This window comes from Poecile atricapillus, chromosome 1 (assembly GCF_030490865.1).
Source record: "Poecile atricapillus isolate bPoeAtr1 chromosome 1, bPoeAtr1.hap1, whole genome shotgun sequence".
Classification (NCBI taxonomy): domain Eukaryota; kingdom Metazoa; phylum Chordata; class Aves; order Passeriformes; family Paridae; genus Poecile; species Poecile atricapillus.
This window is the reverse complement of record NC_081249.1, coordinates 147,979,493-148,429,397: the sequence shown is the minus strand read 5'-3', so window position 1 is coordinate 148,429,397 and position 449,905 is coordinate 147,979,493. Positions and strand designations below refer to the sequence as shown.

Genomic DNA, 449,905 nt, shown 5'->3' with positions numbered 1-449,905 from the left:
TCACAGACAGAGCTGGCTCAACAGCACTCAAAAAACCAGATTTTGCTGCCCTTATGATGAGAGGCCTGTCTGCTCCTGCCAAGGAGAAGGAGGAATAGAAAGAGGGTGGTGGAGCTGTGACAAGGTGCTGGAAGGAATCAGGAAGAGCCCTGGAGAGTTGGATGTGTGCTGCTCTGGCAGCCCCAGTGCTGTGAGAAAGGGCCACGTCTGCTGCTGCAGGAGACAGTCCATGCCCCTCAGACCTTCCTTGAATGGCAGAAACAGGTCTTTCCTCCCAGGGGGAGGGAAGCTCAGGCAAAGTTGGCAACAGCTCATGGTAATTTTGCTTCCCAAGGTGCCTCGTGAAATGCCAGGAAAATACCTGTTTACAGAGCTGTCTCTGGAAGCACAATGCAAAAAGCTGCACCAGAGAAAGAGATCTAAACAACATGGGGAGCAGGGAACCAATTGATTTAGAGATTACTGGTTTGAATTCAAGCCAAGTAAAAGAAATAACCACTGGTCAGCTACCCTCTGACAAGCAGCAGCAGCAGTGGCAGCTGTATGGACAAACTGGTCATCTCAGCCCCATTCTTAAGCATCTGACATGTCTGAGGGGCATGTTTATTAGGGGTGAGTGCTGAGGAGGCAATAGTGTGTGCTGCAGGTAGCCAGAGGAGCTCCATGGAACACAGACCCCTTTACTGCTGTTCATTACGGTTTTGCACCCACACATTACTGAAAATAGCTTCTCAGCATAAAAACTCAGACTACAAGAGATCATGGGCAGAGAACCCATGTCTGATCCTCGCTAGACTTGTGGAAAGAGTTACTGGATTGGAGAAATTTGGATAGACTAGGAGAGGGTGTTGTCCTTGTCCATAGCAAAGCTGGGGGAAAATACTATTTCCAAACTTATTACATCAATACTTCTAGTAAAGACCAAAGTATGTCCCAGACTGCCCTCTGTTTGGGTGCTGATCTAAGAACTTTGGAATGGGCACCTGGGGCAGCTCTGTGGTCAGAGGCAGGGGAAGCTGCATGAGACAGCCTCCAATGGAGAATCTCTGCCCTTCTGCAACCAGTAGGGCGGCCTGTACTGGTTGGCAGTGGGGAAGAGAAGACACTAGTAAGAGAGGGGACTAGTCTGTGGGAAGGGTTTTGGCTGCCTTCCCAGTATTGCACTGAAGTTATGCCTACAGCTGCCAGATGTCAGGATGGGGTGTGGAGAGGAACACGGTTACCTGCCATAGGACTGCTATTTACAGGGCTTTCACTGCTGAAACCAGTGTGTAGGCTGTCCTCCATGAGAGTGCAGGAGGGGTTAGCTGGAGAGGTTTCTGGCCCTGTTCCTGGTCTCACACCAGAGCCAGGCACATAGCTCCCAGACGTTTGTGATTTTTGCTCTGGGATCTTTCAGACTTGTCAAGGCATTGTGTAAAGGGAGGAATTATTTCACTTCCACATGGAGGGTGGAAATATCGAGAGCTCCTGCAGAGATCCTTCTGCTTCTCTCTGGAGGGGTCATCCCTAGGTAAGCAGCGTTGGAGCGAGCTCCATCTCTACACAGAGGAGATCCCCAGACAATGCACTCTCAGAGGAGTGGTTGTTGAGCTTCCCTGGTATGACTGTTTCTGGCAGTTTCCATGGTGATCCACAAAACCAGCAAAAATCTCTTTGGGAAGGCAAATAATAGAATATGATAGTGCATGTGCCTGGGGAGGGACAACCCCACTTCTATGCTCTCAACTGAGTTCTAGAGTCAGTCCTGGGGCTTGACCCGCTCCCTTCCTGAGCTGGTAAGGAAACCATTTCTGTACCCTTCCCCTCAAAAGGGCTCAAAGCAGTAGCTCCCACTTGTAGGTGTTACAAGCTGCCATAAGCAGGTTCAAATGGTATTGAAAATTGGTTTTTGTGGACAACACTGGCAGGTGATGTCAGCAGGCAACCCAAGCAAGCAGTGTCTGATAGTATTTTGACTTGGGATTAGAGGGAAGGGCTGATGAGGAGCTCAGGAAGTATCACAATATGGTCCAGCATGCAAGCATATACACAGGTATGACATACCTGTAAATTTAAGGAGAAAACCTGCACCGCAAAGAACACGGACAAAATCACTTTTATCCTTGGTCGTAGATGAAAACTATTCATGGGCAAGGAACAAACTCAATCTTACCACTGCAGTACCATGCCACCAAGACTTCAACCTCTGCTCTCAAGATCTGATCCTGCCCTCTTCCTCATTACAGAAGCAGTGTTACTGAGCACACTCTTCCCCATGCGGTTTGGAGGTGCCTGCCTGATACCCACCAACCCCTTTGCATGCAACAACAATTGCCAAACAGCACAGCTGCCAGGATGGAATGACATGGAGGGAATGGGTCGAGGGTAGTTTTCTGATCTGCATAGTTTTTGTGATTCAGTTTAAGATTCCAGAAAATTCTGGAGGGGAGGGGTAAAAATTATAAAGGATAATATGGCTTTCAAACATAGCCAACATGCATCTTAAAAAGGAAAGCTAATTTTGTGTGCCTCCACCTCTGGGCAAAATGTTCTTGGCTTGGTTTCAAAGGTGCTGGGAAATTCAAGGGTTGGGTTTCTCTGAAAACCAGCCCCAGGGTACCTGCAACAGGGTGACCTGGAAAAGGTGCCAATTTTGAAAATATTATCTTAATTTAATTATTTTTTAAAATTTTGTAATTTCCTATCAATGAGCTCTCCCTGGGAGGCTCAGAGATTGATCTAGAACTTGTCTTTTCACTCTGTGCACTGCCTGAAGCAGGAATCCTTGTAAGAGAAATGGCACCTTAGCTGTACATTTAGATGGCGCTTGGCTTTCGTTGCTCTGACTGCTGCAATGTAAGAGACCCCCACCCATTTCCTCACACTGTGCTCCCTTGCCCAGAGTCCTGTGGGTCCACAGGAGAGCTTCTGGAGCCAAGATCACTGCTCAGCATCTCTCTCTGTCTGTGATAGCCTCCCCTTCTCTGAGGCAGTCCTGTAACCTCAGTCTCGGTGTAGCGGTGTAGCGGTGTTCTGTGTCTCCTTGCTCCCTCAGAAGCCCATGCCAGGATGCAGCACTAGACAGACGGCCAATTAAAACAGCTCCAGCAGCTACAACACAAAACTGAGTTAGGACCTTCTGCAAAGGATGTCATGAGTAATTTTTACTTATTTGTTTAATTAGCGTTAATTGCACACAGTAGGAGGTCAGAACTCTGCCTGCAAATGCTCAGTTGGCTGTGAAGTGTGAGTTCTCCGGCCATTCTAGAAACTCCAATAAAAGGGCAGGAGAAGGGGGATTTGCATTTGGTGTCACAGCATAAGTTGAATTCACAGAAGATGAATGAAACTTTGGCAATTTTTTTACAGACTAGAAGGAGGAAGATAACAAGAAGTATAGGAAGTTCATCCAGAGAGCCACCAAGAGGGTTAATGGGCTCCTTGGGCCCCCTCTGCACCAGAGACCTCGACACATCTTCCTGCCTGCACAGGAGGTGCCTCCCGAGGCAGGCATGGGCACTCCACCCCTGTCTCACATACGAGAGCTTGCTGTGGGTATCTAAATTGTGGGGGTGCTCGATTCAACTTTTCCCTTTTGGGGTCTTCTTTTTGTCAGAAGTGTCTTTCCATTTCAAGCTATTATAAAATATACTCCTAACATTCTCTATCTGTGCGTGCATTTCTGTGCAATAGCGTGCCCAGCCTGCCCTCAGGCTCGCCGCTGCTGTGTGGGCGCGCACGGCCGCTTCGCCACCGCCCCCGCGGGGCCCGGCAGCCGCTGCGCTGGGCTCCGGCGCCGCCTGGTGGCGGGAGGCGGCGCGGCGGGCGGCGCTCCGCACGGCGGGTTTGGTTCCAGGCTTTGGGCTACCGAAGGGACCCCGAGACCGAGAGTCCTGAGTGTGGGCCACGCTTTTGGCTGGTTTCTGCCTTAGGAGGGAAACAAACTTCTCAGCGGGAATGTCAGGCACCGCCCTCTCACAGACATACACGCAACCTCTGCTAATTAAAACTGATGCAGGTCTTTCTTCATCTGGAATACGTAGAAACCTTGGATCAGGCGAACGCCCAGGCCGTTTCTAGGGGCCATCATGGGGGTACAGCTCTGTGGAGAAAGGAAGTATGAATGAATGGCCATCATTTGTTAAGGGCTCCTGTTCGAGGGGTGCTAAGATTTAACCTAAACCATGTCTCTGAGACATTGGATGCACAAGCTGATATAAAATCCTGACTCAGTGGGCACTTGAGTAATTACTCATAAAAAGCATGTAAGCATTGGATTGTTTTGCCTGATAAACATATGGGACTGTGTAGGGGAGTAGGAAAAAGTGTTCCTAAGTCAGTGATTGCATACATTAGCTATGTTCAATTCAGCCATTAGTTCAAAGAGCTATTTTCTCTTTGGCCCAAATCTGCAAAGCCCTTAAGACTTTTCTTCCCTAATATTCATTAAAGTTGGATCCACTTACAGTCTTAAAAGAGGTCAAAGTTCAAGCTTGATGTTTCTGTAGAAACCACTTGTCCCCTCTCAGCCTTGATTTTTTCTCTTAAGAGCAAATTGACGAGTCATTACCATTTATATTTGCCCAAAGATTATTTAGCTTCTCCAAAGACATCACAGAAATAAAAAGCCATATATTAAACCTTTCATAAATTAGGAATTTTAACAAAATATTTTTGCAACCGATCAAAATTATAATGTCATTCTTCTAATGAGCCAAAGTAATGCCACCATTACTTCAAGGAGGGGTTGCTTTTGCTTTTAAATCTAGGAGAGCTTCAGAGCCTGAACTACTAGCTTATCATTCCCTCTGCAAAGCAGTGTGTGGCCAAAGAGAAATGCAGGGTACTGACTCCAGATTTCTACAGTCTTGTGTGAAAGCACAAGTGTGGAAAGTGTGGAAAGTGTCCACAGTGTTCTATCTGGGCTTAGATTTATATTTAAGGTAAACCTATTGCCATAAAAAGAATTCTGTGAATTGTAGCCATGTAGGCTCAAAAGAAGAGAGGATTCAGGACATCTTCCACCAGTTTTCCTTTGCAGGTTCAGGCAACATACCCCTGCTTGCAAGAGGTTATTTTCACACGGATTTCTGACTGGGTGATGTCTTACCACCTCTGTGGAAGAGACAGCACGTTTTGGATAGCAGCAGCTGTGTCACTCCTGAAAGCTCATGTTTGGTTCTCCCAGAGACCAAAATCTCTGGGAAGTGTCCTGAATTTCCAGTAGCTGCTTACACCATTATCACAAAATCGATCACAGATGGTGCATTTTGATGCTGGCAGGTTGGAAAAAATAATCTCTTGGTTTATATCCTGAGCACATTCGATCTGGACTGACTGGATGGGATCATGACAGCCCATCATGTTCTCATTAGAACAGAAAGACTTTCCTGACTGCAACAAACATTTGGGAAAGGACAAACACTTTCCTTTAAATAGCAAACTTCAGCCTTAAATAGTTACACTTTGCCCTTGCTGTCTGGCTCTGTTGCATACCAAAGACTTTGCCCTTAGCAACATGAAATCCCATCCTAATTAGCTACTGTTTAACAATACCAAGCTCCTCCTATTCTGGAGCTACAGAGGAGGGGAGCATTTCATATCACGCCAAATGCATTTCAAGATGAAAGAGTGGAATTTGGTGGATTTTGGTTGTTTGTGGGGTTGTGGTTTTTTTTGGGTTTTTTTCTGTTTCTTGTTTTTTTTCCCCCATGTGGAAAGTAGCCCTGTATGTTAAACCTGAGCCACTCTGTATGAGTAAAAGTGACACTCAAGAAATTAAACCAAACATAGCCTGGAAAATCACCTGCACAAAACATCAAGACTCATGTACCTCACTAGAATAAAAAATATACCAGATGACACATGCAGCTCTGCCCACCATAAATGCTATTGAGTAATGATGATTATTCAAACATGTGGGTTTGCACTTGGTCCTTTTTTATGCTATTACAAACACTTTCCTCACCTTACAGTGTAGTCCCTGGATTCAAGTCTCTTTCCTGGAGCAGTCTCATGATGCATAGAATGACAAGGCAAAGTCATTATTTTTTTTTCAGCATTTCAAGAAAGTTTGTTACAATCTGTTTCACTTACTATCCTTGAAACTTTGACCTAATTCCCATCTCACAAACTTACTCCCAATGACAACATTATTCACAATAATGAGGACTGTACGATGAACCTAGAAACAGGTCTATTTGTTTTGAATTCCAATATTGTGTGGTTATATAAAATTCTGTAATTTTCTGTACATTGTGAGGTTGCACAACCCATGTGTTCACATTTTTTAAGGGAAGTCTTTTTATATTTTGAAGTGGACGAAAGAATCCCTTCTTGAAATGGCTTTGGTGCCTATTTTAAAGGAAAAACTCCACTGTCATATGACACACTCCAACAACCGCAGGTGAAGTATAAAGCAACCTGGGAAAAACCTTTCCTCAAAAAACTTCGTTGAGATAAACCTAAGGCTGCAAGTCTGAGTCACTGTAAATTGGATTTGGCTTGGTCCTGTAAAATAATATCCAACAAAGCTTCATTTTTCATGTCCCAGTGCCCCTAAAGTCCTGGAGTCAGGGATCGAAATTTGTTGAGGAAATTCCAGTAGGTTTTGATTTTTCAAAATCAATGGGCGACCCTATGAAGCATACATCAGTACATCCCTTGACCTCCTGCTCCGTGGGGATGCAGACAGCTCTACAGAACTATAATGTTTTCCTCAGATGACAGAGCTAAAAGACTATGTGCTTAGCCAGCTATGGAGTCTGAATGAGAGCTACTTGGTAGAGGTTGCTTTCAGATAAGATTGTTGGAAATTATTGTTATGGAGAAATCTGTATTAGATCCTCTCAGTGACAGAATTTGTATTTGTTACTCAGGCTGGTAGCATCTACTTTTTAAAATTATTACCTTTGGATACCCAGATATCAGCATGGACAGGAACCACAGAGAACTGCCCAAACACTTAAAAAAAAAATAAATCTGCAGATAAATTTCTTTTCTTCTGTCATCCAGCAGGTGGGAGGAGATCAACACAAACAGTGAACAATAGGGTTACTGGTTGTGGTGCTCCTTGGGAATGCCTGATTTGCTTGGCACAATGCAGAGTGTATCCAGTTGCTCTAATTTTCATACAACGATCTACCAACCTCAGGGAAATGATGGTGCCATTTTTTACCCTCTTGGAAAGAATGGAGTTGGATGTCAGAGTGATTGACATTCACGGGTCATGACAAAGAGACACAGGAAACCCAGCAGTGCCTGCTGCACCATGGAGTTGCCAGCTGGGGTTACAGGCCAGCTTGGACATTGACTTGTCTACCTGCATCTTTTCACTGCTTGTGTGCACATCAGTTCTAGACATTTCTAAGGTTAACACTAAACACAGGTTCTTGGGAATTCCAGAAAACAGTGTTCTCCTATGCCAAAAATGCCCTAAAAAAAAAAGATAATCAGCACAAGCCTAGTGAAGTTGCTCTGCCAGAAAGTGTTAATTTGACTGCAGAGATGCCCACCTGGCAATGAGCTTTGGTCTTTTTTTCCTTATTCTGATCATGGAGCAAGGGCAGTGAGAATAAAGGAACTGGAAAAATTGTGGTAAGGTTGTAGAGACCTGTTGAAGTGTAAGGAAAAGCAAGGAGCACCACAGTCTGACTATGGAAGTGGGATTTGTGATTTCCGAGTTTATCCAAGTTTTACTCATGGCACAGTGATGTTTGCAAATAAGTAACAGTTAAATGTTCACAGAATTATGAGCACATAAATGTTTTATAGTCAGTGCAATACAGTTAGTAGTGTTGGCTCATTCATGGGACTATGCTAGAGAAACAGCTTATTTGGGAAGATGTACTATTTCTTTGTCCTCTGGTCTCATTAGGCAAGTTGAGAAGAACATAAATTGATGGTGAAGTCTGTACCTCTGAGATGGGCTAATAAAGAACCCTTAATTGCTTGTATTAGGATAGACATCCCTTAAGAAAAAAGCCTACTGAAAATTTAGCTGACTCCAAATGGATTTTATAGACTGATATCATCTTTGGCTGTGTTAAAGTATAATAGAATATTTCTCCTTAATAGCATGCCCAATGTTACAACAAAATTTAAAATGGCTTTGAACCAAAAAGCAACTATGGATTATTTTTTCTGAAGAAGTGAAATTCAGTCCTGACACTTTTAAGTTCCCCTTCTATTAGCATGTATTTTTTCCTTTGGAAGGATATAAAAGAAGTAATTTAGTTCACATTTGCAAAGACAACTATGAAAAGAAACTTTTGAAAGCATTTGGTGGCACAGGTGTGATAGAGGTCAAATTATGAAAATGAGATTTACTTATGAATCAGAGACTAATTTGGGCTTCCTTCTGGCTCTCATTTGACCAGTTTAGGATCTGTCTCATGTAGTTTGTCAGGATGTCATGAAACAGAATGTACCTAGTTTGACCATCAGTCTGGGATTATTTTGCCTGACTTCAGCTACCCAGGGCTCAAGAAATGAGCCTGAACTACTCATCTGGCTCCACCTATCATGAGTGAGGATAGGGAAACTTGATTAGTCTCCCTAGTATTGAGTGCATCACCATGCAGAAGTGTCCAGCTCTCATCACTAAATAAGCAGCGAATTGCAGCTGTACTGTTAAGACCTGGATCAGTCCATAGATAAAGAGTCACATCTAATTGTGCAGATGACTTTTACAGCTAACCTCAAAGGTGCAGCAGGACCTTTGCTCACATTCAGCTCACTTGATCTGGTTCTGTGCTTATATTTCTGAGGTCAATTTCCCATGACCAGCATCGGTTTTACTAACTATAACTAAGAGCTTTGCAGGAACACTGGGATTATTTGGTATGTGGAACAAAATTTCTGGTCTCTTCTGGAATAGAAAATTCTATAGATCTCTGGACTGAATCCTGTTAAACAGGCATTCATAGTCAGTGTAAAATATTCAATAATTGTAAGTTACAATATGACAGAAAATCTAATTTCTTTTGGACGTATCATGAACTAAACATTCTACAGGACTATGTACTCACTTAATCTCATTAATTTTTTATTTAAAAAATCTTAATAACTTTCCAAAATGAAGATTTACTCTTTAGACAGTATTACAACCATCCCTACGCAATCTATGCTGGGGCAATACCTATTGATGGGGAGCTTTGCTGTATAAGATATGGATGAATATTTAATGAAGTAGTTATTTATTGAGCGTATCTGTAGAGAGACAGTCTTTTTCATCTGACTCTTCTTAGTCATCCAAAAGATTTGGGACCATTTAGCTCCCACCCTACCTGACCCGCTGACATTTGTTGAGCTCATATGTTTACTGTGGGATTGCTAGCAGGACAGTGACAAGATTTGAAAACAGAGGAAAGAGCTACTTTTTAAAATAGTGCAGTAACCTCCATGTGAATCACTTTATTGTGTTCTTCATCATATGCATGTATACGGCAGCTGAAATACATGATGAGATTAGGTGGCTGCTTGTCCAGGTTTCTGGATATTCCTCAGCCCTGTGTGATGAACTTCAAACTTCTTTAGACCTGAGGCTACCCAGTTGAATGGGAAAAATATTCCTATGTAATGCATTCTGAAAGTGCCATATCAAAAATAAGATAACAGTGAAATATCAGCTACTGTATTCAGTGAAGACTGCAAGAGGACTCTTTTGCTAGTGAAACTGTTGTATAACTCCTATACTGATTGTAATGAATAGGATTAATTGATATTAATTCTAAAGAAAGTCATTCCTGTATTCATTGCTAAGAAGAAAATTAATTGAACCAGCATTCTGAAAACGGCTGTAATAATTTATACAGTAAAATTACTTGGTTTAGTTTGTTTCCAATGAAAAAGTAAAAAACTAGTATGAGAAGGAGAGTGCAAAAAGAGGGTACTCCTTCACTTAAGTACAACTTCCCAGTATTTTGGAATTATTAGTAACTCAGACCCACAGATGTTTTAATGCATAGTGGCTTAATACACTAAATAATAACAAAACAAAAGATACCATTGTAGAAGAGTCTCTCAGAGACCACTGAATCAGACTAGAGAACAGGACAAAACACTTTAAAGCTGATGAAGAGAAACCCAGACAGAAAAATACAGCAGATAAATGAAAGCTATTTAAGAGTCACTGGATTTTAAAAAATCCCAAATTTCTAAGCATAATAGAGAACAATATTGTTTAAAATGCCATCCTGGATCAATGTATTAAGTGGAGGAATAGTTAGAAAATAAAAAGCCTACAAAGCAAAATAGATAAAATGGGAAATATTTAGCAATCAATATAAATTGGAAGTTACATAATATAAAAATAGACAAAATAAGACAACAAAGCAAATCATTGGCTGGCAAGCCTTAAGACAATAGAATGAGTTAAGAGTATATTTAAAACACTAGAAGTCTTAACAAGGGTACATGCTGCTGCTCAATGCAGATGAGGAAATGATAAAGTTGCAGAAAAGGCAAATATTCCAGACATATTTCTGTTCTGCATTTGAAAAGAAGAAAGATGATGCACTTGTATCACATGGGTTGATGAAAAATTTTCCACTCTGTTAGTGACCAGGAGGAATGTAAAGTATGTACTGGAGGTAAATATTTTAAAATCAGCAGGTCTGGATGGCTTACATGGGCATACTAATAGGGCTTATTTAACTGATCTCTAGCCTGCTGATACTGATATTTCATAAATCCTCTAACAGCAAGGAAGTAACAGAATACTAAAGGAGTGTCTGTTCTATGGCAATATTTTTTTTTAAATGGCAAAGTCAATAATCACAGTAGATGTGCACTAGCAAGACTAACAGCAGTTCCTGGAAAAAATATTAACTGATAGAGAATTCTTTGACAAAGAATATGAAAATCAAGAGATGTATTTACCAGCATCACAATAATCTTGATTAAAAAGTAAATTTAAAAGAAGAAGATGACTAGAGATGCTCTCAAAGTTCCTTCTAGCCCTACCTTCTGTGGTTCTATGAAGACATAACATGACAACCAACAGAAAGTCATGACTGGACAAGAGTGAATACATGTATGGATTGTGAATCCCACTTTTACTTCTTAAATTGTTTTGTCACTGAATCAGGATTGGAAGCTACCCTAGATGACTCTCACTCTCTGAGAAATACACAGGACACAGGATGGTTGAAGCACAAGGAAAGCAGTCCAGCCAAGTTTGACTGCTGGACATGGTAAAAAAAAAAGCCATGCTACCCGTGCTTTGCAAAAGCCATGGAAGTAGTATTAGGATGAATTTTGGATTCAGTGCTATTCGATATTTCCATCACTGACCTAGAAGCAAATACAAACTCACTGCTGATAAAATATGCAGGTATTGGGAAGCCTGGTGGAATGGCAATGATGAGGGGAAAGCATTTATGTAGGGCAGGAAGGATCATCTTCATGTTCAAGCAAAAAGCCTTTTACTACAGCCAAGAGCAAAATTATGCATGTGGGAACCAGATAGGAGATTAGGAGATGTGTAATCAGAAACTCTACCCTGGAAAAAACAGCACTCTGAAAAAGATCAGGATCATCAGAGTATGGAACAGTTTCACTCTAGTGAGATACTGTGGCAAAAAGGATGAAATCAATCCTTGAATGCATAAACAGGGGAATAGTGAGTACCAGTACCAGGTTGCTGTTCTTCCCTTTGTGGCACTCGTTAGACTAATCATATGCAGGATATTTATTTTCAAAGGTTGCTGAAAAGCTGGGGAAGGTGCAAGGGAAGCTTAGTATTTATTCAGGATCTAAAGAAAATGCCTTACTGTAGAAATCTTTCAGTGCTCAACTTGTCTGATTTAATGAAAAGGAGTTGATTTGATTTATGGCTTGATTAATGAATTGGCACTGTTAGACGCATAAAATACTAGCAGGAAAGGGCTCTGAGCAGACTAAGTTGTACTGAGATCTGAGTGAAGGAACTATTAAGCCAGACAAATTCAAGTGAAGAATGAGACACAGAAAATGATTAACCACTAGAACAAGCTAATGTGGTGAATTCTTCATCTTCTTATGGCTTCATCAAAATTAGACATTTTTTATTGGCCTACAGCCAACAGCAAATTGTCAAGAATGAGTTGTAGCTTTTAATACTGGAATATATCCATGAAAATTAATGGTCTACAATAGCTAAGAGGTCATTCTAGGTGATAATAATCCCTGAAATCCATTCTACATGGTAGAAGTGATATATTTATTTATTATTATGAGTATGTCAAGAAGCAGTATGCAACTTTCTCTCTGTTTGAACCTTTAAGTGCTACAATTTAATGATAACAAGATGAATTTTGGTTGCCAAGATAACTGATGATGGAAACTGGAGGACTGTAAAAGTCCATTACTGATTTTCTCTCTTTAGATATTCTAGTATATCGTCCCTTTATCAGGTAGATTAGCATAATACAAACAAAATACAATTTGGTGGGTGACTTCTTTTCTCTTTCTTTGTTCCTCCATTTAGAGATGTCCTTGGTGACATGCACCTATGATAACTAAGTAACCTGGCCTCATCTCAGAAGTTTTTGTTATTCAATAAGCTCCTGGTCTGTGCCATGTTCTTGGGCAGCTCACTGCGGATATTTGAAATATGAGAGTAGAGAGTCAAACTACACTTTTTATCTCTGAATCATTTTATGTATTCCTTTGACACATCCACTCTCCACATCATTTCAAATCTCAGAGGAACACTTTTTCAATTTCATTCCTATGATGTAATTTCCCTCAACTATCTTCATTATCTTTGTTTTTATATTGCAACCCTTGTCTTTTCCATCACTTCCCCTTATCAATTCCCCTCTAATTCCTGGTTTGTTATCACTACTTGACTGATGTTTGAGAAATGTATTGTAAGTGACTTGGAGCAGACACTTGTCATTTTACTGTTAATCAGAGTACTTTCACATGTCGCATCGTATTACTAAAAACTACTGTTCCAAAAATATTTCGTGTCTCAAATATATTTTGCAGTATAATATGTAACAGAGACATTTTATGAAAAGTAATTATTTATTATAATTATCCCATCTCTGGCACTGACATTCAAAAGCATTTTAGGTAAATCATGTGTGATCTCCTCTGTCTCAGTTCCTTACCTACCTCAGAGTTACAAGACGTGTCAGTGAAGTGCTAGCATCAGGTTGTTTGCCATTCTAGAAACTCTTCAAATGTAACACCTCTTCACTTACCCTGTTTTCCACTGGCTTGTCTCAAAGCCTTCTAGCAAAGGAAATGTGTTCCCTCTTTTACAGCTGGGAAAGAGAAAAACAGAGAGGTGAATTTGAGGGCATTGGGAAGTCCCAAAGCACATCTGTGAGTACAACCCAAGCCTCCAAGCTTCCAGTCTCCTGCCATTTTTAATGGAAAACAGATTGGTGGATCAAGCTGGACTGGACATGTGCAGGTTTGTAAAGTGGCTTGCCTCTCCCCAAAACTATGTTTGTATTTTGCTGAACCTGGTAAAATAAAAGGAAACAGGGCTGCTGCCAAACCCTTCAGGTTCTGTACTTTTCATGTATATAATATTTGCTTTTCTTCTGCCCTTGAATCTAGAATAGAAATCATGAAGGATTCCTCTCACTTATTGTCATTACAAATCCAAGCAAATACAGGCTAACTTAGTCAGACATCAGTCACAGCTCAAGTAAATCTTGCCTGCTGCTTGCTCTAGAAATCCCAGGCCTCTCTGTTCCAAAGGACCTGTCTGGCATCTAATCCACATGAAGGCAAAGGTGGCAGAAGGTAGTGGATGACACTAGTTCTCTACTGAGAAATTTTTCTGTCAGTCCAAAGAAGTGATCCCTGAACATCCCAGAGGAAACTCAAAAGCTTTGACAGTCCCTATGAAATAATGTCTTACTAACATCTTTTCCCATGGATACCTTGAGTAGGAACACCCATGGAGAGAGCTTTCCTAAAAAGGGAAATGCTTTGCTGGATGGCACTTCGGTTGCATATCTTAGGAGTAAAAATTTCCTATTTGCAGTGTTTATTTTTAGAGCCAAGCTCTTACCAAGCCAAAAGGAATGGCAGATATCTATTACAGAAAAATGCTTTAAAGGAAAGAAAAGCTAAATACTAATGTAAGCTTTACTCTTATGATCTATAGCTAAAGGAAAGAAAATGTTCTGAGTAAGGAAATTATTTCAGCAGTTCCAGAAAGAAGCCTAGAGTTTTCAAAACCAGCTTTGGATTCCTTGGGGATTGCTGTCTAGCCTTCAATGTTTAGAAGTTCATCCCAAGGACAGCATCTTACTAGAGTGTCTGGCAGGCACCATTATAAGAACAAATGTATAAGTGGCTTCAATTTTGTGCAGAGATAAGTTAAGAACCTTCATGGCCTCACCTTCTGCCTCTATCCCTGCTTTCTCAGGAGTGATGAATATGGGGCTAATGTCTGAACTGTAGAAAAAAAACAAGCCCCAGACAACAAGCAAAAGAAAGAGAGGAGCCATCACTCCAGGGAGTCTCCTCCAGCTTGGAGAAACCATGTTTGAAAATTTCCTTCATGTTTTTTTAAAAAACTCAGCAAATCCATGGCTTGTATTTTTTTCTACCTGCAACATAAAGAAAGAGACAAAGAAAGCAATTTCCATGGTATTTCATGAAGACCTATCCAAGCTGATTTGAGACAGTAGATGACTTGTGGTATCCTTCAAAATCCATTTCCTACTTCAGGTATTTGAATAACATTTGTCACCACAGTGTCTGGGGCCCCTTCAGGCAAAAAAAATTTAAAAATAAATAAATAAATAAATAAAATTAGTTCCTTCTTTAATTTTCTTGCAAGCCTAAAGATTACTCTTTGTTCCTCGGTTTCCTGTCAGAGAAGCCCATGTTTTGTATGTACATCCATGAGGGTTATTAAATAAACACAGAGCACCTACTCTTTATTCTATACACACAGGGAAATTCCCAATTTCCAATTGTGGGACCTCCTTAGGAAAACAGGGCAGAAAAAGCCAAACTTCCCCAGGGAGGGAAAAACCCTGACTCCATCTTGACAGGTTTTAAACAATTGTGATGAAGTTTTTCATGGCACGTGTTTCCTTCAAAGCACCGGCTGGGCTGTGTAGAGAATGGGGAGTATTATAAGGTGAGAATCTCATTTCATTTGCTTCAGAACCCATTAGGATACAGAAAGTAAATCAAGAAATTGGGTTAAGGATGACTTAATAAGCCCAGCAGTTAAACACTGCTCCAGAAATATGGATCCCATTCCTCATTAGCTCCTAAGCAATGTCAAACAACCCACTTGGACTAAATTGGTAAGACTAATTTCCAGGTGCTTCTTTTTCTTTTTACAGTACAGGACAGGATTTACAGAAGGGATGAGCATCCACTGGATTAAACTTATAAGGAGCCAGATAAAACTAAATTCTCTAGGGAAAGAGAGATGCTATAAATCTCAAGTTTAGGATTCTTTTTAACTGAAACATGTTTGAACTTCAAAGCCCAGTCTGCAGAGCAAGATCTTACCTCACTGGGAATGACTACAGTGGCAGTGATATTTGTGATATACTCACATAAACCAGTGATATACCAGTGTAATGACCACATTAAAGTGTTCCTGAAGACATAAGTTATTCTTTTTTCTTTTTTTTTTTTCCTTCAATGTAACAACATGCCACAAATAAAACACAAATTGCAGTGGGGAATTAAGATCTGCCTGTCACAGAATGGATGAGTGAGGAACCAGCTTGGATACTGTTGCACTACACTCCTTTCCATGTACAGATGCTGGAATATAAAAGCAAACAGATACGATTATGCCACTTTCCAAGATGTTTCCATACAGTCAGGTGGACCCATATGTTGGACCCAAATGAAGAAACTCTTACAGAATCAGATAGGCTGGTGCAGAAACATCTGAACTGGTTTTGGGCACACATATAAGAACTAGACCAAGTATTATATATGATCTACGCTAATTCAGAAAAAGGCAACACACAAATGAAGGGATTATGAGACCATTAATAATATCAGCTGCATTCTCTGTGCCTGTTTACTAGTGGCTGCAGAGAGACTAGAGAACTCTTATGTCACCACAAACTCTTTTCATCTTGGACCCAGCTTCCTGCGAACAAGCCTGGATGCTCTGCAGAGAATGGTGCTCCAGGCCTTGGAGAGCTCAAACTTCCTTGTGAATGCCTGACAGAAGGGCAGTTTTAGAAATTGTCTTGCCTTTGTCCCCAGTCTTCATCCTACTCCCATTTTCACTGTATTATGATCTCAACTTTATTTTCTCCCCCTTCCTTTACTAGCTCAGGCTGAAAGAAACAAGGAATGAACAGAATAATAACCCTTCTTGAACAGCTAATGCAGCTAGGGAGAGCTGAACAAGTTCTCAGGTGTACAGCACCACCATCAGGTGCTTGCTCTGACATTTCTCCCTCCTGCCTGTCCCCTCGACACAGTACAGCATCTTCATTCCCCTCACCCTGCTTCACTGTCTCCTCCTTTCTTTCTTCTCATTCTGGGAGCCCTCTCCTTTATCTTTACCTCCTCCTTCATCTCTCTGCATGATGTGACTAGACAGGAGAATACAGATTTATGTATTCCCTACACGTGCTTCTCATTTTTTCTGATCCATCTGTGGCTGTTGATTTCTCCTTCTCATAGGTGAGTATCTCTCAGCTCTCTTCCTCTCACTTTGACCTTTCCTCTGCTTCTTGTAAGGCATTCTCCCCTCTCATGCTGTGAAACATTCATGCTGTCTCATACTGTGGAATGATCTCTCTCAGGCTCTCTAGACTATATCTCTAGCATGGTCCTCGATGCTCTCTAAAGGATGCTATTTCACCATAAATACATAAGCAGTGCTTCAGGCTGCTGTCTTCTCCAACTGCCTAATTGGATATGGTATTTTAAAGGTGCTTCTTAGAACATCAAAGATGCCTTAGCTATTTTACCATTTTCCTTCTCAGCTCTGTTGAAATTTATACAAAGCAGTTGTGGGTTTTTTCATCCATCTTGAGGTCACCAGCACACGCAGTGCTGCCCTAGCTTGGACAGCTCAGTTGCTGAGGTAGGGCTAGCTGTGCATTATTCTCCATTTCCCCTTTAAAACGCTCCATCTTTCTGCATCTACAGCTCTCACAGCGAGATTGTGCAATCAGGTGACTCGGTGACAGGCTGGTTTGCTGCATTGTGGCATCCTCGGAGCAGCTACAGAGGTTTGTACGCAGAGCTCCCCGGGTGAGCACAGAGGGAAGGCCAGGCAGCAGCCGGGCACTCCTGGGTTACACAGAGCTGTCTATGCAGGGCTGCAGCAGCTTCGGTGTGTGCAGCATCTGCTGGCCCTGCAGGTCTGGGGCTGAAGGAGCAGCCTCTCCAGGGAATATCTGCCTTTAACAGAGTCGTTGCTGCCAGACATCTTGAGAATCCTTCATTGTAATTGCTTCGGGGCCTGCACAGATCCGATGTTGCCTCATTATTGGGACTATTTATTATCGAAACCAGAAATGCTGAGTCATTAAACAGAGGTCATAAAAACATCCTTATTCTGCTAAAAGCGTTAACTCATCATTTCTGGTACTACAGAAGGTAGGAGAGACCAGGAATCCTTGTGCCTGTGAGAAAGAAAATGTGGACTGCATCAGAGGCCTGGGAAGATCAGAGAAGAGCCCTAAGTCAGTAACCCATTAGGAAAAGCAGGGTGCTGGTTAAAGACAGGTCTCTGAGCTCAAGATCAATTGCCATTTCTGTATTTGTGTCACTCCAGGTTACCATTTTATCCCAGAATATGTTAATGTCTCTCTCTGGAAACAGACACAACTAAAAATCTCGCTCATTTTTGTCTGAAGACTATAAGGCACTTGAGAGGCACTAGCCAGCTACACCTAACTGCAGAGAGCTGCTGTTACCTCCATTTTTTCAGAAGGAAGCCAGAGGTATGGAGGGGGAATTTGTTTGTTTGCAAGCTCTGGTTCAGGACTGCACTCTCCAGATTTCTCATGCAAAAGAAAGGCATTTTTTCCTGTGTTCTTGTCCTGCCGAAGAGTTAATGTAGCCAGAGAAAGGATTTTAATTTATTTTTACAACCTATGCTTCAAATTTATTTTCTTACTATTCTTCTTCAGGCAGTTTCCTGAATCTGAAGAGATCCTTCTGGGTGGAAAAACACATTTTTCAGAGATTATGTTTCCCTATTTTAATACTGAAGCTGCAGACAAATACTTCCTTTGATAGCTGTGTTTGATTTCCTGCACTGCAGGGATGTCCTGTCAGCGTCCAGATCCAACAACAGGCGCATGCAGGTTACATCCCTCAGCTGATGGGGTGTGTGTATTTGTTTTTGATACGGATTTCTTTGGAGGAGTAAATATGAAGAACTGGTAGTGCAGGCTCACCAGCCAAGGCGCACTGTGCCACATCGTGCTCCCGGCCGGAGCCAATGCTCCAGGCGTTTGGGGAGCTTTTAGGGCAGGATGTTCCCGACGCTCACCTGAGCTCTCACCGGCCCTCCGGGTGAGGCAGGTCCGTGCCCTGGGGCACCCCCGCCACGTTCAGGCTCTGTGCCCCGCGACGGCCCCGGCAGGGCTTGCCGGGCCGGGCCCCCGTCTGCGGGCTGAGGGAAGCGGCCGCAGGCCGGCGGCAGGACGCGGAGCCGGCGCCGCGGGGCGGGGGAGGCAGTGCGAGGCAGTGCGGAAAGAGTTAAGGGAAGGTGGCGGGGCAGACTGGCTGTCGGGAGCGAGCATGTGCAGATTGAAACCGCATCCATACTACGGGCGAGTGTCACCGGCACACTTCACCTCCCGCCGGCCGTGGGGCACCCATGGACACCGGTGAGGACACGAGCCGCGGCCGGGTGGGGGGGCCGAGCGGCGGCACCGGGAGCTGCCCGCGGCCGCTGCCCTCACGGCTGCCCCGCCGGGGGTGCGCGCGGCCCGCGGCGGCCTCCCCGCAGCCCGGCGGCGCGGGGGATGCGCTGCCTGGGGCGGAGGGCGGGGATGGCACCCGGCGCCGTTGGTTTCGCTTTCTGGCGGCGGGAGGGCCGTGCCGCCCCCGCCGAGCGGGTGCCGGCCGGAGGGAGACAAAGGCGGGCGGCCGAGCGGCCGCTTCCCCGCCAGCGGCGGGCCCCGCGGGGCCGCCGGGCACCGCTGTGTCGCCCCCTCCCGGGCAGCGGCGCAGCCCCCGCAGGCCGGGCCCCGCCGCCCCCCGCAGCTCCTCGGGGCGGCGGCGCGGTGCGCGTCGGGGGGGTTTAGCTCGGGAGCTCCCGACCCCGGCTGAGAAGTTTTCGAGGCTCTGGGAAAGCAGGGTGGAAGGGTTGTTGAAATCGGAGCTGCTTTTCTCTGGACAGTGCCCCCTTTTTTTTCCCTTTTTTTTCTTCCCCCACGAAAAGGAGGGAAATGTCTCGAAGCATCTTTTTGTATTGATTTCTGTAAAATTTTGTTCCAGTCAAGGGGAAATAGCTCTGAATGAGCCCAGCGTTTGCAGAGCAGAACTGGGAGGTGGGGGCTGGATCTGGTCCGTTCAATGACTTTTCTGCAACCTTGTGGATTGCTCCTGTGTGTGAAGCCAGAGGTCAGGGATACAGATACTACAGTCAGCTGAAAATGAGAGTTCTTTATTTTCTTGTATTTTTTTAAATTATTATTTTTTTATTTTTAATTTAAATTAGTCTCAAGATGTTTGCTCTTGTTCTGTTTTTGGTATGGAAAAATATTCAGAATAGCTGAATTTTTGCAAAATGGAAAATCTGATTCCTTCTGTCTCCCATTCACTCATTTACTCTAGGGTTTTGCAAATTGTTTTTAGGATGCTTAGGAGCAGGGATGTTGGGGAGGCTGCCCTGTCCTGTTCATCTTAAGCTGGACCGTTATACTGGGGCTTCCTAGAGAGCATTTCACATTGTTGCTCCAAAACTACTTGGATGTACTAACTTGTTAAGCCTCATAATTACACAGTAGATGCAGTAAAACTCTGTTATGTGAAATACTTTGTATTGTTCTCTGGCGTTGTTTATTTGACAGGTTTTTCCTGTTTTGTCTTATTTCTGAGGAAAAATGCAGTCCCTGCAGGAGCTGATTTTTTTTCACAGGCAAGGTGGTAACATCTCCGTGACTGCCAGAGCTGTGTGCATTGGGGATTTGCAAAAATAACAGATTGCCAGAGAGCTCCATTCTGCGGTTTTCAGGAGCACAAATGCATTAATGTATGTATAACATCAGTTAGAGATGGGGCTAGCTACTGTTTGGTGGTAAATAGGAAGTAATGAAAACAAAAATTACCATAAATTCTTACGAAACAGAAAAGACATTGACATGGAGTCCATAATGCCTGTAAACACTTTCAGCCAGTACTGAGGAAAACTGTGTGGGAAATCCGTAAGATACTCCTGTGTCTGTGACACATTCTGAAGGTCCTTCTTTAATCCTAGCACCTTGTCCCAGTGAGAAGGTATGACTTCTTCATGGAGAAATGTCAGGTTTCCTGTGTTTGGTGATAGCACCTTGCTACTGTGGGTAGATAAGACTTTTCACTAAATTTGAAAGTGGGTAATTTCTCCCTGAGGAATATATGTTCTCGGTGTGTATATCTGAAAATTTCACACTTCTCTGTTGAGGCTGCTGTTGAAGAACATGGGTGTGTCTCCCTGTTTGTAGAATGGGAAACTGAGGTACAGGAAAATGGCATTTCACAGGTTGTTGAAAACACACAAATTGAAACACAAGACTTAACTCCAAATCGTTTGGTTTAACTAGTAGCTATAGCAGCTTCCTAAACAAAGCTCAGCAAAAGCGCTAGAAGCAGCTGATTCAATGTGAAACATTCTTAGATCCTCTGGTCATAGGAATATTGAAAAAGCATGTAGTATAGTCTGGTGGAAAGGAAATGGAGGGACAAGCAGAAGTTGAGGTCGTACTGCTTGTTACTGCATAACTTCTTGCTGAGGCTCTGGCAGCATGTCTGTAGCCTTGGTCAGTATTGCTGTTCCCACTCTTCTGAAGGCTGATAGTGGAGGCAGAAAACAAGCTGCTTCCTTGGAGAGTTCAAACCTCAAAATTCTTATGGCAAGATCCCATGGCAGTTTACAGAAGTGGTAAAGGGGGTCTAAAACAAGAGGTACAGATAACAGATGTGTGGGTTGAGGGTAACCCAGATCTCTGCATCCCCACTGGTAGTGGGGACTCTGCAGTTTTGCTGGCAGTGTCATAATGTTACATGGTGCCAAACAGTGAAAGGCAAATTTAACCTTGAAAAGGGATTCAGGTTTCTGGCTTAAGAGTGTAAAGCAGGACGAGGTTTTTGGATAAGGTGATGAACTTGACAGCGTGTCTTTTAAGATACCTCTTTACAATCTCTACTTTATTCAGCATCTTGGAGATGTTCTAGGGAGTGAAGATGTAGGAATCCCTTTAGCCTTATAATTTGTGGATCTACTTATTCCCACACATCAAGAAAGGGGGAGCCGAGTTGTTTTCCAGCATTGTAAATGTGCTTTTAATACCTGTCTGCTTGGTTAAGACAGTAACTGCTCGGATCGGGTGTTTCAGGGCTGCTGGCAGGCACTGCACTGTGTCCAGGAGGGGTGTTTCTCTCATGACGTAATATTCAGATGAATTTAATTTTTGCCTCCCTCCAAAGTGTTAGAAATGAACTGCAGTTGGGGACTGAGCGTGCCAGGGAGAAGGTATGGAGGGGGAGTGATGGGGAGGAGAGGAGACTGTGCACTTTTCCTTAGTGGGGGGGAAACCCCAGCTTTTTGCTATCATCACATACTTTGATGGAAAATCTTGTGTGGATCCTCAGCATCATACTTATTGCAGAGTCTGGGGTCAGGCTTTGTAGATTTCTCTTATTTCTGCAGAGTGGGATCAGTCACTAAGTGTCATCTCTGTGAGACTTTTTTGAGGAGTCCTTTGCAAGTTTTGGAGATGGCCTCACTGGCTGTGGTGTGCTTTCTTGTGCTCCTTGTTCATGGTATACATATCTGCTCTCCTTAGACTAAAGAACTTCTGTCCTTATCTGAGTTGTTGAGCTGTGTTGCAAGAAACTGAATGAAATTTTAATAAAATGATCTGCAGGAGATTTGACTAGGTTTTAGGCAAAAGAGTCCTTTCTGTTAAGCTGTCAACAGAAGGAAGTTTTTCCTCGTGGAAGATGATTGGAAAGCATCCTGAAAAAGCTTTTAAAAAGTAGAAAATATATTGAGGGGGCTTAAAGAGTGGTGGTATGGAGGAGACTTTGTTCTGATGGTGAAATCATAGAAGTAATGGAAAATTTTATTGTTGCAAATTTTACCTTAGGATTCTTTGTTTCTGGATTGCCTTCAACAAATGCCATGCTTAAGAAAATGAAATTAAGTTATTGTGTTGTTGTGTTTCTTTTTTCAGTCTTAGCCTGCTATTACATGGTAAGAGAGGTAACAACATGGCTAATTAAAGAGAGCAGCAGTGCTCCATTCCTTAGGGCTAATTATTCTCTAGAAAATGGGTCAATTACTTAAAGAAATTGTTTGCCAGCAGGAGGTAGGAAAAAGCTTTTATTCCCACTCCTCACCATCCTTTTTCAAGAAGCACTTCCTAACTCCATAGCAGTTGCAGTACCTTGTTAAGCTCTCAGAGCCATGCCCTGCAGATGGGGAAATGGAACCCAACTAAACTTGTATGTGGTCACTTCTGTCCTGTGTGTTCCTGGGTTGTTCCTGGAGTGAAAGGAATGAACAATACAAGTGGGAGTTCTATTCCAAAACAAAATTTCCTTGATGTGAAAGATGAGGAAGTATGGTATATTTCCTTAATTTTTTTGAAAGAAGTTTGATCATCTAGTTAGCTAATGTTTTCCAACATAAAAGGTACTACCTGCTTGTGGCTTGCTTGGTACAGGTTTATAGATGATCCCTTCTCAGATCTGCTTCCTGTATGTGTTTTAGCATTCTCTGGTGGCTTTATCACCTGACTATGCTGCTTGCTTTACCTCTGCAGGCTCAGTACAGAGTGGGTGAGGGAGCAGAGGGCCGGTTAGCCGTGTGCGTCAGAAATGAACTGGTCTGCTTTTCACATTTCTGTTACAATATGTGAGGCAGGAGTATCCAGGTTACTGACATCCAAGGTAAGGTGGCTGTGCAGGCAACTACAAAAAGTCTTTGAAAGAAAGCCAGACTGGGCAAAGGCTTTGGCTCTGCAGGAGCAGATTACCAACACCTGTGCCAATTCAGAACAACGCTCTCTTTCTGGTTACTCAGAGCACTACATTCCTGGTTGTAAGTGATACACCCAATAATGTCTACTGTGAGCCAGAGCTTATGCACCTTGCAGTCCACCTAAAATGAGTGTAAAGGGCTTCGCAGGTGCATGCTGCTCATTAACATGTCCTCAGAGGCGAAATAAAAGCTAGACTGCTTTAGAGATTTGTTCGTAGGCATATCTGAATGAGCATACCTATCAGTTACTGGGTCAGAGGTGTCTAATCATTGCATAAAAGAGGGAAGTGTTCTATGTTACCCTTTCTTTTGTTCTGGATTATTGTTTGTGTCAGTGCACAAGAGATCACCACAACCTTATTTCAAATCTCCCCCGCCCTCACATGCTTCTGTCAAAGCTGGATTAAACAACTGAGGGAATCTTCCCTACCACAAATGCTGTCTTGCTTTCATTGCATAAGATCCAAGCATTAGTAGTCAGTAGGTGAGTTGATAGCATGGCGTGGTGAAGCTGCTGCTTGACTTCTTCCTTGCTGGGTCTTTACTCTCAGGTGTGCCATTTATTGGACGTAGCCTGTATATAGAGCTTCTGTGAAGCACCTCTCTGTCCTGTTTTCATGATTCTGCTGGGAGCATGATGAAGTACTTCTGAAGGGGGGAGCTCTCTTTAGTATCGGTAGCTCTGGCATAGTGCTGTGTTTATTGTGAAGTGCCTTCTGGGGATGAGGAGTCTGTTTTGTTTTTATTTCTTTCACCCAGAATACATGCCCAGATGATGATCCAACTCATTTGGCTCCTCCAGCCTGATTTGAACTGAGAAGTCTTGGCTGGGGCTGTGTCTATGCAGAGCTCTAGGTAGTCATTCCTCTCTGCTTGCGGCAGAGTGTTCCTGATGATGGTGGTATATTTGGCTGTTTCTCTCCTGCTAACTGACCTAGCAAAGCTGGATTTGCTTAACCCATGGGACACTTGGAGCCATGTATTTTCTTTATATTTTGTGTCAGCAGAGGCTTATGGTAAGTATTCTTCCAGTAAGTTCTAGAGGAAGAGTTTGTTTTTTTTGTAATTTCTGGCGTTTTTAAGATATGGATAGTTTCCCCTGGTAGTATGGTAGATACCATGTGATTCGGTTTATTTTGATCCAACAGTTCTTTCCAAGGCACACCTCACAATTAAACTTTTAATTGGAAGTGGACTTGTACAGGAGCTTCAGGATGTAGGGCAGAGTTTATAAAAATGCTTGAATGTCTTACTAGGGAGAGAAGAGCTGCTGTGAAGGTAATGTAATAATTCCTTAGCAATACTGAGCTTGGCTGCTGTTGCTTTCGGTTTTCATTTAGTGCTTAATACTTTACCGTGGAGAAGAGGTACTTTCCAAACCATCAGCCTCAGCCACTTGAGCTGACAGAGGTTAGTTAGCATGGTATTAAGAGTGCCCTGGGCAGCTAAGCCATTTCCTGTGCAGTGGAATACTAAGGTGCATATAGAAAGAAGGCAATTCATTATGCTATATTATGTTGTCTTATTAAATTGTTGATGTACAAAAGGTCAACATCTAGAATCCAGGTCCTTCTCTTAGATAGTGACTCCAAGTTGGGGTGTGCTGCCTTGTGTGTGAGGCAGTGGGAGTAGGTTTTTTGTTTTATTTTTTTTTTCCCAGCTACATATCAGACAGAGAAAGTAGGAAAGTGTCCCATTCTGATGCGAGAAATGTACTTTCCTTGGTTTGAGAAACAAGGACTGGACAATGTCATGACAATGATGAACATTTGCTATGCTTAAGGACCACGGCTTAGCAATGTTTGGAGTACTAAAAAGCTGTAAGTGCTAACACCAGCATTTCCACTGCATCTTTCATTTGAGAACCTTTCTGTTCTTAATGAATTTCCACTGTGTCTGTGTGAGGCTGGTATTATTAGTGTCATTTTGCAGACAAGTAGATAAAGAAAAATGCTTGTATAAGCACATTCAGCAAGCCAGGAAAGGCAGGAATAAAATTCAGGAATACTAATGTTTCAACCTGGTTTTGAGCTACTATTTTGGACTTTTTTTTCCAGAAAAGAAAAACAAGAATTATGATGGCTTTCCTGCCCCCATCCCCCTCTTTTTTTTCCCATTGGGTTAGGCTGCATAAAAGCGAGATATTATTATGCAACATATCTAAGTGTGCATGTGATACTTGAAAAAATGGTAATCAGATAAGTTGCCAGGCAACAGTACCCTGCCTTCAATTACCAAAAAGCCAGTGAATGTGCTTTCATGATATAACATGGGTTCTGTACTTCTTCATAAAGAAAGTGTAGGTGGAGTTTTGTAAGAGTTGCTCCTTTTAAACTCATCTCCTGCTTAGTCTGCCATATCGTGAGGTCAGATTTGACCCCAGTTTTACCAAACCTGAAATCAACAACAACAAAGTTAGATGAGCTCTCAAAGATAATGAATGGTATGTGAGCATATATGAGTAAATAACCATTCCCTGTGATGGGTCTGTGAGTGTTTGATGGTTCAACAGCTTACAACAGGTAGGTCAGAGCTCATCCTTGGGACCGTGAAAATTAAGAAAATGAGTGAGAGATTTATATTAAAAGGTAGATGACAGGAATACATGGCAAGCTGTGAGAAGTATTAAAACACAGTGACCCTTTGGCCCAAAAATATTGAGTGCCATCGTAATTCATGAAAATATGAATGTAAATTCAGATGGTTCATTTTCATTGCCTTAGCAGAAGCAGAATGGAAGGAACATAAGCAGCGATGAGTGTACACAGAAGAAAAAGTGATAGTCTAAGAATGGAAGACAGCATGAGGGAATTCAGTTGTGTGTTTGTTGAAAACTCGAGTTTAATTTCTTTTTTAAAGATATTGCAAGATAACAACAGCAAAATATAAAGACTGTTAGAAGGTATCTAAATTAATTTTTGATTTTGGCAATAAATAGCCATGGAAGCATTTGCAGAGAGAGACTGTAGTTGCGTGGGGATGCAGACATCTGCCCAAGCCTCTTCAGCTGTTGTGTGGTGGCATGGCTTTTAAAAGAAATCTGAAACTCCAGAGGTCTAATGTGCTTCTCAGGGCTTTGACAGAAGTTTTCAGTAGAGATAGGGGACCCACCTAGATCTATCTGGGAAAGGATGCACATAATCTTTAAATCACTTGTTTTCCTTGGGTAGCTGCAAGTTGTTGCTTTACAGAGTTGGTTTTCCAATTTTTTTTTTTTGTTGTTCCAGAAGGAGCAAAAGGCATTTGCATTTCAGGAGATGAGGGGCTGTGTCCTACATGTTCCTCTGCAATATTTCAGTCCAGTGTAGGAGCAGGTTCAGAAATCCTCATCAAGAGACATGGTGATACTTAAGTTAAAAGGGAAATCTACATCACCTTCTGTGTAAGTCCCGCCAAAACAGGGTGAGTTTCTAAGACACATACTCACTTTCTGTTTCCAAATTTGGCACCTTCTTCCCAAGAGAATCCCAGATAAGCCACGGAGCAATGTTGTACCTTGATTTTTCTGTTGCACAGGTTATCGCTGGTTAGTTGCATGGGCCTGAGCTTTCTTTGTAGAGAACCATAGAAATAATGAAGGGATCTAAATACTAAAATAGACAGTTGAAGGAACGCACAACTAACCACTTTCCAATTAGGAATTTGCTTTCCTTTTTGTTTGCTTTTCTTTGCATTCTCATTTGATGAGCAGTACTGCTAGATTATGCTCGTGTGCAGCCCCAGCCTGCTGACATCAGGAATGTTGGTGTCTGTGTCAAAGGAACAGTCAGAACAGGAAGTGCTGTTTTGGGAAGTCTGCAATTTTAGTTTTTAACTACTTTTGTATATGCAAGTGGATGTTCACACTACTCTAACCATTTTTTTGTTTGATTTTCCTTTACTAAAAACACTATACATTTTTAATCATTAGTAATTTGACACAGAAAGTCCATTTATATACAAAACAAAAAACAAATCCCCTTTTCTGAACAGCTTAAGCTTTGTATTAATCATGTGAGACTTAAGGTCGAATCTTTCTCTTCAGCTCTACTGCTCTGCTCACGTGTATTATTACATAGTCTTTACTAATGACGATTTTCTTCAATCAGTGTTTTCTTTGAAGTGTAGATATATTTGTAACCAAAGGTATGCTTTCTCCAGCACTTTTGAGTTCGAAGTAATGAAGTATTTTGTGAAAAGGGAACTTCTTCCTGCTGGGCTGTGTGCTGTGAGCCGAATCTGAGACATAACGATACAGCTGAAAACTAGCAGGCTTTAGGGTAGCATGGGGTAGCATTCAGAGGGCTGATGAGTTCCTTGTTCTGGCTCCAGGTGAAGCCCCATGGGTGGCCTGAGCACTGGTGCCAGGGAAAGGGATGGACTGAGCAGGACTGTGTTGTCCAAAAGTTAGGTTGGCTTGACGCCTTTTGTAATGTTCATGGTTCTGCATTAAGGAGTTGGGAGTGTGTTGCCGTTGCTTATTTTGTATGATTTTGTTCCTCACTCTTTTACATATCAAATTATAGACAAGTACGTCTGACTATGGAAAAAGCATTCTCAGTGTTCTTGTGATTCTAGGGAAATGCCATTTGAAATTTTGTTTGCATATGTCTGATAAATAGTTCAGTAGAAATCTGTGGCAAATATCCAACTGTGGCAAAATGCATGTAAGGAAAATGGATTACGTGCAAATAATTGATGTGACAGCAATTTATACCAGAGCTAGACAACAAACAAGTTCTTTCCCAGTCTGATATACAAATATGTAGCTAGTAAAATAGCAACTGTTTCTCATGATAAGAGAGACTCCAAAGTAGATGCAAGCTTCAATGCATAGGCAGAAGGTGCTAGATGTGTCTCAATAATACCCATATTACATTGATTTAATTAGTGGGTTTATGCTATTCATTGCTCCATTAATCTCATTGGGAAGATTTTTTGGGGAGAGGATTAGTTATTTAATCTGCATTTTTAATTGGAGTGGTTTTGAAGTTCAGTGTCATCTAAATAAAAACAGTGTAGGTTTGTTTTGTTTTGTTTATTAAGGAAAATATGTCCCTTGAATTCCTCTTGGATTTTGGTGCTCAAAAATGCTGAGATTCATTAGGATAACACGAAGAACTCATTTGTTACACAGTCTGACACATTAATGTCCTTGCTTTAACTTCTTCATATGCAATTAATCCAGAAAAATGCTATGTGTAGACAAGCCCTTGCGTTGTAAGATCTGTGAGGCTGATGTAAATAAGATGTTGGATACTTGTGTGTTGAAGCTGTCACCTCAACACATGACTTCTGTGAAAATCAGGAATGTGGCATCCTAAATGTCAGCATTTGAAGAGGAGGAGAGCCCCAGCTCCTGGGTTCGACTTGCTTGGATCATTCAGCTGTGCTGCCTGACCCCAACATGGAGGTGAAAGGCAGTCAGATCACTGGAACAGGGACATCAGTGCCAGTGTCCCCAGGAACAGGTTGGGGTGCTGTGTGGGTGCCAGTGGCAAGGACCAGCTTACATGAAGTCCACACTCTGTCCTGGAATGGGGAAGAGAGAAGAAAAATGTAATGATTGGAGAAGTGAGGATGAGAGGAGATTGGGGAAGATAAGGAGGCAATGTTAGGAGAGATAGGATGGGGGAGGAAGGGTGTCAGCAGTGAAGCTTACTTCAAATTGAGACATTGATGGTGAAAATAGGGGTAAAGCAATTTCTGGCAGACCCTCCCAGGGTTAACTGAGACCTCTAGACGGCTAGATAGTAGCAGTGAACCTTTGGTCACAGACTCCAGTGAAGTTGCTCTGTGTGTTTGATGTGGCTGAGATCCAGAAGGACAGTGAGAGCAGAAAGGCTCAGCCTCACCCGAGGAGAGGCAGCTGTCAGGGTGCCACCCTGGGCAAGGGGCAGGTACAGGTGCTGTATGGGGGCTCTGAAGAAGTCAGATCTTCCAGAGCCTGAGGTACTGGGGCTAAGCTATCCATACACATAGCTCATTCAGTGTTTCAAACCTCTCTTGCATTGTGCTGTATTAAGAATAAAATGTACTTCTTTGGTTTAGGAAGACTGTCTGCTTGCTGTATTAGCTGTCGGTCACACGCACCTGGGCTGAAAACGATTGGCATCTGAAACCCCTTGGACCTGCTGGAGGCAGCCTCATCTACCTGCGGATGTTGTGAATTAGCAGCTGGCCAAAGAGTGGGAGAGCTCCAGTATCCCTCCCCAGAAAAGGTAAGGTCTGGAGGCTACAACTGGCTGGACTGTACTTGTAGACCAGAAAAACAGAGCAGTTGTCTGAGTACAGAGCTGACATCATTGTAGATGAGACCTCTGAAATTTAAGTATGTAGAGTGCAAAGTTATTTACATTGGTTTAAACCTCAAGTTGTTTTCTGGAGGTGTAAGATTGCTATTTGCACACATCACCCTTGATTTCTGTTGGCTGTGAGTCACATCATTCTGATAACTTGTAATTCGTGCAGCCAAACTTTTCAGTGTTATTGTCTCTTTAAAACATCACACTCTGGTAGCCTTAGGCAGTTAAAACAATCAGGACAGTGGAGCAGTATCTCTGAGCTAAACCAGAGCAGTAGGTAAAGAGCAGAGGGTTGTTCTCTCCTGTGAAAGCACAGGTGTGAGTCGGATGATGAGGAATCTATTCCTGGCCCTAACATGCACCTGATTCACCACTGTGTTACTCTACTAATCTTCTTAGCCTCATCTTGCCACTCTCCTGTATGCTGTGGCAATCTGTTACACTTCCACAGAGTACATGTAAAATGCTGTCAATTTGAAAGGGTGATTTATATCCCAGAGCAAAAGTTTATGTTGACTCTGGTAAGTGGGGTGGGTGTTGTGGGACCAAAACGATTTCCAGACCCTGCAGCATTTTTGATATGCTCTTTGTGTCTGCAATATGTGGCATGGTTCAGGCTACAATATTGTTTTCCCTATTGTGGATCAGCTTTCCTGGGTAGGTTGTGCACAGTATTTTATTTCTAGCTGGGAACTCACTTTGAATATGTAGATAATACATGTATAAACTTCAGATTCATGTAGTACCATCATCCCTCCCTCTGTCCTGTCTCAGGTGTCTCATTACTCTCTCCTAGTTGTAATGCCCAGGAGATCTTGTGTTGGGATGTTCTGTTGTCCCACTCCTCTGGGTATTCTTGCTGATAGATCCCTGATCCTCTCTGAGACTGGGGAACAGACCCAGTCAGCTGCTGTAGGAAAGCACTAGACTTAATTGTGACAGTGTTAACAGTGTGGATAAGCAGGGTCAGCTCCTGCCTAGAGCTCCAGCTGTGATTTTGCTGCTCAGTGTCTAGCTGATTACAGGGCTTCAGTTGGTCACCAAGTGTCATTTATTGAGTGGTGAAGTCCAGACTAGTGCTGCAGTGTTATAACAAAGCAAGTGTCAGCTGCGTCCTGAGAAGGCAGCTGGTGATGGACTGAGCTTTTTATGAGTCCGGCAGTTATGTCAGTGATGCAGCCATGAGTATTTCTGAAGAAAGCTGTGTCTGGCAAGTGCTCTGGTGTGTGGTACCATTGCTGTGAGGCTGCTTCTTCCCTGTCCTCAAGAACCATCAAATGTAGAGCAGAAGTCTCCTATTACTGTTAAAACGAAAACCAAGCGCCGTATGGGCACAAGAAAACACAGATCCGTTGGCAGCAGAACAAGACTATGAATTATTCATTCTTCCAATGCCTCCTGTAGGTTCCATCCACTCAGGCTGTTCAGGATGCTGTCTCTTGGAGATGCAGACAGATCTGCTTTCAAAGCCATGTGGACAAGACCCTGCAGACTGCTATCACCACTCTTGAGTTTGTTCTTCATTAAACTGGCTTGGGCATTGTTGTGACATCCTTGAGGACACAGAAGTAACCTATCATCCTGTGGGTTGTTGGTAGGAATACTTGTAACACCAATGAACTTGGGACACATCTGGTGATGCCGGCCTGGAATTGTCTGTGAGGTGAGGGCAGTGAGTTAGGAGCAAGATGGAAGCCCTGGTTGCTCTGGCCCATTTTGCAAAAGTGAGGTGGGAGAGCCACATCTTTTGTGTAGCATTGCTTTGGTTTTTGTAAGAAACTTAGACTATGTCAGTTTGTTCCTAGCTCCTTCTTGCTGAGAAGCCAAAGTGTCCTCTGTTAAAAGTTCCCTGAGCACAGGTAGGATTTTTCTGTCCATGCAGAGTGCTCTAGTGGAGATGTGTGTGTTTAAGTGGCTGTTTGGGAGCATCTGTAACACATAGTTTCTCTCAATTCATTTACTAGTAGGCATTTGTCTGTTATGGTTGTCAGCTGGCAGTTGAATTTGAGAGGCACTGAAGACTTACAGAGCTGCAGAGGCTCAATTCTCCTCCAACTCTTCCATGAACTGCCGTGGGCTTAGGTAAGTGGTGCCCACTGTGAGAGAAGGTGTTGCTGAAGGATTGTTCAGAAGCTGTTCTTCAGCATAAAATGAACATACTTTTTGAAGCAGAGGGGTTTTAATTATTTTTTTGCTTTTTTCTTCCCACTGGTTGGTATGAAGATTCCTTCAGCCATTTTGCGTACCCAGGCTGCACTGTCCATGCTGTATTGCAGATTTTTGAGCATTTTCCCCCGTTTTCCTTCTGCATCTCTCAGAGCTGTTCTTGGCTATTAGGCTTTTGCTGAGATGTATTCTGATTTTTAGTGTGATAAAAGCTACCTGTAACTAGCAACAGCTGTAGAAATGATGGTCTTCTTAAAGCAAAAGTTCAGTCTTTGCATTTACAGCTTGTAATCTCTTTTAATGTGCCCTACTGCATTTTGAGAGAACTTCAAATGTTCATAAAGAGCTTTTTGGAAAGGAAGGGAATGTTACTTCTGTCAAAACAAGACACTGTAGCTTGTGTTCAGAACAGTTTTCAGGTTCTCATTATGTCAGCCAGTTGGATATGCCCTAGAGTGAGTCACCTTTGGAGTTGTCCTAGTCCAGATGCTGAGGGAAACTGGAAGCTACGATAAAATCCCAGGCTGCTTTTGAAGAGTCCTCACTAAAAAAAGTGGTGGAAGCATGCTGAGGGGAATGGCTGCACTGCTGGGTTGAGAGGCTGGGTAGGTTTCACAAAGAGAGCTGTTAAAGAAGGAAGGGTTCCTTCTGAAGAAGGTAAAATGTGTCTGTCATCCTATGGTCTTGACCAAAGTGAAAAGGCGATAAACTGGAAGTGTATCTTTTCTTTGTTTTTCATCAGTGAAAGAAGTAGACAAACAGAGCATGCAATGGATTTGTGGTTTCCATAGTGATGTAGCTATGGAAGCTTTTGTGCAGCTGAGCTTTGCCCTCACTGCAATCACACTTGAAGGCTATGAGTGTTCAGCTTTCCTGCCAGAGAAATATAAGTATGTATCAAAGATGGAACTGGCTGAAAATGCAGCTGCATTTTCATGAATTGTTATGTTTGCTTTGTTACCTGAATATCTGAATGTTTAAAAGCTTAGCTCATTTCTCCTTTATCTGTTGTTTTGCATTGGAGCAGTGCATCCAACTATACTGACACCACAGTTCTTGCTGCACCAGGCAGTGAAATATTGACCTTGGTCCTTTGCTTTCTGTCATCTGTATATACACACAAATCCCACAACACTGGTGCTGTGACTCTCCAGCCGCACTGATTTCAAACATGCATGGGTCAGGAAACACAACTCTTTTGGGGCACGCCAACTAGTCAAACACCATCCTGTGAAACTTGACAGGTGAGCTTCATGCTGTTCATAGACATCAACTCACTTGTCCATGTATCTGACATTAAATCATGCTTTATTTTAATGAGCATTTTGAGAATATTTTAATAGTCAAAATACATGACCCTTGGGGAATTTTTACATGTGGAGAGAGCTGTTTCTGACTGTGAATTGTTGATTAATTCTGTCTTTCAAAACAAGTTGGAGGTGGAATTTTTCAGCATCTCAGTGATAAGATTACCAGTGGGTCCTAGAGGCAAGGGAAAGAAAATGCTTGATGTGAATGTTGCATGCGCACATGAGGCACTTATGTACATACTAGTCCTACATACACACTCGAATTGTCCAGTCTTTGTGGTTGACAGGCATTTGCGCCTCATCTTCTTTTTTTTTTGCTTGTACTGCTGCTGGATGTTTTCTTGCTGTCTCCCTGAACAAATCTTCCTTACCTTCAGCATTTGTTTTGCTTGTCTAATGGATGTAATGGGTCATCTGTTCCCTTTATAGAAAGGAATGTTAATTATTTTCAGAAGGCTAATTAGGTTGCTAATGAGAAACTGTACTGCAGAAATATTTCCTTTAATTACTCACTCTTAAGTGCTGTACAGAGAAGCTAATTGAATATGCTGTTAAATACAAATGCTTGTATCTGGCTTAAAGATGCACCTTCAGGCTCCCTGAAATAAATATTTTGGTAAACTTGGGAATCCATGTGACACAGATGACTGAGCAAATGAGACTGGTGCTAAGACCTGCCTAGTTGTGCAGCCTTTTTGACTGCACCTCAATTTGGCACTTCTGCAAGTGACTGGATGTAATTGCTCTTTATATTTCAGTTTTCCTGATGACTTTTGTCAGTATAGGTAACTATTTTTGCTACCTGCCAGCCCAATCTATAATTAGATGCAGCCCTCACACCAAATAGTTTAGCCTAATCAGCCAGATGGCAGTCAGAGGCACGGAGAGGTGGAGTGACATGTCCAAGGTCACATTGCAGATCATGGCAAACCTAGTAATAAAGTAGAGGTTTCATCAGTCCTGTGTTAGTTCACTGCGCTGTTTGCCCCTTGAGCCTCTCTTAGGGCCAGCATAGCTCATTACAAGACTTGCATAAGTTTGCATATTGCTTCACGAGGCAGCACAGCTGCTCAGCAACCCCATTTATGGTAGCCACCTTGGCACTGGCTTAGGTCCTTTTGCTTCTCCATCTGAGTCCTGTCTTCTACTTGCTTCATTTCCTTGTTGTAGTGATAACAAAATTGGACAGAAAATAAACTTTCTAACATGATTTGAAATATTAGAAAGCCGGCATTCTTTATTACAGTGCCAGGCACTTTCAGAGGATATCTCAAATGTCTGTCAAATGTGTGAAACTTTACCACAGGGTATTTATTTCATCATGATTATACACATTCATTACAGTGTACTTCCTGATACATAAACATCACTTTCCCTACAACTAATTTGCATTCATCTGCCTCCTACTGGAAGACTTGATGGTCCTGGAGGGTCATCTGAAGCGGTCTCTGGTTGTAGTTACTGAGTGTCCCAATATGACCAGTCCTTGAACTTTTCTCTGGGCATGCATGTTGCTTCTTGTTACATAACTTTCCAAAACCCCTAGTATATTTCTAATTTTCTGTTTACCCACTGGTTCCAGCTACATTTATCATTCATTCTGTGTGCATATTTTTGCATTCTTTTATCTTTTTTTGCTAGTTAGGGTTTAAGTTTTATCTAGTTTAGTTCTAACTTTGGGGGAACTGCAAATTTTTATTCTTTGTATTCTCTCTCAGTCTCAATGCCTTTTAGAATTGCTTTGGGAGAGGGAGCTACTGTAGTCTAGTGGATATTTTACTTTTAGTACTCCAAGTATGAAAGTTGGAGTGGATCTCTAATATCCCCTGCTTTTTGACTGCTGAGCCTTCATGCAGCTCTGTAGAAGAGCTTCACTTTTTTTCACCATCCTCTAATGTCCAGTCTGCTCTTAGCCAGATTCTTGGAACTTTTTATGTTCCATGGCTGTAATAGGGAAAATGTGAGGGAAGGCTGCTGAATGAGGGCTGCTTCTGTGCATAAGAAGATGCTCCTTATTCTTCTATATACTGGTCATTGTAAACTCAGCAGGAGAAGGAAGGAAGATCTGTCAATGTTGTGGATGCAGTGTAAAACTTTGCATTTTGTACTGTGCTGCCAGAGTATCTAAGTGCAGGTGGCTCAGAAGAGTGACTTAGACATGGGAAATACCCAAGAAAACTACCATCAGAATGGGATGGCAAAAGTCACCCTCTATTTCTTTTCAGGCACAGACGTACGCTGCTGTAACTTTTATCTGTGTGCCACACATGCAGCACTGCCTTGGCTGAGGCACATTAATTTAAAAGTTCATTTTGCATATGTAATATTTAAGTTAACCTTGCATATTTTTACAGCTGTGGGAGCTCTCAGAGACAGTGAAGATACAGTGAAGCAAGTTTCTTAGCTGCAGTGTAATCTGGCTTCTAAATTAGTACAAGCCTATGCAAAACAAGCGCACTTGAAAATGTTAACACTTTGAACACATTGACATCGCTATGAACTGTTGTGAAGATAGTGCTGTTTGCTCTATGTGTAATGTGATGGGTTTCTTGTTGCATGTATCAAGACTAGTTATATTATGAAATTATATTTAGGTTGTTTTAGCAGGAGGCAAAAACTTATATTCTTTCTCATTCTACCAACAGCATATTGTTTAATATCTAGTGATTGCTATAGAAGTCCTGGTATGCTGCAGGTTTCTGTACATCTAAAAAAGAATGGATAGCTGACCAGAGTGTGTGTGTCTCCAGGACTGCCAATAGTAGGTGCACAATTCAGGCACGAAAATTACAACTCTTAAGCATCTTACATAAACATGGACAAGAAAACATATGGTGCCTCTCTGGTTCTATTTGCTATGGGTCACCTGATGCTCTGTTTATTGAGCAGATTTTAAAGATGGTTTTAAAAGAATTTAAGGTTTGGGGCTTTTGAAGAGGGTTAGTTTTGGTGTCCAGAGTGAGCAGTATCAAACAATTTTACTTAAAAGTGAGGAATTCTTTCCTAGTCTTAATACAAGACAGTTCCCAGCTGTGTCCAACACAGATGAGAACTGGCATCTCTGTTAAGCTGGTATTTTGCCCAGAGGCATGAGGTGCCTATTGTTGCCCAAAGGAAAACAAGATGAAGAAAAAAATCTTGTTTGATAAGACCTGAAATTACCCTATGTAACCTCAAGTATTTCACAGAGGTGACTAAATCAGTGTTATACATGCTTTAAGCACCTCTAAGTAGGTACTGGAAAGATGCAGGAAAGATAGAATCAAGAATGATCAAATTCCACTTTTGTCTTCAGAATGTGCCCATCTCTAACTGCCTTCACAGGCTCTAGTAACTACAAATGGGAACCTGTAGGGAAACAAAGCTTGTAAGTAAAGTATCTTTGTTAAGTGTCTGAAATTCATTCATTAATTTGGACCTCTGTATGCATGTGTGTATGAAATGTTTATGCGAAATTCAAAATCTAGTAAAACCATGTCATGCAAATAATTAATTTGTTAGAATGGTATCATGGTGCAGTAATAGTGTAATGCAGATTACTGGGGGCGAACAAAGAAGTCACTGTCAGAAGTGCTTTTCAGTCAGTGAGACCTCAGTGTCTGCTTAAAGGAGGGATCAGTTCCTCACTGCTCAAATAACAACTGCTAAATAACATTGCCCCCTAAAATGGCAACCAGTTGTTTAGAATGTATCTAAAGTGTAAACTTTTCTTGAGATGGTAGAATGAAACCTGAAAACTTAAGTTGGGTATTAAGGGCACCACAAATGAAGATCTGGGCAGAAAATAGCGTGACCCTGGGAAAGCCCTGCGAGTTTGGGAGCTCTGTGGCCAGTCATTAATGGGGCAAGACACACTTGCGTGATTCAAGACAGCCAGCACAGCTTCACTAAGGGCAAGTTCTGCCTGACCAACCCAGTCACCATCTGTGATGGAGTGACTCCATCAGTGGAAGGGTGCAGGTGTCATTTATATGGACTTCTGTAAAGCATTCGATATAGTCCCCCACAACATCCTTCTCTCTAAATTGGCAAGACATGGATTTGATGGATAGACTGTTCAGTGGATAAAGAATTGTTTGGACTGTTGCATCCAAAGGGTGGTGGTCAAATAGCTCAGAGTTCCAGTGAAAGTCAAGGAACAAATGGTGTTCCTCGGGTGTCTCTACTGGGACCTTCTGCCCTCATAAGACTCTTTTTGGAGAGCTGCATCCAGCTCTGGGGTCTCCAGCATAGCAAGGACATCAGCCTGTTGGAATGAGTCCAGAGGAAGTTCACCAAGTTGATCAGAGGGCTGGAGCACCTGTCCTGTGAAGACAGGCTAAGATGGCTGGGGTGTTCAGCCTGGGCAACAAGAGATTCTGAGAAGGAAACCTTATAGCACCTTCTAGTACCTAAAGAGGACTACAAGGGGGCGGGAGAGGGAATTTTTACGAGGGCATGTAGTGATAGGCCAAGGAGTGATGGCTTTAAACTGAAAGAGACTAGGTTTAGGCTGGATATTAGGAAGAACCTTTTTACTGTGAGGGGTGGTGAGGCACTGGAACAAGTTGCCCAGAGAATTTGTGGGTACTCCATCTCTGGAAGTGTTCAAGGCCAGGTTGGATGGGGCCCTGAGCAACCTGGTCCGAGGAAGGTGTCCCTACCCATGGCAGGCTGGTTGGAACTGGATGATCTCTGGGGTCTCTCCCAACCCAAACTATTCTAGGTTCTCTTATTCTTGTCTCCGCTGTCTAAATACAAAAGCATAATTACATGATAGCTAGGTAAAGCTTTAGATTACAGTTCAGTGGAAGGAGTTAAAAGCCAGTTAATTATCCATCCATTGAAAAGCCTCTACTGCCTGTGGATGAGACTCCAGGATGGCAGGTTTGCCTCTATGCTGCAGAGGATGACACAGCCATAGTTGTTTTCTTTTCTGGTTGTGCTTGCCAGGCCCCATGGGGAAACTCAATCTTTCCAACCAGGTGCAGAGTGCAATTAACTTCCTCTGACAAGCTGACAGAAACTAGTGGAAGCTCGGTACTTGGCAAAAAGAGAAACTAAGTATAGGAGGTGTTAAAAACGAACTGAACCTCATGGGTGGGAAGTTGTGGTCTTACCATTTCCTCTTACATGCTCCTGTCTAGTGTAAATGGCTCTTCCAGTGTTTCAGCTGAGGGTGTTGTGTGTTTCATAGCATTCAGCTACTAGGCTGCCATGAGACTTCAAAAATAAGCCTCTTCTGGAAACCAGGTGAAGTCTGTTCAGCTCAATATTCCCATTTCTATGGAGAGGTGATAGGTTTTACTGAGTCAGCTGATATTGAGAGGGAGGTGGAAGAGGTCCAGTAAATTATAGATACTCAGGCCATCTTTGGGCTTGAAGCTGTTTGAAGTGGAGTATCATGATTCTGTCTTTGGTCTTACCGAAGTAGTAAGATCAAAGTTACTGAAAACATAATCTGGATCTGCAGTAGCTAATTCCTGCAATGGGGAAAGATTCTGCACACCACAACCCCAGTTGGATGGAGACACTGGGCCGCCAACTTCTCCTCCTTCAGGCTTGTGTTTCCACATGTTCCTAAGGCACCTGCATGAACATCACATACAAAATACTTTTGTAAAGGGAATTTAGTGTCAGTGAAAGGTACTGTCTGGATTGTCCTGAGAAACATCAGTGCTTTTGTAAAGGAAAGAGAAGCTCTGATAGTGAGAACATGAGCTTTCTGCATTATGCATCAACATGACTTATCTATTCTGGAAAGAGCATTTTCCAGAGGCAAGTAAAAGAATACATTGTTATCTTGTCTCTCTTCTGGGATGGCCCAGGATCTTGGCCAATTAGTGCCTGTGTTTCAGTTATGAGAATGTTTTGTCAGTCACTGGGAATTAAGTGAATATGTATAAGGAAAGAGCTCTGTGTGTGTTTTGGAACATTTTCTTTTTTTGAAGCATGTAAAAGAGAATAAATACAAATACACAAGGAAGAAAATTGCTCTGGCTTCTACCGCAGTAGCTGTGTGTGTAGACTCAAATTCAAGTCCACTGTTATCATTGTGCTTTGACCTTTTGCAACTGTAACATCTTTCTGCAGCTGAGAGTGGAAAATGTCTTCTGTGTGGACTTATAGTTGAGTGAAGAGGTGAGTAGTATTTTTACACCCTCGCTGTGTTTAGGATTAGAGTTAGCAGTTCTTAGGGATTTTCTTTTCTAAGGTGGCAACTTAATTCCTTTTTCAGGTGTTTAGAAGGAGGTGGTATTAATGCGATGCAGTTACATTCTGTAAGCAGATGCATATTAGCTGCTATTCACAAGAGATGATTTAGAATATTTCAGAAGGCTGAATGTGTAGATTGGATCTCAAAAAAGGGGTGAATGTGAGTTGGGTCTCAACCATAGATAGATCTGTAAAGCAGTCTAAAGCTATGTATTCTTTTATTTCATAATCTGGGCTTGCTGTACTATGAAAGGTAAATTCCTGGACTTCAGGTATTTAGAATATTCTGAAGCATCCCCATGCATATACATACAGACTTCTCTGTCTTAAGGAACCCAAAGTATTACACTTAGGTTAACTAATAAATACTGACAAATTCTGAAATTTCTTTCCAGTATTGGAGCAATAAATCTGTTGGTTTTATTGGGGAAACTTCAGTATGACATGGTCATTTGGACACTCTGCAGTCACAAAAGGAAATGTGGGAGAAGGGTATAAACATAATATTAAATGGATCTATTTTCAGAGTGGCTCTGTAAAGGCTGGAGTGATCACACTCTGTGAAGCTGTAATAAATGATTGGCAGGTTGAAGGTATAATAAATCCAATAGTAGTGTTTGTAAAAGCTCACCTCAGCATGAAAATGAACACAGGCGGAAGAGGCAGTTATAAGGAAAAAGATCCATCCCCTTCAAGTAGAGGGGAAAAGAGGACAAATCAGCAAATAAAATAGGACAATATATGAAGGCATCTCTATATCTTTAAATATCTGTACAGATGTAGATAGAATTCAAATTTATGTACCTACCACATGTAGACACAGCAGGTTGATTTGCCTACACTTAATCAGGTATCTATGGTCAAGTCCAAACTAGAGAACAGTCCAGTGTTCTGTGATTTAGGAGAGAGGCAATAAGAAACTCAGAAACAGTAGGGAAAGAACTGCAGTGACATCAGGTCTAGTCTGAGGAGACACGAGACATCCTTATGACCCAGCTCCGTGGTTCATGAGCTGGAGTGCATGAAGCTGCACCTGGGAGCACATCTCAGTTGGAAGAATAGTGCTGGGAAACACTACTGGAACAGTACCTTCATGACTATTGGAAAAGGAGGGAGCTGTAGGATGCAACAGCAAAAGCTTATGGACAAATGCTAAGTGAAGAAATTGAAAGAGATAAAAGCTTCTTTGAATGGCAGGGAGAAATAAAATAACCTGGCAAATACCAGTTCTACATGGGACACAAAAGTTGAGTTATTCCAATTTTTTAAAAGAGCTCCTGAGTGTACAACTTTTACCACCTTTCAGAAGATTGAGTTTCAGTCATGTTTCCCTGTGGGAAAGATCTTGTGTTTCCTTCTTGGGACACATAGTACATAATCAAATGAATGATTTGAAGGGGAGTAATAAACACCTAAATATTGGAGGTTTATGGTGAATCTCATGCTTCAGTTTTACAAAAGAGAAAAATGACAGGTGTGCATAAAACTTGAAGATGGTATCTTTGTGATTGTAGCTTGAATGCTTCCTGATACCTTTAGGAAATAACGGCGCTAAAAGTGTCAGCCTTCTTTTGCCAAGATGTAAATAGGAATAGAAGTACTCAACACAGTGTGGGGGTATGTTTGCTGTGTAGGAACTAGACCCTAAAACCCAAAGTTTTGCTGACTTGTTATTCAGAACAGAGAAATTGTACAAGTGCGTGAATTCAAATTTATCTAAGTGATGCTGGCTTGAAATAAATCTGAACAGTGAAGTACAAAACTCATCACTAATTTATTTGTGCATACAATGTATTTCCACTGCTGATTACATACTTTGCAAACCAGTGACAGCATGATTAATACCCATGGTATGGTAATTGGTGAGCACTAGTGGGAAAAACTCCTGGAAACTGCTTAGAGGAGCTGCCTTTCCCCGCTGTTGGCATGGTTGTCTGCTTGATGATCTTGCTGGACATGACAAGGTGATCAGTAGAATTCTGAGATTTATCCTCTTCTACCCTTCCTTTTCAGGATGTTTCTACCTCTGATGCCTGTGTGAAATTAAGAAGATGAGGTAGATGAGGTAGTCTTGGAGGCTCCACAGGGATTCCTTTGGTGAGAAAGGATAATTTAGTACTCTGAGACTGCTCAAGTTTTACACCAGGGCTGCTAAGAAGAAACCTCAGGAGTCACAGCCTTGTGAATAACAGATAGCACTTGGGAGACCTGATTCTTTGACATCTCAGAAATAGTTTAATGTTAGGAAGGAAAAAAATTGTATATTGAGAGGAAAAAATATTTGATGTGGAATTGCCACCAAGAGATTTCCAAAACGGGAGAGAAGGAAACTCTTCGTATGACATTCTTGGACTACGAACCTGAAGGTGTTTAAAAGTGTGCTCCCTCCTGTTTTGTCTGACTTTATGCAGTACCTTCTGCTTGCAGGGTTTAAACCTAACTCAGCTTAGACCAAGATGTTACATTTCTTTATGAACTGCAGCAGTTCTGTTCCTTCTAGATGAAGAGTGACTGTAGTTGCTAACTGCAGGTATTTAAACTATACAGTTACCTATTACCACTTTAATGCTGGGAATTTTTAAATGCTTGTGCTCCAGTGAAGAGTAATAAAAGGAGAGAGAAACAATTCTTTACAGTTGTGTATATGCAACAAGAATTTCCATAAAAGAAGCAGGCATTTTTATGAAATTATACTTTGACCTTTAGCTGTAGCAAATGAGGAGAGACTACTTTGAATCTATCAATGATATAGATTTTAGTGATTTGGATTGTGTCATTATGTTAGCAAGCTGGGATTTTAGATACTTTAACAGCTTGATCATAGTATTTTTCTCTGCCAAGCTTTATTTTCAATGTGAAAAATGATTGAATTTTTTTCTTTTTTTTTTTTTCCCCAAATCTGGCTTTCATTCATTTCATCCTGATTCTGACTTATTTCTGAAGATTGTTCAGAAGTGCTGTGCTAAGCATATATATTTGTTACTGATACTGACCTTTGTGAGTAGACCAGTTTTTTATTGTAGGTTGAAGCAGAATGGTTTATTTGCTTTCCATTTTGCTTTGGAAAGATGAGGCATTTGCTGAGAAGATAAAACCCCCACCTTTCTAGAAATGAACTGTCTGAATTTCCAGAAATCTGTTAGAAACCACATAAAATGGGTGACACATGATGTCTTGCCATCATGTTGTCTTTTCTTTATATGTGTTGGCTGTGTAGTGACAGTGGACAGTAAATCTTGTAAACTTGTGTTTTCAGGACAAATTCTCTTCTTCCATTCATGACTCTGGTTTGGGTTGCTGGTAAGGCATGATATGCATTATGTTCTTTGAATGTCAGATTTTCTTCAGTTAGCTAATATCATAATATCAAGCTCAAGCTTTTGAAAACACACGTGAATTTTGATTGCCACTGTACTTGAATGCATGGTTTGATATGAAGGGGCCCAGCTTGCAGGAGCTTATGAGTCAGGCAGTTGCCCATCAGGGAACTATAGGTGCTCAGACCTAGGCCTGAAGTCATGGTGTGTGAACCTGTGTCACTTTTTGAAAACTGGGTTCTAGGAACTCAGGTCTGCTCTCGCTGCAAAGAAGTCAACTGTTCAGGTTAAGATAATGGTGAATCCAGCTACTAAGCACCCAAAACTGAAGGATGGCTGATACAGATTCTCAGAGCAGATTGTGCCCCCTGGACATGTCATCTCCTTGGGAACAGACCTTCCATAATGCTGGCTTCCTCCTCTTCAGTGTTAATGGGAAGCTCAGCCTGCTCCTATAGGAGAGTCCTGGCTTCCAAGTCTTTGCTTTGTACTGGAGTCACATCAGGGGCACTTGGGCTCTTGCTGGACATTTGCTTGTTTTGAGAACCATAGTGTCAGCGAATGTTGGGAACTCAGGGCAGCTTTTCCAAACAGGGAAGGGCAGCCGGTAAGGCACGAGAGCCTTATGGCAACAGACTTTGAGGTGAACATGACCTTCCCTGAAGGAGATGCTAGGGAGATTTGTGCTTAATACTTGTAGATGTCAAGTTTGGATTCAGTCATTTTTCATAGTGTCTTTCAAGTCTGTTACTTGCATGACTCTTGCGGGTTTTAACTTCTATCAGGTACAAAGGAAACATTCCTCTTGCTCACTGTAAGTAAAGAGCTACTGCTTTAATCTGTGCTCAGGTTGGAGTGGTCACTGTGGGTTGGGAAGGTGTGTTCATGTAATGTAACATTTCCTGCTATGTGTGTGGCAGGACATGGAAAGTCTCCACTTTCTGCACTTTTGCTGCCATTCATGAGATCACCTTAGTCTAAAAGCTATTCTTTAAACAATGTCTTCATATTTTCTCTTTGTCTTCTGAGAAGCCAGCTTCCCTCTACACTCCTTCCCAAGAAAACCCTATCTTTCTCCTTTCTTTTGTGAAATGGTACCTTCTGGGCAGCCCACACACAGGCTTTACTGCTAAGAACTACACTTCCCCATCCCTTTGGGTTAGTCTGGTAATTGGATTCATTTAATCTCCTTTTGTCGTCATTCTTTTTTACTGTATCCCAATTCTCTTTGGACCAGATTTGAAAGACAGACAGGGATCAGAGGCTGCCAGCAGGTACAGAGTGAACTGGGCAAGGGAGCAAGAAAGCAAGGAGTGGCAGGGAAACGTGCCTTCTATGGGCAAGGAGCTAAAGACAGAAATGAGGGGAAAATTCAGATAAGAAATAGATTGTGCTTTCTTACCCCACAGTATGTGGGAGACAGTGTGCATCCTGATGGACATAGAATCCAGACAAAGAAGCAGCAAAAACAGATGACTCAGAATTGACCAAAATCCAAGGGCTCCAGATCTTTCCTGAAAGCATTGAGAGTCTCTATTTGGAGATGTCTGTGGCATGCTTTTAGCTTCATTGCAGGGCTTGATTAATCGATCTGCTGGAGCTCTTCCACACTTTAGTACAGCTGAAATCCTATTTTCTGAGCCACAGTTAATTGAGGCTCTCAGTTACCTGAAGGATGAATATCTCCTCAGAGTTAGGACTTCAGCACATAAGTACCACTAAGACTTACTTTATAAATCTTTAAACACTGATGAACTAATGTATTGGGGCCAAATCTAGTACATAGTGTTCTGTACACATCTAGTGTTCTATAAACCTTTACTTCAAATGGTGTGTGAGATCTTTGTGAAAATGTTGAAGCCAGTTTTGCAGCATATTCATTGAATGTTGTCCAAGGTTGCAAAGGTATATTTGTTAGGTGTTTACTCAGAGGAAAAATGCAAAATAAGAATTACACTTAAACAGGTATTGCCCAAAAATGCATGTCAATTTTCACCAACACATTCTCGTATCTACTATAGTCCTTGCTAAAGCAGAGAAGCAGATACACATCTGATTCTCCCAGTCTGAAGAAAGAACACTGTAGCTACAATGATATGCCAGTGGAAGTAATTAAAAAGTAACAAGAAACAGTTATTTTTACCTAAGTACTGTTTAGATAATAAGGATCTGAGGAAGGAGGACATTAGCAGTACAGCTCATGGGCAGGGAAAGTACCCTTTACTTCAGCTTGGTCCTCTGCTCATGGTTCTGTTGTTTGGAGAGACTAAAATATCCTACTGTCTATGTGTCTCCTTTACACTTTTTCAAATTTAAGAGAAATTATGATACATAACATAGTGTTATAGATCCCCAAGGCATTTATTAGAAATATGAACGTGCATGTTATAGAACTAAATATTAGTAAATATGAATTTGTAAAGTAATACTGTGTTGTAACTTTTTAACTTGCAGAAATAACTGGGCACTATACGTATGAAACATGCTGCAGTAGTTCAGGTTCACCTGCAGAGGATCAATTAGCTGACAGAATTCATAGACTCAAAATTCATTAGAGGAATTGTCTCATGGAGGTTTTTGTTTGTGTTTTTCTTTTATTAGCACCTCAGAGTTAATTCGGTGTTTCTTGAGGAGGTCTCATTAAACTCATCCAGAGCATCTAAATAATTCTCCTGGATTAAAAGGAATAAAGACAACCTGTATGAGATTTTTTTTAAAGCACAGTTTGGCTTGGTAGTGGGGAAATGGGCTGAAAGCCACTGCAAAGGAGAGCTTTGAAAAAAAAAATGAGCCAAGCAGTGCTCAGGAGCTTAATCAGGCATGAATACAACATCCACAGAGATCTCCCCTGCAGTGCTTGTGTGAGAGAAATCTACCGTTATTTCTTGTTCTAGGATCAGTCCATCTTCTGATCACTTCCCTCTTGCCTGCCAAGGCTGCATCATCTGCAGAACTGAATGTGAGTGTGGAGTGCTCCTCTTGCACAGAGGGGTCTCACATGAAGTGGGGCAAGCTCTAAGTCTTTTCTCCTTACTTGGCCTGGTGCATCAGTTTTACCTGTATCTTACCTCAATCTAGGGGACTATTAATATCCATTTCAGAGCTGAAATTATAAAATACAAAGTGCTATCAAAAATCTGTAGTCTTGGTGCTTTCTTGCCTCCGTAAGTCAAAGTCCTGCCCTGATCACAGAATGGGTCAGGTTGGGAGGGACCACAGTGGGTCATCTGGTCTAAACTCCCTGCTCAAGCAGGGTCATCCTAGAGTACATGGCACAGCATTGCATCCAGACAGTTCTTGAATATCTGCAGGGAGGGAGACTCCACAACCTCTCTGGGAAATCTGTCCAATGCTTGATCACCCAAGGAGTAAAGAAATTCTTCCTCATATTCAGGTGGAACTTCCTCCATCAATTTCTGCCCACTGCCTCCTTGCATGGAGTTACTCTTACTCAGGTGCAGGACCCTGCATTTGTCTTGTATCACAGGCAATTCTTCTCTGCCCATCTCTCCAACCTGTTGAGATCCTCCTAAAGGGCGCACAGCACGAGGGGGGTATTGGCCACTCCTCCCAGCTCTGTGCCCTCAGTGAACCTGTTGCTGCAACCAGATTTCTGTAGAGAAACTCAGTCCTTCATATACTTTCCCTGTTGGATCTGTGCTTGTTTCCTCTAGGTGCAGTGGGCTCTTGGCCCCTTTGTTGCCAGCAGAGTTATGCACACAGGCAGGGCAGTCAGGGAAAGAGCCGAGTGTTCTTTGGAGGTCCCTGTGTGGTTTCCACAGACTTGCCTTGTTTTCTTTTCTCAGCAAGCTGAAAAGAAGGTCCTACTAGAGGAGAAGGAAAAATTAGGAAGCCTGGCCTAGCTCAGGCTTCCTAATAATTTTGTATTAGAGGAACTATTTCTATTTTAACTATTTGAAATACAATTTGCTGATGATGGAAAGCATTTTCAAAACTTTGAATTTAGAAGCTCCCTGTTTTCCCCAAAACAGCACAGTGCGAGCAGCCTCACTGCAGGCATGGTCATCCATGAGCAGTCTCCATGCATTGTTTCCTCTCTGCTGAGACAATTGCATAGCTGGCAGCTGTGTTTCTGATTTTCAGGAAGCTGCTGCCCATCCCATTGTAAGTGCCTAAGTGATGAATGTCACTTGTTTTCCTGAGGAGACTGAATAGCTCCCATACGTTCAGAGCCTTTTGTTAGTATTACTGTCACTCCATTAAAAGTTTTGCATCATCAAGTTCAATTATCTACTTAAGGCTTTTCACAAATCTGCATTTCTTACTGAATCCGGTCTTGGCCTTCTGTTTGGATGCTTCTCCCACTAATGTCATGCTTTTCAGCTTGATTATTTTATCATAAATTGCTGCCCAATAAAACAACGTTTTTTCTCATTTATGTCCCTCATGAGACCTTGTGCAATATTGCTTACCAGACACCAAATAATTTGGTGTGGCTGGGAAATAAGATGCTTGGGAAAAGCTGCAGTTTTAATTGTTCTGTAAATGCTTAAGTGACTTGTAACGATTAAATTGTACAGTCCCCAGCTTGTGCATTGATGTGCTGTGGCTTGTGATAGTCTCCCTAAATGTATCCTCCATTCCCTTTATGTCTTACTATGTACTTTTTGTTTTATTTTGGATGAAATATTTTACAGGAGGAGCTGTGATTTGTGGATTTGCTTAGTGACTAGGAACCAGTTATGTTTGGGCTACCAGAGGTTAGCATCTGCCCTGTCTTGGGATGCTTCTAATCAGCAAGAATTCTGTGAGGACTCTTGCAGGCATATTGTAAGAAGGAAGTTTCCATCAAGGCTGGGCCCACTGGAGACACGACAGTAGAGAAGGCAAATATTGAGACAGTGCCGGTGCGGTATTGTTTGTCTCTGCACTTGTGGTGAAAGCCATGTGATTCAAAAGAACTCAACAGTGGTCTTTGCAATGGGTTAACTTGTATTGTAGATGTCCGAGACCTGATCTAGATTCAGTTATTAGACTTCTAGTGTAGTGACTAAATATTTTGCAAACAGTAAAAAAGAAACAGAAAGCAAATAGATTTTTATTAAGTTTGTGGTATAGAACCAGGAAAGAGGAATCTTCATTTCACAGAGGAGATAGTGTGGGGTAGAACAGGATGTGTGGAGGTATAAGGCAATGGAAATAATTGGTATGGGGATCCTTGGAATGAAAATGGAGGGGGAGAGGGAAGGATCCTCTGTGCATTTGATCCAACTTTGTGTATAGATTTGCAAAATTACAAGCGTGCTCCCAGCTAACAGTTCAAATACATTTCATATAAAGCTGTAGAGAGAAGTGCAAGGACTAAAGATCACAAGTGAAAAAGTTAGGCTTATAGAAAAGAGAGGAAAACCATACAATCCCTTGGCAACTTAGTAAAATCTTTACAATAATTTCCTTCTATTGATAAGAACATTACATATTACAGAAGTATCAGAGTATTCTGAGGTGGAAGGGACCCAGGACCATCAAGTCCAACTCTTAAGTGAATGGCCCATACAGGGATCAAACCCACAACCTTGGCATTATTAGCATCATGCTCTAACTAACTGAGCTAATTGCATTATTACTACATTTTACTTTGTTTCAATTATTAAACTCATCTTAACCCTTTTTTTTACTTTTTTCCCCCTCCTGATTCTTGTTTCCATCCCACTGGAGAGCAGTGAGCAAGTGTCTGTCTGGCACTTAGTTACTAGCTGGGTTTAAATCATGATGCCTTCTTACTACTTTCCCTTACTTCTGTACCTCTGATTTTTGACTTGTTCTTGAAATTATGTCAGAATGGAGTACTGATATGAGGATTCAGTGTGCTAAGCTTATCAACTGTGTTGGCAAACTAATGAAGTAACATTACACTGACAAACTCTCCTTGGTTTGCAGTGCCCTTATACATCAGCTTCTTATGGACTGTATGGATATACACCTCCTGCATATTTCTCGTGTGCCACCTCTTCTGTCTTGCAGGGTTTCTTAGGACTGAATTTTTAGGAGACATGGGGCAATCTCTAGTGATTCTTTATTATTTCACCTACAAGCTCACTATGTGCTGTTGACCTTTCTCTGTAGCACATAATGATTGCTCAGTGTCCTATGTGAAATGGATTCTGCCACTAAAAAATGGGTCTTTGTTCAAGCACCCAAATCATATGAACTGTCAAGACTTTGGTTGTTTGTGTCTGGTTAAGAGAAGTGTGAACAGATCATGGATCCAGTTTTGTCCTTTTCACTTTCAATATTCCCCTGTGCATATCTTCTTCATGTTTATTTTTGTAGTTCTGTTTTTCCTTATAGAAGTTTCTCTTAATCTCCTATCAGAATTCAGTTGCATGTTAATACTTTGTTCAGAGAGGCACTGTGTTTACAGGGCAGGGCAGGAACAGCCTCTTTCCAGATGGCATGGAATGACTGTACATAAAGTTAGTGTGGTCCTTTACTTGCACATTGTGCCACAGAACTGTCATGTGCAAGTTAAATAGTGCTTGTAAAGAGTCCAGAGAAACTCAACTTGAAAAAGCAAGTTTCTAAGAATGAAAGAGGTCAAATTCATCCTGTGGTGTAAATCTGCAAGGCTTCAGTAAAATTATGCTTATAATCACCTCGTGTCATTGACTGTAGCATGTCAGACTTGTGAATCTCTGCAGAAAGTGTAAAAGCTAATTGTGCTGAAACAGCTTAGTGATAAGCAAATTGTGCCTTTTCAAAAACTCTTCACTAATTTCTTCCTGTATAGACAATTAGAGTTTGTTCTCATTTCCTATTTATCATGACTAACTATCCCTCTCTAGGCTCAGCTGTTCCTTTTTATTCTCCTCTTTTGTGCTTTGCTGTCCTGAAGCCAAATCTGAATGAATTTCAGTGGCTCTCTTGTGCTTTTTGACTTGGTATCAGGAAGTCTGACACCGTAAGAAAATTATTTTACAAATGCTGGCCATACAATGGATGAGTTCTTCAACAGACAAAATAAAAGTTCAGCTGAATAGTGAGTGCAAGGTATGGTGTCTGTAAGTGTACAATCTGAATTTCCTCCTCCAATTTGCTTGCTGTAGCTCCCATCAAAGCACAGTTTTAGACTACAGTAAACATTTTGCATATAGAGACTGTAGGCAGCAGCTGGAAAGGCCCAGTTTTGCAATGCTGTGTTCAACTAATCTGTTCCACAGTAGAATCACAAAAGTAAGGTATAATGCTATTTCCTGAAAAGACCAAACAGGTGACATGTGCTCCTATATTTTTCTGCTGACTTGCAAAACAGTAAATTCTTTGGCAGCCTTGATCCTGGCAAAGCCCTTGCACTTATTAACTCCCTCCTTATCTCCGATGTAATACCAGCGGCGTCCCGTTTTTCAGGCAGAGCAGTATATGTTGTTCAGGCCCATTCTGAGCCATGGAGACCTGTAAGGTGCCACCTTTCCCCAGGACTTAAAATGTGCTGTGGTGAAAATGAGAGTCACTTCTTTTTCAGATTTATCCTTTGTTACAAGTTTGTGTGTTGCCATCTGGGGGATAAGGACTTGTGACATCCTAGCTGACTTCTCTCTCGCTCTCTCTCCCTCTTCCTTTCAGAGTGCTGCTGGGGTGAGTGCAGAAGAATGGCTGCGGCAGAACCTCTGACCGCTTTCTCACGATGGTACCTGTACGCCATCCACGGCTATTTCTGTGAGGTGATGTTCACAGCTGCCTGGGAATTTGTGGTCAACTTCAACTGGAAGTTCCCAGGTGTTACCAGTGTGTGGGCACTCTTCATCTATGGCACCTCCATCCTCATTGTGGAGAAGATGTATCTGTATCTCAAAGACAAGTGTAACATTTTAGTGCGCTGCTTCATTTACACACTGTGGACATACCTCTGGGAGTTCACCACTGGCCTCATCCTACGCCAGTTCAATGCCTGCCCATGGGACTACTCCCAGTTTGATTTTGACTTCATGGGCCTGATCACCCTGGAGTATGCCATCCCATGGTTTTGTGCTTCTTTCATCATGGAGCAGCTGGTGATCAGAAACACCCTGCGCTTACGATTCGATGAGACTGCTGAGCCCGGGGCCCCCACCGCACCCGTTGGCTTGGCCAATGGCCACGTGAAGACGGATTGAGCAGTGACTTAGAACCATACTTAGCAATGTGAAAGAGCCCAGACCTCTACCACGGACAGTCAGCTCTGGCTCTGAGGTACTGCTCCTTGCTGTATAAGATTCGTAAACCCCATTTTTCTAATAGGGGTGTGCATGGGATATACCAGAAAAAATGGAACCAATAGATTTTCTATGGATTTTACTCTTTGGGCTCCAAGGACCAATATCAGTTACTTGTTAGTTAGGTCGTTTCTGATTTTAACTTATTACTGATGAAAGCAGTCCTTTTGCTTACACTTTAAAGTGGAGAAAGAAGAGAAAAGAAACGCTACAGCGGAAATGCATCCAAAAAAGCCCCACCTAATCAGTGGATGGGCATGGACACGCCAGCTGAATTAGTGATTGGCTTACTCCATTAGGCAATATTCAGGTGCTTGCTTGCAACCAATACCTCCCTGGGACCTGAGATGCTGCAGGAACAAGCAAAATCCATCTGCTGTTGAGAAGTACCTAAGACTGGCAGTCTGCTGGGGAGGTAGATGGTCCCCTCTCCAGGTCCCATTGGCCTCTCCCCAGGTTCTTTGTTGCACCATGAAATAATCTGGTGCTGGACATCTTGCTGAATTTATACAGATCTTCTACTTTTTGAAATCTTAGTCCTGATACTCACTAGAAATTTTTTTCTTTTTTTTTCTTCTTCTTCATTTTTTTTTCTAATAAAGACCTTTATTGCCAAGTGAATTTTACCATAATCTGTGCTATCTGAATCTTGGCAAAAGGCACAAGAAATAGTGCAAGTCTTCCCATCTCCTTTGTCCCCCCCCAAAGCAGATCTTGCTGCAGATTCCAGCTCCCATCTCAGCCATGCAAACCTTGTAGAGACTATATAGCCCACGAGACTTTTCTGCCTTCCTTTCCAGGGATTCCTCTGTTTCTGGTGATGTCGATAACTTAGTCTGGCTGCAGCCCATTGTATTTGAAGGTCAAAACCTTCATGTGGCTAACCCAGGATTTGGTCCTCTGGCACTGACTCCCATGTTCCTTCAGCACTGGAAGGCCTTGGCTCAGTTCTGTCTTGTGTTCTGCTCAGTGTATCAAGTGGATTTGCTTTTTCTTCTCAAATTCTGCTTTAAATAACCACAACCATATTGTTGTGACAGTAATTGGAGTCAGCAAGAGATATACCATGCTGTCTGATACACTTACTAAAAAAAACCCAAAAAAACAACAAAAACCAGAACACCAGTCTCTGAAAAGCACTTCTTCATGCTGTGCCTGAGTGAGGCTTTGAGTAGGGTGTGAGACCAGCAGTAGAGAGGTGGAGCGGGAGGGACTGCTGCGGCTTCACTGTAGACCTACCTGCACCACGGACAGTTTGAAATTGGTAACACTTATGGAGAACAAGGACAGTTGTGGTGCAGGGAAGGTGTTTGATAGTGGCAGCCACAAGTTTGTAATTCACTCTGTCAAGTTTTGGCCTTTGAAGTTAGCAAAGTTAGCAAGAAACATGGAGCTTCCAGCTGTCAGATTTCTCACTCCTGAACCGATATGGGGAAGGTTTGCCAGAGTTGTCCCATAAGGCCAGATTAATTTTTTTTGTTCTTCCACCACAGTCAGCAGAGCTGTACCAGGGATAATTTGGCTTGGAATGCAGATCTGTTGTAGGATTCCACTCTTATTTTGGAAACAATTGGGCCATTTCTGTGTGTGTCCCTTGTCTCTGGTAGGGGGTCCTCAGCTATGAACTTGCTCCGTGCCTTGGCACAGCCATTCCTGAGAGGAAAAACACTGCTGGCCCTGTGAGTAGAATTGTTTCTTGGTTCTGCTCTTACAGGGCAGTGTTAATCCTTTTTTGTATTACACAGAGAGCAATTATTTTATTCCTTCCCCTTTTCACATGGCATCCATTGCTGGCAATGGACACATGAAAACAGTGGTGGCAAGGAATTAATCAAATCTGCCCTGGGTATGCAATGTATCCTGAATCACTGAGAATACTTAGGTGGGTATTTGGAGTTCCCTTTTTATTATTTCATTATATTAAAAGAGAACAAACACTGAACAGATAGTTCTTTTGATGCTGTGATGCCAGTGCTACGAAGTCAGAGGAACAGTATGTAGTTTATCAGCCTTGTTTGTCTCAGGAGTATAGACCCAAGCAAAATAGTCACCTGAAACTGTACATGGAGGAAAAAAAAGAGCTTTGTGTGTAGGATAATGTAACTGAGCTCTACTGGAGCAGAACAAGAACTGCAAGGTGCAGATGAGAGTTGGGATCTCACAATTTTGGACCTGGTTATGTCACGATCATCAAATGCAGTGTCTAAAGCTGGGTTGTCCTCTCACAGCATAGCTTAAATGTGGTGTTGTGCTGCCTCCTACACCACCCCCACATCATGTAAAACCCTCAGCTTTATAGAAAGATCCTTAGGACCCCTGCTTTCTCCTTAGCTGTTACAAAACTCTTTGGAAAGGTTAAAAAGGAGCTAGCAGTGTGGTGTGGAGGACTGGCTGTCCACAGAGCTAACCTGGTGTGCAGTAGCAGTTGTGTCTGTTATTGTCTGTACTTCAGAAGGTCCCATATAAATGACACTTTATTTGTGTTTTGCTGAACGATGTAATATTTAACTGCTCAAAATATGAAAGGGTTTCCCAGCAGCATCTAGTATCCTAGGGCATTATTCTTATTGCCTGTGTCACTGAAACAGCTGTTGTAGTCTGCTTTCCACTGGTGTCTGATGTGTACCACCCAGCTACTGCATCTTCATAGAATGGTAATTTATACCCAGAAGTGCACTTTACTTGCAGCTTGCACACCAGAAACAGAAAAGGACCTGGCAAATTCTTAAATAATATAATTATATATAATACCACATACCTACTGCAGCAGGATTAGCCAGATTCCTCCTTTCTGAGCAACGTGGCTGCTGTCAGAGCTTTGTCTTTTCTGCAAAATCTCCCTTTTTAATACATGTGATGCTTCTTATAACATCTTGCAGAACTGCCCAGAGCACGTTACCAGGATCTCAGTGGCAGCTCAGTGAGAGCTCGGGAGCTGGACTGAAGTTGAAGAGACATTTACATGAAGAAAAAAACGCACAAGGCCTAACATTTGTTTGTATGTGTATCTTCCTCAGTAGATTAAAGTTGCCTGTTTTGAGTTCACCAGCAATAAAAAAAAGTTGTGATTTATCTACCTTGTCCTAACTACAGCAAAGAGAAAATGACCCTGATCTCTGCCTTTCTTTCCCAGGGGATGGTGGGATGTGGACTCCCTAGGGTTCCAGTTTTGCATCTGTTCTCTTGCTTATCTCATGTACAGTCCACCCTAAAGGATCTCAAAGTATTTGATAAATAAGTACAGAGTCTGGTGTCTGTCACACAAGAGGCAGTTCAAGCATTACTGTGGTATCTGTTCATGCTCCAAAGATCTTGCCAGAGGGGCATGTTTGATCTACAGCAAGCCCAGATGGCATTTTGTTCTTTGGTGTTATAATTGAGAGAAATGTGTACATATGTACCAGGTACTATTGAGCCTTTGGTCTGAATGCATTTTGTAATTAAAGCAGAATAATCCAATCAAGATTTTGCTTGACTAGTCCTGTGACTATAAAAGGTAAAAAAAGACTGCAGGGCTTTAGCTGCTTTGAGAATTAGGAAACAGGTGACTGAAGTCCTGAGTTCAGTAGCATTGTTCTGCTGCTGACTGGCTTTCTAAAACCTGCAGAGGAAGAAAGGGGATTTCTTCACTCATGGAAACTTCTGCCCTTTCTGTAAATAAAACATGAGCCACAACCAAGATGTGAACTGAAACAAAATGTTTTTCTATTTTAGTCTATCCTAGGCCCTGAATACATGCAATAAGTCTGGTATTCAAGGGGAGGCTTGCAGACCTGAGCGCTTTTCCTTCACTTCTGCCTGCAAAATGAAGCTGAACCGCTCAAGGGGGAGAATAGTCACTTCCCCTTCCTTCCTGCACACTGGCAGCTACCAAATCCCTCTGTGGTCCATCCCCTGTTATAGAAGGAAATTTTTCTTATATGGCCCCTTACCAAACCAGAAGCTGTTAGTAATGTGTGTCACCTTACCCAGCAGCTTTGGCACCTAAAGACCACTTTGGGTCACAGAGCTGGTGAGAATAGATGAGCATTGTCCTTGTTTGGCAAATGGCCTCCCTTTGAAGCTGTCCTCTCTTACTCTTCCTGGAATGTCCTGGGCCAGCTGCTGGGGAAGGGACATTCCCTTCCTTCCACTTTCTGTCCCAGACAATGGAGCGAGCTCTGCAGCTGCTCAGGGGCCTTGGCACCACTCAAGGTTTGCTGCTAACACAGGTCTGTCTCCACTGGGGCATGGGAAGTTTGATTTCAGAACTCTAAGGCTCTGGACTTCAGACTCATCAAAAGCAAGGCTTCCACAGACCTCATAGTGGATTTGTACCATGTGGAGTAGCTTACATGTTGTAGGATGGCAAAGGGTTTGCTCTATCAAGGTTTGACCACTGTCAAACTGCTTTGTGAACAAGAGGGGAAGTTAGAGAAGCAGGTGGTGCCCCCAGTACCTACTCTGCTTTTGGCTCCTGGATAACTAGCACAGATGGGGAAGGAAAAGGTGCTGTTTTGACAGAAGTCCTAGGCAGGAGCTGTGGATATAACTGATTAGTTTGTGCCCAAAGGCATCACATCTTCAAATACAAAGTTGTGCTTTCCAACTGAAATTTTCACTGCTTGTGGAAATGCAAATGTTTGCTTGCCCCAAAGTGTATGGTTGCTTGAATTTACTCTGAACTAGAAGGAGCATTCAAAATCTCCAGTCCTCTTACTCTAGGCAGTTCCCAACTTACATCTTTGTGGAAAAATACTTCACCTTGGGATGTGCAAGCTAATGCTCATTAAACCAGTATAGGTCCTAAAAGCCATACAGTGCTGTGCTCCATCTTGCTGAGTTAATCATGCTGAGAAGCAGAATAGGCACACCTCAGAGTGTGCTGCCATTTGGCTGTACGACATCAGGACCTGAACTAGTACCAACACCTACTCAGGAATTCATTTTGACTTATAAAATGTACTCTTAATTCCATGCTTAAGAGGGAGAAAGACAGAGATCCTATATAAGCTCCATCACTGTTTGTTATCTTGTGCTCTTACTTGTTTAAAACTTCAGCTGTTTAATTGAGACCCTGAAGACCAAATGTGGAAGGTGACTTTTTACAGCTCTGGAGCAGGTCAGTATTATCACACAACTGCACTCTGCATTGCACAGGGTGTGCTGTGCAGCCCCAGTGCATAGCCAGGATGGGCTTCCACTTGCCAACGACTGTGATGAGTAGAGGGGGTGATAAAAACACTGCTGATAATGGTGGCAGAGCAAGGACTGGTGGTGGCACTCCCAAATCTTCACAAATTAGGTTGAAGGAATCACTTCATATTCTCTGTATCTGGCACTTCTTATAGGTCTGAAGCAAATTGGCAGGTGTTTTATTCTAAGAGATGCAGACCACTTCTTTGACCCCCATACTCTGGAGTCTGGGCAGCTCACTCCTATTGTAGGCACTGAATTTTTGATATGAATGGCCTTCATTAGTTTCTCAGAAAATAGCAGTTTTTAAATGGTAATCCCAAATGTTTGACGTCAGTTTGTATTTATGTTTTAGTCAATTTAGGAGCTAAAGACCTTTAAGTATCTGGTGGTGTTGTTTGTTTATACTGTTGTTTGGCATGCAGTCCTGCTTAAATGCTATAATGCAGAGGAAAGAGAAGGAAATACAAGCAATTTTCTCTTTAATAAAAATACATAAACGTGCAGTTGAGACATTTATTAAATAGGTGAGATATGCATATGCTTAGAGATGTCTGGCCTTTTCAAATATGGGACACTTCCAAGTGAAGTATGTTGCTTTCCATTGTAGTTGATCACCTTTGCAACATTTCTATATTGCTATTTCAGTGTTGTTCTTTACCTTAGTATTTTGGGAATGAGAATAATAGTATTTTCACATTTCACTGAAGGATCTTTGAAGTGCTTTTCACAAACTAATGAAATAATTCCTTCTTCTGAAGAATTACTGAAGTAGGTCAGAATTAACCCCAAATAGCACTGATCAGGAGCTGATGAAAATGTCCTGACAGCTCCCAAAAGGTCATTTCAGAAAGAGAAAAGGGAGTTTAACACTATACCTCTTAACCAAGTTTCCAGACTTGTGGAGTGAGTTAATAATGTTCCAACAAAGTTAGGAAACTGGGGAAGTGCTACCTGGTTTCCATCATGTGAAGCTATCCCAGAAATGGCTGTGCACATCATGACATTGTTCTGTCTGCCCGAAGCCAACACACGAAGAGACTGTCAGAGCCAATAGGCAGCCCAGTATCTTGTATAAAATAGGACTGATTCCCTCTGTCTGCTACATAATCCCATCTCCATCAGTAGAGTACTTTTGGGTAAATATTGCTAGGGGCAACAAGCTATGTTAAAGGCTAAACTGAGGTGACCATCTGCTCTATCAGCTCATGTTGCAGTTACTGCAGAGCTTATCTGTGATGCTGTTTCTGTTGTCAGACCACTCATATGATACCTCAGCTCTTCCTACTGCTCCTCTTTCTGCAGCAGCTCCTTTGGAGTATCCTGTCCTTTTCCATGCTTTATCTCCACTGCAAGCCCACACTGCAGTGACAGGTACACAAGCCTTCCTACCCCAAGTCTGAACCCCACCTCTGGCAATTGAACAAAAATGGTCTGTTAAATATTTGCTGATGAGCTGTACCTCCATTGAAGCCCACAACTGTTGCAGTTGTCAGTGCTCTGAAAAGCAGAAAACATTTGACACACTTGCCTTCAGGCACAAGTACAGCAAGAATTATAATATTACTGATCAGTGTGTTTGCTCTACCTTCCACACAATAGTACACAATAGGTTTTCAAGGCTAAATTCAGCAAAAAACTTCTCTGGTCAATCTTCTTGAGTTTCAGTGAATGCAGACTAATACATAATTTCCCCTCATCCTTCACATAAATGTGTATACACATAGTGTGTTTAGATGCACAAACATAGCTGATGGCATACATGCTGCATTGTAACTTCTACCAGCAAAGAAGAGCCATCCCCTGTTTAGCTGCCCACTCATTGCAACTTTCTTGAGCAGATGAAATCCAGAAAATATCCAAAATAAAGCCCACATACATATGAAGAAGGTTAAGATCTAAGTTGGATGTTCTTTACCTTGCGAGCTGCATGTCTGTGTGCTTTGGCATGGCCTCAGAGGTGTCAGGGGATGAAAGCCTCTAATCAATGAGCAGTCAGCTCAGACAGGGAAATTTTTCAAACTTGTTTTACATACAGTATTTAAATCAGATTAAGGCAAACATACCATACTATCCTGCTTCATCTTTAAAAAAAGGGGAGTTATCACTTGAGGGGACTTTCTGGTTCCTTTGACAGGGTTTGGCTTCCAGTCTGTATGCACTCTATTATTGCTCATACCCTGCTGAGTCAAACCCATCCCATTCACTCCTATTTCTCAGCTAAGGCATCAACCAAAAGTACTCCCACCCGGGCTGCAATGTTGATCCTAGATGTCCTGTTCTTCTGCTGCTCCATTTTTTGGCCACTGGATCTGTCTGCTGCCTCCAATCTCAGTGACATTGCAAATTGTGTAGGCCAGGCCTTGTGTTTTTGTTGTCACCTTGATGTAAGCATGTCCCTAACTAGATCTCTAAGTGTTAAGTTATCAGAGAGAGTAAACATTAAAAAGAAATTATTGAAATTTTCAAGGATAAGAGTAAACATGCCAGCTCTGTTCCACCAATGAAAGAGCTTGACCAAAATGTCCAAGAGGTACCTCTGTCATCCCTTTCCATCCAGCCCTGTCTGCCACACAGGAAGGCAAGTCCCTGATAATGATTTGAGCATGCCAGCAACACCAGAATGAAGCATGGCTTGTGGCACTCTAGGAGCCTCCTCTGTGTAACTCCTCTTCAGGTGACACACAGGTGTCCACCTTAGCCAGACGCTGGCATTCTCTAGCAAAACAGCTTTTTAGTATCACTGGATGGTGAACTGGCTCTTCAACAGGAGCTGATTGAAGTTAGCATGGTAATGATAATGATACTTTGACAAGTGTGATGACAAAGCACAGCTGTCCTTTGATCTCGCAGTTAAGGGCAGCACGGCCCCCAGCAGTGCGCTTATGGTGGAGCTTTGTGCTGCATGACTGCTGAAAGTAGCACAAACATCTCCAAATAACAGTACAGGCTGCAGTTGTCCTGGCCACTGACCTCTGGGCATGTACCCAGCATGAAGCTTGTGGTGTTACACTGTCCCAGCAAGGCTGCCTGCAACCTTACGGCTGTTGGCAAAGCCAGCAGTAAGCCTGGCCTTGACTGCTGTCATGTATGGTTCATTAAACCTCATTTCTGTTTTATCTTCCATTGTCCATCCTGTCCTTCCTCTCTGCCTCACTAGCTGCCTACTGGCAAGGTCTTATTGCCTGTTAGGGCTATAGCGTTCATCTCTATTTCCTGTTTTGGATTTGCTGACTTACTCCTTGCCACTTGACTATTATTTCTTGGCGGGGGCTTCACAGCATTGTTATCTCCAGCTCTTTGTTGTCACATCCTTACAGTCACTCTCCCCTTCCTCAGGAATCCCTGTTCAGATCAGCTGTGTCCCCAGCCTGGGTACCCCCATCCAGTTATGCAGCTTTTACTGCCATCTCCTCCTCATGTCCCAGACCTCTGCCTCCCTCCACTTGCCACCATCTCACTAGACCAGCATTGTTCTTGGCTGCTCTGGCATCTCTTCCTGAATGAGTTACTGACAACTTGAACCACTGCAGCCAGGGTGGATTTCTGATCCCATTTTTCTTCTCATGTACCCCACTTTTGTCCTTTCTTCCTGGAAGATACATAACAAATGGGAGAAGCGGAGACAGCTTTGACTTTGTCTTCTGTTCTTCCATATTTGCCTAGCTTTTCTGTTTTACTACCTTCTCCCTGCCCCCTGAGGTCTCTGTCCTGGACTGGTGCTGGTGTTTCACATTACTCATCCCAAGATGTTTTCTTCAGCTGACCTGCTAGAATATACCCTTCTCCCCATGCCAGTCTGTCTCACTAGCCCTACAAAACCCAACAAATTAAATCATCTGCGTATCTATTTCACATATTTATGAGTGAGATACTAATCCCTGCATAGTGAAAGGGTCATATGTACAAAAGGGGAAATGAGGACACCAGCATTAAAGGGAGAAGTGGGGGAAGGGAAGACAGAGACTGAGAGCAAGGGCAGGGCAGATGTCAAGGAGATGAGTTTACAGTGTTGAAAAAAAATACAGAAAACTGAAACAAGAGCAGATTTGAGTATCATTGGCAAGTCATATTGATTGTTCTTTCCTTGCTAGTTCTGCATTTGAGGCAATCTTTTCTGCTCCCTACAGCTATATCTTCAGAGCAGAAACCAAATCCTCAACTGGGTCAGAAAAATATATAAAGAAATCTAAAAAACAGGAGACACCCCTTTTCTCTATGTCTTCTATGAAAAGAAACATCTCTCCTTCCCTTTCAGGCCTGGCAGGAAAGCTGATCTGTCAGACCGATCCACTTGCCAAGACTGTCCTCCCAGGCCTCCTTGCCAATTGTTACTGTGCAAGCAGGAAAGCTCTTCCTGGCTTGCCCAGCACAGCTCATGCACCACGAGGTCCCAGTGGGCAAAGGATTTGCACGTGATACGATGACCGTGACCTCGCAAAACGGCTCCGTTTCCCATATGTTGTGTGCTATTACCTTCCCAGGACACAAAAGCATGTGAAATGTCTGTTTGATACAGAAATGTCTCAGGCTGCAGCCATGATAAAATATCCCTCCTTAGAGCAATAAGAGAGAGATTGCGTTTTTTATTGTCTTGTAAAGGATTCTGCAATGAGTGAGCTGGAGATTCGACAGTTGCATCCCAGTCATATTTTAACACAACACAGACAGCAGATGCTTCAAGAAGATTATATTTCTTGCACTGGGTCTCCAGGGAGATTACACACTCAGGGTCAAGGGCTTTAGAGGGCTGGCTCTACAGCCCGGCCAGGAGGATTTTTCTATTACCAGAAAAAAATATCTGAAAAGCAGAGGGCATTCTGCCAAGCCTTCTATATGGAGTCAGCAGGAAATGCTGCTCTCAAAAGATATTTTACCTACAACTCTGTCAGGGATAGCTTTTATTATAGCAATAGCATTGATCAAATATCCCCATTGCTGCTCCACTTGCAGCCCAAGTATTCGGGCTGAGCCTGAGCAGAGGAGCAGAAGTTACCCATTGACTTGTTAAAAGGAAATTTGTGTGTGGGAAAACTGTCTGCTTCTGTAAAGGCAGGCAGAAATGGGCACTTTGTCACAGTATGGTGTTTTTGAAATGCATATATCTTGGCCAAGGAAATAATTAGCTGGCCAGCTCAGAAGACCATGCAAGGGAGACAATTATGTCCAAAGATGCAATGAAAGCCTTCACGAGGTTCTCACTGTACACACTGACAAGACAGAGATGTTTTAATGATAATTAATTTAATTTAATTTAATAAATAAAGATAAGTAATTTAATTTACTGCTACAAAGAAGGTCCCTCCTACTCTCAATCCGGCCTGTTAATTTAACTGCTTTGTACATTGAAGGACTAAGTCTGAGCAAGCCCTGCTAGAATAAGAAGTGACGTGAGATTTAGCAATCCAAACCTTGACACCAGCCCCTCTAAAATCCAGTCCTGAAATATCTGTAAGTATCGGTACAACTCAAATGCAGATACAGGCACTCCAGGGTGCCAGCTCATAGCTAGGGTGCTCAGTATCTTTGGGGACCAGCCTGGCCCAGCACAAGCAGGTGGTACTCACCCAGGTTCTGGCAGGTGCTGGAGCCAACAAGAAGTGCCTGTGCAGCCCAGCTGCTTGCAAGACCAGCACAGACATGGGCCTTCCTACAACTGGTTCCTGAAAAAAGGGAAAAGGTAGTGTCCTTAGTCTAGACTAATTTCTTTGTTGTTCTGTGTCTCATGCTTGCAGGCTCTTGCTCATAGCTTGCAGGCTCTATGTAAAATGCTACTAAATCACAGAGGGAATGTTTTGTGCTCACTGAATGGTGAAATCAGTAACACTGGATGAGAACCAAAGGGAACATGGACCTTATTACTAAATCCTATCTCAGACAAAGCTGCTTCAGATTTCCATGTTTTAGTAAGGAAAGGACATCAACCAAGGAAACCAGGATTTACTGTGCTGAAATTTCAAGTGCTGAAATCTGCACAAGAGAAAAGAACTGGTTTTAGCAAATGCCCTCCAAAACCTGCAGAGCCATATGGGGCATCAGTATGGCTTTGCAGTGCTGCTGGCCTAAAAACATGAACTGCCCCACTATGTTCCTCCCACCCTCATGCACAGAGGTTAATGGTGCCAGAAATGGTAAAACGTAGATAATAAATTTCATTTTATCAAGTCATCACTCTTCCCACCTTAGTGTATAAGAAGAAAGTCTTGCTTTTCTTGGATTCCCTCAATATCCACACTTTTGTGGCTGAATTGGTGTCAGCAATTTCCTTTCTTCTTCAAGTTTTGAACAGGCAGAAGGAGGAATGGAAGAACTTGTAAGCAGAGGAAATTAGAAGAGTGGAGGAAAGGCTGTGAGAATTCCTGCCCATACCAAGCTTTTTCTTTTTTTTTTTTTTTTCCCCATTTCATTTAAAATACATAGTTTTGATATTATGTGTTTGTTTTGATTGTTGACAGACTGCACAAAAAGAGCCAGTGTGTAACTAGGCATTTTTGGCAGATAGAAAGGCAAGCTATCCAGTTAGGATCAGCAGCTAACCCACAGCAAAGCTTAATCTTCAGCCAAAAGCTTAATCTAACATAAACCAAACATCTGCCCTTCTTCGGTACACTGGATGGAGACAGAAGTCTTGGCTTCTGGATGGTTCCAGCATTGTTCTTCATCTTCTGACTTTTCCCAGAGGGCAAAACAAGGCCTGGGCACTCGCTCTGTGGTTTAGGTACAAGACTGTGGTGTAGGATGGCAGATTTACAGCTACAAAGCCTCAGAGCAAACCATACATAGGTCTAGTACAATTAACAGTATCCCTCTCTTGCCCTGTAAAACGTTCTCCTCTTTCTGGATTTTCTCTCCCAGTGTCTCTTTTCATACCCAACAGATTGAAACCATTATCCCTGGCATAAGAGAGTGAATGCTGCTTTTTTTCACTCTATCTCATTTCTGACCTCTGCTGCTCTTTACTATTCTAGTCCTGGTTTATAATAGGAAATTGAAAGCTCAGAGATTTTCTTCACATCTGCCATCCATTCATCCTTCCAGCTTCTTTTTGTCGCAGTGAGATTAAAGGCAGAGAGAAAGAAACAATCAAAACTGTGTGTTTATGGTCTGTGTTTTTAATACCCAGTACTTCTAATACTTTGCTTCTGTTCTTAGCCTGATTTACTATAACTTTATTAACTTCACTGACCTCATTCTGAATCCTCACCAATGTAAGAAGGAAGTTGGGTGATATATTTAAATACTGACATATTTTAAACATAACACTGTGAGTTAAGACAAGTTATCTTGCTCATCTGCCCATTTCCCAGCTGTGATGACTCGTCTGTAAGATCTATAAGTTTCCTGATCTTATCATTCAAGCCTAGATATTTGAAAAGTGACCACAGATTTAGAGTGACTCAAGTTTTACCAGTCTGGGACATTTCTCTCCTGATTCTCTTCTGCAGTTAGAAGTATGTCACCTGTGCACCCCTAGGGATGAAAGTATTTCAAGCTGGAAGCCCTAAAATGCTCAAATCAGAGGCTTTAAAAAAATCATTTGGCCTTTGTATGTGACTTGGTGAGTTCCCACTGCGAGGTCAGGGAAACACGCAGCTCCCAGTGGAAGCTGAATGAGAGCCAAATGAATCAAACTTTCGGTACCATACGGCTGTTGAGTCACACAGCCCAGGATACACCTGTCCCTACTGATGCCATGACAGCACAGCTGATGAAAGTCAGTGATAAATGCAGGATGTCTCTATCTTCTGTCAGCTCAGTGGCACCTTTCCTTATGGTGCATTTTATTTTGCAAGGCTGAGAGTGTTCTCATTTCATGCCCTTTCCCTCGTTGGTGTAAAAACTGAGGTCTAAGAAAATGTTCCTTCAGTGACTGAACTGGATTGGACTCTGATGCTTCATACAGATTTATAAGCCTCTATGCTAAAGACCAGTGAAACAAAAGTTCAGTTATTAGACAATTAATAGGACCCTGGCTCTGCAAAACAGCGAATCATGCATTCAGCTTCTTGCTGTACAAATGTCCTATTTTACTTCAATTGAGTATAGGCATGATTTGCTGCCTAATTAATTTAATACAATTTGCTGTAGTGATTTATTTAAAAAATAGCTATGGCTCTGTAAAATCAATTTGTCATGGGCAGTCAATGTAGGGTGAGAATAATGTGATCCTAGCTTTAGCATTGTATCCAAACACTGAGTGACAAACATGCTTGCCTGGATAGTCTCTATAGTAATTGAGTTTGCAATACTGGAGTACTGGGGTGATATTTGCATAATTATTGCTGTGTGCTCATCCCAGGAAAATGGAAAAGAAGTATCGTGCTTCAGGGTAAAAAAATAATCACCACAGAATTAACCTGATCTCTTCTTTCCTCTGTAGTTAAATCTTCTGTAATTATCCACTAAGAGATCTCTTCCATCTGTTCTCCAACACTGCTAAGACACAGGACATTAGGTCTCTGTTTTGATCTTGTTTGAGACTGCTGAGTTCCTTGCAGGAGTGTGTGGGCATGAGTAACATCCAATTGCAGGGCATGATGTCTCATTCTTTGAGAAGCAAGCAGAAAACTATAAAGCACAAATACTGTGGCAGTGGAGACATTCTTCTGCTTTCTCTGCCCAGGTTTGGTGGTGTGTTCTGTCTTCCAGGCCACTCAGCCACCTTTAGAAACACTTCATCGATATCTTCTAGGGGAAAATGGTGAGGCTGTCTGGAGCAGTTTCCTTTGCAGTTCCAGCCATAGGGATCTCATTCATTGCTTTAAAAATAAGTAGAATTAAAACCATGCAAAAGCCAAAGGCCCCAGACTGAAACAATTAAAGGAATGAAAATGTTCCAGGCTTTGTTTATTTTCTGGTTTGTGTGTTTGTTGTTTGAAATACGAGCTACTGGTTGAGATCAGCTGCTGGGTTATCACAAACATCACAAAGTGAAGACTCCTTTTCCCCCATTTCTGGTAACTGCACAGAAATGAGTGTTTGAGATTTACTCTTCTCTGTTGGTGTCGTCTGAGCTAAAAAGCTCATCTCTCAGTTGAGTCCACTAGTTCCTGTTGTCTCTTTTCTCCACTGAAGAATTCTACAGATGGAGCGAGGGCTGTACCTGAAAGCAACAGATGTCCTACCCTAATTGCTAAAACCAGGCACCATCAGTGCTAATTTCATGGTGTCTGACTCTGAGTGTGATGACAAGGGGTACACAGTGCACTTTCACTACTGGTCACTGTGAGGTACTTTGATTTTTCTAGTCTAATTGCAGCTTCTCAATAGAGGCTGGATGCTGTGAAGGATCACAATGCTCCTAAAAGCCTCCTGCTGTGATATTTTTCACTTCGTCTATCTCAGCATCTCAGTTCGAAAGCTGCAGGAAAATCTGTGTTGAGAGTGGCAAGGCCTGGTGATTGCAGACATCACCACTGGGACAACCACAGCAGCTTCAGTAAACAGAAGATCAAGACAAGGCAGTAAAAAAGGGGTGCTGGTAAGGCACAGGTGAAAGACAGGATGATGTCAGGTTTGTTTTATGTAGGGCAAATTTGGTTTAGCATGTACAGGTAAAGATCTCCTCTGTAACAACAACTTCACATAGATTATTATGCTGCTGCTGTATCAGCTCATGGCCTTCTCATCTAACAGAAACTTAACAGGGAAATATAAAAACTCCAAAGACTTGAATGACTCCTCCTGTCCCTTTAACCCGAAAAAGCTAAATGAAGTAGGAAGCTGATCTTGGTGGGTAATCTTCTTAGATGAGTACAGGCTAAAAGTCGAATAATCCCTGAAGTCTCTCAATTTGTTTGCTGTAGTTTGGGCAGAAAGCAAATGCAGATGAGTTTTTCAAAGCTCTAATATGCAGGTGGGGCTGCCCTTCTGCCTGCAATAGCACTGAATGTGGCCAGTCTGCTTTTTTGTAAAAAGGATAGGAGGTAGAGACACTTCCTTTCAAAAAAATTCTACATTGCTGCTGAATTTTTCTGAAATAGTTTTGGAGGTTATGGATAATTCTGGATTCACAGCAGCATGTGTGAATAGGTGGAAAACAGAGAGATACCTTCTGCTTGTATTGAGAAAAAAAAAAAATCTTTTTCCTGCGTGTAAAGGTGTATGGTCAGACAGGTCTTCACTAATACTTGAGGAAGATTCATTATTAATTGGGTTTAATCCTTCCTGAGCAGGAGGAAAAAGGTTAATTGCTTGGGGAGAAGCATTTATCTGGTCCACAGACAGTTCAGATGACTGGGGCATGGGGGGAAGAATAAGTCAAAATGAAAAGATGGGGTTTTTCTTCACAGGTCTGTTGTTCTTGATTTATTATAGCCAATGGGAACAGTGCTGAGCAGGTTCTAGAAACAATGGAAAGGTAGTTTCCTTTCCCCCCACCCCATCCCTGGAGCAGATGCATCTGGCAAAATCTCAAGTTGAAGTAGCTTTGCTAAAGCTGTGCTGGTGTGGACAGCATGAAAAAGAAAGTGTTTTCAACCAGGGTGCAGGTCTCCTTATGAGATCTTTCAAATTTCTTTTTTTTTTCGAGATGGGGAAACCTCAAAGGACTGGAAGGAAATCTCCAACTCCTTTGGGGAGACAGACACAGACAGAATAAGTCACTGGAGGTTCCTTTGTGTACTGTTATTGAGCAACCTCTTGGGACCTTAATCCCAGGAAAGCATGTGCTGGTCTATAACTGTTTTGCAGTCTCCAGAGCTCACAGGTCATTTCTTTCTATTAAAGAATGTGGTAAGCATCAAGTAGGTAACCCCAAGGAATAAGAATATATTAGACTAATTAGACACTAGTCAGCAAGCATAAGGTGGGGAATTGCTCTGAGTATCTGGATTACCCTTGTGAGTCAGAACTGTTACTGTATTCTCCTGGAGCAGACTCTTTTGGGGAGACATTTTCACAGGAGTAGGGTAACACTACTAATTTTGAGGCAAGAATTGATAGTCGGAAAATAGTAATAAACCTGAGGATTGTAGTCAGTATCAGTGTGCTGACACTGTGTTAGCAATTACATGAATCATCTGAAATGTTCCAGAATGCAAACTATTATCTAAAAATACTCATAAAAGGCTGTCTTGGGTTTGAAGAAGAAACTTTTCTGTGGAATCTGTTCCAGAAAGGAAACATTTTACCATTATCTTTTCAATTCTAGGGACTTAGAGACATATTAACTACTGAGTATTTATTTGGGTAAGAACTGATAAGTATTTCATCATGTATCCTCCAAATCAGATTCTATTCCTTTCTGCTCACCTCTTAGACAGCTAATCACCATTCCCTTTTTTATTTTAATTGGTGTGCTTGATGTTAGATCCTTTTGATTCTGTGAGACCTCATTTGTTGTTGCTGTTATACTTCTGCCTTTCTGTGACTCTTCCTCCAGTGTTGCCACTTTTAAATGACCCTCTTATGTTAATGTGCTGAAACCCATTTCTTATAATCATCTCTTAGCTTTATTTATCCTTTCTCATTATAAGTTCCAGAAGCAGCAAAAGGCTTAGACTAGCACAGTTCTCTGCTCATGTCTGACACATTAATCTACTGGACTGGCACTACTTCCACTGTTTGCAGACTAAATAGGCAAAAACAAAGCCAAGATGGAAAACAGACACCCTGTTGTCAAGGGGCGTGACCAAGGTCACAGAGCAGAGCTTTTTGCAGAGTGCCCTGATTCCCTAGTGACTACTGTCCTAGTCAAACATATGGAAGCTGTGATGCTGTGTTGCTGATTGAGAATGTTGACAGTGACTAAGCGTATGTGAACACATCTCTGGTTATCCTCTGAATGTTCTCTCCCTTCCTTGAGTTACATGAAGAATATGATGCACAATTATTTGACAGTAGGTTTAAAGGTGTATCTGCATATCTGAGAAGCAGACTGGGGAACAGTCGTGACATGTCTGAGAAATGAGATTCAAATAACTTGCAGGAGAGGCACCTGGCTATATTGACTTTGCTCACAAATTTCCTAAAGTTGGCTGGTAAGATTTTCTTCCCTTGCTCAATGTCCCAAAACAGTTCTCTGGTTCAACACAAGTATTTTGTTTGTGTAGAAAGTGGAAAGGAAGCTTGTTGGCCTGGAGGTGAAGAGAAAGCCCTGATGCATTTGTGGGGGGAAAGAAAAGTCATCAAAGTAATGCTCCCCTTTCCTCTGGTGGGAAGGTAGGGCTTCTGCTACTGCTGCAGTGAGGAGGAAACAGTAGTTCATGACAAGTTGTACTATGGTCATGTCCTCCTTTTTACATTGAAACTAAACTGCAGCAACAGACATCTTTTCCCTTTCCTTAGTCAGCTTTTCTCAAATGTGACTCGCATTGTTCAAGTCAACTTTTAAAGGCTGATTACACTAGGAGGAGCTCTTCCTCCATGCCATCTCTCCCTGTTCACTACTTTTTCACTACACCTCTGAGTTGCTTTCCTATGGGCTGCTTACTCCCTGTCCGGCTTCTTAAATCCTCTGGAGTTCTTTGAGCATGTAAGGTCCCTTCAAGCTATGAAAGAAACATTAATTCCCTGACCCTTTTTGACACTATGGTTGCTGGGCATTTTATGATAGCTTCTTGCTGCTTCTGCTGTTCACTCATTTGGAAGAGTGACTGAAGTGTTCTGTAGTTTGCAGCTTTGCTGTGGCATTTGTTTACCAGGACAGACAAAAGCCCAGCCATTCAGTTCCCAATGCGCAGTTTCTCAGTTAGATGGCCAAGGTAGATTGGCACATTTTTTCTTCAGTTGGGATTTTTTTTGTACTGTAAGGATTATGCAGATAACTTATACACACTACTAAGTTAAATATTTTCTGGTATAACCTAGAGTGAGGTGGGAAACTCACCCCCATAGACATTCATGTCATTCATGTTTGATGATTGCTTCTCCCTGCTGCATTCAGAAATTCCCTATATCTAGAACAGTGTGGCCAGCAGGACTAGGGAAATTATTCTTCTCCTGTATTTGACATTGGTGAAACCACATCTCGAGTACAGGGTCCAGTTGTGAACCCCTCAGTTCGGGAAGTACACTGAGGTGCGGGAGGGTGTCCAGAGAAGGGCAACAAAGCTGGTGAAAGTTCTTGAGTTCAGTGAGGAACAGCTGAAGGAGCTGGGATTGTTTGGCCTGGCAAAACGGAGGCTCAGGGCCTTATCTATCTCCACAACTACACGAAAAGAGGCTGCAGACTCCTCTCTCAGACAGATAGGATAGATTCGGGACAAGAGACCACAGAGTTAAACTACAGGAGGGGAGGTTTAGGTTGGATGTCAGGAGGAATTACTTGCAGGAAGAGTGACTGAGCTGCCCAGGGAGGTGGTGGAGTCACGGCCCCTGCAGCTGTTTAAGGAAAGACTGGAGTTGGCACTTAGAGCCAGGGTGTGACAAGGTGGTGTTCGCTCATAGGCTCGATGACTCCACAGCTCTTTTCCATCTTAATTGATTCTGTGATTCACATTATCGGGCATTTCTCTCTCAGCTGGCAGCAGACCAGGTGTCCGCGAGCCCTAAATACGAAGACGAGGACATCATTCTAATCAATACTCTTTACTAAGGACTGGGCGCGTGCATGGCACTTTTCATGAGAGAGACTTTCGGGTTATGGGGACGCTTTCGTGCAGAGGACGGAAGGAATTTCTACATCACAGCGCAAGAGCGCCTTGCAAGGTTCCCGCCTCCGGGAGGCCGCTCACGTTCATGGGCGGAAGGAGCACCGAACACCCCCTCGGGCCCTCAGCCTCGGGAAAGGAAAACAGTCTCCGCAAAGGAGAGCAGTCTCCCGACTGAGTAGCTGCAGGCTAACACTACCCCAAGCATCGCCGCCGCCATTACAGGCACTCTCTCCCGGGAACTACCGCTCCCGGCATGCCCCGCGCGCCGCCGGCCGTCAGGGCTGCACGATGATTGGCGGGAGCGCAGGCCTTGCGCGGCGGCCCCGCCCCCTGGCGCCGGCCGCGGGGAGCCTTTGAACAGTTCTGTGGTGAGCGGCTCCGCTCCCGGGTGGGGCTGGCCCGGCCCGACACCCCGGTGGGGCTGGGGTGTGGCCGGAGACCTCCCCCAGCCGCGGGGTGAGGCCCTCCAGCCGCGGGGTGAGGCTGGTTTGCGGCCGGAGCGGGTGTTCTGGTGCCCGCGGTTTTCGCTGCCGGGCCCGAGAGGGGCCGGGCTCGGTCTCCGGCTGCAGGCGCATCCACGTGTCCGAGGCTGATGCAGCGGAGGGAGCCTGTAACTTTGGGATTCCTTCCTGCTTAAGGAGAATTTTGTAGAGGGGGCAATAAAGTTTCCGTCTTGTGACGATGTGGAAGCCTGTGCATCTGCAAAATTGTAGCAGTTTTGTGTTATGGCGGACTTTTGCGATATTTGCGCTTACTACGTTATAAAAACCTTTGTTTTGCTTAAATGCCTGTATGAATTAATACTAGAAATGCTTTCCTAAATAATATGTGTGAAACGGGGACATGGTCAAGCATACGTATGTGTGTGCTTTGGGCTGTACTGCGCTGGACAGCATCCCGTGGTTTTTGCAGTAGAATTCAATGGCAATGGGTCACCAAAACTGAGTATTGTGTTCTAGCAGTGTATATTCTAGGGTTGAATGCTTTCTGTGATTGCTCTACAATTCATGGTCAGGCATCCAAAGATAATTATTTCTTGCCAGTACAGTATAGCATGAACAGTCCTTGTTCAGCTCATGACTGTGAAATTTCTAACTTTCTTATGTCCTGAAAACATCTGTCCTATAGAAGTTGCTGACACTTCTGTTTTTACTGATATGTTCTCATACACGGTCAAATATGTAATTTAGCAAAACTGCATTCAGACTGGTAATATAATTTAATGTGATACAGACTTATATGGGAAATCTGTATCATATGTATATGTGCCCACCTCCCTGTTTAGCAAGGAGTTAGTACAATTGTCCACACAATCACATTCAAATAATTTTTCAAACATGTTTTTTGCCTGCCTTGTAGATTTGGAAGCATGGCTGCTAAGAAACTAAGAAGAGCACAGTTGTCTCAGGAAATGTGTGAAAGGCTGAGGCGCTATCAGATCACTACCTGTCAGGTGAAGGAGTTATTTTTCTTCTGGGGGCTGTTTTTTTTGTGGCTCAGTTTGGTTTGGTGGCTTTGTGTTTTGTTGGTGGATTGGTGCTTTTTTTTGGGTAGGGGTTTGGTTTTTTTTGTGGGTTGGTTTGTTTTTTTGTTTTGGTTTGGTGGTTTTTGTTTTGTTCTTGTTGTTTTGGGTTTTTTTTTGGTGTCTATGTGGCTGTATTCTTTTAATGCACGTTGAGTTTGCATCTTGGCAGTTTAATTAAACAGGGAGCTTTACTTTCGCTAAAGTAGAGAGCATTTCAGACTCTCTCTGGCCTGCTGCCTTGTGAAAATAGGGCTTTAAAATGATAGGTGCCTAACTAAAACATTTAAATTTTTGTGTACTTACTATCCCTGTGGAAGTAGGGAAGTTGCGGAAGCAGCTCTGTGGAGAAGGACCTGGGGGTGCTGGTGGACACCAAACTGTCCCTGAGCCAGCAGTGCCCTGGTGGCCAAGAAGGCCAATGGGATCCTGGGCTGCCTTAGGAGGAGCATTGGCAGCAGGTCAAGGGAGGGGATGCTGCCCCTCTGCTCAGCCCTGTGAGGCTCACTTGGAGTGCTGTGTCCAGTTCTGGGCTCCTTAGGACAAGAGAGACAGGGAGCTGCTGGAGCTGGTCCAGCGAAGAGCTACGAAGATTAAGAGGCGATGGAAACATCTCTTATGAGGAAAGGCTGAGGGAGCTGGGCCTATTCATCCTTGAGAAGAGATGTCAGAGGAGATCTCATCAATGTGTAAAAGTATCTGAAGGGATAGTTGCTAAAACTGTGGAATATGTACTAATTTTGGACAGATTGCATAAGTTTAGTCCCCAGCCTGGATTTCTAGGTTGAGCTCTCTGAATCGCTCTGTAATCTTTCAGGAGTTCTTATGTCTTTCCCTCTTGGAGCTAATGAAAGTGACGGGACAGAGCTACTATGAGGTGCAGAAGCTTCTTTGTAAAGTCAGCCGAGCTTGTGCTCCCAGAATGCAGACCGTACGTATGCTTGTGTTGATATTTTTATTTTTGATACAGTATCTGGGGAAGATCTGAACATTGTCGCTCATCTTTTTAGCGGGGAGGCTTGTGTTGTCTCAGTTTTATTGCACAATGACATAATGTTTTTATTTTTAAATGTAGGTCTCTGATGCACTTTAGGTTGATGCAGTTACATTTATTAGGTATTATAGCCCCACAGGATTGTTCAGGCTTGCGGCATCAGATCTGAGTGCTGCAGGGAAAGAAATCATACTCTTTGCCAATCCAGCATGTAAAAATTGTGTCTAGTTTGTATCCTGAAGCTCAGAAAATAAAAATTTTGGTTACTAAAAGCAAATAATAAGAATTTTGGTATAAATTTGGTTTAGATATAAAAGTGGTGCCAATAATTTAAATGATGCTGAAAATAATTTCTTGAGGACTTTTTCCACCCATGTAAGAGTTGTCCTATGCCTTAGGCTACAGTAGCCTAACTGGGGAGGAAGGAAACGTTAGCTACAATGAAGTGGCAGCATTTTCTTTTCCTTTTTGAATTCATATGAAAAGATATATTTTAGAACAGAGAGGATACAGACAGTTGTGACCTCAGTCAATGCAACCCCCTTTCCATACAAAAATAATCCATATCCAAGTTTATTATGTGTAATTGGCATAGTAATTATAGGAGTAGTTCTGTGGAACTTTAAATTCACTAAGGTGTTGCAATAAATTTGGTAATAGAAGAATTAGTATGACTTCTACTGAATGTATTTAAAGCTAGCAAACTGGTAATGAACATTGATCAGGGAGTTTTACAAGTTGAAAACAAACCTTGTTGAATAGGAGCAGAGACAGCTTCTGTCACATCATGATTAAGGGCTTATTATTTAATATTGTGGTGAGGGAGAGAAAAAAAATTACTCTGTGTGCTATAAATGGAATATAAATACAAGGAAGGGTGATGAGCTAAGGGTAGACTATAGCTGAATATTCTCACTGTTGAGTGTTAAGTCATACCAGGTTGTTGAAAGCAAATACAATTTTCCTATATCTATTAAAAAAAGCATTTTCTGATTTGCTTGTTTTGTTTTGCTTTTTTTTCCCTTCTTTTATAGGCTTATGAAATGAAACTAAGGAAGTCTGGTAATCCTTCTTCAGCCTTTTTATCAACCACACTTCATAGTTTGGATAGGATCCTGCATGGTGGAGTGCCTTGTGGATCCCTCACAGAGGTAACTTGTTTAATATACTTTACTTTAGTTGAGCATTCTACCTAGGAATCAAAAGTCACAGATAGGTTGGACTGTCTTGTGTCAGGTGCTTCAAACACAAAATACACAAAGATTTTTGGATTAGGACAGTCCTTGCCAAGTGCTTTTCTTTGTCTACTGTGGCAAATTCTCACAGTAGAGGAAAAGAAATGAGAAGTTATGAGAAACTTACTATGAAGAAAATGCATTTTTTTCTCACTCTATAATTAAGCTAGTTTTATTTTGATCTATGATAGAAATGACTTATGAAATTTAACAGTGATTTAAAACATTACTAGAGTTTAAGCAACACTGAGTTGAGACTAAACAGTTTCTGCTCTACAATTTCTTATGTAATGAGGGGTTTTTAGTTTTTAAAGATTCAGAGTATTTCTTTTTGTAGACAGTGGAATATACACCATGCAGGTTGACATAAAAATGTTTGAGAGTACTTTCATGAACTTAAATTGATCTGTTGGAATTAATATTTTCTTCATATCTAGGCCTAGCTTTGTTGCCAATGTACTATAAGAAAGTTAGATCAGAAGAGCTTAAGGTGAATACTGTAATTCTTTAAATTCTGAGAGAAACAGCTTGCTAAATTCTGATTCTTTGAAGAAGAGCTGTTCCTATATAGTAGGAAGTATATGTAGTTGCAATTTGAGTGGTCCTGAGATAGTAACTGTGCTGCTGTTGAGCATAGTGCTTTCAGCAGGAGATGAGCTTTTGGTTCCTAAAAATATTTTTACCAGCAAAGCAGTGGCTGGATTTTGTTTTTTCTTATGGATTATGGCTCATGTGGTCAACTGATGAAATAGCACCGTCCGTGTTTGGAAAGAAATGATGCTTGTTGCAGCTACAGTCTGGCTTTCTAGGAGTTCTATGTGGTCCACTAACCACTCCTCACTGGAGTCAGAGAATGGCTGTTTATGTGCTTATGTTGCTTAAATTTCTGAATTTTGCATCTTAGTTGAAATGCAGAGCCACTGCTGCAGAGACAGGAGGAAGAAGTAGGATAGAGATGTGTCTTTTCTGTGGTAGGATGATTTGTCCTTGAGCTTGTGACTGGCTCAGAAGTGGTACCCAAATATTTGGAATATTGAATATGAATTTTTTTTCTGCTAAAAAAAACAAGTGAATGTGATCCTTTTGGGCCTTAAGAGCCACATGGTTAGTTTACGAGGCTGCTGGTAACAGTGTCATAAATATTTGTCTTTGTTCTTAATCCTAAATGGAGTTGTCATTTAGCAATCAGTGCAGTCTGTCTGATGCGTTCTTACCTGAAGAGCAGGTAGAGTGGTTCTAGAGCAGTAGCAGAATTCAGGCTTGCAGAGTGCCATGTTCTTGGCAATGCTCCAGAGCAAGATCTGGGGAAAAACAGTGCGTAACATGCTTGGACCTTTAGGGGAGTTTAGCTGACCTTTAAGTTTGTTTTGTTTTACATTTTATTTAAAAGTAAACTCTGCAATGAGTTGATCTCAAAGTATGGATGTCAAATACAATTTTCCTGAGATGATATAAAATAATGTTCTACAAGAAGTTAATGTAAGTGCTTAATTTTCCAGAGCTATATATTTTGTACACCGCTCACCCTGGTTAGTAATCACAATACCCAATTTTAATATTCCCCGCCCCGTGTTTTCTTACAATATTTAGCCTTTAAGTATAAGAAAGCATGAGTAACTGTTGAGAAACTGTATTTTAAGAATAGTCATAGTCCCTGGGTATCATTGTAGTAAAAGTTAGTTGAGGGGGAATGAATATATTCAGTGATAGGCCAAACTTTTATCTGAATGTGAATGAAAAGCACAGCACCAGGAAAGGTAACACTAAAGGTTACTTTTAGGTTTTCTTTTAGGTTTTCTTCTGCAAAAAAAGCTTTTGAATGTGAATATTTTTGTATTCTAAGATATTTTGGTTAAAAATGAGAAGACCTGCCTGGTGCAGTTCTTTACAATGGGAGAGCTCACCAAGGGAGGGAAATGCTGATATCTGTACAAGACATGTAATGGATGAGACCAGAACTGCAAGCACTGCGTCCTTCTACCTGCACCTTGGGCTTGGTTGATGACTGGTACATAACTACTTAGTCAGAAATAATATAGGGGTAACTAGGTAGGATCCAGAAATGTGATGAATAACTCATAATAATAGATATTTTCAAGAAAAAATAAAATAGTGCATTGCTTTTTATTTGCCTTTTAGGTACTAAGTGTGGAAAGCAGTTAGGGCACCTATTAGGGGTTTTTCAGCAGATGAGAAGGCAGATGACCATTAACTATACAGAAACTGATTTTCTTTTATTTTAAAGCCTGGCTATAGGGATTTTAAAATGTATTTTTGCAAGAGCCTTGAGATCTTAAGTAATTTAAAAGGTTGGCAGCACTCTATGTTCATCAGAGTTGCTATATTTAAATTTTAGTAGGAAGCTATCAGTTTGCTGCTGCTGGTTTGATGCTGTGCTTTTGCTGCTTTTATGCTCTACTGCAGCTTGTGAGCATTTCCAGGTTTTTCAATTTTGTTTTTTGTGTTTTTTGTTTTTTTTTTTAATTTGAGTGATATTGGGATTTAACGATTTTAATTTGCTTTTATTACGATTCACTGGAGCATAGCTAACAAGTAGATTGTCTTTTGGCATTTTTGAATTAGACAGCTAATTTAAGTCTGAGAGAAGTTCTCTTCCAAAGCATGCTGGGTGCAGAATTTACTTCCTGACTGGTAGGGCTAAATCATTGTCTTTCTGTTACTTTACCCAGCAGTGAGGGTGGCTGGAAACTTGGTATTTGAATACCTGGTCAGAAGGATGAAGACTTGTGGTATCTTCTACAGCCAAATCTTCTTGCTTTTTGAGTGCTAGAGGGATTTGATTTGCATTACTCTTGTCTCAGACCACTTTTTTTCCAAGACACTATTAGTTTTTAGATTGGAGACTAAATCATAGCTGAAATTCTGTGGTCAGAGCTTTTGGCCAAGTTTTATGAGGAAAAATTAAAATAGTTCCTTTTTCTGAGTATTGAGGAGTTTAATCTTCTGGTAGATGAAGAATTAAGTCCTTGTGATTTCATCCAAACCCTTCAGATGTGCCAGAGAAAATAGTATATAACTTACTGAAAAATAATTTATCTCTGCCAAATAAAACATACTTTTAAAAACTGTTGTGGTCTTCATGTTTCTATCTCGGTGATTTTTTTTCAGAGCAAATTTAGAGTAAAACCAAACAAATTTTTTGCAGACATTCAATTTAATTTTTTTTAGAGGAATTTAAAGTAGGATTCTGTTGTTCTAAGCACTTGCTGAACCAGTGGTAACTACAATAATATGTTGTAGTTTTGTAAAATTGTTCACTGTGGATTATTTAAAAGCCAGTTTTAAGGCCCTTTTAAAAAAAAAGCAGATTAAACATGAAGCATTGTTGGTTTTGGGAATAGGAATGCTTTCTTGCTCCATTGGCTTGCTTCCTTGTACTGTCCCCTCATTTTTTCTGATATGATGCTCATATCCTCAGACATTTTTATAGCATCTCTGTTGAATTAGCTTCTGTGTCAGCCACTGAAATGGATGTTGGTTCCAGTGCACCTTCCAGGCAAGGCTGAAACTACCAATGTTTTTATGAAGTATCCTCACAGTTGTCCAAACATTTTAATTTAACAAACTGGATTAATGCCCTCCCCTCATTCATTTCAAGTCTTCTTTTTAACAAGAAACAACTGGTGAGATTCATTGGCTGTCACAGTCTAAGGAATGTGTATTGCCTATGCATTTTTTGTATATGCTTTGGGTTCACATTAAATTGTAGCAGATCTTGCTGATATGATAGTTTGCAATTGAAGTACACTGGCTGAGGAACAGATAATTGCATGAATATGACTGATTCCTGATCTGTAATTCACTAAATGCAGTGTGTGCTTCTAAACAAAAATCACTTCATGCTTCTTTTGCATTAAAGCTTCAAATAGAGTGATTGATATAGCTTGACTTTCAGGCCTTGTGTAAAGACAGAGGTGATTAAAGGGATTTTAACCAACTGTTAACTGTAGCTAATGTGATCCTTCAGTGTTTCCCTGTAAATTTTCTGTGCTTCAAGTCATTCTGCTACTGCTTGAATCAAAACCATAGCAATACTGCAATATCTTGTGGTGAAAGTGTTTCTGCTTGAAACCAAACTATTGTGCATGCAATCTCAAAAGTCAGTTTGATTTTGACTGTCTGTCTACTGTAAAGTTTGTTTTTAAATTTAAAACAATAGCTCTGTATTTAGGCCTTTGTTGTGGCAGTACTAGGTGTCTTGAGACACCATGTTTTGATTTACAGTTCAACTTCCCTGGAGAGGCTTGCTTTTAAACTTGCATTATTAGTTTGTTGCTACCAGTGTAAGAATGAACCCATCACTCTGTTTTCACTGCCTAAAGTCACTTTGACTTTGTTTTTGCTGCTTTTTGGCCCTCCTAGTATTTAGAATTTCATCTCCCTTCCCAGAAGCAGTGACAATGTGATACTGTATTTAAAGACCCACTGTAGTAGTAATGAACTTGCAATCATCTGAACACAGAGCCCAGCATTCAGACACAATCTCTGGAAGATCTGCAGTGGATAAAGAACAGCAGACTGTCATCTCTAGTAGAAAAATACTGCTCTCAGAAACTGGTGATACCAGCAAACAATGTGTTCTTTGGATCCTGGTGGTTTCTTTCTTCAGAATCATACTGGAGCCTTTTCATACAAGCTGAATGTGCTCCCCTTGAATGCTGCTTCACCACAGGGGCTTTCTGTGAGCACAGGTGGAAGCTTAGAACTGGGGAGCTGGTCTGGATCACTGAATGGTGTTGGTGTTGAAATATGGTAGTAGGGAGTTAACACCAATGAAAAAACACATACTGCAGAGTGTAGACTCTGGAGTGGATAAAATCTGTTTTATGTATATATGTGGTTCATATTGAACATGCAGTCTTTATAGTATATAAGCAATTATCTTTGTGATCTCTAGGAGAGGCCTGTTTTAACCAAGGTAATGATGATTGATAAGGATATGTTTATGTATGTGAGCTCATTAGCTCTGGACTTAATTTTCAGCTCTAAAAGCCATTGATGACATGTGAATGTCATCTGTGAATCTTTTAATTCTGCTCTGTTTTAGAAGGTAGCACAGGGACAGATGGAAGAGAGCTAGGTGTCTCTAGGGAAGATCTTGTGAGGGGGAGAGTAGAGGACCTCAAATTTGAAAGGTAATAATGATGTCAAAGAAATAAAGTATAAAGATAATGAGCTGTCTGAAAAGCTTTTTAATTCTTCAAGGGATGAATTTGTATGCAAGGTACAGATCCAAGAGTAACTGCAAGTTGGTCTTTGTAGGCTGTGTTCTGTCTTTTCATGGCTGCCATCTCCTTTGGTAACTGGAAGAGCAGAATTGGGGGAACACTGGCTGATGTGACTTAGATAAAATTAAAATTATGGTGAAATGAATGTTATGTTGCTAATCTTTTTCCTTCCAGATAACTAGCCCACCAGGTTGTGGAAAAACTCAATTTTGTATTATGTTGAGTGTTCTGGCTACACTGCCTATAAGCATGGGAGGACTAGATGGGGCTGTTATATACATCGACACGGAGTCTGCATTCAGTGCTGAAAGGTAAGATGCAAACTTCTAAAATACACAGAACTTCTTAGAGCCTTTTAGCTTGGAACCTTGAACCTCCAATTATTTTCTGAGCAATAATTGTGCATTTTTAAATACTGGTGGTAATTATTAAACATTCCTCTAGTACATGCAGTTACTCCACAGACAGTGAAATTAGTTTAATAAAATGGTTTGCTCATGTGCCTTATTTGTATGAGGCTGTAGATTCCAGTTCTGGCATGACAAGGTGGATGGCATGATTTTTAGTTTTTAAATGGTCTTACCAATCCTGTATCTGAAACTTTGTTTTGCAGTTTGGTTTGTGGAGTTATCAGGATGTTAATTAGGAGATGTAAAGTCAAAACATTTTGACTACAATGGCAGTGGAGGTTTTCCAGTGAACAGTGGGACTGACATTGCCAGTTTTCCTTCAGATTCCCATCCTACTTCTGTAGAATCTCATGCTCTCCTGTATTTCTGATTCCCTTCTGCAGTAACCTTGCATCTCCTATATCCTTAGCAGCTATGCAGTACTGTATTACCTTATTTCTATAACATCTCTGGTTCTTCTGATCTCTCCCACTTGTCCCATGCAACCCAAATGGCTCAGCTGTGCACTTGGCTGTGTTTGAGTGCTGAACAGACAGGAGACATTCCTGTGTTCGAGTGCTGGATTGCTTGACAGTTACACATGTTGGTTGCCACTCAGTTTTCTGATTAACTGTTGAAATAATCCTGCAATACCTCTAATTTATAAATCTAAATTTATCTAATAAATGTACCTCTAATTTATTTCACTTAGTTACCAAATTTGCTAAACTTTGCAACTTTGATGTTTTTGGGATTTCTAATCCTTTGTCCCTGTTTGGAATGAGCAAGTTCAAAAGTTGTTAAGGGTCTGGGGAAGGACAAGAAGTACAGTTGTCTCATCCTTGTTTGTGTAGAAAAATGGGCAGAAAGAGGTTCATATGAAGCTCTTCGTTCAATGAAATAATTTACATATTATATAATATATAATTTATATATTATAAATATATAATTTATATATTTCAGGTGATTTAGTAGCTCTAGCTATGTCACAATGGCACAAAGTATCAAAGTAAATGTATTTCCATTGATTATTCATTGCAAGTTATCATGGATGACAAAGTGGGATTTCTAACCCTGCTTTTTGTCAAGTTAATGTCACAAAAGTTTGAAGTATAGTATATCAAAGAAAAAAGCTTCAAGCAATGGCTCTGCAGAGTACAGTGCTTCCTTCTTACACACCACTTAAGTTTGATTTCGGGTCCCTGACATGTAAGTAGTAAAAAAAGGTAGGACCTAAAGAGTGAGTTAAGACTTGTCACTTAGAAATGAGTGCTAAAGAAAAGGAAGGCAGATGCAGATGAAACTGAAACTGCTGAAAATAGAATGGGATATAGAAAGGAAACATGATGAAAATAATATTATTATTAAGGATGAGAATATTTATGTATTAAATCATATTTAGTATTGCTCAGGTGCAAATTATAAATGCAATTTCAGCAGACTGACTATATATATTATACTTTCTGTATTGTATCGTCTAAGGAGCTGAACCATCAGGGCCAGAGAGATGCATATCCCCTTTTCCCAAGGTGGTGTGTGCTGGGAGACAGCAGGCAATACAGTGAGCTTCATTTCTAGGCTGAGATATGGAGAAGCTTTACAATTCCTAACTGCCTTTGTGGTGAAAAAAGCTTTGCCCAGAGAGGTGGTGCCGCCTCCATCCTTGAAGGCTTCTGAAATAGATAAAAGACTCAAGTAACTTGCTCCGACTTCATAGCTGGCAGTGCTTTGAACAGCATGTTGCCTCAAAATCTCCTGAGTTCTCTTTCTAAACTGATTTAAAAATTGTTTTACCTGAAATCACTTTGTGTATTAATGAAAGGAACTTAAATTTAATGAGATAGCAAGTAAGTTGTGCCCACAACTATAATCCACTAGATGCCGCTCTTCTCAAGTTATAGGTGGGATATGTCTGCTTAAAATATGAACAATTAAGTATTTTTTGTCACTAAAATTGAAGTTGTCATTGTGGAAAAAGTTTTCCATGTAGATTGTAACTACAAGTTTCAAAGTGAAATTTTTGGATCATCTCTTTTAGGACGTAGGTGAAATTGCCTTGTGGTTAGACAAGTGCAACTTCTTTCCGGTGATTTCTGAGGAATTTATAGGCATTCAGCATTTCTAAAATGAATACTATTTAATTTCCTCTATGGTTTTATGTATAAAATATAATTTAATTGAAAACTCTTTAGTTTTACCTCTGTGTGAAAGATTTTTTCCCAAGTTATAATTTGTGATTATGAAGGTATTTTGACTTAAAATAATAAATATCCAGCTCCTTCTGACTTCTTTTGGTGTTATCACCTGTTATATGCTTCCTTAGTCTACTCTGATAATAACCAGTGGTATGGTTAGCAATTATAATTCAAGGTTTTGATGGGTTGTGAATTTCCTGATAAGGTAGTGGAGAACATTTAGTCATGGAACCCCACATTCAATTCTATCAGTAAAGGAGCCACTTCAACTGTTCAGTGTTTTTCTTACATCATGTTGTTTGTAGCTGTTTCACCTGAATGAATGGATGTTCAGTTGTAGATGCCTTGGCACATGGACTCTCAGTCACTTTGTGACCCAGTGGTTTAACTTTTAATTTTTTATCCCTGTGTTCTAACAAGTTTAATATTTTAATCAGATTTTGTAAGCCCTTTTTATAAATAGGTAATATAAACTAGAAGCTGTTTCAGTGAAAGTCTCCCATCCAAATGACATTGTTTGTGTTTTTAAGGAGATATATCTGTGCAAAGATTTTTACCTTGTCAGGCATATTTTCCATACATGTACTGCTTGCTTAAGTATTTGGAGTTGAACTGGGCTCTGTTCTTTGCAGTCCTGCTTCCATGTTGGTTGGATCTTCTAATGGATCTTCTGTTTCTTACCAGCTTGTTGCATTTCTGTGGTGGCACAAAGCCATGATTTCACTGCAAGATAAAGGTGAAAAGGAGGATGGTTAGAGTTGGAGAGTGGTTTTATTTAAATGAAATTAATATTTAGATAAAACAATTAGAACAGGAAAATTCTTGGTCATTGAGTGGAATCTCTGGTATAAAACTTGAAGAACTTAGTAAGTAAACTTTCCTTCTAAAGGTGATATGCCCTTCCCTTTCTTTGCATACAGACACATGATATCTTTCCCTAGTGTACCACTGACTCAGTATCACTGGAAAGAGAACCTAACTGTTCTCACTTCCACTGTTTCACTCTGATAAAGTATGCTTTTCTTTTTAAAAAGATTTCCAGTCTTAGCTGGTATCTGCTTATGGTTCAGAGCTTTCCTGTGTTTGCTTTCTGAGCAGTTGATACCTTATCTTGCATTATTCTTCTTGCAGTGTTATGCCTTCTGGTTTTTTGTTGGTTTGTTTTTTTTTTTAATAGGTTGATTGAGATGGCAGCGAAGAGATTCCCTGCTTATTTTGACTCAGATGAAAAGCTGCTCTGCATGACCCGTAGCATCCACCTGTACCGAGAGCTCACCTGTTGCAGTGTACTGAAGAGGTATTATTTTCCACAGTTTAAGAAAAGAAGACAATTTTGACTAGATTGTCTATAACAATTATTTTTTTTGTATCAAAGTTTTATGAAGAGTAATTAGTTTGAGACCTTTTCATGTGGATACCAGCATGGTCTCCAACAAAGTAACACTGCTACAGGAAGATTGACATTGCTCATTTCATTTCATAGCATGTGACTAATCCACTTGATAGTTTTTAATTTCTGATAGACCGTTTCTATGTGATCTGATCCTTGTAAGCTTTTAAAGGGGAGTGTTCATGAGACAGGTATTCTCTTGGATTGTGGAGAGACCATAGTATAAGAGTTACATTTTCCATGAAATAGAAGTTTGTTCCTCCAAAGTATTTTACTTCCAGGAAGATGGAGATTCCTCCAGCAGTGGGAGGGAGTTGTTTAGCAGTCACCAGCCTAAGTGCAGTGTTCTATTGTCATGTTGTTACCTAATATTAATTTGTGAACATATGTTGCAATGAAAATTAAGTTTTATTTTACCATCATGTTGTGTGTTTTATGTTAGTGGGGGAATTATTACCAGAATCATTTTTTCTTATAATACAGCTTTATCAGAGAAGACCTAATAGCATATTAAAGAAACGTGGAATAGCTTGAGTTGGAAGAGAGCTTAAAGATCATCTAGTTCCAAACCTCCCATCACAGGCAGGGATACCACCCACTTGGTCAGGTTGTTCAGGGCCCCATCCAACTTGTCATTGAACATTTTCAGGAATGGGGCATCTGCAGCTTCACTGGGCACCTGTGCCAGTGAATAAAGTATTTCTTCTACCAGACTACCCACTGAATAAAATATTTCTTTCTGACTTCTAATCTGAATCTCTCTTCTTTTGATTTAAAGCCATTTCCCCTTTTCCTATCACTATCTGCCCATGTAAAAAGTCACTCTCCCTCTTACTTATAAATCCCCTTGAAGAACTGGAAGACCTCAGTGAGGCACAGTTTCAATGCCCACTTTACTTGCTGTCTGCCGTTCAGGGGTTGTACAGCATATTGTTGCTAGCTAGAGGTCTTCCAAAACCCTCTTGTGGAGAGGTCCTACCCTGGGCCCACTGAGCCTCAGATTCCTTTCCAAATCTATTTAATACATGCAGATGTTAATGGACGGGGTGTGTGAGGAGGGAAAAAGAGGTAATGACTTTAAGCTTATTAAAGGAATATTTATTTTAAAAATTTCAGTGTTATAAAATGGTTCTATTGTGTAAAAAATGCTATCAGTGACTTTTTTTTTTTTTTAGGATTATGTCTTTGGAAGAAGAAGTTATTTCAAAGAAAGTTAAACTTATAATAATTGACTCTGTTGCTTCAGTTGTCAGAAAGGAGTTTGATACAAAACTCCAGGGCAATCTGGCAGAGAGAAGTAACTTTTTGACTAGAGGAGCATCAGTGCTTAAGTATTTGGCAGAGGAGTTCTCAATACCAGTAAGTTCTTCCTCCTTTTCTCAGTTTTTGCCTTGCAGTATCAAGTAGTAGAGATGAAGGAAAATGACAGGAAGACAGAAACCAGACAATGATTCTAGAAGGAATCTTTAAGCAGGTACCAGTTAGAATATAGTTGGGCAGTAGAAGAACAGTAATGGTTCTGCTTAGTGTGTTTCTTCTGTAAGGTTTTTGTTTGTTTTTTAGAATTTCGTAGAAGTTATTTTGTTTTGTTTTGTTAATTTTTGACTTTAAGTAAGAAATTACTAGAATCTCCATATGTCTCTCAGCACTTTGCTTTTTTTTATTGTTTTTTCCTTAAAGCCTATATTTTCTTGCCATTAAATACTGTTTATCCTGATGGTTCCATTGTGCTGTGTTGTCACACTACCTAATGCATACTCTGGGTAGGTGAAGATTTTTTTTTGCCTCTGCTTCTTTTACTTAAGTTAATAGACTCAAGAAGGCCTGTGCTCTGGAACAGTGTAAATTCCTTTTGAAGCTGATAATGTATGCTGATTCCTGCAGAAGGGAAGGTAACAGCTCAGCAAATCCTTGTCTGTAGACTTGCCCATGAAATGCAAAGGAAGATGTGGATGCTCAGTGTAAGGACTGGGTAGACCTGATTGAAAAGTGCTTTAGAATATGTAAACTGTGTATATGTGTGTGTATTTGTGTGTGTGTTCATTATGTGATCCACAAAGGGTCATTTCAAAAGGTATCTTTGAAACTCAACTCTTTCAAGTATTTCCTGGTATGGGTAACCTACTCATTGCTCCAGTGTACGAGAGAAGTTGTGGTAAGAATGTGAGTAAGACTGGAGGGGCCTTTTCACTCTCATGCTCCTGAGGTCACGGAAGCTATCAGAGTAGAAATAGGAAGTGTGGAACTGGCTGAAGTAACTTAGGAGGAATGGATTGCCTTCTCCCAGATGACTTCTAAAGACTTCTGATGGAGAAGATTAAACCCTGCTTAAGTGCCTTTGAAGTTCAAAATGTACAAAAGTTAGCATCTTAGTCAGTGCACCCAGTAATGTTTATAACATCTGTTTATAAAGCCAGGAAAGAATTGTGTGTAAGCATGTACACTCTGGTATTCTGAGACAATATTATGCAGTGTTTTGAGAAAGGGGAGAAGTTTTATGAGAAAATACTGTTTTTCTCTATTTCTCCATTTTCTTCTCCTTTAGACAGCCCCTGCCCTGCCTTCCACCTTCACTGAAATGGTGAAGCTGAGCTGGATTTGAACCTCTGACATTTCAGGCTGCTGTCCTTAGTCAGAGAACAGTTTTGATATGCATGAAAGTCTTAAAATTGGACAGTACGAAGTAGCCTCAGAGTGTGATCTCAATTCTTCTTACATAAACAGAATATAAAGCTCTAACATTTAGAGGTTTCATCATGTTAAAGCTGACATGTTTGCTTTGTGTCATTTTCAGTATCTGGTGTTGAGGTTGTTTCCCACTGTCAACACTTCAGTAAGGAGTTCTGGGATTTTTAGCAGGAACTTGTGCTTTGATTACGGCCTTTGACTTTTTGAATTGGTCTGTGGTATATCTTACCTTTTAAATAAAATCTTTAAAGATCCATGCAATTACATGTTAATACACAAACTGAAAGCTCATATGTTTTTAAAGCAACCATTGATTAGATTTTTCAATTTATTAAATGCAAAACCACTCTTTTAATTTATCAACTTTAACAAGCATTACTTGTTGGTTGGTTCTAGGGTATTTCAAAGATTTATTAAAATTTGTGTTGCAAAATAAACTCTAGTAAGTCCTATTAATTAAGAATTCTAGGAGGGGTTGGGCTAGAGATTTGGGTTCTTGCAAACATGGATTTCTAGGCAAGGCTGTCTGGCTAACATGCAGACTCCAGTGGTGGACATCTGCAAGTGTTGGCACATACTGCAAAATCAATCTGCTGTTCATGTGTAGCATTAACTTCCCTTACAGAGTATCTGAGCTTCTCACTGTGAATAACTATGTTGGCATTGTTTCATACGTTTTTACTTACCTAGAAAATAATAAATATAAATTTGGGACTAAGGACGTTAGTAAGGGTGCAAGGCGATTTAGATCACTAATGAATTGGATACATGAATGTAACATTCATGGCTCAACTAAATGCAACTAAATACTAAGTTGGGGAACAATTAGGGAGACTCAGTCTGAGGCTGATAGGATTTGAACTTGAAGTCAATCCTTTTGGCTTTAGCTAAATGTCTGGTGAAAAACTTTGAGTAGTTGAACAAGGGAATTAGAATTTAGGAGGTATCAGCTATAACTCTTCTTGGAGCAGTTCAAATAGGGTTACGTTTGTGGAAATCCTGTGCTACCATGTTATGCCAGAGTTAAAAGGATTTTAATGCAGTTATTTTCGTTGGCATTATAAACTCTCTGTTTATAATTATTGTTTGTGGTGTCAGGTTATTGAGTTCGATGTGCAAAAGTGGCTAGCAGTCACAGTTTTTACCAAACTCAAGGGGAGCTGTTTCAAACCCAGGTAGCTCTATATGGTATGAAGTCCTTAGAAAAAAAATTGGCCTTGATTATACCAAAACTGGTGGTGGTTGTTCATTAACCTCTCTGCACCTCTATTTTCAGGTTGTAAAATGGGGCAGAACTGTTTAGTGAGAGGATGTTGTGAGGATAGGGTCATTACTAGTAACAAGGACCTTGGACTGAGTCTAGGACAATATATAGATGCTCCTTGGAAAGTAGCAGTTGCCATCCTCAGTTGTAGTAAATGAAAACTTAATTCATGTCTTCAGATGAGAAAAAAATAATAAATGTGTTAATTGAATGGTACCATCTTAGCCACTGAATGAAGCTAATGAAATTGGTTTGTGATTGTCATTTTATGCTTGACTTAATTTTTTGTCATAGGTTTTTTGTTTCTTTTTGTTGTTGTTTGTAAAGTACAAAGAAAAACAAGTTCTTCTTGGTTGCTTTTTTTTTTTTTTTTTTTTAACTTGTGGCCATTAGTAAAGCTTAAGTTGTTTTTCAAAAAGTGAAGTATGATGCTTGACCACTTTTTTTGATCTTTTCTTCCTTGTAACTTAGCAGTAAGCCCAGGTTCATTCTGGGCACTTGAAGTGATGCCAGAACAAGAAGCAGCACAAGGTTTAGATGACTTATGGCTGATTGACAGGTGACCTGGCAGCCATACTGATGACTGAACAGTCTCTGAAGCTTTTGCCTCCATGGGGCACTACATAGCAGTGTCCCTTTTTCCCTTTCTTGCAGAGTTATAACCAAAACATACCTTTTTTCCCCCAGGTTTGGTTGGAACTAGCCAGTCAGATCAAAAGCAGTTCCTGGAAACTGAGAAAGACAGCTTGATTATCAATGAAACTAAATTCCCTTTCTTTTTGAAAAGCAGTGAATATGCAAATCTATACGTAAAATTTACATTACCTGTATCTGTTAATACCTGCACCTTGTAGTTGAGAGCATTTGGATCTGAATATTTTCTCTTAAAATGTGTGTTGATGCTGTCTATTGGATTACATATTTAAATAACAGTAATTAGTCCTATATGCTTCCTGTTGAGCTTCCTGACTTCCTTAGCCTTCTAAAAAAGAAAGTAAGATGTGGCTGGGATTTTCTTTCTTCTCTTCTTCCGTGTTCTCAGGCAACTCTATATTATTTGTAGGTTAAAACTAAAACCTGATGTGACTAGAATTGTTGTTGAGATTTAAATATTTACCCCATAAAATTTGTTTGTAGACTCTGATTTTCTTGTCATTAATACTTCAGAAAATACATGAAGCTGGCTAGACATCTCGGTGAAAAAGTATTCCAGAAGCGACAGCTGAAAAACCAAACTGCTTTAAGCGTTCTTTTAAATGCCAAATTGAGACTGATGATGAAATTTGCTTTGTAAAACCCTAAAGCTAATAAAATTACAGCATTTGCTGTCTTTTATGCTTTTGTCTGGATTATGTTCTTAGATCACTGAATTGAATCTTTGTTATTTATGATCAATACGTTGGTTATTGTTGCCAGCAAATGCATAATAGTATGGTCTGTTCTTTTTTTATTTGTTCTTTCTGAAAATATGAGGTAACTTAGGATGAGCAACTTTAATCTCTCATGTTTAATATTTTTAGAGCAAATGATAGGCAAACCTTATGTAATTATTCTCCACAGCTGTCTATGCTAAATAAATTATCAGTAGTTCGAGAAGCCCACAAGTTCCACAGGTAATGTTTTTCCCCATTTAGAATCAACATGCTCAATTTAAAAACTAAAAATACACTTGATATTTATGATATGAAAACAGATCTGTCATAGTCAATTTTATTTTCACACTCTGATCTCATAGATTTTTTGTTTCAGCGCTTCACAATCACTTATGCATTGTGCTCCTTAAACTTATACCAAACATTTTCATTTACTTTAGGAAGCCAAATATTTAGCTAAATGTATACTTGCTTTCAGGTTGAGTAAGTTTTTTGTCTCAAAATCATTTCATATGGAGAAATTACTTGACATCTGCAGTGCCTTTTCTGCTGTCTTTCATTAAGTGTGTTACTTGTATTGTCTCATCTTCTTGCAGTAAAGTGTCTCAAAACTGAAGTGCTTCTGTTGGTGCAGAGGGAATATTCAAGCTCTTAGGTTTCTTTGTGTTTATAATCAAGTATTCCCATTTGGCCTCATTCTTACTTCTTTTTATTCTGTTTCCACATAAATAGTTGCTTGTCACCTCCTCTGCACTTTAGCAATTGCTGTTCTGATATTTGAAAATACTAGTTTATGGAACACAAAACAAATTGTGAAAGAAAAGATTCCTGAAGAAAAGTTGTTTAGATGCCAGTTCCCTTTGAATTGGAAGTAAAGATGTAAAGAATTTGGTAAAATATGCATAGTTGATTTGTTATATTGTGTAGCAACACTGTATGATGACTTTTCCAAAATTATGGGGATACATTAGACTTTTAGGTTACTTTGTCTATATCGGGACTGTAAAGCTGCTGAAATGCAAACTTGTTTTTTATTCTTTGCTATTAAAAAGTTTGTTTAATACCAGTATTACAGAAACCCTAGTTGAATCATCTTTACAGGTTGTTTAAAACTAGAATAAAACAAACTTTACTTGCAAAACTTAGAGAGCTGGTTCCACTTTGAAGTCTTCTAGAAAGAGAAATCTCTTACAAGTTACGCCACGTTGAATCATGTGTTTCTTTAATGAAGAATGAATGCTATCAGAAGAAAACATTTTGGAACTGAGTTACCAGAATTTAACTAGCCGTATTTAGGCCAGATGTGGTTCTGACTGTTTCTAGTGGTGAGAATTCTGTGGAAAGTATAAGTCCTTTTCTGTTAAGCTGCTGATATTGATGTATGGTGTTATGTCACTCAAATTTTAAGCGTATTTTGGGTTTATGTAGGTATGTGAATTTGAATACTGTTTCCAGCTGCTCATAGAAGCATCTTCCTGTTTCTACATAATCACACTGAACTCCTGGCCATCCATTTGCTCAAGTTTTAAGTAATAATGTAGTTCTCCTTTCAGTCTGGAGCTGCTACTTGTGTTGTTCTTCTCCCTCTCCCCTCATATGAGTAGCTTTCACACTTTTTCCCAGGAAGTTTGTGTATTTCTCTAGGTAGCACCATGAATGTTTTAACAATGTGACTGAACCTGCAGAATTTTATTAAGGTAATTCACCAGGTTCTTGGAGAAGCTGAGTAGTCTCCTGATCAACTCAACAGGATAAAAAGATCCCAGTGTCTTATCCTAATCATACTGTGAACATTATCCACAGAAGCAAAAATATTTAGAGTAATGTAGATATTGCATAGTTTGCTGACTTCATGCTTCTGTGTGCAACAAAGAATCTTTGAGTAGGCCTGCCTTTGTTTTGAGCCATGGAAAACAGTAGTTAACTTGTTTCCTAAGTCAGGAAGATTATTTCCAAAACTAACTTTCTTCTAAAAAAAACCAAAATTCTTGCTCTCTTTGAGATGTTTCACTTCCCCTGCACCAAAATTCATGTTGGTGTAAATGTCCTCATTAAATGGTGAGCTGAACAACATTAGAAAATGACATTTGTGCTAGCTGTATCAGAACTTTTGGGTTCAAACATTCTTTTTTGGTAAAAAGAGGAGCACCTAACCTTGTTCCTTGTGCTTCATCTGTTTAAGTAACAATAGTTTGTGAAATGTGTGGTGAGGCACTGGAACAGGTTGTCCAGAGAAGTTGCAGTGTACCATCCCTGGATGTTTTCAAGGCCAGGTTGGATGAGCAGCCTTATCTAGCAGAAGGTTCTCTGCCCATGGCAGAGGATTTAGAACTAGATTAGCTTTAAGGTCCCTTCCAATCCAAACCATTCTATGATGAGATTTCCTGACATGTTATACTTAGCAGTACTTTCATGCCCAGAACTGAGTCTATAGCTTTGGATTTTTTAATGAAGTATTATAGTGTTAGCCTTTATTTTGTTACAATTGCCTACTTAAAAAGTAAATGTCAGAATTTCACATATATATGAACAGCGCTATTTGCAAAGTGTGATTTAGCATGAATTTTAATTTTTGTTGTTGTTTACTCAGGAAACCAAGATGGCTAAAGGGGACTTACAGAACAGCGTTCTTTCTGTGCCCTTGCTAAAACTTCATAAACTCAGTTTTTATTGGCAGACTGTTTCTGTTTCAATTATTCCTTCACTCCACAGTATTGAGCAAAACCAAATTTTGATAGAAGGAGGTAAATGTGCCTGTTAAGTGTTGTTAGAGTGGTGAAGGTAGATGGCTTTGTCTTCTCGTGTGGTTGCTAAAATTTATCCTCAGAAGGTGCACAGCTTCGTTTTAGTTTACATTTTAACCAGCCATTTTAATTATAACTATCTTCAGTACTGCTGCCATTTGCGTTTTTTTAAATGTGTCTGGAGAATATATGTTCATGCAGTTTATGGCCTGACACTGTTCCTTTTGGACCATCTATACCATAAAATATTTAATACTGCTGAGGAAAAGGAATGAGAAATGGTAGAGCAATATTTCCTGTTTTCATGTGGTGGTGAAGTATAGTGAAGGAGCTAGTTTAAAGTTATATGATACTTGAATTCAGTTTGTTTTTTCTTTTAAAGTATTCCTTTCATTGCTTTTTCCATTTTACAGTGCAAGTGACTTTGCCAAAAGCCATCATTCTACACAATTGCACATATGAAATTATGTAGAAGGAACACACCAGGATTAACATACAGGAGAGGGAGTTGAGAGGAATCATATTTTATTACCAGGTTTATTTTTGATCTGCTATATGATTATGCACAATATTTGCTATAAAGTAGGACAGGCATTTTCTCTGATATCTGCCTTGACTTGGATTTCTGAAAGACTTCTTCCAAAGTAAATAAACAGTTTCTTGTGTATTCTAACCCTCATTGTTACACTTCTCTGGTTTACCTTTAGCTGATTGACATAGTCTTGAAAGTGAGGTGCCCAAAAGTGGACAGTATTCCAGAAGAATCTCTAGCAAAGTTTAGGTATGGAGAAGGATTTCCTCTCATGCCTTGCAGGGCATCCTCATGTTTATGCATCACAACACAGTTTGCTTCCTTTGCAACAGCCTGATACTGTTTACTTACCAATTATTAAAATCTTGGATCTGTATCTGCTGACTTTGTTGCTTAGCTAGTTGCTTCTTCTAATGTTATTTTTCCTGACTTGCCAATATGATTTTGAATTCTAATCTCATGGTTTGCTTGCAGTCTCTTCCCTGCTTACCTTTTTTTCTTCCAAAAAGAAAGCTTTTCTTGCTTTTTGCAAGAAAATGATCATTCATTCTGTTACAGTGTCGCTCTATTTGGAACGGTGAGAAAAACGACACAGACTCTCTTGTGAGTTGAACAGGAGAGTTCTTTCTCTTTAGGTTTATTACTTCAGATTTTCTTTTATAGGCCGATATGTGAAAGTCCAGAAAAGTAAAACTCTTATTGGCTAGTAAACTAACACATCACCATCATTGGTCAGTGGGGTACACCACCCCTCGACCTTCTCTTGCAAGAAAACAAGGAACTGACAAACAGCACCTGCAAGGCTGTTCTCTATCTCTGAGGATTGTTTTAATTCCTCCTTATGATTTCCCAGGCCACTTTCTCCAGGAAGACTGAGAAAGTTAGGCGGCCTGCTATTCCACAGGCACTGTACTCCTTGCTTTATAGTTAACATCTGTATTTCAGATTCTTTCTGTAACTATTGAACAGAATGAGACTTCATGCAGACTGTACCATTTTATTCAATGAGAGACCTTTAAACACTGGTAATTGCTATGTGTCCTTTTACAATAAAATTCACATAGATTAGTCTAGGTTAGAGTTTTATAGAGTTTCAGTAGCATACCTATCTATGATCTTCTACTGCTAAAATAAAAGTACAGTATTTGTATAAAAATACTATTTTTTTTTTTGTGTTGTTTTTGTTTTGTTTTTTCCCTTGCCCTATCTTATTGTTATTCCGTATGTGCTGCAAAAAATGACAGGTAATTGTATTGATGGGCTTTTATGCCTTGTCTTGGGAGTTGGTTTGACAAGATGTACTGTTTTGACTGTATGAAAAACTGCCTGAACCTTTGGGCCAATAATCTATTTGTGACTTTGCAGAGAAGTACTTATGTTTTGAGTATTCAATGCTTTTTGCATTTTTTCTTGTGCTTCTTCCTTGTCCTCTGTTTTTATTTAAACTGTAAGTTCTCTAGGAATATTTCTGTATAATTTATAGCTGAAAGAGATTCTAGTCTTTAGACAGGATAGCAATGTAAAGAACAGTTGGACAGATTGCAAGTTGTTAGAAAAATCTTGATGGGTCTTGAGCTTCTTGTTGAATCTTGAGCTCCTTTATGAGCTCAGTATAGACAAATTAGTGATTTGATTTCCAGATTCTCTAGTGTTAGTTTGCTTTTTGGTTACTCAGCCCCAGGACTTCTGGGAATAATGAGGACCAGCTCTGCAATTGTTACTCCTAAGTAATATTGTACCAGCCCCCTTGAGGCATAAAGGGATGGGGATAAAACAAAATTAGGATTGGGAAATGCATATGTTTTATAATACAAATGTGCCCAGAGATCAAAAGTCAAATTTTATTTTCTTGGAAATTGGGGGTAATAGAAGTGATGGTACAACTTCCCTCTTTGTGTCTACAGGACTGCTTTGTGAGAACATTGCAGTCATGTGGAATTAGGTGTGCTGCTGGACCTGCTTTTTGTTCAAGTTTGGTCTGGAAGCTCCATGATGCAGTCTGCTTGCTGCTGTTACTGCAGAACCTGCTTTTTGCAGTCTGCAAAATTTCCTTCTTTCTACGTGTAGTAACAGACAACCAGACTAAACTATTGCAGCTGATGATCCTGTGCTGCTTTGAAATTAGAAGTATCTAGATTTGCAGGGCAAGTTTTTTAGTCTGCACTTTTTCCTCTACTGTTGAGGCTCTTATGCATTAGAAGAGTTCTTTGTTTTGCTCTGGTTTCCTTACTCTGTTTTGCTTGGAATTGGTATCTATTAGATATAACATAAGGTCTCCTGAGAAACTGCCTTCTGACTTTTCTATAAGATGACTCCATCTTTATTGAGAGCAAGTATGTTTTATATCATTGTTCTCTGAAGTTTCAGCTATATATGTTGATTTTTTCACCCCAGTTTTCTATTTAAAGTAGAAACTCCATCATTTTAATAGGCTTTTAATTATTTTGGAAGAAATTCAGTATAAATTACTCTTTCTAAAATGCATAGTTGTATCTCATTTGAAAATATAGCATTTCTTCTGTAATATAGTAAGTAAACAAAATGAGATTTCAAGGTTTTTATTGAATAGGGCTGAACAGTTTTCTGCAGTTTTGATTAGACAGGAATGAATGAGCTGGTGTTTTTTCTTGGTGAGACTACATCTGAATTTTAGTAATGACAGTATCTCTTTCCAGCTCAATAGTCCTAACATCTGATACTCCAATTTTGAGAAGCTGTATTGCCCACCCCAGCATTAAAATAACTTTGTCTCTAGGTGCCAGTATTTTCCATATGTTATTTTTGTATTTATTGTATCTCCTACTTTTGACCTAGACAAAGAGCACTATTCTCTTCAACAATATCTGAGGTCTTGACTGGATTCTTGGCAGTCCATGGTACTACATTTTTCATTATGTCCTGATTGGCAAGATGAATTCTAATACATGAACTGTTATTTTTCTCATGCAGATGAAACTTAGTTCTTGAAATAAAAAAGTTTTAGAATTGTTTACTGCTTAGATGGTTTTTGTAGCTTCATAAAGATTTCCCCTGGGGAAGAAGGGGGCTTGCTTAAGGCTGCAGGCATATGTTGGTGCTCTAGGTACTTTACTTCTCAAGAACATTAGTTTAAGCAAAATGGCTTCAGATATTGGCAGTCTTTGGAATACCAAACTGAAGTTATTTTCCTGTAAAGCTTATGAACAATGCTAGCAAGCTACAGCTGGGTAACTGGAAGTTCAGTGTAGGATGGCATGTCTTTCTCTGTAAGTCTTAAATTTTTGCATCATCTAAGGTTGGCATATTTTGGGCTTTTATAACTTCCTGTGGTTGCATGGGAGAGCTGTATGTCACAACTCTTTCTGGAGCTAATGAAACAGTCATACCTGGGCAATGAGTACAATGTTTCTCAGGAGGCCTTGGGTATACAACATATGCACAGAACTAGAGGACTGTGTGATAGAGCAGCTATGTTTTATTCTGCTTCTGTGATGTCCCTAAAATGGAGCTAGAAACAAAGAGAGGCTGCTGAAACACTGTGAAGCTTGCTCCTGCTTGTCATATTTTTAAGGAGCAGATTGACAACAGTTAAAGAAATAGGTACTGTAGAGATCCTGTTGGGGTTGGCAGCAACACTGCTGTGTCTCCTTTCTCAGTTGGCTTAAGGGAGTCTCAGAAGAGCCACCACTAGCAATGTGGAAATCCACTGAAGCTGCCATTCTGAAGCTGTCCCTAGGAAAAAAGGCACCAGGTACAAGCTGCAAGCAGAATAAATTATCTGTGCAAATCACAAGTGACATATGGGTAGTTGCTTAGTTGAGCCTGCTTACATAAAGTGTGAGTAATCCAAAATCAAGCGGTGGTCAACAAGTGGCAGAGATTCTTTCTTTCTTTCCTACCTGCCTTGTAATTCATTTCACTGCCACAATTGCAACTGGCTTTTGTTTGCTTATGAGCCTGAACAAGGATGTAAACCAGCTGAAAAAGCAAACCAGGAGAAAAAATGTAGTGGGCAATTGTGCAGCTAATAGGCACTAGTGTAGGCAGAAAGGAGGGGCAGGGGCATGTGATTTCTGGCAGCAGCACAGATTTTGAATGTAAAACTGCATCTTCAGTAAAAAGGATAGCATGAGTAAAAATGCTAGAGGGATTATTACTCAAAATGAGCAAAGAAAAAGCTTGAAATGCTCTTTAAACTTGGAACTGTTCTTGGAAGGCCTGTATAACATACCGTTATTATGATGCTTTGTACTTTGACTGAAGGTGAACCAGTGCCTGGTTGTATACAACCTATCCTTACACTGCTTAAGGCTTTTGTGCACCATTAGGTCTGTGTCCTGGTTTTAATCTGGACATTCTTATTTTTAAATGCACCATAATATGCTGTATTTGGAGTTGTAATATATCCATGCATAATGAATTATAGCTGAGGTCAGAAATTATGCTGAATAGTAGATTTTCCAAGTGCAGTATTTCTTCCTGAGCTAAAATTCAGAATGATATGTATAACAATCCATAAAGTAGCTGGTACGGTTCATAACATGCTTGTGTTCCTTCATTATTAATAGTTTCATATCCATCTGTCAGTATGCTATGGCTAAACTATTACCCAAGGTTTTGCAGCTGCTGTTTTAAGAGTCTGTATAATGTAGTTATCTCCAGCTCCTGTTCTTTGTCTGCTTGTAAGAGGAAATTTTACCGAGAACTTACTAAATTGTCCAAGACTGTAAGTTCAAGTTCAGGTGAAAGTCTGTGATCTTGATTTAACTTACTTGGCATGTGGTACTTTTCTTGTTCTTTTGTTTGGACTACGTTGGTTGCAGCAGTTTGTTTCATCTCATTAGAGGTTCTGTACATAGTTGTTGTAGTCCTGTATCTTGCCTTTCTGTTTTTAGAACATTTTGTGCAAATTGTGGCTGCTGATTTGATCTGAAGATAGACCCTGTAGCAAGGTCTGATTTGAAATAAGTGGGGCTATGGGGTAGTATGTGTGGGGCTTTTTGGCACCCTCTGTTAAAAGCTGGATGGAGATGAATTTGTTTGCAGCAAAGATAGCTATTGGTGTAGAAAGTAGTATATATGTAGATTGCCAAAGTACTTTGTGCTTGATACTGAGCAATTTACTGGAGAATAACAGTTCAGATTATTGCTAAAGCAAAATAGTTTCATACTACTTACTTGGAAATGCAAAGTTCCAGAAGTATTTGTGTGGTCCTCTGTATGTGCATGTGCTTTTTAAAAATCCCAGTGCTGTCAAATGCCAAGTACCACAATTTGTAAATCATAATAGATGCGCACTTTTTTCATTTTTTGGTGCCAAGTAAAATCTGCCAGCATAAATGTGTAACTTCTTCAATTATAAGTAATAATACTTGTGTATATTTAAAAGCTTTTTTTTTTTTTGCTGATATAATGAATAATATAGTGAAATATTTGTCACCTTTTTAAAAACAGTGGTAGGGAAAAAATTGCATTGTGCATACATGGCTGTCCCACCTGCATTTGGTCCAGTCATTCACCTCTGATGGATCTCCTTCCAGTCTGTGGTGGTGGCTGTTGAAATACAACCCAACAAGTTAGTTGTCCATTGCTTCCCAAAGCCTTAAAGTTATTTTTCTGCCGAGGGACACTTATTACCAGCCAATAAATGGTAGTAGACAGGTCTGTTACTAGGACTATATTTCAGTGGCCTTCATGTTTTATTTGTTTGGGTTTTTTTTCTGGTTTTGGAGTGTTCATCAATAGGATTAGGTTGAAAGAATGTCTTCTTTTTGGTTCTTTTAATGCTTGTTTTAACTTTGAGCTCTATTTGCCCTAAAGCACTGCTGTTTTGCAGTTGGCTTTGCAGTCATTCCTTCTGAAGGAATAATTACTAGGAATAATAGTTATGTGTTTCTCCTCTCAAGCCGAACAATCTGTGCAGAAGCCTACACTCCTTAATCGCTGCAGCTGAGTCTTTGGATGGAAGAGGTAAGGTCTGCGTATTGGTAATTATGTCATGGATTATTGGTTGGCACAATTACTTGGCTACTGCCTTTTTTTCATAGAGCCCTCCAAAAATAAGGAGATACTAAACAGAGGGGGTCTGTGAATAGCCAGGAAATGAGAACCTGTATAGAACAACTTAATTTGCTGGTACTGGAGTGCGGTAAACTACTGGAACTCTGTACAATTCACCAACATCCCATACTGGAATCTTTTCTGCCAGTTGGTAAAGCCTTTCACGCAGAGCAACATCCACAAGGTGGTGCCTTTTCATCACTCAAAAGGGAGAGGAACTTTTCTTTACAAAGTTGTGCTGGCTTTCTGCCTGTTGCTTGGCAGAAATGAGAAGTTCAGATACTGAGGTAAGTGTATCCTTTTCTCCCTGAATGTAGAGTGAACTCTATCATCCTCTGTTCTTTCCAGCCTTTGTGGTTGCAAACTGACTGTGATGCTCAGAAGTTCAGAGAAGAGAAAGGTAACAGCTTGGAAATGAAAACTGAGTCATGTTGACTGAACCATGGAAAGTCTTCCTGAAACATTGAAGTTGTACAAATCAGGGAGGATATATGCTGCCAGAATAAAATCACACCTAGAATTGCAACAATTTTTTTGTCAGGCTCAGGTCACCTTGTTGGAACTATGCAGGAGCCTGAAAATGGAAGAATGTGCAGTGATTAGGCAAGTGCCCTGCAGTTTAGGGAGTGGGCAAAGGGGAACTGGCATAACCTTGGCCATTCTTTTGTATGTATTTTATCTTTATAAAGTGAATCCAGTTGAAGATGAGGCAGCTGGAATATGTTTTCAAATATTACCCTCTATTGCAGAATAAGACTTGAGAACAGAACTATTATAAAGAAAGTTTTTCACATGACCTATATGTAATTCCCAGCTGTGAACCCTCTGGCAATAAGCGTGAAATCCAAAACACAGCTGATAGGGAAAAGGGCTGTTGTCAGCTCAGACTGAACACTTGAGTATTCATAGCATGGTGCTTTGACAAACAGAGAGTGGAGTACATCAGAATAATTTGGTTTTGAGATCTGTGCAGGGTCCTCTTTCTAGCTGTGTGCACTTCCAGTTACAGTGGTAATCAGGGCTGAAGGAGAACCAGGTGTGCACCATATTGTACTTCTTTTCTTGCAGAACAGCAAGCCTTCAACCCCTTCCCCCAACCACTCCCTTTGTACCTCTTTGCCAAATTTCCTGCTGTAAATTGGTCTTATGTTTGCCTTTATGTACCTTGTGACCCCTTCAGAATATTTGTGGTATTTTAAACCCTGAATTGTGTGCATGACACAGTGTTTAGTTTGGAAGCAAAGTTTAATCACACATGCTGATTGTCGTGTTTATTTTGGAACCAATAAGTAGGAGGGAACCTTTCATATTTTATTAGTCTGGATGAATTTTCTCTGTTACTTGATAACCATGTATACGTTTGAACTTAAAAAAAGTCGATATTTAAAGGAATGCTGGAACACAGATGGCATTTGAATACAGCCTCTCATCCATTCTGGGGTTGGATTCCATTGGACACCTAAACTTGGGTGTTTGTGGTTCACTGTGGTGACAGTGATAGAGTGGCTATTTTGTTTTTAAAGGATTGTGTATCATTTCTCTCTGTGTGCCAGTGAAGCTGGAGTGGGAGCTCTTCTGGAAAGAGCAACATTAGAGGAAAGTCTTTTTATATTTGTTCCTTCCATCTACTACAAATGAAGGGAGCTGTGTTTGCAGAAGGAGGTTATAGCTCTGAAGCCCTGACCTTATTTTCTTTGCTTCCCACATGTCTGCATTTACAGCAGAATAAGCAAGTATAAAATCAGGATTTGCTACTCCTCCCAACCTGCCATCTACCCCTAACATCGCAGCAGAACTGCTCCCATGGTCTGCAGTTTATAATACATGTGGGGGTAATTCTAGCCCCAAATCTTAACTTTCTTTGCATGCTGAGGGGCTTTGGGAGAAAAAGGAATGAGTTTCCATGAGCCCTCTTTTAACAGGATGTAATGAAGAAGAGTGTAACTTAAAGCTGAGAGGACTCCACCTCCAAACTTTAATGTCGTGTTTCAGGGACACCTGCCTTGAGTATTTTGACTGCTGAAGCAAAGTAATTTTCATGCAAAGTTCTGTACATCATGAAATAGAAGACATAATTAAAGCTGTGTGTTGTGTGAATAACTCCAAGCTGTATTTTTTCCTTTAATATGTTGTGGTTTTCCTTCTATAAGAAGCCTTTTTCCGAGAGAGGTGTTGGAATTCTCCCCTATTAAAGCAGTACACCTAAAAGAAAAGATTTGATAATCGAGGGATTTTTGAGATCCCGTGTGTTTTCTGTTTAAAGCCCTTATGGAGCAAAATGCAGTGTTGTTTTCATGACAGTTATCTGGGGACTCTGGACAAATGCTATTTTTCTGGTGTTTGCTGTGAGTTTTTTCTCCCCCATATCTGAGTTCTTAGATCTTGTGAAAGAAAACAGGAAGTTTTAAGAGCATAATCAAGATGAGAAGAAAACCAGGCTAATTCTTTGTGTTTTTTTTTTTCCTTTGTTCTGTTTTTAATTTAATTGAAAATATGAAGATCTGCTTTAGACCATTATATTAACTTGAATTTCATACTGCAAAGGTGACTGTCTAGTTTTCTGAGCATAGCATGTATTAATCTGCATGGAAGACTGTGCTTGAAGATATGAGATCAAATTTGGCATAAAATTGATGAGTTATTTCTGTATGATGTTTTTGGCACTGTGCTCCATTTCACTTGAGTGCAGACACAGTAGATGGCACTTGAATCACTAATTTTATGGTGTAGGAAAGAAAGCCAAGCTCAGTTACAGAGTTAGCTGTTTGTAGCAATAGCCTCATTTCATTGAAAGAACAGCTTCAAAGATTTGCTGTCAGTTAAATAGTCCTAGGAAAAAAAGGAAACCATGCACAAATTCTTTTCCAGTGCAAGCAGGCCATCTCCAAGCCCTTGAGTTTGTTGAAGTTTTATAAAGAAAACTGGGCAGGAATCATTAATCTGAATCATAAATATATAATGCCAGGTTCCCTTCAGACTTGTTGCTTAGTGTTTAGTTTCGTAATCTGTTGTGTACAGCTTATTCTCTAATAGAAGTTCTTTATTTATTTTTTTCTAGTCATGCTTACTCCCACAGAACATTTGTGATGTGACCTCTGATAGCAGGTGAAAGATAAAAATCTGCTAACAAAGTGGATGTCTAACAATACTGTCTTAATATCAGTTTGAACACCATGTTCCTTACTGTAGAAGTAAGTTTGATAACCAATGCGAAGAATATGTTAGTAGTTTTGCTAATCAAATGTAAACATTTGATTTAGGGTACTGCAAAGTGGTTACCTTATGCTGTATTTGATGATGTACCCTTAGACAGTATGATTTGGTCATTTGTTGATTCTCAACATTAGGTAATGAACTGACAGTCCTCAGAATTGGAGTGGCGGTATGGACTTCTCCGATAATATCCTGTCACTATGATTCAGCACTAAGGTTTATTGCTGAGTTAAGAAGGTTTAGTCAGACTTAGTCCATGATTCATTCTTTGGCCTTTCTGCTGATGCTCTTATAGTACTTATTTTAATGAAAATGCTGTCAGACTTGACCTAGAAATGGGCTTCATTTGTGTTGTCTTCCTATGTTGTTTTATCGCTCTGCCAGTTCCAGGTTTCAGGGTTCATAAAACTGTTTGAAAGCCAAAAATGGCTGTTTATTTACTAGAGGACAGTGTTCTAACTTTATCTTTTATTTTATGTAACTGATGTTTTTAAAATATGTAGAGATCCCAGTGGTGCCTCCAAGGCTTCCAGAAGCTGTGCCATGCCATGTCTCTCTGAGCCCAGTGCCAAATCCCTGCCTTGTAGTGAGGCATAGGACATGTGGTGTGCAGAATTGCCCCTCCCTGGTGATGCTCTCATGGGACCCAAGTCCTTGTGATCAAGGTTGCAGCCCATGGATGGTGTGAGGCTTAGAGCAGCCCCCTGGTGCTCTGGGCTTGTGGCTTCTTGGAGTTGGGTTGCTTGGGAATGCAGGCCAAGTGGGAAAAGCCCCTCTGAAATGTAAGTATGGGGATGCCTGGCAGATCATTCTTATCACACTCTCCCAAACCTGTCATGGCAAGTGCCATGTGCTGACAATGGTGGGAGCAACCACAGGATGGCTAGGAACATGTCTTGTGTCCCATGCCACCACTTGGGACACTATCCTGGGCCTTGAAAAGCAAATGTTAGGGCAACATGGTACTCCAGAAAGAATTGAATCAGACAGTGAACCCTAAAACCACGTCATAGACACTTGGGCCAAAGAACATAGCATTGAGTGGATATAACACTCCCTGTCATGCCTCTGAAAGATGGAACAATGTAATGGACTGTTAAAGACTATACTAAATGGGTGGTGTGGCCTTCAAACACTGGGGTGGGTACACATTTAGCCAAGGCCCCCTGGTTAGTCAACACCAGATCAGCTGCCAGTCAGGCTGGCCCTGCCCAATCAAAATTTTTATGTTCTGTAGAAGCAGATAAAACATGCTGGAGAAGACAGTCTGGGTTGTTCCCACCTCTGTGGGATTGCTTTTGCACAAGGACCTGAGTGCACTTGGTACAGACATTTATGTATGCTCTACCAATGTTTATGTGATTTGTCATTACATTTGGAAAAAAACCCACTGTGTGTTAAGTAGATGTTGCCTGCCACCGAGTTTGAACAGTGTGACTTTGCTAGGAGCTTACATCTTGGTTTATTTTGCCTTCTGTATTTGGCATTGGGTTTCATCTCTCTGTACTGCTCTTTCTGACAGGTTTTGTGGATGTGTACTGGACAGAAACATAAAAATGAATAGAAGAGTGTAGGGAATTTTATTTGAGGGTATAAATTATTATAGCTGTCTACTAGCATGGTGTCTTCATTTCATGATTAGGACACGTTCTCTGATGACATAGCTGAATCTGTTCCTAAGTCAGGATGCTCCATTAAGGTTAAAAAGTAAAATCATTTTAGCAGCTAGTCATGTTTCTTTCCTTCCAAGAAGCCAGCTTTTTCCTCTTTGATTGAGTCTTCCCAGCAGGAGGTGCCTTTTTTCTTTGCCAGTTGGAGAAAACCCACATCCACTTACAAAGTCTGTACTGGAACTTAGAGGCATTTCATTTTAATTCCAGGCAACCATCCCTTTGCTGCTGCCTTTGGAACAGCTCAGCTGTGGAAGAAGTGAGCTAATGTGAAGTACTTAGTGAAGCCCTGAGGTTTATGGTTGGAGTAATTAAGGAGAGGAATTGCACACCCTGTATTTGATTTTTGTTTTAATTAGTCTTCCTTTGATCTAGTAACTCGATTTAAATTTTAAGATTTGAATCAACAACCTGCCACAGTATATTGCTTAATTCCTCTCCTTCTTAGCCTGTGGACCAATGTAGAATATGGTTTATGCTTTCTGTTTTGTATTTTGTTGGGAAAGGTTTTGGCTGTCACTCCTACTTCCTATTTTCTGCTGGGAGTCTTTCTATCTCTCCTGTCTTCTCTTTTCCTCCATTCTCCCCTCTTCTCTCTCAATGACTTTCTTTATCCTCAGATACCTTCACTAGCTTCATGTTCATTTTAGGATGTAGTTGAGAATTGTTTTAGGAATCTGTCTCAGGCATTTTCAAAGACTATCTCCTTCACTGTGAGTTAGTCCCACTGTTTCCATGTGATTTGTGATTTATTGGAAGAGCTGTCGTGGTCGCTGTTGCCAGCTGCTTCCTGCACTTCTCTGCCTTGCTGGATGAACTAGCCAATTTTAGTGCTTACTTGAAAAATATTTTTTTTTACTCCTGCCTTGACATCTGAATTCCCCTTTCCTATGTGAATGTGTTCTATACCTCAGTTTATCATCATGTTTTTGTGATTAGGCACAAGAGAATTTGCACATAGATTTTTCACAATGCATCTGCAACTTGGATGTTGAAGCATGCTAGAAGTCTACTGTGATTGTATTACTGATGAATATTTTTTATCTTCCTAGCAGGTTTTGATTAGTATAGTCTATGGTTGTTGTGCAGGTCCTCTTTGAGGGAAAGAAACTACAAGCTTTAGAAAAAGAATGGCAGTTTAAGTGAGAGGCATCAGGCCAACCATCATTTCTTGAAGAAAAGTCATGAAAACTTTAATATTAACATAAACCAAATAAAACTTCAAGTTTTTGAAGTCTTATCCAAAAAAATTTCCTGCCAAAAAGCTGCTGGGCAAATATGGAAAATAGTATAGGAACCTGGTCTATCTGCTTTAGAAAAATAAAACTTTATATTGACATTACCAAGATTTGAACTTTGCTTCTAGAAACTGGGTATTTTAGAATTCATCTAAGCTATGTTGTTATTAAGCTTTCCTTGTCTCTGAGTGAATGTGTGCCCTTTTACGTTTTATAAACAAGCAGAAAACTTTTGGAGCTTCTGATACAGTTCAGTGTGTAAAAATGCTAATGCATACATGCTGTACTTGTGATCTCTGTTTGGCAACCAATCATTCTTTTATTTTTTTTTTTCCTTCAAGCAAAGGAGACTGTGCTTCTGATTTTTTCCATGATAATTTGCCAGATCAATGATACAGCTACCTATTTTTGAAATTCCTACCACAAGATGTATTCCTGCTAGCTTTTAAACTTTGCCTGTGTTGCGTTTCCTGTTTATTCCTGTTCTTGAGAACCCCCAATGAAGCTGCTTTGTGGCCACTGGAATTGCTAGTAGGTGGATGGAAGGAGACTTCATTAAGCGCTTTGCCTTAGTGGTGAATTTTAGTTAGCTGCTGTTTATTTTACTAGCAGCATTACAAAAATACCTTTTGTGAGTTTCTTTAGTTTTAAAATTGCATTTTGCTTTAATGAAATAGATAGGAGTTGTGTAGGATTTTCTCTCAACTGACATCTAGCTTTCATAATTCTGTATTTACTCTCTGATATTATACATCTTGGCTTTGATAATGATAATGAAAGGCTGAAGCAGATCAAGTCTTAGGTAATTCCATGGCATAGCAGAATATGTTGAAATATATCAGGTAAATTTTTCTCCTTTAAACAATGCAAGTCTTTACAGCCTTTAAGCAAGCAAACAGAACCTAAGGAAGAAGTGGAGACAACCAAATATTCAGTATTTTAAAAATATGAGTATGCACCTTAAATAGTATGACCTTTATATGCTCCTCCTCTTTGATTCAGATAGTGAGAACTTCCTTTGAGAGATATTTTTTCTTGTTGTAGTTACGACAGTTTCCAGTAAAACTGATCTTTCTTGAGATTTTGAAGAGCAGCAATGAAATAAATGATAACTAGCAAGAATTCTGTCTTGTTTTTTTTTAGATTGTATGCCCTATTGTATTTTTCACAAATGCTAGGCCACATTGAATATACCACTAAACTGTTGTGATGTAACAAATGCATTTATTCCAACAGTTCTGATTACTCCAAACTGCTTAAAGTGGGGCTTGTCATTCACATTGAAGCTATTCTTATGATAGTAGCTCCCAACAGCTGGCACTGAGGTGGAACTCTTGAATGTGGTTCCAAATCAAATAAAATCATATTTGAAAAGCTCCAAGATAATTGAAAAATTTTATCTTCACCCATCATGCATATGGAAATTACTGCTTATCATAGACTATTTTAGATTGTTTGCTTGCTAAAGGAATCTCAAAATCCCTACTGCAAGTGATGCTTTGCTGTTGCTTTCAAAGAATTTCAGACTTGCAAATTGTAGGATGTCTTGAAAGGAAGTAAATAATCTTCTTGGGCTCAGGCTTTTTCAGTATCTCTTGTAATTTGAAATAAAAATTATAGTGTGAATGTTGGATATATCATCATAGGTGAATGTCAGAGAATTGAAAAGGGTATGGTTTAAGACAGGATGAAGACTGGGAGTCCTCCCAGTGGTGCAAGAAGTTTGTACTATGCCTTGCTTTATATCTTATCATTCAAGTAAAAGCTGTTTTATAGGTGTATCAGCCTTTCTCAGAAAACTGCATAGAAATGCATCCCCTTAGGCCAGAGATCTTTGAACACAGCGCTGAAGAAGAGGATAAAGTATTCTTGGCTTCTATTCACTCTATTATGACTTGAAATCAGGAAGTAAATATAATAGTCATATGACCAGGTTCAGCCTTGATAAAGGAGTCGGTATTTTGTACTATTGTCTATTCCATCACAGTGGGAGCTTTGAAAAAAGCCTTCATCCAGAAAGTTGTTCCAGATACTCGCCAATCTATTGATTCTGCTCTTACTTACTACAGGGATGGGTGACTGTAATAGTGTGAGTTTTTAGGCATATAACCACAAAACTTTGCAGTCTGTAAGATTTCTATTCACTGTTTCGCTTTCAATCTTGCAGTTGGCCACAGGTGCTTGAAGGACCTACAGTTTCTCTGAGAATGATTTTGACTGTCTCACAAGCTTTCTAGAAGAAAGCACTGAGAGAAGAGGCTTGCAAGCAGAATGTTGGAACTTAAACAGGAGCTTCACCAGAGGCTTTCATTTCTTGGAGAAATAAGAATGGTTGAACAATTAATTATTTCACAAAGATAGAAATGCAGAATTCCGTGACTGCTTGGCTTTTGTGTCCATGTACAATTCTATATGCTAAGCATTAAGTGAAACAAAAAAGCCCACAACCTTGTAAATAAATTCTATTGACACATTGAAAATAGGAAAAGCAAGAAAACACTGACACTGTTTTAGATCTGAGGAGGTTGATGAAGCACTGCATTGTAAGTTAGACATCATTATCCTGATTACTGGATTTTTTTGTTTTTACAGACCTGTAGGACAATATTTTTCTGATAATCTTTAAGTAGAAGTTCATAGTATTGCAAGGGGTGAGTTTATTTCATTATAGGTTTTGAAAAAGTAAGGCTAAGGAATGGTTGCATTGTTCTTTTCCTTTGCCTTGGCCAGAAATTGCTTTGACGTAACCCAAAGTCTGGACTGAGTTCAGAGTAAGTATGGAGATTCAAAAAATGGATGATTTTTCCAAATACAGGGGAAATTCAGATTGTTTGGATAAAGTGATTGATCTCTCTCTTGCATGACATATATAAAGTCCTGTTGCCTCTTTTGGGTCCATTGTGGAAAAAATTAGAAATACAAAATAAAATGTAAACTAATTTAAGGGATGAGCTGTTTCCCCAGTAATTTGTCTGTTCTTGTCCAGTCTTGGAGAGCTATTAACTTAGTTCATTAATATGCTGCAGTGTAGAATTCCATGGACAAGAACACCTCAAAAAAAAAAAAAGACATGAAAGTTTTTTAATAACGTGACGTGGAATTTTGAAAGTTGTGTCAGCAAAACATGTTTTTAAATAATTTGAAGACATTTCATATGAGATCAATAGCTTTTAAAGCCTTCCGTTTTAGAACCAATGCTCAGCTTAATTTAGCTTTCATAGCTTCTCTTAGCACCATGCAAATTAAGTGCAGGGTTTGTTTAATGCACGTAACTGCAGTGGGTTTGGAGAGGACATATTCAGAATTAAGATGAGCAAAATCTTAAACAGCTTTAAACCTATATGAAAGGTATAATTTTAAGATTGAGTGGATGGAAAAGAGACCCTCTTTTGCAGGAATGTTGTGAGTTGATGTGAAGAACCAGGAATTACTCAGTGTTTCCCTTTTCGTGGCATAAAAGATGTGGTGGTGGTGTGGGTTTTGGTGTGTTTTTCTGGAAGGATTGTTTTTTGCCTTGTCCTTATGCTCTTTCCCAGCCCTGGTTCTGTCTGATAGCCATGTTGTTAAAATGCTTTCCTGTTCTTTGCTTTTGCTTGGTCTGGCCACTCTGGAATGAATCCCACACCATTCAACAAAATGTGTTACTTTAGGCCCTGCAATACACTTTCACTTTGTAAGGTGGTATTTTTCACTAGTGATGTTATTTTGGTGGGGAGCTAATTGTCTGTGTGATTTTTTTTATTTTTTTTTTTTAATTAATGAGAGTCCTGTTTTTTTTTTCCCTTAAGAAGTGTATAGTGTCCTTGGATGCATTTGCACTGAGATACAACAGTAGAACTACTGTCTGTGTCAAACAGGTCATGCTTGTTTCTGTCATGCTGGCTTTATCAGCCTGGCATGGGTACCTGAGAGTCATTAAAGGAGCAGCTTTCCTGCTAATGAAAGATGCAGTTGAATAGGTGCTTGTCTTCACTAGGTTATGAGTGCTAGTAACTTGTTGAAGCTAAATGGTAGAAGGAAGCAGATTTTCTCCAGCCATTTGATTTTAGCTGCACATATATGGGCCAGCTTATGCACATACTGTCCGGTTACAGTAGTGCAGTCTGATCTCTAAGGTGGGATGGCAGTCAAATAGTGCACACAAAAATATGACCAGTGATTTGGGCACATCTGCTGATTTCATTAGAAATGCTGTAAGATTGTTGTCCAGTCAGTAAAGTTAGGTTATTAAAGGCTCATCTGAAAGATCTACATATGTTAAGCTCTATTTGCTTCCATTTGCATCCTGACACAGATTGAAACTGTGGTTCCACAGAGTCTAAGTATTTGAAATTTGAGGCAGAGAGATGCAGGTCATTCCTCTGTAGCATTTATTGAATAACAACATATTGCTTGTAAATCTAGCTGGATATTAACTAGTAAATAGAGACAGAATGGAAGACAAAGGGAATGCTTTTTTAAATTTTGAAGTATCATATATTCTTGTTTTGAAATGCTATTGGAGATTTAAGAACAGTAACAAATTAGCATTACATATTCCACCTCACTCTGCCACTTTTTTCATTACCAAGCAGATCTTTTAGTATTTTGTCAAGTGCCCTTAGTCTTTCATATTCAAGACAGACTGGCTGAGTGGAAGGTTTGAGAGGAATAAATAAAGGAGTGGGAAACAAAGCGGGGGGGGGGGTGTATTTACTTGTCAAAGATGTGGAATTTACATATATTAAAGCAGAAGCAGCCTAGGATTAAAACCTAAAGGAATGGCTAAAATGTGCTGCTTTAGGTAGATGCTATTTTTCCTGTGGGCATTTGAATCTGAGTGAGGTTTGTTTTGTAGAGCCAAACATGATTTATCATTTCAACATGCCCAGTGGGCTAAACCTGAAAATGTTTCATAACAAAGATAACCAGTATAAATGGTATATGGATTCTTGATTCATTTGAAGGTGAACCTCAAAGTAAACATCACTGGTTTCCTGAATGCTTAAGTGGTACTTTGCTATGTTTGACTAATGGGTGTTGTGAGTTTGGGAATTTCAAGCAGCAGGATGTATTTCTCAGAAAATAATACTTGAGTGAAACAATGGTCTGTCCAGCAAGATTTTCTTTAACATGGCTTTGTAAGTTGCAAAAAGGTTGTGAGTGCTCACTCTGCAAGGAGACCAAATCTCTTCAAAATGTGTTTGGATGCTTGCCATTAGTGTTTAATCTCTTAAAAATATTGTTCTGATTGAGAGATAGCCCTCATAGATGACTGTAGTTTCTTTTTTTAAATACAAAATAATTGGAAGATTGAAGGGATGGGGAGAAAATGTACATACAAGACAAATGTGTGGCTGTTAGTTTATTTAAAGGTAGGATATTCAGAAATAAAATTACTGTTGTGCTGTTTTTTAAGTATAGTGACCTGCCCTGAAGTTACAAGGCAATGTCATTTCCTTTTAGCAACAAAGCAAAAGGGCAAGATTAAGGTTTTGCTGTAGATGGTATCAGATCCTTTTACCATTCACTTGACTGTTGATAATGATTCATCTTCTTTTGCTAAAATGGCACCACCTGATAACTTGACCCTAAAGCTTAGTTTGTAGTGATTATTCTTTTAATTGCAATGCTTGCTTGGTCATTATCTGTTTGAGGATTTTATTTATTGCAAGAAGCATATATTCAGCTGTCATTGCTATATTTTGTAAATACTCAAATAATGGAAGGCTATTTTTAAACTCTAAAACCTGTTGTGGGTACTCTGGTTACAAGGTACACATCAGTCTTGAGACCATAAGGATAACAAGCGTATTGTTGGCCTCTTAGCACTTTAGGCTCAAGTCTGACAGTGCTGTGAGTAAGCTCCAATTGTTACTACTTCTCCATCTGTTGTAATTATGGCTGTGAATAATTTTTTCAAAGTGTTTATTGTTCCTGTAAAAAAACCCAAAAACCTGTCAGCTAGAACAGCAGTATCATAGAGAACCTTCTGTTATTAAGGAATTGTGCTGAGTTTTGCCAGTTCAGATACTTTTCCTTGTTTTAAAATCCACTGAGGATGACGAGTGGCTGTTTCCTTTCATCCTTCTGTGTGTGCTGCATATATTTTATAAAAGACATTAGGGTAGTACTTTCCTGTCAGGGCCTAAGTAAAACTAGAACAAGGTACCTAGTAGAGAATTAGAAATGTGAATTTCTTTTAGTTTTTTTTATGTGGAAATGTTAAAGTAGACCAGGTAACTGATGAAGTAGGATGGGAAGACCAGAAGAATGGTGTCAGTAGTTTACCACATGCTTAGTTTGCTAGAATTTACTTTTAAAACAAGTTTTGCACGTCCATATGCACACACACAGACTTCTGCTACAATGGACAATATCGCAACTGCACGGAACCTGTTGGGCTTGTTTAGGACTTGAAGCAACAAAATGACTGTGCAGCCCTGTCAGCCCTTGGGCATTTATTGTGTCTACAATACCCTACATACAACGCTGTGTAAGGTGTGATGTGCAATATGTAACAGCAGTTGTATGTGCCTGTATTGAAGGAAGGGTGTTTCCTTGATTCTGAAGTTTGTCTTATTTTTCTTTGGAGAGACCATTGGCCTGATGTGTTAGTGAAACATTATATATTGGTATTAATAGGAACTGTACCTTAGTCTTTGGTGGCTGGGGATAAACAGATCTGTACAATACACACTGCCTCACTGTGGTGCTAAGGTTTTCCTCATTGCAAAATACTGCATGTATAATATTGCTGACAGAATCAGAACTATCTTTACAAATTATGAATTTGGCTTCTAGTTCCCATCTCAGCAAACTCTTATCATCTTGTTTCATACAGATGAAAACTGCATATTGTCTTAAATATATTTTGGGGGATTTGTAGAGACGTTGGTTAGGCAGGAGCTCCCTCTGATTTTGATTTATTTGTGCTCAATATGCATAGACATGCGAACGAAAGTAAATTGCTGAATGCCTTGGATTAAATTAGAGGGATGAAAATGAATGCAGAGTAAATGCATCTACAAACATATTTAGATAGATGAAGGATCCCAGCAGGCATCCCAGTTATAATTAAGAGGCTGAGCATAGTTCTGCAGTCTGTTTGTAGTCTGTTTGCAGCCAATAGAAGAATAAACAGAAGTAAAAAGTTATGGCATTGTCAAGCAGTGCTAGAGAAAAATGAACATGTAGCATCAGGTCCATCTGGCAGGGAGAGACTGACATCTCTTTCTGACCAGAATCTTGTCCTCTAAGTTCCCATCAAATGAGGGAAGTCTTTCTACCTCTGATATATTATTTGCTGTCTTTATTTCTTATTGTGTCTTATTATTTCTTACTGTGCATTAAGGTAATACAAATTAATATAAGTTGATATAAAATATTACTTGACTACTTTCTGTTGAGAATGTGTATTCCTATAAAAGGATCTGAAATGGTACACCAAATAGAAACCAGCAGTTTCATTTCTCATAAGAATATCATTAGCATAGTTGGAAAGGAACATAATTTGAGAAAGTACTTAATTTTCAAATGTTAATAGCAGCTCACTTACTAAGCTATACTTTTGTGTAAAGTACTTATGTGTAAGATATAATAAAGGAATAAAATACACATCTGCTGAAAGTGCAGAATCTCACTTCTTAAATGCAGCAGTGTTAAAAAAGCTTCTAAGTCAATCTCTTACACCAAAGTATTCATTATCCTTTAAGGGAAATTTTGAAGACTAACTACTCCTGGATGGAATTTTGTCGTTCCAAATGTCTCTAAGTTCTACTTAACTGTTATTTCTCTGTCATTTATGATTTAGTATTAAGAGGTTAGGAACTACTATAAGATTTATATTTGTTTGCTTCAAGTATACTTTGACCTTAGCTGGCTTGCTTTCACTCACAAGTCTTAAACTTTGTTTTTTCAAGTTGTTTCCTTATATAAAACCTTTTCACTTTTGTCTTGAGCCTTTCAGCATCATTTGTTTGCATCTTGCTTTTCTTTTCTTGGATATGTTTCCACAGGAGGAGAATTAAAGTTCTTGTAGCAAATGTCTTTAGGGGACCCGAGATGCTTATGTTCTTCCATTCTGTACTGTCAGAAATCTTGTGGTGTTACTTTTCCCCACCTCTCCCTCTACTCTGTTCAACCCCTCACCTCCCAGTTCAGTTGTAGCGTCCTTCTGGACAATTATATTTTGTCTGTAAGACTGGCATAAGCCTCTCACTGAAAAGAGTGAGGGGGAATGTATGTAGTATGGATGGAGTTGAAATGGCCATGATGCCATTGTCAACCAGTCATGATATACAAAAATGAATATCTAAATGAAAGTCTGTGTGCAGTTCTTAAGGATAACTCCTGAACTTTAAAGAAGCTTCTCATAAGGAATCAATTTATAACCAACTTAATGTTGTGTATGGGAGATGAACGCTTGCTTTTCTCAAGTATTATATTGAAAAAACAGCTACATCTTGCTTGGCCTGCTGCTGCACTGTGGTTTAGCATGTTCTGATTGTGGTGTACGTGAACTAGTTTGGCTGCTAATTTTTTCTATAGGTTACCAGCTTCATGTCCATAGAGAGGAAGATATTTCTTAACACTCTTTGTTTTGACAGAAGTTGCCTACCTTAATTTTGTGTTTTCTGGAAAACTTGGTTTGTTTTGTTGTTTTGGCAGATCACAGGCATGTCAAATGTTCTGGTTTTATTAAACAAATACCTATAACTGGGTATTTGCAACAAAGCAGGTTCCTAGTTTTTCTTTGGTAAGAAATGTAATAAAATATTCTATTTGTCCTAGCTGGTGTAGGAATGTAAATACATTTGTTTTTTGACCTTACTGACCCATTGTACATCAAAGTAATGGTTCTGAAGTTACTGTTGTCCTTTTTCATTGCTATAAAACCTCATATGTGCTAGAACTGTATATTTTGTTGTTATTCAACAAGATTTATAGATAAGTAGATGATAGTGACCTGGTAAAAGAAAAATGTTACAGTCCAGTAGATGAAGCACTTAGAAGTATCTTTGTTAAAAAGCCTTCATGTAAATGAAGTGTATGTAGTATTAAACCCTTACAGATGTGCACTTTTTCCATTATCACAAAGGAAATTTCTCAGAGGAAATCTGGGAGCTGTACTTTATTGTCTCAGTGAGGAATATTGCCATATGAAATGATTTATTCCAGAAATCTTCCCCCTAGTGGGTTTGCAGGACCGGCACAAAGCCTGTAGCTTAGAAAGCAGAAAGTGTAAGAGAGTCTCAGACAGTCAGTCCAGATATTTAATAATGAGGTTCATTTGATGTGATCCCTACAGTACTGCAGACTTAAAATTGTAGTCAGTTGGGCAAAACCAGAAGGATATGGGAGGTATATCTATATTTTCTATAAATGAAGAGTTTAGCAGACTTCATATTTTGCAGGGTTCAACATCTCAGTATATGTAAAAGAGCAACTGCTTTAATAATTGATTTGGAAATGAACACAGGGAAATGCATTATTATATAGAGTTCTCATAGCTCAAAGTTTTGATTAACTTTTTAAGAGTTATATAATTTTATATTTTTGGACTGCACACTAAACAGAGATTTTTTTTTTTCTGGAAAATCACACATGAACACACGCACAACATATATGGCCAGCTTATGATTTCTGCTGTATTAAATAAATTACGACCCTTATTGTCATCTAATCCAATTATTAACACAGTACTGCCAAATCCACCACTAAATGAAGTCCCTAAGCACCACAACTACATCTTTCCAATTCCTTCAGGGATGGTGACTGAACAGGTTCCCTAAGCAGCCTGTTCCTATGCTTGATAGTTGGAAGCTTTTGTGATGTAGTCTTTATTCCCCTTCCTTAGGCAATAAGTAGTAGTGCTTTTGAATATTCTCTACTAATAAAGTGATTATTTCATTAGTGAATACAAAGCTCCTTTCATTTGTTTAGAATTTGTATATAAAAATTCATGGTATTTTCTTAGATCATCTCTTAAGTTCTGGGAAAAATAAGGACAGCTGTCAAAATCTTTGCCAAAGAGAAAGGGCTCCAAGAAAGGAAAAATAATAAATGCTTTGTTTCTTGCTTGGATTATTTTATACACTTAAACCTGACCTGTTGAATGCATAAATGTCTGGCTTTTGTGGCCCATATGTGCCTCTCAAGTATCACTTTCCAAAAATTACACTGCTATTGTATTAAATACAAATTTTAAATAGATTCTGTTGCTCTTTCCATCAGAAGCTGTTTTCTCTGTTTACTTCTTTTGAAGTAAATGCATTTTGGTCACCTCTTCACCTCTTGTTAAAGGGGTGCCATCAAAATAATGGTCACAGATTTCTAGTCTGGCTGAGTATTGGAATTGCTTGGGTAGATGCACCTCACCTCATTGGTAAGGCATAATGATATAGAATTTGTACCCATTGCAAAAATGCATAAGATCACAGAACATGGCAATAGTCATTTATGAGATGCAATTGGAAGTAATGACATTTTTTTTCTTCTAAAGTTGGAGAACAACTAAGGAGTCAATGCAAATATTTTATATTAATTCAAAATCCATATTAGCTTTTTAATCTGAACCATAAGGTTATACATACCCAAAAAGAATCATTCACTTTCCATTGAAATAGAAACTAAAAGGTGAGCAAAAATTTGGAAGTAATGAGATGGGAGTGCAAAAAATATATGTCAGTTTTTAGGTGACCCCAACACCTTTATCAGACCATGTCAAAATCATCTAATCATATTTTAAAGTTGTGGTGCTATTTATTATGCTTAACCATGCTGACAATGTACGGGAGATTTTTGTTGGCTTGAAAATTCTAGTCATGTTCTGCCAGAGGATGTACTAATCCAAGTGCACTGCCAAATAAGTAATGAAACACAATCTTTTTATCAAAAGACATTCAAACTTTTCAGACTTCCTGGTTAGTAGAAATGTTGATAAATCTGGTAGGTTTTGGAGCTTGGGTAGCCTTGGTTGTCATATTTTCTTTTAATGCTGAGACTCTCAGGAATGAGGGATTATTTTCAAGAATGATTTTGATCTTGAATATTTAAATGTAAGTCAGAAAGGCTACCAAAAAAAGTAGTATTTGGCACCTATATTTTCAGAAAAATGCTTGGCGTTTACAATTTAGCCCTGACATAGAAGATCTGTCCTAGAAGTTACTAAAAAGTAAGATATTTCTTAAATAGTGATGTACTTTGTTAGAGGATATAGAAGCAACTGAAAGAATTTCACTTCTAGAGATCAATGAGAGTCTAATGAGAGAAAAATGAGTAAATTTAACAAACAGGTTAATAAAAGTTTCATTTTATAGATGTTTGTTTACCCAACCACTGTGTTGAGCAAAATATAGTTATTTTTAGCCTAGTCCAAAGTTAAAACTATTTATTAGTGGTTTCACTTATTTAAACTTAAATAGAAAAGTTATACATATTAAATATATTTGAATAGAATTGTTGGACTTCCTTGGGGGAAAAAACAGTTTGATTATTTGGCAAAAATGCAGCATAGTAGAAGTGTAAGAAAGTAACATTTCTAGTTATTTCTGGTGCTTTGGGTTTTCAGGCAGTTAGGAAACATTTTTGATGCATTTGTCTTTTAAATAACTTAGGAGCATTTGTTAGCTTGGACGTGGTGCTGTGTTCTGATCAGCTTAGGGTGACTGCTAGAACAAGCCTCCGTTAGAGGCACATCCTTTTCATCTGCCTGCAAAAGGTTATATGGACATATGCTGACATATTTGTCCAATACATCTTATTCTGTTTCATGCTAACAGCCTGCCTGAAAGATATTCTTTGTCCTAAAATTGTGTTTCAATTTCACTGGGATTCAAGAATTACCTCACAAATATAAAGCTGTTTCAGGAAATGATGAGACTCTTGGATCCCCTAACATGTTGGATAACAACCAAGGAAGAAGTCTGCAAGTTCTTAATCCATGAAATGACCCTGCTTAATACATCTCCTAATTTCCCAAGAAGAAAGTGAGTCCCTTCTCTCAGATATTTAGTGCCAACAAAATCATGGAATAAAATACTGTTCACAGTAAAAGCCAGGAGAAAATTTCTGGCCAAGGCTTCCCTTTAAGGTGGTCCTCTGCAATGTCCACTGTGTCTTTCCCTGCTGATCTTTATGCTTTGAGGAATTAATCCAGTGATATATTTATGTGTCTTTCCCTGCTGATCTTTATGCTTTGAGGAATTAATCCAGTGATATATTTATGTAGATGGGCTATCTCTCTGGGGTTTTATTGCCTGGTGGTAACTCATGGTTATCTTCTTGAGTAAATGTTACTGTATGTTGTTTTCTGCAGGCATCAGTGAGTATGCTTTTCACTGCTGTCACCACAGATAAGGTGGATGGGAAAGATCCCATCTCTGATAGCAGACTTCCCTTTAGGCATTTTCCACCTTCAGTATATCCTTAATGATATGCTCCAGGTGTCTCAAACACAAAAATTAAATTTCTGTGAAGCAAATTCTCATCTTAAGCAAGACTTCATTTACCTGGAGCTTCATATGTCTTTGCTGAAGGCATGTTTTGTTTTGTTTTTTTTGTAAATGGCTGAATAATTAACATCCCAGTCTTGGCTTGTCACAGGTACAGTGAGTGAAGAGATGGCTTTGGTAATCACTCAGCAAAGGCTTTTTGAATCAGGCTGCAGTGGCATGAGTGCGAATTAAGTCAGTAATGTTTTACTACTGTGTTGTGTGTATCTGTTCCTTTTAAGGTGTTTTCCCCAGTACAGCCCTCCCCTGCCCACACATGAAGTTCAAACACTGGCAATATCCCGAACATCTGTAACACGGCTGCCTGGAACTCCTTGCATCCTCCCGAGGTTTTTATGCAATTATGTAATTTTGGGGATTTCCAGAAAATGCTTTCAGTTTATTTTAAAAAAAATTCTTTAATGTCTAATTTCAAATTAAGGGGCAACTATCTTAGAGCTTCTCACAGGGTCATGTGTGACACGGACAATAATTTGGACTAGAAAAAGACATGTAACCCATCGAGTTGTGGTGCCAAATGTGCAGACCTCAGTGTAGTGCAGTGTAGTCTCTTTTCTGCCTAGTTTGTTTATAGAGTGTGGTGGCTGAACAGAATGATAGAAGCATGACTGTGAGAGGTCATCTAGTTCCAACAATCCTGCCATGAGCAGGAACACTTTTCACTAGATCAGGTTGCTCAAAGCCCCATCCAACCTGGCCTTGAACACTTCAGGGATGGGGCATCCACAACCTATGTGGGTAACCTGTCCCAGTGCCTCACCAACCTCACAGTAAAGAATTTCTTCCTAATATCTAATTAGGAAATCTGCTACTTCTCCCTTGTCATGCATGCCATTTGGATATATTGGTCTGAAACCAAATCTCAGCACTCCTGTGAATAAAGTGCTTGTTTGCAAATGACTTTATGATGACTTTCTTACCCTTTAACATAGCACCTCAGAAACCTTTTTAATCAACAGCAAGTTTACCTGATAGTACCTAATGGTGCAAATACATCACATGGCCAGGGTTAGCATTCAGTATGTATTGAAATATTTGTAGCTGGTTAAGTTAAAACCACCTTACAGCTAAGTTCTGGTCTTCTTCCTTTGAAGGATACCATGCAGTGTGGTGTGTTATTCCCCTCTGTCTTTTTGGCCACTTCTTGTTTTTTGTGGACTGTTTACAGTTGTGTACTTTCATGCTCTTAAGTGTGTTTATTTCTTGTTTTTTTTTGACGGATGCAAACCAAGAGGGAAAAGGAACCACTGGCACCACCTAATTCCTGTGTCTGGAAAGAAAAATTAGGTTCCAAAAATAGTGACGTGGGGTGAAACTGCATCTTTATGACTCTGTATTTCCTGGACCATTGTGAGCTTGTTTCACAGCCTTAAAGTAAATTAAATGGATCTTATTTGCTATTTAAGCTGTATTTTTAATGAAGGGGAAGTTTTAGGAGGTCTTTAAAATACTGCTTCGTACTCAGGAAGTAAAGTGTTTTGGCTTCTTAATTAAATGTGATGTTTGGTTATTTATGTAATGAAAAGATGCCAGCTGCTATTTGTCAGATAGTCAGAAAGGACTCAGAAGGAAAATGTTCAGTCCCCAAAATACTGGTTAATGTGCATATATCCTCTTGGATAGTGGCCCATTGTAATGGATCTGAAAGCCTGGGTTAACTGTCTTAGGCCAGGTCTTCATCTATCACACTGTGTTGTGTTTCTTATTCTGAATTGCACCCATGTCTTCTCCCTATACTCCAAATCTCCGCAGAAGTTCAAGGATGATAGTATTAATAGTATTGATTTGAGGAGCAATTTCTAGGTCACAGATAAGTAAGACTGCCTGATGTTGTCTGAGAGTAGATTAAATTCTTGTAAACCAGGGAGTTAGAATGTGTTTAAATTTATAAAGGTATAATTGTTTTAGCCAAAACCATGGGTTCTTGCAGGTTGATACACATGTGAGGAGAAACCAAGACACATTTTTTTGATGTTCAGCTGCTTATTTATAAGTCGTGTACCAAGTTTTTCCTGCCTGAGTGCCAGCAGAATCAGACAGACAAATAATTTCTTTGCTAATATTTCAGAGTTACTATCAGTCAATACTTAGCCCAACAGTTCTTTCTCTGGAAGTTTTAGACATTTTCTGGAACTTCATTTTCTGTTTATTTCTATTTGTTATTTTCTTCCACATGAGTACATATACATGCCTGTTCAAAGCAACTTACCAGCAGGCATTTGAATTCCTTCCTAGATTCTCCTAAACCTTTAATTTTGAGCACCTTTTATAAGCCTGTGTTTGGTTTAGACTTTCTTTGCATGATACCTGTGTTTCTATAAAAGAATATAACACAGAATATAATGCCAAACACGAATGACATTTGAAACAATCCTATTATCAGGGTCCCTTTTGATATCTGTATTGTTCAGAATTTACATTCAGTTTGGGTGGTTTGCTGGAAAAGCAGGAAAAGTGTTGTAAAAAATTCTGGTTTGAAAATATAAGCAGGTTAAACTCTGCATAAAACTAAGACTTACTTTTTTTTTTTTTTTTTCTTTTTAATATGAGTATTGAGTGCTAACCAAAAGTTCCCTGCGCACAAGAACTTCTGTTCTGTAAACTTCAGGTTCTTGAGGACCTTTTCATATTTCCATTCAGATGAACCAGCTTTGAGTCAACATTGGAAGCAATAAGGGTGAGGGCAGAAGTCTGTCTTTGTATATGAGTAATTATTCAGTGCTGTCAAAAGTATCAGAAAGACTTGTTTCTTAGTTTTAAAAAGCAGTTGAAGTCAAAACTCAGGCACTGATTTACTAATGAAATGTCTTTTTGTGCCTTTTCTTAATTATGTTCTCTAGTCAGTTGACCCAGCCCAGCAGCTACACACCCACCAATTGCTTGCTTCCTTCACCTCAGAGGGACAGGGAGAGCAAAACCAAGAAAATTGAAAAAAGAATGAGCTGAGATGAATAGAGTTTAATAACTGAAGGGAGGAGAAAAAAGAATAAAAAGTGATGCAAAGACAGTCATTCACTACTGCTCAGTCAGCATCCAAGCAATAGGAAACATACTGAAGAGACAGTACATATACTGAGGCTCCAAATGACTACTGGGATGTTAGGAAGGATACCTCACCTTCCTGGTAGAAGTACATGCAAATAATGAGAGCTGAGATTCTCAGGCTGCGATACGGCTATTGATGTAATTTGATACTTTATTAGTACTGTTAAGCTTTAAATTTTATCTCTGTGGTACTTCGGAGGAAGGGTATTGGGACAGGATTCTATTGCCAAAGTCGAAAGGGTGAAATGGAGAGGGATTGGCTTTTAGACCGTTAATATAAAAACCAGATGTGATAGGTAGAAAGACAAATGTGTTTTGCTGTTTGAGTGTTGAGTCATTACAATATTTTGGGTACGTTTCAGACTAGTTTCTTTGTGGCTGGCGTTCATGCCATGGAATATTTTCAGCTTTCATGAAAAGAAAAACTTGTTGATTAAAAGTTGACTTCCTGTGGGCATCTGAGTTACGTTAGTGGGCCACCTGAAGTATGTGTTTTGCTTTTGTAAAACATAATTTAGGAGTGTCAATACTTAAAATATCAGTGATTGAATTAAGAGACTGAGTGCAAGACTTGAACGTATGTGATCTCTGCTTAAAAATCAAGATTAGGACATTTATGTATCTACTCCTGTTTAATTTTTTTTGGTAATCTGACTTTTAATATGGATCTTTGAAAATACTTGCCAGTTTTCAGAGACTTTGAGAGAGAAGGGTGCTGTATTTCTATTAAACTGTTGTTTTGCTCAGTAAAATAATTTGCAAAGTAAAAGAACTCAAAATGATTTCTGCTTTGCTAAACTATTTTGTCTTGGGATCTCAAAATTCTTTATAAATGCTGATGAATAAAACCTCTTTTCACTTCTGCAAAGCACATGGTGTTATTCACATTTAATATATGGAATGGAGCCCAGATGTATTAAGTTACAGTCCTTTTCCATAAGCAGCAAATTATCTCCTCCCCTCTGTTTTTATGTGAATTGTCTCTGTTTTCTGCCTCTTCACTTCATGAGACATTTAAGTGCACAGTTTAGTGATTTACTGTTGATCACTTTCCTAACATTGTATTCTAAGTGGAACAGCCCTGCAGGTTATGAGTTGTGAAATGACAGAAAACAGGAACTCCCCAAGTTCAAACTGTTTTAAAGTCAAAAGAATTACAATAAAGAAAATAATTAAATGAATGGTGTCAGAAAGGCCTGGTTTTACTGTTAAGCTGTCACTGGCTCGACTCAGTAGCTTTGTATTGACAAATTTGTGGTTGCTACCTTTAAAAAAAACATAAAGTAAAATACAACTGTATTCTATCCCTCTTGAACTTGCAGTTAACATGAAGAGCTGCCCTTTTTGGTCTTCTAATATCTCTTTTCAGTTGCAACACCTAATGGTGTGGTCATTACTGTGTCTGGTACCATTGGAGCATTTGTAGCATTGTTTCAAAACTGCTGACTCCATAGGTTTGAATAAGCTCAGCACTTCCATGATGTCCTTCAAAGCTGTAAGCAGAAGACAGATATCTGTTTGTGCAATTGTTCTTACTGTGTGCTAAAGACATTTACAAAAAAAGTACAGCAGAGATTAAGGTCACTGCTGTACTCCAGGAGATCTTGTGGGAAGGACTTTTATTGGTGATGCTGTGCTGAGTGTCTACTTGTCTCAAGTTGGGAGCAATGCAGATGTTTTGGGAGATTCATCCTTGATCTGCAGAAAAAACACATGTATGCACAGATATAATTGAATTATTTAATCTCTGTGTAGTGCCTCACTTCTCTAATGAAGTAGTTTAGCATAGATTTTAAAATGCTAGCTTGGAAGTCCTTAGCACTGGAGTTTTGGAAGAAGTGCATCATCAAACACTAATCTCATTACATCCTGCTAGAGTACTCTTGAGATACCTCAGCTAGCTTAAACTGACACCAGAAAGGAAATAAGGGCTTTCTTTCTCAGATGCATAGGCTTGTTTCTTCTTCCAAGGAATGGATTTTAAATTTTGTTAAATGAGCATATGCAAACCTGGAGTGAAGAATTACCTCTGCAAAACGTTTGTTAAATGTAATACTACTATAAAAAAGCCTTCCTTTCTCTGTATCACTGTGAAGCAGAATAAAAAAAACCTGGGTAGAATGAGGAAAACATATGCCTTCTTATGCCTCTTTTTTTTTTCCTTTTTTCCTTTTTTCTCTTTTTTCTCTTTTTTTCTTTTTTCTTATTATTTTTTTTTCCCCTCCCTCTCTGCCTAATCTCCTTGTAACTGAATGACTGTAAGTGCTGGTCAGGGAGTTTTTGTGCAGAAAGGATGAATGAAGGGCCAAAAGGTAAGGAAGGAGCTGAAAAGCAAAACTTTTATGTAAGGACAACATTGGATAAGAGAGAGGGCACTTACTAGTGAATTTGTTCTAGAAATCAGTCTATAAGCCAAGATTATCTTCAAGGTTTTCGAACTTGGTTGCTCTGAGAACAGCAACTCCATGGTAGTAAAATTAATGTGTTGTCAGCAGTTTTGTGCATCCCCAAGTCTCACTGGTATGAATAGAAGCCCTAAGGGTTAGGACTCTTACCTAAATACTCATGTGAGAATGATGAGCTTTTACATTTTCATGGTGGTATCAGTATGACTGCTATAGAGCACTGCTAAGTGTGTGCTACTATAACAGGATAATTTTGAAATAAGGGGGAGGGAGTGAGAATTTATTTAGTAACTTTTAATTTCTAGTGGAAAAGCCTCTATAATTTTTTTTTCTCGAGAAGAGTTGGAAGAAGAGAAATGCTATATCAGAGAAACTGGTAGTTTTCTGATGGAAACTATTTTAACTTTATCTGCATGACATCAATTGATGGATCATTCTGTCTGAAGTTTTCTGATAGTTCTTTGACGTATTTAAAGATAAACCATGCTACTAATGTTGCATAAACAATCCTCTTGAGTTTTGCTGATGCCTTTTCTGGAAAAAAAAAAATGTGCCAAAGACACTTGGTGATGAAAATACTTTAAAAACATTGGCTGTATTTAAAGGAAGGCCTTATATTTTAAGTGGACTCTCTAACTACTCCTTCCTTTCTTGGCACATTAATAATAGTGTGATGATGACAGCACTGAGGCTCTTTTGTAAATTATAAATTATGTAGCTGATTGTGTGTATATATTGCCTGTTTCTGAATAAACCTGCCCATCAACAATTTAAGCATGGACTTCTCTCACCTAGACAGTGTTCATGGTCCTTATCTTCTTGGATTTGCATGGGTGACCTAAGGGCAGCCAATTCTTCACACTCCTCTGCTTATCTCAACTTCCTTAATTCAGGATTCAAATTCTAATTCATGACTTTCTGCAGTGTGCTCCAATTTGTTTGGTTAACACTAACAATCTAAAACCTGTTCTAACTCTCTACTTTGTTTTTAAAATCTCCAGTTGTTTCTTATACAAATGTTCTTATCTCTGAGGATTCGTTTTGGTTGTGTCATAAGAAGAATGAAGATTTCTTTGTCTTGGGCTATGTGACTGTTCAAAGCCAACAGACTTTCAACAAATGAACAGCGGTTCATTTTCACTGCAGGTCAGTTGGTCAGGCCTTTGGCATTTAATATCAAGGTTTGTGCCTCCTGTTGTGAACTATGCCAATCAAGCACGGGCAGAACATATGAGGCTACTACTCCTGGGGATCTTAAGTTGCTGAGATATGTTGTGTTTGTAAATTGCTGAGTTCCTGATGGGGAAAGGCTGTTATAGAGAGAAATGAATCTCTGCAGCCTTTTACTTCTTTTATCCTAATAGGCATAAGGCACTAGAAAATCTGATCTAAAGAGGATTAGATTGTAACAGTTCTGATGGTTACAGCCAAGCTATGAATGCAGGTTTGGACTTAGCTCCAAGGAAATTGTGTATCCTTACAGAAACAAAAATTTTCCTAATTGTCAGTAAGCTTGAGTAAGATAGAGCATGGCCAATGAACAGGTATGGCCAATGTGCTAAATTCTCAGTGGTAGGACATTTGAAATCTGAGTGTCTGATGAACAACTTACTTTTGCTTTAAAATAAACAATGGACAATAAATTTAATAATTAATGCAATGTAGAAAGCAGACAATAACCCATGCACTTCCATGCACTCTCTATCTAATTAGTCTGAAACAATGAGGTGGAACTAAGTGGAAAAATGATCCAGGCCTCAAACAAATATGCCTTCCTAAAAAGTTAAGAAATTCTTACAGGCAAGTTTGTTTCCCTTCCTGTTTTTGAAAGATGGGGTAGAGGTTGCAAGCAATGAGAAATTCAAATAACAAAGTTTAGCCTTTGAAATAATCAGTAGAAACTTGCTGAAATAGCAGCCTTTATGAAGATGTTTTATATACTATGACTATGCAGTGTATTCCAATACAATTATAGTAATTACCTCAAGTTTTGCTGAAATTATCTTAACTGTGCTCCATCCACTGTAGGCTCAAATCCATCCACAGTTGGTACTAAATGAGGGGAAGAGTCCTGAGATCAGAAAGCCTAGACTGCAGCTGTTGTGTATGCTGTGTATGTGTGCAAAGCTAAATAACTGCCCTCGTGCTCACACATTCAGAGGAAATAAGGCAAGTCAGAGGAAAGCAGTTTTCCGGTAACCTACCCTTGATTGTACTTCTTTTGATGGTTAGCTTTATTATTTACGCTTTTTTTTGGGTACCAAGTCCAATTAAAACAATTGGACTCTAAACAGGCTTCTGTCTTAAGAAATGTACTTGTAACAGGTAGCATATGGAAGCACAGCCTGTTAACAGCTGCAAATTTTGTCGATTAAACTAGGTGCAGACAAATTTACAAGAGAAACTGTTCAGTGAAAAATTCCAGTTCACTTACATACAAAGGTATCGACTATTTTCTCACTGGTTTCCACAGCTTCTTGCCAAGAATAATACAAAGTTTCTTGCAAAGTGTTGACACTGAAGGTTCTAAAAGCTAAATGTATTAGCAATTGTTTTGAGTAGTCTTGATTCTCTGTAAACAAACATGTCTGTCTATGCTGACACCTGGAGATACTCTTAGCAGTTGTACACCACATTGTTTTCAAGCAAGCTTTCAGATCCTGTGTGGCCACAGCAAAGTTTGTTTGTGACATCTGCTTAGATGCACTAAAAGGTAATGCAAATTACAGGATTCTGGTACCTAATTCTTGTTCCTCACAGAGTTTAGTGAAATTTACGGATTATATTTGTAACTCGTTTTGACAGGAATACCATATAAGTCCTGACCAAGTAAGACTTTAAATTTTGAAAGTTTAAGGTGTTTTATTGTACATTCTCAAAGCACATTGCAAATAAATGTTCCTCTAAAAATCTGTTTAATATAAAAAAATTAATATACGGCTAGGTAAGTAAAGCATGGAAAGCATAAAGTACTGCTTCAAAGATTACTTAAGTGAGTCAGTGGCAGACCCAGCATTGATGACATAGTTGGGATTGTCAGAAGAATTTGATCTAAGGTTAGCAGTGAGACCAAATGCAGTATGAAGTGATAGTGTCATATGCGATGTTTAAAACAAGACCAACTTTTTCACTTTTGTGTGTCTGTAATCATCTGTCATTATTTGTTTTTTGGTTAAAATACTAATACATAATACTTTACTGAATTGCTGTAGGAGCTTTAATCTGCTTTAATGTCCTGAAGTGTGTTTGCAATGCTCATAAGTGAGTAAATGTAATTTCAGTAATTGCTGCTTTGAGCTCATAAATCAGTCTGCAGGAAGAGTATCGGTTGAAGTACATTGGTACAAATGGAAACAAAAATTTTTATAGATTGAAGTTTCTAATCCTTGGGTTGGAATTATATACATAGGAACTGAAAAAATTTCATAGTGTCAAGAATTTACTGAAGTATGTGGTACTAATTAAGTAACTATGTCCATGCATATGAGGAACAAGCCTGTGGTGGAAGCAAGGTAATAAAATTTAGAGGTAAATGTAAAAAAAATCTAGTTCTTACATAAATATTCTTTCTTGTGAATTATGGATGGAATTTTTGTTATTTGGTGTGTATTACATGAAGTGTGCTTTGCAAGGAGCACATTATTTCTTTTTCTGCTTGTGTTTGTCTAATATGTTTCAGCAGATATGTATATATACACACACATATACATATTTTCCTTTTTTTCCAAGACAGTTACTTTAGATACCAAAAAGGCTGTTTTTATTTTTGGTTGGTTGATTGTTTTTTGTTTGTTTTTAAGTGGAAGATAATCTAACAACTGCAAACTGTATTTGTTGCATAACAGATTTTTAAAAGAGGAAAAATTAAATACTAGAGAGCACTGTGAATAAGCCATGAAAAGAGCTTTCAGACTTAAAGAGGTATTCTGGCTGCTGGTTAAGAAATACTGGGTTTTTTTCACCTGAAGGTCAGCTATTCCTATCTAGACCATGAGCTCAAATGAATCAGAATAATGCATAAATATTAGTCATCTTCCTATAACCCATGTGAAAACAAATATAGAGCTGTGTTTAAAAATATGAAGATGATATTGAGGGCAGTAGGACTGAAAGTCAAGAATTAGAGAATTGAGGATTAAATTTTTCTATGCAATCTTTTTTCTTTTGGAATTAGGAGAAAATCTGATCTCACTTTGTATTTTACGTGGTATCTTTGCCTCAATCTGTTTGGGGAATAAATCCATTTGCAGCAAAGGAAGCTGTTTTTGGATTATTGCATCACTGGTATTGCAAAAGTTGATTTTTCCAAAGTGAATAAGACCTAATCAAGACAGCTGAACTCTTCCTTAGAGAATCAGATATGCCTTTGGTAATATAAACATATATAAGTATACTTAGGGATGACTAAACCATTCTAAGCAGCCCTTTCACAGCTGAACATTAATAGTACATTTCATTCTATGGGTACTTGGTTTTTGAGATTAAAAGTGACATGCTCACTTCTGCAACTACATTCAGTAGAGGCTGTTCTTTTAATAAATTAAATGTTACAGCATGCCATATTAAAGGGAACAATCAAGTCCTGAGTGCCTCAAAGCAGGTATTCAAAACTCTTCCCATCGATCTGTTGTGGCTCCATTCCCTATCTGCAAATGGATGAATCAGCCTCTCAGGATGGGAGGTATTGTGAAGGCAAAGCAGCTCAATATAGGTTCCAGTTGCTAAAGAAAAGAGTCATTTGGTGTTCAGAACTGAACTTTAGTGGTGTGCAGTAAGTGAGGGCTTGGATGACAGGCTTTAGAATGGGGAGAAAACAAAATGAGTAAGTTTTTGTTGAGAGCCATCCTCCATGCTTGTAATTGTCTTTTTGCAGCCTTGTTTTAGGTCTCCTTCTGGAAAGTTAAAACAAAATGCGTCAAGTGCAATAAGGTTCTGTGGGACTAAAAGTGAATTATAATGGAAAGTGCTAGCTGGCAAAGGGGGCTGACACCTGCATCTGCAATATTATCATATTGTCACTGAGATGGAATTTTCCTAAGCAGAAGCCTTGTGGCATAAAATGGTCTTGTAATTTAGGCATAGTGCTCAAGTGTCAAAAAAAAAAAAAAAAAAAAAAGCTTTTCTCTTTCTGAAAATTTTATACATTTTATGAGCTTTGTGACAGAAGTTGGATAGAACTCCTTTTTTAACAGCTTCCCATTGCATCAAGTGTAATGCAGTGGTATTTTCTAGTAATGGTTACTGCTAGGATGAGGTTTACAGGTTAAGTTGTCAACTTCTATTAAGCCATCTAAGATGGACTAAGCACTGTAATGCTAGAGATAGGAGAACTTGATTTAGATTAAAATGCCAGTGAAATGCAGTTTGAATTACTGTGCCTCTGCCTTCTGCAGCACATAGGGCAAACTGTATTTAGGATTGCAGAAGAAATTAATATGCTACTTAACATATTTTCTGATTAGTCTTGTGTTTTTCAATTCTGTGCTGTGGCACTTGTGAAAGCTGGTGTCAAAACAAATTTGATTCTCTTGTGCTTGAATCCTTAAATTTTTTTTTTTTAAATGTTCATGATTACCCAAAGCTTGTGATTCTATTTTATTTAGGAGGTAGAGGGAGATGTCATAGGGTGAATGGAAACTGGGAATGAGAGAGATGAAACAATTGTTCTTGCCTCTAGGAAGAATGACTTGGAACTTTTCATGTTCCTAGGCAAGAATTTTTCCTTTTGCAAGTTAGGTCACATTATTACCTCATTACCTCAGAGTGCAGAGTAAAAAAAAAAAAAGAGAACATCTCGCAATAGCTTTATTTTTAATTATCCACTGTTCACCTTCAGCTGGGGGGAAAATAATTGGAGAGACTTCTCAAAACTTCTCAAAAACTTTTGGATTAGACTTGGATTCTGTTAATTTATTCTGTTTTGGAACACAGAAACTTTTAATTTTGCTAACAATTATACAATAGGAAAGAAATTGTACAATAAGAAAAAAAACCTATTTTGAGAACATCTCACCAGTCATATATGTAACTTAAAGCCAAGACTTACAGTGTACTTAAAGCAAGAATTTTGCTTCCTTAAATATGAGAATTGAAGTGCATGTCTTCTAAGAAAGTATTTTTTACAATATAAGTTGATTTATTGAATGCTTTTGCAAATTACCTTTTTTCCTCTGGATGAAAGTGAAATTAAAATAATGCAGATTACTCTTCACAGGAAAAACAGAAAAAACTTATCATGCTGCTGTCAACTTAAATTTATTACTGAATTTATCTACATATTTTGATTTATTCTGAACTCATCTTGATGTATCCTTCCCTGCATGTATTGGTACCTGAATTAGCCAAGGCCAAATGCAATTGCAGCTTAACTCCTGTGCTTGCTTCAGGTTTGAAAACACTGTTTTGGGCAGAACTCAAGTTTTTAGCTCTGAATTTTTTTGCAGTATAAAAGGGGACAAACATGTACACATTTCAGATAATTATGAGTCTTAACTAGAACTTCACCAATCTGCCAAGTTTGAAAATAAAAATATATTGAGTTGTGTGCTTACTTCTGCCTGTGCTTGCTCTTCTGATTAGCACTGCGAATCTTACGTAGTACGGCGTGCACACATAAACTTCAGAGCAATGACTTGAATCCTCTCTTCTTTCCTCTTTCTCTGGAAAGCTGAGGGCCCAGGATAAGAGATGTGATAGAATATTTTGTAGTGGTTTATTATCTTGAGATGCCAGTGGCATGCAGACTGTATATACATGTTTTAGTGTAGTGGAAGTAGATTTGACTTTCAGTAGTGGTGGCAGTCCTGTAGGGATGGATCTGATTGATCTTGTACACATCATATACATACTTGATGACTGGAAATTTGCTCTATTTGGAGATGTCATCTATCACAGAATTGCCCAAACAGCTTGCTTTGATTTTTTTCTTTCCATGGTAGGTTGGTACAAATAAGACAAGGACCATACAAAAGCAGCTTTCTAGGACCATCTGGAATCTGGCTACTCCCAGCTGCTGCAGGTCAGAGACTAGCTGGTCTAGTGTTGGCAGGTTTAATGTAATGTAAGGGGAAATCACAGCTTTTGTTTGATCTTCCTGTACTTGTTTCACAAGCTTTCATATACCACTCACTAATCAAGAAGGCAGCTAAGTGCTAAGAGAAAGGAAGTAGTCCAGCTGCTATTGCATTAATCAAAGCACACTAGGAATTTATAATCAGCTGTATAAATAGACTTCACAATAAAACCAATCAGTGTAGTGTCACAGGAAGTGGAATCCTGTGCCATCTGTATTCTTCTTTCCTTCCGAGTGCATAGTGTCGCATTATGTTGTTAGATCTATTTGATCATCTTTGCACTGCAGAAGTGTGAACTACATAGAGGGAAGCCCACCTGAGGCTGCAGGTGCTGGGATGTGCTGCCTTTTGTCCATCAATCTTAAGTTCTTTCTGGAGCAGTTAATTTTGATCCTGTTGATCTAACCATCTGTTTTTGCAGAACACTCAGCAATTCATATACTCCTTCTCCAGTTTGCTTTGTCACATCAGGAAGTCACTTGTACAGTCTTTTTGTGTGCCCTTTAATAAGTTGCACTCCTTCGCCCCTCCGTATCTCATTGGTCCAGAGAAGAAATGCCAAGCAATTCAAGATCAGTTTTTGCTCAAAATGAAGAAAAACTTAATGTTCTGTATTACAGCAAAGGGAAAATTTGCATATTTTTTCCTCTTTGTCCACATATGTTCGGTTTCTATATTGTCTGTCTTAATCAAGTCTGAAATTACCAGGCCACCAAAGGGAGTTCTAATTACTTTGTTTATTGCATTCTAATTATTGTGTTTGTTATCTTTTTAGATTCTCAGGGTGTAATAGGGATGGGTAGGACATGATATGTGGATCATTTATTTTGATGATCTTCTTGTTGTGCTAGAGAGTCAGGGAATTGAAGTATTTTAACTTTACAAACTGGAAGAGGTTGAAATGTGTGTTGGTCCTGTGACAGAAAGCCCTTCTATTTGTCACTGAGTTGTTAATAAAATTAAGGTTTGAAATTTTGCTAGCTAGGAAGAAATCATTAATTTGACAACAGTACTCAAGCTTGGGTTTGGGGTTTTGGGTTTTGTTTTTTAGTGTTTTGGGTTTTTTATGTAGTTTTTTTTGGGGGGGGGTAGTTGTTTGGTTTCATTGTTGGTTTTTTGCTTCTAGTTGTCTCTTTCTGTTCTTAAGCCTTTTTTTAGATGCCTTCTCAAGATTCTACAGCTAATTTCTAAACTGTGTCTATTCCTTATCATCTACTTTTTATAATTTGGAATATGAATGAGGTGATATTACTTACAATCATGTGCATTTTACTCTGCAGTGGAGTCTTTACCGAAGTTCACAGCTTTTGATTTTTTTCTATTTGAAACTAAACTGTGGTCTTAATGCCAGTTAATAATTTCAAATACTATTCCTGACTTCTTTTTTTTCTATTTTCATCTTGCTGTTAATCCTGCTGTGCTTATGGAGCTATTATAATTTGACAATATATAACATAATATTATTTCTTCTGAACAGTGGTGCTTTTTAAACCAATCAATTTCATTTTTAGGAATGTGAATCATACAACTGTACTCTGTCATCCATCAATCTGTAGGGTTTTGAATTCACTAGATGTCCGTCTTGATAGAGCCACTTGCTTCCCTGGGCACAGTGTTCAAGGCTGTGCTCTGGTCCTTGATGGTGTTTATGGTCTGGTTTGAAGTTACACTCAGAAAAAATTAAGAAAAAACCATTTATTTCAAGTCTCATTTACAATGTTGTGTTTATTACTTTTTACTTTAGATGTATTTTTTCCAGCCAGTCTAATTGCTCTTCTAAGAAACATTTGAGATTGTAACCCAGTCTCATAACTTCATATCTAAACAGCACTCTGCACTGTACTACTTTTTTTCTTATTTTGTAAATGAGTCAACACACACAGCTGTGCAAATTCAATTTCTTAAAAATTTGTTTTTCAGACATTCACTGGAGAAGTGATTTGATTGTGCATAATCTTTTAATATTTCCCTGTCTGATGGAAACAGATTTCCATTTTGAAGTGCTTGTGAATATGCCATATACCTTTTAAAAACACCTAATTTATAAGTGTCAAGAATATGTTTTGGTTTTCAAATAGAACAGCTGAAAGGTAGGCTGACACAATCAACCATCTTGACACCTCCCTTGGAAAACAGCTTAGTGAGCACAACTTGCAATAATCTATGGCTGATTGTTTCTTTTTTTTTTCAAAGTAATTAGTAGTCAGTAGTGTGAATCTTCTCTCCTACTCCTTTTATATTATACTCTTTTATTCCTGTGGCTGAAACAATCTACTATGCTAAGTATAAGAAAGAAAATAAGTGTGGTAAGGTAAAAAGTACTGTAGAACTCATGCATACTTTAAAAATCTTAAATCTGATTAAAATAGTTATGTGTATTTATGTAAATTAAATTATACTTAGTTACCTGGACATGTTTTTATTGTTTGAACCCATGGTTAGTGGATTGTACAGCAGGGTAAAAATGATAGCTGAGTTAAATTTTATTTATCATATACAAATTTTATTCATTTTATCGTATATAAATTTTATTCTGGCTTCTTTGTTACTTTATCTTTTTCATTAATGTGCATAAGCAGGTGATATTCTTTAGGGCTCAGTGTTCCATAAAACCTTAAAAAGGCATTTTAGTCTAGTCTGTTTTTAAAGAATTTGAGTAATTCAAATTCCAGTAAATAAAGCAATAATAAATAATAAATTAATTTTTATCATCTGTGGTTGCATACATGGGCCTATGGCGATTTGCTCTGACATACCTATTTTCATGAGAGCACTGCTCTACTTTTATGAATTCAGTAAACATTTTAATAAGCATGACTTCATTCTGTTCTTGGGGAAACTCAGATCAGTGTGGGTCTATTGAGGAAGGTGAGCAAAGGTCCTTTGGGTGTGCCAATCCAGCAGTCTGTGCATGTTGGGGCCAAGAAATGCATTAAAGAGACTGCAAGTTTATCAAGCCAGAACACTTTCACTATTTCCATATTTATCAAACATGTCAAGGAATGTGATCACAAGGCCTTCCAGGGATTATCTGCTCTAGTATTTTGATTGTTTTTAATTTTTTTAAAACTGTGACAAAACCAAGTTCGCAGTGTGCAGCAAAGCTTTCATATCTATGAATGTGAGGAATGCCTGGCTGAGCTTTGAGACCTGTTCTGGATGGCAGGAGGAGTTCTCTGGTTGTATATTCACACCCTGCAGCTGATGGGGACGTAGGCTTTTGGAGATGTGTAGTCTTTTGGCATATTTCCCATGACCTAAAGCATGGAATGAATTTTCCGTAGAGTCTGTAAATATTCTTCTGTAGATCAACTCATTAATACTTGTGAACACACATGGGCTCTGAGCACAATCTCTCTTGGCTTGTAAATGTTATCAAAGCATTTTGAAGCTTAACAATGAGCACAAGATTTTGAAAATTGGAACGAGCACTCTCTCTTCCTACCATTACTGAGCTAACCAGAAAAAGAGAACAAGACATGAAGGAACCCAATTACATAAGAGAGACACCTGTAGACAGAGGTCTGTGGCAAAATGGGTTTGATTTCATGACTACCTTGCTGAAACCTGTCTCTAGGAATTACTCAGCAGATTGATCTGTCCCATATAGTGGTGCTGTGTACTTTTTTGTATGAACACAATGATGGTAAGTGAATAGAAAATTGTATCTCAACTATCTGAGGGTGAAAAAATATAGGTAAGCATTGGAATGGGTGGAAAAGATTTTGCTATTCTTGATATTTTTTCTTATTTCCAAGAGTTACATTTGCCAAACTCCATAGTTTATTCCTGTAGCCAATGCTACCAGATCATAAACACGTGTGTGTGCTCGTGAACAGGCATGCAAAATTTGAACTTCTGGCCAGCTTCAGTCAGATTTGTCAGAAGAGTTGAAAAAAAAGTTCCTACAAATATGGTGAAAGTAGATGACCAGCGTAAGGAGGTGACAAAAAATTGTACGTGCCTATAACCATGAGAGAACATTCAACAGGTCCTCAAAATTCTTAACCTATTGCAAGTGAATGAGAAAAGTAGTCTGAGTGTAGTAGTATCATTGTGTTCTGGCTCTAAAACCTTTGTGAAAACAGTTATGAGTTCTGCTTGAAGACCTGATTTTTATGCTTCAGGAAAAAAGCCTGTGGAGTAACTGGAGCCTTTGTAATTAATGTAGGAACATTGATTAAATATAGCAAGACTCCTTTTGATGGTAGTATAGAAAATGATTGCATCTTGTTTATATTCACAGTGGTTAAAAACTTAGTCATGTTTTTTTACCATAGGCTTATTGTGATGAAATATTGAACTTCTTTTTCTTGTCATCTTTTTCTTGTAATTTTGGCATTTTGAGGGGTGCAGTTTTTTCTTCAAACACTTGCATTTATATATTTATGTGTTCCAGCTGGTAGTTCATGGGTTAAATCCATGAGAAATTTTGTATCCTTCTGTCTTTTTCTTGAGGAAGAAAGGACCAGGTATGAAGGCTGTACTTGCAACCCATGCTAATTCCTGCACAAGGGCTGCAGTTGCAGCCTGAGTCAGCTGAATTTCAGTGTATGAGGTGGAGGTAGAGGCGGACCTGGTTGTGAGTTTGGCTTTACTCTTTCAACTGCTTGCTTTGCAGCAAGGTTGGACAAGCTTAACTAGAGAAAAAAGTATTTCTGCTTTAATCTTTGTATAGAAAGCTGAATGAAATGTGGGTTTTTGGGGGGGGGGGGGGATGTTGTTGTTGTTGGGGTTTTTTATTAGCAGTTTTAAAAGAGAACAAATTTGGTCAATATTTGCCATCATACAGACTATTAATGAAATTATCAAATATTATTTAATAATTATTAATATGCAGAAAGGGCTAATGTAACTTTCCAAATTAAGGTATGAAAGAGAATTTAAGCATGTTATAGATTGTTCTAGCTTAGCACATCTGCCAATAGCATTGATTTTTAAAAGAAAAAAGCACCTCTTATACAGTGAAATCTGTCTGTAGTGCTAAGTATTTTAGCATCTCCAGACCCCAATGTGTAGCTATGTATGGTCCTTGCTGAGACATCTCTAGTACATACAGGGCATGAGGTGAAAGAAATATTTGTTACTAAGGTCTGCTAGAGAAATAAACCAACAATAATGCTGTTCCTCTCTTATCTAGCATCTTTTGAATCTGAAGAATTCAAAGTACTTTAATGCCACTTAATTAAGCTTTAAAGAGTACCTCTGTTATAGATTGATTATATTCCCTTGTTTACAGATGGGAGAAGTATAACTCAGTCCAGTATAAAACATTGCAAGGTGAGCTCTTGAGAACAGCCAGAAATAAAACCCAACTTTTCTCCTTTAGACTTAGATCCAGCAAATGCTTCTGCAGGTGTTTAAATTTCTGCACTGCTTTCATGTTTAATCCTTAATACCTGAATGAATACTCGTACATGTGGGAACAACAGTTAGGAGTCTTGCATGTTTCAATCTGGGCAGTGTAAAATCCCAAACAGATTTGAGGCTGGTCTTGGCCATTGCATTCTGAAATATATTAATAAACATATCTGCCCAGAGTAGTGACTTTTAAATGTCCTTTGGTCAGCCAGAGGAAAGTACAGTGTTTTGTTGCAGCTCTGAGAGTTGGAGACTAGACATGATGTCTCTATAAGTGTCCTTGTGCATTAATTTTATAAGTATAATATAAATGTTCCATAAATATTGAAGGATATTTGGAAACTGTGGAGTACCATGAGGCTAATTTCTCAAATAGCGTTGCTGCTTATTTTAATGCAGCTTCTTCAGTCAATTGAATTTCTGCCATGTGTTTACCTTGCCCCAGTAGCCTGAACATACATTTTCAGACAGCTGAGAAGCACAAGCAGTGTGGTTTGCTGGGACTGTGCGTGAGTGTCTTTCTGCCCTTGCTGGGTCACTGCTGAGCTGCTGCCTGGTGTGATTGAGAGCCATAGGAAGGCTGTTGTCACAAGCTTCCATTTGCTCTGTGAGTTTGTTTTAACATCTGCCTTTGCCATTCTGTGTTGCAGTGTAGAAATGCAATTGTGAAGAAACAAACAAGGGGCTGTTGATATTCCAAAATGTTTTGGTGGCAGTAATACCCAGACAAGATAGGGTATCCTGCCAGAGACAGGGCAGCTTGAAATCACAACAGAGGAACAAAGCTGTTAAAAAATCATTTTAAAAATAAGAAAACCTGATCAGTCATCTTTCACCCAGTTCACTTGTCACAACAATGGCAGCTGTTTTGAACGCAGTGAGCTGTTTATATTTTAACTGTAGCTGATGTTAAATTAGTGAAATAATAACTAAAGTATAGTTTATATGTCAGGGAAGTGCTCTGCAGGGAACGTACCTTTTAAATGCCTGAATAGAAATGCAGAAACAGATACATAATGATATTTTCTCTCTTTTTTTTTTCAGTTGCAGAGAAGTAGACTCTTAATAGTTATATTGTAGTATGAGAAAGGGGGGAAAAACTATTTTGAAAATTATTTTAAATCGTGCAAAATTAATATGGTTTAATTATTTAACCATTGTCTATTTGGTGATTGTAATATAAGTAGTTTATTCCCAGTTGAGCTAATAATTAAAAATGCAGCAAAGCAGAATACTTTGACTTGGTATTGCAGGAGAGAAGAATGATATGTTCTGTTGTGTTTGGCCCAGGTAAAAGGGTGCTATAGTCACAAAGGGAATAATGCAGAATCACCAGCAACTTGTTTCATAGCTGTTCATGTACTGTATGGATAAACTTTACTTGTATGTCATGTACATCACATAGAACCACTGTATTCTATTTTTTTTCCCTTTGGCTATGATCTCAAGTGCCTAATAAGATGGCAAGACAGAAGTTTTTACTTGAAAATGCTTTTTGATGGTAGATTTTGTTAAGGTAGCAAATAACATAGCATCCAGATATTTTTGTATGTCTCTATTAGTTTGTAACCTTTCATGCTACAGCATGAAAGAGAGAAATAAAAGGTGCACCTACTCCTAATAGGGTTGTGTGGCAGTAAGGGACATGGAATAATCTGATGGCCTCATTATTTCCCTGACCCCCTGGGTAGCTGAGCATCGTGTTAGTAGAGCTGGTAGTACCTGATTGCTAGTGAAATGTAAGAATGAATCATAGACTCTGCTATGCACTGTGTTCCTGGGTCCTGAAAGTAAGAGGCACCAAGTGTCCTCTTGTCCCCTCTGCCCAGTGAATTGCACACCATTTATTCATGACTTTGTTACATAACTTGAAAGACTTAGGTATAGTCAGTATTGAATGTCACATATATTTTCAATTCTTTATTTGTCCTATTTATGGTCAGTTTAAAAGTGGGGGTATATTGAATTTGCATAATTTCATTAAATTTGGGATATGCTGCTGATATTTGGAGGTTGTGATGAGTTGGGGACAGAAGCTGAATCTTGTGGACAGGAAGAAAGAGAATGCAGCTAGCTGATAATATGCAGGCATACTAAGTAGAATCCTAGAAGTGCACCAAACTTTTCAAATTCACTTTGGCACCCCTGTCCCCACTCTGTGTCCCTTCTGTACAGAAGATTACACGCAGATTGCCATATTTCATTTTAATTTTCTGTTAGTTGATTTCTGCCACATTTTATGAGAAATTAAGAGAATAAAATATACCTAATACCTGTGTTTTGAAGAAATACTAATCACCCATCACTGCTAAGAAATACATCGAGCTATGCTGTAGTGGTCAGGTGTGTGCGCAGTGTTTTTTAGATAGGCTGTTCTTAGTTTTTTTGTTTTGTTGAATATGATCAATAATATCTTGCCATAGATGTTCTGAGCCAAAATTGACTTTATTAAGCTCCAAGAGTCACAGCAATTTAAATAGCAGCAGCATTTTCCCTACCCTGTGACTTGGTGAGAAAACAGGGATGTAGCTGAAACGAGGGAATGAGAAACATGGAGCCTAGCAGGGGAGGGGAAAACAATGTATTTTCCATTTGGGTTGTATCCAACGACAAAAATAATCTAATTTCCTTTTTCACCTCTGTGTAGCGTGGTGGGAATCATAAGTAACAGAAGTATGGACAAGTACAGGGAAGAACGATACAAAGATGGTGAGCTGGTTTGACTGTGTTTGTGATCACTTACGCAATCGAGTCAGTCACAGGTTCTCCTGCCTCACCTCCTTCACATGCTGACAGAGCCAGATTTCTCTGTTACTTTGGAGTCCTGTTAGCAGCAGTGGTGGCCACCTCCCTGATTCTATGGGAGATCATCTTCCAGGAAGCTGACAGCAGATATGTTTACCAGCAGCAACAAGGGAGTAGAGTAAATTGAAGGAAGATTTTTATTTTTTTTTCTTTTGCCTGAAGGAGTGAATGAAGTATTGAGATGGGACGTCCTGTAGAGGAAATTGTGAACCATGTGATTTTTGTCTTGGTTATGATGTATTAAAAGTTGCACCATATTCTTACTTAAAATAGTGTGCTTTGTGTTGTTTAAAATTATGTATGTGTTTGAAAATAATTTGGCTTTAAAAAAAAAAAGTCCTGCCAAGTAGACTGACCCTACATACTTTTATATTTAAGTCTTTATTCCATGTAGAATGGTGGAATATGAATAAGGCTGACAAGTCATTAGGTTAATGAGTACACATGCACAAGATGAGGTGCCTTGGGCCACAGAATGCTTACAGTCAAAATGAAAATTGAAATTTGGGCTTGTTTGGAAATCCCAGTTCATACAGAGAAGGAGAAAATTCTTGGTTAAAAATAGTCAGGATTAGAATGTAGAAAACCTTAACAGATGAGTATATGTGTTTTAGGACATGTGCTCTTTGATTTCTTTAACCAGAGATTCACATGTTGAATTGATTACTCCATAAGTATTTCCCACATCATTTGTTAGGGTTTTGGCTGAAACATCCCATGCCAGCTTTTGTGGAGACAGGACACTAGACTTGGTTGGAAAGAGTAGTAGGTTTAGTGAGGCTCTCTCCTGTTTGTGGGCTGTTGGAATCCCTCCCTGGGGCTGGTGCATGGCTGGAGTGTGGGAGGTGTAACCCCCATAGTGCTTGTGTCCCCATTTTGCTTCAGCCCATCTCACCCAGCCCCTACCCAAGGTTAAGCTTTTTTTCTGTTCTGAGGGTCCTATTGATGTTTCACAAATTCTCCAAAAGTGAATGTAGGGCTTCTACATGAAGTAATAAGACACATTTACTGAAGCTTTCTAGAACATTTTAATCAATCGGAAGATTAGATTTAGTTTCCTAGGCCAGTTTTTTTTCTTTGGGCAGAGACAGACCTGTGCTGGAAATGCTTACTGTGATACAGATGAGAGTTTAAAAATAAATATCTTGGTTTTCATTTGGGGGAAACCCGACTGGGAAGAAAGTTTCATTACGTGCTGAGTGCAAAAAGGCCTTGAGAATATTAACCTTATCTATAGATGCTTCACATACCTCTTCATTAGCATTGCATCCCAATGAGTCTGTCTATTTGAGACTTCCAGAGCTGGAATTTCTAGGGATGAGGCAGTAGCTATCAAAAATGCAGTTAGAGCTAATTAGTGAAATAGGTGTTTTATTGGCACAGATGACAAGAGTTGAGAAATGCACACTATCTTTTATCTGTGCATTTCAAATCACTTTCCAGATGAGCTAATTAGGTTTCCTAGATAATTAGATGTAACTTATAAATAAATAATGGGAAGTGACTTGCCTAGTATCACATTGTAAATCAAAAGGTACCTAAAATGAAACCTGAGACCTAGTTCCACATTTCTGCCCTCAGCATGCAGTTGGTCCGTACTGATGTTACATCTAATTAAGATGCATTTGCAGAAGACCATGAAAAGTTGAGGACTTGAGTTTTCAGCTCTCTGTTGCAGCTCATACTTCATATTTCACAGGGTTGCTGCAGAAGAGGAGCAGAGCTCCTTTGCTGAATCAAGTAATGGTTATTTAAGAAGGCAGGCTGTGGTGAAAATGTGGGGAATGGCTGTATATTCTTATAACTAGGTGGAAGTTTTGACATTATTGACTCGAATCTTGCTTTGAGAACAGTCTCTAGATTGAATAGACAGTAGTTTGATGTTCCCCTAGCTCAAAGGATTGCTCTACTTGAGGCACTGCATGTGCATGAATTTTTAATTTTTTTTGGTTGTTTGGGGTGTTTTTTTTTATTTATAACTGAAGATCTGATTGATCCTGAAATTTTAGTGTTTGTTTTTCCTGATAATTTCTTTATCTTTATAAAAAAATCTACATTTTGTCTGTAGATTACCCCATTTTGGTTGCTTTGAACTCAAATTTGGTCTTATGAACTCAAATCTTTTATTTTTGGAGTATTGATGTTATTGATAATACTGTCTCTACTGAAGAATGGCATACCCTTTTGGAACTGTATGCATGTAATTTATGAGCTGTGGAGGGCTCAAGTGCTTTGTATGTAATGAGTTCGTGTGTCTGTGGCTCTTACTTCAACTTCTAGTGTGAAAAGCAAGTTGCTGACCATGCAAAACTCACTGTGGCACTGGAGTGTGTAGTGACACTCAAGAGCAGTAGGTGTTCGAGTATCTTTGTTATGTTTGAAATGAACCTTTCAGAAGCTTAAATTGAAAGTTGTTTCCCTGACTCCTTGGTAATTTGCTTTGATGCATGTGCTTGCAAAACCTTCTGGCAGCACCCTTGTGCAGTGAGCAGGGCTAAGATGCTGTGTTGAACCCCCTGGTGGGGGGAGTGATATGTGGACTTCAGAAAGTGACTCCTAGCTTGTAGAATTTTATCATTTTTTTTAAGTTTTGGGGAGACCATTCAGGAAATTGAGTACACTTCTGTTCGGACATCTGCCTAACGGAAAGGCAGAATTCATGTTTTTATGTTACATGGATCACAAAAAAAAAATTTAAGATGGCATTTTCCATATAACAAAACTTTAAAAAGATAATGATGTTAGTGAGGTTAATATTAAGTTCCCCTGTTACTGAATAAGAGCATGCAAAAGACCTTCAAATCTTACTATGTCATTGATAACTTTTTTTAATTAATGGGAGTTATGTGTTTGCATACATAAGCATAAACGTTACTTGGCAAGAATTACTTCTTACCACATTGTTCTTAGGGTACATGTAGAGAGGCAAATTAATTTCTCATGGGAAAAGTAATGTTGAATAAAGTATGAAGCAAATCAGGGAATTAATTTAAATAATGTGTTGTTAACCAAACTAAATGGTGAGGCAGCATGAGCCATGATGAACAAAGATTAATTTATCTTGAAGACAAATTCATTATAACTGAATTACAGACACTACAAGAAAAACCAATAGCCGTATTTTTGCCAGCAGATTACCAAGCAGCTCTTCAGTGTCCTGTGCATTCTCTGTATGATGACATTGTCACTCTACAGTTCTGTGTCTTATGTAGAACAGACTAAATAGCAATTGAATTAGAGAGGTATCATTATTGAATTCACATTTTGTAATATGACCACATTCTAATACCTTTATGTAAAATGATATCATGTTCTGGAAAGTTCTGCCATCTTCACTGGTGCTACTTGTAGCAAAAAAAAAATTACTGCTTAACATGTGCAAGGATAGCAGAATGTAAATATGTGTCATTCTTCTAACACTGATGGAACTAAATAGCTGTAAGAATCTCTAGCTGAGTTCCAATATAGAGTGGGATCCTTTTAGGCAGCAAAATACATTGATAACCTAATAACTCATTATGAAAGTTACATTTTGCTCTCTGGTATTCATGAAAGATTAAAGATCAGGTTTGAGGACAGCCAAGCAGCCTTAGCATTTTGTTCCTGTTGAGAGCAGTTCTTCATCTTTTTCCTCCCTTGCTTGTTCTGATGTTCATCTGATCCCTAAGTTAAGGATTGTTAAGGTAACTTGATTAAGTTATCTACTTGCAGAAGGCTCGTTCTGGATAAATTAGCTTCTGCCAGTGAATTGGCTTACTGAAGGATTACATGAATCATAGCTCATACAAGGAAACATCAGGAATGTGTGGCTGGAAAGGGGAATGCTAAGAGGAGTAGGGAGTATAGGACCTCTTTGCTGCAGCAGTTGATCTCTCACATCAGCTCAGCTGGGTTCCTCTTACTGTATCTTATCATCTGTCTGCTTTAAATTGGTCTAGCTTTCAGAATGTCAGTCTGTAAAATGATCAGTATCTTCAGAGAGGTGGGGCTACCTGAGAAGAGTAATAACTAGAGAATATTTCAGTCCTACTAACAATTATTTACTATATACATTGGGAATATGGACTTTACTACTGATACAGTAAATGACTTTGATTTTTTGAAAGTTCTAATGGTAAATAGGAAAAACCTTTTAATTTTGAAATATTTTTATACTTTATGTATTTGCATACATATATACATATTTATTACTTCTATATTTCTCATTTACTAGTATTCTACCATTCTATGAAATTAATTCAGCTGTTTCAGTCAGAGGTACTGTGGATGTTGTGTTGCAGCAGAAACACAATGTATGTGTAGGGGCACTGGCCCGTGCAGAGTCATTCATGGCCCAGTTCTTCCTGGACTGGGATCAATAGCAGAGTTCTGCTCCATCTGCTGTTACTGTACCAAGGAAGTAGATGATGCCTGTCTCCTTCGGCAATCCAGAATTCTTTAATCATCTGCAGGTGCAGACTTTTTATGTTTTCAGAAAAAATACACATATTTAGACTCATTTACAGTACACTGTTGGATACGTTGTATTTATCCTTAAGCTCTTGAGCTGGAGGTAAAAAGTGCAGAAATCCTCAGAGACCTGCTGTTCCTCGGTGCATCTGAATAACAGGTATTACCTCAGTGCTGTTGATTGCCTTTGCACAGTGTGCCAGAAGAGGACTGGAGCTCATGCTGACAAAGCCTAGTCTTTTTTCTTTTCCTTGTTATTCAAAGGCAGGATACAAGAGCATCAAGAGAGTCTGCCTTTTACTGACTTTCCAATTGTCTGTGGACAGACCAGAATTTCCATTTTAAAGTTGCAAAAATGCCCTGGTTGACTATCTTAAACAGGACTTTAACGTATTCCTCCACCTTTACAGTTCAAGTGCTATGCCCACATTATACAGGATTGTAGCCTTGCTGCTGAGACCCTGTCTTTTCATGATCACAATACTGATTTTCTTGTATGTCCAAGAATAGAGGACATCCATACCAGTTATGTGATTCTCAGTAAGCACTTACACAAATGACAAGGCATGGTGAATAATCTTTTGGGATGAGTATTTAAACGTAACAGGTTTGTTTATGTGATTATCAACATAAGCATCTGAAATAAACCTTTGTGTCTGACTTCCAGCAAAAGTTTTTTTTAAAGAGCTCACAGAAGTAACAGGTTGTTCAAGTGCCACAGAACACGATCAACAATGAGCAATGTTAATTGTGCACGTCAGCACTGCAATGTTACCTCTTCCTGCAGTGGCTGTCTTGTTGATACCCACTTAGGCATGATTCTTCCTTGCTTTTTATTGGAGAAACTGTGGATTGTAGTTTCCTAAAGCTTTTCTTTAAGACTGTTTATGTTTCCTGCCTATACATGTCCCACAAACAAACATGCTGTGAAGTCTCTCACAGTTCCTTGAATCTTTGATTAGAGGCAGGTTCAGATATTGTCTCAGAACAAGTTTTGTGGGGATTTCACAGGTAATGGCTGTATTGACATAAATTAGAGGTAGCTTTGTGGTGACAGTCTAAGAGTAGGAATCACAAAGTCAGAAATCTATTCTTGCCTTTGTCCTAGACTTAGTTCTTGATATAGACAAATCACAGCACATCCCTGCTGTGAAATAGGGATTATACCTGTCTATTTACAAACTGTAAGTTTGCTAACCTCTCTAAGGAAAGAAGGTTGTAAAAGAACTGCAGAGTGCCATTTCAGCTCTGTTTGCATTTCAATTGAACTCTGGATTTTCACTGTGAAATAAAATGGGTATTTGTTTTATTGTCTCAGACCCGTTTGGATCCGAAGTACTACAGCTCAAGAAAGACTTTTCAGTACCCAAAGATTCCAATTTTCTTTCTTCTTTCTCACATGTTTTGAGAGTGTTCTGATGTTGCTGCCTCTGTGTCTGTCAATAAACTGTTTGCTTGCTGGTACTTTTGAATTTTTCTGTGATATAATTTTTTCTGTGTCTGATATGCCTTAATTTCTTCAGAGTTGAGCCTTGGCTGCTCTTGTGTGCAGCATTAGAAGTCATGGGGGAAACTAAAACCAAGAACCATATGACTAATGGCATCTGGCTTTTTGTTGTTCCTTATTAAAATATAAAAATGGGAGAGATAGATGATAGTTTCACTTTTGTCCTTGTATTTCTGTTCAGTGATGACCTTTGAACTTTATAGATTGGAATGTTCTGGTTACTTTATATTATTTCTGCTGGTGGTGTAAAAATTTTGAAGCCACCAGGTATTTTTTTTTTATTGCTATATTCCTTGGTTTGGCTTTTATAAACTTTCCAACCCAACTTCTGTTTTAATGTGCTTCTCTGCTGCTTTGCTTTTCTCTCTGTATCAGGAAAGTCAGGAAGTGAGGACAAGAAGTCCTAAAGTGTTCACAATATGGAATATTATGCCTTTGATGTCTCTTAAAACATGTAACCGTGCTCTTCACAGCTCATCTTTTATATTTCATTAGCACCTTTTTTGTAAAAGGTTGCTCCTCCTGGGTTAGGGGGAGGGTGGAGGAGGAGGAGGAGCCCTATTTATTATTTTCATGTGTTTTGTTTTAGCCTTAGGTATTTATAATGGCCTGGCTTGAAGGTGAGAACCTTCCTGTGGGTGCCACTACCTATTTTTACCAGACGTCCTTCCTTGCATTGAAGACTTAAAAGGTCATACTTGGAAATTATCAGATAAAGCAATTAACAGGCCTTCAAACAGCTTCTTGAGGGAACAAATATGTTTGGGCACCTTTTCACAGTGTTAGTAAATTGCTGGAAGTTTGCTCCTTATGCTTTATTTTTTCTTCTTTCTTTGGACTATCTTGATAAGTTACCTGTTTCTGAAGTAACAGACAGATTAGCAAATTACATAAATATAAAAATACCAGTTGTTCCTTTTTTGTAGCTTGGGGTGCCTGATAGGAGTTTAAAATAACAAACATCCATCCAGGGTTGTTTTTCTGGTTCAAATGGCAACTGTTTGAAACATCTGCTGGCTGGTAGTGTGTGGGTTAACAGACTGTATTAGAAGCCACATTTGTGTGCCTGAGTTGTATCTGAGCCAATGTGTTTTAGTTACTGGATTTTTACAACAGGCCATGCTGCTAGTATTTGCTCAAAAACTACGCTTTTGTCTGATGTTTCTCAACCTGAAAGCGTGTAATTTGGCTAAAGGAGATACTGTTTTCTTCAACATTTGTGTAGTGTATAGGTATGGGGAGAGCAATGAGCTGTGCTGTAAGCAGCCTGACCCCTTATGTATTCATTTTTGAGCTAAGCTTGTTGCTCTTGATCTTACAAAGCACTCCTAAATCTTAGCTGTGTCTGCATTTAGAAACGGGTCAGCATGAGTTAAAAACAGATTTTTGAACATGCTTCTAACAGCCTTGTTTATCCTTGCTTGTTTCCTACCTCCTTTGTTGGTATGTTAATACAAATCACTCTAACTTGCTTGAAGGAAATGGAGCAATGCTGAGTAACAACTGCTAAGGAGTGAAAAATCTAATAAAATCTCTCAAAGCCTTTAGATGTGAAGAGGCAAATATAAATACTGACAGTTATGAGGAACTTTGTACACATCAGTGAGGTAAAATGAAATAATGCAGAATAATGAAATAATACAGAAATAATACTTTTGTTTCCCTCTTTCAGTGGTTCTGAAGTATTCAACATAACTTAACAAAAGACAGTATCTGTTTTCCAGCTAAGTCCAGACCTTATAGTCAAAATGAGTTGAATTCAGAGGAAGAAAAGGATTCATAGGGAGGGTGGTTTTTGCCCTTAGGTTACCAAGGCCTGTTTTGGGTATTTTTTTTGTTTGTTTATTCAGTGTGTGATACTGCAGTTTTCTTAGGCCTCTAGCCAAAAGGTGATTGTTCATGCTCAGAAATCATCTTCCCACTTCACTCACACTACATTTCTCCTCCCTTCAACTTCCTCTTGAGCATCAGAAGACAAGAACACCCTGCAGTAGCTGAAGCTAGGCCAGATCCCTAGAGCAGTCTGTGTTGTGGTAAGGGTCTGAAAACTGAGATTCTCAAGTTGTGTCTTCCTTGTAGTTTAGACATGATTCAAATTTCATTTAAGTTGATATCTTTTTAGTTTTGTATCCTCTTAGTTTGTATCCTCAACTATGAAATGGTAATGTTGATAACAATTCTTAAGTGCATGGTAGTAGAAAAGTAATAATTCTAAAGGTAGGAGTGTTTGTAAGAATCCTTTATTTCTTAGGAATTCCAAAATCTTTAAAAATAAGAAACAAACCCACCACTGTTGTTATTATTCTTGGAATATTTTTTTTTCTGAATGGGAAAACATTCTTGGGAGATCTCCATGAATTTTCAAGTTTTTCTTGTCTTGGAACATTTGACAGCAATGCCAAATAACACTGGAGCTATTGTTAGAAGGTAACCTGATACTGTTATTGTTCCACTTAAATGGAGTTGTGTGAGTAATGCCAGCTCTCCGATTGAGGGAACTCAATCAACTGGAGGAGTTTCTGGTTTCCTGCATTATTAGCTGCCAAACAAATGCGAAGAGCTCATTTAATCCAAGTATGACAGCTTACTCAACAAGCATCTGAAGGAATGAAACGAATTGTCCTTTGTAGGGGAGATACCTGGGCTATAAGTCACAAGTGGGAAACACAATTTTTGAGCTTGTAGATTTTATATACCTAGAGAAAAGCCTATTTCTTTTAAAAGTTAATTAATGTCGACTGAAGCACTACAACATTTCACTTAGAATATTAATAGAGAGGAAGAACAGTTTGTTTGGATCAATTGCATTTCATGGAATTCAAAAGGAGTTTTATTCTGTTCAAGAAACTTTTTACTGTTCCTTTCACCAGATCTTTTACTCATGTGTATTCCAGATAGATACCAAATGACTTAATTCACACTCAAAATTTTGAGAATTAGCTGCTTCAATTGACTTGAGTGACAGAATACCTTGACATTGAACTGCTTTTCAAAATTTGGGTTTTTTAGAAAAAATTAGAACTGTTAGCTGGACTTTTGTCACTCAGTTACTTTAATTGAGATTAATTTTTGGACCAGAGGCTTAAAGCAAAATGAAAAAGGAAGTGGTGTTAAGTAAAACTTAACAGATGAGGGGGATGACTACTTTACAATTAGTACATTTACATTTAGGTTGTAGAAATTCACAGAGAGACCAGTTTGTAGCATTTGAAGATTCATTGCCACTGTGTAACAATTAAGTACTCCTCTCTTAAGTCATACAAGCACAATTTTGAGACATTTCTGTTTACTTCTATGGCACACGTGACATATTTGCCATTTAAGAGGAAATAAAGAACCTGGCGATATTTATGTAGAGTAATCAGTGTTTAAAACCTTGGTACTTTGTACAGGATTTTCTTTTTAGCCTAATTGGATGTAATATGAAACTTTGTATCCTAAAATACAGGGCAGAGCTTCTTGTAAAGAAACAGCTCTGTGGGCAAACAGCAAGCTTTGTGGTGCATTGGCATGAAAAATATTATGGAATTGAAGGCAATGTTGTTTGGTTTAGACTGCTAAAAACCAAGTGCTTGGCTAATGTTGAATATAGCTATAAGTAAATTTCACTACTTTCATTAATGCAATTAGAGATAGTGTAGAAAATGCAACAAATCATATGAATTTTATAATCTGAATTTATTGTTAATTTTGTAGCAACATTCACTTGACTGTAGGAAATTTCCTGAAGATTAAGGACCAGATGAAGTGAAATGACTGCTCTCAGTCAGTCACTAATTCTCAGGGACTTCTTTTCAAGGCTAATGCTTAATTTCATAGGATACAGTGAATTTGTATTCACTGTATTTATTGTAGGTATTTTATTTATTAGATATATTACAGAATCACAAAATAAGCTGAGTTGGAAGGGATCTACAAGGATCATCAAGTCCAGCTCCTGGCCCTGCACGGCACACCCCAAGAGCAACACCCTGTGCCTGAGAGCATTGCCCAAACGCTGCTTGGACTTTACCTCATTCAGTGCTGTGAGCACTTCCCTGGGGAGCCTGTTCCTGTGCCCAGCCACCGTCTGGGTGAAGAACCTTTTCCTGACATCCAACCTACACCTTCCCTGACACAGCTTCATTCCCTTGGGTCCTGTTGCTGGTCACCACAAAGAAGAGATCAGTGGTTTTATACATGTTTTATGTGTTGTGTAGAGGGAGGAGGTTGAATGCAGTCTTGGCAAAGTTTCAGTGAGTGGTTGTCTCCAAACATCTGTGCTCCAATATCAGCAACTGATTAAACAAGCTCTTTTTGTACCTGGCCCCCATAATAATTGGGAATTGCATAGTGTGGTTGGCTGTACTTCTCTGCAGATAAGAGTGGGGCTTACATAGGGAAAGTGGTTCCTGCTTGTGGTTATTGTAGTTTATAATTAAAAAATAGTAAAAATGTGTCATGTATTTCTGGAAATGTTACATGCAGATTTCACTGGGTACTATTTCATGCTGCTGGGCCTCACCCAACCTGTGTCAAATCAGAATGACCTGGGCAAGGCTTTCAGAGACTACCTGGTCCATCATATCTTCATTGGACAACCAGTTCATTAAAACTGGGGTATGTGTCCCATTAAAATTGAGACAAGTCCCAGAAATACAAGCAATGATGTCAGCTGAATGAGTTCACTCAATTTTTGGTTGGTATTTTTAAGATCAAAAAGTGTAGAAATTCCAGTATTTCTTGCCAGGTCCCATTTAAAGGGCAGCTTCTATTTCTGTATGAATGGAAGTTCTGGTAGATCAGCCGTCTTTATTAGTAGACAGTAGGAGCTTTGAACCATATTCCTTTGATAAATTGGTTGGAAGGAAGGAATTTCACTCCAGGGAAACTTGGTTTTATGGTGTCTTTATAATCCTGACTGTAGTCATCGTTAAAATACATAATCACATCATTGTGTTCCTAAGTGTGCTAGGTGTTTTGAAGTCCATACTACGAAAAATAACTCAGACATGTGAGAGGAAATGTGTAGCAAGTGTGATCATAGTAGTTAAGTAGGTAATGACATGAGGTGAAGTGACTTACGGTTTTCTTGGGTTTGGGTTTTTATTTTGTTTTTTGGTGTTGTTTTGTTTTTGTTTTGTTTTTGTTTGTTTGTTATATGAGAATAACCAGATTTGTGAGGAACTTCAGTCTTGTTGGAAAAGGATTTTTTGATGAGGCTAAGAGTGATAGGGACAAGAAGGGAGTTTGAGGGAAGAGGTGTGTGTGAATGGCTGAATCTGTAAGGAGGTCTGACAGAGGAAACGTGCTTGGCTGGTTTGTCATTGCTTTCCCTCCCTTTTCCTCTTCCTTTTCTAATCAGCAGTTATTTTCCTGGAAAGATGCTGCTAAATAGGGAGAGAGCTGCCTACTTTTGCTCTGGTAGTTGTCTCTAGCACTGAGCTTTTCTGGGCTCCCAGTAAGGACGCTGTTGTTGTTCAAGCAAGAGCCATGGCATGTCAGGCTCCAGAGCTGCCATGGAAGATTCCTAGCAGAAGGGCAGTGCAGGGGAGGATGTGAATCTTTACAAGATTTCTGGATCCAGAAGCTCCCTGTTTTATGGAATCTAATTTTTTTCCTCTTTCCTTTATGGGCATTTGCAAGTGAGTTGACATGTTTGGAAGTATTTAATTTTTCAGACAAAACAGGAAGTGTTTTACCTCTAGTTAATATCTCTGTTGTCATCAGAGACAAGCTTCATTGCTGGTCTAAACAGGTGCAACTGCAATTGATTTGAGAGAAGTTGCACACATATTTGCCAGAGGTGAATGTCTCCTGTTTCCACCCACATAGCAGTTGGGTAAATAATGATGCACACAGTTCTCATAAGGGGATTAGAGCAAAACCACAATGGAGTTTATTCAGTTTTGATAGAATCAAGTGACTTCACTTTATAGGCTGATAATGTGATTTACTACCATACCAAGGATTCAGGTCTGAACCAGATACAGCTCGTTTCACTTGTTCATACAAAGCATTTTACTGAGTTTCAGATTAGTGTTTTTTTCTGTCGGCTCATTTATGAGTTATTTGGTGCGGGCATGTGTGGGATCAACCATCCAAGTTCCTCTTATGTCTAAAAGGGACTAAATTAAGAGCTTGTGATGCAGCAGTTTTTACTGGCATGGGATATATACAGAGGTGAAAATAAAATAATAAACTTTTCTGTAAGCATGTCTTAAAGTCATATTGGTGTGTTTATTTGGGACTCAGTATGAGGGGGTAGGCAGGGGGGCTTGTCTTTCCCAGGCTCTGTACACACTTCATTAAGATTACTTTATTTATATTACGAGGTCAAATGTGATCTTGGTGCAAAGGCCTCCAACTTAAACAGAAATTCCCTTGATTGTTAGTGAGACTTTTTTTCTCCCCCCTCCCAAGTTACTCTCTGACGTCTGGCCTGATTGAAAACAGGCAGAAACTGGCACAGACCAATATTATGTCATCCTTTGCTTATGTTTCCTACCCACTCATTCTTTATTTTCATGTTATATGAGGTCTTCAGCAGAGTGTGACATATTGTTATAATTACATCATTTGGAAATGTGTTTATCCCCAAGAGTTGTAATTTGATTTAGGAACTGTTTTCCCTGCTTTCAGTCTGTTATTCATAGCATAGCATGACCATCAGGCTTCTGCAGCAGGACTTGACACACCACTTTAAATATTTGCAAACCGTAACACAAGAGTCCATTGATGCATGTGAGGAGGAAAGAAGGAAAGGAACATGATTTAAGATTTGATAAAATTCTTGCAGGTTGAATAAACTCTAATAATATTGTGGTAGTTTCTGTGCAGAGTATTCATTCATTCACATCTCTTTGCCATATAAACAAATGCATTTTTATGAGTGTTTTTATATGTTTCTGTAGGGTGCTTGTAATGGAACTACATGTCTGGCCCTTGGCCTTGTGTAATGGGAAGCAATAGCTCTTGGAGTATGTTTGTTAAGAAAATTACTGTGACTTTTAACCATGGCTTTTGATGCCCATAGAAAAAACTCATTTAGCTAGAACACAGAAGTCAAGAAAACTTCAGAATAGTGTTCAAAACCATGCCAGGTCTGCTCTATGAATGAAACAGCTGTATAAATGTGGGAAACTGCCATTTTTATGATAAGTGGAGTTCCATGATGTTCATCAGGCACGGAAGAGCTGCTCCCAGAGATGTGAATTTTCAACTTGTCCATGTTTCTGAGTCCTGCTGTTGCACAAAATGTGTGTGTCATAACAATATATCAAAAGGCCCAGAAAAAAAGTATGAGTTGTGCATTTAGAACGAGTAAACTAGAGCTCTTCCTGTAGCATTGTTTTACTGTCTCTGGTGATCCTTAAGGGTCATTAGACTGTTTGCTTTTAAACTTCCTGCCTAATAAATATTGTTGGATTTTATATTGATTCATATGAATTGGGAGAGAGAACATCAAAACAAATTAATTAAGGCCCACAAATCTCATCTTTTGTAACTAGTGTGGGATTACTCATGTGAAAGGAACTTGGTAAGGCTGTATCTGGGACTGTGTTGTTTTGTGCTGTATTATTAGAACATTACATATATATTTCACTTATGTTTTCCTTCAAGGAAGAAACACTTACCACATATTAAGACAAAGTTCATGCATGGTAAAGAGTAGGGCTTGACTTTTCCCACACTTGATTCTAAACTGAACCAGAATACATTTGTCTCAGTACTGAGCCTAGACAGATCAGATGGCAGCTCCTGACTTCCCGATTTTCAAAGATACCTGGCCTGATGTGAAGGTGGACTCTGCAGAGTGTTCATAAAACACATATGTCGCTCAGGGGAAGTTTTGGCTCCTCTGCTGGCCTGACTCTGCTATCAGCCTGTGCAAATATCAGTGACAGTTTGTACCTTTTACAAAAATATCCTCTTCTTCTTTGAGTCTAAGAATAAAAGTTGTTGCTTTATGCAAAATGTAGTATTATGACTGCTGCTTTTGTCAGGTAATCCTCAAGGAACAATAGTGTTTATTGGGGTCTAAAGAATGGGCCTCTCAGAGCAAAGTAAAGGTCACATTCAGGATTAGATCAGTATTTCCTCTCCTTAGTGCTAATTTTCGTTGTGGGCTTGGGGTGTTGAAGGGAATGCAGCAGGTTTGGTTCACTTACACCATCCTTTCCATCTCCCTTGCTGCCTTGTGTGCAGAGCTGGGGAGGGAGTTGCAGCAGACATTGCTCTTGTAGTCTAGCTGAATCTCATGAGCATGAAAACATACACCTTGCAGAGCTTCAGGCCAATAACTTTATTTTCTGACATTGTCCGGTCTTTTAAGCTATTAAAAAATTGTATAAAAGTATGGGGGCTTTTTGTTATTCTGTTTAGCAGATACTTTAAATTTGCTTGGTCATCTGAGTTGCTGAGTTCTTCCTCAACACAGGCAGACATTGAAATTCCTCTTACACTCTGTTAAACTCATTTTAACCGGATATAATTTTGCACTTGGCTTTGTGTTTTGTCTAAGCATACGAAACAAATTCAGGGACTTTTACAATTTTGCTTTTTGGTTTTACTTTTGCTTACACTGCTTTTGTGGTGGATTTCAAAATTCTGCTGGAGTTACTTGTTAATGAGATTTCCAAATCATAAACCTGTTCACTGAAGAACTTCATGCCATATCTGCGTAGAGAAACCAAGAAAACCACAAAATCCTGTTTTTCTTCTGTCAGAACCTTGCAGTTCAGGTGCATGTTTATGAATGGGCTTTGCTTTTTTCTTTCTTGGAAAATGTACGAAAGGTGTTAGGGTAATAATTTTCTCTTTATTGTACTGTTTGCTTCTAGGCACTTCTCTTCCTGCAAAAAATTCTTTTTGCCCTGTATCTTTCTGTAGTTTCTCCTCTGGCTTTTGTTCTTCACTGTCAGTTCAAACTGCTGCTGTAAATGACCTCTTTTTTATACTTGCTTTCTGCTTTTTTAGTTTTCACTTGGGAGATTGGTGTGAAAAAGGTGACTGGTTTCAGATTATTGCTTGACATACTTGCATTAAATCTTGACTCTAAAGTCAGAGAAAATTAGTTCTTCACAATCGTTCTCACAGGGAAAACTTGGAATTATTTTCAGTGTTGCATAACAATGAAGTGCAGCACAGCTGTTGGAGAAGAGCTGGCTGGAGGCTGGCATTAATAATTCTGGTATTATGCTGGGCAGGAACAAGTGTGATGCTTCATCAAGAAATCTGTTTTGCCACTGTGGAGTAACATCAGTGGATATGAATGTTAAAGAGAAACTGTGGAAGTTTGACATATGTATTTGAAAGAATTTCTTTTTACAATGGCAAATAATTAAATTGAATGCAGCAGTGTCATTGAAATGAACAGAACCCAAATATGTTTGGTTTTTTTATGTTAAAAAGAGCTTCTTTGTAAACAATGTATCCCTCAGAATTCTAAATAGGTTTTTTTCCCCCTCTCTTTGTAACCTCACCTGTTTTAAAAGGACCCTTATTCAGGATTAGTGTAATGATCTTTTAAGTATTCTGATGCTTAAATAAGATACCTCAGTGTATTGGTTATTTGAATAAGGGCTGACTGCCACATGAAAGCTATAGTAGCTTGTGTCCTTGAGCTTACACTCTCCCCCAAAAGTTTTGTTTACATGCTAAGTGACCATGTGCAAAATGCTTTCTTTGAGTTTTTTTAAATGGGGTAAAATGAGACAATGGCGTCCTCTTAAAAAAACCTACTGTATTGAATAGCTATTATATAAATCCTAAATGTAGTTCATAATACAATAATGCATTTGCTATGAAGTCATCAAACTTCTATTGCTTTTTTGCATATCAGTGGGAAATTAATTCTGCTGAGATCTTAAATCTGCCAAAAATATGCTTTATTTCAAAATATTATTCCAAAATTATTTTTCAAAAATTATTTATGCAGTGGTGATTAATATTAATGTGTAAAATTTGTTAATGTCACCTCATTTCTGCTGAGTTTACTCATTATATTTAAAATTTAAAAATTACTTTCTGGGGATGTTTAGTGGATGTCATGGTCAGAGTGGGTCAGCAAACCATGTATTTTTTGATGTATTTTTTTTCTTGTCTCTGATTTCTGGAGTTAGTCATGTTTATATGTTGTAAAGTTGTGTCAAGTAATGCTAGATGACATGGTTACAGGGATAGATTACAAAGAATGTGAAAAAATGTTCAAGTCAGAGTGAGTTGCAGATATGGCTTCCTCCCTTTGACAAAAGTGCAGGTACACTTTTACAATAGTCAGCTTGTGTGTATTGACCAAATTAATAATTTGTGAAACACTTCACTTAGATAAACTTGGATTATTTTTGATCTCCTGAGTCTAGTGATAAATCCATAACTCTGAGCAGAAAGACTACATAAAATTAATAAACTTTTATTTCTTAAAGTATTTTAAAGGAAATCTTTATATTTGTTTGTCTCAAACATACTTACTATGTTTTGCATCAAAGCTGTTTATTAGGTAGGAAAATGGGAGGAAGTTAGCAGCTTTCTGTTCATAAGCTACTTGAAAAAAACTGTAGTTTCTAAAGAGGAAACAATCAACCACTAGAAACTGAATTTCACTGCTTTTCAAAGTGAAGCCTAAGGTTCCCTGTAGCTTCAGATGATCACTTTTCATGTACATACCTACTTCACATTGAAGTGTTCTGGTATTTGTAGAGGGTTTTTTTTGAGGACAGTATTTCAAAAGCACTGAGGAAGAGCAAAGCATTAATGTTGTTCCTCAGATGTTTACCTAATAGAAGAATGCACTGAACTAACAAATATTGAAGAGGAGTATGTCCAAAACCCCAAGTTTTTCAGCCTTGTGTTTATTGTCATCCTCTGGCTCTTGGCTAATTTCTGGTTGTGTGTAATGTCTCAAACCCAGGGCTCTAATTCAGAGGTAATTATCATATGATCAAGCTGTGGTTGTTATTTTAGTGCAGATTTGGGAAATTAAAGCTGACAGCTGTTTTCCAGCTGCATTTCAGCTGCACTCCATTAAAAGGAAAACAGAACAGAGAAGCAGCAGCTTTACAGTTTTTTCCATCCTTGCTGAGCTTGGTGAAGTTGCCTTATCTGGTTGCCCTGTGAAATATTTACCATGTGTCTTTGGAGCCTAGGTAAATAAAACAGGAAAAGAAGGTTCAGTAAACAGATGGAAAGATTGAAAGTCGTAGATTGAGCACAGAAACATATGTATGTGCACTTGGCTCTGCTGAATATTTAAGAGCTCAGCTATTAATTCCTGCCAGACTTTTGCATAGGGTAGATCAGAGGTTACGAGAGAGGTCAGTTCCCTTAAGTAAACCAAGTTCAGGATACATTCAGTAACTTCCCTGTCACTTCTTATTCAAAGCTCTCATATATCCAATATATAGAAAACAATTAAAAGAGCTTTAACAGGCTGTGATTTTTGTAAAAGAATGGTATAACTTAGGTCATTAATTGCTAAAGCCAGAAACCCTGGGGCAAAACTGAAAGTTAGAACTATAACTAATTGCTCTGTAGAAATGCAAAATGTACAAGTTCTGCAGATGAAAGCTGAGGTACACTAACAATATGGGCTTCCATTCTAAAATTGAACTTTACCTTCCATTTAGAAGTATTTGATTATCATAGGGATGATGTTTTTCAAATGCTGCCAACTGATCCAAGAGCTACTAATATTAACGCAATATCCTGTAGTATGTAATTATTTTCAGGCAAAGTTTTCTATGATCTGTTTTGCTGAATTTTTATGTAGGTTCTCAGCATATATTTGTGTTTTAATTGAAAAAATGCCCCAGTGGTTGTGTCCTCTCAGTCCACCACTGCCGTCTGAATTCTTGCACATGTTGAAATCTCTGTTTCTTTGATACCTGGATGAAAACTTTGTGGTTTGGATATTTGTGAGGAAAGTATCAGATGTTTTCAAAGTTACAAGTTGAAGTACTTGTGAGGTGATGCTGAAGAACTGCTTCTACACAATTTTCTCTCCAACCTCTCCAGTGCAAAAAGAATCTGTTTTCTAGAAAAAATAGATTCCATTCCTTTGAGTGGCAAGAAATCCAGAAAAAGAAAAAGCACAGTGGATCAGCTTTGGAAAAATGGCTGATGAATGATTGTGCATCTCTTTTTCTTCTTGGTATCCTGTAATTTATCATCAGAATTGTAGAATGTTGATGAATTAATCAATTAAAGAGATAATAAATCTTACAGTCATCTTCTAGTGCCATCTTTAACTGCTGTGCTGCTGCATGGTGTGGATGCAGGACTTTAAAGAAAGCCAGGAGCAATGGCATGAGGTGAGGGAACACATGAACTGTATTGATAGGTAGCATATAATTGACACTTGAGCAACTTTGAGGTTGATGAATAATGACCATAAATAGTATGTACATTAATACCATGACTGGGGCTTTTAGCAACTGAGTGTCTGCCTCTGTGTCTTTCTTTGCTGAAGCTTGCAAGATGAATTTACAGTGATGCTAATGAGTGGGTAAAAATGGGGTATACCCTATGTTACCCCTTTCATTTCCTTGTTAAGCAATCCTAACTTATGCCTGTTAACACAGAAAAATGTGGCATGTTTTCATTTATTTCAACTTGAATGTTGAAATTAAAAAAATTAGTGAAGCAAACCCACTTTTCACAGAATTTAAACTGACTGGTTCCACAGTACAGAAAGCTCCCTTTTTGGGGAATTGCTGCATTTTTTCATATTTTGTAGCTGGAATTGGTACAATGAATCTTAAAGGACTCACAATTGTCTTTTCTTCATTTAAGTCCTAGAGTTCTTCTGTAATATGTTTCATATTAAGTAAGTTGTAACTATTTCTCTGATCAACATCTCTAGTCAAGTAAGAGAAGTGATCCCATCTTCTGAGTTAGACAAGTCAGTCACGAATCTTTCTTATGCTCATCCTTTCCTGCCTAAAAGACTTAATTATCTATTGTAGACATCATCATTCTGAAATGTAGCTTGTTTATTTCAACAAAAACAGATTTAGTTCTGTGTTGACTAATATTTGACTTGGGGGATTTGTTTATTTATATGTTGTAGTAACAGCTGTTGTACTGTGGCAGAACAGCAATGGTTTGTGTCTGGGAGCAATGCCATGCCTGTTCTTCTTTACAAACCGTCGTTTGAATGTCATTCAGGGAGGGGATGGAGAGTTAATGATTAGAAAATTGATGGAGAGGATTGTGCCCATCAAACTGAAGAACTAAAGAGCATGCATATTGGCTGAGTATACATATACCCATGGGATAAAGTTTGTGCTTCCATAAAAACATGTGAAAACATAGAACTTTGGTGGTGGGAAAAAGCTATAAGACTTCAATCAGTTCTATATTTTACCTTTCTAATCCCAGTCAGACCAAGACAACTTCCAATGAGCTGCAAATAAAAACAACAAATCAGACCTTTATGCAGATTATAATGGACTCTTATGTAACTTTGTAACCATTTTAGGAAGCTTTCAGCAAAGGACAGATTTCAGAAGTGAAACAAAATGGTTGTAGTTGAAAGGTTAGAGCCAGGGCATTTGGGTGGAAGCAGAATGCATACTTGGATGGAACTCCCTACATGCGATGGAAAAACACCAAAAGGCATAGCTGCAGATTTCATAAGGTAATTGGATGCTCATGGCCTAGATATAATTTTTAAAAGTGATTCAGGTCAAAACCCCCAAATCTTTTAAGTCACTGAGATGCTGCAAATTAAATACCTTGGCTGCTTCTTAAGAGAGCTGAATTCTTCAGCCATTTATGGCCTTGTGTGGCTGAGTAGAGCAACATCAATCTGTAACCTCTGGGAAGTCTGTACAGAAAAACCTGGCAACTTAGGCTGTCTTGCAAGTACAGAATCCAGTCTTATGATTGTCCATTAGTGACAAACTAATACTGGAGTTTTCAGCCTTCTGACGGAAGTTTATAGTCAATGGACGTTCTTTGAACCTCTCGTCATCTACGGCGGTTTCTCCTTTTGAAGGCTTATGCATATTTCATGGTAGGTTAGCTGAAAAGCGGGAGCAGCCTGTCTGACCTGAAAGAACACTTGTTGTGTTGGGATTTTAATGAATGCATTGCAGAACATTCTCCAGATGTTGCCCTTGAGAGGAAAATTACCGTGGTCTGTTGAGCAGGAAGAATTATTTTTAAAGCCACCAAACTGCGTGCTCTGATACCAAGCAGATAAGTTTATCTGTGAAGCTTAATAGAAACAATTGCATTATGACAAAGGTGGAAAATTCATTAAGTTTGTTTAGCTCAGATGTGACAGGACAGCTCCTGTGGAGGAGGATATAGTTTATTGTGACTTTATTGCAGTTCATCAGGATTTTGTTGCAGCTTGGGAGAAGTGTGATGATCAAGTCAGTCAATGAAAATGCTGACAATGTTTTTGTCTGCTCATTGGCTACTGCAGCACCTCTGTGAGTAAAATCTCTGATGCACCATCAAAGGAAATATGCATGTAATCTTGTCAACATACTTTATCCCAGGTTTTTGTCTTGCTGTGTGTTGTCTGTTATGCTCATTTATTATGCTTTATTTCTGATTAGACTGTAAACTCAGTGTAGATGACTCATTGTAGATGACTCCTTGTTTAAATAGTTTTTTATATGACAGAATAAAGCAGTCTTGCTTTATTGTCAAATCCTTTTACTCATGTGCAGTGAGATACTGCATTCTGTTTTTCAGATCACCCAAGTTCCAACAGAGTTTTTAGTTGTATCTGAACATAGACCAAGGCCTCCAAAACTGTTCTTTGGTATCTGCATGTGTAACAGATGGAGTGTGAGATTCTACCTTCAAAAATCAGAATATCAGCCTGGAAAACAGTTCTTTAAAAGACTGGTCCTACTTATCACATGACAAGATAGTTCATAAGTATATTTGTTCCATGAAACGGAAGCCTGAAGATTGGGATAGTATTGCATTTTGAATTAATGAGTCCTCACCTCAAAAGAAAATATAGTTTAAGTGGTCAGGATAGGCCAAGTGGAAAAATGGCAAAACCACATGTACTGTGTAACTGCCTAATAGAGCTCAAGTGGCTGGTTTTGCTCGTGAAAGGCTTTGTCACATTGGAGGTTTTTACCAGGATATAGCTGATGTTGCTGCTGTTCTTGGAGACTTAAGATGATATCTCTGTTTGCATAGGTTAATTCTTCAGTGCCAATTCAGTTTAAAAGATAATTAAAATATTTATGTGTGGACATTGATCACTAATGGAGATTTTGGTGTTGGCAATGTTAGGCAATTTTTAAAGTTGATGCTGCCTAACTTCCAAAATTGTCAAAGAAGTTGGTGGTGGGCTGAAGTGATTTCAGGACAGTACTGTGAGGCTGAGACTAGACTTTAGGAATATTTCATCCTTGTGTTCAGAACTGGCATGTCATACACTGTCCTACAGAAAATATGTATTGAGCATATGGCTTAATAGGATGAGATGATCCATGGCTGGGTTTAAAAGCAGAGAAGGGCTTAACAAACTTTTGAAGCCAGAAAACAACAAAGAAATCTAGGGTATAGATGGACATGGAATATTTTTTCAGGCCATGAATTTAGGAAAAGGGATTCTTGAGTCCAGTTTAACAGACCTTGGAAGAAAAAGGGTACAGAAGACAGAAATAGGCACAGATGCTGCTCTGTCTGCTGTAGTCTTTTTCATACCTTATATATTCTGTTTTTCTGCTGTTTAAAAAAGAAGCCCCTAGATAATTGTTTGTGAATGCTTTGGGTAGTAGATGAGATAAAATGAGATGCTTTTAAAATTTATTATGAAGCTTTGTTAAATCTTGAAAAATCATGGGAGCAGTGGATAAACAACTAAAGAGGAGCATCTTAAGCTAAGTCTTCCTCAGCTTAATCTGAAGTAATATTACACTTGTGGGAGATATACACCCCCCCCCCCCCCCCCCCCAGGTGGGGAAAAAGATGGTTTTGTCACGTAGCATTCATGTTTGTTCAAGTTGCAATGATTGCACAATGTCAACTCAACTTTTTGCCCTACTGAGAAGTGCCGAGACGGGAAACTGGAGTGGTTTCACTAGAGGTCTTTCATCATCTTTTTACTTTAAAGCTCTCAGGACACTGTACAAGAATGGACACTGAAGATTGATGAACTGAATACCAAAAACACTTCATAGAAGCAGATTGGACTTCTACATGGTTGGGGCAGTTGTACATCAATGCTTTGAGGTGATTCAGAGCAGCAGATTCCCCTGGCTGCAGATCCTTTACATAGTCCATTAAGAGATCTCCATTTGCTTGCTTTTCTGAGGTGTTGAATTGGAAAGGGCTCTAGATCTCCTGTTTTTATGCTTTTTGAAAGTGTTATTGAAAAGGTTTGTATGTAAGTTGCTGTTACCCAGATCACATCCAGTGAAACATTTTCGCCTCCCTCAGTCATTGTGTTTCCCTTATCTTAATTTATTTCTGTGAGATGTTTATGCCATGGGCAGGCTTGCTGCATGTTTAGCTGTATCAGTGCAAGAAATTACCCCTGGTGTTGCTTGTTATCACTTAGTTGGCAAACAGATTGCATAAATAGTCTTTGGGCCATTCATCAGAAAGTTGTCTGGGCTGGCTTAAATGAGAGGAAGCAGATGCAGAGCATGTTGCATCACCTGATCTGTTAAATCAGTGGTTGAGGTGTAACAGCATTGACAGGGGTTAAACCACTTTCCTTTTTCCAAAAGAAAGGGTTTGTCTTTGTCCTAATCCAACACTGACCTATGCATCCTCAGCTATATCTGACTTGTGAACAGTGTAGAGCACTGGAGAAGCTAATTCTACTCTCATTCATTACTCTGTACCCTGTTGAAGTGGGCCCACTCTATAAAGGAGATATTTTCCCAATTGTGGACAATTCATTTTATAATAAAATAGCTTAGAAATAATTCCCAGATGAGAGTTTATCCTGAGTACTGAAAAACACATTATATTTTTAATTACTGACAGTATTTTTATGGATCACTAATATTTAAATGGCACAGTTTATTTGTTTATAGGTTATTTGGAAGAAGGACTGTTTATGCAGCTGAAGTTAAACTGTTAAACTAATGTTTTGTGGGGAGAATTCGGGTACAAACCAAAGATTTCATGGGATTTTGTAAAAAGAGACGGGAGTGACCTCAGTTTATTTCTCAGGACAAGCACTACTGTGCCGAGTTAATGTAAGTGATTTCTGCTTTGTTTGTTGAGAGTATTCATACAATGTCTTTGAGCCCATTTAATAGACAGAGCTGACAACCTGAAAGGAAATATTTATTCTTTTTTTATTTGGTATTTGCTTTGATACATTTGATTTGTATCTTTGATACATTGTGTGATGTAGTTTTCTTTCTCAAATTAATAAAGACTCTGTATGTTACTTTATCATTTGGTAACACGCATTTTTCCTTTGACTCTTCTGAAGTGTGAAATTAAAATAAAATTGCATTTAAAGAATCCAGAATATTTTCCACTCTTCTGTGTTTAGCACTGGCTTGGTAATAATAGCAGCCTATTACTGGTTTGCCTCTTTTAATCTTGTTTTAATTTTTCTCCTCTTTGCCAGTGATCCTTTCTCATGCTGAAAAGATAACAGACTGTGATATGAGCTTGCAAAATTTGTTTCACTTGGAAGGAAGGATGCAATGGAAAACACAGTGGTCATTTCTTAGCTGGTAAAAAGAAATTATTTTAGAGCTTTAAATACAAGGAAGTTACAATTTGAGTAATTTTAAGCATTCAGTTTTTGTGTTAACTTAAAAATATACTTCCTTCAACATATTTAAATGACACCTGGATTAGATGTTACTGTTATGGACCATCTGCATGAGGTTTTGGGTTTTTTTCCTTTTTTTTGTGGGACTTGTTCTAGCTTATTTTATTATGTACTCATGTCCTTCAAAGCTCTACGCTTTCCAGTGTCCTTTTTCTGCTCCTGTGGTATCTTCCCTCTTGAATATAACTGCTCTCTGCAGGTTGGAAGATTTATGTCTGTCCTGTTCTGTTTCATCTGGAATGTGAAACTGTTCCCGGACCTTGTAGCACAGCTCAGACTCCGTTCAGTGTTGAAATCCTTGACAAACTTGACCTGGCTCCTCCCAGACATTACAGATGTGCTGATGTGACATCTCCAAAAGATCCAAATAATGCTGGGAAACCAAATAGCTAGAAAAGAGTTAAACTCTAATTCTTGATCTGAAATCCAGGGCTGCAGAGCTGATCTGATGTCTGTAGAATCCTCTGCTCCTCAGTGCGCTGTAGCTCTTGGTTGCCTTCAGACACCTCTTCCTATATGAGATCCTATAATATCTTTCATTCCTCGAGGGGTTTGTTCCCAACCAGTTGCATGTGTTCCTGAAAGAGGTAAAATGTGCTACCATAAAATATAGTTCAGACCAATACTTCGAGTTTTGTATAACTCCTGTAAAGACCCATATGGTTGTCCAGTTTGACTGCAACAGTGCAGTGACTTGTGTTTCACAAAGTGATTTGCAAGCATTTTGTCTGCCAGGGATCGTTCAAAAAGTGTTTTCTTTGTATCTTTTCTTTCAAGTTTCAGGGGAAAATGGATAGAATAAGTAATTACCTGCTGGCCACGTCTAGGCTTTTATGTGTTCTTTTCCATAAGCTTGCCCTCGAGAGTATTATATTATAGTTTTGGCTTTTAATAGCAGAACATGATAAAAGTTTTTCCTTGTCAACAGTTATAGTTGTTTATACTACAGAATACATGGACATGACAGATTTTGATGAGATTTTTAGGCCCTTCTTATAGCTGAGTGTATGATCTTCCCTTCCAGTAATTTTATATCTGGAATTCAGTTACTATTTGGTCTGTTCCTTTCCTACTTCTGTGCATGTTCACTTTAAAAGTTATACTCACTACATCAGCAGCTCGTGTTTTTCTAGGACCGTTCTGAATTCACTCTTTTCTTGCCTGTTTTTTCTTTAATTCTACTTTGTTTTACTTATTCTTGTGACCCATTTCTGCTTTGTTTAGTATCATTCTAAACCACTACAACACTTGTATTGCTCCAGCTCGGAGATTTATGACTTCTGGCAGGATTTAAGAATGGGATTTTCCTAACATCTAGGTCAGAAGTCAGTCAGGAGCAAAGCAATGAATGGGGAAAAACAGCCAGAGGCTGATCCGTGAATTACCATAACTATAGGATGGAGTAAGAAGAAGTTACATACAGCTATATTAATTTACTTTTCACCCAGTCTGTTTTATGCTGTTGTTGTGAGCTGCAGAAGAACTGCTGTGTTCAATTCCAGATGTACTGTGTGTTTTCAGATCTTTCAACATGAAAGGCATGGCAGAAACAAAAGTTGCTATTCTTACTTTGACCCTCTGTATAATTAATTTCTCTTTGGGGAAGTAGAGCAAGATAAGAACATAGTTTCAGCTCAACAGAATTTGAAGCACAGGAACATATGTCCCACTGGTCAACATTGCCCCAAACACAAATATTTGAAGGTGGAGGGAGCGAAGCAAAAGCAAATGAACTGTGTGCTATTCTATCCTCCTGTGCTTGAGAGCAAGCTGTGTGTTTGTTGAAGGAAATGGTTCTGCTGAACTAGTCTTGGTGCTGTTTCAAGCCAATTGGTGATTACTTTTTCCATGGGGATTGAAATGAATGTGTTATACTTTAAAATAAGCTGCTGCTGTTCAGAATTTCTGTCAGTTGTTTGTTCAGCTGGGCTTGACAGCTTCTGTCGTAACTGCATGGAGAGGCACTAGCTCAGCTTTAGTTTGGCTTAAGTCCCCTCTACTTTTCCCTCTCACATTAGTGGGCTTATTTTCTTTCTGATCTTGAGACCAGTAATATATGATGAAGGATGTCTATAAATATTAAATTTAAAATTAATTGACATTTATTCTGTATGGCTGCAAAAGAAATAATGCATGGATTTATTGTGATCTGGGAAGCTCTGAATTTCTGAGTACTTAGCCAAATCCCCAAAAAATGTTTCTGGCTTGGAGACAATTGGTATGCAACCTGGAGAGGAGAGGAAGGGAGAAGACTGAGAAGGTGAAGTCACATTTCTTGAGCCTTAGTTCATCTACAAGGTCGAATTTGTCCAAATGGCATCTGGAATCTGATTCAAATTTGAGTTTCCTCAGACTAAGGGGGAAAGGGTGATCTAAGATTCCCTTTTAAGTGAACAGGCTTGGGCATTTGAAGCAGAGTTAAAATCTGAAATCAGAAATACTCCAATACTGGTAAACCAGCGTCTACATTTTGGTTCATGTGTGTCTTATTTCATTATCAATTAGTGCAACAAGATAGTCGTAGCCAATACTAAGATCTTTCTGTAATCCAGATTGTTTGGGTTGTGCTGAGGGTGGGCTGTGAATGCAGGTAATTTTAACAAAAAACTGAGTGTAAAGTATATGGCTTTTGCTTGTGCTTCATAGAGGAAAAATTGCTGTCCATAGTGATGAATAAACTGCTGTCAGTGGTCTAATTGAAGCGGTCTCTGTGAACCCAAGATTATTTTCTTTGCTTACCTACCTGGTTATTTATCATTGTTTCTAAAAGAATGGACAACCTTTGTGGAAATTTTTGGTTAGGTGACAGATCTTTTCATTTATCTGATGTCATCAATTCATCTTTGTTGAAGCTGAGACATAAGTGTTGTTTTCCATTATCTAGGCAACAGAATGGAGCTCCGTCTGTGTGTGTACAATAATATTTAAAAGGTACTGCAGTGGTTAATGTTTTTGTCAGATTAAGTACTTTCATTTTCAGCATTCTGGTATCTGAGGCACCAAATCCAGTAATGAATAATGCAGTAGGTAGGGATTTAGGTATTCAGACAGCATTTTTCTTTTAGCTTCCTGTCACTCTCCTCTGTTGTAGACAAAGGATAGAATTCTTTAGTGAGTGTATATGGTGAATAAATCATCTGGTGGAAGGTCTGAAGTACATGCAAACTAGTTCTAGTTCCAGTTTTAAAAAAAATTTGTAACTCTCTAAATACACGCTGTAAGCAAAATAAAGCAGATACAGTCTGAAGTGCTGGTTCCTGAACATACAGCAGAGAAGATGACAGGCTAATCAAAATTGTCATTGAAGAAATACTACAGTGTGTCTCTATTAATAGTCTTAGATACTGTGTCGAGGATATGTTTCTGAAGGAAATAATGAATGAGAATCTCATTGCTGCTCAGCAGATGATCACGGTCATGTTGGTTTTCCAGACCTAAAGGTTTGTGCTTTCAAGAAATGTACATCTTTTGTCCATCTACATACATTGGTAGTATGAGGAACAACGGAGGACTAAGAGTTCGTTCATTTTAAAATGTTTACATTGGATTCCTTAAAGAATTACTTTCTCAGGTACAGTTGCATTTCAGAGGTGAAGCAGAGCTCATGGAGCTTACATACTGAAGTGTGAAAAAACATAGGGAAGTGACTAATTGTACACTTTATGGCTCATATAGTAGTTTCTTTGTGTACTGTGATAAGGTCTAAGAGTCCTAAGCACTAAGATCTGAATATTGATAGGTTGTTACACCCCAGAATTTTTCCCTGTTTAATTAAAAAAGTAATGACAACACTGTCTGTGCAAACTCATCTTGGCTTCTTTAAACTTAGTAGTAAATATACAGCCTTTCATGTATATTATCTGTCATTTTTCTTCCAGAAGAATTTTACCTACCAGACATATAAAATAGTGACTGAATTAACATCACAGTTCACTGTTTACTTTCTAAATGTATGACTGACCACAGGATATCATCCACCAATGCCCAAGAGTTCCTCTGAGTTTTGTTAAATTGCATTCTATCCTAATTATAGAATGACTTGTTCAAAAAGCCTCAGACCTTAGTTTCTGTCTTAGTTGTCCATATCTGCTTCATCTTGTGACTGATGTGTTACTCTGCACCCCTGCTTTATGTATATATAAACTGATTCTTCTCTGCCTTTTCCTGTACATCAAGCCTGAGCCTTGTGAGTGCAGGAGGAGGCCAGCCTGGGAGCTCCCTTGGTCTTGCAGGACATTTTAGGTCACTGGCCTGCAGATTTGTGGCAAAAGGATTGTGTATATTTTTTAAAAATGTGCTATGGAGGCTGTTGCTGGAGGCAGTAAAGCTGCCATTTGAGTGAGCAGAGCAGCATTGCGTAAGCCTGTGGGATGTCTAACATCAAATATCCACTGTACAGTTAAAGCTTCACAAGACTTTGAGATAAACTGAGGTCAGATATCCCTGGAATTTAACACAAACGGTGACAACACTTTTGTTTCTGCCACATGTTCATGGAAGTCTTTGAAACCACACGATAGTGGTTTTTCATTTGTTTCCCACACAAAGGTCTTGCAAAAGGTCTGTGTGTTTAACCATTGGTGCTAGTTCCTTCAGCATCACAAATCTAAATTTGCTGGCAATTCATGGCCACAAATAGCTTTCATCATCCCTGAAGGCTGTGGTGCAAAGATCTGTGTGTAGTGGTCTGGGAACCTGGAGCACACTTTTGTGGTGGGTGATTTTTGGTTCCCTCAGAGGCACCTGCCCTGCAGAGATCAGTTCAATTTTGAGCAGTACAAGGGAGTGCAAGGGTGGAACTGGCCAAAAGGCAATGGATTGCTGACACCTCCAAGCCTCCTATTTATGTAGTTAAAGCAGCTTTTATCCTTAATTGTTAAAGTAGTTAAGGTGAAGACAAAGTCTGTCACAAATGTCTTTCTGAAGTACTAGAGTGCAACTTGCTTTCTATTAAAACAGGTCTGATAGACCTTAAGTACAAGGGCAAAATGATAGCTCTTAAGTGTAACTGTTCTTTTTGATGTGCTAACTGGAAAAGTTGTAACCATTTACAGTTTTCACATTCATAGTATTTTGGTTGGAGTGAGCATACCTCCTTTAGGAAATAAGTGCAGCTCCACCTAAGGTTCTGCAGACACAGCTATATGCAATAATATAAAATTAAGAAGATAGCAATTTTCAGTAGTAAAGACTGGACTTTAAAAAAAAACACTTAAGGAAATGAAGATGGAAAGAACAGTCTTTGTTTGAAGCATATGCTGACTGAAAACCAAAACCAGAGAAACATAACAGGTGAATGTTTTGTCAATGAGAGAATAGTTTCTGACTGGAGAACAATGGTTTATATTAAGTACATAGCAATTTTTGGCACAATTCTTTAGCCTCTGTTATTAAGAATTTTGTCAATAGAGCCTTTTCCCCCTCAAAATTATTATTAGGCTCTATAGAGAATGTAGTAAGGGCCTTTGAGATTCTTTTGCTGTGCTTTGTGTGTTACTAATTGTAGTAGGCTTCTATTGGCAAAGAAAATTCAGTAAAGGAAACTGGTCCAAATTATGAGTTGATTGATTGATTTCAAATTCTTTCCCTATTGATGACAAAATAATGATTTTTTTAAAGTTATCTTGTAAAACAGTTTTTCTCTTTTGTGGTGGTGCTTAATAAGAACTTGAAGTAGCCATGTGTGAAGTAGTGTCAGGAACTGGTACGTGTTGCAATGCAAACACTCCCACACCTTTTATTCTGATACTGGCTCTTTTCCTTGCACTAGGAATTGTCTGCCCCAATGATGTGATATGGTATTCATGAAAATGTGAGTCTGAATCCTTAGTTCTATTTTGTAGTCATCAATCTCATATCATTATGATGTTTTTTATTTTGGGCCTCAGGTTCAATAAACCCACTCGGATAGTGCTGGTTGTATAGCAGGGTTGTGTGGCTGTGTTTGCACAGCCAAGTTTTGGCAGCTGGGTGAGCTGCTGGGGCAGGCTCTCTTGAGTAGATACTGGGGGCTGCCCACTTGTCAGGCAGCTAATTTTTAGATCTGTAGCATACACAGAGCTTGAAAGAGTCCAAAACTACTTTGCTGTTTGTAGACCCACTTTGCTTAATGTGGCCATGGTTGTCATTTACACATTTTCACATTCAATGCTGTCCACAGAGAGGATGCTCTCTACCACTGCTGTGGTCTTCTGGCTTTTCCTCAGTGTTCAGAGTGCAGCTCTGTACTTGTTTTCATCCAGTCTATTGCCTGCTCTTGAGATCTTCCTGTCTTCATGGGATTTTACCCAAGATTGTACCCAGATCTGTACATTTCACAAATAGTTGGCTTTTCTGGTATTTCAATGGCAACAGCATATTATCAGCAGCATTTTAGAAAAAGAAACAGAGGAGAGATATGTAAGGCAGGTAAGACATACTAATATTCAAAAATTTGAGCACCCTGTCTTGAAATCCCTTTGACCTGTCAGATTTGATGTGGAATGTGTTACACTTCTGACAGAGTTGAAGCCTTGAGCCAAGAAATTAATTGAACAAGCTACAACAACTAGCAGATACTCAAAATTTGATCCAAACAACTTTCAAAAACAGATTTGAGGAAGAAAAATAATCATTTCTCTTCACTAAGAGCTAAGTCAGAAAAATTCCAGTTAAATTCTTAGGTTTTGTTGTTTTTTTTTCATTTTACTCAGCTGGTCTGCAGGTGTAGAGGGTTTCAGCCAAGGTTTCAACTGTTGGAGGCTACAGTCATTACTAAAACTCCTGGGCACACATTTCTGTTGGAATGCAGCTGATGTCATGGAAAAACAGGAACTTTTTGGTAACCCCTAACAACCAGAAGTACAGTAAACAGTAAATATTACCTCCACTGAGATACTTGCTTTTAAAGAGAGTTGTTAGGATGGTGCCTGTGTGCCAAGAAAAATAAACTTTTACTGGTTTAACGACATTTTTCCTAAAAGCACAAGCCTACTGCTGAGATTTAGCCATGATTTTGATATGCCTAATAAAACCAGAAATAGTTCTGTTTAAATCCTAAAATACGCAGAATTTACTGTTCTTTCCACCACCTAACAGTTTTATGGTCTTTCACATCAGAAATCAGTGATGGTATGTTAGTTACAAGGGAAATAGCACTGTAATTTTCTTGATTTGCAAAACATAGGGTTTTTCCGAGGTATATTTTCCATCTAATTAAATGAGTGAACTGATTATTTTTTTTTTCTTGTAGAGTTTTATAGAAACGTAGAACTGTTCAAATATTTTTTCAATTTAGTTTGTTTTTTAAAAGTCCATTCTCAGCTTCAAGCTGTGCATACTGTTTTGCTTTCATGGGGTTACTCGTGACTTCCAAGATAATTTAGATGTTTGTCATACAAGGGTAATTCATTCCTTTACGTGATTTGTGTGTTTTCTTTTTTTTTTTTTTCCTTCTGTTGATAGAAATACCAACACCACACCTGTGAAAGCCCCAGCACTGCCACCTTGCTATATAAAGCTTCACCTTCCTGTATAAGCAGACAGTAAAATGGGGAGAAGTCTGAGCAGTCTAACATACACCGGTACATTGTTTTTTGAGAGCACCAGTATAGCTCCTGGTACACTTTTTGTGACTAAATTGACCAGTAGATACTGTATACTTTTTATTCTTCAGCTTAGGTGTTAAAGTTGTTGGCAGTTTCTTTCTTCTAAAAGGGGAGATGCCTATCTATAAATTACAATTGTCCACTAAATTGGTCCTTGGAAGGATGATACAGATGGTAAAGCACTGTCTGCAACTGCTGTTTCCTTTTCCCAGTATTAAATAAGACAAGTAATGAGCTTAATGGTTGTGGGATTTTTCTTGGCAGTACGTTTACATTACTCTTTACTGTAAATCATCTCAGATCTTTCCTATACTTTTAAATAGCAAAAGATTGCAAGCCTTAAGCATTTAAAAACTGAGGCAGAAGCCTTAAAAATAGTAGTTGCGTAAACTGTTTCAGTTTCTTACAGGTGTTTATATGTGACCATAGTTTGTTCATATTTTCTAATAAATGTTTAGCATTTGCATTCTCTCTAGTTCCTGCATAATTTTTTTGCCACTCCTTTCAGAAATATTTACTTTTTTCCCCCCCTGACTTAGTGTTTGACATACTTACTAAACAAAAAATTTCTATTTTAATTCTGCTGCTTTTTACTTTTTTGGTCTGTGGTCTTGTTGCCTAGATACTAGCAAGTTGTATTGACCTTATCTTTTCCAGTCACACTTTTAAAAAAAGGAATTAATAGATTCTGTAAATCATGGGAGAACAGTGATTAAAACATGGAATCCTTCAATTTGATATTTTCAGTTACTTCCCAGCCAGACAATGTATTTGGAACTAGGACTGACATTGCTCATCCTGAATTTTTCCTCCTATTCCCCTTTATGCAGAAGAATTGCTTTCTGTTTCCTAAATATTATCTGAAATAATATTTTCTAATTGTTTTAGAAAATGGTAGGCCCAGAAGATACAGAAATAAGGTCATGTGCATTTTTGAATGGTGGATTTCACTTAAATGCAGGTATTTAGTAGTTACAGTACTTGTATACATCAGTGTTTTTTTAAGTATGACTTTGTTATTTTTAACTGAGAATTTTGGGGATGTTGTAGCTCACAAGATTCTATATGTATTCTAAACTAAAAGTATAAAGCTCAAAGAAACCATAGTTTCAGTAGCTGTCCACATTATTCAGTGTACATGTTGAAGGAAAAGCAAAGCAGAACATTTCCACTGTTTCCCAGAACATAATATCCAAATCATCTCTCTTGCTCTTCAAATCAGGCATTATATTATCTTTGTCTAACAACACAGTGTACACTGCTAAACAGAAATCAACAATTATCATGCAGGTAACTCTTGTGTAATCCAGACTGTGAAGGAAGGTGACACTCTCTGGTGCTGCTGTGTCTATTTTGCCCCTGCATCCCTGAGCATGAGCTTGTGTGTGTGTGTGTGTGGTATTGAGGACTGCTGTAAAGCACATTGCAAATAAAGAGAATACTTCACCCTGTTCTGAGTTTTTCTGACGCAGGGAGGTGCCATCCACATACTCCTTTAAAGTCATTGGTGTTTATCACTAGAATGCTTCTCTGAAATTTATGTTAGGTCAGACAGAGGTTGGTGTGCCCTGTCTGAAGCCATGGTTTACACCCCTTTGGCAGTTTTAATAAAAGACACTCATCTTTTGTCATATGTTGGTTTGCTCTTGCAAACCTGTGACAAGCTAGGTAAGACTGAAATGCATACTTGTTTTGTCACTTGAATTGACTCTGCACAATAGTTCTGAGTAGATGTGTCATTTTCCCCTGTTCCAGGGGCTATTTATGTTTTGCTTACTAGCAGTCAGCAAACTGCTAATGACAGTTGTGAACGTGACTACAGGCAGCAGCACTGCTTCAGTGCCTCATAAACCTGAGTGACTGATAGAAGATTGCTTTAGACTTCCATCCCTGTAAATTTTCCAAATAATGTTTTCTGAGTTTAGAATGCATGAACAAGCATTCCTTTATCTGGCTTAAATATCTAGCGAGATTTTTGTCTGAAGACTGTTGGGTAGTTCTGGAAACACACATAGATATATCACTGATCTGTATCCTGGTGATAGAGAATTTTGCCTCAGATCTCAAGCAGAGAGGACAGTGCTCAAGACATGTACCAGTGTCTTCTGAAAAGTTTTTACTAAAACTGTGTAAGATCTTTTAAATAAGGAATTGTTGTAGGAAACTGCTGCTTAAAATTCCTGATTGACTAACTGTAGCAGACTGGCTTAAATGAGGATATTGTGTTGTGCTAGTTGGGGAAGAGAGGGGAAAAAAGGAAGTGGCCTATTTCTTCATTTGACTGAGTCCTAAGAAAGAAATGAAGGTAACTTCGTGACAACTCTCATCACCCAGCAGGCCACAAAGTACTGAGCATTTGACTCTATGTGTGTACAGTGCTACATAAGAGGCCATAGGTTACTGTGAACTTTCTGTCCTACCAGTGAAAGTTCAGGTGCTGGTCATTGCTAGAAGCAAGATCACAGATTAGGTGATCAGTGGCCTGGGTTATCCTGTTTCTGTGGTGCCAAGGGTCATGAAGAAATGTCAGTCAAGAAAGCCAAGAGTTGTCACTGCTTTACAGGTCAGGTTTTGGTATGCAGCTGTATTTGTTTGTCTTCTTGAGCATCAGTCCTGCCTTCTGTATGCCATTTGAAATCTGGAATTTAGATGATGCAAGGTAGCAGGTTTTCATTTCTCAAGGGTTTTTCTTCTTTTTAAAACACAGAGCAAGTATGTTTCAAGTGTAGTTTCCTTTTCCTAGGTTGTTTGCTGGGGACTGAATGGAACATTGCTACATAGCAGCAGAGGAATTCACATTAAACAACATTAATTTTCACATGGAATTATTTAGGCTGGAAAGGACTTCTTGAGATCATCTAGTCCAATGCCAAACTTCCTGTGTCATCCAAACATTAAGCTATAAATAGACTGATGTGGGCCAAATTTATTGTCAGTCAATGCTGTCTTCTTTTTTTAATCAGTCTTTACACCAGGCTTTTCAACAAGCACACAGTAAAAGAAGCCATAATAGTAAGAACTGCAAAAAAGTTTTAGAAATTATTTTTGATGTGTCACACCCACTTGAGCAGTGTTTTATTTGATGTACTTGCTCAAATGTACTTAGATTGACTAAACAAAAACAAGATATGCAGTGTATCAGTGACAAGTGGCCGAAAGTATTTTGTGTAGGGATTTGATGTTAAGAAAGAATTTTTTTCTGGCTGAATTGTGCCAGCATATCAGAGTTTACATATGGAAAATCTCTCCATGTTTCAGTCCTGGGTTCTTTGCTCTGTTGGTTAACCTCAGTTTATTTCTGCTTTCTTAAATACCTTCCTCTTGCAATAGTGGTCCAAAATATGCTTTAGGAGATCAAGGTAGTAACTTGAATATAAGTTTGATATTAGTATTGATGTTTCTGGCACCCATTTATCCATGATGACTCCTTTCTTGTGGATTTGAAATTTCCAGTAGTGGTCTTGGGATAGTCTGGTCTGCCAGACCAGTGTGATTATGGATTAAAGGAGTCACTTCTGGCTTGTCTGCCAGTCTTTGGTCATCAGATTAAGTAGAGATCTTACAAGTTTTTGGATTTGAGGTCTTTTACTGGAAAGGATTTTTCAGTCTGCCATTTGTTGCAAATCTCTTTTCATAGTGTTATTTGTCATCCCCATCACTGGCCAGCTACTGACATGGAGGAGGACATGGTAGTGCAAATGGCAGAGGCAGTAAGGGGCTGCTCCTTTTGGCTGTGGTGTGGCCTAATCAGTTGAGGGCAACTTAAAGGCTACAGCCAAGCTGAAACACTTGCTGTGAAACACAGAGCTGCTTCTGTGAAAATACAGAAAGTAATGGATGTCACTTAAGCACTAGAGTCTCTTTCCCATTCTCTGTTTAGATATTTTTTTGCTGCTGAAGGATACAGGCTTTTGGTTTGAGCTAGAGACTTCCTTCTCCAGTACTTTTCAGTAGGTAGACACTAGTTTATACAGTGTACAATTGTGTATTTTACTCTTGCATTTTCGCTCACTGGAGGAATCTTCTGGAGGTTTGCTGCTTTGTTGAAGTCAGTGCCTAAGATTGCAGGCATGATTCCTGATCAGCTGGGAAAGGAGTAAGTTAGACAATGTTTGGTCTACATGTGAAGACTGCCTCCAGCTGCAGTGTTAGTAGTCAGTATAGACTACTATATAAAGCATATAAAGGAAAGATGTCTGCCAGGCAGCTTTTGAGACGCCTTACAGCTGATGTTTAAGGACTAACCACAGATACTGTGTGCTGGAAGTTGATCACTTCCTGTGATAGTTTGTTTTAATGTCTATTAAACAATAGCAAAAGCAGTGGTTTCTACCACAAGAACTCTGTGAGCTCTCAGACTTTTTTACGGGCCATCCAAAAGAAACAAATTTTGTATTTGCTCTTTGTGGTGCTTCCTGTTTTGCTGTTTGCCAAATGCTGCCCAATTCCAGACCATAGTTTGGGAATTAGCGCTACAGAGTCATTGAGAAAATGCTAGGAAGATAGTAAGCCTAAGTCTGTAGGATGCATTTGACCTGTAGAGGGATTCTGTGTCATCAAAGACCATAGGCGTTCCTAGATGGCCAGATGCGTCAGCCCCCAGCTGCTCTGCTGATCTGCATGTGGCCCTTGTCTTGAAAATTTAACAGCTACAAGACTATGCTGTATAATTAGTAACTTCCCTATACACAGGTGAGCTGCTCTCTTTCTCCAGGCCCAAGGATGGCTATGAAACACCCATTCCTTCTGTTCTCTTTTGGAAGGAAGTTGAATCCTTTGGTAGAGACCAAGTGGGAGTGTCAAAGGTGGTCACTGCCTGCACTGCCATCAGTTAATGCTCCTGGGGGATTTTTATCTGCAGGTCATTATTTCAGAATCAGATATAAGAAACTTTTTTTTTCCTCCTGCCTTGCCTGCTTCTCTCTCAGCCTCTTCTAAAAAATGCCTGGAACTTCACAAGTTGGGTTGGCTTTGCACATTAAACTTTCCTATTTGTAGCTACCTGCTCTCAGAAAGAGTGGGAAAGGTGAGGAGAGAGAGTGAGCAGAATTACAAATACACCTACCCTTGTGTAGAGCTGGCCTCAGGCTAAGACAAAGGGCTTGGGAGATTTGAGACCTCCTGGATGCCTCCTGGATTCTTTTCCTACTGTGTCATTTCCTTTCAGCAGCGTTTGAACCTTCGAGCTCACCTGGGTGTGTTTACAGGCAGACAGACCAGTATTGTGAAAGAGAAATTAGACACTTAGCCTTGGCAAAAATTAACTCACATGGCTTGTTTGTACCTCTTTGTCATGCATTTATTGTACCTTGTTTGCTCACTTCTAAGGAAATTATTTTTGGCATTTTATCAGGTTTGTATGAATTGGAGCAAGTGCAGAGTTAAATCATAAGGCATGGATGCAGAGGAGGGTCTTCTCTCTTCTCTTCTCTTCTCTTCTCTTCTCTTCTCTTCTCTTCTCTTCTCTTCTCTTCTCTTCTCTTCTCTTCTCTTCTCTTCTCTTCTCTTCTCTTCTCTTCTCTTCTCTTCTCTTCTCTTCTCTTCTCTTCTCTTCTCTTCTCTTCTCTTCTCTTCTCTTCTCTTCTCTTCTCTTCTCTTCTCTTCTCTTCTCTTCTCTTCTCTTCTCTTCTCTTCTCTTCTCTTCTCTTCTCTTCTCTTCTCTTCTCTTCTCTTCTCTCTCTTCTCATGGTAATGCTAGTGGTTTAGAAATAGAATAAACAGGTTTTGTGTACTGTTTCTTGCTAAGAGCCTGCTTGAGAGACCCCTAATCCTGTCTTCCAGACTGATAACCTTCTTGCCCTCAGCAGGGTGAGGAGGACTGGATGAATTGCTCTGCTCTTTGTGTAATGTGTGCTGAGCCCTGCAGAAAGGTAACTGGTATCTCGTCTTGCCAATACTGACATGTCAGGGCAAACCCAAGAGCAACAAGCCTGGCTATTTAAGTGTTGTGCTCTCTGACAGAAAATGATGAAAGCCATCATCTTGAATGCACAAATTCTCTCAATTATTTTAATCCTTATTAAAAAGAGTCTCTTCCAAGGTGACTTTAAACTAGGGCCTCTTGCTTTGTCTTTTTTTTGTGTACACACAGTGCTTTGCAATACACTGGTGCCTGCTTAACAAAGCAATGCTTGACAACTAATAAAAGGAAGCAATTCACAGCTATTGAGGGATACTTAATCATATGGGAGTGAGGCTTGATCTTTGTGATTTAAAAAAATATTTTAAAGTGGAATATATATATATGTGTGTATATATATGTACACATCTCTTGTGTACACAAGAATGTTTTTTGTGCATGGTTTGCCTTGGAGACTATAATGGAAGCAGGATTGAAGCACTCCAAATTGACTTGACAGTCAAGTTCTCCTTATCTACTGCTGCATGTGCAGTGAATTTCTTCTCTAAAATTTCCCATAAAAATGTTTCAAGAGAACTTGCTTGTACCTAGGCTGCAGTTCCAAGGGGCAAAGGGGCATAACATACTAGTCTTTCACCCAGTGCTTTGCTCCTCTGAAATACCTTTCTGTAGCCTCTGTGTTCACTGTACCTAGCAAAAATAATCCTGAGCAGTTTTCTCATCTTCTCTCCTTTGCACTGGCTTCAGTGCTTATCTGGTCTTCTGCTGAGCCATTGAATGCACTAGCACAAGAAAATACACATAGCAAAACCAGTGGTTAATTTTCTGTAGGGTTAGCATGCTGAAATGGCTTAGTGCAGGGTTCATTGAGCAGAGAAGTTAATATGAGCAAGTGGAAACATTTGAGTAGGGATCATGGGAAGAAGATCTCCAGCATTTAGAGAGCCCTGAAATTTGAAATTCATTCCTGATGTGCTGCTATCAAAAATGCTATTTTGAGATTTCATTATCCTGTGTAAGTTTAGTGGACTTGCTGAAACTACAGTCCACAAGTCCTCTTCTGTTATGAAATGCATAAACTTCCAGATGGTATCTTTTTGGTATCTTGCATAATACTATTTTAATTTTATTATTGCTGGAATTCTTCAGACCCTATCTGAGAATTTGGATGACTTGTAGCAGCAACCTAAGAGATTAATAACTTTAGGTAGTTCTGCTATTTGTTGTGGAGCTAATTAAAAAGTTGGATACTAGCTCCCTTCCTGTGCTGTGCTTCACAGCCCCTTCAATGCCAGCCTAAAGGTTTGTGATGTCATGCAGTAAAATAGTTTACTGAAATAATCAAGGCTAAAAATAACCTGAGAAAACTTGGCATGAGACAAGAAAAAGTTGCTGAAGGTAAATAAGGCTGATGATTTTTTTTAAGCCTACTTTGCTGCTGAAACAGAAGCATTATGTAACTGCCCTGACAGTGATCATTCCCATCCATAAATGCCAAAAGGACAATGGCAATCTTGGTGGTGTCTTCACCCAGTGCTTACTGGTGTCATCTAAAAGGCCACTTCTGTGATGCACTTGTGGGTTCAGTTTGGTTGGTGCAGCTCTCTCAGGGACCACCTGTGAGCTGGATCAGGAAACATAAATGAATCTTAAAAGCCTGTGCAGAAAGGATAAAAGATGGGGTTAGTTTAAATTCTGACCACTGTCCCAGCTTCACATGTGGTGCTGCAGAAGTAGTACTATTGTGAGCTGCTCAGGATGTCAGTGCTGTACAGGGAAGCACCTGTGGAAGCATTGCCTGAGCCTCTGGGAGTCTTTGATAAAGGAGAAGGTCCTAAATTACTGGAAGCATATGTTAAAATTTGGAAGTATTAAAAGGATACATGTAAAACTGGTATATTTGACTGTATTTTTGCCATTTACTACCTATAATATATAAAAACTGGCAGCCAAAATGCTGTACACCCAGTTTTACTTAGGTATACCATAAGCTTTCTGTTAAAGAATGTTTTATCACGATGATCTGGACACAGGAACTGTGAAGTGTTGAACAAGCCACATCTTAATCTGTAATGTGCAGCTCAGGCTCTCATGTTTTATGTCCCCATTTGATGTGGACAATCATTTGACATCAGACTTTGGGTGTACTGGACGCAGGAAAAGGAGCAGTGAATTTTGCAGATCTGGTTGCAAGAGACCTTAAAGATTATCTTGTTTCAAGCCCCCTGGCGTGGGCAGTGACACCTTCCTGTGGACCAGGTTGTTTAAAATCCCATCCAACCTGGCCTTGAACACTTCCAGGGATGGGGCATCCACAGCCTCTCTGGGTAACCTGTTCCAGTGCCTCACCACCCTCACAGCAGTTTCTTCCTTATATCTAGTCTAAACCTAGCCTCTCTGTTTAAAGCCATTCCCCCTTGTCATGTCACTATATGCTCTCATAAAAAGTTTCTTTCCAGCTCTCTTGTAGCTCCCCTTTAGGTACTGGAAGGTGCTACGAGGTCTCCCTGGAGCCTTCTTTTCTCCAGGCTGAACAACTCCAAGTCTCTCAGCCTGTCTTCATAGGAGAGGTGCTCCACCTCTCTTATCTTCATGGCCTACCTTTGGTTTGCTCCAGCAGATCAGAAATTAAAAGGCAGCTAACAGAAATTCAATATTTCAGTTGTTAGGGTGGAAGAACAGACTTTCACTAAAAACACTTCTTTCACATCTGAAAAGTAGTTATTTTGAATTTTTTTTTAATTAAAAAATCATGTTTTCTTAAGTGCTGTAATTATTGTGTGTCCAAATTCTGCACTTGGCAAAAGATACATTTCCCATGGGCATGGATGTTAATTGTGTTTTATCCACGTCTCAGTGAGATTGCATGCTACATTTTCTCAGAATTTCATGTTTGTAGCATTCTAATTTCTGCCCCAAACTGCTGTGACTGTGTTTATGACTGTAAATATGCAGTGCATTGGCTTCAGCTTTGTTTCATGACTGTTTCTAGGGATTTGTGTTTGTTTAAAATAATAAAGATTGACTCAACAGATTACTCTGAAAATTATTAACAGTTAGTCTATAGGCCATTACATCATGAAGAAACCAAAGCACACTCGGAGAGCACTTACTTATTTTCTCTCAGGATTGCTGAAATACACAATACAGCTGTTTAGCAGTGCACATAATATTTGCTACCAGTACTAGAAGAAAAGAAACAATACAGGGGAAATGCAATGCTGAGAAAAGCTTCATTTTTTTAATAAAAAAAATTATTTGTATCTCTGAATACAGATTTTAATAAAAATTAGGAGTGTTAAAATGGGATAAAGCTGTGCATCAGAATTTTGTAAACTGCTCATAACCTTTCAGTATTGCTGTTTTCTAATATTTTCTGTGTAAGAATTATTAATATTTTGCGTGTATCTGATTCTGGAGTCAATTGTGTCACTGAATGCCAGTGTCTAATATTTCATTTATATAGCTTAATGTGCAGTGTCCAGTTGATATTCATAGGATACATGAAATGGAAATATTGATTTAATATTAATTGCAAATTTTATTGCTTTTTCTATAGCTTTCCACTCCCACGTCAGCTTTCTATATCTAGTTTAGCTAAGTATGTTGTGGGATACTCAGTGTAGGAGCTTCTCTTGCAGTTAATTAATTGTCTTGCATGTTTCTTAGAACGCAAAATTGCTTTTATGTGGATCAATTTTTAGAGGCATCTGTGAATAAGTAAATGGCAAATGATGTCCTTTAATTGAAATAGTAAGTAAAAATACCTTAAGCCTGCAGAAGCTGAGCTTTTTCAGTAGTATTGCCTTTATTACTATTCCAGGTCCAGTTGAATCAGCTGTGATATACATTTGATCTGAGTAATCGTCTCTTGAAGAAAAAGGTCTGTTAAGGTTAGAAATCAAATTCTTTTCTATTACACTAAGTGAATTGCTGCTTTCTGCTTGCCAGAGGCACTGTTTCAAAACAAAAGCAACCCAACTCACAGGGAGCTAAAAAATTTTAGTCCTAAGTCATCACTTCTGGCTGTGGAGTGACCTCAGCCTTCTCCTGCTCTGAATCATTGTTGAGAACTCACATGGTCTAAATAGCATGAGGTAGGTTTCAGTCTCAGAAACTGTTTAGCTTTTCATGTGTCGTGGCTAAATCAGTACAACCTTGACATTGTTAGGAAGGGCACAGCTACACCCACTTACTGTAGGTGTAGTAGCAGATTAACCACTCTAACTACTTTCATGTGTGTAATCTTTCTAATCTTGGTCAGGTGGCCATGTTACTTTTCTCCTGTAGCACGTAGACAGAGCTTGATTGTGGTTTTAATCCTAAAACTGGTTTTATGGTGGTAAGCAGATGAAAAAAAAAAAGAAAAAAGGAAAAGGGTATTGCATACAGTGTTGAGAGGTCCAGGCTGCAGCTATGGGAAAAACCACAAACAATGTATTTGAATTAAAGGAAGTTATTAAAGTGATCCTTCAAGAAATGTCTGAGAGCAGTGCTTTCCATACTTACTCAAATTAATGTGAGTGTGATGCAGTCTGTCTGAGAAAACCAACACAGTTTCTGGCAGTAATGTGTCAGAGAAGAGATTTTGGAAGCAAAGAAGTCTTCCTGACTGATGTTTCTTGCATTTAGAACCAAAACCCTAAGTTGTGCAATTACAAAACTTACTGGTGAAAAAGCTATTAACACCTTCCCTGTTACCTATTAGGGTATGAAGGAGAACTTGTTTCCTTTTAAAAGCAGAAGGGAGAGCTGGTTTTTCCTGGTTCTTGTGAGCTGCAGTAATCCTAGTGAGGTCGTTTCACATTTGAGAAGAATGTGTATTTTGGTTTTGCTAGTTTTGCTTTCTCTTTTGCCAGCAAAGAAGAGCTTAAGAAATTCATTGGTACCTCCTTAGTTGCTTCCAGCTCTTTGTTTCCTTCTACAAGTTTATGGTACTCTTGCCTAAGTTTTGTTGTCTTTGAAAGGGAGTAACAGTTTCTTGAACAGTTTGTTTTTTGATTTTTTTTTCTTTAGGTAGCTTTCCTGAGCTTATGTTTTCTTGTAATGGGGGTGTCCTCTACTCTCCCTTACTTATACTGTCACTCCATGACCTCAATCCAAAACATATTCAGGACCTCTAAGGTACAGTCTAACAAGCAGTGTTAAGGTCTAGTGAAAGAGTACAATGTAGTGTATCATGAATTTATTAGCTATGTGGCTCTGTACTAAGTGTGGCAATAAAACGATGGTTTTATCATGCTTGTAGTTTAGAGGAATAAACATGAGGCCTTCAATTTAGAAAATAATGGAGATCAAATACAGTAGCTGTTGCTATTGGAGCTGCATACATAAGTTGCTTCTGTGCTTTATGTGGAACAGCTACCTTATTATGCTCTTCTGCTTTATGCTTAGACTTTTTGATCCTTGTGATACCTAAGCATTAAATGATGTAATGTCAGTAAGCTACTGAATGCTGTTACCAACAGCTGTTACATGTGACTTACTCTGTTCTGTATGTAAGGTGGGTTTGTTTTTTTAAGACATAACCTATTTGGGGGTAATACTATTTGTATTAGAAGATCTCTAGGAGATACTCTTTATATATACGTCTGTGTAAGACAGTGTTGTGGTTTAACCCCAGCCAGCAGCCAAGCCCCACGCAGCTGCTCACTCACTCCCCCACCACTGGATCAGGGAGAGAATCAGAAAGATAAAAGCCAGAAAACCCCTGGATTGAGATAAGGACAGTTTTAAGCAAAAGCTCTGCAGACCAGCAAAGCAAAACAAGGAATGAATTCAGTGCTTCCCATGGGCAGGCAGGTGTTCAGCCATCCCCAGGAGAGCAGAGCCCCCTCACCTGTAATGGTGAATGGGGAGACAAACACCTTCACTTCAAATGCTCCCCCTTCTTCCTTCTTCCCCCCACTGTATATACTGAGCATGATGTCACATGTTCTGGAATGTCCCTTTGGTCAGCTGGGGTCACCTGCCCTGGCTGTGTCACCTCCCTGCCTCCCATTCACCCTCAGCTTCCTCACCAGTGTGGGCATAAGAAAACCAACAAGGCCTTGGCTCTGTCTAAGCCCTCCTCAGCAATAACAAAAATATCTCTATGTTATTAACTCTGTTCAGCAGAAACCCAAAACACAGTCCTGTACTAGCCACTGTGAAGAAAATAAACTCTAATCCTGCTGAAATCAGCACAGACATTTCTAAGCCTGAACTTTTAAAACAAATTGCCACAAGAGCTGTAACCATACTGTGGCTCTCATGGCCATGCCACTTTCACAATAAATGGATGGTAAGGAACAATAAAGAGAAGTAGGAACACATCAAGATAGAAGTTATCACTGTATAAACATACTTTTTCACTCAGCAGGGCCCAAAGAGACCACAGTGTCTTGTCACAGACAAGGAGAGGCTGTGCTATAGTGGTGATGCAGAAGTGCCTAATGCCCTCTGTCCCAGTCAACATAATATATTTGCAGTGTTGAGTGGGTATTTCTGGGCAGGAAATCTGAACTGAAGTGCGGTAATGCAGATTATAAGAAAGTTTTCATTGAGCCTTCCATAATCAAATCAAACATAGCCTTCAGTGTTGGAGATAGTAAGGATAAAAGCTTTATGTTTATAAATAAAATATCTGGCTTGTGCTTTTTGGAAGGTATTCATTGTCATTAACATTTAAGAACATTGTCCTGTACATTTAGTCTGTTAAATAGGAGAGCACTGGGAGCAGAGAGGTGGAGCAGGCCAATGAGTGAAATTCTGTTTGGCTTCTCAAATAGCACATATCTTTAATGCAGTCCATGTGTTCAGTGTTTCTTGCCTTTAGGTGGTAGAGTTTTCATACTGGGGAAGTAATGATTTGCAAATAACTATTATTTTACAATTCAGTACTAAGATGTATGTTTAGAGTTAGCTAGAAAAAACTCATTGCCTTTGCACAGAAAACTGTAATTTTGGAGGTTACTAGTTTTGGTTTGATTTCACTGCTCCTTTACTCAATGACACAATAACCCGCTTTGTACATACTCTTCATGCATGAATGGAAGTGTGAACAGAACCAAAAGCAGGTGTTGTGTTACAGAGGGAAAAGGTAAAACAGTATATATATTCATTTATTATTTTTGAAGTTGTTCCATAAGATAGAAGTTGAAGTAGGAAACAGTAAAGTCCAGCTTTATCTGGAGAATTGCTCTCAGCCTTGCTTCAAACCTGCACAATTAAACAGCTATTCACAAGAGATTAATTGTTTCTTCTATTAATTTTTAGCTTATTTAGAGTCTGATTCTGCCCCTTTTCCAGTGTCTTATTCAAGTCCTAAAACTAACTGTGGGTACTCTCCATAAGCTTCTGTGTAATGTAACTATTTGGCATGCAAAGTACTCCTCAGGACTGTGAAATTTGGTCCATTGGTATTGTAAGAGAAGAATGACAGTTCACAGACTTGTGCCTGTAAATGTTAGTGATGGATAAGCATGACAAGCCAGTAAATGGACTTGATGTCTTTGCTTGTCCAGTACTAACTGTTCTGTATGGAAACACATGAGGTGGGTGGTACTTCAGTTTGTTCTTTGTTGTTTGTAACAGCCCTTCAGCATGTTCAGTCAATGTATGTGCCAGAGTCAACCCTTCAGCCAATGACAGTGTGGGAAATAGATAAGTAAAATTTTACCTGATACACATATGACTGCAACATGGATAGGAACTTCATTAGAACCATTTAACTCAACTAACAGCATTGATTCCTGTTTTCTTTCATGGAAGGGCATGTGTTTAAAGTATTGGTTTGGCCAGAAATTTGACTAAAACTGATATTAGTTTATATATCATTTTGGAAATCAGATATGCTTGTTCTACTTATAGAAATAATTTTTTTGTGTAGATTGGTCCAGGGGAACAAGGACACCTTTAAGAAAGCAATAAATTCAGGCTACATCTCTCATGAATTAATGTTTCATTTTCAAATGAAAAATTGTTTAATTACTGGTATGATGTCAGAGATGTGACTCCATGTAAATTGTAGAGCTTGATAGTATTGAAAAGGCCACCTGACACATGGATTTGTAAATTGGGTGTGTTAGGCAGGTATCATAAAGGAAAAAAAATGATGGAACTTTCTCTTGTCACTTATCCCTTTGGTTTTCTGGTAGAAACAGTAGTTTTAAGACACAGCTAAGGCTCAGTAGAGGACAAGCCATCTTTTCCAGGAAGTAGTTTTAAGATTCTGAGAAGTACACCTACTTTACTTAATGATGTGAAGCAAGGAATAATTCTCTACATTTAATATAACTTCCCAGTATAAAATTACATTTAAGGGATTGTTTGGAAAGCTGGTTAGGACTGCAGCATATTATTTTTTAAAATCCTGTTTCTATGTGCTCTGATTTCCATGACACTGTTCTTTAGGGACAGCACATTTGTTATAGGAGGCTAAATTGTTTCCTTTTGCAAATCCTTACAGGCTCTGAAACTCCCACTGGCTGCTGTCCAGAAAGAAAGATTTGTGGGTTCTGCCCAGTGTCTGAAAATGTGTGATGATATTTATATCCATTGAGTTGTTTTCACTGTAGCTAGATCTGGTAAAATGCTTGTGGCTTTACTGCAACTGAGAGACTTGTGGTAAGGACGGAGAAGTTTGAAATTAAGTTTTGTGCTTGAAGAGATGTTCTATCTTCCACTGCATCCGTGATTTCTGGGTGGGAAGGAGGATCAGCCTAGTTACTCATCAGCCTTCACAGAGAGGGGCAAAGTCAGCAAACATTTAAAGAAAAAAGTAAAACTTCCATTTTTTTTGAAGGCACTACAACTGTTTAAGTGTGGACAAAAGCATAATATTGTCTCAACTGCAACTTCAAAAGTGATTCACAATTTTTTTACTGCCAGAGTCCTTAAAATCCAGTTCATTCTTCACAGCTGTAAGTTGTGTTGATTCAAAAGTCTTTCATTGAGACTTCCGAAAGAAAAAGCTGCTTTTTTCTTATATTTTTCTAAACTAGTGAGAACAAAAAGAAGGGCAGATGTTTCACTTCTGTGTATACTTTCATGTCTTCTTTCTCTTTTCCTCTGCAAGAAGCTTCCACTAAGAAGGGAAAAAAGACCAGTGACAAAAATCTCTATTCTGGGAAGCATTTCCAAGCATTAAAACAATACTGTTGTGATGCTTTTATAGAAAAAAAATTTGCTTAAATTGCTGATGGTTCACTTGATCTTAATTGGAAATATTTTCATGCTATTTACCACTTCCTCCAGATACAGCTTAATTGAATGGTTCTTTCAGATTTTTCCATATGGTGTTCCCTTTCCCTTTCCTTCCTTTCCCACTTGCTATATCATACAGAAAGGATGGTCATGGCCCCTTGAAACTTTGCCACCTTTGAGTTTGAAAATCCCCAGTGTAATCGGTAGATAAAAGTACTATGCAGGCTTGATCTTGTTCCTGGCTTTTCTCTGTGTTTTCTGTGTAATTTTAAATAATAGCAGTGGCCAGTCTATCTGCAGGTTTCTTACTTTCTGAAACAAGACATATGGCTACCTTAATATCTCCTGATTTCCATTTTTATTTGAAGTTAACGAAGTCTGACTTTGAGATCCTTAGAAAGATGTTTGTGTATGGAAATAATTTTCTTTGAATATTTTCTTCTAACTTAACACTTTTCAAATGGATTTATGGCATTAGGTCTAGAAATAAATCATATTGGATGAAGCATATGTAGCATAAGACTTACTGGCTCAGTTCAATATGTGTGACTGTAACTGGCTGAAGATCCAAGTACTAGTGAAAGGATGTGGTGAATTTTCCTTGGAGCTGTCAACAGTTCTTGTATTTGGAGCTTTTAAAAGCAGCTAGGTTGGTATGCTGGAAAACTTGCTGCAGAGAAGACAGTGCTTTATCGGTAGAAAAATAGGCTGGTTTTTCCTGTAGGCCTCTCTGTGTACAGCTGGTGAAGTTGTAAATGATAGTTATTCTAATTCCCTTCATTTTGTCCATGTGGTTGGATGCGGCCTACAGTATGACTGGAGCCCTCAGTCTCGTGCCAGGGAGAATGGTGATTGACATTTCCTTGTTTAGTTTCTCTTGTTAAGTGCAGAGTGAGACTTCCAAGGGTGTAGCTAAGAAAACACTGATTTTTTTTTTTTTCTCCCAGATGAAAAGTTGCAAGCATCTGACAGTAGGGTGGAATACAAAAGTTATCTTGATTGTGTAACTCCAGCCTTTGGCTGTGCAACCCTGGGAACGCTGGAGCAATAGATGAGTGCTGTAAGCTGTTGACTGGATAATGTTGTTTTCAGGCTGTGGACTGTAGACAGAATTTCACACAAGGCTATGGCATGGGGCTTTCCCACACTTGCAACATCACTGGTTTTCCAGCTGTACAGCACGTCTTGTGCACAGAAAGTAAATTACAACTGGCATGGCCCCTGCTGAGGTCGGCCCTCGGCTGGGCAGAGCCATGCACTGCCCCATCAGCAGTGTCTGTCAGCACAAGCGTGCAGTGCCGCACCATCATCTTGAAATATACACCACAGGCTTACGGCTGGGACTCGCCTTTAGCTGCAGATTTGTAACCTGCTCCTCTCCAGCTGGAGTTTCTGGGACATCCTCCTGCAGCAAGTGTGGCTGAGAGGGCACCTGGCAGCTAAAAGAGCTGGGAGCCCGACCTCTAGGGTCAGATGTATGGGTGCAGATGGGCACAACTGTGATTAACTCAGGGTGCTACCTGGAATACAGAATATGTGGATTTTTGTGATTTAAGGCCTCAGGCTGAGAGCTTGCTGAGGGGCCTGCTCCAGAGGTCTATTTGCGCTGAGGCCTTTGGAACTGCTGGTTTTGTTCAACTCTGGAGCTAGATAGGTTTTTTCTTCATTTACATTTTCTTTCATTCAGCCTTAGAAATGGCAGATACAAGTCATGAAACTTTGATGTAGGAATTGATTTCATCTAATTAAAGTTTCTAGGACATTTGTCCTGCAGTTAAAGCTACTTTCTTTTGCTTGGTAGCATTGAATTAAGTGTTCTGGAGGGAAAGGAATTCAAGGTCTGAATTGCTGACCACTGGAGTTTTCTGTGGTGCTGGCCTAGGAAAGCATTTCCAAGACAATACCTGAAATTTTAAGTCTCAGTATAGTATTATAATTTTAGAGGATTTATGTAAGAATAAATATTCAAAAAAGTGTTTCTACTTTTGTCAGTCTTGTGTAATCCAGGACCAGTTCATATTACTGATTACTACATGTCATCAGTTTTGACGTGGGAGGAAGTGGATGAGTAAAATGAATAGTAGAACAGTTCACAACTATTTTTGTGGCAGAACTTGCTGGTATTTATTTTTTTAGGTTTTTTTTTTGAGACTGAAAGCCTCATTGTTATCTATAGTATACCAAAAGTAAAGGTGAAGCATCATTTTTGTTAAAAGTAGCATGGATTAATACTGAGTTGAGTGAATTTATGATGCATGTGCCTGTGTAGGTAAGGTTTCAAGGCGCTAGAAAACAAAGGAAAATATATTATGAGGTGATGTTTTCATCACTGTAGCAGGAGCAGAGCTGTGCTCCCATGGAGGGTGGTGTGGATGTGTGGTACTTCCTTCCTGCTGTTGTCATAGTGCTGTGTCACTGAGCCCCAGCTTCCCAAACCTCATCATGTGTAAGTAATGCCTTTTAGGCAGCGAGTGTATGATGTGGTTTTGTATGCCCATCCTGCCAAGGGATCAGAAAGTTCACTGGTCATTTTTTACCTGGAGCTTTGAAAAACACCCTGGTGTCACACAATGCAATAATGCCACTCTTTGATGTTTATACAAACTGCTTTTCCTTTTTAATAATCAGAGCAGGAGGAAATGTGTGAAATTAGCTGCATGGCAGAAGGAATTCATTAAAGTGAGTAAACTGAATTCTGCTCAAATTTCAAGCTTCTGTGTTGGAGTCACAAAGCAGTAATCATCTTCTAGCTTTTTTTAATTATTTATTTTGTGTCAGTTTCCTTGTCCATGAAACTGGTATTTACTGTGGATTAGCCTAAGAAAATGAGCAATGCTCTTGAAGCTTTGAGCAGTATAGACATCAACAGGTACCTTTTTGTTGTAGGCTCTGATGTGTTTGTCAAGTCCAAAGGGCGAGAGAGTGAATTAATCAGGATGTTGTTATATTGGGTCTGTGTGGCACATATTTTTTTATTTCAGACTTCACATGAGTACACAGTAGCCCCTGATATCTCTGTTTCCTCCAAGAAGTAATGTTCCCTTGCCTCTCTTTCCCTGTAACCCTAAAGGAATCCTGGGAAGGTACAAATCCCAAGCCCGTGAATTTGAGCTTTACCCTCCACACAGGTCCTTATCTACAAGGAAGTGGTTTTTTTGTTGGTTTGTTTTTTTTTTTAATAGGAATAGATGGCTGATTACTTAAATTGGGTTTCATTTATGTAGTTCTTCTTTAATATAATGTGTGTACCTAAGGCTGATGAATAATGGGTGTGGCTTTAAAAAGCAGATATAAGTGTAGCAGATGTAAGACTTGTGTTACTGATGACTGAAAATTGTGTTTATACTGATTCCAGAAGCAAGTGTCAGAAAAACTTTAAAATAAGATTTTTGTCCACTATTGAAAATGATAAAAACCTAAAGAGAATGCTGTCCAGAAATCAGTTGGTGCAATGAGGTCAGGCATATTCAGAAACACATGCCATTAGCAGATTCTAAAGGGAATAGCTAGAGATGCCCTCCAGCATCCCTAGGTTAATGACTGTAGCTGATAAGGAAATTTAAGAGGAATAGCTCAGCCATCTTCTAAAGTATCTCCTGCAGCCTTTATCAAGGACAGGGTGCTGGATTAGATAAACCTTTGCTCTGATCCAACTGCAAAGAGAAACTACTTCCTTATCCACAACATGCAGCAGGCAGAATTGCATTGTAGTGTTCACTGCATCAGTGTTCACTGAAGGTCTTTTGAAGCAGGACAGGTGTGTCGAGTGTGTTGTCCATCTGTACAGTGTAGAATGTGTGGCACAGTCTTGATTTGAATAGAATTTATGGGCACTAACATAATACAAATGATATTGGTGGTCTACAGATCTGGGCACTGGGCTGCTGTAAGGGTCAGCGTGGCAGGAGCAAGATCTACTTCCCCCTAAGTGGACCTGAGAGGGAAGAGTGAAGAGTCTGGTTGAAATCCTTAGGGCGCTGTTTTGAAGTAGCAGTCCTAGATCCTGCTCAGACTGGTATTCTGTGTAAATGGACATTTTTGTAATTAACATCCATGTAAGCTGGTGTATGTTCAAGAGGAGTAGAGATGGACAGAAGTGTGTAGAGTCCGATGACATCTCTAAATTGTATTTTGACTAGGAGAATATTTTCATTTTCAGGTGGGAGTTTAAGTTTGAATCCACCTAATGCAGGCAGATGCTTGTAATCAGCTTCTGGGACAGACATCTGCCTTCTGGGCTGTGCACAGGGATCAGTACCAGCTGCTGGATTGGGATTACTTGACTGAGATCCGCAGGGGATTAGCAGCAGCCTGAAAAATCTACAGATCACATTGTCTCATTCTGGTTTTTTGTTAGATTTGAACACAGTGTTTGATTTAGCACAGCGTTCATGCTACGTTTATGTATTACACAAACAGTTATTTAAAAATTGTATCTAATACTATATTGTGTTACAAGACAGCTATGGATATAACCTGAAGAATTGCTTTACAGGTGATCTTTTCCAGAATTTTCCTGATTGTTTCAGTGACTTTTTGGATTTGGCAGTTCTGATAGCAGTTGGTTTTAACAGTTTCTGTAGCAGTACAGAAAATGCTGACACTTCCTAGAAAACAGATAGGCCTGTGTGAGGGATGGTGTTGAGCTACAGTCTTAATATGTTAAGTAGAAAGGATGTCATCATTTATGTGAACTAGATGCTAAGAAAATTTTCCTTTTCAAAATAGATCTAAAATCTAGAAGTGACCATCTGTATATTTTTTTTAGTACCTCACAGAAAGTGTGATTAAAAAGTGACAAGGAGAACATTTCAACTGCTGCTAAATATTTCTTCTCCCTATTGGTCTCCAAAATTCCAATCAAGCATTTATATAATGTGATATGATTACTTTGAGAAGCTGTTGAGAAGAGTATGCCAGAATGCCCTGTCTAGCACTGTATGCATTACATTTTAAGTCCTGTTTCTCTAGTACCACTCAAATTACTTAAAACCATTCTCTAGACTCAGATTCTGGCAGGGTTAACTTAATCCTCTGTCCTTCCATAGTAGATATGAATTGTCCAGTGCCCTAAATATCTCTTGATCTCTCCCCACTGTTTACTTTTTGTCAGTGCTTTTCTTCACCTTGATGCTCTGTTACCATGAGGTATTTGTTGTTTTATTATTTTTTTTCATAAAATCCAGCTGGTAAACTTTACTCAGTTGCTTTTGGACGGTTTTTTCTGAGGTAAATATAAATGTTTAAATAAATTTCCAAATTACAGATCATTGTAGAAGAATAAATAACTTCTCTGTTGATAATTTTGTTTTTTTATACTCTTACTGTCTATTGTCCTTCTAGGCTTTGTTTTTTAAATAAGTTCTGCAGTTACTTCTTTAAATCTTTCATCAACCTCTTCAGTCCTTAAAACTTTTTTTTTTTCTTTTAGAACTTTTTCCTAATAAGTTGTCACTATCCTTTTCGGAATACCCAGGGGCTGGGTGTGCTCTCTGTTCCTTTGTTCTACAGTCATTCTGAAGTGCCAGCATACCTGGGTATCATGTTATGAATTTGCCAAATAATCCAGGAGAGAGTGAATGGGGCTGGGACACTGTTTGGAAGAGCAGTCTCCACAGAAATACTTGGTGAGACAATAGATCTCTAGAGTTTTAGAGGATACTACGTGGTTTAAAATCAGTTTTTATGAAGAGGGGTGAAGCCAAGGCTCAGACCAGTTGCTATGGTTAAAGTATTTATTTTAGGTTTTTTTTACATAGATTGTTTTTAAAGTTCCTGGATTTCCTTTACTTATATTGTTCTTTATGTAAAAGATACGGCTTTTGTTGTTTTTGATAAGCAGTTGGGAAATGTGTATGCTCGTGAAAAGCAGCTTTCTTCTGACCTCAGGTGTTGGTATACTTCAGTGACGTTATAGAACTTACATTTATGCTCAAGCATCATAACATCCAGTTTAATAATTTGTATTAAAAAATACAAAATGTCTATTTATTTTAGGTTGTAAGTCCATAATGTGTTTCATTGAACAGCTTTGCTGGAAAAATCAGTGCCATTCTCTCTCTTCACAAGGTGCTTGTGTTTTCTCTGCCTTCAAGAGAATACTGCTGTTGATCTTCCATTTGACATCAGCATGACATTACACTCATGTAAAATGTTAGTAGAACTCCAACCTACAGGAAGCCTATGGAACTAGGTTGTATCGTTTTCTGTTTTGGAATGAAAGACTTTTAGAAATTAAGACATCAGTATAACAGCTCTTGGCATGCTGTGTGTTTTAATCCAAAGCAGTTTCCTTAACTACTACTTGAGCAACTTTAGATACTAAAATAGTTTTTGAAAGTGCTTTCTCTTTCCAGCTGGTGACAATGATTACCCTGGGCTTACCCTGTTTGTAACAACCACAGATAACATGTGTGGTTTGTTAAAATCAAGAAATCCCCATCCTTAATTTATGCACATATGCTTTAAGGGATATACAAGCCCCACAGAACAGGGCAGACAGCAGAGAACAGTTCAGTGACCTTCCTCTACCCTTCTTTCACAGAGCACTGCTGGATGTGTGTATTGGCAGAGATTCAACAGTTTGGTCTTCCTGGGGTTTTGTTTTTAGTGGGGTTCTCTGGGTTGTTTTGGGTGTTTTTTTTCCCCCCTGTTCTTCAGAACCCTGCCAGGTTTTATAATATTGCTTTGTCCATTGGTTAAAAATTGTATAGCAGCTAAGACTTCAGAAAAGCTGTACATGTCATAACAAACTGAGTTGTGTAGTATGCCTGTATAAGTTGCTTTTAAAAATGTTTAGGCTCATGGCTGACTGTTCAGTCATTAAATCTAATCTTGCCCAGTGAGTTTTGGAGAAACTAGAAACTATTTTTGCAAGCAGAAAAAACACCCAGTGCAGATGTGAATGCTTTTTTTTCTTTATTGAAATCAGACAAATATCTCTCAGCACATTAGCAATATATATTTCACTTCTCCTTTGGAATTAATAGCTTCAAAGGAAAAACTGCTGCTTTTGAAGTATGTGACCGTAACAGACTGATTCTCTGATGAGTTTTCTTTCTTTTATTAATCTCATGTAGACTTAGTTAGATTAGTATTTTTGTCTGGATACTTGGTGTTCCTGTGTAAGTTTTGGCTTGTGAAAGGAAAGCCATGAAGAACTCACAAAATTATTTGTCTAAATTCTTTATTGCAAAATTATAAGATATTAAGCGAGTTCTTAAAATGAAAAAAATAAATGTTATTTTAATATATATTTCCTGAAATGGGAAAGTGTACTATGCAGCTTGCCTTTGTGTAATTGCTTTGATGCTATTTGTGCAAACAGGAGTTAGGTTTGATTTTGTTGTTCAGCCATAGCTGAAATATGATTTAAAATTGCTTAGTGAATTGGTATATTGAATTAAAAATATCTAATGGTGCCATTTCATTATATGACTGTATAATAAATGACTGTTCCTTGAAATAAAAGGAATATATGGTGGCACTGTGAAAATGTACCTGGGGAGTCTTGGTTGGTGACAAATTAAAATGAGCCAGCAGTGCCCTGGCAGCCAGGAGGGCCAACTGTGTCCTGGGGGCATCAGGCCCAGCATCACCAGCCGGGCAAGGGAGGGGATTGTCCTGCCCTGCTCTACATTGGGGCAGCCTCACCTCCAGTGCTGGGGCAGTTTTGGGTGCCACAATATAAAAAGGGCATTAAACAATTAGAGAATGTCTGAAGGAGGGCCATGAGGATGGTGAAGGGTCTGGAGGGGAAGTCACCTGAGGAGCAGCTGAGGTCACTTGGTCTGTTCAGCCTGCAGGAGACTGAGGGGAGACCTCATTGTGGTCTTCAGCATCCTCATGAGGGGAAGTGTCAGGTACTGATCTCCTTACTCTTGTGACCAGTGACAGGACTTCAGGGAATGACCTGAAGCTGTGTCAGGAGAGGTTTAGGAAAAGATTAATCACCAAGAGTGTGTTTGGGCACTGGAACAGGCTTCCCAGGGAAGTGGTCACAGCACCAGCCTGGCAGAGTTCAAGAAGCATTTGGACAATGCTCTTGGGCACATGGTGTGATTGTTGGGGTGTCCTGTGTAGTTCCAAGAATTGGACTTTGATGTGGTTTCCTTCTAGCTCAGGATATTCTATGATTCTGATATTCAGTCCTGAACCCATTTTTAAGTTAGAGTTCAGAATGAAAACATTCCAGGTTGTTAGGGAAAAGAAGGTCTGCCTTCACCTTATGGCATCCTTTAAAGGTATTTGTGCTTATAAAGTCTGCATGTATTAAATGTGAAAGGATGAATATACTGTAGTCTTTGGCTCTTTTTCAGCAGGGTAACCTTTGAAACAGAATTCCTCAATATAGAAAACCTGCTGTTAAGCATTGTTGTTCATCTATTAATAAAGTTTGGTAAAAAGAACCTTTCACTTTTCACAGCTCTTATTAGAGCTAATTTAAGCCTGGCAGCAGTGTCCTAGTTTGGGTCCAGCATGAAGTTGGTCACCCACCCTTCTGTGCTGAGTCTGTTATGCTAAGATGTTTTTTTGTTTTGTTTTTTTTTTTGGCTAATAACTGTACATAATATCAGTTTAAGATTTTAGGATCAGACCTACCCAGAAAAAGAAATCAGTGTTATAAATTCAGTGTGCCCTTTGGGGCTCCAGAGCTGATATTCACTGAAGGGTGAATTATCAGAGTGGGGATGGTAAAGTCACTGATTGTCCCAAGGGTTGAATCTCTACTTTCTTTACCTGTAACAGAATGACAGACCCAGAGGCAATGCAAACCTTCCCTCTCCCTTATACAAACTTGCTTTTATCCACTCTTGAAATCATGACCAGTTCTGTAGGAGGGTGAGGTTTAGTCTTCAGTTTTGTTTGGTCCTTCGCCTGCTGAAAGCCGCTAACAAGAGCAGCGGTTGGTGCCAACTGCAGTGTTTTGTTTTCTTTTTCTGTGATCCCAAGAAATGTCTAGTACAAACCAGACCATGACCACCCACTCATTTCACATGAGCCATGGATCACTTGCCAGATGGCAAAGGCTAAGGAACTTAAGATTTAATACAGCAGATCTGTCTGTCTTATTTATTCTGTTTAGCTCAGAATAAGGCACCACCTCCTCTCTTGCCTTACTCACCCTGTCCTTGCAGTCAAGGGCTGAGTAGACAAATACTCCCATGACACCTGTGGCAACTGTTTATAATCTGAGGTATGAGATTTCGTTGTCCTTATCTGAGTTTGCATAAATATGGTGTTAGTTTTGGTTAATCATCTCTTTCCTAAAGGAACACTGCATTATAATGTTACACTATAATGTTGTCCCAGGCTGTGTTCTAGCAAATACAAATCCCCCCCAAAAAACCTTTTCAGACCTCCAGTGAAAGGACATATTTCTGTTGCTGTATAAAAAAATCTATTGAAAAAAGAGGGTTTGAGTAATGCATTTTGGGAGTTTGCCACACATATGTCACTTCGTTAGTGATAATATATGAATGTGAATTGACTACAAATACATACAAATATACATCAAAGTACAACTTCTGTCCAAAGTGAACAAAATACCTAAAGAAGGGCTGAAATCTTGCTGGATAAGATCATTTCAGTAGATAATAATGCTCACCCAGAAACATTCACATTTTGAATTCAGTCACTCTTAACGCATGGTTAAAGTCCATGCTTTAGGTCTCTAAATCATGCTCTCTGGCAAGACCTTAGTAATTTTGCTTTGCATCTAGAAAATACAGAGAAGCAGAGTTAACATAATCCTGGTGCATTATAAACCTTACACATTTCAGTCATCCTAATTTTTGCAGTTCACATTTCTTAGGGGAGACTTGAGTGTGTCTTTCTAATCTCCTGATGCTTGCCAAAAATAGATGAAAAGAAGGGAAACTTTGAAATTATTTCAGATAATTTCTTCTACTATTACTGTTGTCTTGACTGTTGCAAATGAAGGATTTTAATTTGTTGGGAGAATGGAAGGAAAGAGCAGTGCATGTGATAAGCTCGCACTGACCTGAGATTTTTGTCTGGAGGCTCTCTGTAAAGAACAGCATGTCCTTTTTCCTTACCTGTGTGGCAGCTTCACAGTTTCTAACACTGGAGATGCCTGTCTCTTAGTGATAATGTAAAGTGTTATGAACTTGAAAGCAAAGCTCTGAAATCCTCCCCAGAGGAGGAGGTAGAGTGTGTGGCACATTCATGTGGTGAGTTTTTTTGCTAGTCTAACTTGCCTTACAAAAAGGCGATTTGATAATTACAGTTGTTGTGCTAGTCTCATCATCACTTCTACATAGAAGGAATTTGAGTGATATCCTCTGGAGCTGTTTAAAATGCAGATAAAATTTGAAATATCTTTACCTGATAGGAATAGTTGCCTTTAATTAGTTGAGAGTACTGTTGAAGTTAATAAACCCATAATTGGTGTTGTATCCAGCCAAGCTTGGAAGCAATCCTCGGCCTTGGGGGAAGAAACCCCTGGTAAAAGGTGACATCAGACTGTTGGCTAGCTGCTGCTTCTTGTAAGTGTTGCCTTTTCTAAGATCATCTAACATGATCTCAAGCTGCCTTTCATTTGTGTCTGGAAGAATTGCATGAAACTAAACAGAAGTTGCAAGATACGCAGGACACCTTGCAACTTCTCCTATGTGTCCTGTGTGTGTTCGTAGAGAAAAATTTGAAGAGGACGACAGGGACTCATCTCCCCCTGCTCTCCCAAATGCAGGATATAAGTAATGTATGTGTGTGCTTGGATCCAAGCATTGAGGAGAGGAGGTGGGACTGTGCTTTGCTGAATTTAAGGTCATCATGGAATAAGAGAATTTTCTCACTGTTGATTCTGTCTCAGGAGCTTGTGAGGGAAGTCGGAGTCAATAAAGCAAGGCAGAATTCATCCTTCTAGCTTGAAATCACTGTGTAATTTGAGGTGATGAAAAGTGCCAAGAGCAGTATAACTACATTATAAATTCAGCCTTTCTTGAAGTCTCTAAGCAGACTCTTTCATCAAGGTCAGCTGTTAAAGAGAAAGATTTAAGGCCCAGTTTCAGTAAAATGATCACCACTGATTTTTTCCTGTTAGTAGGTGACTTCGTCAAGTCACTGAGTATCTTTTTTTTTAGGAGTGGTCCCAGCGTCCAGTGTTATGGGTGGTAGGTTCCATACTCCAAAACATGTACTGATGTTCCCAATCTACTTTTGAGTCTGAATTTTTCCACCTTTTGTGAGGCTGTGAAGGGTGATCCTGTAATGTCTTTAGGAGGTACTATTTTGGATTTCATTAAGGTGATGATCTCTGGCCATTTCAAATGTAATTGTAAGGAGATTTGCTAAGTAAGCAGGACGACTGTAACTCTAGCTAATTGGAAGGATCCAAAGAGGGAACAAAGAGTGGGCAAGAAAAACATTTCATTTTCTCAAGTTTAAATTAAGAGTCTTATCAGTGACTGTTCACTCACCCGAAACACAGTAAACTATACTCCTCTGGTTATTGCCAGGTGATAGGTGCCCAAAAATTACAGTCACCTAGTTGTTCTTTCATGTATGTGAAATTTGTTGCACATCTTTGGCAAAAGTTACAAACACCATCATTTATTCAACACCTGAGGATTTAATGTTTACAGAGGAGGAATTTGGCCAGAAGTAGTTTAGCAGCTCTGTGATAAGGTAGCATGGAAAAAAATTATTTTGCCCTGTCCCTGCTGTAATTAATCTCTGTGGTGAAGCTCTTGTTGTCTAAGACTATAACAGTGCAGCATTTGGAAACAATACATATCATCTAAAAGTGGAAGAAATTCCATATATGAATTATATATGTATTTATACATATAACAATTGTTTTTAACTTTAATATGTAGATAGATAAGTACACAAGAAATAGAATGAGGGGAATTTTGAGTAAGAGTTCTGAGCACTGCAAGCTTATTATTGTAGCAAAGAGAATTTTTTTTTTGTGGGGAAGCAAATTCTTTTGAGTTTTATTTACTTGTGCCTAAGTGTGTTGCTTTGTTTTATACATGTTTTCACAGAAGAGTAGCTCAGTGTCAGCCCTCAAAACAGTTGACTTTGTCTCTTTCTCTTCCCTTTAAATAATGCAATGCTCCATAGCACCTTTGCAGTTTAAGACACAGAGACTAAGTGTAAAATCTATCATCATTTGAGAGCCAGATCTCTCTTAGAGCATTCATACTTAGAAGACTGCTATGTGATTTGCATGGATGAGCACTAGAATGATGACTAGCATCCTTTTTTTTCTGATACTGGCTCAGTCCATGCTTTAATTATCTTGAGGCTCCAGTAGGCACGGGAATCAGGTACCAGCATCTTCCCTAGCTGCTTTTTTTTCTTTTTAGTTGGGCAGTAGAGTCTGGTGCAAGGTGCCTCTTTATTGCAGCAAATGTCAATGTGTCTCTTTTACAGCATTTACCTGCTATTTCCCTCCACACCATGTCAGTGTCTAGGGTTACAGGTAGATGTGGGTTTGCTTTGAAGCATGACAAGATGTGCTGTGTGTTAGCTTGGTCATGGCATTGCACTAACATATTTTCCATTCTGCTTGGGCCACAGGCACAGCAAGATTGTGTTTGCCTACAGAAGGTCATACAGCTGTGCCTTGCAGATCTCTTGGGCTGAATCAGAGATAAATAGCTTTTATCTATCTGTCTACTGTTCTTACCATAATTTTGAGAGAGAAATAGCAAAGGACCCCAGTATTGTCAGTCTGTGGAAAGCCCCAGCTTCACAAATGATGCAATCCTTGCTTTACAGAGACTTTACTTACTTATGGCAATTTTCTTTCAGCTTTTAAACTTCTTCATTTTGGTTAATCATTTTCATGTCCTGACTTATTCAGTCTCAAGGAAATAGCTTGAGGTCCTGGCTGCATTGCACTATGTATCGGGTAAGCTGGATAAGCTGGCTTGTTGTTGATGTGTAGAGGAATGGAAGCACTGCCAGAAGCATCTAAGCATGTTGGGCTGAGATGCTGGCAGACTGTTGCCAGGGGCTACTGTGGATTAGCCACATATTCAAAACAGGATGTTAATTGGAAAGCCTTTTTATATGCATTATGAAATGTTTGTTTGTTCTCACATTTTTCAGGCCCTGCAAGATGTATTTATTAATAATTTACTGCATTTACACTTTCTTTAATGAAAGGTACACCACCTCAGGCTGTGATTTTTGTCACAATTTGCAAATGAAGGTTGAATCTGGACACTAATTGGATGGGCGACCACTGCCCTGTGAAGGGTGGGTGTGTAGGTAACAAACCTGTACTTGGGGGCTGTTGCTGGCAGGTTTTGGTTAAAGGTGTTCTTCCCTCTGAGTCCGGTCTGAGCCCATGTCCTGGAGTATGTGATTGATGAGATGCAAACCCATGGTTTCAACGTCCTGTGCTCACCAAAGTACCCGCTGTTCTTTGCATAGAGACCTAGGTGTTCCAAATAAATCCTGAAAGAGCATCCCTGTTTTCTTCCCTAAAATAATCTTCAGATTTGACTTGACAGAAAGACTTTTGCTTTTCTTTTCATATGTATTACACAGTATTGGAGTTTAGTGACTCATTCTTAGTCACAGCAATGCATGAAGTTCAGCGGCAGCATAAATAATTTCTTGACAATGTATGGTAGTTGATACAGCATAATGCAATTTTTCAGTGTATGAGAAATTATTCAGTAGATTCTATATGGTCTTTGGATAGTTTTTCATACACTGGACAGCAGCACTTCTGCTGCTCCATCTTCATTAGGATCTCTTAGTGTGTATATATAAAAGAATTAAACTAATGGGTAAGAGATCTTAAGAGAAGCATTTCTTCTGGACTTTGAAGCTAAATCAAAGGGAAGGTGGGAGAATCATGAGTTTTTTCCTGTTGTGTTATGGATTATTTTATTTTACTCAGTAATGGACAGTTGGATTGGATTTTCTTTTGTCTTTCTTCTGATGGTCATTTATTAACATGCAATTGTGAGAGGGCTGTGTCACAAATGCCTTTGCTCTGATAAGAGTCTGTCATGTGTAACTTCTGCAATATCAAATGCAAGAAAATAAACATTTTAAATCACTTTAGGGGGGATGTGCAGTCCAGCCATGATACAGCTTGAGATGTCATCTGCTTGACCTCTCTTTTTGTGCACTGTCCAGGTGTGTTTCCTTACAAAACTGAAGTCCCAACTGTGATTAAAAAGAGGTTGGAGAACAAATTAATCAAATCATAGGGTGTGGCCTTGGTAGTACATCTTGTTTCATCAATAGATAATCTGGCTTCAGGGGAAAAGTACTTCATTATCTACCTTGTTGAAAGGGACAAGAATTATATGAACAGAGCACTGCAAGGAATAACATTCCTTATGGAAATTCCTATGGGAAAATACCTTATGGGGGGAAAAATGGAATTCATCATGTTAGAATGCAACCACTGGAAGAAATGCTAGTTGGCTTCCATCTATGGCACAAACAAGGGAATTAGCTTACTGCAAAAGGTAAAACATCTGCATAAATCCTAAATGTAACAACTGCACATACACATGCAGCGAAGGATAACAAAATTCAGGAGCAGAAAAAAATACTGAGTTGAGTTTGTACAGGATGACCTTCCATTTTAGTACAGAAAACAGAACTCTGAAACTAGAGCTAGTAAAAACACTTTTAAAAAAACCTTGATTTATATGCATTAATATGCTATTTTGCAGGTTTATTTAGTGTTCATTACAAGGGAAAGACAGGCCAAGATCTGTATTAGGAACTAGGTCTGCTACAGGTTTTTGTTGCTTATCTCTTAGTCTCTTTTGCTGTTCTGCTTCAAAAAATAGAGCTAATAATGCTTAGTATATATAGATTATTTGACACATGGAGAAGTGAAAGTGGAGGGGTTTATACAAATACCTCAAGATCTGGTTCAAATCTCCTTCCCATGATATGCAAATTAGAAATAGAATTTCACTTGGAAATGAAAAGCAGTAATTAATGCTGTAACTCTGCTCACTGGACTGAGCAATGAGACAAATCTACTAGAAATCAGGTAAGCAAGAGACAAAACCACTGCTGAGCTCATCTGACTTGGCCAACAAGTCCTTACCCCCATTCCCACCACAGTGGAGGGAGCACAGCTGTGTGGGGTTCCCTGCAGCAGCTGAGATGCTCTTTCATTCAGGGGCTGCTGGAGCACTTCCCTGAGAAGAACCAGCAGTGGAATGCAGAGCTGTTGTCTGGAGAACTAATTCCTGTACTTGACCAGGGGGCAAAACAAAAATTGCTGGAAGGTTTCATTTGAAAGAGTGTGAGGCTGCCGTGCAGGTACTGCTTGCAAACCGGGGTTGTACTCCTGTCTAATGTGCAACAGGCAATAAGATATCAAAGGGTTGAAGAGCCTGAGGGAACAGCTGAATATTCATTGTAAATGGCAGTGGGCATCTGCCAAAGCAGAGCAAGCTTTTAGTAGTGCTCCATATGAAGAGTAGACCAAGTAGATATGTTTAATACAAAGAGTGGTTAACCATGCTGTCTTGTGATTCCCCCTCTGGTCTCATGAGCTAAGCACGTTTACTCCCAACTGTTTGGATGAGAGGCAGCTCTCAGTCCCGTTACTATGAGGAACCCTTTGTAGGAAAGAGTAGGGATGTGTTGCATCGTGGAGTCAGTTTCCTTCTCTTTTTTTTTTTTTTTTTTTTTTGGTCCTGCAGTTTAGGTTTCATCTAGAGTTTGATCTTTCATTAATTGCAATAATTAAAAATCCAAAGACATTTTTCAAGTGAGTGAATCATCTTTCAACAAGTAACTCTGCTTTCCCTGACTTCCTTCTGTACTTCTTTTGGTTGTTCCATCTTTTTTCCATCTTTTCCCCAAACTCTTCCTATCCTTCTGCTACCTGTGGACAAGTATTTAAGCATATGCAAAGCAGTGGGCAGCATGAGGATAGCCTATGATGTAGCCACTCTAGTTCTGTGGAAAGGTGTTGTGCATGGCCAGACATGAGGGGATGCCACTTGTTGATATCCCAAAAGTAACTGGTGGCTGCTGGCCACCTTCTTGTCACTTCTTTTTTGGAACTGGACTTTGTCAAGTTTGCTGAGCCATCAGCTGTATTACTGATAGAACTGAAGAGGAGTTAGCTTTTCAATACCACTTGCTCTAGTTTCTCCCCCACTCAGACTGTGAGTGTGAACTGGTGAATTTCACTATTTCATTTAACCTGTTCTTTCATTTCATATCCAGCAGTGTTTAGGATTGCAGTTTTCAGACCAGAAGGCTTTTAGACAATTATTCCTGTGTGAATTTTATGACACTCATGAAAATACTTTGTTTTATGAGGTTTTATAATTTTTTCCTTCCTTATGTTTTTTTCTCTCTTTTTTTTTTCTTTTTTTTTAAACTGTGGGCGTTTTCCTTGTACAAGGCTCTCCTGCTAACCCCTGACCCCCTGTCTTGCTGATAAGCATATTTTGGGTCACATGCTTGAGAAATAAAAAAGAGGACAAGAGTTCACTATATTAGTGGTTCATAATTAATAATCAGTTTTTCTCGAGTTTGAAAATATTTCCCTTTTTTATTTTTTTTTTAATTGAAAAGATTTGGATTGAAATATCTAGTATGTCCATAAGTGCAACAGCAGGTGGCAGAATAACTTCACTAGAAGTTGATTTCTTGGCATGCTCAACTTTCTTTCAATGAGCTCAGAGAGAAAAACAGATGCCTCTATGTGAGATGTGACCAATTGCTATTCTAAATAGCTGTCTTAACAGAATGTAACAGGCAATTCCCAAACACATGGAATTGTGCGCTATGAGGTTTTCTTCAGTTTTTAATCTGATTGTTTGCTTTTTATTTCTATAGAATAATTAAATGCTTATTAAACAGAAAGTTTCTGAAGAGGTCGTGAGTGGTGCCTTGCTGTTGTGGAACAGGCAGTGTGTTAGTTACCAGCTGAAGTGTAGCAAATGTTATTTTCAGCAAAAGTGAATCAGTGTAAATATTACTTAGATATAATCCTTTCCTTTTAGAGAAAAGCATCTATGCAAACATATTGCCATGAAATGCATTGTTCTGATGAGCAGTTTTGCTGTCATCTTTGAAGAAATAAGCTCCCTGGGAAATTACTAGTAAATTTTGACCAGTGTTGTGCTACAATTGAATCCTAAAGGCTGTGTGAAAGATGTATCTTGTGGGTTGGAGAACGGGGAGGGTGCAGCTGTGAATTGCATTTAATATCTCATGGTCTGTTTAGCAGCTCCTTGGCTTTCTCATCTGCATCTCCCTGGGAAAAAGTTACAGCGTTCAAAATTCTGAACACCTCCAGACAATACCATTTAAAATAAATGGGACAAATAGACAGCCTATTAGGTAACGGCTTCCTTCACCTTTCTCAAACAGGATGATAGTTTGAGGTGTACATTGGGCTATAGCCAGTTCTTCAGTCATAACTGGCTGGTCTAAACTTTTGAGAACTACCAGGACCAGAAACAAGGATGTAATGAAATGGTATTTTCCCACACTGTAGCAAGGGAAAAGAGCCTAACATAATGGCAATTACAATTTTTGTTCTCCTTTGAAGGTCTGAAATCATAGTGGTGGTGGGATATTATTCACTCATTTTTGGCCCTGATGTGACCTGTGCATTAGGGCAGACTCTTACCCTGTGACTCTACCACTGTTCTATGCACGCGGCAGCACGGCATGGTGGCTGGAAGGAGTCATCCCATCCTCCCTCCATCCAGGCTGGGCTACTGCCTGAGTTTAGACCTGCTCAGTGTAAGTCCACAGAAACATCTTCCTGCATGGAATGGGCAGCAGTTCAGGGATGGAAATGAGATACAGGAGAGGGCAGAATAGCTTCTCATTTCAGTCTCATCTTACTCTATTTAAAACATATGTAAGCATATGTGAAAATAAGTCTCATATAGTGATTGTTCTGTGCAAGGTACTAGAACTCATAGAGATTGGAGTTGTGGGGGTTTTTCCTGTAATGGGTACTAATGAAGATGTACCCAAGGGAACACAGCAGGAGCAGCAGTTGTGCCAATAATATCTTTTTTTATTTTAAAAACATGTCTAAAATGGTTTTATGAAAAAAAAATTCTATTCAGATTGCATTTGATATTATCTTCCCTGGCTGAAAATGGCCTACACATAGATGGCAAAACCTCAAAATAGAGATATCACAATCTTACATAAATGATCTTTATTAGACAGTGCATGTATTGAAATGTGGGATGTTCTCCTGTAATAATACATGATACAAATCCACATTCTGAAGGAGAAGGAAAACAACTCCCAGGTATCTCAGCCCAAATGACCTCATGTTGCATATTTGGTGCATTAGATGGTGAGTTTGTGGAGATCCAGGAAGGCCTGAGAACAAGGGAGATGCAGGTGCGGGCTTTATGCCAACAATTATGAGAGAATTTTATTTTCTGTTGTGAAAAAAGTAATGGTACGGAGCATAAGGGTACGAGTGGGCAAAAATAGGGTGCTTGTATGGAGTGAGGAGAGGAACTTGGTGTGTTTGTGTGTGGTGTGATGCTGCTGTTTTACAGTGTAGTTTTAAGGAGTTCATCCACTTGAATGTGAGCTTTGCCACGTTTTTTTTCCCAGGCTACCCTGTTGATGCATTTCTGTATAACTTCAGTATCTTTTTTGATCCCCTAGTTCCTGGAAATGCCTCATCTCAGTTACTTGAAAATAGCTGTGGCATCAGGATAAGTATTTGTGTAAGATATTTTGTTGAGAACTTATTAACACAATCATATTGCTTCTGTAAGTGGGCCTTATCCCCTTTCTCTTTTTTTCTTGCCAGTAGATTCTTTGTTTACTTGCTTTAGACATACTTCATGAATTTGTTTGATTTTATGTCTTCATTTATTTGCTTTTTCAATTCATCACAGCTCCTTAGATTTTATTGTTTTGTATTGACTATTATAGTTTATTTTCCTCTCAATCAGCTGTATTAGCCTGCATGTTCATTTTCTAAGGTCTAGTTGTTAATCAAAAATGATGTTTAAATCTTTCCCTCTATTATTAGGGCTGTCTGTGTTTTCTGAGATGTAGTTCTTCTTTAAAAATTGCAGGTTTTTAAAATTACTTCTGAGCTGAAATGCTTTTAACTTCATCTCTCTTTTCTGAATTTACCATTGCTAGGCTAGCATCTGAAGTTTTCAGTTTTGGGGGTACTAGTGTCAGATCGTTTGTGATATTTCCTGGTAATGCCAGGTAGCTCTGAAATGCTCAGTGCTGACCATTGATTACAGTTTGTAAATGAAGCAATTGAAAGCAATAATCTTAGTAGACTTTGTCTTAATTGTTGGTAGGAGTATTGGTGTTATTAATCTCAACTTTGATGCTCATTGTCCTTCTCCTGAAGTATGGAAGAGAAATATAACTCTATGTGTAACCTCGTTATATTTTCATGGCTTGGCATTGTCTTAAGGAAGATTCAACAATATAGTACATTCTCTGCTGTTTGTTCAGTATAATATTACTGTGATCTACTCCAAACTTAGTTCCCCCTCTGTGGCCAGATACAGATTTTTGTTCTATAGCCTCCTTTTTTTTTTCCTTTGTAGCATATACAGTTTGCCTAAATCCTGTTTGGCTGCTACATCCTCTCATTTGATACCATTTCCTTTAAGCTCTTAATAGCGGTATGGTAAATGTATATGTATTTTTAAAAAGTGCATATTTCAAGTATTTACTTGGTAAAACTTCCTTGAAAACCCCCTGTTTCTGTGATCTCTGTCCATCTTCCAGTTCTGCTATAATGCTTTTTTCCTTTAAAGTACTAATTCTTATGACTGCAGTTCCAGAGTGTAGTAGCCAGGCTAGCTCCATTTTACACTTGCAGGAACACACAGCCTCTGCCTCATACAGCAATTTGTCTATGAATAACTTTTTTGCATTCCAGTATTAAATAAAATGCTACAAATACTGCCACATTTTTACATCAATGTCTGATTGAATTCTTTGATATCAACTCAGGAAAGTACTTAAACATATTTTAATTAGTGTTTTAAGTATATACTTTAAATTGAGTTTTAGTTACAGGCAAAGAAAGCAGCTGTACAGGGAGGCAGAGTGGCAGGTTTAGCAAAATATTTCCATTACTGGGCAAGCATAACTCTGCTGCATTCTTCTGCCTATGTTTGAATGCTGTCCCTGGTTTGAGAGGGAAGATGGAAGGAATTGTTGTGCTAGCACAGCGCCAAGTGGCATTGCCCTTCTCCAGCTTACAATGTTACCCTTCAAGGCAGGGGATTTTTTGAGTTCTGACCTGGGACAGAGGAATTGGGAAGGGAGTGATCATGCCTGAACAAGCCTCTGACATGATCCAGATCTGGGGCAAAGAGCATGAACATGCTGTGTGTACATGTATATGGTATAAAATCATGGTTGTAGGCTTCAAAATTGAATGGTATTATGGCTAGATTTCTTTGTAAACTAGATTTTTAGTGCAAACAGACCTATTAGCTAGCTTTTTTCTACTTTGTGTTATGAGTTCTCAAGATTTCACTATGAATCCCACAGTAATGGTTATCTGAGGTGTTTCATGCACTCCTCTTACAGTTATTTAATGTTATAGGAGCTTAAGAAAAAAAATTTAACCTCCAAGAATGGAGAAAATCTTCTTATGACACAAACCAGAATGCAAATGAGAATACAGTACAATGCATTATTAACTCTTCCTTTATATTCTCAAAGTACTACAAGTTTTAAGGAAAATGAGGAATGGGCACTGTTTGACCTTGTTCATTTGAATAAAATGTATTCCTGGTTTTCTGGTCCCCCCAAAATAATTCTGCAAATTGGCAAGGTGGAGTTGGCAACTATGTATCTAGATTATCTTTTAATCACCTACATCTGATGCTATCTGTGCAGAATTTCAGAAATATGTTTCGCAAAGCTTGTAGTTGAGTACTCTCTGTGGAATTTGGGCTACTGTGACCCATTTAGGTATTGGTCATTTTTATCCCATTGAGAAGCATTTAGGTGTGTTGGTTTGCAGTGGGTCTGCATTTGTTCTTGAGGCTGGCTCTTGCTATTTGTAGTCAGGATAGAAAGTTTGGCAAAATGAATGATTGAGTCTCTCTTGTGATGGTCATTGCAAGTACAGTTCTCACTCTGTACTGCCGAGAGTGGATGGCTTCTTGCTTGGTGAGGATGTCTTTTTTGTTTATGGCCTCATTCTTTGAAGTGTCGTGAAACTTGAAGCAGGCACTTTGCTTCCAAAGCAGCAGTTTCCAGGACTCTGTGCCCCACCATGTTCTAGATGTGCCAGTTCTTTTCCTCCCATTTATATTTGGGGCTGGTATTCCAGGCATTGTTCATTTCTGGAGGAAGTTTGTATTTGTTTTCCGTAAATCATGCCTCTCTTTAATTATTTGTGCCTCTTCCCCTTTCTCTCTGAAACTTCAGTGTGGACACAGCTCTCGATGAGCTGCAGTTGCAGGCTGCAGTTTCCTCAGCAACAATTCTTTCTTGGCTGTTGAGATGGAGACTAGACTGAAATCTAGGCGATCACTGATGTTTTCTCCAGCCTGTTAAAAAGTCAGCTTTTACATCTGAGATGGAGTATTTTATTTCAGCGCTGACCTGATCTTTCTTTGTGTGTGTGCATGTTTTACCCTGTGCTTTTGCAGCATTTTTTCATGCTGCTTATTCTGATATATGCAGCTCCTTCTTGAGCCTCATGTTTTTAAAGTAGTCCAAAGTCTGTACTTGTTGATCTTGTAACACCCTAAAGAATAACTGTTTATTTGCCTTTTTACTGGCACAGGAATGATCTGAGTTATCCAGTTCAGAAAATAAATTAATACAGGACTGATTTGAAGCTATTCTGCATTGCTGTTATTTTGCTGTCTTTGCTGTTCTGGAACTATTCAGTACTCCCTGTGCTATTAAACAGTTCTTTAAAACACCCTCAGTAAGCTCAAGAGAGACCAAAAGTTGTTTCCAAGAACACTGTTTGTAGCTCGCATTTAAATAATAAGCTGGCATCTATTTGTTACTTTCCGTCTGTTTTAAATACAGTGCTAATACTTTACAGAATGTTGTACAACATACCAGAAGTTGAGCCACGAGGAATTTTTCAGATTTAACCTTCCCAAACTTGCAGTGCAAACCAGTGATGCTTTCACTTCCAACTCAAGCAAAGGCGCAGGATTTAGAAAACCACATAGACTCCCCTACCCCTTCCCTGCCAAAAATGCCAAAAGGAAAGAAAAAAGCCAGTGGGTTTTCTGTAGGGAAGTTTTAAGAGTTTTGTTACAAGACCAACAAGCCCATACACAGAACCTACAGAGGTCAACTATTTCTGCTAAATTGTATTTAGATGTTGCCCAGCTATGCATTGGAAGACTGGGAACACAGGGTGGTTTGTGGTGGTGCACTGTGATCTTAATCACACTTCATGCAGTGAGTTCAAAGCATTAGGAAAGCAAAATACTGAATCCCACAATACTCTTATGGGGTAGGCATTAGGCCTGCTTTGAAAATGGGACACAAAGAATTTATTGTATCTTTAAGCAGTTGCAGCTACTTAGCCTCAGAACCAGGATTAGAAAACATGAGATTGGACTTCTGCTCCCTCCTGTTCTCCCTTGAATATTAATCAAGGTGAAGAGTTAATAAGAAGAGAAAAAGTCTGAAGTGGTTGTTTTTCTGTGAATGTATTTATGGACAAAAGGATGAAGCTGCACAGAGACAAGTCCCTGATCATGTTTCACTTTGGTGTAACTCCTTTAGGATCAATAAAACTCGACTTGCAATAAATCTTATATAGAGAGGAATAAAAACTGAGTAATATTAATAAAATTCAAAATGACAACTTACCTTTCAGGCCAGTTTCTACAATGAAGTGGGTATCTAATGTGCTGGAGGAGGAGATAAGTCTAAGAGGCAGCTGGGATGTAATCTATGCATCACATGATGTCCCTTTCATGCATGGAATTTTAAGGCTTGGTAACAACAGATAGGGATTGTTTTAAATAGAAAAACAATAAGTAACTTTTTGAGGAGAAATTTATTGTAAAACAAGCTATAGTTACCTTTAATTAGACCCAAGGAATAGCCAATGAAAGAATAACTTAATTGAATTAATAGCACTACTACTAAAAGCACTTTTCTAGTCTATAGGTTTTGATGATCGCAGGAGTCAGACAGCGGAACTGGAGGGGTGTGTGCCGTAAATGCCCTTCTGAAGCTGTGCATCTCCAGACCACACAAGGTATTTTGTAAACTGGCATGCAGCTAAACATGAAAGAATTTTCACTGAGATTCAGATATAATTGAGCAGTTAGTTTTAATCTGTCACACACTCTGCTCTGCTACTGCACCTTGCTTTGAAGTGCAAGTATCTTGCATTGAATTATTTTAATCTTTGTTTTAGAAATTCTGCAAGTACATCCTATCCTTTCTTGAGAAACTCTACTGGGCTACTATTCCACTGTCAGCACCAATCCCAGTATCCCAGCATCTGTAGCTGCTACCTCCTGACCCACACCTAGTGCATCTGTAGATTCACTTCCTGCCTGATCTGAAACATCTTACCAGTCTCTTTGCTCCTGATTTCCCACAATGTTTGTTCATACACTTCAGTCCTATCCAGAAACGCATTTCTAATCTAGGCCAAGTGTTCCTATGTGTTTTCCCAACTACCTCACTCCTCCGTGGAAGAAGCTGTTCCAGTCATAGAGCTGCAGAAAACCTACTGGGACAACAGAATCTGTTGATTAAAGCATAATTTGCTCCTCTCAAGTTCTTTAAATTAAATACTTGTAATTAATTTTTAACACTACTATCTTTGCAATTTTTTGCAGAACTCCACAATAGAGACTGATGTGGGGTTTTTTTTAGAAAGACTTTAGATAAAGCAGTTTCAATGGAGTCCAAGGAAAATACATAATCCTGTGAATTTTAATAGCAATTCTAGGAAATTATATTTAAAAAATCCTAGTTGCAGTGAACAATTAATCTAGAGCTGCTGCAGAATTTCAGTTGGCTGTCCAGAAGACACCAGCTGCTTTTCTCTGATGCCTGTGTGTGTGTGTTTGTGTGTGTAGTTTGTAGGATGGATAACAAATCTTTGTTGCACTTAGGTTGTTCGAATGAGGTGCAAAAATTACTTGTTTAATTCCTGAAGAGCAGATGCTTTCTAATTGAGATAAAGCTGAAATCCTGTACCATTCCCAAGGTTTTCTGAGAGTTTAAGACCACTGAAGGTGCCGCAGCCTGTTTTTATTCACCTGACATCAACTTTTAAAATTTCTGTTGTTCTAGTAACAGCTGTAAATATTCTAGAGTACCCAAATAGCTGAATAAAGATACTTGTGTTTGTTTTATTAAGTGTTTACAAATATTTACATAAGAAGTGATGTGCCAACAGTACAGGGCAGTGATACTGGTAGACCCAAGGTCATTTACTAATTCCAGTAGAACTAGTGGACCTATTCTCAGTGATTACCAAGCCAAAAGGGGTGTGTGTCATGCTGCTGTCTCAGCACAAAAATGATTCCTTGAATTTTTCAGAGTTCATTTTCCATCTTAAGTCCTAACTTTCAAAGAGGTTTCTAATTATTCATGCTTCCAAGAAAAACACACTCCAATTCAAGTAAGTTGGATAGCTTAATAGAAAATTTAAAATGTGACATAAAAGGCTGATTTTATTAGAGAAATACAGACTAGCTGTATTTCCTAGTGAAAGGATTTAGAAGAAATAGGTTACAGAGGCAAAGACAACGCCACTGAAATTCCAGAATGTTTTAAGCCACAAAGTTTTATTTATTTTCCCCCAAATATTGATGAGTAGAAACTCAGATGATCTCTCCTCTTCTTTCCTCTGGGTGATACCAGATCTTGACATGTTTGGAAAACAATCATATACATACATGTTTGGCCTTTTTTTTTCCGTCTCATTATGAACTATTTATCTATACCTAGTAGACTTTTTAGTTTAATGTGCTTTTGTGGAAGAAACACCTAGGATTATCTTACTATCGTGTGACAAGGCTCCCTAAAATGCTATAACAGTCTTCAAAGAGTGCTAATAAAACTTTGTAACACAGTTCACCACTGTGCCTTTTGTATAAGTTGCATTCATTTATTTTTTTAGATTTTCTTCAGAATATCTTAGTTTAGATAATGTACTGAACATTATAAGAGGAAGGTTAAAGCTCTTAACTATCAAAGTCTGCAGGTTTAGGAGACTGAAAAATATACCCAAGTAATCTTCTTTTGCATAAAATTATTGCATTGCATTTAGAGCTATGTTGATATATTACAAAGCTCAAAAAGTTAGGTGGTAACACTTTGACTTTCAGTCCTATTAGACTAAAATACGTTGATTATGAAGGAAGTCACTGGTACAGCAGAAAAGTACTACCCAGTGTTCAGACTGGTGTGTTTTGTATTGCTGAATTTTAAAGAAGGCTGAGGCTAATGATGGTTTTGTAATACTACAAATATTTCTGGCAGAGAAAGATTCTTGGCTAAATTGTAGGTTAGGCTCTAAAGGTGTAAATGCAAGTCAGTATATGAAAATGTCTAAAATGAAATATTAATAGCCATTGCAGCTATAGAGGTTGATAACAGAACTTTGAAATCAGCAGGAACACAGCATTCACTAAATCAGCTATAGTTGCACTAAATACTGCTGTCAGTGTCTAGTTTGTTTTGCAAAAATTATTGATATATTGGTTGACAGGCTTCTGTGCAGTATCAGTTACTACCTTAATACTCTAGAGACCTGTCAAATAGCTTGGGCAAATGGGAGGATGGAGTTATATATCCAAATTCCCTGTTACCCTGTGCTTCAAACCTAGTGACTGTTTGTTACATGCACTGAAAAAAAAAGCTAGGTGATTATCTAGGCATAGCCATTAGAGAAGTATAAAAATCCTGTGTCTCGAAATGTGTTCAGTGAAAAGCCATAACACAGTAAGAAAACTTTTCTAACAGATGTGATGTAAAGCATTCTGTGTTCTCTAATGTAACCATAGGCTGGAAAAGATTTGCTCTGTTTCTGTGGTGCTGATAAAGTATGTTGTGTATTAAAAAAAGCCATGTGATGATGGTAGTAGTTACCACATGTAAAGTTTAATGAATGAACAAAGGCAACAAATACTCAGGCACATCCTGGAAGTGCTTTCTGCTGCTTCCAGAAGATACCAAGGAGCAGTCTAAACTAACACTGTCCTCTTTTTAAGCATATTGGCATCGGGTCATGTTGTGGGAAAAGGTGGAGCTAGGGAAAGTGTTTTTAAAGCTGTAAATTACAGTAGCTCATTGAGCTGTTTCAGTTTGTATCCAAGATTCAGTGAGTCTCCTGTGACCCGCTGCCTTGAAGTCTTGAAGGAGCTAATTGGAAAGGATCTGAGGAATTAATGGAATTAATGGCATGGAGTTGTGCTTTATATGCCATATCTCTCTAGATCTTCATGTGTATATTTGTATAAATGGTCTTTCTGATGGGCTTGTCAAAACATCAAAATCGAATAAAAATGCCAGTGCACTAATTACCAACTTGAAATAGGCCATGAGCCCTAAGTAGACCTTGTTCGGAGTATTTAATTAGTTTAGTAATGAATAATAGATGCTTCTCCGATTACATCATATTCCTATTGAGTTGTTAGGAAAAAGCTAAGTATAGGCAGGTGTTAAAAAAACCTAACTAAAATAAACCCCAAGTATAGAAAGAATTATAAATATATAATTTGCTAGGTACATACTAGATAAGCCTGAGGTATTCTAGAGTGCTTGGGGTAGTGTGAGTTTTTCCAGCTTTTAACTCTGTCCTTGAAATCAAGGTTTAGGAATGGCAGTAAACATTTGTGGTACCTTTAGTCAGTTTGCCTAGTGTCTGTGCATCTGTCTCTACAATAGGGGTAACAATACATTTACTCTACAGAAGGCAGTGAGATTTAACATCAAAGAATTTGTGTAGGTCTAGGTAAATTGGAAGTGCTGGATGGAGCAGGGTAGATGCATGGTAGAAGGTCTGAACACAGCAAGTGAAAGGAAAGAGCCTTCAGTCTGTTTTGATCTGCTAATGACAGCTAACTAGTGTCAATAAACTAAACTAGGTTTTTCACTGGGAAAAAAGTGAGTGTAAACTTTTACTTCTTTCCAGTCTTGTGAAAGTGTAGGAGATGTGTCTCCTCTCAATCTGTAGCATGCTAACACAGAACTGAAATTCTGTACTACTTTGCTGGTGTTCTGGGCAACTCAGTTTCTTCCCCATCCTCCAAAATGAAACAAATTCAACCAAACAAAAGTGCTGTTGCAGAGAGCAGCAAAGAGTCTAAGAGTGAACTGTGAGTTCATAATTTTATTTTATTTATTCTGTTAGAGGACAATTTGGCATTCATCAAAGAACTCCCTTTTATGCAGTGGTGTTGCGGCTTTTAGAGTGCAGCAGGTTTTGGTGTAAAAGTTGCCTGTGCGTTACAGCGATTTCCTGGGAGGTACTTTGTGTTGCCAGTGTCAGAGCAGTCTCTTACTGTGCTACATCACTAGCTACACATGAGAAAGCTCAATTCAGAAAGCTGTCGTTAAGCAGGAGCTGGAGGGGAGGGTGGAGGAGAGGAAGATCTGCTGTAAGCTTCACAGGGAGCTCTGGGCGCCTGGCGGGATACGAAGGCTGGTGGCCATCCCTCTTGGGGATGTACATCCCTGCAAACAGCTCTGTGCAGGCTGCTGGGTGGGAAGGCCTTGCAGGCACACAAACCCTTCCCCTGGGCAGCACAGCACAAGGGTCCTGCCGTGTGGATTTGGAAGGTTACGTTTGTGTTGGCTGCATTCCTTGTTCACGGAGTAGGAAAGGCTAAAGACCTCGGGCTATTGCTGGGTGGTAGCTATTTCAACTTGAAGGCATGTAGCTGCCTGAGAACAGCATGCTTTTGTTTTGCTTTGTTTCTTTTTTTTTCTTCTGGTGGAAGTTTTAATTCATTGTGATGCTTTTTATGCAGTTGGCAGAGATGTGAATAGACACTTCTTCAAAAGGCTTATGGAATAGGATTGCATAACTTTGTACTTTTCCTATGCAAAGCAGAATAAGTTTGATGTAAATATAGTGCTAGTCTCTGAAAGATACCTTGGTTTCTTCCAAGTCTTATTTATACCCCATGAAATTGAGTAACAGTGAAATCACCTCTACTGCTATGAATTATCTCACTAAGGGATGAAAGAGGAGAAGTTTGGGTAGAGATACCTTGGCAAGCTGAAGTTCTCTCTCTCCTAAGAGCTCTAATAAGGTTGCAGCTAGCCAACAATGTGTCCTGATCAACAGATCTCTAATCTTTTAAAAGGTGTAAGTGAGCTTTCCAGAGAATTACGCTTTCTTGTTTCTGTTTAATTACCGTTTTTTTTCTGGATTCTGATGAAAATAGGTGCAGTTGAAATTCCTGTGAGGCAAGGCCAGCACTTGTAGCAGTACACATTGCGTATGGGATTAGGAAGCGGTTCTCAATAGGCTTCCAGTGGTTTATGTGTATATATCTGTTATTCAGGGAATCATGCCAAATTCTGGTAACATTGGTTGAGATGTGAATTCTAACAGCTCTTGGCTTTGCCTTCAGTCAGGGTAGATGCTATGCTATGTCTGAAAATACCAGTCTGCTTCCCTCTAGCCTATGTATCACTGTTACCAGCCTGTACCTCTGTCTTATGATAGGCAAGATGGCTGTAATGGGTACTGTGTCCTTCAGCTGGTTTGGGTTAGCAACAGTTGTTAAAAATGTGGGCATTTGTGTATTGCTCGTGCTTGCAGTGAAGCAGCTTTGTGCTACAACCATTTTAGTAAAACATGTAAAGATACTTTTAAGTATCTTAGTTAGGCCTTGATTAAACACGAGAAGTGGTGCTTGACTTTGGACATGGGAATTTCATGTATTAGAAGTCGTTTTACTTGTGATGTCTGGGACTTGTAAAGTATTTGACATCATTTACATTCTTCCCCACAGAAACCTGAGCTGCTGGGGCTGGTGGCTGCTCACTTTAGGAACACAGGACACCTAGTGGGATAAGTATTGGGTGGGTGTGGTGATTTGCTTGGATTTGAGATGATAAACTGTTGGGTTTTTTCTTTTGTATTTGGTTTGTGTGAGCCAAAATAGTTTGCATTTTCTAAGAATGAAGATATGTATATATATTTAATCTCCTGTCATTATAATAGTTGTGATATAAATATGTTTAATTTGGTCCTGGAGCCCAGAGCTGTCTCGACTGTGCAGAGGCTTTTCTCACTATAAGCCAGTCTCCCGCGAGGTGAGGCCCTGTGGAGCAGTAACTGGCTTCAAGTGCTGCTGTAGCTGTGGGCACTTGACATTCTCTCTTGAAAACTCGTGTTTTGGTTAGGAGCTCTTGGTATTGCATTCAGGCCTTTCCTTTTTCTGTTTGTAACTCCATTATTTCACCAAACATGCTTTTAAGCATATTTTCTTTCTTGTGAATATTAAGTAGAAGTTCTGCTGTGGTCTTGCACAACTTTTGACAGCTTTTGTGGCAAATGGCCACTGATGCTGATAAAAATCTCCCCAAAGAAAGAGAAGTTGAAGAAAAAGCCAGTTCAGTGTGTAGCTTAGATGAAAATCACAAATACCCTGTTACTGTCACAGATGGTGGTAATTTAGGATTCTTCCTTGAGCAGACTGATGCCAGTCTTGAGGATCTGTAACAAGTTCTCAAGGGGAAGGCTGATTTTTTTCACCCCATTTTTCTCACTGTTCCCTTTTTCTGTTATCAGGGTTGCTGCCAGCCCCGTCTGATTTTGTGGTATTGCTTGGTGCACTGTCCTTTATTGTTTTGAGCCATTACTTGAATGTCTCATGAAAAGCTCTGTTCTTCAGGGAGAGGGAGAGAGCTGCCTTCTCAGGGACCAGAGGATTGGCTGGGGATCAGTAAAACTTCCTTTCCTTCTCCTCCATGCAGAGTCATCATCTCAGCCCCACTGACTTGTCACTAGTACTTGGTGCTCTCTAGTGACGTTTCTTGAGCACAGTGAAAACCACAAAATTCATGGGCTAATAAGGGTGGAGTAATTTGGGATTATTGCAAGTGTTCTTGTGCTTGTTCTCCCAGCTCAACAGGAAGCCTTTAATAAGAGTTTTCCTAAATGGGGTTGCATGCGAAATGGGGATTTCTGCTTCATTCTTTTAACAAACAGCCATTTCATGAAACAGTGTGGTTTTCTGCCTTTTGGTACATTCCAGAAGACTTTATACCTTTGCTGGTTACTGATTGATAGTTCTGTGCTGAGCTCCCTTTAATTTTGCAATAAACTAACAAGGAGGCTGAGACCACAAGTTTACAGAAAATGGCTTATTTACTCAACTGAATTTACAAGGACGACAAAGTCAGATTTAGTAGTTTCAGTGTGGTCTAGGAAGGGCAGGAGGAGTACTTGAAAAATTGTACTGTATAAATAACCAAACAAAAAATAGTTTGCTTATTCTTCCGTGCAAGGTTCTTAGGCCAACTCTCTCCCAGGACCTGCAGGGATTTTCTGCATATGCAGGAACTTTGCTATTCCAAATAAATGGGGGTGTTGTGAGTTTAGGCACAATAAATATGTTTTTTTTTGCTTTTCTAACATGCTTCGAAAAAAACAGCATCTCCTGAAATCAAATCAGTGGAAAGTGACTCTGTTTTCACAACAGTGTATAAAGATTTTAATAGGATACTAACTAACACTGTTGTTGACTTCTGGATTAAATCTTAGAAGTAAAAATGATCTGTATGGAACCTGAATACTCTTTTCCCTGAGAAATCCTTGTGTCTATTTTTTTTCCAGGTATTGGCACCTATAAAAAGTGAGGAAGTAATCAGAGTTGTGGGGGTTTTTTAACATGTCTAACATTAGAAAGTTGAAAAAGTTGTCCCACTGTCTTCTTGTGTTTCTCTCTGTGGTTTCTAATTCTCCTTGCTGTCATAACACTTCTAATGGTTAGATGGGGTTATTTTACAATCTATGCTGCAGTAAAAATTGAAGTAAAAGATTTGGAAATTATGTGGTCCATCATTTGTGTAGTATTTTAAGTAGCAGAAGTTTTCCCAGAAAGGATCTGAGTGAATTTCCAAAGAGTTGGTAGTTCTGTCAGAATTGGACGGCTGAGGACTGTAAATTTTCACTTGTTAAATAGCTCTCTTAACCAATTGCAAAGGAATAGGCCGAAAGCTTAAAGGCAGTGGTTCGTTGAATGCCATGGGAGACTGCACTGAAGCATGTTTCTGGTGTTACTGAGCTGTCTAGCTGACCCTTTTTTCCCCTCTTTCAGCAGTGGACAGTGTTTTCCATTCAGGCACAGTTGCTGACTGAAGAAGCCCTACACTCTTTGTTCATCATGGAGTAGGAACAGAAAAGCAATAGCAAATCTTCCTTACCTGTTGCACGTGTCAGGACACAGTTGTGTGTGGAGAGGTATAATGGCTTTTTGTGACTCTCAGTGGCAGTGAAAATATTTTGTTCCGTTAGTTGATGTTGGAAATAGGAGCTCCTCTTAAAATACTGAGTGTTTTTTAAGTACATTTTAAAAGACTGTGTATTTCAATGTGATAATATCAAAATGCCATGTAGCAATATTTTCACTGTTGATTGTTCTGTTGGAAGTTAATAAACATATGACTGGCTTTGAACCTCTGGAGAGGAAGCTGTGCTTGGCTGGAAGTAATGTCCAGTGTCTGTCCAAAGGAACCTCAACAGAGGCAAATTTTCCTTACCTACTTAGCCTGAGGTCTTGGCAGGTCTCCTGTTCTAAACAGGTTAAATTAATGGCAGATTTACAATGAAAAGTTGAAGAAGTGCTATTGCTAGCTCAGTGCAAAGCACTCCCTAGTAAGCCTGCTTGGAATGACAGCCCAGTTTGTTTCCAAGCACTGTTTAGCAGGTAGTTTCTTTCAAGGGTGGCACCTATCACACCAATCCAAACCTTCTTTTTGGTGGTTTGTAAGAAACCATAACTAATTAACATAATTAACATCAAAACCAACATTATATTCTATGCACACATGTATGAAGCAGTGTGTGAGACTCAGCTGATGCTGTCCATGCATAAATGTGATTCCTCACCAGAAACTCACCAAGCTGTTTTGCACCACATTTCCTTTGTCTGCCTGTGTGTTCTCTCCATGTCACACACAAGTTTAACCATTCCCTCAAACACCTATTTGCAGCTCTCTGAATATGTCAAACCATTTCAAAAGATAGCATAATGGAATATAAGCATGTCTTTCAGATTCATGATGGAAACTTAATAAATCCTTTAAATGTACCACTGGAGTCATGTGATACCAGTATTCAGGGCTTCAAGTTGAATGCCTGTAAGGACTGGTGACTGCTGAAAATGTATGGTCTCCTTTAAATGGCACTTTTCACTGCCAAAGTATTTGTGACCAAAGCTTTACTCATGGAAAAATAAAACTTGGCACTTTCCAGTAAGGGCATATGTTTGAAGTTCTGAAGACAGATATATCTGTTCAGAGGAGTTTGCTGAATCTGGGTGCCTTTTTTCCCCATAACTGTAGCAAAGGACCAGCTCTTTTCTTTTCGCAGCTTGCTTGAGCTAGTGAGAGTTTGGAGTACTCTGCACACTCTTAAAGTGAGGCTCAATCTGTTTTAGGGGAGCTGCACAAAGATTCGTGAAAATGCATATATGTGTGTGTGTGTGTGTGTATGTATATGTGATAGTAGGAATACCTATACCTGATGAAAGAATTTTGCAGTAGGTGAGGCTGCAGAAGTGTGACAGGGAATTTGATGCCAAATTTAGTGCTTGGCTAACAGCCTTGTCTTGTGGCTGAACTATGGGAGAACTGCATCTGTGTTGGTTCTTCAGGCTTGTAGAAATGGGGAATAATTTTCAATTAATTCCAAAATAAGCATTCTGTATATGCATGTGACTTCATCTCAGAGGAAGTGTGCTTATGCAAGATAGTATTTAGATATGTATTTAAGCAAATGTGTAACTGTCAGTGAAGTCATGGAACTCAGAATATGCTTAATTCCCATCCTCAGAGCAAGTCAGAGAGGAACATTTACTTGGGTAGGACTCTCCTTTTTTCAACTGATTTTTTTAAACAGTGTAGTAGGGAATCTAGGATGTTAGTATTGAATAGTTACTGAAGGATACATCAGGAATTGAAATGTAGGTTCAGAGGCATAGCTTGAGTTAAACATAAGAGGTGAAGAAGATTTTCAGTCTTATAGTTAACAGTGCTGTGGAGTTCCTGGTTAAGGAGGAATCTGGAAGATTTAAAAAAAAAAAAAAAGCAGTTGCATTATTCTTCTTGTTCATTTTTCTTTTGATTTTTTTTTAAACCTTCAAAGTTAGTTTCCTTTGAAGGAAAGCAATATGAAATATAGTGTGTGTTGGTATTTTTTTCTATTAAAAATGTTCCTTAAGCATGGTAACATTACTTTAAAATGTGGTGCATAAATAATAAAATACGTGACAGCACAGCACAAAGATTATCTTGGCACGAGTCTGGGGTGACTGAATCACTTAGAGAGCTTGATACTTGTTAATAATGTGATCATTGCAAAGTGTGCCAATGAAAACTTCATACCTCACCAGTATGTGTGAATATAATTTTTTTAGTGTGTTCTGTTTCAGCACATTTTCTACTACTGGATACTATGGATGTGTGAGCCTATGGCTTTTGTGACAAAGTGGAAACAAAGTGAGAATGGTTTCAAGAAGGAAAGGTCTCACATCCTTCCTTATCACTACTGACTCTTGGCTGCCTACTCCTTTTATTTGCCTTGAACCACTTTTGATGCCCATCCTATCACAAGGATGAACTAGCTCACTAAAATGGAAGATAAGTATCCTAGCAAGAAAAAAGGAAAAAATTACTTTTTTTCCTTTGTTAATAAATCGAATTATTTTACCTTGTAATCTTATGAACATGTCAGCCATCAGTGGCGGCAAGGAGTTGTGTGTACTAGACCTTTTGCTGTCTGCTTTTGAATGCTTATAGGTGCAGACAGCAGCTCTGGGGGAAACAACAGAGGGGTGTAATGTGTTTCTCCTGTGTTTGCTGTTAGCAGCATTGCAAGTTGTACCTTAGCTGAGGTGTATGACCAAGCAAGGCTGTTATCTACCATGTCCATGTTCACTGCAGTGATCATAAATGCCCAGTCCCAAAAGGTTCATCCTGTGGCTAAGCTGTGCAGAGTGATCACAGCTAGCTCAAGTTTGTTCAGAGCATGGAGTCAATAGCAGATGAGCATGAGGGGCATCACTATGGAGTTCTGAAGGTCTTGAACTCCTGCTGAATAAGCGAAGATTTGACTTACACACTTCTCAATTTAGTCCTATTGATACAGTCCATAAAGTTCTCAGGCACCATCATGCCTGTTTGCAAGCACAGAGATGGGTGGGCTGGCATGAGCAGGGAGTAAGAGTCTTGTAAAGGTCACAGACTCCATCACACTGCTGGCACCTGATGTCATGCTGCCTGAAGAAGACACAATACCCTGCAGCACCACCACTCTGGTTACAACTCGTTGATCTGATACAGCTTATGTGGGGTCTCACAATGGGAAAAGAAAGGGGAGAATGTGTCAAGTCTTCCTGCTGAAAGTGTTAGAAAGCAGGAGGAAGCCATGATCAGAGGGAGGGAGGGACAAGCAGTGGAGGGAAGAGCAGAGAAATTCCTCTTCCTTTTTAGTAGTGGTAATCTGTTAATTTATACCAGTAGCATCATGATCCTGCATTTGCCAAGTATTGTGTAGGATTCCTTTCTCCCTTTCTTCTGTGTCAAATACAGCTGAAGACAGGCCATGAATTTGGAAGAAAGTTTGTTTGGAGTTTGTTCTCAGTGCAAGCAGAAGAATAATTTTGGTTCTTAAAAAAAAAAAAGTAATTTTTGAAGCTTATGTCAGCAAAGTGGAAACCAACTGTTATTGCAAAAAGTGCAGCTGCTTAGAGATCCAAAGCATTATGAGATAACTGCAGCTATAGCTGTGTTCTTCTCTCCGTGGTGTTTGCAGTGTCTGCTTAATGTTTTCTGTTACTGTAAAACAGTATGTGCTCAAAGGTGCAAGAAATTGTTCATCTCTTGTAAGCATGAATATTGCTCATGCTGTCAGAGGAGAACACTGTGGGTACCACAATCTTGTTTATCAGAATATTGTGATCCTGAAAAACACTCAACAATCCCCTTTTGTAATGATAGCCCTGTAACATTTAGTACTTCTGTGCTTCAGGTCAATGGGGATGTACCCCTACCACGCCTTGCTCCGTGGCACTGTGTTTCAGCCAAAGGAAGAAAGTGTGTAAATTGTGTGGAAATTACTTAGAAAATAGATTTCCTATTTGCCTATGAAGAAAATGGTGGGGTTTTGTAAGGAGCATCAAGCTGTTCATGGAAGACGAGCAAAAGATGAAGCTCTTCAGAGCAGTAGTTTTATTTAAGATGCCTGTATGTATCAACACACTGTTTGTTGTTCAATATTTCATCTTTTTAACAATATCTCTTTTCCTCCATTTCTTGCAATTGTCTCTTTCACTTTCTGCAGGTAGTTCAAAGTGTTCTGAGTGTTGAATTTGCTGAAGATCAGAATAGAGGGTCATCTTGATGCTATGCCTGGAGGATTCCAGTCTTGGGCTTCTCTCTGCCTTCCAGTGGCTATAAAAATTCATTCCCATCCCCCTCTCCTTGTCTGTTTGCAGGTTATCTTGACGAATCAGATTACCACATCTCTGAGCAGTGGCCCTGGGATCCGGGCAGACCTGGTGTCTCCAGCTGATGATTTGTCCCTGTCTGAAGGTAAGAAATCCCTTCTGTCAGAGCTGCAACTCTACACGGATGCAAATCCACACTGTAACATGCAGTCTTCTGTTGAAATATGGGGGCTGAGAGAGTCAAATTATCAAGTCTAACCTAACACAGTCTTGAAACAAAATTATTTTCCAGTTTCTCTGAAAATCCATTTTTAATTAAAAAGAAAGTATATGGAGTAGCTAAAAGGATCAGACACTTTCTAAAGGCTGGGAATGAATATTTGAGTCATGTCAGTCTCTCAGCATTCTACTGTCACTCACATACATTTCAAGCATTATTTTGTCAGTCTTCTAAAGTTGCTGCAAGAGTAAATGCACAGGCTAGTCTGCAAATTTCATCTTATCTAATGTTTATCAGTGATTACAAAGAGAAACAACTGGTCACAAAGGAAGGAAAGCAGATCCTCGGTCCTGTTCCTTGCATTACACTTGTTTGGTTTTCACAGTACAGTGCCTCAGACTGCAATCTCTCCCTTGTGTGAATGTAATATGGGAAATTTTGTTATACCATATATTTCTTTACATCTTTGTGCTTCCGTTTTCTGCACAGAGCTAGAGAAAAGCACTTTTTTGAGTAAGGGTGAGGACATAGTCTGCTAAGAAGGAAAGATAATTCTGAACCAAGGTTTACAAAGTAATATAATAATTTAGGTTTCTCCCGCTTGCAAAGAATAGTCAGAGTACCCTCATGAGGGCCAGATGCAGAAAACTTTATTATTTAGTGTTCAGTTCATGCATAAAGCCAAATATATGATGCAAAGCAATGCTCATCTTTCTTGCAAAGGCATGATAATTGCATGTAGAATTTTCACTTTGCATAACACGGACATTTCCACTCTTTGTCTCCTTGCTGCATTTTCTAGTGGTTCTGATCATCTTCTCTGTGTTCTGGTTCACCACACACAGTTGTCTCAAGCTTTTCTGACTTAACACAACTGCAGCTCAGTGGCAAAAAGAACTAAGCAGTGGTTAAAATTGACATTATTTCTGCAATTCATTTCAGTGGACAAGAGAAAGAGGTTGAAGATAGATTCAAGCAGAATGTCAGGGAGTAGCAAGTAACTTCAGTGCAATGCCTTAACACTGATTGATATGTTTACTTCTTAATTTTGTCAATAGAAGTCTGGCAAAGCATGGCCCATTAAATAATTTTGGAATTGTGTTTGTGGCTTTTATTGGCTCCACCCATTGCCAAAGTATCTCCGAAGTACATGGCTCGAATACTGCTTCCTCCTTGTGGCAGAAAGATTTGAAATTTGGTAACTAAATTTGGAAGATAAAGGCATAATTTTTCACCTTTATATAATTTCCTTCTTGGCACAAAGTTGTTGTGCATTGTCTTATTAAATTATCTTGATCAAAGTATTTGTGCTTCTCTTTGTCCTTTAGCATTGCTGTGGATGAGCTTTCTCTGGAAAGAAAGGCACAGCTGACTCTGAAGTGGGAGTAATAACAAAATATGTTTTCAGTAAAACATATTTTTGTCCTGTGGTTAAAATATTTGAAGATACTTAAGAAAAACACATCAAATAGTTGAAATGCTTCTAAATTTCCCAGCACATATGAAAGATTCTCAGTGCTGTGTATGAGCTGTAGTTCAAGAGTATTCTAGAATCAGGGCTACACAAGACATGGCGAAATGATTTTTCTAGCAGTTACAGGTTATTAATGAATCTATCATGTTGTGCCTAAACTACCACCACTGCTTTTCAGCTTTTAACTTAAGAATTAGTTAAAATGTATTGGTGCTCTGTGTTTCCTTCCTTTATTGCTTGTTTTTAATTAAGGATGTGAAGTAGTAAAATGTGCCAGCATCACACTTGTTGAAAATGGAAATGTTTGTTTTGCCACAGGACAAGTACAGTACAGACATCAGCCGTGCAGGCTCCTTTGGAAATTCAAGTTTCATCAAGGGATGTAGGGCTGATAAACTCCTTTCCTTTTCTCCCTTCCCTCCTTTCTTGACTAACATTGACATAGCATTTACTTACTGTGTTGTGTAATGGAAGAACACGGTACATCTCCACACTACATGCTTTTCTCCCTATGTCTTTGTTATTTGTAAAATGGCTGCTTCTGGATTTCCATTTTTCATTGCTTTTAACCCCTGCTGTCTGTCTCTGAGTAAATGTGGAATTTTGGGCTCATTCAACATCTGATTTCCATGCTTATCTTTCCATCAAAAGACACAGGTGTGGACAGTGTGTTTTGGTGGGTTCTTTTAACATCACAGTGTTGACCTGTCCTGAGAAAGTTCCCCCTTAATGTATTTGGATGTTAGCTCTTGAACAGCCTGAAAACAGCAATAAACATCTAATAATTTTTTGTGCTTTCAGATTCCTAAATTAATTAGTCTTCTAGAGTTAGTATGATAGTAACAATACTTAGTTTACAATTGTAGAATATACGGGAAAGAGTAGTTAGGTAGTAGCCCAAGTGCACAAGGGGCATATGTTGCAGTGTCAGGGATAAGAGGCCAGATTTGTAACTCGGTTCTTACCTCATTGTTCCTTGTCACTCATCACCAACTAAAGCTGAATTTGAACCAGTGACCTAGATGTGAAAGGACCCATAACACATTATTAGTTCTGTAGGCAACTCAGACTGCTTGGTTTGTATATGTCTAATATGTTGTTTTAATCCTATCTGAAATCGGAGTCCCTTCACTATAAATGGTTTGCTAAAAGGGTAATCTTTCTTAGATAGAGGCAGAAAGGAGAGTTTCAAATTAAATGTGCTATTAGAAAGAAGTAAAATGTTATAGTGTCCTTTGGTTTTGCTTCTGATTTTGCTTGAGAAGAGAATTGCTTGGGTTGTGTGTGAGATTAGGCAAGAAACCAAGGAAGCTGTTCATCTGATGTGTGACAGAAAGTTAATCTGATGAACAAGCTGAAAGGACATTGTCAAGCTGTTTCAGGCTCAGAGCTTGTCTTCTGTAAAGTTGTAATCTAGTGCATGAAAACTTGTGTCCTAAAAATACATTAGATTTTTATGAGAACATTAATGGATTTATAAAAGCAGTGCTGGCTGCAAAATCCCACCACTTATGTAGCAATGTAAGAATTAATGTACTGTTTGTTGGTATTTCTTGTAGGAAATAGTTATGTCCAGCTAAATTCCCAGATCTGTGCATAATTCTGCTTCCAGATGACAAAAATTGCATAGTTTGCCACAGATTAAAGTGATGAATAAAATGCCAAAATTTCTCTACTTATACTCTGAGTCCTTGCATTCATTTGTCCTTCACATTCTTGTCATATTGTCAACGGAAGGAGTTAGGGACTAATAATATTTTTCTCTAGTTCTAAAATCCTCAGATGTGTAATGCTGTCACTTCTTCCCTAGGAACCAAACTCAGTTTTTACTTGTAAAAACTCACCATTTTTACTTAGCCATCTCTTAAACTGTGTCATCATAGTCAGAGGGGATAGTCTGGAGGATGATGGTGGACATTGTTGTTTCACTTCCATCCTTGCTTTGTGGAATTGCCTCTGTTTAGTTCTTCCAGCCAAAGACAACTTGGAGAAGCCTAGAGTTATTTCACATTGTGAGGGTGGTCAGACAAGCCCAGGAGAACCCTAAGAACTAATGCTTTATCATTTCCATATAAAAAATAGCTCTTACCCAATTAAAATAATACCTTATTAAAAAAAAAAAAAGGGATTCAACCTGCATTAGGCTTCATGAACACTAGGAATATTTTAATGACTGTTAATGGGTTTTTTAAACAAGTTATCTGTGTCTGTGACTGCACTATTTTTGCTATTTTTGTGAAATTCACATGACTATATTTTACCTAATATAAAAAGTCTTTAGAAACTATTTCTAAGCCCGTGTATTTCAGCACTAGGTAGACAGGGAAATTTGGCTTTCATTTGTGTGCTGCAAAGAGATAGGACAAGATAACCTACTTGAGGTCCCTTGTAGTCTACCAGTGCCTATGCTATTAATGTATTTGCCAGCTGCAAGCTCTAACTTCCTCTCACAAACATCAAAGCCAAACTTCATATTTCTTGGAAAAAGTTCAGGGATGTGTTGGTATGAACAAGAACAGTATCCTCCTCCCACCCTGCACAACGTGTCAAGCGAAAAAAAAAGAATGCTGTCTTGGGCTTCTTCAGTCTCAGCTAGTACTTTCAAATCTTTGTTTGAAAAATTCAGAATTACTTTGTGTTTAAAATTGTCTCTAACTTGCACTAGATCTGGGGAGGCCAGTGTTCAGTCTTCTGCCATTTGTGTTCATCAAGTGGTTTGTCATAGCATTGTATATTTTTAGTGCACAGTGTGAGCTATGAGTTTAGTCTGACCTTTTCATCTTTGTTGCTCTGATCTTGAATTCTTTTAAGTTGTTGAGCAGAAGTAGGCTTTTGTGTTATGCAGACTGGAGAACACTAAGCTACCATAATATCTTACACCCACAGGATTATCCTACTTTAGGAGCAGGAGGTTTGAAGCTAGAATCTTCAGCTTCTCTTCCTTGCTTTGTCCTTGATCTGTTGACATATTATGGGTAAACTTTTGTTCTTCCAGCCTCAGTTTACCTTTTTTAAAAATTTGGGGCTTTATTTTTATTCTGCAACCTTTTTTTCTTAATATTTTGAGATCCTTCTATGGGGAAAATAATGGATTGACCTTCTCCTCACCTCAGTAAGATCAGTTCTGTAGTTTATTACTTCTCTCCCTTCAAATCTCCTTTTTTCAGACCTGGTGCCAAATGGAGTGAAAACACTGAAGGAATTATCAAGTGAACTGAGGAGCCCCCAGAGATCAGAGGCTGTTGGTTGGTTTAGGCTTGTTTATTTACTGATTTATGTGTATACCTAATGCTTAGGGTTGGACCCACAGGTGACTTAATTAAAAATAAAGTATATTCTGTGAAGCATAAGCATACCTGTTTTGCAGGAACCTTGAGCTTATGAATCAAGGAGCTGTTAAACAAGTTTCTGAAACACTTCCTCCGTGTAGTTTTAAAGCTAATACTTCATGTCCTCAGAATGATAGGAATTTAAATGCATTGGAAAATATGATAACAGTTTGGCATGTTTTAAGCCTTTAGTATTTTAGCTGAATGCTCTGTAAACTGATTGCAGTCTGGTTTACATAATTTTGATTGAAAGAGGAGCTAATTAGTTACAATACATTTTTTAATAGGACAGTTCATAAATTGATATAATATAATTTTAATATGAATTCACTCTGATTTTCTGAGACCCAAGTATTTGAGAATAGTTACTAAACCCCCTTTATTTTTTTACCATTGTGGTATAATCTTTATGGAGGTTACTAGCATGTTGAAACTCAAGAACCTTCTGGCATGGTGTAAGAAAGGTCTTTTGATTATGACCCCTTATATGGATCCTGTGAAACCTGGTAAATTTTGAATACACCAAAAGGGAATGAGTTCAAATAACACAGATGGTATTTCCAGATTGTTTGGAAGGTGAATTCCAATGATTAGGCCATGTCTATGCATACTGGAGAGTAAATTTCCCAGCTGAGACTAGCGTGAAGGTGTGGACCCTAAAAATGAAAGCACATTCCTGTAAAGGTAAAGAGGGACCCATATCAGTGTATATAAATATCGGAAGGGAGAGTACCAAGAGGATGGATCCAGGCTCTTCTTGGTGGTGCCAAATAACAGGACAAGAGGCAGTGGAAAGAAACTGATTCACAGAAAGTTGCACCTGAATTTGAGGAAGAACTTCTTTACTGTGTGAGTGAGTATGCGCTGGAACAAATTGCCCAGAGAGATTATGGAGTCTCCCTCACTGGAGATGTTCAAGAAGCATCTGGATGCAGTCCTGTGCCATGTGCTCTAGGATGACCCTGCTTGAGCAGGGTCAAGCAGGGTCATCCTAGAGATTAGATCAGATGATCTACTGTGGACCCTTCCAGCCTTACCCATTCTGTGGGTTCTCTAATGCAGTTCTCTTCTTGGTTTATGGAGATAGGGAAGTGCTACAGTATAGCTTTTGCTACAGTCATGAGGATATAGGGAAGCATAGTGAGATTTGCCTCTGTGTTTGCTTTGATATGAATTACTATTCTCACCTGATGGTTTGATCAGCATTTAGGCCCAGCACCAGGAACCCTGACATGATGGGACAGGAAAGCTTAGTGAGCCACAGGATTTTGCCTCCAAGTCTGAGCCTTGGGCATCTCTGACTTCAGTGTCAGAGTTGATAGAATTGCTTAAGTCACTGGTTCTGGTTAATGTGAGCTCAGTAATGAAACAGCTGGAGTTGGTTCTTTTTAATTCTTTATTTTGCTGCTGGACTTCATGTCTCAGCTGCATTTTAAGAATCTGCTCCAGCAGAGACCCTGTAATCCTCTTCACCAGCTAACAATTCTGTGAGAAGCTTTTTATTCCTTCAGTCTGTTCTGTTTTTGAGTTACTTCTCCAGTTTTCATGAAAAAGATTGTTAGCTTTACATACTCTCAAAGGTGAGAAGGAGCTCATGTTCCTTAACCTGCTGGAAGACAGCATATTACATTCACTCCAGGATAGGTAAACAGAGGGCCCCAGAAAGAGGAGCAACCTTGATAAAACTCATTAATACATGTTGTGGGGAAAAACATGCCTTCTCAAAATAGGATTTTATTCTTGTGTTTGCTCTACGTTCACATTTCTTGTAACTCTGTGGAAGGAAAAAAGCCCTTCTGGTTGTAGAGAACAGCACAAGGAAGTGCACCATCATTACAGGGCCTGGAACAAATTATATTAACCATTAGGGGAAATGATACCGTGATTATTTCTGCAGGAGGCAGGGTTGTGGTGGTGTGTGGAGCAGTTAGATTTCATGATAACAGTTGTCATGTTCGCCTGTACTAATTTTGATGCCATATTTCACCAAGTGGGAAGTAGTGACGTAATAACAGCCAGCCAAATTTTAACGGCTTTTTAATCAAAAGATAGATCTTTTGGTAAAACAGTGCTGCAGAGACTGTATGTGTCTGTGGAAGTTCCAGGTTGAATGACATAGGCATAATCACTTGATCTAGACTACAGAAAGGTTGAAAACTGTCAGCAGGAGCATTCAAAGACCTCCGTGTATCAATTTAAGAGAATCTCCATTCCGGATATCCTAATTGCCACGATGAGAACATGCAGTTTTACTGCTTTGTTGTGGTTTCTTTCTGAAGACATGATGTGACCTAAAATAATTAATCAATGATTTGTAATCCAAAAACCCTTCAGGTACATTTGCTGGGAATCATTTGTCTATATAATGAGAAGCACAATAACAGAAGTGATTACAGTCATAGTTGAGTGGCTAGAAGTTGCTGCCTCTCAGCTGCTAGGTATCTTACCTCCACTGAGAAAAAGTGCAACTGAGTACGTGCTACACCTTCCAGTGTAAAGTAGAATGGATTTCCATGAATCCTGCTGCACACATCAGTTTACTCCTGTGTTCCCGTAACTGCACTAAGCTTGAGAGACCCATGCATGGGTCAGTCACTGAGTTTCAGCTGATGGCATGTAGCTGTAAAGTATTGTAAGAATTTGCAGTTGGTCATTTCCTTATGCCCTAAAAATGTTTAAAAGTAAGATTAACTCATATTTCAGTATGGGTGAATATAGAACTTTTTACTGAGGCCCTGCAAATCAGTGGTTTAAATCAGAAACAGGAGACCTGGCTTGTTTCGAATTCCTTCTGCAGTCCTACACATTGCACCTCAGTGTTGATGGAACTTATCTTTCAAATTACATTGTAAAAAAATGAGTTCAATGGTAAGAAAGAGCTAAACACCACTTGCCCCTGTGCACAATGACCAATTAAATGGGAATTACATTTGGCTTGTGGCATTACATAAAGGTATGTCTCATCTGCAGAACTTGAAGCAGTTAAGAGTGACTCAAGGTACAAATGCTATACCCAAAAGGGTATTGCAAGGGTGAGGGGACAGAGGATGATTTTAGAGGGTCATGCCTATATTCTACTTGCAGTTCCAGCTGGGTTTCCTCTGGGTTTACTGCAGGATGTTTGAAAAAAAGTAGCTCCTTGTTAATCTCAGGCAGTTTCTATGATTGATGATTCCCCTTAATCGTAAAAAGAGCACATTGGTGTTTCTGCTTAACTTGTGTCTATTTCCTGCTTTATTATTGCAATAATGATTTATTGTCTTAAATTATGGGAGTTTATAACCTGTTAGCCTTTTTTGGAGGTTGAAGCTGTGTGCTCTGTCATGTGAATTAACTTCTTCCCAGTGACAGTCTTCTCCTAAAATATTACATTGAAACCCAAACATAACACAACAATAAAAGATAGTACACAGTGAGTGCATTATTTCTTAATTTAATTAAAATAGAGAGCATGAGCAGATTTTGCATGTTTTACATGAACAAAATTAATCTAGTCTGGACTCTACTAGTCTTCTCATAATATCAGTTACACTAAAAATAATAAAAAGCATTCAGAGGAGAGCAACCCAAGTGGTCACAGTGCAGTACAGGAAGATGGGTGAAGAAATGGTAGAAAGAGGAAATGCCCAGAATTTAACTAAAGGAAGGTTGTGTTTTCACTAATGTCTACTCTCCTAAAATGTCCTTCTATTGCTCCAGTCCCTCAGGTGACCTACAGAATATTCCTGCATGAGCTGATGCCTAAGTAGGGCCAGGAAGGGTAAAAAAGACAGTGGCTCAAATATGAGTAGCTGCACTGTTAACAATGGAAAATTTGTCACAAAGAAAGCAAACCAGATGCTACTACTGAGTATGCAGCCATGATTCTTTAGGAGTAATTTGAGCCAGTCTGATACCTGGCAGGGGAGTTCTTGTTTCAGGCTGGCACATGGATATGCAAGGCAGTAGTTTGGGCACGTTTTAGCTGAATATCCGGAAGTTGTTTCTGAGCGCAAAATCTGTTAGGCCAGCTGTTCCCAAATGGTTTGGGTTTGTGCCTCTGTTTTTGGTGGTGAACTCACCCCAGCCAAGCTTGCGACCCTAAAGACTAACATAAACAATCACATCTCTGTCAGGCTCGCGACCCCACTCTGTGCGCTGTGACCCTGCTGGAGGTTACAACCCCTGGGTTGGGAATTGTTGGAGTAGACTGTCAGATAGTCCTGCTGGGGGAGCGCGGTTACGCCCCATCCAGGCCAGGATCATCACAACAAATGCCTTCAGATCTCACAGTAATTTGTCGGCCCCTGCCACCAGTCTGAGAGAGCAGCTTATTAGAGCTGACATGTCACTTTGGTACATCAGGAATATCTCAGAGATCAAAAGGTCGTGGTCCTCCCACGCTGCCACAGTCTTTCTTCATGAACTCGCCTCTCCGCCTTGCTTCCCCGTCAGTTGGCTGGCAGCGAGCCCCGGCGCCCTCGTGGCGCGGCTGACTGGCCACGGCTGCTGGATGGGTACCAGCTGCAACTTCTGCCACAAGCCACCCTTTCCAAAACCCTTCTCCCTGAGTACTCCTTGCCTTAACAAAAGGACTGATGTCTGTCTCTCTCTGCTGAAATAATTAAACGTTATGTTCAAAGTAATTAGAAGCTATATAGGGCAGTGCTAGTGGAGATGGGCTAAGCCTTCCCCTATATTTTGTAAAACTAATTCTGTTACTCATATACCTGTACGTATGAGCACAGTCTTACAGATGTAGGATGCTGATGGAGAAATGAACAGAAGGTAGCCTTGTGTGATGGCTGGTGTAGCCTGCAAAGGTTGAGGGCTTGATGAGCCATGCAAACAGCCTTTTTAGCATAAAATGACAAGTTACGGATGTCCTAATTAGACATCTAATTTTTAAGCCTTGTTCTGTTGCAATTTTAAGTGGAGTTTATAAACAAAATCAAAAATAGATTTCAAATTTGTTTTTTTGAAAGCATTCATTACCATAATGGAAAATGCTAACGTAATAGCTAACTGATAGTGCAAGGCCAGTGACTTGATGATTTACAGGCATGGAAGTTTGACAGTGGCATTGTTCTGTAAATCCAACAAGGGGAGGAGCCTGCAACACATGATTTATTTTTACTTACAGTTTTGTCAACAGATCCTGAAAATTGCCAATGATGGCAAGAAGGAAAGCGGAGGATATGGTGCAGAAAAATCGTAAAATTGCCTATCGTTTGGATTAAAACCTCCATTGCATACAATTAGCCTGGAATTCAGTCTGCACAAGTTGAATTTCAGGGCTTTATGTGGAGTGCTTTGTTATAAGATGTTGCTGGACTGATTTTCTGTCAGGCAGGTGCATAGAAGTCATTATACTGAAAATGAGAACAGCAAAGCCAAGTTATGGACTGTGTAAGTCATTCAACTAAATGGTCAGAAAATCTGATGTTACTGGTCATTGTACATGTGCTGTAAAAAAGAAAAAAATATTTGAAACTTTGTGTCTGTAACTTGATCATCCCACACTAATTACACATCAGAAAATGGAGCATGAAGTCTCCTCCATCTGTCCAGGTTGGATTTGGTGCACAAAGGAGCATATCCAATTCATAGTACCTCTTAGGTAATCAGATTAATATCTCCTGAACTGAATTTACCCTTTTGATAGTGAGTCTTTCATATGCTATGTTTCACATATCACATTCTGTTGAAGCTCTGTGGCTTTTCAGTAATTTCCTTGAAATCTATATGTGGTATGTCTGCCCTCTTTTGAGCTGTTCTTGGGACACGCATCAATTAGATGTGTTTTTGGCACTCTCTTAATGGCATAGTTTCCCTGGAATCAAAAGCTGCTCCAAAAACTGAGATCATTTGTTTAATTTAAAAGCAAAAGGGTATGGAACTACAGTTTCAGGCTTCAACAGCTATACTTCTGTAGCTTTGAAGGAATGGTAGAAAAATTTTGATGTCTTACACACAAAATAAATAAATTCTTGAGTTCTTAAAATATCTGATTCCATCCAGTTTTTTGCCATTCTGTCCAGCAGTGCTCAAAGCCATCCTGGACACAGAAGAATCTAAGCCAATTGCTGGTCATCAAGCCACAGCCAGAGCAGGGACATTCTCACAGGGAACCAGAGCAGGCAAGTTTGGAACAGAACAATAATACAGTTAGAGGAGGATCAACACCAGCTCTTTTGGTTGTCTTACACTGCTGTGCCAAATTATTCATTAATGGGAACTTGCTTCTTAATCAAAAATATTAAATTATTTCTCTTGTGTGTTTTTATGTGAGTCAGGAAATACATACCACTTCCAAAGATCAGTAGGAGGTATAATAATCAGTAGGAGGGATAATAAGCTGTAATGCCAGTTGCCTGACTTGTGGTTACTGAGCTCAGGTAATACTTAATCACAAGAAACAACAGTAGGTATTTCAGCAGGGTAACAGCTCAAATCCTGGCTGATGGGATTTGACAAGCTCATTTGTGCTCAAGCCTGAGCTGCCATGTCTTCCATTTGCTGTTGTTTATGCTATGAAATACGACATTTTGTCTCCCTTTGGCCTACAGTCATCTCTCAGTGGCAGTAAGTACCAAATTCCTGGGTCCAGTCATCATCAGCATCTGATGCTGAATGATCTTTCATAAATACCATCCAACTCACTTTTCCCTTGCTGTCCCCTCTGTTTTAACTTCAAACTGATAATGCTGATATTTTGTCTTAGAACTTGAAACAAGGCCTGTCATGTTTGACAGTTATGCTACCCACTGAAAACTGCTACCCAGTGAAGGATGAGTGACTGAGAAGATGGGCCTGCAGGGGCTTTTTGAGCTTTAGAAGTCTGTAAATCTTTCCTTGTTAATGTTTGGAAGGAATGAAGTTTAGGCTTCAAGCTAATAGAGTGCCTGTCAGTGACCGAATCTGAATCTCAAGAGGAAGAGTTCACAGTGAGTTCAGCTTAAAATGACAGAAACCTCATGGAGCCTTTAGTTTGCTCTTTTAACTGTGCACCAGAATCATGCAAACTAGCAAAGACTGGTAACATTATTTTCCTCCAGGTTAGTATGAGGTAACTCTGAACAGCATGGGATCAACATGTCAAGTCCTTAATGGCTTTTGGCCAAGTCCTTGTCTTGGCTTACTGTCCAAAACTGCCCAGTTCTGCTTTTCCTGAGGGTGCATCTGCCTCTTAGTCAGCGTTGTGATGGTCATGTGAACAAGCATGAAATGAACTGTTGGGATCCAGAGGGTTTCAGCAGCAGATGAGTCACAGAGGCAGAGAGGTCAGCACAGCATAATCTTTCTAGTATTTACCACACACCGTGTAGCTATATCCTGAGATGAACCTGCCTTCTGTTCAAATGAAGTGCCTGGATGAGAAGATCCTGTGGGTGAGAGCAGGTTCTATCACTTTAGTGCCATTCTGACAGTGTAAAGGTCTTGGAAAACTTATTTTAATGAGCTGTGGATTTTCCTTAGGGATAACTTGTTTTCCTCCCTTGTTCTAACAAAGTATTTGTGTCCTGTAGGCTGAATAGTCATTGAAGGCCAGTTCAGTGGTATGTAATATGTGCCCATGCAATACAGGGCAACTTGGACTTTATTATAGCTTCAGCCCAGGATTTGGTGTTTTTTTCTAAGGTGGTAGAAGGTCATCTGCATTTTGGTATAGTGCAGTTTTGAATCAAAAGCATTTTAAACAAATAAATAAAGATTGCAACTTTCTGTGTCTGTAAAACAGTGGATTTTCAGCAAATTTCAACATGATAAAATACTTACTTTGATTGTGCTGAAAATTTTTGTGACAACTGTGATATGACTGAAAACAAAAATGTGTTTTATCAGAAGTAACATGTTCTGTGGAAATGTGTTTTTGCTTGTAAAATAAAAATCTTGAACACAAAAAGGAGACAAGGCAGAGGTTCTTGATCATAGCTAAAGACATGTTACACAAAATAACATCTGGGTTATTGTATGTGTCTTTTTTTTTTTTCTCTCTCTCACTATTCTTGCACCCTTCAAACTAAACAGAACTTTCAGGGTTTTACTTTTGCTAAACCAGTGAAAAATAAAACAAAAAAAAAGTCAGTTTCCCAGTCAGCCCCGCTTCTTAGTTCCATATGAAATTACGTGGTGCTTGTCTTGCATTTTGCACAGGTACCTTTGGTAGTGGTGTGCCGTATTCTAATTGCTCTGATAAACAATACCTTGCCAGTGATTGCCTTGCAGATAGTGGTGAGCAATTCCTACACTCAATGGTGCCATTGAAAATGTTTGAGAGATTGCTGTCCACTTCCAGCAGTTTAATGATGTGTTATTACTTCAGAATTTAATAGCTGTTTCTGGTTATGATAGAGCTGGTTTAAACCTGCAAGCTTTTTAAAACTGCATTTGTTGCTTCCTCTTTGCAGTGTGGTTTCCTCCTTTGCTACCTTCAAAACATTGTGGTCCGAGGTGTTGGGTGAGGTGACATGTCCTATTTACACTCAGTTGGAAAAGACTGCGTCATGGGCACTTGAAGCTCTGTGGCGTTTTCTTAGTTCAGACGCTCAGATGTGGCTTCCTGTCATCACCTGATTACTTACTTTGAATGCTAAAATAATCTTGCTACCTTTGGTATTATTGTCTGAACCTTGAGAAGAGGACAGGCATAGATTTTAATGTTATCTTGGTGGGCTTGTCTGCTGTGGAGTGAGCATGGCGATCATCAAAACATAATATGGCATGCACTCCCTCATAGTTAACCTCAGAAGAAAGCTTTTTATTTGTCTCATTGGCTGCCTCTGCTGCCTTTCCAGTCTCCTTCTCCATCTCCATGGACACAATTCCATATTGATTCAGTCATTGGGGCAGTCACACTCTTGTTGACACACAGTTCTTTAAAACATTAAATCAAGACATCAAGACCTAGCAATACCAAGTCACATAAGTAAAAAAAGGTAGGAGGGTCTGAACAGAAAGTATTTTTTGCCCCTTAGTCTCATAAAATCCTGTGATGCCCTGACTGGTTGTGGTCAGTATAAACTCTTCCAGGCAGGGCCTTGTGCCTCCAGTGTCTGAGCTGTAATAGCCCTGAGTGTCTCATTACTACCAGCTAATAAACCAAGTAGTGATAATTTTGTTCTTCCATTTTTGTCTCCATGTGGTTTGACCATGTAGTGGCAACAGTTGATAACAAGTATTCTTCCTCTTCCCTATTTCCAGCATTAAAGCTGTCCTGCGCTTGAAGGTTCTGTGATCAGAATTGTGATAACAGAACAAATAGGCCAGGAAACAAAACTTAAAATGTTTACCTAAATCTCCCAGTTTACCAGCCCTGAAAATGGCCCTGCCATGCTTTCCTGCCATTCCCCAGTTCCTTGAAATGGGAAACATTAAAACAGTCTTATAGTAGATGTGTTTAGTTGCAGGGCTCTCGATCAGCTTTGTATCTGTTGGAACTAAAAAGTTCAACATACAAAATAGTGTCATTCATTGTTTATCCTCCATGTTTTGGCAGAAATGTGTCAAAAACAGCTCAGCAGGGTTGCTGCAGCATGCCTTTTTGAAAGCAGCTGGTGATTTGAGGTGTCTCAGGTTCTGGAGTCTGTGCTGAGATACCTTAAAGGGCATAAAGATTTTCTGTTCTGGTTTGGTTTTGGATTGTTGTTTTATTTTACGAAATCAAGGATTAAAGAATCAGACCCTTCACATTAGGCTTCTGGATAAATTGAAGTACTAAAAAATATGTTTTCCTGTACTTGTTTTCTTCGTTTTAAAATAACAGCACTTTCTTCCCTTACCCTTTTATTTTCTTTCTGTGCCAATTCTAGTATCACTTTGAGGTTCTTTTGTGTTTCCTTCTGCATTTTTTACACTGCCTGTTTCTTTCTTTCCATTTACACTCTGAACACTACAGACTGCACAGAGCAGTTGTACTGTCTCTATCATAAGTGCTTTTAAATTCTGGATGGGTAAAGGCTTGAGTAAGCTGGTCTGATAGCTGTCCCAGGAGGTAGGATGAGAGACTTGAGGTCCCTTCCAGCTGGAAATATTCTTGGAGCTTATGATGCTACATTTTTGTCTGTTCTGTACTTTTCTTTATTACTGTTATTTTCTATATATGCTCTTCTTTGCTGTGCTATGTTTGTTACACCTATTTATTAATTTGTACACAAGGTTGCACATTTTGATGAGTCTCTAATATGTACTGGAGCTATTAACTGGGACTCTTTCAAAAGACAGGGATCTTAATTTTCCTAATAGCTAATTCCCTAATTATAGATCTACTTACTTTGATGCTGTTAATGTGCTGGTGGCTTGAAGATTATCTTTTCTGTCAACTCAAGTTTGTAAATACTTAATAATTTTTGAGATGGAATAGTGCTGCTTGAAGGCAGGAGTAGAAAAACATTTTCTCTTCTGAAGCCTTCTGTCTGATTTTAGAATTTTTTGAAGAGAATTTGAAGAAATTCTGGTGTTTTTTTCCCCCAAGGCTGAACTCTGCAAATAGGATAATTCTTTTCCTCTTGAAACAAACAATGAATTTTTTAATGGAAAAACTACTTTTGTTGGTAACCCCCAGGTAGTGATTAATAGAATGTACAGACCTAGGACATCCCTTATTTTGGCCTAATGAGAGCTCTGGCCTGCCAAATCTCTTGCAGTACACATTTCCCTGTAACTCACAGCCCACTTCTCTCCTCTCATACTAATCCCAGGATAACACTTAGCTGCCAGTAAGTTACAGCCTTCAAATGTTGACATTCCTTGAAAAAGTAACTGGGCGTAACATCAGTGATGAACTTACTGTAACCAACCAGATGTAACCAAGGTGTGTTTAAAGAGACTCTTTTAAATCACACCTCATGGTCAATATTAACGTTTTCCTAGCACCTAATATAGGCTAGATGAAAAGGATTTTGGTGCTTTCAGGGTATTGACAGAAACAACTGTGCCTTCTGCTTACATCCGTAGTTAGGAAAATATTTGCTAAAAACAGACTGTACTTTTTAATAGATTTTAGTATTACTTTAAGGCACTAAGCTGAGCTCTCTGCAAACTGTAGTCTCCTTCCTCTTGTCCTTGGACTGTTGAACACAAGCAGTGGTGACACAAGCTGTTCTACTGGCTTATCTGTGTATTTCAGCTTTGATCTGGAGACTCCACATCCCATCACTCAGCATGGAATCTCAGGCTCTCATGTAGTCCTTTCCTGAATTTCTAAAGTTGTTGTGAAGGTCACTGATGATGTAGATCCTACAATATGCAGTGAAACTGGTAAGCTGACAAATTCATTTTCCATCAGACTGTAAACAACTCTCTGATGGTTATGACATTCATCTACTACTGACCTGTCCTGGATGCAAACCAGTGATCTAAAGGTAAACGTTTCTCCTACAGCCAGTCGGTTTCTTGGCTTAGGCCAAACTAATGACCCAACAGTAAGACTTGTATTTCACTCCATGGCCAAAGACTGAGTCAGAAATTCCAAGTAACTACAGTTGATAGACCATAGTTTTTGAACTTTAAGCACTTAGGCACAAAAAGCTTGGAGAAGTTGCAGCCATAAGCTGGCAGATAGACCTGATTTTCTGAGCATCTCTGACTAAGTTTCCACCAGTAGGTTCCCTGTGGTTCTAGGCTTAAGGCCCTGTGTATGATAAATAGATAGGTAGGTAGGTAGGTAGGTAGATAGATAGATAGATAGATAGATAGATAGATAGATAGATAGATAGATAGATAGATAGATAGATAGATAGATAGATAGATAGATGGATGCATGGGTGTATTTACAGCAAGCAATCTTGATACTTATATTAGCTTGAGTTATTTCCTTGTTAGTGAAGAAGGAATGTAAGCAAAGGCTTTTGCTCCCTGCCCAGACTGTTCTCAGAAGGCTTACTGATAGAGTAATCCAGAAGCTGTGAAATCAGTCAGTGATGATGCTGGGGAGCCTACTTCTGCCCTCTGGATAAATCTTGCAGGAGACAGGTCACTGATAAGGAAGCATCATGCTGTTTATACCTTCATGCTTGTGCAACAAATGTTGCAACATGAAACAAATAAAAGATAATGTAACATGCTTCTTTAAGTTTGGCCTTTGGCCCCTTGGGCTTTACAGATAAATCCCTGATGGACCGTAGGGGAACAGGGTAGGACCATGTGTTAAACTCTTGACTGTGTTCATTTCAAGATACAATCTGTTGCCCTAAAATGAAAATTTCAATCTGTACGGAAGACAACTGCCAGTGCATATAACTAAAACCAGTTAATAAAATAGGTGTCCATATTCCCCAAAATGTCCAAATTATTTGAAATAATAGTGCATACAAGAACTCTGGGATGCTAGAATGAAGGTACACTTTCCTTCTAAACACCAGCAGGAACTAGTAACTATTTTGAAGATTAATTTTCAGTTGTGAATTTAATTCTCTGGAATGGTGCCATACCCAATCCATCAATGTGATGGTTTCCCAGGCAATTTCCAAGGTGGATAATAGGACAGAAGGCTTTCCCCTTTTTGACTCACAGCATACTAGCACACAACTTTTATAGGACATGTTCATGTTTTAATGGGTTATTCGGTTTCTCTCCTTGTCTGGTTTTTAGCTCCTTTTTCGAGGTTAGCCATCATTCTGTGTAGTTCTACTATAGCCAAGTAAAGGCAATGTAAACCCAGGGAAAGAATTCAAGTTTGTGCATACAGCATAAGAAACAGCTTTAAACCATGATCCAGAGATTATCCCAGGGTGGGAAAGTAGTTGAAACTTCATCAGCAGAAGCTGTCTTTCTAATCAGCTCTGGCCAAGGGCCCCTTGATGGGATCCTGATATGCTTTAACGGGATTTCCAAATAGAAAAGAGGAATGATGTTTATGTCTGTACCCAGGAGTGATAGAATTCTGCTGGAGTTTATGTTCAGTTTTGATTCTCAGAATTTAAGCAGGATATAGAGATACTACGGGAGACAACAAAAACCAGTCTGTGCTGTAGAAGTCTTTTCCATAAAAGGCTTTAGGAGGCTGGTGACAGTGTGAGACTACAGTGGTACTTATGCTTGGAATTGTTATTTGGCAGTTCAGTCTTCTTGCTTGTGTGGACAAATGTGTATGAGTGTGCAGTGACTGGAACTATGGTAAAGCTTCAGCCTTAGAAAGATACAGCTTCCTTGCAGTATGAGTGACAGCTTTGGAGCAGCTCACCTGTGAAGCTGATATGCAAGCTATTGATTTATTTAAGACCACGTGGAACATCTGTATAGAAAGAGTCCTCAACTCATCTTCTCGAACTTTAGACTAGGGAAGATACTCACAGGAAACTGCTGACTACATGTGCAGCTGTGAAAGGGGAAGGGAAGATGAGACTGGTAAATGAAAGACCAGCTGAATGCAGTCTATTTGGTATGTTTTATAGATGAAGGCATAAAACTTTTTTTGCAATGTAATCATTGAGTTTCTGAACAGTTTTGTCAGAACCTGGCAAAGAAATGCATCTGTGGAAGAAATGAAGATCTGAAATCATCCTGAGGCATGAAGTAAAGTGCATACTTATAACTCTGCACTTCACTAACAATACTTTTATGTTTTTCTAGAAGTTTTTCTAGAATATTTTAATGGAAAACTCTTCTTTCATTTTTCTAGGCATTACGTCTAAGGAGTAACTTACTCCTTCTCACTGATAGCATGTGTGCATACTGTTATTTCTGCATGCAGTGACATGTGAGCTTGGTGAGGTGCACAATCCACGTGTTCTTTTGAAACATACCCTCATGAAACTTCTGGGTTTCTGAGAAAGGATGGATGGCTGCAAATTACAGTTTCTGAATATGTAAAGTAGAATTGTTGTATAAGTAGTTGTTGTGGAAGAGCTTACCTCCCTTTTTTACTGACTCCAGGCAGAAATTTTCATAGTCTCTTGCTGGATGCAGCTTTTCCTGGCCACATGCTGCTCAGTCCTTTGTGTTTGTAGTGGAGATCAAAAGCATAGAAACGCTCCTTTGAGCTGTGGCCAGTAATATTTACGAAACAAACAATCATTCACTGAGACACTGGATGGCTCAGGAGGCTCTGCATGTTTGCCAGTGTGCTGGATGCAGAGGGCTCAGCTGAAAACCACAGGTCTGATTTGCAAGATGTGTGGTAAGGTGTGACTGCTGCCCTGTTTTAAAGGGAATTTTCAAGTGGTTGATTGCTGTCACTAAAAAAGTTATAAAAAAGTTATAAAAGTTGTTCATTTGTAATCTGTAGACATTAAAAATACATCCAAAATAATATCTGCCTCTAACTGAGTGGGATTTCTGAATTGTACGGAGGCCATCAAGCTATAACCGAGCTTACCTCACTTATATAAGTGAGTCAAGTTCTCAGTTTTCCCTGTAGTCAGATGTAGATTATTGGTATGAAAAGTGATGATCCGGTACAGAAACAGGTCCTGATGAGATTATCCACTTATATAAAGTGAGATTTTATTATTTTCTATCACATTACATATCACTGAACTATGTTAAAATGTCAGTAGATATTTTGTGAATAATGAGCACAGCCCAGCATCCCTCATCAGTCTCAAGTACCTGATCAGTTACAGGAGCAGGAGGACAAAGAATGCATAGTCTGGGTTTCCCTATAGAAGACATCAGATATTTTTTTCTTTGCAGAAATTGTTGTCACTGTAAATGTCTTGACAATAAAAGCAGTGATGATGAAAACAGGTGTTGTAGCCATGGCTCTTGAAATATTTACTGATGTGTGAATCCCCAGTGCCCTAGTATGGTCAGCTGGCAGGCTAGAAACACCAGGACTGGGCTGGAAGCCTGGAAGTTGATATTTAGGGGGAAAAAAAAAAAAAAAAAAGAGAGAGATTAGTTTTTAACATAGTAAAGTAATATCCAGTTACTTTACTATGTTATAGGCAGAGGATAGATTGAAGACATATAGATGCCAGGAATGGTGGTTTGTGGAAATGCCTATATAGGCCAAGTTCTCTCAGCAGGCTACAGAGTAACTGCACTGTAAACTGGTAAAGAGGTGGAAGCAACTTGAGCAGTACCTACTCAAAAGGCTGTAGGTTCCCAGCTCAAGGTTAAGGGCATTAGGTCTGGGTGAAGCCCTTCTAGTCAAACAACACAGCCCAAATGCTCAAGCTTCTCTCAGAACAGGTGAACTCTGGTTTACACCTACAGATGTAGGTGCTACATTTCACAAATTGGCCTATTCTTTGAAGTCTCTGTTTAGGACTTGGCTCTGGTTGTTTGAAAGTAGAACATTAGGTTGGTTTCTGGATGAAGACATATGACGGAATTTGGAGGTATCAGAAATCTGTTTTGTCACATTATGTCAAGTTAGGAGAAGGAATGTTTTTATCATGGAACATTGAAGGCAACAGGAATGAGCCTTGAATCCTGGTTTGTTAGCTGAAGAAATACTCAGGATCTCACTTGGCAATGTGTGGCTCACAAAAACTTTAGCTAAGACTATTTACAGAAGTGGAACTTTCGAATGAGGCACTGGAGTCCCTAAGTTAAAAGATGGCTAGGATAAACCACAGGAGGGACCCCCTGGATTTGTCTTTCCTTTAGGTGATCAAATTTCATGTGTTTGGATTAATGAGATGATGCCTAATGGAAGTTACTAAAAGGGACTGGAAATTTTTGAAGCTGCTTCATCCAGTTTACTCAGATAGCACGGCTTAGTCCTTATGGTCTCTGCACAAGTGTTTATACATTCTGACTTGTGTAATAATAGCTTTCTGCTTGTGTATTTTTTTACTTTCTGAATCAAAATTAAATACCAGCTACAATACTGTAACCTTTAAAATGTTCTGTGAAAGAAGATTTTGGAGAGTCAACTTTTTTATTTATCAGACCTTATGGTATTGTGGGTTGTTCTTTTTTTCTCAGTAAGTACTTCATACTTATACTTCATACTCGAGACCAAGCCTACTCAGTAGGAGGAATTGAAGGATCACAAATAGAAGATGAAGGACTTCTCCTCTGTCCTCTCAAGAGGAACTGGGTGCTTCTTTCTCAGCACTTCTTTCCCAACATGCCTAAGCCCTGCTATGTTTAGTAATGGGATTTAGATTAAAAGTGACCTTGGTTTGTGATTTCTGTGCATTCAGAAAGAAGTTATCTGTCTTGCAAATGGCATATTCTTGCTACATCTGGCAAAAAAGCAGGAGAGTCAGCAAACAGGGGCTGTTGCTTGTGTCTTCCTGTGAATTAACATCTCATTTTTCGATTGGCTTCCTGTTATCTGACAGAACTCTTGTGTAACTTCACTTCCTCAGAAATAACTGTCTCTCCTGGGTATCTCATGGTGAAGTGGTGGTTTCAGCTTCCTTTTGACTGTGCTCCAGCTTAAATGATAATGGATCTTTCTGTTCTATTTGGGTGCTGCACTCCAAGCTCATCTTCACAATTATTACTGAAATTGCTGAATTATTTGCCAGTTCATGCAGTGGTCTCCTCCATGTCTCTAAGGAGAGTTTAAAATGTTCAGTTACTAGCTTGACTGGGTTACAGATTGCAATGCAAGTGCTGCTCAGTTCTATTATTATTTCTAATATCTATTTCTAATAATTATTTCTAGTTATCTATTATTATTTCATATACCATATATTATACATATACCTGATACGGCTGTAAACAATTCCATATAGAAATTAATCCTCATCTTTGTCCTGAGGGATCTTTTCAGGAAGTCAAGGAGGTGAAGTTGCAGAGGATAAAGCCGTGCAGCAGAGAATGATATATTAATATATTTTCAGAAAAAATGCTTTTTAGAGATAGTTTCTCCAAATGTGACATTTTTTTGTTGCTGTTCTGGGGGGGCTGTTGAAAAATGAAAAAAAGAAAAAAGAAAAGTTAGGAAAGTTATTTAGTAAAATTAAAGGAAACTCTCAGCTTACATTTGTAAAGCCCTTTTATTTAGCTGATTTGGATGATCTAAAAACATTTTAAAGCCCATTTCCATACTTGTTCAAGCTAGACTTCTTCAAAAGATGGGAGTATCAAATTCTAATCTGTAGTTTCCTTTCAGAATAAATATTCTTCAGGAGATGAGTGTTTGAACCAGCTGTGACTTTCACATACCACCAATCTCTCCTAAATAAACACAAAGCTGGTTTAGTATATAATAAAAGAGATATCTATCTATGTGCCTATGTATGTGTATATACATGTAGATAAATTAATTGATAACCACAAAGAAGTCTGCAAAAGAAGTCTTTTGCAATTGATCTGATGGGGCAATTTGGATGAATGGTCATTCCTTTTATATTTTTCTTTGGAGTTGTTATGATTATCAAATCTTTTTCCATCTAATAATGAAATACTTTACTTTGGGAAATTGCAGACTAGTCTGTGGTGAACCACTCATTGATTTAAAACAACAACAACAAAACAGCCAACAAAACCACAAAAAACCCCAGAATGGTCTTTAGAGCCAAAAGCTAAACACCAGTACCTTCAGATGCATTTGTCCAAGATTGAATTTGAAGATGGAGACACTAGTCATAATTCTGAGAGAATATGTGTAAAAATTTTGCATATATAAGTGTTGTCAATTATCAGTTCTTTAGCTGAACACATCATACACTTCACATCTTGCCTCTTGTGGTATTTGCAGTTCTAGCATTAAAACATTTAATTTTCTATTGAGATCATAAATAAACTTCCTGGGCCTTGGTTCTCAAAAAACATGATAACTTTGAAATTTGTTTTTATGGATTAAGTGTCAGGAACAGTGTCCTCCTAAAATGCAACACAGTAAAAGATCAGGGTTGTGGTTGGTGGTAAATTATATGTGGTAAATGTTGCTGAGGGAGTGACTTGTGTACACTAAGGAATAGGAGAGTGGATCATTTCCTTTCTTATATGAACCCTTCTCTTTAAAACAGAAATAATATTAAATGATAGGCCAATCAAAACAAACCTTCTAAAGGAACATTCTGCTATGATTAGGTCTGTTTTTACTACCCTGTGTAGTACCAGGACTAATGACAAAGCTAGAATTACATCAGCACAAAACTGGTCAAGTAAGAGATGTAAAGCTGCATCCCATACAAACCTTTATCACTAACAAAATTAGTCCTTTGTACATACAGGGTACTCTTTTGATCTCTTGGATTGTAAATGTTGGTAATAATAACCCTGCTGCTGCTTTACAGTGCGTAAAGCTTGCATACAAATGCTAGCTTGTATAAGCACCCCTATGTTCTTCCCAGATTTGCCATTTTCATCCTTTTTTTTACCCCTGCACACTTTTTATTTAATTTCGTATCCTTGAATTTCTTTATTGCAGGGACTATTTAAATATTTCTGTTTAAACACAATTGTCTGAAATTGTAGATCTCATATAATGGAAAGAAATGTTGTTCGTTTTGATTGTAACATAGTCAATGTGTCCAATCACAAAAAAATACCATATCACATTATCTTCAAATGGATAATGAATGTATTCTTTTCGGGTGCTGTTTCAGCACTGAATGTTAGCAGGGTTTAAAAATAGTGTCTTTGAAGAAAAGACAAACCAACAAAAGTGATTAACCTTTAGGGATCTGAACTTCAGTTTTAAATAACTTAATACCAGTGCAGAAGGACTGCAAGTTTTCTGTTGCATGTAAATCTGTTCTTGTGTTTTTATGAGAGGTGATAAGGTCAAACCTTCAAATAGTAATGGTTGCCATATAACGTCTTCATAGGTATTTTTGTCAGAGAACTAAGAAGTCAGAGGGAAAAAATATTATGTTCACAAATACGTTTTTTTCTAGCACTAGGATTGGATTTGTCTCTGTAAAGTCCTTTTCTTTCTGACTCTGCTTGGCATCTTATCAAATACAAAATCAGGACTTGTATTACATTAATCCTGAGAAAGAGAAAAAACCTGAAGAATCTTTGATACTGGAGTTATTACACGTCTCTTATTTCTTTCCTCACAGTTTAAGATCTTCAATTTAGCTAATAAGTTAGTCAAAATTCTAGAGTCCATCTTCTGAAAATGTAAAGGATAATTTAAAATGCTCACAGATGCTGGTAATGATTCTGGTTCTGCTTATAATTTACCCATTATAACAACTGTAGATTCTCTATTCCAGCCAGAGTTGTTGTGTGAGGGCAAAGATGAGACAAAGCTCAGTAAGGTCTCAAAAAGTTAAAAAGTGATTTCTTTAATAGACACAATCTTCTGAGCACAAAGGGCAGAAAAGTCAGCAGAAAAGAATATATATATTGTGAACTGGAAAGAAATGGACGTCTTTGAAATTTAATCCTTTACTTTGCCCTAAATCTAACTGAAGCTTTTAGCTTCCACCACATGTTTACACTGGAAATCTCTCTTTGTGCATATAGAGTTTGTTCTCTTATGAAATTATGTCTCAAGGGAAGGATAATTTAAAGCCATTTCCATTTGTTATGTCTATGCTGAACTACGCTATTAGAGGCTGTTAATGCTGGATAAAATCAAAACCTACAACTGCCTTCATCTGTGGATTACAGAATCTGTCCAACAAATTGCATGCTGATATTACCAGAATAAGGAATTACAGGCAGTTTCGTATTGGAGCCAGCACTGGCATAATTTTATAATGCAGCCAATATCAATGTTGTGCTGATGATCAGTGATGTGTAGATGTGCCTCTGACTTCACTTGATGGAAGCTGTTTTTAAAGTTCAAGTCTGATGATAGCCAATGTAGGTTTAGGTTTCTAGGTTAGGAGCTCTTTCTGGACAGCCTTGGAGAAAACAAGGGTTGGTGGTTTTGGAATTCTAGACCTAGCATCAAGTTATTTTGCATAATTACGGGTTCAAGAACAGCCCTAAGCAGAGGACAAGTTATATACTGTTCTTGAGAAGTAGCCACAGATAGCACTGAAAGCTGGAGGCACATCACTAAGCTGAAGTTTTACTTTTTTCTATGCTTGGGCAAGAGAATGATCATCAATATAACATTGGCTTATTTTAGCTATGAATTTTTTTATCACTTCAGACCATAGCTGAATGAATTTTATGGCTGGGAGCCAAGAATCAGAACATTCATCATTCAGCTTTACCTGCTCCTCATTCTCTCTCTGACCAACAGTTTTAGCTTATTATGAATAATCAGTACTTGAATAATTATGGAAATTTTATGAGTTTGCATTGATGCTTCAATTTTGACTCACCCAAATAGAGGTCAGAAGTTTCTTGACTCATTCAGAGAGATTGCCTGTGAGTAGAGCATGTAAAATCTGGTCCTGTATTCTATAGATGAAGTACAATATGGAAGAAGGAGAGGGTTATATACATGAAGGGTTTCATGTGCATGACAAGCTTTTTTGTCACAATGATAGGGAAAAAGAAATCTACCAATTTCCAATCAGTGCTAAGTCAGTGATCACTGATAATGGGGAACTGATTTTTAACTGTCAGACATGGCTGTTGGCTCTTTACTAAATGCTTTTTTTTACTACACATTTGGGTTTGCTGTGGGGTTCTCTTTCACCTTGGGAAACTCTGTCCTAACCTTCACCTGAAAATATCCACAGGAGAAAGTGGAAGCTGCTCACAAAGTTAGTCTGGCTGCAGTGGGGCAGCTGCAGGGTTTCACAGGGAGCACAGGTGTGAAGAGGACCAGGAACCATAAAGTCAGGTACATCTCTAGCTGTCAGCCAGAAGTACTTAGTGAGATAAAGAACTGAGTGGAGTCACAAATGTCTCCATCAGAACAAGGAGAATACTAGCTTGGAACTGTGATCATGAGTCTGTTTCCTCAGCTGCTCAGTGGGAAAAAACACTTGCACAGTGCAGGTATTATCTAGGCCTTCATGTCATGAGGCAGAAACTATTCATTCAAGTATCTGCAAATCCTCCAAAGATCTGTGCTTCATATTAATTCTGTGGTTTAATCCTTCTGATTTTGAGCATGTCTTTTCAATAACATCCAGAGGAGGGCTAACTTTATGATTATCTCAGCTATGCTGTGTTTGTATTTCAAGAACTTTGTATTCAAGTACTTGTATTCAAGAACTTTGTTCAGTGTCATTAACAAACACCTACAAACAAGATGTTTGTTAATGACACTGAACAAAGTTCTTGAATTTGCATCTTCATAATTTTGAAAGGATAACTGACATTCAAAGAGGAAACTGTTTCTCTGTTGTTTTATTAATTTTCTTTTAGTTAATTTCTTTTATAATTACAGTGTGATTAAATTTACTTCTTGTTGCTTAGATTTCTTCATTTTTTTGAAGGTGAAGGTAATTTGGACAGTAGAGTTCAGTATTGAATGTACTGGGACCTGATCAGGAGACATTGTTGTGCATTCCTCGTTCTACATCAATAACAATTGCAACATTCACTTCAACAGAAGTGTGGTTATTTTAATTATTTAAGTTGTATATTGAACCTTTATGAGTTGGATTACACAAAATACAGACATCAGTATAACTGATGTTTTCCTGTAAGAGAAATTTGAAAAATTCATGGAAGGCTGGTATTTAAAATGAAATATAAGTTGCACATAAAGTTCAGCTGGAATGTTTTATCCCATTGTCTTTCTCATTGCTGCTCATTTGTAAATTTTGAAAATAATTACCTGTTCAACTCCTGGAAGTGTGTCTATTTAGAAACTAAAATTACAAAAATATAAAGAATGCTCTGTTCTTAGATTCTTTTCTTTATTGTTTTCCTTAGCTGGGTTTTTAACCAATCCAATACAAATATGTGGTATGTCTGTATAAACTTACACACTTAACTTTTGGCGTTCCTCCATGTAATAAACTGCATTTGCCTGGGAAGGATAACCTAGATTATGAAACCCAGGGACTGCTTGTTGGATAAGGGTGCTGTGTGCAATTTTGAACTTGTGTTCAAGGCAAAAGACCTAAGAAGTTAATGAAGAGGGAATTAATCTTCCCTCATGCTCACTTGATAGGGATCATGGACTTGAGGTTTTGAGGACATGGAATAAAAAAAGATCTTTTGCTGATAGTGGCCATAAGGTTGAAATGCTTTTATTCTCTAGAGAGCCAGAACTCATTTGCAACTTCCCCTCATTTAAACTCAAGACACTTCAGTTTCCTGTTTAGTTTGTATCTAAGTGGATTTTCTTTTATATTGTAGATAGTTTGTGTATTTTTTGCTAAGGGTTATTATTTTTTCCTTTAGCTGCTGTATTGGGAATTGCCTGAACAGTGTTGCTTTATTGAAAAGGATTATGCAGTACCTTGGCTAGGGAATCCCAGAGGAAGCAGATACCATATAAAATGAAAACATAATGTCTCCAGGTTGCCACTTGCTGAGTCTTTTAGCAGTGATCTACTTGAAGTAACTTTGTGGGAGAAAAAGTTTTAGTGGTTTGTAATACCTGCAACATCACTTGCAGTGACAGAACATAGAGTATCTCTATTCCTATTAGTGGGACAATCATAGGGAATCTTTGAGTCTGGCACCCTGCTGCTCATGGTCATATGATTTTTTTGTTGTTGTTTGTTGCATTGATGTCCTCCATCAATCTGTAGACCAGTGCAAGTTTTTTTACATTCCCTTTGTGGTCTTCACTAGTTTTTTGTTTAGTGAAGAGCCTGTGAGACTATCCAATTTCGTTCTGATGACATAAGTCTCCATATTTGCCCTGAAATTCCCGGTGGAATGAGGAAGACTTCATTAACTAAACTGCCTTATGTTACCTAGCTCCAAGAGAAAAGGCTGTGATCCTTTTAAGTCAACAGAAAGCCTCCAGGGCCTGCTGCTGTATCACTTCTAGTGGATTCTTCTAGTGTATTGGCTCTTTTGAGCTCTGTTTTTTTCTAGAAAAGAAAAAAACTTTGTGGCAGAATTCTGTTTTTATAGATCACATAGCCATTTCTTAGGGAAGCTTTGTGGACAGGAATGGCAAAGATTGCGCAGCATATCGTAAATGTTTCTTTCTGTGAAGGAAAGAAGCTGAACTGGCTCAAAGGTTTCTGTTTCAAAATACAACAGGTGAGTATGCTGCTAGGCAATGATTGGGAGGTGAAACTACTTGGTAGTTGCTTCTCAGTAAGATATACTTTTTTGCCTTTCCAAGTCTAGAGCTACAGCATTTAAACTCACCTGCTTCTCCTTTAAATGCTGATGTACTTAGCAGTGCAAGAAACAGAACTCTTGGCCAGTCTACATTTCATTTTGACTCCTTATGGGGCACACCACTGATATATTTGTGTTTAACTCACTTTTAGAGAAATGAGGAACTGGTCTTGTTTTGTGACAAACTGACAAATGCTTGTATTGTATATGTACATACATGCCTTGTAGTTGTGAGAAACAGCTCCAAGCAGGCCAACAGTAGGGAAAGGTTGGTGCAAAGCTGAAGTGAAATTTGCAGAGTTGCTCACATGTTCTCTTCAACCTCTAAGCAAATGCTGTCATGCATAAGCAAGTATTCATACAGGAAAAATGTCCTATATGTACATACTGGAAAAATGTAGTCTGTTGCTAGAAAAACAACATCATCCTCTCTGGATTGCCCAACTTTGTTTTATAGTAGAGCTGAACTAATATTTTATTATGTTTCTGCATATGTGGTGGGGAAAAAAGCTAGAGGATGTAGGCACATGAGACAATTTGGAGAGAGACAAAGAAAGAAAACTGGCCCCCAGGCCATTTTGAGTTTGAAGTTTGTTAGTGAGCTCAGTATATTGACCCAGGATGGAGAATGCTGCAAACTATAAATCTGGTTTCTTCAAAAAACATGCCTCTCAAATCCCCTGCATCCGCTGAGGGCCTCTTGGTAATGTTGTAAAAGGTCTGTTTTCCAGAGTGATTTGATTCCCATAGCCATGGGCAAAGGCACCCAAGCAGCTCTTGTTTGATTAAAAAGCTGAATTGTTTGCTGGTAACTGTAAACACAAACAGCTGTTTCCTGGAACACAAAAATGAGAGCCAGATTGGTACTACTGCTGTAGGACGGAATTTTAAACAACCTACTAGCTATCTGAGGATATTTTCTTTAGGAAAATAGTTGGGATGCATGCTAATAAATGCTGAATATAATATGTATGTATTTAGCTCACCTTCACTCTGCTCTGATTATATTTGATGCAAGCTGATTGATCAGTCTTAGATCAGAACAAAAGTGTCTTAGTTTGTTTCAGGGGACTTGAAATACAATTAAAGAGAAAAACCTTACCGAATCAGTCAACGGTGCCTATTTTCCATTTTATAATGACTTTGTTTGCTTTGGGATGGGGAAAGAGGAAGACCTTATTGGGGACCTTATGCTGGCCTCACTTCACTTAAATGATTCTCCTTAGACTGGCTTTGTTGATTTTTATGATCATGCTTTTCTACCTGTAGAGTACATAAGTAGTGTATAACTGTACTCAGGGATGTGGTCTCCTGGGTTTCAATGTTTATATTCAATCTGTTTTAGTGTTCTTTGGCACTCGTTAATCTGAAGGTTATGGACTCTCTTTCCCATGTCATTGTGTAGCTACTGTGCTTAGCAAATATTATTCCACAGATTGCACACTCATTTTAATTAACTTTGTTGTGTGTAGGTGCTTATTGAAATGACCATCAGTAAGATAAATAGAAAACATTAGACAATTCCCTATCTGAGATACTAAAGGCTGTGTTTAATCCTGTTTACTAGTTCACTACTTTCTATTCATTTGATTTTTTTTTTGTCCCTTTCATTCTGAATGGATAGTGAAAACCACTTAATAGTAATTGTTGTTTGCCAAGAATGGAGAACATGAAAAGCAGTATGTAAAGCCCAGTTTTATTACAGAGGTTTAACTTCCCATTTCTCAGATGCTAAGTCATACCTCTGTACTGTGGTTAGGCTCCTAACTCTCAGATAGAGTCCATGTATGTAGTGACACTTCTGCATTTATTACATATAGACTTTTGCTTTCAAATGCACACAAGACTTTCCAGAAGTATTCTGAAATTACAGGACTAGGCATCTGGAGACCTGGCTTCTGTACATGGCTTTACCATCAGCGTCCTCAAGGACTTAAGCAAAGTTTGAAAGCGGGGTTTTTTTACACAATTACTTTGGACAGTGCGTAATCCTGTTCTGGGGAATAACAAATGTCAGTACAAATCTGTGGGGCTTTGTGGATTCTGCTCTCTCCTGACCAATTGTGAGCTAGGGCTGTTGAGGGCTCTTCCAGCTTTTCACTTTCCTTGCTACATGATTCTGTGTCCTGGATACATTTTACTCCTTTTAATTCAAGTTTTGTTGGTTGGGATGTGTTTCGCTGTTGAGCTGTTATAAGGGCAGCGCTTCTCTCCCAACTCGGTTTTTCCCTCTGCAGTGTAACCTGTGGGTTATAACTACCCCAAAGCTGTCTTTCTTCTGATTTCCCTTTTATGTGTGCTGTGGATAATGCAGCTTTTCTAGAGAGACCACAAGACTTGATTCATTGATGTTGTAAGAACTGTCAAAATCTTGTGACAGAAGCGGAAAATTTTGTTGACATTGGAAAGAGAGGTGGCTAGAGCTGTAGTCCGGGTTCCATCTGTAGGGGTATTTCTATTAACTAAAAAGGGATTCAGAACCTTATACAGAGCTGTTTTTATGAATTTAAAATAATTAAGAACAGTTTTGTTTAGCCCTGGGTATTTCCTGAATGCCTTTGCAAGTCAGACAGTGCAGTGCTGGGCTTAAAAGCCTGTCTTCAGCTTGAGTTGTATTAAACAAAATATCCAAAAATAATTTTTCATGGAAAAGTATATTAACAGTTTTTTAAAAGTATGTTACAGTTAGTGTTGCTGTTAGTAAAGCAGCTGTATATTTTTTAAGTACAAATATCATGTATTTTAGAGTTGTCTGTGAATGAAACCCCTTGCATATGCAGTTTTCTCCATGCACTACCCAAGTGTCTGAGTGTCTCCTAAATACAGAAATAAGGCTAGTGATAATACTCTTTTCTTTTCCAGCCTGTAAAGAAGATGTTTTTTTTTTCAAAGGTGATTTATTGAATGAACTTTCTGGTGTTGTGTTTATAGGTTTTACTGAAGAAATTCAGTAAAAGCTAAGTTGAATGTTGTCTATAGTTCTGAACAGTTATATCCATGTTATTCTGTCTTTGTTCAAGAGGTAGTTTCCTCCGTGGTGCAGCCAGGAGCATTCTCTTTAGCTCTGACAGCCTGGTCTGACTTTTGTCTCTGCAGAGAGATGATTACTCCCATAGTGTTGACTGATACCCCAGTATCAAGGCAGACATCTTGAATCAGATGCTGAGTAGAAAACTGAGTTAGGAGAATTTTAGATTCCTGAACCAATGGACTCCCCAAAGGTGCTGGACTTCACATCTTGGTAGAATTTAGCCTGATCAAAAATAATAGTATTGTTCTTTAGAGGAAAGTTGAATATAATAGAGAGTGGTGTTCTGTTAAGGTGTAAAAGATTAAAGATTGATCAAATGACTGGAAGGAAGGTTATGAGGAGCAAGCAAAAAAAGAAGAGGCCAGAAAGAATAAATGAATGTGTTTTGTATTCAGAGTAGTATGGGGAGTGCATGTGCTTGTGTACTGTATAACCTTTGCATCTCCCAGTATCTCTCATAACCAAAAACTCAGTAAAGGACATGGGATAAGCATTGGCTATAGACACTTGTCTTCTACACCAATCCTTTCTGACCCTTTTTCCCAGTGCTTCATTTACTTGTTTGTTTCTCTTTTGTTTGTTCCTCTCTTTTTCCAAGTGAAGCAGGATTTTTTTGTTCCTTATTAATGATATGAAAAAGTAAAATGAAAAGCAGAAGGTCTGAAGGATACCTTCAACCATTAAGCTTGAGCAACCAACCAGGAAGCCAGATGGAAGACCCCTTGTGCTGGTGATGGTGAAATCTCTCTGCTGAGATTTCAGTTTTATTGCTGACTGGGCTGCAACAGGAGCTGCACGGAGGCATGTGAAACACCTCCATGCTGTGCACTAGGATGGCATGGAGGGGATGTTGTTGGAAGACTGGAGAGTGAGGATGCTGGCCCTCCCATGGAACCCCCTCCCTCTCCCCCTTCCTTTTCTTTTGCAGTTGCACACAGCGCTGTGGCTCGGAGGTCATTTGTTTCCCACAGCTTCACAGACCACTGTAGCAGAAAGGGAGACAATGGTCCCTTACAAGGGATGATGTGAGGCCTTCTTTCATCTCTAATAAGCCCCTTCATTTGCACTGTGAGGCCTGTTGTGTGTTTGTGTGCGTGCACAGTTCCAGTGTGAACTACTCTGCAGCTTCCACTGATAAAAAGCAACCAGGTTTTTTGCTTTGTTTTTCAAATGGACATCTCGTGGCACGTTACATCCTAAGGTGGGTTTTCTGTTCAGTGCAAGCACATCAGGAGACATCCCTTCTTCTTTTCACATAGCTTTTAAAATCCAGGGCTCATCTGGTCAACATGAGTTGTCAGAAAGACTGAACTCAGAAAGCAAGGAAAGGAGGGGGGCAGCTGTCTTTAGCTCCCCCATGCTGAACACAAGCTCTGCCTGTTGCTGTGCTTGGGCATGTGCTTGAGCATGTCATGAGAACTCTGTGAGAACAACCACCCTGGAAAAGCAATGGCCTGTCCCATCACAGAATCTGCAAGCAGAGGGGCAATTTGAGACCTTTTTCTTCTCAGTTATCCTGCTATCATGAGTAGAAAACAAAAGGGAACAAACAATATGAAATTTTAAGGAGCAGGAGTTTGGAGCAGTGGTCCTGCTAGTCTGAGATATCATTTTTATTGTGTCTTCCCTGATCCTTTAAAATCCCACTCTTTGAGCCACATTCCACAGTCTGGAGAACTTTCCTGCTACGTGAGATGGGAATTGTTTTAGCTGCCTTCTGTGCAGCAGAAAGTTTGTGCTCCAGTGGTTCTCCCTTGTCTAAGGGACTTGCCTTGTCTAAGGTCTAAGCCTTGTATTCTTGGACTAGGAAGGTAGGTTCATGCTGGTCATGAAGTTCTTCTTGTCTCCATCCCCTTGCTTAGCCTGGACAGCTTCTTGCTGCAGTTGATTCAAAGGCTCATTCAGCCTCATGTTTCACCCCAGCATCCCTGGGTGTTGTAATGATCTTAGTGTGAACCCTCTGCTTGACCTTGCAACCTGGCCTCTCTAGTTTACTCAGGTTATCTGTTTAACATAGCACAGCTTGGGAAAGACATTGAGGTACACTAAGAAACAGTTATGCAAAACTGACACTCAGATTTCAGCTATGTAGTACTGCATGCTTTTCTCCACAGAACAAGTGTCTTATACTACACCAGGAATTTCAGTGAGTCTGACCCTGAACAATTTTGAGCAAAGTTCAACATCAATTTCTCAAAAATATGAGATGAAGAAACAGTAAATCAGATGATTCCAGGTAAGGCAACTGGCCTTTTAGAAATTACTTGGCATTTATAAGCTGGACAGCTGAGGGGTCAGTGTGCAAATCCATTTTCTATCACTATCCAGATGAAAATGTACCGCTTTTTTGGAACTTCCAAATACATGAGATAGAGCAAGGGTTAAATTGCTTCCAGAACTATGTTTAGATGATTTTAGCAGCCAATGCATTGCTTTGGCAACTGGCAGACATTCCACAGTAATACAGAGTTTGGTCTCTGAGATACTGGGAATTCTAGGGGAAAAATGCAGGTTAAACTTCATTGGACAGTCTTTGGGAAAAGCATGTCTTCTCACTGTCTCATAAAAATGAGTGTCCATACATGAAGCATGCAACAGTAAGCATGAATGTATGTGTATGTCTTCAGTTTTGATAGATGAGGTACAACAGTTGAATGTTTGATCTGGAGGAGAGGTGGTATCTCTAAGAGAAATAACATTTTTCTGAGCTCTTCAAGCATTCATATTTTCATCTTCCCTGGACTCGTAAAGAAGATGCCACAGTAATGGAATCGTAACTTGTCTAATTTCACCATGATATCTGTAAATATGTTCCTTTCTTCTGCTCAAATGCTGTGGCATAGCTTCTCAAAACAGGTACTGTCTTTTGGAATATATCACTTAACCTTTTTGCCCACCTGAGCAGAGGAACACCAAATGCACTTTTTCTCATGTGATGGAAATACGGTAGCTTCATTCAGTGGTGCTGCCATGGCAGGGATCTAGTTATTTCACTACAATTTGAAATTAATTAAACTGTGAATTAATTAAACTTCTTGTGAACACAAAGCACATACCTCTCTAACAGAAGTAAAGAGAAGTGGAAAAAAGGGCAAGAAACCTTAGTTATTTAAAATTTATTGCTATTTGGACTTACATAGCTCAGCTAATGGGAATTTCAAATTGCTATGGCTTTACTATCTATTTTTCAGTGTAAAGATCCAGCAAGTGTATCTGAGAAGACAGGTTATTGTTTCTTTTTAAGGTGGAGAAAGGTCTTGACACTTGAGGATCTCCTGTGAGTATGAAGAGGTATTTCTGAGAATATGAAGAGGGGTTTAGTGACAATGTTTCCAGTTGATCTCCACAGCCCTGTTAAAGCATGAAAAGATCCTCCTAAAGAATTTGGAGCTGATAAAGGAAGACTACAAAAACCTCCATGGTGAATTTTACAGAATATGATCAACACAGTGTAATAAAAAACTGTCAGAAACTTTTTTAAAATTAGTGTGGTTTGTGGAGTACAAGTGTAGTACCTAAACACATCTTTGCTCTGTGAAGTTTCAAGGAGGCTTGAAAGAGAGTCTTGTGGAGTTTTAAGCTATTGTGCTTTTCAGCTGACATGCTAGCATAAGGAAACCAGTAGAGTTGCTTAGAGCTGTCTATAAATTATGCAGTCTCACCTGAGAGACCTCAGGACTTTGAGCAGATGAGAGGTAAGAGCTATGATGCCTTGTGGATCAGTACTCGGTTCCTTTTTTCATTTTTTGCAATACTGTTATTCAGTCAGAGTCCAATTTTCACATATTTAAAATACACTGTTTTAACAGCACTAGAAAATCTTTCCCATGGCTTCCTCACATGACCTGGAGTGCAGTATGCTCATTGCTTTATGCTGCCCTGTCTCCTCATGCTGCTTTGCCAGCTCCAGCTGGTTAATCATTCCCTGAGCCACAGGTTCAGCTATCCCCACCCTGCTCCATCTCCTGCCACTGACCCTATTTCAGTCTTGGCTCCCCACACTAAATTTTGTTCTCCCTCCTCCCTTCCCTTTCCACTGGAGTATCTTCTTCCTTAAGCCATCCAAAAGCAAAGTAAGAGGATTATTGTGCAAAATACTCATTCCTTGGTAGTAACGGCCTCTTAGCTCTACCTTGGAGAGTAATGAGATGTTCACAGTACAAAGTTAAATGGTAATCTGAATACTTTTAAGACTGGATTACAAAGGGGGAAAAATAAACCTGCTTTTAGTGAGTCTGCATGAGATACACTTGGGACAGCAACTTAACTTTCTCTTTTCTCTTTAAGCATTGGAGTGGTATCTACAGACAAACAGAATCCTCCCGTTAGGGTGTTTTCCATTTAATCCATCCAACAGTCCCCTTCAATGAGGATGTGTTTATTCTGAGCAGGGTGCATGATTCATCACCCTTGGGTGATGAGGCAAGGTTTGGTGCTGACCTCAGACAATTTATCTCCTCTTGCACCCCACCCTCACCCTCTTCCTCTCCCCAGATGTGTGAAGCAGTTTTGTACTAGGAAACTGTATCACTGATAAAATCTTTTAAGGGGAGTATCCACCACATTATTACTTTCCATGTCACAGAGAACTTGTGCTGTTGCATAACAGTGAAGACAATTTATTAGAAGTTTGATTGGACAAAGAAGAGGGCACAAGTAGATGCTGAGAAGTGTTACTTTGTTGTGGAATCTCGCTGAAGCTAATAAAAAGTAGACTCATCCTGGTGGGAGAAATGCAAAAGAAGGGGGAAAAAAAAGGAAAGATACTACTACAAATGTCAGAAAATTCAATCGTGCTTCAGATCCCTTGAGACTGCAGTTTCTTTACCTCTGGAAATCAACTATGTAAGAAAAATCTAAACAATAATTTTTGAAAGAAATATAGATCTTTATCTTGCAGAGAGATGGGATGTAGTGTTCTGCTGGGAAGGTTAACACATGCAACAGATTTCCTTACTGTACTGGAGCAGGCGGGACTTTACAAGTCCCACACACGTATGCTTGATGTGATTTTAATCAGTTAAATGAGGCATATAAAAAGAATGAATAGTCAAGTCATTAACATTCTGTCTGTAGTCCAGTACTTCCCAGTATGAAAGGGAAATAGTTATAGCTGAGTTGATAAATATTTATTTCAGTGTTACTTATTTTGGTGGTTGCTCAAATGGAGAACTTGTACATCCCAAGCAATGCATTCTTCTGAGCCAATGCTGAGATGGTGTGTGTCCTCCACAGTGAGCCACTACTGCTAGATATGCCAGCTTTAACATGCAAAGCAGAACTGAAATACAAGAACCTTTAAAATAATTTAAAGAACTCATGCTAGCAAAAGAAAAGCAGCATGTTAATTCCATTAATGTGGCAAAACTCCCATATGGGTAATAGCCAAGTCTGTGTGATGTGGTTGCCAGAAAACCCAAAAGATACACAGAATTTATTTGTGTGTTAAAATTCATTGCAAACTCAGTTAATCTGAGGGCTCATTACAGTGTACTTAGACTAGTCTCTGATTTTATGGCTTTATTTGGTATGATTCTATTTGGATGAAACTACTTTTCAAAAGAACTTTGCATTAGGTTTTCCAGGATAATTTCACATCTGTAACTTTAAAAGAAAAATCCAGAAACAGCAGCAATGAAGAGCAAGTGCCTTCATTGTAGTTACACAATTTTAAAAAAAAACAACAAAAAAAGAAAAAAAAAATTAAAAAAACCAGAAAGACTAAACCAAACCTAACTCACCCCCCAAACCCTCCTTATTGTTGTTGTGGCAGATGTCTAATAATCACTCTGTATTGTTATAAATGTCTTGCTGTAACAAAGTTTTTGCTGAATTTTAGGATAGGTTCTCAATGTAATGAGTCACCCTTGGGACAGAATTCACTGCATTGTTCTGCGCACACACACACACACACACACACACACACACACACACACACACACATATACATATATATATATACATATATATTCTGTTTTTTTTCTGGCTTGTAGATACCGATTGTTGAATACAGTTTGATTCACTTCTTAGCCCAAGCTGCTAAGCAGTACAGCTGTGAAGCTGCTAAGCAGATATTGAATTACAGCCTCAAGTACAGCAGTTAAAAGAAGTGACTTGTGTGCTGTAGAGAGTGTAAAGGAACTTTATGCATGGACTGTTCCAGCAAATATGGTCAGATTTCTTTTATGTTCATCATTCTTTCTCTTAAATAAAGTTTGTGTCAGAGTATGTAAAATTTGAAATACTCATCTGCTTACAGATGAGATTGCAGATGGATCTGTGAAAGACATTGATTTGAAAAAAATGTTTAAAACAGTAAAACATTAACACATTTACAGAGAAACATAGTTTTTGGCTGATTGTTTTTAGAAAATAATTACTAAGATTCAAGAACACTGATGGAAATACTAGTGCTATGTTGTGGGAGCAAAAAAGACTTGGTATTTTCCATTGATGTACCTAATTTATATATATGGTTTTGAAGGCAACACCAAATTTAGGATGGAAACGAACTGAATTCTTCAATTCTGAAGTCATTATCAACACTGATATGAATATTAGCACTAACTGTTTGATGTGTTCTGAGTCTGATATGTTGCTGTGTTAGGCCTGGAAAGCACTCAGTTTTACAGGAGAATGGGTAAGTTTCTACATATGTATTTCACTGCAGTGTTCTGTGCAGTAAGTGAACCTGAGTTCATTTCTCCTTGCCTGTTCCTGAAGGTGGTAAGCTTGATGTTGTTGGCAATGAAAGGATGGCCCGAGAGCACAGGGGTACTGCTAGAAACACTCTGCCTCTTTGTTTTCTTTCTTTTTTTCCATGGATGTTTTTCTCTAGGGAAAAAGCACAGACAGTATAATGGCTAGAATGAGAACAATTTGGCTCTTCTGCAGCCAATACATACCTTCATTTTTAATATTCCAAATTGATTCATATACTACATGCATTTTGCTTTGGATATGACAAGACACTGGTGTGGCAAATTCCTTTACAGTGCCTTATTTACTCTTCTGTCTCTGTTTGAACTGACAAGATACTACCCAGCTGTGCTAGCCAAACTCAGCACTACTGCTGTATGTTGGTTGTTAAGGGGAAGACTAAAGCTGGGGTGTGTTGCACTGACAGCAATTGCCACTGACCACAGCTTTCAATTCCAGTCTCCATTCTGTGAAGAGACTGCCATTAATAAACTCAAAGCAAAACATTCTGTATCACTGTAGGTTTAACCCCACAGTAGTGCCTTTGGAGAGCACACTAATGCAATTAAATCTTACTGGTGTTTGAAAACTCTTTCTGTACCTTCTGTGATTTTACCGAAGTTGCAATGGTTATTGCTTAAATAAGTCACTGCTTCTGAAGAGAAGGACTAGAGAAGCCAATGGAGAATGACTAATTTAAATTTTTCATAAATGTGTTCTTGCTATAGTCAGCTGTGAGTGTTAACAGACAAGTGACTGTACTGCCTCTAGCTCTTATCTTGCTGTGTCTTGTAAATAAAGTAGGATTGGCCTGAAATTATCATGATAAACTTTTTTTGGGCACAGAATAATAATGCTGGTTTTTCAGTAAGCATCCTATTTCCTGCTAGATTAGCACTGAGACAGTCACCTGGAGTCACATAAAGAGGCACTCTTTTTGCTGAAGCACTATATTTCACATGAAACACAAGTCTGTTATTTTCACCATTTGAACTGGTTGAAATTCCTGTGGCACTTCTTACAAGAGATGGGATATAACATGTCTTGGCTAAATTCAAAAACCTGATCATGCAAGCCCAGCCAAATAATTTGTTTTTCTTTGGCAGTGCTTGCCTTTAAAAGAAGGATTATATTAACATTGACTAAGGACATACCAGGAAAAGTGGTAAAGTTTATTAGTATCACTATGAATTTGGCCACCTCTTCCCATGCTTCATGCTGTTTCTGCCACTGTAACCTTTGAATGGCAACAAATGTGTTTGAGCCATAGCTGCCCCCATATATCATGTACAAAATATGTCCACATTTAGGGTTAAGTATCATGGAAGTAGGTACCAGTTCATACCAGTAATTACCAGCTCTTTCTAAGGTACTCTAGGAGTACATTGTCTGCATATAAGCAAAGGTAGGGGTTGATAATTTATCAGAGATGAACCCCTGTTCCCCAATTTCTGTCAGATCTTTGATAATGTAAGTTGGTCTTGCAAATTGCCTCTTCCTTCTTGGTTATAGTTTGAACGGACTTTGTGCACTGTCCCAGCCAACAATGACCAGATGTTAGAGTAGGAGACTGGCCAGATGACCTAGATTACAGTACAACTCCAGGTAAGAATGAAAATTTCGTAGTGGACTGAAGGGAAGGAAAAGGGAAGGGCAATTGAAAGGCAGTTGATCTGCTTTCCAGTAAAGGATTAAGACTGTTGTTCTTTGTAATAGGAGTGGCTGGTAAATTATATTCCTTGTTGTGTAATAATTCCTGAGCTTTCAGAAAACTTTGGATTGGGAAGACAAGTATTTAAGTGTCTACTCAGAGTTGCAACATATTTTTTGAAAAATATGTGCATATGGATACCCTTCCCTATTTTTACACTGCCTAAGCTGTTTCCTTGGAAGTCCTAGGCCCTTGGTCCAAGGCTGTTGTTTAGGCAGGCTGCCCGAGAGTGGGCTGGAAAGCTGGAAGGTTCAGCAGGAAATCTGCTTGGCAGGTATCAGCATGGCCTGTGTCTGTCAGAAGATTCACTGGCATGTACAGGTTTTCACAAAGCATTTATTCTTTAAATATTCTTTATTAAAAAAAAAATCAGGGGGGCTGATTTTTTCATTGTTTTTTTTACTGGCTCTGGTCAGGAAATATTGCCAGCATAGTCAGCTGGAGTGTAGAATATATGAGCTGTTCATTTGATTCAGTGGTCATGAATGTCGGCTAGCCATGGCTGCAAGCTGTTGATATGCTTCTGTTCACCAGCAAAGGCTGGAAACTACAGGTATAAAACTCGGCCCAAATTTGCCACCAAAGGTGTTCCTGAAAATCCTGCTGCCTGCAGGAGAAGCTGAGTGCATGTACCTGTCCACAGGGGGAAATTAGAAAGATGTAATACAAGTCTGCAGTTAGTAACAAAGCTTTGAATCCAAGTTCCTCCCCTTTTTAAAGTAAGCAAGTACAGGAGAGCACTTCCATTTTCTGACTTTGGGTGCACGAGCTGTCATTTTAACAACAAACCTTGCTTCTCTGAGTTGGGAAGGTGAATATCTTAAAGGTGAACCTCTTACCAAATTCTTCTGTGTTTCCAAAATAGCTTGATATTGTTGACTGACTTCAGAACTACATGGTGATACAGTTACGTGGCCTCAGTTTTAAACTGACCATATACTAGAAACTTTACCTAAGTTGATAGTAGCAAGATCAACATTTATACCTGCATATTGTTCCAAAATAAACTATGGAAATCCTTTTGCTCTTCTACAGAACCAGTTATTTAATTTCATATGATTAATTTTCATTCAGGATTTTTTTACAAATTGTTTTGAGGATTAGTTTTTCATACTAAAAAAAAGAAAAAAAGAAGAAGTTAGAGCAAGAACAGTCTAGTCTGGTTATCTAGTTTGAGCAATCGTAAACCTCTTCCAGTAGTTACTTTGCTGGAAGAACTAAGGCACGTTTGTTAGAACCAACATAAAAGACTTTCAAGAATGGCTGGTCTCCAGTAGGTACCAAATATCTAGACTTTACTTATGTCTGGATGAAAGCTCTGCCTATCTAAGATAGTAACATGCAAGATGCCTCACATCATGTGCACCCCCATTGACAGTAGAGGACGTTATTGAGTGTTGTGGTGATCAACAGTATCCGCAAGGCACTTTCCTAACTACTGCTTTCTAAAGAGTTTTCTTTTTATCATGTTTATAGCATGATAATTAAATGAAGAATCTTGTTCAGTTAGAATTATTGAATATGTAAAGTATATGGCAAATGAATATGTAGAGCACAGTCATGTCTTATCTGAGTGATACCAAACTAGGCTCCCTAAACTGTAACTTGCATCCATCCAGCAACTATAAAATGGTTGTGGGCACCGCCCTTCAGAAAAGAATGCCTGCTTTTTTCTAAGAAAATCCAGTGTCATGGTCACTATACACTTTCCAGGTCTCCTGTGCCTTGATGGCAAGGTAGCTGTATTTTGTCACGCAGCATGTTCAAAGAGCAGTTATACATATGCTTTTGACCTTTTCTCCTGTCTTGAAAATGTGCAGGTAATAAATAGATTTTTCTACTCACCCAAACCCTGTTTTATGGAGGAAATCAGTCTTTCCACATCATTTGGGCCTCCAGCTTTTTGTTGACATTTTACTTCATGCATGAATTTGGATGTAAGGCTCTGTGAGATGACTCTGTGCTATTGTGGGCTCATCCTGAGTCTCACATTCCATTCACCTAGGCCACCTGTAGCCTTCTGGCAGTTACAGAAACTTTCTAACAGTGCAGAGCTGTTATGGGACCTTCTGTAAGGGCAAAATTCAAAGTTGGCTTCACAGGTAGGTCAAGTTGTTCAACAACATTCACTAACACACTACTTAGTCCATATTTAGTTCTTTCTTATGTATGGTAAGTATATTATCTTTAATCGTATTGTTACTTGGTAACAAAGTTGATCTCATAATTATTCTACTTTTTAATTACAATTCTTGTTCATTTGCATTTTAATTACTGTTCTTGTTCATTTGCTTTTCAAAGTAAAGGGCTCCATGGTACAAGTTCTGCTTGAGAAACACATGTGGCATTCCCCAGGGATTGTATTCCATCACAGCACTCAAGTTACTTGTTTTACATATCCATCCTAGCCTAAGTGTGAAGAAATTTGAATTGTTTCAAAGTGTAATATAATCAAATAATGGAGTTATCCTAAGGTAGGATAGGCAGGTCCAGAACAGAGGGAAGAACAGCAGTTACTTGGTTTTGCTATGTGGAATTGATGGTCTTCCCACTGTATGTCTCTTTTGTCACATCAGGCTAAATGAACTTGCCCATGGTGTTGCTTTCTAGAAGCAGAGGTCAGTTTGCTTTATTGATTGCAAGACAGATAGTGAAATCACAGTGCTGCTTTTTGGAGAGGATGGATTAGGGGTAAGAAGTAGAAATGCCTGGAATTATTTAATTGGTCAATGACTAAAGTTGCTTTACTTTCTGGCAATTAGGTTATGCTGGAAAACAGACATGCTTCATATCACTGGATGTGCAGCTTAGCAAGTCACCTCTAATTCTGTTGGTGAATCTTCAGAAGTTCAGAGCAGAAGTAGTGTACAAAGGATAGAAATGTGTCACAACATAGGGAACAGTCCTTGCAGGGTGCTGCTGGCATAGTCATCAGCCAAGCAGCCATTCCTTGGTGAAAGTAAAAGACCAGGGTATTGTTTTTCTCACGTGACATATGGTACTATTTTTATGTGCTTAATAGGACTGTTTATTTCCAGGCTAGGATGGTGTGACATAGTACTTCCTGCAAATCTTTGTTATCATCTTTTGTTTACATGAACAGAGCAGCTTTTGAATGCAAGTTTAGTCTAATTTCTCAGTGGTCTTTCAGCCACTGTCAGCCTCTTGTTTTACAGAGTTAAGCATGCTAACATCTCTGCTTCAGAAACGTTTTTTGAAAGGTAGGATTTAAAAGCTGAGTGGAACTCCCACAGTTCTCATCTCTCTGGCTTCTGCTGTGATACCCAGTGATGATCCTCAGCATGGTTGTCCCTCTTTCTTTTATCTTGTCTTTCCAGTTCTTGCAGTGGTAAGAGGATCTCAGAGCCTATCTGGAGTTTATGATGAGTGAGTCTGAGTTTCTTGCTTTTACAAAAGCCCCTAAAAGCCTCTTCTTTGTGGGTCTGTTCCAGTTATTATACATCCAGTTGTGTTTCTGGTGAAGGTGTCTATATCCTCATTCATGTCCAGCATCACGTTGCCATTATGCACTGCTGAGAAACTGTGCCTTGCAGACAGTGTTGATTTAGGGCTGGACAAAGGCAGCCTCTCTTCCAAAACTAATTGGGACAAGTTTGGTTAAATTCCTAAGTTTCAGTCCTGGCTCCATGGGAAGTTCTAAGACATCTACTCTGTGTTCTGGTATTTGAACATGGTCACACAGTGGCATCCTTTGCCTTGAGGCATGGTCTTGGGGTCTGTCACACAGGGTTCCCCTGTAACATTTCAGTGTAGCTCAGACTAGAAGGTTTCTTTTTAATTGAAAAAATATGACAGCAACAACAAAGGACTGAGCACATGTTTCTGTTGCGTGGTTTTGGAGGTCATGTTTGTACCGCTAGTATCTGGTATGATGAGACATTAGCTTTCCTAACTGACACGTGTGGTTGTCCTGGCAAAGTCCTTGAAGGAATGTCATTACCTTGGAAATGCCATTGGCCGTGCAGCAGGGGCCAGTCTCCTGTTACAGTCAGTAACAAGCCAGGGCCCAGTGGGGCTGCAGTGCTGTTCTGCCTGAGATGCAAACCACACTCCCAGCTGCTGGAGGCTGCTGCCATCCACAGCACTTTGAGCGAGAGCCAGCCCTCACCACCCCTCCCCAGCACAGCCCAGGCAGTTATCTTCTGCCTTCTATGAGTAGCCTACTGGTTAAGCTGCAAGTAGTTTGAATTACTTTGAATTTCCTGCCCTCAAATCTTGACCAGTGGCTCTGTTTAGTGAGTAGAAATACTTGCAGCCGTATGTTTTTAAAGTACATTGATTAGATTCATTCTTGTAGGGAAAAAGAGAAAGCATCTAGTGTTTCCATACCTGCTGTAGGCCAACACTAAACTCCTATAAAAATCCCACCAAGATTGCTTATACATACATGGGAGATGTATGTGTAATATTTGATGAACTTTTTTAAGCAGATAGAGGGGTTTGTAGAGTGAGAAAATGTGTGAATCACCTTAATTCTTTAGTTTTTAAAAATTTCCTCTAGATCAGCAGATTCTTGGGGGGAGGAGGGTAGGAAAATCATCTCTAGATCCAGTTTTATTGTTTGGGCTATTACAGCTGTCAAAAGTTAATTCTCAAGTTATCTTCTCTGCAAGATAGCTGTATAGTATAACAAATTAAGATTGAGCTCTTTTTTGAAATTTATAATCTTGTTGAAATGACAGAGAGCTCATGTGGCATACAAGGTCAGTTGCTATGTTATATATAACTTCTTGTTTTCATCTCCTACTGTTCTTGCAGGGAACTAAAAATGTTTTAGACAACAGATGTGGAACACTTGAAATATTTGGAATGTGTGGGAATATACTGAGGGACCACCTGTCCTACAACGTGAAAGACAGGATTGGTTTGTGAGAATTATTGGTTACTCTTGCAATGAACAGAAGGACTCATACATTAAAAGAAAAGCAGAATGAAAACTATGGGATACTAGGTTGACTTTACTCAAGGAAACATGGGGAAGAAAGTTGAATCCACAAGTTAAATACTTCTTAATACTTAGCCAATAATCCACATTTGAGTTTCCCTTAATTAGTGTAGCCTGGAGCAGTTTCTCAGTCTTAGGAAGCTCATGGTTAAGAAGAAAATAAACAGAATTTATCTGATTTAGCCTAAAATAAGGTATTTTATTTATTGTTTGACTACTTCCACTAGTTAGATCCTATCTATTTAGTTACTAATTAATGATTACAACTAGTAATGGCTACATTGGCTCTCCTTTGAAACCAACAAAACCCCACAAATTATTTACACATTGTAGAAAACTATGGTTTTAATAATAATTGCTGAGGATGTTGAGGTGGCTTGTTCCTGGTGTCTATTTTTCTACACTTTTACTACTTATTGACTGAAGTAAAGTAAAGTAATGCTGTTTCACAGATGAGGGAGCAAAGGCGCAGATAGGATCAGTATGTAGCATTTGCATTTCTTCATTTGGAGTTCTGGCATGTGAGCACCCACAGTTCTTTATTATCTTTTTCCTTCAATGATTTTTAAAAAGGAGGATATTAAAATTGAGATGATAGCCACTTCCCCGCCTCAGGGAAGGATTGTGAAGATAGTTAATGTTTATACCATATACCCCCTCTTTCCCTCCCTGCAACTGTAGTGTGAAACTGCCGCTGCTCTGGTCCCTGCTACAGTGAAAAGGAAAGGTATCCATGCTCAGTGCTTCTGCCCACAGGCGAGCTCTGCCTGGGAAACAGGCAGTACCTCAAGCTCTGCCTTAAGCATAAAAATTATACAGGAAATCAGAGAGAAATTCACAAAGTGAGATTCATCCCTTGCTCTATGGACTTTGGAAACAGTGAAGTCTGGTTACAGTTAATGGCTCGGGTGCCTCTTTAAATTTTGGGTGTGGACACGAAGCTGTCCTTCAAAACTGAAATCTCTATGTGGTAGCACATATCCAGAGTCAGTGAATGAAACAGCTGTTGGTGCACTCTCTTGGTAAGATTAATAGAAAAGTCAGGACACACATTAGCAATGTTTCCCACAGTAGGTACAATTTTCCCTGCCCTCAGATATAATGGCTTTCTGCTGGATTCTATGCAAACAAATTGCAGATACTGTGAGAGCCACAACTTCAAATTTCTCAGCCTTTTTGCATGCAAAAACCCAGCATTAATTATGCGTTTTTATGTTTAGAGTTCTTCATAGTTTGCTGGAGGGAGGTCTTTGTGATTAAAGGAAGCAGGTTTCATTGAGCCAGACTTGAGCTCTGGTCTGTCCTCTTTTTCACCTCCCCTCAGGGCAAAGACCAACAGCTTGAGGGTGACCCCTTCAAGAAGTTTTTACCAAAAAGGAAGATGAGAAAGGCTGGACAGGCTCTTTCTAATGCTCTGCGCTGGAGCCAGGAAAAGGCAGCTGTTTCTAGCCTTTCTGATGTTTGGAGGGGTTTTTTGGGGTTTTGTTTTTGGTTGTTTTTTTTTCCCTTTCCGGGTGGCTGGGATCTGGGCTTGCTGCCATATCTGTTTGTCTGTCTGTCTCATGTTGTTTTTCTCAGAGAGCTTCAGAGGCCAGTTGCCCATAGTCAGTTGCTGGGAACAGAGGTTGTTCCTTGTATCGTCTTAACCCTCCATGCCAGAGTGTTCATGCTTGAATAGGAAACAGCGAGATCTGTCAAAATAGCCCTTTTCTTTAGGGCTTTGAGGCTGCATTCTCCATGGCCATCTGTTCCCTTTCACCCTTTTGGACAATGTTGCTATTTGAAACGAACCACTCTTTGCTCTCTCCCTTTCCCTTTGCCCTCCCCCTGCCCCCCCAAATCTGGGAAAAAAAATTGTTTCTGGCCCTGACTGGCCTCTGGAGGATTCAACCATTTTATAGTCCAAGGATTAAAAGTGGTATTTTGCAATTTTTTATTTTTCACTGACTTTAAAAAATTTAATACATCTCAGGAGAGAAGAGTCACTGTAGTCAAAAGATCATTTTGGATTTATGCATTAGTCTCCACAAAGCACTTTGGTGTCTTGTCACTGCCTGATGCAGACTACCGTGAAAATTTGGCACATCTTGGAATATTTTGCATTATAGCAGGAATGGAAGGAACCTCCTATATTTAAGGCTGTATAACTGTTTCCCTTCTAACCCTCTGTCTTCAGTCAGAAAAGCTTATTGGGATGAAATTTTCCAGTCTTGGTTGTTGCCAAAATTGAATTTATTTGCTTAATTCAGATAAAGTAAGTAATTTCTTTTTGAGAATGAGACGAAGAAAAAAAGCGTATACCTCCCTCCTTTGCTTCAGGATGGGCAGCTGTGCTGTGAAGAGAGGGACTGACTAGCTGGGAAACTCCTGGAAAATCTGCGTCAGAGAGTGAAGCCAGACCCCTGTAATCATCAGTCATTTTAACATCCTGCATGTTTTATACTGCCTCTGTGTGTGTGTGTGCCTCAGTACATAAATATATATGTATTTTCAGCTTTGGAGATGAGTCAGTTCTGAACAATGAGTCCTGTACTGTACATGTACTAAAATGTTTTGTCATACATCTTCTGTTGAGAGGGAACACATTTTCTATACATGGGTATGTTGTCTGTGCAACAAAAAAAATGTGAAAGTGCCCAATTAATTTATGTTGAAGAAAGCTACTCCAAGCTGTGTTTTGAAGGTACTCTGAGTATTCAGATGCATCTGCTAGGTCTATATGTAGGGTTTGCTGGGCTAGCCAAAAAGATACTTTGTCAGAGAAGAGGCTGCATCCTTCATCTCGTGTCACAAACCGCTCTGTGCTGAGAAATAGATACAGCCAGAGAAACCTATATTGGCAAGTGCAGACTTGTGGTTAAATACCAGCTAAGAAATGCCACAGTCAACTGTGATGATACTCATTTTGAGAAATAATTGAGTCCATTGTTCTGTGTTTGAAAGGCAGAGTTGAAATTGCACATAGTGGTTTTTTACATTTAATATTTTCTAACTTTTATGTTCTTAGTCATACAAGCAAAACATTCTTCCAGTTCAGCTTTTGTGATTGATAGTATTAAGCATTTGGCCAAATCTGAACTCCAGATGTGAACAGCTGTAATTTGCAGTCATCTCTAGCCCCCAAATGTTTGGCTGGCCTCTGTTTCCATGTTGCAGGCTGAAGGACGATTGCTTCCTTCTGGAATTTCAGTTTTGATAACTCTGGCCCATGATCCAAGCTTTACAGCTCTAAGATTGTTGTTTATATTTACACCTAGAAGGAATTCTTGCAACTGTAATGTATGGGAGCAGTGGTAAGAATGCCGAAGGCTAAATTTTCGAAGAAATTATGGTGGTCATCATGCAAAGTAAAGCAGTTTGCTCAGTTTGAATTGTAATCACAACCTGAAGTACTATTTAACAGTGATTTTTAAACATAGTCCTTGTGGTGATCAGCCCCACTGTGGAGTTTTAGTTATTGCATGTTTCAACCCACTGTATAAAGAAGTTGTCACTCACCAAATTTGAAAATTACTTGGAAAACTACTACTAAAAATAAAAGATACTACCAAAATACTCTCCTGTGCTCAGGAGTGAAAAGGACATATAACTTAATTCACTAGTTCAAAGCCACGTTACTGGGCTGTGATCAGAAATTGTTATTTGTTTAGACATTTTATGCTGAGTATTTTGAGAAAATCCACCCCAGTGGAGGCTGACTGTCAGCACTAGTGTTAATTGAGGAAACTCAGGTGCTGGCAGTGACCCGACTGTAGCAGCACAATGCTCTCTGTGGCTCCTTAGCAGAATATATTTACCTAGGAAGATATTAGTGCTATTGAAAACTAGCTTATATACATCTACTGTCCTTTTCTGTCTGCCATGTAGGCACACACCATCAGCCCACTCCTTAAGAGATGGGCAGCTGTGTCAGAAACACCCTTGGTAAGTTAGTACTAATTGGTGCTTTCATTGGCCACTTTGCTGGAGAACTTATTGTGCAACTGGACTCTCTCTCCCTCCTACCCCCATCACCCTTCCACACCATGACTCTGAATTTAAGGTTCATTTGCAGGCTGAAGTGCTGCTGCTGCACTGTGACAGTTTCCTGGGTATGAGAGCTAAATTGCCATGACACTGTTTCTTTACCAAGACATATTTTATGGGGAAAAAAATGTAGACTGTGGGAATTATCTGCCTCTCAGACCGCAACATCCTATAACACAACCATATTGCTGTGAACTGCATTCTGAAACTCACTGCAGTTTCAGAGCTGTATCTCACTCACCTGCCCCCAGCTGTATTAGCTTTTGTGCTGCCTTTCTGGGATTCAGACATTTAGGCTTCCAGGCTTCAGGCTATGTTGGCAGGGTGAGTGTGACAGCGGGCTTATTCACTTCTAGTCTGGAAAGTTCGGAAGTGGCAAGTCCAGATGATGGGTAAACACTAGCAGAGGCTGATGAAGTTTAGCAGCTGAGATTAAGCATCCTGGGAAAGTCAGATAAGATAATGCCACGGCTGTGTAGGTCAGAAGGCTGAGGCTTGCAGCATGCGAGGCTTCAGTTGCTCTGACAGTGGGATTCTAAATCTCTTTTCTTTATTCAAGCCTTAAGGGACCTACATACATGTAATTCTAGCATTATGCCCCCTCCCTCCTACATACCTTCTGATTAATATCATGATCTGTTTAATTCCCTGAGGGAACTTAAGCAAAAAAATTACAGCAATAACTTGTAGCATGATTGGTGAGGTGATAATTAAAAGCATTTTCTGGATCACAGGGCCCTAGCATTGCCAGATGCCATGACTGGGCAAGCTTTGTTTTTTAACCTATGCATCCTTTATATGTGCAGGCAGGCAAAATTCCAGATCTGGGTTTTTTGGGGTTTTTTTTCCTCCCTTAGCTCAATGGTTTGTGATTTTATTTTCTAGTTTTGGAGAGACAGGAAGAAGTGACTGCGTAGGAGAGGCTCAAAAGAAGCTGCTGCTTTGTTTTAATGGCGAGCAATGTGGGAAAGAACTCTGGATACGGAGAGAGTGGTGCAAATTAGTATAACTGTAGATTTTAGAAAAGGAGGGAATTTCTGAAAGACTGCTGTTAGGGGAAGGACATTTAGCTGAGGGGTAAAAAATTTATCCTCAGTTACAGGAAGGAATTGACTTAACTGATTTCTTCTACTTATTCTTCACCATCCCTCCCACCAAATCGCTACTTGTTCTGTCATTTGCAGTAGCACTGCAGCAATGATAGAGAGCTGGAAACTCATCATTTTTTAATGTGCTGTCAAGTGACAGAGGCAGAACATTTTCACCAGAAAAAAGAAATCTCTGTTCCCAAGGCTCTCAATTCCACAATTCCCTGATTTGGGCCCTGTTTCAGGTGCTGTAAACCACCAGCTGTCTTCCCACCTCCACAGATCTCCTGAGACCTGATTGTTTTGGTCATGGCTGGTAGATTGTCTGGCAAGAAATCAGACCAGCTGGATTTTTTCATTTCTTAATGTCAATTCCTCTTTTAGGTCATCAGGCAGGAGTCTCAGTACTAGCATATGTGTGTTTCTCATTCTTAACTCAGAAGAGAATTGACATGAACTCACCAATGAGTTCAATGAGGGAATGAGATCTGGTATAAAACACATTGGTAACAGTAGGCATGCTGCTGTGGGATAAAGTTAAAAAAAAGTAAAGTAAAAAAGTAAACCAGCATCTCTCCAGTTCTCTGGTGAACCCTTCCTAAATTTTGATCTGTATAAAGGTCCCTGCTGATTTTTTGGGGGTAGAATAATGGTTAACATTGCTTTTTTGAAAAAGCTTGTAATGTTTTATGGAGAATACTCCAAGTCCTTATTTATTCAGTTTTTCTGGCCTGTCACATATTTTGGTGTATTTTCCCTCATCCCTGAGGGAAGATTCTTTGTAAGTGGGGAATAATCAGCAGCAGCTAAGAGACTTGTAATCTGTAATTCTCATGAAAAGAAGATCTTTAGGTCAGGAACTTTCTTTTTGTTCTCTATTTGTCTAGTGGTTTGCATGTTGAAGATGAGAGCTCTAGGAGTTGTCGCAATGGAAATAATGAATGACTGGAAAAAAGACAGCAAAAAGCACCTTAATCTTGTTCTAATATCAGATTACCTGTATAAAAATCACCCAGAATGTGTACACTGAAAGACATAAATATGATAAACAAAAAAGTGTGAAAACTCACCTGTTTGGGGCATAAGAGAGAAATAAACTCTGTTGTCCAAAATGAGAAGTGGGCTCAATCCCTTTCTATTGCATTCACTGTCTGCCTCCATCAGAACTTCGCACCTGGAGTCTGTAACTGGCAGTTTTTGGTCTCTTGATGATGATGACTGAATTGAGCAGCCTGTTTAGTGTAATCTCAAATTGGCACATAACACTTTTTTTTTCTTTTTTTTTAACTGGGGATTAGTAGGGGTTTAAGCTTAATCGTTTTGTTTGCTAAGTATATTTTGATGACTGTGCTATGAAAAAAAAAGGAAAACTAAATTACATGTCATTGATTACTGAACAATTCCAGCTTCCAGATAAAATATTTCTACTTAATTAAAATTTGAATATGGAAATGATCTGGGGGGAAGGAGGGGGGCGGTGTAATTTGTAAAGATTCAGAGCTAGGAGGTTCTTAGAAGTAAACCTGCCAGATTCCCTCTCATAAAAAAAGGAAGAGCATAAGCATTTTAAAAGTTAGAATTTTCACATGGCTAGTTTTGTGGCCAAGCTTGATTTCTTACAGCAGCAACTGTTTTTTCCTGCCATATGTCCTAAATAATAAAAGACTGTATGAAGTCAGTAGTTTGATTTGAGACATAGCTTAGCTGAGCAGCACAGAGAGTGAGACAGTCACCACTGTAGGGTAAGAGAATCAGAATCACCTTTTGACTTAAGAAAAAGCTGTGGAGAAGGGCTGAAAATGGCAGAAGCCAGCAGTGGGAGTATGAAGAGCGCTGTGGTTAGTTACTTCACAGATGAATTTGGCCTGTGGGTTGTTTTTTATTGTGTGATGGGTTTTTCCACCATTGCATATTTTTATACTTGTACTTTCTGAGTAGGTGACGATGGAAAAATAGATTAGGGGTTGAAGGGGATTTTTTTTCTTTTTCTTCTGGTCTCATTGTTAGAGATCTGCACCAAAAATACAGACTAAATGCAATGCAGGTGAAAAGTAGTGGTCTTTGAGCTCTGCCAGTGAACCGGAAAGCTGCACAGCCTGAGTGAGAGGCAAAGTACTTTCATTCTTATTGCATGGCGTGCTTTTTTTATTGAGCTTAGTAGTTTAATTCTTTATAAAAATTTTCTTTGTACTTTCAGAGAGTTTTTTTTTCCTTCCTTTTGATAGGACAGGCTTTTATCAAGATGGTTGGATGTTAAGATTTGAAAGATCTGGGGACTTGTTGCTTTACTATTTTGTTATTTCACTGTCATTTAGTTCATCAATCCATTTTTAACATTTGATGAGAAAATATTTTCAAATTACCAACTGATAGAAATTGCAAAGGGCACAGAGTTGGGGATGGACCTGCCCAAAGGCAATGATACATCCATCTGGGAAGAAAAAAGTCAATATGTGAGCATATGGACAAGGTGGTACGAGGAACATATTGAGTTTTTTTAATCGAGACTATAATCACATTCTGCCGGCAAGGACTTCTTGCATTTAAAAAAACTGTTTTGTTTGTTTCATTTGGTTGAAGATACTGGGCTAGTTGTCCAGATTTTCCTAAGATAAGAAATTAATGGAACTGAAGTGACTTTATAATTAAATCGCCTTCCAACATACTTGCAACAATTGGGACTTGTTTACTTGAGGATTTAGTCTGTAAAATGTACCACCTTATACGCAGAGGACAAGGTCTTTGAGACCAAGTCTGTACTTGCAGTGCTCTGGTTGGACATACTAGAGTAATTCCAGGAGTGGTATTGAGCTGAATAGCTTAAATCCTGCTGTTCCCTCCAATGAAAAAGGGAAGGTGAAAAAAAATAATTTTCCCTGTCCTGTCTATATGTGTCATTCCCCTCTGCGACAGGAAAGTTACTTATAGAAAGTTTATTTTAATTGCATTGATAGGGAGAAACTAAATTAATCTTGTTCTCACGTGTAAGTAGGGCCAAGTGTTGTGGCCAAGTTCTACTGACAGCTCCTTCCTGGGCCCTGGAGCCCAGTGCAAGCCTCTTCTGCTTGGAAGCAGCACTACAGGCCTCTGCTGAAGTCATCCTTTCTTCTTTGTTTTTCCCCTGGTTGTGGAGAGGCATTTACTTTGCATTTGACTCAGACCACAAGCAGCTTTATTTTCACTTGTGACAGCTGTTCAGTGAAAGTGAAGCAGCCAGTTCCTCCTCTGTGTTTGCAGTCCAGAACAGATACGGTGTCTGCTGGTGTCTCTGCCAGTGCACTGGAAAGTTCAGCTTCACAAGAGACAGTGGAATAGGCACCTCATACAGTCCTTGGCCTGTCTGCTTTGAAGATTAGTTTCATGCTATTTTTTTGGTGTGAGAAAGGAGGGAGTGTTTACAGGAATTGAAATCACCCATTTTACTAGAGGTGGACCTGATACAGAAAGCTGGGAGTTGTTCAGATATCTTCTCCCAGTCTTCTGACATTGACCTTCACCTCCCCATGCTGGAATCCTATCTCTGTGCTTCTGGACACCCACTCCCTTACTGCATACATATACTGAGGTGTCACTTTTCTCTCATCTGTATGTCAGCTCTGTTTTCTTACTTTCCCTAATCCCTGCACTCCCTGTATCACCTGGGTCATGAGCAGAAACCATGATGCCAACAGTGACTGGAGTAAGAGCTGGCTTTAAGCGCACTGGAGAGACTGGAACTGCTGCCCATCAGCTGACTGTAGGTGCTGTGGAAGCATCCAGCCCACAGCATGGGTAAGCACTCCATTCCACTCTGCAGTAGTTCAGGCTGCAGAGTTTGGGGACCTCTGAGCAGAGACTGATGTCTAATAAACCTGTTTTCTTCTTGGGCCAATGTTGGCGTAGTACTCCCATCTCTAAGTAAGAAAATGTCAGGGTTTGGAAGCACAAGGCAATTCATGCTGGAAAAAAAAATCACTCTCTCTGAACAGTGTTATTTATCTACTTCCTTTGTCCAGTTCATTAATGTCTAAGTAGTGGTTGAAATAACAGAAAAGATTAAGGCCAAGGTTTTTTTAAGGCCACGTTTCAACATAAATCTGTTTTCCTAACATATCCTCTTTCCTTCCTCTGTGACATTTACTATCTTTTTGTGTTTAGAGCAAGAAGAAGGAATGCAGCATATGTTGTCACTGCCCTTGAACTTCTTTGCAAAGCTGGCACTGCTTCCTCCTGTTTGCTTCACTTCTTGTTTTACCTCTCTATCTGCCTAATGCATCAGTTCACAGGAGGATCCCTTATAAAATGGAAATCTTTCCAGTGAGACATTCCCTTCCGCCTTGCAAAAAGTCTTTGCTGTAAATTTGCTCCAGGTTTGCCAGCTACTTTGCACCAAAGTCATAAATTTTAATAACTTTAAATGATAAGTCATTAATTTTAATAAATTTTAATTAGAAGAGGATTTGCCCTCTTCAGATAGGGGCTGACACAGTATGGTACAGTGTGCTTTCCTCCTGTATAAGAAAATAAAATAAATTACAGCAATTAGCTTGTTCTGCCACAAACCATACAAATATAGCATTTCTGTTCACTTTGGGACAGGTTTTAGGCCTAAATTTAGGAATTTATGAATGCATTAGGAATGCAGAATTATGAATTGCTATGGAGTGATATCACCACAGTGTAATAGCAGCAGGTTCCAGACATTTAACCATTTAAATGGCTGGTTCAGGATTGCAACAGCAAGATGTTACTCCTTCTGTTACCTAATAGCAGATACATGATTTGAGGAAGGTTTGGATGTGAACTTTGTGGCTGTTTTATGCCAGCACTAGCTACTTCTGGAATATTTGGACCCTTTGTAGTGAGTGGCCCACAAGCAGGGGTGCTGAATTGCTTCTTGGTGGTGTGGAATGGTGGCTCCCAGCTTTAAACTGGGGTACAGTTACGTCAGTTGTGAGGGGAACACCTCCACACCCATCAGAACTCATACTTAGTGGCCTCACTTGAATCTTGTGATTCTTACTCATTTCTAACAGGGTAAGGAGAGAAGGACTGTGTTGACTGCAGCTTATTCCACATGAAAGGTTTGCAAAACTTTAAACCTGTTTCAGTATCTTATACTCCATTATCCTGTTTGTACAGTAATAGCATTTTACTTCTGTGCTGTTAGCACAAACCCAGAAATTTGTATAACTTAATGAACTTAATTGAGTAACTTTCTTTGAGTCATTTTAAGGGAATGGAACACAGACCTCCCAGCACCCTGTTTTAACACTTGAGAATGTTCACTCCTTCAGCTGGAAAATTAAATCCAAAACATAGATGAAGATAAATTATTCTTGTTAGCACATCCACCTTCCCAACAAAGATGGTCTAGACTAATTAACAGAATAGCATTCCTAATACTGAAGGTTCCAGTTAGATGCTTTGGTGAGTTATTCAGGTGGAAGTTTGCTACTTATCAAGAATTTTTTTAAGTACAAGAAAGCAGCCATCCTTGCTGGCACAACTGTTCAGACTAAAGAGGTGTTCTGGAGAACATGCTATTGTGCATGTCCCAGTGAGCTCCTGTGATGTGGGAAGTAATTCAGACAAGTACAGAGCCCAGACTCTTGTCAAACTATTGGCTTGAACCTGGTGCCTCACTCCATTCTTTTGTAGACCTTAAACTTCTAAAGACCTAATCTAAATCCAGTTGATGTTAATTGAACCTTTTATTACTTGGGGAAGGTTTGAGGTCTTCGGCTGCATCCTGTAGTGCACTGCAATCATTCCAGGCCCTTCTCTCCCACCTGCTGCTGTCCTCTACCTAATGCAGAGGTGTCATTCTCATTTCTTGCAACTACCAGCAGCAATATAAATAATGATTATCATTACATGCCAACACTTTTGGTCTTATTCTTTAATGGTATTTTTCCAAAATAAAAGCTTTAGTAAATCAAGAAACTATGTTCTTGCTGTGAATAGTTAGAAGGGCAGGTAGGGGGAAAGTAACAAAGCCCACTTCCTTGCAGATGTAAAAGTAATGAAGTGTTTTGAACCCAAACCTTTCAGAAGCTCTGCTGGGCTACAAGATGACTGTCATCTCAGTACAGTCATTTTGTTAGTACTTATAATTTAGATTTCAACATTAACTGTTGCATTACAGATCATTTTGAAGGAAACATAAGACAGCTTTATTACAGTGTCTGCTCTAACTTTCAGTGACTTAGTTGACAAGGATTTTATAACTGTCCTGGGAAAGCAGTCTTGTTTGTTGCCTGATAGATGACAGGAAGTTACCTGACTTCAAATCTAACTGTGTCTCATTCACTCATGGCTTTTTAACAGTATGGACTGTCTACCTCCAACAGTTCAATTTTGAAATTGCATGTGATCATTTATACCCACATAAACAACTAGGATTTTATTTCCGAATTTCAGGGGTTTGTCTGTCTTACTCTGTTCTTGAAGTGTCATTTGAAGTGTCATTTGAAGTGCAAACAAGGCACCCATCAATCTGTTCACCTTGCAGAGAACTTATGATGAGTAAAGATGAAGGTCTCAGGCACCTGCCTGCCTGTGTATGTGTATGTGTGCATGTGTGGGTCTCTGGTTTCAGCCTGAGCAAGCTGAATGCAATGGCAGTTAAGTAAGCTGCATCATGTGGCATTATTGGAAACATTTGTTTATGTTGTCATTGCTGATTCCAGCAAAATCCATTTTCCTTCAGGGTTATATAAAGTTCAAATGATTTCAGAGACAGCAGAATGGTAATTACAGCTAAGGGGCTCTCTTCTTTTCAAATCTTAGAAATAAGTGTAGATGTCTGATGGCATGAATCAGTATTCTGATTTTTAGGTCAGAGTATTGTGGTAACACATTCTGCTCTTTTAGATTCCCTGTTTGTTATGTCATTATAGACTGTGACTCTGCTGGTCTGCTTCCCTCTCCTCTGTGCTCAGAGAAAGCTGATTTGTGTGGGGATCGAGTAGCTAAAGGGGAGTAGACAAGTGTCCCACGGGCATGGTTCACCCCTAGATATTTAGAAAATATACTGGTCTCTCCAAGAAGGTGGGTAATACTTTGCAACATCTCCTTCATTCTTGGCACTTATCTTTGATATTAGAGGGTGAGACAGAGAACTCACACTACAGTTGTATAAAAGCATCAGAAAGGTAGGAAATTAATGCAGTGCTATCTCTTCAGTGCTATTTGTAATTACCTAGTTTAGGAAATAATCTAAGATGTCTGACAAAGTTTCAACACTGAACCCTTTTCTGTGCCACAGCCCTGATGCAGTTTCTATCCTGTTTATCTTCAGGATCTTCTGTGAGTGGGAAGAGGGATTCTGGTTGTGTGACAGCAGCCCTTGGCAACACGTGGAGTCACAGCGTCAACACCAGGCTCATACTGCAATACCATGACTTGCCAACAAGACAGGTGAGAACTTGACAACAAAAAGAATTTAAATAAAGCTACACCAGCAGTGTTTGGACAGATGGGCTGTGTCCTTCAGCCTCTCTGGTTAAGCTACATATGTTGAGAAGGTGGCACTCGAGAGCCCAATCGCTTATTTGGGTTGCAGGTCCATCAGTGTCTTCTGGGTTTGAGAGATGACCAGCACTGGAGTGTCTCTGTGTGTTAGGATGGGCCTTTCTGAGTCACAGCTGGTACAGACATACAAGTTTCTTGGGCCTTTAGTGCATTCTGCTTTGTGGAGATTAAGGGTAAAGTGCTTTCCTGCAAAGGAATTTTAGGACAGGAGAAGAAACCTAGTCTTTTCATTGCCGTGGTTGTTTCGCTGTCATTCTGTCCACTCTTTGTGCCCAGTTTCAGCTGTGCCTGTTAGGACAGGAAGTGCTCTGTTTTCTGACTGCTGTTTGTGAGTAGAAGCTTGCTGCTTGCACCAGCAAGCTTAACATTGAGCAGTAACTATGGTACCAATTTCCCAGAAGTATGCCTGCAGGTAGGAGAATAGTTACTCTCTTCACTGAAGGATTTTATGCTTTTAAGTGAAACATAGGAGCATCTTTTACTGCAATCTTCACCTCTTAATTTAAAAAACTGTGAAAAACTGGGAGACAAGACATTTGGGGTATGATTGAAGGAACAACATTTTTTTGTTTTTAAAAACATCATAATGCATGATTTCATCTGTCCCTTGGGATATCTGTGGTTATAATCTCTTTTGGCTTTGTCTGTTCTGTTTTTGCATTGATGTAACTCTTTCCAAAGGCTGTGACCCTCAGTCTTAATGTTATTGATTTTCTGCCAGTTAAAGTAGAGAGCTGTCAGAAGAATTGCTACATGATATTTGTACCATCTTTCTCCTATACCATTACTACCCTTGTGCATTCAAATTGGTGCTCCTGGGTTTACTGTCACAACACAAAGTTTCTTGCTTTTAGATTGCAGTCTTTAGAGCCAGAGGAGAGGAAGCCATCTGGTTTTATTAGAAAATTATATATTAGAAGTAAAATTAAAATGATGGCACTCCTGTTTCTTCAAGTAGTGGGCACCTTGAAGCAGCTGTAGTCCTCTGGACTTTGGGGTAGAAGTTTAAGTGTGTCAGATGCAGGCAGAAAAGGCATCTTCTGTACTCACTTCTAAAGGCAATCCATAGAAATATGCTCTTACTGCTGCTGGTCGTAGAAATGTTCTTATGTACTGCTTCTTATTCTGGTCTGTAATGAGTTCTCCTTTTCTACAAAAATACTAAGTTCTGCAAAATACAAAGCTGTTCATAAATTTCCTGGATCACTTCAGAGTTACATGAGAGGTGCAGTTGGCAGAGGGTAAAGGGCAGAAACTGGGCTCTGTGCTAGTTCATGATGCACAAAGGCAGCTAAAACGGACTAAGAACATTCCTCTGGTGGTGGAAAAAGGGAGCAGTTTTCCTAAAGAACATTCAGATATTACATGTAGTTTTTCCTGATTTTGTTTGAGAAGTAATAGATCGCAAGTGTATGAAGAGTTGTGTTCAAGCCTTTAAAATTATGGTCTGCTTAGCAGAGTTTTCCTCTCTTCCTGACTGGATTTATCAGTTCACCACCTTGCTTACAAGTGAAGCTATGGGTTCATTCTGTTTCAATTAAGCAAAGGAACTAAAGCTATGGCAAAGGAAAACACCCTTAAAGTAAATGTTAGTATATATTATTAAAACCAAAGTAATTTGAAACAGAAGTGTGATATAAATAGTGATGTGCCTGTGAAGTCCATGACTGAAACGGGATATATCCATGATGTCCTGTAGGTATTTTCCTGTTGCTGATATGTGTGTTCTTTCTTCAGATAAATTCTCTTTCTTGAATTCAGAAATCTTTCAGCTAGACATGCAGTTTCCAGTTAGAGGAAGGCATCTAGAATTACCCTACCTGTCGCAGGCAGTACTGTATTGATCAAATTACCATCATTTTACACACATATGCTCCTTTATAATTGCTTTATACCCGCTTTCAGAAATGAGCTGTGAATAAAGGTGCCTCAGTTCTTGAGATGCCATTTCAGTCATCGTAAAGTGGTTCTGCCAGGAGGTATTAGATATCAGTGCTTTGAAAGCCAGCACTTTTTAAGGAAGCTTAACATGAAGATTCAAAAATTACAGAGTCAGTAATCACATTTATAAATTCTCATAACGTATTTTCAAAAAAGAAAACAAAACAAAAAGCAAAACCAACCAAACAAAAATTAAAAAAAAAAAAGCCACAACCAAAAAGCTGTGATTGTCCATAGTCTTGGTTCTAAAGTGAAATTTTTCCCCAGGAAATTACTGAAAGCACAAAGTTGGTCCAGAATTTTGGGGGAAGAGTAGTTTCAAAACTAAGTTTTTCCTGTTTTTCCACATTTGTAACCTTACAGAATCAATACTGTATAAGGAATAAGCTGTGTTTCCATAAAATCATAGCAACTTCATATGATTGGTGATTGCCCATCTCTTGAATTTATCGAGGTCTCCCTGCAAGGCCTCCATGTCTTCTAGGGAGTCAACAGCTCCTCACAATTCAGTCCCATTGGCAAACTTATTTAGTATCCCTTTGAATCCTGTGCCCAAGTCATTAATGAAGATGTTGAAGAGCACAGGGCCGAGGATGGAGCCCTGCAGAACCCCACTAATGACAGGTCCCCAGTCTGATGTCACCCCATTCACTACAACCCTTTGTGCCTGACCTGTGAGCCAGCTGCTCATGTGATGTGTTTATCTCTGTGCCCTATTTGTCCAAAAGGACACCAAAAGCATTGCTGAAGTTCAAGAAGATTACATCTGCTGGCTTTCCTAGGTCATTTAGGTGGGTTACCCTGTTGTAGAAGGAAATCAGGCTCCACAAGCAGGACTTTCCCCTTATGGAACCATGCTGGCTGTGATCAATGACCCTGTTGTTTTCCAGGTGTTTTTCAGTACTTCCCACAATAATCTTTTCCATTATTTTACCAGGCACTGAATTGAGACTGACAGGCCTGTAGTTTCTGAGGTCTTCCTTCTTGGCCGTCTTGAAAATCAGGATAATGTTTGCCAGCTTCCTGTCAGGTGGGACCTCTCAGGATTCCCAAGACTGCTGAAAGTCATTGAGAGAGGCTTTGTGATGACATCAGCTAGTTCCTCAGATGAGTCCCATCAGGCCCATAGATTTGTAGGGATCCAGCTGAAGCAGCAGATCCCACACAATTTCAGGGTCAGCTGGGAATTGAACATTCTCACAGTCATGGTCCTCTAGCTCAGGGCTAGAGGCCCCTGTGGCCTATCATCTGTGTTGAAGATGGAGGAGGGGCCTATCATCTGCGTTGAAGATGGAGGCAAAGAATGCATTTAAACACCTCTGCCTTGTCCACATCCTTGTTTATGAGGTTGACAGTCCTCATCCTGTAATGGGATGCTGTTATTTCTACACTGCCTTTTGCCACTGACGTATTTGAAAAAAACTCTTTTTATTGTCCCCCATAGTTCTGGCCTGCTTTATCTGGCCTGCTTTATCTCCAGTTGAGCTTTGACCACACCAATTTCCCCCTACCATGGCTAACAGCATTTCTATATTCTTCCCATGTCACCTGACCTTACTTCCACCAGGCATACACCTCCCTTTTCCTTCCACAGTGGATACAATTTCTTTTTTCAAAAGGTAGAATTCATTCTTTAGTCAGTCACTTGATCTCCAGAATATTCTCTTTCTGGATCTACTTTCTCTCTTGCTTTCCCTGGAGGAGCTGGAGCAGTGATGACAGTCTGAGACACTTTCCCACATTATATCTGACTTCCAAGGTAGTAGAGCCAGCATGCCAATCCTTGCTGCAGAATACCACCCATCAAGAGAAAAAGCACCTCTTGAGAAGCACTGGGCCAAGGATGGTATCCTTAAAAACACGGAGTGATGATGTGATTGTTCAGGAAGATTTGAGCAAGCAGTTTTCTGGAGCTATGGTATCTCCTGGACAGCCCACTGGGGTGCTAGATGCTTGTTCTTAGTCATGCAGTATTTGTTTCTGGGAAAACTCAGGGACATAGTCCCTGTTCCTAAAACCTTGGGAATGCCAGGGCAGCAGGTGGCAGAGCAAGTATGTTACAAGCCTTAGGAAACTGAACATAGAATTTCTGCACAGTTGGCATTTTTTTATATATTAAGTAAAAAATTTATTTTGTTTGTCTAGTAGATATTTTCCAGCCAACTATCCCTTTTTCCACCCCACCCTTCCTATGTCTGGTGAACATTAATAAGAGCAGCCAGTTCAGCAAAGTAATGAAATTTCTGGGATGTCCTGCCTGCCTGAAAATCAGTTAGATTTGCTTTATTACTAGGATAGGAACAGCTTTCTGAACAAACAGATGAACTTTGCTATTTTGCTTCCTTCTAGAAGCCAGGGTTCTGGTTTTTGTTTCCTTCAGGACAGAAGCAACACCACTGGGTGAGGGCCAAAAGAGATTTCCAGTCTGCCTTTAAATTCATTATGTCACCAAAACCCACAAGCATGGACAACAGCAGGAGTCTTTTAGCTACTGAGATGGGACTGAGCTGTACAATTTCAACAGCAGCACAGTGGCATAAGAACATGTGAGATACATGGGAAAAGTTAATTGTTTCACACAAATATCTTCATGAAGGGAATTGTCTTTATGGATACTGATTCTTCGTTCTCCTTAAGCACTCTTATAAGTAGTTAGCCATGACATTTATTTTCCTGAAATGCATACATAAACATGCAGACTCTTTGAGTTTGGGCCAAAACCAACAGGGCTGCACTAGAAACTATCAGACTGCTCAGTTACCCCAATGTATATAATTGTCCTTCTTTCCTGAACTGGAGACAGCAGGGTTTAAGGTTACTGTTTTTCATGAGTTCTCAGCTGTCTTTGGTAGGGTTAAATACATTGCCATGCTGTATTTAACATTTTGTTCTTGTCCATTGGAGGCACAGTGCTGGATTAGATGAGACACTGCCCAGATATAGTAGGGCAACTTCTATGGGCCTTGTTTATTTTATAATTTTCAAGGGATTTGTGATACTCATAGTATTGTGTTAATCTCTGTAACATGTTTTGAAATTCTCAGAGGAAAAACGCATATAGAAATGTTATTTTATAACAAGTCAGTGTTTTCCTGTGGTATTTTCAAGAAAGAGAATTTAGAATCACAGAATCGTACAGGTTGGTACCTTTAAGATCATCAAATGCAACCATTAACCCAGCATTGCCAAGTCCACCACTAAACCATGTCCCCAAGTGCCACATCTACATGTCTTTTAAATACCTGCAGGGATGGAAACTCCATCACTTCCCTGAGCAGCCTGTCCCAATGCTCGACAACCCTTTGTGTGAAGACATTTTACCTAATAACCAATCTAAACCTCCCTTGGCACAACTTGAGGCCATTTCCTCTTGCTGTGTCACATGCTACCTGGGAGAAGTGACCGACCTCTACCCACCTACAACCTCCCTTCAGGGAGTTGTAGAGAGCAGTGAGGTCTGGTCTGAATCTTTTTTTCTCCAGACTGAACAAGTCCATCTCCCTCAGACACTCTTCATCAGACTTGCGCTCCAGACCCTTCACCAGTCTTGTTGCCTTTCTCTGGACCCTCTCCAGCACCTCAGTGTCATACTTGTATGGAGAAGCCCAGAACAGAGCACAGGATTTGTGGTGTGGCCTCATCAGTGCCGAGTACAGGGGGGCATTCACTTTCCTGGTCCTGCTGGCCACACAGTTCCTGATACAGGACAGGATGCCATTGGCCTTCTTGGCCACCTGGGCTACAGGATCATGTTCAACATGCCCAGCCACCCTTCCCCCAGCCTGTGGCATTGCCTGGGTTTTTGTGATGCAAGAGCAGAACCCAGCACCTCATCCTGTTGAATACCATGTAACTGGCCCACCAATCCAGCCTGTCCAGGTCCCTCTGCAGAGCATTCCTACCCTCCAGTAGATCAACACTCCTGCCCAACTTGCTGTCGCCTGCAAATTGACCGGTGGTACGCTTGATCCTCTTGTGCAGACAATTGATGAAGACATTAAATGGGTCTGGCCCTAGTACTGAGCCCTGAGGAACACCACTGGTGGCTGGTTACCAACTGGGCATAGCACCATTCACCACTGCTCTCTGGGCCCAGCCACCCAGTGTTTCACCTAGCAACCAGTACACCCATCTGCACCATGGGAAGCCAATTGCTCCATGAGAATGCTGTGGGAAACAGTGTCAAAAGCTCTACTAAAGTCTAGGTAGATGACATCCACAGACATTCCTTCATCCACTAAGCAGGACATTTTGTCATAGAAGGAGATCAGGTTGGTCAAGCAGGACTTGCCTTTCACAAACCCATGCTGTGTGGGCGTGGTCCCCTGGTTGTCCTGCGTGTGTTGTGTGATGGCACTTGGGATGGTCTGCTCCATGAGTATCCCCAGCACCAAGGTCCGGATCTCAGGCCTGTAGTTCCCAGATCCTCCTCTGGCCCTCGTAGATGGTGCCACGTTTGCCAGGTTCCTGTCAGCTGGGACCTCTCTGGGTGACCAGGGCTGCAGATAACTGGTGGGCTGTGCCTCAGTGAGCTCTTCTGACAGCTCCTCAGTACCCCCAGGGGGATCCCACCTGGCCCCACAGACCTGTGTGTGTGTCTAGGTGGCAAAACAGGTCACTGGGCATTCCCCTTGGGTTATGGGGGCTTCATTCTGCTCCACATCCATGTCCTCCAGCTCAGGGGTCTGAGTATCTGGAGGACAACTGACTTTAGGATTTAAATATGGGCTGAAGCTTTCAAGCTGTGCTAAGTGAGCTGTTGGGCAGAAATTTTCCTGGTAAAATGGTAAAGTGTGCAGGTAAAGTGTTTCAAATGCATGAGTTTATGGTGACTCATTCTCAATGAAACAAAACAGAACAAAACCCTCTTATCTCATTCAGACTAATGCCAGACATAACTTTTCTTGTGTCCTTGGTTACAGACCAGCTGTTTTATCTTGCTCTGCTTACCATCATGTGAATAAGCCCTGAATAAGCATTCCAAAATTATGATAGTGAAGTAGCCCTGGTACTTGCTGGATGGGAGAAGGGCTGGAAGAGAGCCAAGGGGAGTGAGGATGATGTTTTATATTTATGAGATTTGCAATTATTTACCTTACATTTTTTATCATATTAGTAAAGCCGTTCTTTCAAAATGTACAGATATTTGGCTGTAACTTCACTGGGAGATGGCTCTTGGAAGTGTTGTAAAGTGTGTATTTGTTCTGAGCCATCTTCTTATATAATATGCTTATCAAATGGAAAGGCAATTCTGTAAAAACACAAAAAGATATTTTTATAATTTTTTTAGGATAAAAGTGATGGTGTGGAGTCATGCAAGGGAAAAAATAACAGGAAATTTTATAGGAAGGTAGATTTTTTTCAGGTGAGATTAATTTTTTGTGGTTCTCCATTATGCTTCTTTTGAAAAAATAGCCATGAAAAGACTGCAGAAGCATATATTCAAATTCTGCAAACCCTTCAATTTAAAGAAATGTTTTTTTTCCTAGGATGCACAGTTTACTTCAGAGACTTGCCTCGCCTCAACTATTGATTGAATATTTTGAATCAGGACACAATGTTGTTATGGGTCTAAATTTCCATGCACATTTACTAACATCATCCTTAAAAATACATAAATAACCTAATGGGGTTTTCTCTGATTAAAACTCTGTCAACTGATGACTGTCATGACAGAAGTCTTTTGCTTATCCATCGATCCTATACAAGCATAAGCAGCAATATAATCTTGAATAGCATGAGAACAGTATGAAACTGGACACAAGGCACAGCTGTAGCATGAACAGATGGTTATCAGCATAGTATGATACTGACTTAATCCAGAAAAGGGCCAAATGAAAGGATGCCAGAAAAATAGTGATGGTTCATTAACAAATGTTTGGAGCTCAGACGTCACCAAGTGACTTACTTGCCTCACTTGAGTGTTCATGTCTCTTTGCAGCAAGCTTCCTTCTTAATGAACTTTTGGGGGTTGGTCATCCAATAAAGGCATCACTTGCACGCTGTCTACATTAAATGGGTCTGGATTTATGGCCCTCTCCTCTTAACAGGAAACCTTTAGAGAGAAATGTTTCCATTATTCTTGAACAAAATTCAGTTACTGAGGTGCTTATAAAACACTAGTCAATTTGTTACATAGGAATCTAAATAGAAATGTAAAGGCTCTTGGTCAGATAGAAAAGACCAGAAGAAACCTTGAAATAGTTCAATAGTTCTCTTCTCTTTCATTTCTTTAATAACTACTTAAAGTTTTCTTAATGAGGATTATCCTACTGTCAGACAAAATGTAGGAGCAGCTGTACAAGCTTCAAACTCATTCACCTGTCTTTAAAAGCATCCTAAACACAGAAGCAAGGGCATCTGTGAGGCAGGGAGGCAAACTCAGTCATGAAGTTACACTGAGTCTTCCTGCTGAGGCTGGTGGCAGAGGTAGGTTTTCTGGTAGGTGTCTTTGACTGACACACCAGCCTACTCTCAGAAGAGGCTGTTTCTTGGTTGCTGCTAGCCTACACCAGTTACAAGTTAACCATCTCCAATTACGTTATATTTTCAAATTACTATGCAAAAGCATTTTCAGACTGATCTCTGCAGTGCCCTTGCCAGGTGCTCATAACCGAGAAAACTGAATCATAGCTATGTGACTGAGTAAATCTTCTGCAGCTGGGAACAGAGCTGGAATCCCTTCACTGCCACTGAGTGCCAATAAGCTTGATCTTGCTTAACATTTATTGCCTGTGTTCAGGCCCTTACAAGTTTTTGTATCTCCTGCTAGTATGTAGTGAAGGTACTCTTACTTCCTGCTCCAGCTTGCTCAGTAGATTAACTCACCTGCTGAACTGATGTTCAGTGTGGTCACTGAGTTCAGTCTTGAATCTCTCTCTTCAGCATGCCATAAACTTTTATTTATGAGTAAAGGTTAACGGAACTGGGACTGTGACTAGAGCTTTATGGCAGAACTTTTTCTCTAATTCCTTGTTTCCAGTTTCTATTGATACCAGAGGTGATATTTTCTAAGCCTCAGCTCTAGAAGTCACCTTGCATTCCTCTGTCTCTCCTCTTTGCAGACATCAAACCTGTTCTAAATTGCAAGTACCCAACAAAGACAGTAGCTAGCACTTAAATTTTTAGATTATTAAAATGCTTGTCTGGCCTCTTATCTCCAATAGTGGTTAATGCAACATTTTTAGTATTATCAATACCATTTTTTCCCTCTTTCAAACACACCACAGAAAATAGAATTGTTACCTTGATGGGACCTACTTAGTCAGATACATGCTGTTGTTATTATTTTTATATATTTTCTCAGTTCTGTAACTGAGGAAATGGACTTTTGCTTTGGTCTAATTGATAACTGTACACCTTCATGTTAATCAGATAGAAATTTTCAGAAATTTGGGTTATACCTCCTATTCTTTATTGGAAGCCACTTAAAGGTCAGGATGGGAGGGATAAGGTTACTGTAACAAAATCTGTTCTGAATACAAAAGAGAACTTCTGTCTGTGATGCTGTTAATCCAACACCCTTTACAAACACTGTACTTACAGTTAAGTAAAACATCATAAAAATGGGAGAGAGAAAGAACCAGATAGGATGTTAAGGCTCTGGTCTGAATTGTCTGAAGAATGTGCTGTTTGTAAGCTTAAGTCCCTTTGCACAGAGGGAATGAATGCAAATTCCCATCCTGTTTATACAGAAACACTTTTCTGATTTTGATTTGACTTCTGTGTGAGTTTTTCCCTCAAAGCAGAGAGGAATTAACCTAGGGCAGACTCTCTCATCAATAACTGAAATGTCATCACTCTTAAAGAGTGGCAATGACCAGAGTTGTTTATCCTTGGAATGACCTGGCAAATCCCCTTGCCTCCTGTCTTCTACCAGATTCTTCTCTTTCCTTTTTTGTTTTCTTTTTCTTTTTAAATGTAATGCTTATCTCAACTTTAAGTGTTAATTATTCAGAAAAAGTCTGCTGAGCCTATCTTGGAGTATAGTATATTTAAAGACATTCTTAAAAGTGAAAAATATCAGAAAATCATTGCCAGTAAACTGGACAATCTCAAGTAATAAAAATGTAGTGGAATATAAGATTGCTAATAGAAATAATTTGCAAAATAATATTGGGCATTACAAATGAGTTTCTGTTTTACTTAGGGAGCAGACAAGTTCAAAGTGAAGCTAATACTGGAGTGGTTTAGTTTATCACAGAAAGACTAATTCAGCACTGTAGCGTAACCATGAAACCATGGTATAGGGTGTGGGCTATCCTAGAATAGATCAGACAAGGTGTTTTCAAATGGAAAGTGTTTGTACCTTTGTGGAAAGGCACTGGGGACATCTCTGGAATACTCTATATGGTCTAAAAATGTTTGTTCAATCTTCTTTCTACTTTCTTCTCTATCTACTTTCTTCACAGCCAAGGTCTGTGCTAGATAGAATATATTTATTGACATTAACAAGTCTGAGCTGTCACTGGTAAAAAATGTAGTCCTCAGGTAAAGTTTTCACACTAGCCAAACTTTGACATATTAACTTCAGGGGGGAAAATGCATGGCAGCATGTGTGAAAAGGTAGGGATCAGACATGATTGTCATGTTCAGGCATTACAGCTTTTATGATTCTCTGAACATATTAAGGGAGAATCATGTCAGGAGTTTGTATATCTAGGATATTGTACTCTGAATTTGAATGTTTGCGTGTTTTATGAATCTAAAATCATTGAACTGATCTAGATTGACAACACAGGAGAATGGCAGCCAGTGAGTGATTTTTAAAATCTACTGTAGGGAGAACAATGGGTTTTTATTCAATTCAGTTTTATCAGTATATCTACCCTGGGTAGGATCAATTCATCTAGAGGAGTTTGCTCTACGTAGACCTTTTAATCTTTGATCTCTGTAATTCCTGTGTCTTTAGCTGTGATGTAAAAACAGGCTGAAAAAGAACAAAACCTTCTTAACTGCTTAGGAACCAAATGCAGACTACTGACCCACTTTTAGGAGTAAAACCCATTTTGACATACCACTGCCTGAGATGGACTGCACTTTAAAACACAGGGGGTTTTGATTATCTCCAATGTTGCAGTCTTAATGGGATCTGCCTGGCCAGCTTTATCATATCTACCCATCATAATGCATCAAGAAGGTAATAAAATAGATAATCTTCACAATTTTACCTTTCCTTGGACTGATTGTTATAACTGTTGGAAAAATGCCATGGGATTTTGGGACATCTGCTCAGGAATGGAAGGGATGTGTACAGGAGGTGGTAGTGTATTCTACCCACATGGTGGAAACACTGGAAGATACTAGGGACTGAAATGTAAAAGGCATTATAAGTAGCTACCTGAGCCATCCTGCTTCCAGTTCTCACAGGTACTTTGATTAGGGGGAGATACATCCTTTGGCTGCACATTAACAGAAAGCCATAAATTCTTCAATCCAGGTTGAAGTTTAGTGTTTCTGACAGACATGTGATTCATGAGTAGCTTCAACTTTTCAAATACTGGTAAGAAGTACTGTAAAGTACAGCTCAGTTAACGAATTATTTCTTCCTTGAGTATTCATATTGGAGCAACACCAACTTGGAAATGAGTAATGAGGTCACTTGTCAATAAATCCCCCTGTCTCGTCAAAGAAAGTGATAAACTTAGGTTGCTGGGTGGTGTGTGAGTCACTACTGAAGTTCTCCACTGGAAAGAGCTCATTAGAGTTATCTTGGGTTTGCAAGGCCCTTTCACATTTGTGTAACCGTGATGGTTCATGGTCTCTCTTATCAGTCATTTCCTACAATGGCAAAAGTTCTTGCACTAGTCCCGAGTGAACAATTAATCTAATTTTTTTCTGCCATTTGATTTAATTTTTCTGTGCGGATATCTTCTGCAGTTCAGGGTGTTTACATACTGCACAGCATTGAAGTGGAAATTATGGACCTCAGGACACTTGAGCTGGCCTTGTGCAGAGCTGACAGTGCTCGAGAAGGTTTGGTTTGGAGTCTGAGCCAGTAAAACCTTATCATGTCTGAGCCAGCAGTGACATTTCTTTCAGCACATTGATGGTTCTGGTCCAAGTGATATGTTTGTTCTTCACTGTACGTCAATGAACTTGTTTCTTTTAGCATCAGTCTTTATTTATCTATCTAACAGTAATATAAAACTCTGTACCCACAGTCATCTCAAGCTACAGATAAAAAATCACCTAATCCTTTCTTAAATTGTGTTGATATTTACAGCTGGACATGGTACATTTCATGTGAAAAACAAGAGGAAACTACTTTTTTCTCCTTTTTCCATATGTTTTTGTCTTGCTTCTCATTTATGATTTTATAATGGCCATTTCATTTGAAATATCTGAGCAAGCTGAAAAGAGAAAATAAAAGTGTAAATAAGCACGAAAAATGAAAGAGTTTCTACTAATCTTACTATGATAATACCAGATATACTTAATTGGTATTAAATATAAAGAAAGGTAAACAACTTACTGTAAGACCTGTACTAAATGTTGGCATTTGGGTGCCACTGCAGGAAAGAAGAGGTTGAGAATTTTTTTCCTACAGTTTTGCATTTTCTTTGCAATGGCTACAATTTTGTCCTTTGAACGTAACTAAACTTTTCTAAAGTTCACATGTAGTTAGGATCCCTAAAGTATGAATTTCTTAAGCATAATCCCCATGCAAGAGAATATCAAAGAGCTATAAATATTGCTCCCAGTAATTTTGGGAAAAGAACAATCATTACACATGATCTTTGCTTCTCTTTTTTCTCCAAGCATAAAAAAATTTATTAACCTACTGATCATTGTTTGTGGCATGTCGTCATCAAAAATTTCAGCGCTGATGGGTTATAAAGCAACATTTCAGGTCTTAAAGGGCTGACCACTCTTTAGTGCATTTATGCCATGTACTGGAACAAGAATGTTTGCCTTTGCCTGCTGGGGCTTCTTGGGTATCCACTGCCCTGTAGAAATGTAAATGAAGCCTCCTAGAACAGTTCATGTTTGTTAGAGAAAAGTTTTTCTAGAATTTTGTTATTTGGAGGTTGTGCATTCAGCAATACAGATGATGATTATAAGGCCATTGGTTTCCAGTTCATTGGTAAAACCTCTCCCCGAAATGTTCTTGCTAGAGAAAACCTGACCTTGTTAGAAAGATTGAAATTAAAGTTAAGTCTATCACCTTTTTCTTAACATCATTAGAGCATGACAGTACTCCAAAAGCACACATATTGCATCTGTATATATTAGCTCACAGGTCCATTAGCATGACTTTTTTTCTTGTCCTTGTTGTGTGATACCCAGTGGACTCTAAAATACACTCTGCTGAGGCTTTGCATAAGATAATATCGCTGTCTCTCACATGTGAACATAAGCAATGTTGTATTAGCTTGTCTCCAGGGACTTTGCTTTTAGGAATGGAACAAAGTACACACACAAAAAGAGTTGGAAAGGGGTTTTGTTTGTTTCATGTCTGAGGCATTCTGCAGCCACTAGTGTGGGTGAAAAACATTTATGTCATGATCTAGGACTTCAACTTGGTTGAATCTAAAGATTTTTGGCCCAGGTCTGGGATTTTAGGATTATGCTTTTACATCAAGGAAGGACACTTGGTTTTACTGATGTTCAAAACCTGTGAGTGGAGACCAGGAAGAGCCCACTTCTGATCCTATTTTATAATGGGTTAATTTTCTTTCAATTTATAACTAATAATGTTGGTGTTCTTAATTTCTTTCATTTAGAAAACAAGAAGAAAGTTAAAGAAGGAATGAGTATTGTTTAAATAATTGTTTAAATGATTTTAATTGTTTAAACAATAATAATTGTTTAAATATTGTTTAAATAAATTGAGACACATTAGAAATAGGCACTGAAGTTGAATTTACAGTGGATACTTTTTTATCTGTAGAAGGTGAGCGTGTTGCTAAAATTATTATAGATACTCAAAGAATAATAAAAGTAATAAATCATGGTGGCAATGCACACGCTAATTACATACTTAGGAATGTATATTCCTCACCTTGTGCTGCTGAATTACACTGGGCTGATTTGCTCTCTGTAGTGACATGGGCAGAGGAGCCGTGGCATCTCTGTGTCAACATGTGTCTCTCTGGAGGAGAAAGTGTGCAGCTCCTGGGCTTCCCAGCTCTGCTTCCTGCTGGTCCCATCTCTTCCAGTCATGTCTGGCAGGCTGGGGGGAAGCAGCCATGTATTCTGAGAAGAGCTGCTCTGGTGCTATTGTACTGCTACTCCCTTACGAGTCCTTCACAATTTGGGACACAAGATCTCTGGGATAAAGCAGCGTTCCAGTATGTGTCATAAATAATTATTGTATCATTCAGCTTTTTTCTTATTTGCAGAACTAGAGCAAAATGGAACAGTACGTAAGGCTCTGAACAGCTACATAAACTATTTTCTGTTCTTCTCACTACTGTTGTACTGTAAATCTCATGAGTGACCAGAACTTGCCACATAAGAGAATTCTCATAGGAGTCTGTGTTTGTGTTGCCCAACTACTTTATCCAGCCACAGCACCATCCTCAGTTCCCTTTTCTTGGCACTGTTTTATTGTGGTAAGCAGGACACTCTTACTGCCTGGCTGCTTTCCTGCTTAGTAAAAGCTACAAGCATTTTCTCCTGAATTACCCTTCACATTTTGGACAACTATCAGGGCTTTGAGCCTCAAAAGTTTATAGCATAGGATAGCATCATGGCCAAGTTCTTGTGATGTTTCCTGGCCTATAGAGGACTCTCCACTGGGAAAATTAGGAGACACTCGGAAACAGAAAAGGTGACAAAATCCATTTTACACACTAGGGAATAAGGCATGTAGTGGCGAGACAGAAAATGCTTCTGGGGCAACAAATTTCATATGATCCAGTGTTTCATGACCTGAAGGGAGCTGACTACCCTGCATACCCTCCCTGTATTTCACCCTGGGGAACTTTCACCAGAAGTCTGACTTCAGCAAAGTAAACTGGAGGCAGCCTGTTTTTGTGCAGCTCCCTGGCCATGCTGCTGCAGTTCAGACACCATTTGAATACACATGAGGGATTTAATTTTCTTTTCCAATTAGAAGTTGCTGTTTGCCTGGGTAGTGCAGTTCCCTGCCACTGAAGTTATTGTTAAGTTGTGTACATCAGGCAAGAAAAGGCTCTCTGGGTATAAGGGCTCAGGAATGTGCTGGCAGCCTGGGAAAGGACAGCTCAGGAAAGGCAGCATTTTGTTAGATTTGGCCTATTGCGTTCAGGACAGCTGTCGCTCTGGAGCACATCAAGACAGTTCACCTTGGAAAGTTTTGATTTTGTTGTCTATGTTTGCCTTTGATACTCACTTGAGGTTTTGATGGTTTTCTTCCACTGAAGTTATGTTTACTTAGTCCAAGGATACTCAGAGCTCCTCATTATAGTGCCTGATGCTAAAACCATGCCTAAATGGCACTACATATTTCATGCTGACCTCTCTCACTTGAAATCCAATGTTTGGCACACCACAGAAACTGAAACAATTTGCAGACTGGTCATCTGTTGCTAGCAACCGCCTGGATAGGCTCAGCCAAAACACATGCCTTTGTTCTGGTTTTATGAGAGAGGGAAGAATTGACCCCACTGGAAAGAGATAGCAGAGCTGTTGCTTATTGATCTTTCTGGATTGTAGTACCTCTGGGTACAGGAAACTAGGCTACCTCTGGAGCTGTGCCTACCTGGCAGAAAATTAATACAGTAAAGTTGCTTCAGATGTCTTATGTCCATATACAATTTTCATGTAGTTGCTCAAAAAGCAGTGTAAAATTAGGAAGAATATTCATGAATCCTGATTCCCAATTCCTGACATTGTGCGCTGTGAATAAGTGCTCTATACATATATTGCTTTTTATAAGGAACACCTCAAGCCAGCCAGGTATAGCAGGCTTGAGATTTGCAGTGTCCTATTTGCTGGACTTGTCCTCTCTGTTTCTCCTCTGTTCTTAAAAAATTCTTGGTTTTCATTTCTATCTCCTTCTTTTGTTTGTTTTCCTTCCATTTCTTTCCTTTGCAAGTATTGAATGTCTCCTGTGGGAGTGAGCCCAGCCACATGTGCACGCAATGATGGTTTATTTTTATTGGAGCCATTGCCTGTGACTGTTATTCATTACTATAGGAAGAGCTGCACTAACAAGCTGCTCTGAGAGCTTTCTTTTTCTGTTGTAAAAAGTCCTGTTTTGTCCACAGCCATTGAGAGTATCTACTGCCATCATTAAGGCACTGAGAGTTCAGAGCTCAGACACTAGTACTGCCTCCTGAATGTCCTGTTGTGTCTAGTGTTGCAAAGCAGAATCTCAGCACCTCAGCTTCTTTTCATGGTGCCTCTGCAGGTCACACAGCTTTTCAACCATCTGTCCACCTCAGCCACCTAAGCAACTCAATTGCCTCTGCTTGGGGAAGAATTTGTGGTTGCACAAAGTGCAAGCACAATCACTGGCTACTATTATGTACTCTTAGGATAACAGAGTGTACAGCCAGAACATCACCAAGCCAGGTCTGCCTGAGATGAATGCTGACTCAGAAAAGGCAAGTAAAAAGTACTGTAAAATGCTTCTATCTCACTTGCACTTCTAGCCTTCACACTGGATAAGTAATTATCACTTTTTTTTCCAAGTTATCACATATTTTTGTGTTACCATGGGCAAGACCATGCTGTCCCAGAATTCCTGGTACTTCTTTGAGATTAATATCTAGCATAAATAATAAAACTATTGGTAGTTGAATTAGGAACATATGCTTAACATAAATGTAAGCTAGAACTTAAGTATGTAAACTGCCTAAATAATTTCACATAAGAAATACAGAGGTGTAGAATTAATTTTTATTAATTAATCACTTCTGAGAGTGGAGCACAGAGAGGAAAGTGAAGTGGTCTGCCTAGGCTTACACAAAAGAATATATGATCATATCCTAGAAGTTATTGCTAGGATGAAACAAAAAGACAAGAAGTGATTTATCTGAAATTTGGCTATTCTTACATAGCTTCATGATTTCTAGAGATTTGTTTTAAATATTTCAAAAGCTTTGCTTCACACTAGCACTAGCTCTTATAATTAAAGGTAATTGGTTGGAATTCGGCTGAGAAAATCTGATCTCTTTGATTTTCATTTACATTTGTTAATGTAAGTGTCATGCTGATATTTCAGGATAGAGATTTATTTGAATTCTTTCTCCCATGCTGAATCCATTTCATGTTTTCCCTTGAGCTTCTGAAGATTTTTGCTTCGTTAATTTTCTTACTCAAGTCAGCACCCATGGTTGCTGTTTTCCCTGTAAAAATGTCTTAAATGCATCTGCCTTTCTCCCTCCCTCACTTTTTCTTTAGATGATAAACAGGCAATTCTTGGATTTGCATTCCTAGCAATGTTTTTAATATATGAAATTTGTGTGCATTGCACTAAAAGAAAATAAGCAGATGTGCTGCTGCATTTTGAGGGATTGAGATGACAGCAGGATTGGTCAGTTGCCTTTTGAGTCCTTTCACTCTGCTGTTTTTTCCAGATGTGTGCTAATGGACATTTTTAGGATGTACACAAACTCTGCTTGCCTACTTTTCTGCACTAATTGGTTTGGATTTATGGAATGCCTCTCATAAACTGTCTCTAGCTGCCATTGTTGCTTTTCCATAAAGTACTAGAAAGGAAACTTGTTCCTAAACAGTTTCCTCTGGGTGGGATTTTCTTATGGGGAAAGAGGAGATACAATCCATTTAAACTGCTCTATAAAGAATTTTATTGAGTTGTGGCCCATTAACCTGGCCTTGATGAAAGCTTTTCCAAACAGCTGGACTTCAGAGATCCACATCTCTCAGGTGCTATGTATGGCACAAATTAAATTATAGTTTCCTAAGGAATCGTATTAATCCAAATTATGATTGTTTTTTTCTCTTTTATTTTTTCTTTTTCTTTTGCAGTTATGAAAGCAGTAGGGACTCCACATCTGCTCCCAGTATTGGGGCATGTTTGTAGCCCCACTTCTCATAGTTCCCTCTCCAGTGCTTAGGACATCTTAAGCATGCCCTGTTTCAATCCACTCTTTTTTCTTTTTCTTTTTTTTTTTTTTTTTTCCAACAGGGAGAATACATTTGTGGGGTTTAGATGTTTGGGAGAACTGACGAATGACTGCATATATCTCTTTTTCCTCAGCCTGTCTGGTTTACCTTCTTATTCCCAATAATTGCACAGCCTGCCCAGCCTGTAGCCACAGCTGGAGTAGCTGAGTTTTCTTCTGCTTTAAAGGGCAAAATTTGTGCATAGACAGCTTTTGCTTGCAGTGGGACTTGGAGGAAAATACAAAGCAGGGGATAATTGTTTCTGTAAGAAAACATGAAGTCTTGATAGAGTCAAACTCTACAGTGATTTGCTTATGAAGGCAATAGGATTTAACAATGTTATTCAGATTTTGGTACTGATATCAGCTATAAAATCTTTAGGACTGTATTTAATTTTTGAGCTTCAATTTACCCAAGTGCAAAATGGGGTTATTTTTTCCCCCACCCTTCTAAGGCCTATTTAAAATCTATAAAGGACCATATCAGTGCAAAATGTTGTTATCCAAAGAATCATTTGCCATCAGAGGTCAGTTTATTGTTTATAGGTATATCTCATGAGCTTAGTAAATGATTGCAGGAGTCCTAAACTACTTTTTTTTCCACCATAACACTGGAAAGGCGTTAGGGTCACTCTTTGTTTCTGCCACAAGGGCCAGTTATCTCCCAAGTCAGATCAGACCCCATGGCGGGGCTGAAGCCTCGGAGAGCTCCGAGGTCCAATGAGCATCGGTGTTTGGGAAGGCTTGGCAGGAAACACAACCATTTTTTCTCTTATGTTGTAAAAAGCCATCCCATTGCCCTAAAGGATGCTTCAATGTAAAGAGGGAGTGGGGAACAACTCTGTGGAGCCTTAATGCCACTACGGTGTTGGTGCCCTTTAGGGAACTCTTGGTTGTCTCCTTTCCGGTGGGCTGGAGGCAGTGTGAGCTGTGGGACCAAGAAACAGAGCTGACCCTGGGAACTGGGTGGCAGCTCCTGCTCAAAAGTAAATGATCTGCAGAATAAGGACTGCTGCTTTCATTTCTAAAATATATCAAATTCCTGCACACAGGGCCTAAGAAGAAGCAGAAGGGAGGGCAGAAAAAACAGTTATGAAGTCTGCTGGGATATCTGATGCAAAGTCAACTTTGTTGTTTTCCTTACTGGCTTTTTCCTGGGCTCTATTGCAGCTGAAAAAACAACCCTTCTGATCTACAATAAGAAGGGAAATTCTGGCGTGAAGACTGTCCACCCAGTCAGTTTGGCACAATTATGGGAAAGATTTGTTTAGCTTAGCGCTGATTTTAGTAGTACGTGAGTCTAATCAGACCTGGAGGGATAGTATTCTCCCTGTTGAGTGACCCTGACAATGCTGTAGGCTTCCTTCTCAATTCTCAGGATCGTTCAAGTGAATGTGGTGTTACTAAAGAGTTCTCCTGAAATGAAGCAGCTGTTAGCAAAGCTTGTTTGTTGCAGTAGGACAGCAATATGAATTAGGAAAATGTCCCAGCAAGGCAGCATTGCTTCAGTAAGGGCCACAAGCATAATGAGAGCCAAAGTCCTTTCTCAAGTCTCTGGTATTCAGTCAGTAGACCTGAATTCCAAAATATTTATTGACTGTAAATGTGGATTTGCTTTTCATTCAGTCCCTAGTGTATGTATATGCATTTTGTAAGTACAATAGAAAAGAATCATATGAGTCTTGGAGAAAAGGTAGTGTAAGAAAAAGCTTTACATAGAATAAAATAAAAAGAGAAGAAGCTGTTCACTGATAAGAAATTGACATAGTTTAAAGGAGGCTTCAAGTAGTTTTATTTATGTTCCTCAGTCATTTCTAAAAACCAATTTCTTGTAATAGTTTCCATTAAAAAATAGGGACAAAAGTGGTTGTCTTTCCAGTCTAAATCGAAATGATGTATTAAATGTTAATACAGCTGATTTTCTCAAGTATTTCATTGAAATATCTTAGTCCATTAGTTAAAATCATTAGTTTTCCATTATAAAATCATAATTTTTCAATCATGTGAGAACTGATAGCTTAGTCAAAATAATCTTGTTATTCCACTGTTTGGTAGTTGATCATCCTGGAATCTTGATAACTAATTTGATATAAGACTCTGTCCCCTTCATCATCTTTGCTTTTTTTTTGGCAGAACATTAGCTTGATTTCTGGTTGTCAGAATCCTTCTGAAAGTTCATCCAATAAATTTTCCAATTCATCACTTTCCTTGCTATGGACAGGAGGTGTTGTCCCAATAATTACTATTTTCTTCTGGGCTTCTGCAATCAATTCTGTGATTCATCTCTTCCATAAAGCTTATAAACAATAAAATGTATTAATAAAAATGCTTTCCCTAACTAAAACAAACATTAATGTACACTATTTCTGCTGTCATCATCAATTTTCTCTAAGCCTTTTGTTTCTCAACTGCTCTGTTTGTCTCACATTTATCTTCCTTTATCTAATCTAATGGCATCTATTCAATTTCTATTCACTTTTCATCAAGGTGATATATTTCCTCTTACATAGTACCTTTGTATTCTTAGTATGCCTCATGGCAGAAATGATTTTTCAGTCATTTAATATTTCTTCTACATTGTTGTCCAACAATAAATATTTATTACAAACCCCTTGACGGGGAAATGCGATGCTAGAAGGAAAAGAAAAGAAACTAAGATCTGACCATTTTATTGAGGTTGGACTTGGCAAAACTTGAAATTGCTTTCATTTTTACTTCCCTCAGCTATCTCATTTGCACTTTATAGGGACAGCAGTGTAAGAATAACTGCAGATGGATTTTACATTCCATTCCAGAAGCTCATGGATAGCTAATGAAGAGCATTTTGGAAGTATCATAGGATGAATTGAAAGACTCAGTACTGTTTCATAATTTTTCTATGTCTGTTTTCTATTAAATTCAGTATTTAAAAAAAAAAAAAATTGTAATCAAAATGCATGTTAATTTCTTTAGCATATTATTTACCATTACTGTATTCATCTCAAAATGTGTACTACTTTTGGTGCAATTTTAACTGCACCAAAGTATTAATAGGAAAAAAAAAATTTGATGGGGCCTGGATTAATTTTTGATTCCATTATTGAATAGTGCTTATCACTAAAGGTGTGTCTTTCACTTATCTGGCTAGGAAACAGTGCAATAAATTCCTTTACATACATCAGGAACATTAGTGGAGGTCTATTTACCTTTCTTTTCCTGAAGTGAAAAAGGAACTGAGGAAATATTTTATGTTGGACTGAAAATTTAGGTTCATGATCTTAAGTTTTATAAAGTAAGATTGTGGAAAGAGATCTGTGTTACAGCTTGTTATTAAATAATTCTGAATTCAGATCCAGATTCAGATAATATATCTCTGTTTTCAGCCCAGTTCCCCAGTTTTCAGCCAGGAGTGATTTAGAATTGAAATAAGACATATACTTGAATATATGAGAGTTTTATAAATTCCTTTTCTGCCTGTTCTGCCTGCTTCTGAGTTATTCTGTAAGATTCCATTTGTTCTCCACATCATCAGGTGGCTGTTAGGAATCTTATGGAGAGGAGCAGATGCTCATCAGAAGATACAGATAAGAAGACTTTAAATTACAGATTCTGTATTTGAAAACCAGCAACTTTTTCTTGGTTTATTCACCACAAAGATCCTTAGTTGCATGTCCGCCATCAAAGGACATTGTAAGTGTGCATTGTTCCAACTCTGTCAGTTCTATCAGCATAAAACATGGGTTGGCAGGGCATCAGAGCTGTCAGGAAGCCTATAGGACTTGAATAGATTTAATAGGTCATGAAGTGCTCCCTAGGCACTGCTTCATAGCCCTTTCATAAATATTTTAATCTGAATCCTAAGAACAAAGATTAACTTTTTAGCTTTGCCTCTTTGAGTTGAAGGCTCTTCCATAAAGTCTTAAAAATAAAAATAAAATAAAGTCTTCTGACTTTATTGATAGTTATGAACTTTAAAATTTCCAGCCAAAATGTCCTCATGGTTGCAAATCTGTTCTTCTGCCAGTGTTGTCAGTTTGAGAAGTCCTCTTCCTGCTTCATTCTCTCGTTTCCTCTCTCCCCATTCACGTACACACACAGACACTGTCAGCCTTCATCTTTGCCAGATTCACTGAGCTAATGTTTTTCTAGTGCCATCTCAGATGAGTACTCCAATCTCCTCGCCAGCATACAGCCCATCTCTTGCAGTTTGGGTTCATAAGTGACCTGCACAGTCACACAGTCTCCAGATTAAACCTTGCTGGTGTCTTGTACAGAAACACTCAGGTACCCCTGGTTTTACCAGGTGGATGTGGTGGTGCACCGTACAACTGGGTCTGCCACTGTCTTGACTACATCACCTTAGGGGTCAATCTAAGTGAGGTGCTAATATCTCAGGTACACCCAGGAAGTGTCTTCTTTCCAATAACTGACTGCTTCCCCTTTTGTCTAACAGTTTCTGTGCTTATCCTGGTTTTCTTCACTACCAGTTCTTATTTAGCAGTGTTAAAAGCTTTATAGAGTTCCAAAGAGATGAGTTCATATTTATATCATATTTCTAATAAAAAAAATCAAAGAAGGATGTTGTGTATGTCATGGATGTCTGGCATGACATCCATGTTTTCTTTTCGCCCATTTTCCAAGACTTTAGTTCATGGAATCATAGAATATCCTGAGTTGGAAGGAACTCATAAGGTTCATGGAGTCCAGCTCCTCGCCCTCCACAGGACAGCCCAAGGATCACATCCTGTGCCTGATAATGTTGCCCAAATGCTTTTTGAACTCTGTCAGGCTGCTACTATGACCACTTTCCTGGGAAGCTTCTTCCAATGCCCAACTACCCTCTGGGTGAAGAATTGTGTTATAATATCTGACCTAAACCTCTTCTGACACAACTTCAGCTATTCCATCCTGTCACTGCTCACCAGAGGGAAGAGGTTGGTGCTGGCCCCTCCTCTTCCCCTCATGAGGAAGTTGTAGCCTGCAATGAGGTCCTCCCTCAGTCTTCTCCAGACTGAACAGACCAAGTGACCTCAGCTGCTCCTTATTTGTATTCCCTTCAAGATGCTTCACAATCTTTGTAGCTCTCCTTTGCACACTCTCTAATAGCTTTGTATCTTTGCAATACTGTGTCTCTCAGAACTGCCCCCAGCACTGGAGGTGAGGCTGCCCCAGCTCAGAGCAGAGGGGACAATCCCCTCCCTTGCCTGGCTGGTGATGCTGGGCCTGATGCTCCCCAGGACAGGGCTGGCCCTCCTGGCTGCCAGGGCACTGCTGGCACATGTTCAACTTGCCATCGACCAGGAACCCCAGGTCCCTTTCCACAGCATTGCTCTCCAGCCTCTCGTTCCCCGGTCTGTCCATACATCCAGGGTTGGCCCATCCAGGGTGCAGAATCCAGCACTTTCCATTGTTAAGCTTAGTGGGTGCCCAGTCCCCTAAATTTTCAAGGTTTCTCTGCAGGACCTCCGTCTCTGAGGGAGTCAACAGTTCCTCACAGTTTAGTATCATCAGCAAATTTACTTATTATGCCTTTGAGTTCTGCATCCAAGTTATCTTATTCCTCACTTCAAAATTTCTTCTAAAGCCTGTCAGGTACTATCTGGTTACAGGCATCAAATCACTAGTTCACATTGTTTTTCTCTTCTTTTAGGGAGACTAAGTTTGCTGCTTCTCAGTTATGTTGCATCATTTTCAAGTTCATAGAAAAGTGACAAATACTATCAGACCTAAATTTACATGCTGTATCTTACAATGGTTTCCCAATAGAGATTACCTACTTCTGCTGAATGTGCTAAATTCCTGGAATTTTCATTCCACTCAGTTGTTATTTTTATATCAATGTGATATGGATAATTCCCATTACCTGCCTTTTCTTCTTTTTCACTATTGTCTTACTTGAGGAAAAATTATTTTTTCACTGATATTGAGGAATATATTTAATCACTGTGCCAATGTAATTTCATTATAAATACAACTTTTATTTCAATTTTGCTATTTTTAATAATCCTTCCAGAGTCAACATTACCTTGATTTTTGGTAATACTTGATTTACACTTCCACTTCCTGGCCTTCAAAACTTTTTTTTTTTAATATGTATTTCCTTCCATGCTTTATAAGTTCCTTGTCTATATGTAAGAACCTAGTCCTTGCTGACTGTTCCAGCTAGAGGACAGTTTGCAATGAACTTTTACAGTCATTTGCATTTGCTTGAAAAACAAATCTAAATACATATTTACTTCTTTTTTTTTTTAATGTTATGTTAAATACTATATACTTTTTCTCAGTGGGCAAACAGTCAAAATAAAGCAATACCTTTGAATGTTCTGAGCTGTTTCCATTTCACTTAAAAGGAAACTAATTCGGAGTCTCAGATGTAGCTGTGCAGCAGCTGCCTTTCAGAGGGGCCCTGTGATGTGCTGCTGAAAGGATGTGATTTATTACATTTTTTCATTGCTATACATAGCTATGCACATATTGTAACTGAATAAAAATGCAGTAACAGAATGTACATAGAGTTATTTGAATGTCTATGTGCACGTAAAACTTTGCCTAGTGCACATGCATACATAGGTTTGTAGTTATGTGCATAGTAGTGCATGAATGCCAAAAATTTGACCTTAGATGTCAGAATTGTAACTGTTTCACTTCAGACCTTTCTAATTAAACAGACAGCTGTTGTGGGAGGCTCTACCTGTGTGTTTGCACATCCTCTTCCTTGTGTTTTCAGAGTTGAGGGAGTGTGCAAAGCACCTTGAGGCAGCCCTTCTTCACTCTACTTTCTTCCTGACAGTCTTCCTTCTGCTTTCTCTGTGGTAACCAGTGACAGGACCTGAGGAAAGGGCCTGAAGTTATGTCAGAGGAGGTTTAGGTTAGGAATAGGCTTTGGAAAAAGGTCCTTCAGGCAGAGGGTGGTTGAGCACTGGAACAGGCTCCTAAGGGCAGCGGTCACGGCACCAAACCTAACCAAAGCAAACCAAAGTTCAAGAAGTGTTCAGGACAATGCCCTCAGGCACATGGTGTGACTCTTGGGGATGGTTCTGTGCTGAACTGGGAGTTGGATTCGATGATCCTTGTGCATCCCTTCCAGCTCAGCTTATTCTGTGATAATGACAGGCAAGGGAATTCAGGTTTTGTTATAGTGCATCAGGCATGTGGGATGTGACTTGCCGCTCTTTTCTCCAGAAGATAATCCCAGAGAGATGGTAATTAACAGGGAAGAGGGGAAAGTGCTACGACAACAGTTTTCCTATTTGGAGTATTCACAAAGTATTCACAGTATCATATCCTGAGGTGGTTTTGCCAGCTTCATAAAACAGAAAGGAAAGCATTGACACTTGGACTGGTCTGATGTTCTCCAGCTGTATTTGTGGTCTTTATATGCACTTGCATATGCAGCGACCCCTTCAAGTGCTCGAATGTTTGGCAGAATTAGGGCATGCCCTTTGGAAAGAATGGGATTTTTATCTGTGTTTGGATGTATCTGACAGAAGGCTGCCTATCATGGGCTGTGAGGGCGCAGTATCTGACAGGGCTTTGGGAATTTAGGCACTGAGGTGTGTGGGGCTCCACAGCACGCTGCCTGACAGGCCTCATGGAGGGCTTGGATGCAATCAGTGCACGGAAAGGAAGCCTGTCTGCTGGGAGCACATCCCTGCTGAAGCTCAGCAGGAGCTGAAGGGAAACCATCCACCCAAACCATGTCCCCAGGGAACGGGAAGGCAGGAAGGTTCTCCCAGAGTACATGGCCACCAGTGGGAGGGCTGATTTCCAGATCCCAGCCTTTTCCAGCTGTGGAAGAGGTGAGCAAGAACCCTGCTTCAGGTTTGTTCCAAAGCTCTGTGCTGGAGGCAGAGCAGCAGCACGCTCTGTGCTTCAGCCACTGCTCTCAGTGATGTCTGCGGGGCCACGTGGCCACCATCAGATCAGTGCTTGTGCTGATCACATCTTGGGCAGAGTGTATTAAATTTGTCATTCAAATGTCACTTTCATGCAGGTAGCAGAATGAGGGTTATTTTAGGCAAGTCTGGAGGTACAGTCCTTGGCCATGAGCAAAAATCAAACAGGTGAGCAATAAAGCTTGGCACATTTGTGTGAGCTTGCCACCTGCAGGTCCCACGTTCCCTACTTTGCTAACAAGCCCATTTCTGTCTCTGCAGTTCTGCTGCTGCTCGTCTTCCACAGAGGATGGTTCTACTATAGTGGAGCCAGGGGGGCTTGGCTTATTTCTGGTGTCACCCTGACACCAAGCTAAATTCAATTGCACTGTATACCCCCCCACTCCGAGGGAATTTTGGTTCTTATTTTGATATTCCAAGGACAAATTCCTTGAATAAAGCTTGAGATGGTCACTACCCATTTTGCAGAAGAGGACATCCAGATACTTGCAATGGCATGTTACCATCCCCAGTGTGATGACCCATGAGTAGAGATGCTGTTTCCAGGCGCTGGATAAAGACAGTGGGTGGAGAAACCAAGGGGGCATGTCTGTGGAATGGCTAATGGCAATTAAAAATTGTCTGTATATGGCAGTACCAGTTTTGTTTAAAATCATCTCTGAGTGCAAAGGCCTGAACCAGCAGGAATGGTTAAGCTTAACAGGATGCCAGTAAGAAAAGCAAAATTTACTGCTTTCATAATGGTGCTTTTTTTAGGACCTGTAAATCCTTTTAAAATTGCAGTATGGTCTGTATATGTGTATGAGAAGATCTCAACTACTTAGAAGTGACACAGTTAGATCAATAACTACATGTTCTTTCTGAAGTGTGCTTTACTACTTCTGGAAGTTAAATCTGGTGTGATGTTTTTGCAGATTTGAGCTTTGATCAGTGTGTTATAAAGATGCATACTTACATTATACATTTGCTTTTGCAGCTCCTGGTTGCTAAATCCCCTGTCGCTCCATTCTCCACTTTCTTCTACACCATTGAGAAATCGGGCTTGGTTCTTCAGGGTAAGACCAGAACATTGGTTGTTTTGCCTTTTCAATTAGTACTTTAAGCAGACTGAATGTAGATAACGATAACTATTGTTGTAAATGGTGCTGTTTATACCAAATTAAAACACCACACATTTAGACATTCTGGTTAACAAGGGGAGCAATCTGCTGAATTCGGTTTCTTCTTGGATTACACTAAATTAGTTCTTGCATATTGTCATGGATCTAGAAATAGGCCCTGAAATTATTAACCAGGACTCCCTGTTTCCATCCAAGGTAAAGTGGAATGGTTCAGGAAACAGAGGGTCCTAGGGGGTAGGTTTCTTCAGGAGAAACATACCCATCTATCATTAATAACCTGCTCTAATAAATGGTTCTTCTTTAGCAAATGGCTTGGCATCAGTAAAAATACAGGAATTTAATGTCTGGTTGCTATTTTTGTGATCATTTTAATGCTAATGCCCTGTGGTCTTAAATTATCCTCAGATTCTCTAGGATTTGAAGTGGTATACTGCAAAGCTGGGTATTACTACCATGCTGACAGGGAACTAGGATTCCTCGTGGCTGTGTCCTGAATCATGTACTTACAGACACGGCAAAGAGGGAAGCTCAGCTCTTCCCTTCTTTTCCCATTTATCCCAGCAAGCATCCTTACTTTGTGACAAACATTCATAGACCAGTTTTGTTGAGTTGATGTCTTCTGATATGCAGCCTGGCTCCTTACCACTGCATCAGTTTAACAGACTGAATAAAACTGGTCAGTGCCTGTCACTTCTGTTCGGAGAGTACATCTGATATGCAGCCAGGACACGAAGACAAGTGAGTATAGCTGGTTCTCAGTTTCCAGTGATGGAGAATCACTGATCCCATGAGGCACTGTGAACATTTTAAGAGATGTCAACAGTTCTCCTCCTTCTGATTGCACATTTCTTACGTTCAAACAGGCTGGACCAGACTAATGACATATTTATATTTCCTAGTGACTCAGTATGCTTACGTCTCAGGTGATGCAAAATGTCAGAGAACAAAAGAAATTAAAATGTTTTATGGTGCATTTTTTATTCCATTTGATACATCTACATAATTGTAATGGGAGGGAGGTATCTATACAGTGTTTCCTAAGCCTTTGGATACTATTTTCAGTATATTCTTAGATAGCATTTGGGCATTTGATCTGCTTTATTTGGTACCAGTAATTTTAAAAGTCTACAGGAACTAGAAAACTTTTTAGTTTAAACTGAGGTTACTTGCAAGAGTTGGTCTTGATGTGTTTTGTTTCAGTATAGGGAAGATGATAAGCTACCTTTCTGTCTTGGATATCTTGAGTTACATAGATGTTTCTGGTCATTATTTAAAAAGGCAGACAATTTCCTGCTCTGTCTTCAGGCACTAATGTAGTGAAACTTTGGTAAGAAAGTTTTCCCATTTCAGAAACAGGGAGCATTTGTTCAGAGACAATCTAATTTTTTTTCAGCTCTTTTCTTTGAGCCATGAATATAGCTTTCTCAGGACTGAACCATACCTTTAAAGAACAAATGGGCCTGGTTACACGTAATGATGATGGAGCAGCAGTCTGATAGGAGGATATCACTGCATTAAAAGTGTGACAATTGCTCTTTTCCCTGTACCCATATGTTTCTGGGGTGTATATTTAAAATATCGTTTGCCATTTTTCTACAAACAGATAAAATAGCAGTTTGGATATCTTTAAGTAATTAATGTCTTGATATCAGGCATTTGTGCATTTTGAAAAGCAACTAGAATGTCTTCTCTGTGTGAGCCTTTTATTACTTTCTGGCTACATCATTACGTTTCTATTTTAGATATTTTTATCCAATATTGGTAGCATAGGAAGGGCATGGTTCCCCTGATAATGTGCCCCCAGACTCTTTTACAGAGACTTGTACGCACACATGAACCATCTCACAGATTTGTAAAAGTAAATATTGTGTAGTCTCATCCCACATTTCAGTGATCATTATTTCGGTGGAAAGAGGAAGTGAGAAAATCACCAGGAAACGTCTGGTTTGGATAAGATGCAGAAAGTGGCACCAGGCTGCCTTGTTCAAGAGAGGCTAGAGTTTTTCTGAGTTGTACTTGGTGCATCTTTCCAAAGAGAAGCTGGATGAAGGTAAGATGACGGTAAGGCAGCTAGGCGCGGGCCAGCCAGTGACTGCTTGAGGGACATCCCATAGCGCTAGCAAGTGCAATCTGTCCCACAGCCTGATTGCAAAGGCAACTCTCCCATTCAGGCTTTGTTGTTTCATTCCCTTGGTGTCAGGAGGTGAGCACATTCAGGGTGGCTGATGGGAACAAGTGGATGGATGTGGGAATTGGTGAGAGGCAGCAGCTGGCTGAAGTGCCCAGGATTCTTTCTTTTTACTCAGGGGGTCCCATCCCAGGACCATTAACCAATAGGCCATAAACAAATTGATATCGGAAAATGTGGCTGGAAGCTCCCTGATTAGCGAGGGTGAATGGGGAATGAAAGACAAAGTGAAAGTGTGATTTAACAGTTCCACAAGCAATTTCCATTGCCACCTCTGAGGGATTAGGATGTGTGGAATAGGCTAAAAAAAAAAAAAAAGAGGAGGAGCTCCCCCCTGCTTTGTTCTGTGGGCTGGAGGATAATAAAACGGCAGGAGAGGCAGTGTGGCTAGTTAGGGATTTCACAGACTGCTATTTGATGCAGTTTAAGGAGCCCTTCTGCTATTGTTGCAGTTAAAATGGGAAGCGGAACTGTTCTCCTTTGCAAAAATCTCCAGCGTCCTCAGGAAGAGGGCTGAGAGCAAAAGGCTATTAAGATGGTAATGCTGCCCTATTTGGAGGAGTGTATCAAAATCCTCTTTGTCAATGTAAATTGCTTCTCTGTTTCCCTGGTATCTTTGCATCTCATGGCCTCAGTGCAAGCACAGAAATTTTTGGAGGAGACCCTAGTGAAGACAGAACTGCTTCTCTTTTATTGTCAGAGGAGATCTCCAGGATGCCCAAGGGTCCCTTGGAGAAAACTTCTTTGATTGAAATATTCTGGGATGAAGAGAATCCATTTATGCACTCACTCATTTATTTCCACTTTCAGACTAGAGAAATTAAATGTGATGATTGAAAAGCAAGATTGGACAGTCAGAAATTTAGCAAGAAAAGTCTTCAGCCTCCTCCTTTCATTGCGTCAGATTGCTCAAGAGGGAGTGGACTGCAACCCCAAAAATACCCTCAGTCGCCTTTACATTGCAATGCAATGTCATGTTATGTTCTGCCATACTGTACAGTGTCATTCTTTGATGAACCTGAATTGTGAGTGCAGAATCCAGTCTGACAGCCAGTCTCTATTTTGTTGAGATCTTAGACAAAAAGGCAGAAAAAACTGGATCTAAGCTCTGCAAAATATTGGAAGTTTTACTGTCAACTTGGGTTTCCTGTTCTGAGAACTTGCCATTTCAATATACCAGTTGCAGCAAGTGAAGTCATACCATTAAAAAGGAGACTAAAATTAAAAGAGTTCCAGATCTACTTGATTAAGAGTGCAAGTTGTAAGATTATTTTTCTCATTGGCTATGATATAATTTCTGGTTTGATTGGAAATTGCTAGCTGGTAATTCTGTTCAGGTATAACAGTCAAGAAATTTTGAGCTGCTCTTGCCTAATTTTAGTTTCATTGAAGTTGAATGTAGCATATACTGGGTTAGGCCAGCTGAACTAGAAGATGCTACTTAGCTTTGTGCACACACATGCAAAAAAATACACTGAATGAAACTGATCTGAAGCTGTATTCTGTGAGTGATCACTCAAGTCTGGCTTTAAAAGCAGCAGTGTTCTGGGGTATAAGTACAAGCTAGCAACAAGCCTAGCTGTTACCTACCAACAGTCTCAGCTGAGACTTTGTGGAAGTCTCATTCCATCTTAGTTAAGGAAATGCCTTCTGTTACCAAGAGGATGGTGCTGCAAAAGGGACACGGTGGCTGTTTGCCAGCTGAGGAGTCTGTTTGGACTGAATGCTTAACTAAGTGATTAACATTGTTCTTCACGGAAAAAAATCAGAAACACTGAAAACCTAAGGCAAATTATATTAGTGAGCTAATACTTGCTTTTGAGTAATGATATATTTTCAGTTTCATGGGATTTAAAGATGGAAAGAGTCATCAGTTCATCCAAACTGAGGGCCAGTGTATCATAGATGTTTCCTTCACGCACCTGATAACTTTGTTGCAGTCATTTCTTCTAGAAAAGTAATCACTATTCTTTGTACGCATGAAGAAATGTGAGTTTGCCTTGTCAGCGTTTTCAAGTTTTAGCTACCTTGTTGCAAAACCCTCGTTCAGATTAGAATTTGTCTGCATTCAGCTTTTGGCCGCAGTTCTTGTTATGACCTTCAGTGCTAAAAAAAGCACTGTTGCTGTTAAATGGTTGCCATTTTTCATGAGTGTACTTGGCATTATGATTTATCTTGCTATTTTTTACTCTTCCTTTTTGAAAGAAAGGTACAACTGTCCATAAATTTAACCTCAAAGTTTTGTGTCTCCTGCTGACTGGCTCCCCTCATTACTCAAAGAAAGAACAGAATACCTTGTATTTTGCTAAAGGGAAGAGTTTGGGGGTTGTGCCACAGGACTGGATAATTAGTTGATTAATGCATCCTTTCTACAGCCCTCTTTTCCACTCTGCACAGCCTGTCTGAACACAAACGTGCTCACCTTGCATGTAATGTCCTATAGAGGCAGGTAGCTTGTTATATGTAGAAACGAAAGAATGTGGCACTTGGAAGAGAGTGTCTTAAGTTTCACAGTAGTAAAGGAAAAGATCTAGTAACAGCTAAATCTAGGAAATCTTGGTACATTATGTTTCATTTGTCACTAAGGTAATGAAAGAGCCTCATTTTGATCTCAAAATAGCATAGGGTCTGGGCTTGTAGTGCAGCATTGCAAACTGTCTCCAAAGTGCTATAACTAATTTCTATGGCTGAAGCAAGTGAAAAGTGCCTCATTTTATTTTGTAAAGAAACAAGTAGTGAGGTAGAAAAGGAATTGTGAAAGAAAGGGCAGCATTATTTGTATTGTATTGTGTGGGTTTGAACAGTGAAAGACAATGATTTACTGCATCAAAAGCCTTTATTCAGTTGAAGAACTGTAACTATAAAGTGACCTTTGTCTGGAGCAACATGGATATAATCTGTAAAATGAAGCAGGGTTGTACTTGATGTGTGAATGGGTGGAAGACAGATTAATGGGAATAGAGTTGTGCATTGCTATTGAGATGGTAAAAGATTTGCAGTGCCACTGGTGATTTCCAGCCCTATTGGAGGGATAAAGATGAACTGATCATTGTTAGGATCTCTGTGGGGTGGAACCGTTTTTGCTGTATTCCCCACAGGACACAGAAAGTCCCATGCTATTTCTAACAGGTTTGTAATAATGAGAGCAAAGAAGCACTATCATTTTGTAGGTTAAGTCCATCCTGGGAGTAAGGTGAGAGAAAAAATAAGACTGCCATCATCCCAATGCCAGCAACATCACCCACACAGATATAGCTGACATCAGTGAAAATGTCCTTTTGTTCAGGCAATTCATGGCATTTTGAGGAATGGGTTGCTAAACATGGCCCAGGAATGGTGTTTGCATGGGTGAGGGTGTCCTCATTAGATGGGTTTGTGGGAATTGCTCTACTGCTCTGCAGCAGCACTGCCAAAGCCTTGCTGGAGTAGCCAAACTTCACAGCTGTCAAATGAAGGACAGCAGAGAAACAGAGCAAAGATGCAAAACCAACTAAAAGTGTTAATGAGGAGAAATGGATGGAAAGCATTTTAATGGTGAAGGAAGATTAGAGGCATCTTGGGTTTAGATCCAGTAGAAACCAAATAAACTGTCATATCAATAAAATTAAATGTTTCTCTCTGCAAACATGAGCTTTCACATAATGGCATAGTAGATAGGCAGTAGATTGTTAAAGTTTCAGGCCATACTTTTTCTCGTGAGCTTAACTTGTGGGAGGATATTATGCCAGATAAATCCAGTTTAGCACAATGTTTTGAATTACCTGCTTATTTCTAAAGATGCATGCAAAGATACTGAAGATCCTGCTGTCTTGCACTGAAAGCCAAACATGTCCCTAAATGCTTTACTAGATTGCAACTGAAATGCCAGCATTTAATTTGTCTGAAGTTCTACTAAATGTAATACAAAAAAATCTTTAGTTCAAGCTGTGTGCCAAATCTGTTCTCACTTACACAAGTGCAAATCAAAACTAATTTATTTTAATCCAGTGTTGTTAAAACAATGAGCTGAAGAGTGTCTGTTCCCCTCTTTACAAGGCTGGCATAGGCTTCCTGGGACAAAATTATCTCACTTCAGAAAAATCTTCTCTTTACCAGGCTCTCTGTAATGAATTCCTGATCAAAGTGGGCTGCTCCCCTGGGTTTTCAGCATAGTGTTAAAGCAAATGGCCTTTTTTCCAAAAGGCTTTTAACATAAGGAGTGTAATTGTCTGTTGCTTAGAGGTAGGTAGTGTCTGTGATTTGTGACAATACATTGTTCTGGGAACTGAACATTGTCTTGGAAGACTAAGACTTTACTAGTAATTGCCTGGATTTAATGTAGATGTTACATCTTTCAAGCTACAGATTTGTAAAATAAGGTCAAATGTACCTAAAATGGACAATGTTTTTAAGTGAACACATTCATGAGTAGGAAGCCAAATAAATGTCTTTTTCAACAACATGTTTTTCAGCCAGAGTAAAGTCTCATGCTTTTGTGTGCAGCTTGTGGACATAAAAGACAATTAATTCTCACTGTGATTTTTTCTTTTCTCACGTAGGCACAATTAAGTTTCTTTTGCTATCCTCACAGGTTATGTCTGTGCTGGCTTCACCACTAACATGCTGTGGTAGTGAAGCCATCGCTGATGTAACTTGATCTTTTCAAAATATAGTTAGCAATAGAGGACTGTGATCCAAATTACTTACCCTTGGTAATACATGAAACTTTTCTTTAGCTATAGGAACTTATATATTGCTAAAATCTTATAAAATCCCTTAAGTGTACAGCCTGTTTTCCAAGGAGAAATGCTGGACACTTAATTGTTCCCTCTGCTGAGGAGATTCAAGAGTTACCTACAGTCTAAACTCTGGAAGTCTCCAGAGTGCAATTCAAAGCACACTTGAATAGCACTTTACCTAAACTAGAAAACTTGGTCTGAAGAGAGGCTTACTAGCACAGGAATAACACTTTACAAATAGGGCTTCCACTGCTTTGACCCCAGTGCTGTTTTGTTTTGAAATGTTCTCTATGTTTCGAGAATTAACACACCCCGGACAACCTCGTGTGTCTCTGCATCTGATGTGTTGACTTGCCCTGCCACAGATTTAAATTATCTTCTCATATAATCTTAAATCTATCTTGATAAGATGGAATAGGAATATATAGCATTTTCTTAGAAACAGGCACATGTGATAAACCCTCTCAGCAAACAATGGTTTACTTCAAATGCTTTTTCTCATTACGGTCATTCCCTAAAATTCATAATATTGGGCTATTACTGTGAAGTGTCTGCAATATTCCTTTGAACTTTATCAGTGCTCCTCAGTGTTTATATTGTAATGAAACCAAAACTGATCCTTTGTCATTCAGTTCTGTGAAGACCCCTGAAAAACTGTTGAGATTAAATTTCAGGGCCAGATTGAGTTAAAGAAGCATTCCAGGGATAAGAGAGCCAAGAAGGTTCGTCAGCAGTTTGCTGGAGTGTGGTGTATCAGCCCAGGCTGTCCCTTGGTTTGCCACCTGAATAACCCTGGAGGCTCTGCCTTAGGGCCCAGCACACAGGCAAGGCAGCACAAGCCTGCAGGGGTGAAGAAGAAGCAAAGGCAAATCATGCTACAATTTGCAGTTCAGCAAAATATGTTGTTGAAAAGATTTTACTTTATTGTCCACTGAATCTCATTTTCATTTCAACTTCCTAGTTTTTCAACTACAGAAACATTCTCCCATACAATCCAATGCTCTGTGAAGGTGCACTTCCCAGAAGCAGTAGCTGAGATGTGAGGAGTGACATTTCTAGAAAATGCTGGGGAATATTAGAGTCTGAATAGTCTGAACTGAGTGATGTGTGCTATTGTGGAGACCTCAGCTGAGATATCCCTTACTATTCAGTGAACAGGCTTAGAATAAGCAGGCTGAAATCCAAAGTGAGCACCAAGTGTTGCATTGGTGAAGGTGTTCTGAGTGAATTTAGGGATGGGATGAGATTCTTTCTCAGTAGCATATATAAATATCACATTCCTCCTTCAGACTGCATATGCTTGATGGAGGACTTCAGTCTTGAGACGTGACAGGTGGGAACTGCACCACATCTTTTACTTTCCTTCATGTTATATTTGTGCTGTGAGTGAACTCCCCAAAACAAGGTATTGGGCAGCCAGGCACATACATTGCAGCTGTGAGTCCTAGCTGTGAGCTAGACCATATCCTGTCTGCCGTGGCATTTGCTGAAGTCCGCAGAGGAGCAGAACATCCTGTTTGCTTAGTTTTCTTTTGTCTGCCCCATACCAGCACAGGGAGAATATTACTCTATATCTTTCCTCTCCTGCTCTGAAATTGGATCACAGCACTCCTGATTGTGTTCAATAGCTGGAAATGCTGAGGATATCCGATTGCTGAGGTCTCTTATTTTAAACACCACATGCCAGGAAAAGTATGTGGGATCCCACCAGCTTAGCACTGGAGGGTGCAGGATGCATCAACAGGAAAACCAAACAAAACATGAAGTGAAATTCATTTGAAAAGAGAAGGGACTCATAGACCACCAATCAGCAGTGTTTCAACTCTTTATACCTACACAATAGGCCTTTTATTTTCCTTCAGTTCTTCTCGATATGCAAACTATCTTAAACTGATTTTCAGAGCTGCAGCTGTCACCAAAGGCAGTGGGACCTATAGGTGCTCATTACCTTTGAAAATCAAGCCGATGTATCCTAATGTGGTAGGAAAAGCCAAAACCACTAAATCAGGATGGTTAAAGCATAACTTTGATAATTCTGGCCACCTTCATGTTTGATACAGAGGCAGGGCCTCACACAGAGCACACCAGAGCTCAAAGGTATGTTGTTACTTCTTTGCCTTCCAGCCTTCCTTCACCTACAATTCTGTTGCCTTACTTCATCACTGCAATCTTTCTAGCTGAGTAACACTGGATAGGACTTTATTAGAATTTAGCAGAGGTAACTTTCATTCATCCAGAAAACTTTCTTTTCCTTAAGAAACAGGTTTTGTCCCTCTTTTTCTCTCAAGTGTGTGTTAGACTGAACTAGGGAATGAGTGGTCACACAACTGACCTATAGCCAAGTGGGCCATTTTGGCTAACAATGCAAGGTAGCAGCAGCAAGGATGAGCAGCTACCTGAGTCACAGTTTGATTTTCATTTGGAAGACTTGTTGTGCCCTAGGAAAGGTTCCTAAGTAACGGATAAAAGTCAGAGCAAGCCCTGATTACTCTAGTGTAGAATGAACTAAATTCCACTGTCACACCTGAGCACAAATGGAGTAAAGTGTCCCTCAAACTGGTCCCAGCTGCCTGGGCTCAGGAAGGACACCATTTACTGCTCTAATCACTTAAGGGCACAGGAAAACTTAATACACAAACTGCATTTGCAAACTCAAGGCCTCTTCTGGCAGAAGGGGTAAGAGAGCTGGCCCACTGTGGGCTACAACCAACAATGTGGCATTAATTTGCAGGGAAAGCTCATTTAACTGGCCTTCTGTTACTGCTTGCCTCAGACTGGAAGCTTTATCAGTTCGTTTCGTGTCTTTTTTTCTTTTTCATAATGCCACATATTGTTGGTAAAATTAGGAAACTTGAAAACAGAGGAAGTAGAGGTAATGTTGATCTTGAAACACCAGCGATTGAAAAGACCATTCACAGTTTCCTTTAAAACAAAACCAAGGGGTAAGATAATGCAAACCAGGGCTGGGTGCCCAAGAGAGCATCATAATGAAGCATCCACTGTTATTGTTCAACTCAGTGTTTGTTCTTCATGTGAACAAAAGGAAGGAAGAGCTCTGCTATCAGGCTGGAGAGGAAGGAGTCTTTGTTGCCCTTGGCTACCCTAACTTTAAATGTGAGGAAGCGCAGGGCACTGCAACGTAACCTTTCTGCAGTATTAGATGAGGAAAATTGATAGTTCAGCAGGTCAAGGGCGGACACTGTTTATCTGAAGACTAGGCTTCCCTTTCACGGCAGCCCCAAATCAGGTATGTCAGTGCTAGTATTTATGTAGGTCACGTGAGGTTTTAAAAACCTGGTTTTAAACCCTGGCACTTCTGCTTTGCTGCTTCTCTGCCATTTGATTCTTCCTCTGCATTGTTGCTCGCCATAGGAGCAGTAAGAGATGCCATTTCCTCATTGAATATGACAGGCACCCAGTGTCCTGAGTGTAAAGTTCAGGCATGTTGCTGAATGTATCTGCTAGAGACTGAGTCAGGTTTACTGTACTTTTCTGATCCACCTGTAGATTTGTCTGCTGAAGTGGCAGAATTCCTGCTGCCCCTCTCCCCATCTTTCAAGTTGTGAGGATGACACACTGTCAGATTAGTGATAGTTTACTATGCTCAGAGCCATTGTTTCAGATTTTCAGATGACTCAGGCAATGATTGTGTCATCAGCTAACCTCAGGTTACAATTTAAAGACACCCCTGCAATCATGAAATTCTGCTTTGCTTGCCTGTGTGTTAGTCCTACTCTGGCTTTGTCTAGTCCATGTACTATCTCTGCATTCCAAGAGACATGGGAGAAACAGATTTGCATCCCATTAGAGGCAATGCTGTGGTGTTGGGATGTTTGAAAAATGTAGATGCGTGTTTTGATTCTGATATACGGAGTTCATTCCTTGTATATGTTGCTCTGAAATTTCTGGACAGAAAACAAAAGCAGCCCACAAATACATTTCAGTTTTGTCTCCCATTCAAGCTGCCTCCCTGCATTGATTTCCTGTTAATTCAAGGTTACCATGGTGCATGATGTATAAAATGACACTTGCACACATTTATGTTAGAGTCTGTTTCCATAATCCTGAAATCTTATTGTTCTCACAACAGTATGTTTTGTGAAAGTTCTACGAACATTACTGTAGACAGAGAAAGAACATTAATTAGATAAAATATCCTTGTTTTGTTTAATGCAAGTGATCTGAGGGCATATCACGTCTGATTTGTCAGAGTGAAAGCATTTGGTAAAAATGCAAAGAGAAGGGAGAGAATCCCGTGAAACCACCAAGAGGGTCAAGTATAAGAAATATTCTTTAAATTTTCGAAGTACATCAACTATATACCATTGAAGGCAGGAGGATTAGGACCAGGCTCAAATAGGATATTTGTGTGTAAAACCATATGGATTGGATACAGGAAGAAACAAATACCATATTCATTGTTGGTATTGTGGCTCTGTAAACCCACTAAGTTCAACAGAAAATGGAAAAAAACCTCTGAATATCCTGGAAAATTAAATTAGGAAGTAAAATTAATTCAGACCATTCACCAAAGTAGCCTTCTGAAAACAGGTTGGTCTTTATTTTGCATAATAGATACAAAAGCTCAGTAAAATGCTGAAAATCCAGATGGGCCGGTGAGGGAATGACTCTGCCTGTACTTAGTTTTCTTACATTACTAGCATCTTGAATTGTGGTGATTCTTTGAAGAAAAAAATTCCAATATTAGATTTAGCACATTTTAGTCAAGCCACAGCAAGTATACTCAGTTTACAAATACAAATGTTTTGTGTTTGTTTTGTTTTCCTAATTACTGATCCTAGAAATTATTAGTTTCTTAAAAGCTAAAATGACTTCTTTCCTTCTCACATATCATCATGAGTGGTTTTAATAGAATAAATTGTGTCTTTGCCAGTTTAAACAGTTGTCTTCAGTTAGGCCAGTCATGGTGGCTTATGTATAAAGTTACAGTTTTTGTACTTGGGTGTTAAAATAAATCTGAAGAGGCATGGAAGGAATAGAATTTACTTAGGTTTTTGGTGACCCCTTTGCTGACCAGAACTAGCAAGGCTGCATGAGTAACTGACATTCACTAGTGCAGTTGAAGACAAAAGATGAGCTTCTGAGTACTGTCAGGGAACAATTATCTTCAATAAAATAGGTGCTGGTTTGATGCATCTGTAATTAGAACTGCCTAGCACTGTGAAAAGGGTTTCCTTTCCCTCTTAGGGCTAGAGGCCTTGACAAAATCTCCTTTGGGATAGAACCAGAACATTTATCTGAAAGGTTTCTTGGGTAAAGGACAACCCTGTGACTTTATTTATACAAACTGTTTTTATGACCATCTGTAACTATCTATAATAATTTCAGCTTGCTGAGGATGTAAAAAAACATATAGCAGATACAAGAGGATTGGAAGCCTGCTATCAAAATTGTGCCTCATGGAATTGCTTTTTGTTGCAGCAGTATCTTTGACAGATTAAGCAGTGGTTTTAATTAAGAGTAAGGGTCCCATTATATGAGGGGTGGCAGTGGATAAGACCATGATCTAACTGGAAAGAAGAGGAGAATCACAGACAGCAGAGTTCTGTGTTGCACTGCAGCAGTAAATGTCTTGCAGGTCATTAGTGGAAGGGAGTAGGCTAAGCTTCCCCTTTCCACTGCCTCACCTTTGTACCTGCTTGGAAGGGGAAAGGCTAATAAAATACCATTTTACAACACAAATCAAAAGACAGCACTTTGATACAATGAAATTGGGTGTGATTTCTTCCTTTTCCTTGCATAGAGACTAAATGAACCCTGGACATGAGGAGAGAGGTGCAGTCCTTATGTGCCTCCTCTAATGAGTTTTCTCACCAATGGAATAGACTTGATAACAGAACAATTCACTCTAGGAGAAGGCTGGATCCTGCCTTCTCCTGCCTTCTCTGCATGGGTAGAAGCCTTTTATAAAAGAATCCTGTTAAAGAGTAAACCTGTTACCAGGAAGTAATCAAGTGAACTGGTCTGACAAAAAGACAAAAAAAAAAAAAAAAGAAAAAAAAGGTCTGACAAAAGAAATAAAAATAGATGACATCATGTTAGTGAAAAACTATTTTTCAAAGAAGCAAAATGGTTTTGTTTGCACAAGCTAGCAAGAAGGATATTAGTTGCTACATCAGGAGTTTAATGGCATTATATTCACCAGCCTGGCTGTTTATTTGTAGGGATATGCTCAGTGAACATTTCAAGCACTCCAGGAAGAAAAGAGAGACTGTGGACTTAGCTATGTTTTATTAATATTTTCTTTCCAATAGAAATCAAACTGAAGAAGACAACAGATAAATCCTGATTTCACTTTATTATTACTTGTTGAGATACACATTTATCAGAAGAAATGAGAAACAGATTACACCAGCAAAGACATCTGGCCTTAGACTGGCCTTCAAGTCATCCAAAAAGAAGCACAAAATACGGAGTTGTTTACAGCCAGGCACTTAAAATCCCACACAGCTGCAAGGGTGAGAGGCAGCAAAAAAAACTCTCAAGACAAGCTGACAACAGCTCCACTGCCGGGGTGCCCCTTTTGCAGACGAGACAACAACAGATGAAGAAATCTTGAGAATGACCCAGAGCAGTGCTCATTAGTGAATGAAGCACAGGCAGGAAATGGGACAAGATTCCTTTTGTCATCATTTTTCACCCAGCTGTCTGCCTGTCCCACAGCCACCCACATGCAATCAAATATTGTCATAGTCAGCCTCCAGAAAAGTTATACAAATAAAACCTCCAGTGATTGCATACTCCTTCCATTTGCTCCATTAGCAAGGAATGAAAAATTACTGGGTTTAATCCAGGCACGTTTATCATTGCAATTGAAACTTATTAGGAGGGGTTGTATTCAGGTAAGTCTGATAGAACTATGTGATTCCCCTTACTGATGTCATCTGGACATCTGTTTCTCTGCATATCTACTATTTACTGTTGAATTACTAGCACTTTTACTACATCTATTTTGTTTCCTTCTTATAGCAAAGCTGTGATTTTTGCTTTATACACATATAAACTCTCTTTGTGTTAAACAGATGTGTGCAATTCCCAAAATGAGAGCATTAACAAGCAGAGAAAAACATTTCTGGACTTCTGAAATGGAATCTGTGGAATCAAATGCTATTTTGAGATTTTTAAGTTATAATGCCATTGAGACTCCAACTTCTTTGGGACCTTTCTTTTGTGAGTACAGCTCACTTAACATCTTGCTCATAGGTGATAAAAAACATTTTCTTTTTCATCCATGTTTTTCAGCTGGAGTTAAGTAACAGAAGTCTGTTACAGAGAATTCTTGTTTTTCCAAATTGTAGCCATCCTGTTGCTCTCCATCAGGAGACACCTGTCTGTAGGGTACTGTGGGTGGTTACATTCTACTCAGGTGCTGTTCATTGTGCTTTCATGTTTGGCTTTGCTGCTCAGCTGCAGTGGCCATTTGTAAATGGAGCAGTTGTCTATGAGATGTTCATGAGAGTCTTCTAAATGGAGACTTTGAACACACCAGCACTGAAATTGAGCATCAATAAAAATGAGTGTCACATTTGTAACCTGTAGCAATTATTTTAAAAATCATGGATTCATGCAGTCTTGAGCCATCTATGTGTAGAATTCCAGAGTGACATTAGGCACATAGATAATTAAAAAAAGCCCAGACCCTTCCTACCAAAATTATGTCAGCACCAATCTGAGATAGCTCTCTCAAGGGTCAGCGCCTCTACTTAGAAATCCCACTTGAATCAGTCCTTGTGAGGATCATGGCATTCTTTCAAACTCTAGGAGCTAGTCTGAGACAAACTTATTCTACCCTAGCTACCAGAGAGACCTGAGATACAAAGAGGTCATAATTGCTAATCAAAGTGATTTTACATTTAATGTGGAGGGGTTGCTGCAAACTATCAGAACAGTCTTTGAGGCATCTGGTTTGTTGCTTTTGGAGTCCCATTAATGCATCTTCTGTGTTGTTACAAAGGTAATGGTAGCTATCAGACATTACTGCATCTCCTCTTACCACTGTGTCTGGGTGCAGTATCACCAGAGCTTTTAGTTGTGTATTTTTCTCCTCACATCTCTCATTTCTCATCTTTATTTGAATCACAATCTTGTTCGGCAGGTCAGCTAATGGAGAGCAGATTTTTTCACTCATTCTGTTTTTTTTTTACTTTTCCCTCTATTTATATAACACACAATTTGTAATCTTTTTAAAACCAAAGAAGAGAGAAGTCTTGAGTTCATCTAGATTAAAATCAGCTGCAGCCTATTAATGGACTCAGCCCAAGACTGAGACTTTAGGAAACAAAAACACTGGACTAAATTATAGTGAACTGGCCTCTGTCTCCTGGTGAGGGGATTCATATAGCAAGAGGAAAGGGGAAAAGGGGGGCAAAGGGAGAGGATCTCCATGTGGTTTTAATTCATTTTGATTCTCTTGCTGAAGCTAATTTACCCAACACAAAAGCTCTGTAGTGGGAAGCCAGCTTTTTAGAAGTTTGGCTTTCACTGATAAACAACTCAGTTCCTGTTCTGAAGGTCTGAGATAGCTCAGACCTGTGTGTAATCAGCCAAGGTTTAATGTGAGTATTTTGGTACAGGGTATTTCAATTACATATTAGAGTCCTTTCATCATCTGTCAGAGTGTATCCCGAAGACTCTCAGATAACTGATCTAACTCCTCCATTCATTCTGTCCCCAGAAACAGACAGTGAATTGTCTCATTGGAGAATCAAAATATCAGACGCATGGGCCAAAACAAGTCAAGCCAAAAGTGCATCCACTGGCATGGCACTCACAGAAGGCAGCTCTGAGCTTCTTCTGGGCACAGGAGCCTTTGCCAGTGAAGTAGCAATGTACTGTTCTCTGCTAAAGGAAAAATCCTCATTGATTCTATTCATCCCCTTTGACATTAAATCTTTTTTATTGCATTCTTAGTCCCATTACTGTATGAAGTCCTCTAGCAACATGCAAGAAGTTATGTCTTTGCCCTAAAAGACCCAGACAGTGGGTGGAGAAGTGAAGCAAACAGTAAATCGTTAGCTGGAAATTACTTGATTAATTATGTTAGGCCCAGACTGTCTTTGGTTACAGTTTTCATGTATTTAGTGACAATGACCTGTAATCTAAACAAAACCAGAAGGCAAATGGGGAGATTAATGAAGGGACTGAGATGGTGGAGGGAGTGGAACTGGGCTTTGGAAGGAAGGGTTGACCTGGGACAATAGCTGTGCATGTACGGCTTCCCAGTGCTTCAGTCCCATGTGCGAATACTTGTTATGGGAAATGAATATATGCATGGCCCAAATCTATCACTGGCTAATAAGCCACAATAATCAGCACCAGTTGTTCACTACTCTATTAAATGTGCCCTAGGAATGAGTAACATCAAAGAAAATACAGTTTTAAGATTGAGGTCTGGGGATATCTGGCTTCAACTGCTAATTCTTGTTGGTTTTATGTAATAATGGACAAAAGAATTTCACCATATCCTGTTTTCAATCTTCTAATTTACAGAGATGCTCAAATGTTCAGCATTATATGAAGGGACACTCCATTTCTGCAGTGTTTTACTCTGTGTACATGTAATCCAGTTACTGCATAGTTGTCCAGGAAGCCTTATATATCCCTATCTGGGCATATTTTTCTAAAGTGAATTTTGCATTTTCATGGCTTTCCTGCTTTATGAGTCAGTTCAAGCGAAGGTCTAAATACAGAGAGAATCCCTTATACTTTGCTTGACAAATAATTTCTCACATTTATAATAGGTCATCTGGAGGCTAGGTTGAGCAGGACATAATTTTTCCATGGAATTCTTCTGTAGTCCTTCCTTCTCCTAAGCACATACTGTACCTCTCCCATCAGCACCCAGCTCACCTCCTGTGTGCCACAGTGCTCTGAAAACAGGCCAGAGCGGCTGCAAATTTTTCAGGAGTTAGACTGCATTTTTTAAGGATAAATCAAATGTGAGTTGATGTACTGGAAATCTTTTTAGCATTTCCTGACTGTATTTCTTCTTTCCAAAACTTAACACATGATGTAGCTGAAATAAAGTGACCTGAAGGCTTTTGGATAGTGTAAGGTGTTTAACTTCTTCCCTTGGCCTTCATCAAATGCTGCTAGAAGCAAATTGGTTTGCTGTCCTTTTTGGTTACTTTGTTTGGTTCTTTTGCTTTTATTCTGTCAGAAAGTCTTTTATTTGTCTAATGCTCAGACAGATCACTTTCTCCTCTCACCCCAACCTGTTAGATACAGATGACTCCAACAGAAGTGGTTAAAGCTTTAATCAGAAATAACTGGAAGTAATTAGCCATCTAGGACTTGGCCAGAGATTTATTTTAAGGCTCGAAGTAACCTAATAGTATTCTGAGAGAGTAAACTTCATGTTGGATGGCTTTGGATGACTTTTGTAAGAAGAATTTTGTAAGAAGAGTTATATTCTTATATATTATACTTATATAATACCTGTTTTTGGTATTCTTTACACACACACACACACACACACCTCAGCAAAAACAAAAAGTAAAATAAACAGTTGTGTGCTTTTAGTATTCCACATGCTTTGAGTGACAGCTAGCAAATTACCAAAGAAATAATTACAGTTGTTTGATATGGTAAAAATTGAGGAAGTAATTATAGTAAGCTTCACATGCTAGGATGTGCTTCCTCTGACAAAGATACCATATTCATCCCTAACAGTTTTAGAACAGAGCTGCACATCTCATTGCCCTAATCTCCACATTTGTGGCATCTGTTCTTATGATTCCCTTTGTCTTGTGAGGTCCAGACCCTGCACAGCTTGTGTCTTTTGGTAGTCTTTTGTTTTTAGCAATTACTAAACAAAGAAGTATTTAACTGTAGTCTTATTTAGCCTGAAAGGAAATGCAGTGCTAGAGCGACCAGTTTCAATAGTTCTTAACCCAAGACATAACAAAAAGCCATAGTCTTTTTTTTTTTTTTCTTTCATTGATTTCAACCTGAAGAAATCAAATAGTTTAAGAAAAAACTTATGAGAAGGATAGAGTTCAGTCATTTCAAGGCATCAAGCTATGACATAACTTTGAGAAACCTATTTTAGTGTGTTTGCAGACTTGGGCTACTTATATTACTTACTCTTGGTTCCCAACATAAAAGTTGTCATTACAACCATGAAACTAGAAATACACTTTTGAAAAAAAGAGAAAATATTTGAGAGCACAATATTCAGTTACCATGAAAAAAGTTTTATCTTGATGTTCTGCTCTGACTGTCCAATTTGATCCTTTGCTGTCATACAAAATGGTGCAGTTGATAAGGTGTTGATCCTGGAGGTTCCCAGGGATCTGGCACAGCAGAAGTGATGTGTTATTACCAGGCTGAGCTCTAGTTACCTCTGCACTGTTAAGGGCCTGCAATATTCGCTCACATTTTACCTGCAGAGAGAAAAATCTCAAAATTTTTTCAGTTTTCAACTACATAAAATTCTCTGCATAGAAGAAGGAAATTGACAGAGAGAGAGAGAGAGAGATCTTGCTTTCATGTTCTACTCATGAACAAGCACATGGGCAGCCACACGTGCCAATGCACCCAGAGCTCAGTGCCCTTGTGCAGACAAGCACACGTGCACTGACGTGACTCAGACTAAGTTTCACTCCTCTGCTCTGGTGGCTGTTACAGGACAGGAAGCAGGGCCCACTGGGAGGATTTATTTTAAGAAGTTTCTGTATGATTTTGGTTCCTTTTGGCTGCAGTGTTCATTGTAAGCATAGAGCTGCTCTCTTGGGGATGCGCTGTGTGAGCTGTGTGGCTGTCGTTTCTCATTTGCCCTGCTGTGTTCCAAACTTAATGTGGTTTCAGAGTACTCTGCTGATGTGTCAGGTCAAGATCCTTGGGTTCCACTTCTCAGATAACCAGGAGTAGTTCACCCTGGCTGCTGTCAAACTGTTTGATTTTCTTTAAAACTATTCTGCTAATGTAACAGCCTACCAGTATTTCACCATGAAACACATATTCTTTGGGGAGCTTCTGCATCTGTGGTAATCTGGGGAAGTTATGGTCAGAAGCTGCTATACAAGGTGTACATGTGCTCTCAGTCTGAAACCAGACTTAAGAATAAAAGGCAGAATAAAATACATAAGCATCCTGCAATATGATAGGGGTTTTACTGAGATTCAATTTGGAGGATATTTATAGTCACTGCCATACTTTGCCTGGGATGCTTTTTAATAGTTTCTGAAATGAGATGGCTTTATTGTTTAGAGAGCTCCAAGAAATAAAATTGTTCTTAGCTTGGGAGTTTTGCTGCTGGTTTCTCTAGCAGCTGTTGAAGAACAGGACACGAGTTCTTCCGTATCACTTCTGCCTGGTGGCTGAGCAATGCATTTGGAGTTCTTTCATTTTACTTTTAGTGTGTTGGGAAACATTGGCATACAGCATAAAGCAAAATGGTGGAGGAAAAATGAAGTTACTTGCTTTGGTCATCATGAGTTTTAACAAAACTAAGACGGCTCAGTCTTGTGCATTTTCCTGAACTGGATTGCTTTCAAGATTTTCATGCTGGGCATTACTTACTTTGCGCATCTTTGATACACTCAGACTTCCAAGCAATATAGACTTCCCAGTGTAGGTCAAATTCTCTTATACTTTTTGTCTTCTTTTGTGCAGCATTTTCCACAAAAGTATTCCAACAGTATAAGATTATTTGTTTCTCGTCCTGAATTACTGGTTCTAAAAAATCTTTCTCATACTGTTCAGAGAGAAACAGTCTAGTCAATAAAAGCAGAAATTGAAGAACAGTTGGATGTTTTAAGCAGAGCTTTGGGAATCCAGTCATGCTGGTTTTCCGAGTCTAGTCAGCATTTTACTTTGATGCTGTATGCTCTGCACCTTCACCCTGTGAAGGGTGAATACAAAAGTAGAATGTTGGTGCTAATCCAAAACTTTGTTTATCATTCATTACCTGAATTTCACATAACTGTGAAACTGTGCTTGAGATTCCACAAGAGAAATTTTCTTTTGAGATTTTTGCTTTGATTTGGGTTGGAGCTATCCAGAAAATGTCTTGTGGCATATTATTTGAATTTTTGCAGGATTTTTAATCCATCAGGAAATAAATTTCCTGACTTTCTGAGCCAGCGGAAGAAGGTGAAATAAGATAAAGATGGTCATGTAGACAACTTCACGTTTGTTCAGAGGATTAGTCTTCAGATTTTTGCCAAGTTTCGTATAAAGTTTTGTCTGGCTCTGATGTAATCCACAGTGATTCATCTGCTTCCCACTGTCCCCCAAGAGGGTGAATCACACTGTGTATCTCCAAGATAAACTATCAACATACACTGACAGAGGTGTCATTCAGGTAAAAAAGTACACTAGAAAACATACCGTCCTGAGGTGAAACCTTTCTTTATGAACGGCAACTGGCAAATACATGGAAATGTCCTTTACTGCTTCTAGATTGTCTGTTTGGTATTTCCTCTGCCTAGAAAAAGATGAGACTGAGAAGCAGACAAGAATAAGTTTCTTTCCTGATATTGAGCACCATAGTTGGGAAGGTTATTTTCTCCTTCCTGCTAAGTCCCCTAGCACGTGTCTCTTTCCTCAGATATTGCTTGGCAGTATCAGCTGAAAGAAATGGTTCTGTTTGGGGTAAAACCTTATTTATTTCCCCCCCACTCCCATTTCTTTTATTTTTTTTTTTATACTAGACTAGAGAACTATGTAATTTGAAGAATAAAAATCAATTTTCGATATCTGATTTTCTCCCCAACCTTTTATCTATTGATTTGACAGATTTGCAGCCCATCTTCCCCTCCCTCCTTGCTGATAACTAATGGACTTTGGTATTAAGCCAGCCTTTCAGTGCACACACCACCATGCCAACGAGAGTGTGTGCAGCTATTCTGTCTGCTTTGGAAGCCTACAGATGCAGCCAGAGCTAGAACAATTCCCGTATTGATCCTGCACTTGTCAGTTAATCCGTCACAAGGCATGGGAATCCTAGCCCTATCCACATCTGCCTGCATAACTGCAGGGGGAAAACCAATTCTCTGAAGCTCTCACCAGGAGACAAGAAAGCAAAGAGAAATGGGAGCTTGCTGGGAGAGAGGGCTGTAAGCTGCTGGGCCAGAGGGCCGTGAGATTGCCTACCTGCTCCACCCTTTCCCCCCCAACTCCTTTTCATCCTCCTGCAGGTCAGCGGGATCAGGTTTATGTTAGTGAACCATGAAGCTTATCAAATAAATGTTGCAGCAGCAGGTGTTTGGCTCTCTCCACAGGCCAAGTCTAACAAGGTTGATATTGTGTCTGTGGCCAAAGTAACGCAGTAATTACTTTTCTGGGCTTGGAACGCCCAAGAGATTTCTGGGAACCAGTTAGAAAAACAAACCTTGCTAAGAGCAGGGGATTTTTAAAAAGGAACAGTGGTGCTCTCTGTGCCAGAAGGAGAGGACAGGCATTTTGAGTGCAGCATCCAGCGTGGTGCCCCATCCCCTCATAGACTGCTCATGTTACAGGGGCCTGGAACAGAGGCAAAGTGCCTGAGTTTGGTTGCACACGTTGGGATGGGCAGCTTATTTTGGCCCATGGTGGCATGTGGAAAGGCAGCTGCTTCCTTTAAAGTTGTTAATGTGTACTGCAAGAAGAGCGAACCCTGGATTTGGGGAACCTTTAAATAGTGTTTACAATTCTATCTATATAATTCAATTTGACTTATACGTCAGGAGTTACATAGCATAGTATTCCCACTGTTGTCTGTTTCTTGCTTTGTGCATTTCCCTGTAAGCTCTGAACACAGGTACTGAGTTGCAGGACATGATGCAGCCTAATTACCCTAGAGGAAGAAGGAGATCTCACAGCACAGCCCTGCTGTGCCATGCCCCTTTATCTCCCGTAGTCCCTCTCAGGCCAGGGAGGGGAAAGTTAAAACAGGTCTGCACAGTGATGACATTTAAAAGCAGAAATCTCCATTGTTCTTTTCAAAAGAGTATTGATCATTTACGCCAAAGCTTCTTCCCTGTAGCTGGTTATTATATGTGATAATGTTACCATAATGTCATTTAAACCAACTTAAGTAATTGCAAAAATGTCCTGGGCTACTGGAAATTTCTTCTTTTGCTGTGTGGTTGTCCAGGAGACCCGAATTTGAAAGTGAGAAGAGGAAGAAAGCAAAACTGATTAGACATTCATAGGGTTGCACATTAGACTTAAACTTGGTATGTTTAAAAAATTACTTTTTTAATATAAAGAGCCTATAAAATTCTTACTACCTATAAATAATTCTATAAGCCTCCTTCTCTGCTGTTGAACCAAGCTACAAAGCAATGCCATTGTAGTGATGAATGCTTTTTCCCAAGCTAGGAAAGTTAGCATTCCGTTAATGTCTGTCAGGGCTTTTCCATTCCTACTGTTCATGTTAAGCTCTATTTTTCATCTCACTTTGTATTACGAAGACCTGGTGCGTTGGTGGTGGTCCAAAGACACCACACCATTCCCTCAGTGTTCTTCAGTGTTTCCTGCTAATCTGTTTTGTTCCTGGTACTCTGGGCTGGGGATGCAGTACCCGAAGTGCCGTGAAGCCCTGCAGTGAATGCCATGGCACACCAGGTCCCAGCGTTTAATTCTGCACCGGGAATGCCGCGCACTTGGAGGCCAGTGCGGGGGTAGGTGAGACACCTGCTTCTTCCAGGTGTTCAGTCACCTCCCATAAACACTGAGTGTAGCAAATAGTGAAGAAATGCTGGACTAAGACTACTGGAAGGGAAAGTAATGGAATTTGCCTGAGCATTATTGCATTAAGGGCAAACCTTGTCTGCTGTTGAAGAATGGCACCAGGGTTCCTTCCACAGCAATTTCCCCATTTTAAATGCAATACAGATCATCCAAAACTCAGGCAGGTTATGATGGCCTAGATGGTGCTTACAGAGCTCTCTACTTTAATCTGGGACACATTTGTATGATATAGACAATTTTTATAACATGTTACTTTAATTTGATTTTTTATATGTATTGTTGGAACGCTTGTTAAGAAGCATTTGGAAGGATACATGAATCAGCTTAACCGGGACAGATTTTTTTCATCATGTATTCTATAAACATTCAGGAATGATGTCTGAAAATTGTCATTTGGAGAAGGCATTGCCACAGAATTTGGCCTACATGTCTATCTGAAGTCTCAGATTCTGAGGGAAGATGAAGGCCCGTATATTTATTTTCCTATAAAAAACAAAGACCAGCTAAGGCCAACTCTAATAAATCTCCACTGGAGAGAAGTGGATCAGCAAGAAGTGGTTCAGGACTGAGTTGTATGGCAATGTTAAAGAGAGCCTGGAGGCATGTTAGGATTGGTGGTGCAGTGCCAGAGCTATGTATGAGAACCTCACACATGACTTATCAGTGCTCACCTGAGTGTAACCAGACATGAACCAGAATATATTTGCTATTAATATTGCAGCTGGGATTTTTCTTTTCTTTACTTTTGTGATTAGAAGAATGTGGCAGCTGTGTGCATGTGTGTCTTCTGGCAGTGGAGGGATGACAGTGCTTACAGTTTCCATATGAAAGCAAGAGCATGCTTTCTCTAGGCGCAAAACATTTACAAAAGTACTTCATAAAGCTTAAGAAATAATGACAAAGAGGAAAATAAGTGGCAGTGGATTAAACTAAGGTATTTTCTGTACTGTGATGTCTTGTATAGTCATCTGGAAAGAAATGGGAGAGGTCTTTTGAAGATCATTGATTGGAAACAATCTTTATTACCTATCAAGTTCACCTTTGTCAAAAAAGATGGTTATTTAAATATTAGGCATCTTTTACTCCCATGGCACAAAACTGATTCAAAATCTTGATCTGATAGATAAACTGTTAAATGGCTTGTTAAATTAGATAAGGGAGTTGGAATGTATTTGATGTTAAAATTACATCCCTACATATGAAATCTCTCCTCGTCTATCAACTAGAAAAAGATACTACCTGGGTATAGGAGGTCATCTGCATGTTGTGTAGTTTTCTGAAGGCTGGGGATTGGTTTGGACATTACTTTTGTATTTACTACTTCTTATCTCCAGTGGAAAAAGAATGTTTGTATTGGCTATACAGAGATGAAAATATGTTGAGGTTTTCAGGTATTGGTGATGGACACCAGAGTTCTCACCTAACAATAAGTTTACATTAAGATCTGGGCTACATCAGACAGAAGAAAAAAGGACTTCTAATCAACCTAAGAGAGTTATTTCATTCCATTCTTTAATGGAGCAGATTATTCCTGGCCTGTTATTATAGAAGTGGTCAACATGAATGGAATTACACAGACCCCTGCAAAGACTCTCCTCTAATATAAAATATTATCTTTTTTTGTATGATTCCCAAAACAAGCTAATGATGTGGCTTACTTGACAAGGATGCTAAAAGCACATCTACCACTGAAATTAGTTAATTCTTTTTCCTTTGATTAAGAAGTTGTCTTACTCCATGGCCCAGAATCATCAAATTTATTTTTCTCTAGCCCATTTCCATTCATGGCTTATGGTCAAAACAGGAGTTTAGATCTCCATAATTAATCTTAAGCCCTTAATACACCATGTGATTTCTGACCCAGCAAGGACTTGGATCTCACAGTAACATATGCAGGAACAAAGTGGTATCAGTCTTCCTGTTTCTTGTCTGAACCTGCCAAGGGCCACTATGGATACATGTCCAACACTATACTGTTGCAGTTGCTGAAGATGCTATCAGTCATTCCTGTGGGACTCCTAAAAATCAGAATGAAACAAAGTCTTCTTTCTTGAAGGGTTAATCAATTGATCATGAGAATGAAAAGGCTTTAGTTGTAATTTGGCTTTTCATTGTATTTTCTAAGCCTGTGATGAGTAATGATAAACACTGACAGATTACTGTATGCACATGCATGGCATGTGCATGTATTTTGTATTTGGGAGCCAGTCCTAACGTGACTGGGAAGTATGCTAAAAGGCTGCCTAAGCAGAGTTTCCCTTCTGGGCACCATTGTATTTGAGCTTTTAAGCATCACTCAGTGTTGCTTGAAAGACTTGTCATATCCATCCCAAGTCTTTTTGCATTCTCAGCATGAGCAATTATTTTTTTTTTAATGAGATGCTTTCAATTAAAAAGTGATAAAACCAGCCCTTGAAAAGTTTAGCATGAACCAATTTCAAATGCTCAAATATTCCAAAAAGTGAGTCTGAGGCAATGGCTGAAGGCTCTTACTAAAACATGAAGATATGAACTCTCAGAAGTATCCACTGGGGAGGCTCTCTCAAATGACGGCCTGTGCAGAGTTGCTTCTTGTCATTGCCAAGACAACTGGTTTCCACTGTGATTTCAATTCTATCTGGAGATAGACAAATTTTGTGGAACATATCCAGCAGAAATACTTGGGCCTTTATAGGTTAGTCTGAGTAGCCTTGGGAATGCACACAAAACTGTGCAGTGCTTACTGTGAATAGTGGGAGACTCCAACTGACTTTGAATTAAAAAAAATCAAATAAAAATTAAGAAAGTTCTAACTGGAATGCTGAGAATTTTCCTGTTGTTTTTTGGGGCTGTGAGCCATCTTATAAATGGTTCAAGCAGCTAATGCTAAAAAAATAGGAGTTTTGAGGTCCATTCCAAGGGAAATACATGAAGTTTGTCATTTCAGAAGGAAGACCGGTGTGCCCGGAAATCATAGACTTCAATTTTCCATGTTAAGCCATTGAATTAGTCTATTTTCCTTTCTTTCTGAAGTTGTCTTTCTCAAAAGTCCTCCTTTAGTCCATTTTTCCTTACATGTGTCTTCTCTGTGCTAGTTTCTGAGGAACTGGCAAGAGTATATAAATATATGTATCTATATATAAATAGCTGCATTAGTTAGACACATGTAAATAAAAAATTCCTTCTCTTTTTTGGAATAGTGGTCTTAGGCAACTGTTAATATTCCTGTTTCCCAATCATTTAATACATTTAAATTTAATTTAAGGGATATCAAAGAATATATCTTTGGCCAGGGAAAAATAGTTGGGCAAAGAAAAGGTAGGAATGTTAAAGGTAGGAGGTTTATTAATAAGTTTCCCTGAGAAAGAACAGAAATAAAACAAATGCAAAAAAAGGCTAAAAGAAAGAAAAGAACCATAAGGCTGAAAAAATTAAAGGACAGTGCCCAAACTGAAAAGCCATTGAGGAGAAAGAATCATCTAAAACTCCAAAGGGTGGGGAATGGAAAACTGGAATTAGGAAAGGACCTTAAAAAAAGCCTAAAGCTTTGTCCATGCTGCCAACAAATCTATTTTGCTCAATTTTGGCTAAGCTGGATAAACATTTTTTCTGGCATGTAGAGGTGGTTGCCCAAATTTGTTTGTTACAAGTAGGTTGGAATGAACCTCTCAAAAATGTTTTTGCCTAGTCTCGTGAATTATGCTAAACCATATTTTTACTTGGAGTCAAAAAAATTTTGGCCCCACAGAGGCCAGCCAAACACCAAGGCAGCTCAGACAGTTGGATTGCACAGCTGTTTTTACATTCTGTGGTTTAAGCTGTGGGGATGTGGCTTAACTGCAACATCCCGCCAGATCTCCGAGGGAAGGAGCACCCCAAGGTAGCATTTTCCAGCTCTGCCAAACATCAGGAACAGCCTAAGCAAGGGAGTTTCAGTCCTCAAGGCTCTTGATGTCTGTAGTATAAATTTACAACAAAATGCCTGCAGAAGACTGTAACACAAACCAAAGACACACACAGTCAGTGTGAATGTGCTTGCCCTACACAGCAGTGTTTGGCTCCATTTTGTACAACTGCAGTGGAGCTGGGGCTCAAGGCAGGTCAGAATCCTGCTGGAAGAGGGGAGAAAAGTGGCTGAATGTTGCCTTTGCCTTTAGTTTCACAAAGGTTTGTTTCTCACTCAGTGGCACTCAGTGCTGTGTCTTCCCAAGGGAGCCGTTCTGTGTGAGGGTCACCAGATGCAGATGTTTGGCTGTGACCACCCACCCAAGACCATAGCTAGGTTTCAGGTTGTAGTAATGCTGATCTCTCATCTCCTGGTCTTCAATAGGTGTCCAAACCAAGGCCAACTTCTGTATAACTTCTGGTAGTCATCCAACCCCTCAGTGAGCTGTCTATGGGAGCTAAGTAATCTGTTTGCTCTGTACTTGTGGGTTAGCCTTTTTCCATCTTTGCTGCCTGAACTGATTTCTTGTGGAGTATGACCACTAGTGCGAGGGAATCAGGTATGGCGGGGTGAAAAAGAGATGGAGGACATGGAACAATGTCTTCTGGTAACCATTCACAGTTAGAGTAGCTTGGGTCCAGTATCAAACCATGTGTGACAATGAAGTAAAGCTACTTCTTTCAGGATAGCATACCCTCAGCTGCAGGTGCTGCATTGCTGTGGTGGAAAAGACTGTATATTTCCACTTTTTCCTATGAAATAGGCAACTTCAAGGTTTTTTTGTAAACTGTGGCAAACCTATGAGTGTAGGAAAAACTAATAAAATGTGGCTTGGTACAGGTCTGTACCTTGTGGTTGGTTGACTGTATCTACAAGTCTTTCCTGTGGTTGGTACTCAGAAGTCCTCTTGGTGGATTTCATGGAATATAATAATGGGTAACCTAATAAGCCATCCAGCGATATTACAGTCACTCTCTCGTCTACTTGTTCATCACTTTTCACTGAATTTCTGTAATCTCACTTATGTCTGAGAACCCCCATCCTTTGTCAGACGTGGTTGAAAAGGTTATAGGGATAAAAGCTAGTGGGGTACAGAATGTGATTGCAAAAGTGTTGTCTGTGTCAAAAACCAGACTAAAAAAGAACCTGTTAAACAGTATTAGAAGAAAAATGACACAACTATATTGTTTGACTTTAGTGATTGCAAACATGATTTTCTCATTTCTTCAAGCAATGTCTAATGTCCTACTGCTTCAATTCATCTGAAGGTTGCAACTTGAATCTGTTTTAGTTGAGCTGAGAAAAGACTGGGCTTGTAAATGCCAGTCACATGCAGAAGGACTAACAGGGATGTGTTAAACTGACTTTGGCCATTAGAAATATGGTCTACATCCATGGTCCTTAGGCAGCTTTTAAGGCTCACAGCACCCCATGGGATGTAGGGCATTAGTTTGGAGCAGCTAGTTAAGGCATCTTCATCCTATTCAGCACCGTTTTCTCTGATGTGCCTCAATTGAGAGGTAATTGAGGAACAATGGTGGATTGAACCACTCAGCCTGATTTTTCTGACAGTCCGAGTACCTAAAGGTCCTTATGCTTTTACTGGTTGTTTTGTGATAGCATCTGTGACCCCTATTCAGCATCCAAAGCTCCACAATGTAAGGCTGTGTGTAGTCACAAAGAATAAAACTATGGCCCTTGCCCTTGCTGACTTCAAATGTGGTTTATGGTTCATCTGGTAACTCACTGTGTCAAACTGAGCACGAAAACTAATGGTCAACAAATTCACGAACCACTTGAAAACAAACAGCAGCTTAAAAAGTCCACATGGATCACCATGTAAATGTTGTCCTGTTTTACACTGGAAACATTTCTGACTTCTGTTAGCATGTTGATAAATTCCTGCAACCAACATCATGTGACAAAAGGGATAACCTAACATCCAGGATTCCTAAGTGCTCATAAATGGTATCACACTTCTTTACAAGCTCTCAAGAATGGAAAATATATATTTTTAATTGCCTTATTGGCAAATAGGAAGAACAGGTAGGGAAACCAAGAACAACATATTCAGTTGCAGTAAGTGCCCAAAACAAATACCAGTGCTGTATGACTGCTACAAACAATTTGAGCAGTCCATTTTTCTTACAGTTATCTAGTCATAAACTATTCCCAGTAGATGAACAGTGCCCACCAGTGTTTGCCAGCCAAAGAAAAAGAGGGAAAAACCTTCGCACTTAGCTTGCTGTGGTCCATGTTTGATTTGCAGTAGTTTTGCAAAGCAGTGTTCACAGTCATTTGTTCTGTTTTCAGCAGTGTCCTTGACCATACCCCCTGCCAGTAATAGGACCTTTAAGACCAAGAGAAAGAAACAACTTTTTTTTTTTTTTTTTTAGCCAACTAGCAGAGGATGTGCTGAGCCAAAATAGAAATAGCAAGGTCAGGTCAGGGCAAGGCCCTGCATTTCATTAGCTAGGCCTGGCTAGAAGTGATTAAATATGTACAAGAGGCTTTGAATAGATCCAGGGAGGAGGGATGACATCGTGGAATACAGAAAAATCGTTCTTTGATGCTGTTGAATGACTAAATACAGGATGGTACTTAATTAGAGAGACAAAAATAATTTATTTTAATTCTGTACAAAAGAGGGGATTTTGGTTTTGTTTTTGTTTTTTGCTTTTTGCTTTTTGTTGACTGTATTGAAGAGAAGGAGAGGAGGGTCTGGACAAAATGTGTCAGCCTGGCTTAACAGAATCCAGATAACCTCGAGATACATATTGACCAAGCCTGCAGTTCTCATGAATTTAACTTGATGAAGACTCAATAAAAAGACAAAAGTATATTGGCAGTGAAATTGAGGCTCTGATAAATTTTGGAGGTTCTCTGATTAGAAACTGAGGACCTTCAGAGCACATTGTTCTGTCTGTTTCGTCAGACATGTTAGAAAATTGGAAAGAATAGTGCTTTGGAGCTGGAAAAAGTACTGTGTCAAGTAGTACTCTGTCTTCCCAGCTCAAATTTGTTTCTGGGGCTGCCTGACTTTACTGATGTTTTCTAGCTGTATTGTAATTCTTGTATGACAATCACATTGTTGCATAGGCACCTAGGAACTGAACTCTCACAGTTTGTAGTCCTTTTCCCTGGAAAATAACAGCCCAGCTGGTTGAAGTATGTTTACATTTGTCCAGAGCAGCAACAATAATGCCTTTGCAAAATTTCTAGGGGTCATTTTTTTAGACCAGCCCACTGAAATATGAATTTCCACTTTATACCTCTTCTGAAACATTATTTTTGCAGCAGCATAATACTCCTTAGTGTCATGTTGTAAGGTCAATTTAGAATCAGCTGGGGATTTCTGCATACTCATTTTCGCATGAATGTAACTTAAAACGTTGTGAAAGCCTGGATTTACTTGCAGTAAAACAATCTCTGTGTCTAGACACTAGTGTATTTACAGTAGTGTAAAGATACTAGTATCATTCATACTGGTTCTTGTTACCTAAATAGTATATTTTTCCTTCTGGTCCAGTATGTCTTAACTGCCTGAAAAGTGTTTTCTTGGGCAGTGTTGTATCTTCTTTGCTCTATTACAGAAAATAAAAAGCTTATGAAAAATCTTTTGCTTTTCTGAAAGTTGTTTGATAGTGGAGCTGACGTTAATGGTCAGTTCTCTGGCAGAGGTATATGGTTTGATTTATATGTTTTCTTGCTAAGATGTCAGATTGACAGCCCTGGGAACAGAAATCCTCAGCTAATTGCCCAAACATGCAGCATATTGCAAACTTTGCCAACCTTTCACAGCGATAGTATCTTGATCTTTGAGCGTGAGAGCATATCTAAGCCTTCAGAGGGCATTCAGTGCTGAACCCGATAGGGCCTAAGAAGTACTTTTTGTTAGCTCTCTTCATGATTCACGAAGGTAAACAATGACCCTGAGTTTCCTTTGTAAAGCTATTGAACAGCCAGCCTGGCAATAACAGCTCCGAGTCAGAATTAACAAGAGCTAGGTTTCAAGCTATGGTAACTTTATTATGAAAGACTGCAGATCCCACTTTCCATCCTGTGAATGAGCACTTGCCCCTGCTCATTCTATCTCCCCCTGTTGTTCCAGTACCAGGAATGACCAGTTGTGTGCCTGGAAAGTTTGGATCACACATTCTTGAAGATTCCTAAGCTAGCACTAGTGTAAATTTAGTCTCTGAGGCTTGGTCAGAAGCAGTGTTTTTCAATAAATGGTCTCTGAACCAACATGGATGTTCTCAAGTACCCATCATGGCAAGTGCTAACTGCTGACTGATTGTGAAACTTACCGTTCTTTCCCTGACCCTTCCTGCATCTGCTTTTCTCCTTTTCAGGTTTTCCTTCTGCTGCTTCTCTTACCCATGACCTTTGCCATTTCCCTTCACCTTTCCTCCATCCACTCCTTTTCCATTTTTCTCTCCTGCTGTTGTCAATTCCAGTCTTCTTGTATGCCCCTATTCCTCCTACTCTCCCTTTCCTGCATTATATTTTTTCCTTCAAACATCCCCACATATTTTTAATTTACTCATCTTCCTACTGCTTGCTATCTCCCTCCCCTCATTGTCACATGGAATAAGCAGTGGTGTTATGACAAGGGGGGTGCTATTAGCAGCACTGCAATTGATCTAGTCTACATTGTTCCTCTGTCTTGTCCTCATAGTTTCTTCTTACCAATTGCCTTGATGTATTTAATATATTGAATTTTATTCTTTTTTCTTCCTTTTCATTAGAAACCTGGGGGAAGGAGGACAAGCAATAGGGGTGTGCTTATTTGTCCTTTTCTGTGAGGCCCTGTCTTGGAAAATCTTGGCTTTTTCTTTCCTTGAGGTTTTCTTCCAGGCCCTTTCCTAAGTGAATGGAGAGGAGTGATTTTCTTGTATCACCAGCATTCTTCTCTTTCCCTCCTCCTCTCTGCCCAGTCACGTCCCTAATTAATTGAATTCCCTAGTAGACCTTTTGTGAGTCATTTCAATTACCCATTAGTGAAGCAGCCTGGGATTTCTGCTGTGTTTTCACTCATCTTCCTGGAATTTCTCTTCACCTCCCTCCCCCTCCTTCCCCTTTTAGTCACTGCTCTGTGAAAAGCATTAGATGGACTTCAGCGCCGAGTGCCTATATTGTTTGCAGGCCCAGCTGCATACTTCCACACTCTGCCTCGTGCGTCACAGCTATTCATCTTGTTTTGTACTTGGCTCTGCTGCAGATGCTGTAAATATGGTAATTTTAGATCCCCTGATTGGAAAGGGTTGCAGGGCGGGTCTAAGTGGTAAGAGCACTGTTTGATTTACACTAGTTCATTCTGGTTTCTCAGGGTTTGGGGTTTTACCGATACAAATGAAATGAAATAATGGTTGTAAAAGCAGTCTCTCTTTTATGGTTAGGAGAAGGATAAAGGTGAGAGTATCTTTGTGTACAGACATGCAATAGCACTGCCTCAGAAACAGAGACTGTAAAGAAACAGAGCGAAAGCAGGAGGTAACTCGTCATATTATTATGCAGGATGCCTTCATATACAGATAACGGCAAAACATGGATGGATCTGAAAACTGCAAAAATGGAAGAGATCCAAGATGAATGTGAAAGGCAAATCTGGAAACTGACAGAAATCTGTCAGTTTAATGTACTGATGTACTGCCATCAGTACTCAAGTACTGTAGACTTATGGCAAAACCTGAAGAACAAAGTCAGTGAGAAGCTTATTTCTAAAAAATTTTTGAAATACTGGATAGGACTGCAGCGGGTAACATGCATTATATTTCTGAGGAGAGAGAACAAGGCAGTGATAAAGCCAGCTTGCTAAAATTATGATGGATGCAGTGACTGCCTGAAATCTGATATATGGAGAATTGCATTTCTATTCTGAAATTAAATTTTTACAGCACATGAATCTTTCATGCTTGGGGTAATTCTCAAGTGATACAGAGAGGCAAGCAGCATCACTGGGAACCAACCTGCCGGAAATGTGCCCCACACATCCCAAGTTACAAAAGTAATTTACACTGCTCAAGCTATTATGATGCTTTCATATTATTAGGATACTTGTCCCTGTGAGGTTAGAGTACTTCACGAGAGAACAGACTTTTGATAATCAGACTGTTGTGAGAAGGCTCTCTCTCATGACTTCCCAGAGGGAGCTCATTTGTTGGACTGACGGGAAGTGAATTTACGAGGGCTCCCTGCACATCGGTATTCATAGGTATTTTTTTTTTCTCCTCTGAGCTCTTTATCCAGTCAAAGGAGAGAGGAAGGGAACAGTGTGAAAATACCGCTCAGTACAGACACATTAAGATGTTCTTAGGAGACCTACTGGGAATTATTTTACCTTTAATGTCTTGAAATCTTGGCCCCCTGTTAAGCAGTGGTGGATTTCAGAGGTTCATTAGATGACTCTGGAGTTCTGCCACTTCACAGGGTAATGTTACTCAAGTCAAAACTGTAAAAGTGAGAAAGGAGCTAGCGATGAGTTGCATATGTGAGCCCCCTCATTCTTTACAGGGCACGCAGCAGCAGAGCCTGTAAAATTTTATCTGAAGTTAGCAGGTCATGACAACAGTTTTTTTTATCTGTCTGTGGTGTTGCTCTATTTTCTTGCACACATACGGTTGCTAGTATCATGTTACGAGGTTTAGTGATTTGGCAGTTCTCACACCTTTTCATTTGTTACATATCCTTTTAGACTGTTTTCCACTGCAGAGTTAGCCTGGTGAGAACTGCTACCCAACTTCTGGGCTGAGCAGCAGCAGCATCTGAAATGGGGGTTTGGGCCTGCTGTCATTTCACCTGATAAGATGCCCAGTGTGTGCCAGAGGATGCCAACTGTGCCAGGGATACTGATTGAATTGCCCGCGCTCTGGGCAGCTTTCTGTGCCTTTCCATAGTAACTCCTTTCTTTTCCCAAGAGTACACAGTGGGACAGAAGACTTCTGCTTCACTGGACTGAGAAAAGCCGTTTGTCACAGCATAGAGCTGGCTCCTGTGTCACTGGCAAGATAGCACATATACTGTAGGTGAAAACCCAATTAGCCCTTCCATGCCAAAGCGTATCCAGTGTTCCTTTACCTTATGTGTTCCTTTAACATTACCTAAATTCTCCTTCTGTAATGTTATTAGATTTCTTTATATGTTTTTTGCCACTGTGTAACTCTGCTTGTCTCCTGCAAAGTACTGCTGTATTTTGCTCCACAGTTGTTTGTATCTTAGCAGATGAGAACCCGACACAAACTTAAATTATGCAGTTAGTTCAGGTGGTTAGTAAAGGAGCTAAAGAAATTTTATGTTTATTGTATTCATAAATTCTCTTGGAGTTTTCACAGATAGGTTTGGTATATATATATATATAAAAAATCCACAACTTCTGGAAAATATTGTTCATTGTGGAGCTATTTTGGACTTCCAGGGTTCTGGGCTGTAAAAGGCTCTAGAGCCTGACAGATTCCCAGTTATGGGCTATTTACATTGCTGTATTTTTTTGACAGAGCAGCAAGAAAAACAATGATTTCTCAAACAGTGACCAGGTTTTCCATTTTTGATTCTGTTTTGATACACAAAAACTAGATTTAGAATATGTCCACTAAATCCCTCTACACTGTAAAAAGCAAATTATAAAGATGATTTTAATTCCTCTCATCTCAAAGCTATTCAAGAGACTGGCTCAATCTCTGTACACATATCACATGCTAGTGATTGCTGCAGTGTATGCCCATTTATAGCATTTCTCTTACAACACCTTCTCACTTGACTGTCACTGGTTGTACTCTAGACAAGGTGCACCGTTAGGAAAAGGAGTAAAAAGTGTGACATGAGAATTACTGTGTGCCAGCGTAGTTTCTAAGGATCTTTAGTGGTTATCAGTTACAGAGATCTAATACCAAGGCTATGGAAGCACACCCATAAGATGTAAATACAAAATTAATTATCATCTGCCCAATCTTTTCATTTGCATGCTGGCAAATTACTTGCTGGTTTAGAGAGAGAAATGGTTCTTTGAATGGGACTTGCCAGGAGAAAGGAAAAGGTACCCATGTGTGCAGCCATAAGGTTTCTGATTTATCTGTGCTCTGTATGAGCAGTTGGTTACTCCTCAGAACTGTAGAGCTGAAGACAGGGAGGGAAATTATGTGTTGGGTTAGTGAACTATGTAAGGGATGTCAAGGAGAAAAGAATTCATTAAAAAGGGAAGTTCTGGGAAAGCCGTTACAATGTAATGATGGGGAAGTAAAACCTTACTGGATGTATTATTTTTGGAAGATGAAGAAGGGATCAGATTAGGATAATCAGAGAGATCAGGGAGGGAAGATAATTTATGCAGACCAAACACTTAAGCATGATTCTTCAGGTGACCTGTTGCCAGGTTTGAGATCAAATTAAGTTTGGTATATTATCAAATTAAATGAGTACATGCATGTAAAATACATATTCAAGAATACTTTGCAGAGATGGACTCAGTACTGTGTAGTACAGAGAAGTCTTAACTCTTTCTGACCTTCCTAGCACCTTCCAGGAATTACTCGATACTTTGTTCTGTTCCCAAATTAGCTTTGCTTCAGCACTGCACTCATCCCCACCGGCAGCTCTTCCCATCTCCAAGTTGCTTGGTACACATGGCAGCTTTCAGGGCTTCAGGCTTCATTCACATGCCACTTAACACAGTGAGCCCATTGCCAACCCTTGTCCTTGCCCTACCTGTTGCTGCATTGTCATTTGATGCATAAGAATGGTAGTGAAAAGTGAGTCTTGCCCAGTGTCCTTAACTGGGTTAGCATTTGAGTGTAGGGTAATCTTTGAGCTGGTTTAATTCAGAATTTCTTAGGTCCCAATTCTGTACCTAATTCTTCTCCAGCATAGATGTCTAATCTACTTCAGTCCATCTCTTGCGTTCCAAATGGCACGTTTGGAACGCAAGAGATGACATGAAACAGAGTCATTTAATAGGGCATGCAGTTTACAGGATGAAAATGGGGAGAAATCTCATTTTAGTTGATTCTCTTGCTCACATAGAACTTGTACACAGATATTACTTTTTAAAAATGAATTGTTAAACATACTACCCTTTTTTTTAATCTAAGCAGCTGGATGGCCTAGTCACCCATTGCATTTGATTTTGCAGAGAATTGGCACTTGGAGAGGGTCAGTTTGCATTTCTCTCTCTCCATTATGTTGTGTGCTTAGAGGAGTTAGTGTGGGCTATTACACTTGGCTCCCACGAGATCCCACATCTGGTAAAGGATAGAGTGTATGACCCTGCTCTCAGCCTCTTCCTTACCTCCAGCCTCCCCCCATCATCTGAGAAGGTTAAACTAAAAGCAACATGTATGATGGCAAAGGTCCAAGTTTGAAATGTGTCCATTGTATATGTTCAGTTCAAAAACAACATATCAAGGCGAGTGCAGTCCTTACAAGTAGCACCCCTGGGCCTTCTTTTATTCCAAAGCAGAGATATTTACCCAAGGAAAAGATGGAAGTGATGGTGTAACAGAGTACACATGTTGGGAAAATATGCAGGCAGAGACTGAAGAAAAAATAACATTCTGCCACAAGTAGCTGCCTTGTTCCTCAACTTTTTTTTCCCTTCAGATTAGAACCAGCCATTTCTTGTGCTCTTTCAAGCACCTTCTGTGGTTTCTTGACAGCTGGCTAGAGAGGATTGAAATCTGGCTTGAAAAATAGGCCATGGGTCATGTTATTTTCAAGAGGGGAGAAGCAAAAATTCCCATAATGGTCAAAATTCACAGGCTTGAGTTTTGTTGGGTTGTTGTTCTGTAGAACATCAGTGTTGGATATTTTAATAAGTAACTTCAGTTAAAAATTCATAATAAAGAACTACAGATTAAGCTCTTCATTTCTCTTCCCTCTGATTCATAATGGCAAGCAGTATTTTGTGTGGAGTTGCAGCATGTCCTTTTTGTAACAGGGAAATGTTCAGCTTCATAAAATAATATGCTGGGGTTTTAAGAAAGTATTTTTTTGTTTGTTTTTTTAAGGATATTGTAACACTTGTCTTGCAAAAACTGTTTCATTAACAGAAAGATAAGTGAGTAACAGCCTGCAGACCAGTGTTCTTTTTCTCAGCTCTCCTGAGCCTGAATTGAAAATGCCAATACATTCTCAGCTTTATGCTCAAGCAGATGGTTTCTGTTAGGAGTTATAAACCTTTCTGGTGTTTTGTTCTTTTGTGAACAAGTTATTTTTTTAAAAATACTATAAAAAGAGAATACTTAGCTCACAGAAGTGCTAACTTCCTTGACCTGCATTTTAGGGCTTGAGGCTTCTTCTTAGGAATACATTTCACTACTCCTGCAGTCAAAGGGCACAGCCTAAAAAGGTAGACCTGTCAACTGGGTTTAAGGAAAAGAAAAGAAAGAAGAAATAGAGCAAGAAGTATACAAGAGAAAAATGTCAGTAGGAGGCAGCAAGTAGAGAAAGTCAACTATCATGCCCTGCTAAATGGGGGGAGTCAAGAACTCCAGCAGAAGTTGTATTGTAGTAAAGCATGAGGAAGGTGAAAGTGTTGATCAACTCCTGTCTTTTGAACAGATGGACGAACAAAACAACCCCAGGCAGTGGCAGAGCACAACTGAGTCATGTACAGCATCACAGGGAGTTCAGGAACTGAATGAGTGGAGGGCTGGAACCATGTCACATGACCAGGGCATACCCTGCATCAGCAACTCTGCATCCTTCAGAAATGTCTTTCAGAGCAGCTTTCTTCTCTTAGCTTTAATAACGTGTTACAGTCCCTTCCGCACAAGAACTAGAATGGGGTCAAAGGAGAGTATTGTCAGCATTGGCCAGTCCATCCATAACACTTTGAGAGACTCTTTCAAGGGCAATTTTAACAAGGGCGTTTTTTGTGTTATGAGCAGACATTCTGTAAGAACTGGAATAGAAGTCCATGCTATGCAGCCCATTCACTGGATAAAGGAGTTTTTGATGGGTAACTGAGATAAAAATAGTCATCAATTCTTACTCCCAGACAACTCCTTCAGAATGTGAGTAAGCAGCACTGTCTAATGGGAAGAAGGTGTTGTTGGAAACTAGGAGCTCCATTCCAATGTTTTCTCAGCTCTGGACTTGTTGAGGGACGAGTAGCTAGTAGTTAGCAATATTGAACTGCTTTGTGAAAGTGCATGGAATAATTAGTTAGCATCTGCAAAATGTTTTGAAGATAACCAATTTCCATATTTCCATGCACTGTAATGGTGGCAGTGCATTATACTGCACAGTGTAAAAGAGATCTGTTAAATTAATTAAATAGATGAATGTGTCTCATCAGATCTCTTCATGTCCATTCTACAAATGATAAAAACCCACTGATAAAAGATTAAACTGATTTAATCAATTTTTTTCATCATGTCTCTGAGTTTACACTGATTGACATGAAGCTATGCCCATCTGTAATAATTTTGCTTAGTAGATCCAATGTCTATATAAACAAAATTTATAAATACAAAATTTATCAAGTGAGAGGGTCTGATGTCATAACCTATGTCTATTTTCGTTAGGGATTTCTGCACCAGAGGTACAAAAACCATTGTGCAAGTATAAAACATAGTCTTCAGTTGTAGACTGAGCCCTTTCAGAGGTATTAATGGTCCCGCAGTTACACCAGAAACTTGACTTGGCTTCTGGCAGTAGTACAGAGTGCCAAACCAGATTACTCCTACTGTGTAACCAGTTTTCACCTGTTTTTGTATACAAAGGCATTAATGAAAGAATACTTCTTGGAACAGTTTAATGGTTAGAGGAAGGTGGTGCTATTCATGGTTTTGCTAGGCAGTAGCCTAGGTACACTCAGGGATTGTTTGCAAACCACAACAAACCACTTTAACTATCTGTAAAGAGCCTTCCCTGTCAGAAAAATGGGTGTAAGAATATTACCACTTTTCAGGCTTTGTTACTTGTAAGCTGTTTAATGATCCAAATCACTAGCTATTTTTGTTGTAGCACCATTTTTTTAAAAAGTCTATTTTTCTGTTTCTGGTATGATTGACTATCATAGTAATAGCCCTGTTTTTCATATGACATACTGTACTCACTATTGTTTGAAATTACCATTAGAACATTTGACAATAACGTTTTCTTTCCAAACTGACTTGTATTTTTTCCAGCACTGATTTTTTTTTCTTTTCCTTTCCTGTTTATCTAAAATAGCTGAAGGAAAAGGACACATTGCGTCAAGGCTGATAGGACAAGAATTAGACCTACTGTATGTGCTGGTTGCATTCAGTCCTATGAACACTTCCTTTCTCCTCCCCCATACCCAAACCCAGCTCTGCTCTATTCTTTGGAGCAGGCAGGATACTAAGATTTACAAGTCTTTGATGTACTGGGAGACCATGGCTCTTTCGTATTTCTTTACAAAGCCTGAGCCTGGGGAAAACAGGTACAGGGATCATGAGGATGGAAAACTTAATATTCCCAGCATTTCAGGTAGTGTGACTGCCCTGAAAGTGATAGTAAAGGACTACAAGGTTTGCTGTGATTTGGTGCTTGGGATTGGTTACAATCTAAAGCTCGGACTGGGCTTAGTGCAGAGCCAAATTCTGATGTGATTTAGTCCTACTGCTTACATGTTTACTCCTGCATAGATATAGACATAATGAGAGAATTTACACTTATGGAGTTGCAAAAGATTTGTTAACACATGCAATTCCCACTGGTTTAATTTAAGTAAGTGTAATAGGTTTACTGGAACTTCTGCCACACCCATATTCCTCCTCTGTTTAAGCTGCATTTCACTAAGTGCTTACACAAGGGTTCACAATAGTTTAGGTAAATTGGATATAAACTGTGCATTTACTTAAAGCAGTGTAATTTCCCTATGTAAACAAGAGTGAAGTCAAAACCCATGGACAACCCCCTTCCTCCGGACGCAGCTGGAAGGCGTTGCTGAGCTGAGTTACCCCAGTCCTCTGCTGGCCACTGCCAACTGCTCAGCCATGGACAGGGTTTGTGTGTATGCTCCCCAGTATGTTTTGGGGGGTAGGATAAAGGTGCATTGGATCAAACCACTCATTTAAATTGATGTGAAGAATCTTGCCTGGAAGCACTCACACCGGTGGCTCTGCCAGCTGCTGGGGAGACAGCAGCCCTGAGCGGGGTGGCACACAGAGGCAGCTGGGGGGCAGCAGTCTCTCAGACTAGGACAGCTGTACACAGCGTGAGCATCTCCCCCTCAGCTAATTTCTACACAAGCTAGGGTCCCTTCAACTAGCTTATTCACAGTTTACCCTTTACTAAAGACTTCACAGTTGATTTAATTTACGAGTCAAGGAGCATCGACTTCTATCTACTACTGTGCCACTTCTATCCACTGAATTCAAGCTGTCAGACATCATGAAATTTGTCTACTTAAATCTTTTCCATTTCCCAGTTAGTGCAGAGTATTGAAGAGAGCAGGTTTCAGTTCAAAATCCAGAGGGGCTTCACTTGCCATTTTTCTTCAGGGTTTCTTTACTGTCTGTAATTCTAATTGTAGAATATCTTTGCACAGCTGCTTTTCAGTTTCACTCCTTGCTTGGTTTTCCATTGTTGACTGAAAGCAGTGTGTTTTCTTTCCACTGTCTTCAGTGGAAGTGCTGCAGGGTCCAGTTACCTCTGTGATAATCAGGGAAGGTCTTTTATAAATATCTGAAAAAGTGCTTTAGCATAAGAAGTGAACACGTAGGAGTTCATGTGCTACATTCAGTAGTGACTGAAAAGGAGATCAAAGAGTTTCATGGTTCAGCTCTATAGCAGTTTAAACTGCTCAGTCTGCTGTGCTCCTACTCATTCAGCTCCCAGTTCCCTCTCCTTCTCTTGCTCTGGCTCTGGCACTTTTCTGATCTGAATAGTTGCCTGAACTGGCTTAAACTGGCTGAAAAACAATCCAGGGGGATTTTTTTAGGCTACTCAGCTGAGATTGGTTGAAGGTGCCATGGAATGGCATCTTTAGATCATCATTCATCAGTTCATTGAAGCTTTCCCATTACATAAGACAGTACTGGCTTGTGCTGTTTCCAGGACAGTTTCTGAATTTGGTGGCCTGTGTTTCACAGCTGACTTAGAAATGCAATTCTTCATGCAGCCAAGACCTTCCATAAAAATGTGCTAATATGTATTCTTAAAACCACTGAAAAGAGAGTCCTAAGTTAATTGCAGTATAGGCTCTTTAACGTCATGAAGAGTTCATTTTCAGTAGGATAGTATAAGTCTCCAGACTTATATCAGATATTTTGCTCTGTAAAATTTGGCTTACTTTGTCTCTAACAGTCACTAACAGTAAGCTAACAGTTTGAAGACATTTGCCTTTCAGAAGTCTTCAGCAAGAGCAGGGGTTACAATTCTCATTGCTGTAGTCTGTTTTCCCTCCCAGCAGACAGCAGTTGATGACCTTGACTCCCTTCATAAGGGATCCTTACTCCACGTTGATATACAGGACTGAAGGACACCTAGGATGGGACCTAGACCTATACTCCTTCTTCTCATCTTTGGTCTTTCTGATAAGGGTCAGTGGTCCAACGTGAGTTTAACTAGGGCAAACCACCTGAGACCTTTGTCACTGATGTCAGCAGAGAAGTCCCAGGGTGAATGGTCAGAGGCAGTACATCATTCCTGTCCTTAGTCTTCCTCTGCCTGAGTGACCATGCAGCATCAGGTAGTGGGGAAGCTTGTGCTGCTGCTCATTCCTCACATGTGTTTTGTAGTTAGATCCCTGCATTCTTTGGGCTTTTTATTTTTGAGCAAAACTTATTTGCAGGCAAAATGGAATAAAATCTTTGATCATGCAATCCTGGTTTGCTTTCACTATGTTTCCTGTATCTGTTGAGTAATCTTTGGCAAAGGAAGGTGATAAGGAGTTAATGGATGGCTGTGTTCGTGACCATAGAAGCATGCACCACTACACCTGCAATACCAGAAAGCACCTACAACAAAGCTGCAGACACATGAAAGCCCATGCAGTGACCTCCAAAGGAAGTACATGGATTAAGACTAGTGCAGAGATAGGCATGGAATTACCCCTGTTATCTAGGGAGCAGGAAGCATCTGGGTGTATCCATATGCCCTAAGTGATCTGTTAAGGAGTTTAAGCTCATTTTTGATTGTGTTTGGTCATGTGGACATTTGGAATTGCTGTCACCTTATTGTTGATGGACAGGCAGAGCTAGTCACCCTGTGATTGTTGCAGTTGTCTTAGACCTTGCATTAGAAAATCCTGTTTTCATCTAACTATAATTTACTATAGCATTTGAGCCAAAAAGGCTAAGGAAAGGGACTTGTTTCCAAATGATTTTGATAGAAAGTTTCTTCCAAAAGTTTGTATTGTGTTATGAGGAAAGTGGTTATTTTACAGGTGATTCTTCTTTTCTAGGAAGCTCTATGGTCTCCACATTATTGATGGATGAATGGGGTATTAGGAGAAAAAAAGAGAAGGAGTTTTATTTTTACATTAAACTGTACCACAAATAATCATATTCTAGGCTTGCTCCAGCACAAGGTTGAGTCCATTTTCTTCTGAAATTCCTTTCTCTAACCTTTAAGAACTGATGAGTCACTGTAAGGCAGTGTTAAGATGCAGAAAATTGAGATGTGTCCCCAGTTTCACAGTACCCATCTGGGCATCTTGAAGGAACCAGAATGGAAAGCAGCAAGCAGTAGAATTATGGCAGTGGTGAGCTGGGAATCTGTTGAAGACTGTGGAAGTAACAGCCACAGTGAGGTTTAAAATTGGTGTGGCAGGAGAGGAGATCCATGTAGGAAGGTAAAAGCTTAAAGGAACTCTCCAGACCTTAAATATATACTGAAGTTTCTGAATCTTGCTGTATTTCACTGTTGCATAGCAATTGGCTGACAAGATATTTGCTTCATTTCCCTCTTGCCTTTAGAAAGAACAGTGTGCTTCCTATTTGTGCATGCAGTTAATAGTATACACCTTAGATCTAAAGTTATCCAAACCCTAGAAATACCAGCATTTTTCTCTAATAGAATGCAATTTAACATTTTAAATTAATAAGTGTTCGACAACACTAAACCAAAACCTGGTATTTTCACTCTAGGATTTGATGTCGATTACAACTGAAACTGAGTAAATTTTGAGGCAAAATGCCATGTGTGGCAACAAAAACAAACATTGATGTCTATTCTGTGAAAACATTAAGGGCATCTGATTTATGAATCCTCTGAAAAAAGCAGTTCAGTAGTTCTGTCCAGAGCAAGGGGGGACTTTTGCTGAACTACACAGCAAGAATTCTATCTAAATAACAATTTAAATTTTAATGAACTCTTTAGTAAAATTTTATCTATTTGTTCAGTAGAAATGAGTTCATGGTAAGGACATATTTTTTACTTTCTTTCCCTAAGTTTCTTTAAACTTTTGGAGTGCTTGTGAATGTAATTTGAGTTTGACCTATTTCTAGCAATCACAGAACTTGCTTCAAAATTCTGGCTGTTCTGAAAATGCTCTGTTTTGATATTGGCAGCATTTAAACCGTTCTCATTTCCTCCCCAAAACTGGAAATTCTCTCTTGATTTGTGAGGGGTAAGGAGTAACCTAAATTATAAGATTGTCTTAAGAGATTATATAACATTTATCATGAGATGGAGTTCTATCAGCATGTAGAATTGTCTTTGGCTTGATTGCATCTTGAAGTTTAACAGAACATACTCAAATAGTTTCTAGTTCTAAGAAGTGTGTAGACCTCAGTTTTACATAAGGCTGTCTCTCCAAACCACAAGTCACTAAAGAATGTCAATGTGATGTTTGGCAAGTTAAAGGAGGGCAGCACTCCTAAAAGGAGGGCAGCACTCCTAAAGCAGACTTGTGGTTTTATCCCTGCAGTAAGAAGACTCAAATGTTAGAGAGATTATTTTCTTTCACATGTATTATAATTTATTTTTTTCCACAGTCTGAAGTAGCAGCACCTGTGTAACCTTATTTAACTGCCTTCACACATTTTTCTTTCCCTCAGCTTATATTCTGCCAAAGTGACAAACTTTCCTCACTTTGAACTGCAAAACACCATGAAAGCATTTCTCAGCCATGTCCAATACTGTAAGTCTTCTATGCACTGTTCATTGGGAGCTGTCATTTTATTAATGCTGTGAGAACATGACTGCTCTAAAACAAGAGTACATCTTAGAAGGAAGTGGTTATAGCTTGCTAAACAAAAAAAAACAAAAATAAAAAATGTTGATGCTTATAAGAATCTACTATTGGCTTAGGCCTGAGTCTTTCCCAAGAATGGATCATTCCAGATAACTTGCTGCTGCTCTTTGATTAAAATTTTTGCTCCAACAGGGGCTGTGAGGATCATACATCCATAGACTTGAATTCAGTGTTAACAAGAGGAGCTTGAAATTATGTTTCCTTACCTTTAGGTTGATCAGAAAACCCAACCTTTAAGTCCTTCCTCATTGTCTGGAGACCTGAAGGATGTTCATTCAATTTTTGGCTTCTCAGCTCATTCTGATAATGAGAATGTTAGGCTGGGGCATTTGAAACAAGTATATAAGTTCACCAAGGACAAGAGAGGCCTGAGACTTTTCACATATTTAATTTCCACTCTCTGAGACACTAGAGAAAAATTATAATCACCATTTGCACCCGAACCAAGGAATCTTGTCTCCATTCCAGTTCATTTTCCACTCAAGAATCTATCCTTTTCCATCACAACAGTGATGGTAGTTCACAGCAAATTATCTGCCATGTGGGTAAGTGGTATTCAGTTCCTCACTTGCTTCCTTTTGCCATCTGGTGCTCTTGCTTTGCTATCTGTTACTTCTTATCCAGCCTAACAGGGCTCACTATCCCTGGAATGGCCTAGAATTGATTTCAAAGAAATGCAGGTCTATGAAGGATAGAAATAAATCTCAAAGAGGAGGCAATTAGTAGCCTCTTTTAGTAGTCTTCATTTGAGTTGAAGGTATCTGCCTTCCAGTGACCAAAAAGTCTTATTTTTTATGGTGAACAGCCTTTTTGTTAAAGATCTTACTAACACAGGGAATGGAATTTGTTAAAATACTAATTTTATTTCCATACTACCACTTTAAACATGAGCCAACTCCGTGTTTTCCTGAGAAGCAATGAGGCTTGGGATTTTTTTTTAATTAAAAGCCAGCAAAGGTGGGGGTTTTATTTCCTTTCCCATTGAATGCATTTGAAGCACCTCTGTCTCCAGCTGGCTGTGGGAGCAGAGCCAGCCCATAATGGTTTCAAGCCCAGCATGTGCATAGGGGAAAGGGTTTTCACCTGATTGATGACTGTGGAAGTGCTTGCAGCACGGAGTGCTGAAGCTGGTAGCACTGGAGTTGTTTAGAAGATAAGAGAGAGGAGGTGGATGTGTTTTTCAAAAGCTGGCAATTCTTCCCAGTCAAGTACAGTAGATGGCTCATGAACGGTCTCATTTCATCAGCTTGTGGGCACTCTGCTCCATTAAACTCTTTGAAATTGTTGCCAGAGGTTGAAGCCAAGATTGGTTGAACTTTCTTGCTGTCCTGATCACTGGCCGTACAGCCATTCCTTCAGGTACACTGTCAAAAGTTTTGTTACTGGGCCTATCTATCCTTTAGGACTTTGCAAAAGTAGGCCTGAAAATTTTTGTTCACCATGTATTGCTTAAAAATGCAAAGCAAGTGTGACATTTATCTATCTGCCACAGTCATGGTATCCTTTCCAACCTTACATAAGATTTACTGCTTTCCAGGCCTCGTATTGCTCTAGTTTTAGCATGGATTTCTTAGGAAATTCATAGTATCTTATCTCTGCCTGATCCATTGCACAATGACCACATTGTCATTTCCTTAGGTATGATAACATTATTGGCCAGAGTGTCTTAACTTGCTTAAGGCCCTGTGATCTTGCAGTCATCTTTATAGCACCTCTCCAGTGGGAATGCTTCCAGCAGTATGCTGTAGAGGAGAAGTGGGAACACTTTTGTAAAGGAGTCTGCTCTCAATCATCACATGTGGGTAGAAATGAGGTGTATTATTTTCAAGATTCACAGGTTAGAGGACCAGGAAAGAGGATAGATTGTTAAGCAGCATGTGAAATGGCCCCATGGTTGCACTCTGGAGGAGTTGACTACTTTTTGAGTGGGGAGGACAAGGCATCATCAGGAGCACTTAAAAGTATAAATAAGGTAGAGGAAATAGAGAGACTAGAAAGAGGGGAAGGAGACTGAGGAAAGAGCAAAGAGAAAGGTGACACACATCTTGCTCGTGGGAGTATGTGTCTGTAAAAATGGGGATGGCTATTTGAGAATGAGCTTGTCTGCAGGTTTTCAGGTTCCTGCTTCTCACCAGCTCAGAAGCTGCATGCATGGCCTGTTTCCTGATAGATTAGTGTTTCCGTGTGGAACCATAAAGCGCAGACATGCTTGAAGATGGGCAGGTGGCAAGAGAAATAATCTGAGCTTTATGAAAAGCCAAAAATTCAGGGAGACAGACGTTTGGTTTCAGTTTTGGGCAGATGCTCAGGTCAAGTCTTATTTTGTCCAAACCACTTCCCCTACCCTTAGGCGCGATATTTTCAGAGTGAAAGGACAGACAAAGCCCAGGGAGATTCCAGAGCATGGCTTGTTTGCAGCTGGCTGGACATGGAATTCATCAGCAACAAAGCAAGACTCACTCTTCTCCTGCGGATATGGGAGTGCTTGGATTTGTGCACGCACGCACCAGAACAAACCAGTTCTTCCCTGTCTGCTGGGGAGGCTTCAGTTACAGTATCTGAAGCCAGAGATTTCATTTAAGCCACTTGGACCCATTCGGACTCTGAGTGCTGTAGCCTTGCCTGCCTCCTTCCTCTCTCAGATCCCAGCCAGAAAAATCCTCCCCCTCGCCGCCCTGCCTTTCCAGCACACACAGCACAGAAAGCAAAAACCGACCCAAGCTTGCCTTTGCAGCTGGGACTTATCAGCCAGAACACACACATGTAGGTCATCCATGGGAACTCAACAAAGTGTTGGATCAACAAGAGCACTGGGGGGGTGCAGGGCAGCAGGAGGAGCAGGGATGGAATCTTTTTTTATCGTTATTATTATTATTTTTATTATTGTCTGCTTTTTTAGAAAGGAAAAGGAAGAAAGATTACAGCAGCTTTCCTATTAAACGAAAAGATTAGCATGCCGTGGATGCTTTGCAGGGGCGTGATGAGATTTGCAGCAGATGAGTTGGTTGCTAGGCAATGCTAATGAAAAGCAGTCTTTCAAAACTTCTGTGCCATGTGGGCCCAAAAGTTATCTAGCCTCCCTCCTGCAGCCTCCACTTTCCCTATTATCCCCCCACCCCACCCCATACAACCTCCAAATATATTTATAAAATCCTCACCAGGAACAAGAAAGATAGATGCTGGAGTGGGCTTTTGACAACTCACTGTTACTGAGCCACCCAGGACACACACACACACAAAGTTTGCTGAATTTCTTTTCCTCCTTAGAAAGGTCAAAAACAAAACCCCACCCCCATCCCCCAAACCAAACCCAAAAATAAAGCAAACCAAAAAAAAAAAAAAAAAAAAAAGGAGAGAAGAAGAAAAGTTAGCAGCGGCTTCCAAAGCAGCTCGGTCTCCGATTTCAGAGTTCAGTCAGAGTTTAGGGCTTGCATGTGTGTGCATGTTGGGGGTAGGTACGTGTTTGTTTTTGATTTCTCTCCATGCGTTTTCAAGCTGCGCTCTAGCTCTTCCCCTCCTCCCATCCTGCTGCAAGCCTCCTTTCCCTTTCAAGGCCTTCTGACACAATGAGCTTATTTTCCCATGCTCCCTGTGAAAGCCGGGGTATGTGCGTGAAAGCTGCAGCCTCAGAGGACTCTTTTAAATACAGAAATTGAACGTTGCTGAAACTACAGGCAGGGTTTCTGCTATTTTTACAAATGACCCATGTCTTGCTCCCCTTCTCAGAAGTATCAGCATTCTTAGATATCTTACCATCTGTCTCTCCCAACTGTTTTTTTAAGTGACTTTAATGTTGGTATCACAGCATTGCAGACTGCTGTTTACTGCTTGCTCCATGTTCCCCTTACTGCTGTGACTTGTGTGCCTCAATCCTAAGGCAAAGTCCTTTCATATGAGCAAAAAAGTTTATTTCCATGCTCACTTGTAGACTAAAACTGTCAAAGAGGCTTCATTTAACAAGATCTAATTCTAAATGATCCAATGGAGTAATGTAGTCCTGTCAAGAAAAAGCAACATTTCAAAGTTACTGACCTATCTTGGGCCTGTAGATTCGGCAGGAGAACCAGCAGAAACAGAGCCTCACTGCACTACCCGTTCTGAGATTTCACCCATCCCCTGCTGCAGTATATCATATTGGATGTAAAGTCTCCCTTCAATGCCACTGTTTATTTTTTCATGAATGCTTCTGGGGAGGTAAGAGGTTAGCGTGAATTGGAAACAAAATTTAAAATTATTGTGCAGAGTGAATACAAGTCTCATATGGGGTCTCATATAGTCCAAGTTTGGCAGATCTTGGTTGTGGTCTGCAGAAGTCAGTGGCACTTGGCCTAGTGAAAACAAGAGCCTTTGTGGGGAATGTGGGATTGTTTTGTTTTGTTTTGTTTTCAAACACGCTGGAGCAGCTTTGTTTTGCCTGGACTCTTTTTCACTGATGCCAGTATGAACTGTTAATCAATAAGAAATTCCTTGGGCAGACAGATTCTATGGGGCTGCTGCAGTAACCTCTTTATACCATGTTTCAGATGGCAGCAGCCTATATATCCTTTCTTTTTCATTTTCTTTTTTTCTACCACCAACCCAGTTTTAGTCAGTACAGTGTGGATAGATTATATATTAAGCCAATGTCTTAATCATATGTTGTCATTGAAAATCTCAAGGCATTCCCTCCAGAAGTTAATCTTTCGGTTGTCAGTTAGGGGAATTCAATTCTGCTTCCATAAATTCTCCCACTGTTTCAATTAAATAAGGATGGCAAATTTCTAAATGCTTGGGAATACAGCCAGCTGCTGTGTGCAGACTGTGGGATGACTATTCAGGTAACACTCCAATATCTGAAGTAAGAATTTTGGCCCTGCAGGACATGTTATAGGACATGTTAGGAAGTGTAGTAAGGGCAGAACTACCATGTGTCCTCCTTCCTTTCCTTTGTCAGGCCAAGGAAAATGCCTAGACAGTACCACATTTTTGAAACCTGGCTCCAGGCATTCCAAGTTTGTACAGACATGCCCATAAGGTATTGTTGGCCATTTGAAAGGCAAACTTACTTGTCATGTTTGTCTAAGCTGTTGCATAGTGCTGTCCATGTGGCTAACTGCTGCCCCCAGTTCCATTCCAGTTCTGGATACAGGCATTCCTTTGTGTAGCTCGGTCCTCTCTGATCTTTTCTAGATTAAAAAGTGATGTACAGATTGACAATGGGGGCATCTCTGACAAAAACCATTATCTGATGTTCTACACTCTGAAATCAAGCCCCTGCATGTGCTTTTCCCACAGGGTTTTGCTCCCACCAGAGTGGTGTCCTAAAGCCTTGAATGTACACGCTGTCTGGAGTCACTCCATGTACTGCATGTCTCAGCAAGTGACCAAAGTGCTACAAAAATGCCTTGTTTAATAATGTTAACAGAATTACATAAGAAATGTAGAAGATGGTAACCTTTCATTGACACATGACTGCATTTTTTGCTGTTACATTAGCAACTATGAATTTTGGCCAGTCAGGGTTGATATGTTGGTCATTAGGGAACACATTCAATGGTCACCTCTCTGACCACTGTGCATGCTATCTCTTGTATTCACACACGCAAGAATTCATAAAGAAAGCGCTAACCCCTTCAACAAAAAGGAGCCGGACCATGTGATTTATCTGCATTACTTGTGGGAGATCAAGTTGGGATAAATCAGTTCAAACATTTTATCCTTTAGGCTTCAAGGTGTTTGATTTGTTAAAAGAGTAGCTGACCCATTTCAAATGCGTGGCTGAAAGCAGTCTTGATAGCAAACTTCCCCTCACAGAAGACTTGCCTGTGTGCCCACTGGAGTCAGTGAACTTTCTAGGGAGTAAGATAGGGTGCATAACAGATTTGGGGGTAAGTACTAGCAGACCTATACAAGCAGAGCAGTATTTGCTGATTGAGAGACAGCAAAACATCTAATTTTTCCCTAAAGAAATGCTATGTCACTGAAATTTGCATTGGATTCCTGGTTGTATGACTGCCACTACCATCCCTACTGATTGTTTGGAGAAGGTCCTCTGCAGATTCACATACACTCAATTGATCATGAATGAAACTAAGAGCAGTTATTAATCTTACTGCCTGGTTGCACTCTAAACCGCCTTCTAATCCTGCCTCTGTTCTCTTAGACAAAGAATGCAGTGAGATGAAGGCAGGATCAATGCCAGCATGGAGCTGCCCTTTTTAGTAGTTGTCGTGGCAGGGTTTTATACATCAGCAACAGTGAGTAGTTCCCAGTGTACTGGAGAAGAAGGGAGGGAAGATGAATTAAAAGGGTCAGATGTTGTGCTCCTGAAGGGATGGCAGAGTCCCATCCTGATTCTTGGTCTCTGGTGAATTTTTCAGTTCCTCATATTTAATGACTGACCTAACAAGACATTACAGCCCTACTGCCCTTTGGAGATCCATGAAGAGCTCAGCACAAGCTAAGAAAGGGTGCATTGTGTCTTTGATCCAATGGGCAGTATTTCACAGGCTTGGCAGATTTAATAAAATCTCAGAGGAACCTCAGCTCATTTTTTAAGAGGCTTAACATTGAGTTAAAAGTTCCCTTTACTCCTGCATTGTTGGAGACCATTCCCTTCTCGTGTACTGCCAGAGGACCTGCAGGGAATTGTGGCTTCATGAGACCAGATTGGATGTAGGCAGCTGGTTGAGACTGGGTCAAATCTGCAGGAGCAATAGCGGGATGCAAGACACTTTCTAAGCCTTTTTGTTTCTTAGTCTTTGAAGTCATCCAGTGCCTCACAATGCAGTGTGACAACTTTGCTCCACACCTGAAAAGAAAGCCAAGCTCCTGATAAGGCCTTTTGATCAGTAATTTTGAGCTGCATGACATGAAAAACTGTGTAATACCACTGCTTCTGGTAATGTTATTTGTCCCACCATTAACACTAAGTTATCCTGCTGTCTTCACAACCAGAAATAGGTACAAGTTCACTGTGACAAAGTCCTCCCCTGATACAATGTTTATGGACATAGCCACAAAGCAAGTATGAAGCTGGTGAATGGATCCTTGGAGCTTTAGACAGCGCCATATTTTCTTGTTCAAAGCTGCTAATCTAATATAAAAAAAGCAAAAGGTGGGGAAGAAGAGCAGGGAGCTAGGTAGGCTGGAAGAGATTCCTTGAACAGCAAGCTATCCTTGATGTTCAGTGGTGAAAACTTGGAAACTTTTGCACCAGGAAGCAAATTACACTGTGCCACTTTGGAGTGCCGGTCTAGAGCAGGTCAGAGTCTGAAAACTGATGAATACTGGGAACTGCAGAGTTTGTTTTTGAACATCTGAACACTTTAACTACTCTGCTCACTTCTGTTATTGTTATGGAGGTGCTGGTTGTGGACTGCACGGGTAATTTTACAGCAAGAGTTCTAGTGTAAGCCATATGTTTATCCTTCACTCTAAATTTATATAGAACAGCTATTACTAGGAAAATGTTAGTGATTAGTTTAAGGGGGCAAAAGGATTTTGCTTAGATTTTCAACAGTGCAGGGTAAATACTTCCGAAGTACCAAGCACTCAAATACTACCCTTTTTTGAGAAATGAAGTATAGGTTGCATGTTATTTCAGTCACCACTAACTCTAAAGTAAAATCCTTTGTAAACTCAGAAATTCAGTGTTAGGTTACTGCCCACTCCCGTGGATATGGCAGGCTGCTGCAGTTTTGCATTTGCAGCAAAAATGGAACCTCCACCTAAGGACCAGTAGTTAAAACTTTTATTGTCATTGATTGAAGTTTGGCCTTCTTGGTCAATAAATGTTCACATTCTGTAAGAAGCTTTAACATGAGCAATTAGTCAAAATTGGCACCTGAAATGATTAGAGATGGGAAAAAAGAATGCTCCAAACCCTGCTTTATAAGAACTTTTGCCAATGTATACATCTCCTGTAATAAAGTGTTTGAGGCTCCCAATTATTGAACCTTGTAAGATCCAGCAGAACAATATTCCCTTCCTGTTGGCAAATGCAGATCTGCAGAGATGAACAAAATACAGTCTCCACAGATATTTTTATGATAACTTCTTTCTTGAGAGAAGATAGTGAAGGGGGACAAATGCTTTCAGGAAGAAGAAATTACTGTTTGGAACTGGTATGTCTAGGGGCACTGTTGAGTATCAAGAGAAAACAAAGTTAAATGAACTATCACAAAGGAAGAGGCAGTCATGAAAAAGGCAAAGATGATTTGTGAGATTTTGCAATAGCCTCCCAAGGGGAGCAAGGCCTTTTGCTTGAGACATTTAAAATTAGACTGGACAGAGCAATGGAAATTCAGTGTATGTACACCCCATGGGACAGAGTGGATAAGCCACTGGGTCTCCCTTTGCATGTTCCCTTACTCTTTTGTAACTCTTCCTGAATACCTCCATTCCAAATAATAATTTGTTTTCCCCAGACGCCCATCCTGGTTCTCTGTTCCTCCCCTTTTCCCCTTTAAGAAAGGAGCTGTGTTTGATTCATGGTGTCAGCTATCTTCCAAGCTCTGATCCAGTCCCTGGGGTGGGAGCTCATGGGACTGATGAGGGTAGGAGTGATCAACTGCAGACTTTCCTGTTGCTGAGCTTGCTGCAGGCCTGACCGTTTTTAAGACCTCAACAGATGTTTCTGCTTAGAAACTATTGGCATCTTTATGGACTGTTTTTTCCATTCTTCCCTCTCGGCCCATGTCCAAGCAGCAATGAATTATGTAAGACTACATTCTAGCCTCTTCTTTATTATTATTTCTGTAGATGCATCTCTAAGAAGTACATCTACAGTTCTCTCTACCTCATTTTAGATGCATCAGCTTTCTCTTTGACCAAAACACCAAGCTGCTCTTAAAAACACTTATGTGTCTTTTTGTCATCTTTCAGACACAGATGCCAAAAGTGCAAATGCTACAGTTCCAACTCGTGGCTTCGGATTTAAGATGTCTCTCACTGTTCATACTGTGGTTTTAATCAATATGCCTTTTACTTAAAAGTTAACCCCTTGCTATGGAGCTGCCTGTATATTCTTATTGCTGGTACTTCGCAAACTGTAATTAATAAGTATTTGAAGGAAATTTAGAAACTGCTGCTAGAGCTCAAAATGGCTACAACAAGCATCATCCCTACCTGGTTTAGTGGTTTAGCTGTCAGTTATTAGAAATGGACACATTTCAGACAGTCTTGGGTAGAAGAAAAGCACTGAGCTGTTTTATTTGCAGTGTTGATAAGCACTTGTAATCCTGCAAAATACATGGTGTAATGTGTGCAGGGCACCTGATGCAGCCTGGGTAGTCTTAACCCTTTACCATTGTACAGCAAAACTTCAAAGCTCAAGACTGGCTAGATTAAGTTTCTTTAAAAGATGATGTAAGTAATATGTGCAAGACCACATGGAGATTACTTTAACTCAGAAGACAGAAATTTTCTGCATTGGAAAATTTGGCAGACTAGTACTTAATTTCAGATGTACTATAGTAGCAGAAATGAACTGTTTCCTTCTTTGGGAACACACAACTAGAAGGAGACAAAGTAATTTAGCCAGTGTGCCACAGCCAAATGAAGGATTTTCATGCAGGCCTATGTTTAGTTATTACAGCAAAGGGTTGCTGTAAATCCTCTTGATGCATTTTAGCAATTGAATTCCCACTGGAAGAAAAGCACATCTTTTCCAGTGTAATACTCTCATTGTTCACCACCTCACACTCTTTCTGTGATTGTGCTGTTCTGACAAGGCACAATGCCACTGCAAATGGTCTTCTTGGCATTTTACCCTTTCAGCAATCTAGTGGTGCTGATATAAAGTTATTGAGTAGAGGACTTCCTTTTGTTTGCAGTACATGTATACTTCTCAAGTAACAGCCAAGCGGTTACATGCTGTCCTACCCAGGCGCCTCTGCACTAGTTTTGCAGGACTGTGAGGGCTAAAAAAATATTCAGTCCTGTCTTGGTACCTTGTCTGGGACTGCCCAGTAAGAGAGTCAGTGGTACTGGTGGATGTGATATGGCTTTGGATCACAGAGACAAGCAGGACTGGTTGTCCAGCCACTGGGGTCCCAGTCAAAAGAGAGCAGAGTGCAGTATTGTCAGTGCATGGACTGGATGTACCTCAGCTGGTCCATGTGGCCTGGGCTCACAAAAGCCCTCACTGAAGTACCCTGCATTTTTGCTCCTGAAAGTAGAGTGCCGAATCTCACAAGGTGAGAACTGAAACGTGTACAGTAGCAGAACATGAGTTAAATTGTCCCATCTTTTTCTGACTTGCAGTAGAAAACCATACAATTAGGATAGTGAGGTCATCCAGTTCGTCATCTTTTTTCAGTAATTGCATTTGTGTGAGGATTGCATACAGCAGGCATTATGGTAAAAAGGGATTTTTTTTTTAAAGCATTAAAATATTGATTTAATGGAAGATAAAACATTGCTAATGGGAGCAGGTATTTCCCTGGATTTGAACCAGAGAGTGCCATTGCAGTTGTCAACATTCTGTTGACTAATGTAAAGAAGGCACGAGCTCTGTGCCCTAATGTTCAGAGAGCTTGACATTGCACAAACATCTTTGTCATACATCTCTACTGCTTCCTGGTTTTGCAGTTAGTGTTAAGACCTAGTGCTCTGCTGGTGAAGAGTCAACACAAACTGAAGAGACCCAATCTAAATTCAAGAATTCTTGTGCTTGCTCCTTTAGACCATGCTGTTTTCCTTAGGAGCGTTTAATTCACTTCAGGATCCAGGAGACCTATGAGCCAAGCTTTGAGCCATTATCCACTAACAAAAATCTGCAATAATAGGAAATGGAGCATGTAAGCTGCCTTGCCAAGGAACTTCATGCTCTCTTTTCTCAGAGGTCTCTGTGCTGAAGGTCTCCCCAATCTCTCCCTGTTAAATAGGAATCTCTTAGCTCCCCAGAGTCTATGGCTGACCCCCTGGCTAATGGCTTTTTGCCAGTCCTGTTTTGTATGTTATATTGTTGGCTGACACTGCACTTTTACAGTTTTGTTTCTCATGGTTGTAGAACTGGCCATTTTAATTTAAATAAATATATCTCTTTGCCCAGTACACAGTATTCTCCTGGCAACTTGGTGCTCACAGACTATAGGGAGCTGTAAACAACACTGTTTATACTTTCTGCTGATACCAGAACATTAGCATATAAATAGGGGAGAGATTTAAACAGGCTAAAACAACTCCAGCCTGGCCTATTGGGAAGGGTGGACAATCTGCTTTTCACTCTCCTTGCCAAGGATGTCAACTTTTCTGTGGGACTATTGCAAGAATGAAGGGCTTAAAGAGATGGGAAGCTTTTATCTGACAAAAGAAAGGTCGATGAGCCTTAGAAATGCAGAAACACACTGAATAACAGTCTGCCTGTTGGGATTTCCTTGTAAGCCCTGTTGGTGTTAGTGCGGGCATGTGGAGGGAGGGGAATTACTTAAAAATCACCACAGAGCTGATGGATAAGAGCTTCCTTTAAATGGAACTTGCAGCAAAGTTTTAAAAATATGATAATTACACCTGCAATGAGCTTACTGCTTTAGAAGAAGTTGTTTCACTTACCCTAAAGAAACATATCATATGATCTTTACATTTTTTAGCTGCAGAGTGTTTTAGAAACATGGTACTGCCAAATACTAAATCAAATAACCTCACATATCTTATTAATCTATTAAATTACTAAAATTCCAATCACTTTTGGCACCAGTGAGAGATAGGCACGAATGCTGTAGTTACCATCAAATTGCTTGAGTCCTTTTTTCATGCAGTTGAAGTTTGAGTTCATTTTTTATCATAGAATATGTAAAGCAGGGTTAACAGGAACATAGATACAAGGGAGAAAAGAGGCTCTCAGTTAACAGTCCATTGGAAACCAGAGACCAAGACAAGGAAATAAAACAGCCAGAGATATTTCCAGGTGAGAAAGAGGTACTGTGGGATCATTCAGAAAGCTGTCACATGAAGAATGGGGGTGAAACTGTGAAACAGAACTTAACTGTGTTAGAATTTGTTGTGGGCTTTGCAAATGTGCCCCAGTGGCCTGTAGACGTTTGCACAGACTTCCATTTCAGGTCTGGGCAGCTCCGTGTGGAGCAGCCACTTGCCCCATTTTCCTTCTCTCTGCTGGAAGAGGGAATGTTTGTGATGTTAATTTTCTTCTTCAGAAGCAATGAAATTTTGTGTCAAAACAAGCAATTCCCATGGTCGGTTTCTACCATCACCTTTCTGCTGCCTCTAGAAAAAAGAGTGGTTTCAAAGTTACATTCCCAACATTAGCAGAAACACTGTGGCTTGCACAGTGTTTAATACACAGAAGTTGCTGTAGGAGTGTCCTGCATAGCCACCATAAATATGGCACTGAGTGGGGCACGTGAAAAAGAGGAGGAGATGGAAACGGAACTGGCTTTTACTCTAGGTCTCTTTGAGACCTCTTCATCTGATGCATCTGCTTTTGGTCTTCCCAGTGGTTTGACTCAAGTCCTGGAATAACTGGCAGTGGTGGTAAAACACATGTCAAAAGGCACTTTTCAAATCAAAGTGCAGTGCACACACAAGCTCATGCCTGTGCAGTCAGGAGCTATTGCAAGCAGGAGACAAACCTGTTCCTTGTTTGGGGTGCAACTTGCCCATGATAAACCACTGCCTTTGTGGGTAGGCAAGACAACTGCACACTGCTGGGGTGGCTCTGTGAGAACAGGAGACATTTCTGTGCTGGGGGACAGTGGATGTTCCAGAAGGGGAGAGGCATTAGGATTGAGGATTGCAGAAGACTCTTGTATTTCAGAAAAGGCCTTGATCCACCATATTCTCCCACAGGATTAGTTGCCCTTAGCTTAACCTCATTAGCAGTAATTATAAAGCCTGACACATTTCACTGTCATTATCTCCCTAGTATCATGCTGTAGGATTTCTTCCCCCTGCCCCTGTTTTTTTATCCGTCTGTTGGATTAGAGACCAGAGTTTTTCACTATGTTATCTCTCTAGGTTTTTTTCCTCCAATGTAAACTGGCCAGTTTTAGTGCAGGATACATTGCAGTGATCAAAGTTTAGTATCTCACTTTTGTCAGGCAAATGTGAGATGAAAGGGACAGCTAGTTGTTGTTCAGATAGCAGCCTTAATACCACTGGGGGTAAAAATGTGCTTTGTCTTGAGGTTGGAATTCCAGTCCCATGGTTTTTATCATTCTTTAATGAGTGTAGGCCTGGAAAAATGTTCTCCATCTTACCGAATTTCTGTGTCTCTGTTTGGAAGGAGATGGCTAGAGCACAACTGTACTGGTGTCTTGAGGGAAAGGTTAATTAAGTACTAAAAGTCTTGTGTTCAAGGCAGGGTGATCAACCAAAGATTTAACAAAGGAGAGGAGCTAGAAAGTGCATATGCACTAATTTAATTTGCTTAAAGGATGTGCCCAAATGACAGAGGAAGGATTCTGTTCAAACCTGGCAAATGTGAAAACTATGCTGAGATGCTCTTAGCTACTGTGGATCTCCAGCACCAAAACCAGAGTGAGACAGGAATTGTGGCACTGGGACTAAGTGAGCTCCTTGATCATGCAGTCCCCATGTTGGATTTAAAGTATCACAGTGGACATTCTTTTTTTCTCATGCCCAAAGATCGAGTAGAGGGAAACCAGAGCAGTGCCGTAATCATTAAAAGCCCAAGACAGAGAGATGGTACCTGGAGCTGAGCTATATTAAATGTTAGCTCCTGCTCCATAAACTCAGTTTATGTTACATGTGACAAGGTAAGTGGAAGTTTCCCCTTCCTCAGTTTGATCATCACTTGTAACTAAGGCAGGTCCCATTTGTTCTCCCTAAAATAAAAAATTTAAAAAAAAAAAAAAAAAAAAAGTGATAGGCCCTGTTGTATATACTCCTCTCACCAGAGGGCAATGAAGTCAAATCTGTTAGGATAGGCCTGTCTGGCCTTACATAAGCGATGCCCCCTGTGTGCTGAAACCCAAGAACACCACCTGACTAGGCAATAGTATTTGAATAGAAAGGTGGCACTGGGTCAGGGTGACTCCAGCACAACAGGTGGCACACAGATAAGCAGGCTGCCACAACTGTCCGAAAAACAGCATGGGATACCAGTGGGAGGACTTGGCAACAGTCACTGCAGGAGTAACTGGCATTCACACCTACTTTGTGGCAGATAAACTTATCTGCATCTCACTAAATCTGCTTCCAAAGTGGCTTTAATAGCCTGCATTAATAAGCCAGATGCATTGCAAAAACAATGGGGTTTGGTGGCAAGACACTTCCATTCCAAGCAATTGAATTCAACCTGAGGCACAGTTCAAGTGCAGAAAAGCCGTGAAGGACAGAAGGCCTGCAGGGAACCAAATGGGAAGAGAGTAGAGCATGAGCTGCTGCCTGTCCTTGGAGGATTTTAAAGAGGGTTGATGTGAACCGATAGAATCAAAAGTGAATGGGAGAGGTTAACGAATGCAAAGATCTGCATTTTTAATGTCTTAATTTTTCCATTACCTTTTCTTATTCTCTCTAGAACGCTGCTATTCCATCTCACAGCAATAAGCAGCTCAGCCAAGGACTGTCATTTTGTATTCTAGTCTGACCCAGTATTTTGCAGAGTGCCAAACAACCACAGTGTGGATGCCTCAACCCTCCCCCCAGACCCAACACACAGAGGAGCATCTATGCAAAGCCTTACAAAGCCTTTCAAATGTCCTGCAAGTGGGACAAAGATAGGAGGAAATGAGATCTCTTCTCAGATTTCAAGAGTCCATTTAAATTTCATACTATGTGGGTGAACTGGGGTTCTCACCAGCAGGCTTTGGGAAATGAAATTTTTGCTTTTATGTACCAGCTTGACTTTAATTCAGGAGCCCCATCACAGCTACTATTTAACATTTGACTTTGAGACTGTTGGAGACAAATGCGTTTGGAGCGTGTTTTGAGGGACAGTGACTTCCTGTGAAGCCTTGTGGCCAGGTTGCAGCTGAATCTGAGCCTGTTCAAACAGGTGATCCTATTTCTAATCAGAGTGGGCTAAGGGCAGGACAAGCTAATGAGGACCAGCTCCCACTCCCTCCTGGAGCAGCTAAACAGTGTGTTGCCGTACAGCTCTTGCTCGTACTTGTGCTGTGGGGAAGGATTTTAGCCTCTGGAGCTATTGATCCATCAACAGGCATGAACACAAAAGGTGTATTTGCTACAAAAGCACTGACCTGGGAAGATGGCGGCTTGGCCAGGCCAAGCTGGGGTGCACCCGCTGTGCCTTCCCTACTTGCCACTTGATAAATACCCCGCTCCTTCCCCCACCCTCCTGCCCATTTTCCACAGCAGAGAGCAGACACAAGGGGACCCTTTCATCTTGGCACATCCCCTTGCTGATTAATGTGATGCAATGTTCCCACAACACCACCACTATGCCGGCCATGTAATTAGGCAGGAGATAATGAATGCTTCAGAGACTATTCAGGCAGCAGTGCCCGCCTCCCCGCCGAACAAGCTCCTTTCTCAGCAGTGAAACCAACTGGAAGGAGCAGCAGCAGAAATGCCATTGGTGCCGCGCTTAATTGTGCAGGAACCGGGGGCTTTCGCAGCAGAAAGTAGAGTAAGAGCCAGTGTGGGAGAGATGGGCAAGTGGATCTACTCTGGTATCTTGAGGCCAAACTCTTTTTTTGTGTCTTTTCATGTGTTTGACCTTATGGCAGGAGAAGCCTTAAATGTGCACATCTCTGGTTTTGTATGTGTGTGCCTTTTTTGTTTCAAATCATTAGGGAAAGACATCATTTAATAAGCATAAGAGTCTGTCTTCTCAGTAACCTAGAGGCAAAGATGCTGGTGCTACTTAGTGGCCTTTGAAATGTGGGAAACGCACTGGGGACACAATAGGCTTATTCTCTTTTAGGGGGCTTTACAGTTAAGCTGCCATTGTCTGGCCAACATTAGCAAGAAAGATACTCTCCTTTCTCCCGACCTCTGTGTGGACTCTGAGAAAACAACCAATTGGTTTAAAATGCACTATCCAAATGCCTTCAGATCATGGAAGAATAAAGCCAGCAAGGAGCTGAAAGTCTGTCTCATCAGCTGGAAACCAATGAAACTACTGTCAAAGATCTTAGCAGAAATTCTTTCTTCTGCTCAAATTGCTTTCTGCACTTTTTTATTATTTTGCTTGTTGATGCAAAATCTTTTTAGACTTCATACCTGACCATACTACCTACTAAATGTCAGCAGTACAACCTGCTGTAAGCAACTGGTAAAACTCATCATAAACTGACTTCAGTAGTTATAAAAATAAAAAGGTAACTGAAATTTTGTGCTCAGGACAAATAGGTAGAAAACAGCTGTTGTGATAGTGATGAATCAGGGAAGCTCAGTTTCTATGAGGATTACGTTAATTTCTGAGGAAAAGGTCACTGGAGGGTGGAGTACATCAGAAAGAGGAATTTACAAGTTATAAAATAGAACAATTCATATGCACCCTCACATTTAAGCCTGCTTCAAGCCTCCAACAAGCTCTAAAGCCATAGTGTGTCCTTTTGTAAATAAGTACGTTCCCAGGCAGACCCACTGATCACCCTACTGAATTAAATGACAGACTCTTTTGTGCATCCCTTCCTGAATGACAGATGGATGCAAGTTATATTATTCTATTGCTTAAACACATTTTCTAATCAATTTATATATAATGTGCTGCAGGTCACTGCTGTGCATTTTGACACTGCATCAGAAAATTCTTAGGCTTTCCTAAGTATCTATAGTGTCAAGAAAAGAGATTTCACTGAGAATCTTACCATGTTGCGAAGTAATACTAGAACTGTGACCAAAAAAGAAAAATATGGCAGGGAGAACAGCTCTTACAAAAGAAAATTAGTTCCACTGACATCTTCACAGAGCTGCCCAGCAGTATGCATAGTCGTGTGCCTCCGTGTCATACAAACACACTGCACGTGTTTGTGCCATGCTCTTGTGTCCCAAAGCAGGTGCACATAGTCTCGCTGTAACCCCTGCATCATGCATCGTTCATTTCTCCTCCCTCTGTCACATGCACAAACACGGCCTACAGACTCTATATGTGAAACAGATGACACTTAGTGCTTCTAACATTGATGGTCAGCATTTTATTGATGTCAGCGACTCAAAGGTTAAGAGGCAAAAGGACGACTGAGGAGCTCCGTTGCTCCTGCCCAGAACTGGGAAAGAACTCTGTACTGAAAAGAGATTCAAGTGTTTTCCATCTGTCTGTGCTATTTGCTGCCATGGAATCATACTCTAACGCCAACCTAGGTCAGTACTTCTCTCAGCATGATGTCCTCCAGAGGAACGTGAAGACAGTGTCAGCATTTACTCTGATTTCTAACCTGGACCTATATTGAAGAGTGCCATTCCTGTGAGCTGACCAGGCTGAGCTAAAGGTATTTGATTATTTCACTGACAGCTTGAGACAACAGCCTATAACAGTGAGCATGCCCAACAGGTTTCAATAGGAATGAAAACAAGCACAAGTCATGCAGGATCTATGAGACCAGCTTGATCTCATAAAGTAGGGTATCTCCTTGTGATATCTCTCTCCATCTGCCTAAGTTAACAAAGAAAATTGCATCAAACTTCAGCATGTACTGCACATCTGGGAGTGAATTTTCCAGGACAAAAGCCATTCAGTCACCAAGAGTTCAGTGACATGACCTTTCTCAGAGCAACCCACAAAGAGATTGGCACTTCTAGAATTATGTGATTTTGACAACATCTGGAGTTCAGTTGTCTCTGGTAAAACAGATGTTTCACTTCTGCTGATCACAAATTTCTCCCCATGTTCACCATTCTAAGTTCTGTTTCAAGTAGTATTCAGCCAAGAAATGAACATACATTTGCTTGGAAACTGTTCCAAAGAATCTCCTATGTGAATTTCAGAATGTTTTTCTGCTTTACTTGCTCTTGACAAGCTCTGAAACCCATCCAGATCTCTAATTGGGAAGGAATCTCTTTTGCATTTTTCCTATCGGCCCAAGTGATATGAGTACCATCCCAGTGAAATGCTGATAGTGTAGTAGGAAGAAAAAAGGTAATGTAAGAGTCTCTTTGTTACTTGCCTTGCTGTCACTCTAACAAGGAAAGAGTAATGCAGCAACCTACGCTCCCAAATTGTGCTAAACCAGGACCATATTCTGGTCTCTTATGGCTGTTGCAAAATACATCAAAAGATAAGTGAGGTAAGAATAATGATACTAAATAGCACCATGAGCACTGAGCCCTTGCTGGGCTCTTGCTGTGGCTTGTGTAGACTCACAAATTTCTGCAGGCAGAATGCAGTATGTTAAGAAGTCAGTAGCATAACAGTTCATAATTCAATTTTCATTTGCTTTGCATTTTACTCTTTAAATAAGAGTGAAAACCTAAAAGAAGCTCTCTTCTGGCGCAGCATAAGAGGTTCACCAACCATTTCTGGAATGTTTCAGAGCAGAGGAACATCAATACTGGCACAAGAAATCAAACCAGGAGAAGGAGGCATGACCAAAGTACATCTCCAGCAAACCTCAGCACCTAGGGCAATATTTCCACACAGGTCTGAGCAGGTGTGGGAATATATGCCATTTGTGCCAGATAGAGTGCCGTGACTGTAAGATGACAGTTTTGCTGGGAAATAGAAGGGAGAAAAGGGAGCAGCAAGAGGCCTGGCATGGTACTGAGCTCAATCCTAACTCTGCACCCCAGATCTGGCATCAGTGCAGTGGTCTGGCCCTGTGCTCCCTGTCCTCCCATGCCCAGTACAATACCAACCACATGTGAAACTACTGACTCACACCCAAGAACAGTCTTGGTTTTACCTGTGTTTGGTTCTCCATGAAGCACTGCATAATCATGTTCTTACACAAAATCCTCTCTCAAGTGGTGCAGTTTCTCTCAATCCTAGCTTCATATGATGACCCATTGCCCAGCTGAAAAACGTATTTCTACTGCACTAAGTACTGCCTACTAGTACTTCTTCCTCCTACTAACTTCTCCCCTGTATAAAACTCCCCGGCCTTAAAAATAAACTGGACCCGGAAGATGGCTGTTGGAAAACAGTCAGTTTGCAGTTTGCAGTGGTTCTAGATAAGCAACTGTATAACCAGATGTAGCAAGGGCACAAAAGAGGGGCAAAAGCAAGCTTATAGCCAGCTTCTGCACTTGCCAGCAGGTGTTTTTCCAGAGCTGAGAGCTCATAAATAAGGGGATACTAAAGAGTTAAAAAGATTTTTCAGGGAAAGCTGGCTGATGAGAGAAGGGGAAAAGAGGAGGAGCAATCCTCTTGTGCAAAGATTTTCCAGAGCCTCCAGAGATCAGTAAGCCCCAGGATGCTTTTCTTTTAGATGTTTTAATTTAGGTGGTTAGAATCTAAATAGGTAATGATTTACCCTAAAGTTGATGTACGGTGACAGGATATAACTTGTCATAGCAATCAGAGCTGCAAGAAATGACTGAAATCCAATCCTCAGATTCAGCCTAAAATTCAGCCTGAGAGTGAGTGAATCTTACAGTCATATTCAGAAACAAGCAGTTATTTGCTGTGAGTCATTAAAAATTTGAGATCTGACAAGGTACCGAAATAACTCAGATATGCACCTATATGTGTCACACTTATTCATATCTTACCAGTTCCTGGTAGCCAGCCTTTCTCTCGTTTAATTTCATCTCATTACCAAAAGATATGCCCTTTGTGCATTTATTTTGTTAATGAAATGCTAGCTTTATTGGAATATCAGCTCTGTAGGGGTTGCCAGGACATATAAAAAAGAAAAGCCATAAACTATGTTCATTATTATTGCAGTGCAATGCCAGGTCTGGTACTGCTTCCAAAAAGTAGGAAAGCGAGAACTTAACATGTCCCTGACCTGTCCAGAGGGACAAAACAGAGAGCTTTTATTTTATTTGTTTCTACAGTGACTCAGTCTGTAGTAACTGGGTTAAAGTCCACTTAGAAACGAATAGAACAAAAGGCCTCCTGTTAGTGCTGGACATTTTCCCTCTTCAGATATCACCAGAAGGATTTAAAAAAAAAGAAAAAGAAAAAGAAAAAAAAGCCCTCTAACAGAATGCAGGAAACCACAAGCTTATGGGAATGTAGCAGCACTTTGGAAAGGAAAACACTGCCTCAGACTTTCATCTGCAGGGCTTGTGCTTTTTTCCCTGTTTTTTCCTTACCTTCTTTTCATCTCCTTACAGCTAGAAGCATTTGCCAGGTCAACACACAGCCCGGAGAAAAGGCCGGTGAGGAGAGCAGTTAATTTGCAGGGGGTCATTGCCAGATCCCAGATAGAGAGGAAAAAAATTGGTCCATGCAGATCACTGTAGTCTGCAAGGGGACTCCAGCATAGATGGAGAGAGCTTTGGTGCAGCTGGAACTTGCAATAGTTACTTGACAGACTGAGGGTCTTAGCAGGGTCAGTATTCTGGATCCTACAAGGAGGGAAAAGGGGCTTTTTAATAATTTTTATTTGGTATGTCTAGTCTTTTTTTTTTTCTTTTTTTAGCTTAATGACATCTAAGTAACAAATTACATAATGTTCTCTAAGATGATAAAAATAGCTGAAATGCTTTCTGTATTACATTCTAAGTATTGTTATGACATGCCTATATTTTCGTTATAAGGAAAACCTTTTCCAGCAAACATTCACTGAATTTCATTAATTTTCACTTCAACTTTTTCCTAAGGAATGTGAACTGGCAGCAATAGAGAAAGCATACTGAAATTTTATTTTGCATATAAGAATGATCACTTTATTGAATCTTTCAAAACTTCACAATCCCCACAACTCCCAAATCTGAGGACAATTGCAGCTGTCTAAAATGAAATGTAAAATTGAAACTAAATATTATTTCTTGCCAATAGCTTTAGCTATTGTGATCCTGTTTAGTACCAAAGACCATATTAATTTTTGTTAGGCGGGGTTTATGTTGACCTAGATCAGGGAAACAGCTTGGTAAAAGGTGTAGTGCTGGGGATAAGGGAAGAAAGGGAATGTATAGCTAGAGCTGTATCACATAAGGCAGCTGTTATTTAATTTTGACTGCTGCAGGACCATAATCTCCAGTGGTAAGCTTTCGAGTGACTTAACCAAGACCGTGTTGCACATAAATAGTTACTTTATTTAGTTAGCTGACTGATTCCATGCTGAGTTAGAGAAGTTTGTCTTTTGTGTTCATAGTTAATAGGTAAACAGAGTCGACCTTGCCATGCCTATTTCACTGACAACTGATGACACCAAGCAGAAAATTCAGTCTTTAAAACAAATTTTCGTTGTTAATACTATATGAATCAGTTCCTTGTAGTAGTTGGTGTTATATACAGAGTCTCTTCTCCAGGTCATTTGGACTGGTTTCCATATAAGAAAAAAGAATCAAATATTGAATTACTTGTTTTCATTCAATGTGAAGTGAGGTATTCCAGATCCTAGTGGACAAAGTATCTTCTGAAAAGCATCCAAATTTTGCTCCTTAATCAGCATTTTCATTAAAATAATAAAGTTCAAATACTCTGTTTTTTTATACAACTCTCCTGCCTTAGCCCTCTTCAGGCTGGAAATTTGAGCTCTCCCAGCCTTTCTTATATTCCAGCCCCTGACCATTTTAGGATCCCCCACTGGACTTCACTTCAGCTTGCAAATGTCTTTCTTGCAGTGTATGCAGTGAGCTGCACACAGTATCCCAGTTTTTGCTGACTAACACATGGTTAAAGGCTATTTTGCCCTTAGTGTGATCACAGCTGGTCACAGTTGAAAGCATATTTTAAAACCAGGTCCAGAGGTAAAAAATAAAGCCTGACTAGCCAGGGTGTTTTAAAACACAGTTGGGACTACTTACACTTGAAGATTCCAACATCTTACAACATGTGCTAACTAACACACTATTTAGTGCTTAATATAAGAAGCATGACTCTTCCTACCTGGATAGTTTTAAGTCCAAATCTGAGGAGTTATTATAATTTGAATATAACAGTTAAATTTAGCATCATTCCAGTAAACAGATGTTCTAAAGCATATTCTAGTGTATATGTGCTGATTTGGAGCAGTTTGGTTGCTAGTGCAGTTTATTACATGATGCACTTCAATTTCATTTTTATGCATCAACCATCCAGCTGGAAATGGAAATATGCTGCTGGTTCATAGGGGAGAAGGCTCACACAGCTCTGGCTAATGGGGTAACTGGAGCACATCATTCTCTGCTGTGACACTGTACAGGCATCGCATTGCCACATGCAGAAAGTCATTCATTGCTTTTTGAGGTCCAAATTATCCTTGATAACCAGCACTACCAATACCAGTGTTCACAGGGAATGGAGAAATCCCCTGAAATTTGTTTAAGGTTCAGAGCTTTTAACTCCACCTTTCTGAGCTGAAAGAGAAGCATTTTTTCTCTGCTCCATCTGGTACAGTTCTCTGGAAAACTTCAGCTTGGCCCACGCCCTCCTCAGCCCCTGAACTTTGTAATTTTTCGGCTGCCAGAATCACTAACTGCCCAGTTTAATGTAACTCCAAGTATCTGCAGTGGAGCTGGAGAATACACACATGGAGGAGGCTTTTAAGCTATGCCCAGAAGTTTGCCTTTTTTTTTTTTTTTTTTTTTTTTTTTTTTTTTTTTTTTTTTGGTGGGAGGGGGAAGAAGAGGAATGCAGTAGGGGGTATACACAGGACTTTCCAAAATAGAACAGATATTCTGTCTGCTGTGAGCTTTGCTTTTGAAATCCCTCTTTTTTTGGAAGGGGGCTGAAACACATTTCTGGAGTAGGGGCTTGCTCTTACATTTGGTAAGTGTAAATACATCCATAATAATTTTTAGAGGTTTTCAGTTCTTTGTGTTTGTTGCCTGTTGCTCAGAAAGCCAAATCCAACTTGTTAAAGCTATTGTCAAAGTCTGTATAGCCAAAAGGGACCAGTGATTTTCCTGAACCCCAACTAGCAGCTTCCCAGATGAATATGCTGTGCCTGAATTTCTGCAGCCAAGCAAAGCAAACGGTCATGCAGCTTTTGTGGCACTTGAAGCTTTTTATTCCAGTACCACAGAAAAAATGTCAAACACTTAGAGAAGGGCAGGGAGGCTGCATTTCCAGGATCTGTAACTCCCTTTTCCCTCATTCCCTTTCAAATTGTTTGCAAACCCCAAGTTAATTTTTGTGTTAGGCCATTTCAAACTAAATACACTGTGGTAGTGATGTGTGTGTATGTGTGTGTGTGTGTGTGTGTGTGTGTGTGTGTGTGTGTGTGTGTGTGTGAAAGGCAGCAAACTGCAAGAATGAGGCTTCAGCACTATAATAACAAAACAGCAAACAGCCTATGAAACCAGGAACAACCCTGCAATAAAGTAGTGTATCCAGAGCTTTAATCACAAGTGACCTAGCAATAACAAATCCGTGCATGCCTGTGGGTGTGGGAGAGAGGAGCAGAAGTGAAAGAGATACATTCCCAGAAGGGCAGAGAAAGAGAACAGAAATATTGAGGTGTGGAGGAGGTAAACAGGAGGAGTATGTACTTTGATTGTGTTGTTTGTACATGTTCATTCTAAACAGTAGAAGTTAAAGCTTTCTTCCTGTTTCCTACAACATGCGGAATTTCATGCATTTGCCAAATGTTGAAACAGGAGCAAAAATCAGCATCAGTTCCTCTTGAAACACAATTCAAGCTGTGTGAAAACAGCGAACTGTTAATAAGCACAGCATCCAAGTCAGAGTTATTATCCATAGGGCAGCTGTGGTAGTAGTGAGGATCCAGAGGTAGGATGTCGTAGGGGGATGAAACTAAATCAGAAACAAAATGGAAGCTTACAGAAGTAAATTGTCAATAAGGTTAGTTTTAAAGGGATGTAGTTAAAGAGAAATATCAAACTGTGCATAGCAGAGATGTGTTAATGAATTGCAGTCTTTCTAGTGACAGAATCAAGTAAAATTGTAGATGTGTAGATGATTCTCTTGCCGTATAACTGAAAGGTCATCTTGCAGCTTGCAAGACTACCTTCTTGGATGTAAATAAAATAGAGCTTTGGTTAGGACTGCTGTGTGTCTCCCAGGGACAAGGAGTGGCTTAAATAGCAAGAGTGGACATGCGTACAAATGCAGTGATTCATGACTGTGTGTATCCTCTGTCCAGGGGAGAGACAAATGTGTCAATGCAAACAGAACTGCTGCTTCACAATCCTTAGTGAGTTTTTTTTCCTGTGACCCCTTTGGGGCCATGTTGGTGCACAGCCTTTGTGCTGGAGGCTGAATTGGTTCCTGAGTGCACTTAGTATTTAAAGACATTAATAATTTAGGGCTGCCTGCCACAGCTTCATTTGATGTGATTGAGACTTCTGACCTCCCCAAGCTCTAATTCTCAAAAAGCAAGGGACTGGAGAGCACAAGGACAAGGCACAGAGAGTGCTCAGCTGTTGAACACCCTACTTGTCCAAGTATGACTATGGACTCCAGGGAGAGCCTTCCAAAGGGACTGAGAGTAGTGAGATTAGTGTTTGGCAAGGACAAGAGATACTTTACTGAAGTCCACTTTTTATCAAATGTCTTCACCATGTTGCTGTTGTGGAGCCAGAGTGGTTAGGGGTCAGAACAAACAATGTTCTGCTTGCTTCCCATATCTTCCCATAGCTTTTAAGGAGGTTGATGAGTTGTTGGGTCTCTGCCATGTAAACAGAGCCTGCATGTAAACAGAGTGCTGTCTGGTGTGTCCTTAGCCAGTGCCAGGCTCAGAGGGCAATAGAACCGACTCAAAATGCTCTAATAGAGGTAATGACAATGCTGGAGTTTACAGCAAAGGTCAGGGACAAGAGAGCAGCCTGTCTTTGGGGAAGGCCATAAATTGTTGCAAGTTCAAACTGGGGAGAGGAGCAAATGGGTGTATTTGTTTTCTCCTTTTCTTCTAGGGCTGACTTGGGAGGCTGAGTGACTGAAGTCACTATGTATTGAACCTTACACATTCCAGACAGCATACTGTTCAAAGCTGTCCAGGGACACTGGTTGTCTGCAACTAGGAAGTGGGGCCCTGTGTGTGTTGTCACATTAAAGGCTTTTTTCTCCTGAATCAAATTTGGGCAGTGGCCTGGCATAGGACTCATTCCCTCTCCACCCTCTCAGGCCAGCTGGCTCATGGCTCTAGGGTTTGGCAGATATGTTTTGGGCTGGGTGCGTATCAACGATGTCCACCCTCTCTTGAAATTCTTCGTTTTACTTGAACTGCTGTTGAAAGAGTAGAATTATTTGTGCAGAGGATGAGGAGAATTGGAAAGAAAGAGGATGTCAATAAGTGCAGCTTTAAGCACACATGCAGAACTCCATGGAGGGTAGCAGGAATGACAGAAATGACAAGAGTGGCGGGTTTGTCATGTGGTGCTGATAAGAGGCAGAGGGTCAGAGCCCCCTGAAATTACAGAGGAGAGACGAGCCCAGGCTCTCTCTTACTCCCCAGTGTGAGATGGCTGTCTGAGAGGTTGGTCCTGGTGAGACACATCATTGCCCTATACTTTCAAGTTGCCCAGTGTGCCCTGTGACCTGGGAGAGGTGCATGCACAGTGGAGGGCAGTCTGTTCACCCAAAGGCTCCCAGCTTCCACTACTGCCAAGTGAAGGGAGCCAAAACTGGCTTTGCTTTAGGGTGCCAGGATGCAGTTCAGAGGATGTGCATGTATTTTTCTAAGCTACATGAATTGACACAGCAAACAGTCCCTGAATGGGAGGAAAAGGTAAAACATAGTGACCTCATTTCAACAAAAAAATCCTCATCCATCATGCAGAAAAGTTAGTAAAAAACATGGCAATTAAATATGTGCCAGCAAATAGCTTCAAATCCTAATTCACCCATGCCCAAAAAAAGCAGTGCCTGTGCCCATTTGGAGGAAAAGTCTGTGCTTCATGTTTTTTTTCTTTCAGTCTGTGCCGCCTCTGAGTCCTCTACAGCCAACTTACTTCTTTGGATTTCTGTACCAGAGGCAAAGAGTTAATTTCAGGAAGAAGGACAATTTCTCAATGAGTGATTAAAATTATAAAGAAAAATCCCAGTGTGCTTGGCAGTATTTGGAATGAAGTTGTTAAGTCCCACCTTTGCATCCTGAAAATTAGCACTCTGATAACCAGGACCTGTGGTATCTCAAGTAGAAAGGTGATATTCCAAATCTGCAGGTAGCACATTTTTGTGAAATTTAGCAGTTGCCCTCAGAAAAGTGTTTTGTCAATTTCCTTTTAAATTCCCATATCCTTATTTTAATTTTGTTTCTGTTTCTCTTTCTGCTAAAGATGAAACAACAGCTTCAGAACTTTAATTTTTGGGAGTGTCAGACATATTCAGATTTCTAATTGGACTAATGCAGCAAAATAATGGGTTAAATCAAAACACACACAAACAAAAACATTCCTAAGAAAGTCTGGTTCCAGATTCAAGTATATTTAAATTAAATTCTTGTTTCTGCTACTAGCCAGAAACCATGGTGAGATAAATGAAATCATATGGCAGGGAAAAGGAGGCAGAAAAATTCTCAATGTAACAATGTTTCTTTGGCTGCCCTGTCAGGGAAGGAAGAGAGGAATATTTCTGTCCACTCCACTTTATAGCTAGCTAGGTACACTAACTTATTTTGTTTTCTTCTGGATGAATTGACTTTTGCAGGAAAACAGACTACTGGCATTATCTGGTACAAGAAGCCTGTGTTATTGCCTGGCTTCTCTTACTGGGTGGATCCAACATGACTTTCAGCACAAATGCTGCCTGCCTCCACTGTTTTGTGCTCAGTTACTAGCAGTGATGGACTTGTGTAGGAGCTGTTAGGAAGGCTTCAAGTCTCACTGTGACCAAATTCTCACAAGATTGTGAAAAGCAGATTGTATGACAGGGTGATGACAAGGCTAAAGAATGGGCCTGATGGAAGGAATAGGTGGCAGGGGAGACAGAGAATGGATCTACTGTGTGCTTATCCTGCACAACCTCATGTACTCACAAAATTCCATGAGGGAAAATTAAATTCCAGTTATTTGTGTTTCAGTGGAAAGGGAAGAGAAAATCTGGTGACAGAAAGGAGCAAGTTCCTCATGTTGGACTGGAGTTGGAAGCAGTATATAGATGATTCCTGTCTGAGGCCTTGTTTTGTGTATGGGGTGGTACAAACCACTTGGACCCCACTAGTCCCCCAGCACCTTCTCAGGGTCACAACAAGCCTCAAGGAGTGCCCGAAGTGCACCTTCAGCCTGAGTGGACAAGCATAGTGGGCTTTATCCCTGTTACAAGAACAGCAAGACTTGAGACCTGGAGTCACAGGTTGTGGGTCTGGTTGTCTCTTGTGACTATTGTAGAGGGCTGTGACTCCATCAACAGCAAAAGATTCACTCTGACTTGTGACTGTGTGTGAAAGAGGTGTTAAGCCAAGGAAATCCATAGCAGAGCAGAGCACACAGCTGAGGACTGCTGAAGGCCTGGTGCAAATTTGTGTTGTGGCGTTGCACTGTTTCTTTTGTCTGTATTGGAAAAGGTGCACCCACACTTTGCAGTGAGCAAAACCTTGACAGTGTTCTCACCTCCCTTGCCCTGTGTCAGCTGGCACCTCCTCTCTCTCTCTCTCTCTCTGCATATTCCCATTGCACGAGAAACCACGAGCGCTTTGAGGCTGTGAACAGAACAACACACAGTCACACCAGCGGGGACAAAGTGCGGAGCCCTTTCCTCCCCCAGCTCCTGCTCCCGCTCCCAGGACAGACACCATCAGCTGTCTGTTACTGCAGGTTGCCATGAGCCTCGTCCCTGGCTCTCCCAAAGTGCATCTTAAGTTTCTGGCAGCCGGACTTAGAGGACCCAGAAACAGACCTTCTGCCTGCTTCGGCAGCTCCACATCGTGCCTGCCTGGTGCTGACCTTCCCTGCCCTCTGGCCTCTGCCCTTGCCTCCCGACCTGTGGGATTATTCCTGCTGTGCCTTCTCCAGGAGAAGGCCCCTCAGCTGCTGCTGTAGTGTCGAGGGTGACTATGAGAGGAAAGAAGAAAATCCCCCTCGGATGACTTGCTTTTGTGGTGGGCAGAAATCAACACCCTGGGCACAGTGCTGGAGTGCCGTTGGAAAAGCACTGTTATCCCTCTGTGCACTGACCTCCCCTAGGCCATTCATTTCCCCCCACAGCATGCTCAGCTGCCCTTGTTTCCAGCCATGAGGGCCCTTATGATTCCAAATTCTGCCCATCCTGCCCTGGTTTTGGTCTGAAGAGCAAGACTGGAGTTGGGATTTTAGCTGGAGTTTACCCTTTCCCAGTCCTCATCTCTTGAAGGGCTGGCTGCCAGTAATGGGACGAGCCGCTTCCTTGGTTACTGCACCACAGGCCACGGGTGCTGGAAGGGGAAAGCAGGGGGGATTTTTTATTTGTTTGTTTGCTTTTCCCTGAACCGTGAAGCTCTGGGCAGTGCTGAAGACAGGATACAAGACCTGATGGACAGGATCTGGTTTTAGTCCATTCTCCCTCCCCTCTCCTGGAGGAGTGGGGCTTGTGGCCCCAGCAGTCTTTCAGGCCCTGCCAACGGGGGAGTGAGAACTAGGCCCACGGATTGCATCAGGAGTCTTTTTTCTGGTCATGCTGGTTGGTTATAATGAGAAAATACTCCAAATTCCTAGTGAAAAATCTTTTCTTCCTTTCATTATTACTGGGCCAGACAAGCTAAGCTAGCACAGGAGCCCTGAATGGTGGCTGGCTAGTGGTGCACACGGTGGTGCCAGGGTGGGAGGCAGGACTCCTGAATGCTCATCCCAGCTCTGTGGTTTTTTTAATATAAACCCCAAAAAATCAGCAAACTCATTGTGCATTCTGTCTGAACATATCTGGGCATGAAACAGGATCAGTGATACAATCCCGAGAATTGTTTAAAGCTCTCTTAGCTAAGTAAGTAAAAAAGACCTCACAGTGAAAGATACTTAAGCACAAAGTGGTGTGACTGTCTCAGATATCATTTCTGAGCAAAGATGCTTTCAGATGTAGGGGCGAGTACCTTAAAAAAAATGTCCTTCTTTTTTTTTTTTTTTTTTTTTTTTTTTATATTTTTTATTCTTCTTCCTCATGTTTGACAGAAATTTAACTTTGTTCTAGACAGTGGATTGAATCCAAAACAGATGAAGACTTCAGTTCAAGGTGTCTTGTCTCACCACTGAGGCATTTGTAGCGAGGTGTAAATGGATGAAGTCAGCAATGCAAGTTTTTCTGGAGAATGTACTGGTTAAATCTTATTGGTGGACTGTGAAATGTAAATAAAGTAATATTTAGGAAAGATTTTATGATTTTTCAGCTGCAAACCTGAGTATATGCTCACTGGTTAATAGACTTGTCATTAAGGCTTCAAGATAACCTGTCTAGTCCTCACAGGTGCTGAACTGAGAGGATTTATCTTCATTTATGTCTGACTTGATTATCTTTGCTTCTTTGTCAGGGCTTTTTAAAATACTTTTTTGTTGTTGTTGTTTTTTGGTGATTTAGATTATCACTTTAACTCCTGGGAGCTCTGAGAAATTGGTTTTTTTCTTCTTAGGAGAGGGACACTAAATTTCTTCCACAATTGGTTTGATCAATATGAAAGCAACAGTGACACAAAAGTACTCATTCCCACTATAGGTGCACTTCATCGGTGGGGGTTTTACTTGAAAGCATAATGAAGAATGGGATCCAGGGTTTGTGTATATACTATGTTGCCAGTTTCTGTCCTGTTGTGTAGAGATAACCTTCAATTCCTTCCCTGTATGTTTCTCACTGTCCTTTTTATTTTTTTATTTCAAATCACAATTTTTCCATGCTTTCCTCTAGGCTTCTCTAAATATTTTTAAAAGACTCATTAGCTTCTTAATAATCCTCTTAGATAAGTAAATGTCTTTTAACAGAAAAATCTTCTCAAAGTGGGAAAAGTGAGGTACAGAATATTGAAAAATATAATTATTTCATGAACTCAAATGTGCTTCAAAACTTTAAAGGAAATTTGCCTGTCAGCCTTTGAGCATTCTTTAAACAAAAAACATCAACTGTGTGATGGTGGGCAAGGAACAGATACTGAACATAGTCATTTTGGAGGAAATCCCTGGGAATTCCAAATACTCATCCCAGCTCCAAATGGCCTGAAGGTCATGTTTTATATTACAGTATTTCCACTGATTTTTGAAATGGTTTTGAGACATTTCCAGATGTCTTGATTGGGAAAGGTGCTGCTGAAGGCTGAAGCTTTTATCACCACTATAAAGACATAAGAACATCATGGAAAAAAATCCTATCATTCTTTCTTTTGGTGATTATGTAGCCCCTATCAAAATAGTATCTGAGCATCTCATATGTCTTTAAAAATAGAAATAACAATAACAAACCTTCTGTCTCTCTTTTCCTTCCTAGTCTGTAAGTGAAATTGCTTGATTTGTTCAAAGAACTTTTTTCTTGTGGGTTCTAAATATTTAGCTATGGTTTTCCACAGTTTATCTACTGTTCCATTACTCCACAGAGAGGAGGAAAAAAAGATGCTATTTCCATTATTTTGTAGAACTCAAAAAGCCACAGTGTCATTTGTTCCCTCTACTGATTCCCATGTAGAACATCACCAACACCATTCCCAGAGTTGTGCATTCATTACTTTATTGATGCATAACTGAGGATGTTTTGGCAGGATTCAGTGTTGTGTAAGCCACATGTGATGTATGGGGAAGGCTATTATATGGGAAGGCTTTATATGTTAATTGCAGCCATGCACAGGATGGGTCTGGAGGTTTAATATTTAACTGTTGAGTATGTTTGAGAAATCATTATATTCCCTTATTAATACTCTTGAACTTGATAAAGTAACATTATGTTACACAAGGGTCATTTTTCTCTGTTCTATCTTTCTAGACTCAATATAAAGCACACTGTTTTAATAATCAGCTTGATTTTTCATTCCAATTTCTTCTTTCTCCATTGAGATAACAGTACAGCTGCATATTTTCCACATTATTATTGTTTAAAAAGCATTTTAGAGGATTGCAAAGGAGTTTCCTGAAGCTACTGAAATTTATGGCCACTGTTAGCTCTTCTCCTTAGGGAGTTTTGAAGATTCATGCCTTTTACGTGTCAAATTTTTTATAATTATCTCCCTGAAAAAATCTGAAGGCCTTAAAGGTCACTTGTGCCAGGACACGTGGCTTGTGATTAACCAAGATGCTGCATAGCTAGTGAAATTAAAACTCATCAAATCATCCCAAATGCAGTACCTACTGAAAGTAAAGCTTGAGACCATAAAAGTGCACTTCACACTGTGATTCCAGCCCTCAGCATGGTACACTCACATGTCCATGGCCTTTACTAGAACAGCACCACGTTCCTTCAGTCACTGTGTAGACCAGCTTTTTTTGACTGTCATGTTTGTTTCCATATCCTTCATCAGATCTTGATGCTCTGTGTGACTGTGACAGAAGTCTGTTCTTTGAACACATCATGATAATTGCTGGTGTGGCTAAATTTCACCTCTTCTGGCAGCATCACCTCTGTTTTTCTGTGGTTGACTAAGCAGCAGGGTTTCTCTTTGGTTTTTTTTTTCTGAGCTGAGCTGAGGAATTCAGATGTCTGGGATATGGTGCTATCTGTTGTAAAGTGAAGGCAGTATGTAGTTAGGTGTCATAAATGCTCTCCTGGCATCCAAGGGTGCCGCCTCTCATGCACTTATACATGTCTTATGGTATGGGAAAGATAACTGAGCCATGTGGGCCTCTGTGGTTGCAGAAGTGTGTTAGTGTATCTCCTTTGGGAGGAGAAGGAATGTGAGATGAGTCTTGGTCTTTTACGTTCACATGCAGCTAAGTGTTAAAGAGAGGCAGCAGCATTTTATGATCATGGCAGCTAAAGGTTGCTGAGAAATGCTATTATCAGAGTACTTTCCACCCCTTTCCTCATAGTAAAAAATAAATTTCCATATTAAAAAATATGCTCTTTCAGAAGTGTCACATTATTTCCAAGTTGCACAATCTAACAGTGGGGAAAAGTAATTATGAATAACACAGAAACAGTCCTGTTTCAGAAATAGGATGCAGATATTTGTCTGAATGTATCATCTGCAGTACACTTTATGAAGCACTGACTTTCCCGTAAGAACCTCTGTGATGCTTCCAGTTCCCTTTTACCCTTAAAAATGTTACATTTTCTTCTGCTGTCCAAAGAAGGATCTCATAGCTAATAACAGTTTTAAAGACCTATCCGTGTTTAAGTGGAAACTTCAAAAAATGCTTTTCTTTTTTATGTTAGTTCTGCTAATATGGCAATTTTACTGTCATTCTTTAGTGAAAAGACCTATAGTTTGGAAACAGGCTATCTTGCCTGTGTCTCTGTGCTTGTGGTATCTAATCATGCAAATTTTGATTTGGGAAGTTATTTTCCCTCTTCTTTACAAATTCAAGCACATACCAATATTCCAGCAAGAGTCTGCCTGCCCATATGTAGAAAATGTAGTACTCCCATTGCTGTTCTCTTAACTCCTTTATTTACTCCCATCTGTTTTTGGATCTGTTTTGGAATCATTCTCACTATGGTAAGAATCTTTAAATGACTTACAGAGACTTATGTCGGTGGCTTAGCTTGCCTTTATTCTGGCCTAATTCTCCCTCATCTTGCCCCAGCCTTATCTGCCATTGTGTACACTTTCCCCACCATTGCAATTAACTTCATCTTCTTTTATGTTCCTTTCTCTCTGCCCATTTAATTCCAGACACCAAGCACTTCCTCTTTACCTACAAGGCAAATTCTGGTTTTTTTAAGTAGTTGGAGTATGGGAGTAGAAATTTCATGAGTAATAATGCTACCTGACACCCAAATATTGGTCAAGATGTTTTAACTTTTGTCTCTGGATTGTTTCCCTGGGTGACTAAGCATAAAAAATAATGTGGGCTTAATTAGATGTTGGTCTGTGAGCTACTAACATTAAAAATACAGGCAACAGTATGGGTGCTGGAGAGTTTGACCACAAATATCTCTTTTAATGCCTCAATGCCTCTCTTTTTCTTTTAACTTAATTAACAGAGCTTAATCTTCTAACTTTATAACTTAATAGTTCTACAGCTTAGAGTTTATGAAAGACACTACAGTTCATCTTCTGAAAATATAATTGTGTATTATTAAAATTATGGCTAAAAAATTTACTTTCTGCATTAGCAGAACAGGAAAGTAAGAATACTTTGCCATTCTCAACCACTTCACACTAAAGCATCCAAGCCCTGCAGTTTAGGCCTTGGTCCTTTACTCCATCTGTATTCCTCACATCATACAAATGAGAGGTTCCTTTGCCTGAATGCACGGAGCATTGCCTGGTTACAGGCAACACATTTTAGCAATAGCTCTCGAAGAACTTCACCAAGAGGAGCACATACAATGATTCCAACTTTCTGGTAGACACCGTGTAGACACATTCTACCAGTATATGGTAGAATGTAGTATTAAAAAATATTTTTTAAAATATTTAAAAAATATTCCTGGGTTCCTGGCTCCTATCTCCCTGGTCTGACAAGGGGGAACTTTAATAGCACTCTCTGCATCCTCCATTTTACAATATGGAGAGACAGTGGTAGGGGTCCTTTAAACAGGCCTCTTTATACTCACTGCTTAAATCAAGAGAGATGCAGAATACTACAGCATGAGTAAGGAGAGAATGAGCTTTCTAATTCTTTCATGCTTAATAACTTTTACTGTTCATAGCAAGAGAAATAAGTGTACTTACACATTGACAGGCAACTGCCTGCAGCACATGCTCAGCCTTTCATGACTGAAGTTGCATGCATGTACAAGACAGCAGAAGTGAAACCACTGTGAATCCCTTTAGAATTTATAAATGAGGGAGGACTTAAAGAGTTAAGAAAAACCCTCTGCATATACCTGGTATATAAAACTGTCATGTAATCGAATGCGAGGAATGCACTCCACTGTGTACATTAGCAAACACTCCATGCAAGCCGGCTGGCAGAGGTTCAGGGTTTTTAGTGCTGCCTTGCATTACAAAGCCCTTCTTTGTTCTCTCAGCTCTGTTTTAAATATCTGATGACTATTCCACACCATGTTAGTGCCAAATCCCCAGCTTCACTGCAAACTCTTTACAACAGCATATTGTGGGCAGATTGGATGGGGTCTGGCTGGTAGAATATGGGTATCTCCCCTTCCTTTGCTTCTCAGGCAAGTACTCTCACCAACTCTGCCATCTCCCTGTAATTTCTGTAGCCCCTTGTGCAGCCACCTGGATAGTGTTCAAAGCCAGAAGAAATCACTAGGGTATGCAGAAATTGAACTTGGATCCTCTGACATGGCAACGGCTCTCCGCAAATGTGCATCAGGATGGGTGTAGTCAAGGTTCAGCCAAGGAAGAGCAAATGAATCAAAGAGTGTTCTTGCAACAAATATTTTTGTTGAAACTTGTTATGCCTATACCGTTTTTGGCTGGATCTTGCCTGAGCTTGCTAGCCAACTGGTATTTGGCTTTGAAAAAAATGAGATTAAAGATTTCCTATGAACATGCACACAGAAAGGCAGGAAGTGATGCTGATGACTCAAGAGATGGTGATGTTCCTTCTTGATTTGGAATTAAAGCACTTCCTTGGAAGGATGTTAACACAGCAGCACACATCTCAGCCTCTTACATCAGATGATGTGTTAAGCCAGGGCCTCATCTTCTCATGCTTGTTAAAGATGCTTTTTCATAAGACTTACATATATTTTAGTTAGAAAGGTGATGTTCTAGCTTTCTGTACAAGGCACATACACAGTACCGTTTTAACTGCTACATTGATGCTCATGCTGTTCAAGAGCTGCTTTTTCATTCCAAGAAAAAAAATGTTGCTTGAGTACATGAAGATGTACAACAGCAATATGCATCTTCTTCTTGATCCAAAACGTACTAATTCTTTTCATGAAGAATATCTCTAGTTTGCTTGATAAACGTAGAGTTAGTGTTGTTCCCTGCAATGTTTGGGGTTTTTTATGCATAGACACTGAATAGGAAATAAACAGTAAGCTTCTTGAGTTAAGGAGGGGATTTTATACAATATTATTTCAGTGGTGTTGCCCACTTTTGGCAACTAATGTGAAAAGAAGCTAAGCTGCTCAGTTTCCCATTCTGTTACTTGTTTCCCTGAAGCTCCTTGGCATCCAGTACTGGTGTGCTGGAAACTCAGCTGTGCAGTGGGTGGCTCTAGTGTGTTTTAAAAGAAACAAACCTGTTTTAATTCAAATTTCTTAATTTCATATGCAAATATTTCATGGCAGACTCAGTAAGAAACCCATTCTAAAGCAAAACCTATTTATTGAGGGCCCCTTGAAAGTGCATTGTAACACTTTCGCTTAATCACTTAATATCTACGAGGGCTAAGATCATTGAAAGTAAGGTTTACAGCACTGTAGAAGCCTTGCAAGGCTGTATTTGCCACTAAAGCAATTGTATAATTGTATAAATGGATTACATATCAGAATTCTTCAGGCGACTTGTGATGTCTGCTTAGGCTGTGCAGTTGTAGGCATTCTTGTCTTCGTCATGTTTGCTTTCCTAATACAGGACTGGGTACAAATAGGAATGAGTATCTCTATGGTAAAGTATTAAAGCATGGTGAGAGGGTTTTACTGTCATCTTACTCAGAAGGGATGTAACAAAAGCATTGAAGAGATCTCTTGGTGAAGCCTTCTCTTACAGAAGTCTGTACCGGAGTCAAAAATTGAATCCACATGTTGTATGATCCAGTCTTACTCAGCAAACTGTTGGCTCTTATGTTGCATACTATCTCCTGTCACATACAGTGCCCCAGGAAAGTTCACAAACAAGACCCTGTTCCATTGGGCAAAGAGTAACCAGACAGAGAGTGCCTCACTTTAAAATCTTCTTCAGGGACTATGAACAGTGTACAAGCCCCTTTTAAAGAAGAAAAAGAAGAAAATATCATTGGGCTTTTTAAATGTTTTCCCAGATTCTGGTGGAAACTAGTATATGAAAGGGAATCAGTTAGCCTTTTACGATACTTCCAAGAGATTCCTGCTTCCTTTCCTTGCTATGGCCTCTTTGCTGTAACATTGCAGAGACAGTCCTTGGGCAGCGTGTAGCCATCCTGACCATAACTGGGTCTTGGCCAGTTCAGCATAGATGAATGAGCAAAAGGTCCAAGAGGGATTGGCACTAGAGAAATCTTTTCCTTTGTGCACTAAATTATTTTTTTTTCAGGATTTTTCAGACTTTTTCCTCCCTCTTTCCACATCTCTATGTGTCACTAACTGCTTCTCCTCAGCCTCCTGCTTCAAAGCCCTTGCATGTGGGAGGCAGGTATGAACTCTGTCGTTTACTGTAATTTAGTTTCTAAGTCCATTTTAAGTGTGCTTGTATGGCAACTTTCACCATTTTAGCAGAGAGAGAGAGAGAGTTATTTGGCTTTTCCAACATTCACTGGAAGAGATCACAGAAAGGCAAAGTTTTGAGAGTCAAAGCTAAGACTGGTATCTTGTCTTCAGGTGGTGCCAGTGCAGGCTGTCAGGAAAAAAAGGAAATGTCAGAAGTGGAAGGACTTAGAAAATGCTCCAGCTGTAAAATTCTCCAAATGTAAATGTATTTGTTTCTACAAGAAGCAAGTTGCTCTCTGGAGGAGAATGCAGCTGGCGTTAACCAAGGGAATCTACAAAGAACTGCACCAGAAAAGCAGCAACCCAAGTAAAAAGAAGGCTGAGTGTTAAAGACCTAACTGTATTTTGTTAGGAATGGCTGAAGTAAGCTGTTTTCCTGGCCGTTATTGTTTGGTGGAGCTGAAAGAATGAGCCAGGTATTATGCCATTACTTTGAGATGGAACATTTGGGAGAGATTAAATATATGTGCTCACACACAAAATACATTTGGGCCTTAACTCAAGAGTATGGAGTTCAGCAATGAATGCAGAGCCAGAGCAACGAGGAAGGTCAAGAGGGATTCTTGACTCAAGGTGATTTGAGCTAAGCAAGGGGTTATTACTACATGTAGAATACTTATACTCCTAGTGAGGACTCTTTTTTCCCAGAACAAGAGTACAGGTCCCATTTACTGTCAGGCAGGTTGAATATCATGTGGATTTTGCTCCCTCTCTGATTTGGCTGTGTCTGTAAACAGTTTCTTGTTGCCATTCATAGGAAGATGCAATCCTGATGAAAGCCAGCTGTATCTGTCTAGTACTGTACTGATAATGCAGTGTCATCTGCTTCCTTCCAAACTAGAACCTCCCTCTTTGTTTTCAGACTTTACCTGTCGCAGTGGCAAATGCTCTAGTAACTACACAGCTCACATTCCAAATCTTCTGGCACCTAACATCTTGGACTTCCCTGTGAGCTGTTGGATATTTGGGGCAAATCCTTCAGTCCCATGAGCTCCCACTTAAGTCAGTCATTACATATTGTGAGCACAGCCAGGCTCTCTCTTGTCTTTTCTCTAAACACTGAGAGCAGATCTCTTATGCACCGGTTGAAAATGAACTGTGAATTGGAAGAAGAGCAAATTAATTAAAAATTCCTAGTATGTACAGGTAATGAAATAGCACCTCACTGCTCCAAGAAAGTACATCCCAACAAAGAGCCTGCAGAAGAAAAATTTCACTGCACTATTTAAAGTGAAAAGATCCTTTGCTTCTTTCCTGTGTAAAATACATGTTTGGGAGATGTACTGTGTGTAGATTTGTTTTCTTTGACAGTATGACTGTACTGCACTAAGAAAAAAATTTCAAGTGGCTTTTCTCGACTTTATTAGCAAGTCAGCCCCTGTATCTCCAAGGATAACAGGAGTGCCTGATACACTGAGCACATGAGCCTTGAAGGATGTGAGGAAAGCTGCTATACTGGGATCAATAGCATACATTTTCCTTCTGTAGCACACAAACATTTTACCTGACATAGACCAGAAATTCCTCATCTGCTTCTTCCTTTTATTTCTCTTTAAAGAACTTCTAAATATTTTTCACATTTGTGGGGAAGTCCATATTTATATATTCCCTTTGGAAGTCCCATCTCTGTTTGCTTGGGAAATCAGAGAGAAATTTACATGTAAGTTTTACATTGATTCTGTTTACATTTACCTGAAATATATACTGCAGTCCAAAAAAATAAGAGTTTTACCAGTGACATGTGAGTTACATACAGTGTACTCCAGACCCTGCTGAGGGGGCCTCAGCTCATTAATAGAATATTTTTATGTGTTTTTAATGCTTGAGGGCCTCTTACAGAAAAATGCTTCCAAAAACAATCTGTGTTTAAATGTTTTGCTCTCCAACATATTTTTTTCACAAAGAGAATGAATTGGGGAATATATTCAATTGTTTCTAATTTTAACCAGGAGTGCTTTCCATTTGATCTAAACTGGAAAGAAGCATCACCTGACAAATGAAACTATAAGACTGATCTTTTTCAGAAGACCTGATGTTTTGTTCCTGAGACATATTTTGCATATGTACTGCTAAGGCAGTGCTGAATCAAACATCATTCATTTGTAGGAGCAGCAGAGCTGAAGGTCAAGGAATAGACTCTGCAGGTGTCTTCCCCCAGGGAATTTTTCATACCCGCTGTTTGGTGCAACCTAACCTATTACATAATGAGAATTTGCTCTTCTGATGGTTGTTAATGATCTTCAAGGACTGTATTGTGTTGGCAGGGGTGATTTGGAAGGATTCAGAGTGAATATGAGAGGCAAAAAGCAGCCTTCATCTACTGCCATATGTTGAATGGTGCTGTTTGACTATGAAGGTGTCTGATCCTTCTCCAAAAGATCAGTGATACAACTGCTCTCCAGTACTCATAGATAAATCAACAAAGAATATATATTTTCTTTATCCTTTTGTATCTATTTTTAAGTAGATTTGAACCTGATGAAAAATACTGGAGTGATTTCACTCTTCTATTCCAAAACCAAGATAAGTAGAAGCCAGGGAAACACTGCACTGACACAAAGGGAAGGGCATGCCTTTTCAGATAGCTGATACCTCCTGAGACACAGTCTGGAGCAGACCTGGCTTATGATTTGCTCTTCTGTCACTGGAAATAAGAGGAGAGAAGGAAAGATTGTGCTGTTGTAGTTGGCAACAGGACAGCACACCAGCACTTGAAGAACTGACTGCAGTTACAAAAGAGAAGTACTTAGGATGGTTGCATGGTATCTCTTTTTATCTTCTCAAAAAATCAAAACACACAGTTAGCAAAGTCCAATATTAGCTTGGAATGATTTAGACAGATGAGGGCTCCTAGTAGTGAAAGAAAAACTACACTCGTTGTAGGGACACATTCATTTTAGGGATCTGCCTGAAATCCAAGTAGTTTCAGCCAGGACTAATTTGGTCCTTGCCTCTGAGTCAGCTTGTAGAGTCACACAGTCTATCATATACTTCGAAAACATTTTGCTCTATCAGAGAATCCCTCAGGATCTGTCAGTGAGTAGTTCCAACGTCTGCTCTACCTGTTCATGCTTGGAACAAAACACTGTACTGCTGACAACTCAGTGCATTCCATACACAGTATTATTTTCGTCTTGGGTTGGTTTGTTGGGTTTTTTGCTGTTGCTGGTATAATATCATATTGAAACTATCTTTCTGGAGCAGAGAGGCAGTAGTGCCAACCTTCTGGCTCAGAAACCTGCCCCAGTCTTACAATACAGTCTATAAAAGGGTGCTGTAAATGGCCTGGGAGGGAACACAAGGCAGTGATTCACTGGAGGAGTTGTGCTGACATCCTGGACTGTGGAAGCACAGCTGGGGCAGTTTAAGAGCAGCAGTCAGCTTCCAAAAGGGAAGCCAGGCTTTTATAATTCACACTACAGTCACCTATTGTTTTGTTTCTTGTTTTCCCAAGATATTTAGACATGTCTAGTGGGCAGAAAAGTGAAACACTGGGAGTGCCAGCTCCAGGCAGCCGTAACACTCCCAGGCACACTGCAAACTTCCTCCTCACAGCTCTGTTCCTGCTGTTTCACAATAAAGCTGTAGCTCCTGCCTGTGCTTTTGGTCCTGAATCTCATAACCAAAGCACCTTCAGTCTGGCCTGCACACATTTGGATAATTTTAGTGTGTAAACCCACAAAGCACTGCTGGATCACCTCAAGTTTAGTCAAGAAAGGTGAGGCTAGGATGTGTTTTAAAATGCAATTGAAAATCTGACTTCATTAAACAGTGTTCTGCAATGATTTTATAATAGCAGATGAAGGCTGACATGATCTTTCATGACTTTCATTTCAGTTGGTATTCTGGACAGAAATCAATACATAAATACATAAATGACTTTTCACAGCTTCAAAAGGATACTGTTAATGAAACCAAAATACTTAGTATTTCTTGGCAGAATAAACTCCAATAATTCTAATTCTCTGGTCTGTTAAGTCATGTGAAAGTATAAAATGGCCTTAGGACAGTCAGCTACCCAGTAAAGAGTTCTTCCCGCTTAAGATTTCATTGACGAGAACAGACAGCTGCCCATTCCCTCCCTTGTAGTTGTATGCAAGAAAACAATTTTAAATAAATCTAGGTAAGCTTTGTCTTCTGCTGGGTTAATACTTTGGGGTAGTCATGTTATGAATGATAGCTTGGCACCTCTGGGGCAAATATCTGCAAATAGCTTGTCTTTGTGCACCCTAGCTTCTCCTCTAACCCAAAATCAGAGACAGTAGAGAAGCCATTTTTTACTCTAGTGAAAACATTTGAATGATTTCTGTTATTACAGAGCTCATGCCCGTTCCACATGGATCCAGAATCTGACATTATGCTATCATAGAAGTCTAGGGACCCTCTTCTTCACTGGTATGATCCACAGGGAGTAATTTGGGCTGCAGCACGGATTGTTTCATAGAATCTGAATACTGTCTGAATTCATGTGCCAAAAATTCCTTTTATAGCACCCAGGGTGACTCCTTTTTTCACCTTTCTTTCAGGTTCAGACGACCCAGAGCAGATTGTTTGCATAAAATTAAATGGGTGCACTTAGTTTTTCATGCTAAATCAAGATAATCTAATGGTAAATGGTAAAATCATCTGCCTGACAATGGAGGTGGGAGTTACCTAGTGTTCTAGGGGACACAGAGGAAAAAACTTTTGGTTTGCTTTTAAAAAGCATTCTAGATTGGTAACTTTAGCTTTCTGAATATAACCTACAGTTGGAGGTCCTCTGCAGCCTCACCAAGTCCAGGCCCCTCATTGTGTCTTGCTTCCTCCCATGCAAAACCACTGAGATAGATTTTTATTTTAGAATTCACTGAGAAGGTGAAGTGATTTATGCAAACCTCTTGGTGCAACAACAGGTGTTTCTGCTTTCTGCTGCCAGTTGTTATCTCCCCCTCCATGAAGTTGGACTCTTTGGGGCTGGTACTAATCAGCAGCATCAAATAACAGTAAAAAAAATGTTATCTCTGCAAGTATAAAAGTACTGTCCTTTTTTATGCATCTGCACCTTCTGCATATTAGGAAACTCTCTGACTGGTGCTGGTGAAAATTAGCAATGGGTGTAGATGAGCCGCTGGTGAAAAGTGGGTTTCCATTCAAGGGCAGACTGGGACAAGCAGTGTTTGGCACTGCTCAGAAACCAGAAGCAAAAATCTGCAAGGCTGCCGCAAAATCCCATCTGGTACCAGCACATGCTACTGGCCTGCCTTAACAAAAGTGGGTTTGCTTCGTGGCCTGCAGACTGTGTCAGCTATGCCAGAGTAAGGGCACTCCACTCCTGCTTTCTGCCAGTCACTGTCAGTACTAGAAATACATGCTCTGGGAGTTTGTTTCAGGGAATATTCTGCTGTTAGAAGGTGCTATGTCAGTGTAAGTGGGGATAAAGTTTGTAGCCACAGGCTAAGGCCAGAATTTCAGGTTACATTTCCATCATGCTTACAGCCCTTACAGTTACTGCTGCCCTGCCTACTTCTCTGCCTGTGCACATCTGGCAACATTAGGGGTTTAGATGGTTTTTGTCTAATCAAACTATCCCTAAATCCGTTTGTTTCTTTTATTCACTGCCACAGCCATGAATAAAACTATATAGGGGTTGTGCTGCATCAAGGCTGGAGAGGTACACCTTGCATGCATATGTCAATTATGATTCTTAAAAAAGGAATATTGAAGAATAAATGTAAAAATATTGACTCAGTGAACTACTCCTGTTTCCTCCCTTCTATCATGATGCTAGTTATACAGGTAGATCTCTCTTTTGAAAAATTAGCAATATATCAGTGATAATACACAGGATATTCATAGACAATGTGTTGACTTCCTAGGACTGCTGGTTCTGGCTTTTAGCAAAGCAGTGGGAGGTTTTAGGTATAATGAGTATACCTAATATTGTATGAATACTTATTAGTAATTGTATTTATTGTTCCATTTTTGGAGAATCATGACCAAAGAATCAGCCAAGTGCACTTTAACAAAGCATTATATAATAATTCAAATATTTATAATTAGTAATTTTAAAATGTGTGAGAGTTAACGTTGTGCTCACTTGTTTCTACACTTTTCACATCATAGCTGATTTTATAAAACTCATGGATGAGTGACATTTTTAGCTTCATGAATGCTAGTATCTCTGTCATGAATGTAGGTGGCATGTTGGTGAACTGGAATTGTTTTACCATTACTTTTCTCCAAGTATAGCTCACAGCTCATAGGCAGTGCCTGGATAAGCTAATCCTTCGCTGTTTTGTCCAGTTCAGACTTACATACATAAAACAGGAGGGTTTTTTGCCTTTTCCTCTGCAAAGAGTTTATGCTTTTTGAGCTTTTGCTGTGCAGACTGTCTGTGGGAAGTGTCTGCTCACACCTGGGGGAAGTACACAAAGCAAAGTGCCTTTAATTGCTTCTGGAACAGTACAGAGAATTGTTTAGACTAGATTTACTTTTCTGATTTGTGCTTAGAGACAGAGCTGACCTCTGCCAGAACTACAAAGAGCACCCAGCTGAGGCTGTTAACATCTCTTAGGAAACTGTTCAGGAATGAGCCTAGCTCACTGCCCAGTGCTGTAGTGATTACAGTAAATCCTCATCTTCTGCTGACTTCAGCAGGGTGTTTGCAGACAGCAGTTTTGGTTCAAATGGGATCTCAGACCCCAAAGAATGTAAAACATGTATCAAAATCAACTCATTCGTAATAGCAGTTTTCTTTAGCAGCTTTCATTTGTAATATTTCAAACATATGTTTTTTCTTGAGAACAGAACATGTGTGAGTGCCCTGCTTGAGGGGAGTGTGAGGAAAAGAAAGCTCCATGCCATGTCTGATGAGAGCAGCAGTGCTTTCCTGACTTTTTTCTTAGGCAGTGTGATCTCACCTAGTAGGGTAAGTCAGATCCCATCATAGAGCTGTGCTCCGCTGTCTGCATTGTCCAGTTAAGTGTCTTGATTTCCCCAATTCCTATATCAACTGAAGGACTGATACAATCATTTACATTACTGTTTCTAACATTGCCCTTGCAGACCATATTATGGGCATAACTACAGTTTCTCTGTAGTTATCTCAGTCCTTACCTCCTTTTATTTGGCATCCTTGTCTTCTTGTTTTGTGAATCTCTTACATTGCCCTGTTTCCACTCCGCTTCTGAAGTAGTAAAGGTACCTACTCCCCATCCTTTGTATTGCTGGATATCTGTGGGTCTAAAAAGAGATACAATGCTGGTGTCATCCCTTGTACTGTATCAAAAATTTGTTAATTTCTTCTCAAAATGTCTGCTGCTCTGGTCTGTGCTTCAAAGGCAGTATTGACACTGGCATTGCAGGTAAGACCCAGCTTCTCCTCCCAGCTCACAGATCTCTGCTGTCTTTCACCAAACTTAGGGAATTGCTTCCTGTGCACAGGTAACACTTGCTGCTCTCTCTTCTGCTCAATACTCTCTCTTGGCCACACATCATCTTTTGGCAGCACTTTGCTTCCTAGAAGCTGAAAGCTAGATTGGGTTGAACACCAGAAAATACTTTGACATTTATGAATATAATAACCTTTTTACTGTTTTGTCAGTAATACTATTTACTTTCATCTTAGTTATCCTTTAAACAGTATCAGTGTGCCTGAGATGTGTGCCTCAGTTTTAACAGGTTATGTGTGTTATTTGAGATTTCCTTTAAAGTGCTGAAGGTAGAGGCTCTGGAATCCTAGCATCTCAGGTCTGAGAAAGTGCCAGGAAACGCGTGACTCTGAAGAGTTAGTGTATGGAATGTTTAAATCAAGTGAAGGATAAAACAAAAACTACATAAGTGATGGAAGGGGAATGTAACTGTTCAGCATCTTGTTTTTATTATAGCAATAGGAACTTAGAAAGTGCTACACCATTTTTATTTTGAATGAACTGCAGCAGAGGAGGTTAGCCTTTTACTTGGTGCTTGTTCTGTTCACAAGTAGGTGTAGAGGAGCACACAGTAACCTCTACATGCTTTGCAAAGGGTTCATAATGCATTCAGAACCAAGTACAGTTACACCGTGGAGTGCTCTTACGGATGCAGTTACCATATGGAAAAAGTTTCCCATGCCTAACTAAGGAATATATTTTGGCCATTTCAGCCACATAAAGGAAATGAATGTACAGCAGAGGTCAGTGCCCTAAGTGTTCTGTGCCAGAAATTCTTAGAGGTGGTATTTATACTGAAGTATGCATTATCTATAGCATGTTTATAAATATGTGTGCTAACTCCATACAACATTTCTGCTTGTAGAAGCTCTTATAATAACATATACCCCGGGGTTTAAGTTATCCTTCTCCCAGCCTCATTGTTCTTTTTTCTTTGTAATTAATTTAATTGTCCAAAACTGCCAACTTTTGTTCTTTTCTCTTGTTTTTTTTTGTTCTGCTCTGCTCCCTCTCCAAATTATTGCAAGTCATTGTGCACTAAATATAGTTCTGCTTTCTGCTTTCCAGATGCTGGGAGCTTGGCTGACATCCTTATAGCATTCCAGACTAATTCTCTCTCTGTCACACTCACAGACAGCTATTCAAAGCAAATTTATTGAGTTCAATGTATTAAGAAAATCCTGATAGTTTTCTTTGTAGAATACCGATTACAGTTTAATAAAATTTACTCATGTTAAATTTTTGCTGGCTTTATAGTCAGTTGCTGTACCCCATATTCTTTTTTGTGATGGCCCAATATATGGTTCTTGCTGAATTATGTATTTCATGAAAGATTTAATCTCTGTACACATCTCAGTGTCCATTTCAATTATTTAGGTCTGATCTAGCCAGGTAAATTTCATTTCTGGTGCAGCTGTAGTACACTGGAATATCAGGACCAGATTCAGCGATGCTTCGGCCCAAAATGCTGAAGTTCCAAAGCAAAAGTCACTGGAGTGGGAAAGCATATACAAATTTGAGCCACAGCTGCAGAATCAATTTGGATGTGATTATAAACTTATTACAGCTATGCAAGTCAACACCAATTTTCAGGAAAATTAACTTTCTGCTCTATTTCTTTTGTGAGCTGGTGCTGGTAGGCTCATAAGAGCTTCCCACCAGGCAAGTGACTGTTTTGGTAATGGTAAATAGTTCCTGTATAGGGTATGTAGTATTCCTAGCTTATAAAGCAGTTTGGACTAGCAAAAGACACAGAACAAATCTGTAGTTTTCATTAATGAACAGTTAGTAATGTCTTGCATCAGTGCAGTATTTTTTAATTGGAAGGATCCCAATTTCAGGTTCATATTTACACTGAAATTTGCTAGAACCAATGTATTTGGATCCTTTATGAGCTATTGAAATGCAGCTGTGGTACAACATGGCAAGTGGTTTGGGCAGGAAGCAAGGAAATTATTGTGTCTAATCAAAATTGCAGTGGGAATTGATTGGCAAAGCGTATTTACCCTGAAGATGGGGCTGTACCATACCTTGGGCAATCCTGGTTGGTGCTTTAGCACAGTAATTCAATACAAATGCAAAGAACTATTAGATGTAAGACTTGGTAATGCACCAGGGTTAAATTTCTCTGCCATCTTTCATAAACTGCCTCAAATCTGTGTTGGCCACGGCTTGCTCTCCCTCCAGACAGCACTCTGTTCCCCCTCAGAATATCGCCTTGGAGAAGACTGAGCCCTGTCCCACCACTAACCCCCTTCCTGCAGCATCTGCTGCTGAGAATTGCAACAGCCTAGCTGTGCAAAGGGCTGGGAAAAACAGAGGGCTCTGGCTCCGTGCCATTGCTTCATTTCCATAGTGCTTACTTAATGTCATAATCATACAAAGCCTACAAAACATCGGCAAAGTTGTGAGGCCAGATAAAATCTGGTTCCTGGGATCTGTGCAATCCAGTGAATGCTCTATGAGGCCAATGAAAAGCAGCTTCCCTGGAGGTTTCCAGCCCTTGGGATTCCAGAGGAACCATGGTCCCAGCCGGGGCTGCCCCGTGGCAGCATGCACATAAATATTAGTATTAGCCTGTCACTTGCTGTGCACCCACTTCCAAAGAGGCTTCCCCACCCAGAGTCTCTCACAAGACAAGGAGCGTGTCATTCAACCCAGAAAATAGCTGCAGTTCAGCACAGGGTTGGTGGGAAAGGATCATGCAGGACATGTTACAGAAGCTGTCCTGGCATCCTGCTCTGCTGTAGACTGGCTGGGGAAGGGGCGGGAGAGGCTGACGGCGATGGCTATTCTCAGAGCCTAACAAGGGGCCACATTGTTCCTGGGCCTATCAGTTGGTTTCTGATTCACCCGCAGCCAAAGTGCCACGATCAGATCACAGCTGGCCCAAGGATATGCTTTCCAGTGCATTTAGTGCTTGGAACAGCCCCAGGTTCCACGAACACATGGTGAGGAGGAGGGGACAGCTGTGAGACAGAGAAGGGAGCTGATTTTTGCCTTATCTCAAGATGAGCTTTTCTTTCATAATTTGATTGTGTTAACAGCATTCCAGGATGTAAAATTAATTTGGAGCCTAGGTAGATCTGGAGGAAGGGCAGACAGAGGGAGAGGTGGGTGGAGGAGGCAGTGCTTGCTTGGCTGTATGCCCCCACTAGCAGTGCCCTCTCTCACTGCTCAGCTGTGCAACTGCTCGTGACAGGTCACAGATGGATCCCGAGTACTCAGCCTGTGTCATCTTTCTGCTCCAAGTTCTGAGATAGCTTTGTTTGCCTCTATCCTGGAGGTTATGTAGCTGCTACGTCCCAGTGGGCATATCTGGCAGTAGCTGAGCTTCCTTCTATGTGAGCAGTGACTGACTTCATGGCCAGAGAGGGGAATGTCCTGAATGTGACTGGGGACAGAGGGGGGCTTAAGTTCCAGGAGGACCTTTTCGTTTATCATTGCAGCATGGTGCTTCTGAGTGATCCCTGACTTTTTGTTCCAATTTCCTCTTAAGCAATAACCTCACCTATCCTAAGCGTCCCTGTGTTTTGTAATTGGTTTTGCTGTTTCACCTAGAAGTGGCTGCAATTCAGGGAGGAACGAAGTGGTGCTTGCCTGTTTACAGATCCTTAAAGCAAATCTGTAATCTCCTTGTCATCCCTCAAGTCCTTCACTTCCCAGCAAGAATTTTCATCTCTTCTTCCTGATCTTCCAAGGCCAACCTGAGAAAGGCAGAAAAATGCATGTGGCATGTACTGTCATCTCTGCTCCACTGCAGAATGTCAATAATAAACTACACCTTTTCAGGGAAATCTGCAATTCTCTACCTATATTCTATAATTTGTAGCCTTATAAAGTACTTTAATGCTTGAGAAAGTTGATCTATTAATCAACAAATGTAATAAGCCAACGTTTTTTCTCCTTCCCCTTACAGGGCCCCAATTCTATAAGGAGTCATAGAAGTTAAACATTGAAAAAGACCTGCAGTGTAATTGAGTCCATCTCCTAGTAGTGTGGGGGTGTTCTGTACTGCAGATTTTTATTATTATGGCAGTTTGGTTTTAAATGACCTCTGCAGCATGATTTATGCATTTTCTGGAAATATTATGCTTAGCGTAACACATCCTAACATTCTGAAGGTTTTCCTGATACATTTATCTAAATGGTTACTCTAAAAGTTAATCCCGTTTATTTCAGTTAAACCTTTCCTCTTCTGCAGCATAGTTTATTCTACTGAAAAAACAATTCCCTTTTCCTTTAAAGGGGCTAGTGGGACAGCAAGTCTGCTATTTGGCCTGGCTGCAGTCAGAGCTCATTTTTCAACTCCACCCTTCCTCTTCTCTGAGAAGGAGGGGCAGTCTTCATATTTTCCCTTAAAGCTGAGCTATGAAAAATAACTGTTTGCCAAAATCTTTCACCTTGGCCGTATACCCTCACAGATGTTTTCTACAGCATAAACAAAGCAGCAAAGAATGTCGGGGCATGAGGGAGTCACGGTAGTTGGGATGGGAGAGATCAGGCTGGAGAATTACAGCTCCAGCCACTTGGCTGGAGTTTGCCTTTCAGAAATGCACAAGAGCTGCTCCCACTGCTCAAGGAGCAGAGCCAGCTGTAAAATCATCCACAGCTTGATATAACATGAGCATTCAGCCGTGTAGTCTAAGCATATGTAATGCACACGTCACCTTAGCATGTGTGCAAATTAAGAACAGTGATAAATCTGGCTGGTAAGACCAAGTTCTCAGCTGTTCCTCAGCCATCTCACTCTTCAGACAGAGATGGTACCAGCCACTGAAATTGGAAGAATAGGAAAAATTGTGGGAAGAATTGTGTTGTCCATTATGCCAAATGAATGGCAAAATCCAGCTTCACATGCCAGGGCTTAAATTGTGCTGTTAGTAGTGTCCAGAACTTCAGAGTTTTATCATGGGCTTCTCCAGTTCCAAGTGGAACTGTGTCAATGAAACAGCATATAGGTCTTGAGTACCACAACCTTATCATGTAAGAGAATTTGCTGAAGTGAAACATTCTGAATTTTGTCGGGGCACAGTTCCACTTTGTCTATTCTGCCATATTTTTGACCAATTAAAATGTTCAGATGACTGTTTAGTAGGTTCCTGCTGCAGATTTTGAAGGGAATCAATTTGGACAAAATAAAGGCAAAATTTGTTAGGACTGACAACTGAAATGAAAACAAGTAGATACTCTTCCTAAGAGAAGTATTTCTAACTGATTGAATGCAATGCACAGCCATAAGTCCTGTAAGGTCCTGATGAGATTCTGACAGCAGGAAGCGGTGACAGTAATGTGGCTGTTCACCTAAGCCTCGCTGTTGACTCAAAATGCTACTTAGAGACATTGGAAAGTTTTCCTACAGTAAATAGCAGCCTTGAAAGGAAATTCATAATGACCAGTGTAAACCACCTGGTGCAGATGAAAGGCATCAGGAATCTGGGCAATACTTAAGCTGTTGAAGACTTGGGAGGGAACCTCAGAACCTCTCCTGTTGTTACATATTAATCACAAAGAACATATTGGTTGTGTTTGAGTATATCCCAGAGGATCAGTTTGTCAGCCCTTCTGCATATTCTGGTGGGTTGAGAGGCACCAAAACAAAGGAGGCCATGGTTGGAAAGATTTGCATATTAAGGAAAAGAATGTGGAATGTATGTGTTATGTGTAGTAAGACTGTGGAACTAATGGCTTATGACAGGGATACAACTATGGAATTAATGTGATTTGGCAGGCAGGCATTAATATGGAATGGACAATTTTGGAGGATGCAGAACAGGGATGCAAAAGAGTGTAACAAGCTAGTCCCTTGCATAGGAGCTGTAGGGAGAGAAGGTTTCTTCCACATATATATATGCAAGAGTGAACAGAGTTTATCACTATGTCATTATTAGGAAATAGATAAAGATCTTTATTTGTATTTGGAGGGTGTGAGAAGTTTTTACTCTCTATTGACTTGGCATGAAGAGGCCTTTTGAGCATACATCCTGCTGTTTTGTGTGGCTATGATTTAACTGCCGTCATAGTTTCATTGTTGAGATCTCCTAAATCTATTTAGGTTTTTCTATGGAGAAAATTAAGGTTAATATATTTATGACAATCTAATGTACTGGAGATAAATATAATTATTGTGCATAGCAGATCCCAAGATCTACTGCTCTAAATACTCTCAAGCATCCTGCCAGCTTAAGGGGTGATGAAGTTGGTTCATGTTTCATGGAGGTCCCAGAACTCACTGGTAGTCCCGGTGTTAGGGTTGTATCAGCCATAGTTCCTGCAAAACAGTCCTTGCTAAAAACATCACAGCATTTTTCAAAATTATCTCATTCTTTAAATAATTTTTCAGTGCCTGTGTAAGGTCTCATGTTAAGATTCAGACTCTTTCTCAGCTGCTCAATATTTGTTCAAGCTAATATACAAGAGAAAATAATCTCTGAAATGTTATTAGTAGTCACTTGGAAGTCCACAGCAGTACATGTCACACTGACATAAACTGTGGTCAGGGGATTTTTCTAAAGAAAATAATTTCTTTAGCACTTTGGTAGCTCCAGGTGATATGATGTGATTCTTAGATCAAGCTCCGTTTGTTCACTGTGAGTTCAGCTGTTCTCCTGGCAGTTTTTAGAGAAGATAATTTGTTCAGAGACATCTCAACTTGTGTTTGCTAATGGAGAAGTTCTTGCCTGGGGCCAGTATACTCTTGGCTCTCCCTGTGTCCAGCTAGTACATGCACTTCTTGGGTTCCATTATCTCTGTGCTAAAAGCAGGGAATGTACAGTCATGAGAGGGATTAAAGGGATGGCAGAGATAAGGATATTGTACCAGTGGGAAAGCTGGTTCTGAACTGGGGGGAAGAAATGTGTGTGCCAGGAACAAAGCAGCAAAGAGCTGTGAATGAATGAAGTGTGGCAGAACTGTGCAAATGGTGTTTGTGGAAAGGATTTTGTCTGTTCTGTGCATATATCTACTATGTCTGCTAGCCTGTATAGAAATGTCCCCACTGAATTATCAGCTTTTCCATGACTCCAGCATGTTCCTGCAGCCAGTCCAGTCTGGGATCTGTCTCCCTGTGTAGTGGAAGAGTGCAGACTCTTCTGGTCTCTTCAATGTGGGAAGCAGCTAAATACAATTGAGTTGAAAGCAGGAAACAAAATGTTGAGGTATATGCCAGCCTGTAACTCAGCCATAAGCCTACCTTCTTTGAGCAACACCTCAGCATGCCAGTGAACAAACACTAACACAATTGCTCTCTCACCACTGCTACGAAAGAGTGGCACAAGAACACTGCAGGAGACTAACACCTTTTCTTGGCTGAAGCCTTGGTTGCAAAAGGAAATTGAGCAGCATCACGGTTCCGTAATTACTGCCACCCCATAAGCAGTATTTCACAATGTCTCTGCCATTCAGTCTCTGTTCAAAGTGAGATTTTACATGTAGGTGTGGGAGGCCTCCACTCAGACACTTAGCTTGCTCCACATAAACCATTCCAACCATTCCAGTTTGGTAGATGTTACCAGCCATGGGCTCTCACCCTACAAGGTCTTTTCAAAACATGGTTTGTCAGCTCAGCTCTGGGATCCAAGAGACAAAGCATAAAATAAATGTAGGTTAAGGAGGGACCTCTGGAGGTCTCTATTCCAACATCCTGATAAAAACTGAACAGTTGCCGGCACTTTACAGGTCAGCTGTGATTTTGTCTAGCCAAGTAATGAAACCATGCAAGGACAGGGATTGCACAACTTCTCTGAGTAACCCATTCCAGCACTGTACTGCTCACCTAGTGAAAAGGTTTGTTCTATTGCTCAATGTGAACACAGTAGGAGGTCATCCATGCTTATAATGACATATCTGAAAGATCCACAGGTGGAATAAGACATACCTGATCCTCTGAAGCTCACATCCATCTCTCACCACCACAGCTCTGCCATGTTGCTCCTGTTGCTGCTTTCACCGGTCATTACAGCTACCTGTCACATAGCAAACAGGCACAGGCAACTCAAAACTGGACCTGAAAGCTGATGAGCACTATTCAGGTAGAAGGTTGTCCACTTGGACATTTTTTGTATCTACTGATGGCAGAATTACTAAATTATTGAAAATACTTACTACTGAACCAAGGATTACCTGTATAACACTGACCACAGACTCTTCTCTGGTGACTCTGCCTTAAACATAATGCCTTATACTGACCTAGGGAATTCCCACAAAGCTGTGATTTGAAGATGTTAAGAAATAGAGAATATGAGAGTACTTTGGCATTGCACTACTTTAACTTGGCAGCAGCCTTTTTGAGGAGCCAGATACAGGGTTTGGGTGGAGCAGTACTGATATTGCTTGTAGCTGCTATGAACCTTAGTTTGTAATTTTATGGCTTTGGGAGAAAGGTGTTAAATGTTAGCCTCTCCTCAGAGTGTAGAATGGCACCAAGCAGCCCTGCATAGCCCTAGGTTATGTCTACTACTAAAGGTTTGCAGCATCTAATACAAAACTCAGCAGTGAGTCTTTTTCATTCCTCTGATTGCTTGTGCAGACATTTGAGTCACTCCTGCACTGTCTTTATGTGTGCAGAAAGCTTTGGTGGAATTTCAAAATTATTTCCCTTGCAGCTCTAGTTTCTTACTAGAAAGAAAGATCACCTTGAGAGCTGATTAAAGCAACTGAAAGTGGTTTTGCCTTCTTGTCACCTGTCCCACTCCACTGTTAGACAGCATAAACTGTCACCAGTTTTTGACTAATAAATCCATTGCTTCTTTACTTACTAAAGAGAGTCCTCACTTTCATTTTTTGTACGAGAAAGTTTTCCCTTTCTGTAGTCTTAGAAACAAAATCACTTTCCTTTCACGTCCAAAACTTACTTCGGAAGAAACAAATTTTAAATTGTTCTCAAGATGATCCCTGGTTGAATCATCAGCACTGCTTCCTGCTTCACCCTCCACTCTCCCTGGAGTTCTCTCAGTCACATACCTGACCTGAGCCTAATTATTTTGTGAGAGCTAGAAAGTTTGCCGCCTGCAGTGTGGCTGTGGGCCAGACAGGCAGAGTTCTCTGTGCCTGGTACTGTAATTGTTGTGAAATCTTGCTTGATGGACAGAAGGTTATTCTGTTGTTTGGGATTTTTTTTTTTTTTTTTTCCCAACAAATGTCCTAGAAATATGCAGGAGCACATTTAGGAGCTCAAGGATTTCTCTTTACAGGCCATGGTACCAGAAAGATCTTATGTCCTTAACATTGCTGGATCAAAAGCAAAGTGGATCAAGAGCACTTTCATTTTGAAGAATATTTTTTAAAAACTTTACCCATTGTGTCCTGCTTTTACAAAAGTCCATATTATTTTGTAAGGTCTGTTTGTGACTCTTGTCACACAGCAGAATCTTGATTAGGTCCTCAGGAATAGTGTTTATGTTTCTAGAACAATAGGACTTATTACTGTGCTTCTCTTTACCAAAATAAGGGGTTCATTTTGCAACATGAGCTCTTATAATCAGTCCTTGTGAATAGTCCTGTTGATTTCTTCAAGGCTGCTTGAGTCAGTAAGGATTATTGAGTGCTGCTCCTTGTAGAGCCCTAGAACTCAAGTGTGGTAGAGAAGAACCCTTCTGCCATCACAGGAGGCATGGAATGGGCTACCAGTCTTTCCCTTGCCACTGCACAGCAGCGGAACAAAGTGCAGCCTGGTGGTGTGGGCCACTTCATTAGTATCTTGCTTAACTGTGTCTATTTCCTCCCCACTACTAAGGGTAATGTGGCTTTTTCCAAAGTACATACTACTCAACACTAAACGTGTTCCTTGTTCAAGTGGTTATTGGGGTGCTGTAATCTTCTCTCCCTCCTGAATCATCAGTTTCAGTATCATTCTTCATTTTTGTTGGGGCAATGCAGCACTTGGAAAATAAGGGCCTAGGAAGCATGTAAGAGCCAGGCATTGCGTGGACAGGCTCTGTGCAGCATCCACAATGTAGTTCTACCAGTTTGTCTCAGACTTAGCTAGTGTTGCTCTTACAATCCGGAGTTCTCAGCTTTGCTGCTCGTGTACCTTGCACAGGTTGCAGTATACTTGTTTGCCCAGTCCTTGTGCTCTGTGAAGCTGGTATCCATTCCACACACTCTCCTGAATCTACTGTGCTTGTAGTACTTGTTTCTATTCCTAAATATCCGCTAGAATCACCTTGCAGTTTACCCTGTCAGACTGTCAAGTCTTACATCAGTCAGACCCTTACCTGATGCTCTAAAAATATCCCAAATTTCACAATGGCTTGTACTGACTACTGGTCTGAAAGTTCTGCTTTGGAAATTGAATCTTTGATGAACTGCTGCAAGCAGCCTTTTGTAAGTCGCCCCATATGTTTTTAACAACACTGCCCACAGAGTAGTTAAAGTACAATTCCACATCCATTCCAACTAACCTGAATCAGGGCTGCTATTGCCCATCCATGCTCCAGTGTTTCCTCAATACAAGCAATGGTTTGTATCTGACCCTTGAATAGCATAGTTCAGGGACCTAAACTGGATCAAAGTTAACACCCAAAAAAACTAAGTTTTCACCATCCCCTGGACCAATTTTTTGGAAGGCTGGATGAGCACGACTGGAGCACAATAAAAGAGATGAAGGACTGTGATCAGGAGCTGTAGGAGGCAGAGTTGATGCAGCCACAATTTAGATCAGATTATACTGCTACAGAATCACAGACTTTCTCACTGGTTTTTACCCTTGTGTGTTCACAATGTAAGAAGCACTAAAAGTCGCTAAAGATTTGATGGTAGGGAAGTAATCAGATTATTTGGGTAAGGAAGCTCAAACACAACCAGAATTAGAGATTATAATTATTAGGTGCATGTATGGCATGATTGAATTTTCAAGATTAAGAGATCAATACTGATCTGAGTCTTTAATTCAGTCTGGTAGTAAAATTAAAATCAAGAAGATATTAACATAATTCCTAGAAAGACAGTGGGAGTTATTTCCACTACTGAGTTGAGTCCTAAGTGTTTTCTGGACTTCAGGAAAGCTAACTAATAATTTTGGATGTATTTGGTTGAATCCTTGTTTTGTTTTTGTCCGCACACAAGGGTGTGAATAACTGATGTTAAAACCACTGTATCAGTGCTTTTAATCCCATTCTCCATGGTTCCATCAGGGTCCACTGACTTCTAAGCAGTCTGCAAAAGATAAACAAAAACACAAAAACGCTGCCAGGAGACTTAAATTCAGAACATGGTGGTCAGGCACTTCTTTGGAAAATGGCCCCTGTTCCAGGTAATTTCTGCAAATGAGAAACCTAAACAGCAGGGAAGAAATTATCAGTTGCAGATCACTATCATGTGTCCAACCTCAGGCTGTTAGGGATGTGTGGGAATCAATCCCATCTGATAGCAATTTAGGCACCATTATAAATGAGTTGTTTCTGTAAAGGTCCTTGAGAATGGATGACTGCATCACAAAAAACAGCTTTACATTTTGGATTAAATGGATTGATGATGGTAATCCCAACAGAAAAAGAGTAAGAGGAAAACTGTAATCGGAGCTCAGCAAGCCTTTCAGTTCTGGAATTGATCCATTGGTTGTGAGAATGGTGGGAGAGGTTTGAATCGGTCTTGAGTTTTCTGTAAAAAGAGTATTCAACTTAACTCTTCATCAACATTAAGCTTTGTTTGAGAATTAAGGCTGCAAAAGCTAAGCTGTTTTAGAAGGTCTCCAGTTCTAGAAATGTGCTCCTACCTTTCTTCTTATATTTGGAATTGCTAGTTTATCCAGCATAAAAAATTCACACAGAAATTCGGCCTTCAAGATTAGGAGTCTGATCAGTGCTTTTTAAAAGCCCTGAAAGCAATGGCTTTGTTTATCTCCAGAAGTCCAAGAATAAGCTGATATTGCTATTTTTAATCTACCCGGAAATATGCAAAGAAGAGAGCTTAATTGCAAACAGACCAAACCTTATATAGGAAATGGGTACGTCTCTCAGGGCCACCTAAAACGTGAATGTCTGAAATTAAATTCATATACTCTTCTCCCTTGCTCCCTGAAGCACATACTCTTGGAATGAAAGGGAAGGCTTAGGGCTAGCATCATATCCCAGTAGTTTCTATCCATTATAACACTCTGGCTATCTTAATATTCAATTAACAGATGTTTCCCAGCATGTATGAGCTCAAGGTGACTAGCTGTATGTCTTTGTAATGAAACCATTAAAGAGAACAGAGAAAAATTAGAAAAATAATTGCTGTTTCTTGGATCATAGTGTGGTTGCCAAAGAAAAATGAAACAGGAGCATTGTGATTCCAAAATTTCACCTACACTTTTCTCAAGAAAGGATTACCACACCCAGCTAACAAAAAATGGTAGTCTCACTTAATGAACACAGTTCCCATCATCTGCCCAATGATTCTGAAATCAGGGTTATCGTTTTTCCAGCCTCCAAACATTACACTCTGTAACAGGTAATGTATAGGGTCCTAAGGTAGACCAGGTGCAAATGACTTCACTAAAAATTTCACCTACCCATGTAAAAAGAGGGAATGACATTTTCTTCGTGTAGGCACAACAGCAAACACTGATTGCCAGTGCCATTTTAGTGTTAGCTATACCCCTAGCTGTTGCATTGAGCACACCTTGTGCTCTGTGTGTGCCCTACACTGTATCATGTAGCTTGAATAAAACACTGCCCCAATCTGTGTGTTTTATCAAGTCTGGAAGCAAGTCCATCCCAAAGCTCCTCAGATGACCCTGCATGGTGCCCACTTTCTTCAGACAAAAAACTTTGTGATGCCCCATGCCTCTGCTGTGCTCTCTGGGCCACGGTGTCTTTTGAATCTGAATCGCAGCCTCCATATTCTTATAACTGTGATCTAGTAACTGAAATGGTCTGGGTAAAATCCTAAATGCTGAGTGGCCTGCCGAAAAGAGTGCACACAGGGGACCCAAGAGCTGTAGATTTATTGCTTGTAAACCAAAAATCATATTGAAGAAAGCAGAGATAAAAATAGATGGGGAGCTTGGGGACCAGAAAGGCAGCCAGTGGAGATTAGATGCACTGCTGGTTGACTCATCCAGCTTGTTTTATTGTAGCACAGTTCCAATAACAACTGTATTATTTCAGCTTTTGTGCAGTGAGCAGACATTTGTTTTGCATTGAAGGTTTTTCACATAAATGTGCTCCATTTTTCATTTCTTCTTGTATTTCCCAGTGTTTCTACTGGCAATTACCAATGGGAGAGTTGATGGCTTCAAAAGGATATTGGCCAACTTCTCAGCTGGTATAAATCAGCAACACCCCTTGGTATTTAATAGAGCTGAGCAGCTTTATACAAGTTGAATCTGCACCAACTGTTCTTTTAAAACATGTCCCACCTTATAAAGAGTTCTCTTCAGTAGTGGATTCTGAAATTAATGAGAAGCATTGAACAAACTGCCTCACGGACTGTTCACAGTGCACAACTTGGCAGCATCTGCTTTCTAATGTGTGGCTCTGCTCAGCCTAGGGGACTTCGTTGTGAGGGATGCCAGTAAGTAATGATGCCTCTTGTGTCCTGTCTGCTGGCCCTGGCCTGTGAGCCACTGCCTTGCAGAAGATGGACACACAGCCCATCCACTCCCTGCTAGCTCAATGTCTTGCAGTGCTGTTAGGTTTTTCTTCACTGCAATTCATTTAAAACCCTTCTGTGCTCATGTGGGAGTGGCTGTGAGGAAGTTATCATGAAAATATGGGGAATATGCATCAGGCTTTGTTAGCTGTTTGCAGCTTGCATCATGACTTGGACAGTACTGTCCTGCCGACTTGGACTTCATTTAGAGGCAGAAGAGTTCTGTAGAAATGGGTTTGAAAATGGCCACAGGGAAGGAGGAGAAGTATTTACCTCAAATTATATGAGATCAGCTGGATCTACATGTGTGGTGCAGGCCGGGCATTTGTTACAACATGGTGCCCTTTTGCAGCTCATAGAGCATGTGCAGACTGAAAGAACACTTTGGGTTCTGTGCAGCTTTTCAGAAAAGCCCATTTAAAGTTGATTTCATGAGGTAGAACCTAATGATCAGGTGGGCTACTTCCTATTCATGTTTCTAAATCTCTCATCAGCTGTTGAGCAAGCTAGCCTCTGCCTTGTTGACAATTGAGAACTAGATGGCTGTATATTTTTACTGGGATTTTGCTGTGGTTTAACTTGAGATGTTTATTTGCACTGATGTCACCTGCATCGGTTTCTCTACACAAATGACACAAGTTCTGTACCATGTTGCTGTGCTAAACAGAGAAAATGCCTTTTTCTCTTTCATTCTTTTCATAGTATTATGGAAGTGGGAGGGAGAATCTGCCAAAATGTGACTTTGTTTCATCAGAATCTGCTCCCTTATAGTGGAAGCTCTATGATAAGAAGCTTTTTCAGGACCAGTTTGTGAGTAGTGTGTGTAAATTTCAGCCCACTCTTACAATGGACGTACACAGATCCTTGCAAAACCCCAATTTTAAGACTCAGGTATCTGTATAACCAAAAAAAAGGTCTAAGTTGATCCTCTAAATTGATCCAGTCTATTTCTATCAATGTATATGAATAAAGCTACTTTATAAGTAAGAATGCAGAAAATGGCTTTGGGGTTTTTTTCCCCTAAACTTTTCAGGCTTATGAATTTCTCATGACAGTCATTGCAGGAATAAATGATGAGGTAACAGCAGCTTTATGTAGGATTGAGATAAATTTGGGTCCAAACTAAATGAAGACCTTGGTAGAGGTAGAGTTAGGAAATAAGTGTGTGGGAAAATTGGACTGAGAGAGAAGGCAGCAGAGAAAAGGAAGCCACAGTACAAATTAAAGATTGCAAGTAACAGGGCTGGATGCCAAGAGTCTCAGAAAAGAAAAGAAAAAAAATTCTTGATTAGCTCAACTGTTTGCTTTACTATATAAAAAACTGACCTCCTTGAAGAGCCCCCAGCCCCGGCCTCCTGGGAGTCTGAGTACGTGTGAGTGAGCTGCTGCCTTGCTGAGGGCAACACAAGTGCTCCAGTGCCAGTCTTCTGCCTCATGGATTTCCAGGTGCAAATGCTTCATCTGGCAGGAGCTCTGCCCACATCAAGCCAACAGTGTCTTAATGTTTTATGCAACCTGGCATTATGCATTTTCCTTTTCCCAAACTGCTGCAATAATTCCGGTTCCATTAGCTATATGTGAGCATGTGTGTTGAAGGGAACTGCCGTCTCTCCGAGTAGCTGTAACATGTGGGCCGAGTGTGGCTTGAAACACTAAAATGTTTCAAGAGCACAGATGAAGGGCAGAGCTGGCAGGACAAGCCCATGCCTCCAGCCAAGCTCAGACCCCAATTCTTGCTGCCCTCAGCTCCTGGACACTGCCTTCATTGTGAGTCCCCACTCCATAAGGAATATCCCCATCCTCCAGCCTCATGTTCTGTGCCCTGTGTAGGAGGTGCTCTAGAGCGGAAGACCCCTGACTAGACCTGAAACATGCCACCTCAATGCAAATGCTCATTAATGTCATCATTAATGAGCTGCTGTTTCAAATAGTGGTATTACTGCCATTCTTCTCCTGAGCCATTCACAATGCCATCACTAAGCTGAATCATTGCTGCAAAGTGGGAAATTTAACAGCTACATGGATTATGCTTGAGGACCTGACGCTTGTGTGGGTATGCTTTTCACACCTGCTGATACTTTTTGATTGTGAGTTGTTCCATAACAAAATTTTGACATTGACACACTGTCAAAGAGGAGCTATCACAGACAAAGCTGCTCCGAGATTACAGAGGGGAAAGAGTTATTTATGGAAACCTTTTGTCGGCATATCCCTCAATGTTACTCACAAAATAGTTACTTGCTGTCTAAATGCCCATCTTCCTCTACTCTATAACAACAAAAAAGGAGTTATATAAAAGAGATTGGCTCATGCAACTACCCTATATAATTCAATTAAATAGTATAAAGGCTGCAAGAGAAGACAATCTTTTTAACAGGAGAGGATGATAGAATTGCATGGCTTCTTTGTAATGGAATAGGATCAAAACAACTGATACTTAACATTTGTTAAAGCTTCTAGAAATTAACATTTCTAAACCCCTCTATTATGGGAGAATATTATAATCCCAGTTTTAGAGATGGGGAAACAAAGATGATGTTGTACTTACAACGCCTCTTGAAGACACAGAGACATAGAGTTCAGTTCCTGAAGAAAAATGTGAATCCAGGCTTGGGACTATACCTCACTATCAAGAGCTCAGAAATTCTGCTTTTTCTTGTACATCTGCAAGCACTTGGGCATATAGTAAGAGGCTTTTTTCTATAAAGCAAAGCTTCTCACCTACACAAAATCATTTGTTGTGGCAGAGAATGCTCTGTTTGACCTTCAAAATGCACAGGGTTGCATGGTGTGCAAAATATGCATGTGTTAAATTGTTCTCACTGTCCTTGGCCGAGTATATTAAAAAAGGTGGGGAAGGTCAGGTGGAAGTGGTTAGCAGGGGTCTTGAGAGTGACGTCTCTGGACATGTGAGATTCACTGTGCTTTACCGTGTATTCCAGCATCCTCTCCAAGGAATGAAACAAAGAGTTTAAGCCCAAGTGATATAAAATCCCTCAAGCAAGCTTAACTCAGGAATGTGAGAGCACAATACCAACAGCAGGAGAGTGTCACCAAGAGAAAGATACAGCATCGCCTGGTTTCTGTTCATACTGCACTGTTTATCTAAGAATCTCCAAAGTCTTCAGGAATGCCAATGAACTCTAAATACTCCTTGCTGCACGGCTGAGCGCTTCTCTCTGCATGTTACAGGTGAAGCAGCAAGGGCACAAGAGGCCATGTGGCCAGCATGTAACAAGTTACATTTTGGGTGAAGCTACATCATGCAGTTAGCAAGTGCCTAATTTAGACCTCATCTGACATCTAGTTTCAGTAATGCTCCCCTGGTCAAAGACAGTCCAGTCCTTTTGATCTCCTAGGTAACACACTCCTTTTAGTAATTTTTGCAGGATTCAACAAAAGGGGAGAGAAAATCTCCAAACCGTCTTGTAAGTTGAAATTGTTGAGATATAGTTTGGTTGTTTCTGCTGATGAGGTGAGATTTTCCAGAGTCAGGAGAGCATCAGAGCAGAAAACGTGGGCAGCCGGGAGCCTAAACGCAAGGCAACTGTCATGCTACAGAACACAGTGCCTAGGACAGGCAAATGGGTAAAGTACACCCAGAATTCAAATCCATACTCGTGCCATTTGTTAACCAGACAAAGAGAAATGGAACCTGAACACTTCCTGAGCATGAGCAGGCTGTACACACAGGAGAAATTTCCATCGTAAGTTTTTTTATTCTGCAAGTTTTTTTTTAACGTGTCAGACTGCTGTTCTGGCACAGAGTGATGACATTTGGAATTGCAGTGTGATTGGCATAAACCAGGAAAACAAAACATGAGTGACATGAGTTTGTACATAAGTAGAGTGAATTAAATTGATCCTGTGTAGTGTTTTCATCTCAAAGTGCTTGAGAAGTTTGTTTATAAATTGATTATTTCCCCATGGCTCAAATGCTCTGGGCTGAAATGCAGTTGTCATCATTGCACATCCAGTGCTTAGGCTAGCTATGAAGGATTTTCTTTATTATGCATCTGGTTTCATCCAGCTGTTCATAATAAAATGAGAACTTTGTAGCACCTCAGACAGATTCTCAGACTGGAAGGGGCAGTTGTCATTGTCACAAGTCCTAAAGTCACTGAATTTTCCAAGACAAAATTCAGACAAGTTGTGCTGATATGCAATTTCAAGCAGTTGTAACCAACATCACATAATCTGTGTTCAGTGAGTCCTGAGGATTGGGCAGTTGCTCTTGCATCTCTGGAGCTGGAATTTCACAGCTACAGTTGTCAGTGAGGCAAGTTATGTTTTCTAAGTTTTTTGTGCCTTGGCTGTTTCTTCAGTCTTCTTCAAGACCCCCATGATTTTGATGACACCATGTCAGGTAATGAAAGACTGGAAGAATGAAAAGAGTTTGCATTTTTGTTTTGGGGTTTTTGTCAGTGGTTGACTGACTTCATATGTTCCATATAATATGCTGATACAATAGACCTAAAATCAGATCACAGCCTAATGCCACACTTTCTTTTGAGTAGTAACAAATTTTTTTTGGCACTACTTCCTACTATCTTATTGATTAGAAGTAATAGAACTAGAGTGGTAGAGCAAGTCTTATTTCACTTAAGACTCCTCACACTTTTTCCTGCTATATTGTCAGATCTTGTTTACCTCAGCAGGTACAGGATGTGTGGTAGTAATAAGCTTGATATACCTTGCCACCTGTTTAGTTGTAGCACCTTGTAGTAAGATTACCTCTGGGAAGTACAAATAAGCATCAAGAGAGGTTATATAATTTTTCCTAGCCAGGGTAGCAGTCATACTTCACCCAAAGTCAGTAACAAAGACTGAGAATACTCTCAGTGACAGGCTCATATACTTTCCACTGGGTCTTATCACCATCACAAATAAAAATTTTAAGCATATCATCACATACAAAATCTAGTTCTGGACTTCGCATCATTGCTTTTTTCATCAAATGCTCAAGGGATTGGGTTTGAACCTACCAAATCCCTCCCAATCTGCAAATCATAAATTTATAACTGAAGCAAATAAATCCATGTATTCATGAGGAGAGGGGGCTTTGCCAGGCCATTTTGGTAGTTGCAGTAAGTGGGTTATGGTCAGTTTTCTAAAACAGTCTTCTCATAAAAGACAAAAAAAAGAGGACAGGAAACATTTTTTTACATGGACAAGTACCAAATCCTTCTTTTTTATCAGAATGCATTGACACTCTACTTTTGTTAGCATTCATTGCACAGAAGTTAGTGATCTCCAGTTTTGACCATACAGCTGCAAGAGGGTTAGGCTAGTTACTTTCTGGAGACAGCTCTGTCCCATGTAGTTTTAAGATACCTTAGGGCTGCATCCCCTTCATCCTTCAGTCTCTGGAATTGTTAAACTTTGTAGTCAAAGTCTACTGCCAATATTTTTGCAGCAGTGCCTTGGTGTTCTCAGGTCATGCAGCCAGGTTGCACACACATCTCCCATTCCAATGAATCCTGGTGACCACCACTTCTGCACCCTGTCTAGTTCCTCTGTAACTTTTCTGTATAGCTTGGCCAGGATTTTAGAGCTGTTGTGGGAAATTAACTTTTTTTCTTGCTATAAACCCAGTTTAAGTTTTTTTTCAGGACAGAAATGAAGACTTTAACTGTGTTATTCTGTTAGGTTTTTTTTGCTGATCTTAACATCATCTGATACATGTAAATGCTGAAAACTTGGTACATCATCAAACATCTGCTATATTTTTTGGAGAAATGTCTCTAGTTTGGTGAAACAATTTAAGTCACTAGAATTGTGATTTTCAATTTGCACAAAATGCATGCTCTGTTTTTTAAGGGATTCTGCCAGACCCTGCTGACACATGCAGCATAAGAAAATATTTGGCATCAGCCACTTCCCCAGAGATTTTTCCTCTTGTAGGTAGTGGAAAATGATCTCTCTGTACACATGTATTCAATTCTTTTAAGTCTGTTCATAAGCAAAGGTTCCGTCTCTTTTTTTAGCATACCCATTCTGATGGTTCCTCTGTGCAGTTTATGGTAATGAATATATTCACCTCCTTTTTTAGCCTCTGCTACAGGCACAGGAAGCCATGCCAGCATTGCAGATTACAGAGCAGCCCTCAAACTCTCCTTCGATGACTTGATACCCCAGCTGTCCAAAGAAAAGGGCCCTTAGAGAAGGCTAAAGAATGGCTCCCACTTCTTGTAGATCATGTTCTTTGAGGCTATTGTTTATCTGTCTGGTTGAGTTTTAACCTCCTTGCAGGAATAAAGCCACCGCTACCAGTCTGAAGTTTGACCTGTTGCCACACAGGCTCTGGCAGCAGCGCCCACCCTCTGGCCAGGAAATGTCACGTTTGCTTTAGTGAGACTGTGGGAGCACTTCACAGCTCAGACAGCTCAGTTTGCTCACTGTGCCCCCACACAGGGCTCAGTACCACTGTTCTTCCATCTCCATCTACCATCTGGAGATGGTAGGCATCTCCAAAGGATAACAAGACCCTGCTCCCATAGATACTCTATCAACTATATGTCCAACACCGCTAGTACTGAGGAGGAGCTCTTGGTTTCTGTGCACTGCGTTGCAGGGTGAAGGGCTTACCGTGGAGCTTGGATGCACAGTTCCTCTTCCAGTTCAGGGGATGTTCAGGTCCTGGCCTATCTGCTGTTACCTAGGAAGCTTAACAAAGCAGACTTAGAAAGCAGGCCAAATGCAAACAATATTTAAAACTCTATGGCCCCTTACTAATGGGACTGTGCTGCGTCAAATCTCATAGCTCACACTTAACAGCCATGTCATTATGGAGTATGGGCACACCACTGCTAAGGAGAGAGCGAGGAAAAGTAATAAAAAAGACAAAATGCAAAAGGCTAAGGAGGCCCCTGGTTTCCTTAATGGAATTAGTCCTTCCTTTATGAATTCTAGGGTTAAATGCTATAAATGTGATTCACATACTCCCTCCCCTCACCAGAGCAGAAAGATCTGCTAGACACATGTTCAGAGCAGAACGGGGGAAGATATGACGTGACTCAAGAGCCTGGAAGGCTATAAGGAGTAGATGAGGGAGAGCTCTGCAGCCCTTGATCTTTTTAAGATTTACTGCCTTTGCCTCTTGCAAGGATTTTTTTTTTTTTTTTTCCTGGAAAATTCTAGCTTCTAGCAATTTAAAAAAAAAAAAAATTGGCTGGGGCCAATAAACAAGATCTTTGAAGGGGGAAGGAAGCCAAGAGAAAGTCAGGCCCATTAGTCACGCAGCTGCATTTCCTGTCACAAAGGACCCCAGTTGAGTAATCACTCAAAATATGCTTGTTATTTTTTCCTATTTTATTTCAACTTTCAGCCTGCCAATGTCTACTGCAAGGAAAAAATGAACCAAGAATAAGTCTTTTCGTTTCAGAGGGGAAAACAATGCACTTGTTATGCACTTATCAGACACTGATTTACATTCTTTTTCCTTTTCTTTAATTTTCATAGCCTAAAAAAGCTTCAGTGATATGAGAGAAATGTTGGTAGGGCACAATGGGTCTGAGACAGTCCTGGTGTTTTCAGGGCATGTAGTTTCAGCAGAAGTGTGGGTTTCAAAGTTCCTGGGCTGCATTTCCAGCTGCTATCACTGATTCACGGTACGACCTTGACTGAGTCACGTATTCATTTATCTATAATTTATTATGAAACATAAAGATGATAACAGCTTTTGCACAACTGTTTTGTTGGGCTTCATTAATGGTGCTTATAAGTAATGTTAGGTCCTCTGATGAAAGTTTTGTAGAAGTTTGTGTTTAAAGAAAAATGCAGTCAAGACTGAAAAGAAATAAACTTGTAATTTAAAGCATTGCTATTACTAGATTTTAAAAGTACTTACCCAAAAAGTGGTGGAAATAGGAGCAATTCTATGAAATAGAAGGAGGAAAATCTTGCTGACACTGTCTTTTGAGACACTCAGAGGAAGCAAAATACAGCACAAGGGACAACCCCTTTCACAGTGTTGAAAGATTGATTATACCAGCTCCCCACCCCTGCCTCTAGATCCTGGATTAGAAAGTGCTGGCTGTGGTAAGTCTGGTGATAACTTCTAAAAGAAGTCACAGATACACGACAGAAGTAAAGCTGAAAAACCTCTGTTTTCTTTTATCAACAAGCACAACTACAAAATATGAAACTCTGCCCTTAATTTACTCAAAAGTAATGAGTGTGGTGACCAGGCCACCTATAAAGAAGGGCTATAAGTACCCTTCAGGGCACATAACAGTTTGTAACTTACATTCTTGATGGCATACCTGAGTATATGGCTCTGTGAAAATGATTGCAAAGGGATTGAGAATTTCTGTTTGGATTTCTGTCTAAGTAGAGAGTAGATGATTGTAGTTTATGCTCCATAATAACGTGACTTCGAATACTATACAAAAAAATGAAGCTTAGATTGCTTACATTTGCATGTAAGTGACTGGTAATGTCATATAATTCTCTAATTTGCACACATTTGATAATGTTTTCAAACCACAGCTTATGAGCAGATGTGATTTATACAGCAATATAAATCACAGCTTCCTAATCCTATTTAAAGGGTATAAACTCAAACAAATGTGAGGTTTACACCAATTTAGTTTAAGAGAGACTTTGAAAGGCTGTTTACCTCTACGTTTAAAAGCAATTCAGAACGATAATTTATGCATGTTTACACTGAATGGAAAAGTAAAAATCTTCTGAGTCATGACTCAAATGTGAAAAATTCCATTCTAGATTACCTTTATAAATTATGCTCAGCCTTTGTCTTCTCTAATAGCAGGCAAGGCAAGGTGTGCTCCTCAATGGGAACACAAGTGTACACTCCTGCTCTGTGGTCAGAGCTAGCATGAGGGCGTAGGGGCTGTCTGCTACTCTCACACCACATGACTTTCACTGCTGCATGTGCCAGTCTACTGGATCCCCACATCACATGACATGCTATTCAACAGCAATAGGCTTATGTCCTAAAACTATCTCTGCCATGATGATAAAGGAAATTTCCACTGATTACTGATACCTACATAGATTTGAAGTCATATACTGGTAGGTATGAATGAATGGAAATTATTTGTTTACAAGGTCAGTATAAACTTTGTACTTTTCTCTTTATGACTGCCAAGGTATGTGATAATATTTCCTATACCAGTGTTGTAGATATGTATTGGTATCAATCAAAACAGTATCTAATACATCAGATGGTGTAAATAATAACCACCAATTAAATGAATTATACTGGTAAATATATAGGGTAGCAACTAAAACTTTCCTCATTACTTACCTGGTTATCCTAGGAATTTGTGTGGCTCTGTAGCCATGGTATTTGAGTATCCCCAAACCTCTGAATCTGTGATGTACCTATTATCTCCTTGCAGGTCTGATGCATATTAGTATAATTAGCCCTGTATAGGTGTGCCACTAAAGTCCTAAGATGAATGACTGACTCAGAATTATCTCAGAAGTCTATGACCTCTTGATTCACCTGCTGGCTGTGAAGAATTACTCTCCTTCTTGCATAGATGGGAAACTGAGTCATAAAGAACTAAAGTTACATGACCATAAATACATAGATAGCAACAGAAATAGAATCAGAACTCAAGATGTACAGATCCTCAGTCCCTGCCTAGTTGCATTAAGTTGCTCTCTCTCCTGTCTTCAGTGAACTGATCATCTTTGGTAAAATAGCCAGCAGTTGTTGCTCTTTGCAGTGCAATGCTTCTGTGATGTGTGTAGACTTAGAAATCACTGCTTATCAGAAAGTTAAATTAATCGGGTAACAGCTCAGTTGCTTAGTGCACTGACAATTGAATTTATCAGCCTTTCTACTGAACTGCTGCATGAATTTGGTCAATTACTTCATGTGCTGCCATTTTTCTAATTTAATATAGGAATAATAATATTCTTGGACATACAGGCGCAAAAATCACTGTATAGTGCTGCTCTGTTTCTCATTGAAGATATTAGAATGAGAAAAGGGAAGGGACACAGATAATAATAAGTTTTCCCATTTAGTTGAATGAAGTTTCTATGACACAACTCAAAAATCTCTTGAAACAGAAATGAAAAAGTAAAAGAACATTTTAGTTTTAAGTTTTACCAGCAGACATGTTATTCCAGGGCTGTTGTGCTTCTTTGGAGAGAATAGCCTCTGCAGCTGTGGTTTAGAGGTCCTGCACCCTTTGCTAGCCAGCACAGGACGGAGCCTTCTGGGTGTGTCTCAGGGTTGTTTTTCTTTTTCTCGAAATACAGTACAGGAGTGTGGAATTTGACTGTATGTAGCAGACATGTAACTTCTTTTTGACAGCAAAACTGACTATGAAAGGGTTAACCTGACTAATGGCAACACTTCTGTAAAATTGAGGGAGGTGGAATGTAAGTCTCAAGTCTTAATAAAATGCAGGTGTTTTATTGTTAGGTTTAAAATGTCTTAAGACTTCAGCAAGTCTTTGAAAACAAGGGGGAAAATATGCTATTGAATAAGAAACTTGGAAAGACAACAACAGGTAGTGCAAGGCATCTACAGAGAATTCAACTTTCACTGGCTAAGGCCTGCCTCAAAGTTCACACAGTGAAAACAAAACATAAGTATTAACTGAATAAAACCTCTGACACCACGCATCTGACTTCCGAGGTATTACACCTGGGATTAACTTTTGACATTCTCCTTTCCACCATTGTGACTTCACTGTCTTACTGACTCCATGCAGAATATTTATACTCATTTTGCAATCTTTCTTCTTTCTCCGTTTGTTTGGGGTGTTGATGGGGTGACAGGTAGTATGAGCACTTCATTCACAGTGTACAGATAGCTCTGCTAAATCATTTGCAACTGCTTTTGTGTCAGGAATAGGAAAATTTTTTTGTGTTGTGGGGAACCAAACTACTTTTAGAACAAGCTAATAAAAAGAAGTTGTAAAGAAATCACCAATCACTATCTTCTCTTTCAATTCCCCCTTCATATCACAAGAAGGGAGCATTTGTCAGTAAACTGCACTGCTTAGGTCACAGAGTAGAGGGATTGCACTGAACTTTGATCTTTAACTTCAAGTTCTTAATGTATTTGGAGAATTAACGTAGGTGCAACTTTCTAAAGGGAAATGGAACCTGAAGAACCAGAGAAAACTGAACATACTTATGATTTCCCAAAATTACTGCACCAACATCCCTATGGGCCTTAATTGGTGTATTTTTGGGACCTGTGTGGTGAAAACAGTAACTAATTACTGTCCATAAAAACTCAGCCCTGGGAGAAAATCAGGCATTGATTTTCCTGGTCTTAGCCTTGGTGATGTAGATAAGCTTACTACTAGTAGAGGAAAAGGGCAGTAGTCCTTGGAGTACCTGATAGGGTGGAAAACAAGAGTAACTTGGGTTTTGATGCAGGAGTTTCACAGCTGCAATATACTAGGGAACAGAGAGAGAAGCAACAGTGAAGACTGACAGGTGAGATATAAACAGTACTAAACAAAAAATGCAAGTGACATATAGAAAAGTCTATGGCAATGAACAAAAAATTAAGCTGATGGAATAGTAGAACTAATAAACCTGAGAACCTGCCAGGTCTTGTTTTACATGGAGTAGAGGGCTCAGGACAGCTTGAGTAAATAATTCAGGATCAACAAAAATCAAACCCCTCCATTATCAGAGTAGGAAACTGAAAAAAGGCCAGGCTGTGTGCCTTCTGTGCACCACTGCCCTGCATCCTTGCTACAGTCACTGGCCATCCAAACTGACAGACTGGAATACAGGCATCAGACAGGCATGGCAGAGATGAAGGAGGGGGAAGTGTAGATCTTTCTTCACCCAACTTTCAGAATAAACCTTTTTCACTCTCAGCCATCATCAAAATTAGGTGTATTTTTGAGAGGCATTTTCTGAAGATGCAGTGGAAACACAACTACAGCTTAAGAGAGGGGGGAAGGTAGAAATCTTCACTAAGAGTATCTCAAAACTCTTGGTAAGAATCTTCAAGTTAGCCTAAATGTGCTCAGGATCATACCCTTGAGGAAAGAAGTATTTGTCAGCATTTGTTAGCTGCTCACAATTTTAGATCTTCTCTGGCCTTCTCATTTCCTCCTTTGCTTTGTAAGACTGCTTTCATCCCACTCCTACTCTTTTTTTGCAGATGCCAGTTCCTGTTTCTAATGTCAGCAGTTCTCAGTCTTCTCAGATAACCCTGTTGTTGTTTGTGCCTTGCTACGTGAGGTAAACAACTCATGCTTTCTGTCCCCTCCTAAAAAGTCACTGCTGCTCTAGCTCCAGCAAACCTAACCCAGCCCCTGCTCTACCCAACTTCTGCCCAAATCCAGCATGTCAGACTGCAAGAACTGGCAATGCCTCTGGTCTCTGTGTGGGGAAATAACCAAAAGTTATTTCAGTGTTTGAAGCATGGTTCTTTATTCTCCATCAAACTGGCCTTTATTTTTTCTTTCTAGCCTTACAATTATTCTTGAATTTTCTGATGTATATTGTCTCTGAGAGACACTAAAACGTAATGGATGGATTTGCAATAAAATATGTGCAGCTCTGCCAAAGTGGTTTTAAATTAGTTTGTATCAACTCTGAAATAATAGTGATGTCAGTCATTGAAAAACTCAAGACAAGTACTTTATACTAGTACTAAATATTAGCAATAACCATTAGTGTTAGGCCTCTTAGTTATCTTTGCAGATACTGCTAACTATTCCATATCATACAAGAGAAAGATTCTTCCTCTAAAAACTTCATGTGCTGTAAAATTGTGTTTTATTTGACTCAAAGAACTAACCTTTGAATAACCTTTGTATCCTGTCTCTTATTCCTCCATCTTTGCATGAAGTTCCCCTTCCAAATTTCATTTGCCTCATGTATATTTATTTTAAATGCCTGAAATGGAAACCAATTTCTTCACAGCTTTCTTCTATACATAAGAAAAATGTAGTTAACTACTTGTAAAAGAAGCGAAGATTCTTATATAAAGTAATAACAATAACAATAACAATAATAATTTCATTCTAGAGGGTGGCATCAAGAGTGAGATTGTGCTGATGGCACAGAGAACAGGAAATATTACTATCAGAATATCAAAGAAGACCAAAATCTTTGCTTTTGTGCTACTTTTCCAATAGCATTTAGTGTATTTTAAGAAATGGTTAAGGATATTTTTAATCTTAGTCTTCAGTTTTTGTAAGTGTAGCAAAGAAGTGTCTCCCCTAGTTTATTTTTTTTCTTTTAGCCAAGTCTAAAACATCTCAGCATTGTACCTTTTACAGGTGACCTGTAGCTTTTTAATGAGAGAAAAGCCTGAAGTGCTTGCATGCAGAGCAGCAGGACCTGATGCCCTTCATTTCACAATAGCTTAGAAACAGACTTAAATGGCAATGGTGCAGATGCCTCCACCCAAGCCAGGGCTCAGAAGAGATAGGTACAAGTAAGTACAGAACTGTTTGCTTTCCCTTTCCCTTGCTTTACTGTGGGATACCCGCAAACATTTAATTAAAGCTATTGTATGCATGCTTAACTTGGAGATATCCTTGAAACCGTTACACAGGAGCACCAAAGAAAATACAAGGGAGTCACTGAAGGAAAATACAAATGAATTAGAAAAGCATAGCAACCAGAGAATACATTTCCCATAATGCAACAGTCAAAGGTCATGAGATCACAGATGCTCAGTTGCTCATGCATATCATCTATTCTCTCCACTTGCATGCTTGCTCCAGAGAGGGCAAAGATTTAATGAGGATGGGGCTAGCTTTAGCAGTTCTCACCCTTCCTCACACCCTACATCTCAAAGAGCACTGAAAGCCTCTTTGAAGTCGGAATAGACACACATTGAACTGTCCCAATGCACACATACAATCTGGAATTTTCTCATCAGGTACAAAAACACAAGGTGACTGTTCTCTTCCGGCTGCCCTGGATGTGAACAAAGCTCTCAAATCAAAGATGTACTGAATTGAGGAGTGGAAAGAAGTTTCTCCATTGCATCTGTCTTTTCGACCTGCAGTAGCAGCTCTTCTCAGTCTCACAGTTTCTATTAGTCAGTTCTTTTTTCCCAGCTCCTCAAGAAGAAATCCTGCTCAGACAAAACAGCACTCTATTTACAGGAAGCTTGACAAGGTCAAAAAGTGACTGTAAAACCGATCTCTTGTTAAAACACATACAGTATCTGCTCTAATGTAGATAAAGCTAGGATTCAGCAATCTCTGATTTGCTATCAAGGCCTTGAAGGTGATCTCAGAGTCAGATTTGTTAAACTTGGTGACATTGTGTTATCACTTAGCAGACCTAACTCAGTTGCTCCAAGTCCCACTTAATCTATGCAGCTCACTACCCACAGTTTCTGACCTACTTAGTCACTTCCTGTGTTTGATTTTAGTCTTAAAGCCTCTTTTCTGTGTTGGCATGTGACTGCCATTTAATCTTAATCAAACTTCCTTGGACTTTCATTACTGTCAAGTACAGCTTCTCTCACCGTACTACCCGCCCTTCTGAGTGCAAGAAAACTGATTTACAGCCAACAGTCTGCCACTTTTCTTGCGCTCTATGTTCATCTTTGCTTTGTTTTTCTTCCCGTATGAGTCACTTCTTCCCCCTCTTTGGCACATCATGCTACACTTTGTTTCCCTCAATCTGTCAGTGGCTGAGATGCTGCCCTCCATACCTTTACTGCAGAGATCTGGTGAGTATTACAGTGTATGCCCAGCTACCGTGTGAAGATTCAGAAAAAGCTAAACACGAAGAAATTGAGTTGGCCACACGCTACTTCAGAAAGTCAGCTTGTTTAATACACTTTTGCTTCTGACCAGAAATGATGACCAACTCAGTTCCCTTATGCCTTGCTTAAGAGCTGCTTATGCAAAACATGTTTAATCTATGCCTCCCCACGTAGCATCAGCCCTGTTACTTCAGGGCACTTCCTAACTTTACAGATGTTAACCTTACCAGTTTAAGGACTTTCCCAGTTCTCACTGGTTCTATATGCTGCAGTAATGTGCCTTTGAAACAGACTCCTTCAGCCAGTTTCCTTCCATGACCAGAATCCAATCTAAAGATGTTAATACAGTTCCATGGTGACTTTTGCCTGCACAGGGGCACTTCTGAACTGATGGGGTCTGTTGATTTTTGAGATTCTTTTACCAGGACAGAGAAGTTCAAAGATGTGGCATGATGCTCTTAGTGGGCCAATGCTCTTTGAATGTCACATACAAAATGTTTACTGGCCATGTCATCTGCATGTAACAAGTAGGAGAGATTTGTTCAATCCCCTCTTGCATGTATGCTCTTTCCTGACTTTTTTCAATATGCCCAGTTCTGCTTTGCTCTCTTCCTCCTACTTCTGTGTTCATCAGCACTCATCCACTTTGGGATCTTCTTGTTATTAACATCTGGATGTTGTGTGACCCATCACTGCGTTCAGCCTTGTCCTCTTAGGAGGCAGAAAATACCATACATTTTGGAAGGACGAATTAGCTACAGGCTATTCTTACTAAGCCTCTCCTTCGGCTTATCTCAAATTGTATTTTTGAACTGCAGTCACTACGCACTGTAAGTTGAAAACAACCACTTGAGCCCTTTCCAGCAAGGCTTTGATACTATGCATGGAGGAGAGATAAGCAGCACATTGAAGTTGTGGTATCGCTGTAGCTGAGGGCAAGGAGTGAATGGAAACATACCCTCCTTCTGGCACTGCCTGGCTCTGGATGAGGGGAGAGGAACGAACTGAGCAGCTTGGGTTCACACACATGGCAGGAGCCAGCGGCCTCTCAGCTGATGACAGATTAGACTCAGGGCCTGGTTAGTGGGAAGACTGTGATTAGGCTTCAGCAACATCTGTCTCTAACACTAAAGGAAGCACTGCTGTGGGCTGTGATTTTCTCAGCAAACTGTAATTATACCAGGAACCTCATTCCTGCTGTTTTTCTCAACAACTTAAGTGCAAAAAAAATGTGAGTAAGGGTGCAGAAAAGCTGAAACTGTGAAAGGAGCAGGAAAGAGGCACCTGTTTATTTTTGTTCAGCTCATTCCAATTATTTTCTCTCAGTTTCTTAGTTTGTATGAATCACAGACTGTTTTTTCCTGGAAGTCAGTGCCAAGGTTTAATTACCTGAAGTTGGCCTGCCATCCACCTGAAGTTGCTAGCACACATCCTCTCTGTCCACTTATGACTTATGGCATCTTAGACAAGTGTGGTGGCACTTGCAGAAGGTGTCATACCAACCTTTCCTTGGCAGTGCCACCTCTTTCCTCCCATAAGGGCAGCAGTATCAAGTGCTGGTCTCTCATGACAGCTGTTCTCAGGGCATTCCCAGGGAGGTATGGCCTGGGCAGAAGTGTGGGATATGGGAGATTTCTCAGGGTGAGTTTAAACCTTACTCCCAAAGGCCCCGTCTACACTAGGATTTAAGGGTTTGAACATGAAAAGTGTTAGGTTGTATGTACTAACTCTCTGTTTTAAAAGATACAGACAAGACAGTTGAAGTTTGAACTCCCAGTAACGCATGGTAAGTTTTGCCAAAATAACAATGTCAAAAAAGAGCAGGATTTCCTTGCAAGATTTCTCTGCAAGAAATTATAAAATTTTCAGAAAAAGTTTTTGAAAAGTTCTCAGAAAAAACTTTTTGTTTGTGCAGTTGTAACTCCATGGTAGCTCATATGCCATTCAGAATACAAGAAGAAACAGGTATTTTTTTAATGTATGTGTGGGAGAGGAGGAGAAATATCTAAGAGAGAGGTTGCCATCCAATATTTAAGATGTAGGCAAGGTCAAAATGATTCAAACTAATCTATGTACTTCTTTCTTAACTTTTCTCATAGTATTAATGCAACTTTTAGTATACTTTGAAGGCAAGAGTGTCTTGTCTATGTTAAGCAATTTTATATCAACACCATACTCATCTAGAAGAAAGCAGTATTGTTCCTTACCAGCATGTCTGCCCTTCATCCTGCAACACATCTGGCAGCACAGCTAGGGATGAGAGTGTGGCAGCAGGAACTCGACCCTTGGGTCTGAAAGCACTGCGAAGGCTGAACACTGGCAAGCAGATCCCTATCTCCAGAGCCAAGCCTCTGCAGGCTGGTGACACCTCTGGAGTAGTCTGGAATTGGTTCAAATGGCTGTGGACAAGGAGGAGAGAGGAAAGGTTAGAAGGAAAGTGGGAAAAAATGCCTGTTGTACATTTCACTTTCTTTTCCATCTGTTTGTGTGCAGTTGCTGTGAGCTATTAAACAGCTGCAGTGCTCTCTCCCAGAAGGGACTGTGGTTCAGTGGAGATGGAGAATGATCCCTACAGCTTAGCACATTGGGAGCCCCCTGGAATGGAAGGGGCCATAGGAGTAATGTTTCTCTGACTGACTATTCTACTAAGTACATTTGGGAATTCAGCCCTTGGGGCAGGAGGTAGCCAGAGATGCTGTTCTGGCTCCTCAGACCTGAGACTCCTGGCAGGCAGTGGGTACTGCTGGGTACTTCTGACTCATTGTCAAACTAGGTGAGTCCCTCTTGTTTCTTGCCTTCCAAGCAGAACCTCCCAACTCTCCTGAACTGATTCCAAAATTTAAGGAGAGCAGATTACTCAAGCAAAAGGTGCTTGCAGACTTTGAAACTGTAGCTTGGGGAGATTAAGGTAGAGAGGGAGGACTAGGAGAAGGTGGAGTGGGTGTACAGTGACTGCCAAGGCCTGAGTGAAAGAGCAGTTTTTTTGCATCCATTCAGACGCTCGGCAATTTCCTGCATTGTTCCTGCAATCAGCATGCTCCACCTGCTTTTACTTAACCATTTCCTGTTTATGGCTTCCAAAAACTTTCTGGTGAAATCACTAATCTGCCACAAGATCAGTCTTTATGGTCCCTTTGGGCAGGCTTCACTCACTTTTTTTTCTCTGTCTTCAGTACACACATCTTTCAGACTGAGGCACTGTGTTCTGTGTGTGCGTGTCTGCATGTGTGTGTGCTTGCAGTCAGTAGTTATGTCAGGAAACTATGTGCTTGCTCATGAGTTCTTTCTCTTAACATATGGCCTTTTTTTTCCTTCTAATGCTTGCTTGTTTTTGCAAATTTGAGCAAAGAAACAAACAGTAGCACTGAGGGCTGGTGCCTCTTTCTGCAGAACAGAGGGCTCCAGGTGTTTAGAGGAAGGACTCTTCCCATTGCTTTCAGGTATCTAAGTGCTCTCCCACCAATGAGGAATTTGTTCTCTGCATAGCTTGCCCATGCTTCAAATTGCTTTCTAGATTTGGAAACAGTGAGGCACTAGTCTGCTGTTCAGTTTCTCAGATGTGCAAGGCAAGGTGTGAGGAGAAGGAAGGGTGAACCAAAGAAAAATAAATCTTTCTTACAGAGATGGCTCCCACAAGCCCATCATACACTTAGTCATGTCTTACAGAAATCACTAGAAATGCCTGCACACTTCAAGTCTACTCTCCTTAGCCATATTGCAGATAGCACTACAGCCACCCCTAAAATAAAATGTATTTTATTTAATATGTCACTGCTTTTCCTGTTTGTTTACTCTTTTTATTTCTCTTCTGAAGGAGTGAAAATAGATTCTTAAGCTTCCTCTCTGATTCTCATGCTCTTGCACAGTGCTGCAATGTTTGGGTTGCGGTGAGCACTGCAGGGGAATGTTCTCTTCTTAAAATAAATTATGGAAACATTTCTGTTGGAAGCAGGGCTTGTAGAAGTTTACTTTTTTTAAAAAAAGAATGTCAGGCCAGCTTTGGCCTGGCACTATATCCCTTTAGAGGGAACAGACTTCTGATGCATGTCAATGTATATGTACTCACATGCATATATATATATATATATATATATATATGTTTGGTTTATATATATGTATATATGTGTGTATATATGTATATATGTGTGTATATTTTTATATATATATATATGTTATATATGTTATATATGCTTACTCTGTCAATTTAGGCATAGAAGGAATTGATCTACAGTGTGCACCAGCACTGCTACTGAGCTGTTTCACACTTTGGAAATGAAGTTGATGCACTCACTCTCTCACTTTTCTGGATATTTTAACAAGAACACTAAACCCCCACTCCCCATTTTAACTGTAATATAAACATGCAGCAGTATCTCTTTTGTATGGGTTATAAGGGATGACCCTTATAACCATCACTGATGTCCAGGCAGCTGTCTGCTGTAGGCAGAGCACAACCCCGCTTAGATTAGAGTTTGCTGAAGTATCCTTCAAGCTGTTTGTTAGCAGCTTTTGAACTTTCATCAGGGAAAGGAAGCAGTTGTTTTCTGCACAGAAGTCTCTTTCAGATTAACCCAAGTATGTAAAATGGTTACTTTGGTTCCCATCCAGCACAATTCATTTAATATTTTGTGTCAGGGTGCTTGTCATCGGTGGCATTTGCCCAGGGTGAGTCACACCCAACCAATGATCTGAGAGAGCCCTCAAATCTTTCTCATTTTCATTTTACAGGGTACAGCCCTGGTAAATTCATTATAATATTGGACCTCACAGCACTTTATAGAGCAGCTCCTTTTCTTCTAACCAGATTTCAGCCCAAGAGGCAACTACTTCCAAAAGAGATTCTCTGGTTCAGTGTCCACCTTTGTTTTCCAAATGTTTCTTTCACCACACTGTTTTCTGGTTACACTGTAAATTTGGGTGCACTCAAGATATTTTTGCCTTCTTCCTCCACCCCAAAATTGAAGGAAAGCTGAACTATATGAAAATGAAGTGAGAACTGAGACCCTCAAGGAAAATGGCAGGAGGTGTAGAGGATCACGCAAGACTCTTTCCAGGAAATGGGCAGAAGGTTCATCACATGAGTCACTGTAACCTTAGATGACTAAATTCTTGAAGAATAAACTGTCAGGAATATGATACTGCTCAGGACAGTTCCGGAGGGAGACGAAACCTTCTTAAATAGCTGTTGTTTGGTTTTTTGTACGTGATTCATTCCCAAGGAAATTGCTGAGTCTCTGGCCAGGAACAGGGGAAAGTGCAGGCAGTGCCAGCCCTCCTCAGTGGAGACAGCAGGCAAGGAATGTTGGGGTGCACATCCCACTGCTCCTGGCACCAGCTCTCCTGCCCAAGGAGCTGAGAAGGAATCAGGAGCACTCCATGGCTGTCCTGCCTGAGCGAATAGAGTAAAGCAGGATAATTAGTGTTCATCTGCTGACTGAACCAATTCGCAGCATTCACACAGTTTTTGTGTACCAGCAGATATGAGACCAGGAGGAAATTAAGGTATTCAAACTCTAATTCCAGTTTCTTTTAAAAAGTTTTCTTGCTCTACCTGCTCCAACCAGTTAACCAGGTTCTAGCAATAAAATTGGCCCAAAGCTGTGAATTTGGATTTCGGAGGTGGTCTTAAGATTTTAAGCCAGTAACAATAGAATCAGTCAGATGCCCCCCAGAGCTACATCCAGAGGAGTCAAACTAGCATTAACAGCACTGGGAAATGTTTGCAGTAGTATCTTGAGTGTAGAAAAACCCCAGTGTTCCAGCACGCTGCTGTCAGTTCCCGTCTTGATGAGTTTCACCCAAGCATTTAACATTTTGGCATCAGTTCTTTGTCTCATAATGCCATTTATGTAATGATTGCTCATTTGGTTCCCATTAAAATAATGGTATTTCTTCTGCAAACCACTGCTTGTAAAAATCAAGCCACCCAGTTTCTCTTTAGATTGTAATAAAAGAAATAAATAGTAGGATACACACTATAATTCTCAGAGAATGGGGGGGTTTTCTTACCCCTCTTCAGCATACAAAGTTCAGACTTTGGAATTAGGAATGGGAAAGATCTGTTAAGGGTTGATGAATCCATTTCCTGCAAAAACACAGTGTAGTTACTCCCCAGCAGATGTTCCTCAGGTACTATATTGATAAAAGAGTCTACAGCTCTCCATAGTCATGGGGAGAGAGTAATTTCTCTCTTAAAACTGGAGAAATGGAAGGTGTAGTTTTCTCAGGTCATCACAGTGCCACTATACTTTGAGACAGTATAGAATGATTCCTTATATTGTATATACCAGCACTTTGAGGAATTTGGCTTCAAATGTCTCAAACAATGGGGGTTTCACCGCTTCCTGTGGGAGCCTGCTTTGCAGCCTAACTCATTTCACCATCTGGAGCGTTTTCCTGAGTGTCTGCTCACTTTAAACTTTCTTTGAATTGTGTACCCACTATTTCTTCTTAAAGGTAATTTGCCAAAAGTTTCTGTTGTGTGAAATTCACGTTCTTTTTTATTTTTTATGAGGATTGAGAAAACTCTGAAAGATTAATGACTTCTTCTCTTTGCTTTTTCTTCCTCAGAAATAATAATAAGTAATTAATAATATATTGCTGCTTTTTTAGCCATTCATCTCAGCGATTTACAAGGAAGATCAACATTGTTGTACTCTTTTTACAGATGGGAAAAATTGAAGCGCAGGGCAGGAAACAACTTGCCTGAGATCATTCAATGAGCCCATAGCAAGACTTGGATTTTTAAGCAGTCTCCACAGTACTGCCCTACTTTTTTCTTACTTTTTTATTTTTTTGGCCCAGTCTAGTTCCCTTTGGCTTTGTTGGAGTACCTAGGAAGGACAAACTTTCCATGAACTTTATTCAGAGTTGCAATATTGTAACTGAAAGTTCAGCTTGTTGAATATTTAACAGTTACTATCTTTCCAGTGTGTTGGTCAAGCATCCTAATTAAGCAGTGATAAATAAAACCAACAAAGCATTTTAACAGACTAATTCAGTCCCCAGGGCCCCCGAGCTGAATTTCCTTCAGCTAGCCTGTGTTTTCCCAGTTGCGGACTGTGCAGATTGAGCACAGTATATATCAAGCACACTCTTATCAGCACACTGCAGGGAGATTTCCTTCCTCCTCAGTGCCACCATGCTTACTTCACCTGTTGTATTTCCCTTAGCTTAGTGGTTTTCAGAAAGTGTGTTTCTCAGAATCTGGATAGTTGCTGAATTATAAATCTTCCAGTTTGGAATAATAACACCACAATGTGTACAACATGATATACTGGGTAGGGAGCCATCCTCAGCCGAGCCCTTAGCGGGCTTACCTGGGTGTCAGCAGCAGTGTGGCCTGAGCAGCACAGAGCTCTCTGTGGGCTGCCAAGAGATAGAGGGTTTCTCTTACTTGCCTTGAAGCTTCTACCTGTCCAGCCTGTCATTTCAGTGAATATCTGTGGTGGGACTGGAGACACCTGAGCAGATGGTATGGTGAGTGTTGTTCCTCACCTCCACATGGAGAGGTGAGGGCAGCCAATCCTGCATGCTTGCAGTCTGGTGTGCAGGGGCCTCGTAAGTGCTCCGTGCTCTGGAGAGTGAACTGACAGCGCTCATCACAGATGAGGTGCAGCACTCTGTGTGGATTGAGAATTGAGAAATCAGGGCTCTAGGTAGGCCAGAGTTAGAGCTGAGGGACAGCACACAGATCTTCCTGGCTGCTGACCGCTGTCAAAGTATGCCAGCAAGTGAAGTCTGTAATGTTATTCCCCTTCTGCTCCTTCAGGCCTCCTTCATTCCAGATACCATGGCACCAGCATCTGAGGATTTGCTGAAAGCCACAGGACTGCTCTAGGTCACTGAGCACATTACCTTTGCTTTCAGATTGAGTTTGAGAAACTACCAGCAGTGTCAAGCCTGTGTCTCCTGGCTAAGTGAATAGAGGAAGCTAAGAAACAACAAAGATTACATAAAGCAGGGAAATCCCCCTCAAACTTCTCCCAGACTACCTCAAACTGAAGCTGATTTGCATACATACAGTACAAATAACTTTGCAATGGCTTCTAGCCCCATGAAAGGGTTACATGTCCTTGCTTATAATGACATAATCAGGCCAGTTCTCCGAGTTGAATCACTCAGAGAAGATAAAAGATTGAATCAGAGCCTGTGTAAAAATCTAAGCAGTTTTATGTAGTATGTAGGCCTGCTTCATGTGCAGATCTGGGTATGACTAGTCCACACAAAATCAGTGGGAACTGTTCAATACCTGTTAGTAACCAGCAGTTATTCTAGAAAAACAGTGTGGGAAAAACCCTGTGTTATGTTTTATAATTTGTGATTATGGATGGGCAGTATCATACATAGCTTCCTATAGCTGTTTGGTAGAAAATGGACTTTACTGAAAACTAGAAAAAGCTATGGTATTCTAGTAGTTAAAAACTATGGTCATCCACTTTACAAAACCTGAGACTCATATGGCCTGGAATTCCTGAGTGATGCTGTTCAAAAAGCAGTGGTGTTAAACAGACTTCCAAGATTCCTGTGATTTGTTTTAAACATCATGGTTTAACAGAAACAAACAGGTAAGCAAAAAGACAGCATATTGGAAATGCACATTTACTGGTTTATCTAAAGCTCAAAAATGTAGTTGGCTAATATGACACTACAGAAATATTTTTTGTCATCTTTTATGCACTAAGAATGACCATGTTCATAAGTCATCATCATGACTATGGAATGCCTGGATTCCTGTTGAAGACAGTTGGTATTTTCTGTTCCCTTGCTTAGAGAGTGGGGCATGGGGCTTTGTTTGTTTGTTTTAATAGGATGAGAATATAGACTTCTCAGAGGCTCACTATAAGCTGTTTCTTTGGAAAGAATTGCTTGCTCACTCTATCTTTTTATTGAAATAAGTTCTCAGATACATTTCCTGTCAGCCGTCTCCCAAAGCTAGATGGAGTATAGACAACTTCACTTATTCTCTCCCAGTAAATTCACAGAAGGGCTTCCTGTACATTTTTTGGATTGTCAAGCCAGATCTGTATTAACATTAAGTACATTTGGGTAATGCTGTAGATGCTTTACTGTAGATAACCAAAACTGTCTTAAACAGTCTTAGAGGTGCTTTTGTCAGTGCAGCATATTTCCCTTGAGAAATATGGGAAATGAGATTTACCATCATTGTCTGTATGGTTATACCAGGACAGCTATATGGACAACTCTAGTGCAGCTGCTTTTCGTATAGTTAACAAACAGGGCTAAAGAGGAAAACTGAGACACAGTTTACTTTGACAACCTGTGTAACAAGCCTTACGTTTCTTCTACAATATCACCTCTGTTAATCATGGGTTGTTACTATGAAATATCCTGCCTTTCACTTTCCTCCTTTCAGGTTTATTCTAACTTTCTTCAAAGCTTTGGTACTGCACAGTAGAAACCAGCCCAGGTATGAGCTGGCTGTTCTGCAGAGTCCTTCAGGCACCTGAGGGCTCTCAATCGGTCATTTGGAGAGACTGGAAAATAAATACATATTTGAATAGGCCTGGGATGCCTTGCAATACAGTTCATAGCAGCAAACCTGAGGACATGATGTGATCTGACTGATGATTAGTACCTTGGATATTTTGGTCCTGGTAACTGCGTGTGTTTCCTCAGCTTGTGTTCATCAGCTCGCAGGTTGCTCAGGAAGGCTTTCATTTTGGTTTTAAATATTCCCTCTCACAAACAAGAGTCTGTTTGCTACATAAAGTGTCTAATCACAGCCACATAATATCCTTTATTTACATAGAGAGCTTCATCCCAAAGCACTTTACAGCCTGGCATTGGCAGAGGACTAAGACTAGAAGAGAAGCACCTTATACTGGTTGAGAAGCAGGCTCCGACCTCAGCCTAGATATTAATAAAGCATATAAAGTGGAGCCATAGTATTCTCTCTCAATCCAAGGCAATTTGCTATTAGTTAGAAAATATATTGCGATAAGCTGTGTTCTGTTCAACTCTAGAAAATGTATTTGAACTGTCAAACATGAGCTGTACTAGAGAATGTCCATCTTCTTGCTCATCCCATTCTCTGTTCATAGGTACTGGCTACCAAAAGTCAGTTTTCTTGGAATATTAGGGTGGTGCAAAGTACCCTAGCAAGTACAGTATTCTCAGCAAACACATGCTGGCCTTTGGAGAGCTCTGGCAAATAATGGTAAACAGGCTTCATCTAGTCTAAGGTTTGGCTCTAGAGTACATCAGAAAATTTGACAGCCAGAATAAGGAGAGTTTGGACACTGGTAACTAGAAGAACAACCAGACAGGCAGAAAAAAGAGGATCATTACATGCACATCAGTCCATTTTCAGCAAATCTCTACAATTGGTTCATAGTGAATTTAAAACCTTGTTTTGTTTTGCGTATTAAATGGGTTTCCAAGTGATTGTTTGCTGGAGGAAATGGCAACTTCACAATATCATTCAGAAATATTGTCATTGAGGTGTCTTGTCTTTATTGTGTGTTTCAGACCGAAAGGATCAAACAAATTTAGTTTGGGAAGGAACCAATCCTGCCCTGCAGCCCATACGAGTGAGAAGCAGTGCCTTGAAAGATACTTCACATGATGCTGCTTTACCCAGCACTACTGGTGAGACTTCAAGAAATACATCAAATCTATAGAAAGGACAAATGAAACCTCCCCAAAGACTGAATGAATGATGACACTGGTTTTCAAAAATCTGGTGAAGCAGAGAGAGAACATTCTTCGTCTTCTTCTTCTTTTGTCTCTTCAAAGACTAATGTCAAAACCAAGTGCTGTTCTTTGTATGTGTGGGGCCATACTTAACTCTGAACTTACGAAAAACCTGTCTTTAGGTTAAGTGACTTAATAATTAAAGCCTCTGAACAACATACATGGTGCTGAAGAAGCGTAAGCCACATGTGCCTTCCTAATTCACCTCATCAGTTTGGAGGAACCAACGGCCAAGCACAGGAGTGTCCACAGCCCAAAACACAGTGAAACATTCACTTTTTATTTTAAGAGAATGATAAGCCCACTCAGTGGCTTGATAACGAAGCAATAGTACAGTAAGAACTTATTCCTGTAACTCATTTGGAAATCATCAGAGATGATGTAAGAGTTACAAATAGCTGGGCACTGTTCAGAATGTTAGGAGAACAGGTAGCAATCTAAACTGTGAGAAGATCAATGTGTATTACAGCTGCTCAGCTTTCTCTGCCTTCAAAGCACTTCTGAAGTATTCACAACATGACTGCAAATCACAGAACTATTTACTCACCTTAGAGACTTAGAGAATGTATGACCTTCTCAAGGCCTCTAAAAGCATCACTGGCTGTGCTGTGATCAGGATCTGGTTGTTGCTGGCTCTCAAGCCTACAGAAAAGCCATGGGTTCAGTTAGTGCCGCTTCATGGTCACCACTTGCCTGGTTCCATCCTCTGCTGTCCCTGAGCACTCTCTTGATAAGCAGAGAAACCTGTACAGAAATATGAGGGGTCTGGAGTACTGCCGAAGTGGCTGTAGGTAACCCAGCAAGGAAATGAGCTGCAGTGAGGCCACCTCAGGCAGCCAGGCAGGCAGGTTGCCATCTGCTGTTTGCTGTTGCTGTTTGGGGGTGATGAGAATGCTCCTGGGAGCACGTGGTCCCTAATAAAAAATATTGCACACCCTGAAGTGTAGCAGTGGCAGAGATGTGGAAGCTGATGTTGCATCACTCCCAGCCACCAGACAGGATGGCATGGAGAGGGCATCTCTGCAGCTATCTGCTTGCACACCTGCTCACACAGCTTTGGGCTCTCCTTTAACAAGGAAGTTTCCATCACTACAAAGAAGTTACTGCATTTCAATAAGCTACTTCTAAAAGTAATATATTTCACCCTAGGGAAGTGCAATTTTCCAGCTTCAGTGTTACAAGTTTTGTGCTTTGAAGAGACGTTTGTAACATGTAATTTTAATTTTGTTTTAGCTAAGATTTGGATTTTCTTCTTGACAGTGCTGCACTACCGGCCACTCAAACCCTGCTTAACTTGCTTGTAGCCATTTTATCTGAGTATCTTGTAAATATTTGGTAGAACACTCAGACAGAGAAGTGTTTTTTGCTCTTACAGTCACATGCCTGGTTCCAGGACCTTTAAGAATTACAAAAGACTGAAGGCAGGGAAAATTCCACTGAGCTGCATTCAAGTCTCCAGGGAGCAACTACACTCTGTTTAGACTAAAATTTCTCATTGCTGTCTCTCCCTATTTAAAAAAAAAGTAGAAAGATTGAGAGGGGAAGCTAGAGGGTTTCATTATTATAAACACCAGAATGCAAGCACTATTTTCACTTATTTCTCTCATATTGTGGAGCCATTTGCAGTTAGAGAGGGAGATAAGCTTTTCAGTGCTCTCTGGACTACCTGGGAAATTTCCATCAAGTTCTAAAATGTTTTACAAACATTAGTGAATTAAAGTTTAATTCCCTTCTTCTCATCCCCATGAAGCTAGTACAGTATAAAAACAGGGCTAATGAGACCAAGGTAGTTGTGCTTTGCTGAAGTCACAGGGACAGCATGGTAAGAGAACTTGGGTCTTTGAGTCCCAGCTTTTCGTCTTACACTACAAACAACACATATTCCCTCCCTTTCCAAGGCTTGCCATATTTCCCTTGCTAGGATATAGTGAAAACATTCTGGCCTCACACCTTGAGACAACCTTGGATTTCCCCCCTTGCTCACAACTGCTGTCCCATGGAATTAAGATGTTGAAAAGATCAAAGAGGAATGTGATATGGGGAGAAAAAAAAAAATCAAATCACTGCTCTGTCTGCCTTGGGTGTGTTCTGCCTCCACTGCTGCCAGTGGAGCTGGTGTTACGTTGGGAGCGACCTCAAACACGTTTGTATGTAATTCCATATAATATTCAGGCAGAACTGTAGTAAAAATGCCATAATCAACAAGAGAGCTTGGCTGACAAGTAAATTGGACAGATGAGCCAGTAAGTCACTCCTGTATTGAATATATGTAATTTCATTATCCTTCTGTATGTGACCTGCATTTCTTACTGCTTATTATTATTAGCATCCTGTAACTACAACTGCAGCCATCTCTTTCACCTCTTCAGAAGAGGAGGATAATCCATCAGCCAGTTCTTCTCCAGTGGTATGAGTGAGATTTTTACCACAGGAATGATCAGTTGAAGAGAGCTGTTCCCAGCAGGGCCAAACAAAAAGCAATGTGCACATGAGTAATGAAGTGGAAGAGAAGGAAACAAATCTATAAAGTCCTTAAAGTATTTCCCCCTTAACTTCCCTTGTTCACACTGATAGATAACCAGACATGCAAAGCTGGATGCATATTGACAGTGACCAGTGTAAGCAGGACTGAGAGCTTCTCCCACTGTGCAAACAAGCCTGAAGTCAGTCAGCTACCAAACGAGATCAGCATGTACCAGCTATTCCAGCCCTTGCAGATGAGAGATATCTGGAGGAAAAGCAGTCCTCCTGTCTCTTGTCACCTTACAACATACCCTAGCACTAGAACCTTTGGCCTCTTAACACTGTTACCTTTCGTGACAAGGCTCCAGCACTGGTCCTTGGGTAGGCTGCTTCTCTAGCACACTTCCCTGCACAGGATCCAAACTCAGTGCAAATGCTGTGCACAGTGCTCATTTCATTCGCTGCTGAAAGGCAGCCAGGCCTGAGGTGGAACATGGCAAGCGCTTCGCCGCACCTGGCAACTCCACACAGCTGCTGAAAACAAGCAAGGAAGAAAGCCGTGTACAAATGCAGGGGAATTTTCACATAGGCAGGATGTAATTAGCAGAGCTGGAATTTGGCCAGGACACTGGGGTTAAAACACTGGCTTGCAGGTAACACACTGGGGTCTTTCATAATTCAAATGCTCAGGATCTCCCATTTCCATTTTACCTGGAAGATGTCAGAGGACTGTTCCCTATTTAATGGTCATGGGCAGCTCTCGAACATCTGACAAAGGAAGAAGTGTCTAAATGGTGCTGCACCTGCAGAGCTTCTCTGCCAGCAACTGCCCACCATGAACAACAGCTGAAAGGATCACATCCTGACAGGACCACGGCTGCACTGCTGTAAAACACACCTTCATGCCTTGGGGTTCACTTCACCCACAAACCTCATTACTCAGTTTTTTGGCCCCAAATCCATTTCAAACAGTAAGAGAAGATGATAAAATGAGGGCAGCACCTTACACATAAAACATAAGATAGAGAATATTACTAATAAGTGTTGCTTCAACCTTATTCTGTGCCATTTGAAATAATACCAGATAGCTATTGGACAAGAGAGAATTTAGATGAAGCACTTTCCCCCAGTGTAGATGAGAGAGCTTTTCCAACTGGCCTTGCCGGCAACACACAGAGCGTGAAGAGCTTTTGCCACCTTCTTCCTTCCAGCAGGGAAAACATGTTCAAAGCAGCAAAACATTTTTTTCCACTTCATGATCTCACTTTCTGTATAGGCAATTTTTCTGTTTACTATGAGGATGTTGAATGTCCACAAAAGACCGGGGAAGTCGTTCATGAACCTCACATGTATAAAGTCTGCATGATGTTTCTACCATGATGTGGCCCACAGTCTGAAATATAAATAATTGAAAACCTCTAACCCCTTGTCAATCAGACCTTCAGACATGTGCAGTCAAAGAGCTGACTTCCCCTGTGGAGTGCAGTGTGTGCAAACAAAATAAGAAGTGTTCCTGCCATCTGAAAAAGCATATTCTCTGCATCAGTAAGTCATAAAAAAGGGACCCCTCTACCTTTGAGCTTACCATACCAGCCTTTGGTTTACTAGGGAAGGAGGAGGGGGCATCCCAGGCTGCCATGCAAGCCCCCTCTTTGTCAAGTGTTGTTTAATACAACCACCAACCAAACTTGATGAGAGTACCTCAGTCAGTGGGACAACAAACCTACAGACAGCCTCCAGTGGCAAAATGCACTGGGGAGAGTAAAGAACGGGCAGCTGCAGGCAACAGGAAATCCAGCACTAATAAATAAAATGTCTTATAGCCAGAAAGAGGAAATAAACAGCAGCAGCACAAACTGAGAGGACAGAAGAGAGCATAACTGTGGCATGGGAATCACTGGGTTACAGTGAGCTTATTTTTACAGAACGTTGTCCCGGTTTGCTATGTGTTCAGACTGCAAAAAAAGTGGGGGAGTGGGGGGACTGCTCAAAGAGAGGGTCTCTATCAGAAGTTGTCAACAACCACTGTAATTAAGGAAGCAGCCAGAGCACACACAACCAGAGCTGCTGCCAAACTGAAATGAAAGCATTTTTTGTTTTCAGCTGTAGCCCCAAAGGATAATAAAAGATGGTTCTACCATGCCAAGTGAGGAGCTGCAGGGACACCATTTCTTGATGGCCCTCCTCCCATCTTTCCAAAATTATACACTGTGGGGAAGCAGCGAGTTACTGTTCCTAAGTGTGCTTTCAAAGCCTGTGCCCGCACACCCCATCGGACTGCAGCCACCTGGGAAGGCTGGCCACAAGACAGGTGGGTCCTCAACCACCATGGTGACAATGGAGGTGGCACCAGCTGAGCTCTTCCCCCAGCCAGTGGGCTGTTCTGGCACTGCTTGGTTCAGATTACTGGAGCTGCAACACTGGATTTTCTCCCCTTGCCCTCAGCTATAGGTTTCACCATGGCCCCATAGCATTGCCACCACCAGTGGGATCTGTCACATTCAGAGCCACACGCCACTTTCTTCCTGAGGACAGCTGCATTTAGGGGGCTCACTGGTGCCTTGGCAAGGATTTTTGTTGGTGGCACACCAGCACCGTGCTCTTCTTGCTGCTGACAGCACAGGGGGCCTGCGCCCATGCAGCAGCAGGTGCTGGGGAGTAGCACATGGGCTGGCAGAGCCCAGGAGGTTGGCACGGATCTTCTCAGCTGTGGGATATGCGGCTTTCACTGGTGGCTGTAGAAACTGGTGTGCAGGTTCAGTGAAGGAAAGAAGTCATTCAGAAATTGCATGCATATTTCTGAATTCATTCATTGCGTGATGTTTGCCTTTCATCCTCCCCCCTGGGCTCTGTGTGCATTGCTGGCATTCTCTCCCAATCCTATATAATAATTCCCAGGTCTCCGCAAGCCACTGCCTGCCAGTGGAACCCAGAGTCACTGGCTCGCCAGCCCGGTCACATGAAAAGTTACAAGCGAAGGTTTAATGCTTTCTCCTGACCCCAGCCCCTGTTCCTGTGAATCCCCTGCAGTGTTTTCCTAATCAGGTGCCAGGGAAGCTTTGCACTGAGCAGGGTGCTAAGAAGGTGGCTATTTAGCTATAGCATTTCCAGAATCTCTGAGCTCTCCCAAACCATAAATACAAGCAGTGGAACCAGGTGAATGTCTGTCAAGGCTGCCATTTAGACCTGAAGCTGCTTTCCAAACAAAGGCACGTTGCAGTTGCCTCACTTGCTCTTTCCCAAATGCTGCACTAATGGTTAATTGCTTCAGCAGGCATGGAAATCACTTCTCAAAGCCTGCATACACAGCTATGGTCCAGTAGAATTTTAACCTTCACTGGACATTGACAATATGTCTGTTACTAGGGTGTCAAAAAAAACCACAGCCCTTCCATTACCAAATTCTAGATGATGCAGGTGTTTAGTTCATCACACAACTTGTGAAAGTGGTAACATATTGACTTTTCTGTCACACTTATATATTACATATCAGAAAAAACACATGCTTGTGGAGAATCTCAAATGGAAGTGATCTTTTCTTAAATGTGGATGAAAGGCAGAAATATTCAACAGCTGTTTCTGATATATCAGCAGTTACAGTAATTTCCTGCTATCAGTGTTATGTGAGGGAGGGCAGGTATCTCCTGCAGGAAGAGTTCTTGTTCTCCACCTGATGTTTTCATGTAGGATTTCACACATGGCAGTGTATGATTCATGCTTAGCTTTTGGAAGCATGGGAGTTGTGTCCAGCAGTCAGGGCCCGATGTTCCTCTGGGTTTCATACAGGCCACAGAAAGACAAGCCAGTTGTACCTTTGAGCCAAACAGTTGGATAATCAAACTGAGCATTTGATTTCAGTTTTGGTTCTTTTTTATTTTTGAAGGCGAAGAGTGCAGCTTTTTATGAACTCCAGCCTATACCTACATTTTTGTGGGTTTAGGTGAAAAGACCAGGTAAAGTTTTAAGTTGCAGTCTGTTTATATTGTCCTGATTTAAGCTCTATCATTATCAACATAACTTTTAAAAACAAACAAAAAAAGCCCCCAAACTGACAGTGTTTTTCGAATTCTCTGCTTTCTCATATATTCAAAAGTGCAAGCCTGTCCTGCTTGGCTGAATGGCTGTTTGATTATTGCTTGATATGACATTGCTTCATTCTTAACTGTAGCCATCAAAATCATCAAATCTGAGTTCTAATCTCAATTACATTCAAACTCAAACTAGAACTTCTTAGTATATATGGTATTTAACAAACTTTGCTTAAATTGTATATTCCCAACTCAATCCAAGCAGGAGTTGAGAAATCCTGCTTCTCCCAGATGAGAACATGCCTGAATAATATAGGAATTACTTTTCTCACACAAAAGCATTGGCAAAACACATGCATAAATACTGGGATTTAATCAGCCAGTGTTGTCTGTTTATTTAAAGGAAAAACTTATTTAACCCTTCAGGAGAGGTTCAAGCTACCAGTGACAATGCAGGCAGGTGTGAACACCCAAATGGTAATGTGTGTAGAAAAAAGTATGAGTTGGTGATGTCTGTGTCTGTAATCAGCTGGCATTGTCCACCCTGCCACACAACAGACACACCAGCAAGAAGGATTTTCCATTTCTGGAAAGTGCTGAAATGGGGGAACACAGCGATCTCCAAATTGTCTTTCCTTCTATGAAGTATTGTCTTCAGGATACCGCTTGACATTCATTCAGTCAAATATTTTGACAATTTGAACAAATAAGCAGGAAATGGTTTGATTTTTTGGCTCCAGTGGGCCACTTGTGAAGAAGAATAAGTAGCACAGCGTGTGCCACGTCTCTTAAGTACTCTTGTTTGCCAGAAACATATGTGGCGTGTTTCCCAGGCCGTGGAAACGGTTATCATTTCCAGTCCACCAAGTCACCCTTCTGTCTCCACACACCATCCCCAACCCCACATAGAGCTGGGGTGAAAGGAAGCATCACTCTGAATTACTCTCTTGTTACTCTGGTGTTTGTGAGGAGAGGGTGCATGTGCACATAACACATTATCCTGTGCACATTTCTGAGAAGGGCTGTGATTGCAGTCACTTCACAGTGGCACAGAAGAGGAGTAGCAAGCTGAGGTGGGGCATGCACAGGCAACCTGAGAGTCAAACCTGCACCTCTCTCCAGGCTGCTCTGCAGAGCCAGGCCCGTCTTTTCGAGCATGCTGCTGCAGCATACCTTCACGGGAGCCCTGGGCCAGGGCGCTGCGCTTGGGGAGATGCCAGAGGAGCTTTTGTCTGTGCTTTCACTGCGGGTTTAAGTAGTTCGATTAGCATCTGGGTCAGAGCACATGGAGCAGCCCTGGCTGGGGTGGGAGAAGTCACACTGTGAGGCCACACTTGAACGTGGCCACTTTACTGCACCGCCCCGGGTACAAAGCCTGCTTGTGTGGGGCGCGTCCCGTCGTGCGTCACGCCTTGGTTGTCAGTGGCGGTCATGGGTTGCTGGGGGGTGACACAATAACCTCTTTATGCTTAAAAGAATAGCGGGGGGAATTGCGGGAGACCATTGGAAACATAACAGCAAAGAAGTGGTTTGGCTTTTGTCTGTCCCTCAAGGTAAGGTGCCCAGGCAGTCGCTGAGCTGCCTCTGCTGCTCTGGAAGGAACACAAGCAAAACAGCATCAAGGGTGAATGCAGGGCTTTAGGTATCTGGGTGGGACAGGACTTAAAGAAACACCCAAGGAAGACCCCATGGTATCTCTGTGGTAAAAACATGATAAAACTGCTTATTTAGGGTAGCATTTTACAGCAGCTCATGCTAAAGTCTGCCATGGCCTTGTTGCCCTCACTGCCTTCAACACAAGAGCAGCTACACAAGGAATCAGCTCAAAGAGCTGATCTGTCTGGAAATTAGACTGTGTTTTTAATTACAAAATAAAAGTTTGCTTTATTGGAATGTCTTTTTGTTCAAAGAGAACTGGAAAAATAAAAATATTAGGAACTGAAAAGGGCCAAAACAGACAGAAATTTGAAAAAATACTGATACAAACTATAAAAAGCAGTTAATTTTTTTACTGTCACTGTCTATCTATCTCTGTCACTGTCTCCTATGCCAGCCCCTCAGACATACACTCCACAAAGCAGTTAGCCCAAATAATTCAGATATGCTAAGCGAAGCTACTCTGAATATGGCTTCTAACCTAATTAGTCAGACCCTTATCCAGTTCCCATGAAAAACAGCAGGAAAGTTTCCTACAATGCTAATAGACATAAGATTGGATTGTAGAACAACCATATAACTTTTGACCAAAAAAAGTGAAGTTTTTCTAAAGCACTGATAAAATATTCATGCAGGAGAATGTGGAAACAATGTGACTGGAGTAGTCACATTGCTAAATATGTTTCAAGAGAGCATAATCGTTTTTGAAACCACACTCATTCTCACTTGTGATGTGTGCTCTAAGGGGAAAACACAAAACAAACTTTTTTTTTTTTAAAGGAAAAAAGCATTTATAATTTCTTTATTGTGGATGTGCAGAAAGACTCTCCCTCTGCTGCTGGGTAAACCAGTTTCTGCTCAATAAGCAGTAAAGCACATCCTAATTTTTAAAAAGCATTTGTTAGGCAAAACAGGGCTTTTTTAATGATGCTTTCATTTTTTTTGCAGTTGGAGTCTTTCTGTTGATGCCAGCTGCTTTAGTTGTAGGTATTTTCTGGGAGGTAGTGTCTGTCAGTCCCACGTGGGGTGTCCCCTTGGCTATCTCTCATAGCCTCCCTTCTATAAATCACAGCATATTAAAAAAAGGGGATAATGCTGACATGTGAACTAATCCCCACATCAAAGAGAGCAATTCTCCCTCCTCCAAACACCCACCCCCCTCTTTTGCTGGGAAAAGTCTAACGCCTAGAAGGTGATTTACACAAAACTTCATCCCAGTTGTTAGGAAACTTGCAGTGCCGCTTACTTGCCAACTGCAGGAGAAACCTGGGAATCAGGGTAACCACAATAGCTAGCCTGCGGCTTCCAGCATTTGGCAATTCAGGAGGGGAAAAAAAAATTGGCTTGTTTCACAAACTTGTGTGTATGTTGATTGCATGGCAGAATAGGCACGCATACAGACAGATGTAAACGTGACTAGTAATGTGGGTCTGTCTGGGCACATCTGGGTCTGTATGGGCACATCTATGTCTGCATGTGCTTACAAGCACTTGTACAGGCACAGAACTGCCTGGCCTGGCACATGCAAGATGCACCAAAGCACACAGAAATAGCTCTCTCTCCTGCTAGGAGAAAAGAGGGACAACAGGGAATAAACATTAAAATCATAAGTCTGTATGGGCATCCAGTGGCCTAGATGTGGAGAGGGCTATCTTAAGCTATTCATTCCAGCTCTGGGCCTGCCTTTGAATGAATAAAGGGAATGCTCTGAGACAGGATTAAAGCATACACTCACTGCTGCCCTTGCCTTTGCAAATTGTTCCTGTGCACTGATTAAGCACACAAGATACTTCTAAATAATTGTCTGTCTTTGGAATGCATCTGAAAGGAGGAAAAAATGCTTCTGTCTGGCTAGGTAACTCTCTTTTCCCAACTTAACGCTTAGCCTGTGCCTGTGCTGGGCACACATCCTTCAGGCATACCATCAAAGCATATGTAAAATGGAAAAGACTACAGTGGTGGTTCTGGATTCATAATCAATAAGCAAAAATACGTGCCTCATGAAATTGGCTGTAGTGAAGTGCATTTCTATGAGGATATGTATGCATGTGAACTAGATACTTCCACCAGTATTGAAGCTTCTGGTTGATTAAGTCAGCTTACTTGCTGCCTTCTCCTGCCACCCACTCAGGCAGGCAGAGATGCCCTGGGGCCAGCAGGGCCCTCCCCACCCAGGTCATCCCTTGCCCCAGGCCAGAGGGCCATGAATGTCGCTCCCAATAAGTCAGCCAAAAGAGGCACACAAGGTTCACTCCCCGTGCAAGAGTGGAGAACTACTGGATTTTAAAAAATGCATCCTTTATGTAGTCCTTGGTTGGTTGTGGTCCAGCTGCACTCACCGATGCACTTTCGTGTGATTGCACAAGAGCTGAGAGGAGGAAGCAAGTAGCCAGGGGCAGTGAGATGCTCAGGCAGCTCCCATGTCAGTGGCAAGTGCTGGCTTAAAACACTCATGAAATACAGCCAGAGGGAGAGCATCAGGCATGCCAAGAAACCCATATCTCCCTGACAGGAAGAGCATGGCACATGTGTGGGGGGCAGGCAGAGACCAGAAGTTTTGTTGTTCCAGTGCTCCCTCCTCATAGATGTGCAGCTCTGCATGTGCCTGTGCCTGTCCCCTGCCCTGTGTCAAGTAGAGAGGATGTGAAAGAAACCCCAGCTTGGTTGAGCCCTCACCTCCAGTACATGGAAAAACAAACACAGCCATTCTCTTGTTTGTTGATTTAGTTCAGAGTGCTCCTTCCATTACAAAACCATTTCCCTGCAGGCGACAGGCTAAAGCCTATTTGCTTATTACTCTGCAAAAGAAAATGATGGGTGCAATTTTCAAGCGCCTCTTCTGTTGATAGACACAGAGATTGAAAGGACAGAGCCCTCCCAGCTACCTCTCAGCTGTGTTTTCTTGTTGGGCATAACTTCTCATGTTTTCTAGCTCAGAAACACATGCTGCATGTATCTTTATCTCCTCTTCTTGAAATATACATTTCTCTATGGGACAGCTTTGTGCTTGGAGAATGAGCCATCTGCTTCATCACAGGTGTTTACATAGTGATGGTGGTGACCACTGAAAGTTTCACCCAGAGCTGCAATTTGCAGGACAGCACATACCCCACACACCCCACTGCAGCATCTGCAATGAGTCAAAATCCCAGAAATGAGCACTTGTGAACAGGGGAGAGGTTTCCTCCTGCTGCTCAGGCTGGTGGCTGCCCCTGCTCCCATTTAGGATGGTGTAAAGACCAAGCCATCTCCTGGAACTGGCACAGCAAAGTGGGGCTCTGGGTGTGAGATACATCCTTGTTGAAGGCAAACACACAGGAAACATCACAAGTCTCTTCTAGCCCGTTTTTATTGATGAGATGCACCCGTTGGCAGTTCCTGGTGCTGACTGGGACAAGTCTGGATAAAAACTGCAAGAGGAGCACCAAAGAGCTGGCATCAGTTTTGGTGCTTGACTGAATTAGCTGTTTCTACTGAGTCCAGGACTCGCTCTTTGTGCCAACACTACCACCTCCCCTCATCCTCCACCCCCAAAATAATCAAACTAGTCTCAACACCTTTTTTTGTTAGGTTAAATCACTTCTCTGCCAGCTGGTCTTTTAGATGGCAGTTCTTCTGACTGGCCTTTTAGGTGGCTGGCACTTTACACTCCTCACAAATCCAAGCCAACTGCATTAAAAAGTGAATTTACATTGCAGGGCTGGGGGTGGGAGGGTAGCCCAGGCAATGTCAAAGAAAAAGCGGATCAAAAAGAGCTGCTAGTATTGGATACGTGGGCTGTCTTTTCAGCTGCTTTAGGACACGTCCTTTCAGCACAAGAAAAGCTCAAAAGAATTCAGTTAATCTGTTGTTAAACAGAGTCTGTGATGGGAGACTGGTTTGTCATCATCCAGGCAGGGAACCGAGCCTCTCCGTAATGGCTGTGAGCTCCTTTGCCCTTTCCCAGCATTTCATATCCATAGTGGCAGTGAGTTCATGGACTGGCACCTTGCTGGCCTGTGAGGCCCCAGGATGCCAGGATGCCAGGACCCCTTTCTTCTGGCTGCTCTCTGGAGAAGCAGCAGCTCACAGCACATGCACTATATAGCACAGCACACCTGAAGGCTGCGGCAGCCAAAAATCCCTCTCCATAAGTCTCCTGCTTCACACAAGCACAGAAGTGCCTTGCAGGCTGCTGGTGGTGATTTCAGAGAGCTAGGAGCTCAACTAAAGTCCTGAGGCATGAGCTTGAGTATGACTTTCATTTCTAAGTCTGAATATAGAGATGCAGGAGCAGCCTGACCCACACTAAGGTGTGGCCCCCATGATGTCCCACTGAGCCTCAGTGCCACAGTGCAGCTCTGAATGTTAGAGGTGGTGAACAGCCCATAGGCTTGCCAGCCTACACTTAATTTACCACATCAGGAATATCACATGCATATTACTCCCACCTAAAATGAATCCCTCCTTCCAGCTGGAAAAAAGGAGGTCTTTTATCTTCCTCCGAGTGGAGGATCCCATAGATCCCTACAGAGTAAAGCAGCTATTAATTTTTAAGATTTAAAGACATTACTTCATTTTTGTTCATGTATCACATTTCAGTGTCTTCTAAACAAGAGGGAGCTTAATGTTTTTGTGTAACCTTGAACTGAGTAGTACACAACTTTTATTGCTTCATCCTTGAGCTTTCATGAGCTACATTATGTTCTACTATGAACAGAACGTCCTACTTAGGATTGTGTGCCACATGCTTTGGTTACAACAGCTTCCTAGTGCTTTCTTTGGCCTGCATGTCTATGTAGTTGTATGTGTACATACACATAGGTGTGTGCATATGTATGAATTCATTTCTAATTATGAAATGACACAATGAAAATTTCCAATTCTGAAAATTTTTATTTCATTTCCTTCTTTCTCCACTGCTCTTCAGCTAAGCACACGGGCAGTGTGTTCTAAGGAACAGGATAATTCCCCTGTATGACTCATTTCTAAGGTCTCCCAGGCAGGATTCAGTATGATGGTGTCAGTGGTTGCTGCAAGAGCTGTTTAAATGTGTCTGCATGTAGTGGGCAGTGAAGTGCTGATCTCAGGCAGCGGTGCTAGGAACGTCAGGGTCTGTTCAATATTCACTGTGGATCTTCCTAAAAAGTCAATGAACCTCCCTACGGTTTTGTGAACTGACTGAGCATTACCATGCAGTTGTTTCAGCTTTTATTTTAGTGCATGTGGAACACTGTCCTGTGAAATTGAACTTTCTGGGTTTGTTTTAATGGCAGACTGTAATTTGATTTTAAATTATCTACTGTCAAGCCTTTCGCAAGTGAATCGAACACACATGCATTTTCTCCGTAACAAATTTGACTGTCTGGAGAAACAAAGGTTGGTAATTAAGCTCACAGCAGTTGATAAGGACAGAGCCTAGGCAAGGCCTAAAACCTCAACAAGTTAGAGCCTTAATTTCTGGATACTTACCAAAACCAAACCCTTGACTTGGTGCAGCTTGCCCATTCTGGATAATCTGGCTCTTTGATTCCCTGGGGAGGCTGCTGGGCTGTCCTGTGGGAAGTCGGCACCTCGGTCTGACAGGGAAGGATGCCAAACAAGCAGACACCACTCCAGGGTAACCAGCTATGCCAAGTCAAATGCGTAATTCAGCAAGCTTATGGTTAAAATGGGAGATCTATTTCTCTCCAGCCAATGCATGAATTCCCAGCACCTTTTGTACTTTGAAATGCCATTAATTAATATTTATCAGATGTAAAATGTGACACTAGCTACTTGGTACAATATGCCTTTAAGCACTGTATTACTGTATCCCTTTTTAAGCGTATATCTATGGACAGTCAGGCTGAGGCAAGTGATCGCAAGTGCCACGAACAGCAAACACCCCTCAGCTGGAGACAGCTCTGAAAACCCATCCAGGCCTTAAACTGGACTGTCCTCTGTACAGGATGGAAATCATTAGCAGGACACTGGGACCTGCCACATTGCCCCTGCCCACGGCCGCATGGTCTAAGAAACACAAATCATCATGTAGTGATTTTTGGTTTTTTATGTCGTCTTTGCTCCAAACTCACACGGATGTTTGGAAAGCGCCTCTGCTCATCTCTCTCTGCCATGATCTTTCATACCAGTGCTCAGCTGCCCATGGGGAGGTGTGCCAGGGCAGACAGGCCATGCTGTGCTTGGGCAGCATGGGCACTCCTCGCTGCTGGGGTGCGCATGGGGCACCCTCACTCCTCACTGGCCCCTGGCTGCCCTTGCTGTGTCACTGAGAAGCAAATCTGTTTGGCCCCTTGCTGGTGCACAATCCGTGTCTAATGTGTCTGACAGTGCTGGTACCTTGAGAGCTCTGTGGCAGGGGCTTCCCAGCAGTTCAGCTCCCGAGGCCACAGCCTCTGGATGACTTCCACCCCAAATGTATGTCACATTTCCTTCCAGTGAAAGCAAAATATTTACACTAAGCCAGGGTCACCTGGCGGCCACTGCGCTATCGCAAGCTGGAAGCGGCTGCGATACAGTAAATGGAGGGCCATGAAGGGGAGGGAATTGCTGTGGGCCTCCAAAACAAACGATGCAGCTGGCGGGTGCCGCTGCTGGCAGTGGTGGGCACCGGGGGCAGGCGCTGGGCGGGTGCTCTCAGGGCGGGATGGGGCTGGGCTGGTAGCAGGGCCTGTGGTTCAGGGACAGCCAGCCAGGATGGCAATGGCAGAACAGAGCCAGGACTGGGGGCCAGGGAAACAAAATTCATGGAGTCTGGACAGATATGTCCAGAACTCCCACCATCCACCCTTCCCAGCAGTCCCCATGCAGCCCCAGCATGTTCAGTACCTGAGGCTGTGGCCACACCAACCTCACTGCTTTACCTGCCTTCAAGGAGCTGTTGAAAATCCTCCTCCTCTTCTTCATGAGTGCCTCGGGCCCAGTTAAACCATCCTGGAAGTTGCTGGGCAAGACTTGCCCTATGAAAATGCATTGAATTCAGTGTTTTCAACTTGTAAACTTGAACTACAGGACTAACAGCCCCTGTATTCCCAGACACACAAGAGAAAGGGTGGCAGTTTCCCATTGTAGTAGCTTGCATACAAGAAATCTTTCTGAGACAGGTCTTCCCACCTCTTCACAGCCTAAATCTCTCCCATATGCTGCCAGAATTTCCTTCTTTATCCCATATTGCACTGCTGATCAGCACCTGAAGCTTCTGCTGTGTACTCTACACATTCATGTGAGCCATGGACAAAGTGGCTGGCAGCTCCTGGCTGCCCACTCATCTGACACCACAGTCTTCTCAGTTCCCACTGTCCCATTCCCTGCCAGGCATTTGCCCAAAGTGATGACCCATGCCAGGGTTTCACAGGTGACCAATGGCATGTGGACTCTGGAAAGTCTTCACCAGGCAATAAACAAAATGGTGCTCGTTTTGTGTGCCTTGAACTTGCTCTGGGGACATGGGGACTCTGAGCTTCCCAGCTCCTGGGCTGCTTCAGAAAGCCTTCACTCAAAGGTAGATGTGAGTGTCAGGCATGAGCCCCAGTGGAGCTGTGCTGAGCCCCTCGGATCAAACAAGCCCATAAGGAGCAGCAGGAGGGTTTGAATAATCCCACAAGCTCTTCTGCTTTTGTTATGCTGCTGCCATTCACCCAGCAAAGTTCACATGTAAGCATGTGGAGTAACTGAAATATTAAAGCACATTCCACTTATTCTTGGCTAAGGAAGAGGTAATTGCACTTTTTGTATCCAATCATATTTCACTGGCACTTCTCATAATGATTTTCATGGAGTCAATATCTCAGATGTCAATATTAAGCCAAAGATGAGGAGGGGGCATTTGACCACTTGGGAAATACGGTTTTCCCCAGCTTTGCAGAGAACTTTATTTCTGCCAGTTACTAAGCTATTAGGTATGCAAGGCATAACTATAGCAGAAGGGGATTTCTGTGTGGGAGGAACAGTATGATTCATATTGTCTCACCAGCCTTGCAAAACAAAATGTCCAGTCATACACTTTTGTGATGCAGCCACTCATTTCTCCGCCTTTAGTTTGTACACAGCCATAACCCCAGTGCACAGGGACCTGAGAATCAGCAAAGCAAGCTGTAGGACAATCAGTCAAGAAAACAGGAAGCGCTGAGATGACCTAATACTCTAATAGCATTTTCCTCACTGGGAACGATGTCCAGAGCATGGCGAGGGGAAGGAGGGATCGAATGCTGTTCTCAAGCACCTGATTAGCACCTCTTGTAACAACTCCTTGAGTCAGCTGGCATTGAAAATGGTAACAGGAATGCCATCCCAGCTTTGGAAACTTGCCTGCATCACAACCAACCCTGTATCTGGAGCACAGACTGTGGCTGAGTACCATTCTCGTAAGCACCTACTGCATCACACTGGTGGTTTAAAGGGGCTCATTAATGCAGCTGAGGCAGAAGTTGGCAATTGCTGGATGTTTATTTTGGAGCAGCCTTCAGGAAATGTACCAGTCTTCCTTTTCTGGGATTGCAAAGGAGGATGGTAAGGGCAGAGGAAAAGCACTGATTTCCAGAAAAGATATTCTAAGCTGAAGAACTCTCTACCTGAGAGAGTAGTATCTTACTATCTATCTTACAGGGGAAAATACTTATGCATTAAAATAAAAATAAAATTATATCAGGACTCTTTTTTCTTTTCCTCTCCACAAATTCAAATTTAAGGTATATCAAAAGAACTCCTGATGTTTTAATGTACATAAAAGTTCACATGTAGGTATCAGCTGGCTCTTCCCAGTTATGTCCCTGAGAAAAATCCAGGCCATCCATAAGAGAATTCCACATTATCAGGGGCCACAAAAAGCAGAATGCCTTCATCTCACTCACATGGAGACTGGGCCTACTCCAGTGGTCACTACCAATATACAGGGATTTGGTTTTAGCACATTCCTGACAGCACAAATGGCACAGAGGAGGCAAATGCTTTTCAGCCTTCTTCTAAAAGGCTGGCTCAGAGAGCCAGAACTTTGCACACCTCGGTGTGATATGGCAGCCTCATATCTCACTATTATTAAACACAGAACTAGCATGAGTCTTTACATACTTTCATGGGCTTCACACATTCTTTTCACGTGTCTTACTGACACAAAAATTACACTATTGTAGATACACTTTTGTGAAGTCAGCTAAAAGTCAGTGTAGTGTGAAGGTGTTGTATTTGCAGTATTTTAGCCACTCTGAAGAAAGGACAGGGAAAAGGGCAGGCTGCAGCTTGCTTCTTAACATGCAAACCTTTAAATCTCAGGTTACTAAGTATTTTGGCTCCAAACTCCAGCTATGAAACAAATAGCCCAAGGACTCTCCATAGAACTGTAGTGGCAAATTTTAATAACATCTAAAGGGCAATGATGAGGGTCCTCTGTGCCAAAAGAACCTGCTGGCTATAAAATATCAAAAATGACACTTTTAAAATAACTGATTTTAAGATCTCCTATATCAAAAGCAATGTCACCAGCAGGAATCACTTCACCTCCTTCTGGAAATACCTTGAGGCTGAGACTTGCCCCATTTCCCTTTGTTACAGCATATGGGTCCTACCTGATGGCAGCTTTTGTGATGTCCTCTCATTAATACTGGCTCTGTGTGACCCACTGTTATGATCTCTGACAAGTCTTCTGCCAACCCCTGCAGCACAAGGGACTGCTTAATGGAAGACCAGACTGATCACTTCTGGGGTCTAACCCAGTAGGGTATGAGAAAGCTCCTCTAATGTTTTACCAAAGGGATTGAACTCTGCAAAACACCTAGAAAAATGTAACTCCCAAGGTAACGTACAGACATATGATACCTGATAAACCTGGGGGGGGGAAAAAAAGTCTAAAGGTGTGAAGGATTTCTCTACCAAGTTTCATAAGGGAGTACAATTAGGCCTTATATAGCCTAACATTGGCCATGCTGCAAGTGGTATAATGGGGAAATATCCAGTAAATAGATAAATTATATTGTGTCACCATGAAGATGTCATTCTCTTCAGAGCACCTAAATTCTCCTCTAAATGGGAGCACTTCCTTTTTCCAGATTCATATACAACATGATGGTTCAGTGCTTTCCTAGAAATGGAAAGGCCTGTTCTTCCTCACTTTACTCTTTCAGTGAAAACACACATGTTGAGAAACCACACACACACACACATGGATTGGTGAGAGCCCCAGAGTGGGCACAGATGGTGTGTCAGAATGAATGGACACACAGAGGTCTCTGTGCAGTGAGAATGTTTACCGTGTGTAGTGCTGGGAATCGCATGGAGGATTCCCACAAGATTGCCTGTAAGATGTTTTAATGTAAAGATCCTTTCTTGGATGTCTCGTAAGTTTTGTGCCATTGGGATGATGTCAGCTGGAGTTCAAAGATCAAACAGGCTGCAGGTAGGAAAAAATTTCTAAATAATTTTGTGCAAGAGACTTCTGCAAAAAGTATTAAGGTATCTTCATCAGACCGAGCCATTGGATCTAAGTGAGTCTTTATTTATCTGATTTTTCTAATTAATGCCTGTTTGACAGAGTGGTGGACAAATCACCAGATGGCCCTAGACGGGTTTGAGCCCCTATTCCTGTTTTGCCCAAGGCAAAAATGTCCTCATTGCAGTTTTAGGTAGGCAGATTCAACCCTCCAAGTATTTGGCACCTTGCACCAAACTACACACTGGCCACAGGGTACAACATGCTTTCTCTAAAATCATCTGCAGCAGGGCTCTGGTGCTGCTCAGTGCTTCAGAAATCACACAAAGGGTCATGTGGGTCATTTCCCTCATGCTGAGAAAGAAACTCAGGCCAGGTTAGATGTGCTGCATATGGAAAGGAAACTGAGGGCATACAGGACAAAGGGACAACAGATTCTTAAACTGACTTCACCTTTGATATTCTGCAGTTGTTTAAAGGAGAAGGCAACAGGAGCTTTGTCACAGGTGTGAGTGGAAGTTTATTTTAGAACCTTCTTTGTTTGAGAAAAAATGTCTTTTTGAAGAACTTTTTCAAAGAAATTAATTCATTAAACATCAGCAGAATTCTGCAGTATTTTCCTTCCTGTGTGGTTCTTTCTCATATACTATGCCCACTCAGACAATCTATTTTTGATGGGAAAGTAGTAACTCTTTCTACTTTTCCATTCTCTGCTGGTCTCCTTAAGATCTACCATTGTAGATTTGCATCAGATTACTATCTTGGTAATTTTTAGCTCAAGCAAAATCAACAAACTTCCTCTCTCTTCTTTCCTTCTAGTCTTTAAGGCATTTTAGAAAGCCCAAGTGCCCTGGTGGCCAGCTCCCTGCTCAGTCTCCCAAAAGGCCTTTCTTCATTCTTTTGATGTTAGCTCTTTGCAAGGATTTTTGCCTGCACTCTTCTTTGGCTAAGTCAGTAATTCTTGGTTCTTCCTAATAATTTCATCCCTTCTGTTCCTGTGATTTACACCAGTCTGGAAGGTGGGGATGAATTCCTCCCCAGCTTTTTGCTTGTCAGGTTTTGCTGCCTTTAAGGATGCTGTTGGTCTTTGATGTGAAGATGGGCATTGAGAGTAAGGCTTGAGAAGAATGTTCTTCAAACTTGACGTGGACAAAGAAATACAATTCCCTCAGAGGGGTTTCTTTTGACAAAACTACAGGCCCAGTTATTGTCCAGATGTCCTATACCTGGATGGTTACAAATTTTTATATGTTTATACATATGTTATATATAAACTGATTATATGGGAACCCCTACTTTTGCTGAAGCTCAGGTGACATTTACTGTTTCACTTTCCTCTTGAACTGTTTAGTGTGAAGAAAAAACGCCAAGCCAAACCACAAATCCATGCCAGTTTCAGCACCTTTGCCCTTATGATTGACAGCTTTCCTCCACTGCTGGGTTAAGCCCGCTGCAAGTGGGAATTCCTTCTCCTGAATTAATTAAATCTGTATTGTTATTGCCTTTGATCTACTGCCATAGGAACCGGAACAAGCACTGGAAAACCTCCATTTTTGTCCATTTCTTACACAAATAGGTCTGGACAGATTATTAAAAGGATGATTTAGAAGATGGTGGGCAGAATAGTCCCCTCCCAAAGCTGCCCTTGAGACTGACAGTTTCTGTGGAAAGTGCATGGGAACAGTTACAGACCTCTAGTGGCTCTGTTTATATAGCTCATCTATTTCCTAATTGCTCACCAGCACAGTATTTTGGAAAGCCATATAGAGATTTCCCATAAGGATTACAACACGGTGTCATTTCGTCTTCTCTGCATTTCCCATCCCGTTGTCTGTTTGTTTTATTTTCCCCACCATAACATCTGTCCTACATTGCTGAGAGATTTCACAATTGGAAACCTGCTATAAATTATGACACAGAGTTAAAGGACTTCAGTGTTTGCTCTCAGCTATTTTTTTCAAGAGACTTTGGGTTAGCCATCTCTTTAAAATAAGCCTTCTTTTTTTTTTTTTTCTATTTATATACTAGTGTTTGTAAAAGCTGTCTTTGGAAACTGGAAAAAAGAAATAATATTTCTGTCCTTCCTGCTTGTATCCTTTTCCATTTATCTTCTATTGAGTTCCTAGAGAAACATAAACTTCTGTAAGTGCTTGCATAAAATAACCTTTAGCAAGGTCTGTCCCTAGTGGCCCGCAGGGACTCCAGATAAAACCAGCTTCTCACATTTCTGTCCCCCAGCATCTGGCACCGTGGAAGCTTTAGGGCTCCAAGTGCCAGCCTGTGTCGCTGCTGCCAGGGCTGCAGGCTGAACTGGCCTCTGGTGCCAACCAAGATGGATGCAAGAATCTTGAATTATATAAAGGACAGGCTACTCTGGTTTGCTCTACAGGAGGCTGCAATAGTATGCAATCCTAGGAACAGTCAGGTGACAAAATTTCAGCTTTACACACTCTTTTGTACTGATCAATCAAAGTTAGTGTCACATATCATCACCATGTGGGAACCAGAGACATTTAAATGAGAGATCAAACATACAGGACTATATTCTCACTATCCAAGGACATCTGAGTCTTTGGTGACTTCACCTGTCACTGCAGCCTTTTTTCTCTGAACCAGAAAGCAGCACACATAGCTCCTGCTCTTGGTTCTCACTCACAAATGAGAGCACTGCAAACCACAA

General features: G+C 39.9%; 2 protein-coding genes across 5 annotated transcripts; both read left to right on the top strand.

Moving 5' to 3' along the window:
* The first annotated feature begins 29,195 nt into the window (after nucleotides 1-29,195).
* Nucleotides 29,196-53,691, top strand: TMEM229B (transmembrane protein 229B). 2 transcript variants are annotated; one of them, XR_009278475.1, is made up of 3 exons: nucleotides 29,196-29,334; nucleotides 49,993-50,596; nucleotides 53,499-53,691. XR_009278475.1 is itself a non-coding variant. In XM_058847143.1 (2 exons), the coding sequence occupies exon 2, from the start codon at nucleotides 50,017-50,019 to the stop codon at nucleotides 50,518-50,520; it is 504 nt and encodes a 167-aa protein (XP_058703126.1). In that variant the 5' UTR covers nucleotides 29,196-29,334; nucleotides 49,993-50,016; the 3' UTR covers nucleotides 50,521-53,691. The 2 variants fall into 2 exon arrangements, 1 of the variants encoding a protein (XP_058703126.1); XM_058847143.1 differs by having other exon boundaries at nucleotides 49,993-53,691.
* Nucleotides 29,216-433,815, top strand: RAD51B (RAD51 paralog B). 3 transcript variants are annotated; one of them, XM_058847115.1, is made up of 11 exons: nucleotides 29,216-29,334; nucleotides 70,749-70,842; nucleotides 71,729-71,842; nucleotides 72,940-73,056; nucleotides 78,564-78,700; nucleotides 82,151-82,270; nucleotides 83,539-83,722; nucleotides 218,296-218,392; nucleotides 275,075-275,193; nucleotides 302,157-302,235; nucleotides 428,452-433,815. In XM_058847115.1, exons 2-11 carry the CDS (start codon nucleotides 70,759-70,761, stop codon nucleotides 428,601-428,603), a joined length of 1,203 nt encoding a protein of 400 aa, XP_058703098.1. In that variant the 5' UTR covers nucleotides 29,216-29,334; nucleotides 70,749-70,758; the 3' UTR covers nucleotides 428,604-433,815. The 3 variants fall into 3 exon arrangements, with proteins under 3 accessions (XP_058703098.1, XP_058703105.1, XP_058703114.1); XM_058847122.1 differs by lacking the exon at nucleotides 29,216-29,334 and adding an exon at nucleotides 69,728-69,866; XM_058847131.1 differs by lacking the exon at nucleotides 29,216-29,334 and adding an exon at nucleotides 69,764-69,845.
* Nucleotides 433,816-449,905: the final 16,090 nt, after the last annotated feature.

Bases quoted from the DNA above. Each gene is read 5' to 3' on its own strand.
- TMEM229B (XM_058847143.1), top strand. From the start codon at position 50,017: ATGGCTGCGGCAGAACCTCTGACCGCTTTCTCACGATGGTACCTGTAC.
- RAD51B (XM_058847115.1), top strand. From the start codon at position 70,759: ATGGCTGCTAAGAAACTAAGAAGAGCACAGTTGTCTCAGGAAATGTGT. The intron at 73,057-78,563 runs GTAACTTGTTTA...TTTTCCTTCCAG, and splicing joins CTTGTGGATCCCTCACAGAG to ATAACTAGCCCACCAGGTTG. The intron at 82,271-83,538 runs GTATTATTTTCC...TTTTTTTTTTAG, and splicing joins TGTTGCAGTGTACTGAAGAG to GATTATGTCTTTGGAAGAAG.